This window comes from Orcinus orca, chromosome 11 (assembly GCF_937001465.1).
Source record: "Orcinus orca chromosome 11, mOrcOrc1.1, whole genome shotgun sequence".
Classification (NCBI taxonomy): domain Eukaryota; kingdom Metazoa; phylum Chordata; class Mammalia; order Artiodactyla; family Delphinidae; genus Orcinus; species Orcinus orca.
In genome coordinates this window covers 56,556,923-57,133,638 of record NC_064569.1, presented here as the reverse complement: position 1 = coordinate 57,133,638, position 576,716 = coordinate 56,556,923, and the positions used below count along the sequence as shown (strand labels likewise).

General features: G+C 39.2%; 3 protein-coding genes, 1 long non-coding RNA gene, 1 other non-coding gene and 1 pseudogene across 8 annotated transcripts; 4 read left to right on the top strand and 2 right to left on the bottom strand.

Annotated features, from left to right (window-relative positions):
* The first annotated feature begins 48,224 nt into the window (after positions 1–48,224).
* LOC125960561 (uncharacterized) lies at positions 48,225–79,674 on the top strand. 2 transcript variants are annotated; one of them, XR_007470360.1, is made up of 4 exons: positions 48,225–48,246; positions 52,419–52,503; positions 63,920–63,989; positions 79,533–79,674. It is a non-coding gene; the product is annotated as an uncharacterized LOC125960561 (long non-coding RNA). The 2 variants fall into 2 exon arrangements; XR_007470359.1 differs by lacking the exon at positions 63,920–63,989.
* On the bottom strand, positions 62,390–62,594 carry LOC117197510 (small nucleolar RNA SNORA73 family). The gene has a single exon (XR_004478160.1). It is a non-coding gene; the product is annotated as a small nucleolar RNA SNORA73 family (small nucleolar RNA).
* Positions 79,675–98,028: 18,354 nt separating the features above from the next.
* On the top strand, positions 98,029–372,469 carry PTPRR (protein tyrosine phosphatase receptor type R). Its single transcript, XM_004281891.3, has 17 exons — positions 98,029–98,220; positions 98,952–99,040; positions 113,924–113,990; positions 118,356–118,584; positions 139,541–139,839; positions 255,873–255,986; positions 258,974–259,129; positions 266,228–266,338; positions 276,804–277,066; positions 325,515–325,701; positions 328,500–328,584; positions 337,998–338,077; positions 338,505–338,642; positions 351,170–351,280; positions 352,601–352,758; positions 356,300–356,413; positions 371,267–372,469. The coding sequence occupies exons 4-17, from the start codon at positions 118,533–118,535 to the stop codon at positions 371,358–371,360; spliced, it is 1,962 nt and encodes a 653-aa protein (XP_004281939.1). The 5' UTR covers positions 98,029–98,220; positions 98,952–99,040; positions 113,924–113,990; positions 118,356–118,532; the 3' UTR covers positions 371,361–372,469.
* Positions 372,470–373,042: 573 nt separating this feature from the next.
* Positions 373,043–486,449, top strand: PTPRB (protein tyrosine phosphatase receptor type B). Of its 3 annotated transcripts, XM_004281887.4 has the most exons (34): positions 373,043–373,194; positions 374,461–374,856; positions 384,014–384,264; positions 400,587–400,860; positions 412,764–413,039; positions 413,946–414,203; positions 415,805–416,068; positions 418,168–418,437; positions 419,447–419,707; positions 428,133–428,399; positions 432,354–432,617; positions 436,625–436,888; positions 437,421–437,684; positions 438,479–438,742; positions 440,903–441,172; positions 444,993–445,256; positions 447,058–447,321; positions 448,065–448,346; positions 451,957–452,235; positions 452,751–452,900; positions 455,137–455,380; positions 461,866–461,972; positions 464,857–464,956; positions 465,796–465,879; positions 465,980–465,997; positions 466,120–466,201; positions 467,756–467,846; positions 468,594–468,670; positions 470,569–470,703; positions 471,993–472,115; positions 472,302–472,465; positions 474,003–474,138; positions 482,984–483,104; positions 485,032–486,449. In XM_004281887.4, exons 1-34 carry the CDS (start codon positions 373,140–373,142, stop codon positions 485,052–485,054), a joined length of 6,642 nt encoding a protein of 2,213 aa, XP_004281935.1. In that variant the 5' UTR covers positions 373,043–373,139; the 3' UTR covers positions 485,055–486,449. The 3 variants fall into 3 exon arrangements, with proteins under 3 accessions (XP_004281935.1, XP_033265427.1, XP_004281936.1); XM_033409536.2 differs by lacking the exon at positions 415,805–416,068; XM_004281888.4 differs by lacking the exons at positions 373,043–373,194; positions 374,461–374,856; positions 384,014–384,264 and adding an exon at positions 399,723–400,245.
* Positions 486,450–506,927: 20,478 nt separating this feature from the next.
* Positions 506,928–575,190, bottom strand: KCNMB4 (potassium calcium-activated channel subfamily M regulatory beta subunit 4). Its single transcript, XM_004281886.4, has 3 exons — positions 574,526–575,190; positions 547,196–547,323; positions 506,928–510,264 (listed from the first exon to the last, which is right to left on the bottom strand). Exons 1-3 carry the CDS (start codon positions 574,859–574,861, stop codon positions 510,096–510,098), a joined length of 633 nt encoding a protein of 210 aa, XP_004281934.1. The 5' UTR covers positions 574,862–575,190; the 3' UTR covers positions 506,928–510,095.
* Positions 563,949–564,814, top strand: LOC105748645 (hypoxanthine-guanine phosphoribosyltransferase-like; annotated as a pseudogene).
* Positions 575,191–576,716: the final 1,526 nt, after the last annotated feature.

Sequence of the window (576,716 nt, the reverse complement as noted above, 5' to 3'; positions counted from 1 at the left end):
GGCCAGTCTTTGTTCTAAGAAAGCTCCATGACTATGTGGGATGCTTTATGGCTTGTTTCACTCCGTTTGATGAATGGATAAAGTGCTTTGAGCAGGCAACCAGAGCAATAGCTGTAACAATGAGCCTGAGTAGATGAGAGGAATAATTTTAGTATCATGATTTTATATTGATGAATGTTTTCCCAGCCCTGACATAATGTAATAGATTATACAACCTCGGTGACTACTGATAAACTTTGTTTTTAATGTGACCAGACATTGAATTTAAAAATTCAGGTATAAGGAACAGGACCTGTAACCCAAGACATTTAAGCAAACTTAGAGGCATGTCCTAAGAACTTAAAGAACTCTCAAATTTGCAAAAAATACTAGATTATTTAATTTTTTGTATAATTCAATAAAGTATAACAAAACTATAATGTGACATCTTGAGAGCTTAATTAAACATTCCATTCTAAACTTCCGTATAATTTTTGGCCAAGAACCATTCACTTTTTTTTCATTACCATTACCAGCACTAGCAATTGGCTTTCTTTTCAGGACCATATTCCACCAAGAGACAAAACTTTATTACTTCTCAGGAAATGCTGAATAAACAATGATGAGTAAAACAGGAGAGGCAGATTTAAATGCTTGAAAAACACTGGCAGTTGACATAAATGAAAAAAAAAGAGAACCATTTAAAAAAATTCAGATGAATATTCTTTTACTTTAAGAAACATAATGAATCAAGTGTCATAATAAAAAGGCAACTTAACCTGGTTTCATCTGGGAATAATACAGAGTAAGGAGTGTGGCAAACTAAAGAGTACACATCCAGCTAGTTCTTGCCACATAGGAATTTTTTAAGAGAAGCTGTAAATATTTTCTTTTTTTAATTAAAAAGAATCTGACTTCTTTCAGTTTTTAAACTTTGGCTAGATTTTTAAGTGCCACGAAAACCAAACAAAATATGTCAGCAGGCTGATTAACCCCAGAGGCAGCCAGTTTGTGAATGCTTGAATACAGAATAATCCAGGCCCACTGAGATGTTACACTAGACAGTTTACTAGACCGGTGTTCTCCAAAGAGGGATATGGAAGGAGAAAGGGAAGGGGGAGGGGAGAGAGAGAGAGACACCAAGCTCCAAATGTTTTATTAATAAGGGTGAGCAGTCAAAGAAGTTGAGATGCTGGCTGTGCTGGACTCACCAGCTATAGCACACCAGCCTTACGACTCATGAGATTCACATTAATTTCTCAGCAAAATTAAAAAAAAAAACTACTATAAACCTTCGGGGTAGCTTAAGACCGCCTGAAACTGCATCTATAAAATGCCATGCATCTATTATATCTTAATTTTACTACCAATCAATTATCTTACAGAAATCTAGGACAGAATTGAAGGCTGTTTCTTACTTTAAGGATGAGGAGATTTAACTCATATCAGTGTCAAACTAGAACATTTCTTTGATGGAGCAATATCTGTTTTAATTTTTACATGAATTATTAGGATGATAGACTAGAGAACAAATGGATTGTTCTAGTGACCTTTGGAAATATGGAGAAAAACTCATGCACAATGTGTTTCCATGAGAGTAGTTTTCCTTATTAATTGCCTAGAGCCCTAAAGAATTATTTATCCAGGGCCTACTCTATCATGCCCTTACTTTATGGAGCTAAGGGGAGGCTCACAGAGAGCAGAACTGCCCTGTGGTTTTTCCATGTTTCATTCTGTTTTCTTTTCAGGGAAGGAGTAAATCTCACTGTGATCTCACTGATGAATAGGCAGTCTTCAGTCTGGTAGCATTAAACAAGCACCTGTTCATTCTGATGATTTTATGATGGCTTGTTTCATTTCAGTTTATTAATACATAAAAAAGTCTGAATAGTTAGAAGTCTTGAGCCCTTCCTATGTTACTGCTGCTACTAGATAGTTATATATATCATGTTGAATTTACATAAAAACACCAAAAGATTGATGTTACAATCTCCACTTTGTACTAGAGCAAAATAAGCCTCAGAGTGGAAAACTTCTGAAAGCCACGGAGCTAGTTAGTGGCTGAGCCATGATTTGAACCTGGGTTTTCCTGACACTGAAATCTGGGTTCTTTACATCATACAGCATTGTCTGTCAGTTTACTCAATGCTTCTGTTGATTCCAAGGTGCTTTTTCCCCCTCCATTTTAACTTCTCTGAAATAGAGATTCACTTTACAATTAATACAGGTCATAGTTAGCAGCATTTTTGTTCTTTCTTAGTGTCACATAAGATAAAAGTGTGTTTTACAATTAATGGAGTCTTTTACTTTATGAAGCATGGTAAGCATTCCAAGATCTGGCAGCTAGAAAATGATGGAACTATGATCTAAACTTGGAAACCTGGAGAAGGTCAAGGAACAAGATTAATAAAGAGAAGCCCTCTGGCTTCCCAATTTCCCTTTCTCTCTCCCTCCCTCCCTCCCTCTCTCTCTGCACCACCCTCTCTCCTTTTCTTTTACAAGAGAGCACCTTGTTTCTCTGGAATCTCGCTAGTCCAAACTGATGGTTGACCCTGGTTTCACGAAGCTATCAAAGCTCTCTGTCTTCACTGGGATCGTGGTCTGTAGACATTGGTGCCGTGCGGAGCAAAGGCTGAGGTGGCTTATTTAACAGGACAGGGTCTTCCCACCTGCTTTTCCCCTGATCTGCAATTCATGTATTATAGATTAGATACTACTTTCTGTTACTGTTCACTTGAGATTTTACTGTGTTTACAATTGGAAAAACTCACTTTGAGAGACAAGTGTCTCTATTCCCACTTTTCTTTCATCTAATGTTAAAGCTCTGGCTCCCTCTGGTCTAGATATATGAGCTCTTAGCTTATCTATAAAACAAAACCTAAAGAGTGAGTGTAAGGGAACTGGTTGTTCAACCCTTTGTACAGTCTCTGTTTGTAACACTTTATCTTCTAGAGTTATCAAAGGGATGTTTATCTATATCAATTGAGGTTACTTTAGCAAATATAATTTTTTTTTTTTCTTCGCAGTACACGGGCCTCTCACTGTTGTGGCCTCTCCCATTGCAGAGCACAGGCTCCGGACACGCAGGCTCAGCGGCCATGGCTCACGGGCCCAGCCGCTCCGCGGCATGTGGGATCTTCCCGGACCGGGGCACGAACCTGCGTCCCCTGCATCGGCAGGTGGACTCTCAACCACTGAGCCACCAGGGAAGCCCAGCAAATATAATTTTTAAATTGCTTTAAAAGTTCTGGTGACTCTCAGTTGCACAGAGAATGAAAATGCAACTGCTCAGGTGTTCACCTCAAATCACCCTTAATTTGACCTTTCCCTGCATGTCTGGCTTTATTCCACTGCACTGTACCCTCCATGCCATCTAAGTACACAGCCCTAATGCAGTCCCATCATTGTACTTCCTCTCCTTTCCTTTGAATCACACTTCACTGACCCATCTCTGTTTTCGCTCCAATCCGTGGTAAATGCTCTGTTTTTACTTTCTGTCAGTTGCTTGTGACCAGGAGGTAGATGGTCCTAGAAAGGAAAGGTAGAACATTCCTTTTCTAATTGCTCAAAGCATTTGATTGTCATGTGACTCTTTCCTTGGAAGATAGAGCAAACTGACTTGCAATCTAAGAAACTCTTTTCATTCTCATTATTTATGAATTTGTGATTCTCTGATTTTCAGCTCACTTATGCTTTTCTCAGCCATGACGGCCTCATTCTCAGGGGGCTTCAAGGATTCATGCCTTCTGCTCCTGCGTCCACACGTGCACCAGAATTTTGTACTCTCCACCGTAATGCTTACCCGGTAATTCTTCCCACCTCGTGACAATAGCATGTGCTTGTTAGAATTCTGAGTATTGGAATTTTAACTACGGTCTGCATCTCCTTAGCTTTCAAGCATCACACCTGCCAGGCCTTCATTTGAAGGCGTGAACATTTTTCCCGATAGCACGTGCACACGGAGTCAGATTTTGAACACATTTGCCAAGGCACCTTTTTTTTTCCTTTTTTTTTAACACACACGAAGGAATACACTCATATATTCCTCTCTGTGGGGAAAATGAGCACATTCATTCATAAAAAAGATATAGTAAATTATAAAATGAAGGGGTTTTTTGTCATTGTTGTTCTTCTCTTATCCTTTGGCAAAGAAAACAAACAAAAAGCTGAATGTCGAAAGTGATGATGTAGCCAAAACTTTAGTACTCCTTTGGGTAAGAATCTCTAGGGTTGTGGGCTAGAAGAGTATTGGTAGAATCTGGGTGTTGAGAAACTTTAAATGACCATCATGCTAAGAATTCACGTTATATACACGTACTAGGTTTTTCGTGGGGCTGATAATAGGGCATGAAATATGCTTCAAAATCCATTAAAATAATTGTTTGGAAAATCAACCTGCTGCTTCATCAGGTGTTTGGCTTTTGGGGGGAAATGTGCACCTTATAAAATGATGGAACTGTCCTTGCATTAAACATAAATGGAAAGGACCATGTTTTGAAAATCGTTTCTAAGGCACTGTATTAATTACCTATTGCTGTATAACAAATTATCTCAAAACTTAGTGACTAAAATCATAGTAAACATTATCTCACACAGTTTATGTAATTCAGAACTTTGGGAGCAGCTGAGCTGGGTGTTTCCGGCTCAGGGTGTCTCTTGATGCCACAGTCAGGATGTTGGCCAGGGTACGGTCATGTGAAGGTCTGACTGAGGCTGCAGGATCCATTTCCAGCGCGATCACATGGCTGGTGTATTGGTGCTGGCTGTTGGCAAGAGGTTTCTGGTCCTCACTATGTGGACCTTTCCCTAAGGCTGGCTGAGTGTCCTCAATATATGGCAACCGTCTTCCCCCAGAGATCACTGCAAATGATCCAGGAAGTCAAGATGGAAGCTGTAATGTCTTTTAGGACTTAGCCTTGAAAGTCACATACCATCATTTCCACAAAATCCTGTTTGTTGTTCAAGTGAGCTCTATTTATTATGAAGGGGACTGCATAAGGGCATCCATTGGGAGTCATCTTGAAAGCTGACTACCATAATTACTCATTAATTTATTAATACGTTGATCAAATTTCCCTGAGTGTCTATGGGGTAAAAGTGTCTGGGCTAGCTCTGGCAGTAGTTGCAAAAATTTTGTTTACTTATTTAACAAGTTTTTTGTTAGTACCTCCTATGTGCTGGGCATTCTTTTTTTTTTTTTTTTTTTTAACAGCTTTATTGGGGTATAATTGCTTTACAATGGTGTGTTAGTTTCTGCTTTATAACAAAGTGAATCAGTTATACATATACATATGTTCCCATATCTCTTCCCTCTTGCGTCTCCCTCCCTCCCACCCTCCTGGGCATTCTTTTATGCATTGAGTATTTTGCAAAGAGCAAAACAAATCAAGTTCTGCTCCCTTGTAGCTTATATTTTAGTTGGGGTGGAAAAGAACAGTGGATAAACAGATAAATGTGTAATGTGTCAGGTGATGATGAATCTATAGACAAAAAGCAGATTACGAGAGAGAGAGAAACTAATAGGAGGGTAGGTCCTATTTTATATGGGTGATCAAGGAAGGTTTCTGTGATAAGGTACCATTTGTGCAAGACCCTGCTAAAGTTGCCCCTACCTCCTAAGGCGGCCCAGGTGCTGGGGAGAGCAGAATGTTTGAGGCAGAGGAAACGTTCAGTGCAAATGTTGGTGGAAAGATGCATGGAAGAGCAAAACAGTCTACAAGAAGTTCTTTATAAAGGTCTCCTTAACTGTGTTAGGGCTACTAGTAGACTTTAAATCACCTTTGATTCTTTTCGGTTTTACTCCTTTTAATCTAAGTTCAGCACTTGAAGCCTATTTAAAGCGCAGAATTTCCTTACCATAAAACTCAAACCCAGTTTATAAATATTTTTTATTCCCCTGGTGTTGGCTTACGTGGCTCCTTAGACCAGTCTGCCCAGTGGCTGTTTCAAATCTCTCCATGGTCCTCGAGCTCCAGACTCCAACTGAACCAGGATTTTCCTCAGTAGCTTATCCCTTACTCTCCTTGAAGATCAAGGCCATCTATCAGACACTTTCTCTTTGCCTCAAAATGTGATGGAAACTTTAAGTTCCTTATTTTATGTCTTCAAATAGAGATCTGCCGTCCTTTCCAAATGTTACCCTTTCCACCCATGCTTTAGGTGTACCTTTTCACATGTGTTTGTGTGACTTTGGCCTTAAACCACTGTCTCTTACCTTTTTCTTCCAGTTTAATTTTCTTTCTCATTGCTCACTGCTCCTTTCCTTCTCTTGAAAACATTCTACTGTTTCTACTTTCCTTAACAAATAATTCTTCCTTCCCGCCTTGTTATCTTATGTCATAGTTTTTAGCGAGGCTAACAGAGTCACCTGAAGTATTTGGTAAAAATGCACGTTTCTTTCCCAGATCTGCATAATCAGATTTTTCTAGTGGGTGGGGACAGCAGAGTCTATTTGAAAAAAGTTCTGCATATCATTCTGATGAGCAGCTGTGTTGGGGAACTGCTGGTATATACTCTTTGATTTTTTTTTCTTATAGGATATTAATTCATTTTCTTACTGCATGCTAATTCTCAATTTCTTTCCTCCATCAAAACTCATTTCTCACAGCATTCCAGTGGTGTCTCAATATTCAAAGCCAATGACCTTTTCTCAGTCTGTGTCGTGTTTCTATTTAGTGCATCATTTGATCTTATTGACTGCCATCATCTTCTTGGAACTTCCTCATCTATCTCAAGTTCTGTAACACTGAAACCACAAGGTTAAGACATTAGAAAGATTTGACATAAGTTGTGATTACTATTACCATTTTATATCTATAAAACTCAGGGATGGAGAAAGTAAAAATAAATCATTGCCTGAACTAAAGGTAGATATTCTTGAATCCTGTTTTTCTAAATGTCCTCAAGAACATTTGGGACACTAATTATCTTCAATTTTATTTCATCATTCTTGAGTCTTATTGCTTTCTAGAATGCATCTGAAACTTAATATATGTATAGCTACAACCTTAGCACAATAACATTTCCTTTAACTTGTATATTAGGAGACTGTTCGGTCAAAGACCAGTGATACTTCCTTCTACATGGCAGATCCTAAGCTAATTAATTCTTTGAATGAGTCCATAAGTTTAGAACTCTAAGGCATAGTCATTAATTAGAAGGTTTTCTATTTGAAGACCTTTCACCTTCTACTTTCTATTCAAGATGATGTTTATTAATGTGGTAGAGATGCCTAGCTGTCTACCAAAAATACATGCTTCCCTTTCCATATGGTGGAGTTACCCCTGGGAAAGGGCTGCCCTGTCATTGACAGCATCTGCCAGCCTCCTCCCATCTCACCCCCTCCATATATCAAGGTGTGGCCTCATGACTAGTTCTCACCAATGAAGTGTGAGCAGAACTGATGGAGCATATGGGGTAGAGATTTTAGACAGCAGATGAGTTTTGAGTCTTGAAGAGATCTCAGAGACCCTTGGGAATGATGGATCCACAAGGTGGAAGGGAGTCTGCGTTCCTAAACATCGTCCACAAGCAGGAACATTCTCACTGTACTGGTACATGAGCAAGAAATACACTTTTGTTGTGTTAAGCCATTGAAACATAAATATTTGTTTATTTGAGCAATAAGCTGTCTTATTCGGTCATGACGAGTTATTGGCCTCATAATGAGTTATCGTTTCTCAGTCATTTGCTGGTGATTTTTTTTTCTCCAACGTTTCAAATTTCTGAACAGAACTAGTGATGCCCTCTCCCTACCACCACCTCCATGTAGGAGGTACAGACAAAAAGGAAAAAATGGTAAAATGGCAAGAGCCCAAGATCCATGGCCTATTCACCCAAATTGACCAGGGCTCCCCTGGCCAATTTCCCTAGTCCCTCTCTTTTCCTCCTTCTAAAGTCAAGTCATGTGATAGATTAAAATTGTCATTGACTGGGGCCAGCAAAGCACACAGGACTCTGGACTTGATTCAGTTCTGCCGTGAATTGTGCTGCGTGACCTTACGTAGGTTTTCTGACTACTCTGGGCCTCAGTTTCTATCATGTGAAGTGAGAAGGTTAGATTGATAATCTCCAAGTTCCCCTACAAATAATACTTTAAATAAAGTATGTGCAATGCTTTTAAAAGAAGACTAGATAATTATATTTTATTCCATTCTTTAAAAGTAACTCAGCGAACCCTTTTTTTTTTTAAGATTTTTGTGGCGTGGACCATGTTTAAAGTCTTTATTGAATTTGCCACACTTCTGTTTCACGTCTTGGTTTTCTGGCCACGAGGCATGCGGGATCCCAGCTTTCTTACCAGGGATTGAACCCACACACCCTGCCCTGGAAGGCTGAGTCTCAACCACTGGACCGCCAGGGAAGTCCCTGAGCTCACCCTTTCTAATAGCATATTTTAAGAAAGGCACTGCATTTTTCGCTGTGGGAGAAAATAATAAACATTACTTGGCTCTGGGAAAGTGTGTGTGAAAAATAGAAAACGTACACAATCGATACAAATAACTATAACTTCTCAGTTGGTTAATAAAAGGGGGGCAGAGTCCTGGGAAGAAGCATAGTTTACACCCTGAGACGTTGGGTTGATTCTGACCCAGATCTTGAAACACCTGAGTCAAGTGTTTACTTACTCCAAGTGGAGTGAAGGTGAAAGGGCTGGGCTGAGACAACCAGCTGTGGGGACATTACTTTCCTGGGAAAACGCTTAGAGTGTCTCTTAAGCCCAGGATCATCCATGGGCCTTAGATTTCTTGCAAAGTAGTTCAGATTTCAGATCATCTACAATTCTTGGAGAGGCCTAAAACCACACAGGCTTCTGTGAATTCTGTGGATCAAGCAAGAAGTGTGGCTTTATGCAGTGCCGCCATTCCCAACACTGCAGGGGAAGGTATGAATCAAGTACTATGATTTGGCTCCAGGTGGACCCAGTGTTGCCTTTAGGCCTAAGACCTAGGCAGAAGAGGCAAGAAGGACCCCTACCTTGAGCCTCCCCCCCTTTAGAGGCCCCCCTACATTAGAGGGTCCTGCACTGGTACTCCTCTGGCTATGTTCGTCCCCTTGAAGCAGTCAAGGGATGCCACGGACCTCAGAGTCCCCTGCCGTTCTTGCCTGCTCAGTCCTCCCAAAGATTGCCCACGCTGCCAGTGTGTGCCCCCCTCGGCTGAGATGTGGCCAAAGGGTGGCTGAGTTCGCACGTACCGGCTGGGGAGTCCACACACATGCAGGTGGGGCCCCTCACGGCGTTCGCGAAAGGTGGGATAAGTCACTGCAGGCTGGAGGTCAGGTTCTAGCGTGGAACTTTGAGGAGTCTGAGAAACCTAAATTCAAACTGAGCTTCCAGACCACTGTGAAGGTTTATATGTCCAGCTAGCAAAAATGAACATGTGTTACCTAATAGAGTGTTAGCTTAGTGTCTGTTAGGTATTTGACTTTTGATGTCTGGATCTCCGTTTGCACTGTTACTCCGGACTCCACGAATGCTAGGAGTGGGCCCGAGTGACCAGCGTTATGTGACTGCACAAGAGGAAGTTGGATGGTACATTTGCCCCAAAGCATTTACATTGATCTCTTCACCTGCACTAAGGCCCCTAAGTTTCCTTGGACAAACTCAGATCAACACAAGGTATGTGTGTATGACTCAATCACACAGATTTTACTGGGGTTTTTTTTTATGCTTCGTAGAGTCAAAGGCTTTGCTGATGGTGTTCAATAAATAACGGTTGTCAACAGGTGTGATAGTTGATGCCTGCAGAATCAGTTTCCTTGTGGTTATTTAGACAGATTGTCTCTCAAGATAGTAATTCTGTCTAGTGTCCCAGAGATTCGCTTGGCTGGGAGGTGTTCACATCCTAGTCTTAATCCTCAAATTCCTGCCCGTCAATTCAGTCTTACACTAGTCAGTTCTGGGGCAACTGTTCAAGCAAATACTACTGTGGGGATCCACTCAAGGGATTCTTTGTACATAGCTGTCTGAATGCCAAGGTAGGTGTTAATGGAAAGCGATCTGGATTATCTCATGAGTATAAACCTGTTACTGTAGTTTTCACAGAGTGTGGGTCTCTGGGGCAGGTGCTTTAGTTATAGCCTAGTTAAATATCGTTACCCTATAAATCAGTGCATACAATAGGTCTAAGTATATTAGTGACTTTTTGGGTGGGCTAAAACTGACTGGAGGTGGAGATCCAAAGGGGTGTGTTACTTTTCTCATTGACAGTAAATTCTAAGGTCTTTTTCTTTAAGTACAGGATTGAATGAATGAAAACAGTAGATGGTAGTCAATCCTTTGTGGCTCATCTAAGCAACTGAGCTTTCCCCAAAGCTCTAGAAAGGTGCTGATCTGTAAGGGTGGCAAACTCACCAGCCTATGATAGGGGCCACGCTTCAGGGATTTAAATTAATGCAAGAATATTTAAGCCCATATTTCACCTCTAGTCATTTATAGTCACTTAAAAAAAAAAAAAAGACTGCGTGGCAAACAATACTGGTTGGGCCTGTTTGTACCCTCTGACTTGGAGGTGACCTCCATGGTCTGATTTATGATTTCCAGCACACTGAGAAAGTTTCTTTTGCCTTAAATAGCTCCCTTATATGAATGGAACAGTGCTTGAAATTCCACTATTATAAAGGCATTCTTTCAGATTAACCAACCTCTCTCTTCATACACTTCAAAAAAAAATCAAAGCCTATGTCTTGATAGGTATTTATATCAATAACTGTTTCCTTCATGAGTGTTGCAGGGCCCTGATGTGAAAAGAGAGAGGGCACTATTGCAACAAAGAGGGGCAGAAGCAGATTGGGAAACAGAAATAACGTTCTGCTAAACGAAACTCCCAAATTTATTCAGCTGTGACCTAACAGGCCTTCTTTAAAAGAGTATCTTATTTCTTTCTCAAAAAAAAGTTGTGATTTAGGAGTAAGTATTCTTGTTGACCACACAAGGAAACAACCTAGGAGCAGTTAAGTGGCTTGTGAAAGATCATATAGTGATATGATGCATGTAGGACTCAAATCTAAATACGTTTGTCCTGAGTTTTATGCTCCTTCTACTACACCTTGTATTTCCTAAGCCATGCTGTCCAGGAGTAAATCTGTGATACTCCCTGCTGTGGATAATTATAGCTTCAATTAACCAGGCACCTTATATGTGTGATAAGCTCTCGGGAGCCAGATGGTCTGGGATTGTCTCCGTTCCAGCAATTACTGATTGTATAATGTTGGGCAAATTACTTACTCCCCTTGGATTGTATCTATAAATAGGAATAATAATCTTACCTACCTCATGGGTTTATTGTGAAGATGATTTGAGAAACTACATGTAAAGTGCTTAGAACAACTTAACTGCTCAATAATTCTTAGCTATTATCCTTATTACCTCATTAAATCCTGCCCAAAATGCTCTTAGGCACATATTATCCCTATTTATAGATAGGTAAACTGGACTCAGGAAAGCTAGGTGACTTTCCTAAGATCAAGATCAAACAAACTAGCAAGAAAGCTAGTTTATTTTATACCAAGTTTCATTCTACACTCTGCTGCAAAGTTGAGATGGTACTTGTACATCTGATAGAACAAATGTTTAATATCCAGGACTGGCCTGCATATGGTAGAGAGCTGAAATAAGACTCTATGTACTCGAAGTAATCTCAAGGTTTATTTATTTATTTATCAATTTATTTATTTATTATTGAGGTTACATTGGTTTATAACATCATATAAGTTTCATGTGCACAGCATTATAATTTGATGTCTGTCTATACTATGGCGTGCTTACCACAAAAAGTTTAGTTTCCATCCATCACTATACAGTATATACACTGTATACACTATACAGATTTCAAGGTTTTGAAAGCCACTGCCTGTCCAAAAGAGATTCTGTAAACAATGGTCATGGCTGTAAGTGTCCACGTTGGAAGTCTGTCTCCAAAAGATAGGAGAGCTTGGGACAAAGCCTGATGTAGAGCATTGACTGAGTGAAAGTACAGAAGGGGAACAGGTGGGTGAGGCTGGGCAGGCATTAGCATTATGAGATTGTTGGCCAAAGGAAGTGGGACTCAGGCAAGGGGATCACACTTCTCCTACTTTGTCTTAGGTTTGTCTTAGGTTCAGTGCTGAGTCAATGGGAACAACCCAGATTTGTAGCTGTAATGCAGTGAAGGAGGTTCCATTTTTCATATTCTAATTCCCATTTCCAGATGATGAAATGAAATTTAGAAAGATTAACAACACAAGGCTACAACTAGTAAAATTGCTGAGGCAGTGCTTGAACCTGGAGTCTTATGATGGCAAAGCCCTTGGCTCTTTTCATTACAGGGACTGCCTTTCAGAGGCCAGTTGCTAAGCACTGTGTACTGGGAATGGAGAGGAAGCAGAAATGTGGGGCTGGATATACACATATGTAGTGGATTTCACATCATTCCTTGACTTTGCTAGTTTATAAACCCATAGTGGAAGTGGCCTCTGTGATATCTCAGTATTAGCTTGCTTTGTGAGTAAATATTAAACCTCAAAACTATGCTTTCCTGGCAATCAGTTTATACTGATTTAATATAATGTTAAATTGCTCATAGAAGTTAAATATATCTCGGGAGCCCGAAATTTGATGAAAGTTTCCCAGGACTTTTTACTGCGTGTGCATAAAATTTTACAAGCACTGTAATTTGTGGCTTCTGACAAAGTCTCTGCAAAGGACAATGAATTAATTAGAGAATGAGCAGTCTATTGCTCACAATCCTTTGTAATGCCGTGTTGTCATCCTCAGGAACTGCAATCCCAGAAAAATCCGAAATTCAAGTGAGCCTAATACAAGCCGAAAATTCAGCTGTCAACCGCAGCACTAGTCGAAGCAAAGGCAAGTCCAGAGTGAGGAGGAAGAATTTTGGTCTGTATGGAAACAATCAGATTCCTTTCTTCCCTTGAGAGTGGATGCGTAATTAAAAATAGGACGTAATTACTGCCCTTCTGTATTTGAAAGAAAACTGAACGAGGAAAAGGCAGCTGGAAGAATTAAACCACAGGTGAAGGCAGCTTTGCAACTTGGGAGGTAACTGCCCCATCATTTATACTGCGTTATGAATTAGGTTCCAGACGAGGAGCATATTGGTGCACATAACGTGTAGCAGCTCATTTGTATCATAAGCAGCAGGAGGATATTTTAATCTTTCAGGTCGTCACCATGTTAGTGGAAGGCAAGGATGATTTTAGCAAAAACTTCAACTAAATTGTGAACCCCGGACTGAAATGACGCTTACTCATTAGCTGACCCTCCCCCAATGGAAAACAATTTTTATTTTAGCATATATGTATTTTTTAAAATAATTTACAGTATGCGTGCTTCCACAAAGGACTTGATACAACCTAATTCCACTCTAAAGAGAAAGCAAACTAGGATACAAGGCAAACTAAAGTATGGTGTGTGTGTGTGTGTGTGTGCGTGTGTGTGTGTGTGTGGACAAACTAATAAAACTTTCCAGAAGAATTCTAGATATTTTATATTTTTGGATGAAAGAATAAGAGGGCTAAACAACAATATGGAGGGATTTCCCTGGTGGTCCAGGGGTTAAGACTTCACGCTCTCACTGCAGGAGACACGGGTTCAATCCCTGGTTGGGGAACTAAGATCCCATATGCCACGGGTGTGGCCAAAAATTTTTTTTAAAAAAACCCAGCAATGTGAAAATATTCTCTGAATATAATTCTACAAAACCAATATTTTTTCCATCTGTAATAGTTCAGTAATCCAATCACTTTTTGCCCCTAGGAGGGCCTTTCAGGTTTTATTTGATGTTTTTAGTTCAGTTATGCTTTGTGACACTAACTGTTAGTGCGCACAAAAATTGAGTTTTTCTCCTTTCCCAACGCATTGCTGGGGTGCATTTCCCAGAGTTCCTATATCTAGATAGGTCTGGGTGACTAGTTTTTAACGACAGTAATGCTTGCCACCTCTTAGCGAAGGCAGTTAAGAGCAGGTGTGCCTTCTCTGAGCACTGTCTTCTTCCCCATCCACTAGCTGAACACTGAAGACAGTTGCTGGAGGCTTATCCAGCAGTGGTTGTGAAAATGGGGTCCCAGGAGCAGTAGCATGTATGCCACCTGGAAACTTGTTCAAAATGCAGATTCTTGGGACCCACCCAAGACCTACCAAGATCAGCAACTCTGGAGTTGGGGCCCAGCAATCTAGGTATTAACAAGCCCACTAGGTGATTCTGAATTTGAGAAACATCCTTCAGGACAATAGCAAGGCCAGAGGTTGGAAGAATCATAGGTCCCTGGATGACTGCACAAAACAGAGACTCCTCTCCTGTCCCCCTTCTCACTTCACTGGACTGAGACAAAAGACACATATCGTATTACATTAAGCCCCTGAGACCTTCAGGTTACTTTCTACAGCAGTTAGCCCATCTTGACTAATACTGCTTCCTATTCCTTTTTCTATTATTGCTCTTGAGGAATGCAACAACTTCCCACTTTTGTCCTGGCTACCACAAGTCCTGTAAGGAATGATGAAATAGAAATAAACCAACCAGCTGATAAACATTGTTTTCCCTCTGGTTATGCTATTTTCTCCCTCTTTGAATTTTCATGTACTGTTCCCTCTGCCTAGATTGTTACCTACTGCTCACCGAGCGAACTCCAACTCATCCTGCAAGCATCTCTGCATCTATAAAATCTTTTAGGAGCACTTTATAGAGCATGGGGACCACCTTTCTACATAATCTTACAGAATTTCTTGCCCTTCAAAGATCTGAGCTCCCTTAATATGAGAGAAGCCTTCTCAAACACCCAAAGTTTGGCATAAAATTACATAAGATGCTGTTTATATAGTTGACATTTTTGAATTTTAAATTTTATGCCACATTTTTCTCTTTTCTCTCTTTAGGGGAAATTCTTTTCTCCCACCCTAAATATGTACTTCTACTGAATATGTGACTTAGTTCTATCCAATCAGAGTCCTTCCCTGAAATTTTTCTAAGTGGGCTTATCGGAAAATTTTAAATTGTTCTCAACATTGTAAGATTGTGCGACCCTGGAGCTATCTGCTGCCACGTTGACTATCGTGGAAAAGTCTGTCTGTGAGAAAGAAAGAGGCAAACACTCAGAGATAACAGTGTCAGTTCTGACAATATCCTACCCCAGGGATCCAGTCATACCTGAAGTTGGATCCACATCTCTGTGGTTTGGATACTTAGGTAATAAATTGCATTCCTTTGCTTTAGATAGTTTGCATTTCTATCTCTGGCTTTCAAAAACTGCAAGCTGCGATGAATATGGAAATCATTTTGTTCATTCCTGAAAAAGAGATTGCGATAGGCTTTGGGCTGCCAGAGAGAACAGTGACCTAGAATAGTAGGATGAAGTGAAAAAAAAAAAAAGGGTATTTAAGCACAGCACTGAGAGATAATATAGAAAAATGTCAGATGAATGAAGAAAGTCATCCTGGTTAAGATAAAACAGTGCTTCTCAGATCTAATCCTTTATTTAATAGCTTCATGATTTTTGCCTTTTTGGTATACATCTGTTTAACTTTTTAAGCTTAAAAAAATGTAGTCTCGTTCTAAGCAATAATGGCAACATAATGATGCGTTGATTTGCTAGTTTTAAATACATGGCTATTTGAATTTTTTAAGCTCATTGTGACCTCCTAAAGTGATTGTTTTTGTTACAAATGGCATGAATGCCACACTGGGAAATGCTGAGATAGAGGATCCAGTCTGCTGCGGGCTGGAGGGGGAGGCATAGGGAGAATAGAGGAGGGAGAAGATCAGCCTCCTCCTCCCGTGTCTTGAATTTAGCCAGCTTAGGAGCAGCTTTGCTACCTTTGGTTGATAACCTGAGGGCTACAATGAATGCAGTAGACAGGAAAACCCCCATGATATATGCAGACAATATGGCTGCCTTATGGCCATATCTGTTGTTAAAACATTGAAAGACTTCTGTGCAAGCTGAAAAACAGCTATTGCTCTGAGCCCACACAGAGCTCCAACACCCTGGTTACCTTGGCCTCACCTCAGGACTGTCTGGATCACCCCATGATCCAGCAAGGAAAGGGGAAATGCCAGTACAGCAGGGAGCCTCTGGGACTTTGCACCTGCCTTATGGCTAGCTTCTATTCTAATTGGTCGGTGCCTTTGCCAGCTGTTGTGAAATAACATAAAACTCCTGGATATATTCCTTTATTACTGTATGGATCATGATAGGTTGTATTTATCGACTAACTTGTCTGTTCTTCTTCCCAGATTGTCCCTCGTCTAAAGATAAGAATTATATTTGTCATTTTATCCACTGTCTGATATGAATGGAGTCATCAAGTTGGAAAGAGGTGAGGAGTTGGCTGGGATCTAGAACTTACTTTCTGGCTGTTTAACCACGTATTAACTGTATTATAGGAAGACATTAATAGTTGGGTAGGAGGCAATCAAGTGCTGGATTCTGAAGTTAGTTTGCCTGAGTTCAAATTCTTGTTCTGTCCCTTACAAACGGAGTGCTCTTGGATAAGTTATGTCATCTCTTAGTTTCCTCATCTGATAAGTAGGAATAGTAACAGGACCTATCGCATGGTGATGATATGAGGATTATATGACAACACATAAAGCATTTAGACTGGTGCATACAGGCATACAGTAAGCATTCAATATGTAGTAGCTGTAATTATTATTGTTACTTTATGCAATGTGAGAACAACTGCAAATAAAAGTTACTCTATTACTCTAAAACAGTTTTAAATAAACAATTTTACTGTTTTTCCACATGTAAATAGGCCTTCCGCATAAAGACTTCTGTGGTCAGTTTTGGTTTGAAAATGCAGAATTAACCAAGATTAAATAAACTTTGCTGCTGGATACATCAATATGCTAATCTTTTCTATAAAACTCGAAGAGGGTTTTTTAAAAAAATCAGCTTGAAAAACCCTGATTTTTATCATCAAACTTTTTGTTTTTGTTTTTGAGAATACTTTTATGGAAATGCCACTCTAAGGATTTTGACCTCAATCTTTATGTAAAATACCTGGCCCTCTTGACTGGATCGTAAGGAACCGCAATGTGCTTTTTGAAAGAGGGCTGAGTGGCCTAGACACAAAATAGGCATGTGGCCTCCTTGGCCTTTTTTCCCTAAACTCACCTTATGCAGGTAAGATGACTTATCTTCTGGTGTGAGAAGAAGCAAGGAAACACCAGCCTTAGTTCAAGAATCCAAGTGAAAGGACCTTTCTCCCTTAAGCTTAGAGAGGCTCACCAAGGCCTTCTGCCTCGTGCTTTGTGACTCTACTCTGGTCCTGCTACTCCTTCCCAGGCCAAAGGTTTCCTCCTGCATTGAAGTCAGTCCCAGTCCCATTTTACCTATCAATGGGTTTTGGTTTCAATAGACATTTCAAAGGAAGATTCAGTTTAAAAACACAAAGACACAGGAAACGTGACCATCTTGGCTCATCTCACCAAAAGCATCACCTAACTAATCTAGGAAGTAATGATGTGCTTGACCTTGACCCAACTCATGAGTACCCCTGCTTATGTCTGGAGTCAGGAGGAGAGAGAAAGGCTCAAGTGTGCCCTGAAACCTAGAGCACAGTCTGGCACAGCTAAATGTCAGTATATGCTTGTTGAATTAATGCAAGGATTAAAAATGAATATTTAGGTATAATATAAGAGATAAGTGCCAGATTTTTAGTGGTGCTCATAATATTGCTGACATTCCATAAATTCTATCAATACTAAAATAATGAACTTAAATGTACTTAATCAAATCAAATAATTTTTTGCTTTAACTTATAGGGAATTTTAACAATTTTTTCTTCTCCCTTTCATTGCTCTTCAGCAGTTTCATATAAGGGTTTGGCATTCTCATTTCCTATGGGTGTCCTAATTTGGTAATGAGATTTAATTTTGTTGAGTTACTAGCATCATCTCTCTCCCTTAAGAAAATTCCTGTCCCCTTTCTCTCATTTGCTTATCCCTGAAGCTAATCTGATGATCATGTTGTCCTCTCATTCAGGGCCTGGGAATTGTGGATAATACCCGCAGTGATTCCTGAAGGCAGGGTACTCAAGTGTGCAGGACAAAGAGCATCTGTCTATTACATTCACATATGAATGAGTGGCAGCTTGGCCTATAAAGTGTTCCTGCAGAAACTCTTGTCAGGGCTGTGAAGTCATCACCCCATTATCTTGATTATCTTCTGGCATTGGGTGTTATCGTAAGAAGTCTGAAAATTTCCTGATTTTGGCTTCTTTTAATGCAATTTTATTTTTATACTTGGAAGTTTGGAAAATTCTTTCATTTTTATTGAAATTTAAAGATTTTACCAGATTTTGGTTACTTTACTGCTATTGATGTTGATTAGAAAATAGTAAGCCTTTTCAATATCCAATTTTAGTTTAGTTTTGCTTTTTTTTAATGCTGAAAATTTTTCTAATTTTAATTAGAAAATTTTCTAATTAATATCCTTAATTATTTGTCCTGATGGGTTGATTCTACATTCAGAAATACATGTTAATTTTTAGTTAGATTGCTGTTCTACTTTCCACATCTGTCATCTTCTCTTACATTATTGTTTGTCGTTATGTATCCCACATATGTTCCTAGAAACTATCTGTTGTTTCATGAATGTGATTCTCACAGGAAGGTCTATACTTTTTACTGCCACTGCTGTCAGCAGAATAGTTCTAGAATTCAATCTAGTCTGTCTTCGCCATTCTTCTTTTCATCTTGTTGATAATGGCTAATAGTCCTAACTCAAGCATTTCCTTTGAGACTTCTTCTGCACGTTTCTTTTTCTCTTGTCGTGGGGTATTTTCTTAGTGTGGTTGCGTTACTCATAATTTCCTGTATCCAGGATGCTGGACTTAGGCTGTGGTTCCAGGAGCAACATAGAAGTGGGTCAAGATTGCCCTGTGGGTGAAAGGTTGGGGAGAAAAAAATCTGAAAAGCAACATTGAGTGATGAAGCCAGGGTCAAGATCCAAGGAGAAAGTCCAAACAAGGCAGCAGTGTGAAGAAAGAGAGGCAAAGACTTGGTGTAAAACCCTGGGATGGAAAGCGAAGTAAGTGGCTTTGGATTGGAGGGATGAAGGTTGAGTCTTAAATCCCTAAGACTATAGGGAGCTAGTAAATGATGTACTGGGCAATTTAGACAGAAGGGGAAGTTGGGGCAGACAAAAAAAATCCTACCTAATACTTGTTGTGAAGCTCATGTTAGTGAGACGAGGATGGGGCCATATGGCTTCTGATAGAAATCCTTCTTGAGACAATATTTGTAGGTCAGTTTGGGGGCCAGTATTGCCTCAATTGATCACAAATAGGAATGTGCTCAATTCCATTTGCTTTGGCAATTGATGAGGTGGCTTCTCTCCTTTGGATGATTCTACAGGTATTTTAATGAAAAAAAGAGAAAGAGTTCTCAGGAGCTTTGATTCACTCAACTATTTTCTGTTAATTCCCAAATTTTATTTAAAGGCATATATCTTTTTTTTTTAACATCTTTATTGGAGTATAATTGCTTTACAATGGTGTGTTAGTTTCTGCTTTATAACAGAGTGAATCAGTTATAAATATACATATGTTCCCATATCTCTTCCCTCTTGCATCTCCCTCCCTCCCACCCTCCCTATCCCACCCCTCTAGGTGGTCACAAAGCACCGAGCCGATCTCCCTGTGCTATGCGGCTGCTTCCCACTAGCTATCTATTTTACGTTTCGTAGTGTATATATGTCCATGCCACTCTCTCACTTCGTCCCAGCTTACCCTTCCTCCTCCCCATATCCTCAAGTCCATTCTCTAGTAGGTCTGTGCCTTTATTCCCGTCTTACCCCTAGGTTCTTCATGACCTTTTTTCTTAGATTCCATATATATGTGTTAGCATACGGTATTTGTTTTTCTCTTTCTGACTTACTTCACTCTGTATGACAGACTCTAGGTCCATCCACCTCACTACAAATAACTTAATTTCGTTTCTTTTTATGGCCGAGTAATATTCCATTATATATATATGCCACATCTTCTTTATCCTTTCATCCGTTGATGGACACTTAGGTTGCTTCCATGTCCTGGCTATTGTAAATAGAGCTGCAATGAACATTTTGGTACATGACTCTTTGAATTATAAGGAGGCAAGAATATACAGTGGAGAAAAGACAGCCTCTTCAATAAGTGATGCTGGGAAAACTGGACAGGTACCTGTAAAAGTATGAGATTAGAATACTCCCTAACACCATACACAAAAATAAGCTCAAAATGGATTAAAGACCTAAATGTAAGGCCAGAAACTATCAAACTCTTAGAGGAAAACATAGGCAGAACACTCTATGACATAAATCACAGCAAGATCCTTTTTGACCCACTTCCTAGAGAAATGGAAATAAAAACAAAAATAAACAAATGGGACCTAATGAAACTTCAAAGCTTTTGCACAGCAAAGGAAACCATAAACAAGACCAAAAGACAACCCTCAGAATGGGAGAAAATATTTGCAAATGAATCAACTGATAAAGGATTAATCTCCAAAATTTACAAGCAGCTCATGCAGCTCAATAACAAAAAAACAAACAACCCAATCCAGAAATGGGCAGAAGACCTAAATAGACATTTCTCCAAAGAAGATATACAGATTGCCAACAAACACATGAAAGAATGCTCAATATCATTAATCATTAGAGAAATGCAAATCAAAACTACAATGAGATATCATCTCACACCAGTCAGAATGGCCATCATCAAAAAATCTAGAAACAGTAAATGCTGGAGAGGGTGTGGAGAAAAGGGAACACTCAAGCACTGCTGGTGGGAATGTAAATTGATACAGCCACTATGGAGAACAGTATGGAGGTTCCTTAAAAAACTACAAATAGGGCTTCCCTGGTGGCGCAGTGGTTGAGAGTCCTCCTACCGATGCAGGGGACACGGGTTCATGTCCCGGTCCGGGAAGATCCCACATGCCGTGGAGCGGCTGAGCCCGTGAGCCATGGCCGCTGAGCGTGCGCATCTGGAGCCTGTGCTCTGCAACAGGAGAGGCCACAGCAGTGAGAGGCCCGCGTACCGCAAAAAAAAAAAAACTACAAATAGAACTACCGTGCGACCCAGCAATCCCACTACTGGGCATATACCCTAAAGGCATATATCTTTGTAAGATACTGAAAAAACATGAATATAAAACGTAAGTCCCAATTGCTGTGTATAATATTCTGCAAACATACTTCCCCCACACCCACTTTCAGAAGAGACTAGAATTAATTTTAGACATCTAGCATTATGGAGGTAGACTGTTTGCATAAGATGGTGAACAGGAGTGTCAGTTGCCCAAGCTTAAGTGATATGGAAATGTGCCCAGAAGAAAGTAGAATGAAATTATTAGATCACTTTGGACTTTCCAAAGCCTTAATGTGATAATCTCTTTGAGAGATGACTGGAAAGTTTTGGTATTAAATTTCTAGCATTGGTGCCACTTAAATGAAGCATATCTTTTCAGAGAATTTTAGGAAAGCTAATGTGTCGGGGTAGAAGTGTTAAGAGTCAAGGAAACTTGCAACAGAATGTGCTTCACTGGGCTAAGATATTGCTGTCTAGCTTCGTCCTGGATCAGTGAAGACAACCTCTGAGACTTGTAGGAAACATAAACAGAACATTGAGCCACAGCACCTCTTGGACTTGAGAAATAAGCCTTCCAGCATCACTGCATATTTTTATTCCACAATGCCTGATTTAAATTCTACTTTACACTGAACTTTAAAGATACATGAACAGAGTGGATATGCAGCATGTGATGGGTAGCGACGGAATACACACAATTACAAGTACCAGGCCAATGGAGATCAGATTAGGACTTCTGTAGCTAGTATACATCACCTGGTCTTTCGAACCGTGGAGGAATGCTTCCTTCATTTCATTCATAAATGTTGACTTCAAAATTTGCTCTTGCTTAGGGACTGTTTTCCTTAGCACTTATTTATTGATCTATTCATCCACCCATCCATCCATCCAGTATCTTTTTTTTTTTTTTTCGTGGTACGCGGGCCTCTTACTGTTGTGGCCTCTCCCATTGTGGAGCAGAGGCTCCGGACGCGCAGGCTCAGCGGCCATGGCTCACGGGCCCAGCCGCTCCGCGGCATGTGGGATTTTCCCAGACCAGGGCACGAACTCGCGTCCCCTGCATCAGCAGGCGGACTCTCAACCACTGCACCACCAGGGAAGCCCCATCCAGTATCTTTTGAGTGCTTAGTATATGCCAGTCCTCAAGTGAGTGGCTGGTAGTACAGTGAAGAATAAGAATAAGACAGACTCTGTTTTTGATCCTGTCTTGTGAAATCTAGCTGCCTTTACCTCCCCAGACTCTCAGCCCCTCCTCAACTGAGGAATTTCACTGGATTCTGCCTGGGTTTTCCTTCCCTGCACTGTGGAATGGAAACTTTCCCAAGGTAGGCTAGGAAATCCTAGGGCTCACTTGTTTCCTTTCTCTTGGGATCACTGTCCGTTATTGCTGGATGTCCAGAATCCTAAAAACCATTGTGTCATATATTTTGTCCATTCTGTTTTGGTTGTTTTAGCCAGGAAGGTAAGTCCAAGGCCTGTTTCTTGATCTTGTGTGGAAGCAGATGTGTACTACTGAGTTCTGAGAGTTCTTTAAATACTCTGAACACAATTTTTTTTTTATGTCAAATATGTGATTTGCAAATATTATCGCCCAATCTATAGTTTGTCTTTTTTTTTAAACATCTTTATTGGAGTATAGTTGCTTTACAATGGTGTGTTAGTTTCTGCTTTAGAGCAAAGTAAATCAGCTATACATATACATATATCCCCATATCTCCTCCCTCTAGCGTCTCCCTCCCACCCTCCCTATCCCACCCCTCTAGGTGGTCACAAAGCACCAAGCTGATTTCCACGTGCTATGTGGCTGCTTCACACTAGCTATCTATTTTACATTTGATAGTGTATATATGTCCATGCCACTCTCTCACTTCGTCCCAGCTTACCCTTCCCCCTCCCCATGTCCTCAAGTCCATTCTCTATGTCTGTGTCTTTATTCCTGTCCTGCCCCTAGGTTCTTCAGAACCTTTTATTTTTAGATTCCATATATATGTGTTAGCATATGGTATTTATTTTTCTCTTTCTGACTTACTTCACTCTGTATGACAGACTCTAGGTCCATCCACCTCACTACAAATAACTCAATTTCATTTCTTTTTATGGCTGAGTAATATTCCATTGCATATATGTGCCACATCTTCTTTATCCATTCATCTGTCGATGGACACTTAGGTTGATTCCACGTCCTGGCTATTGTAAATAGAGCTACAATGAACAGTGTGGTACATGACTCTTTTTGAATTATGGTTTTCTCAGGGTATATGCTCAGTAGTGGGATTGCTGTGTCATATGGTAGTTCTATTTTTAGTTTTTTAAGGAATCTCCATACTGTTCTCCATAGTGACTGTATCAATTTACATTGCCACCAACAGTGCAAGAGGGTTCCCTTTTCTCCACACCCCCTCCAGCATTTATTGTTTGTAGATTTTTTGATGATGGCCATTCTGACTGGTGTGAGGTGATACCTCATTCTAGTTTTGATTTGCATTTCTCTAATGATGAATGATGTTAAATATCCTTTCATGTGTTTGCTGGCAATCTGTATATCTTCTTTGGAGAATTGTGTATTTAGGTCTTCTGCCCATTTTTGGATTGGGTTTTTTGATTTTCTGATATTGAGCTGCATGAGATGCTTGTATATTTTGGAGATTAATCCTTTGTCAGTTGCTTCATTAGCAAATATTTTCTCCCATTCTCAGGGTTGTCTTTTCATCTTGTTTATGGTTTCCTTTGCTGTGCAAAAGCTTTTAAGTTTCATTAGGTCCCATTTGTTTATTTTTGTTTTTATTTCCACTTCTTGAGGAGGTAGATCAAAAAGGATCTTGCTGTGATTTGTGTCATAGAGTATTCTGCCTATGTTTTCCTCTAAGAGTTTGATAGTTTCTGGCCTTACATTTAGGTCTTTAATCCATTTTGAGCTTATTTTTGTGCATGGTGTTAGGGAGTGTTCTAATTTCATTGTTTTACATGTAGCTGTCCAGTTTTCCCAGCACGACTTATTGAAGAGGCTGTCTTTTCTCCATTGTATATTCTTGCCTCCTTTATCAAAGATAAGGTGATCACGTGTGTGTGGGTTTATCTCTGGGCTTTCTGTCCTGGTCCATTGATCTATATTTCTGTTTTTGTGCCAGTACCATACTGTCTTGATTACTGTAGCTTTGTAATATAATCTGAAGTCCAGGAGCTTGATTCCTCCAGGTCAGTTTTTCTTTCTCAAGATTGCTTTGGCTATTTGGGGTCTTTTGTGTTTCCATACAAATTGTGAGATTTTTTGTTCTAGTTCTGTAAAAAATGCCATTGGTATTTTGATAGGGATTGCATTGAATCTGTAGATTGCTTTGGGTAGTATAGTCATTTTCCCAATGTTGATTCTTCCAATCCAAGAACATGGTAAATCTCTCCATCTGTTTATATCATCTTTAATTTCTTTCATCAGTGTCTTATATTTTTCTGCATACAGGTCTTTTGTCTCCTTAGGTAGGTTTATTCCTAGGTATTTTATTCTTTTTGTTGCAATGGTAAATGAGAGTGTTTCCTTAATTTCTCTTTCAGATTTTTCATCATTAGTGTATAGGAATGCAAGAGATTTCTGTGCATTACTTTTGTATCCTGCAACTTTACCAAATTTATTGATTAGCTCTAGTAGTTTTCTGGTGGCATCTTTAGGATTCTCTATGTATAGTATCATGTCATCTGCAAACAGTGACAGCTTTAGTTCTTCTTTTCCGATTTGGATTCCTTTTATTTCTTTTACTTCTCTGATTGCTATGGTTAAAACTTCCAAAACTATGTTGAATAATAATGGTGAGAGTGGACAACCTTGACTTCTTCCTGATCTTATAGGAAATGGTTTCAGTTTTTCACCATTGAGAACAATGTTGGCTGTGGGTTTGTCATATATTGCCTTTATTATGTTGAGGTAAGTTCCCTCTATGCCTACTTTCTGCAGGGTTTTTATCATAAATGGGTGTTGAATTTTGTTAAAAGCTTTCTCTTCATCTATTGAGATGATCATGTGGTTTTTCTCCTTCAATTTGTTAATATGGTTTATCACATTGATTGATTTGCGTATATTGAAGAATCCTTGCATTCCTGGAATAAACCCCACTTGATCATGGTGTATGATCCTTTTAATGTGCTGTTGGATTCTGTTTGCTAGTATTTTGTTGAGGATTTTTGCATCTATGTTCATCAGTGATATTGCCTGTAGTTTTCTTTCTTTGTGACATCTTTGTCTGATTTTGGTATCAGGGTGATGGTGGCCTCGTAGAATGAGTTTGGGAATGTTCCTCCCTCTGCTATATTTTGGAAGAGTTTGAGAAGGATAGGTGTTAGCTCTTCTCTAAATGTTTGATAGAATTCACCTGTGAAGCCATCTGGTTCTGGGCTTCTGTTTGTTGGAAGATTTTTAATCACAGTTTCAATTTCAGTGCTTGTGATTGGTCTGTTTATATTTTCTGTTTCTTCCTGGTTCAGTTTTGGAAGGTTGTGCTTTTCTAACAATTTTTCCATTTCTTCGTGGTTGCCCATTTTATTGGCAGATAGTTGCTTGCCGTAATCTCTCATGATCCTTTGTATTTCTGCAGTGTCAATTGTTACTTCTCCTTTTTCATTTCTAATTCTATTGATTTGAGTCTTGTCCCTTTTTTTCTCGAAGAGTCTGACTAATGGTTTATCAATTTTGTTTATCTTCTCAAAGAACCAGCTTTTAGTTGTGTTGATCTTTGCTATTGTTTCTTTCAGTTCTTTTTCATTTATTTCTGATCTGATCTTTATGATTTCTTTCCTTCTGCTAACTTTGTGCAGTTTTCTTTGTTCTTCTTTCTCTAATTGCTTTAGGTGTAAGGTTAGGTTGTTTATTTCAGATCTTTCTTGTTTCTTGAGGTAGGATTGTATTTCTATAAACTTCCCTCTTAGAACTGCTTTTGCTGCATCCCATAGGTTTTGGGTCATCGTGTTTTCATTGTCATTTCTTTCTAGGTATTTTTTGATTTCCTCTTTGATTTCTTCAGTGATCTCTTGGTTATTTGATAGTGTGTTGTTTAACCTCCATGTGTTTGTATTTTTTACAGATTTTTTTTCCTGTAATTGATATCTAGTCTCACAGCATTGTGGTTGGAAAAGATACTTGATAAGATTTCAATTTTCTTAAATTTACCAAGACTTGATTTGTGACCCAGGATGTGATCTATCCTGGAGAATGTTCCATGAGCACTTGAGAATAAAGTGTATTCTGTTGTTTTTGGATGGAATGTCCTATAAATATCAGTTAAGTCCATCTTGTGTTTTCTTATTTATTTATTTTCATTCTGGATCATCTGTCCATTGATGAAAGTGGGGTGTTAAAGTCCCGTACTATGATTGTGTTACTGTCGATTTCCCCTTTTATGGATGTTAGCATTTGCCTTATGTATTGAGGTGCTCCTATGTTGGGTGCATAAATATTTACAATTGTTCTATCTTCTTTTTGGATTCATCTCTTGATCATTATGTAGTGTCCTTCTTTGTCTCTTGTAACAGTCTTTATAAAGTCTATTTTGTCTGATATGAGAATTGCTACTCCAGCTGTCTTTTGATTTTCATTTGCATGGAAAATCTTTTTCCATCCCCTCACTTTCAGTTTGTATGTGTCCCTAGGTCTGAAGTGAGTCTCTTGTAGACAGCATATATACAGGTCTTGTTTTTGTATCCATTTCAGCCTGTCTGTCTTTTGGTGGGAGCATTTAATCCATTTACATTTAAGGTAATAATCAATATGTATGTTCCTATTCCCATTTTCATAATTGTTTTGGGTTTGTTATTGTTGGTCTTTTCCTTCTCTTGTGTTTCCTGCCTAGAGAAGTTCCTTTAGCATTTGTTGTAAATCTGGTTTGGTGGTGCTGAATTCTCTTGGCTTTTGCTTGTCTGTAAAGGTTTTAATTTCTCCGTCTAATCTGAATGAGATACTTGCTGGGTAGAGTAATCTAGGTCTTAGGTTTTTCCCTTTCATCACTTTAAATATGTCTTGCCACTCCCTTCTGGCTTGCAGAGTTTCTGCTGAAAGATCAGCTGTTAACCTTATAGGGATTCCCATGCATGTTAGTTGTCATTTTCCCCTTGCTGCTTTTAATATTTATTCTTTGTATTTAATTTTTGATAGCTTGATTGATATGTGTCTTGGCGTGTTTCTCCTTGGACTTATCCTGTATGGGACTATCTGCACTTCCTGGACTTGATTGACTCTTCCCTTTCCCATATTAGGGAAGTTTTCAACTATAATCTCTTCCAATATTTTCTGAGTCCCTTTCTCTTCTTCTTCTGTGATCCCTATAATTCCAATGTTGGTGCGTTTAATGTTGTCCCAGAGGTCTCTGAGACTGTCATTTCTTTTTCTTCTTTTTTCTTTATTCTGCTCTGCAGTAGTTATTTCCCCTATTTTATCTTCCAGGGCACTTTTCCATTCTTCTGCCTCAGTTATTCTGCTATTGATTCCTTCTAGAGAATTTTTAATTTCATTTATTGTGTTGTTCATCATTGTTTGTTTGCTCTTTAGTTCTTCTAGGTCCTTGTTAAATGTTTCTTGTATTTTCTCCATTCTATTTCCAAGATTTTGGATCACCCTTACCAGCATTACTCTGAATTCTTTTTCAGGTAGACTGTCTATTTCCTCTTCATTTTTTAGGTCTGTTGAGTTTTTGCCTTGCTCCTTCATCTGCTGTGTGTTTCTCTGTCTTCTCATTTTGCGTAACTTACTGTGTTTGGGTTCTCCTTCTCGCAGGCTGCAGGTTCGTAGTTCCTGTTGTTTTTGGTGTCTGCCCCCAGTGGCTAAGGTTGGTTCAGTGGGTTGTGTAGGCTTCCTGGTGGAGGGGACTGGTGCCTGTGTTCTGGTGGATGAGGCTGGATCTTGTCTTTCTGGTGGGCAGGACTGCTTCCAGTGGTGTGTTTTGAGGTGTCTGTGACCTTATGATTTTAGGCAGCCTCTCTGCTCATGGGTGGGGTTGTGTTCCTGTCTTGCTAGTTGTTTGGCATGGGGTGTCCAGCACTGTAACTTGCTGGTCATTGAGTGGAGCTGGGTCTTAGCATTGAGATGGAGATCTCTGGGAGAGCTCTCGCCGATTGATATTACATGGGGCCAGGAGGTCTCTGGTGGTCCAACGTGCTGAACTCGGCTCTCCCACCTCAGAGGCACAGCCGTGACACCCGGCAGAAGCACCAGGACCCTGTCAGCCACACGGCTGATCCTCCAGAGCGGGGTGGACTCAACTTATAGTTTGTCTTTTTATTCTTTTAATGGTGTCTTTTGCATAGAGGAAGGTTTTAATTTTGATGTTCAATTTGTTCTCACAGCCAAGAACTCTTTTCCTAAGCGTCCAGGTCACAAAAGTTTTCTCCTCCACCTTTTCTACTTTTTAAGCTATTGTTCCTTTCATTCTACTTCAGTCGTGTGCATGGGGAAAATGAATTTTTGTTGCTGCATTGTGCGATATCTATCTCAAACCATATATCTGTTTGAGACTATAGTCCTTGGGGATTTTGACACACCTGTAATTATTCTGTATCTCCACTGGATGTCAATACTGCTCAAGGAAAAGAAGTTCAGACAGCATATTGGGTGCACAAAAAGCAGTCTATGCTTTTAAGTGTTAGGTTGGAATTGTCAGAAAGGAGGCTAGAAGATGTGAAATACACAAAGAAGAATATCTCTCCTTCAGCCCTGTAATAAATGTCAGGCAGAGTGCTGGGATATAGTGCTGGAATTTGTAGCAGTGTTGAACTTCAAACTTGAAAGACTGAATTCTGTTTTCCACTCTGGCTCTTTGGTTGCTGACTCATGCAAAAATGAAACCACATTTTTGCTCGAATTATTTGGCTAATTCTTACAATGTATTTTATTGAACTAGAATTAGAGGTTCAATCTTTATTTCTTTTGTTCACTTCCCAAACATGTACAAATTTCAGCAGTGATAAGTTAGAAAGAAATGACTCTGGTAAGAAAATTACCTGGGCCACTTTGGTCTATATCCAAGGATACCACTAAGCTCAGGAATAAGAAACAGGACCCCAAGAGTCAAGTGACCTCTGATCATACTTCTGAGCAGGTTTTACTTCCAAGAAGGGCCCAGTTTGTTCAAGGACTGAAACAAGATAAGCAAAATTGGATGTATATTGCTTTCTCTCCTAATGATCTGCTACAAAATTGGGATATGAGGCTTAAAAGCTTTAAGAATTGAATTCTAGCTAGTTGTTTTTAGTTTCCTCATTCTGAAGTAGGGAACTATATATTCTATCATTATCATTTTTTATATAAAATCTTACCTGTCTATAAGATGACCAGTTTTGAAAATTACAAAGAATAGAACCTACAGTATTTTGACTGTATATCCTATAGGTGGGACACAAGGATACAGGACTGACCAGGTTCTTCAGCAAGGAATTATTTCAGTACATATTTTATGAAATATCTCAAGTGCATTATATGATTATATTTAACAAAGCTGTCAGTTGACAGAACATAAAAGTCATCATTGACAAGCATTGTGCTAGTATGACTAGCAATAATAAAAATATTGAATGAACAACGATATCTAAGCAGATGGAATTTTTGAGTAAACAATTTAAAAAATGTTCTAACATTTGGAAAAAGATAACTGATATACAGCTTGAGATGTGAGGATAATCTGATTTAAGCAGAACTATCTCTTAAAAGTAAGGTGCTGTTTTTTTTTGTTGTTGTTTTTTAAAATAAATTTATTTATTTTATTTATTTTTACTTTTGGCTGTGTTGGGTCTTTGTTGCTGTGCATGGGCTCTCTCTAGTTGCGGCAAGCAGGGGCTACTCTTCGTTGTGGTGCGCGGGCTCCTCATTGTGGTGGCTCCTCTTGTTGCGGAGCATGGGCTCTAGGCACACAGACTTCAATAGATGTGGCACGCTGGCTCAGTAGTCGTGGCTTGTGGGCTCTAGAGCGCAGGCTCAGTAGTTGTGGCGCACGGGCTTAGTTGCTCTATGGCATGTGGGATCTTCCCGGACCAGGGCTCGAACCTCTGTCCCCTGCATTGGCAGGTGGATTCTTAACCACTGCGCTACCAGGGAAGCCCAGTAAGGTGCTGTTTTAATAAATATTGTATATTCAGTCGTTGGTGATAGAGCAACACTAAGGTTTTTAGCTCTTTCTAGGGACTGTGAATTTTCAATTATGACATGTTTCCTGTGGGAGCTTAACTTCCCTATATAGTTAAATATCCAATGAACCTGTTATATGAATTGTAGTAAGTATGCTGACCAACAAATGTGTGCCCCTGACATCCCAGGAGTCTTCTATCCAGCTATATATGGTTGGTAGAGTTTAATTGTATTCAGTTTTAATATTTCATATGGTGACAAAATTCTGTCCTAGTATGCATCATTTTTGACCTATTTCTCTACAACGTAAAGCATGTCAGATTGTTATAATCTTATACATGCTTTGGCGACTGGCTTAAAGCTTTGCACTAATATTCATTCCCTGGGTCAATAGGATTCGTAAGAAATGTAAAAATTAGCAACACTTTTATTCATAGAATTTGCTCATATCAAATGGAAGGCCTAGATTGTCTGCTTGTAACTCATGGGTTAGATTTTCCTATAGGTTGCTGGCATAAGACACAGAAAATTATGAAGGTGTAAATCATACTCCAACATGGCTAAAAGCTTTGTTCCAACAAAGCTAAAAGCTTTGTTCCAGGTATTGGCACGAAACTAAAAATATTGGATTGATTTTCCGTAAGTTCAGAGCCATGGTTTTCACATCCTTACTTCAGTGCCAAATTATATCACTAGTGGTATTTTTTCTGTTTTGACATGATCTTGTGTTATTGTCCCTCTTTGAAATTTCCTATTCAAATTATTCTCTGGCTTGTGTTTATCAAACCAGAAGAATTCCGAATCTGGAAGACTGCTAAAAATCCTTTGGATGACCACTTTAATACTTAAAGGTAAAATACAGCCACTCTACAAAGATGGAATATGGGAAGCATTGCATTGGAATAAAAAAAAACATTAAAACAGTTTCTTAAATAGCAATCATTGGTTCCAATGTGTCAAATTAAATCTGTGCCTCATAAAATAGTAATTTTTCAAATTAATTAAACTAAGTTTTAACTTACGTGGCATAATAAATCTTTTGCTATATTTTTCATTTGTTTGGATAATCAGTAAATATTGGATTATTTGGATTAGCGCTTCGTTGTTTTATAAAATTTTTTCCTAGAGAGGAAATGAGTGGCAAGGAGAGAGCCTATCTCTCAATAAAAATAATTAAATGAATTTTTTAAATCCCAGATAATTCAAGAACAGACATTTTAGTATTACTTGCTGCTCAAGATAAATTTCACATAAACTCGATCAGCAGCGGTGTTTTCTTAGATAATTCAAAAATAAAAATTTAAAAATAGATCTTACCATCAAAATCCTTAGAGTAGAAGGTATAAAGCCAAGTATTTCCTTTTTTTTTCAATAGCATTTGTAAACTTGGAAGTCTAGAATTTAAGAATATGTGACTTTTGGCTCCAGAGAATCACTTAATAGAATAGCTGAGTCACTATTCCTAGTGTGTTCCTAGTTTCAGGTGGGCCCATAGTAGGTGTTCAGTAAATCAGTCATCTATGCTAGTTGAATGAATAAATTTGTGCCCTCAGTGCGTTAATGTGTAGTACAACCAGTGGTTTTCTCAGAGTGGCAGTGTGGTTTTGGAAGCAAAGCATGGAAATGGAGTAGCAATAAAAGCACCAGCGGTAGAATCTGTAGCATCTTTATCACCAAACTGGTAATTTATGTTGAAGGAAAGCATACAGGCCCACAATCTTTTATATCCATTTTCAAAACTCTAAAAGCTCAAAAAACTGAAGGCCTTTTCTGTAACTTATTTGAGGGTAAAACCAGACCTAACCTGACAGAGGCTATTTGGGTTGTTTATTTATCCCACTTAGTGTAAATATTCACGTATTTGGCTGCAAAAATACTGGTGCATTTGATTTCTCAGTCCCACTTCAGACCTTGGTGGGAGGTTATATAATATACACACTTTAGTACATTTCTGAAATACATACAATTCTGAATTCTAAAACATTTTGGCCCCAAGGTTTGGGAGAAGGGCTTGTGACCTTATATATAGTTTGTGAATAATTGGGATGCTTTCTGCATATTTTCCTGTTTGTCAATCATCCTCTCCTTTCTGATGCTCAGCTTGAAACAACTTCCTTGCACAGGAGCTTCTCTTCCAGAGGGTGAATGCTACCCGCTCTGTTCCTTGATTCATGACGCGAATTGCTGCTCCATCATCAGCCATCAACCCTCACCGTGACTTGGTGCTCTGGAGGTGGTGCTCTCTGTGCTTGGTTAACATGGGAAAGACCCAGTGCCACACATGGCCTAGAGGAGCGCTCAACGTGTGAGCTGGCTCGCTGTGACATGTCTGGGACCATCAGAGATGTCACATTGTGTGTATGATCACACATGCTGAGTGATCAGTATGTAGACTGTGCACAGTTTTCTCCCTGGTGTATAACAGAATAGAACCTATCGTTTGGGCTTTACTAGTTTCAAGCATTACCCATGTGGAGATCCAAGCTAGAAAATCCAGCTACTACATGTTTATCCTTGACCAAAGACTGATCCTCCTGTATCATTGGAGAAAGATTATCTGGATAAATTGAACTTTTCCATGAAAGCCAGGTCTGATATATCTACCCCATGCGGGACAACTGCCAAGCTAGAATGCCTTTACATCTGGCTTTAAGTAACTCATCTAAATTGGCCCAGATCGAGTCTTAATCAGGAGGGAGTAGGAGTAAAACTAAAATTAGCTAATTCAGTTCCTCATTAATAGTTCTGGCTACGGAATTTGCGGGGAGGATTAGGGGTATTTAATGCTCTAAATTTATCCATGTAATCACCCTGCCTAACCCTACTAGAATTGCATTGGGACTTGGCAACCCAGAGAACTAGTAGCCTGCTCTCATAACCCAGACATAGGAGGATGGGCGTTGGGTGGCTTGCACTTCCTGTTTCTCCTTGACCCTGGATTTTCCCTGGTGACATCTTTCTCCCTCCCTCTTGTATCCTTCCTCCTGACCCTCCTCCCATACCCCTGGCTGTGTCTTTCTCTCTGTAATCATCTTTTGCTCACTGTTACTCTCTTTCTGCCTGACTGTGTCTGTCAGCTCATCTGGTTGCTTTTTTTCCCCACACTGGGAAAGTATGAGAAAAGATGGGGAAGGAGAGAAGTGGGCATTTGCTATCCTCTATTGAGATTTAAAAATACTACCAAAATCATTTTTATACCACTTTTAGCCTTATAAAAATAAAGCCTCATGTAGTAGTCATGGCAATTCTTAAATTTCACTTTGAGAACCACTTAAACGAGAGATCATTTAGTTTAGATGGAAACTATAGGAAAGGAGAGCTAATCTGTAAACCATTTTGAATTCCTTGGGAGATTTCAGTTGAATTGAAGGGTGCTAATCCTTTGTTATAAAATGAACCTGCTTATCTGTTGACCCTGGAATACATTTTCCCAAATTACCCCGTGTAGAATTTATTTAGCTACCTTGTCAAGGAAGGATCTGAAAGTTTCATTTTAGAAGGGTGCCCATGGGAAATTTTCTCATCCAAATTCTTGTCTTGATATGCTGACTCATGTGACTATTTTACCTATTCAAAAAACAATTAGGGCTTCCCTGGTGGCGCAGTGGTTGAGAGTCTGCCTGCTGATGCAGGGGACGTGGGTTCGTGCCCCGGTCCAGGAGGATCCCACATGCTGCGGAGCGGCTGGGCCCGTGAGCCATGGCCGCTGAGCCTGCACGTCCAGAGCCTGTGCTCCACAACTGGAGAGGCCACAACAGTGAGAGGCCCGCGTACCGCAAAAAAACAAAACAAAACAAAACAAAAAAAACAATTAAACATATAAATAAAACTCCAGAGTCTATAGAAAGTGACTAAACACTTCTTTTCTAATGCTTCTGAATGCTGTGCTTGAAATTGTATTGTGAAATGTGTTAAGGAAATCTTTTTGCCTTTCTGAGCATATTGTCAGCAAGAAGCTAGAAGGTGAGTTTAAAAACAGTTGCTGGCAGGACAACTACAGGGGACTAGGCTTCGTAAGTGGCATCTCTAGGGGGAGGTAAATCCCAGCTTTTCACCTTGAAACAAGCACGAGTAATAAGAAGTGTGCTCTTTGGGAAGCGTTGAACCTTAATGTCCTGTGTTCTGGCTTAGGCTTTTTGTGGTGCCCTTCCCTGTCTTTCACCTGTGACCCGGGGGGTGCCCTACACTTCCTACCAAGGTTTTGATGTGCCTGATGGTTGCACTGACGCTAGAAGCAAGCATTACAAACACAAAAGCACACAAGTCCCATATTTTCCTCTAAGAGCTTTATAGTGTCTGGCCTTACATTTAGATCTTTAATCCATTTTGAGTTTATTTTTGTGCATGGTGTTAGGGAGTGTTCTAATTTCATTCTTTTACATGTAGCTGTCCAGTTTTCCCAGCAACACTTATTGAAGAGGCTGTCTTTTCTCCATTGTATATTCTTGCCTCCTTTGTCATAAATTAGGTGACCATATGTGCATGGGGTTATCTCTGGGCTTTCTATCCTGTTCCATTGATCTATATTTCTCTTTTTGTGCCAGTACCATACTGTCTTGATTACTGTAGCTTTGTAGTATAGTCTGAAGTCAGGGAACCTGATTCCTCCAGCTTTGTTTTTCTTTCTCAAGATTGCTTTGACTATTCAGGGTCTTTTGTGTTTCCATACAAATTGTAAAATTTTTTGTTCTAATTCTGTGAAAAATACCATTGGTATAGAAAGCATTAATAAAGCCTTGCAGGGAAGGCCATTGCCAATCTCTCCAGTCTTATCTCATAGCACTGCCCCTCCCAGTCTGGTCTCTGTCATTTCTCACAAGGAGCTAAATGCTTTTCTGGCTCAGAACTCTGCTGCTGGCTCTTTTCTCTACCGAGAAATAATGTCCCCTGGCTTAAATGTCACCTCCTTAGAAAGTTCTTCGTCGCCCAAAGTTCTCCACTTTAAACTCCATTTCTGTTTTGTTCTTCACCTTTATTGAATGTGCATTTATTTTTGTCTGTTTTCTGGATTTTTTTTTCCTGCCTCTTCCACTGGATTTCATGAAATCAGCATCTTGTTCTCTGCTGTACTCTCAACATCTAGCAGAGAGCTTGGTGTACACAGTGTCCCTCAATAAATATTTATGCTAAGAGTGAAGGAATCACAAGGCCCTATTCGACGAGTACAGGAAGCAGTTAATTTTGTTGAGATTAGAGGAAGGGTAAGGACAGTCATTGTATTAGTTTTCTAGGGCTGCCATAAAAAAAAAAAAAGTATCACGAACTGGATGGCTTAAAAGAATAGAAATTTGTTCTGTCACTGTTTTGGAGGTTGGAAGTCTGAAATCAAGGTGTCTGCTTTGTTCTTCCTTGGGAACTTAGAAGGAGACTCTGTCCCATGCCCCTCTCCTAGCTTCCGGCGGTTGCTGCTAGCTCTCGGTGCTCCTTGGTTTGTGGCAACGTAACTCCAGTTTGTGCCTGCATCGTCACATGGCATTCTCCCCGTGTGTCATGTCCAAATTTTCCTCTTCCTATAAGGCACCAGTCATTGCATCATGGTCCTCCCTAATCCAGTATGACCTTATTTTAACTTGATTAAGTCTGCAACGACTGTTTCTAAATAAGGTCATGTTCACAGGTACCAGAGAGTTAGGATTTGAACATATCTTTGGGGGCAACACAGTTCAACCCATGACAGCCATCTGTCTCTCAGAGAGTGTAACAGTAGAATGGGATCTTAAAACATGAATAAAAGTTGGAGTGGGGAGAGAGTCAGGCAGTTAGAAAAATAAGCAGGACAGTACATTTTGCATAAGAAAGACCTCAAAGTTGGGCAGTAGTCGGCTGCGGGCAGCCTTGAATTCCATATGAAAGAGCCTCCATATCCTGTTTTATCCTACTGTCCTAGTCTGTTTGGGCTGCCATAACAAAATACCGTGGATTCGGTGGTTTCAACAACAGAAATTGATTTACTCACAGTTCTGGAGACTGGAAATATAAGATCAAGGTGCCAGCAGGGTTGGTGTCTCTCTGTGTCCTCACACGGTGGAGAGGGAGAGAGGTTGCTAGTGCCTCTTCCTCTTCTTACAAGGGCACCAGCCCTATTGGACTAGGTCCCTCCCATTAGGACCTCATTTAATCTTTATCACCTCCTCACAGGCCCTGTCTCCAAATAGTCACATTGGGCGGTTATGGCTTCAACATATGAATTTAGGGTCGGGGGGAGGGCACAAACATTCATAACACTTACAGGCCAGGGGCCAACTAACTATTGCACATAGGACAGAGTTGAGACTGTGAAATGAAGCAAACCTGCCTCTCGGAGATTGTCAGTGTGCTGAGCCAACTGACCTTTGGGCAAGTGATATTCTAGACATTTCTTACTGTCTTAGATTGTCCAGTGGCATGGGGAGAGATGATCAGTTATATTCCTTCCTGTGCGTGAAGTCCATGAGCCCATGAACAAAACGTTTGGAGATCATATATATGCACACTTGTCTCATAGACTAGGGGAAAGATCTCTTAAGGAAGCTGGACTAGAGGAAGAGAGACCCTGAGGTCCTTGAGAGACAGTCACCACAAGGGAGAAAGTAAACACAACTCAGCCCTGGGAGGCATGTGACTTCTGCTGCCTCATGCTACTCCCCTCACACCTGGAGTTTCCCCATATTCTAGGACGGAGAGGCTGTGGTAAAAAGAATGAACTAGTCCTCTGGGGCTCAGCTGTTCTGCTGCGGGAAAGCCACTCTGAAAAAGCTAATCATGAAAAGTGGCAACCTTCCTACTGACAGGAAGAACCAGAGAAGGTTGTCAGCAGCCGGCACCGTTACCTGTGGGAAGAAGACTGACTGCAGTCAGGTGAACAGAAAGGTAGCAGCAGCAGCAGACACTGGAGCAGAACCTGGGGCTCTTGGAAGGGGCAGTGATTATACGTGAGACAGTCCCCATGCCCCATCCCCCAGAATTCTCAGAGGAAGTGACTCCCACGTGGGTTACAGGCAGCATCCTTAGGAATTCGGTGGAACATTCAGCGAGGGAGGTCCTGAGGACATACTGGACTCTATCTTAGAAAAGCAAGAGGGGATTCAAAACATGAAGATTTGGTGTATTGTGGTAAATGTGGTGTATTTTTACTACCCTAAAGTACCCTAATGTTCTGTGAAGAGGCAAAGTGTGAGGAAAAGATTTAGTGATGAAGTTCAAAATTCAAAGTTCAGTTAGCTAAATTTAGTTGTTTTCTCCCTTATAAAATGGGAGCTATCACAGTCGTATCATTATACATTCATCACTACTGGCCTCAACTGGGCCTTCAATATTCTCCAGCATCCTTGCTGACTTTCTCTGGTCAGTTTGCTCCCTCATTTCTCCACAATGACTGTTGCAGACCGTCTCTAATTTCCTCAAGCCCTTGAACACCTTTGCACTCTTTCCTTCTCAGTAGGTAACACTTCCTCATATATATGTTGCTAATCAAGGCCATTTTAGGGAACTCCTTCAAATTCCTGAGGTTGTATCTGCAAACCCAAGTGCCTCTGTACCCATCCTTTCTCCTCTCTTGTTACAGGTGTCAAAGAGAAATTGCACCAGACACTCATTAAAAACAGCAAGGAAGATTTTATACAAGACTCTTGCACTGTGGGGGAGAGATTGAACCCAATTCTGCTGAAACAAAAAATGGGAGAGTTTTTAAATGCTGGGGTGAACTAGTGGAAAAATACTGGAGGACATTAGGGAGAGGTTGGGCAATGCAGTTAGATCATCTGTGTTTGCTAATTGGCACTTATTGAAGTCAGGCACCTATCCTCCCACTGAGACTGGGAGATAACCACCCTATCCTTGTTGATGATTACATTTCAAGGGGATGGCTCCCAGGTCCTTGAGAAGGACATTCCTGGGTGGTAGAAAATTTACATCTCAAAGAGTCACAGAAAGGATTCATAATTGCGCTAAAGTAAATACTCTAAGAAAAGGGAGATCAGGAGCCTATAAGTAGGAAGAAAACTGTCTAAAGTTTGCTCAGGCTGAGGGGGACTTAATGGCTCTCTCAGTCACAGCGAAAGAATTCTCCCTTCTTAAGTGCCCTGACTCCCAGCTCCTTTTGCCTCCTTGAGTGGTGTCGATTCTTCGGTAAAATCTTTTCCTATCTCTCCACCTTCGATGTTATTCCGGATCCTTCCTGACAGTATTCAGACATTTTAAACACATCCAATAGCACCCACCTTAAACAAACCAAAACAAACAAACAAAAATCCCACAAACCTCCTCTCCACCTCCTCATCTCCCTCTGGTTGTGGCTCCATCTTTCTGCTACCATCATAGCCAGACTTTCAGATAGGTTGCTTGCACACACTTCCTCCACATTCTTACTGCTCTCCTCATTTTTCTCCCCTCTCTCTTTTTTTCCTTCTGTGAGACATATACATATAGACTCAGGAGAAAGGAAGAGGAAACTGCTCAGCTAGTTAAGGGCTGTGCCCCAAACTGGCCCAGCACTACTCCCACATATTCTGTTGATCAAAGCAGGGACAGGGCCCACCCAGGCTCAAGGGCGTGGAGAAATGGGGTCCACCCCTGGATGTGGGATCATTTAATTGTTGCATCCATCTTTGGAAAGTACTATTGCCATGTGTCTTATACTCATGAATTTTTAAATTTCTTTTTGTGGTTTGTAATTTTTTAATCATATGTTTGAGGCCATGGAGTTAGTTGCATGCACACTTAAAATTATTTTATCTCCCTGGTGAATTGTACCACTTACTATGATGAAGAGATCCTCTCTATCTTGTGATGCTTTTTACTTTTATCTTTTCCTTGATAAATAGCAACTTAAAAAAAATTTGCCTGGTACATTTCACTGTTCCTTTCTTTTGTTGTTCTGTGTTTTAGATGTTCTCTTTTTTCTGACAATCTTAACTATATCATTTAGTCAGTTGCACTGACTGTATGTCTAGTTTAATGATATATCTGGGTTTACATCTACTGTCTTATATATTCTGTTTGCTTATTTTTTCTAGGTTCTTTTCTCTCTCCGTGCTTGCCTTCTTTACAACTAATTTTTTTCTCATTACATTTCTCCCTCAATTAGTTCAGAAGCTGTATACTATTTCTATTACTTACTGATTACCTTTGAAACTAAACAAAACTAAAATCTAAATTTAATCAATAACTTTAACTTTCTCTGGGATAATAATAATTTTAAAAGGCTTTGAACAGTTTAACTTTATCCCCCTCACCCCACGTTCTTATATGTTACTGTTTTTGTGTAATTTAATTCTGGTGTTTAACCTTACAAGACAGTATTAGTGTTGTTTTAAACAGTTGATATTCATTTAGATTTACTCAAAAAATTATAATCTTATGTGCTTTTCATTCCTTCTTGCATCTCAAACTTTCTGTCTGGGGTCACTTTCTTCCTAAAATGCTTACTTTAGAATTTCCCTTAGTAAATGGCCTTAAAGTGGCACGCTGTCTCTCTTTGTTTGTGTAGAAGTACCTTAGTCTCTGAGTACAAAAGCACATTTTGGCAGTTGTGTTTTTTGAGTATATTGATGATATTATTACACAATTTTCTGGCTTTAATTACTGTTGTGGAAAATTTGGTTTCACTTCATGTCTGTCTTCTGAAGGTAATCCGGTGGCTTTTAGGATCCTCTGTATATCTTTAATATTCTAAATGTTAATTATTCCATTTCTAGATATAGATCATTAAAAATTTATTCTGCTTGAACTTCTTAAATCTGGGAACTATTACCTTTTGTTAGTTTTGGAAAATAATCAAGTATTATCTCTTCAAATACTGCATTTTTTTATTATCCCTCTACTCTCCTTCTAGAATTACTATTGTACGTATGTTAAACTTCTCAAATTTTTAATTTTTAACCTCTTTTTCATAATTTCTTTGCTTTTCTCTCTTGTATTCTGAACTTTGTTCCCGCTCACCAAATCTCTCTTCCCCTGGATCTGATCTACTGTTAATCCCTTCAATAATTTTAAAAAATTTATTTCAAGTATTATGTTTTCCATTCCTATAAATTCTTTTTTGTTTATTTCAGGTATAATACAAGGTCATATTATTTATTTTATCTGCCCCTTGAAACTACTTTTAGTACTGAGTTGTCCAATAAAAAAACATACAAAAACCTGAAGTCATAGTTTTACTTTAAAATTCTAGTTGCCCAAGGCCCTAGGGTAAAGCAAGTGCAATTCTTTCTGGAGGAATTTACCTTTATAGTAGGTTTCAAAGAATCCTTATAAATGATCTTCATAACCAAGTATATAAGGAAATTTTGCCTTTTCTGGGGAGGGCAGTGTATTTCCACACTGTCCCACGAATAACCGTTTTTTCCCTGCTGCTTCTCAGCCCCAAGGATTTTCCTTGCAGTCCCCTGGGAGTGGGGGATCAGTTGAGTTTGCTTCTGGTTTACCTTTAACTTGACAGTATAGTTTTGAGTCATAGTCTTATGGAGGAGAGAGATCATCAGTTCAATGGATACATTACAGTTCTTGCCCCATTTGACCAGTCATCACTTTTGATACCGTAAACTACTCCCTATGTCTTGAATCACTGACTTCCCTTGGCTTCCATAGTGTGTTATCTTCCGGTTCTTTAGTTTTTCAGTCCTACATGGGAACTAATCCTTCTGTCTTCATCTTTTAATGTTAGAATTTCTATGACTGTTATTGACCCTCTTCTCCTTTTGTGTTCATTTCCTAGGTAAATTAAGATGACTTTAAACACCATCTTGTTTCTAATGAAACCTAACGATCTATGTACAATGGAATTTTGTGTCTCTTCTGAGTTCCATTCCCATTTGACATCTCCACTTGAATATCTCAGTTTCCTGAAACTCAGTATGTCCTAAACTAAACACAGGTACTGATGTCTTTCCGTCCTCCAGCAGCCTCCAAACCTGATCCTTTTCTAGTCTTACTTATTTCAGTCATAAGACACCATAATTCAACCACTCACTCCAGAAATCTTCCTGCCTCTCTATCTTACATTTTAAGACATTTTCTCTCTTACTCACTAGGCTGCAATCACGCTTGTCTAAATTCTAAACTTCTTGGGAACTCTTACCCAAGTTCTTTCATCTGCCAGGACTAACTCCTACACCTGCTTCAAACCTCTGTTAAAATATCATCTCATCAAGTGAGTTTCCCCCAACCGCTTTTGCTGAGTTAGAGGAGGAGTCCTTTTTACGCAGTGTCCTCACATGCTATCCTTCTCCTTCATAGTACTTTTAACAACTATAATATAAATAATTATATTAAAAATAAGTTCTTCATTTGTTCAACATTTCCTATGTGTCTCCTCCACCATAAGCTCCTCGAGTGTGAGGTTTGCCTGCCTGGTGTACCACTGCATCACCAGAGGAGTGCTTGGCACACAGTGGGCATTCAGAATCATTTGTTGGATGAATACATGAATGGATTGTTAATGGCCCCATTTATTACTCAAACACTTGTAAAATGCTTTTGTGAATGCTTGGGAGTTCCCAAACCTACCCAAACTAAAGTATGCTATGAAATTTGTTTCACTTCCCTGAAAAATATTTTCAGATTTTTCAAATTTGGGCTCTATTCATGGAATTGTGGATTTCAATTTTATCTATCCTGTCAGTTGGGTGGAAAATAATGTTGAAAATTACCAGTGGGGAATTGTTGAAGGCTTTTGATCAAGGGAGTGGAGCATGGTCAGATATATGGTTCAGAAAAAGAACTTTAGGATCAGTGTGCAAATTGGATTGAATGGGGAAAGATCTAAGGCTAATGAAAAATTATGAGAGACAAGTAGAGGAGTAATAGTGAGGCATGGGAAATAGGAGATTTATTTGAGAGGCATTTTAGAGGTAGAATTTGTAGGGCTTGGCAATAGCATGGAGTGTGTGATAGAGAGGGAGAGATTCAGGATAGATGGGAGAATCTGATGAGATTTGGGATTAATCTTGTTTTTAATTCACCTGTATTGCTTGCGGTGTGGTTAATTAGGCATGCATGTTTATGCATATCAGAATTTCTCAATTTTCCATATTATAAAACTGATAGGGCCCTGATTTTCCTGACTCCTGTTTTTATTTCCTGACTCATTTTATCTATTATGAAAGTTTTTTTCCAAAACCCCAGCTGTGTGTCTCCTCCACCATAAATAAGCTCCTCGAGTGTGAGGTCTGCCTGCCTGGTGTACCACTGCATCACCAGAGGAGTGCTTGGCACACAGTGGGCATTCAGAATCATTTGTTGAATGAATACATGAATGGATTATTAACGACGCCATGTACCCTGGCTCCTTGGCTGGCTCCTGATACCCCAACTGAGAAGGCTCAGTAACCTCTCCTAGAAGGTTAGGTTCTGTCTCTCAACTGCCAGGCCCAGTTCAGAACCTACTGTGATTTGATTACCCCACGCCAAATTTTCTTTCAGAATTATTGCTGTATGGACCCCCACATTAATTAGTATTTCTTGGTCCTAGGATTTGCTTGTATTACCTCTGGCCTTGCTAAACCATTTGGATATTCAGTTATCTGACTGCTCTCATAAGAGCAAGCTTACTGCCAAGTTAATTTCCTCCAACATGCGTCCTGCCCATTCTCAGCTTTTTCTCAACTGGCCTTTGTTTCTGACATCTTGCTCTGTCTTTTCTCCCAAATGTTTGTTAGTGGTGGAATTTTCTAACTCAGGCAACTGGGTAAATGAAGAATCAGTTTAGACAACCAAACTCCCTCTCCCCTTTTCTCTATTGAGTTTGTTGCCTCAACATTTTTTTTTCAATGCTTTTGTATCATAATAAATATTTGTTCTTTCAAAAGCAATGTAATTTTTTCTAGCCTTCAAATTCATATTGTCTTATTGATATATAACAGCTTCCTCTAAATATGCAAAGCCTCCACTCAGTGTTTGGCTCTACAAGGTTCTCTACCTGATTGATCCTGATGGGCCAGTCATTGCAAAGCTGAACCTATTTAGCGTAGGGCTGCCATCTTCCCGCTGCCCCAGAGAGCATTTCTGTTCTTCAAGAACACAGTGTGTGTGTGTGGGGGGCATCATCTCCCTCCACACTGCTTATGATCAGCTCCCTTTATCCCTCACTGCGTGCTCAGGGTCTTTTCTGAATGTACTTTTGTTTCACAGTCTCATTTCAAAGCTTTAGAGAAGTAAGAATTTCTTCCATAGAAAGTTCATGGAACCTTCCATTAGAGTTTTGATTGGTGGTTCTCCCATGAGAGAGCCTAAAGATGATATGAAAAATTGTAATTTGTAAAATGATGACTTCACATACGAAAATATGTAAACATAGTTAACTTATTAGACTTCATCCAAATTGTTTTAGTTCGGGAAGTTTCATCAAAATGTATAGTTAATTTGTGCATATGTATAGATTATAGATTGTATCCTATAAACAGTTTAATGTGTACTTAATGTGGAACATGATTTTTATTTTAGCACATATATTAAACTATTTGAATATGAATTTTGTGTATTTATCTTAAGGTGTAGAAAGCAAAAGTCTATTTTGGAAGAATAAGATTCTGGAGGGGAGAAAAACAGTATTTTACAGAAAGATTGAATTACATGCCAAAAGTACTCAGAACAAATTCAGTTGTTTTAAATGTATCAAATATCAAAATGTAATTTTCAAATTTTAAAAAGTGCTATTAACATTAGCTTCTCAATTTTTTTGTAGCTTGTTAATATTAGTGACTAGTGCCAAGTGGCTCCTAAAACCAAGTTATTCTTTTCCATTTAAATTGTGTTTTCCAAAATCTGTAAGGTTATTCCACTCCAATATTCTTAGATATATTTATATATAAAGTCAACATCTTTGGATGAGATATTGAGTATCAGATTGACTGTAATATTTTGTTATAATCCATAGATATTTTACAGTATAAAATATTTAATTTACAGGTATGATTGGGAAAGATTCTTTAGATTTTTATCTTACAAAAATAATGGAAAATCATCATGTCAGTTGGATATCGTGACTGGATACTGCCTAACGTAAGTAGGCTTCTGATAAGTTGGCAATTTCCAAGATGGTTATTTCATGTTTTCTAGTCATAAAATATACTGGAGCCCGTTAAGACACTTGTACAGGGTTGTACAGGGGTTGCACACTGCTTGTACAGGGGTTGACAAGCAGTCTTCTCCTCTTAGACTCTGCTACATCCAGTTTTGTACTACCTGTCATTATTAGGTTTTAGAAGCTTAATCTGATGTATAGTCCTTGAGATATAAAAATAGTCTTTGTATTACGAAGTGATGTACCATAGAGTTCCTTTTAAATGGCAAGCTTTTTACACAGCTTTCCTCCAGCTGGGCCAGGACCTGGTCTGCCTTTGAGAGGACTATATTTGTGACTGCTCCTTTGTCATTCATCTCTCAGAGGCTATTGTCACAAATCAGAACAGAGAAGCCCCAGCCTTCCTCTGATGTTCCCTCCCTACACAACGAAGCTTTGTTCAAAGAACCAGGAGTCCTCATAGACTTTGTCTTTACACAGTAGGCTGGCCCACACAAGTCCCTAGAATTTGGAACTAAGATACTTCTGTCCTTATTCACAGAAAAAGTACTGGAACCTCAGTCCCTTGCCCAACTCCAAATCTAGGAGCTCCTTCAATCTTGAATCCAGTCATTGAATAAGTCCTCTGTATTCTACCTGTAAATCTCAGAATCCATCCACTTTTCTCCATGCCCACTACCACTATCCTAGCTCTGGTCACTATCATCTCTTGTCTGTATCACTGCCAAAGTTCCCTACTGTCACCTTGGCCTTCCGTCTCACCTCCCAGAAGTTGGCTGTCTATATTTCAGTGTTACTGAAATGCAAATACTTCAGATGCTTCCTTTTGTCACCAGGATAAAGTCCAAACTCAACATGGTATTTCTACCCCTCTCTACCGTCAGTTCTCACTTTCATGTTTCCGGATTCTTTGCTTCTCGTATTCTTTGTTGATCCTAAGCCTTTGCATATGCTGCCCTTGGCCTGGAACGATGCTCTCCTTCTGTTCTCCCTCTGCCTCTTCCATTGCCTTTTCCCCCTCCTCCCTGACAAACCATCTTGCCTGCCCAGTTGAACTCATCATTTAGATACAAACCTTGATGTTGTACACTCTGGAAATCTTCTCTGACTCCCCAGACTGAATTAGATAATGCCATGCTTGTGTGCTCCCATAAGACATAGTACTCTGTATGTAATGGCCTATTTATTTGTTACCTTTGCAACTAGACCACGAGTTCCTCGAGGACAAGCACCATGTATTGCTCAGTGCTGAGTCCTCAGCACCTGTGATGTTATGTGCCTGGATGAATATTACCTTGTGCCCACTTACCCCTTACTCCTGATTTCGTTCCTATATTTCATTGGCTTCTGGACATCTGGGCTTCTCTCCTGCATGCTATTTTGTGATTGCTGCCGTTGAATCTGACGTTCGGTTCAGCTTTTCTTCTTTTGATCTTGGCACTTGTTCTTTCTTGGATGTATTTTATACCAGCCCTTTGGACCTCTCTGTTTTAACTGCTTTGGAAAACGACCCTCACCGTGACATTGCCTGTCCAGCTGATGTCCCTTCTTACCCTGTGTCTGTATGAAAGGGCGGGGGAGAACGGGGGATAAGATATTTTGTTCCTAATGATTTGTTATTATAGTATCACTGTGCGAAGGTAAACAAATTTGACTTTCTTTTGGACAGCTAGAGAACTACTGTGGAGCCTTACCCTATGATCTGAATTCATCACAATGCGGTCACATTTTCCTTACTGATCAATTATGTGGTGCCTCTGCTAGAAGTCTTGAGCCTGTTCCTTTCAGTGCATTCACTGTGAGCATCATCTCTAACTAGCTGCTTTCTCTAAAACCTCAGCTATCCCTTTTCTTTATCTGAGACTGCTTTCAAGTCATAACAACAAGCAGGGAGGAATACCTTAATTACTGCTTTTTCAACAGCCTCTACTTTTCTCCCATTTCCAAGTTCTAACTCAAAGGATAGTGACAAAAATGTTCCCCCAAATCTTTTCCAAGCCTCCAAGATTTTCCTGCAAAGAAAAGAGAGTGACTAAATTATTCTCTCTTCGTTCTGTTTCCTCCTCTCCTCTGCTTTCTGATCTGTCAGGATGTTTTGCCCTCCTGAGGAATGACTTTGTTCATCTTTCCATATACCTGTTGTTCATTTGTATGTTTTCTTTGGAGAAATGTCTTTTCAGGCCCTTTGCCTAGTTCTTAATTGTTTTTTTTTGGTTTGTTTGTTTTTGCTATTGAGTTGAAGGAATTCCTTATATGTTTTGGATATAACCCCTTATCAGACACATGGTTTGTAATTATTTTCTCCCCTTTTATAGGCTGCCTTTTCATTCTGTTAATTGTTTTCTTTGGCTGTGCAGATACATTTCAATTTGATGTAGTCCCACTTATCTATTTTTTGCTTTTGTTATCTGTGCTTTTAGGGTCATATCCAGGAAATCATTGCAAAGTCTAATGTCATTATTCTTTCCCCCCTATGTTTTCTTCCAGGAGTTTTTGGTTTCAGATCTTACGTTTAAGTCTCTAATCAATGTTGAGTTGGTTTTTGTGAATCCTTAAAAAAATTAAAAATAGAAATAACATGTGATACAGCAATCCCACTTCTGAGTATTTATCCAAAATAATTGAAATTAGGTTCTTGAAGAAATACTTGTACTCTCATGTTTATTGCATCATTATTTACAGTAGCCAAGATGTGGAAACAACCTAAAAGCCCACTGATAGATGAATGGATAAAGAAAATATGGTATATACATACAATGAATATTATTCAGCCTTACAAAAGGAAATCTTTCCATATTCAACTTGAGAGCATTATGCTAATAAGTGAAATAAATCAGTCACAGAAGGGCAAATCCTGCCTGCTTCCACCTATATGAAGTATATAAAATAGTCAAAGAAACAGAGAGGAGAATGGTGTTTGCCAGGGTCTGGGAGAAGGAGGAAATGGGGAGTTGTTATTCAATGGGTATAAATTTTACTTGTGCAAGATGAATAAGTTCTAGAGATCAGCTGTGCAGCATTATACAGCATTGTACATCATTATTAACCAATAAAAATTGCCTAAGTGGGTAGATCTCATTTTAAGTGTTCTTAAATAATAGTAATAATAATGATAATGATAATAATAATAGTGACTTTGTTAACCACAATTTCGGTTTCTTTTTGAGTCAGGTGTGCCTAGCAATTTAAAGCATTTTATAAACTTCTACAGAGCCCTGCTTAAGGGACTTTGAGTCATTTTTCCCTTTGAAAATTAAATAGTTCAAATAGCAACTAATCTTGTAATAGTGTCACATTTGTACACCTCTCAGAGAGATCCCCAAACATTTTTTTTTAAATTTATGGGAAGTCCTTATTCATTTGTGACACAAATTGATGTTTTCCTGATGGTCAGGAACAGAGCATGGATTTTCATTTTTAAGTAACAAAGTATGAGTTCATGAGTGTCTGTCAGAGCCCTGTAGAAAAAAACTTTATAGATGACCCTCGAATGAAAATTATTTTAATTTTTAGAGAAAATGAAATAGGCTTATATAAGACTTTGTATCTGAGAATATCTAAGCAATACTGTGTGAATTGAGTCAGAGTAAACTCAGTTAAATTTCTCATAGCAGTAGGTCCACTGGTCTGCAGAGTAACAGTGGAAATGACTTTGCTTAACCAAAGCAGCACTGAACAATAGAAATAATGCAGTCTTCATATGCAATCTTAAAATTCTTAGTAGCCTTATTTAAAAAGTGAAAATAAACAAGAGAAATTAATTTTGATAATTTATTTAGCCGAATATATCCAAAATGTTATCATTTCAACATACAGTCAATTGCATATTATAAACGAGGGGCTTTTTTGGATACTAAGTCTTTGAAATTCTGTGTATATTTCATACTTATAACCCATTTCAATTCTGACCAGCCAATTTCATGTGGTCAGTACCACATTGGATAACAAAGATCTAGAGCCTGAAGAAAGTACCTGTCTTAGGTAATATCAGAGTGGCTGTAAGATGAAAACTGAGGATTAGATGCTCCCCAAATATGTCCCTCTTACCATGACACTCATAAAGTCTTCCCGACTTAGATGCCAGCTCTGGGAAGAATTAAGGTCAGTATCCTTAACGTGGATGAGACTGAGTTGCTTTCACTTCACAGAATGGGGGCCTAAAGTACAAATTAAGTTTAGCTATGAATGAATTAGAAATTTGTGTTTCTTGTACTCTCCAGTTTGTAGTCTGACTTCCCTATCTGTTATGCTTACCTCACAAAGTGGTTTAGATTATTAAATAGGAAAATTAAAAGAAAGAATGTGATACAGTGTCTGACCTGTTGAAGGAACACAATACCTTCCCCTTTCCTCAGTTACTTCAAGTCCAGAGAGGCCAAGGCCATAGGTTTTATCTCTTTTAGGATCAATAAACTTTTGAAGATGGATGTCTGAAGATTTCAGGATGTGGTCCCTGCAGTCATTAGGTAAGAAAGTATAAATGAATAAGTGCCACTTATTTTCACTAAAGGATGATAATTAAATTATATGACATTCTGATACTGTAATATCCGCATCGTCTATGAAGATCAGTGCTTGGAATTGGAAACATATGTATACTAAGAAGTGTGTTAAGTACAGGTATATACATTGGCCTATTCATTCATAAATAGACTAAACAAAGTGCTGAAAAAATTATATTTAGAGAAAAGTGTTTAAATTGTTTTAAAAGTGAGAAAAGCATCCTAACCACAGGAAGCATCCAGGATTATGGTTTTATTTTTTTACTGTTTTTTGAGACACATATTGATTTTGTCACTGTTGTTTAGATCCAGCTTGAATGGAATCCTGTCATTTTGTCAACAATGTTCAGGCCTAACCAGTAAGAAAACGACATTAGAGTCAGAGGCTAAAAAGAAAATCCATGTAGTTGATGTTAACCATACATGTAAGCAGCTGGATGGAAGAATACAGTTATCCACAATCATGGCAGAAACATACCAGGATGAAGATTTAGGAGAAAAGATTCAGATCCTTCTTTGTGTAGTATTGTATGGCAGTGAAATCTCAGTAAATATTGCCTAAAGACATTATAGTTAGGATATAGGTATAGCTATTATAACAAAGACCCAGAACACCAGTGGTATAAACAATATAAAATTTATTTCTCTCTCATGGAATGCTTTAAGAGCAAGCAGCCCAGAGCAGACATAATGGCTCCTTGGTATGGTCTGTATCCTTCTAGGTTATGGCCAGTGTGGCCCTTTGACCAGGTCAAGAATGGCCCAGCCCTTGGCCCTGTCTTTGAGAGTTCTGCACCCAAACTCAATAAAAATCATGGAGGAAGGACAGGATATCCACAGTAAAAATGCTCAGTCAAAGCAGGGAAGAATGGGAAACCCTAGAGCAGTCACTGGCTTTTAGCAATCATGAAATCTTGCTGAGGAGGACACTGCAGAACCTCCATGTCTGGCAGCTTGGTTAGTCCTTGGTTGGTTCATTTGGAAACCTCTTATTCTGCTCTCTGAGGAAATTCTTCCTCCTCTGTGCTCCCTGGATTTGCCCTCTGGGACACTCTTCCATGTCTGTGATCCTCCGTAGTAACTTTAGGTAAACAGGAGACCATATGTTGCTCTTGGGAAATATTCTCGGGGGTTGCTTTATAGGTTGAGCTATTTTCACATTATATGTATGGCTTCTTTAGCAATATATTTTCCTCAAAATCTTAGTAGGCTTATAGTCTGTTGGCTTCAGGCAGATTTCACAAACAAGTAGCCAAAGATATTCTCTAGTCAGACTTACATCTGAAGACCTTTTATTAACTGGACTTGTTCCTTTGCCCATTCTCCCCATGTTATTAATGCCTGCTTGAGGGTATCCAGAACAACAGGGTTAATTAGGAAGCCTCTAACATTAACAAGATCATTGCTTGTGAACTGGACTCACTGACCTATGGGGAGATGCCTGAGAGGACCTGGAGGCACAGTCTTAGGTCATGCTGAGACTTCATCTTTAGAACCACTTCTTAGCTCTGTTTCAGTTTTGGATGTAGAAGTAATGAACTTTTTCAGTGATCCACGTTTCTAAATTACTGGACTCTTTGTCCATTTAGATTGAAGTTTACATGCAGAGAAAAACCTCCTTAAATGTGTTCCGTTCAATCTACGCTCGCAAATGTTCTAGAAACGTTCTAGGTGTTTTTTCTAGGTCTTTCCTGAAAGTCTCAAAATGCAGCCAATATACACCAGCATTCTGAGTTTTTGCAACAAGTTCCTAGACTCGCAGGCCATGCTCGAATGTGTTCTGCTTTCCAAGGCATCGGAGGTAACAGTTTTCTTAAATGTATTCCCAAGAAATAGTAAGAGTCACCGATTTTCCAGCTTCTACTGTCTCTGTCCCATCTGCCCGCTGCCTACCTCTTAAGGTCAAGGTCCCATGTATTAGATTCTGTTGTGGCAACTCCAATTCTAGTATCAAATTCTAAATTAATTAGGCTATAGACACAGTTGCTATTACGGAATGCCAAAATAACAGTAGTTTAAACAAGATAAGCCTATTTCTGTCTTCCATGGTAGGCCAGATGAAAGCGGTCCAGAGCAGGGAAGGCAGCTTTGAGACAACTTCCACTTTGTGGTTGAAGATGACTTCTTGAGCGTTAGTCATCACACTTATGTGATAGCTGCTGCGAAGCAGGAACTAAGAGAGGGAAAGTACCTTCTTTCTCTTAAACACATGACTTGAGAGTTTTGTATCACTTATGCTCCTATTACATTAGCCAGAACTTAATCACATGACCACACCTCACTGTAAGGAAGGCTAGAAAATGAATGAGGTCTTTAACTGAGCAGCCATGATCCCAACTAAGAATGTTTGTACGACGTTGGCATCGCTGTTCATCTGCTTTACAGACATTGGGTGACTTTCACTTTATCACTCAATAACCGTTCTCTCCTTTCCCTTCTTAGAAGGAAATAACCAAGTATGAACTTAATTGGTGCTCATGGATTCCAAAGTGGCACAGCATTTTTGAAGAACTTCTATTTTGTTTGGCAAAGTAATTAACCTCCTGGAAAGATCAACATACATTTCTTGGTCTTGAAGGTTTTATAACATTTCCATAGACCACAAAACTAATAGGACATCTGTGAACAAGAGTGTTGGAAACTACAGAAACCAAAGGAGTGTCTCCCAAATAAGCATTTATTTTTTTAATCTTCCTTTCTAGACTTGCTTTCTAGAAACAGCCCTCTTCTTGTCTTTGCTTTCTACAATGGTCTTTCACTGAATCCACACAGATAAAAAGGACAGAGCATCTAAATCTAGATTCACATCTCCTTGACTGCAATGGTAATTTCCCCCTAGACCTAACAAGGGCAGACATTAGGTGTCCCAACTATTCTTTAGACTGTTTCAGATTTTTCACAGCATGGATTAAATGGTGGTGTTCAAACACTGGAGCTTATTAATTCCACTATGAATAAAACCAGACCTGACTTCTGATTCAATTTTAATACAAAGTATTGGAAAGTGTACAATCCTGGGGTCAGAGAGACTGTGGTTCAAACCGTGCTCTGGTATATATGTCTTAGTAAATCCCTTATATGTGGCGGAGCAGATGTCAGTTTTCTTAACTCTTCAAGTTTCATATTCATGATCTTAATTTTAACTATTAGTTCTCAATATATATCTCTAATTCTGTTCTTTTTCCTGAGCTTTTTTCCCCTGTATCTCTAATTGGACAGTTAGGGATAATAATTGAACTTACTAGGGCTGTAGATGGTTAAATGGGATGACATTAAAATTGCATAGGATGGTGCCTAACAGTCAAATCATAATTATTATTATTGTGGTCAAGAGGAATGAACAAATCAATAAATCTATCATCTGTAACACACTTCATAAGAAATGGTACAGCTGTGTGTGTGTGTGTGTGTGTGTGTGTGTGGTGTTAAAATAAAAATTGTTCAAATTAACAGAGGTACACCCGAACATTTTTCTTTAAAAAGGAGCTATGATTGAGAAATACTACTCTAACCTAGAATTTCCCCTTTCTCTTGCTCTAAACTTTGCAAATAATAGATAGATAGTTAATAAATGGTACTAACATAAGTTTACTAATATGAAAATTTTAAAATTAGTCTAAGACTCTCCACTATTAATATATTTATATATTAATACATTAATATTAATAACATTAATAGCCCTATGCCAGTCATCATTAAATGCATGTCATACATGATCTCACTTGAACTTCACAATTACAATTGATGGTATATCTCGTCTCTGTTTCACAGATAAATACTCTGGTGTTCAGAGCAGTTAGCTGACTTACACAGAAGTGTATGGCAAGGAACTGAGAGATGCAGGAGTAGAACTCAGGTCAGTTGTGTCTAAAGTCTCTTCCTGTCATCAAAACATTGTACAGAATTTTAAAATGTATATGTGAAAGTATCAGAATGGCTGCATTCTAGCAGTATGTACACTAATGACACAATCTTAGAACATTTTTCTCTAGACCAGCCTGAGAGCAGGTATTCATGGCCTTGCTCTCCTAGAAGAGCAGGCATGTAGAGATACCGAATTCACCTGCAGTGGGAAATGTCAGTTAGAACTGTCAAGTGTATCTTATGGACGCTTTTTGGCTTTGTGTTGTATTTTCAGCTTCATTTGGATCTAAGAGTGAGGGAACAAAAGAGGAAAAGGAGATTCAAAGAAAGAGTTCTGATACCCATCATTCTTTTAGTCCTAGTGCCAACCTTCAAAAAAAATGCTTTCCAGTTCATCTGTCTTTGACTAACATATGCAGAGATGTGATCAGTCATCAGAATGATCAAATGCACTGGAGAGAGCCTGTGAACAATAAAAAGGCAGCTGCAGTATCTTGGCAGACCGATGCCATCGTCAGTGGAATTTGCAGTTAACATTTTTAGCTGCAGTTGAGGAAGGCTACCATAACAATGGTATTAGACCCTTCGGTGGAAAACTTCTCATTAGAACATAATGGAACAGTTTAAAATATTCAGAAATGGTAGCCTGACTAGAGTCCCTGTTGTGGCAGTGCACTAGTTTTCTATAGCTGCATAACAAACTACCAGAAACTTAGCAGCCTAAAACAATACACATTTATTATCTCGGAACTTCTGTAGGTCAGACATCTGAGCACAGCATCACTGGGTTCTCTCCTCAGTGTCTCACAGGCTATAATGAAGGTGTTGCCCAGGGTTACAATCCCATCTGAGGCTTGGGTCCTCTTCCAAGCTCCTGCAACTTTTGGTAGAATTTAGTTCCTTGCCTTTGTAGGACTGAGGCCCTCAGCGTCTAGAGACCATTCATGTAAATGTCTTAAAAAAATGTAAACTATTACTTATAGGGACATAAAGCAGATCAATGATTACTGAGGGAAGGAGGCAGGGTAGAAAGAGGTGGATTACCAAGGGGCAAGAGATAATTTTGGAGATAATGAATTTTTCATAATCTTGACTGGAGATGGTTTCACAGGTATATACATATGTTAAAATTAGATGAATTTTATACTTTAAATATGTGCAGTTTATTGTACATCAGTTGTATCTCAATAGCTTTTAAAAACTGAATATAAGGAAAGAGTGACCAGTGTGCAAAATATACTGAAGTCTTCCTGTGATGAAGAACTAAGACGCCCTTAGCTTGTCACAGAGGAAACAGACATCATGAGACAGACCTTTGCCTGGCCAACTCGGCTAAGACTTAATTAGTCAGCATCTATTTATTGAGCACCTGCTACACACCATGCACTGTGTTAAGCACTTTGTATATATTATCTTACGAGATCGTCACAATAACTCTGCAATACAGTAACTTTGTGTGGCTTACTCCTTCCATAAAAATAAGTGCTTTGGGACACTCCACACAAAATCATTAACAACCTTTCATCTCAAATAGAGATCGGCAGTGTTCTGAGAGATGCACAGCAGGGGCCTCTGAGTTACAGAATACTGCAAATAAAAACTGGCTGGCTTGGTGATTTGAATTTTTCTTCACAGGCTATATCTAGGAGTTTTTCTGGTTCAAAAAGCACAAAATTTAGGAAAGAGAAAGGGATAAATGTCTCTGTACACTGATCTTTAAGTCCATGAACAGCAAAATCTCTAGCTAGTTGAAGGCATTTCATGAAATGTATAAAATTAGCCCAACATTGTATCACCACTGTTTATTCCAATGGACAGCAAGGTCAGTATTCTCCACAGGAAAGGGAACTGTCTTGAGATGGAGGTGTGGAAGAAGGTCGAGATCTGACATAATATTGACCCAGATCAGTGAATTCTTTACATGAGTAAATGAGATATTAGAATGGGGAACTACATTAGAATCAGAGCAGCCCTTTCAAAGCGCTCCTGTAATGTGAGAATGGGATGGTTGGGAGGAGACAGTAGTGTCACAGTTAGGTCCTAAACAGCCCTGGAAACTTGATGAAATAGAATCAGACTAGTGAGATGAGCCATGACTTTGAAAATCCTGGTTATGTAGCTATGGGCTGTGGGGCATTTCTGAGCGCTACGCTGGGGTTGCTCATTTCAGATCTACATGCAAATATATATAAAGTCACGTGGTTTATGGAATTTCTCTGATCGATTATGCAGACGAGCAGCAGACACGCAGTTGGGAAGGTTCGGGAAACTGGCCTGTTGATCATGCAGATAGTCTTATCCACCCGTGGAGTAGGCATCAATCACATGAGTGAGGATTTCCAGGGCTTTAAGAAGGCTGATTTTTTAAAAAGTTGGTTCATGCCTCAGATTCCATATTTATTAACTTCATTTTGAAGTTCTGATCACTATTAAAAGAAAATAATCTCTGAAAAGGTTAATAATTTTAGTAATTTTCATTATAATATTGATGTATTTAGATGCATAATTTATAATTTGTAATTTAATAATATAATGCTATTTAATTATAACTTCTTTGATTATAATTATAGTATATAATTTTATAATTATATAATTACAGTGTTTTGAGGATGATACATCAAAATCTAACATAAGGTGCGCACATTGCTTTTTGGTCTTCGTTTCCAATGAGGTCAAATACTTTTATGCAATAGGAGAGTTGTTAATATAGAAATATATGTGGTATTAGATTTTTTCACTGGGCTCTTAGGAATATATCTACTATAAGCGAAGAAGGGGCTTAGAAATAAAGCAGAGGAACTTTAACATTTTTCAACTGCTGTTTCATTAGGCAAAATCATGCTATCGCACATGACTTGAATCTAGAAAGTAGTCATTGGAATCGAATGCAAAACTATCACTGATGATAACATTGCTATAGCATCAGGATTGGAAAACAAGCAGCACCTTTTGGAGTGAATGGTGGAAATGTACCTTGCTGTAGGAGGCCCGTTTGTCTGCAGAGGCTTGGTCCAGTAATGCAGTTTGGGGCTCTGCAAGTATGTTACAAAACACTTGTAACACATTTGAACAGACTGAATCCCTCCCTCTTGACCTCTCCTGTTTCAGATTCCTTTATTTTCTGCAACAAAAATTTGCATCCAATCAACAAATAAAAAGTGAAAATATGAAAAGGTAAAGAATTAGCTTTCAAGTTGGGCACCAGTCCAGTTTTAAAAATTTAATGAAATTAAAATTAAGATAAAGTGACGTACCCAAAGAAGATTCTAATGGTTAAAACCTGGTTCGATGGAGCAAAATTTGTACTAGGAAAGCTTCTTTTCTTTGTCTCTTGCTTTTCTGAAAGTGAGTGGTCTTTTTGCCTGTGTGATACTGCTCATTCTAAACTTAGAAAACCTTGCAGGACTTCCCTGGCAGTGTTTTTACTGCCAGGGCCCCGGTTCAAGCCCTGGTCAGGAAACTAAGATCCTGCAAGCCGTGCAGTGCGGCCAAAAGAAAGAAAGAAGAAGAAAAGAAAACCTTGCTTAGAAAATCTTTTGCTTGGCTCTCCTCTCAGGATTTTATCGTTTTTACATATTTATGAACTTCTCCCAGAGCAGTAACAGTAAAAAATTGCCAGAAGGCCCTGTCCATACCCTGTGAGGTAATGATGTCAACCTGTACTGGACCAGGCAGTATACAGTCATCTCTTTGTCTTTGCATATCTTATTCTCTCTGCTTAGGGCACTCTCCTTTGTAAACCTGGACGTGGATTTGTTAGAAAAATATAAAGTAATGGACTCTTTTCTCCTAAATGCACATACACAGAATTTTGCATACCCTGCCTGGCTTAGACAGAGTCCCCTACAAAGTAATCCTTGCACTGCCAGACGCTGATGGTGTGCCCACATCTGTCACTGTATTTGGAATATTTGTTTATGTATTTGACCATCTCCAGGATGCTAAACTCCTAGAAGATGAGGTCTATCCCTTATCCAGGTTTTATCTCCTGGACGCTCAATATATATTTGTTGAATGAATAGATGCCTTGAGTTTCAGCTACTTGAGGCTCAATTTGTCACCAGTTATAGATATTTAAGGGCAAATTCAAAGACTGGACACAGGGGTTTCTCAACAAAGGTTGAGTGAATGCTGCAACATTTTAATGCCTGAATGTATGGTACTTTGTAATGGAAAAGATGTTTATCATGTATTAATTTTGTGAATAAGCCAAGCCCCACTCCCGCTCTCTCTTTCACACACACACACACACACACACACACACACACACACACACACACACACGTTCTAGTTAGAACTGGACAGTATAAGAAAGCTACTAAAATATCCAGTCGTTCATATATAACAAGACATTTGTATATATTTAATATGTTGATGCTCTGGGATTGTAAGGATCCTACCTAAGGATAAAGAAGTATCAATAATCCCACATTTCTCCATTCTGAAGAGAGTCATCAAGAAATTAAGCCAGATATTTCTAGGCTTGCTATGAGATTGTTAACTGGCCCTGCTACCTCCTAGATATCATGCCAGCACTGACGCCCACCTTAAGATGAAATAAGAGGAACAGACAGGGAAGAGAGAGGGTATACTAGTTTTCTATTACTGCATAACAATGGCTTAATGGCCACAAACTTAATGGCTTCAAACAACATGAATTTATTATGTAACAGTTTCCCTGGGTACAGGTTAGTTGAGTCCTCTGCTCAAAGTCTCATGAGATGAAAATCAAGGCATCAGCCAGACTGTGTCCTCATCTAGAGGTTCAACTAGGGAAAGGTTTGCTTTCAAGCTTCCTCAGAAGGTCCGCACAATTCATTTCTGTATGCTTGTAGGATTGAGGTCCCCACTGGCTTACCTGTTCTCATCCTAGAACTACTTTCAGCTTCTAAAGGCCATTCTCAGGCCCATACCATGTGGTCCCTGCCCTTGGCCCTCTCACACCTCCGATCTCTCTGCCTTCGGGGAGGGAAGGCCCAGTGTCTTTTAAGTGCTGATCTGATTAGATCAAGTCCACCCAGATACCTCTCTTTTGATGAACTTGAAGTCAACTCATTAATAACCCATTCAAGGAGTAATATCCCATCGTGTTCACAGGTTCTGCCCACTCAAGAGGAGAGCATTACACAAAACATGTACACAAGGGGTAAGAATATTGGGGGTGCCCTGATAATTCTGTCCACCACAAAGACATTATGGGAGGGGTTTATGGAGCTCTGTAAGTACAGTGAGAGGTGATCTAAGATGGGAGAGAAGAATCTTGTTTCTTACTGCAGTCCTACCCTGTTGGTGCTATTGGACCAGCACAGAGCACAGTAGGGGAGTTCCTGGTAGAATGTGAGGCACATTCCCTGAAGTTTGTGGTTATACATAAAAATTGTTCCTTTTTATGGCCAGTGTATTTTCTGAAAAGGAGAAGACTTGGCGGAATACTTGGCAGCAGGGAGGCGGTAACAGATGGTGATGTGGTGTGCCTTAGAAGAGGAGAGAGTCACCCATTCCAGTTCCCAAGACTCCCAGGGAGGAGGTCAGGAGATGCACCACTCTGCGGTGGAGGGTAGGGTTGGGGGACACTGGTACATGGACTAATTGAGAGAGACTAAAGGGAGACCAGGTGGCCCCTCTTTGAGGGCCCCAGGGGCTGAGGAAGCTGAGAGAAAGTTGAAATCTTTCCCAAGAGAGCCATGCACAGAATCTCTATGGAGACTGTTATATCAGCAGAGTAGAGATTCCAGACCTGAACCTGACTAAGACCTTGGTTGCCTCCCCACCACGAGCAGGTGACCAATTACTCCAGAAGATCTTTGCCTCTCCTGTTTCTCCTTTCGACCTCCCAAATCGGAGGAACTGATTGTTGAAATACAGAAGGGAAGGAGTAACCAGAATCAGACCATTCTTTCACCCCACTGCAGATCTTTCACCCACAAGCCTGGTCTACTGGGGAGAGGGAAGAGGAGTGGGTGGGAAGATTAGCAAATGTCATTTAAGCCCATATGAGACGAGAGGCTTAAACAGACCTGGACTTCTAGTGGAAGGTATGGCACATTTCCAAGATGTGTCCATAACGAGTAAGGAGCTGACACTAGACAGAGCATGACTGAAAAAAGTGACTAGAGAAAACTAAAAACATTTCATGTTATAAACCCATGTTGAGACTATTCAATAAAAATTATAAATATATTTAAAATTTCCCCCAAGCTTCCAAATTTTTTTTTTTTTTTTTTTTTTGGTGCGCGGGCCTCTCACTGTTGCGGCCTCTCCCGTTGCGGAGCACAGGCTCTGGACGCACAGGCTCAGCGGCCATGGCTCACGGGCCCAGCCACTCCGTGGCATGTGGGATATTCCCGGACCGGGGCACGAACCCATGTCCCCTGCATCAGCAGGCGGACTCTCAACCACTGCGCCACCAGAAAACCCCCTAAATTTTTTATGTTCAAAAAAGAATTTTTCCCCCCATGGCTCCCAATTTTCCAAGAAACAAATGATATCACTAAGTTACATAGAGGAGTGAATTAGATCCAGATACATTTCCCAAGAGCAAGTTTTGATATGGAAGGCTAGGATGAAATCAGTGCACAGCATATATTAGTGGGGTGGTGAAGAAAGGATGCCCCTAAAATTGCTAAGTAGGGAACTGGCCAAAAAGCATATCTGGATGGAAAAATGATACGTAGTTTGAAACATTGGCCTGTAATAGGCAGGACATTAAAATGAGGTCCTAATATTTGTTTCTGAATGCAGCTATTATTTCATGTATGCTTGGCATTTAAAAATAACGTGAAGATACATCTGAAAATACAAAAGTATTTCACAAGAACTCAAAGAAGCAAAGAAACCATGGAAACATAGCTGATTTTGAACATCCCCCTTTAAAATATGTTGACTCATTATAAGGTGAAAAAAGTAGTTCCTGTGATGCTCAGTCAGCTGAATATAATTGTGCTGAATGTAAATAGTTTCTATAAAACTTAATGACAAAAGATAAACCACTAGTTGTTATCCTTGCATTGCTAGTGGTACCCGTTCCATTTTGAATTCCCATGGTACATATAAAACAGTATGCATGAGTATGTGTGTGTGTGTTTATAAGTCATCACAGCATATTCATCATAGTATAAACCTTTAGAAAAATTTATCTTTAGGCAAGCAGTAGTAAGATCAATTTAGCTTCAGAAGAAAGCAATCTCTTCCAATTTAACAATAAGAAGTATTAAGTGTTATAGTAAATGTTGCATTCATATGTTGGAGAAAACCACATGTCCTAACAGAAGGAATAGTAAGCTACAAAGAACTAATTTAATTTTCCTGGTTCAGCACATGGATAGCCAGCACAACTAACAGACCATTTGAATGTTAGAATAACTTTTCAGACATAGCACCATTAAAATCCAATTTTGTTAAACTTCTTGGTTTTAAGACAATTTTATGTAAAATTTCAGTCTTTGACAATAAATATTTGAAATGATTACCTCAAATATAAGAACAGTTTTGGTAGGAAGTCCAGTGTGCTACGTATTTCACGTATGTGCAACAAAATATGAAGGCACGGATGGAAGATGAGTATAGTGGCTGGCAAGCCACTAGTGCATGGTGAGCCCTCGAACACTCCTTGGCCACACAATTGAGACTACATGGCATGCATTCCGCCTGATTTTAAATGTGATTAACAGTATTATAAGATTTATTCTCTTTCAAGTTCAGATGTACCTTTTTATAAAAGAGACATTGCTATCTTAGACTGTTGTGTAGGGTATGAATTTTTTTCTCTCTATTTTGGATAATTGAAAATTGTTAAAAGCGTATGCTATATATATATATGTGTATATATATATATATTTAAATGTACACACATACATAATACTTAAATGCTTGACTGTGCAAAGGATACTTTTGGATGGTAAGGAACTGGTATAAGTGGCTGCCTCTAGGATTAGAATAGTGTGGTCAGGGACAAGGGTGGGAGGGTGTCTAAGTTTGGTTTTCTTCCAAAGCAGAAGCTGAGTTAAGAACTCGGGTGCAGGTAATCCCTGAGAGGTGAGGGCAGGAAGCACAAGTATAGGAGTGGGGAAAGTGAGACCAGAAAAGTAGAAAATCCAAAGAGTATGATAATGAGCATATGACCACTTTGGACAAGCAGGGCTCAGTCCCACAGGGGACTCCTTCAGAAACAATGTGAAACACCCTTCAAAGTTTTCTCTCGGGAGGATCCACCCACCCTCACTCTTAACCTTCCCCCATGGTCAAGAGCACCCGAGGAGCATTTTCTCCACACTTGCTGGGCAGAGAAGAGAGACTCAGATGCTTGAGGTGGAAGCTGCTGTCATCTCGCCAGAGATTCTTCGGGGTGCTGGAAGGCTGGGGAGAAAGTATTTACGTTTCATCCAGTCCCCCTGGCTCTGAGTTCCTGCTTCCACTGTTTTGCACTGTGTTGCTCCCTGTTAGACCCTGCTTCCCATCCCTGTATTAAAAGTTCGGGATAACAGAGCCTGGAAAACCTTAAACAACTTAGAATTAATTACTAGCATCTCTGTTCTTAAAAGGCTCCTGGTAATCTCCCTTGCACCACTGCAGGGATTTTCTCACTGGACCCTCTTCCTTGTAGTTTCCCACCATGCAGTTCAGCCTTCTCTGCCTCTGCTCTAAAAGGCTTTCCTTTACCCACTCACTGTTTGCAGGATCATAAATTCCTAAACTTCTCGGGCAGAGCAGTTTGACTCTGCTTTGCTGCTTGCTTCCAAGTGTTTGCAAAGCTTCACCTTCTACACCCAAGATGAGTTACCATGTTATTTTCTTACCAAAGGCAGTTCCCTCCCTAAGAGTAACTTTACTTCACTCTTAAGATAACAATTAACTATTTTTTTACCCTACTATATACGTAAAGTTGGAGCACAATAAACCATCCTAACAGTACAGGGGTTTCTGATAGTATCATGTATTGTCTTGATTCAGTCTGGGTCCACTTCTTAGGTTCCCCGATTCACTCGTTTCTTCTTATATAGTCTTTGTTGGAATGTCCACCTCTTGCTTCAAAGTCCTGATCACTGATGTTTCTTAGGTTTTTTTTTTGTTTACCCCAGGAATCACTGTGTAATGCTCTGTGCTACCATATAACTGGTTGTTAACTCTTCTCATTTGTGAAGGATTAATGTTCTTATAGCAGGGAGAGAGTTTTCTGGATTGTAGTTAAAATGGAAAGCAGCTTCCCTCCCCCACTCAGCAATTTAATCTTCCTTCTCCCATTTGGGTCAGACTATGGCACTTGCTGGGTAATGCCATTCAAACCTCTCCAGGCCACAGTAGCTCTGAACATTACTGTTTAGTTATGCACGTTTGAATGGCGCCCGTTGATTTCCTTTTATAATTATCAGAGGATACAAGAGAGATTCTCAAATTGAGTTTGAAAAAGACTTGTATTTCAAGCTGCAAGTCTTCTACCCTGAGCTGAGCTGAGCTGAGCAGGTAGTTTTAGGAAAACTTTAGGGAAATAAATACATTATTTATTTGCTCTGGAGCTTTTAATGTTGACATTATCCCTCTTTTACCATGAGGGAGTTTGACTAATGGCTTAGCCATGGCTATAATAGCTAGAAATTAGAGGAGAAAAAAAAAGGAAAGCAAGATCCTCTCCAATCCCCACCTCCAACCCCAATCCCCAGGCCAAGATGCACTGTTTAACAATCATTCTTTTAGGAGGGAGATGAGTTCTGATGAAAATACGACTTCAAGCAAATGCTAAGCCCAGCTTTCCTTTTTTTTTTTTTTTCCTTTTTGCAAAACAAGGCAGGTAAGAGCTTTAATCCAGTAGTACACCCAAACTGATTAAAACAAGTTTTTCATTCAGTTCGGATCAACCTAGATTCAGATATGCTGCTCTAGAGAGCTGTTTCCTGCATGGTTTGTCGCCTCAGTCGTTGTCCACAGGACTCTGAGAAGCTGTAGGAATATGCAGGCGCAGACTCAAGGCCCGGCTTCATCTGCAACGTTGTGGAAAGGGGACTGTACATCATGGGGCAGAGCCCTATGCTCCCCTACGCCACCAGGACAGAGCCCGGGGAGAGTCACCTCCCGGGGTATCCACGTTGGTCCCAGCTTTCCTTCTTAATGATCTCATTCGTAATTGGTCACAATGATTTCCCAAAAGGTTCTTGCAAATTAACATTCAGTTTAAACAAGCAACTTCCAATAAGCCCTTGAGCCAGGTCATGAAGACACAGATTTATCTGCTGAGGATTTTTAGGTGCCTAGGCAGCTAGGTTTGTCCATCTTCAGGCATCTTCCAAACTACAATTCTATTACTCCTTCCCAGAGGTTTGGCATTCTGCAGACAGCCTGGGAGGTCTAGTTCTTGCTCTACCTCTGTCTCAATCCCCTCAGTTTCTCTCATGGCCAAATGCAAATAACACTGTCAAGCTGTCTATCATTGCAGTGACTCATAACTAGCAATTCTTATTTTAAAGCACTTTCCAGTTATTCAAATGATAGCTTATTTTAGAAAAGAAATAAGCTAGTATATGGAAAATACTGGACACAATGGTAAAATACATACCCTGCCACCTGCTTTGTTTAAAAATGTCTCAGATCAAGAAATGAGAAATTAAAGTAACTATATCTTTAGCCTAAACACACAAAAAGACCTGTCTACTTGTCTATTTATGTATTAGGAAGTAACTACCTTTTAATGTTTGGGGAAAAAATGCTTGCATTATATCACAGACATACATGCTCAGGGAACAAGGGGAAACTAGAACACAAGAAAAGCAAATCCTCTTCCTCTTTCCTCTTCCTTCCTCCCCTCCATGCCCATCCTGGATGCCTGGTGCAGCTGAAATGGGCTCAAGTAAAGAAGATGATGATGTCAATAATACTTTACATTCGCATAGCATCTTATGGCTTCCAAAATGCTTTCACCTAGATTGTTTCATTTAGAGAGAAGCATTGTACAGATGTTTTGTAGATTTGCAACCATTAAAATTGGTAATTCTGATTAAACTAGTCTAATATTTCAGGTTCTGTTTCACTCACTTATTTTATCCTGCCTTCTGGTTCACAAAGAGATTTTATTATGCTGATGTAAAGTGTCGGTCATTTTCCAATTACTAAAGCTCTTCCTTTTTTTTTTTTTTTTTTTGCGGTATGTGGGCCTCTCACTGCTGTGGCCTCTCCCGCCGCGGAGCACAGGCTCCAGACGCGCAGGCTCAGCGGCCATGGCTCACGGGCCCAGCTGCTCCGCGGCATGTGGGATCCTCCCAGACTGGGGCACGAACCCGTGTCCCCTGCATCGGCAGGCGGACTCTCAACCACTGTGCCACCAGGGAAGCCTTAAAGCTCTTACTTAAATGAAATCGTAAGAAAGTTTAGGTTGGAAAGAACTTTGGAGAAATTTTTATTCTAACCCTTTTATTTTGTAGATGAAACGCTGTGTTTCAGAGGACTTTGCGAATTGCCCAGGGCTTGGCTCCATTTTCTACTCTGAAATCTGTAAGGTTTGCTGATGTAAAGTGTAGGTTATTTATTTATATTTTAAAATCCTTTCTGTGTTTTAGAAAAGACTTTTCAGAAGGAAATTTATTTTATATTTAAAGTGAATGCTCCTTTTTTTTCTCTTGTCCAATATTACCAGATATCTTCTATTTTTTAATTAAATCAAAGGGATGTAGGTTCCTAATTAGATGTCGTTTTTCACTCTTTTCTCTATTTTTTATTATTTATTTTTGGCTGCGTCGGGTCTTAGTTACAGCATGTGGGATCTTCGTGGAGGCATGCGGAATTTTTCGTTGCAGTGCGCAGGCTCTTTGTTGCAGCGCGCTGCCTTCTCTCTAGTTGCGGCATGTGGGTTTCTTCCTCTTCTCTAGTTATGGCGCACAGGCTCCAGGGTGGGTGGGCTCTGTAGCTGTGGCGCGCAGGCTCTCTAGTTGAGGCACACGAGCTCATTAGTTGTGGCACGTGGGCTTAGTTGCCCCACGGCATGTGGGATCTTAGTTCCTTGACCAGAGATCGAACCCGCGTCCTCTGCATTGTAAGGTGGATTCTGTACCACTGGACCACCAGAGAAGTCCTCTCTTTTCTCTTTAGATCTTTATAAGAATCTTGTAAAAGAGGCAAGGCAGATATTGTTAACCCCATTTTAGAGTTAAGAAATCTGATACTCAGAGAAGACACATGAACTGTACAAAGTCACATAACTAGTTAGTGGAATTCATAATATTAGGAACCACCTTGTCTGATTTTTAGTCCAGTCTTTTTTTTTTTTTTTTTTTTTTTTACTGCATATCACTGTTGGCCTTAGAATGGTTGAGGATCATCAGATTTTCCTCAAGATAGATTTGTGCCTTTTTCCTAAATAGCTTGAAGAAAGGAAATGGTAATCAATATATGCCATTGAATTGGATACAAGTTGAAGTTTCTCATATGTGCATGTATTTATAAAAATGCCTGACTGTAACATTGTTTCTTTTTAATATTATTTTCTATTTCTAGCATTTCCAAAATTAGTTGGGTGAAATATTTTTATATGATGCAAATATACTAAATTTTAAATAGAAAAATTTCCATTTAAATTAGATACACAGTCAAAGGGTTGGAAAAGATCCTAACTGCAAAGTGGGTAACTGATGTTTATTGTGTGTTTATCATATGTCATAAATTACTTTTTCATTGTAAATGCCCACAAGAAACCTGAAAAGTCCCTAATATTATCCCCCTTTTTATAGATAAGGAAATTAAGGCTCAGAAAAATGGGTAACTTGCCCAGAACCACAGTTCTACATGATTCCAAAGTTTGTGTTTTTTCCTGCCATACTTCTCATCTTTCCCCAAAAGCACAAATGAACTACAAAATCTCAAAGCATGTAGATCACTAATCATTTCAGTCAATTCTGAGAAAAAAAATTACTTGCTTTTGACTGAACAGACCTGTAAAGATGTCTCTATGTACATTCCTAATCATCTATGCCAACAAAACAAAGTATTCTAGAATGCATGGCCAATATTACATAGTGGCCTCTCAGACTAATAGGATTAATCTGTCCCATTTTTAAAAATTGAGTCATAGAAAACATTCTTTCCCTAATGGATAATTTATCCTTATTAACTTATACTTATGAAATAATAATAATGTGTATTTTTATCATAATAGATGAACTAAATCAATTGTAATTGAGACTTGAAAAGATATCACAAACTGTTATTCATATATTTGGAGTTTTACCAACTCTGTTGGCTTTAACTTTTAAGATGTGCAGGTCAAAAAAGAAATTTTGTTTTAAATTTACTTTCACTTAAGTCATGAGGAGGCAGTGTACTGTTCTAAAAAGCATTGAATATTATTACAAATAGCAAAAGACCTAAATTCTTAGACACAATATATTTGTTATGAAATCTTGAAGTTTTTATTTATTGTGTCAAGTTTAATAATGTTATTGTCAGTATGTGCTTTTATAAAGACATGTATAATATGAATTCCTTTCATTTAAAACTGTTTATAAACATAAAAATGTAAAATATTGCATATATAAAGAAAAATACTTTTAAATGTATAGTATAATGAGTAATTATTAAGTGGACATTCATAGAATAATCAAACAAGTTGGGATATAAACACTAACAGCACCCCTGAGTCCCACCTCTATATATCCATTGCCCATTGTTTTGAGAATTTCTACTTTCATTTAACATTATATTGGCTAATTCCATCCCCATTATTGTGTGTTGCTCTAGTTTATTTTTTTGATTTATATTATTAATTTGATTGAAATTTTACCACAAGTTTATTTATCCATTCTACTGTTAATGGATATTTGTGTTTCCAGTTTGTTGCTGTTACCAGTCAATGCTGACATACATATTCTTGTGCCTATCTTCTGGGACATATATAATCATATTTCCTTAGGGTATATACCAGGATTAGAATTTCTGAGTTGTGAGGCATGTGTATGTTTAAATTTAATGGAAGATATTGCCAATATTTCAAAATATTTGCACCGATTTACACACTCACCTACAGTGAATAAATCCTGTTGTTCCGTATTTTTAAAAATACTTGGAATAGGGCTTCCCTGGTGACGCAGTGGTTAAGAGTCCGCCTGCCGACGCAGGGGACACGGGTTCGTGCCCTGGTCCGGGTAGATGCGGCGGAGCGGCTGGGCCCGTGAGCCATGGCCGCTGAGCCTGCGCGTCCGGAGCCTGTGCTCCGCAATGGGAGAGGCCACAACAGTGAGAGGCCCGCGTACCGCAAAAAAAAAAAAAAAAAAACTTGGTATATTCAGAGTTTTAAATTTTTTCCAGCATAGGGTATATGCACAGAAATTGGTATCTCATTTTAGTTTCAACTTAATGTTTTCTAGAAAGTTAAGGAGATTTAACATTCTATCATGTGTTTATTGGTCATATGGATTTTCTATTTTTTTCATGAGTGCTCACAATTTTTCTTCCTATTATCCTATTTAATTTTATTTTTCTTATTTGCAAAAGTTCTCTATTCAGATTTTAAGTCCTTTATCAGTTATATATATTGAAAATGTTATCTCCCATTCTGTAGCTTTTCTTTTCATTTTCTTTTTGATGTCTTTCAAATAAATGCAATTTTTTTGCACTTTTCCTTAAAATTAATTTTATTATTTCTTTTTAAAAAAATTTTTATTGGAGTATAGTTGATTTACAATGTTGTGTTAGTGTCTACTGTACAGCAAAGTGAATCTGTTATACATATACATATATCCACTCTTCGGTAGATTCTTCTCCCATATAGGCCATTATAGAGTACTGAGTAGAGTTCCCTGTGCTATACAATAGGTCCTTATTAGTTATCTATTTTATATATAGTAGTTTGTATATGTCATTCCCAATCTCAAGGACCCGGGGAATCTAGCCCAGAGAAAATAACAAAGGGAATTCTAAGACGGAGATCAGAAGAAAGCCCTAGGATGATGGTTGTGCAGAACACCTAGAGAGCAACAAAAGAAACAAGAAAAAGAGATTTACAGAGGAAACATTTCCCAAAAGATTGAAACTAGTACATTTCAAAGCAGTTAACATATCCAAGAAAAAAAACTAAGAAAGGAAACCAAGTAAGGACTTAATGTAGCTGAACTCTTTTGAGAGCAGCATAGCCTAAATATAAAAACTTGATAAGAACATTACAAACAACAAAATTATGAACAAATATTTCTCAGGAACATAAATGCACAAAAAATTCTAAAAAAAAATTGTAGCACAAAATCCTGTGAGAGATATATGTGTATATACATACACACACACACACACACACACATACAGTCACCTGATGATGACAAAAGTGGCATTGCACTGCAAAGGGAAAAAAAATACCTTTTCAAAAATAGTACTGAGTCAATTGGATTTACCTATGGGGGGAAAAGTTTCCTGATCTCTGTCTCACACTCATAACTGAATAGCTTACAAATTATATGGGAAAATATAAAGCTCACTCTTTTTTGCAGATTATGTAATTAGCTATGTTATAAAAAAATCCTTAGGAATCTAAAAAAGTAGCTGATGGAACTAATAAGGGAGGTCAGCAAGGTCACAGACACAAGTTTAATACATAAAAATTAAAAGCTCTACAGACTACAAAATTGATTTTTCTAAAATACCATTTACTATAGCAAAAAAAAAGAGAGAAGTAATTTGGGGAAAATTTAACCAAAAATGTGCAATGCTTGTACACTGAAAACTACAAAATATTGCTAAGAGAAACCGAACAACTAAACACATGGAGATACACAATATTCATGGATCAGAAGACTCAATATTGTTAGGATCTCAGTTCTCCCCTATATATTCAATATAGTCCCATAGAAAATCTCAGCAGGCTTGTCTGTCAAATTGAAAAGCTAACTCTAAAATGTATATGGGAATTCAAAGTACTTATAAGAGTGAAAAAAATCCAAAAGGTGAGCAAAATTGGAGGACTTATACCTGATATCGAGACTCACTTGGGTGATAGTTATCAGAATAGCATAGTATGGGCTTAAAGATAGGCATGTATCTCCATGGAACAGAAGAGAGTCTGGAAACAGACTCTAAAATATATGATCAGTTGATCTTCTACAAAGGTGCCTGCATTTAGTGTGGGCTGTGATAGTCTTTTAAAAATGAATCTTAATGAATCTCAACATAATTATGCTGTTGAAAGGAACCAGATGTATTAGACAACATACTGATTGATTTAATTTATACAAAATTCTAGAAAAGCAAAACTATAATGATGAAAAGTAGGCTGCTAGAGGCTGAGAGTAGTTTTACTGCAGAGAGGCACAAGAGAACTTTTCGGGGGTGATGGAAATGTTATATATATCTTGACTGTGATGGTTGTTAAAAGACTATATACATTTGTCAAAACACAGGTTTGTGCAGCTAAAATTGGTGAATTTTGATTTTATCTCAATAGAACAGATTAAAAATAGTTTTTAAAAACTGTGAAAAATGTTTCCTCTATGGAGATGGAAAATAACATAACTAAGCAACATATTGAGGCTACATAGGGAGTCGCTGGTAGAGTAGCACCAGAATTGGCAAGTTTCTGGATCTCCAACACAGTGCTATTTTCACTGTCTCCCATTTCTGTTAGTTGTTAAAGAAATGCTTGTTAACGTTAGTTTTGGTTATTCTAGATAAGCAATACACACATAAAATTAATTGGAGAATAAGATGATTCTGCACATTTGTTAATTATAGTTTACCAAGATGAAGACTATTATGTATTTTATTTTATTTTTTTAAATAAGTTTATTTATTTGTTTGTGTATTTTTGGCTGCATTGGGTCTTCGTTGCTGCGCGCAGGCTTTCTCTAGTTGTGGCGAGCAGGGGCTACTCTTTGTTGTGGTGCACAGGCTTCTCATTGTGGTGGCTTCTCGTTGCGGAGCATGGGCTCTAGGCACATGGGCTTCAGTAGTTGTGGCACGTGGGCTCAGTAGTTGTGGCTCGCGGGCTCTAGAGCACAGGCTCAGTAGTTGTGGTGCACGGGCTCAGTTGATCCGTGGCATGTGCGATCTTCCCGGACCAAGGATTGAACCTCTGTCCCCTGCGTTGGCAGGCGGATTCTTAACCACTGCGCCACCAGGGAAGCCCCTATTATGTATTTTAAATAGCCCACATACTATTTCATTGGTAACAGAAATGAGGAAATCATCTTTAGATTTCATACTGTGTTTGAATTCAGGCCAAAGGAAGAGGTGCCATTACATTAGTAATGGTACAATTACTGGGTCTCACAGTGTGGAGGCGAGTCTCAGTCTATGCTGAGTATCTATACAAATCCCATGGAACGATTTTTCGTGAGTCAACCTTTGTTGCAACACCTCAACCTGTTTTTCTTTTTTTCTAGAATTTATACTCATTGTCAGTAGCAGTTTATACTAAGGAGGGAGGGAGGGAGGGAGGGAGAAGGTAAGAAAACCTAAGATACCTAGCACTGAATCATCAAGACTTCAGGATGTCAGGAATCGTGTCTGTAGTTTGAATAAATTAGCACCTGATGACACTTTTACACATCTGGTAGTGCAGAATGTGCCGTAAATTTCCAGCCAGTCCTATGAATTGCGAGTCAAGTTTTCTTAAGTAAGCTTGTTATTGACAGAATACAATTATGTAAGTCAGTAACTTGCTTTTTTTTTTTGAAAAACAATGTAATCAGTTAGACATAACTTATTTTATTTTATTTTTAACGTCTTTATTGGAGTATAATTGCTTTACAATGTTGTGTTAGTTTCTGCTGAGTAACAAAGTGAATCAGCTATACGTATACATATATCCCGATACCCCCTCCCTCTTGCGTCTCCCTCCCACCTTCCCTATCCTACCCCTCTAGGTCGTTGCACCTGTGCTATGCAGCTGCTTCCCACTAGGTATCTGTTTTGCATTTGGTAGTGTATATATGTCCATGCCACTCTTTCACTTCGTCCCAGCTTACCCTTCCCCCTCCCGGTGTCCTCAAGTCCATTCTCTACGTCTGCGTCTTTATTCCTGTCCTGCCCCTAGGTTCTTCAGAACCTTTTTTTTTTTTTTTAGCTTCCATATATATGTGTTAGCATACGGTATTTGTTTTTCTCTTTCTGACTTACTTCACTCTGTATGACGACTCTAGGTCCATCCACCTCACTACAAATAACTCAATTTCGTTTCTTTTTATGGCTGAGTAATATTCCATTGTATATATGTGCCACATCTTCTTTATCCATTCATCTGTCGATGGACACTTAGGTTGCTTCCATGTCCTGGCTATTGTAAATAGAGCTGCAATGAACATTGTGGTACATGACTCTTTTTGAATTATGGTAACTTGCTCTTCTGTACCAGAAATAATATATTATTTGAACATGCAAGTTCATGCTTGAAACCAAGCGTTTTACTCAATTTTTAATTTCTTTTACACCTGCCCCAACTATATTCAAGATGTTGCCTTCCTATAGGCAGCAGGAAAATGAACAAAGCTTATTTGTGGGTCTCTGAGAGTGATCAAGCTATAGATAAATGCCAATATTAAAAACACTACAATTATAGTGGTACAAATAAAATACCATAAAGTCTATAGAAGATATTAATTCTTGCTGGGAGGATCAAGAAAGTTTTATTGGTGTTGACGAAATGTAAAATCCCCTGATTTTCTTTGTCTTGAATTTAAATTGTGCATACACTACCAAAGTCTCTTCCAGTTAGAAACCTTCCATTTCTTCTCTTGAAATAGATGATGAATGTTCAGCAGCTGTCTCAGTGCCTGACACAACATAAGTGCTTAAGAGATGTCTATCTCCTTTTCCCCAACCAATACACCCAAAGTTGCTTCTGGCTGTACTAGGGAGAGTTTCAGCCTACTGAAAACTTCCATGAAGGAATCAAAACTCATCTGTTCTTTTTTTTTTTTATTGAAGTATAGTTGATTTATAATGTGTTAGTTTCAGGTGTACAGCAGAGTAATTCAGTAAACATACATACATTCAGGTTCTTTTCCATTATAGGATTTTTTTAAATTATATTTTTATTTGCATCATCAGGAGAAAGATTCACTTGTGGTCCAAGTCAAACGTTCAGACTCATAATGGGCCAGAAAGATTTGATCCCAAGCACAAGTCCACAGAGGAGGGGACCAAAACAGACCAAGAAAAGACAACCACCCCATATACCATATAGAAAGATGAATGGACAGCTTCACACAGACATGGATGAAATGTTTGGACAGAGGCAAATTTCACACAGTCATTTGCATTTCTTTTTAAATACAGGTTTGTGGGGTGGTATTTTTTTTTCCATCTATTAAAAACAAGGCCCCAAAGTGCATGTATGAGGGGAAAAAGGCAGAAATTAAGCAATAAGGTAGTTTTCCCTGGAGGGCCATGAGGAAGAAAACAGGAAGCAATGTTGAGAGAATTCACTTTTCGCACCATTGGGCTTCTTGCATTTTATTATTGGTCCACTGTTATATTCACGTTCTAGCTTTGCTGCATCTTCTTTCCTGGGTTTAGATTGGTTAAAAAGCCTCTGTGAACTGTAAGAAGAGACCAGGGACTTGGCCCAGTGCTCAGGTTCTGTGCTTTTCTAGGGATGGATGGTTCTGGAAAGGATTAAGGACTCCAGCAGCCCCTGGGTCCCTCAGCACCAGTGTGACAGTCCCTCCTCTCTCTGGGGGTGTGTAAGAAAAGGTTCCCTATTTTTAGGAAGGGCTGAGCAGAGGGCTGGCAGCAAGATTCCAGTGGAATCCATTATATACTAGGTTATTACAGAGTATTGAGTAGAGTTTCCTGTGCTATACAGTAGGTCCTTGTTGATTATCTATTTTATATATAGTAGTGTGTATATGTTAATCCCAACCTCCTAATTTATCCCTCCCCTCTTCCCCCTTTGGTAACCATAAGTTTGTTTTCTATGTCTGTGAGTCTATTTCTGTTTTATAAATAAGTTCACTTGTATCATTTTTTTAGATTCCACATATAAGTGATAACATATGATATTTTTCTTTGCCTGTCTGGTTTACTTCACTTCATATGATAATCTCTGGGTCTATCCATGTTGCTGTAAATGGCATTATGTCATTCTTTCTTATGGATGAAAACTCATCTATTCTTGAAACCAATTTAATACTACTCTCCTTTACCTGGAATGTCCCTTCTTCTTCATGCCTTTTCCCCTCACTCTCCATCCATACATGTTATAGCAAGAATCCCCATCTTCCAGCTAGGAAATAACCAATATTTATTGAAAGCCTGTATGTACCAGGACCAATTATAAATGTTTTATGTCATCTTAGGATTTATTAAGTGTGATAAAATTAAATTCTCTCATACACACTCACACAAGAATGTGCTGTATTAGAGAGAGATAGCATGGCATAGATTAGAGGTCAAAAATTTAGACTGCCTGGAATCAGACTGCCTGATTTAAATCTTAGCTCTCATGCATACTATCTATGTGTCTGTGAGCAAGTTAACTTACTTTTTTGTGCCTCCGTTTTCTCATTTGTAAATGGACATGATAATAGCATTGTTGTGAACTGTGGCAAATTGTATTGGCTTGGCCAAAAAGTTCGTTTAGGTTTTTCTGTAAGATCTTATGGAAAAAAAAAACGAACGAAAATTTTGGCCAACCCAATATTTTTCCAAGATGGCTGGAATAATATCTCTCATCTCACCTGTTCTTATAGTGTGATTTTGCTACTTCCTCTTCAAGAGTTGGAATCTGTATCTCTTCCCCCTGACACTGGGAAGAACTCTGTGACTGACTCAACCAATAAAGTATGACAGAAATGAAGTTATGTGACTTTCAAGGCTGGGACATAAACAGCTATACAGCTTCTGTCTGGCTTTCTTTGGGCATGCTCACTCTTAGAACCCAGAAACCATGAGGAAGCCTAAACATTTAGGTGCTCCAGCAGACAGCCCTAGATGAGGTCTCAGCCAATAGCTACTGTAAGTGAGGAAGCCTTTGAGATGACTTTAGCCCAGGCATTTTCTGACTGCAAATGCATGAGAGATCCTGGGTAAGAACTACCAGCTGAGCCAAGTCACCCCCTCAGATCATGAGAGATAATAATAAAATGATTATTGTTGTAAGCCACTAAATTTGGGGGTGATTTATCATGAAGCAATAGATACTTGATACAGATCAGCTGGGGTTTTACCTGGAACTGCTAGATGTGGCCTCTTCATGTAACCTGGGCTTCCTTACAGCGTGGTAGCTGGATTTCAAGAGCACATATCCCAAGAATCTTGGAAGCTACATTGTGTCACTTCCACTGTAGTCATAGACCCACTCAGATTCACAGGAAGGGAACATAGATCCCACCTCTCAATGGGATGGATGTAAGTGTCACATTGTATGAAGGGGATGTGGAATGAGAAATCTTATTGTAGCCATCTTGAAAAGCACAATGTCTATATGGAACATACGTAAATTAATCTGGCATTTTTAGAATAATGCCTGGCACAGTTTTATGAATGGTATTTATTGTTATTATTGCTCCAAAAATACAGACTGGTAGTGTGAATGGAAAGCAATTTGAGTAGAGGTAAGTTAACCAGTGATTAAAATAAGAATATATATGAACTGTCCCAGACATCCCAGGATATAGTCTCTGTCCATATTTGGCCCTTTTCTGTCCTGGTCCCTTCCTCCTTCATAGGAGTAACATTGTTATGAAGTTCATGGGCGTATATCTAGAACTTTTTCTTGTATTTACATTTGTAAAATTACACAGTTTTGATTTTCATTGTATTTTTTCCAAAATATCATACTGTAATATAGTAATTTGCAATCTTCTTTTTTTGTTTATTTTGATCTTTTGTTCTCTTTGTTTACTTAAGCATGACTTAAGACATTTGTCATGCTACTATATAAAAATCTACTTTATTCCATAGTTCCCCTCTGCTTAGTAATGGCCATTCAACTTGTTTCCAATTTTTTGTTCTGTAAACAAAGCTAAGGTTTGCACATTTTCACTTTTAACAGAGCCTCCCAAGTTGTCCACCCAAATGGCTGTGCTGATTCACACTCCCATCTGCTCTGCAAAGAGCACATGTTGCCTTACACCCTTGTTGACAGTGGATATTATTAAAATTTTACATTTTGCCTCCCTGTGAGATCAAAAACTGATAAATCATTTTATTTTAATTTCTATTTTTCTGACTGTCAGGAAAACAACATATTTTCATGTTTATTGGTCAGTTAAGTTTCCTCTTGTTATCTGTTTATATCCCTTGCCCATTTTTCTGCTGGGTTGTTTGTCTCTAGCTTATTGATTTTGTTTTTTTTTTTTTTTTTGCGGTACACAGGCCTCTCACTGCTGTGGCCTCTCCTGTTGCGGAGCACAGGCTCCGGACGGGCAGGCTCAGCGGCCATGGCTCATGGGCCCAGCCGCTCCGCGTTATGTTTCCCGAACCGGGGCATGAACCCATGTCCCCTGCAACGGCAGGCGGAGTCTCAACCACTGCACCACCAGGGAAGCCCTTAGCTTATTGATTTTGAAGGGTATATACATATAAATTATGTAATACACTCACATTTTCCTGGGTATTAAGCGATTATCTGTTATACATATTGCAAATATGAGCTCCCAAGGTAATGATTACTCTTTCACTTTACTTTTAGTTTCGATTTAGACAAACTTGTCAATCTTTTCCTCTATGGCATTTGATTTTTGTGTTTTGCTAATTAAGGCCTTCTTTCCTCCCAGACCATAAACACTCCACCATATTCATTACTAATACTTAATATTTTCATTTAGGTTTCTAGATGAGCTGAAATTTATTTTATTTAATGATTTGAGATAAGACTCTACTCCTATACCTTTTCATTTACCCAAAACATTGAGTTCATTATCATTTCCCACTGGTTTGTAATGCTGGCCTTTATCATACATTAAATTACCACACGTACCTTAGTAAAATTCCGGATTTTCCGTATTTCCAGAATGAAAAGTTCAGAACTTCACTCTGGTATATATGATTAATCCATTTTGTGCTATATCATGCATGCTGCTTTGTCACTATTTTAATTTTAGCTCTATACTTTGTTCTGATATCTAGTTGAATGCATCACACAATTGCTTTCTTCCTTTTTAAGATTGTCCTGGTTATTCTTAAGCATTTGCTCCTCCATATGAATTTTAAAATCACTTTATCAAGTTGCAAGAAATTCTCACGAGGATTTTGGTTGCGATTTTATTTAACTTGTAGACCAATTTGGGTCATTAAAATATTTACAATATTGAGCATTCCTATCCATAAATACAGTTTACTTTCTACTTAAGTTTTTCTTTAGCTCCTTCAGTAACGTTTTATAGATTATCATAGCTTGTTGCACAATTTTTACTTATAATTCGATAAAGTTTTTATTGCTTTTTTAAAATGAAATCTAAAAATATCTAATCCTCGTGTGTGTTTGTGTGGGATGGAAAGCTACTAATTTTTCTTTGCTCATTTTCTATGTGGTTACCTTGCTGAACTCTAGTTCACAAAGTTCTAGGTAAATGACTTTGTTTCTTTTTAATCTATATATTTACAAACTTATTTTTATTCCAATTTATATAGAATTTATTTATTGCCTTGGTATTTCCACCTACAGAGGGTTGAATTGAGGTTTTATTTCTTTTTATTTATCTAAGTTTTCTGCAAAGAGATAGTTGTTCCTTTCATAGTCAGAGAAAAATCAATAAGCATTGTTTCTCAGGATTTGGAAAATGAATGTTCAAGAAGATCATTAAATATTTAACTTAAAATTTTAATTCACTGTCTTTTACTACTTTGTTGAAAAAAAGGGTTATGTTTTATTTCTTCTAGTAACTAATTCTTTTAGAAAAACATTAATCCTTAATATTTGTTCTAAGGATCTACTTAAATCTACTGTTTCATGTTCACCATATTTACTCTTGGCTTTTGAACAGAAAAATGGAGCTTGTAGCTGCATCTGGGTTCTGAAGATGGTCATAATACTTCTCCTTCCTGAGATTTAACTAGTCAAGCTAACTTTTCTCGAAACTTATCAGCAACACTGAAATGCATTATATTTACATGAAATTTGGTCTTATTTATTTGCCTTTGCATCACTCTACCTAATTGCTCCCTTGTGTGTTTCATGTCAACCATTAAGTTCAGTGATTTACTTTAGCAAATTGTTTATGGAGAGTTATCAATTTCTTTCCCCAAATTTCCACATTTACTCTGGTTTATTTTCTTGTCATCGTGCATGAGTGTGTGTGTGTGTGTCTGTCTGTATATGATATACATGAATGTATGTATACACATAGATTTAGCTCACACACACACATACATCACTCTATATCAGTACTTCTCAAATGGGCTTTCATGACTTCTCAGAGAACATCTGGAATCACTTTCCTATAACATTGTTTCCAAATATGCTGTGATGCATATTTTAAGAGGAGAGCCAATATTTCACTTCTAATTAAAAAGAATATTCTCAAAATATTACAATAATCCAATACTACCCTTGGATACTTCAGTAGGCGTAAGCAATTGCTGACAGTCCATGCTTCCTTCATTTCTGGTGATATGTTATTCTATAACATGAGGTCATTTGTTGTTTCTGTGAGAATGGTGTCCATGGATAAATTTTACTTGTACTGAGTATGTGTCTGTTGTATGATTTTTGGCATTGACAAGAGAAAAGGAAATAAAATGTGACTGGACAGTTGACCTGTCAGAATTCTCTGTCTTTCTGTTTTTGTGTCTTGCACATGTCGTTCTTAGTTTATAAATCCATGCAGTGGTGAGATATTTGCAGTACCTGAAGTGGTTAGATATACAAAGTCCAGTCCCAAGAGAATAATGATTTCCTACTGGTAATTATGACTGTGATTTTTGAGAGCTGCCTTCAGAGAGAACTGGTATTTTGGCTTACAGAGTTCAGGCTGGGCAAAATGACATTTCTCCAGATGTTACCCTTGAAAATCAAAATCTATGTGAAACCTCTCATAAAACAAACTGTTCAATAAATGTTAGTAGCAATTAAGAGCCATTGCAGTTTGTTTTCCCTGAATAACAGTTATTTAACTTCTATATATTTTCCAGTTAACCTTATTTCAAATATTTGAGATCATTTCAAATTACTTTCTATCATTTTATGTGTTATTTAGCTACTTTTATACCCCTAACGATCACCCCTGAGAGCACATTTCTATAGTGTGTCTTTAAAAAGGTTGACTCTCTAAAGTGGAAAAAAATTTTTTTAGTAAAAAGACCCCCCCAAACTTGAATTGGTTTCTATCTGTCTCATTCAGCATAGAGAAATTAATAAATTTTGCTCAGTGGAGTGTGCTGGATGTTGTGATTATCAATACAAACTATCAACCTGTGTTGTTCCAGGTTGAGTAGAAGATTGCAAGTACAGTTTCTGGCAAAGTTCGCGTGCTACTTTTACACACAGTATTGCAGGCATTGATTTTTATTCACATGACTAACACATAAATTAAGAAGTAAAATCAGGGCTTCCCTGGTGGCGCAGTGGTTGAGAATCTGCCTGCCAATGCAGGGGACACGGGTTTGAGCCCCAGTCCGGGAAGATCCCACATGCTGCGGAGCAACTAGGCCCGTGAGCCACAACTACTGAGCCTGCACGTCTGGAGCCCATGCTCCGCAACAAGAGAGGCCGCGATAGTGACAGGCCCGCGCACCGCGATGAAGAGTGGCCCCCGCTTGCCACAACTAGAGAAAGCCCTCGCACAGAAACGAAGACCCAACGCAGCAAAAATAAATAAATTAATTAATAAACTCCTACCCCCAACATCTAAAAAAAAAAAAAGAAGTAAAATCAATGTTCGTATGACGTCCTTTTCAAATAATGAAAGGGCAGTGACTTTTTCTGAAGTCCTCTAGTCTAGATTCAAATTGCCCATAATGTACACATAGACCCCTCCAATGGTGAACCACCCTTGGAACCTGTTGAGCTCCTAAAGGGCTAAAAGGGGCTTGAACAGAGGGGCAGCTTCTCCCCTTGAACTTTCCTCTAGTTTTCTCCTTTCTCTTTGTCCACATTCTTGTGTTCTGCAGTCTCTTCTAAAACTCTCTTCAGCATCTGTATTTTATTCCAGCTTGGTCCTGATGTACTGCTGGCCTGGCCAAGGAGAAGGGGCTGAAGTTAGGAAGTTGCTTCTGGCACCATGCCTGTTCCCAAAGTTGACCAAAATATGATGATAGTAGGATAAGATGTGAATTGTTACATGGTTCATATATGTGCCAGTTTTTTAAATATCATTCTGTTTTGTACTTTTTATTTTCTTCAAAGAAATCCTGCGTATTTCAAAATCAAGGATATTCTTCTATATTAAGGTTTATATTTGTCCCATTTAGATCATTAATCAAAGTGGAATTTTGTTTTGTCTACAGTACGAGGTAGGAATCCCACTACTTTATTCCCCCATATGGATAACCAGTTGCTCCAGTACCATATATTTATTGGTCATCTTTACTGATCTGCACCTCTGTCATATATCATGTCCATTTAGAAATAACAGACTCTGTTCTGTTATACTGGTTTATTTGTCTCTCTATGCTCTGTACTGCACTGCTTTAATTATTATAGCTTTGTAATTATTCTAAGTACCTGAAGAGTAAGTAGTCACATCTTCTTCTCTTTCAGTGTCATCTTAGGTATTATACATTGCTTTCATATAAATTTTAGGATCATATTATCACTTTTACCAAAGAGTATCTGATGAGATTTTGATTAAAATTGCATAAAACATCGATTTGGAAATAATGGAAATATTTATTTTATTTATTGAGTCTCCCAACCCATCAATGTGGGATATCTATCTATTTGTTTAGGCCTTTTTTAAAGTCTTTCAAAGTTTAAAAATTTTCTTCAGGAGATTTTGTGTATCTATATTAAATTTGTAGCTATTTTATGTTTTTGTGACTAAGTGATACATTTAAAAAATTTCAGTATCTAATTCTTCCATTGTTGCTGATATGTAGAAATACAATAATTTTCTGCATTTATTTTTCATTTCCCGAACTTGGTAACTATCCTATTAATTCTAATAATTTATTGTTTAGATTTTCTATCTACACAATCTTATTGAACGGTAGACACTGGTGCCCCTGCTCTTCGGGCTTTTGGACTTGGAGTAATTACACCACCAGTTTTGCTGGACCTCCAGCTTACAGATGGACGATTGTGGACTTCTCGGCCTCCATAGCCATGTGAGTTAAATTCTGTAGTAAATCTCCTCTTGTATATATCTCTGTATTTCTATCCAGTTGGTTCTGTTTCTCTGGAGGATCCTGACTAATACAGAAGCAGGCTCTTCCCCAGAGCCTCCAGATCAGAGTCCAGCCCAGCCCACATGTAGGTGACAGTCTTGGGAGATCCTGAGCAGAAAAACCATTTAAGCCTCCTCAGATTTCTGCCATACAGAACTATGAGATAATACATGGGTGCTGTTTTGAGCAGCTAAGTCTGTGGTAATTTGTTACACACCAATGGAAAACTAACACACTTACTTTTTTTTCCTGGTTTCTAATTAAATCACATCTTGGTTAGATGCTATGACCGTAATAAACTTTTTTGACATTTGTTAAGACATGTCTTATGGCCCAGTGTGCGGTCACCTTTTGTAAATGCACGGTGTGTTCTGGATGAAAATATGCATTCTGCCCATGTTGAATACTGTTAGACACACGCACATTTATTAGCTAAAACTTGTTATTTGTGTTGTTCCCATCTTCTCTTCTATATTTTTAAGGTTTGATTGTTTCTGCCTGCTTAATCTATCAACTTCTTAAAAATGTGCATTAAAACCTCCCATTATGCAAGATAACTGTAAAGACTAATGATTCACATATTGTGTAGCACATAGTAGGCATTTTACTAATTATTTTTATTGAGTATTTACACTTTCATACTATAAATAACAATGACAGTTTATGGTGCTTTATCATTCTATAACACATTTTTTATGTCCACTGACTATTTAATTTTTATCCAAACTTGTGAAGCAGATTTCTTTTTTTCACTTCCATTTTAAGAAACCAAAGTTCAGGCAGATTAATGACCTTCCCAAGGTCAAGCAGCTAGGAGGCAATAAGCCTGGTAATAACCGCAAATATTTTGATTCCATGTTCAAATTTCTTTTCATTAGACCAGACAAAATTTCTTTGAAATAAATAAATACTTATTATTATATTATTTTTGACCAAATACAGCTAATATTTAGAGTCTGCCACATATATAAATTGTACATCAAGGCAATGTTATAGGTGAAATATGATTCCTATCTAATAATTTGTTTGGTAAATAAGAAGATATTGCTTCTGATCACTATAAGTGCCAATGTAAAACATTATGGTTTATTCTTCAAAGTACAGTTTTATAATTACAACAGGATATGATTGATATACTCACCATTTTTCATGTGTATGTGTGTATATTCATCTTTGAATAACAAAGGAGTAAGATTTGTTCTTTCTACCCTAGCAATGTTTAAATTAATCTGGACCTAATTTGTTTGGATACCATATTTACCACCATCTTTACATTGGTTTCATTTGCATGATTTCTCAGTGACAGCTCAAAGCAAAAATGCTTTTCAGAAATTAATATGCACTTAAGTGGACTCAGAGCCTTTGTATTATATATTCTTAGATCTCCAGGAAAGTTGTTAATAGTGATCAAATGCCACATGAATGTTATTGAATGAATATGCCCATGTTAAGACTGTGACCAATTAAATACACTGAAATAGCAAACTGAAAGTATAAAATTGAGTCAATCAAAAGATTTGAGTTCACTCCCCACTTAATTGACTAGTTGTTGTGGTGTCACATAAACACAGTCTTAGTTTATTCCTTTTTGTTGATGGGGTTGACATGAGTAAAACTTAATTTAAAAACTTAAGAAAGACTAGAATTTTCTTTGACAGTTATTGGAAGTTTTTCAACTCCGCCTCTCTTTCTGAGCTGTTGCGTTAGTGACTGTGGTTTTGACTCACTGACAATTGGAAGAAACTTGAGAAGAAATTTTGCAGGCTGTCATTTCTTCTCCATTAGAGCTAATCTTCATTGGGCTGTTGGCAATATCATTTGGCTTAAGACTATGGTGAGGCTTAAAATGAGTATTATTTATTCCCAGACTAGCTAACACTATTGCTTTGATACAGTTGTTGGGGAAAATATGCAGGTTCTATTGGAGTTAGAGATGTACCTCTTGAACAAAAATGTTTGCTGATTTTTTTCAGTGATAAGAAACATGAAAAGCTTCATAGGGATTTGAATTTTAATCAAAGATTCTGATTCCAAAATTTTTGCTATTGTAAAAGACGGAATTTTTTTCCTGCCATTGAAAAATATATTTTCACATGTGCACTATAGCCTGCTTTATTGCTAAGAATCTTTCAAAGTTTGATCTTTAAAAACGTAGACCATAAATGCATCTCCCACACTGGCCCAAACAATGTCTTGGATGCAGTAGCTTTTCTTTCTTGACTGCAGAAATAAGTTATAAAGGGTGACGATTACTTAGCCATTGTTATCAGGAGGACCCAGGTAGACTGATGGGTTCTCGAGAACAATATCCTATGATAAGTTTCTGGAAGGAGCCTTTGTGGAACAGCACCTGGTTGATGAGTTCTTAGGAGGTTGACTGAATGCACCTTTAATCTTAGTGCTGAGCTGACCCAGCTCAGGCTGGGTCTTCTACTTAATACCAGTCCAACTCATGTAGTGTGACTGCTTCACAAATGCACAATGAAAAATAAAATGGTTTAATTATTTCTGAATTGATGGATCCTTTCAGTTTTGCATTAGCTCTAGACTTTTTACGCTGAAAGGGTTATGAAAATCTACTTTGCTCACGCAGTGTTGAAGAAACAGACAAGGAGGTTGTGACTTGCTGAAGGTCAAAACAACTAGAGGCAGAGCCAGGACTTAAATCCAAATCTGCACAGGCGCTCTTTTTTCCAGGCAAGAAAGCCAAGATCAAGTGTTTTTCATCATCAGAGTGTGAGGGAAAAAAGTAAGGTCTCTTTCCAAAATGAACCTTTTCTTTTCCTGACAGTGGTCTGAGATATCAGAAATAGAATATGTTTGATTATTGATCCTGAATTATCCATATGCATTTGTTTTAAAAATGGTAACCCTTGTTATTTTAGAGTGTGCACGCCTACATGGTCACACCACAATTCATTGAGAATTTAGGACAGACAGGGTATTTATTGGAAAGTCATCTTCTGCTCAGTTCTTAAATGAATCCATTTATCTGTAGCACTGAATTTCATATCTGTCCAAATCTTCTTTTTATATTAGCTATAACTAAAGCTGAATGAGATTTGAAAGCTTTAAAGTAATGTCAGCTAAACTGATAAGACTAATGGCTGACATAAGTAGCTGAATAGCATGGTTAAAGGGTCACAGTGTAAACCATACATACCAAATGCCCTGGCACCACTCTTCTGGAGTTGTCCAGATCCAAAGAAGGGACCTTTGAAAGGATATAGAACTGAAAAGAATGACCATGAGAGTGTTTATACAAAAATGAATTTTCACCTTCTACCCTAGGGAGCAGAAAGAGATGAACAAAGGTAGGTAACTTCAAGAAAAGAGTCAGGTATATGATTGGGGATCTGCATTTTGTGCTTTGATGGAGTTTGTGGGGTAGATGCCCAGGAGACCCTCCCTAGTAGAGGGGCTTGAGGGAGCTTTCATCACCCTGTTCAGGGAGGTTGCGCGAGCCTGTGTGAATCCCCATAGGCAATCCCAAGGCCATCATGGAGTTAGCTTCATTCCAAATGCAGTAAGAACAGCCAAAAGAAAACATTTGATACCAAAAACAGTTTTAAGAGAGGGGCTTGGGGGAAAAGATTGGAATAGGAGGAAGAAGGGGAGGAGAAGGAGGAGGGGAAGAGAGAGAGAGAGTAGAGAGAGAGAGAGAGAGAGAGATCAGTATCAATCTGTGGAATATGTCAGCCTCAAAAATTAAAGCCCTAAGCCACATGACCTTGATTCTTGAAACACTACCTGTGACCTCAGTTTGAAACTAGTTTATAAAAAAAAATAGAAGTAATGTGTTCTTTAAAAGAACATAGGGACACATAGTTAGGAAACTTCTCTCCGTCTAGGAGCTGGTTCGGTATTCCGGGCTACAAAGTTCTTGCATGAGAGTGTAATAATGTAACACCTTTATCCAAGCAAAGTCAGGAGCTATCAGCCAACCTCCCAGCTTTTTGATATTATGAAAAAGGTTAGAAGAAAGTTCTTTTTAAAAAACTGCTTCATTAAATTTGCTTAATTGTTCAGGCATGTAGTCAATAGCAAAGCAAGTAGAAAGAAGCAACCTTGTTTACAAGTGACCATTAGTTCTTCCTTGATTTAAAGAAATGAGGTTGAGTAACCAACTCCAGCTTGCCATGCAAAAGGCTACCATGTAACAGAAAACTGACTTGGCAAACTGAACAGGACAGTGTTCTGGGGTCAATCATTTTGTGGGTCAGTTAGCTTTGTTGTGCTCTAAATTCTAACCATTTCTCCCGTGTATACTGTTGCTTGGAAACAGAAAGTAGAATAATATGTAAGAAACCAAATCCATCCCTACTACTGGAAAAGCAAATAAATGCCCTCAAAATGTATATTGTACATTGGTTGATGGGTGGTGGCATTGTCTTCTTGGACAAAGATTAGCAAAAATAAAGTGACCCCTCATAAAGAAGCTCAGAAATTAAAATCAAAATGTATCTAGATCATTGTTTTCTTAAATAGAATATACATACTTACAACGTGTATCATAATTTGTGGAAGAACTCACAGGAAGATACATTAGATTCAGTTCAACACACTTTTTAATGTTGCCACAAAAGCAGCAGGAGACAATATTTATAGCTTCTTTACTGGTGGTGGACCTCATAAGTTGGCTTCAATCAAGCATCACCCCCACCCCTAAGTTTCTTATTTTAATTCTAAGCCTTCATAAATGCATACATGTACAGTTTTAACTTGGATTCAAAATAGGTTCTTGGATGAAAAATGTCATGCATTTTTTGTGTAGTTGTATAAGTAACATTTAGCTAAAGATAGAAGGTAAAACTTCTTTTAAGTGGAACAAACAGACATGCAGGTATAGTTTTACTTTTAGAGCTACAGTTAAATACCATATTTACTTCCCTAAGGGGTTACTAGCATATTGGGTTACCAATCTATAATGCATTTACCCCAAATGGTAAACGTGTATGTAACCTCTTAGGTCTGCGTTGACATATATATGACATTACAACACTTTGAAATGTTGTGATTGATCCCATTTAACTCAATGAGCCATGAGGAAGAGTCAATTTCAGAATGATTAATGAAGGGAAGGGTAAAAGTCAGGAAGCTCCAGAAAAAAGAGAAACTACTTGATCCTCCAGGGCAGCCATCTTCTCTGGTTCTCTTGTAAAATTGAGTAAAGTAGATCAAATCCCCTCAGCTTCCCAAGGTTCAGATCTAGTGAGTGGCATAGTATTATATCCAGTTGTGCACCCACATACATCTTTTAGGATTTCTGACTTAAGGTGACACAGATGTCTCAAGGAAGAGCTCAGACCTTTTTCAGGAAGCGGTGGAGAACACATTTCAAATTTGAAATACTAAGCCCTGAAATTTTTCAGATGAAATACTAAGCTCTGAAAATTTTCAAATGGATGTTGGCATAAGGTTTATAAAGGAGGGGAAGGCAGCCTTCAGTCTCAACAGAATGTACTGTTTGCAGGTCTATTGCTGAGCCGTTGATTGAATAACTGAATGTCAAATCAAATTTTGTTGCTATAACAACCAAACTAACTGGCCCATTAAGGGTTGATCCTGGTCAGTAATCCAATCTGTTGTCCAGAATATGACTGTTTTGAATGTCCCCAAACTAATTTCATCAGAAGACTATTGAATTGGTGCCGTCAGGTCTCAGAAGGTTGAGAAAGGACCTACTGAGGCCTTCGGTTTCTTTCCTGACTGTGGAATGACACAGAAACAAAACAATTTATATATTTGATTTCTACTTTTGTTCTCCAATTATGGCATTTGGCATTTGGGGGGCACTTTAAAAGAGGAATGAATATTTTGGGTTAAATTGAACACAAATAGAGAAAAGCCAACAGTAAAAGGACTTTATTGTCTCCAGTCACATTTCAAAAGGTTACATTTGTTTATAAATATCAGAGCTCTAAGAGGAAACATAAGAAAGTAAACATATAAATTAGAATGCTTCAACCTGCTAGTAATTAAAGAAATGAAAATTAAAATGATAATAGGGATCCTGTGAGCTTGGGCCAGAAGATGAAGCAGCTGTGGCAGCTGCCAGGAGATTGGCATTGTAAATGTGTAGAGTCATTTTGAAAAACAATCTGACAATAAATTTTAAGAACCAGAAAATATTTCCCTACCATTGAAAATTCTTATCCTAAGGCAACAGTTCACAAGAAGAAAAAGGTTATAGTTGTGAAAACGTGTGTGGCAGCCGGATTGGTTCATCCTTGTAAAAATGTGGGAGGACCTGAAATGTTACACTACAGAGGAATGAACAGATAAGATCACAGTTCTTGTTAGAATATTACTAAGCAGCCATGAAAAGTTTTAAGTATGGAGGCAATGGGGCAACGCGAAAAGCATTAAGTGAAAAAAAAGGAATACAAAGTCTCTATATTCGTCATGATTACAATATGTGGTATATGTTTCTATATGGACAAGAAGTGAAGTGAAACAGAAGAAAAAAAAATCAGTTGTCTTTGAGTGGAGAAAATTTGGAGTCATATAGATTGAGCCCTAAATGTATATATGAGCAAATGTATCTCTTCTGAAATCACTAGGTATATGGTATTATAATGAAGTGAAAACACTAAATGAACCAAAAATGTTATATTGTAAACTTTGGAGCATTTTGAATTTGAGACTTAGAGAACAGTGTGAAACATAAACCTAAAAATGTTCCTTATAGCTATGCTTTTGCTTTCAACCCCTTTTTTCTCCTTTTTTTTTAAATTACAAAAGCAACATAAGATACACAAAAAAGCCAAAAGAACAATCCATAATTCATCCCCACCCTGTCTCTCACTTTATTCCAACCCTCCTACCATGAATACTATTTAGTGACTTTATACAAAGTAGTCTGAATTTGTAAAGCCAACTTCTATTGTTAGACAGTTTCTTTCCTTTTTTCCATCATTTACTAGCAGCAAGTAGCCACTACCATTTATTGATTCATGCAAAGTGCCGGTTACTGTACTCTTAGTTGTTGGGCTAATATCAAGTAGCTGATGAGAGAGAGAGATATCTTAGTCCCACTTTTATAGAAATGAGAGAGCGGATGTCCAAAATTACCTGCTAGGAAGTGGTAGGGCTGGGAACCCAAAGCAGTTCTGACTGCAGAGTGCATGCTCTTCACCACTAGTGTCTGTTATAAGCAGTACCTCACTTATAGCAGGGCAGCCTTGGGAGCCAAGAAGGGGACCAAGCTTCAGCGCTCCTTCTCCCGTGGGACTTGCTTTGCAAATCCCTCTGTAGTGGCTGGGACCGGCCAAGCAGGCAGGGCCAGCAGGAGGATGTCCCGCCCCCCCACCCACCCACCCAGACCTGGTCCGCACGTGCCTCCGTCTCCTTGTTTCCTGCTTTGGCGCTGTCTCCCACTCTCAGCCATGTGCTCTCAGGTGTTCTAGTGCTCCTACTCACAACGTGAGGCTATCTCTTGATGGGCCTGTGCTTATAGCAGAGTCACTCCTGCTGGTCAGAGTGGTCTTTTTCCTTCACAGGATCGTGAGCGATTCCAACAATAACACTGGAATGTCCGCTCATGGTCCTCCTGAAAGCCACTCGGATCCTAAGATTTATTATTATTTTTACCATGGCTGAGGCAATCTTACCATGTTGTGTAAATTTTGAAGAATCCCATTATCATAGCATCTAAGATATGAAATGAATACTTATCAGAACCATAGCTGAGCTCCCCTCGGCATGTATTGGATTACCCTCCTTTTACATCCTAAGAGCCCCCTGGCGTGCTTTGACCCAGACTTCTCCAAAAGAGACCACTCCTTCCACTACCTTCACTCTCGGGGAAACCGCCAACTGCTTTCTTCTGTCTCCATCGGGCAGACCTGGGTTAGAATCCTAATTCTGTCCCATACCAGTCGTACCAGTCCTTTACCAACTCTTCATTTCCTTGTCCGTAAAATGAATACCTCGACATCTAATTCACAGAGTGTGTAAAAATTAATTGTTTAACCTACTGCCTGGCACACATAGGTCCTTGGACTGGTAGATAGCCATATAAGCTTTATTTTTACCATTCCACCTGAACAGAAGCTAGGATTCAGCCGTTCTCAATCCTGTCCTCTCTAAACCCTAGAATTCCTTCTTTATTCTCTACCCTACTCACCATGCACATTCCTAACCTTCACTTGCTGCCACCATCTGCTTTCCAGGTTTCCATTCCAATACTGCTAATTACAGTGTTATGTTGGCAGCTACTAACTCATGCTACATAATCTGTGCTCTCTGACCTCAGTCTGCTTGGTCCTCATTCCAAGTTTTATTTCTCTCCTGCTAGATTGAAATTGCCATAGTAACTTCCCCAAATCTACATTCTTTTAAAGAACCCAGTTGCACCTTCTTTACTCTCAACAGATTACCTGGCCTCCTGTTACGAAGAAGATCACCATTGTATAGCAAATGATGTGACAGCATAAATCAATACTGTAATAATCTCGCTAAAGCATCCCTGTTAGAACTATTATTTCTCTCCTGAAAATCATTCAGTGTCAGTTCTCACATACAAAGCAATATCATGATCATGATTTTGGTTTGATTTTATTTCCTTTTTCGGAACCCTACATTTCAACCAATCTGAACAGGAGCCCCAAATCCCTTTCTATTCCACCTTTGAACTTACATTATGACCATTTCTTTTTTTGTGGAATGTCATTCCTCTGCATTTTCTATGTATCAAAATTCTGCTCGTCCTTCAGCACTATAATTAAAGTTTCATATGCTCCATAAAAAACCTTCTGTGATTATTCCAGCTCACTTTCCTATTTTAAAACATATTGCTCTTTGTTCTACTTTTAGGGTGCATTCCACTTTTTATTATGTCATTTGTCTACGTTGCATCCCTCCTCTGAGAATATAAGCTTCTTAAGAAAATGAACCAGGAGTTACATATATTTATAAGTTCTTAGGAAGCCATGGTTGGAGTAGTTCACAGCCAATGCAGAGAGCAGGTTTAAAGGACCCCCTCTACTCTTTTCCTTCTCGCTGTCTTTGAAGTCTCTTTGAAGTGAAAGAAACCTCTACCCTGAGAAAAGCTCCTCAGGGAAACAGGTCAGATGAGGATCTTTGCTCCCGTAGGGATCTTTGAACTGAAGAGACAAAGCAGAGGGAAGAAGGTACATTTGAAATGTGGTCCAGAGGGCTTTGCTGTCTCCTATTGCTAAACAGTGTCAATGACCCTGTAATTTTCTCTGAGGCTGAGAAGTCACTTCAGTCCCAGCCTTCGGGTTTTACAGATAACTCTGCCAAGAAAAGCTGCTTCTGCCTGGAACTTGATTCATGGTGATCTCAGTTCGAGTGTCTTACAAACTGAGAAATGCAAAATCCTAGTCAATATGCTTCATGTCACGCCCTTTTCCTTAAAGAGCTTGGGTTAAGCACAGAAAGAATAGAGAGCCAGAAAGGAAGATAAAAAAAAGCACTGATTCAAAATGCGTGTGTGTGTGTGCATATATATCACCCTTAATACCAGCAGCACCATCAGAACAAGACTTTTTGTCCTTTATTATATCTCATCTTATGCATGGAGACTCTTTGGAACAAGCATAATCTTCCACTACAATGTTGAGCTAAGCCTTCCAATAAAAATAAAGCCTAAGTTCTTCAGCAAAATGCTGTACAATCTTGGATTTCTCATTGCGTGTTTCTTAGCTACAACATTAATCCCAAATAGTTTTTAGAATCTCCTCTCCATCAAAAATAGAGGAAGATCTGAATACATCTTTCTAAAGTATCCTATTTACAATCAGAAAGGTGCCTCTTTACTTCTCTTTCTATGAAACAGTGACATCTACTGCTCGGTGGGGCTAATCCTGGGGGATGTTCTAAGGCTAGAACCACCAGTGATTCAGCTCTTCCGCCTTTGGAGTCAGAGGCAGGACCACAGTCACTATCTCTTCCATTTCCCCGTCCTGCTGAGGGCCCTCCATAACACTCTAATGTTTGAACTTCTGCACAAATTGCATTCTCTTCTTTCTGGATTAATTTCTTCTATAACAATTCTATCAGAAAATCTTTGCTCATACCGAGCCCAAACTTGTTTCTTTTTAACATGTAACTTTCTCTTAGCCTTATCCTTGGAGTAGTGTTCAACAAGTAAAATTCCTTTTCCACATGACAGCCCTAAAGACAAAACGTTGTTATATCCCGTCAGTTTTCTTTTTCCACCTAAATAATGTCACTTCCTTTGGCCCTCCTGGATATTGTTTTAAGCCCCTCTCTACATCTTTCCTAGTCTCTACGTGTTCTTCTGTCGATTCACGTACATCAGAAAAATAAAAGTGTGAATGCCACCAAAGGTCTATCATTATATAAATGAGTGACTTTATCCTTAAATGGCAGTAATGGCCTAGTGGGTAAGCAAGTGGAATTTGAAGAGAGAAGACCTGGGTTCAATCCTGGCTCTCCCACATGAGCTATAGGTCTTATGCAAATTACCCAGCTGTTCCAAACCTTTATTTACTAGGCTGTAAAATGAACGTGACAATAATAGCCACCTAGTAGGTTTGCTCCAAGGCTTAAAATGAAATTCAGTGAGGCATTGTGTGAAGAGCACTTCGCACAGGTATTCTGAATACGCAATAAATGGAAGCCTTCTTGGTATTAACCAGCTGCTGCTAAACTATATAAACAAACATGAGAAAAGTTGAGGAGAAATGGGAAGTAAGAAGCAAAAGAGGAAATAGAAGAAATAAGGAATGCACAGCATGTTTTAAATTAACTACAAAATGTAAAGTTTCTTAAAGTCTGAGCCAATTTTATGCATATCCTATGTGCTGAGCTCATATCCAGTGTCTGGCATATAAAAGCAGATTAGTAAGTGTTTTCTGGATGAATGAACATATAGATCAAAATATACTATGCAGCAATGGAGAAAAACATCATAAAGTTAGTATTATAGCAACATTTCCTATATGAAACATGATACAATATAAAAAGCCCCAATATAGCAGATGTTGAGCCATGCCTAGGTTGCATGGTACATTTAGTAACCTGAAAGAAGCTATTCATTCAGCAATTTTTATTCATTTGGAAACAGTTGGATCCATATTGCATGCATACATCAAACTCTTTTCGACATAAACATCATCAACAAAAATTCATTTTAGTGACTACCTATGTTTAAGCGTAGGTGCTAAGAATACAAAGTATAAATTATCATTTCTTCCCTAGAGGCATTTACAGTATAGTTGAGAAAATAATTAAGTCACATAAAATGATCACTAAAAATACAAAGAATAAAAGAGTCATACAGCCAGTAGTAGCCAAATTATTCTAGCAGATGTCTCACATCATACCTCATAACCAATGGAGTCATTTTCCATTGCACATGAGTCAAGGCCACCAATTTTGGAGGTTTATTTTTCCCACTGTAAGTCAGGTAAAGTGCCTAAAGAAGGATAGGAAAACAGGGAAATCTGAAAGTATTTGAATGAACTTGGAGACAGTTCCTAATGCAGTTGCTAACTACATAGCACTCAGAGAATTAAAGTTCTTCAGTGGTCTCAAGGAAAGCAAGCTGGATTCCATGGTAAGCTGGTGTCCCAGATAAAGGAATTACACCTTCTTGTTTATGTTCTCAGTGTAACCTCTCTTTGTTTGGTCTCACCATTTGCCTGATGACGAGAGGAATAACTGTGCTGTCTGAATAACAGAATCATCATGAAAATTATACGAACTAATGCAATAGAAAGGCCTTTGAAAATCTTGCTCTGCAAATGCAGATTCAAAATGTACAAAGAATTCTTAAAATTCATTGATAAAAACACAAACGATCTGTTGGAGATGGCAGTATCATGCACTCAGTCTTTCTGCCCCCACTTGTCTGCACAAGGCTGGCCTTAGGGCCTGGAACACTTCCTTACCAAGAGTTAAAGTGCCCACACAGCCTGTACTGGGCTTATCACCTTGTGTGGAAATATACTTCCTTGTTTCTGGCTTAGTGACTACTCTTTGTCTTTGCTTAAACAGTGTGTGTCATATGGCACTTGGCCAACCCCACTGCTTTATCTGTTCTCCAAGCAAGAATGGATGGGGTTCCTTGCAGTGTAGCAAGAGTAGGGGAAAGACCTTCTGGCCATGGGGTACCAATACCCACTGCTGAAGCTGATCTAGCTCTGTCTCTTTTCTATCTAAGTAAAGTGTGGCTCCATCCAGTGCTTGACTGTGTTGTGTTTTCCTTGGTGACTCTGACACCAAGATGCAAAGGGCAGAATTGTTTGGACTTTTACTCCTGGTGATTGACATAGTGATGAACTTTACTCTTCTCCATGTATTATAGAAATAAGCTATCAATCCATGAAAATACATGGAGGAAACTTAAATGCATATTACTAAGTGAAAGAAGCCAATCTGGAAAAGCCATATGCTCTATGATTCCAACTATATGACATTCTGGAAAAGGCAAAACTATGGAGACAATAAAAAGATCCGTGGTTGCCAGGGGTTAGGGCAGAGGGAGGGATGAATAGGTGGAACACAGAGGGTATTTAGGACAGTGAAACTACTCTGTATGATACTATAATGGTGAATGCATGTCTTTATAAACCCATAAAATGTACAGCACCAAGAGTGAACCCTAATCTAAACTATGATTGTTAGGTGATAATGATATGTCAGTATAGGCCCATCAGTTGTGACAAATGTACTACTCTGGCAGGGGATGTTGATAATGGTGGGGAATCTACGAATGTATCAGGGCAGGGAGTGTATGGGAACTCTCTGTATCTGCCCCTCAATCTTGCTGTGAACTTAAAACTACTCTAATAAATAAAGTCTATTAAGAAAAGTCAATAACCTGGCCAACTTCCCTTTTCCCCCATCTGCTTTTTCAATATCTTCCACATGGTAAACTCTATACACACCAATCACACTTAAAACCATGGAATTAAAAAGTGTCTGTTACAGTTTATTTCCGTGTACCTTTGCTTAAAGGACAATTATTCAGATGGGGGTCAAAAAGTAAAGTGAAGTAGAGATTAACAGTCAAAACCTTAAAGGTTCCATTTAAATTAAATGATCTGGATAATTTATTGGGCAAATAAGTAGTAGCGCTGGAATTTTAGATGATAGATGTTGAATTTGAGGGTCCCACTTGCCTAGTTATAGCAACAATTAAACTTGTTTACCCTAAAAAATTGAGTTGCTAAGGTAAGCTGAACTTTGCATGACCATATGGGCATTAGTTGAAAGGATCTCATTACACACCTTGATCTATTTTGGTTAAGATAAACATGAACGTTTTTCATATTTGCTAAGATTCTTTAAATTCTTTGGGGAATTCCAAGTCATATAGTATTTAATATCAAGCATTGTTCAAAGTAAATGATCTAATGTCAAGAACACTTAGAAGGGCTTTCAGGTATACATTAGACTTGAGCAGTAAAACAAAAGTAATGTATTATCAAAAGAAGAGAAAAAATCATGAGAGTTTTGAAAGGGAGATTATGCAGAGCTTCTTCTAAGTTGGTCTTTGAAAAGGAACGTGTTGGTCTTCACTTTACAACAAAACTGCTAAGGGAGTGCTTGGGGAAAATTGAAAATACACATGTCAGCAATTCCAGATAACATGGTTTTGAAGGTTAACTATTGGCCAAGGAAGTAAAAACGGTGGATGAATGACAAGCTAAGTGAATGTCTAACAGTTGTTGATGCTTTAGAAGTCAAACAGAAACCAAAGGAAATGGAGAACATAGGTCCAAGAAAAGAATCAATGTGGCAAAATAGGAAATGTGTACTTTTGGAGCGACTGTCAAAAAAAAACCAAAACCACAAAACAAAACCCTGCTATACCTCTTTGAATAACATGGAAAAGAAGCAGTAAAGGCCAAAGGGTCTCTGTTATGTTCAGCTGTGTAACTTGTAAATAAGGAATCTTGATTTTACAGTTAATACTGTCCACATATAAAACACTTAATAATATTGACATTGCTGATCTATTGATGTATTTATAATGATTGGGTGTTAGAAATTGGTCACATCAAAGGTTCTTGAAGAAAAATGAAATAGGGCCTTTTTTCTTAAGGGAGAAAATAAATTTATAGATTTTTAATGTCTGGAGCCTCATGGGAAATAAGCAAGATGCATGTTTAAGGAATGTCAATTACAGACAATTACAAATGCCTTTCTTTTTAAAAAATGGTCTGTCATAAAATGGTGATATGAAACCTTTACTATTGATTATTGTATTCTACTGGAAATTTCTCAGGCTGTGGAATTAGGCAGCTAAGGTTCCTTGCTGCTCATTATTATGCATATTGTACAAGTAACTTAACCTCTGTGAACCTCAGTTTCCTCATCTGTGAAATGGGGATAATGAAAATATTTACTTTATAGTGTTCTGTCAGGGAATAACATCTGCAGAGTGCTTAGCTCATGTCTAGTTAGCATGAAACATTGGATGAAGACAAACTTAATAAAGAGTTTGGTGTTATAGTTTTAAATGTTGGCTTAAATATTGAAATGAGAAAATTCTAACATCAGTACATATCGGGAAAGTTTTGGAATCTGACCCAAGATTTTATGAAGAGATCTTTTACCCAATGGGAAGGTTAGATTCAACATACGATAGTGGAGGGCAGCTACTAGAACAAAGAAATCTATTTCATCATAACACTCCAATGAATTTAAATTCTTCAGTCAACTCATTGCAAATATGTTTATTTAATATATGCTCTAAATAATAGCAACTTATCAAGTTACTCAATGTCCTGACGAATAAGACTTTTGAAACATGAATACAGTCTCATAGGAGAATAAAACAGGTGCCTTAGAGAAAACATAAACTGTTCTTGCAAAGGATACCTTCCTGTTATATTTTACATGTTCTGTTATTAAAAGAAAGATGCTTAGTTTTTTCATCTAGAGCATTGCATAATGACAGGTGAGCATTTTTTTCTGTAATTATTCTGCTACGATATGAATAACCAACAGGCACAGAAATTAGTTTCACTGAAAGGGAAGGAATCCAAATTGTGAGAAGAATGGTACTATTGTTAATTTCCATTTTCTATTGAAAATAAGAACAAAAATTAAAACATCAAAAAAAATTGCCATTGTATCTTCTGCCGCAGAGAGAATTCTTTGAAAATTCTGTCTTTATAGCATTCATTCAACAGCATTGTCAGAGCTTTGCATAGTGAATTCTATGGAATACGAAAGCAAGGGAATGGCGATAACTTGCTGTCCCATAACTTAAGACTCCCACTGTTATCAGCTGCTGCTTCCTCCCCTTCTTACTGGCAGGAGAATATGTCTCAAGCAGTGGTCCCACCGAAGATCACAATCCCAATAATATTTAGCCCACACAACCCTATTTATTTGTGAGCTCTGAGGAATAAATACCCTATTGACCCCTCACCTCAGGGATCTTCTGCAAGAAAATCTAATGAAAAAAAGTATTGATTATTCTTTTAGTACTAAGCCAGTATCTCTGGTCATCTGTTTACAAAGAACATTGGCTAGTGGATTATGTCTTTTAGACAGTTTTTCTGAATGGCTTTGTGGTTCAACCTGGCCTCTTCTGGATTCAAATCAAAGAAAGTGTTAATTCACATTTCAGCGTATTAGAAAAATATAAGTGAAATAAAGATACAAAATGGTGTTGAAAATCACCTCCATTTTCCAGGTTTCTTTTCTTCATCTTGAAATAAAATCTCTACCCACCCAGGAGTAATATTTATCTGGACCAATATTGGAATATGTGCCAATCAATGTATGTCAGGTATTAGCCAAACTGATATGGAAATAAAGTGTGTGGATACACTTCAAATGTTCCTGAAAAAAGGACAAGTCTTTCAGAGAACCATACCGGCCAAGAGGGTAACTGGTTTCCCCAATATTTCTGTGAATCTCCCAAGGAAGCACCAGTATTAAAGTGACCTTCTGGGTTAATTGGATTTTATGTAAAAATTTGTTACTGAGCACACATGTCAAAAAGTACAAACTTCTCATTATAAAATAATAAGTCATGGGGATGTAATGTACAACATGGTGACAGTAGTTAATAATGCTCTATTGCATATTTGAAAGTTGCTAAGAGAATTAATCTTAAAAGTTCCCACCACAAGAAATAATTTTTGTAACTGTGTATAGAGACAATATTAAGGTGATATTTTGTGATATATACAAATATGGCATCATTACGTTGTACAATTGAAACTACTATAATGTTATATGTCAATATAAATGGTACTGAGTAAATAGTTTTAAAAAAAAAAGGAAGCGTTAACTCAGATTGCCATCTTGGTCAGTTTCACATTAGCTGGAAACAGACTTTGATTACTTTAGTGCTGATGGCATGTCTCATCTTAGGGCAATTTCATGCATTCAAAGCAAATTCTTAAATCTTTGCCATAAAAATATGAAGGATCAGGTATAAAACAATTTAGCTTCCCTTGAGATTCTAATGCTGGGATTAATCCATAATCAACCAGTCTTCAGAATTGGTCTGAAAAAGGTAAGATCCTTAGGGGTAGATAATTGTGTTAAGCTTCTAGGAATAGGAGATGGGGAAACCTTTGACCAAATGAACTCATCGGTCTTAAGAAATCTAGATTCAGAAACATGGAACAAATCAGGTACCTGGTATCCATCACTAAGTAAGGAGTTCTAGGATGAAGTCTAGTATAGACGATGCAGAGAATGGATATACATTAGTGAGCTTATTAATGAGTGAGATAGCAATCCTATGTGTGATACATAGGCAGACTACATACATGAAGACTGCATACATTCACTTATTCATTCATCCAACAAATATTCATTGACTTTGTATCAAATGCCTTGCTCTGTGCTGCAGTATGGAGATGCCAAGATATTCACCTTTGCACAATGCCTTTACTTAAAAACATGTAATTAAGGAAAATAAAGACTCTGATGTACCTGATTTTAGTGTATCATCAAGTACTGAAAAAAGAGTTGCACAAAAAGAACTTTGGAGTAAACCATTCTGTGGGTCTCCATTCATTAATAGCAAGGGATTGAGTCAGACAAGCTCTCTCTTTTCTTTCAGCTCTCAAAATTCCATGGTTTTGTTATACATCTACAAATAATCTGTAAAACTGAAAACCCATTTTAAATCATAAAAATTCTTTGTCATGATTTGTTAATGATAAAAAATCTTTTTTTTGCTGTTATGAAGATAGTGCTTTGTAAAGCATTCTTCAATATCTTGTTATACAGTCTGATGTTTTTCTTAACTTTAGTTTACTGTTTTGTATAAAACTGTTTATTTTAATTTTGATATAAGGCTGATGCTTGTATTATTATTGCTTTAAAAACGAATCTGTCCATTTAAAAATTGAAACTGAGGAATGTGTAGAAATCACTGATCTGCCACAATTTCGGTCGACCTTCCAGTGGGTGGGGTGGGACTCGCAGGGCGGGGAGGCTGCGTTGGAGGGCTCTTTCAGTTCAGTTCAGTTCAGAGAACATCTACTCTGGGCACTATAATGGGACTTGATGTACAGTGACAAACAGAATTATTTTGAAGGGGTAAGATACTCGTGTGGCTAGTAAATATCCTAAATGATTACCTGCCATTAGAGATTCTTGGCTCTAAGCTGAATCATTACATATAGGCACATATGTTAAGTAGACAAATGGTATAACACAATCACACACCCTATAGAGAGCCTACTGTGTGCCAAATAACTCGTCTACTGTGGATCGTCAGACCAACCTCTCATATAAGCAAACCGCCAAGAGTGCTGAAACATCCCATCGTGGGATTTTCAGCTTCCTCCAGAATTTATCCCAATTGATAACAATTGGCCCATTCTGTCCTCCTGCTCTTTGCACTCAGCTGTGTAGTTCTCAGATTCCCATTTGGCATTAGATCTTGGCTTCTCATGCTTGGCTCAAGATCCCCTGCTACTTTTAGACAAAAATTCCTGGCTCAAAATTTGCTGGTCATTTCCTCTCAAAGATGATTCTGGTATTTGCCCTTGTGGCCTAAGTATTGCAAGCCATGGATAAGAGACACTATTGACTTCTGCTGTTGTGCCAGAACACACAGAACCCTGGAGTCAGCCCTCCAGAAGAAGCTAGACTCCAGACATATTTGAATCACTTTTTTATATAAGGCTTCATGACTGGGGTCCCTGTTATCTTCCTACAGACATTCTCCTACTCAACACAGTATATTCTGCAATGAAACACTACTTGTTATCCTCCTAGTTACTTTGTCTACTCTTGTACTTCTGAGTCTCTGTGTACTGAAATGTCTTCTATCCTTTCTTGTCATTCTAGGCACTCCTTCATGTCTTTCAAGGCCAGCTCAAGTGTCTTCTCCTCTTGGAAGTATTCTGGCAACCCCACGCCAAGTGAGGTGATCCTCATCTGTGACCCTACATCAGTTAAGTCACTGTTCAGTGACTGTTTTACTTTCTCATCTGTTTTCCAAATATACTAAGAGATCTGTCATCCTAGGCAGCATCTTGTCTACCTCTGAATCCAGGATGAGGTAAGTGTGAATTGAGTATGTGAATGCATTCGTAACAATGGCTCCTCGACTACTAAATGTCACATTCTTGGAACTCTTCATGGGATAGTGTCAGGTTCAGAAATGTTTCATCTTTTCTGTTTATAATTAAGTCATATTCTCCTGCTACTACCTGCTTTTCTCAGGTTTTCATTAAGAATAAATATTGACTATTTGGATTTTTCCCTCGTGATGCTTGGGAATGTTTCTTTGTTATAAACACTTGTCATGGTGTTTGTCTCTTCTGGTGGGATACCAGCATTCATCCAGTCAGTGCATTTTTATGTGTGGGAACTATTTTACAAAGTACCCAAGCACTGTATCCTGATTGTTTAACTACCCATTATTATGACAATACCGTCTTTCTACCACCTCACTTCATCATGTCTTCCACTGGGGTCCTTCAAACTCAGCATAATTCTTCATTGCTGGAGATTTACAGCTTACTCCTGAAATTAGCCATCCTCATACCATAGCTTGGGGTTTCTCAAATTTGTTCAGGTGGCAGAACGCCTGGAAAAATGATGCATGCTGATGTAATGAACTCCCACTTAAAGGAGAAGCAATTTTAATTACGGAAAACATGGCTATATTCTATGTACATGAGATAAAAATCACAACACCGAATGCACATATCCTTGAACAAGAATGAGATTGGTGAAACAGACATAATTATCACAGTAATTTATTTCTTATTTCTTTCTTTGTTGTAGAAAAGGTTGAATAGAAATATTCTACATTTCAAAAAATTCTATGAAGACTCAATACTTACGGCAGGAGAGAATTTCTCCCTGGATAGAAGGTAGTTTGTATCTTTCAGAGTGTGTTAATTACTTTATATCTTGTGAAATGCTTTTTCAAACTGTGTTTCTATAGACATATATTTCTCCATTAAATTGAATAATAGAAATATTTTTCCTAATTTATAGGTAAATTTAATGAATATCATTTAGTCCATTTTGTGTTTTTCTCTCATGATTATTCTTCACTGTTTGATTCTTTCCATGGCGCCTGCTAGTAGATGAGAGAATGAATTTACAAGTAGTGAATGAGTGTTAATGCAATCTCCATAATGATAATAATAAAAATACCCACCCTAATCATCTGTTCTGTATGTACTAAGCACTATCTTAAGAGTTTTATTTATATACATTATATAATGTGGTTCTCCCACTAACACCAGAGGATTCTGTTTTCATTTTACAAACGAGGAAACTGAGGTTATAGAGAATAAATAACTTGTCCAATGCATCTTAAAGTTTCTGCTGCTTCTTCATCATTATCTTGCCCTGAATTTCAGATAATCTTGGGAATTATATTGAAATGAACAGAGAAGGATATTCTAACTGAATCTCTTTGTGATATTCATGTGATGGAAAAAATTATCTCAGAACTTTTAGGCTGTGTTTCATAAAGCTTATTTTATTTCTAGTTTTGATGGGGAGGGTGTCATTCTTCTCATTTTTGCAAGGTAGCAGGATATGAATTGAACTTGAATACTTTAAACAGTGGTCTGTTGCAACAAGGATTCTGTAGTATTAGCGAGGTTTTCTCAGTTAATTCTCATCTGACGTGCCCTCTCTCAAACTCTGTAGCCATCATTGGTGGTATGCTGACCTGAGTGGTTTTGTTCTATTATACAAAGCCTGAATAAAAAGCAGGTGCAGTCAGGAATATATAAATTGGAACCCAATTCATGGAATAATATATTTTTCCCTTTGAAAGAGGAATACAGTTCTCTGGATTTATAGTCACCAAGGAGCTTTTATTGACACGTGAAATTCTGAACATCGTTTAGATAAATCATTGAGCTTTGCCAGTCCCATCACACGATTTGTGATGCTTTCCAGTGCCTCAGGGTCCAGAAAGCAATGAATGGCTTGTGCTTATCAACACATGCCATTCTTCATCTATGACAGACACAGCATGGGAAATAGATTCCTGTTAATTTTTAATAAGATTCACAAATAACATCCCTTCGGGGCTCAGAAAAGACTATAGCTGTGCAGAGAGTTTACTCTAAGATACATTAAAAATCCACATCGAATATACATCAAGACACAGTATTAAGGTCTTCAAAGGTATAGTCAAAATAGCCGTCCACAAGAGCATCAGTTTGCCAAAAGTGTCTCAGGGAGGGTACGCCCATCACGTACAGCTCACCATCTGTGGCTTTCCATTAATGCTGAGCTGGCATCAACTCTTCGGTAAGTGAACCTCCACAGGCCTGCTCTGCTCTCCCAGCATGACTGGGAAGGTCACAGTGGTGAACAAATGCTTCTACCCCTTCTCCATTCTGTGATGCATTATGATTTAGCGCATCCTTAGTGCCTTAAAGACAGTCTCATCTTTAAAAAGCTATCTACTAGAAATAGGAACTGTGTGATGGCAAGGTATAACACGGAGGAGCATTGCTAAAATGCTTGCATTGAGGAACAGAGTAATACCTGCCCGACAGTGTTGGTTACTGTTAATCGTTCATGCCTTTGGATGTTGTCCAAGACTTGACACTCCTCTTACACTCATGCCAGGTAAAGTCTCCTTCATCATCTCTCTTCTCCTTAATATTGATGTTACTCGGACTTCATTGTGAAAACGCATTGCTTTTTTGTCTTCACATACTGCTCATCAGTTATCGGATTCAGTCTGATGTCTTTATCTTTTACCTGTATGCTTTTGCCTTCAGTTCTAGCCTCTACCCTGTGATTCAGTCATAGATATCTAAATATAGGCTGTACACCTGCACTGGACAGGACTCATTATCTCTGCTCTGTACTCTGATTCTCCTGGTGTGTGGTCCAGTCTTCTCCAGGAGCACAGAAGTCATTCTCGACTCATCTCTCTCCTACATATCCATCTTTCAATCCGTCACCAGGTCATGTCAATCATATCTTCAGAATGTTTCTAGAATGTACTCCCTTTCTGTTCCTCTTTATACCTACTTCTGCTAACCAAGTAGAGGCCCTCTCCATCTCTTCCTGTAAAATTTCAGTAGCATCCTGTTTTCTTTTACTCCAGTCTGCTCCAACTCCTTAATCAATCCCTCCCACAACCAAAGCGGTGTCCCTACAGTGGACACCTGAGCATATCACTCCAGGCCTCAAGACACTGAGAGGCTCTCCGTTGGCCATGGGAGGAAGTTTAAGTTCCTTAGAATGGCATATAAATCCTTTTATGTCTTGATCCAGTCGTCCTCTACATCTAATTCCCCCTCACTCTTAACTTCATATTTCATACTCTGATAAATATACATTATATTCCTTTAGCATTTTGTGCCTTCTTTCACTTTGATCCATTTAAGATGGACATCCATCTTTCTATTCTGGGCTAATGCTTACTCATCTTTCAAGGTGTTATTTTCTTCTGGGAGTCATACATTAACCCAAGGTTGGAATAAGTGCTCCCCTGTGCTCACAAAATATCCAATGTACATCCATATTTATTACTTATGACAGTATATTAAGTGTCAGTCTTACCCTAATATAAGCTCCTTAGGAGCTGCCTCCCTACTTTATTCTTTTACTCCATTCTTCTAGCCTAATGAGTAGCATAGTGCCTGACACATAGTAAGTGCTCAGTTAGTGTTTCTTGATGAGAACTGAGAGGGGTTTTGAACATCACTATGGACACGTGGATCATGGCTTAAATTTTGAGGCTCCTCGTAATTATACCTTATTATTCAATTTTAAAAGTGTTTAGTGAATTTATTTCTGATGCTTGCAGGGTAAGGATACAAGAGGAGGGTAAGGTATGGTTCTTAATCTGAAGGAATTTACTTGTGTAATCAGAGATGTAAGATATTTCCTAATCATTATTTAATTACATATATTGCATGTTTCATAAAGTACATGTGTATACTTTGTGAATTTGTATACATTAGTATCGCATATATGTATACATTCAGAATACAGTTATGATTAGCTATTGTATACCAGGCATTTCACAGCTAATAAGCCATGATCCTGACCATCAAGGAGTTTACAGTCTAGTTTGGGAATAAACCGAGGAGCGATCACAAATTTACAATGCAGTGTGATGGGAGCTTTATGTACGAGGCACTGTGCTGGGCACCAGGAACTTGCATAAGAGAGCACACCTGCCCTTGATTTGAGGAGCTCATACAAGAACTAGCACAACGGATGGTATATGCAGTTCAGGCCAAAAGAATCAGGGAAGGGAGGGATAAGTGTATGCTGAGAAGCAGGTAAAGATTTCATACAGGATGTGGAAACTGAGTTGGACATTCAGGGTTAGGTTAGGGCTTCCCTGGTGGCGCAGTGGTTGAGAGTCCGCCTGCCGATGCAGCGGACACGGGTTTGTGCCCCGGTCCGGGAAGATCCCACATGCCGCGGAGCTGCTGGGCCCGTGAGCCATGGCCACTGAGCCTGAGCGTCCGGAGCCTGTGCTCCGCAACGGGAGAGGCCACAACAGTGAGAGGCCCGCGTACCGCAAAAAAAAAAAAAAAAAAAAAAAGGTTAGGTTAAGTGGACTATGAATTGACTCATCAGACAATATTAATAACTGCTCAGAATAGATAGTATATAATTGTAATCAAATTGCAGTATATATTTTCCTTTCCTCTCTTTTATCTAGAAGAGGGAAAAACCCAAATTATTTCTTGTTATGCTCTGCCTATCGTATGGTTATTTCCTTTCACTCACAGTCAGGTTTCATAAATGAAATTTATCTATGAAAATCATGCATGATATTTACAGAGTAGTTGAAACAGTATTTAAAAGTTCATTATAGGGAAACACCGTGGCCTGTCTCTGGCAAATTTTATGCAGCAGTCTGTCTTATTTATGAGAGTTTCAGGAAGAGATTACCTTTATGATCCTTTGACAATAGCTCGGATAGGATGAGGAGAGAAAGAGAACACCCAACACATCAGAGATGGAACACCAGCACTTACTTGTATTTCTGCTTCTCGGTTAGATTTCTACTGGGTTGTGGTTTTCTAGAACTTGGTAAGATGTTGCACCAGCAAACCTCAAAGAATCATACGACATGAGTTCATCTTCCATCTGATCAGTGAAAATAGCATTTTAATCTCTATGAAACTAACAAAGCACTGAGGATTTCCAGTTTCAAGAAATTCAGAAATCGGTCCCAAAAGCATTGATCCAAATATCAAAATGCAAAGTGGTCCTTTTCCCCTTTTAGCAAGTTATTTAACCATACACTCAAGAGAAAACTTTCCTCAGAAACCTTCCTCAAGTCATGTGTAGTATAATGTGCAGCAAACGCCTACTTGTGAAGCATTCCCAAATGACCTGCAGATTACTGCAGTACACATGGCAGATCGCAGTGGCTCGCAACGGTCAGGTACATCAACCTTGAGAGCAACGCTAATGCTCCTTTTTTTTCTTCCAGTCTTATTGAAATATAATTGACCTACAGTCCTGTATAAGTTTAAGGGGTATAGTGTAATGATTTGACTTACATACGTCATGAAATGATGATCACAGTAAGTTTAGTGAACATCCAGTATATCATATGGATACAAAATTAAAGAACTAGAAAAAAATTTCCTTGTGCTGACAACTCTTAGGATTGACTCTCTTAACTTTCATGTATTAACACACAGCAGTACTAATCGTATTTATCACATTGTGCATCACGCCCTAGCACTTATTTATCTTATAACTGGAAGTTTGTACCTTTTCACTGCTTTCATCCAATTCCCCCTCCCCCCACACCGACCTCCCACCTCTGGTAACCACAAATCAGATCTCTTTTTCTGTGAGTTTGTTTGTTTTTGAAGTACAACTGAACTACAACGCTGTGTTAGTTCCTGTTACACAACATAGTATTTCAATATTTCAATACATTTCAAAGTGATCAACATGATACGTCTAGTTATAATCTGTCAACATATAAAGGTATTATATACTTACTGATTATAATCCCCACACTGTACATTTCATACCTGTGAGTCATTTATTTTGCAACTAGAAGTTTTTACTTTTTCATCTCCCTCCTCTCTTTCCTTTCTCCCCTTACTCCCTGCCCCTCTGATAAATACCTGTTTGTTTTCTGTATCTACGATTCTGTTTCTGTTTTGTTGTGTTTATTCATTTGTTTTGTTTTTAGATTCCACATATAAGTGAAATCAGACAGTATTTGATTTTCTCTGTCTGACTTATTTCACTTAGCACAACAGGTCCATCCATGTTGTATCACAGATGGCAAGATTTCCTTCTTTTTGTGGCTGAAGAGTATTCCACTGTGTATATATACACCACATCTTCTTTATCCATTCATCTGTTGATGGACACTTGGGTTGCTTCTGTAACTTGGCTATTGTGAATAATGCTGCAGTGAACATTGGGATGCATGTGTCTTTTTGAATTAGTGTTTTTCTTTTCTTTGGATAAATACCCAGGAATGGGATTGCTGGATAATATGGTAGTTCTATTTTTAATTTTTGAGGACTCTCCGTACTGTTCTCCATAGTGGCTGCACCAATTTACATTCCCACCAGCAGTGCAGGAGGGTTCTCTTTTCTCCTCACCCCCGCCAACACTTTTTATTTGTTGTCTTTTTGATAATAGCCATTCTGACAGATGTGAGGTGATATCTCATTGTGGTTTTGCTTTGCATTTCTCTGATGATTAATGATGTTGAACATCTTTTCATGTGCCTGTTGGCCATCTGTACGCCTTCTTTGGAAAAATGTCTGTTCAGGTCCTCTGTGCATTTTTAAATCCAATTGTTTGGTTTTTTTGATGTTGAGCTGTATGAATTCTTTGTATATTTTGGATATTAACCCCTTATTGGATATACTTTTGATGTAAGGGGATTATGCTACTTTGAAAAGTCCTTCTCTTCTGAGAACAGAGTGACATTCTGTTGATCCACATCTTCTTGCTTATTTGGTCTCCCAGTGACAAGAAACACACATATTTATAAAATAGCTGACTGAAGCCAATGGTGTGTTTGTGGTGATAGAACAGAGAGAAACAAATGGGCGAGCATAGGTATTGAGCGGAGGGCATCAGAGAATCATATCCTGATTCACCAAAACGGAGATCAGCATTTTGGCACATCTTATAGGCATGGAGTTTCACTCTGTCTTTTTTTTTTTTTAATAAAGCAGAAATGATAAAGTTATTGAGGAAATACAGTTTCGTGTTGACCTTCTCCATCCCCCAAATAAACATTCCCAGTTATTTGCTCTAGATTTTGAAAAGGTCTTTGGCCTCTTTTAGCCAAACAGACATAAACTATGATTGCAGTTATAACTAATTTTTAGAAGCCATTTCAGGCCTACTAAGTAAGCAGAAGGCACTGAGTAACTGAATTCACTTTTATATACCTGTTCAGTGTATTTAAAGAGCTCTTGAGGACAATACAAGACGAGAAACGTGTTCCTGATTCAGCTGCCTAATACTGAGTGAACAGTACCTGATTTCATGCCGGTACTTATGTAACAATGCCCTGCTGATAATATGAGCTAGTGGTAAACCATGGTAATCTCACCAAGCTGTACCGTATACATTGCACTTTTGTAAAGCAGCATTTGGATAGAGGAAAAGAAATACTCCCATTTTCTTGTGGTTATAGGGATTTTTGTTTCAGTAGAAGTTATAATCACTAACATCATCATCATTGTCTTTTCTACCAAGTTACAGTGCCTGTTATGGCAAGTATATATAATGCTTCTGCTTCAGAGTGTTCCGAAATGAAGAACAAAATAATAAAGAAGGCCAAGAAAGAGTTCTCATTCTGACAAAATGGTAGACTAAACTAACTTCTTCATAAGCCTTCTGTTAGAAAAGACCTGGAAGTGGTGAATAAATTGTGACAGTTAAATTTAAAGTAGAGCCAAATTCAAAGTAAAGAGAGAAGTATCCCCAAATGACAAAAATCAACAGGGAAGTGGAAGTCAGGGTACTAAGCACAACTTGGCATTGAGACAGAAGTTTAGAATGGCAGTGGATGTGGTGGCACAGAGGAGAGGGAAATTAGTTCTATCATGTTTTGCAATTGCGCTTTAATTCCCAATGCAGACAAATAATAAAACTTGAGTAAGACAGCGAGTTGAAAAGTGAGATACTTCTACATGTACGTGGAACCACTGAAGGACTGTCATAAGTACAAAGTGTAAAGATTCTGAGTTAACGCTTCTGGTTTGGTCTAGGTGCTACTGGACCAACGCTCTCGCAGATACTAACTATAAACAGTGAACAAAAGATGCAAAAAAGATGAACTTAGCAGCACAGAAAAGAAGATAAAACTCGGTATATTGTGGAGGAGAGGTGGCATTTTGAAGGGAATGGCAAAGAGTGAGTTACTTTTGTGGCATTTAGTAAAGAGGGCATCGTGAACTCCATTAAAAAGCTTGCAGTTCTTCTGGAACAAAGAACTAGTGAGTGGAGTTTGGGGCAACTTCTGCTACCTTAAAATCAAGAAAGAACCCCATTAAAGAGAGAACAAGAAAGAGGATGTTGGGCTTCACTGGTGGCGCAGTGGTTGAGAGTCCGCCTGCCGATGCAGGGGACACGGGTTCGTGCCCCGGTCCGGGAAGATCCCTCATGCCGCAGAGCGGCTGGGCCCGTGAGCCATGGCCGCTGAGCCTGCGCGTCCGGAGCCTTTGCTCCGCAACGGGAGAGGCCACAACAGTAAGAGGCCCGCGTACCACAAAAAAAAAAAAAAGAAAGAGGATGCCCTAATCATGTATATAAATTCTGCTTCCAAATCATGGATGGGTGAGAACAGATTCCTGCTAAAGAGAATGGACCTTTCTGATTCTATGTTCTGAACCTGCAAAAGGCCCATGCTTACCCTTGAGCTCCACGTGCACTGGACAGGCCCAAAACAACATAACAGAGGCTTTGAGCACTGAACTACAATTTAAACTACCACCCATCATAGACAATTCCTTGAGCAGTGAAAGCACTGGCCTTGACCCAAAGCAGCTTAGCAAAGACTTCACCTACTGAACTGATATCAGAAGCACTACAAGCCCAGAAGGCAAGGCAGAACTTACAGTCTTAACAGAACCTAACATTAACCTTACATTGTCCAGAGGATTCTAATAGGATCCCAAGGCTTAAGAGCATAGTATTCAAAATGTCCAGAATAAAATCTGAAATTACTTGATATGCCAGGAGCCAGAAAAATGTGACCACTTTTCAAGTGAAAAGTATAATCAATAGATCAAATCCCAGGATGACTCAGATATTGCAGTTACCAGTAGACGTCAGAGCAATAACTGTTTTCCAGGAGGTAAAGTTAAACACACTAGAAATGAATAAAAAGATAGACTTTTTCTGCCAAGAAACTATAAAGAAGAATCCAATGGAAATTTTAGAATTGAAAAACACAGTATTTGTAACAATTCACTGGATTGGCTTAATTGCAGATTTGAGATGACAAAAGAGTCAGTAAAATTGACAATAGAAATATAGGTATACAATAGCCCAGAGATGGAAACAACCTAAGTGTCCATCATCGGATGAATGGATAAAGAAGATGTGGCACATATATACAATGGAATATTACTCAGCCATAAAAAGAGACGAAATTGAGCTATTTGTAATGAGGTGGATAGACCTAGAGTCTGTCATACAGAGTGAAGTAAGTCAGAAAGAGAGAGACAAATACCGTATGCTAACACATATATATGGAATTTAAGAAAAAAAAAATGTCATGAAAAACCTAGGGGTGAAACAGGAATAAAGACACAGACTTACTAGAGAATGGACTTGAGGCTATGGGGAGGGGGAAGGGTAAACGGTGACAAAGCAATAAAGAGGCATGGACATGTATACACTACCAAACGTAAGGTAGATAGCTAGTGGGAAGCAGCCGCATAGCACAGGGAGATCAGCTCGGTGCTTTGTGACCGCCTGGAGGGGTGGGATAGGGAGGGTGGGAGGGAGGGTGACGCAAGCAGGAAGAGATATGGGAACATATGTATATATATATATAACTGATTCATTTTGTTGTGAAGCTGAAACTAACATACCATTGTAAAGCAATTATGCTCCAATAAAGATGTTTAAAAAAAAAAAAAAAAAAAAAAAGAAATATAGGTATAAAATCTAAAGACCTGAGAGAAAAAAATACGCGCAGAATCTCAGGGAAATGCGGGTCAGCATCAAAAGGACTGATATTCGTATCATTGGAGTCACAGAAGGAGAGGAAAAGGGTGCAGAAAATCTGTATTAAATAATGGCTAAAATTTTCCTAAATTTGTACAAAATTATAAATTTATAGATTCAAGAAGCTCACTACTTCCAAACATGATAAACTAAAACAAACAAACAAAAAAACCTTTGCCAAGACACATTACTGCTGAAATTCAAAAGCAAAGAAAAAAATCTTGAAAGCAGGAAAAAAAAACCCACGTTATGCAGAAGATTAAATGTGTGCAGTTTTTTTGTACACCAATTAAACATCAATAAAGCAGGATAAACAGTGTATATCTGGGTAAATATAAAGGACTATATTTTTTAAGATCTGCAAAACATGTATGACTGTTAAAAGCAAAAATTATCACATTTATGATGGGTTTCAATATATGTAAAAGTAATATATATGAGAATTACAAGGGCAGGTTCAAGAAACCTATATGGGTGTGTCTTCTACATTTTACTTGAAATAGCAGCAGAATAATAACTCTAAGTAGACTGTGAACAGGAGATATGTATGTTTTACTCCCCAGAGCAACCACTAAAGAAATGTTACGAAGAGTGTTAGCCAAAAGGCCAATAGATAAGCTTAAATGGAATACTAAAAGTAGTTCAATAATCCAAAAGAAGGAAGGAAAGGAGGCTCAGAGAAACGTAAAAAGGGGGGACAAACAAAAAATGAATAATAAAATGGCAGTGCTAATAGTCAAGAAAAGACAAATTTTTTAAATGAGATACCATTTCATATGTATTGATTTGGCAAAATAATTGGTAAGTATGATACTTATGTGTGGGTGAAGCTATAGCAAAATCGATACTTTTATACATTGCTAATGTGAATGCAGATTTTTTGAATGCAAATTTGTGAATGCAAATAAATTGCTACCAGCACTATATATAGAGTTCCTTAGTGCTTTGAAGGTAAAGATGGTGACCGCCTATGAGTGAGCAATTTAACTTTCATGTGTGTGCCTTAGATAAACTATGGTAAACATGCTTGGAAAACATGTGCAAAGATGTATTAAAAATTTTTTTAAACCCATCCTTTTTTTTTTTTTTTAAGGAACTTTTTTTGTTTTTTTTGGCTGAGCCTCGCAGCATGTGAGATCTTACTTCCCCAACCAGGGATCAACCCCTCGCCCCCTGCATTGGAAAGTCTTAACCACTGGACCACCATGGAAGTCCCCAAAAAACCGTTTTTAATAGAGGAAAATATGGGAAACAATTTAGCTTTATAGAATATAATACTAGTTAGTAAATTTTAAAATAAAACAACTACTGCATATTGTTTATGGATACTACAGTAAAGTTTAAAGGTATGATTAGGAACTACAAAATCATGAGAGTCATTACATTTGAGCAGGAAGGTAATAGGCATGAGAAAGTAGCTGTATTGTTAAGGTTTTAAAAAGAAACCAGAAGCAAGAATAATAATAATAATTTTTTTAAAGAAAGGAAATACACAATTACTTATAGCTCCTATTTATACAATTCAGTCCTTTTTACCCCATAGTATTTTTTGTGATGATAATTTCAGCATTAGTCGACTGAGTTATCCAGGGATAATGAAAAAAGGGAACAAATATTCCTATCCATCTCCTGCTTTTATTCATCATTCTTAGGATAGGCAGGAGTCTGATTGGAATGTACACATTTACGTTTTTCCTAATTGGCTAAGGGTTGAGGTATAACTCAAAATCCCTGGTGTCCTATTCCTGACACTTGGTTTGACACTTTAGAATTTCCTCTTTTAATGGGGCAATGGCTTCACCAGTACTAGAACTGCCATGGCTATGTTAGGAATATTAGAACATTCATTCCTGTACATGTTTCTAAATATTTTACAGGATAAGTGAGTATCATTTGAATGCCTTTTCTTGCTTTGTAAAGCAGCTCACATTAATTGAAGAAGAGCTCTAAAAACTAAGAAGTCAAAAATGGAATGCCATAGTGCAATGCTATGCAACAATTAAAAATAATGACATGGAAATGTGTTCCCACAATACTATTAGGTAAAGAAACAGTCTCCAAATCCATAGTATGATGTCATTGGTGTAAAAATTAAGTTAAAGTTAATAATAATTATAAATACATGCATGCACAGACCCATATTTCCCCAGGGTGGGAGTAGAAGGGAACTAGACGTACCAAAATGCTACCAGTGTTTATCACCAGTTAATGGAATTCATGGCCACACTTTTTTCTTTCTTTTTGTATTGTCTGTTGTTCAATGGATGTTTTTACTTTTGTAATTTAGAATGTTCAACTCAGACTGGAGACAATTAATTTAGATAAGGGTAAATTTCAGAAATATGGTGTCTGTTTTGCCCACTTCCTACAAATAGTGTGGTAAAGTTAGACTGCTATCTAATTATGTTTACAACTAATTCAAAAATAATTAAATTAATTTTATTTCCACATTTGTTACTGAATTTGGTTTTGACGGGAGTATACTTTTCAATCTTTGTGACTTTCACTTTTGGAACAGACCTAATATAAAATGTGATTTAGTTTAAGTTCTGCAGTCAAAATCTAGGCTAGATTACTTACTTTCTTTTCTAAAGCAGAGTATGTCTAAGACTAGAGGGTCCAGATGACTCCTTTTAAGAGGGATGATTTATATTTTTCTCCATTTGTATTAACAACAAAGTAGTATTTTGGTGGGCCCTTATTATATGGACTTGAATAAAAAAGACATTTTATTAAAATGTAAAATGAGGTTACTTTCTATTCTATCCCCAAATAACAAAAAATCAAAATTATTTTTTAAGTTACTCTAAGAAACAGGACATTTGTAAAATCTTTATTCTCCAGCATTTGGACAATACCTAACCCACGTATTTTGATGCCATTTACCAAGCAAGAAACTGAGAACACAAAAATGCTTGCTCGGGTATTTTTCTCATTCTTTTCCTGCTTAGATTTCTCGTCCATAATACGTTGGATCTACTCTTTTGTTGGTAATTTAGTATAAGGGCAGTTCACAAAGTTTTTCTCTAAGTCTCTTAGGGCGAATAAAATATCAACATATGCACCCACATTTCTAAATTAATAAGATGTTTATTTTATACTAAAAGCATGAAATAAAGAGTGGAATTCCATGTGATTGTGTCCATTGGGTAGTTGCAATCTCTGAATTTTTGTTATTTGCAAAGTTGTATTACTGTAATTTGGAATCAGTGGAACTAGAATTAATTTAAAAATTCTGGTGGAGAATTATTCATTTAGTCTAATTTGACATTTTTCCTACTGTATTTCTCTGGACATGCATAGTATATTTAAAGTCGTGCTGGAAATTTTTTCTGACACAGAGTGGTTTTCCAAGTTGGTTAAAATATCTATGGACTCATGAGAACCTTTAGCTGTTCCCTCCTCCTGGAAAGTTCTTTAACCAGGGATCTGTTTTGATAACTCTTTCAGCAACTTCAAGGCTCTGTTCTTTGCTTACCTTCTCCACATGGCTTATCTTAAAGATCCTATTTAATTCTGCAAATTCCTTATACTCACATTTTGTCCCCATCCTCACTCCCCTAATTTCCCTTACTTTGATCTATGTTTTCCTTTCCCCATAGCAGTTATCAACTTTCACTGTACTATATAATTTAGTTCTTTCTTATATTTACTGTTAAATGTGTAACGCTTCCTCCTAGAATGCAAGCATCGTGAGGGCAGGAGTCTTTGTCTTTTTTGTTTCAATAATACATCCCAAGAACTAAAAACACTTCCTGGATCATCACAGATACTCAGTATATGTTTTTTTTAAAATCATTTGAAGTCAAATGATGTATCAATGAAAAGTCAGCGGATTATTTCACTGTTTTTGGAATGTATGTGATGTAGCATATCCCACTATAACTTGACTTCAAATAATATTTTCTAGTATATTCACTGAACAGAGATACTGGTGTTGCTCCCGCACCCATGGATTCTGTTGAATAAGTCAAAATCATGGTCACAGACAGATGACTGCTTAGTTATTTGAGGATATTAGTGGTCATGTTACAGTCATTTTTAGTAAGGTTACATCTAACTCTCCCTACCATGTTGTGGAGGAGTAGGTCTTCCACAAAGGAATGTTTTAATCTAAAAATGTTTCTCAGCCCTGAAGCATAGACTGATAAATTATCCTCTTCTCTCCTGTGGACATACAGCTCCAAGAATGAGGGAAAGAAGGAACTACAAGACAGAGAGAACCGTGACTTTTAGTTTCTAAGAGTGAGCGGTCAGTGAGAGGCATGAAGGCCCATATTTGGGACATGTTCTTTCACATCATCTTATAGTTATGGGAGAAAATAATGTAACAGAAATGGAGTGGCATTAAATGATCTAATCAATCTATAGCTACATTCCCTGGATATTCTTAGTGTCTTGAGCTTTTGGTTGAATGAGCTGTTCCAAAACGGCCTCATTCAAGGAAATCCAAGAGAATGATCAAGCAATGTAGGAAATGTATCTGACTGGCCCTACATAGCTGGCCTAAGCCATAATTGAGGGCTCTCACATCTGTGTGCTGCTGAGGATGATGCATGGGGTAAGTGCATCCTGATTAGTCTCTTGGGATGGACAGAGAGCTAATGCAGGAGAGTCAGTGGTTTATAAATCTGTTACCGACATCTTGGCTGAATCTGACCTTTGCAGTGCCAGAGTAGGTGACAGTACAATACACTGATACCAAGGGCTAGCTCCCAGGAAAGTGTATGCTTCATTCTGAATAAAATTTTAATGATGAACCAATAGAAGAATCTATAGGTACTCATAGCCTTCCTATCTTTGATATTTTGTATTTTACTGGGACAGCATATTTCACATGTATATAGAAGAATATATACCTTATTTGGGGTACCTAATTTTTTTCTTAGAATACATATTGCTGTCTTTATGTATTTGTGTATGTGTGAGTGTATCAAACACTTTAAATAGATAAATCTTAGCAAAACTAGAGCTGTGTTAGGTTGTAAAATTTAATTGTCATTAACCATCTTGATTGAAGTCTGTTTCTTGAGTTGAAAACACTGCAGTTTCCACTTAAGTCTTGAAGTTAAGTCCTTCCATTAATCAGGGAGTCAGTACAACAGAGTTGTTAAAGCATAGTGCTAGAGTCACCAGTCCTGACTTCTGATCCCAGCTACACCACCTACTGGCTGGATGACCATGGGCAAATTACTGGCCTTATTGAGTTTCAGTTTCTTCCTCCATCACAAAAGGAGAGTAACACCTCCCAGAGCTCTTGCGAGAGTTTGGTGTGAAAATATATATTTTGTAAATTGTAATGCTTTTCTTCCTCATTCTTAGTGCGCTTTTTATTTCACCATTTTCTTCACTGTATGCTCATACAGAGGAGTAGATTGTTCTGCTTTTTTGTGGTTAGGAAAAATATCTTTAAAAATTAATGGTGAAGCCACTCATCTGAACATGTCTTCCCCCGTGAATTTCCAGTTCATTCCGTTTGATCCTGGGCCATTCTACTCTGAATACAGCTTCATTCACATCAATTCTTTAATTTGTAAAGATAAATTATTGCCCTTCTTTTTCCCTCTTATCTGTAGATATCTCTCAGGCAAAAGGAAAGGGACTTCGTGATTGATAAAGTGGCTCTGTGAAGCATGGTGCAGGGTAAGTACATTATGGATCTCAGTAACATGTTGGGCATTGTCACCTATTGCTCCTGTACACTTTGGTAAGTTCCTTGAAGTCATTTCACTGTCTCACGTCTCTTGCACCAGCTCACACCATCCCACAGCCTCTCTTCATGCAGAGCAGTTAGAACCTGCTCATCCAGCTGGGCTCGGCTCATTTACTGTTCTCCACTAACAGCTTCTTGCCTGCTACACATTCCCACCTCTGCTGCCAGCCTCCAAGAAGAGATAATCTCCTCTGGGAATTCCCCTGCGGTCCAATAGTTAAGACTCCGCACTTTCATTGCCGAGGGCACGGGTTTGATCCCTGGTCAGGGAACTAAGATCCCACAAGCTGTGCTGTGTGACAGCCAAAAAATAATAATAAAAATAAAGTCAAGCCATTAAAAAAAAAAGAGATAAACTCCTCTATCCTGCTCTCCATTACTTTAAGCATCCTTCTCATTAAGTTCTTCTAAGCGTGATTCTACCTGCTGTGTGTCTTTGTTCACTAGATGCTAGACCCCGGAGTCCACTGCCACAAGCAGTGCTTCACCTTTCTGGAGACCATCTCCTGTGGGTGTGTCTCACCAGACCTTTACTGCCAGGTCTAGGGTCAGTGTTCTGCTCTGGCCCTCATCTAATTCTAGTGAGCTGCCTACAACTGTCACTATTTATGTTTATTATATGTGCAGTAGTATATCACAGTGGTTTGGTATCAAATTATCTGATCGCGCATCCTAACTCTACCAATTTACCTTTTGGTTGATTACCTACTACTTGATTTGGGGCAAGTTACTCTCTGTACCTCAGTTGTCTCATCTCTAAAATGAGATGATGGTAATGCCTCCTTGTAGGGGTGTTATAAAGTTTAAATGGGACATCCATATGCTTAGAGCAGAGCCAGGAAGCACTAAACAGTGTTAGCTCTCATTATATTTAAATAATAATCATACTCAAATAATTTAAATAGGAAACTCTAACAGTCAATGGATCCAATTTCTTTAAAGTGTCCTGGGGAAAGATGGCCAATATGAATGGTTTTCATCCATTTATAGACTCATAGCAGTTATATTTGGTTTGAGGACAGGCTCTGAAAGGCTTCTTTCCTGTATAAATTCTTCCTGACTCTCACTTCATAAGAAACAGAGACTGTGCATTTTGGGGGGGGGAAAAAGTCCACATGACTAATTTTCTGTTTCTCTTTCAAAATGTAAATGATTTCCTTTAGGACACAGCTCTGTAGGCCAGTACCAATTTGCCATGGCTCTCTCATATTAATTTCCATGCTTCTTTACATTGGAACTTTTTAAAACCTTGGCTTGTTTGTTGGTTTGTTAACCAAGGTTCTTCTCTAAAACACCACATTGCCTTCACTAGTGTTAGATCACAGGTCAAGGGAAAGCAGCATCTATGGACTCACAGAGAATATGTCTCAAAGAAATAAGGGATTGACTTTTCACTAATGGGCTAATTCACTTACTGTCCATTGACTTCACATGTCATGGGATCAAATCTATTGAGGGTATATTAGGTCAACTCACCAAGGAATATGAATTTTTTTGCTCCTTTATCTTTTACAAGTAAATTAATAATTAATATCCAGTCACCAAAATTACATCTGGGGGTTATTTTTACCATGCTGAACTATTCTAGTAGTATATCTAGTCGAATTAGAAATTGGGAATTTTGCTGTGAAGGGGATTTTCATGCACAGTTTAATAATTCAGCTACCTGCACCCCTGGGCAAAATAAATAGCTGGCTGAATGCTTTTTGGCAAAGTCACAAAAAATTATATTATTTGAAACTTTAAATGTCCCCCCCTGAAATAAATGTTGGGATTATCTGTGGGAAAGCAAAGGGTTCTGGGCATTATAGCAGCATTTCTTCATTTTACCATATGTGCATTTTCTTCTTGGAGAGCTATGTAAGTGTGGTAAATTTTTTTTTTTTTTAGGGAGGAAGAAAATAAGAGAAGCACACCCACTGTAAGTGGACTACAGTTATTTCGCTTCAACTCTCAGCCCTGCCGCAATTCTAGTACCTGATGTTAGATGAGAAGGGCTACTCCTCTAATTTTTAAACACAGCTAAATATCTACTTAGTAAGAATTCCAAAGGGTCAGGATAATTGTCAAATTGAATTTTATCAGCTAATTGCTTTTGATTTATTCCTTTTTTTGAGCACCTGTTTTGTGTGAGGCACTACTGTTCTAGTCAGTTGGCATATATCAGAGAATAAAATTGTCAAAGATGGGCTTCCCTGGTGGCGCAGTGGTTGAGAGTCTGTCTGCCGATGCAGGGGACACGGGTTCGTGCCCCGGTCCGGGAAGATCCCACATGCCGCGGAGCGGCTGGGCCTGTGAGCCATGGCCGCTGAGCCTGCGCGTCCGGAGCCTGTGCTCTGCAACGGGAGAGGCCACAACAGTGAGAGGCCCACGTACCGCAAAAAAAAAAAAAATTGTCAAAGATATCTGCCATTGTAGAGGTTGGATTCCATTGTGGGAAGGGGGGTAAGGAAAGAGATAATAAATGATAGATGTAATAAGGAATTCTTTTGGTATGTTAGAAACTGATATATGCTGTGGGGAGAGGATACTGGGGAAAAGTGAATCTACAGTAGGGAAAGAGGTTACAGCTTAGCGAGGTTTTGGGCGAAACGGTAGTGCCACAGAAATGGTATGTGACACACCCATGTGGGGAAGTGGACGAGGTGGAGTAGTAAAGCTGCATTTATCTCTATTTTCAGCATAGAAGTCCTGTCAACGTATTAAAAATACCTTTCATTCTCCCCCTTCTCTCAACTATTTGAGTGTAATTCCTAGCCTTGCCTCTCAATGCTAGAGATAAAATAAATTATAAAGGAAATGATACTGCCTGGGCTCTGATCCTGTGACATCCTGTCTAATTTAAGCTCTTGTGGGTAGCATGTTTCCCATTAGTTGTCCCAATTCACAGAGGATGGAGGCAGAAAGCATTGAATGAGATATGCAGTTCAATTCAACAAGCACTTACTCCTACCTCTTATTTACCTAGAACCACTGTGTTCAATTTAAGTAATACAAAGATGCAGAAGTTCCTAGGGAGCCTTGGGCTGTGTTGTGAGGCAATGCTTAGCAAATGTTGTCTATACATTCAAGTGTGGAAGAGAAATATTGTAATCTGGAGTTAGCCCAGGGCCTTCTGGAAAAGTGAGATCAAGGTTAGACCTTTTTAAACTTGAATGTGGTACTGAAGCAAGTGGGAGCAACTGGGGAAGGGGCAATAGCATCCCATGAAGACACAGAGGCAGAAAAGAGTTGCTGGGATAGTTAATGGAGAAAGTCTGGCCAAGGGACTTCATGACTAGGAGTAATTAGCCACTGGAGTAACAGAAGCATCTCCACACTCCAATGTCACAGATGAGGGGGGAGGAACACCTGTATTAGCCTGTTGCAGACTCCCTAGAGACGCAGAGCTGCACGGCAGGAGACCAGTTACAGAGGTGATTCTATTATCTTTCCCCTTAGAAAGTAAAAATGGAGACTGAAGATAATTATCTCCAAAAAACAAAAAGGTGCCTTCTTCTCTTCAATTACATGGATATATCCCACTTCTGTCACTATGGTCATTGACTGTGAGCTTGAGAAAGTTTAAAAACAGGGACCGCGCTGGAGACAGGCGAAAGAGAAAAGGGACCGTGTTGGAAAGAAGGCACCCCCAGGATGCACGTTTACTGCTTACACCCAGCAGGCTGCCCCATGACCGCTCCCCCTGGCAATCCTGATTAGCGGAAGACACCTGTACTCTATTCCCATAGGCAGCCTGGAGAAGCTGGGCAATCTGCGGCCCAGGAAGCGTCAACTGCTAGCAATGAGCTCTGTCCACGTGAAAACCAAGATTTGGGGAAGGAGCAGGGTGGGTGTAGGGGTTGACACTTTCTTAGGCTCTCTCCTCTGGTTCCTCAGATGGGGCCTTCATCTAGTCCCACCCCCACGTTTTGGACAGATGCTGTACCCCTGACAACCGTCCCAAGATGCTTCTCCCCGGCCCGCCCGCGCCCCGCGGTGGAGCCTGCTCCCCTCGCAGCCGCAGCTAAGACCCGGAGAAATGGAATTTCACTTTGAAACTCCCGTGCGTGCGGCGCGAGGGCCAGCGCTGGGCATGCTCAGTAGCCGCGGCGCGGTGGAGCTGCTGCTCGCGCTGCGCTGGCCCCGGGCTCCAGGGCTGGCGCGGGAGTGCGCCCCGCCCCCCCCGCGCCTTCCCCTCCGCGCCTGCGGAGCTTCCAGAAGGCCGAGCAGTAGCGGCTCCCAGGGCGTCGGTCCCCGCCCTGCGCCGCCCAGCTTGCCGCCGCATCCTACTCCTCTTCCTCTCCTCTCTTAAGGAGGCGAAGCTGGTGCTTCCTTCTGTGGGCGCCACACACGGCTCTGCCAGCCCGAGCCGAGGACCTGCGAATGAATCCCGGAGACCAGAGGACCATCGGCGGGGGCTCTTTCCAATAACACTTTGCCTGAAGTGGCGGCGTGGCTGAGTTTCTCCTCCACCTCTCAATGCAAACAGTATGCGGAGGGCGGTTGGCTTCCCTGCGCTGTGCCTGCTTCTTCACGCTGCAGGTAAGGGGTTGCCGGGCATAGAGCCAGAGATGTGGATGCGCTGGGAGACTGCACATGCTTGAGGGCTGTAGGAAAAGCCTGCTTCGCGAAGAAAGCCTTAGGAAGGCAAAGCAGGACAGTGCTGACAGGAAAGCGGTGAGGGAGTCATGCACCTGTTGGAAGACTGCGGCCGAAAACTTAAAGCTAAAATCAGCTCTTGATTTTTCCTTACCTCGTATGAACATTTGCAGTACGAATAGAGGTTGGCTTGCTCCACCCCTCCTCTCCATGTAGACTCCCAGATTTTGTTTCTAGGCTCTGCACTTGACTGTCAGTTTTTCAGGAGGCAGACAAGACATCCCACTGAATGTAACCTTTTCTACTGCAGCGGCTACATCCGTAAGGTCTCTTGGTTTAGCGAGAGCTCACAGGGGTGCACTGGCTGTAACCTGATGGACCACATCTCCTCCGCAAAGATCGAAATACATGGTTCGCATTAATGATGCCGCTTCAGGCTCCTTTGGCCCCTGCTCTTGTCAGTCGAATTTTCTAAACCAATGAGAGGAACGAAAGATTTAAAATAAGACCCTCTCTTCTCTTTCAGCATCATGGTCAGATTGCGAGGGCACTAGACAGAAACCCAATCACAGTTTCAAAGCTGACAACCCCGGGGTCGGCACTGTCCCTGGGACAGATTTGATGAGGTCTAGCCAGGAGTGACAGTGAGACTAATTCCCAAATATAAACATATTTGATACCAGTATCAGGTTTTGTATGGAAGCAAACCTTAGGAAGTACCTGGGGAATTTTATATGCGATGTTGCTACAGACCCTGCTTTTTGGATACATGCAGCCTCTATGTAATGCAAGGACTTGCTGGACTGAATCCTTTATCATTTTTACACACACGTGAACCAAAATAGAATATGGCAGAGAGATTTTAGGAACCCTGCTGCGACAGCAGTTGTCCATGCAGTATCCCTGTAGCAATCAAGGACTAGGTATTTTCCTAGAGTTTGCCTGTTATCCAACCACAGAGGTTCATTCATTCTTTCAACCAACATTTATAGAGTATGTACTACATTCCAGGGGTAATGAATAAAAATAATGGTTGCAAAATTACAATTTTTGTATTATCTTTTAAAAAGAGTGTGGGTGAGTCCTTTTCTATGTGGGTGATAATGAGAGTGAAATATGGTACTTCCTTATTTCTAGCTAATACTATTTTAACATATTGTGAATCTCTTGAACAAGTAATGGTTAGGGACATTCTGGCTATAATTAAGTACCCATGTTAATTGTATAATTATGATGTTATATTGTGGAATTTTCAGGAGTTCTTTGACACTTTTTGAAAACTAAGAAATAGCTATGACTTGGTTATTAAATTATTTGCAAACAGTTATAGTGAATACTTTCGTTACCACATACAGTTCTTTAATGTTGAAATATAGGATGAAAATATACACATTGGGTTGAGGTTTATTTACGTTATTGTTTTATTGTAGCACTGATAGAAACATCTGTTACTGAAAAATCCTCAATTCCTATCAATTTAGCTGATTTAGCTGATCTATGAAAAATTTTAGTGTCGTTATTTTTAAAGCTAATATATAACATTTCTAAAGATAACATTTAATATATCTTGAGTAATTATAGCTTAAAAGCTATAAAAGCTATAGATAAACTTAAAACTAAGCAAGTGGAAAACATTTCTAAATTTATTGTAGATGAATATTTGGGATGAGGAAATAGAAGACTTTTGTTCATTAAAGGAGAAACCTAGGCATCTGTAGCCCTAGATTATACATGGAGTTCTGCCAAAAGGGTATATTACCAAAGACAAACCAGTCCAACTCTACTTTGACTTCTTAATTTGCAAAAAAAAAAAGACTATTTAATCAATTTGAATTTAATAAGGCAATGCATTGAAGACTATCGTCAGATTTCAATTGCAAGATGCTGTATAGAAATTAATTATATTCATATTTAATGTAGTGCTTTTGATAGGTGTTTTTTCACAGCAGATTGCAAGTTTAATATTGTGGTTGTCTTGCCAGTTTCATTTTGAATGCATTTTAATTTAAACAGCAATTTGTGGGTCACAAGCTGTCATCAGATTAAAATTCATCACAGTTATCTAAATAACATTGTTAGGACTTTTCATTAGAACTGAGACAAACCAGATTTCTTGATCTCAGCTCCTGTAGATTTGGGTAATAAGAAAATGAGTAAGTGGGAGGGCAAAGATCAAGAAGTCAGTGTTTGTCTCTACTTGTTGAATGTCTGATTTGGCTTCTCTTGCAGAAGGTTTTCCTCTCAGGAGAGAAGTGAGCTTTATAAAGAAGGGAAATGAATTCTATAGAGTCAGGCCTCTTTGGCTGAAAAGCTAATTGATCCATTTTGGTTATGTCCAGGGTACCAGCAACTACTTTATACTGGTGGAACTGATGACAGGTTACACCCCTTTTGGGATGGGAGAAATTGGCTGCCAGGATGTGAGTGCTCTTTGTAGCTATACTAGGAACTGTTGACTTCAATTGTCATTCTCCTAATGATAAGTAGCAAACTGTTTTCAGCTTGAGCGTCATCTCTAATTATTTGGTCATGATCTCCTGAGTCACTATGCAAAAAAAAAAAAAAAAAAAATTTTTTTTTAAATTCTGACCAACTCTGAGTTCTGATTGCCTTAACAGTGGAAAGTATTGTATCTGTTTGTAATGTCTGTGGGAACAAAAAGGGGAAGAGGGGGTACAATGCTGTGTAATTAACATCTCTGGGTAAGATAACCTTGACGAATTACTGAGCATGGAACTTGTTAGAGAACCTGGACTCAACTCTTATCTATGGCGGCTGATTTTCATAGATGTCTTTAACAAGAAAAGTGTTAATTATTGTCCATCTAACTGCTTAGTGTACAGGTGAGAAAACTATGATCCAGTAAATGATAGCTGGTAATTACTTTAAAGTGCCAATTAACAGTATAGCCAGGGTAAAAACCTATGTTTCCAGGCCTGTGATTGCACACTATATAAAATCCTACACTGTTTCTGACAATTGAGGCCACCATTGAGATAGTGGTGCCAGATTCTTTTTCACTAACTGTCCCCATTCTTTTTTTTTTTTTTAACATCTTTATTGGAGTATAATTGTTTTACAATGGTGTGTTAGTTTCTGCTTTATAACAAAGTGAATCAGTTATACATATACATATGTTCCCATATCTCTTCCCTCTTGCGTCTCCCTCCCTCCCACCCTCCCTATCCCACCCCTCTAGGTGGTCACAAAGCACCGAGCTAATCTCCCTGTGCTATGCGGCTGCTTCCCACTGGCTATCTATTTTATGTTTGGTAGTGTATATATGTCCATGCCACTCTCTCACTTTGTCCCAGCTTACCCTTCCCCCTCCCCGTATCCTCAAGTCCATTCTCTAGTAGGTCTGTGTCTTTATTCCTGTCTTACCCCTAGGTTCTTCATGACCTTTTTTTTTCTTAGATTCCATATATATGTGTTAGCATACAGTATTTGTTTTTCTCTTTCTGACTTACTTCACTCTGTATGACAGACTCTAGGTCTATCCACCTCACTACAAATAACTCAATTTCGTTTCTTTTTATGGCTGCATAATATTCCATTGTATATATGTGCCACATCTTCTTTATCCATTCATCTGTTGATGGACATTTAGGTTGCTTCCATGTCCTGGCTATTGTAAATAGAGCTGCAATGAACATTTTGGTACATGACACTTTTTGAATTATGGTTTTCTCAGGGTATATGCCCAGTAGTGGGATTGCTGAGGCATATGGTAGTTCTATTTTTAGTTTTTTAAGGAACCGCCATACTGTTTTCCATAGTGTCTGTATTAATTCACATTCCCACCAACAGTGCAAGAGTGTTCCCTTTTCTCCACACCCTCTCCAGCATTTATTGTTTCTAGATTTTTTGATGATGGCCATTCTGACCGGTGTGAGATGATATCTCATTGTAGTTTTGATTTGCATTTCTCTAATGATTAATGATGTTGAGCATTCTTTCATGTGTTTGTTGGCAATCTGTGTATCTTCTTTGGAGAAATGTCTATTTAGGTCTTCTGCCCATCCCATTCTTTACCTTTCTGTGAACCAACATAATGTATCAACTTCTGTTGAAAAGACCACTTCAGGAATATACAAGAAGGCAGCTGAAAGCTACCCAATAATATGGATGGCAAAAATATTATGTGGAAGAGCCATAGATAGCTTTTCTTCAGTGTTTCTTCTCTTTCTTTTCCCAAAGAACTATATTCTGTTTCAGGAGATGATATTTATTGGGTAGTATTGTAGTTGCAAAGGAGTGAGTGTCTTGAAAATTATCATGTGAAAGCTTTCTTTTTCCTATTGAATAGCTAATAAGACATAGAAGCTGGTGTCAATGGATTACTCTCTCGTCAGGCTCTGGAAAAGATTCTTTCAAATTTCTACATTGTTCTTACTATTGGCCTTTCTGGATGGCACAGAGACTACCTTCAGTATATCTTCTGAAGATGCCTTTTCATTCCCAGAGAAGTGCATAGTCAGTTTCTCTAGTCTTTAAGAGGGAAGAGTTCCTATGGGATCAAGAGGATCAGGGAAGTCATTTGCAGAAACATCACCCTCAAAAGAAAGGAAAATATGTTTTAAGATGTCTTTTCCTCAAAGAAGAGTCCCTTAGAACTCCCAAATTGGTTTTTCCTGTTCAAAATCACTCAACGAAGTCCTTACACTGGCCCAAGTTCTACTCTGTTCTATCCTCCCATTACCTCTCTGATATCTCTCACTGCTTTCCTCTTTTTTGTCTCTCTCCAGCTACAGTAGTCTCCTTCCTATTCCAAGAAGATGCCAGGCACTTGCCCACCTCCCAAAAAAGTTTTGTTTATTTCTTTCCCTGAACTACCCTTTCTCTGTATTTCCATGGCTTAATCCCTCAATTTTAGGTCTTTGCTCAAGGGTTACTTTCTCAGTGAAGCCCTCACTGGCTATCCTAATTAATATTTCATATCCCACCCCCCAAAAACCCTCTGATACCCCTTACCTGCTTTACTTTTTAAATTAATTTTATGAAGAATAGTCGATTTACAATGTTGTGTTAATTTCTGCTGTACAGCAAAGTGACTCAATTATGCATATATATTCTTTTTCATATTCTTTTCCATTCTGGTTTATTACAGGATATTGAATATAGTTCCCTGTGCTATACAGTAGGACCTAGTTGTTTATCCATTCTATATACAATAGTTTACATCTGCTCATCCCACACTCCCAGTCCTTCCCTCCCCCACCCCTCTCCCCCTTGGCAACCACCAGTCTGTTCTCTATGTCTGTGAATCTGTTTCTGTTTTGTAGATGTGTTCATTTGTGTCGTGTTTTAAGATTCCACATATAAGTGATATCATATGGTGTTTGTCTTTCTCTTTCTGACTTACTTCACTTAGTATGGTAATTTCTAGGTCCATCCATGTTGCTGCAAATGGCATTATATCATTCTTTTTCATGGCTGAGTGATATTCCATTGTATATGTATATATACCACATCTTCTTTATCTATTCATCTGTTGATGGGCATTTAGGTTGTTTCCATGTCTTGGCTGTTGTAAATAGTGTTGCTCCTGCTTTACTTTTTTTTACCAGAGGTCTTTCACCATCTATCATACCAAATATTTTACTTATTTATATTGTTAATATGGTTCCCCCTCTCCCCATTAAAATATAAGTAACTTGAAGGCAGAGGTCTGTTTTGTTTACTGCGTTTCTACTGCAGATTCTGCCCAGCCTAGCACTGGGGGTGGGGAGTAGTGCCTGGCATAAAACTCCTAAAGATTAAATAAATACATTGAATAAATAAAAACAACACAGTAATATTTCTGGTCTCCTCTTTTTGCATTTAGTTTCTTCTTGGCACTCATGCAAGTCACCTTGTCAGCTTAGCCACTTCCAGCATGAACTTCAGCAGAGCTCATTTATCCAAAACTCAAGTTGCTCCCCAGGAGTCTCACATGCCCAGGGGACATACCGTCTCAAACAGACTTTGCTACTTTGGGAATTGAAGGGCAACTGGGGGTGAGCTTGAACTACTTATAAACTCAGTGGCAAAGTCCTTCCAACTGATTGCCAGATGCTATACAGCCCAGTGCCTTGCTGGTTGGCTATATTTTTACTTCTTAGTAAAATGCTTTGTACATATGGGAATGGCTATAGTTATATGAAAGGATTCATACAGCTAATTTACAAGCAGGGTTTAAGGCACTAGGACAAACCTGTCTACTTCTTTTTTGGCATTTGAGGCATAGGTATATGTATACAGTAAGTCCCCTACATATGAACGAGTTCCATTCCGAGAGCATGTTGATAAGTCCAATTTGTTCGAAAGTTCCACAAAGTTAGCCTAGGTACCCAACTAACACAATCGGCTATATAGTACGGTACTGAAATAGGTTTATAGTACTGTCCTGTAATAAGTTTATAATACTTTTCACACAAATAATACATAAAAAACAAACACAAAAAATAAAGAAAACATTTAAAATTTTACAGTACAGTACCTTGAAAAGTACAGTAATACAATACAACAGCTGGCATACAGGGGCACGTTCATGTCTTTGAAAGTTCGCAATTTGTACCCTACCTTTGGTGTTTTCTTCCAAAAGGTCACCAAGTCTACTCACCAACTCTTCTCCACTTTCCGTGTCCACATCACTGCCTTGTGCTAGGTCCTTATTTCTCATATAGTATTTCACAATAACCTACCATCAAATCCATCCTTCATAATGATATCAGAGGTAAAACTTGAAAAAGCATACCCGATCACATTCTTTCTTTATAAGATTCTCTAATACAGCTATTTCCTTTTCTCTTAGAATAAACCTAAACTTATTAGCATGGGAAAATCTTTTACTAACTCCATCTTTATTTCCTGTCATCATGTTCTGCTTTGCACACTATTATCATACTAAGAGCAAATTTCTTTTGGTTTGCCATGCCGCTCATCCTTTTCACATACTGTTCTATTTATCTTAAATACCCAACTCTGCTTCTTTTTCTAGATAACTTTTTCTCCAACTTCAAATCTTGGTCATTGCCTACTTTGAGAACCCTTCCTGTGACGCCCCACCTCATTCAAGTAGCTTTCCTAGGTTTTCCTTTTAGGCCCTGTATATTTCTCTATTAATGCACCTAACCTGAATATTTAAACATTTTGAGGACAATAACAGAATTGTAGCTTTTATCTCTATGTACCAATAACATAGAACTGTGCTTGTTATCTAGTACACCATCAATAAATGTTGAATGAATGACTAAACATATTCAGGATGTATTAGACAAAATAAATTATGATTAATTTAGATTGACAGATTGTATCTCATTTTGATCATAAAGAGTAGAATTGACTTTACTACTGCTCTTTGAATCCAATTTACATTTATTGGTTACAAAGAAGTGGAAATGGGGCAGAAAAGCTTTCATTCAAACATAGTCTGTTTAAGGTAAGTTTGTGTTCTACAGGCATGATGCTTATTGTAGTGGAGTTGTTTGTTGAACTCCTCCTAGATAGACAGACATTCCTATATGATATTCTAGTACTACTTCAGGATGGGAGTGAGATGAATGTCTTTATTTTAAAGAGACCAGATAATTAGGTAAGGTACATAGCATGATAGTTTTGCACTAAGGAATGGACCCAGGACCCCTGACTCTGATTACTGATTGGTTATCAGCTACCTTGTAATAACAAACATGAACCACTTATACATTCAAAATCAGGTGGGAGTGTGAGGCAGTGGGTTCAATAAACGGAGACCAAAAATAATCCAACCCTCCCTTAATTCCCCCAAACAGAAACCAAACGATCAAAGAAAATTTCTGAGTATTTGGATGGTTTTATACATTTTTTCTGTCTCTTTATATACAGACAAAATCTTTATAAAACCGTAAACAATTTTTATGGGAGCCATGCTTATACCTGAAGAATGGAGACTGGTTTACGAATTAGAAAAAGTCACTCTTTATGAGACGATGGGATCACACATCAAAGGCTCATTTATTGCCATTAGTATTAATGATAACATGGATGTTATGTTTCATGGTAAGTTTATTGTTAAATCTCTTAAAAGCTGTCTGTAAAGTCTGATTCAAAAGGTAGAGAAAGCCATTTTTCCCTTTAAAAGACGATTTTGAAAGATCCCACTTGGCCATGAGTGCATTCTTCATCTTCAAAGTACTTAGACAAATGCTGACACACTTAGAGTAGCACTGATGTTTCCCAACAAAAGGGATTTTAATAGCCTGAAAAAATGTAATGGTAATACATTATTTTAAGATCAAATTTCCTAATGCTTATTGACCAAATAATATAACTGTGTCTATTATTGAGATGATACTTGCACAGAATGACAATTAGCAATTTATATTATGAATATGAGCACTTTCATTTAAATTTTTTATTCATAATGGCTATCTAGACTTTTCTCATAATCAAATCTCATTTGACTTCAATTTATTAAGATGTTGATATCCATTAAAATTGCAGCCACATGGACCAACAACAAAACAAAACTAATTGTTTACGTGAAGCAATACATCTAGATCAATATGTCTAATTGCACTGAAGTAGATGCCAAGTTCAGTGGGGATATGAATTATTTTTTATCTTAGTTCAGACCTGAAGCAATGTACATTTGCTGACTTAAATGTGCAGAATGGCTTAAGGCAGCCCTAAACTACTGATTCTTTGGAAAAGATCAATAAATGAGCACAGAGTAAGAGTGTCTCACAGTGATTTACTGGCCTGTACAGCAACATGTATAGAATAAGACTCTACAGCTATTTCACTGCAGTAATGAACCAGTTCCAGATGAAGACTAGAGGGGACATGAAGCAATGCCCATAACTGCACAGAGTCAGCTCCCATCACTAGGGTTACTTTCACTTACCTGGGAAAGATGCTGAATACAAAGTATGCCAAACATCATGATGAGTTAGTTTGAAAGGCCATCAATCCGTCAATATAACGATGTGGTTTTAAGTTAAAGTAGTTCACCTTCTTGGTCTTGTTGATTCAAGACAGTGTTTTTATTCTCCCTGGAAGAAAATGAAATGGCGTAAGCAGAGAAGTAAAAAGAAAATTGAAATAAAGGAGAAAATGCCATATTTTAAGATGACTTTTAGCAGAATAAGGTAGTAGTTAAGAGCATGTATATTGTGGTCCAGCTCAAATCCAGGCGTGATCACTTACTATCTCTGTAACTTAGGCCAACTTAATCTTTCCAAGTCTCAATTTCCTCTTTTTAAAATGGAGATCAGGTACTATACAACTGTAGGGTTGTTGTTGTGTGTTAAACAGGGTAATGTAATGTAAAATAAACTGTGCTGTCTTAGTAAGTGCCATGTAAGTGTTAGGTATTATTTGACTAGGGGTGGGAGAGGTCAGATGCTAAATGGTCAACTAGTATCTTGGAGCAATTTCTCATTCTTTTTGTGTTTGAGCCAATGCTGGAGAAGCATGCATGCCCGAGAGAGATTCTGAATTCAAATCATTTCTTCAATTTGATCTTATCTGCATAGTTTTCCTCTACCTTTGGCGTGAGCCTTACTAAGTGTGCAGGTTTGTGATGGACTGTGAAGTTCCAAAACATCCACGTATTGCTTTTGGCCACCGAGAGGCTGGAGAGAGCCTGGCCAAGCCTAAGACATCAGATCTCATTCTCCCAGCCCTTCCTCAATACCCCCCACCAAGCCCCTCAGTAAAATAGTTTGACATCCTCCCCCATCCCAGTTCACCTCCCCCACAAATCTCTCTGTAATTCCTAAATCTGAACATTAACTGAAGCTATGAAAATATAATAAAAGGGTCTCCTACCAAGATAAACATTATATTTTATAGGGAAGAAACAAATAGATTTCCTTATAAGCAAAGAAGGAAAATACAAAGGACTATTTCCTAAGTCCCTATGATGTGCTACACTCTATCCCAAGTGCCTTATATAAGATAATCATCTCACCCTTTAGGATGGAAAGTTTGTTTGAAATGACATGCTTGTACTACAGAAACAGCAAAAATACACTCTAACTCGTGTAGCATGGTAAAAATTTAAAAGTTCTAGAATCTGACTGCCTGGGCTTGAATCCCATCTCTGCTGTTTACTATTTAAATTCTCTGTGTGTCCCTTTTCTTATCAGAAAAAAAAAAGGCTAATAACATAGTAACTACCTCATAAGGTGGTTTAAGGATTTAAAGAGCTAACTCCTAAGGGCCCACAGCATGGGGGCTGGAACACTGAATACATTCAATGGCTAGTAGTTGTAAGAATTATCATATTAGCATGTGAAAACTTTCATTGGTCCTATATTTCAGGTTCCATACTTGAAAAGGAAAACATGTGCACATTGACTATCAGCCCACTAAAAAGAAAATCACCCTAAAGCCTTCTTTTGTGAAGAGTGCCTGCCATGAAAATCTGATTTTCATGCCTCCACTTAAAAAAAATCCTTGTAGAACCTTTGCCTTATAAATTAAAAAATGCTCATAATTAGCAAGTTTGTGTTGGAGGAAATAAATGCTGTTTTCCAAAGTGGAGAATCTAAGAGAAAAAAATCCTATAGCCCCCAGAGGCACTGCAATCATGGGCAACCGTCTTCCTGGTAAAGTATCTCTTAGTCTTAGGGTTTGGGTAGGATTTCTAGTATCATCCCTTCTGCTGTCTCACTCTACAAACTATCTGAACTCACAACATCCAACAGGAGTGCAAATATCCCACTTCTAATGCTGAACCCTCTCCATGTCCACGGACACCTTGAAAACCCTGTGCATTGTAGGGTTTGCATACTCCACTTTGAGAGCCCTGTCCACATACCTTTGGTGTGTGTGTGGCAGGGGAGGGTATAGGCTTCATGAAATCAGAGTTTCCACACGTGCATTCTGGGGATCAGGCATCCTGCCTTCCCTAGTGTTAAATTCTGCTGAGTCGACCATAAATTCTCAGCGGGTGCAGAGTCCACGCCTCCAGGCCAGTCCTGCCCCGTGCCTGAAGCAGAGGTGCCTCCGGTCTCCTATACTTCAGCCTAAAATCAGCCCTCACTGCTGGCAACCGCCCACCCCTACCCTTGATGTCTTGACATTCACCCTCCGGAGCCGTGTGCTCAGGCTGAACCTCAACCTCCTACTTTCTTCTTCCTCTCCACCCCGATTAAAGTCTGTAGTTCTTGCTTCCCATTGCAGGAGAGGTCTCTCCTAAACTAGCTGTATTTTAGAAGAGATGTGACACACTGATCTACTCCTGATAAAAATAGCTGTTAATTGGATGGTCTTTCCCTGGCCAATGTTCATTTTGTCCAAAGACCCATGAGAAAGCAGTACCTTAGACCAGTGGCATTAATTTCAAGTGATGGATGAAGGGACTAGGGCAGGATGGAGTAGAAGTGTTGACCTGAAGGGCCTACCAAGTGCCCCTCAAATCCCTAAATGCAGGCAAAGGATACTAGGTCAGGGATCTCTTCAAGTGGCCACTGTGGACCTCCTTCCTCACCCTCCTCTTGCCCTAATATTCGGGCCTTTATGTCTCTGTAGTATCATTGCTATGACAATATTGTAATTTTTTATATGTTCTAATATTCATTTTGCTATATTTTAATATAATTCCTAATCTACCACGAGAATTATTCTTAAAATAGATATTTCTTTTTCCTTGTCCTGCAGTGGAGTCAGGCTTTTAAGTCATCTGGAGAACTCTACTGTAAAAATGATGGTAATATTTTATAATTCCTGTAACTGTTTATAAATAGTAATATTTTAACTGTTTGCATAACAGTGAGGCATAAATATCAGATTTTACAAATGTACTTGGTGCTTCCTTGTTCAGTAAGTGCACTTGGAACGCGATTCCTATGATTTCTGCAAAGGCTCGTGTTTCTCAGCTTTATAACCCTATGATCGTTTTTCCCCACTTCTGCATTTCCCCAGAGGGCATATCTTGACAGAAGTCTTCTCTTAATGGCTGTGAAGTTTAAGAGATAGTAGCATTCACTCCTGTCAACCTCTCCTCCAGGCATCCTCCAACTCAGTTCTTCAGGAACTGGGGCGCTTCTGTCTGAGCCAACATAAGTCTCACTCAGCAGGGTCCGAGGCCAGTGGTCTTCACCCATTTCTCCTTTATGACTTATGTCTAGTCACGCTGCCCCAAAGAGTGCTGTCCTAAGTGTATTATGTTTCACTCTGTAATACATTTATCAGATGAAATATAATGCTATTAAAGCTGGGCAAAACCCAGGAAACATGAAACTCTTTACATTGTAATTTTGCCACCAGCGCATGGCAGACACACATTTTTCCATTCTGTGACTCCCAGATAGAGTTCTCTACTGTGCAGCTCAACTTTGATTGGAAGGAATAAATAGGAAGAATTGAGGGTCACCCACAGTAGTTACAGTGGGCTGTAAGTGGGCCTAGGAGTCACATTTTCTAATGGAATATTTGAGGAAATGTGAAGCAGTGTTTATATCAAAGAACATGCAGGAAGAGTTTACAAGATGCCTTAATTAAAATCATTCCTTATTCTTGTAGGATTCAGGGCCTTTCCTACTTGGAGAAGAATAGAGGCAGCTCTATAAAAATAAGACTAGTTACTTTGGTGTTCGTTTTTATTTTAGATATACTAGGTACATCACTGGCCAAACATGTGAAGCATTTAAGTAGTATCAGAAGAAGACGCAGAGCTTCATCACGGGATTATATTTTCACATCCTAGAGACCAGTGCATAGACTAGATTTTAGGAAAAACATTTCTGGAGGGAGGTGTTCTTTCAATAACAAGCTCTTTTTTGGAGGGCCCATGATTGTTTACAATTTTCATAAATATAATTATAATTCAATTAAAATTTGTATCTGTTATCTTTTAGAAACATATTTTATTTTATTTTACTTTTTATGACAGAATTACTGGTCTGAAGATGTACTTTTTTTTTTGTCAGATTGGTTGTTTGGTGTCAGGATATAAGACAAATGTGTACACATATAAATATATACATACATACATACATATAACGTATGTTGTAAGAACATAACTAAGACACACAAACTGAATTTTACAAAATTAGCTTTATATACAGACAGAGCCGTAGTGGAGTCTTTCAAAACACTGATATAATTTGCTATTAAGATTAGTAGGAGTGAGCACAAGTTATACCTGGGAGGTTATTCTAACAGACCTCAGTTGTCACATCTTGGGACGGCTATCGTGTTCACCAGGAAGATTCAGTGTTGGTACTGTGGGTGCTTCTAACTGGAGATTAGTGCCGTGGTGACCTCATGGGTTAGCATTACCAATAGAATTATAGAATAACTGGAAGAGTGGGGTTTTTGGTTTGTTTGTTTGTTTTTTGTGGTACGCGGGCCTCTCACTGCTTTCTGACGAGAAAACTGAGGTTGAGAACGGTTGAGGACACATGCTCAAGTTCACATAGATGAGAGGGGGTGGGTATTGAAGCAACAATCTAGGTCCCTTATCTCTTATTCCATTGCTTTATTTAAAAAAAATATGTTTCTTTCCTTTCTCAGTACTATTAATTGGCATTTTCTAAGTAAACTTCCACTGGTACTTGTGTATTTTTAACTTTGCCTGAGAGACATTTACAAATCAAATGAGAACCTTGTCATTTCTCATGTAGAAATTCCCAAGGGACTTCCATGATGTTATCCACTTATATCTCCTTTCTAGAGAAGAAAGTGCTGGCAATCCTTGAAAAACAATGATTGTCCTTTTACAAAATGATCAGAGAACAAAGTTGCCTTTGTTCAGAGAACATATAAAATTATATATAAATGTATTGTATATAATTATGTATATTACATATATAATTCTGCTTGAATTTTCATTGTAATTGGGGATAATTAACATCCTCATTATGTAGAGTCTTCCAATTCATGAACACAGTATGTGTGTCTATTTATTCAGGTCTTCTTGTTTTACTTTCTCAGCATTTTGTACTTTTCAGTATATATATCCTGTACATGTTTTGTTAGAATTATACCTAAATATTTTATTTTTTGCAACTGTTGTAGATTTATTTAAATTTCAGTTTTGAATTGTACATTGCTAGCTTAGAAAATGCCATTGATTTTCATAGGTTGACATTATATTCTATTAACTTGCTAAACTCTCCTGATCTACAAAAATTTTGATGAGTTCCTTAGGATTTTATACAGAGACAATCATGCTATCTGCAAACAGAACAATTTTGTTTCTGCTTCTCCAATGTGGATTCCTTTTACTTCTTTTCTTTGTTTTATGGCAGTAACTAGGACTTACATTCAGTACAGCATTGTATAGAAGTTTTAATATCATACTTGCCTTGTCCTCTATCTTAAGGGAAGGAAGCATTCAGTCTTTCACCATTAAACCTAATGTTAGCTGTGGGGTTTTGTGCAGGTGCCTTTTACAAGGTTGAAGAAGTTCCCTTCTATTTCTAGTTTGCTTAACTTTTTTACTATGCGTTGATGTGAATTTTGTCAAACGCTTTTTCTGCATCAATTGGTGTGATGTGGTTTTCCTTTGTTAGACTGTCAATATGATGGATTACATTGATTGGTTTTCAAATATTGAAGCAGCCTTACTTACATTCCTAGAATAAGCCCTACTTGGTTATGGTGTATTAGCCTTTATATTTCTGCATTCAGTTGCTAATACTTTCTTGAGGAGTTTTGCATCTGTATTCATGAGTGATATTGGTCTATAGTTTGTTTGTTTTTTTTAGTACTGACTTTTTCTTGTTTTGTTATCAGAGTAATTTTGGCCTCACAAATGATTTGGGGAGTGTGCCCTTCTCTTCTGTTTTCTGGGAGAGGTTGTTTGGAATTGAAGTTAATTTTTTCTTTAAATGTTTAAATTTACCAGTGAAACTATTTGATCCTGGAAATTTCTTTTTCAGAAAACAAATTTAAGTAGGAATTCAATTTCTTTTATAATTTTAGGACAATTCAGGTCAGGTATTTCATCTTGGGTGAGTTTCTTTAGTTTGTGGGTTTTGAGGAATTGGTCATTTCATCTAAATTGGTGAATGTATATGCAAAGGATTGTACATAGTATTCTCCTATTATCCTTTTCATGTCTACTGGCTATTTAGTGATTTTCTTTCATCTGATTTTGGTAATTTGTGTCTTCTGTATTTCTTTGTCAATCTTGCTAGAGTTTTATCAATTTATTGATGTTTTTCAAAGAATCAGCTTTTGTCTCATTGATTTTCTCTATTGTTTTCCTATTTTCAATGTAATTATTTCTGCTTTTAACTTTTTACTTTCTTTCCTCTGCATACTTTACATTTATTTTGCTCTTCTTTTTTCTCATTTCTTAAAGTGGAAGCTTAAATTCTAATATAAGCATTTATGCTATAAATTTTCCTCTAAGCACTGCTTCAACTGCATCCCACAAATTATGGTGTTGTATTTATTTTCTCCTGGAGATGTCTTTGTCTGCACTTTGGTGTCCACTATGGGTTGCCTAGAGGATACTGGGGGCAGGGGGAGATGGTAAACTTACTGCTGATGTTGTGGAATTTTGAATTCTGTTCTTCATCCCCAATCCCTCTGCTACTGTTTACTTTCCAGAGTTCTCAAATAGCTGTTTTATGCATTTTGTCCAGGTTTTATAGCTCTATTTAATGTAAGCAACAAGATGGAGTGTGTTTGCTCCATCTTACCCAGACTCAGAATCTTTCATACCCTTTTAAACCCTTTAAAATTATTTTACTTTTGTTCAGGGACTCAACAGGGAGGGTGTTTTGCTTTGTGCTTCTAGAATGCTGTCCCCAAACCTTTTCTGTGTTGAATCTGGTCCTCTGAATATCCAGGCTCAGCTGTCCACTGATGAATTTTAAATCAGTAAATCCTATGTAAGTGTTCAGGGTTGTCTTGTTTGAACTCTCAGACTGTCAGTGACACTGGACACTGACAATCACAGATCCTTGGTATACTCTTCCCATGGCTTCCATACTTCCACAATCTCTAATTTTTCTTCTTCATCCTCCAGCTGCTCCTTAAATGTGGTCTCCTCTGGGTCTTTGCTGCAGACTCATAATTCTTCTCATTCCACAAGGCAGTCTCATCACTCAGGCACTCAGTTTTCCATTACTATGCTTATGGTTTTTAAGTATTTATCTCTAGTCCAGAACTTTCTTCTGAGTTCCACATAAACATAATTGCTTTCTAGATGTTTCTGCTTCTTTATATTGTAGGCACCACAGAATCACATTTCTCTGTCTCAGTAAAGGGCACCTCCATACATTGGGTTGCTGACTAGAAATAGAATTATCCTTAAATATCTACTGGTGGTTCCTTCCTACAACATTAACTCAATAACTGAATTTATTCCCCTTTTTTTTGGTCAATTCCTATGTCTTAACACTTATGGAATTTGTCTTTGCTTTGTCCCTCTACTGCCACCTTGTCTGGGCTATTCTATCATCTAAAATATTTTACCTGGTACCTTTGCACTTAGTCTTGCTTCCTCCCAATCCATTTTCTTGTATAGCCAGAGTAATTTTTGAGAAATATAAATTTTATAATATCACTTCCCTCCTTAAATCTTGTAAAATGTTCAATTTTTCTAATGCTTCATGTCTTCAATGCTGTTAAAGGTATTTTACAACCTATCATGTTATCCTCAGTATCACTCAGTCTTTCTGCATTAGTGTCCTGTTGCTGCATGACAAATTGCCCTAAAATTTATCAGATTAAAACAATATATATTTATTATTTCTCAGTTTCTGTGAGTCAGATATCTGGCCGTGGCTTAACTGAGACTTCTGCTTCAAGGTGTCTCGTAAGACTTCAGTTAAGGTGTTGGCCTGCACTAGGCTCCTAGGAGAAGACTCAACTGAGGAAAGACTTGCTTCCAAGCTCATTTACATGATAGCTGGCAGGATTCAGTTCCTCAGTCATTGTTGCAACTGAGAGCCTCAGTTCTTCCCTGGATTTTGGCTAGAAGCCTCCTTCTTCACATGGACCTCTCCAACATGGCAACTTGCTTCATCAAAGTCAGCTGGAGTTTCCCAGCAACACAGAAGTCACATCTTTTTTAGCAGGAATGCTAAATGACATCCCATCACCTGTTGGTTAGAAGTAAGTCAAGAGCAAGATCTTGCTCACTGTCAATGGGCATGAATGCCAGTAGGTATGGGTCTTAGAGTCCCATCTGAAGAGTCCACTACAAACTCTTACCTTCTTTTTCTTATCTCCTCTCTTAATTTCTCTGTGCTGCTTTCTGAATTATTACCGAAACTTTTCCAACTTACCAATTCTCTATTCAGTGGTGTCTAGACTGCTGTCTAACCCATATATTGAATTTCATCAATTATGATATGTTTCATTTCTACGATTTCCACTTGGATTGAAACATGCCTGTTCTCTTTTCCTCAAATCCCTTATTCTTATTTTTCTCTTTTATCTCTTTGGATGTTTTAATTAACTTATTTTGAAGGCCCCTTTATTTTTCTCTTTTATTTATTCTTTCTTAGATAAGAATCTTCCTACTTCTCCATCTTCTGACCATCTCTCATGGCAATGGTCACCATGTGCCTTGTAATTTTTTAAGTCTATGCGTGTGTCTTCAGTGTGACTTAGCTTGCATGGAAACACGTGGAAATTCCATTTATATTCTAGTTTCTAGAGACATCACTATAAGATTGATTTTCAGTTGCTTCTGTCTAAGACCCTATAATGCATACAGGTTCTAAAACATTTTTTTTCTTAATCTTCTATGAACTACTCTTTCTTGGTTTTCCTCCTACTTTACTACCATTCCTTCTCATTTATCTTTGCTGGCTCCATTTCATTCAGCTCCTTGACACTAAATATTGTAATTCTACCAGGAGTTCTGTCCTATATACTCTTCTCAATCAATCTCCAGTCACTTGACTTTAAATTTTATCTGTATTGGATGACACAAATCTCTCTCTCTCTCCAACCATGAACTAAACATTTATTAAATTTCTAATTCAACATCTCCACTTTGATATTTAATAGACATCTCAATCTTAACATTTCTAAAATGTTTACTTGAGTATATTTATAATGTCAAAGTGAAGGAGGTGATGATAGAGGGGTAATGTTTGAAGACAGAAAAACTAAAACTTATTCCAGATACTAGCTTGGTGGTCCTCAACTTTAGGGTTGGAAAGTGAGAAAATTTCAATTAGAAATCCAGATTTGTAGGCTACATATCCAGAGATCTGCTATGGTAGTTCTAGGCTAAGATCTGGGAATCTGCATCTTAATATCCTAGGTAATTCTGATGTAGGGATCTAAGCACAACACTTTGGAAAACTTTTTCTTACCTAATGGCTATGGTGGGGTTCCTAATATTGTGCTGCCATCTTGGTTCTCATTACTCAAGGACAAAGCAGGACTAAGTCCTTTCACATATACGACTGGATAGGGCTGGGAAATGTTAGTTGTGTTTCAACTGCACTTAAAATTAGATTCTTTTACCTTTCCCTGTAGGCCAATTTTAGCACAAGAGACATCTGTTAGTTGGACTCACCTATTCTATTTACATAAGGTGGCTCTGAAAAGGTTTTCTGTGACTGAGATCATATAAAAAGAAAGATTGAAGATAACTGTGTAATTTTCTCAGTTCTTCATTCATTTTTCCCTTCCTTATAAATCTGCATTCTCTGATCTTCTGAGCCGCTTCTCTTTCTTAGTGAAATTCTTCGCCATCCCCCACCATGGGTTTTTTTTTGCTTCCTGAATCTTGCAAGCTTTTTTTGCATGTTAATTTTTATTAACATGACTATTTCGATAGCACTATCATGTTAGATACAGTTGCCATGCTACTGAATGTTATAGATTCCTCTTTTTGGTAGAAGAGCCAATCCTTCAGGTGAAAAACCCAAATTCATTCAAGTATGCAGTATGCCTTTCCTGAAACAAGAGACCATCTTTAAATGAGGAGTATTTAAAAAGTCAACTAGGATAAAAATAATACATGTGCTCTATTTCTTAACCCCAAGGTGACCATGTCATTGTTGCTCTTCACAATGTCAGACTCAGTCCTTTAATAGGGGAGGGAGGAAACTTCACCTGTAGTATAGAAATGCTGTAGGACACTACAGTATCATTTAGTGAATTACTTTTAGTAAAATACTAAACAAACATTTGTGGTCAGAAAGTTAATATACATCTAAAATATTTTAGCACTAGTCTCCATTAATAAAACTGCAGTAGGGCTTCCCTGGTGGCGCAGTGGTTGAGAGTCCACCTGCCGATGCAGGGGACACGGGTTCGTGCCCCGGTCTGGAAGGATCCCATGTGCTGCGGAGCGGCTGGGCCCGTGAGCCGTGGTGCTAAGCCTGCGCCTCTGGAGCCTGTGCTCCGCAACAGGAGAGGCCACAACAGTGAGAGGCCCGCGTACCGCAAAATAACAAACAAACAATAACCGCAAGAATATTAACAGTGAAGGACCATATTCATTTACATATGTTCCTAATGACAATGTCATTTCCAAATCTGAGGAACTCTCATTTCATTTAGAGAAACAAAGTTTACAGTCATTTCAAGGTAACACTGTCCAATCGTCATCTTTGGCAAATTATGGTAGCTTGATTTTTAAAAAAAAAAAATTACAGTCAATTCAGCGTGCTCAGGATTGAAGACATGAGGACTAGTTTCTCTTGGGTTGGCCAAAAATTTCGTTCGGGTTTTCTGTAACACCTTAAGGAAAAACCCGAACGAACTTTTTGGCCAACCCAATATGACTGTCTCAGAATTCACGTGAAATGTATTTGTGATTTGAATGCTGTAAAAGCCTAAAGTCCCTGGGACCCAATGATTCCCAAACTATTATATCATGATGAAAGCACTTGAGCTGACTGAAAAAATAACCTGTCTTCCTATCTCTAAGTGAAATTTGACAGCATACTGGTAAGACAGGATTGCTGAAGGTGCTAGAAATATATACTGGTCACAGAGGCTTGATGGATGGAAAAAGCTGTAAAAACTAGCAATTCCTCTACTATAAATATTCAGTGAGAATTCTAGGCACCCCAGAATTCTTATAAAAGGAGGGAAGTAATCTTCTAAGGACAGCACTTGTACAGCTGTTGTTGCCATAGGCATACCCAGGGGAAATCTGTGGTGCCTAGGGTCGCTAGGACAGTGTGGGTGGCATTACTATGTTGTGATCTGTTCAATCTGCTTATCATCTTATACAGAAGGTCTTAAATTTACTTTTCTAATTGGTGTTTGACCTAGTGATATTCTTTTGACTCACATGTGTATGTTATCTGTTTCCTCCTGTGGCCAATGACAAATAGGAAAAAGTTATTCAAGTCAGTGGATATTTACCTAACAGAAGAAATAAAGGAGCATGTACTACTTTATCTAGATGGCCATATTACTAAGTAAGAAGGAGAGATTGGATATCATTACACAACTGGAAGTTGCTACCACAATGCGTATACTCAGATTCCTGCCCTTAGTCAGCTTAAAGTAGTCTATAAGTATCTTAAAAATTGGACATAGTTGATTTTAAGTAGGATAAAAGAAGTATAAAATAAGAATTGTGTGAAATGCTATTGATTAAAGGGAAGAAAGCTTGAATATGATATAAATGGTTGTCATTTGAGGAACAGTTAGGACATCCAAGAAGAGATGCTCAATGGGGTATTACGATCATGAGCTTAGATAAAGGAGGAAATTCCTAACTAAAAGAGGCATTAGAATATCTTTTAAATAGAACTTTTTCGACTATACCCACTTCTGTCCACCCAGAGTCTCTGAGATGACTCCATACCACCAAGTGTGTTCTCATTGTCGGGGATAATGGAGCAGGGACAAAAATGGAGATGAACTGATCTAAATCCTTCACAAGCCTTAAAGCTTCCTAAGAACGGGTAATTCTCTTTATCAGATATTCTATTCAACTTACTGAATAAGGTCTTTGATTTTCGTTTCTGTTTCTTCCCCCTTTCAGGGTGCCTTTCAAGAAATAATGATCACTTTTTGGCAATTCATCAGAAGAAGAGTGGGAAGCCAGCTTTCATTTATCACCATTCACAAGACATTGAGAAGAGCCTGGATATAGCTCCACAAAACATACAGAAACATAGCTACCATTCCTCTTCTAAAGCTCAAATAAGCAAACGCCACCAAATTGTTAATTCAGCATTTCCTAGACCTGCATATGACCCATCTCTCAATCTACTGGCCATGGCTGGTCAAGACCTTGAAGTGGAAAACCTGCCAATCCCAGCAGCAAATGTGATTGTGGTGGTAAGTACTGCATTTAACTGATACTCATCTGATGGTTTCCTCTGTGGTTGATACTTTAAAACAAACAAACAAACAAAACCTAATGGTGAATAGTTATCATTGGATCTCAATGACTATTTACCATAGCACTTCTTATTCTCTGGTATTTCTTTTTTGTTACTTGATTATTATCTGTTGGCTTCCTCTTGAACGTAAGCCCATAAAATAAGAAACCTTGTCTGTATCTTCTCTACACAGCACAATGCAAGGTGCATAGTAGGTGTTTAATAATTTGAACAAAAAATTGCTTCAGGAAGTCCTTACAGTTATGTTGGATCATATCCTATGGAGCCTCCTGACTTCTGTGAGAATCTGTTCTAAGCAGATAGGCCTGAGTCTCAGTTTATGTAAATAAATAGTACTTATTAAAGATCTTCTGGTCACTTGACTCAAATTACAAGAAATGAAGAGACCCTGAAAGGGAGAGAGTGATGTACAGGGAGGAGAGTTTTCTATAACTGGAGTAGATAAGATGGTTTGGAAGTAATTGATGAATAATATTCCTAATATCACTGAACAAGCATCACCTTTTATTAATCAAGGTGATGTAATGGGTCCATTTTTATATTCTTAGGGTATGTAACCAGGCCAGAGGTTCCCAATTTGTGGACGTATCATAGTTTAAACACATGCTAAGGTTGACACACTGTTTGGACTATAGTCCCTCTCGAGTTTAAAATTACAATAGGAGGATCCACATTAAAACTACAAGTCAGTAGCTAAATGGTTGTTAATTGCATTTCTGCCCCCAACCATAACCAAATATGTTGACTTTTAAGGCAGGATGATTCAATGAAACCATGTTTGCATTTTGGCAACCTCTCTATAAACCTAATGTAATTAAAATTAATAAGCTTTTTCCCTTTTATTTTTTTAATCTACTACATATAGGACACTTAGTATTGAGAATCAAAGATCCATTCATTGATGTTTTCAACTAGCATCCATTCAATATTTATTATGATCTGCCCATCATTCGGGGTATCTAGAAATACCCATCATTTGGGGCATCCACAAGTGCAATGGAGTCTCTAGTTTTGCTTGGGAAATGTCTGGGGAGAAATGTTGGTAAGCCAATAAAAATCATAAATAGAGAACATAAGATGAGCTGTTGTTAAGAGAAAATATGTGGGTGATTTGGCCTCCTGAAATACTTGAACAAATTTTCTGCATTTACACGAGTAACAGATGTTCTGAAGGTGAAAGCCATGCACTGTGTCTATTGAGTGAAGACAAATGATGTTAATAATGTCGCTGTATCTGGATATGCCTGTGCTAATGCTCAGGCTCAGGAGAGATATTTCCTCTATTGACCATCATCCACCCATAGTCATCAACTCCTAAAGTCGCTGTGAATTACGGTTCAAGAGGTTTGTTCTATCTTATAATGTCATGTACTGTCTAGTTAATTTAATATTATGGAGAATAAAAGGCATCAGTGAGGAACTCTGGCAGGTCCTTTCACTTTTAGCTCATTTGTGGTTTGGAGATTCATGAAGAAGCTGTGCTTTTTCTTTTGGGTGAGGATGACATGAAGGCAATGGGCGATTTTGCGGCTTAGCCTTCCCTAACCTCTCTTGATCTAGTCTCTAACGGTGCCATGGCGCTGGTGGCTTGCAACAACCATTGCTAGTGCTAATGTTTCCTGTAATCCACTTACATTACTTATGCACATGGTGATTTAGTAGGAAAACCAGGGAAGTGGAGTTATTTTTAAATAAATCAATAATTTTCAGCTTACTCGAAAAAAGCAGAGGGTCAGCATTTAACCAAGTATCAGCGGGTTTGAAGGTTCATGCTTTACAGAAAAGAGATTTAGGAATAGAACGTACATGACGAAAGGGAGATATTTCAGCTGCTAAATGAATTTGGTTGAGTAATTGATATGTGTTTGCATACGTGTGTGTGTGTGTAATATATGGTACCAAAAGAATTCTTGTGGTACCAAAGAATTATTTTGTGGCTTCATTTATACCAAAATGAGCAGTATTAATGAGTATCCATTTCCTGAATTGGGGAAATTATTGTGATTTTCTTTTAGCCAGAGTAAAAAGCCACTCCCAACTTCCAAAATATACAAGTACATAACTTTTAAATCTTCCTAGCTCAGAGGAGAGATCAATTGTTTCTTTCTCTCTCACTTGTTTCTGACATCATCAAAACCATGAGTTTTAAAATTAAAAATTTAACAGGAACATGAAAGGTGCATGTATCCCTCCTCCTTTCCTGATTCCAAGTTTCTGGCACAAAGCATTTCATAAGAACATTTGTCCACAAATGAATTTTTTCCTTTATCTTCTTTCTTTTAGAGTCAGGAAAATATGCAGTTTATTTATTCCAAGGAGGACAGCACAATTAGAATGTTTATCCCAAAGCATTCTAATTATGTTCCAGAGGTTCAATTAAGAAGTTGTTATTAAGATTTTTGTACAAATGCAATATACAGAGAATATGAATGTCCTCAAGGTCAAGGCTGTGATAGGAGAAAAAAAAATGGCTTTAACCAAATGAGTGCTGAGAATTCCATCAATATACATCAGGCCACAAGGCTACCACTTTAGGAAGGAGGGAACCCCGAGGTGTGAGGGAAAATGGTAGAGTGGAAGCAGATGCAGGCTTTTCTAGTTCAGCAAGTTCATCATAGGTTGCTGGGTGAAGAACATTTTAGCTTGGGCAAAGTATGAGAGACCTGGGGAGGCGAAAATCTCCCAGAGATCTCCATCTCAATACCAGCACCCAGCTTCACTCAATGACCAGCAAGCTACAGTGCTGGACATCCTATGCCAAACAACTAGCGAGACAGGAACACAACCCCACCCATTAGCAGAGAGGCTGCCTAAAATCATAATAAGTCCACAGACACCCCAAAACACACCACCAAACGTGGACTTGCCCACCAGAAAGACAAGATCCAGCCTCATCCACCAGAACACAGGCACTAGTCCCCTCCACCAGGAAGCCTACACAACCCACTGAACTAACCTTAGCCACTGGGGACAGACACCAAAAACAGCGGGAACTACGAACCTGCAGTCTGCAAAAAGGAGACCCCAAACACAGTAAGATAAGCAAAATGAGAAGACAGAAAAACACACAGCAGATGAAAGAGCAAGATAAAAACCCACCAGACCTAACAAATGAAGAGGAAATAGGCAGTCTACCTGAAAAAGAATTCAGAATAATGATAGTAATGATGATCCAAAATCTTGGAAATAGAATAGACAAAATGCAAGAAACATTTAACAAGGACCTAGAAGAACTAAAGAGCAAACAAACAACGATGAACAACACAATAAATGAAATTAAAAATACTCTAGATGGGATCAATAGCAGAATAACTGAGGCAGAAGAACGGATAAGTGACCTGAAAGGTAAAATAGTGGAAATAACTACTGCAGAGCAGAATAAAGAAAAAAGAATGAAAAGAACTGAGGACAGTCTCAGAGACCTCTGGGACGACATTAAACACACCAACATTCTAATTATAGGGGTTCCAGAAGAAGAAGAGAAAAAGAAAGGGACTGAGAAAATATTTGAAGAGATTATAGTTGAAAACTTCCCTAATATGGGAAAGGAAATAGTTAATCAAGTCCAGGAAGCACAGAAAGTCCCACACAGGATAAATCCAAGGAGAAATACGCCAAGACACATATTAATCAAACTGTCAAAAATTAAATACAAAGAAAACATATTAAAAGCAGCAAGGGAAAAACAACAAATAACACACAAGGGAATCCCCATAAGGTTAACAGCTGATCTTTCAGCAGAAACTCTGCAAGCCAGAAGGGACTGGCAGGAGATATTTAAAGTGATGAAGGAGAAAAACCTGCAACCGAGAGAACTGGGGAATAGGTAGGCTTTGGAATATAAAGGATGGGGAGATTATGGATTACTCCTTTCCTTGAAGGAAGGAAAATAAAGGGAAGGAATAGGAGGAAAGGTGGAAGAAGAGGAGGAGGAGGAGAAAGGAAAGGGGAGGAGAAGGACGGGAGGGGAGGGGAGGGAAGGGAAGGGGGAAAGGGAAGGGAAGGGGAGGGAAGGGGACAGGAGAGGAAGGAATGGAGGGATGGAGGGAGGGAAGGAGGGAAGAGAGGGAGAAGGAGAAAGGAGGAGAAAAGAGAAGATAGAGTGGCAGTTTTGGGGGCAGTGGGAAGACTTCTGTGAGCACATGAGAAGATGATGGGGAGTCTCCAAGAGCCTGAGATGGTCGCTGTGAGATTCCTAGAATCCTGAAGCTTCTTGTCTTGCTCACCACTCACCCAGACCATCACCCAGACAGACATTCTCTTGTTTTTTGACACAAAACATTCTTTGCAAAGATTTTTATCAAGTGGTTGATTTCAAAGACCATTAAAGCCAAAAGCTCTGGATAACTCTGTGTTTCAGTTACATCCTGAGCTCTGGTTTATGCCTCTCCTCAACTTGGTTCTGCTGTTGACCAAGTTTTTGAGTTTCATCTTGCAGGTAAACAGATAATTCCTAGATGTGGTTTGAAGGGCTTTGAAAGTCTTGCCTTCTCGTTTCTTTGCTACAGTAAATAAATTTTGTAGCATTTAGTGTGTTATGTGATGTGCATAAATAATTGTTTTTTAATAGACAAATTAGTTTAATCACAATTTTGTATTAGTATAGTGAATGTCCCAAAAGGTGAGTTTAAGCTGTATAACTACCCCTGGAATTCTTCCATGTCAGGGAAGGCTTAATGGTTAAGAATATTTTGTAGCAAGTGACAAGAACCCAATCAAAACTAAAGAACATTTCATGGTTCAAATAACAGCACTTCTGTAGTATATCTAGCTTTAGGTGTAGTTTGATCAAGGGCTCAAATAATTGGCCAGGATCAATCTCCCATCTCTGCTTTCCATGGAGTGACTTTATTCTCAAACTGATTCTTTTTCATCTTACCATGGTTTCCTGAAACTCCTGGAGTTTTATCCTTGGAGGTTCATATTCAGTGGGAAAGAATGAGTCTTTCACAACTGTCAGTAATATCCTGAGCATCCCTATAGACCAATTTAAGTTAATTACTTACTTCATCCCTGAACAGTTTGTGGCCAGGTGGTAAAATAAGGCAAATTATCTCAAACCTAAACCATATGCCTTACCCCGAGAGCATCCCTAAAAACCCATAATCTGTTTATGAGAGGGGAGGTTACCTGAATAAAAATTGGGACACTATTAACAACCAAAGGCAGAATAGACACCAGATAGCAGCTAAATGTATGCTAAAGCAGAGATCTAGACTGTAGTTTTTACTAAGACATGATAGCCCCTTCAAGAAATCATGAGGATATGACAGCTTACAACTTGGCCTCAAGAATATGATTCTTGTACAAAAACAGGGTGACTAAAGTCATACTCTAAACTCTCTGACAGTGGCCCAAAAAGGCAGCAGATTCACTCTGACACCGGAGAAAATTAAGGTACCTGGGCTGTGTCCTAACACCCAGACTATTTGCCTATGAGGACTGTGATTTAGGGCAATCTGTTGGACCCAGGATATTTTATCCCAAGAATGTTTCAAATTTGTGAAAACCACTGTAACCTGTATACTTCTTGATAGTGACTGCTTATGTGGTGGGGACCAGAAAAGCTACATTAGTACATAGGCTAAGTGAGTTGCTTGTGGTGGGCAAACTCACAGAACATGGGAAGCAAATGCAGGCTTTGGGAAAATTATGAATTATTATGTGTCAAGGGTATTCGGGGCCATATAGTAAATACCAAGTCCAAAATACTACATGGATATAAGACACAAGTCTACTGCAGTGTAGGATGTGACTCTGATGCCTTCCAATGCTGTCCTGGGACACTAGACCCAAGTTCCTGGAAGGAATGAATATAAAAGCCTGAGAGAAAAATCTCTGCCATGTTTTTATATGGTAGTACTTTTATTAAAACAATCAAATATGTAGTTCTTTTCCTTGATTTTCAAATAAATGTAGTTATGTCTACCTTGAAAATGGCATTTTTTTCTGTAGACCCTACCACCTTATCATTTTGGATTTGGTCTGTGTATTTGTTGTCTATTGTTGCATAACATATTACCTCAACATCTAGCAGCTCTAAACAAGGACTATTTATTATTTCACATAGTTTCTGAAGGTCAGGAATCTGGGAGCAGATTAGTTGTGTAGTTCTGCCTCAGGGCTTACTGCAGTCAAGCTGTCAGGCAGGGCTAAGTCTTTGAAGACTTGACTAAGCTGAAGGATTCACTTCCAAGCTCGCTCACATGGCTATTGGCAGGAGGCTTCAGTTCCTCAACACGTGGACCTCTCCACAGGACTGCTCAGACATGGCTTCCCCCAGAATATGTGAGGAGAGAGAGACACCACAGTGCCATGTATGACCTCGTCTTCAAGTCACACACCATCATTTCCACTGTATTCTATTCATTAGAAATGAGTTGCTAGGTCTCGCCCACACTCATGGGGAGGGGACTGCAGAGGGCATGAATACCAGGAGGCAGGGACTATCTTGGAGTTTAGGTGTCACAGTCTTCAAAGCAAAATTGGAGAATCTTTGTATTATGCCATTGCTTGTTATGCACTTCTACCTATAAAGTTCAGGGAACATGAGGATTTAAGGACCTCGTGTAAACTTCAGGAGAGGTAGCTGTGTGCTGAAACCATATGGCTACTGAAATTGCGTCGTATATTGTAAAGGTGGAAGAAATTGTGTCAACAAAGAACCTTTGAGCATTAAAAAAAAAGCCCCTCATGATTAGATGACAATTTACAGACAAAAAAAATCAAGGCCCCAAATCAATAACTTTCTCCAGGTTAATCGCTTAATAAAAAGTGCTAGAGGCAGATCAGCTCTGTGCTTTGCGATGACATAGAGGGATGGGATAGGGAGGGTGGAAGGGAGATACAAGAGGGAGGGTGTATGGGGATATATGCCTACGTATAGCTGATTCACTTTGTTATACAGCAGCAACTAACACACCATAGTACAGCAATTATACTCCAATAAAGATGTTAAAAAATAAATTAGTAGAGTCGGGGATCCAAAAAAAAAAAGTGCTAGAGGCAGGATTCAGATTCAGATTTGTGTGACTTCAAAACTCAGACATGTTAATTTTTAATGTAATTTTTAATGTAAGTTAATTTTTGGTTTGTTTTGGGAAAGTATTGTAAATTTTCCCAACAGAAAATTTAACTTCATGAATTATATTCTATTTAAGCTAATGATAATGTAAATTCTCATGCTCTGAACATACAGTCATCGATAGCTAGGTGTTCATGTTGGAGCCAGAGGTTAAAATGTTAAAAGCCAGAGGTTAAATGTAAAATGGCCATCCTATAGATCATCATAAAAAATGAATTATAATGTCAAATTAGATTTCACTTTAAGAAAGTCTAGAAGAAGAAATTCTGTAATCTACTTCAGGTATCTGGTTAACTTTCTACTCTTTTCTTAACCTAAAGGCTTAATGTTAAACTATAAGAGCTTCTTACATAATCACCTTTCTTTTTAAGTCCCAAACGTTTGCATTTTGGAAAACTTTGTGCTTTGATTCTCCAGATATTATTGTACCCCTGCAAAATCATCTTGAAGTAGAAATTCCATTCTTGAGCTTGGCATCCTGACAGTCACAACTGTCACCATCTGTTGCTTTTCTACATTTCTAGCTACTAAAGCAGGAAGGAGGATGCTGGAACACATTCTGGAAAGCTAGAGGTCAAGCTTAGGCAATGTCTATGTGAAGTTTCAACACTGGACCACGTAGTACATCTGTTTGTTTTGCATAATGAGACTCAACATTAGGATGATTGATGTCTTAAGAGAACTGGTTTAATGATCATACTAATTGGACATTGGATATTTAGTAATGTTTTTATTTTAACTCCAAAAGGAATATATTTTCATAGAGTTTCAGAATATTTAGAAATATAGCAAAGGAAAAGGAGGAAGTAAAAATAATCCTTAACTGTTAGATAACAATGTCATCTTGATATATGTATCTATATGGTCTTTTATATATATGTGAATGTAGACCATTTTTTATAAAAATATGCAGTCTGCATGCATAAGGTTTTATAGTTTTTTTTACTTAGTTTATATTATGGACACTTCTCCATGTCATTATCGTTATATAGCATCACTTTTATGAGCTGCTAAAAATTCCATTGTGTAATAGATTTTACAGTTCTATGTATTGACATATTCCCAACACATTCAGTAAGTTAAGGCAACTAATTCTGAGAAGGAGAAATAAATGTTGAATATATCAAATAGAGTATTTTTTTTCATTGCAACTACCTACTTAATAATATTGAGAGAATTAGGGAGCTTATCTTAAGGGAAACTACTTTCTTTATGAACTCTCTATATAATTGTAATATGGTATCTATTTTTTTGCACTTGGCCAAATTATGCGTGTTCCATAGACCTTAAATCTCAAGCAAGGGAAATATTTAAAGCAGCCAAAGAAATTAGCAGGACAAAAAAAGGATGTTCTGTTAAGAGCATATTGTATTTCAGGACTTTTCATTGAAGAAGATGGAAAGTACTGTGTCTCATTACGTTAGACCTTAAAAACTCTTCTTTTAGTCCAAACTTTTCACAATAATGTGTAAACAAATGGAATCTGCAGATAAACAAAGAGGATATCTTTTCTTTGGAGCAAATATTTACTTGTCCAAAAATTACCTTTGGTTTGCTAGTTGTTAAGAACTGTTCTCTTGCACCCTCTGTGAATGACTTGGTACCTCTTTCTTTCTTTCCTTCTTTCTCGGTTCCTCTCTAATCATAAATACCTATAAATCCTTCTTAGTTTTTTTTTGTTTTTTTTTACTGTACAGTGCTATATTTAAAATCTAACTACCAATGGATAATTAAACTGGGCTTTCTGGGCATCTGGCCTTGCCGGTGCAGGATGGGATTGGCACCATTCAGCAAATGACTTCGTTTTCTCAAGATGATCCCTGTAACTCAGATGGTAGAAATAATTTGTTCCTTTCTCTTGTTTTAAGAAAACATAGGAGCTAAAAGTCTCTGGAAGGTTGTCTCCCTAAGCAAAGTTATGAAGCTTACTCATTGGTAACTTTTATCTTTAGTAAATGAGCACAGCACAGCTGCTGCTTCATACCATGGCTGACCACGTGGCCGCCCAGGAATCAAAGGTTCTTATCCCCTGCCCTTTCATCCTTTTTCTTCCCAAACCACATGTTTTCGTGAACCAGAACTGTTATAGCAAATTCCACTTCTAACACCAAAAAGCAAAGGAAGAATTCCTCCTGTGTTTCTCCTCTACTCTCTACATTACTCTCAATACTTCACTCATGACATTTCTGGCCACCAAATGTGAAGAGGGGGCGAATTGCCATACCAAGCAATTCTGCGACACCAGCTGGGTGTCCCACAATTTAATTCAGTTCTGACACTATCTACTTGGAGAGAGCATCAGATTCCACAGGTTAAGGGCTCAGTCCTATAAGACTGCCCCCCGCTTCCATTCAGGTGCCAATCACAAATCCAGGTTGTTACCTGTGTTTCTGATCAACTGGCTATAAACTGGAGTTCCCACGACCCCTTTATTGGGTTTAATTAATTTGCTGGAGTGGCTCACAGAACTCAGGATAGCAGTTTACTCACTAGATTACCAATTTATTATAAAAAATATAACTTGGGAAAAGGCAAACGGAAAGATGCAAAGGGCAAGTTATGTGAGACGGGACACAGCACTCCCCTGCCCTCTCTGGGTGAGCCACTCTCCAAGCACCTCCACCAACCTGGAATCTCTCCAAACCCTGTTCTTTTGGGTTTTTATAGAGGCTTCATTACATAGGCACGATTGATTAAATCATTGGTCATTGGTAATGGATTCAACCTCCAACCCTTCTCCCTTCCCTAGAGGCTGGGGGATTGGACTGAAAATTCTGTCCCTCTCATCATTAGGTTATTTCTCCTGGCAACGTGCCCTCATCTTTAGGGGGATGGGTGGTCCAAAAGTCACCTCATTAACATAAAGTCAGGTGTGGGTGAAAGGGCTTGTTATGAATAACAAAACATACCCCTTTCGCCTTCATGACTTGAGTTAGTTCAGGAACTGGGAACAAAACTAAATTAAGAAAGATGTTTCCATTGCTCTTATGTAGGAAACTATGAGGGTGCCAGGAACTGTGGATGAAGACCAAAATATTTTTTCTTATTATAAATCACAATATCACAGCACCTTAGCCATTTATCATTGTGTTTTCATAGAGGAGATGGGTCATTATCTTGTACTTCATACATTTTCCAAATTTTCTTTTTGAAGTATGAAAGTATAATCCAGCCATTATTCATAGCCCAAGTTGCTTCTTTCCTTACCTGTCTGCTACATTTGGACCACCTGAATCCAGAAAAATAAATCAAGAGGACATCATCAACTTTACATATCTTTCAATTTAGCCTACATTTTCGTATGATTTAGTCATTTAACTGAAACAGTAAGTTAGCAACAGAAAACTTCAAGAAACAGGAAGCAAAAAGACCTACTTTTGAGGGCTAGGCCAGATGTTCAGACAGTTCCTAAGATTGCAGGGAGCGATGTTTGTGAGATTTGTTTGCCCCCCTTTCTGGAAATGGCAGCCATGTGATACAGATTCCAAGAGAGCCGGAAGGACTTAGAGAACACTGAGCATACGACTTAAGACAATCAGGGCTAACAGTCTTAATCCCAGATTTCCTGGATTGCATTTATGAATGTCGTTCATTTATTCTGAATATCTTGGGGCTCTCTATGTGTTCGTGTGTCTGTAGTTCAAAAGCCTCCTAATTTTCTAATAATGGGAGCATTATTGACCTAGTGAAGCTGCACTGTTTAAGAATTTGACTACTTTTCCTGCCTGAAAACATGACAACTAGAATTAGGTATTAAACCAGAACAAGTTAACATGTGGTTCTTTGTGCTTTAAGCCATTAAGTTGCTTAGAACTGGTCTGGGTTTTCTGTTGTTTTGGTTTGGTTTTTTGCGGTACGCGGGCCTCTCACTGTTGTGGCCTCTCCCGTTGTGGAGCACAGGCTCCGGATGCGCAGGCTCAGCGGCCATGGCTCACGGGCCCAGCTGCTCCGCGGCATGTGCGATCTTTCCGGACCTGGAGCACGAACCCGTGTCCCCTGCATCGGCAGGCGGACTCTCAACCACTGCGCCACCAGGGAAGCCCCTGGTCCATTTTTTAAATAGGAATTATTGGGCAGCAAATAGCAAAATCTGTATGGAATAGGCCTCTATGCAAATTCTTTGAAAGTAGACTTTTAGAAATCAGCAATCATTTTTTTATGGGCAAATGAATGTCTTAAAATTTCTTCATGTATGACAAGTAATGGTATCATCTTTATTCTTAAACATAATTTTTAAAATTACAAGATCAACTGAATAAAATCAAATCTATGCCAAGCTGGATTATGAAAAATAGCCAAGTTATAGAAAACAATATATTTCTGGTGAGTAACTAGTATAGATAAATCATGGAGACTGGAGAAGGAACTGAGAATAAGTAGGGGCAACTGGATCCTCAGACATGCAAAAGGTTTGCTGAACACCTAAGACTTGCTCCTTGAAACATTCATTCATTCAGAAATATCATTGAGTACCTCCTATGTCTTAGGCAGTAAAGTAGGCTCTGGTGATACAAGAGTGGTAAGATAAACAAGATCATTGCAGCTGTGTAGTTCACGTTCTGATAGGAGAAAGACAGTAAAATAAGTCGAGCAGCTGAAGATATTTCAGATGGTGGTAAGTGCAATGAAGAAAACGAAATGAAATTATGTGGCAGAGAGGAAGTGGTGGGGACTCTATTAGATTGGATATTGAGGGGTTCTATTGTATATTCAGGGATACTTAGGGATTGGATCAAGGTATAGCTCCCAAATGGAAGCTGTGTGGTAGAAGCATAACTTTGGAGTCAGCGGAACTGTGTTGGAATCTCAAATGAGGTACTTATTAATTGTGTTTCCTTCAGGGACTTACTTAACATCTCTGTTTTTCATTTTCCTCATTTGTAAAAAAAAAAATGATACTAATAATACTATGATATTCATGTGGGAATTGAATGAGATAAAGCGTTCAAAGCACTTAGCATCATGCCTGACACATAATAAGATCCTTATAAAAACTGACTGCTATTATTAGCATTATATGAAACCATGGAAAATATAGCTTTCTAGTCTTAGTACCAAGAATACTTGTATTTCTCCTGAGCCACTGGCTTATAATTGTATCTTTTAAATGCTGTGAATCATGTTTCCCTCTTCCTCTTGACTGCTGAAAAGCTGAGAGCCAAATCTGTGGTCTACCTCTAGCAAATAGAGAGAACTTTATTGAGGGCCTTATTTATTTTGTGAACTAACCTCATTCTTGGCTGGTTGTTTTCTTTTCTTCACTCATTTTCCTTCTAATTCAATTTCTTCATTTCCTTACTTTTTATTCAGTTTTATTTTGTATTATATGTGTTTTTGTAAGCTGCCATAAATCCTTTGTGTAATATATTCTGTCTAAACAAATAGTCACTACAACAAAATAGAAATCAGTATGGACAAGTTGAGTCTGAATGCTACACAGCAGGAAATCCCCTTCCAAGGAGAATTTGTTTACCCCTTGGGTTTGAAAAAATAAGAAAATATAATTCATGATTCATCTGAATTGATGTATGATGATCTGTTTGGCTCACTGCTCAGCAGGCCCCAACCTCAACCCAGTCCCAATGTCATGGACCAATCTTCATTCCCGTCGTGAGCAGTTTAAGACAGTGGGAACAGAATGGTTTTAGAAGGAGATGTCTGGAGTTCACATGCCTGTTCTGCCACTGACTACCTTTGAGATCTTGGGCAAGTCAGTGAACATTTCTGAGTCTTTGTTCTTCCATTTTAATGACAATTGTAATATCTGACCTGGCTACCTTCTTTGGCTCTTTCTAGGACCAGTGAATGTGTTCTGTAAAGCATAGCACATGTCATAATGTCAGCCAGCACAGTCATGTTGTCATTGGTGGTGGTGATGATGGTGATGGTGATAATCAGCAGGTTGTCAGTTTTGTTGCTGATCTACTCTGATCTTGGGGTAAAATCCCAGGACTGTAATGGGCTTCTTGCCTTGCTATACATACCTAGGAGGTACCTCTCACACTGTAGCTTAAGCCAACAGCATCCCCTGAAGCTGTGCATCACACAGCCCACACAACCACACGTGGTGGCCCTGACTAAAACCCTCCTTAAGTTCCATTGCTAATTACCTGGGTTCTTGACATCACCTTCCTTTCTTGAGTGTCTGCTTTGTTCGGCCAACCGGCACTTCAGTTTCTCTGAGCCTGGAAACCTGCCTTATTACTAGTTCTGTCTTTCAACTCGGATGTCACAGCCAGCCCACACCTGTACCTCCTGGTAGCTTTTCATGTTGCCATTGGCCATGTCTTGTGAAACTCCCACCTGCTATTCTTATCTGCTGAAAGCCTAACCATCTCTTCTGTCAGCCAGAATGTCCTAACACCTGCTCCGCGTTCACCTCTTGTCACGCTCCCAGATGCAATGCCTTCTTTTTGCCTAGAATTTTCTGAAGTAAAATAATGTATTAATTGCCGTCAGGATCTTAACACTTGCTGTATTGTCAGTAGTTTCTGTTACAAAAAAAGACTTTTATTTTTTAAAGGTGTTATTAATCCAAATGCAGACTAACTTATTGATAACCTAATAATAACCTCATCATTTATTCCCAATTTATTAGGGAAGATCAGGTAATAAGGATTCCACACATATAAACACATACTCTAGGTAATTGAAGCTTACCTTTATAATTATGTAGGGATGTGAATCTTTTAAATTTATATTACACATTTCTTTATTTTAAATGCATATATAGTGTTTCCAATTGTTTTTTAAAAATTGGGTCAGACTCTACAGCTTGCTTTGCTTAATAATAACAGGTCATAGATATACCTTGAAGTCTTTTAGATATAAATTTGACTTATTTCTTCTAAACAGAAGACTAATTCTAAATAATTTAAAATTTTGAAGTTTTTATATACCACATTTTCTTAAACTATTCCTCAGATTCAGTGTACATTCGGTTGTTCTTTATGTGTTTTGTAATTGCCATGACAAAATTGCTGCAATAAATGTCTTTAATATACACCCTTAGAGAAAAAAGAACATATATATGTATGTGTGTATATAATATGTATGTACATATATTTACACACATATGTGCTTGTACATATAGTATGTACATAAGTATATATTGTTCATTTATGTATTTTTATATATATGAATAAGAGATTTTCAAAAGAGAGATTATTTATCCCAAGAGTATTTAATATATTACCAAATTATTATTTTCTGGACAGTTGTAGCAATTCGCCCTCTGACCAGTAATGTATAAAGACACCTGACTGATTCAAAATCTCTCCAGCAGCAGCTGATTGTTGATTCTTTTTCATTTTTGCTGATCTGGGGAGTGGGGGGAAGAACTGCACCTCGTTATTGCTTACATTTGCATTTCCGTGACCATGTAAAAGACTGAGCATCTCTCATGTGTGTTGACTATTTGGATTTCCTCTCATGCAATTGCTTATTTGTAACTTGTGTATCAGGTTAATTATCTTTCTTAACAATTTGTAGAATCTCTGTTTATTGAGATATAATCCCTTTGTCTGCCATATGGGTTGCATTGATTTATTTCGAGATTCTCATTTCTCTTTTTTTATGGTGTATTTTGCTATACAAAATTTTAATTGTTTTGTGTTCAAACGTTTATATTTGCCTCCTTTTAAAAATAACTTTTTTGTGGCTGTCTCTCTTTTTTCTACTTAACGATATATCATGGTCATTTTTACAAGGCACATTTAACTCTTTCATTTAGCTTTCCCTAGTTTCTTTATATGTGGATAAGCTTATGCATGCATAGTTCTACATAAGTGAGAAATCATTTTATTTTTATTGTAATCATTCTTGTTTAGTATGTTTTGTGTTTTCCTTCCCCTGTCCTCCTTCCCTTCATCCACTTTATCTTCTTCTGTTGAACGCCCATATTATCCTGGTTATTCATACTAAGAACCTAATATGTATCCTTTTATTTATTTTCTTCATGCTCATATAATCCACACATACATACATATCCATATATATGCATGATCACACACATATATGTACATGTATACATATACCTATATTGGAATTTTTGTCAATTTATGTTCCACAAAAATGGTATAATATTATAAATACTTCTTTGCTCTTTTTTCCTTTCTGTCCCACTGATACTCATGGAAAACTTTTCTAGTCAATGGTCATACTACTTCATGATGCAGTTATACCATAATTTATTCAACCCTTTCTCTATTCATAGTAACTCACATTGTTTCCACCCTTATTTTTGGCCCTATGAATAATGTTATAAAAACATCTTTGTACATATGCTGCTACATGCTAGTGCTTTTATTTCTACAGAATAGTTTCCCAAAAGTGATATTGCCAGACTGAAGTAGTATATAGCTGGATTTGTTTCTCAAAGACAGTAGTAATTTGCATTTCTACCAATAAGTACTAAGTAGCCACCCTTCATCTCTATCAGCAGCGATGTTATCAGTATTTTTGTGACTGATAGGTATAAATTTATATCTCATTATTACTTCTAGTTTCTTAAAGAAGCTACCAAGAATAACTTGCCCTTTCTGGATGACGGCAGATCAGTTGATTTCCTTTATTACATTGTGCAGTCTGTTAGTTTTGTGAGTTTCCTTACTTCTCTGAATGTCTCTGTCACTGGCTGTACCTGCTTCCACCCTACCTGTTTGGTTGTCTCTGATATGTTTGAAAAGTTTGGACTTTAAAACCAGAGGACAGCATTTGCCCTAAACATTTAAACATCAGCCAATAAACTCTCAGTGAAGACCCAAAGAGTACAGTTTATGAGTTTAGCTTGATACTTCAGTGATTATTCAGTTCTTAAGAAAAATTTGTTTTCAAAAAAGTTAGCTAATGAGCAGCAGTTAAAAGGCTGGGGTCTGTTATTTATAACCACTGAACACCATTTTCAGTGTGCTTGGGGTATTAATAGCCTCAGAACCCACTTATCACACAGCAAGAAAAATGTATAACCTCAAATCACCAGCTTAGAAAAGGGTGATCACCTCCATCATGACATACTGACAGATTCTTTAATGACAAGCTCTGTTTGTCACTCACTCTCCCTGCATCCTGCCACCATGTCACTGAAATTTACAGACTCTGGTCTTTATACTGTCCTGAGTGTTGGTGTCTGGGAACATTTATTTTCTTTCTTACCTCCCCCGACCATGTCCCTGGTGTAGTCTCAGGGTAAAGTTGTAGCCTAGACAAATGACCCCAGTAGAAGATAGCGAAGATGGCTCACAAAAGGAGAGAGAATACATGCCGAGTGTGGTCCTGTACACCCAGCACTCTCCCAGGGAATGGAGTCTTTGTCAAAGGATTCCATAGTTTCATGCATAGTCAGAAAATCCTTCGGCTATCTTAAAGACTTTTTTCGTTGATCATTTAAATTCCTTTTGCTTTTATTTTATTTTTATTTTTATTTTTTTTTAATTTTTTTAACATCTTTATTGGAGTGTAATTGCTTTACAATGGTGTGTTAGTTTCTGCTTTACAACAAAATGAATCAATTATATATATACATATGTTCCCATATCTCTTCCCTCTTGCGTCTCCCTCCCTCCCACCCTCCCTATCCCACCCCTCCAGGCGGTCACAAAGCACTGAGCTGATCTCCCTGTGCTATGCGGCTGCTTCCCACTAGCTATCTACCTTACGTTTGGTAGTGTATATATGTCCATGCCTCTCTCTCGCTTTGTCACAGCTTACCCTTCCCCCTCCCTATATCCTCAAGTCCATTCTCTAGTAGGTTTGTGTCTTTATTCCTGTCTTACCCGTAGGTTTGATTTTAGAATCAACAAAGGTGACTTCTGTTCAAGACTAGCTCTCCCATCCAGCTTAACTTCAAGATGAAAATACTCCAAAGAAAATGGGTTTTAAGAATTCCGGTTCCCAAGAAATTAAAAAAACAAATAACAAAAAAAAAAGAATTCTGGTTCCTGTGCAATCACTTCTCTTTGTAAATGAAATCACTAGACACCCAGCTCTCCCAGGCATCTTGATTGGCATGCGGTCTCTCAGGGTTCCATCACAATCTAGGCACTGGCAAGAGGAGTTAAGTCTCAAAGCTCAGCTCCACAAGTTGGCGGCCTGATCAATTTACCACACAGTTAAGTCTGGCCTGTTCCCACCACTTGATCTTTAAATTTGCACAAGTACTAGTAGAGGAAGTGGTCTTACACACCACCTACCTGTCTAACTCACTTATTTTTCAGATAGGACCTGAAATATGAGGTGGCTCACTTGAGACTGAAAGCTCGTCAGGGACTGAAGAATCTTGAACCAGATCACCTGAATCTCAATTTTTCTTATGAAAAATTAGGATATTAATGTCTGTTCCATTTCCCTCACAAGGATTTTGGTGAGGAACAAATGAATCAATGCATATGAAAACACTTTGAAATAATTGTTTTAGGCACCAATGTCAGGTATCATAAAATTGTTTTAAAGTTCAGTGTTGTATTTCTTGTAGTAGGAATCTCTGGATGGATTATAATTTATTATAATTTATTGAGATACTATCTATGAACAAGCCCTCTACCAAACTTATTACATTTAGAGATCTTTATTGTCACACCTCTACCCTTGCCCAAAAAGAATGGAAGAGTTGACTTGTTAGGCATCAGGATGTTTCTGCCATCTTTTTTTCAAAAGACATTTAAGATGGGAAATATGTCATGGAGAAAAGATTTGAACTCAGGAAGACCCTTTCCAGCGTCTGTGCACTGAACCCACCTGTCTTCGTGAAGCCTATTTTATGTGCCACTATATGACCTTCTATAGAAATAAGAGTAAATATTTTTACAAACATGAAATAAAAACTGTTTCTGAACATAAAGTTATATTTACGGGGCTTCTCTGGTGGCGCAGTCGTTAAGAATCCGCCTGCCAATGCAGAGGACATGGGTTCGAGCCCTGGTCCATGAAGATCCCACATGCCACGGAGCAATTAAGCCCGTGTGCCGCAACTACTAAAGCCCGCGCACCTAGAGCCCGAGCTCCGCAACAAGAGAAGCCACCACAATGAGAAGCCTGCATGCCTCAACGAAGAGTAGCCCCTCTCGCCGCAACCAGAGAAAGCCCGCGCACAGCAATGAAGACCCAACGCAGACAATAAAAAAAAAGTCTATTTACATCCACATTTTAAATGACCTTTAAAAACTAGAGTGAACTTAAAAAAAAATTACATATCACTTCAATTCTGTTCATGGTCTTTATGAAAAATCTATATGAGTTCAAAGTTAAAAATTCAGGTTATTCAATTTATTTCCATGGGCTTTTGTTCAGAAAGATGAAATCTATGTTTTCAAAAATAAGTTTAAAAGAGCCACTCTGAAAGCTCGTATTGTTACTTCTCTGAATTCTTTCAGGTTTCTCCACTGACCATTATCATTCTCTTTATGAAAATGAGGCCAAGGTGTGATATGAAGTGAAGAGAGATCCCTGCCCCCAAATATATACTCTGTCACAGTCTACATTTCCACCAGTAGAGGATAATTTAATAATGGCACTGAATTTCCAGGATATCTGGGGTGAATAAGTTCTTGATATCTAGCAATACTCAGGTACTGAGATATTCCCCATATAAATTTTCCAAATATTGCCACCAAATTGTTTACTTCTGTAGCATGCCTTATTGATCCTGGCATGATGATGTATATTGCTGTACATGAGGGGCTGTAGATCCCTAGCCTTGTCCTAAAGGAATAAATGAGTCTTCAAATAACATAATCTTGCCCACAAAGAGAGTGATCTAGGCCTGGAATATTCTTTAAGTTGGGCTAAATCAGGCCTGGGGTTAGTGGAGATCTGAAGACTCAGAGTGGGAAGTACAGGGTGTGGACACCTAAGAGGTGGCAGTGAGGGTGATTTGATGTAGGAATGGCTCTGAAGACAAACAGCTCCTACATCCTTCTTTTCCCTCAGGCTGAGTTTGGCACTGTTGACTGTTTTAGCAAAGTATCCATTAGTCAGAGGGGTCATATGCTCCAGGTCTGTGAACTGAAGTCAGCCCACAGATGAGCCTGTTGGCTCCGGGGATGTGATGGAAATCCCAGGGGAAGGCCTTCAAGCAGGGCCTACAACTCAGTCTGTACTAGCCCTGCAGATGGTACATCCTTCTTCCTTTACTCCTTGGGTTTCCTGCCTGGCTCCTGAAATCTTTTGAGCTTGTGACATTGTTTTTGGATTTCAAAATCCACCGAACCTCTATATTCCAAGTGTTGGCTGTATTTTTAATCCATTCCAAAATTTGTTCACGTCCTTTGCCTGTTTTTTTAGGATCAAATCTGTGAATTCACACCACTTTACATATCCTCTGATCAGTTAATGCAATAAACCTTGAAAACCTTGGTGCAAATGTCACTATGAATCTTTGCAAAGCCTAAAGGCTGCTGAATGCTATAAGCACGTAGTTGGAAGCTGCGATAATTAAGCTCTTCTTTAACAAGCTCTAGTAACACACTGTGTGTATTGTACATGATGGTCGTCAGGATGGCTTAAGCATGGTGGACTTTTCTAGAAGCCTCTCATTCTTCTGACATTCTAGTGACAGGAGGTTGTATTGTAAATGTACCATTTTCACAGTGTCAGAAGCATCTGTTCTCCCTCTGTGTTTGAGGGAATAGAGTACGAAGATCAGAATGAAAGATTTTTGTTGTTGTTTCCATTGAGCTGCCCATTTACTAAGGATATGTAGAAAACTCAACCTTGTGATAATGTTGAATCTAGAGAATATAGGGTAACAGTAAAGGAATTACCATGTATTGTGTTCCCACTGCACTATGGTAGAGGCTTTTCATCCCTCTAGTTCATAATTCTATGTCATATTATTATTCTCATTTTACAGATAATGACATCGAGGCTCACAGAGGTTGTCACCCAGAAAGTAGCTCGTTTGATTTTTAAAGATAGTGTTTTTTCCACCATATGGCTCTGCATCCCCTCTCATCTGTGGGCTTTGGGAAAGGTCTGGTCAGGACTGGAGATGATTGGTAGCTGTTCTCCTGGGGCTCTAGCAAGAGGAGAATTATCTGTGCAAGGAAAGTCAAGGGCCTTCTAATAGATAGTAGGTTCCCTTGGTGCCAGGAAGCTCTGGAATTCATGGCCTGAGTCTGTGATAAAGTTCCCTCTCTAACTCTCCCACAGCTTTCTCTCTGGACCGGAAGAGGATGCCCGACTCTTTGGGAAGTTCCGTGTTGCTGTATTAGTTTCCTATGGCTGCTGCAGCAAATCTCCATAAACATAATGGCTTAGAACAACACACTTGTATCATCATATAATTCTGGAGGTCAGAAGTCTAAAATAAGTCTCACTGGGCTAAAGTCAGGGAATCTACAGGGCTGGTTCCTTCCAGAGGGTCTAGGGGAGAAATGGTTCCTTGCCTTTTCCAGCTTCTAGAGGCCACCTGCATTCCTTGGCTAATGGCCTTCTTCTAGCAATGGCTTCCTTCTGACCCAGCCATCCATCATCATATTTCCTTCACTCTCTCTGACTCTGACCCTCCTGCCTTTATCTTATAAGAACTCTTGTGATGACACTGGGCCCACCTGGAAAACCCAGGATAATTTCCCATCTCAAGATACTGAACTTAATCACATCTGCAGAGACCCTCTTGCCCTGTAACGTCACATTCATAGGAGGAAGATGTTGACATCGTTGGGGGCCTATTATTCAGCATACCACAGTCGCTGATCCTGGTGATTTCTCCATTGGTAATGATAGCCCACTTCGGGCAGCTCAGGACTGCCCCAGCATCTCCTGAGACACCGCATTCAGAGTTTCCCTCACGTGTCCCTCCTCAAGGCAAGAGTGTGAGTGGCAATGCCGATTTGTGCTTCTCGCTGTCAAACAGGACTTTCAATTTGGTAGACCTCAATCTGGATGCAGCCCACAGATAAATTTTGAATACACTTCAGTGCATTTTTTCTTAAGTTGGGGGTTTTATACAAAAATTGGAATTTCAAGTATTTCTTTAAAAATTGGGATAACCCAGCAATCCCATTCCTGGGCATATATCTGGAGAAAACCATAATTCTAAAAGATACATGCACCCCAATGTTCATTGCAGCACTATTCACAATAGCCAGGACATGGAAGCAACCTACATGTCCATCAGCAGAGGACTGGATAAAGAAGATGTGGTACATATATACAATGGAATATTACTCAGCCATAAAAAAGATCAAAATAATGCCATTTGTAGCAACATGGATGGACCTAGAGATGCTCATACTGAGTGAAATAAGTCAGACAGAGAAAGACAAATATCATGATACCCCTTATATGTGGACTCTAAAAAAGGTTACAAATGAACTTACCTACAAAACTGAAATAGACTTGTAGATGTAGAAAATAAACTTATGGTTACTGGGGGGTAAGTCGGGGGGGAGGGATAAATTGGAAGATTGGGATTGACACATATACACTACTATATATAACATAGATAACTAATAAGGACCTACTGTATAGCACAGGGAACTAACTCTACTCAATACTCTGTAATGGCCTATATGGGAAAGCAATCTAAAAAAAGTGGATATAAGTATTTGTATAACAGATTCACTTTGCTGTACACCTGAAACTGACACAACATTGTAAATCAATTTTACTCCAATAAAAAATGTTTTTAAAAAGAACCAGAAAAAATAAAAATTAAAAAAAAATTTTTTTTTAATTGGGAGATCTGGCATCACAGTGCCGTGTTTTCAAATGGCTGCATTAACAGCTTCCACTTTTCCACTTTAGACAGAGTTTGTGCTTTCCCATTCATCGTAGTCCCTGGCACTGTCTGATGATGAATTACACTGGCCTGTTTCACTTATTTTAACTGTTTGGACCCTGTAGTTTAAGTATCGGAGTTTACAATCATGATTCTCAAACCACAGCATTAACATGCATATTAGAGAACATTTGTTCAGATAATTAAGGCAGGGACAGTAACTTTCTCTATATGTACTAGAAAACTTTCTGTTAGTCCCTGGGTATCCGGGCAAAGCAGAGAATGATCCTTGTCATCCAGCATCATCCTGACATTTGCAGATTGGTTGGATTTTCCCTTTGGCTATTTCTTTTTTCAGCCTGACTTGCAGCCTTTGATCCACCAACACCTGGGCCAAGCATTCCTAATGATCTGTTCAATATTTCCATTGCACTGGAGGCAAAATTTTCTACCTGTCATTGGGAAAGTGACCATCTTTTCCCTCTTCCTAAGACTGTCTCATAAGTATATCAGTTTCTTAAAATTTAGAATCTACTTTATTCCAGATAAAGACTTTCATCCTCTTTATGTCCACAGTCTCAGAGAGTGACTGGCATCTAGTGGATGACTTATGAATATATACTGAATGAACGAATAAATGATGGTAGTGACATATTCATAATAGTAGCTAACATTTATGAGAACTTACTTATAAATGAATGTTGCATCTTTAAATGAGTTAGCAATTGCAATCCTGATAGAGACAAGTTTGCTGTCAGGGCTTGCCCTCCCATAGGCCCTGGAAAAGCAACCCTATCGATCATGTGACCCTCTCTGTTCCTGGCCACAGCTGATGGGACCACAGAAAGACTTCTAAGCCAACACTCTATCCTTAACCTGACCAGGAGCCTACGACATGGCCTGTTGCAAAGAGCACTCCCAAGAAATGAACCTAGCCCTTGAGGGTTTTTTCATTTTGAGAACTCAAATCAAGAGAAATGGTCTGTCTAAAGTTGGCAGCAGATGCTTGAGCAAATGGGTCATGCTGTGGATTAGGGACCAACTCCCAGTCTGGCTACATGCAAAATGATTATGCAGAAATAACGCAGCAACTGAGGCATGGAGGAGAATCTCAGTTCCTGATTTTCCAGTGCACAGTTACGTTTTACATGAGACTTGGCTATTTTGGGATGCCTCTGAAATTATCTTTTGTATCCTTACAATTTTGCTTCATCTGCCTTTAATTCAGAGAGGCTATCTTTAAAACACTCGCGCAGAATGCTGCCTTAATCTGGGATCCTAGTATGACAGGAGAATTTAATGAAGGAGAGTTTGTCAAATAGCATTGTGGCCAAAGTGAAGATCAAAGGAAACCAAGAATTCTGACGGCTTCATACTCCCAGCAAGTCGTTCTGAACAGGGACTGAACCGTTTTAAGTGTTGAATGTTTTTCAACGAGTGGCCGTTCCTGAGTCATTCCATTCTGAATGGGAAAAAATAATAAAAGTACCTGGGAAATACTTCACCCTCTTATAAAGCAAAAGGAAATGATAACGACTGGTTCGTTAGAATCATTGGACTGAAAAGGATGTAAATTAAGCAAAAAGAAACTATTAATATTTAATTAGGCATTTGAAGAATCAGCTTGCTAAATTTGTAAAGATTGCATTCTTAGTTTTAGAATATGCTTCCTGGAATAACTACCTTCAAAGTGGGTATAATCTTTATAAAATAGCCTTGGCATTAATTTTTTACGAATTAAAAAGCATGCTAGGGGATTAAATCAGAATAATAGATGTCACATTACATAAAAGTAGGACACTCATAAATCATTTATGGTTTCCTTGCTCATCAGGACTTGGCTTTTTGAATCTTAATTGAAAACTGTCATGGCTGTATTGTTGAAAAAAAAGTAAACTGGTAATTCTGATAGCAGACAACTTTCATTAGGGAGTTAATTTTAGGAGGCTGAGAGCCTGGTATATTAAACATACTTATACAGTCATGTTGAGTCGTGGGACTTTATTTAATTACAGTCATCTTCTGGTCAGTGCACATTGTTTATCTTTTATTTTCATTCTGATCAATGCTAGTCAGATACAGCATAAGTTATTGTGAGCTATAATTGTATAGAAAAGCAAAAAATAGTGTTAGGCCCCAAGTAGGGATTAGGGCAATTTGTTGATAAGAAGACATATTCTACAGCAACCTTGACACTAGACCAATCCTCATGCCATCCTGTTTCCATCTTCCTTTTTTTGTTTTGTTTTGTTTGTTTTTTGGGGGTTTTTTTTTGCGGTACGCGGGCCTCTCACTGTTGTGGCCTCTCCGGTTGCGGAGCACAGGCTCCGGATGCGCAGGCTCAGCGGCCATGGCTCACGGGCCCAGCCGCTCTGCGGCATGTGGGATCTTCCTGGACCGGGGCACGAACCCGTGTCCCCTGCATCAGCAGGCGGACTCTCAACCACTGTGCCACCAGGGAAGCCCCCATCTTCCTTTTATGTATACTTACTCATCAACTGCTATGATAAACTTGAACATTTTTTTAGATCCCGAATGAGATGCTATTATTAATGATAAATTAATTGATCTTTTCTTTCTTTCTTTTTGATAAATTAAACAATAGATGGAATGGCTGGTATACTTTATTGTTCTGAAGTTATTTATATAATTTCGTTAGTTTTTACCCTTTGAATTCCCTAACCATCTTAGTTCCCTTCTTTAATACAAATAATTAGGTCTACTAGTTATGTACACTTAACAGCGCTAGTTATAATACCTATAAGTCTGTAAAAGAGGGATCATTATCTTCATTTTACAGATGAGGAAACTGAGGCTCATGTATGCCACCAACAGGTAACTTTTCCAAGGCTGCAAAGCTGAAGACATTTAAACTTGTGAAGACATTTCTTTTTAAGTAGGCCCTGGAGAATGTTCAAGCTCTTATAACCTTTTGCACACTCCTTCACTTTTTCCTGGGGACTGTGGGCACTCGCCCTACTTTCTCCACCACTAATCATAAACTTTGTCATACTGACTAGATTGGTGTGGGAAAGAAAGGTCTGATCATGAGCAATACTGATATATTTGCCTTGTGCCCTCACCCTCCGGCCAGATGTTATTCTGTTTAAAATTCTTCCTTAAAAGAGCATGACAGTCTGAGGATCATTCCATTCTGAATTTAAGTTTACAGCCTGGTTTTGAAATCCAAATTTTATTCCTCTAGAAGTAGATTTGGAAGGCAGTAGCCAATTAAAGCCACCTGCTTATGTGCACAGTGATGTGTTTGCACATACAATGAAAGAGATTGATGGTCCTTCAACAAGGTCATAACTCCTATAGGCAAAGGACCATAACTTGGGGTGGGGAGAATGGACACATCTGCTTACCCAAGCCCAGACTGAACAAAGGTCTCTGTGTGACCTGAGTGAGTTCAGTATAACCCAGAACACAGCCCAGACTGAGATCAATCCCAGTCATTCCACAAGGCCTTGGGAGATTTGCATGGATGCCATTGGAATTCAATCTCCACAAGGATATTTGGAACAGAACAGCCCAGTCTTATGGTTTTATAGATTTCACGATCTGACTGATGACCTCTATGAAAGCTTATCCTATTTTCCAGGCAGTTTCTCAAGCTCAAGTTTAAAGCCACCATATGAAAACGTTTCAAAATTAAATACTTATCAATTCTAGGAATGGGAAAGACGATATGTGAAATTAATTTTACAGAAACCCATGGCAAGGAAATGGTTTAACCATAATGTTAACAAATGCCCTTAGAGACTGTGCTGTGAGATCTCTTTTAATCTTCCTTCCTAGCTGGCATTTTCTCCCCATGTGGGTATCTCACCTTTCATTTCCTGCTAGGCCAAGAGGAGCTTCTTCTATGGAACTTTCTTATCACTGTTAGTTTGCTGTAGTCTTATCCTACTCTAAATCCTACTGCATAGGAGCCCTTCATTTACTCAGCAAATACTGGTTGAGCATTTTTACGTGCCAGGGTGAACACTCTGACCCTCCTCTTGTCCCCCTGAAAGCAGGAAATAAATCTCCCCTCTGAAAGGTACCCTTTCTCACCAGGAGGTAGAGAGACATCCTTATCACCAGAGATAGAGAATTCAGGGTCCAGATGCTGTGTAAACAAACTCTACTTAGATTCTTCACTAATCAGTACCCAAGCCTAAGTTTCTTTGTCTTGTCTGTTCTTCACAAACACATTGTTTCTTTACCTTAAAGGTATAAAGCTGCCTGCTTTGGCCATTTCTCTGAGTCTCATATTTCTACATATGAAATGAAAATGTGATTTCCCCTATCAATCTACCTTATGGCAATTTAATTACTAGACTAGCCAGAAGAACCTAGAAATGTAGAGGAAATTTTTTTTCCCCAACAATGTTCTAATACAGAATGGAAAGCAACCAAGAGAGAAGAAGAGATTAAGACTGAATTGAGAGAAAGGGGCTAGAGCAGCATTTCTTTTTTTTTTTTAATAAATTTATTTATTTATCCTTTTATTTTTGGCTGCATTGGGTCTTCACTGCTGTGCATGTGCACGGACTTTCTCTAGTTGCGGCAAGTGGGGGGCTACTCTTCATTATGATGGCTTCGCTTGTTTCAAAGCGCGGGCTCTAGGCATGTGGGCTTCAGAAGTTGTGGCACGCAGGCTCAGTAGTTGTGGCGCGCAGGCTCAGTAGTTGTGGCACATGGGCTTAGTTGCTTTGCAGCATGTGGGATCTTCCCAGACCAGGGCTCGAACCCGTGTTCCCTGCATTGGCAGGCGGATTCTTAACCACTGCACCACCAGGGAAGTCCCTAGAGCAGCATTTCTGAGAAGCCAGAGCTCTCAGGCAGAGGATTTGTTCCCACGTAGAAGAAAGGACATCATTTTGATTAGAACCACTGTAAAAGACCAAGAGCCTGAAATGGATGACAAGACACCAGTGTGTATGATAGTGGAATTCCAGGGGAGTTGTCTCTGATTTATTATCACTGATGGGAAGAGAGCTTTTGAGAACAATGAAGAAGGCTGGAAATAGTCACTGTGGAAAACTGGATTGAGAATTGACTAGGAAACTAGAGTAAAAGAACAGGGCAGTTTGTAGGACCATTCCTGTGAAATGAGAGGGAAATAAGGAAGGATTGGCTAAGAAGATCCTCAGACTGAAGCGCAGCTCTGAGAAAGGCTCAGCCAGCCTGATGGGGAACGAGTGCCCATAGGAAAGATTGCCTGTAAACAGAGTCGCACATTGGGCAGGAAGGGCCTGGCTTTTGTGCCCCTGCTGAGCTCAGTGGTTGACTGGAATGGTGAGGAGAGAGTATGACCTCAGCATGAAATTCTGGTGGAGACTGAAAGCACAGCAGCTGGAGACCATCAGCAACAGGTTTTCTCTTGAAGGGAGATCTGAGCAGCATACCCCATGGCTGCCACCAGCTAGGTAAATGCCACTAACCTCTGTGTCTTACTAGTTCCTCTTCTGTGCCCCCAGGCTGACTTTTATCTTGCAGTCTATTGTTGAGAAACAATATAATTGAGTTATGTTCTTGCTTTCCAGGTTTTGCATAGATTCTTTTCCCGTCTCCCTGAGTTAAATCTTGTCACATTAATTAGGCTTTTATGTGTTCCCAAATTCCTATCACACATTCATAGACAATTTCACAAGTGGCCAATCATATTCATTGTGTACAGATTTCAAAAGTTTAACCAAATTATTTTTATTCTCCCACCACTGCCAACATCCATCTCCCAAATATGTTAACAGTATATTTTATGCTTCCTGGCTTATTTCATGCAAGATAAAATAAGTACTAAATACTATATATTCTATTTTACAGTCTGAAAGTCAGTCATCTTGAAAGAGTCTACCTTCACTTTCTCAGTTTCCATTAATCCACGCAGTATGAATCCACATTCACTTCTCCAATGAAACAGTCTTATAAGAGTCTCAGTCACCTGACTGACCAAGCCAATAATTGTTCACTCCTGTGTAACTGGAGATTTTGATACTGTTGACTATTCCATTCTTCATGACACTCTATTCTGCTGATTTTTCCACTGCTTCTCTGTCTGCTCTTCCTCACCTCCCAGTCACCCTTTAAAGGCCATTGTTTCCCAGGGGTCTATCCCAGTCCTTTCTTTTACTCTATGTATCTCTCTAGTCAATATCATTCTCACTCAAGATATCAAATACCTAATTGCTAATGGCTCTCCAAATGTATGTCTCCACAATAGACTCTTCTCTTCAGCTCCAGAACCAACCACCATTTGTTAATACAATTATTTGATCATTCGAACTCTTCATCAATATCTCCCTTCAGACGTTACACATGTACCTCAAAGGTAATCATTCTAAAATCATATCCCACGTATTTCCCCCATCTTCCTGACTATTATTACGTTTTGGTAACAAATATCCACCCAGTTTCCCGAAACATAACTACAGAGTGACACTATATTCTCTCTCTCTCTCTCTCTCTCGTCCCCTCCAGCCACGTCTCACTTACTGTAGCAAATTGAACACCAACCCTAAATAATTCTAATCTATATACTCTCTGCCATCCCAACCGCAATGTTAATAATTAGGGACTTATAATTTCCTGCTCTTTTACAGCTGTAGCCTTCAAGCTAGCATTCCTGACTCCAGGTTTGATCTCTGTTATTGCTGAAGTGATTATTCTCACAGGCAAATCTGTTCATATGACTCAAAAGTCTTCAATAGTTCACCATCAAATACTGCTTACTCTACCACATGTAGCCCTTCACCATCTTGGCCCTGAAAACGTGTCCAATTCCACCCCCTCTAAGTCTCACTTACATTCCTGTGCTCTGCTTGAACAGAACTACTCACATGGGAGAATTCACCATGTTCATTCTTACCTGCGCTTGTGTCTATGAAGCTGCATCTGCTAACATGGAAAATGCCTATTCTCTTCTCACACCCCCGGTGTGAGATTTGGTGTCTTTCTTCTGTGCTCCTATTCTTTTTTTTTTTTTTTAACATCTTCATTGGAGTATAATTGCTTTACAATGGTGTGTTAGTTTCTGCTTTATAACAAAGTGAATCAGTTATACATATACATATGTTCCCATATCTCTTCCCTCTTGCGTCTCCCTCCCTCCCACCCTCCCTACCCCACCCCTCTAGGTGGTCACAAAGCACCGAGCTGATCTCCCTGTGCTATGTGGCTGCTTCCCACTAGCTATTTTACATTTGGTAGTGTATATATGTCCATGCCACTCTCTCACTTTCTTTCATGTGCCTTCACTGTAGCCATTACCATTGTCCTGTAGTTGTTGGCAAGTCTGTCTCCCCACCATAAATGACACTAATTAGATGCAGAGATTATATCTTTTAATCAATATATTCCCACAGCCTGGGCATTTAAGTGCCTCATGATATTTGTATATCAGTTAGCATATGAATGAATTGTCAAAGCTATATAAGTTCAAAGAATTGAACCTTGAAAATAAGTTTTTTAAAATATGCCGTCTCCTAAATTGTTTTAAAATACTTGCCTAAAGAGATAGAGGAGAAAAAATATTGGGGAGTAAAAAAGGCTGTGGATTGTGGATGAAAATTTTCCTCTGTTTACTGAAGTGTACAGATTTCATTCTATTACAAGCAACTTCAGAAGATTATCTCCAACTACCTGTGATAGCTTCAATTGTATCAAATATTCTCAGTGTAAGTAGGACATGGGGGGAGTCTTAAAACACGTTGTTAGATGAAGGTTTTCATATGCACTGCTTTGTTGTTGTTTAAATGGAATTTGGCCTGAAAGCCTTTAAAAGAAAAACTATATTCGTACAGTACTTAACAGTTGCCAAACCATTTTCACACCCCGAGTTTATGTGGTATTTAAAGTATCTCAGTGAGGTAGTCAGGTCAAAAGTGATCATCTTTTAATATATACAGCAGAAGCTCTGAGAGGCTAGGAGGCTTGCTCAAGGCTGACAGTTCCTGGAGCTGGAGCTGGAATGCATGACTTCTGGAGGCTAAACCCATATTCCTCCTCTCCAGCCTTGCTGCCTTCCTGGTGGTTTCTATCTGCAGGGCACAGAGCTGTGGGCTGTTAGTCACTCCCCAGCTCAGTTTGCATTCCTACATTGTTTCTCATGGCCCCAAGGTTACCGGTCACTGTCAAAACCGTGGATGTTATAGGAGTTCCCTCATTTCACAAGTGCTTTTCCTCAACAGCTTTCCCAGCTGCCCTAGTTGAGGCTGGAGCCGCCAGCTCTAGTTATTGACACCAACAAAACCCTTTACTGACCTTACATAATGATTATTGCTCTTGGGTTTGTGTCTAAACTGCAGTCCTGTGTTTGATGGTTTTATGGTTCCGTCTTCCTGGATGTAAAACAACCATCACAACAAATTTTTTTAAAAGGATAAACTGAAATTCTTTAATTCTGCAGAGGACTAGAATATTTATTGCATCCCTCAGGGAAGAATTTCTTAGCCCACATTTCTCTACACAAGGCTAAATTCAGCAACAGATATGTTTTGTTTGGATTTCACAGTGCTTTAAAAAGAAGTTAGAATTTGGAAGATTTTAAGCAGACTCTGTACCCTTCCCTAGGCCCCATCCTAAGTCACTTATTTTACATTTCTGGTCCCAGAAGAAGTCTGAGTTTGCATCCCCTGTCTGTATTAATATACCTCATTGGGTAAAAATAACAGCTAACATTTATCAAGTACCATCTATGTGCCAAGCACTGTTTTCAACATTTTACAAATATTAGCTCATTTAATTCTCACAACAAATTCTTAACAGGTAGATAACTCTTAGGAGTAGGTACTGCCTCATCATCCCCATTTTATAAAGGAGAGGATACAGGCACCAAGAGTTAAGTAACTTGCCCAGTCACATAGTCAATAAGTGGCAGAGCTGAAATTCAGACCAGGCACTCTGGATCCAGAGCCGAGCTCTACACTCAAGTACCCATATACAAGGTCAGATTTTGTCAGATTCATAAAAGGAAACAGAAAACAAATCATTGGTCAGTAGTCCTTCTCAAAGAAAAGTGAGCTAGAGAGCTTGAATAAATGAACTGAGAGGGCCGTGTCTGCATGTGCAACAATGAGCATGTGCCTCTGGGGGCCAATGAAGATGCACCTATTACTTCAGCCAAACGATGTAAAGGGCACATGGCATAGAGTGGACCCATCAAATCGAAAGGTAGTATGTGTCTTTGTGCTACTCTGATTTTGTATAAATGTAGATTACTAGATTATATTGGTAGGATCAGCCGGCTTTGCTCTGCATTTTCCTTCTTATCAATTCCACTCCTCTTTGCAAGCCCTAAATATCACTCAGTGTCACACAGAGGTTGAATGAGATTCCCAAGAAACCCTTGTCTGTCAAACTGGGAATTATACGTGATCATGGCAAGGAAGGGGAGGGTAAGTAATTCCTTCCCAATATACGGCTTCGAAATAATTATCATTTCTCACCTGTATGCAATTTTAGAATGGAAAATAAGAAAAACGATTCAGATGTTTCTAAGTGTTAAGATTTGATAGAAAAACTCTAACACCGATAATAATAATAATGACATTTTCACTACTGGAATTTCAGAGGTTTGTTGTTGATTCAGTCTGATAGAGATAGAGATGGAGATATAGAGGGAGAGAGAGTGCTATATCTCACTTTCTGATATACAAAGAGTGAAGGACAGAAGCATTCCTAAACTTGGAATTTTATGCTCCTTATCATTCCTACTTGTTGGTCTATAGTAAATTTTTTCATAAGCATATGTGATCAGTGTTTTCTATTTTTGGTTATGGCATTGCTGGCTGACTTGACTTGGGTCCTATAGCAAGCCTGAGACCCTAGAACTGTCATGCCAAGTTAGAAGCAGTGAAGCCAAAGATAGGATGTCCTGGGGTGAGCACAATAGGACCACAGAGCCCTGTACAAGAAGCAAAAACATAATTGGGGTTAGGGCAATGTCACAAGTCAGGTCAGAGATCAAAACTGAGTAAAGGTGGGTGGGAAGGCCAGAGACATGGACAAATCCAGGAGGGAGTTGGGGAGGGGAGGGGATGTGGCCTGGCAAGGAGACAAGGCAGTATTGCTTAATATAAGTTAAAAATCTGTGTTTTGGAGTCAAATCTGGATTCCCGCTTTTCTTATTATTAATTGTGTGCATATTTGTAAGCAGAATGTGCAGTGGCTAGGTATTGGATTCTGCAGTTGGATTGCTGAGGTTTGAATCCTGTTTCTCCACTATCAACCATGTGACGTTGTTACCGACCTGGGTTCTTGGACTCTTTAATCAATAGAAATTGATAAGAGGCCAGATGAGAAATTCAGGCAAGGCTTTACTGGGTCTCCTGCTACCACATGAGGGAGCAGGAACAAGTAACAGATGCCCTTGCTAGCTCCCTGATAGGGGGTGAGCAGGTCCCTTAAATGGAGTGAGGGTGGGGGCAGATCGATGGGCCCGGCAGGAGGGTTGTCTTAGGTGGTCTGCCCACCCCCTTGCTGATGCTGTGTGCAGGGATCATGCGTGGTACCCTGCTTTTGCTCCTGGCACCTGAGAAGTGGCAGTGGGATTTTGGCTTTTTTGTATCTTATTGTTCGTACTTTGCCCCAACTGCACGTGCATGCAGTTATTTTTAGTCCCTTGTAGTTTTTTTGTATTCTGTTGCTCCAGGAGATGTTTGTTCAGGTCCAAGCACTTCAGTAAAGGGTCCCAGGTCCCAGGTGCCAGCCTGTCTCAACATGAGTGGGTTATTTAATCATTGGATGTTTCAGCTGTGAGTCTGGGAATTACAGCAGACCCTTCTTCATAAGGTGGATGTGAGGATTGAGTGAGTTAATGTATGAAAAGCCCTTAGCACAGTACTTACAGACAGTAAGCACAAAAAATTGTTACTATCATTATTAATCATCTTTTTTGTGTTTCTGTTCTTCCTTTATAAAATGGAAGTCATAACACACACCCTAGAGGGCTGTAGTGAGGAATAAATGAGATCAGGCAGGGAGGCAGCGGCTCTGGAATAGTAGTCATAATTATTATCAGGTCCATAGAGGAGATGTTTGCTAAGGTAATATCCCATGAGGTCAGAACTTCTTTTAAGAGCCATAAGATCCTACCAATGAATCAGATAAAGCATAAAGCATATACTCCAAGCCCAGCATATGACAGCAGCCACTTTCCTGCCTTCTCATCATGTAAATCATAATATCAGAAAATTGAAGAGTATGAGATTGAAGGAAATCTAAAATCTTAAATTCAGTCTGTGCTTTGTACGAACAAGGGCACAGAAGCCCAGAAAAATAAGGTAATTTGCAGCGTCACACGGCTAGTTTGTTACAAGGCTGCTTCTTGAATTCAATTACTTGGACTCCTAGACTAATATCTATTCCACTACACCATGCTAATGCTGCCTCTTCTAAATTCTCACAGTCTATCCAGAGCCTCCTCTGGGGCTGACTTAAGTTCCATGAAGGGGCTTAGATTAACTTCAATACGGAATGAGCCTCTCCTGAGTAGTTCCCCAATTTCTGCTTGATGAGTGCTAAGTCCTTCTGATAGTAATCAGAGTACAAAAAGAAATAATACAGTATTAATCAGGAAAGCATTATGCTACAATGTGAAAACTATGTTATGGGCACAGTTACTTACACCATTTTTTTTTTCTTTGATACGCGGGCTTCTCACTGCTGTGGCCTCTCCCGTTGCGGAGCACAGGCTCCGGACGCCCAGGCTCAGCGGCCATGGCTCACGGGCCCAGCTGCTCCACGGCATGTGGGTTCTTCCCGGACCAGGGCACGAACCCGTGTCCCCCGCATCGGCAGGCGGACTCCCAACCACTGCACCACCAGAGAAGCCCTACTTATGCCATTTTTAAACACACTTTTAATTCCAGATTTCTCTTAGGTATTTTTTTCTTCCTGTAATTGATAATGTCTTCCATGTTTTTTATATCCTTCACAGAGCACATAGAGCATATTGAATTCACATTGGTTAACTTAATATATGTTGAATGAATAATTTGAATAATTGATTTGTCATAAGTCTGACAACTCATCTTGACCCTTGATTCAACTTTTCAGCCCTTTACATTTTTCTGATTCTCATATTTGCCAGGTAGTTTTGGATACTGATTTGAAAAGCTTTTAGAGTATCCACACATTCTTCAACTCTCTACCCCTTCACATTCACACACTCATACATTGTGTGCCTTCCTTCTTAGACCATTCTGCCCTTCTTCAGAGGACTTAGTACAGCAATTAACTTTTACATCTAAACGTAAGTAGTATTCCCACAAAAATGATACTAAAAGCTGATGATCAGGAACAAAATCTTTGAAAACATATGAAGAGAAAGTGAAAAATAGAATTAAAAAAAAGAAAATGTTAATGTACTCAAACAGTTAATTCTCCAAATGGCTTCTTTTTTCTTCTCTATTCTGCCTATAATAATAAAATGGTCTTTCATCAATTCCGAGACATACTTTTTTGTAACATTTCACCATCTCTAACATTAGGATGGATCTCCAAATTGATGGCATCTTGCATTTATAATAGGCACTTTTTCTATAGAGTAACACAAAAAAATAATAGGTCATTGTATAATGGAGGGTGTTTTCAATATGATGAACTACAACAATAGCAATATCAGTGGCTATTGTGGGCCGGTTGTCTTCTGAGTACTTGATACATACTAACTTCTTTAATCCTCACAAATACTTCCAGAGTGGGTTCTCTTATCCCTCCTCTTTTCAGATTAGTGGAACAAGGGCAGAGCGGCAGTTAAGTTCCACATCTAGTCAGTAAGAGAGCTGGCATATAAACCCAGACTCCTTCCCAAGGCTGCACTCTTGACCTCTACCTACTACATTTTTCTGGTTTTTCCACATAAGACTTTGGTTGTTCTTCTTGTTTCCATCTCCTGGTTTGTCTTTTGGAATACTTCCCCATTTTCCATAAAATCACTGTAATATCCATTTTCATTCTTACTGTAACTTGAAATTATTAATTAATTTGTGTTTGTCTGGGTATTTTTCCCAAGGGTCATTATTAGAGTCAGGATAAATGCAGTAGTTTAAAAAAGCATCTCTGGGACCAGAAACTACCTGAGTTCAAATACTGGCTTGCCCACTTACTGGCCCTCTTACCTTGGGCAAATTACCTAACCTCAGTTTCCTCATTTAAAAAAAGTAAGCATTTAATGTTCTTAGAAATTCTACTTTATAAAGTTATTTTGAGTATTAAATCAAATAACTTATGTATAAAGTATTTAGGACAGTGCCTGAACATAATGAATGCCCAACAAATGTTAACAGTTTTTTATGAAATTGCAGTATATGGGACTGAGGTAAGAGGGGAAGGAATAAGTAAAAAAAAATCTTAGGAAGAAACACTCAGAAAAGTTAGCAGTTTACTAACTTATTTGTATATTTGACAAAATACATATGAGGTTGTATTTTGTCCAAAGCAACATAGGGGCAGTATCTTCCTTCTTTTAACTAAAAGTCTATAGAAGGAAGATACCTTGCAAAATGCCTTTGTGTTCTGCACAGGGCCTGGCGCTGAAAGAGTGAATGAATGAATGAGTGAATGATAAGGAGAGGTATACCAATTCTTATCCCCCAAAAGAGTAGAGAGCCACTACTGGGCATATACCCAGAGAAAACTATAATTCAAAAAGATACATGCACCCCAATGTTCATTGCAGCACTATTTACTATAGCAGGACATGGAAGCAACCTAAATGTCCATCAACAGAGGAATGGATAAAGAAGATGTGGTACATATATACAATGGAATATTACTCAGCCATAAAAAGGAACAAAATTGTGTCATTTGCAGAGATGTGGGCAGACCTAGAGTCTGTCATACAGAGTGAAGTAAATCAGAAAGAGAAAAACAAATATCATATATTAACGCATATATGTGGAATCTAGAAAAATGGTAAAGATGACCTTATTTGCAAAGCAGAAATAGAGACACAGACATAGAGAACAAAAGTATGGATACCAAGGGGGAAAGGGGGGGGGTGGGATGAATTGGGAGATTGATTTTATATACACTACTATACATAAAATAGATAACTAATGAGAACCTACTGTATAGCACAGGGAACTCTACTTGGTGCTTTGTGGTGACCTAACTGGGAAGGAAATCCAAAACAGAGGGGATATATGTATATGTATGGCTGATTCACTTTGCTGTACAGCAGAAACTGACACAGCAGTGTAAAGCAACTATATCCAATAAAAATAAAATAAAATTAATAATAAAAATAAAAAATAAATTAAAAAAGAGTAGAGAAGTACAGAGCTCTGAGTGCTCAAAGAAGGGTGAAATCACTCCCAGCTAAGATGGATTTGAAGAGATTCACTCACTAAATATTTAAGTGCCGACAGTATACTCTCTTCCAGATACAGAGAATAGAATGTCCGCCCTGCTCTCAAGAGTGATTCTTCTAGCACTTATTTATTTATGTGTAGATATTAATGATGGAAAATATCACTAAGGAGTTAGGTAGTCAACAGAGTTGGATTCATCTTATTAATCTAGGCAAGCTGGCTCTAAACTGCTGCTGTATTGTTCTTTCTTGAATGGATACAAAAGTACCTTATTCCCATAGAGAAATGTATTACTCTACTTAAATATTTGAATTAATTTCAAATTTATGAGAGCAAAAAACTCAGATGAATATTTCGGCAAAGGCAAACAAAACAGTTGCATTTATAGTTTAGGCAATTGGGTATTTTATGTTTGTTTGTATGCCATTTCTTCTGCTACATGATTGAGCTTAAAAACAGATATTAATTTGTAGCCAAGAAAGTCACATGCTTATGTTTTACAAGGACAAGCAAATTCATCCTCAAAGAGCCTAGTTTGAATTGATGAAAGAAAAATGACTAAAGAGGCATCCCTTCAATAAATATTAAAGGACTAGATTAAACAATTATATTACCCAAATCACCTGATCATGAATAGTTATTGCTACTTGTCAACATATTTATATAGATAGATTTATAATTTTTTCCCATGGAAATGTCAAAAACACTTAAAATATGAATATGAAAGCAAAACCCCTATTCTTTTGCTTATTTCATCCACCAGATGTCCCTCTTCTCAAACATGGTGACGTGTTACTACACGAATAAGTGTCACACTATGTTAATGAAAGTAACTGGTAGCTGAGTTGAATAAAATCCACAGACAATCCCAAAGGCTTATTTTGGCAAACTGCAAAATGACAAAACCTTAGCAGCTAAGTCTAAACAATCTTTCCAGACTGGGTTTCCCTCTACACTATCATTGCTAAGAGGCTATCTGACCTTTTCTTAAGAATCTACTTCAGCGTGAAATCCAAATAGAAATCCCCAGCAGGACTTTTTGTGGAAATTGACAAACTGATTCTAAAATGTATATGGAAATGCAAAGGACCTAAAATAGCCAACATACCTTTGAAAAAAAGAACAACAACAGCAAAAAAGAATCTACTTCAGTGAGAGAGCTATTCCTATCCAAAGCAGCTGGTCTAACTCTGGTCGGCTCTGCCTATTGGGAAATTCTTTCTTTGATCAAAAATTTCCCTCTGGGCTTCCCTGGTGGCACAGTGGTTGAGAGTCCGCCTGCCGATGCAGGGGACACGGGTTCGTGTCCCGGTCCGGGAGGATCCCACATGCCGCGGAGTGGCTGGGCCCGTGAGCCATGGCCGCTGAGCCTGCGCGTCCGGAGCCACAACAGTGAGAGGCCCACGTACCGCAAAAAAAAAAATTTCCCTCTTATGCCTATCAGCTACTGTTGGAATTTCTACCTTTGGAAACTATATAAGTAATTACTAATATGTTTGTTCCAAGTAATAGTCATCTAAATAATTCAGTAGCTATTAAGTACCATCTGTGTATTCTTTTCTCCAGGCTAAATATGTTATATCCCCAAAATTCATTGATGAGTCAATTGTTTAGAATTAAGGGCATGTTTTCACGTAAACACAAAATTATAAATGGTGATTAGGGTTGTGGGCTAGATCACAAAATTTTATTTAACTTATACCAAGATGAAATAGTCACAAGTTACCTTTATTCAGTAAATATTTGTGAAATACCCAATTAAGAATTCCCACTAAGGGTTATTTAATTTGTTAATTGTATTTGGTTGAATGGAAACTACACAGAAATTTATTTGAGAGTTATTTTCCCAGATTCAAATCATAATTCTAAGCATCTGTCACATATTCTGCCCCAGTGTTTTGGTATAGCTGTAAATAATCTGAATTGTAAATGATTATTTTACATTATTCAAAATCTAAGAGTAACTAAATAGCATTCAAAGCACATTTCCATTCTTAAATTATCAGATAAGTCTCTAATCTGATCATTACAATTTAATATCCATTAATCTGCATGAACACAGATGAGCATATAAACATCCAGAGGGAATAGTACTGAGAAGGAAATTTGATCACAGAACCGGATAATTATTGCAAATGGAGATTACTGAGTGCAAGTACAGCTGTCTACACACTAATTCATTATATTTTATTTTTAAGAGATGTTTGATGGTTAGTTTAGGCCTATACTGAGTCAACATCTGAGCTCTGTTAATTTTAAAGGCATTTCTCCCATTATCTGTAATATGAGTAGGCATTTCTTATAACTCCTCGTAATGACCCCATATACATTTAGTTCTAGGTAGTAATAGGTTATGATCATGCCCACATGAAATAGTTTTCTCTTCAGAATCTCAGTGACAAGATGGAGTACTCCAAAATCAACTGACTGCAAATTATCTTCACTGAAAATCATTATGTTTATGCAAATCAAGTAACACAAATTACATGTTCCAACTATTTCTAAACTGGTCTTTACAAAAAATAGAACAAATACTTCTTCAAATGAAAATCCAGTCAAGTTGCCCAGTTCTGCTGAGTCTTTCTGGGATCTCTAGGTGTCCATCTGGTACTTAAAGCCACAGAGTTTGAAATTTAAAAATTCTCTGCTTCCAAGCATTAGGGTTGTGGGAGAATTAGACCTAAAGTCCATTATTGACAAATCCTATTAATTGGCATTTCCTCTTTTGGGGAGGCAGGAACAGGGAAGCAGGTGCATGAGCTTTTTCCAGAAAATCATCGAAAAGATAGATCACCAGACAGTTCTTCAGTGATAATGACTCCCCAGAGCAAGATGCCAGGATTAAGCGAATTGCTTTCTTTTCTTTCTAGACTTTCCAGTTTTCTCTTAGCTCCCTAGGCTCTATTCATGTGGCCATTTATAGAACTACTAGGCTCAAAGCACAGCCCTGGATTTCAAGCCTTTCTTGGGCATTTTAGTCAGTGAAGACCTAGGATTCATGGTGTGGTTCAGGTGGTTCTTAAAGGAAATAATCGACTTTTTAGGTTAATGAAAAAGTATATGCATTGTAGGTGTGTGGGTGGGCGTGGGTGTGATAGAGATGATTAATCCAGAAAGAACACAGAAGTCATCGTAAAGGAATATGGAAAAGCATGCTAAATGTCACTGCTCTAAGCCCATAGACAAATCCTTTCCAAATGTGTCCTGCCATGATTCTGACTTTTCAGTCTCCTCTCTTTGATGATGTAAACATATATTAAGATTCTGTCCAGTGCAATCCCTATGGCTCAGTATTGTTTCTTTCCTTTTTTTCCCCCTTTGATTTTTCTAATCAAGATAAGTACTTCCAATATTCTTGCTTGTTTTTATCGTGAGCTTTGTGTTTTGGGAGAAATTTCCTGTGCACACCTATAAGCTTCTTTCTCCCTCTACTTTTCTTTTTTTAATTTAATTTATTTTTTTGGCTGCATTGGGTCTTCGTTGCTGCACGCAGGCTTTCTCTAGTTGCGGCGAGCGGGGGCTACTCTTCCTTGCGGTGTGTGGGCTTCTTACTGCTGTGGCTTCTCTTGTTACAGAGGACGGGCTGTAGGCGCACAGGCTTCAATAGTTGTGGCACATGGGCTCAGTAGTTGTGGCGCATGGGCTTATTTGCTCCACAACATGTGGGATCTTCCCGGATCAGGGATCAAACCCGTGTCCCCCACACCGGCAGGCAGATTCTTAACCACTGAGCCACGAGGAGAGTCCCTCCCTCCACTTTTATATTCCTTCAACTCTCAGCTCCCACTGAAATCTTCCTAGAAGAAGGAAATGAGCACCTGGCACCCTCCATGATCTGCTTTCATGATTTTCAGAACTTTAATGAGAGCTTGAACCAACTGCATTCACATCAGCTGTCCCCTTATCGCTCCTTCATTCACTATCCTCACTTTTACCTCTTTGCCTTTGCTCATCCAATTTCCCTCCAGCTATCTTCCCTAACTTCCCCAGTCTTCTTTCTTCACTGTCCAATTCAGATCCAATCTCCCTTTCAAAACTTTGTCTGATTCCTGTAGCCCACAAAGTCTTCCCTTTTATGTTCTTTTTATTATACTTAAAAAATGTACGTCAGACTTTAGGCCTTTATGTATTGATTATTGATCTTTTTTATGTTATTGTTGTGGTCTTACCCTCAACCAATTTCTAATTCCCTAAGAGCATGCAACATGATTTATACTTCTCTGATATTTTCATACCATACCTAGTACAGTGCTAGGCATATATTGTACATATAAACTGTATTGATGCTTTATTTTCCATAAATATTTGTCTACTGGTTAGTCTTTCCACAGTATCCAAATGATTAATTTTAAAGTCAGCGAAAACTATCATATAATTCAAGTCCAAATCTGGTATGAACCTTCTTACGTAATGTAATCAAAACTGATAATTGGTTGACTAATTCAGTTAGAGTAGGGAATAATAAAAATGATATATCTTTTAGTCTTATTTTATTTTATTTAGCTTCAATTATATAACCTTAGACCACTCTTGATTATGAATGCACGGATTAGGTTACCATGTTACCTTTCTTATAAAAACCATGCTCAAATTTTATCATATCTAATTTCTACTTTTAGTGTCGTTAAAATGGAGTGGGAACCCCATATATAAAAGTAAACTCAAAATGGATTAAAGATCTAAATAGAAGACTGGATACTATAATAAAACTCCTAGAGGAAAACGTAGGCAGAATACTCTTTGACATAAATCACAACAATATTTTTTTGGATCAGTCTCCTTGAGTAACGGAAACAAAAGCAAAAATAAACAAATGGGACCAAATTAAACTTAAAAGCTTTTGCACAGCAAAGGAAACCAGAAACAAAACCAAAAGACAACTTACAGAATGGGAGAAAATATTTGCAAATTATGTGACCAATGGGAGCCTAATTTCCAAAATATACAAATAGCTTATACAGCTCAATATCAGAAAAACAAACAACCCAATCAAAAAAATGGGCAGAAGACCTAAATAGACATTTCTCCAAAGAAGACACACAGATGGCCAACAGGTACATGAAAAGATGCTCAACATCACTAATCATTAGAGAAATGCAAATCAAAACTACAATAAGGTACCACCTCACACCGGTCAGAATGGCCATCATCAAAAAGTCTACAAATAAACGCTGGAGAGGGTGTGGAGAAAAGGGAACTCTCCTACCTTTTCAATTTCCATTCCATTCCATTGGAATGTAAATGTAAATTGTAAATTTACAATGTAAATTGGCGCAGCCACTATGGAGAACAGTACGGACGTTCCTTAAATCTAAAAATAGAGTTACTGTATGAGCTAGCAATCCCACTCCTGGGCATATATCCAGAAAAGACTAAAACTCTAATTCAAAAAGATACATGCATCCCAGTGTTCACAGCAGCACTATTTACAGTAACGACATGGAAGCAACCTAAATATCCATCTACAGATGAATGGATAAAGAATATGTGGTACATATATACAGTAGAATATTACTCAGCCATCAAAAAGAATGAAATAATGCCACTTGCAGCAACATGGATGGACCTTGAGATTATCATACTAAGTGAAGTAAGCCAGACAGAGAAAGGTGAATAACATATGATATCACTTATATGTGGAAGCAAAAAAATGATACAAATAAACTTATTTATAAAACAGAAATAGCCTCACAGATACAGAAAACAAAGTGTGGTTACCAAAGGGGAAAAGTGGGGGAGGGATAAACTGGGAATTTGAGATTAACAGATACACATTACTATATATACTACTATATAGAAAAAAGATAAACAACAAGGACCTACTGTATAGCACAGGGAACAATATTCAGTATCCTGTAATAGCCTATAATGGAAAACAATCTGAAAAAGACTATATATGTGTGTGTGTGTATATATATATATATATATATATATACAACTGAATCACTGCTGTACACCTGAAACATTGTAAACCAACTATGCCTCAAATAAAAAAATAAACAGGGCTTCCCTGGTGGCACAGTGGTTGAGAGTCTGCCTGCCGATGCAGGGGACACGGGTTCGTGCCCCGGACCGGGAAGATCCCACATGCCGCGGAGCGGCTAGGCCCGTGAGCCATGGCCGCTGAGCCTGCGCGTCTGGAGCCTGTGCTCCGCAACGGGAAAGGCCATAACAGTGAGAGGCCTGCGTACCGCAAAAAAAAAAAAAAGGAGAACCTAAAAGATACAATATGAGTACAGAATCCTTCTAGAATTTTGTAATTTTTCCTAGTCTAGTACAGTTGTCTAATCTAAACCTAATTCATCAGGGATTCTTTTTAGCTACATATGTGTCTTAAATCTTTCAAAGTTTTCAACTTAGTTTTCACAGAAATAACAACAATCTGGGTGTACATGTCAACATGTACACACTGCTATTTTTAAAATAGATAACCAACAAGGACCTACTGTATAGCACAGGGAACTCTGCTCAATGTTCTGTAATAACCTAAATTTGAAAAGAATTTGAAAAAGAATTTGAAAAGAATTTGAAAAAGAATAGGTACATGTATATGTATAACTGAATCACTTTGCTGTACACCTGAAACTAACACAAAATGTAAATCAACTATACTCCAGTATAAAATAAAAATTAAAAAGAAAAACAAAAAACAATCTGGGTTTTGGTACTTATTTTAATCATCCTACATAAGAGTTCTTAAATTACAGCAATGACAATAATAAATGCAATTGGCATAAACAGATTTGGAAACACACCCGACTGACTTTTAGTGAACAGACAATGAGTTGGTGCAGAATCACACAGACCTACTAGAAGTGAATCCACTTATCACCAGCATTCAGCAGGCCTTGAGATTTGCTCCATATTTTACAGAGCAATTGGAGAGTTCATTGAAGAGCACTTAATTATGGAGATATCACTGAGAGCTTCTATGAGCATATAATATTCACATTGCCATTTTAGACATTCATGTCCTCCTACAGATAGTCCTAGCACACAAAAAATGCTCAATGAATATCAGCCATTCACAAGTTTCATGAGAAAGTTAAATATTTTTAAATGTTTTAAGTTCACAAAGACTTTCGTAGACTGTTTAGCTTGCAATCTACATTTCTGGGGTAAGAGAACCATAACTGAAGAGCATTAAAACTAACAGTTAGTAGTGAGACTGCAGAACAAGTAAAGGTCTAGTTCATTCCTTGTATGTCTTAATCCAACAATCAATGCATTTTTTTAATAACTACTTTTTGCCAGTCTCTGCTCTCAGTGTAACGAAGTCAATTATACAGACAATTGTCACATTTTAGTACAAGTATTTCTGTGTTTTTTTTTTTCATTTTATGGGTAATTTCTTTCAACTCCTGGAGTAAAATATGTTTTCCAAACTTAATGAGAACAAGTTTCTTAAAATATTTAAGTAGAGTATATATGCAAATTTTTTTCTAGGATTAGCTCTAGTTCTTCAAATAAACTGAGGAAACAATGGAATTATAAGGAAGAAAAACTAGAAGATTTCAAGCAAAATAGTTTTAAATATCATGCTGTCATAGGCTAAATAATGGCCCTCCAAAAAACCTCTACACCAAATCTCTGGAATCGGTAAATGTTACCTTATTTAGAAAAGTGGTCTTTTCAGATGTGATTAAGTTAAGGATCTTGACTTGAGATGCTCCTGGACTATTCTGATAGGCCCTAAATCCAATGACAAGTGTCCTCATAAGAGAAAGACAGGTAAATTTGAGACAGACAGAAGAGAAGACACAGAGAAGAAAAGAAGGCAATGTGACCACAGAGGCAAAGATTAGAGTGATCTGGCCACAAGTCAAGGAACGCATACAGCTGCCAGAAGCTGGAGGAGGGCAAAGAATAGATCCTTGCGTAGAGCTTTTGGAGGGGGGGCGGCCAGGCCAACACCTTGATTTCAGACTTCTGGCCTCCAAAACTGTGTAAGGATACATTTCTGTTGTTTTAAGCCACCGGGTTTGTGGTACCTTGTTACAACAGCCATAGGAAACTAATATGCCACAAGTAAAACCAGTAAGCATCTGTCAGCGAATCCCTATACTGGGAACAACCAAGAGTAAATAGATATTTAAGTTTTCATTAGACAAAGATTTCCAAAAGAACAGTATTTGAGCAATTCAATGATTTTATGGATCTGATTGTGTTCATTATAATCTGTTATGTTGCTTATAGAGAATTATGGGGGAAAAGGTAAAATATTGATATATTCATATGAAAAAGCAAAATTCACAAGTCTTATGTAAAAAGTGGTAGTAGTTGGTTACAAATACAGTATATTTTCATTTCCATAGGAATTGCTATATTGGGCTTTTAGAGAGGAAATTAGGTTCTGAGTTCCTTCAGGGAAAATAGTAACATTATATTTGGTTTTTGAAAACATGTAAAATTAAATTTGAAGATACGAGACCTGAGTGTTGATAAAGAAAATTGGCAATGCTAATACTAATAGAGCACCATGGGGATGTTAACAGAAAGGCTTATCCACAAAGTATTAGTAAATTGTTTCATAAGTACTGTGTGCCCACACATATACTCTCACTAATAGAATGTTGATTGGATTTTGAATTCATAGTGAAACTTAATGCCATGAGCAATTAAATGAATAAATAGTAATCTGATATCAGAAATCTCTATTAAATTGGGAGGAAAGTTGTCTTTGCTTTTATTCAGCTTAAGTGAAACATTTGGAATGTGTTGAATATTTTAAAATATTTTTGTAAATTATTTTGTAAAATATTTTTGTAAATATTATTGTAAATCAGGATTAATGTACACTTTCAATCCTTACATTATTTTCAATAGACTTTCAGTTCTATGGCAAAGGTTTTCTTACTTTACCCAACCTTAAGCATCATATTGTGCAATTATGTCCCAGTTTTCAGCTTTTCCTATGGACTCTGGTACTCAGAGTCAGGGAGTCAAGTTGTGAGACTTTTGTTCTACAGATGTTAATCGTTTTGGGGAGGTCACCCAAGTCGGGGTTGAGAGAATCAGCCAGGGAGTGAGGGATATCCAGTTTGTGATGCAAATGGAGATAAATAAGAAATGTAAAAAACTATGTGATACCTCTATAGGAAATTGAGTCACCCATATCATATTAATAAGTTTGAAATTAGATCTTCTTCTCATGTAGCATATTGGGGCACTGCATCTAAACTCTATTGCTGATTCACAGTAGTTCACAGTAGGTGGTTCAGGTGAAGGCTGGCCGCCGCTATTTATGCACTGTGGTATTATCTCGGTACACTGGAGTCTGAGTCCAATGGCAGTAGCGCTGGAATGGAATTTCCACTGAACAGCTCTTCTGGGACAGAGAAAAGTCTCAGTGCAGGAAGTTCTCTAAGACCAACTAAAGCAGGCTTAGTTACTGAGAGTACAAAAGAACTTCATTGCAAGGGTCTCTTATTTCTGAGGTAAAGCCAGTTAAAAAAAAAAAACAAAGCTGTAAAAACTCAAGATGGAGAGAAAGATAGTCTGACCACATTGATCATAGTATACTTGTATGCATGATGACTTCATGGTATCTCTGTTAAATCTAACCCCTGTCCTGATGATTTTGGTGGAGGAGAATATTCTGGAATTCCCTTAATCTCAATCTCATGCTAGGTAGTGAAGGATATTCAAATGGAGACACAAGGACAACTCCTGCCCCTCCCACAGCGCCCCAGCCATTCTGAAAGGGAGAAGAATTTGCATTGGGTGCTCCCCTTGGTTTTCAGGGATGATCCATGGTTAACTCTTACGTGTGCTTTCATCCTAATTGTTCAGAGTCACCTAAATCTCTATCCTGTGTTGGAAAGAGTCAAGTTGAAGAAGTAGTCCAGCTACAATCAGAGACTCAGAAATTAATCCATTTAATTCAGAAATGCTTATGGTAGGCAGAATAATGACCCAAAGATATCCACGTCCTAATTCCTGGAGCCTGTAAATGTGTTACTTTACATGGCAAAGGGGAAATAAAGTTGCAGATGGAATTGTTTGCTAATAAACTGACCCTGATATGAGGAGATTATCCAGGGCCCAATGTGATCACCAGGGTCCTTAAAAGTGGAAGAGAGAGGCAATGTGAGAGTGATAGAACATGAGAAGGACTCAGTGTGCCATTGCTGCCTTTGAAAATGGAAGGAGGGAGCCACAACACAAGGTACATGACATCCTCTAGAAACTGGAAAAGGCAAAAGAAATGGATTCTCCCTGGTCCTGGCACCTGCAGAAATGAATGTGGTCCGATAGACACTGATTTTAGTCAGTGAAACCCATGTCAGACTTCTTCTACAAAACTATAAGAAAGTTTGTATTATTTAAGGAAACAGATTTGAGGTAATTTTGTTTTGGCAACAATATTAAATTAGTATAGTGGCATTCAGGAACAAACACAAGATCAGAATCCAGTGACCATGGTTACTTAATTTATGTTGCAAAATCCAAAGACAGGATCACATTTATCGGACAGCATCAAGCCAAGAAGAGGGCATTAATATTGTAGCATGGCATAGGCACTTTGGTTTTGAAATAGCAGTGGTTTATATCTGCTTCTAGCACCAATAAGAGTACCAACCACTACTCTATACCTGGCTCACACGTGAGTGCAACCAGTCAGTCACCAAGAGGGTAAGCCCAGAACCATATCATAACCAGGTTCTTTGTCCCTGTCACAAGGTTGATAATCCAATAATCACTTCTTTTACTTGCTAACTGTTTATGGGTATTCTTATACCAGTAAAAGAAAGGGGTTTGCAGACCATGAAATGATTTCTCATGGAATGTTTTATCCTCCTCACTTGGATACCCCAAATCAATATTGATACAATTAAACTAGATTGTAATAATAGTTTTAAAATAACATGTATAGCTTCAGATGAAGCCTATTTTGCAGTTATATATTCCCAAGATTTTTTCCCCTTAATCTTTAGCGATTTAAGCCATCTGACTTGTGGTAGTCACGTTCAAACGATCAATGATGTATTGAATGTCTTTAAGACATATATGTCCACACATACAGAATAAGGAGGAATAAAAAAGATTGACTGAGTTAGGATATCAGTCCAGTGGCTTTACTTTCCTTTCCTACAAAAATCTGACCTGAGAGGCATATCAAGTGGGCAGAAAAGTTCTGATCTATAAGTTCATCGGAGACCCATGTTGTGTCTTTCTTGCCGCCCCACCCTACTTTAGGAGATAATTCTATCCACATTCACATCACAGTGTCACAACATTACTCAGCATCACAGTATACACATTCTGGTCCATAAGTAGGGAAAAGAAACAGAGGGCAAACAGCTCTGTTCAAAGGTATGCAGAAAGGTGCACACATTACCTCTGCTGACATTTCATTAGCCAGAGCTGAGTTACATAGCCAAGCTGCAAGAGAGGCTGGGACATGTAATCTGTAGATAGGTGGCCACATGTTCAGTTAAAATTTGGAGTTTTCTATTAGTTAAGAGAAGTGGAGAGTCTGGATATTGGGGGAGTAATTAGCAATCTTTGTGTAGAGAGCTAGAACAATCCCTACCAGTCAAACCAGATTTGTCCCAGACCTTTGTATGTGTATCCTCACCTTACTCCTGCTGTAATGTGCCTGGTTTTGATCCATTTCTGGCTGCCTGTTTGCTCCTTTGTATCCTGCTCTGAATCTCTGTTTGCCCATCGTGGCTTTACTTGCCTTTGCTACCAGTTTACAGTCTTTCTCCACTATGTTCCTGGGATATCATTTTCGGTTTATGGTTGTCTGTTACTCCTATAGTCTGTATTTAAATGGTCACCTTCCTAGTCAACCAAATAATCTGAGATCCCAAATAGCCCGGGTTCTTCTCTTCCACTCCCAGGTAATCTCAGCCGATGATGTGTGTGACACAAATCTTTATGCCGACAGTACCCAAGAGCTTTATCCTTTGCCAAAATGCATTAAGAAAGAATGACATCAGCAGGTTTTATGTTTTAGTGTTATTGACCTTTACTGTCGATAAAGCTTGTGCTATATAGCTAGTAACTCTACTTAAACAAGTTAGATTGCTTTGAGACCAAATCTATATTAGGTAGTCAATATGCAACCTCATTCCTGATGACACATGAGTCATAATGTAGGATTAGCAGCAGTCATGTGGATGAACCTTTGAGGATACCACCCTCAATTGGATTACTTATTCTTGGTATCTTGAAGATGCTTTGTTAGCATTTTGAAATGTTTGTTTGTTTGTTTTGGAAGGGAATGCTGAGAAATGAGGTCCAGACTTCCAGATCAAAGTAAAGAAGAGACATTTCTAGGTCAATAGCTTTCCCTGTAATAATCAGCAAAAGAAATATATAAATTGAACTTGTAATGGGGAAAATCATAATATTCCACCAAAGTGAGGGATATTTATTTTCTGTCAAAGTAACTTATCAGTGCTTGTGAAGGCAGCCAATGGCCTCAGCAATGTAAAATATAAGAAATAGAAGAACACTTAGAGATCATATGGCCCAGCATCCTTCATCTTACTGATTGAAAGCTACATACAAGAAAGTGGGGGAATTTTACTTGGGAAAACCAGAACTGGAACCAGGTATAGATGTTCAATGCAGAACACAGTATCTTGGATTTTTGACTGACCTACATTTATAGCTACATCTCCTTTTATCTCTTCTTACCCTTTTGTTTTTTGTTTACTAACAAGGTTACTTTAATTTTGAAAATGCTCAAGGAAATAAATGAATCATCTGGTAATGTGGCTAACCAGTTCTGCAAATTCCACATACCAGATGAGTTTATACTAAGTCAGAGGAAACAAAAACATATGCATATACATATACAAGAGTAGGAAGAGAATTTTAAAACTCTTTTAAGACTTTCAGAAGTTCACAGATTGAAAGCCCTTTAGTAGTACAAAACTCAATTGAACACCAAAATGTTTTTTGAAGGTCATGAAAAAATGAGTTCCAAGTCAATTCTATAAACCTGAAATAATATAGTATTGTTACTGAACCAAACTTGGGTCCACTTGCTGACATGCAGTAAGGGCAATCTACTGACACCGGGTTGTGGTGAAGGAAAGTGCAGCATTTATTACAGGGCGCCAAGCAAGGAATCCAGGTAACTAGTGTTTAAAAGGCCCAAACTCCTTGCCTTCGAGTTTGTCACCATAAATATGGAGCAAAAGCCTGCAGCCCTGTAAAACACTTTAAAAATTTTTTTAATAAAATTATTTTTTTTTAATTTAAAAGATCACATAAGATTAAGTGTAAATATATTTTCTTTAGAAATAAGTTTCAAAAATGGTTATAATATTCTAAAGGCCACCAAGGCACTGTGGAACTACCGGAGTCCCACAATAACCGCAAGGGTGCCTCTGGTGCCCCAGTGCCATGTGGTGCTTTGCAGTTAACGTTAGCCCAAGCCCCATGAGGCTGATATTTATGGCAAAAGGCAAGGTTTCTGTCCCCCACAATATGCCTGTGCAGGCCTAAAAGTCAATAGCTGCCTGAATCTCTAGAAAGCCTTCTGATGGAGTCAAGGCCAAAACTCATTGTACACCCTTTTCCAAGTGTGATAAAATGCATAGCTGCAGGGGCTATTTGAAGAAGAATTGCATGGGAGGGATCGAGCAGCCCCAGAAAAGCTTCTTCAGTGTAGTCAGTCTATACTGTTTGGGGCCTTTTCAGGGATCATTACAGATGTCACCCCTTCGTTCCATCAGGGGTCTTTCATTGGGCTGCCACATGCAACGTGAGCTTGCCACTTGTCAGCTTAGATATCCAAATCACTGCAACGTGTAGGGACAGGAAAACATTGCTTTCGCCTGCCCACCGAGGCTTTTTGTTTGTGGGATTCAGGTCTCCGAGGGCATACGTGATGGAAGTGAGAGTACTGTCTTCATTAACCCCTGAGTCATTATTCTCTGCTCCCCACCTTGAGGGCTGTTGTGCTTCAGCTCCAGTTCCCAACGCTGTTCATTATCTCACCATCCACTCCCAGGACTTCAGGCACTGTCTTTACACCGACGTCTCCCCAGAAATTATCTCCAAGCCCACCTGGATGTCTCATAGCACATGATACAAAACTTGTCAAAAACTGAACTCCTTACCTCCACTTTCCCCCCACCATGAATCCACCATGCCTACTCCTGCCCCTATCTTTCCAACCTCAGTGAATGACAGGAGTCACTCACTACTCACTTCCAGCCTAGAAACCTGAGTGGCAGCCTCTATACTTCCTTCCCCCTCACTGTCGCCACTTCCTGCTTCTTCTCTTCCTATGAGCTCTTTTTTTTTTTTAACACCTTTATTGGAGTATAATTGCTTTACAATGGTGTGTTAGTTTCTGCTTTATAACAAAGTGAATCAGCTATACATATACATATATCCCCATATCTCTTCCCTCTTGCGTCTCCCTCCCTCCCACCCTCCCTATCCCACCCTCAAATCCGTATGTCCTCTGCATCCCTGTCAATGTGAGGTCCTCAACATGTTCCCCAGAACTGTGGTGACATCCTCCTGACTCCTGTCCCGACACCAGTTTTCTCCTCCTTGACCCATCCTCTTAACCACTCAAATATAAATGTGAATCTAACAGTGCCATATAACCGCTAATCTCCTTCATTAGAATTTCATTGCCTACAGGATAAAATCCACGTGACTTTCCAGCCCCATTTCCTGCTATTGCCTTCTCTGCACTCCACCCTAGTACATGAAATTACTTGAGTTTCTCCAAATGTACCACATTCTCTCAAGTTCTCTCTGCCTGGAATGTCCTTTCTCCATAATATAGTTCAATTTGAGGTAACATTTAAAAATCAGAGGTTTTCACATTTTTAAAAATCTGAATTTTGAACTTCTCTTGAAGAATCAGCTCTGGCAGCATAGAGCCTGTTTTCCCACACAGCAACAATTGGCCAGAGCTCCGGACAGCTGGTCCTGTAGATAGAACCTCAACTCTATTTCACACCATTACTCTCAAGCCCTGCTGGCTTTACTCATTTACATTACTTGTCTTCTCACTGTTGGTATTTGAATTTGCAACCTCTGATCTACAGAAATGCAAAAGCTTATGAAATCATTTACCAATGAATCATAGAGCTTCCAGCATATGGGACAGTTGCATTGCCATGACTTAAATAAAGTGTTGCTGTAGTGAGCAAGAAATGCTGCTCTCTTATTCTATTCCAGGCATTGGGAATAACAAGCTTGGTAAGATAAGGTTATACTAGCATGCCTCGTTTTATTACACCCTGCTTGATTGTACTTCGCAGATACTGAGTTTTTTACAAATTCAAGCATTGAGCAAGTCTTTCAGCAAGTCTTTCAGCAAGTCTTTCACCCTGCATTGAGCAAGTCTTTCAGCACCAGTTTTCCAACCGTGTTTGCTCACTTCATGTCTCTATGTTCACATTTTGGTAATTCTCACAATATTTCAAACCCTCCACCAGCAAAAAGATTACGATTTGCTGAAGGTTCACATGATGGTTAGCATTTTTTAGCAATAAAGTATTTTTTTTAACTGAGGTATGTACATTTTTTTAAAAAAAACATAATGCTATTGCACACTTAATAGACTACAGTATAGCATAAACATAACTTTTATATGCACTGGGAAACCAAAAAATTCACGTGGCTCGCTGGACCGCAGTACTTATTTTATTGTGGTGGCCTCAGACCAAACCCGCGATATTTCCGAGGTCTGCCTGCATCTGATATTTAGGTCTTGAAGGAGACACTAAAGTTGGGCAAGAAAGATTTTGTTTCAGAATGTTAGCATTAAAACTAAGCATGTTGGTGAACCAGAACAGGCAGCATCAGATTTGAACGTAATTAGGGTGCTACTAGAAGAAACCTAGTTGGGTGTAAGTGGTAAGATCTATGTTGGAAGACTTCCTGACCATTAAGACTTTAAGAGATCTAGGAGGAGCGATGAGGTGTCAGGACTATAAATATGACCTGAGAAAGGAAATGCTTTCTTAGGAAATAGAAAGCGTCACGTGGCTACATGCAGGTGAGCCAAAAGGCAGGCCTGAAGTGACAGCTTGCCATCTGTTCTCCAAGAGCCAGCTCTGCAGGACACCAGCCAAAACGAAAATGGTAACACTTGTGTGGGCTGCTCTATTTTGTAGCAATTGTAACAACAGAACACTTCACCCAGAATGAAGCCAGAGCATTCCATAGCTGAGTGGAGGGCTGGGAAGCCCTAATTTCCTCTGATTCCATCTTCTCCGTGGGTGGGCTCAAAGAATCACCTTTCACTTTTCTCTGCAGCCTGGCTCCTTGTTACAGAGAATGCCAAAATAATATTTGAAAGAACGTAGCTGAGCCTTTACATAGACGATTGATTGATGATTATGACTATTAGCGCATTAAGACTGTTGGGTCCAAAATAGAGAGGTAGTGCCTTCTGGTGAATTGCCAACGAAATGCTTTTAAAATCTACCCCTATCCCCAAATTCACAAATAAAATGAAGAATTAATTACTATATTCAACATTAATCATTTTCAGCTTTGCATTGTGGGGTTAAAAGTGTGGACTCTCTTGATTCAAATCACTACTCATTAGCTAAGGGAACTTGATAAAGTTGTTTAACCTCTCTGTGCCACCTTTTTCTCATCTGTAAAGTGGGAATAATAACAGTACCTCTTCTTAGGGCTGTGAGGATTCAAAGAGCTGATACAGGCAGTCTTTAAAAAGTGGCTAGCACATGAGTTAGCTATTATCACCACTGTATATGTCAGACACTGTGCTAGGTACTGACTATCTATTGGTGAACAAAATAGAGAGGGTCTCTGGTTTCACAGAGCTTAAGACTAGTGGCTGGCTAGGTGTAAAATGTTTCATAGCTACTTTGATTCCTGTCACTCCAGACAGCTCATTTGGATATAAAAGAGACCTTAGAGCCCCTGATGGCAGCCTTTTTTCTCTGGCAAAGAGGTCATATCCCTGCACAAAGATATCCTCTGGCAGAAGCACGGAGTGTTGACAGCCTGCTCAGGTGAGAGATCAGTGATGTCTTTTAGATTCAGAGGTGCTGGTTTGTCAAAGCTGCTGTCCGTAGCTGTTAACAGCTTTAAAAGATAACAAAAGCTGCTCGAGCAACTGTGGTAGACTGCACCACTAGTGAGGATTCATTGCTCTTCCCTGGGAGAGTATTGATGGCAGACTTGGCCATGTGACTTGCTTTAGTCGATAAAATTGGAGTGGAGTGATATTTGTCACTTCTAGGCAGAAGCTTTAGAGCCATTGTACCATCAACCATACTCTTTTCCTTGCTTCTGAGATTATGGAAGCATGTCAAATGAAGGCTCCCTCAGCTTGGGTCTCTGAAATATTACAGTGAGCATCATTTGTACATGGGGTGCATCTTTTTTTTTATTTTATTTTTTTTTGCGGTACGCGGGCCTCTCACTGTTGTGGCCTCTCCCCTTGCGGAGCACAGGCTCCAGACGCGCAGGCTCAGCGGCCATGGCCCACGAGCCCAGCCGCTCCATGGCGTGTGGGATCCTCCCGGGCCGGGGCACGAACCCACGCCCCCTGCATCGGCAGGCGGACTCCCAACCACTGCGCCACCAGGGAAGCCCAGGGGTGCATCTTTTATATATGAAGTGCATGAGGGAGGATAATTCGTTATTGTTACAACTACTGCACATGTGGAGCCCTTTGTTACTGCAGCATCACCTATCCTGTTTAAACTAATACATCATCCTCAGGCACATAAGGTTGCTATGATGGCCAGAATACCCTACTGCATCGATCTTTCAACCTCAGGACCTCATGCTGCACTTTTTTGTTTGTTTTATGTCTTTGGTGGCTACACTGATGCTTCCAGTCTTGCTGTTCCCTTGGAGGGAATGCAGAGCAGGAGAATAAGCACTAGACCTGGAGCCAAATCCTGAGATCAAGGTCCAGCTCCTCCACTGTCTAACTTTGCGATCTTCAGCAAATCAATTAATCAATGTGAGCCTCAAGTTTATTTGCTAAAATAGGAGGAGTAATATAATATCTGCTCAGTGTACCCCAACTTTGTTCTTCAGAAGCACACTATAAAATTTTATGCTAATATAGAAAATAATTTTTAGTTCTTAAGAAGTCATGGGCAGGCCTGACCACCCTCAACCCATGAAACTCTCAGCCAACAACACCAATTGACTGACGAGCATGACCACAAAAGGCGAGACACCTCAGAAGGTTGGTTTATGAGTGGGAGGTCAAGGTCCTCATCTAATACGTCCTTACTCAAAAAACACTTCTCAGTCCAAAAGTGCCATTCAGAAAGAAGAGACTCGATGACAAGTTTTCTTGGTTTTTCAAGGGACCCATTTTCTTATGCCAAATAATATTACAATTGTCTTTGAAATGCTGTGTGTCAGGGAGAAAAGCTCAGACCCAACCATCAATGCACACAGAATTCTAATTTAAAGAGTACGTAAGTAAATGCATTCATACCCAAGTTGTTTTTAGAGATGCTTCATCATCACACACAGTGGTTTGTAATAGCCTGAGGGTTTCCCCCCCAGCCCTGGAAGACTCAGGGCAAAATAGGGGCAGGGGCAGTTAGAATGTTCTTTCCTATCATTCTTTCTCAAGAAGACTCCTTCTCAACCCTCCATCCAAGAAATCTTACTAGACAGCACAATCTGATTTAGATTCATTCATCTATTAATTCCTTTCTCAAGTTTTTATTGAGTGACTATAATGTGCCCATCCCTGTTCTAGGTGCTGAGATACAGAATAGACAAGTTCCTGCATGTGTGGGGCTTACATGTCCAAGGGCATCCAATGTTCTGTGTTTCCACAGCTCCCTCCACATTTCCATCAGTCTCCATGTGCAATAGTCATAGGTTTGGACTACATGATCCTTAAAGTTATGAAGGAAACATATCTCATTAGACTTTGTATCCTCTGTGCCTTGCCTGGCGCCTGAAATAAGGAAGGAATCCAATAAGTATTTCTTTCAAATGAGTAAATATCAGGAGTTAGAAGAGCTGACTTTCAAGTTCAATTCTCCCCCCAGAAACGTGAAAAATCAAGGATTTAATCACAGTGCGCTATCAACAGCTATTATTAACTGGTTCATTTCGTAACAAGTTTATAACAAGACTAATGTTGCTTTAGATGCTGCTGTGCATTTGTTGACAGACTTAGAGAGGAGATCAGAGTTTGAATAAATGCAGAAAACTAGCTACATTCTTCTAGCTTATAAAAATTGCTGTGAAGTACTTTGCAAACAGTAGGTGTCAGAAAGTACTACAGGCTAAGAAATAACCCTGACATGGTCAAGGCTGAGCATGGGAATGCGGCCATGTGAGCCATCTGTTTACCTTCGTACAGCCGGTGGTGTATGAGTGTTGTGCAGAGAGAAAAATGTGCAGAGAGAAAAAGGAAACCAAAGAGCATATTTGAAAGTATTTTCTTCTCCTTCTCATCCTGTTCCCGAGAGAGAGTCACTTAGAGGTAATCTTTGAATATTGCGGCAGTTTGTATAGCAAACTCTACACGGATTAAGAAATGTTTTCCAAAAAAGGCACTATTAGTTCAGAGGTTGAGGAACTATAAAGACAAGAGGAAGAAGGGGAGGAAAAAGGGCAAAGGATGTGGAGACAGGAATGGGCTTCTTAGTGATATTCACATGCTAGGCTACTGTTATGCCTCCTCGCTGGTTTTTAAGGCATGTTGTGTACCTTACCATGTGTTTAATTACCGAAGGAGAAGAGATACACCTTTATTTAGTCATTTAGCATGCACATATTTATTGGATATCGACTCTTTGTGTCTTTGTTTCTTAGGTACCTATTTTGTACCAGATACTATTGTAGGAGCTGGACAGACACGGACCCTGCCCTGCTGTAGCTTACATTCTGATGGGGAAAACAGATAATCAGCAACTAACTATATAAATAAGATGATTCTAGGCCATGATACATGCCACGAGGGTGATATTAGAGGGCCATACCCAAGAAGGTGTCTGGAGTGGGGCAGGTAGTGCTAGTTTAGGCAAGGCTATTGGGGAAGACATCCTGAAAAGCTGACGTTTGAGTCAAGGTCTGAACCATGAGGAGAAGCTCATCATGAGAAGCTTCAGATAGAAGAAAGAACATTCTAAGCAGGGGAAAGAGCAAGTGCAAAGGCCCTGAGGCAGGAATAAGCTTGGCATGTTCACAGAATAGAAAGCAGGCCAATATGACTGGAAGGTAGTGATTAAAGGGTAGAGAAGGTAGAGAGCAGATCCCATCGGGCCTCGAGAGGTGGCAAGGATTTTAAGATTTTCTTTTGGACCTAATGAGAGTCACTGGAGAGTTTTTGGCAGAGATTTGAACATGATCTAGAGCAAAGAGCTAATGAACTCAAAGTGTTTTTCAGGCACTCGTATCTCTGAGCGTTCATGTGATCCATTGATGTTGAGTGTATTCTTCCTCAAACCAAAAATCCCAGCATATGAATTGACAAGTTTAAGTGTGCTTATGGGGTCAATAAGATACAATATTTTAAATCAGAATTGTCTGGGGGAAAACTTAAGATAAATGATCACCCTGTCTCTAATTGTGCCTAGCTGTATGCATCTTGTCAGGGGGAATAAAAAGACTGGATTCTTAGCTCTATGTGATTTATAGAAGGTATTTCTCAAGTGTTTTTAAACAGACATTTCAAGGAGTTCCCAGGCAGGAGTCGGGGAGCAGATGACACAGCAGGGCCCACTAGCACAAGTTGTTCTCAATGTTAGCACCACCCCCATTGCTGGGTGTAAGGGGAGGGGTGTGAGTGCCTGACCCTTCCCACCCTCTTCTCACCTTGTCCACTATCACCGTTCCATTTGCACCTCACTCCTTCTCTTCCACACCCTATTAGCACTATTCCATTTCCAGATTAATTGGTAGAAAGGTGTTACCAAAATTTCAGCCTTTATCTTAGTAATAACCTAGGATTTTGATACCACTGACATTTATCTCTCCTGCCAATTCCTTCTCTCCTTCCTTTATTACCTCTTTCTTCCCCCTCTTCTTCCCTTTTCTCTCTCAACTCCTCCTTTTCTAGTAGAGGTTCACCCAGGACTTCAGAAAGTCCCAGACTGGGCTTCCCTGGTGGTGCAGTGGTTGAGAGTCCACCTGCCAATGCAGGGGACACGGGTTCGTGCTCTGGTCCGGGAAGATCCCACATGCCGCGGAGCGGCTGGGCCTGTGAGCCATGGCCGCTGAGCCTGCGCGTCCGGAACCTGTGCTCCACAACGGGAGAGGCCACACAGTGACAGGCCCGCATACTGCAAAAGAATAAAAAAGAAAGTCCCAGGCTAAAAATGTTTAAAATCCACTGTGGTAGAGAAACATCGTTTCTGAAAAAGAAGATTGATCATCAATATATTTAAATCAGGGGAGATATATATATATATATATATATATATATATATATATATATATATATATATAGTTGTAAAAGCTTGTTATTTAGTAAAAAGAGACTCGTGATATCTTTTCTAGATTGAAAAGAGCTGAGATTGCTAAAGTATCGAGTATAATGTTTATTTTATATCAATCGTCTCTTCCCCCATTTACTGAGGACCTTTTGTGTGCCAGGCACAGTGTGAGATGCTGAGGGAGATATAAGCAGGCAAAGACACACTCCCTGCCCTCCAACAGGGCAACACAGAACCCACAGGGGATCACAGGCAGAGAGGCTGTAACAAGGGCTATTACAGAGGCATGCATTTCCATGGTAGAACCGAGGATGAATGGGAGCTTTTTATTCCAACGGGGGCCTGATAGGGAAGGGATTTGAGAAGAGACCAGATAACACTACCTCTCACTGCTGCTTTAAGGCAGTCCCAGGCCTAGCACTAAACCAAGGCCTGCGCACCTACATTTTAGATGGCCGGTGGCTGATTCTGGCTCTGTAGAATTATGAGGCGTATATTTGGAATTGGGTGCAGTTTTGTTAGCAGCAAGATAATATGGTGATTTTAAGTGAGTGCTGTCAAACCAGGCTGTCTGGAGTGGAATCTTGCCTCCTTTGCTTACTGTCTAGGTGAACTTAGGCAAGTAACTTAACCTTTCTCTTCCATTTCCCTGACTGTAAAGTAGCGTAATAATACTGTTCATATAAACTCCTTATATACTTCATGAAAGGACTTATTACAATATTTGGTACATAATTAGCCCTTGATGGATCTGGTACATATGAGGAGTAAATGTATAAAAAGCACTTAGAATAGTTCAAGGAAACTTAATAAACACTGAATGATGCTAGTGAGTATTAATTCTAGTGGCCTACTGTCAAAGCTGGATGTGAGAGCCGTCTTTGTTTGGTCCCGATGGAATGGTGCTTTTTCATCTTTACTCGTACACAGATGCTCCCTCGTGGAGACAGAGACAAATATTTGCAACCATGTCCCTGCTTTCTAGTGCTAGGAGGACATGCAAACAGTAAGCCTCAGCAGCTGACCTCACCGGCCACACTGCCACCCTGTGGCTTCTCCCAGTGATCCACCTGGGAACCAAGCAGTGTGTGGAAACCAGGCTCAGTCATATATGGGAGAGTCCTTTCACCTGTGTGATAATGCTTTTTTTGAGGTAATCAAATACAATTTTACTTAATACCCTTCATAGTAGCTTTTAGCCATCAGTTTCCCAATGGAGATACTAACGTTTATGGCGTGATCATCCCTTACGTTTTTTAAACATTTAAGTTGCTCAAAAGTATGTATTCCTTCAACCTGAATAAATATTTGCTAAGTGGCTACTATATGCCAGGCACTGTGTGAGGCCTTGGGACACAAGAGTGAATAAAATACAGCCCCTGGCTCAAAAGGCTCTTCATCAGACAATACAACAGAGAATGTTGAGTGGTGAGTTAGGACTAAGCAAAGGATGCTATGAGGACACAGAGGAAGGACATCGAACAGAGGAGCAGCTTCCCAGACGGAGTTCTGTCCGAGGTGGGAAGCTGCATCGATGCTAAGGGCTCCGAGAATGCTTGGAGGGAGGAGACGTTTGCCCCTCGCAGGTAGAGGAGAGTTGCCCTCACTGCTGCGTTGTCTCCAGTGCTTGCCGCTCACAGAGCCCTGCCCCCCACTCCCATGGGCACCTAGCCAGTTGAACTGGGGCCCCAGGCTGAATACCACATCCAACTCCTGACAAGACAGCAGGGGCAGCCCCTTGCTTGTCCTGCCCTCGTTGGCCCTCTCTCAGCTGCTGCTGCCCTCTGAGACCTCTATATGGTCTCACATCCCCCGGGGAAAGGCCCTGGCCCTGGACAGGCAGCTGCCACGTCCCTTAGCTGGGGTCAGGTCTCGCCCTCTCCTGGAGATCCCAGCCTTCACCACTGCCACCACACCCTGTGGGAACCAGAGGGAGGGAGATGAAGCTTCAAGCTAAACAGAACTAGGAGGGAAGTGTGATAAGTGTAAGTTGTAAAAAAAAAAACTACTACTAACATAAAATAAATACAGAGCACTGTGGGAATACAGGGGGAGGAGCTGATCACTCTGTCACTGGGTCAGAACTAGGTCCAGGGCAGTTTTCTGGCTAATCACTGTCTGCTTTCTTTGAGCTGCTGTGGTCGGTGAAGCTGGATGCTTTAACTTGAGTGAGAGTTGACAACAGGGTCTAGGTTTCCAGATAGTTGTTTCCATCACTGATCTGCCCTGTCTGTGGGTCAGTTTTAGAATGTGCTTCAGTAGCTTACCATCCATTTCTTTCATTGTTATAACTGCATAGTGTTATATGCAAATTACAACAATACCTCTACTGTTCCATTGTCTTTCTAGCTTAAGGAAATGATAGTCTTAAATTCTGGGTAATCCTATAGTACCAGCCATGTTATTTCAAATAGAAGAACGCCAACTCTGTATGTGTGTGTGTGTGTGTGTGCGTGTGTGTGCACACGTGCACGTGTATACCCAAGCGCACACTTTGCATTGCCGGGGGAAAGGCAAAGGGAGGGAAAAAAGGAAGCCCAAAATGTTTTTACTTGATGTTTTTAAAAATTGGGCTATAGGGGAAAGGGATTAAACCCAAGGATAAAAAACACACGCACAAAATTGGTTTAAGAAGGATCCAAGCCCCATGACCTGCATTTTATGGGCATTATGCTCTAATCAACCAATGAGAGATGAGAGGACATTTCAATCAATTACCGTCACACGAAGACAGTGCCTTTTTCTGTAGTGGCAATTTTCTAAAGGCCAAAAGAGCATTTTAAAATGTTTTTTTTCAGAGACTGTTTATTGGCGATCCTGCCTTGGTACTGATGGAGGAAGTCATTTACTTTCCTTCCTCTGCATTCATTCAGATCAGCTCTGGAAGGAGGGAGGAGCTATTTATATAAATGTGAGCTGGGAGAAAAGAGGCACCACGCTTGCTGTCTAATTGCATGCAGAATCCTGGCACCTCTTGCTTTATCCTTGGCTGCTTCCCCACCATGTGTCTGATACCAGAGACATGAAATTATGAATTGGCTCAGCCTCTACAGTGCATGACACATGTTTTTCATGAGCATTAAAATTCATTTTTTTTTAATTGAGAGAAAATTAAACCTAGGTTCTGGCATTAATCTCCACTTGTCTTTCTCCTGGCAGCATGAATTGTTTATTTCTATGATGTAGCAAAGCATAACTCTCTTGTTTGTATGTTTTGCAAACTCCATCCATCTTCTAGGGAAACGTTTGCTGTCTTTACCCCTCACTTGTGTGGATACCAATTGGTAATTCAAGTCTGTTCAAGTTTTATGCCACTTTCTGGGTTCTCTGTTCTCCAAGTTGGGTTAAATTGTCACCTCGTCAAAAGCAGCCTTTCCTTTGTATTTCCTTCAATGCCCAGCACCATGCCTTGTATACAGTGATGCTCAATGAATGCTTATTAAATAAGTGAGAGCTTCCTGGAATGTTAAGATTGATTTTTCTATCAGTATTTGAAATTGTGTACATTAACCACAGAAATCAGATATGTCAACAAATATTTTACTCAATAAATATACAGATTTTCCCCTACTATTCTCCCCTCACCAAGTAAGCTCCAGCCTCTCTAGTCTTCCCAATGATTCGTAAGTATGCCAAACTTATTCTTGTGTCAGGATCAAGGCTGAAAGAAGTGATGATCTCTTTCAACATATTTTGCATTTATATGAGCAATGTTGACCAATATTGAAATATCTCTTGAAAGATGGACATCTCCTTCCTTGGGGGAAACAGTGTTATATGGATAATGCCTGGTATTTTCCTTAATCTTTTTGAACTGACATTTATTTTGGAGTGTTAAAGAAAAAACTTTTCTGACACTTGTTAAAGCAGTAAGGAAGACTTTATTTGGGACTACTGCAATAGGTGGCCAGACGATTGTATTGCAGCAGGGGAGGGAAACCAGGCTCAACTCCAAATACAATGAAGCCAACTGAGGATTTATGGCCATTGAGCACAAGGAGTGATCAGTGGATGGAAAGTTACTAAGAGGGAATTTAAGACGTAGGGGAATTCTTGCTAAACCTATTTAACAGGATTCTTGCTGAGGGCAATGTGGGGTTGAGAAAATTGATCAGATATTGAGGCAAGGGTCCAGCCTGCTGGACTCAGTAGGCTGAAGAAGGGCCCAAGGAGTGGGCCTAGTAGTGCAAAGAGCTCAGAAGAGCCTGCCTAAAGTTTAGGCAAGGAGAGAGCCTTTGTCAGGAGTCACTCTCAGTGTGTTCTTGCCCTCCTGAGTACCACTGTGCACCAAAACAATAGAACAGAGTGGTGTTTTATGGTTATTGTTGAGCAGGTCCTCCATCGTGTTTTAATTGCACACATCAACCATTGCTGCTGATACATACATAAACATACACTCCCTGAGTCTTAGATGCAGCCAGTTTGCTTCATTAGAAGTGGTTTTTTTATTTCTCTCATGTTATTTCAAGCTATTTCTAATATTCTTCACTCCACATATAAATATACCTTTTTTCATTCTTTTCTAACTTTTAGCTTACGTTTTTACAAAGTAGTTGCTCTTTGTTCACATTTCACAAAATTAGATTGTGGTAGTTGGAGAGCTTCTCTTCATAGGTGTAGTTTAGACTGAATACAGAGAATAGCTTTAAATAGTGCTATGATGTTGAGAGTGTACACATTTATATTATTGGACTATTTAACTCTAATGCCACTGTACAAACAAGTCTGACAGAAAGCAAAACATGAAGAGGCGGTGTGTACTCTCAGCATCCTTTCCTCTCCAAGTCTCTGTACTATGTTTACTCCAGGGCTCCACCCAATTATTCCACGCTATGCCCTTAACTGACCTGCACCTTCCCTTTCAAACTGCCTTTTCCTTAAGATTCTCTTCGACGGTCATAAAGAGGAAAAGACCTAAAGGTTCCTACCAGGGAATAATGACTTAAAGGTCTACATCTTACAAAACATTTACATTCTGTAGTAGGACTCTCAGGCAATGCAAAATAAATTGAAGTGAAATTTTTGAACAATTGAAGTTTTCCAGCAACCCCTCTTATCACAGCTCATTGGCACGTCTACTCGGATTGTGACTCTACTTGTGACCCTGACCATAAATACTTCACAAAAAGTATTGAAAATTCTTTTCAAAAACTATTGTCCAAAGCTCACTTCAGTTCAATTTCCTTCAGCTTGTCTAATCTGCACATACTTGCTGATACCTCTGACCTATGCTGGGTGCGAGGGACCCTGATATGAGTGAAACACAATCCTTGACCTCAAGGACTAAGCTGAGAGAAACCTAGAAATAGACAGTGACAACTTGATGATAAATGCTGCGAGAGAGAAGTTCAGGAGGAAAGGGGTGCACAGAGCATGGACTGACTAACTCAGCCTGCAGAGCCCTGGACGACTTCACAGAGAGAAAGGCACTTAGGTTAGGCTCTGAAGAAGAGTAAGAGCTTCCTTAGGCAGAGAGAGGATTCTGAAATCACATTGAGAGCAAAGACCATGAGGCTGGTGGTGATGGTATTGACAGAACAAGGTACTTCTCTCTGGGAAGCACCAGAGAGCATATGATGGCAGAAGATGTGGGAGAGAGGGTATGAGCTAGGCCAAGAAAGACAGGATAGGGTCAATCCAGCTTCATCCAGGAGCAGGCAGAAATGGCATTCCAGGTAAGGAAAACAGTACAGCGAAGGTGAGAGGAATCTGCAGCTTGGCTAGAGGAAGGATTCTTTTAGAAAGTCATAGGTTGAAAAGGATTGTTTCAGAAAGTCATGAATGCAGTTAGAAGGTAAGGACAGGAAAGAATGACCTTTAAATATCCGAGACATCATCTATCTTAGATAATCCTCTCTCCAGCACCCTTGCTGCCCCACCCAATTCCTCTGCCGAATAAATTACAGATCATAAATAAGACTGCCTGGTGTTGAATTACAACTCTACCATTTATCGGTTCTTTAAACTTGGATGATTTTCCAACTTTTCTTACCTCAGCTTCTGTGTCCCCCAATGGACATAATAGTAGTATTCATAAGACTGTTGTATGCATTAGTAATAAGAGCTAATTTCTATTGAGTATTTATTATGTATCAGGTCCAGTTCTAAGCATTTTTATATGTCAGCTCATTTATTCTCTAAACAACTATTACCTGTAGGTAGTATGTGTGTCCCTATTTTATAGATGAAGAAGGGAAAGCCCCAAAATGTTAAGGATTTGGTTTCAGGTCAAAGCTATAAGCTGAAGATTCAGGATTTGGATCCAGGCATTTTGACTGCAGAGCCTACACTGCTAACCACATCCAGTTTCACTTGCTCATAAGGTGCCATGTTCAGAGGCCTTGCACCTGGCCCTTGAGACCAGAGTTCCTGGTGCTAAACAGCTGTGCAGACACCTCAGCTCCATGGGCCTGCAGAAGCACTGCACACAACACTGTGATTCAAGGTGGCGCAGTGGGGCGGGCTGTGTGCAGAGACGCTGCCCTGGCTCCCAGATCTGGAGCATTATTGGCACAGCTGTGGCCAAACCCCTTCCCGCTGAAGAAAACCCTATAAAGCAGCCCAGCCCATGGCCTGTCCCCAAGCCTGTCTGGGAGAGCAGAGAGCCTGTGCTGTAGAGCTTAAGCTCACACCTCTCCATTCTTTGGTCAAAGAATGAAACTTTTCTTCTAAACAGAAAAGAAAGAAAGAAAGAGAGAGAGAGAAGGAAAGAAAGAGAAAGAAAGGGAGAGAGAGAGGGAAGAAGGAAGGAAGGAAGGAAGGAAGTGTTGGCCAGTGCCAAATTTTTCCTACTTACTCTTTATCCTGTTTCATTCTTCCTTTTCTGTGGAAGACTGTGATCTCCTTGAAGTCAGGGTTCATGCTTTTTCACTTGTGTATTCACTACATAAATGGGATCTTTCTCAATATATGTTTGTAGAGTTAAATCAAGTTACAAGCTTGGATAAAGCCCTATCATGTCTCACGTTCAAAAGTGGAAAATAGGCAACTAATCTAAAATTGGTCTTTGTTTTACAGATCAATGAGGTATTTTTTATTATTTTTATTGTTCTTATTATTTTTTTCTGAAGACATCTTCAATACAAATATTTTAAATTCATTTGATATCTGTTACTTTTGGGGTGATGATATAGATTCTTGGTAAAGTATTCCATAAGGTAAAATGAAACAGGCCTTCAGGTCAACATGAGAACTATGAAGCAGCTATAACTCCGATCACTATAAGATGTAAGTAGAGAAACTCCAAAATCTTAAACCATAGCAGCCCCATTATGTATCAGTCCCTTCTAGGTTATCAATTTCAATCTTCTAATGTAACTATTTATTTACAAATAATTTCAGATTTCCTGAAAAGTAGGAGAATAGTACTCTCATATACCTTTCACTTAGTTTCCCCTCTTGTTAACATTTTACATTGGCTTTATCATTCTCTCTCTCTCTTTCTCTGTCCCTCCTCCTTTTCTTTCCTCCCTCTCTCTCTCTCCCTTTCCCTCTCCTTTCTCTTTCTAGATAGATAGATAGATAGATCAAGATATGTGTGTGTATCAAATATATCCTTTGAATCTATCTCTTGACATATACCCATCTCCTTTCTTAGAGAATATGTATTGTATGAAAGGCCTGGCCTCCTTTAAGTCAATCTGGCATCTGAACTGACATTTCCTTTGGAGCCCCTCTCAGTCTTTTCTCAGCCTATTGAGCATCACTGTGTACCAAAATAATAGAAGAATGATGTCTGATGGTTATTTCTTGAGCAAGTAATTCATGATAGTTTAAGTTGTAGATATCAACTTAAAATATATTAAAATTTTTGGAACCATTTTAAAATATATTGCAAACATGTTGAGCTCTTTAACCCTAAGTAGTTCAGTATATGGTCTCTAGTAACAAAAATACTCTTTTTTAATCATAGAATAATTATTAAAAGCAGAAAAATAACATTGATACTATTACCTAATACACGCATCCTATTCATTGCCAAATAGCCCTGTAATGTTCTTTATAGCAAAGAAAGAAAGATGAAAGGAAGGGAGGAAGGGAGGTAAGGAGGACGGAAGGAAGGAAGGAAGGGAGGAAGGAAGGGAGGGAGGAAGGAAGGGGGAAGGAATCTTCAGACTAGTGATTTTTTTGTTGCTTTCCTTGGAAAACTAGGGCAGAAGGTCTACAAATCTTTCAGTTTTGCTTTTTTCATATACTTCAAGCTTCTAAAAGAAATTTTAAACTATTTTAAAAGACAAGTACATATGCTAAATTTTGACACATTGCAGCCCACAAACACATTAAAATGTGCTGCCTGCTGGACTCATTTTTATGTAGATGTTAAGGTTTCTCCTGCGATCTCTCTTGAACGGAAAGACATTCTGGCATTTATTCATTTGTTCATCCATCCACTTAGCAGTGCTAGTAGTATTGAGGATCTACTAAAGCCCTGTTCTGGATGAGATAAGCTGTTAAACTGTGATCATTCATAGCTGCTTATCTATGAGTTCTGCAAAATCCGTAGAAATAAATCCAGAAGCTGTGGCTGATAAAATGCTACAACTATCCATAATCCTTCATTTCAGATCAAATAACCTCATCGATTTCTTGATTGATTTTGTAAAAACCAAATGTTAGAACTTGTAAGTTGGAAAATAGTTTTTAATTTAATGTATTTTAAAATATGTATATTCTTACCTTTTTATTTTTGGGGTTTACATATGCATTTGTATGAAAAAGGGTGATGTTTCTAATAATATTTAAAAATAACTTGTATAGACCTGTGGTTTCCAAATATTTTTTGGAAACGTAAGTTTAAAATATTATCGTATTCCCTAATGTATGTACGCTGGTTTATTTATATAATAAGTATATACTGGTGTAGTAGTTTTTTATGTATATTATACAACTTACCCAAAAAAGAAAACTCTAAAAAACCAAGTAAAAATGAGTATAAAATTTCTAATAATCTCTTTCTTAACTCTATTGGATCATCTTGTTGATCCAATGGACTCCATTGGACCCCTTGTGAGTCCTTGTACCATACTTTTCAGTACTTCAAGGCCGAACTCTTTTCTGCTTTATTACCTATTCTTGGCTATCGTTTTATGGTGATGACTACTACTACAGTATATAAATTTGTTTAAAGGTCATTTTTCTTGAGGAATGCTTATTCATTTTCACATTTGTATATCATATAAAGGTCATTCTTCTTAGGGTGTGCTCATTCATTTTCTACTTGTTTGTAAATATTTGTGCTCTATGGCATGACTATTACATTTTTACTTGTCATAAAATTTTAGATAAGAAGCTTCAGAAAACATTTGTGCTAGAGATAAAGAATGAAAAATTAAAGAGGTGACTAAGCAGAAAACTATTTTTACCACAAGCAATACCACCCACGTCATGCACCTAGAGGATGATTTCACATGTTAAGAAGATATAGATAACTTGGGAAAAGAGCGTTTCTTCTAAATTAGCAATAATTTCATGTTCAGTGCAATGATAAGGAAATGAGGAAGAGACAGCTAAAATCTACTTGTGTGTCTGTCAAACAATTGTAAAATTGTTTCAGCCATAACACTTGGAAGGTAACTAGATTATTAGATCTCTAAGGTCAGGGCTAGTGTTCATTTTTTTGTGTCCTAATGTGCTTCTGCAAAAACAGGAGCTCAAGTGTTTGTTGAAAGAATGTTAGTGGATTAATGAATGATACCATTTTCCCAGCTTCAATACCAATAATTTTGGTCAGAATTAACAACCTGAACTGCTTAGCACATACAAATTGCCAGAAGTTCTATGTTCTCTTTGAAGTCTTAATTTTCATGATGCTAAATCTGCCCCCTCTATAGTTTAATATATTTGTATTTCCTTCAAATGCCTATGTTCATGGCAAACTCAGTTTTGACAATCTGGCTTCTGACATTTTTAAACCATTTTGTGAATGAGGTTCTATATTATAGTTTTGCTTACATTTCTTCTACATTAGTTTCATTGAACTTTTTGCATATGTGGTTATATGATTTTCATTAAATTTGGAAATTTTTCATCCATTGGTTCCTTGAATATTTTTCTGACTGCCCCCTCCCTTCAGGGACTCCAATAAATAAATATCAGACCACTTGAATTTGTCGCACAGCTAACTGAGGCTCTACTCATTTTTTTTCAGTCTTCACTCTGTGTGTTGCATTTTGTATAGTTTCTATTGCTATGGCCTTAAACCCACTAATCTATTCTTCTGCCTGGTCTAATCAGCTTTTAATCCCATCCTCTGTATATTTTATCCTAGACACTGTAATTTTTATCTCTAGAAGTGAGACTTGGGTCTTTTTTATATCTTCAGTATCTGTCCTTAGAATGTTCATGATTTCCTCTACCTTATTGGGCATATGGAGTATAGTTGTTATAACTTTCTTAATGCCCTGGTCTACTAGTTCTATCATCTGTGTCATCTGGGTCTCTTTCTATTTTTTAAATTTTCCTCTGCAATATGGGTTGTATTTTCCCACTTCTTTGCATACTTTGCAAATTTTCTATTGGAAAATTTTCTATTTTCTAACTTGTTGGGTGCTAGGTATTTTTTATTTCTTAAATATTTTGAGCTTTGTTAAGTTTCTTTGTTAAATTTCCAAGTAGTAAAGTTACTTACAAAAAGTTTGATTCAAGACTTGCTCTCAAATCTTCGTTGATTTTTTCAAGACTTATTGTTAGGTAGGACCAGATCAATGTTTAATCTAAGGCAAGAGTCATCAAGCTATAATCTTCAAGCCAAATCCAGCCCACTGTCTGATTTTGTATGTCTTGAGGGCACCACTCAAACACTGTGAACCACAAAGACAAAACTAGGACATCCCTCTTCACCCCCAAAGCCTGCCACCTTGCTGGTGGCTGTGCCTCACTGCTATTCAGACCTGGCACGAGACTCCACTTTTAAGTTGGAGGCCTCACTGTTGGCAACCTCAAAGCATCAAGTGGTAGACTCTCAGTCAGGGAATCAGCAATTTATCAAGGCCACTCCCCTCCAGCAAGCTGCCCATGTTAAGACAGCCTCATGGAGAACCAGGCACAACAGGATCTGGGTGTCACTGGACAGAGAGTGAAACTGACCAAGGTAGCTACCTGTCTTAGTTTGGACTGCTATAACAATATACCATAGACTGAGTAGTTTAAACAACAAACGTTTATTTCTTACAGTTCTGGAAGCTGGGAAGTCCAAGATCGAGGTGCCAGCCAATTCAGTTCCTGGTGCCTGCTGAGAATTCTTTTGAGAATGTCTGCCTTCATGCTGTATCATCACAAGAGAAAGAGAGCAAGTTCTCTGATCTCTTGTTATAAGGACACTAATTCCTTCACGGGGACTGCACCTTCATGACCATATCTAAACCTAATTACTTCCCAAAGGCTCCACTTCCTAAAATTATCACACTGGGGGCTAAGGTTTCAACATATGAATTTGAGGGGGGAGGGGCACAAATGTTCAGTCCATAACACTACACACTAGACTGACCTTTCTTCTCAGGCTAGTGCTTTCATCCTAAGAATGTCTCCAGCAGATGGCAATTAGATATAAAACATGCCTACTGCATGGGATGGCCCATCTCAGTCAAATGGGGGAGTGTGGTGAGGAGTTTTTTCTCTTGTTATGTAAATATTTACAAAATATATTTGATTTTTGCCTCTTGGTCTATAAAGTCTAAAATATTTACCATATGAATTTTCATAAGAAAAGTTTGTGCACACCCTCTCCAGCATTTATTGTTTGTAGATTTTTTGATGATGGCCATTCTGACTGGTGTGAGGTGATACCTCATTGTAGTTTTGATTTGCATTTCTCTAATGATTAGTGATGTTGAGCATCCTTTCATGTATTTGTTGGCAATCTGTTTATCTTCTTTGGAGAAATGTGTATTTAGGTCTTCTGCCCATTTTTGGATTGGGTTGTTTGTTTTTTTGTTATTGAGCTGCATGAGCTGCTTGTGTATTTTGGAGATTAATCCTTTGTCAGTTGCTTCATTTGCAAATATTTTCTCGCATTCTGAGGGTTGTCTTTTCGTCTTGTTTATGGTTTCCTTTGATGTGCAAAAGATTTTAAGTTTCATTAGGTCCCATTTGTTTATTTTTGTTTTTATTTCCATTTCTCTAGGAGGTGGGTCAAAAAGGATCTTGCTGTGATTTATGTCAAAGAGTGTTCTTCCTATGTTTTCCTCTAAGAGTTTTATAGTGTCTGGCCTTACATTTAGGTCTTTAATCCATTTTGAGTTTATTTTTGTGTATGGTGTTAGGAAGTGTTCTAATTTCATTCTTTTACATGTACCTGTCCAGTTTTCCCAGCACCACTTATTGAAGAGGCTGTCTTTTCTCCATTGTATATTCTTGCCTCCTTTATCAAAGATAAGTTGACCATATGTGAATGCATTTATCTCTGGGCTTTCTATCCTGTTCCATTGATGTATATTTCTTTTTTTGTGCCAGTACCATATTGTCTTGATTACTGTAGCTTTGTAGTATAGTCTGAAGTCTGGGAGCCTGATTCCTCCTGCTCCGTTTTTCTTTCTCAAGATTGCTTTGGCTATTCGGGGTCTTTTGTGTTTCCATACAAATTGTGAAATTTTTTGTTCCAGTTCTGTGAAAAATGCCATTGGTAGTTTGATAGGGATTGCATTGAATCTGTAGATTGCTCTGGGTAGTATAGTCATTTCCCCAATGTTGATCCTTCCAATCGAAGAACATGGTATATCTCTCCATCTGTTTGTATCATCTTTAATTTCTTTCATCAGTGTCTTACAGTTTTCTGCATACAGTTCTTTTGTCTCCTTAGGTAGGTTTATTCCTAGGTATTTTATTCTTTTTGTTGAAGTGGTAAACGGGAGTGTTTCCTTAATTTCTCTTTCAGAGTTTTCATCATTAGTGTATAGGAATGCAAGAGATTTCTGTGCATTACTTTTGTATCCTGCTACTTTACCAAATTCATTGATTAGCTCTAGTAGTTTTCTGGTAGCATCTTTAGGATTCTCTATGTGTAGTATCATGACATCTGCAAACAGTGACAGCTGGGAACCCTCTTGCACTGTTGGTGGGAATGTAAATTGTTACAGCCACTATGGAGAACAGTATGGAGGTTCCTTAAAAAACTAAAAATAGAGCTACCATATGACCCAGCAATCCCAGTACTGGGCATATACCCTGAGAAAACCATAATTCAAAAAGAGTCATGTACCACAATGTTCATTGCAGCTCTATTTACAATAGCCAGGACATGGAAGCAACCTAAGTGTCCATCGACAGATGAATGGATAAAGAAGATGTGGCACATATATACAATGGAATATTACTCAGCCATAAAAAGAAACAAAATTGAGTTATTTGTAACGATGGTGGACCTAGAGTCTGTCATACAGAGTGAAGTAAGTCAAAAAGAGAAAAATAAATACCATATGCTAACACATATATATGGAATCTAAAAAAAAACAAAATTGTTCTGAAGAACCTAGGGGCAGGACAGGAATAAAGACACAGATGTAGAGAATGGACTTGAGGACATGGAAAGGGGGAAGGGTAAGTTGGGATGAAGTGAGAGAGTGGCATGGACATACATACACTACCAAATGTAAAATAGATAGCTAGTGGGAAGCAGCCACATAGCACAGGGAGATCAGCTCTGTGCTTTGTGACAACCTAGAGGGGTGAAATAGGGAGGATGGGAGGGAGATGCAAGAGGGAGGAGATATGGGGATATATGTATATGTATAGCTGATTCACTTTATTATACAGCATAAACTAACACACCATTGTAAAGCAATTATACTCCAATAAAGATGTCAAAAAAAAAAAAAAGAAAAGTTTGTGGACCTTGACCTAGGACTAATTTTGCCCCACTACTGAGGCAACACCATTGTGAATACTCTATCCAGTACCCTGTGTATTTTAAGGTTTTGATGCTCTGGCTGGTGGAAACAGGAGCTATTCCCAGCCCTGTGTGAGCTCTGAGGACTATTTCTCCCATTCCTTTCTGGTGGTTTTTCCCTCTGCCTCAGGAAGCTTTGTCCCATCTGTGTGCTAATCAAGACTTAGCTGAAGATTCAAGGGGAACCCTGTACTGATCTCTGGAACAACCTCTCTAGGTAGCTATCTCCTTTCCCAGAAGCTTCTATTCCCTAGTACCCTACCCTGCAAAATCTAGCCTCCTTCCCCTTCCTGAATTCTGAACTCAGCGACAGCTCTGGGCTCCATTCAGGTTCTCGTCTTTACAGGCAGCAATCTGAGAACTGGTAAGACTCTCCCCATGTGGTTTCTTCTCTCAGGGATCACTGTCCTGTGCTACCTGTTGTTCAGTGTCTGAAAACCATTGTTCATATATTTGTCTGGTTCTGCATTTGTTTCAGGCAAGAGGGTAAATCAGTCCCTGTCACTTCATGATGCCTAAAAATGTAATTCCAGACTTCTTAAATTTGAAGAAACCAAATATCCGTGGGATTTAAAAATTTAATCAGTTAGGTTGAATGACACAGGAAATGGATTTTGATAGGGAAATGTCTAATAGGTTTAAATTCTGTTTTGGCAAGAAAGTAAAGTGTTTGCTTTGAGACAAGCAGAGTTTTCAGAAGGTTTCCCAAAGGACTTGTTGTAGGTCAGTGGTGAAATTATCCTTCATATTCTAGAAGACTTTGTCAAGAGGGTATAGTCTTCATTTAATTCTAAGATTTGTTTTATACTTTGAATGTCAACATTTTGAAAGGAAAATGACTCAGAGTTATGGTATATCATTAGCTAATGCCATAAACAGGATGATAAATTTTTGTGCTTGGGCAAAAAAAGATGAAAAGCTTAGTTCCGATGCATATTTTAAAATTTTAAAGCAGCACATATTATAGCAAAAGAGAGATTGGCAAAAGCAATGGTTCTCAACCCTGATTGGAAAACCATCCAAAATGATCATATACCATAATCAAGTGGGATTTATTCCAGGGTCGCAAGGATTGCTCAACATCTACAAATCAGTCAGTGTGATACACCACATTAAGAAAATGAAGGATAGAAATAATATTATCATCTTAATAGATGCAGAAAAACATTTGACAAAGTTCAACATCTATTTATGATAAAAACTCTCAACAAGGTAGGTATAGAGGGAACACACCTCAACATATCAAAAGTCATATATGATAAACCCACATATAACATCATACTCAATGGTAGAAAGCTGAAAGCTTTATCTCTAAGATCAGAAACAAGACAAGGAAGTCCACTCTCACCACTTTTATTCAACATGGTATTGGAAATCCTAGCATCTAAATTGGAAAGGAAGAAGTAAAACTGTCACTATTTGCAGATGACATGATATTATATATAGAAAACCCGAAAGACTCCATCAAAAAACTTAGAACTGGTAAACAAGTTCAGTAAATTTGCAGAATACAAAATCAGTACACAAAAATCTATTACATTTCTTTGCACTAGTAATGAACTATCAGTAAGAGAAATTAAGAAAACAGTCCCACTCACAATTGCATCAAAATGCATAAAATACCCATGAATAAAGTTCACCAAGGAGGTGCAAAATCTGTATATTGAAAACTATAAGACATTAGTGAAAGAAATTGAAGAAGGCAAAAATAAATGGAAATATACTCCATGCTCATGGATTGGAAAAATTAATATTGTTAAAATGTCCATACTACCCAAAGCAATATACAGATTCAGTGCAATCCCTATCGAAATTCCAATGATAGTTTTCACAGAAATAGAAGAAACAATCCTAAAATTTGTATGAAACCACAAAATACCCTGAATAGCCAAATAAATTTGAGAAAGAAGAACAAACTGGAGGCATCACAATCCCTGATTTCAAACTATATTACAAAACTATAGTTATTAAAACAGCATGGTCTTGGCATAAAAACAGACACAGTGGAATAGAATAGGGAGCCCAGAATTAAACCCATACATATATGACCGACTAATTTTACAACAAAGGAGCCAGTAATATACAATGGGGAAAGGATAGTCTCTTCAATAAATGGTGTTGGGAAAATTGGACAGCCACATGCCAAATAATGAAACTGGACCACTGTTACACCACACACAAAAATTAATTCCAAGTGGATTAAAGACTTGATTGTAAGACCTGACACCCTAAACTCATAGAAGAAAACATAGGCAGTAAGCTCCTTGACATAGGTCTTGGAGATGAGTTTTTTGAATCTGACACCAAAAGCAAAAGCAATAAAAGCAAAAATAAACAAGTAGGACTACATCAAATTTAAAAGCTTCTGCACAGCAAAGGAAACCATCAGCAAAACGAAGAGGCAGCCTAGTGAATGGGAAGAAATAACCACAAACCGTATATCTGACAAGGGCCTAACATCCAATATACAAAGAACTCATACAACTCAATAGCCAAAAAAAAAAAAAAAAATCCAGTTAAAAACTGTGCAGAAGATCTGAATAGACATGTTTCTAAAGAAGACATACAGATGCTCAACATCATTAATCATCAGGGAAATGCAAATCAAAACCACAATGAAATATTGGTTCAGTTTTTTCCATAAGATGGCTCTAGTAGCACTGAGTTGTCTTTAGCTTCATTCGAAACAATTTTGTTAGATTGTATGTGACAGCTGTCATATCAGCGTGCGTTTTAAAAAAGACATCAAAATTGGTGAATTTTTGTGTAGACATTTTAATATTGAAGATGGAAGAAAAAAAGCAATATATTTGGTATATTATGCTTTATTATTTCAAGAAAGGTAAAAACGCAACTGAAACGCACAAAAAGATTTGTGCAGTATATGGAGAAGGTGCTGTGACTGATCGAATGTGTCAAAAGTGATTTTTGAAGTTTTGTGCTGGAGATTTCTCACTGGACGATGCTCCACAGTTGGGTAGACGAGTTGAAGTTGATAGCGATCAAATCGAAACAATAATTGAGAACAATCAACGTTATACACGCAGGAGACAGCCGACATACTCAAAATATCTCAATCAAGCATTGAAAATCATTTGCACCAGCTTGGTTATGTGAATCGCTTTGATGTTTGGGTTCCACATAAGTTAAGCAAAAAAAACCTTCTTGACCATATTTTCTCACGCGATTCTCTATTGAAATGTAATGAAAACGTGCCATTTTTAAAACAAATTGTGATGGTAATGAAAAGTGGATACTGTACAACAGTGTGGAATGGAAGAGATCGTGGGGCAAGTGAAATGAACCACCACCAAGCACACTGAAGGCTGGTCTTCATCCAAAGAAGGTGATGTGTATATGGTGGGATTGGAAGGGAGTCCTCTATTATGAGCTCCTTCCAGAAAACTAAACGATTAATTCCAAGAAGTACTGCTCCCACTTAGAACAACTGAAAGAGGCACTTGACAGAAAGCGTCCAGAATTAGTCAACAGAAAACGGATAATCTTCTATCAGGATAACTCAAGACCGCATGTTTCTTTGATGACCAGGCAAAAACTGTTACAGCTTGGCTGGGAAGTTCTGATTCATCCTCCATATTCACCAGACATTGCACCTTCGGATTTCCATTTATTAAGGTCTTTACAAAATTCTCTTAATGGAAAATATTTCAGTTCCCTGGAAGACTGTTAAAGGCACCTGAAACAGTTGTTTGCTCAAAAAGGTAAAAAGTTTTGGGAAGGTGGAATTATGAAGTTGCCTGAAAAACGGCAGAAGGTAGTGGAACAAAAGGGTGAATACGTTGTTCAATAAAGTTCTTGGTGAAAATGAAGAATGTGTCTTTTATTTTTTACTTAAAAAACCGAAGGCACTTTTTGGCCCACCCAATGTTACTTCACACCTGTTAGAATGGCTGCTATCAAAAAGACAAGAAATAACAAGTGTTGCTGAGGATGTGAAGAAAAGGGAACCCTCATGCGAATTGGTGCTGCCACTATGAAATACGTATGGAGGTTCCACAAAAAAGTAAAAATAGAACTACCGTATGATCACTAATTCCACTTCTGAGTATTTATCCAAAGAAAACGAAAACGCTAATTTGAAAAGATATATGCACCCTATGTTTATTGCAGCATTATTTACAATAGCCAAGACATGAAAACGACCTATGTGAATATCAGTGGTTGCATGGGTAAAGAAATTGTGATAGACAAATATATTATTCAGCCATAAACAAGAATGAAATCTTGCCATTTGTAACAACATGGATGAAATTCAAGGGCATTATGCTAAGTGAAATAAGTCAGGCAAAGAATGACAAAATACTCTATAATCTCTCTTATATATGAAACCTAAAAAAAAAAAGAAGAAGAAAAGAAAAGAAACACTAAGCTTATAGATACAGAGAACAGACAGGTTGCCAGAGGCAGGAGGTGGGGTGGAAGAAATGGGTGAACTCTGTGTGTGTGTATCTGTGTGTGTGTGTGTGTGTGTGTGCGTGTGTTTTAGTTTAAATAAATGGAATAAGTTTTAAGTGCAGCATATTATGTCAAGAGTGTGCTGAAATTCTTTCTCCCAGATTCCAAAATTTAAAATTAATATGGTACTCAAATATTGATTTTCAGAAAGCATACCTAAATAATCAAGCAATTAAACTAGGAGTTGATTCATGTATGTATAGTTGAATCCCTTTGCTGTACAGCAGAAACTAACACAACATTGTAAGTCAACTATACTTCAATCAAATATTTTTTTAAAAAATTAAGTGTTGATTTTATAGATCCAGAAAGCAGGTGGTTCAACTTTCTCATTGCTGACTCTATTCAGTGAATTTTTTAATCTGTCCATCGTCTATGAAAATGGAAATGGATCTGCAGTAATAATGGGAAAACCATTTAGCTCTAGTTTTACCCATGAGAAGGGCACCTTCTGAAGAGTGTGCTTTTCTTACCCCTAAGATAATATCCTTTGGACAGATACACACACCAAACTGCTTCTCAAGCTACCCACTCAATGTGATAGACTGCCAAGAGAAAGAAAGCTGCTTTTCTTCTTGTCATTAATAGTTAATTGTTAGTGCAGTTTCTCAGATGGGAGATGTGGGTTAGGGAAATCACATCCATCCTTTTTAAAAGTGCTGCAATATTATTAGAGGTGATCAGGCAGCAGAAAATAAACCTATTCCTTGGAGGATTAAATGGAGTGGGCCTATGGATTTTTCTTTCTCCTCTCCTTTGAAGCACTTTAGAGAGTCACTCACTTTCACAAGTAGTCCACCTGGGATAGTATATCAATGTTAATGTTTCATGATAGATCTCGTGTTCTGGAATGATTTGCATTGGTGCATCTCTAGAGCTTGCCTTTTGCGGGGTAACATGGGTGCCCATGGTAATGCTTCATGCGTTACTCAAGTGTTTCTTTCACCCTCTCTACTGCCAGGGGCTCTTGTACAATTATATTGGCATTTGGAACAGCATTTCACAACACTGTGAGCTAACTCTTCTAATGTAACACCTTTGGGATTTTGTGGCTTCCCTAATTGGGGAAAAGAATAGAAGAAAAGGTGACAAAAAAGGTCAACTGGTGAAGAGTAAAAGCAGAATTTTAAACGATCCTTAAAACATAGCAGAAAGGTCACCTTGACGAGCCCTACCAACTGCACAACATGTCTTATAAGGGGATCCTGATTAAAATAAAGTGAGCTGAAAAGCTAAAATGAAGTAATGTCTAAAACAGGAAACTCTTGATGTAAATATTAGTCAATGCTAAATGAACCCATCAAAATTTTGCTATATTTGCTGCTTTGGAATCAGGCAAAGTCAGGTGAAAAATCAGGTAAAGTCTCTACAGGGCAACATAATGGATAATGCTGTAGAAGCAGAGCTGGGCCTTAATGTCCACTGCTTATAGCTGTTTGACCTTGGGCCAGTCATTGGCCTCTCTGCTCTTCCTCTGCAGTTTCCTCTTTGGCAGAGTGGACATAGTAATGAAACCTATTGAATAGGAGTGTTGGAAAAACCCAGTGAACTAGAGCATGCAAAGGTTCCATAAATGCTGGTGTTGTTATTAATAATCAGAAATATCCATCACAACCTACATTTGCTTCAGTTATCTGGAAATATACAATGAAAGTGGCCTGGAGACAGGATGGCCTGGGTTGAAAGGCCAAGATTTCTGCTGTGTTTTGCATGGAGGCCAACCTCTAACTAACAATGTTGTTCAATTGGGGGTACTTCTTTAACAGCCAAAACATTTGCTTTTGAGCATTTTGTAGGCAGATTTCCACCACCCCCCCCAAAAAAAAAACCCACAGAAGTATATTAGAGAATGCATACCTTAACTTATTCAGTCAGCCAGACTATATATATGTCCTTTCTGTTTTCATTTTTCCTTTAAAGCTGCTTGAAGAATTTCACATGTGGGGACATATTCACTGAACTTCTGACATAAAATCCAAACAAAATAAAAATGAGGATATCATATTTTGTAGGCACCTGTCAGTTCATAATAATGTCCCATGAAATTATTATTTCAGAGTAGAGCCTCTCCTTGTCAGTTTTGCATTGGTTCCGAAACTGTAGTTGTGTCCATCAAATGCAAATACCTAACATCTATACTGAAGACACCCTTTTCGTCTCATTTTTTATTGACGTGAGGTTTTATTACAGTGAATCTTCATGTCCCTGTCCTCACTGTCCCTGACAAATCACAATGATACTCAAGGGAACAATGACTTTTTGTAAGATGCTTCATTGCACGTTCACTAACATGCTTTACCCTTTAGGAGAATAATCCTAGTTAATGCTGACAGGATATGCAGTCATAGAATTTCTGGAGTGCATTTCAATTAGGTTTGATTTTCTTACCCACAAGTTCTTAAAGCTAATTGGCTCAGAGAGCTTTTGTCTTTCTGTGAAAGACAGACACACAATTATGCTATTTGTTAAGGGAAAAGAAACGTGCATGGCACTGAGATTTCCATTGTTATTTAAATGCTAGGTACTTTGTCTTCCCACAACATCCTCATTCTAGTTGAGAAACTACTTAAATCCCAAACACATTGATCAGAGAAATGTTTTCTCAGCAAGCATTTCCAGGCAGCATGAGTTTTTGGTATAGATTTCATATTTATTGTATATAAGAGCAGCATTGTTGCACTAAGTCAGTATTCAAGAAGATTATCCTTTAAAACTTATACTCAAATAATTGTTTAAAAGTTAGATGATTATTCTAAAAGACGTTTATGAATTTTACTACTAATTTTTGCACATACCTGGAAAATAAGGAAAAAGACCTCTATGGAAGTAATGGTAATTATATTATGTCTATATTCTTAATGACTAAATTTTTTTAGTATTATTACTCAAAGTTAGAAAATATACTGGGCAGTTCCACCCCTTAACATTTGATAACTGCTACAAAATAAATTCTAGGGACTGTATGTGCTTTAAATCCTCCCATTCAACCACAGCAATTGTTTATTAATTTTAGATGATGTTTTTATTGGGACAGGATCTGAAAATAACTTCAGAGCAGATTCTTAGGGTTTAATGAACGTAGCAGATGCTTACCTGGATGTATTTATAGGGGAACAGTGCACACAAGGAGCCATAAACAGTGAAAAGTGATGACATCACTGGGAAAGTCCAGCTGAATTTACATGACTGCTGCTAGTTGTTTATCTTTTCCTTGTGATATCTTACAACAACAAATTACTAATATGCCTTCCATTCCAAAGTTCATCTAAATAAGGTGGAAATTGGCTCACTAACATTCTAAGCTCCGCTTTGCCCAGATTACATAATATATTAATAAGGGACAATGTTAAAATCTAAAAAAGGGTTTCACAGTATCTTTAAAGAAAGTACAATATTAAGCAATGTTTATTTAGTTATTATGTTTAGTTTCTCCCTCTCACTGTTAGTTGAATTAATCACATTGATAGATGAAACCATATTCAATCAATTCAGCACTTATTGGGGGTCTGTACTAAAGGTTGGGACAGTATAAAGTAAATACAAAGATAAAGATATTTGAAACTTTCCATTGAGGAATTTAACATATATTGAACCCAAAATTTATAATCTAGTGGTAAAGATGGACAAGTAAACTGTATCAATTAGGAATGCCTTCAGCAGCAAAAAACAAAAAATTCGATTAACAGAGGTTCACGCAATAAATCATTTTAATTTCTCACATAGATAAGCAGTCTATAGATAAGCAGTCTTGATCAGATGCAGTAGTTCAACAATGTCCCATCCCTTCACTTTGCCTTCCATGGCGTGTGCTCAGGCCTTGTGCTTTCCACCTCATGATTACAAGATAGCTGCCCCATCTATGAGCATCATGTCAATGTTCAAAGCATGAGGAAGACACAGAGAACTCCCCTCTGGTGCCTGACTCTTTTATAAGGAAGCATAAGGTTCCTTGCTAAGCGTCCTGATTATATGTCAGAGCTGTGCCATTGGCCTCACTTAGCTGTAAGGAAGGCTCAGATATAAACGCTCAGTTTTACCAATCCCTCGGTGGGAAGTGGCAAGGGAGAAAGAAGGGACTTGAGAATTGCTGTCGGGTCAGTCTCCCAGTAATATCCCCACATGGACCAACTAAAGAAGGCAAAAAGAAATCAGCGGTAGGAGAAGAAAAGAACAATTTCTGATTTGGGGTAAGGATATCATGAAAAGAGCACTTAGACTGAGGCTTTTAGGATAAATAAAATTTGATAAAGGAGTTGCAGGCTACAAAACAATTCAGAACAGAATAAGGAAAGGAAAGGGAGGGGGTATAAAATGACATGACATGTCTGGGGATTGAGAAAAATGTGTGGATCTAAGGGAATGTATAAATGTGCTGGCGGGGAAGTAGTATGCTAAGAATTTACAAAGGGATTTTGAGATTCTCCTAGAGAGGACTTTTATTGCTGAGCCAAATAGTTTAACTTTCAGTGGTTTCCCAGAACCTACAAAATCAAACTGCATAGCCTGACAGTCAAGGCTCTTGATGATTTGGACCTAACCTGCTTTGCTAGTGCATTCTTTCCTACCACTATACCCTATGTATACGATGATATCTTTGGTCAAACTGGATTTCTTATCACCCCCCCACCCCGCCCCAAAACAACATTCTCTTTCTATAGCCATAGCCTCCTGCTGTGGATTCTACTGAAATGCTCTCCTCATCCCTTTCCAAACTGAAGTTCTGCCCATCAAGACCGTCCCATCAAGAGATGTAGTGGAATCATCTCTGATCACCTTAACTATATCTAGTCCCTCGTTTGAACTATTATAGTATTTTAACTGTTATCGTCCTGTATTGGGTGGGAGTGACCCAAACTCCTAGCCCAGATGCAAAGACTGGCAAGAATGATGACTTAGACTCAGTTCAAAGCTGCTTTCATTTCAGATGGCTCCCAAGCAGGCAGTCAAGCAGGGCCAAGGATAGACACAGGATTAGGAAGCAAATGAGTAGACGTAGCTCCCCAGTTTCTCCCTAAACCCTCATGATTCATGTGTATAATTGGTTGGTCAATCAAGCCTATGGGGGCAAGAAATCTACCAGATCTGAGGAGGGCAGAACTGCAGGTTCAATGTCTTTTATACACTTGGCTAGGGGAGGGACCTCATCAGCATCAGGGTCTATCTATTACCATGTAAGTTATTTTTTTGCTTCAGCCCAATTACATTCCCACATTCTGTTTCTGGCCAGAACTTACACACTATCTTACTACATATTTTTTCTAATATTAGAGTTATTTATGTATATCTATTACACGTTGTAACATTGTGGTTAAGAGCATAGGCTCTAGAGTCAAATTACCGGAACTGAAATCTCAACTCCACCACTTACAAGCTATGTGATCTTGAGCAGTGCACCTCAGTTTCCTCATCTATACAATGGGAACAATAATGGTATCTACCCCATTTAGTTGTTTTGAGGATTAAAGAGCCCATGACTCTTTAAACCAGTGCCTCAGATTAACTGATGTTGTTTGTCAAATGTAGATTTTTTTTTGAGGGAGAAGACTATCTCATTCATATTTTCCTCTATCATATTTAAAAATTGCCATGTGAACAATAAATATTTGAAAAATGAATGAATGACTGAATTAATCAATTTCAGTGTTTCATGGCTCTAGAAATAAGAACAACCAATGACACAGGGTGGCAGTAGAAATTTAAAATGAGTGGGCTTATCTCAAACACAGAAAAGCATTAGTACTGTGAAAAGGCAGCCAGCGCCACACTAGTAAACTACTGGTGGAAATGCACATTCTGTGCCTTCCCTGGAAGGCAATTTGGCAAAATTATCAGAAGTCCTACAAAAAAAATCATAGAGTTTGACCCAGTTACTTTAATTCAATCAATTCTAAGAAAGTAATTCAAGAAACACACAAAGAATGTTGCAGGATAAAATGGAAACAACATAAATGTCCATCGATAAGGATTAATTGAATACATTTTTAAAGTCTATATAATGATACAATAAACCCATATTTTGACTGAGAACATGACATATTAAGTGAAAACAAAAGGGTAACATAAGAGCTATAATTAAAAAGAATATAAAATAATAATAAAAAAAGAATATATCGTATCTTGTTTATGTGTGAGAAAATAAGCCTGTGAGAGAACTATAAAATATTAGTTGCTTTCTTTTAGAGAAACTATGAATGATCTTCATTTTTTTCTTTATACTAATTTTTAATTTTTTCACAATGACACACACAAAAAATAAAGCTTTCTTCTTGTGAAAGCAATCATCTTGAAACATCAGTTTTTACAAACACCAGTGCAATGGCCTGTGGTTCTCAGTGTGTTCACACATTCCTCAAGGCTGTCAACAGTCTGTCTTTGGATGTGAAGGTGGTGGGTGGTGTGGAAGCAAAGAACCAAGAAGCAGACTGAGTCTAATCCCATTTCTGTTTTTAACTTCCCATGTGGCCTCGGGTAAACTTTCTTCCATTGTAAAGAGACAGATAGTCATATAATATTGTTATTAAATGTAGGTAAATTTACTTGCTTTGTAAGTAGCTAGCATCAGGGATCTTCAAATGCTAAAACAAAATAGCCCTAACCCACCTAACTATAAAGAGCTTACCATGGATTAAAGGCCCAAATTTGGAGTTAGGACACATACACACACACGTACACACAGGGCCAGGACCAGGGTCAGGCAAGTGAGAAGTGAGGCACGGAAGGCACAAAATGTAAGGAGACACTCACTCTAAGGGTCATGAAGCAGACTTTCTGATTCTAGTCCCATTTCTAATCCCCAAAACGCCAAACGCTTGACATCAACTCAGCCCTGACAGTGAGAGCCTCCTTACATTTTGTACCATACGTGCCTCTTACCCTAGTCCCTGCCATGCATGTAAGTGTATACACACACACACCCGTTTTATCAGCAATCGGGAAGAGGGATGACAAATATTTCTCTAGAATGATTGTCAGTTCTATAATGTTTCCTTGTCAAATACATAGAAACGACCTAATTACACTTAGAAAGAATAAACTGTCTTCTGATAGATGATAGGGAGTGGTAGAAAAACCTCTCTTTACTCAGACACTATCCTGTCCTTTTTTTCCTTCCACATGATTCCCATTCTGTTTTTTTCATGGACATTATTGTCTTCTTGGCCTACCCCAGAATTCCCACGTTAGAGTCCCTAGGAATTGTATTAAAAGTCTCTATCTAGTCGTCCAGTGAATCTTCCATACATCTTCTCACTACGAGCTTCAAGCCTCACATGTTTGAAAAGTAGTGCCTGTTGGCCTCTATCTACTGTAATTCGTACACTCTTTTTCTTGGTGTTTCCATTTATATTTAGTATCCAATTCTGGACATTTGGACTTGCTATTGACCTGACAACTTCAAAATATGCTTCTTTTCGTTATTGCCTCACTATTCTTATATCTGTGATCTGAAGCTGCTCACCGCCTACGCCCAGAGTAGGTCCTTGAATTCCATTTGCCGGAAGGTGTTGAAGTGATAAAATTTTCAGGGTGCTGAGGAATTGTAGGGACAAGATAGCAAATTAACATGACCATTCTCTTTGGCATATAGTGCTTCAGTGACAAAACTTCAGCATGACCCCAAATCAAAAATTTACTTTTATAAGATATGATAGATAATTCGTTCTAAATTTTGCTTTTGGAGACAAAATTAACAGTTTAACCTTCTTACATTAGGCTTTTACTCTTTGTAGATATGTAATATAAACCAAATCTACATGATAATAATTTACCCAAATACTCATTCATTCACATGAGTTGAAGTAGGTAATTTTGACATATGTAGTTACATTTATGTTGCTATTTCAGGCCTAATTTTTTTTTGTAAACTAAGAAATTTCCGAGGCACTATATTGGCACAAACTTACTCATTAATGAAAGCAGTTACCTATTATGTTCTCACAGAATCATGCATTGAAAATGTATCTCAAAGTATAGACACTAATTGCAAATGTTGCAAGCAAAGAGAAAAGATTCCTGGCATGGAAATCTGAAAACCTGGGTAAGAGCTCCAGGTCTCCCAATAGCTGTGTGACCTCAGTTGGAAAACTAATACTTTCCTCTGAGTTTGGTAAAATGTATCTGTAAATTGAGAGAGATAAGACAACATAATCTCTAAGATCCCATTACTTAAACACACCTTGCTCCTTAACTATTATCTAACAGATATTTGCAAAACATGTAACAGTGCATGTGGAACTAATTACAAATTCACTGCCCAGTCATTGCCATTAGTATGCAAAGCCATTTAAGCGTTGGGTCGTAGACCTAATTCCTATAACTATACATCAATGAACATCTCATAAAATATGGCTTCTTCTACACAGCTCTCTTCAATATAATTTGCTCATCATTGCCTAATGGAGTACATGAAACAATATTTTATCAGTCATGAAGGGACATCTGTGAAAATATTACCCTTTATAAAATTGTATCAACTTAACAAATTATGTTTGCAAAGACAGCAGTTTTAAGTTGGTGCTGCTTGTATTTTGTGAGTAATTCAATAATTGTTTTACTATTATCATTCAGTTCATTTCAATGAGAATTCCACGTAACTGAATATTTTTTCTTTGCTGTCAGACGAGAGAGCTAAAGTAAAGGGTGACAGTTATTTCAGTTGTATGAGCATTCTGTTCAGCAAAGTGGGTTAAAAACAAACTGACTCTTACAGGTTTCTGATAAATCATCTCTCAATTTGGTAACCACAATCTACTCTGCTACACCCTTACACAATCTGTGTTTTACCCTCATGTCTATAGGATGAAAGACAAAACTTCCTACAAGTTCAAGGAGGATGTGGGAGAAAGGAGAGTTCAATCACAAGAAATCTGAAAAAACTGTTTTTCATCATAGAATGTCAGTATTATTAGATGGTGTATTAGTCTGGGTTCTCCAGAAAAGCAGAATCAATAGGAGGTGTGTGTGTGTGTGTGTGTGTGTGTAAAGATTTATTGTAAGGAATTATCTCACATGGTTATGAAGGCTAGGAAGTTCCAAGATCTGAAGTCAGCAAGCTGAGACCCAGAAGAGTTAGTGGTATAGTTCCAGAATGAGTTTGAGAACCAGGAAAGCCAATGGTATAAGTTCTAGTCGAAGTACAAGTCCTAAAGCAGGAGAGGACCAATGTCCCAGCTTGAAGGCAGATGAGCAGACAGAGCAAATTCTCTCTTACTCAGCCTTTCTGTTCTATTCAGGATTTCGGTGGATTGGATGAGGTCCATCCACGTGGGGGAGAGCAATCTGCTTTACCCAGTCTACTGATTCACATGTTAATCTCATCCAGAAACACCCTCACAGACACACCCAGGATAATAGTCAACCAAATATCTGGGTACCCTGTGACCCAATCAAATTGACACATAAAATTAACCATCACAATGGGCAATCTAAGACTGTAGAGTCAACTCTATCCATTTAAACCTCAGAAAGCTGAACTCCAGAGATGTAAAGTGACTACCCAACTCATACAATTAGTGAGAGATCCAGGATCTTAACCTAAATCTTTATATTTTATGATATATATTATATTATATATTCATTCATCTCTCATTATTGAGCATCTACGTACCAGGAAATATGATGGGCACTGGGGTGAACAAAGCAAATGTGGCTTACTCCTCAAATTGCTAACATTCAGACAGATATACAGAGTGAATACAAAATTGTGGTCATTAGAGATCAGAATAAGTCCTATGAAAGAAACACACGGGTTACTGAGATTGTGTTGCGGGTGGGAGTGGGCTTCTTTAGATAAGATGCTGAGAGCAGCCACCATGAGGATGGACACTTGAGCCAGACCTGAAGAAGGAGAGTAAAGCAGAATTTCAAGATCTGGCAGAACAACATTACGAGCAGAAGGAACAGCCAGTAAAAGCATTGGCAAAGCACAAAGGATGCCAATGTGGCAGGAGCATTGGAAAGAGAGGAAGATGAGGTTAGTGACGTGAGCTGGAGACATAGACATGTAGGGCTTTGTAGGCCAGGGTGAGAGATTAGGACTTTCTTCTAAAAGCAATGGGAAGGAAGCCTTAAAGAGTTTTTGCGTGGAATATATGTGATCTTATTTACAGTTTTTAAAGATCTCTCTGGATATTATGTGAAGAATGGATTGGAAAGGAGCAAGAATGGAAGCAGGGATGTTATATCATATCCCAAGATATAGATAATGGCAGTTTGAACTTGGTGCTGACAGTAGAGACAGACCAAAATGGGAAGATTTCTTCTGTATTTGGAGGCAGAACTGAGAGATCTTGAGGATAGAGTGGGTGTGGTGGAAAAGAAAGGATTCGTAGGTGCTTCAGGTTGTTATCTTGTGCAATTGGATGGTTAATAGTTCCATTTACTAAAATGGGAAAGTTTGAGGAATAACAGGTTTAAGAATAGTCATAATCTCAATTTCATGCATATTAGATTTCAGACTCCTTTTAGACACCCTGATGGAGATGTCAGGTAACCGTTAGATATCTGGGTCTACAGAACTCAGGGGAAAGATCTGGGCAGTAAATAGACATTTGGTAGACATCAGCATACAAGGAGTGTGCAAAGCCTGGGACAGGATAATATTTCCTAAAGGAAGAGTATAGACAGAAAATAGAAAGTGTCCAGGAAGGAACCGTAAGGTTCATCAGCATTTAGAAGTTGGGTGGAAGAAAAGTCACCAAAAGAAATGAGAAGGAAAACAACTGAAGTCGAAGAAAAGCTGGGAGGGTATGATGCCACAGAGGATAAGAGAAGAAAGTTTCGAAAGGAAAGAATAGTCAACTGTGCCAAATAGCTGCTGAGAATTAGATTAGGATATACAAATGTCTATTGGACCTGGCAACATGGAGGTCACGGGTGATCTTAACAAGATTGGTTTCTTTCTATTGTTGGGGTCGGTGTTAGATGAGAGTGTTTGAAGAATGAAACAGAGATAAGGATGAGGCAGAGACTACAGATGATTTCCTCGAAAGTATTTCATGTGATGCAGAACAAAGAAATGGGACAATCGGTAGAGAAAGATATGGACTCACATCTGGAAGACAAGATGTGAAGACTTGGGGCTCGGGGTGAGGACTTGCCAGCTGGGGCGGGAATGCCGTCGCTCCTCAGCATCTCTTTCCATTTCAGTGTGGTGATCTTTCCACGGGATCCCTCAAGCGTGGCGCTTCAGTTAGTTACACTCTGAAAAGCTCAGGGCTTGAAAGGGAGCCTGGCAGGAAAAACTGGCAGAATCTGCATGGCTTTTTCTTACCTCGTCTTGGAGGTCATGGAATGTCACTTCTGCTGTATTTCATTAGTTGTTGTAGTCACAAAGGTCCACCGACGTTCTAGGAGAGAAAAAGGAAGAAAAGTTTTCTCTCACTGGTAGGATCATTAAAATTTATGGACATGTATAAAACCACCATACTTTATAAGAAATAACCAAAGGTCAAGAGACTTTTTTTTTTTTTTCAGAAGGAAAGTTTGAAGTTTCATAATGGCTCGGATGATTCCAAAATTTAGGTTAAAAATAGAGAATTGTGGTCACACTGTCATATTGTAACTTTCTTTGGAATGGTACTGAAGAAAAAAGTGGCTCCTTACATAATTCAACTGTGATGGTGCTTAATTGCATTCAGACTGTCTGTTTTACTAAAAAGAGGAAACACGTTATTGACTTTATCTTTTGGGTGTGTAAATTTAACGTCAGTTGACATTTTGTGGTTTTGGTTTGTCCACTGAGCACGAAAATGGATATCTTACTCTTAGAAATATAAATAAGTCTATTTGGGCATCTGTGGTAGGCTGAATAATGGCCCCAAAGATATCTGCATCCTGGAACCTGTGAATGAGCCTTTATATGACCAAAGGAACTTTGCAGATGAGATTAAGGATCTTGAGATGGAGCAGTTATCCTGGATTATCCAGAGGGGCCTTAAGCATAATCATAAGTGTCCTTAAACAAGAGAGGCTGAGGGAGATTTGAGTAGAAGAGAAAGAGAGGTGATGAGGTGTTGTTTTAAGCCACGAAGTGGGTGGTAATGTGTTATAGCAGCCATAGGAAACTAATGAATCCTCTTATAAAAGTTCGTGGAATATTTGGTTGACACAGTTGTTTGCACATGACATAAACTGAGATGACTTAGGAGTTTTCTGTAATTCTGCGAGGGTTAAAATGAAACTGTAAGTGGAGTGCCTGTTCATGGTAGTTGCCCAATAGATATAAGTTAAATAAGATATATGTTAACTAAATGATTAGAAAGTAGAAGACAATAAAGGCATGGTGAAACCGGAAGGTGGAACTGGTAAAAGCCACATGAAGGAAAGGGTACAGTGAAGCAGGGTTGAAGTTGAAAGGCCCATGAGAGACTCAAGGGTGGATCTCGGGATCCACTAGAAGCAGGACTAAGCTGTCTTCCCCCAGTACTTGAATCAAGCCCCCCTTGTGGGATGGAAGGATAAGGTGTGGCGTTTATTCGTTCAGCCCTGAAGACCCATCATGTCCCAAGCATGTGCTCCTCCTGGAGACCCTTAGTGGGTAGCGGACTGTCTCCAGTCCCCAGTGCACAGACCAGGCAAGGTTGGTCCCAACAAGTGCACATGGAGGGCAGAGTCCTCCCGCATATCCTCACTAATTGAAAATTGTTTCAATTTCGTTTTAAATAGGAATATGTCAAATGCCAGACTTTAATGCTCTGAAGATATTTTTACATCTTAGCTAATAAAAAGCTAAAGATTCAGGGGGAAAACATTCAGGTTCATAATGCTTAGGCGCCTTACTGAATCTTTGTTTATATCATGTCTATTCCAACTGTCCCCTAGAAGCAGCAAAGCAGAAGGCTCACAAGCATGGATTCTGGAGCAGGAACCTGGGTTTGAATCCTAGATTTTTTACTAATTAGATTTGTGACTTTGGACAGAAATCACGTGCCCTCTGTTTGCCTCAACTCCCTCATCTGCCAAATAGGAAAAATAATAGTATCTACGTCACAGGTTCTCATAAGAACTGAAAGGGCTGATCATTGTAAAACACTAACAGTATCAGCCCACACTAAGGTCTACATGTTTGTTGAATAAAAGTATTAAAAACTTAAAAAAAAAAGATATGGACTCTATGAAGGCTTAACTTTCAAGATGGCTTGTACATATTTATATGTTTATAGGAATAATCCGGTACTGAGACAGGAACTGATAATGCAGAAGACAGAAGAGGAACAAAATTCTCAAGAATACGACAGGGGATGGGAGCATAAGTGGAGGGATTTGCCTTCGATCAGAGCAGGAAAGGACTGTGGGGGCAGAGATGGAGCCTTAATAACCATTGTATGTTCAATGTATCCAGTGCTTGGCATATATTAGAAGTTCAATAAATATTTATTGAGTGAATCAAGTAAACATCCACTCCAAGACAGGGGAACAAAACAAGCAGCAGACTCAGAGAAAAAATAAAGAGTAGGAAAGAGCAAAGAGAGGGACTTGACGTATTCATACTCCTTGATAAGTTATTGCTTATTTTTATATGTTCTTTATGATCTTGATTAGACAACTTAGTCAACATTTTTAAAAATCAAACTAGATTTTTAAAATGGGGAGACCCAGCCTATGTGGTGTTTAGCTAATTTAGTTTTTAGTTTACTTAATGCCTATTATGATCCCCTAGCAGTGTGAATCCTCAAATGGAAGAGATATGTTTTCTGCCTCAGTAATTCATTTCCAGATCCATGGCAAGAGTCTAATAAATTTATTGTTCTGCACGTAATTTTCCTTAGTTTTTATGATTATCTTCAGCACTGATAAAATTACTGATTATATTAAACCAAAACATTTATAAATCACATACCATTTTTACCTTAGTGATACAAATTGGCACTTGATAATATCTAATTCACAATCATAGAGTCAATGTTTTTTCACAAGGCTGAGAACACTGTCATGTAAAAAAATCTGTATACTCTGGTGAGGTTCAAATAAACTCACTTTTATTGTGCCTATGTCAGGATGTTCAAATGAACCAAAAGACAGATTATCTGTTATTAAAAATGTCCTGAACACATTTTGGATATACAGGACTCTATAAAATATTTTTGGAAATTTGTTATTTAGCAATCGCCTTCCTCAAAATACATGACAGCCAGCAGTACTCAAAAACTGAACACTGTAAAGAAAGTACGTCAAATAAAATACATTTAATAACCAGAAATACTTCAGATTTTTGTTTTCTTTTTATATCAAGAATGATTCTACTGATGTTAATAAATCATGAAACGTTGTCAATGCATTTGGAGTAAAGGAAATAATAAACTTTGAGGTTTTCATATAGTTCTCTAGTTTAATGTAATACAAATAAATGATATATACACTCTAATGAGGTGTATGGATAATAAATGATGCAGCTATATTTTTATCATATGGTAATACAAAATTGACAAATAATATACTCAGAAGAATTCTGATAAGTTAATCACAAACATGAATTTATTCTCACAATTCAGTGGATTTATTTTATGTTATTCTGGAATGAAATTTTCATTCATGGTTTGTTAGAAAATCATCGAAGATTTATCTCACCTCTTATTATGCTGTTGGAGGCTATTCCAACATCCTGATTATTTGCTTGAACTTTCTAGAGACTTTGAGTGGTACTTTATAATAGTTATCATATTTAGAAACAATTTCAGCTTGGGAAATAGGAAGTTTAATTTAAATTGGGGATTGTAACAAAAGAACCCCTAAGGAAGCATCATTTAAATTGAGATCCAAATGATGAAAAAGAGTGAGGCAGTTGAAAAGTGACAGAGAATAGAATGTTGGAGTATGTGGCAAACCAAAAAAAAGCCAAAAGAAACCCATATTTGCGGGGGGCAGGTAGGGGAGGGAAGGATTGGGAGTTTGGGATTAGCAGAGGCAAACTATTATATATAGGATGAATAAACAACAAGGTCATACTGTATAGCACAGGGAACTATATTCAATATTCTGTGACAAACCATAAGGGAAAACATATGAAATAGAATATATATATACACATATATATGTATATATGTATAACTGAGTCACTTTGCTGTACAGAAGAAATTAACACAGCATTTTAAATCAACTTTACTTCAATAAAAGTTAAAAAAAAAACAACCCATATTGCCCTAGTCTTACCAGCATGGTGATAAGACCTGCATTGTAATAGAAATTATTGGCATTCTCCCTGCTGCCCACCTCCTCATGCACATAAATACTGTTACCGCATCTCTATCTTCAATTCTCTTCTTCAACTTTCATATTTGCTGAGACTCCCTAGAAGATATTTACCTTTTTCTCTTAAGCACAGTTCTTCTAGTTTTGCATGACATACTCAGAACAGATGTCTCCTGCCCTTGCTCCCTGGGGCCACCTGCTCTGGGGTCTCCTGTGTCTCCAAGTAGCCATAGCTGTTGGCAGTGGTGATATCTGCCTGTGTCTGTATGGAAACTTCCACTACTGATGCTAATGCCATTGATAATGGTGCCAAGGACACTGTTGTCTGATTGCTGCTGATGCTCAAGGCCCCGAGTCTCCTGACTGAGGACCCATGTGACCTGACTACTGTATGGGCCCTCCGTGGGCTGAAGCTGTGTTCTGTGTAACACCAAAGGAAGGGGACTCCTCTACTGCCTTGCTTCCGCCATTCTTGTGTGTTCCTCGGTTATGTATGTGCCCAAAATGATGTTTTGTTATTTCGGGCTTAATTTCCCCAGGGTACTGGAACAAGTCTAAACCTAAATTCCTCTTTCCTCCTCTTCCATTTCACCCAAGTCCATTGTCCTTAAATCCCTCTCTTGAGACCCAACCCCCATTTCCCCTACTAGAGGTTTTGCCCCAAGAAGCTTTTTAGGCTCTCATGTAAATAGAAAAGACACAAGGTTATTTCTAGCTTATCCGTTTTCTAATTATGCCAGATTTTCCTGAATCCCCAGATGCACATATCATTATTTCAAGCCGTGGTCCCTCTCATATTAGTTCTATATTTTTGGCAACTAAGTTTCTCAACCAACATCTTCTACAAAGATTTTTCAATAATGTGATTACATGTGGATTTTTAAATTTCCATGTATGCTTCCAGAATCTTCTTTTGGTACCTATGAAGTGATCTAGAGACAACATAGCTCACTGAATTAGTCACCCTCTCCTCTCTCATCTCTTCATTGTTAAATAGTTCATTAGTAAGGAAATGTGATTATCCTGTGATATAGGAGTTAGTAGGTGTATAAAATCTAGGGTAAATTATAATCTTAATAAGAGATATAACAGGAAAGTTCACAAAGAGACAAAGCATCATTTTCCATACTAAGCAGAGTGGGTCTACATTTGCTTGCTTCCTGCAGAATAGACACATGACATAACAGAACAATTGAAGTTACAGTAGGAAGTCCTGGTTATGAGCTCTGGTTCTGCCACTTTTTGTTTGTCATTTAGGTTTTTTTAATTTTAGTTTCCTTGTCTGTGAAATAAAGGCAAAAATATCTGCCGAGCTTTAAAATAGCAAAACAAATAATGGTAATATTTAGTGAATGCTTACTAGGTTCCAGACAACATGATAAACATCTTAGAAGCTTTATCTCAATTAATCCCCTTAGCAGACCTCCAAGATATGTACAAAAAACTGACACAGAACACAAAAACCTGCATATGGATGTTTATAGCAACTTTATTCATAATTGCCAAAACTTGGAAGCAAACAAGATATCCTTCAGTAGGTGAATGGATAAATAAATGTGGGTATATCCAGACAATGGAGTGTCACTCAGTGCTAAAAAGAAAGGAGCCAGCAAGCCATGAAGAGACACGGAGGAAATTTAAATTCATATTATTAAGTGAAATAAGCCAATCTGAAAAGGCTACAGACTGTATGATTCCAACTATATGACATTCTGGAAAAGGCAAAACTATGGAGACAGTAAAAAGCTCATTGATTGCCAGGGGATAGGGATAAGGGAGGGATGAATAGATGAAGCACAGAGGATTTTTAGAGCAGTAAAAATATTCTGTGATACTGTAATGGTGTATATATGTCATTATTCATTTGTCAAAACCCATAGAATATACAACACCAAGAGTGAACCCTAATGTAAACTATAGACTTTAGATGATAATGATGTGTAATGTAGGTTCATCAGTTGTAACCAGTGTACCTTTCTGGGGTGGGCAGTTGGGGGGGTGTTGTTAATGGTGGAGGCTATGCATGTGGGGGGGTTTGTAGGAGATATATGGGAAATCTTTGTACCTTCCACTCAATTTTGCTACGAAACTAAAACTGCTCTAAAAAATCGTCTTACAAAATACTGACCTTGATAGTGGTTAAGAAAGTACAGCAAAGTCATCTAGTTATTAAGTGGAAGAGCTACGCTTCAGACCCAGACCCTCTGACTCTGAATTGCTGCACTTATCTTGTGTGCTATACTGAATAGGAGATAATGTTCAAATGTATATGAGTGGTATTAACTCTGAAATCACTGTGGTTATTTTCCTCTGAGATATGTGGCTGAAGCTAGTCATTTCTCAAAAAAAGCAACTGCATTCTCTGTAACCGTTGACTGATATCATTTCCCAGATATACATGGTGACTTTATATTTTAAAAATCTTGGAAATTAGCCCAACATTGTAAAATTTTATTCAAAAACCATTACTCAGAATTATTTTAATGTCTTTGTACCACTTTACAAATCTTAACATATTTATATAGTTATAAAGCATACCATACTTTGCATTATGCTTATTTTACCTAATCTTAAATTATGCATCTGCTTTATTCATTCATTCAAAAGATATTTATTGAGCTTCTGCCATAAGCTAGTCATTGTCTAGACTCTGAATCATCAGGAAGCAAAATAGCCAATATCCCTGCTATCTTGAGTAATACTTCCTAGTAGGGAGAGAGTATTATATATCAATGATGAAAAGTGCTGAGGGAAAAAAAGCAGGCAGGGTAAGGAGGCAGACAGTGACAGACAAGATGATATTTTAAAATTGTCTGATTATGGAAGGCATCTTTGAAAAGGTAGTATTTGAGTAGAGATCTGAGTAAAATGAGGGTGTGAGCCCCGCATATGGTTCCTAACAGTGAGATAGTAAATGCAAAGGCTGTGATGGGAGAGGGAGTTTGCTGTGTTTGAAGAGCAGCAAGAAGATCAGGATGTGAGGAGTGAAATAAGAGAAAGAGTAGTGGAAGATGGTGGCTGGGATGGGTCAGAAGGGGATGTGGGATGGGGAGGAGGGGTGCTGTTAGGGAGATCAAGCAGGAACTCTGGAGGGGTTTAATTTTTATTATTTTAAAGTTTTCCTTCCAGTTTTTTTGAGATATAATTGATATTCAGCACTGTATAAGTTTAAGGTGTGCTGTATGACTTTTTGACTCACATACATCATGAAATGATTACCACAAGTTTAGTGAACATCTATCATCTCCTATAGATACAAAATAAAAGATATGGAAAAAACTATGTTTTCCTTGTGATGAGAACTAAGATTTACTCTTAACAACTTTCTCATATAACATACAGCACAGTTAATTATATTTATCATGTTGTATATTACACCCCTAGTACTTATTTATAAGTACTAGGAAGTCTGCACCTACTTATAACTGGCTGCACCTTTTGATTACCTCCCCCAAGCCCCCACCTCTGATAACCAAAAACTTGATCCCTTTTTCCATGGGTTTGTTTGTTTGTTTTTGAAGTGTAATTGACCAACAACACTAGGGTAGCTCCTGGTACACAATATGGTGATTCAATATTTCTATACATTGCAAAATGATCTCCAGGATAAGACTAGTTACCATCTATCTCCAAACAAATATATTGTATAATTATTGACTACATTCCCCACACTGTACATTCCATACCTGAGACTCATCTTTTTGCAACTGGAAGTTTGTACCTCTTAATCTCCCTCAGCTATTTCTCTTATCCCCCCCACCATCCTCCCCTCTGGCAACCACCTGTTTGTTCTCTGTATACATGAGTCTCTTTCTGTTTTGTTGTGTTTGTTCATTGATTTTGTTTTTTAGATTCCACATATAAGTAAAACATACAGTATTTGTCTTTCTCTGTCTGACTTACTTCATTTAGAATAATACCCTCTATGTCCGTCCATGTTGTCACAAATGGCAAGATTTCATTCATTTTTATGGCTGAGTAATATTCTATCATACATATTATCATATATATTATTATTATTTCTTTTTCTTTTTCTTATCTGATTGCTGTGGCTAGGACTTCCAATACTATTATGTTGAATGAAAGTGGTGAGAGTGGACGTCATTGTCTAGTTCCAGATATTAGACGAAATAATTTCAGCTTTTCACCATTGAGTATGATGTTAGCTGTGGACTCGTCATATATGGCCTTTATTATGCTGAGGTATGTTCTCTCTATACCCATTTTGTTGAGAGTTTTTGTCATAAATGGATGTTGAATTTTGTCAAATGCTTTCTCTGCATCTATTGAGATGATCATATAACTTTTATTTTTCAGTTTGTTAATGTGGTGTATCACATTGCCATGTGAATATTGAACCCTCCTTGCATCTCTGGGATAAATTTCACTTGATCAAGGGAAATGTATTTCCATGAAAGTGTATTTTAATGTATTGTTGAATTTGGTTTGGTAATATTCATATTTTGTTGAGAATTTTGCATCTATGTTCATCAATGATATTGGCCTATAATTTACTTTTTTGTTGTCTGGTTTTGGTATCAGGGTGATCTGGCCTTGAAGAATGAATTTGGAAGCATTTCTTCTTCTGAATATTTTTTTTAATAGATCGAGAAGGGTAGGTGTTAACTCTTCTTTAAATGCTGGTAGAATTCACCAGTGATGCCATCTGGTCCTGGACTTTTGTTTGTTGGGAGTTTTTTTATTATTATTATTACTGATTCAGTTTCATTACTGGTAATTGGCCTGTTCATTATTTCTTCCTAGTTCAGTCGTGGGAGATTGTATATTTCTAGGATTTTGTCCATTTCTTCTAGGTTGTCAATTTTATTAGCATATAATTGTTCATAGTAATCTCTTATGATGCTTTGTGTTTCTGTGGTGTCACTTGTAACTTCTTTCTCATTTCTGATTTTATTGATTTGGGCCCTCTTTCTTTTTTTCTTGATGAGTCTGGCCAAAGGTTTATCAATTTTGTTTATCTTTTCAAAGAACTAGCTCTTAGTTTCATTGATCTTTTCTATTGACTTTTTAGTCTTTATTTCACTTATTTGAGACTTTTCTTGTTTCCAGAGGTAGGCTTGTGATCCATAGATTTTGGATCATTATGTTTTTGTTTTCATTAGTCCCCAGGTATTTTTTGATTTCTTCAGTGGTTTATTCATTGTTTAGTAGCATATTGTTTAGCCTCCACATTTTTGCACTTTTATTTTGCAATTGATTTCTGGTCTCATTGTATTGTGGTCAGAAAAGATGCTTGATATGATTTCAGTTTTCTTCAATTTACTGAGACTTTTTTTGTGGCCTAGCATGTGACCTATCCTGGAGAATGTTCCATATGTGCTTGAGAAGAATGTGTGTTCTGCTACTTTTTGGATGGAATGTTCTATATATGTCTAGTAAGTCAATCTGCTATAATGTGTCATTTAAGGACAGTATTTCCTTATTGATTTTCTGTCTAGATGATTTGTTCATTGATGTAAGTGGGGTGTTAAAGTCCCCTACTATTATTGTGTTACTGTCTCTTTATGTCTGTTAATGTTTAGTTTATGTATTTAGGTGCTCCTATGTTGGACACATATATATTTACAATTGTTGTGTCTTCTTGGATCAATCCCTTTATCATTATGTAATGTCCTTCTTTGTCTCTTGTTACAGTCTTTGTTTTAAAGTCTATTTTGTCTGTTGTAAATATTGCTACCCTGGCTTTATTTTCATTTCCATTTGCATGGAATAACTTTTTCTATCCCCTAACTTTTAGTCTGTATGTGTCTTTAGATCGAAGTGAGTCTCTTGTAGGCAGCATACAGATGGGTCTTGTTTTTGTATTCATTCATCAAATCTGTGTCTTTTGATTGGAGCCTTTAGTCCATTTACATTTACAGTAATTATTGATAGGTATATACATGTTGCCATTTTGTTCATTGTTTTTGGATTGTTTTTGTAGTTCTTTTTTGTTCTTTTCTTCTTCTTTTGCTCTATTCCCTTGTGATTGATTACAATCTTTAGCATTATGCTTGGATTCTTTGCTCTTTTTGGTGTGTCTATCATAAATTTTTGGTTTGTGGTTACCATGATGTTTATATGTAATTATATATTATATATAATTATATATAACATAATGATTATAATTATATATGATTATTTGTTGATGATCTCTTAAGTTTGAAGGCATTTTAACAACCTTGCATTTTTTACTCTCCCCCAACTTCACATTTAATGTTTTTGACATATTTTACATCTTTTTGTTTTGTGTACCTTTTAACTACTTATTTTACATATAGATGATTTACTACTTTTGTCTTTTAACCTTCCTACTAGCTTTATAAGTAGTTGTTCTAGTACATTTACTATATATTTGCCTTTTGCAATGAGAGTTGTCCCTTTATAAGTTTCATATTTCTACTTGTGGCCTTTTCTTTTCCTCTTAAAGAAGTCCCGTTTCTTATAAAGTTGGTTTCATGGTGCTAAACATTTTTAGCTTTTGCTTGTTGGTAAAACTCTTTATGTTTTCTTCAAATCTGAGTAATAGCCTTGCAGATACAGTATTCTTGGTTGTAAATGTTTTCCTTTCATCATTTTAAGTATATCATGCCACTCCCTTCTGGGCTGCAGAGTTTCTGCTGAAAAGTCAGCTGATAGCCTTATGGGAGTTCCCTTGTACATTACTAGTTGCTCTTCTCTTGCTGCTTTTAAGATTCTCTCTTTATCTTTCATTTTTGCCATGTTAATTACAATGTGTCTTGGTGTGGACCTCTTTGGGTTGATCTTGTTTTGAACTCTCAGTGCTTCTTGGGCCTGGATGTTGGTTTCCTTTACAAGGCAAGGGAAATTTTCAGCTACTGTCTTCAGATATGTTCTCTGCCCCTTTATCTCTCTCTTCTCCTTCTGGGACCCCTATAATGTGAATGTTAGTATACTTGATGTTGTCCCACAGATCTCTTAAACTCTTCGCATTTTTTTTTTACTTTTTTTCTTTTTTCTGTACAGCTTGAGTGATTTCATGTCCTGATCTGTACCTCTGTATCATCTAATCTACTGTTAATAAAAAAATAATTTTTTATTTCAGTTACTGTATTTTTCAGCTCTGTTTAGTTCTTCTTTATATTTTCTAAGTCTTTGTTAAAGTTCTCACTGCATTCATCCATTCTTCTCCTGAATTCATTGAACATCTTTTTGATCATTACCTTGAACTCTTTATCGGGTCGATTGCTTATCTCCACTTTACTTAGATTTCCTGTTGGGGTTTTATCTTGTTCCTTCGTTTGGAACATATTCCTCTATTGCCTCATTTTGCCTAATTCTCTGTGTTTATTTCTATATATTAGGTAAAGTAGTTATATTTCCTGATCTTGGATGAGTGGCTTTATGTAGGAGATGTCCTATGGGGTCCAGCAGTGGAATCCATTGTGGTCATCAGAACTATATGTTCTTGGGGTGCCCCCTCTGTTGGCTGCATGGGCCCTTCTGCTGTGGCAGGGCAACTACTGTGGGCACACTGGTAGTTGATGCTGGCTCCCAGCCTGATTGGTTGCCAGGCTCTGCCTTGTGCAGAGGCTGCTGGTCACTGGTGGGTGGTGTTGGTCACAGAGCAGCTGGCCATGGGCCTGGATCTTGAAGTTGGTATTGGCCTGCTGGTGGGCAGGGACAGGGCCTGGGGGAGGTACTGGGGCTGGTGTCAGCCAGCTGATGGGTGGGCTGGGTCCCAGTGTAGCTGGCTGCAGAGCTGTGGAGGTCTTGGAGCTGGTGTTGACCTGCTGGTGGTTGGAGCCAGTCCTGGGCCCTCTGGTGGACAAGGTGGGGTTCTGGGACAACTGGGGGGCTCAAAGGGACCCAAGGCAGCTGGCCTGGTGGTGGGTGTGGCTGTGTTCCTATGTGGCCAGCTCCTTGGCCTGGGGGCTGCCAGAATTGGTGCCAACCAGCTGGTGGGTGGGGCCAGACCCCCTCCCTATAATAAGCTATAGGGAGGATTCCAAAATGGTGCTTGCCAGCATGTGTCCTTGTGGTGGAATGAGCTCCCCAAAATGGCTTCTGCCAGCATCTATCCTGCAGGGTGAGTCCCTGTTGCTTCCCACCTCTCCAGGAGGCTCTCCAAGATCAGCAAGTAGGTCTGACCCAGGCTCCTTTCAAATTACTGCTTCTGTCCTGGGTCTCAGAGTGTGTGAGATTTTGTGTGTGCCCTGTAAGAATGGTGTCTCTGTTTCCTACAGCCCTCTAGCTGTCTTGAAAGCAAGCCCCATTGGTGTTCAAATCCAAGTATTTTGGGGTTTGTCTTCCCAGTGCAAGAACCCCAAGCTAGAGAGCCTGATGTGGGACTTGGACCCCTCGATCCTATAGGAGAGCCTCTGAAATTGTGATTTTTCTTCCTTTTGTGGGTCACTTCCCTGCGGGTATTGGTCCATATCGCATCTCTACCTTTCCTACCCATCTCATTGTGGTTCCTCTATATCTTTAGATGTAGAAGATCTTTTCTGCTGGAAAAGAGTCTTCAGTCTGGAGTGGTTTTAGGAAGGTCCTGACATGATCTAATTTATGGTTTAAAATTACTTTGGCTTTGCACAGAAAATCAACTCTAGAAGTCAGAGTGGAAACAAGGAGACTGGTTAGGAGGCTATTGCCATAGCCCTAGTGAGAGATGATAGGAGTTAGGGTGGTAATGGTGGAGGTGGTAAGAAGTGGTCTTCTGAATATTGTTCAATTGGAGTTACCAATTGTAGGGCATGAGAGAAAGAAAGGAGGCAAAAATAACACCTGTTTTTCTTAACAAGTAAGATTGAAGTTGTCAGTTGTGAAGAGGAAGAAAATTGAAGGAGGAACAGATTTGGGGTGGAGGTGGGTAGGGTAGGAATCAAGAGCTCAGTGTCGACAAGCTCAAGTTAACCATCTAAGTGGATATGTCAGGTATGCAACTGGGTGTACAAGACTTGAGTTCTGAGGGCGAGGTCCTGATTAATTTTAGACTGTGGTTTAGAAGAAAAAGAAGACATGAAGAATTAAGGACTGAGCCCTCCAGTATAGAGAGGTCAGGAAGATGAAGGTGTAGCATCCTGGAAGCTGGGTGAGGAAAGAACATCAGGGAAGAAGAACAAATTATCTGTGTTGAAGGCTGCTCATAGGTCAAGTAAGATGGAGATTGAGAATTGACCACTGGATTCAGCAATCCTGGTTTAATATAGCAGGAGCCAATATAGGGAGAAGGGAGGTGGAATAGAGGAACTGGAAGAAGTGAATACGGACAACTCTCTTTAGACCTTTGTTTGAAAGGAGAATAATGAAAAGCGGTGATAGCTGGACAAGGAGATCTTTCAGTTTGACTTTTGTTTTAATAAAAGAAGTATTGTAGCATATTTGAAAGCAGATTAGAAAGACATGATAGAGAGGGTGAGCTAATGATGCAGGAAAGAGAGAGAGAATTATACAATAATTACCTGCCCTTGATGTACCATAATATATTTATCCATTTGCACCAATGTTCCTTTAAGTTGCTTCTGATGTTTTACTATAATACTGCAAAGAAAATCTTTGTGCCTGTTTATTTTTTATTCATTGAAATCATTTCCTTAAGATAAATATTCAGGTGGGGAATTACTGGATCAAAGATCATGAACATTTTTAAGACTCTTGACAGTACCCTATTGCCTTAAAAAAAAATTTCCCATGCCTCCCATAATGTATAAATGATTAAGTTTTATTCCAACCTTGCTAATGTTATGCCACATATCTTGGTGGCCATAGTTTATGGAATCCCTATACTGTTTCAACTACGCTTTTTCTAACAGACTGATAGCTCCTTAAAGACGGAGATCATATCTTGAAATTATCTTCATTCTCTCCTATTTTTTAAACCAAATATTTCACTAATAATAATTACAATAATCATTTATCTGAAATCCCTCTGTGTTAAAGCATAATGGTGTGCATATGGTGTAATGTGGAAAAAATTATCAATTATGGAATCAGACCAACCTGTATTTGAACACCACATTCATTACTTGGGTTTTGCCTAAATCACTTTAATTTCCCTGTCAATTAATAGATTAATGATAATGCCTGCTATTTAAGTCCTGGTGAGGGTTGAAATGAGGTATCTGTAAAGTCCCTAGCACAGAGTAGGAAATTTTGGAGGAAATAGTGAAACTTTTAGAAGAACTTTATCATGAAAATATCTTGTGAACATATATTTTTTTAAAAGACAGAAAAAAAAACTCTTCAGCAACTCACCTTGTCTATAGCCCATAGAGTGCTCATATTATTGTTTTGCTAATGGCCATGGAAAAAAAATCATGCGTTTCAATTCTTATAAACTGTTGAAACAGCAAGCACCTGGGGTACCTCTTGGGACTGCACAGGCTGCTACAGTAGGCCTGGGATCAGCAATGTCTCTAGAAATAGTACCAGGCAGTTACCTCCAGGTGACTGAATGAGGCTTCATCTCAGCTCGTGAGCTTAGAAAGCTTTACGATTAGTCCAGCTTGCTAAGGTGAGGAAATAACAAAAGGAGAGCAAATGGAAGTCGAACTTACCACAACATTCTAGTCAATTTCCAAACAGGTAAGAGAATCTTTCATGACATTAACAGTGCTAGGTTAAGAGGGTGAATATTGCGATTTCTGTCTGTATCTGTTCCTGTGAGCGTGTAAGTCAGCAGAGAATCTTTGTGATATCCAGGGAAACAGCTTTAGCCTCAAAGTTTGAAATTAAAATTAAATGCTATGCAATTATTCAATATCTCTGAACAGTAAAGACCTTACCACCATCACAAGAAGTTTCTTATAAAAAATTTTGTATCCATCCTAAAGAGAATAGAATTACAAATACATTCACTTGGACAGAACTGAAAATTTTCATAAAAGGTATTGAGTGGAGCAGCTATTTCCTTGGCTTTGCTTGGTGTAGTCCCTACACTGACACTAGGGAAAAGATGACCCCTTGCATTTATGATAACTAGAAAAGGAAAGGGGAGCTAACAATGGGCTTAGTCACTAAATCCAGACTTTCTATCATACCGCATCTTGGGGACCCTGCCTTTGCACGTAGACTTCACTAAAAGACTAGTCAGTATCTTCCATTGTAATCGTATGTGGGGGACCAATGAATGTAAGTGCGGGACAGGAGACATCCCCCGTCTAATTCCCAACCGGGGACCTCAGCTTTGTTGTTTTCTACCGGTAAACCAAGACCCTTATTATGAAAGCTTGGCTGTCCTCATAAGAATTAGGGCTCTCATTAAAAATTATGTGTGAATTCATTAGTTAATCTCTACAGAAAGTGCTATCCTCAGATGAAAAGCCTCACAAAGTACTATTTAGTTCACTTAAGTTTGTTTCAAAAAATATGTATTGAGTTCCCACTGTGTTTTAGGCATTGTATGAAGTTCTGGGTGTACAAGCATTAAAAATAAGAATTTAGTTTGAGTGTTTAAAGATAATATAGTGGTTCTGGTGTTGGTACATAATTATGGATTATGGGCTTCCCTGGTGGCGCAGTGGTTGAGAGTCCGCCTGCCGATGCAGGGGACACGGGTTCATGCCCCGGTCCGGGAAGATCCCACATGCCGCGGAGCGGCTGGGCCCGTGAGCCTTGGCTGCTGAGCCTGCGCGTCTGGAGCCTGTGCTCCGCAATGGGAGAGGCCACAACAGTGAGAGGCCCGCGTACCAAAAAGAAAAAAAAAAAAAAAAAATTATGGCTTATTCTGATTTTATCTGTGGTCTGCGATGATGAATAACAATGTCAAAAAATAGTGCATCTGGTGTTTCCATCCATCTTAATCATAAAATTGGATTAACTTCCTGTCTGATTCAATGTTGCAGAAAACAATCATCAAGATGCCCCAAATATATCATTGGATTCAAGAAGTCAGTCTCTATTTGCCACAAAATATAGCGCTGTCAGGTTTTTGTTTTTTGTTTTTTTTGTATGTCTCTAGTGTGAAACATGAGGAGATAATAATGCCAAATAATGGCTTGGCAATAATTTCAAAGAGGGGTTTAAGGTTTAGCAGCAAGATTTTAGATTAAAGAGAAATAAAAGTTTTTAGTGATTTTCTTTTAATGTCTTTTTAATATGAAGAGGACTAACTTGTTTAAATCTGTCATTTAATAGAAATTAAAGCCTTAAAGAAGATGTGGCTTCTTAATTTTGTACACCAAAATATCTTTCCCTACAGCTTCCACAGTCTTAAATTTATTTTTTAAATTGCTGGTGTGAATTATTCAGTTGATAGTTGATGCTAGATTGTGTTATATGATATTAGCCATTTCTATATTTAGCTGTAACAAGGAGGAATAAGAGTCATATAGTCTCCTTTGTTTTTCTGATCCATCCATGTACTTCTGTTTAACAGTTTAATAATTAGCTCAGAGATATAGCAATCCTAATAAATACCATGACCCCAATTATGCTGAAAGGAAAAAAAAGAGTATTACTGGGAAGATCGAGAAGTAATAACAGGATGAAATTGGCACAGTCATGCTGTGCATTAAAGTTATGCTGCAGACAACCTCACTCAGAATCTTTATTTTCCAGAAATGAGATGGTTCTCGGAGTGCTAATCACAAAAATAACACATTGTGGAAAATTATACACTTATTATTTTGGCATCTCATTCTGCAGATGAAAAAAACCACAAGAACATTGACTAAAACTTATTCCACGTTCTCTCTATTCATTTTTAGTTATGCAGAAAATGGTTAATTCCCACCGTGACAGAAAAATCAAGATTACCGAGAATAAAAGTTGAAAGGACACTAAATCATAGAGTTTTTATTTGCATCCCCAAACACATGCCAATAAACCTCGTTTTATTTTACCATGTTTCTTGGGGAATTGGGTGGTTCACCAGCAGAGTGAAAAACAGAATCCTATTACAGTCATTGAAGTGAAACATAAACTACATCATGGAGGGAATGGAAATGAAAGTAAATTTATAACGTCCTTCCAGGGATGTTAGACTCCAAACCACCCTTTTGATCAGACTGATGTCTGAGAGCCTGTGTGGTCTCCCTGCCACCTCACAGTCCAAGATTTTGCATGTGAAAAAGTCAAAATTCCCAAAAGAATAAATTCCTGTTGATTGAATACAAGCCCATGAAAATAAAAGTGAGCCATCTCCCTACTTTACCCACATCTGGAATAAAGTACCCAGTAGCCTGTAACGATTGATAATTTCTTCATTTTTTTAAAGTAGTATTTATATACTTGGTGGCTTGGGACAGTATCACTTTTTGACTATGAAGCAAAGTGCTTGAAGGATTATTATTTTGCCTTTGGACATCTGTTTCCAGGCATCCCTAAATGCCACTTAGAAGTCAGTTTGGTCTCAATTCTTACTGGATACGATAGTCAAATGTCTCCTCCGCTTCAGAAAAGCTGCATGAATGGAACGGTCACAGCTGTGGTGATTAGAATTTCGTCATCCTGACAGGGCTGGTTGTAGAAACCTGAATTTGTCTAACCTCGTTTTTCAGGCAACATTTGCCTGAGCTTTGGGCTTTTGTCCAGAGAGTTTCTGCCTGGCCTCGATTCCAGCCATTTTCCACTCAAGCTTTTGGTTACTGTGTCTGCCCCAGCATGAGAGATGCTGAAGGAAGCGGAGAGTAACAATTTAGAGGAGACCAAAAGAGAACACAGGAATAAGAATAATGGAGAAGAAATAATATTCAGTACATAATCAGGGGAGATGAATGTGGAAATTTCTGTTGACTTGAACATATAATAATGAGACTTGAAAACTCTGTTAAAAGCCAGTAACTTGCTATTATATTTGTTTACTGTACTCAGGATAATATCTATTTGTGGATAAATCATGACTTTCTCCTGTCTCCAAAGAACTTTATATTAAACCTCTGTTTTCCTCTATTTCATCCATAGATATGTTTACTAAAATATTTATTTTATTAAATATTTTTAGTAAAATATTTTTATAAGGGTAAATGGACACAAAATCACAAAGTATGGGAATGATAGTATCATAAAAGTACATAAAGTGTTATTTTCTAATTTTTGGAAGCCTTATCTCCTCCATTGAATTTGTACTTGGAAAAGTCAAGACCTTAACCATTTCATGATTTTTTAAAATAGCTAATGATAAGGATGGGGGTTTACTCAAAATTATATAGAATTTAAAGTTTTCGGAACAATGTATAAAAGTTCTTAACTTAATTGCTAAAATATAGGAGTCTTTAAAGGCAAAAGAAAAGATTTTCTTACAAGAATGTTATTAGAGGATGTGAAAGGGAACACTAATTAAGAGGTACTATTAAAATAGAAAAGAGAGATTAATGAAATGAAGAAATAAATAGCTTATAAAAAGCTTTTCAGATGAGTAGGATAGGGCTTCTAATCTAAGTCACTAAATTTGACTGTTTCAATATTAATATTTAATTTGTTGTAGTAGAGAGAAAAAAAGAAAAGGATGATGAATATGAGTTTGATTCAGTAGCTATAAGGAGTCTTCTGTACAATTTGGGATCTGATCTGATGGCTCACACAGCCATGGTTAGAAAGGGTGGATGGAGTAGGGAGTAAATGGAAGTAGAGATTCTGGAATCAAAGAACCCTTCTTAAAATGTGCTATTTTAACCTTAAACCTCAGGTATATATTCTTCCAAAAATTATATCACTTTAGCAAAATCAAATTGTTTTGACCTTTGCTTTTTCCTCTGACCTAGATTTCCTAATTGACTTTTGGCTATAACTCCTTGATTGTTAAATCAGTAAATGTAAGCACTGGACGTCCAATCAGGCCACTTCTTTGTGTATTAATATTATTACTGTTCCAGGAAATAAGTATAAGACCTTCATTTAATCAACAAAGTTGCAACTCAATGTCCCCTTGTACTGCATATCCAAAGAAGCAGATCATTTAGTTGTTTTTAACATCAGTGAAGGATAAATCCATATCTTTAAGCAAAGTTTATGGAGCCCTTTTTATCTGTCAGTTTTAGCTGTTTTGTGTCTGATAACTTATGTGATCCTCAAAATCCCTGTGAAAGGGATGCAGTTATCATCTCCATTTGACAGACAAAGAAACTGAGGCCCAGGGAGAGTTAATAATTTGACCAAGGCCACTCAGCCCAGGATAAATCCAAGTCTGTCTTACTAACCCATGCTCTTAACTATTATAGTGTGTCAAAGTTTTCTTATTTGGTATTTGCTCACCTACCTGCAACTTCCAAACACACAATATTTAAAGTCATGTACATTCTCTCTAGCTATTAGAAAACAGAGTAGGCAAAAGCTTTTAAATGTGTGAGATCATAATTCAAGAACCTCCTGAATATCTCCCTTGTCCACTAAGTCTTTCCTTTCTAAATGAGAAATTTAGATACTTTTTCTCACTTACTACCAATATGATTTAACTCCTTCATAAATTGTTTTAACTGATAAGCTGATGGATTGCTTTAGCAGGCCATAACTACAACAGAGCCAAGGATGTGAGAAACTCATGAAGTTGGCATTGCAATTGTTTTCAAAACGTCTCAAAACATTACTCTGACCAAAACTAGCGTCGGCATATCATGTGTTAAAAGGGGTAGCTCATCACAGTGTAAGGATCTTAAAAAGAAAGATTAAGTCACCTGAAGTACTATTGCTATAGTATAAAGCTCAAAGTTCCTCCCACCTGAGGGAAAAAGATTTTTCTATCTATTTACCATCTTATCTTTCTCCTTTGTCCTCAGCAAAAATTGGTCGTGGTGTTCTGCCTGTTTTTTCAGTATACAATCACATCTTAACCCCCTCAAAGTCTCAATATACACTAATGACACACTAATTTTATTTTATGAGAATCAAATTGTACTAACCCTAAAAAACCCATTAAATGACCCTTTGGGACAAAAGAAAGTCTGTGGAAGTGTACCCTAGGCACCCGTATATCCACACAATGATCCCACACTTTCAGATAAGTTCCAGCAAAGACTCAATTGGCCTTCCAGTGGATTGTGGACCACATTTTGAGAATCACTACTTGAAGGCCACCAATTAGTCCTCATCAACAAATCCAAGAGGCTTTTCTTGGTCTGCATTTTTCTTAACCTTCAGCAGCATCTAGCAGTTGTTGACAAACTTCTTTTGCAAGCTCTGCTCCTGACTCCACGGCACCATACACCTGATTTTCCTCTAACCCTGCTGCCACTGTAAATATCCACGCTGAAATCAAGGTCAACTAACATGAAAAGATTTAGAGCCTTTTGCCTTTTAGGGGTCTGGGCAACAGAGTGCAATGTAACGTCTAACTTTGTGGTACCATGAGTTGGTGTTTGAGGGGCATAAGAAATAGCATCCCTCTTCTCCTGACTCAGAAAGACAGAGGAAGCAGACCTGGGGAGATAAGAAATATAACTTTATTGCTGATAGAGCTGCTGGAGATGTGACTTAGGAGCATGACAGTATACTTCTATGGCTGCCTCTCCTTCTTAGGCAAATTTACCCACCAGTCACAGGAGTACTGGCCAACCGTGGCCTCACCTAAAGGGAAAGAGCCTTTGCAACTTACTTTACTACTTGCAATAAGGATACTAGGTTTTGGGCTTCCCTGGTGGCGCAGTGGTTGAGAGTCTGCCTGCCGACGCAGGGGACACGGGTTCGTGCCCTGGTCCGGGAAGATCCCACATGCCGCAGAGCGGCTGGGCCCGTGAGCCGTGGCCGCTGAGCCTGCGCGTCTGGAGCCTGTGCTCTGCAACGGGAGAGGCCACAGCAGTGAGAGGCCTGCGTACCGCAAAAAAAAAAAAAAAAAAAGAATACTAGGTTTTAGTGTCTTTACAGGCAAGAAGACCCCAAAAGGAAAGCACAGAGCTACACATGCCCCAGTATCTCATTCCAAATGCACCAATTATACAAGTCACTTCCCTCCCCTGAGGAGACAGAGGAGGGAAGGCACCAGGACAATTACTGTATTTGAGCTGCCACCGCACAGAATAAAACATCAGCGTTGGGGAATAAGTGTTTCCTCCTAACATCATGGAAAGAGAAAAGCCATAAAAATGTGATAGTTATGGCATCCCATTAAAATGGATAAATATTTGTATGACTATATATTAGATATACATGGGTATATATATGCATTCTACATTATATTACCTACATATCAGAAAACAGCTAACACTAAAAGCACCACAAGCTTTATTTCAGGATGACGGAATAAACTATTATGCATAATATTTATTTCTTTTTCCTAATTCTTTGCAGTTTCTAAATCTTCTATCATGAGCATATTTAATTTTTATAATTAGAAAGATAAATTTTAAAACTCTCAAATTAGTCACAAGAAATAGACACACTGATTAAGTTTGAGTGCCATTGACAACCAATATAGCACACGACTCAGAAAACTTATATTGATTTTGCCTATTAGAAACAAGTTTCAAAGAATTGGTTAGATGAAATAAACTGTTTTTTCCCTCCTGAACTGTGTAGTCGTCAGAGTATCAGAGGCATATTAATAACAAGCCAAATACAAATTGTGTTAAATCTACTCATGTTTTTTGAGTGATTAGGCATTTCAAGTGAACTACTTAACCAAATATTAACCTCCTCAAGAGCTTATAACCCTGGTTTTGTAACCCTTTCTACCCCTATCATGGAACTCAGATTCTTCCAATTACAGTTTTTGACTCTCAGATAATGCGGGGCTTAGGTGAGCTGACCCCACGTGCAGTCATAAACCCGAGTATAACTTTACAGTCGGCCCTCCATATCCGAGGTTCTGCATCCTTGTATTCAACCAGTCCTTGCATTGGGTAGTGCTGTAGTACATATTTAGTGAAATAAATCTGTGTATACATAGACCCACGCCTTTCAAACACATGTCATTCACAGGTCAAATGTAGTAACTACACAACGTTGAGTATGATGATTTATGTATTCCTTCATTTCACAAAGATTTATTCAATACCTACCAAATGCCAGGCATTGTTCCAGGTCCTGGAGATATAACAGAGAACCAGAATGGCAAGTTGCCACACCAATGGAGCTCACATTTTAGTAAAGGGAGATATACAGTAAACAAAAAAATAAACAAGAAACTGTTAGATAGTGATAAATGATATGAGGAAAATAAAGCAGGGTGATGTGATAGGGAATGGCCAGGCTGGGAAGGCCTCTCTGAGGAGATGACATTTAAACTGAGAGCTGAACGATCAAAAGGACCCACCATACAGTGGTGTTGAACATCTCTCCAGCGGGCAGGCAGATGCCAAGGCCATGGGGTGGAAATAAGCACAGCTTGTCTGAGGAACTGGAAAAAGTGTGGAGTGGCTTGAGAGGGAGATATGAGATGAAATTCAGAAGGAACAGAAGCCAGATAAAGTAAGGCCCTGTAAGCCATATAATTGAATTTAACTCTAAATGTAATAGAAAGTTATTGGAGGATGTTAAAAGAGAAAGGGAGATGAACTCTTTGGGAAAAATAGATTTTAAAATGGATAGAGAAGATCATGAAACTATAAACGAAAGTCTTGTGTCACTTCCTGTCTGAAACAGTTAAAAGAGGGCATCACAAAGAGTACACTGGCACAACTCAGAAGATAAATGAAGATAATAATAAAACACACATTATAGAATCAAAATCACATTAGAAACAAAAGAATTAGATCAGAGTCTGCTGAAAACATACAAGGATATAGAGCAGACCTGAGAAAATTTCAGTTGAATAAAGATATACAAGTGGTAAGAGACAATAAGTACATAATGTGGCTAACGAGAAAGAATATAAAATTGCATAATGTGTCCTTAAAGATGAACCAAAACATATTTAGGAGAAAAATCATTCAAATATATAATAGGAGAAAATACTTCTGAAATAAGGAATCTGGTATATGTAGACTTCAAGAGCATACAATATTGCAGAAACTATCAAACCAAGGAAATATCCTGGTGAAATTTTTTAACTTTAAAGACTCTTGTGAGATTGCAGGCAGAAAAAGCAAGTTATCCAAAAGACAGGCTAGCCTCAGGCCAGGGTATTCTTTGTAGCAATTTTCAAAGCCAGGAGGCATTGGAATAATAGCAGCAGAGTTCAAAGGCAAAAAATAAAAATAAAGATTGAATCAAGAATTTAATATTCAGCCAAGTTGTCATTTATTGTCATTTATTGTTAAAGCCACCATAAATACATTCTCAAGTGCCTCTGGAAACATAGCACTCACGAACCCTGCTTGAAAGAAGCTTTTTTGATAACGACATCCAGCTAAATAAGGGATACATCAAAATAAAGAATTCAGGAATGGTACACCCTTCTAAAAAAGAGCTGATCGTGATCATGACTATTTGGATATGTAACTAATGCTATAGAACTTTAAAAATTATAATTACAGAATATATTCATCAGTGTAACTAATGCTAACCTGATCCTAATGTTTTAGTGACTTAATGCAGTAGAAGTTTATTTTTAACTCGTTACTGTTTAATGAGGAGCGTTTGGGTAGGGCCTCTGCTTCATGCAGTGATTCGGGTCCCAGGCATCTTCCTTTGTATGGGGCCACCATTTTATTACAGGCTTAGGGTCATCCTGGAACCATCCAGCTTGCAGACAGAGGGAAGAGAGGAGAGAGTGGAGAAGACTACCTCAGACTGAAAATATCACTTTACTTTCATTTACCCTAATTGGTGAGCACTATTACATGGCTCCACCAAGATATAAACGGGTTAAGGTTCCAGGAGGAGACAATCGGTTTGGTGAGTAGTCTCTGTTATAAAGAATATAATAATAAACACCATAAAATATAATAAGACAACAATAATAATATAATTATAAAAACTGGAAAGTGATCATGAGAATTGGTGGGAAGAGATGTACATTTTCTCACTTTTCATAGCAGCAGTTAATAAATACTTTCTGAAGTTTATATATCAAGAAATAAAGATTTAATATATATTATCATGCAATATTTAACATTATGATTATAGGCACAGGAAGAAAAAAAATATATAGAACAACCAAAAAAACACCAGACCACTTAGCAAAAGACAGAAAACTAAGGAGGTATAAAAACAAATTTTAAAAGATAGCATAACATAAAATAACAAAACACATTTAGATCTGTTAAAATAATAAAAGTCAATGGGATAAGCTAAACTATTAAAAGTAAGAAATTATTAGATGAGACTCAAAACATGATATTCAATAACAGTATATATTATGAATACAGAAATGCATCTCACATATATATTTCATATATTAAATATATTAATATATCTCACTTATATATTAAGTGAAAAAAGCAACTTATGGAACAACATGTGTAGTTTAATCCTATTTGTATTTAATAATAATAAACATGTATAATAAATACATATTATTTTACATTCTATATGCATCAAAAATATTTGGAAGAATACACAAGAAATAGTATTGTTTGTTGTTGTTTGTTGTTTCTGAGGATTAGAATAAAAGGTTAGGAGAAGACAAGCATGCTTTCATTTTTTTACTATGTATCTTTCTGTACTTTATATTTTTTGTAATAAATATGAATTTTTTATTATAAAAATTTAAACAGAGAATAAGTAAAGTCCAACATAGAACTGAAAGCTGCAAGCAAAGTAAGGGGAAGGAGAGGTCATGGAAATCTGACAGAATGGTGCTCGAGCTGAGTCTCCAAAGAGAAGGAAGAAGGCTTAGCCAGTGATCCACATACGCACTGACCCAATACAAAAAGACATGGCATGTTTAAGACACCTTAGGTACAGCTGGAGTATAATGTACATGGTGGATAGGTTTGGGAGGTAAGACTGGAAGGACAGGACAATGGCAGTGAACCAAGGAGTTAGGACCATTCATTAAAAAATGAGATTTCCTCAAAGTATTTTAAGCAGAATAGTGACTTAATTGAGCCAGAATGTTGCACAGGTCCATATGAGGAATGAATTAGAGACCATAGAAGATTGGCAACCCATGAAGATTCTATTCAAATAGTCCAGATAGCCATGATAGTGGCCTGAACGAAGATGGTGGAAATACAGATGAAGAGAAGATGGATTCAACATTCAAGAGATTTTTAGAGGGTAGAATAGACAGAACTTGATAATTAATCGGATGTTATGATGGTAGGGTGAAAGATAAGGTAAAAGAGTGAGTCAACATGATTTCAAAATATGGTACTTCATCACATTATATGAAATATAGAATTAGAAGTAAATTTGATTGTGGATGAGGAGAGGGGAAAAAGATAAGTTCAGTTTGGGTAATACCGAGTTTGAGGCATAAGTGGAACATTCAGGTGGAGGGAAACAGATGTAGGACTCTGAGAAAGGTGGGAACGTGAAATATGGAAATAAAAATCATTAGTATGTAAGTAATAGTAGAGGACAACACAGAGAGTTATAAGAAGGGATTGGGTGATGGTGTAAAATGCCTCCAATAGTTCAGGGCTTTCTTCTTTGTTCAGAGACAGAGAAATTTTTGCTTTTATTCCTGGGGATCACTTGACAATCCAACTGCTGGCCATAAAGAGGAGACTCCTTGCCAAAAATAAAGTTAGAGATCCCGAGTGGCAATGAGCACACGTTAAAGTTAGAAGGAGATGAGTGGATTCCTCCTGACTGGCTTGGTCCTGAAGGAAGCTGGGTTTGTTTGTTGCTGTGGGGAATCGAGACTGGACTTCTTTGAGGGGCTTTGAGGACATCTTTTTGGCCTTCCTCTCCCTAATGGGGCCACTGGGTGTGATCTTGACTCTTACTGGGGATGATCAGATGACAGACCAGGCTACCTTATAGCATCAAGAGGTAACTAACATTTGAAACCTGACCCCCTCGCCGGCAAAAATAATTCAACTGTCCTTTAAATATAAATAGCTAAAAGCCAATCACATACTTAAAGTTTAAACATAATGCTGGTGCCTAAATTCAAGTACTACATTTTAATCAGTTTCCTCAAGCTGATTATATCTAAGGCTCATAGGCTTCAGCTACTTTAGTGGACTGTCTGGTGACCAAAGAAAGAAAGTCATACTACACAGTGGTATTTCCTTCGTGGGAGGAAGCAGAAGTGGGTGAGGGGACATGGGCCCCAGATAAGAGGAACTGATTCAGGAATCTCTTTACAAGGCAGTGGTCCAATAAATTTAAATACAGATGGAGTCTGAAATCTTTGAATTTTCATTATGTTTATTTTTTCTGTGTGTTTATATATTTGTAATATCAATACAAATACTCATTTGTTTTTGGATAGTAACTCTATTTGCATTATTCATTACTGTGAAGTGGCTTAGTATTTACCTTTGGAAAGAGCATTATAATCCCTTTTAAAGTTAAAAATTTCAGTCATTTGTATGTTAAATAATAGAAATGACCAAATGGGTTTAGAATAAGACTAAAATATATCTTGTACTGTTATATGGTAACTTTGAAGTTGTCACACTGTCATTGCCATGGAAATTTATATTCTATCATAGTTGTTATGATCTCATCTAATAGGATGAGAAGAAGCTATGTATTTCTAGCATCTATCCAGGAGGAAGGTGATAACATATATCCTCTTATTATAGGAAGTCATATTTATTTTATTTTCTCTGAAATAAAATTCTCATTTTGTCTAGGATCCTTTCTTTTTCTCAAATTGTGATCATACCTAGTGTCTGTCATGTATTAGGCCCTCAAATACGTATTTTTTTGTTTGTACTGTATTTTAGCATCACTATTTTATGGTGAATAGTTAGAAATACATGTATGTGCTCTGGAATCAATCCAGCTTTTCACAGGCAAGCAGAGAACTGAGGCAAATTATTCAAATGTTTGATGCAATGAACCAGATGATTGCAGTTTTAATCTAATTATTTCAACTCACTTCTTCATTTTAGTCAGGGAGTCTAAATTTCTGTTTTAAATGCACTGTTCTACCTTCTTGGAAAGTTGCCATTTTGAGTGATTTTAAATCTTGAGTTCCCATTTCACTTCCATACACCATTTCGATCTAAGGAAGTTAGACTTTAATACTGTTTCCACAGTTACAAGCTTCGTTAATCATGGCCCTGGGAACTGAATTCTCAAGTGTGTGCACAACCCCCTTGACTCTCAGTTCCCAGCATAGACCATTGGCTCCAAATCCTGCCCGTGGGAATCAAGGGCTGTGCCTGCCTGCTCACCCTGCCTGACAAACACCGCTGGTGAGCCAGAAGTCAGTGGTTCCTCAGCAGTGTTTGCAGGAACCAAGGAACCCATCTCTGCAAAGAAACTCCAATCTCTTGGCAATTTCCACAGCCTTACAGAGCTGAAAGTAAGCTGCTGCATAAAAGGAAACCTCTGTTTCTCGGAGCCACCAGGTGGATTTAGTTTTTCTAATCTCTTGGATTTTCCATAAAGCATGTTTCCATAAATCATGCTTAAAAGTATAATGTTTTTCTCATTACTGCATTTCCATATCCTACTCATCCTTCAGGATTGAGCTCAAGTCTTACTTTCTGCATGAAAATGTGTTTTTATATATTGGAAACATTTTTAGACTAGAGAAAAGTACAGAGGATAATATAGCAAACAATTGTGAACCATTAGATGACTTTTAGTTAATAAAAAATTATTACGGATGGTGTTAATGTCACTTTTCTACCTACTCCCAGCGTAATTCTCCTTCTCCCCTCCCAGGAGCAAGTTGTACCTTATAGTTGGGGTGTTGGGTAGAATTCTCAATAGTTCTTCCCTTTTGTGGATCTCAATTTTTTGCCAGGAGTCCAGTTCCAGCTGCCTAACGTGACCAAGCTCTATGGCCCCTGCCCCTATGCAAGGATTAAAAGATCCTAATGTACAGCAGCAGTCTAGAGCTTTAGCTGGGTCTGCCATTTTGACTGGGAACCATTATATCTCTTTTGACCTCCTCAACTCCCTCTGATTCCTGTAGCAATAAGTATTTGGTCCAGTTTCCAATCACTTATTTTGTACCAACTTTATGTATAGAGGATTTATTATTTCTTAACAAAACTATAAATTATGGGAAGAGTATTATTCTTCTTCTACAGCAAACTGGAGAAGGTCCTCTGAGAGTTCTTACACTATAGTAGGTTACACTTGTAAGCCAATCTCTTTATCACAGAAGTGTGTACATAGAAGTGTGCCTCACTGTATAGAACAAATGATATTGCAGACATCCAACAGTTACTGATAACCTACTATGGTCAAGTTAGCAAATTAAGCATTATAAAATAAGAAATGCATATAAAGGTTTGGTTTCTCCACCTTGTAAAGTATCTGTTTCAAGTGATTATGGTGCATTTTTGGAAATACATAGTTAACCAGTTTATGTTGTAAATGTAATCATAGCACCCGTGGCTTAAATTAAGGATGTAGTGTTAATTGCATAACTTGATTTATATTTTAGGAATTTTAAAATATTTACTTGTCCTTTTCCAAAACAACCTGAAAATTAAGAGTGTTTGTCCAAGCAATGGAATAAGAATTGTTTACCTTAGATTTAATCATCACTTCCATTGACTTCTTTACCAGAGTTTGAAAATGCATTATTGCAGCTCATTCTTTTGCCTTGCACTGGCAGCAAATCACTATATAGAGAAACTGCCAAGTCTGGTGTTACGGAACTTACACAGCATCTTCCTCTCTGTGGCTGTGTGTGAACACAAATTAAAGATGTCCTCTGGCTTGGATTACTGAAATATACTTGGCTGCATATTACATTCTGTCATCTGGACTTAAAGCAAAATAAACCAACACACATTTCAGTGAAATTCTTTATGAATTGATCATTCATATGATTCTTGATTATAACTAGACAAATTGCATTATTATACAATATACCATCTTCTTAAGTAAGACCATTTAAAATTTCACATAAAATGTCCCTATAATTTTTTAATCTCCATTAAAAATGCAATAAAGCACGATGAGTGTGAATTTCTCAAAGTCACAGGAATTGTTGTGGTCAGTCATCCGTCAGGAACTGAATGTCCAAAATCAAAGATTTACTATAATTTGAATTTTTTATTTTCCAGACACTGCAAGTGGATGTAAATAGGCTGAACATAACCTTGCTTCGGATATTCCGCCAAGGAGTGGCCGCAGCTTTAGGACTCTTGCCCCAGCAAGTGCACATCAATCGCCTCATTGTAAGATGCCAACATTTCGCATTCCCAGATGACAAGCTTTGATCTTTATTGCAGGACTCAAGAATAATGAACAATAGTTAAGAACACCCATGCTATAGTTTTATGGTCCATGAGCCAAATCTGGCATGACACCTGTTTTTGTAAAGAAAGTTTTATTGTAACAGACCACACCTATCTGTTTACATATTGTCTAAGGCTTCTTTCACACTACAATGGCAGAGTTGAGTAGTTGCAACAGATTGTCTAAATTAAAAGCTAAAATATTTGCTGTCTGGCCCATTACAGAAAAAGTTTGTCAACCTTCTCGTAGTTCAAGACTAGCTATCCTGGTAGGTATGAATAGAAGGGCCCAAAATACTTGTCTCACCAACCGTATACTACTCCCAAAATATTCTCCCTAAGACGGAAACATTCTGTATCAGGTAAGGCACTGTCTCCAGACAGCATCTATTAAAATCCCTTCAAGTATATCAGGATGAGGGACTTCCCTGATGGCGCAGTGGTTAAGAATCTGCCTGCCAATGCAGGGGACACGGGCTCAATCCCTTGTCCAGGAAGATCCCCACATGCTGCGGAGCAAATAAGCCCGTGCGCCACAACTACTGAAGCCCGCGTGCCTAGAGCCCGTGCTCCGCAACAAGAGAAGCCACCGCAATGAGAAGCCCGCGCACCACAACGAAGAGTAGCCCCCGCTCGCCGCAACTAGAGAAAGCCCACGCAGCAACGAAGACCCTACGCAGCCAAAAATAAATAAATAAATAACTTTAAAAATATATATATATCAGGATGAAGGATAGTGAACACATAGGCAGAGGATTTTGAATAAAGAAGAACCATGCTTAAGGACAGCAGTCCAAGTACAATGCAAGAATAGCCTTGAAAAAGTCGAGAGAAAACTTGGATGGGTATCTGAGGTGGGGATGAAGGAAGCCCAAAGGACCTTTTGTATAAGGCTTACTTTAGACCGATCTATCACCCACATCCTTTCTTTCCCCCTTCTCCTCAGTATTTAGGGACCTTGATATCATTCAACTACATGTTCCCATCTGCACTTGAAGGTGGGTGTGAGCAAAGAAAAGCAAATTCAAATCTTAACGACTTTCTCTTTGTAAAAAGCTAATTATCCGAGGTTCCTGTGAAAAAGGACTTTAGAATCATTTTAACAGTTTTAAAATTGTTCTTAATTTCCCCTGCATTAGAAACTTAAGCAAGGACTTCTTGTTCTCCTTGCCTTAAATCCTTACGCTCCTGCTTGAGTTCAGTTTTATACTGCATCAACACCTGCATTTCCCACTATGGAGAAGAATTTGCTTTTATTTTGGTTTAGAATTTTTGTTTCTTTTCACTTTTTTTCTGTGTGGAGGGTGAATTGTTTTCGTCCCCATAACAACTTTTGTTCTGTGAGTCAACTATTTTCTGGGACTAAATAAGCTTTAAAAAAAAACAGTTTTTAACTCAATAGCATAGAAGAAATACAGCATTTCCCATTATCATGAAAGAGTGAAATAGGTTATTTATATCCACAGTGTACCTTGCTCAAGTGAGAAGTGAGGTATTATAGATGTCTTAGATCTAGATCTAGATTTTATATATATACTCAGATATCTTAGATATACTTTTACATATATAGATTTAAAGAGCATAATAGCTCTTTGAAAGGATAAAAGAGGGATTTGCCACACCCAGAGAGGGATATGCATATCCTCAGAGAATGTTAGTAGCATTTATGCATGTCTGTTTCTAAGAGTAGTTCTTATAATAGTTTAAGTTATGATGATACCTGAGGCAGCAGAGTACGGTGATTAAGAGCGTGTGCTTTGGAGACAGACACAGAATTCTACTCCATTTCCAACTTGGCCGTGTCCCAGCTCTATGACCTAAGGCAGGCTACTTAATGTTCCTTCATTTACAAAATGAAATAACTTAATACCTCTGTCCTGGAGATAACAGATTTAAGGCACATGGGAGCATGACAAGCCCAAAACAAGTGCTCTCTTCCTACTATTGTTGTTATTAGGTCATAAACTATTTAAATTATTATAAATATGTTTCACATCAGTATTATGCAATATTTAGTCATTGTCTGTTGTTCACTGCAAACACGGGAACATTTTTCCTGGATGACTAGTAGTACTCCATTTTATACGTGGCTGAACTTCTGATAAATTGCATTAAAAGAAAACTTTCTAAAAAAAAAATAAAAGAGAGAAAATTTTCTAGCAGGAGAGAACTCCATGTATCAAAAAGAAAAGACTAACAACAATTTTCTTTTATAAGTGCTTTGTATAAGTTGTCAAAGAGAATCTATCAAAGGCAGTGTCATTTTTGTGTAGTGTTTGTTTTTTATGGGTATGTGGCATATCAGCCATTTAAGGTAAGAAATCCTCTCTCTCTGTTTCAGGTAATGAGGTCATACTAATAGGAAAGTAACATGATATCATTGCATAACATTGTTTCTACCAAACAATAGATCTTAAAAGTGTGACTTATTTAAGGTGAAGAACAGGATCAGGGAAGCAACTTCAAAGACAGCATCACCTTCCTTAGTCCAGCCTTCACATTAATACAAGTTATAAAAAATATATATATGGGGTGGTGATGTCTAATAATTGTACTGTTACATCAGGTTTTACTTAATTCATTTAATTGATTTTAAAATGCTTCTTTAAACACAATTACTCAGGAACCATCTGAACAATATATCTCAAAAATTACAATACCGAATGGAAAATAAACCAGCATCGAATGAAATATAAAATTACAAAGCTAGAGGTGTCAACTAATTGAAAGAAGGCCATTTGAAGATTTCGGGCTTTGGGCTGCTAATATTAAGTGTACCAGGCATACCTAATAAAGGTGATCTCCAAGATGTCTTTTAGGATCCTAAAGCTCTGATTTTCTTTAATGTTTCTAGAAGGAAGTCAAAAATATTTCCCAAAGTTGTTTAAAATGTCTATTAACATATACAAATGATCTGCTTTTACTAGGGAAAGAAGAACAGTGTTGAACTATTTGTGTCTCCCATAAACGGGAAAGCAGGAATTTCTGATGCTCTGCCGTCTGAGGAAGTGCTGCGTTCACTTAATATCAATGTTTTGCATCAAAGTTTATCCCAGTTTGGAATTACAGAAGTCTCCCCTGAGGTAGGCTGTTTCATGGAATATTTCATTTAAAAATTTGCACGGTTAGCATGACATGACCCAATTCTAGGAGGCTTTGAGATGAAAGCTGTTTATCGTGTGTTATTTGATAATATAAAAATCTCCCTAAGGGTCAAAATTCTCTGATTTCACATTGCGTATGTTTCTTCCTTAAGGAAGTTCATTTTCATGTCAAAGTTCCCTTTTTGACACTTTCTTCTCCAATCTTTATGGCCTTATAATTTATTTTGACTTATCCAACAAATTGTCCAGAAGAAAAGCCACTTAGGTATATTTGTCAATTGATTACTTTTACTGAATTTTACTGAATTTTGGGTGTCCCCAAAAACACCCTCAAATCTTTCCTCCTCAACGGGTTTACTCCTCATTGCCTTCATTGTCAAAATGGTCCCTTTTTTCCACTACCTTGGGATTAATTTGAAATGTGATTTTTCTTTTGCTGAGGAACCCAGCAAATGAACTTGCTAGAATGAACATCATCCCAAACATATGTAATTAAATTCACAGAATCAAAGCATTAGACCTTGAGGGAACACATGCGAACATTTTAAAGATACAGAAAGTAAGGCCCGTAGAAATTAAGTGATTTCATCAAGGTGACAAAGCAAATGAGGTAGAAAGCAATATTTAAAATCTAGATACCTTATTCCTAGTCTATTTCCCTTTGCAGTAAAGCACACTGCCTCTCATTATAGCAAATGCCACAGGTATGGTATAAAAAGCTTTGGTACAAGATTGAGCTTGGATCCCAAAGCCAGCACTTAAAATGCGTGTGACCTTGGGTGATTTAATCTCTGTGAGATTAAGTCTGTCTTTACATAGTATCAACCTCTCTGAGCCTCAGTTTCTTCATATCCTAAATGAGTATAGAAAAAGAAAGGAAGGAAGGAAGGAAAAAAGTAAGGGAGGGATGGAGGGAGGGAGGAAGAAAGGAAGGAAGGAAGGAAAAAAAGAAGGAAGGGAGAAAGGAGAAGAAAAGGAAAGGAAAGGAAAAATAGGTAGAGTCCTTATCTTATAAACTTGAAATATGAATAAAATTTTTAAATTTAAAAAAAATACATGGAGGGCTTCCCTGGTGGCGCAGTGGTTGGGAGTCCGCCTGCCAATGCAGGGGACACGGGTTCGTGCCCCGGTCCGGGAAGATCCCACATGCCGCGGAGCGGCTGGGCCCGTGGGCCATGGCCGCTGAGCCTGCGCGTCCGGAGCCTGTGCTCTGCAACGGGAGAGGCCACAACAGCGAGAGGCCCGCGTACCGCAAAAAAAAAAAAAAAAAGAAAAAAAAACATGGAAATCTTCACAAAGAGTAGGCACTGAACAACTGTAATTTGACTGCAGAATGAAAATGTATTTCATCATTGAACCACGACTGTAATAACAACCTCCAACTGGTCTTCCTGCATTTAGTGTTGCTTCCCTCCTTGCTGTCTCTGCTGCCAACCCCAGCTCACACACGCACGTGCACATGCACACATCCACACATGCACACAGTGTTTTCTTTCTTGCCACCAGAGTAACTTTTCTAAAAGCAAATCTGGCCATGCCCTCCTAATGTCATGACTCTTCTTTGGCTTCCTAAATCCTGTAAAATCAAGTCTGGATTTCTTAATGTGGTATATGGTTCTTTGTGTGCTGAGTTTATCATTGTTGAACAACACTCTCTTAGTTTATGCTTCAGCCATTCCAAACTTAATAGGCACCAGGACACCCCACACCATTTCTTCCCTCCAAGCCTGTGTGTATGTTGGTCCATCTGTGCACCTTTCATGTTTCAAGATCAGTCTACTGTATAGTGAAGCCTTCCCTTGTACCTCCACAGATGTGGGCGCTGCCTTTGTGTTCTCATTGAGCTTAGTACAAAAACCCCATACCCCACGTTGGCCTTCATGTCCATCTCTGCACCGTCGTTCCTTGAGAGCATTTCATTTCATTTCATCTGTGTCTTCAGTGCCTTCATTCAGGGCCTGGCATACAGTAGGCGTACAAATAGCCAAGTGCTGGGTTAGGTGGTGTCCAAAGTCAGAAAAATAAATGAATAAGCAAACACACACACAAATAAAATAAGATTTTTGCTTTCAATGAGTTCTAATAAGGCAACAAGAGACAAGCAGATAAGGAAAATACAGGGCTATGATAACATAACCGCACTGTGCCATGGGAGTTTTGAGAAAGAGGAGGTCCCTTCATGCTTCAGAGAGACCAGGAGAAAGGTCAACATGAGCTTAAACACCCAGACCCCTCCCCAGCCCTCCCTGCATGTGACTCTGAAGGGGCTCCCTTTTGTACATCAAACCAAACTCCATGCCCACAGTTCAAGCCCCTCACAGACTGACTTCCACACATCTTGCTCTGGACAATTCTTCTTTAAAATTTTAAAAGACCATTAGATTAATTTATTCTGCTTCCCATAAGCTTTCAGTGAATAAAATAAGCATTTCGCCCTGTTGCTTTATTCTGAGTTTAAATGCCATTCTGAAGGCTTTAGGAGGATGGCAGCTTAGTGAGTCAGCCAGCTTTGCAGACCAAGAGAAGCTCACCATACCAAAAAATTAATTAAACTCAAGTATTTGGGGGTCCTCCAACACACCTCAGACTGGTGAAGGCAAGGAGCTTAGCCTGAATGCCTGTCACAGAACGATTAGCCCTCAATAGACCATAGGTCTGTATTGCGTTTGAATAATGAAAGTGTATTTGATGATCAAAATATGATATTTTCTTATAAAATTCTGGGAATCTAAAAATCTAGGAAATCTAGAATCTAGAAACTATTATATTACAGGAGACTGGGAAGCATTTTAATTGGATATAAGGAGCATTTCATCAGGGACTGGTGTATTGTTTGAGCGTTTTGTTCTGGCACTTGTAGAATGGGCCCAGCGGTACCCTCTGATCGGAAGCTCTAACTGCAGACAGGAGAGAGCCGTCTGCAGTGTGCACAGGCCCTCAGAGGGAGCTTCAGACACATACAGTCCAAGAGGTGCTGCAGAAGCATTTGTTGATAGTTGTTTAAGCTGATAGGTATTCTGTGAGTTTTCCCACTTCTTTATTCATCATTTGTGGTAAATGTGTAGTAACAGCTTATGCCTCAACCCATTCTTTCACATTTCTATCTCCAAATTATAGCCCTGTTATGGTAACATGTTTATTACCAGAACAAAAAAAGGAATATTGGTATTTTGGGTTTTCATCCTTTACATGGATTACAGAACAAGGTGAATGCTGTCTCAAAGCATCTCTTCCTACACTTTTATTAATTACTTTTAGGGAAGGGTGTGTTTTTTGTTGTTGCCATTTCTTTATTTGCTTGATTTTATTTAAATCAGAAACGACTCTTGGGAAACAAAGACAATTACCAAATAGAGATTTCCTTTCGCTTATTCATCTATTTTTATTTCAAATTTAAGTTTCTTGAGAGACAAAGACATTATTTCTTTTATATATTTATATATGGTACCTAGAACATTGGAGGACCTCAAATATTTTTTTATAATAAGATGCTCCTAAAAATTAAAAACCAGACTTCCTCTTGCTTAATAAGTTAAATCTCAGGGAAATAAAATTAAATGCATTGTTTTAGTTTCTATTTTTAGATGTTTTTACAAACTTAAATGTCTATTGAAGCAGTAATTTTGCAATGATAGTAAAAAAAATGATTTAGGATTTTGTTGTTGTTCAGTTGCACATTACCACAGTTTCACAGGTCTTATGTTTCAAAGGAGGAAGTTACCTTCTTTAAATAACAGGACAATATACTGACTGATACTTTCATGGCATGTTTACAAAGAGAAAAAAAATCATACCAAATAAATATAATCATAATCCACGAGTTTAGTGATTGTTCCTTTAAACATTAGCCAGCAGTCTAAAGAATTATATAGTCCTAGCCATACAGTGCCGAGGAGGAATGCAATCAATGTTAACATGGGTCAGATCTCTCAGACCGAATTGTTTACCTTGTGCATGATACAGTGGAAGTTTGGCATTTATCTAACAAAACCATATTGTTGTAGGATACAACTCACTTATCTGCCTTAATCAATTAATTAACCAGCTAATTTATAACATTTCCGCTTTATTCTTATTCTTTGTGCTCCATCTCTCTAAAGAGATGTAGCTCTGAAAGTCTCTGTATCATCTCTCCCAGCATTTGGGGTCAGAATTGGTTTTAATAAAAAGAAAAGAAAAGAAAACTCTAGTATATCAAATTATTAAACAGGATATAGAGAAGCCATTGCTATCGGTACCGGAAACTGCCCAAATTTTATTCAAACAAAACAAAACCCAGCAGCTTCTTTCACTGCCACAAAGCTAAAGGGAAAGTGATATTGTTGTGACATAAGACATTAAGATGATACAGCGCATTGGTTTGACCCAGCCATGGAGCCTCTGAATTATTGAACCTTCAGTCCCCTGTCAAAATGTAAAAGGAATGGGCTTCCTTGGTGGCGCAGTGGTTGAGAGTCCGCCTGCCGATGCAGGGCACACAGGTTCGTGCCCCGGTCCGGGAAGATCCCACATGCCACGGAGCGGTTGGGCCCGTGAGCCATGGCCTCTGAGCCTGTGCGTCCAGAGCCTGTGCCCCACAACGGGAAAGGCCACAACAGTGAGAGGCCCGCGTACCGCAAAAAAAAAAAAGAAAAAAAAATGTGAAAGGCATCACATTAACCTTATACAAAGGTTAGATTGGAGATTCTTGTGAATTACAATCTTATGACTTGTGGGATCTTAACCACAAACTTTTCCATTTATTACCCTGCCCTTATCAAGGCTTTTAGATCTCTGTACAAATATAGTAGTGCTCAGCAGGGCTAGCATGACTCAGAAGGAAATCTATTTACCAAGAAAGTGCAGTGGCTAAGTTCTAGGAGTTCAAAACATGTGTCTTTCTAAGTGCTGGCGGGGGATGGAGGGGTGGGAGGTTAATTCCTCCATCATTACTGCTTTGGTTAAAAGAGAAAACAAAATAGATTTGTCTTAAGCAGAAAGGAACCTGTTGGTATTCCAGGAGGTGTGGAACTATAGTAGGAAAAACAAGAAAGGAACCAAATCAGGTTAGGAACACAAAATCTCTTTCCACCCACCTAACCACTCCTTTTTTAATCCAAATTTTACATGAACTAAAGCTCAGATTCTCACACTTAAATTTGACAAGTTTATGCTACCTACTTGAAGGCTTAAGTGGCTTGCTTTTATAGCAAGCAATAGATGCTATTTATTTGCCTGCAAAAAAACTCATTTCCATATTTATACTTGATTTCTACAAGAGTTTTCTCTTAGTTTCCAGCTATGTGTACAGAGACATAGGAATAAAATATGATCTGGCTAAGGTCAATGAGTAAAAGACACGTTGTCACTTGACCCCAAGATTTCCTTTTCAGGACATATTGGTTTCTACTCATTTCATCAAGCAAGTATTTTCAGATTCTCCATCAACTTACCATTTATGTATTTTAAAAACATGCATAAATCATTTCTTGCATCTATAAATGTGTCTATGTCTTAAAGAAGGCAAGATATTACAGTGAGCATATCTATATTTTACAAGCAAAGGAAATGGAAACTCAACTACTTCAAGCAATAGAAGTCTTCCTCACATAGTTATTGTAACCACAGTTGAACTCAGAGATCCTTTCCATTCTGTTTTGTTCAACTCCCCACCAAGACTCGCTTGAGTTTCAGGATAAAAGTTTTCATAAAATATTTTTCAAGGCAAATATTTCTTTTTGTCTAGTTTACAAATGTGGAATGCATTTTATTGTTTTTAAGTCTTGAAAAATAATTAACAATGATTTCCACGTTCAGACACCTACAAGTACAGGTTTTGCTGAAGGCTTTTTTTTTTTTCTTTTTGAGACAACTACTATTTATTTCTCATGATTCTGTAAGTTGACTAGGATCAGCTGGGTGGTTCTTCTTTTCCACATAGTATAGGCTGAAGTCATCCCAGGGGTTACATTAAGCTGGGAATTCATCTGACGCTGGAATGCACAAGACGACCTCTCATTCTCCAGGGCCACTCTCCATGTGGCCTTTCATCATTCACTATCATGCTTCTCAAGGCTTTCTTAATCATAGAGACATCTCAACCAAAAGGGGAAAAAGCAGACTCCAACAAAATGTAATTTTAGATGAGTGGGAGCATTTGACTTGATTTAGCCTTTATATTTTTTTCCTAATTGTGGACCATTTGGTTTCAAGCTCAATTTTCTTTAACCATAAATCTATAAATTTCACTGAATTATTAAATTTCATTGCTTTATTATAAGATGTGATTTTAGTAGATGTGCTTTTTTAAAAAGAATGGGTAAAATAAAACTAAACCACTCATTGACATGTTATTCATGCTTTTTCTCTACCCTTCCACCCTTCAAATAGTAAGCTAAGTAAATAAACAAAGAGAGAAATAAATTAAAGTAAAACTATTTTCCCTTATAGTGCCAAATAATTCTGGACATTCTGGTGTTCCCTGTTGCTTTAAATAAAATATAAAACCCTAACAATTTATGTGGTTAAAGTGGTACATTAATCAGATTTTGACAAAATAGACTGCATTTTAAAAAAAAGATTTCATAGAAGAAAACAAAAAAAAGGCAATGATGCCGACATTGTTGCTCTGTTTATTGATGCATCATGAGATTTTGTTTGCACCTGTTTCACTTCTGTTTAAAAGCAGAGAGCAGTATTACAGCACGTAAAGCAGGGTGTTGATGTTATGGGAGGAGCCTGAAAGCAGAGTAAGGAGAGCTTCATAAACAATTTCCTCAGCACAGAAAAGAACAGAACTCTCTCACCTGTGAACCAGGTAGTTTCCAAGAGAGACCCTGAGGGACACTCACAAAGCCTAAGGCCCTATGTGCCATGTCGGGCATGCTTGCTCCTGTACAGGAGATAAAATAGCGTCTTAACGTATAAGAACGGCAATCCAATGTCTTAGATCAGATTGAGAAGCAGCTCTGGCAGCGGGGGATGTAGGTGTGTTCTACACTGAATGGAATCAAGCTAAAAATATGTTTAGTGTCTGATAAGAACGCCAGTCTCCTCAAGCTCTCATTTAACATCGGACTTTCTGTTTTGCTTTCAAAGAAAAATGTTTTACAAGGGCAGCATGAAGCGGACAAAATCTGGAGCAAAGAAGGATTTTATGCTGTTGTCATTTTTCTCAGCATATTTGTTATTATAGTAACGTGTTTGATGGTAAGTTTGCTTCTTTATATATTTTATCCTTTACTGAGCCCACTGCTTAATATTATTCGATATATTGCCATTCAAAAGAATGTTGAAAAGACTGAGAACAGAAGCAAGACTATGACCCTGATAGGTTGGGAATATCTCACATCTGACAGCAGAGTGATAGCTAAAGGAAAACCTACGGAATTATGGATTCTGACCTGCAGAATAAGGCTGTAATTGCACTGAGGCTTTTCGTAACTTGATCAACCCTGAGAACGAAGTTTTAGAAAGTGATTTACCGAGGTCAGTGGAATCCTCAAAGCCATTTAAGTCTCCTGGGTACACTTTGGACTTGCTTTATTTCTTCTTTTATATTATCTTTGTGCAACTTGGGGAAAATTTTATAAAGAAATATGTCTTGGGGCAAGCTTACTTCTTAATGAGTAAAAATAAGGTTTTCTTATTTTTAAAGGGCCTTGAAAGTAATATATGAAATTCCAGGCATGAAAAGGAGATGATTATAGGCTAAAGGGCTAAACAATCCATAATCAACTAATTTTTTAGGTGAATGAATAACGTAAAAGTATGAAAGAATACACTGCAAATAGCTCTGTAAATTACAAATTATAGATATGAAGACTTTAAAAGTGTATTTCATATTAAAAACATAGAACCCCAAATAAACCTAAACACACTAGACTAGGCAGTGCTCTTTGGTACTGAATGAGTTAACAGGTACCTTTCTAATAGAATGATAAGATTTTCCTATTCTTTTGAAAATTCTGTGATATAACTTAAAATATTTAAAGTTTGCAGATGGGTTTTAATATCTTTTCTTCCTGTGTGCTATGTTCTTTTTAATTTTGCACATTTTTAAAAACATTCCTTCCTTAGTTTTTAACAGCCCCCCCCAAAGACATCATGCTAATTATTCTTCCCACAAGCAACAGTGTTGCGAAGTGTCTTAATGGATTTTGTTTATTTCTGCTCCTCCTCCTGGAAGAGGTTTATGTTAGAAAGGTTAGGGCTCCGTTTGGAAAACAGAGGCTGAGTGGGTCTCAACTTGAAGGATATAAAACAATTAAGGCCTTGAATAGCGTGAAGATGGGCATATTTCCTAGAATCTAAAATACAGAAAGTAGCAAGCTCCCATGCACTCTGAAGTTTCTATTATCATGAATTTAGAGGCATCTCCTATGGGCCAGGCACTAAGAGAGAAGATTTCTAAAAATTGTGACAATATCAACAAAAGAATAATTTAAGATTTTTATATCTTAAATAGTGGAGATTAAGGGTAAAGAATTTTAATGAAAGTTGGAGGTTTTATGGAAATTTTGGCAGAGACCCCTGGGCATTTTTTAGGTAGAGAGGGTGTGGTTCCTTGTTATGGTTCCTTGTGTTTTAAAATATGTGTTCTTCTTTTTTAAATAAAGGAAACCTCAAGTGTTGTCCTCCCTCTCATAAGTCACAATTAGGGTATTTTTCTGCTTGGAACGTTGGAAGGAAGGGGAGGATAGAAAGGGATACAGAGTGATAAAAATAGAGATTATTCAGGGAGTAAATACTTACAATTCAGAAGAGCAAAGGCAAGGAGGAAAGTGGGAAAGCAGATTCCAGAGCAGCTGGTGAGTCCTAGAGGGCTGAGAGAGACAGAGCAGAGCAACCGTTCACTTGTTAGATATGGTCCAGATTCTGCATCTCCAGCTCAGGGAGCGCCCCTGTATCCACCATGACTGGATGAACTCCTGCCTGACATACTGATCGCAAGTAGTAACAGGACTTGTAGTAGCCACACCCTCAACTACCTGGGGCCAGGGAACAACTAACTCTTCCTTTCCCAGTGTCTGCAAAACATCCATGTAAAATTCAAAAATCTAAATAAGGCTACTCCAAAGTTCCTAGAACAAACTGAGAAAGGAATGTTTCAGAAGTGTGAAGGTGATTGCTCCCTACTGGGCTGGTAGGTAGATTCATCCATTCATTCAATCCAGGAATTCCTGCAGAGGGCTCTCTGTGAGCCTGTTGTTGGCCCTGTGGACAAAGGAAGGAACAAGACAGAGGAGGTCCCTGTGTTCATGAGTCCTATAGTCCAGAGGCGCACCCAGACAGTAATTACATGAACATTTAAAAAAATCAAGTAGTGACCGTATTCTGTGATTCCGAGTATATGACATTCTGCCAGAGGCAAAACTATAGAGACAGTAAAAAGATCAGTGGTTGCCAGAAGCTGTGGGATGAATAGTTGGACTTTTAGGGCAGTGAGACTATTCTGTATGATACTGTAATGGTGCGTGCATGACATTAGGGATTTGTCAAAACCCATAGAATGTACAACACTGAGAGTGAGCCCTAATCCACACTCTAGACTTCATTAATGACAGCATATCAGTGTAGGCTCAAGAGTAACAAGTACGCCATGCGAATGCAGGACGTTAATGACAGGGAACGTTGCTGAGGGAGCTATGGGAGAGGCGGTATATGAGAACTCTGTGCTCTCTGCTCAGTTTTTCTGTAAACCTAAAACTGCTTTTAAAAAATAAAGTTTATTAATTTTGTAGAAACTCAAAAGCCTTAAGGGCCATGAAGAGATGATAGTGAGCTGAAGCAATAGGTAGTGGAGCAATCGGAGACATCTGAGACATACGAACATGTAGGGAAGGGGCTCCCTGGCAGAGGATACGGCAGGTGGGGCAGCTGGGCCTCGCTGGTTTCCAGGAGAAGGCTGTAAGCTGAGTGTTTTAGGCAGAGCTTTGATGTGATCTGATTTGTATATTTTAAAAGATTGTGGTCTCTGTTGGTGGCAAGTGGTCGGGGACAGAGCTTGGGGTGAAGTGTGGGAGTAGGAGGACCCTTCTGGCAGCTGCTGTCTTAGGCTGATGAGAAATATGATGGCGGCCCAGAGTAGAGGGTGGTGGTGTAGATGGAGAGGGGTGAAGGATGGAGATTCATCTGCAGGTGGAACTGACAGGACTTGCTGTGTACTGATTCTCTGGGAGGAAGAAAGAGAAAAATGAAGGGTGACTCCTACATTATTTGACTGACTACCTGGATGGGTGGTGCTTCCATTTCCTGGGAGAGGAATGCATTGGAGATGGCGAGTAGTGAGAGAGAAGAAACACATTTTGATTTGTATTCCAACAGTTCTTGAATAAATAAAAGTAGTAGAATGATATATTTCAAACACTCTCTTACTTTTTAAAGTGAAAGAGTCATTTTAAAAAAAACAGGGGGGGCTTCCCTGGTGGCGCAGTGCTTGAGAGTCCGCCTGCCAATGCAGGAGACACAGGTTCGTGCCCCGGTCCGGGAAGATCCCACATGCCGCGGAGCGGCTGGGCCCGTGAGCCATGGCCGCTGGACCTGTGCATCTGGAGCCTGTGCTCCACAACGGGAGAGGCCACAACAGTGAAAGGCCCGCGTACTGCAAAAAAAATAAAATAAAATAACAGGGGAACCAGTAGTACAGAAAGGAATTAATATTGATGGAAAAATAAATACTACCTGATAGACAGGATTAAGATGAAGTTATATTTATCTGATACAGCTTAACCACTGACAAGTAAACAGTTCACATTTAAGGACTAGTCAAATGTGATTCTCTAAAATAAGCTTATCTTTGTACTTGTTCAAATGTTTTTGATACTGATCTTGATTTAAAGTAAGTTTTTCCTTGGATCTCTCAGTAATAGTTATACTATCACTTTTGTGATTTTCAAACAAGTATATTCTGGTTTCTGTTTCCCATAATTTTGTTGATTCCATGGCAAAGAAAAAGATATCACTCAGAAATTTCCCTCTGGCATTAACTATGTTTATGAAAGATCGAATGCCATTATTTGTGTCCAAGCCTTTCTCTTATCATAGAAATGAAAAGCATGTGGTTTTATTATGAAATTATATAGGTGAATTGCTGTCATGGAGGATTATGTGCTCTGTAACAATAACATAAGCCTTGGCAAATTTTTTGAAATGTGGCATATTATTTACTTTCCTTAAAATTTAAGAAAAAATGTGTGTTGCCAGGCATAAAATTAGACATGCATGACATTTTCAAATGTGTGACTTATTTAGCACCTCTCAAATGTGAATGTAGAGTGGGTGGTGCAACAAATAGACAAATACAATTTTCCAAGAAAAAATGTGTGGGCAACTTCCAATCCATTCAGTCTGCTTTAGGTGGAGGAATATATTACTAAGAAGAATTAGTCCCTAAGTTGGAAGAAATAATAGAAAGAACACCATTTATCAACTACATTAGATCTTCAGTGCACTTAGAGGTTTATTAACAAGTGAAAAGGTATTTATGGAATGTAGGTAGAGCTGTCTATAAACCAGATCGCTACTGAAAAGCAATTTTAGAAAACATAAAAAAGAGCTGTTTGGGTCAATAAAAGCTCTGGCTTGTTAGACCCATAGAAGAGCCATTCATGTGTCATCCAAAGAGTTTCTCTAGTCATGGTCTTGGTAGCTGAGGCAGGAAATTCTTTATCAGACTACCTACTACAGCCCAAGCATCACAAAGAAAATGCATGTCAAAGGTGGACATAAATAGCCATACTTTTCTAATATGTTATATATAATTCCTAGGGATTGAGAAAAATGGGACTAGATTCCTAGCTGAAACGCTTTGTCTACAGAACCATTTACCAAAGTAGGCATGTCTCAAACTAATTTTCAGTTTTTTTCTGGTTAATAAAAACCATTTAGCTCAAAATACAACCCTCTCGATAGTAAGAAAAATAATAATAACAATAATAACGATTATTTTCTTCCATTTACTGCCATTTACTGGTACTAAATTTACTGCCATTTACTGGTACTAAATTTACTGCCTGGTACTAAACAATGTATTTTTAAAACCACTTTATTGACGTACAAAAAGCTGTACATGTTTAATGTAAACAACTCGAGTTTGGAGATAAGCACACACCCATAAAACCATCACCACAATCTATGTCATGAACATATATATCACCTCCAAAAGTTTCCTCCTGCCCTCTTTATTTATTATTATTATTTTGTGTTGTGATAAGAGCACTTAACGTAAGATCTATCCTCTTAGCGAACTTTTAAGTATACAATACAGTATTATTAATTATAGGCCCTATGTATAAACACTTAATGTATTTTAGTTTCCTAATTTTACTGAAGAGGAAACCAAGAATCAGAGAAGATAAGTGACTTGACCAAGAACAAGCAGTGGGTGGGTATATGTGTGTGGGTGTCTGAGGGGAGGCATTGGCATTCGAACCCAAGTCTATCTGGATTAAAAGGCTGGGCTCTTTACCGCGATCTCATGTATAAAGGAGTCACACTGTTAGTTTCTTCCAGTCCTGTCACACTATCTTGTGAACATCTGTTTCTGGCCACAAAGGGGTCCAGGAATAAATGGGAATGCCTGTGTTAATCAGAGACATTCAACCCAGACAGAGGTGATAAATGTGTACCACACCATACCTGCTGTTGACACATCTCTGTTTTTGCACCTAGTATCTGGTACTGGACATCATTTTTACCCATCTTTCTCTTCTGGAGGCCAGTGAACTCCCAAAAGCAAGGATTGTGTGCTATCTTTGCATCCACAATGTTGTTTCTGGAACGTAGTAGCAATTGATTCACATTTAAACTAAAAGAAATGAAAGAATGAACTATTTCAGAACTAACTATAAACTACTGCAAAGGACAAACGCTATGACTGTTAGTTGGTGGCATCATTTTGAGATTTGAACATATTTTAATCCAAACAGATGTTTTGTGTGTTACCCACCTATGTGTTTTTTTATTGAAATATATTTGACATATAACACTGTGTAAATTTAAGGTGTACCACTTAATAAGATTTTTTAAATGAAAATTATAAGCTGCAAAATAACTTTATAGGATTTTTTTTTAGCTTCCTCTCATTACTGTGTTTCTCTGGTTCTCTTCTTCCTGTTATTATTTTTTTCTCCTGCTATAGTTTTGAGTTCTACAAATCCTTTCATTCAATATTCCATTCTCTTTCTTTTTTCAAATTACCAAGTGACTCTATTGCATCCCAAGATTGATACAACAAGCTCTTAAAGGGAAAGTCAAAAATATTGACTTGTGGGCTTCCCTGGTGGCACAGTGGTTGAGAGTCCGCCTGCCAATGCAGGGGACACGGGTTAGTGCCCCGACCCGGGAAGATCCCACATGCCGCGGAGCGGCTGGGCCCGTGGGCCATGGCCGCTGAGGCTGTGCATCCAGAGCCTGTGCTCCGCAGCGGGAGAGGCCACAACAGTGAGAGGCCCGCGTACGGCAAAAAAAAAAAAAAATATATATATATATATATATATATATAGACTTGCCATTCCTATGGCAGCTTTTAGGTTGAGTTTGGAAACAAAGTGCATTCATATAGAGAAACATGCATATGGTATATTCCAGATCTTTATCTGTGCAGAGAAAAATTTCTGACATCACTTTTCCAGAGGCTTTGGAAAAGAGGTTGGGAAGAAAGCTGTGGGGATTTAGAAGACACAGTAGAGTAGAATGGTTACAGGCATAAGTCAGGAAGCCCAGATCCTAGACTTCATTTCTAACCTACCATAAATTATTCAGCCGCTCTGGGTTTAAATGTGAAGTGAAGAGATTATACCAGATTATTTTTAAGGTCCCTTATGCCAGTTTCTCAACAGCAGCACTGCTGACACTTTGAACTGGCTGATTCTGTCGGGGGGAAAGGGGCTGTCCTGTGTATTGTAGGGTACTTAGCATTTTCTCCAGCCTCTGCCCGCTAGATGCCAGTAGCACCCTGCACACACCCCAGTACCACAACCAAAAAAGGTCTCCAGACGTTGCCAAATGTCCCCTGAAGGGCAAAATCCCTGCCGGTTGAGAAACACTCGGTTAGAGCTTAATTCCATGACAACTGCTCTATTGCCAAGTAGCAACCTCTCCAATTCTTTCCACATTTTGTGAGACAGCCCAAATCTCTCTGCTTAGAAACACTGTATATTCTCCAAGTTCTGCTTTTCCCTAATTAAAGATGTATAAATCAGTTTTTACACGTACTACCTAGATATAGATTTAAAAATTGACCTCTAGGGCTTCCCTGGTGGCGCAGTGGTTGAGAGTCCACCTGCCGATGCAGGGGACACGGGTTCGTTCCCCGGTCCGGGAAGATCCCACATGCCGCGGAGCGGCTGGGCCCATGAGCCATGGCCACTGAGCCTGCGCGTCTGGAGCCTGTGCTCCGCAACAGGAGAGGCCACAACAGTGAGAGGCCCGCGTAACGCAAAAAAAAAAAAAAAAAAAAAAATTGACCTCTAAACAGAGATAAAGTAAACAGATGACTGTAAAATATGTGGCAAAGGTTCTCCATCAAGAACATAAGCTCGCGAATGGTAAAGAAGGACTTTGGACTTGAACTAGTTTTACACTAACATCATCATAAAAGTCACCTGTCAGGAAACAGGGAGAAGGTCAACATTTTCTTGGCTTTCTCATTTCCATTTTTGAAATATGCTTCTCCAAAACCCAAATGTAAACAGGCAAGTGAGTGTTTTATTTACATATTATAGTTAGATGTGAAAAACTTAGAATATACAATATATGCATTATCTTCTATTAAATATATTTTTGTAAAGTTACAGATATGTCTGTTTTTCCCATTCAGGAAAATAACTTGCTTACAATTAAAAAAATAAAAAGCTGTCCCACCTTAAATTCTAATTACCTCATCTTTTTAGTAATTAGGTATTTAGCTTAACACAGATGTGTCATCTGATTGATATTGTTCTAGTGTGGTTTTTGTTTGTGCAGAATGGCGGCAAATTGCCTTTTGAGGGTTATAGAAACTGAAAAGAAGCAGTAAGTTGGAAAAAACCTCCCCATCCTTAGGCATTATGCACGGGGTAAGGGTATTCATCTTCATATTTTAATATGTATATCTAGTTACACCTTATATGTTCATAGAGTCCTTTTCCTTAAAGAGAGCTTTCAATGTACAAAAGATATACTCAGATTTGGTGCTGTTGAAACCCAGTGGTGAGAATCACATCGGCAGACGATGTGATTTCAGAGTCAATCTTTAAGAAGGATGGTGTGGCGAAGAGCATGTAAGGGGTGGGAAGTGCTCAGGCCTGTGAGGCAGAGCTGCCTTTGAGTTTGGCTCTGCCACGGCTAACTGCTGACTTTGGACCAGCAGCTAAACGTTATTTAGCTAGACTGCAATTTCTTTAATGTATAATTAGGTCAGAAGGACCTCTAGTGACCGCTCTAACTCCCATTCCCTCTGTATCCCTAACTAAAAAGTCACTTAACATACATTCACCCCTATTTTTTATTTCTCTACCTTCCTCAAACTTCTTTACTGTTCCACAACCTGAGATGTTGGAACTGAGACATAATTAAATTTCATTTTCATTCTGTGTTTAAATAATTCCAGAGCTCCCTTTCATATTACAATTTCTACGTCTTCATTTCTTTATTCTGAGTCATATTTCTCATGATTTTGAGTAAAATTTTTCAAGAAAAGTAGACAGGTAATATATTTTCTGAGATGCTGTGTATCTGAGAAATTCTTTCTGTTGGCTTTATTCACATGAACATCAATTTATCTAGGTACGGGGTTCATGCATCCTCAGTAATGTTCGTTTTTTCTCAAGTCACAAAAATTGCTCGATTTTCTTCTCACATTTACTCTTCTTTCAATTGACACACTTAAAAAAAAATAAAACTAAGAACTTTTTTCATTCCATATCCCTAAATTCCATAAGAACAGGGTACACTCTATTCTGTTCACAACGGAATACCCTGTACCTCACACAAGGCATAACGTAAGTGGGCACTGAAAAATAGTTTTGAATGACCTGCTTCCCTCTCATTTATTCTTGTTTATTATTTACCATGACTCTTCTCTGACATCCATATCCCATCTTTTCTCTTGTTTTCATCTTCATTTGTTTATCCTTTGCTATAAATTCCAGGCAGTCTCTCAACTTTGCCATATCCACCACTGACTGTATTTTCTGCATTGTCAGCTCTGTTCTTTATTGCTTAAAAGAAGATTTACACCCTGCTGCTGAGTTTTCAGTTCTTTGAATTCTTTTCTTCTTAATCTCAGTCTGATACCTTCTCATCTTAGATTGTTGTGTTTTTATTTCATCCTGATTCTTTTTTTTATAATCATATTTTGTCACATAGACTGTTCTTTACCAATATATTCTGAGAATACTGGACAAATATTTTCTAAAATTTTCCTGAAATAAATTCTCATCAGTGTTCATCCTTTAACAAGAAAAAATATATATTTCAATCTTATATATTTTCAATAGATTTCAAATATAGAGGTGACTAGAATTTAAAGGCAATTGGAAAGAAAAAATTAGCCTCAAGTCTAGTTAGAGTAAATGTGGTTGACAAGTGCCAGGACTGCCCTCTCCCCTAATATAAGTCATTCAGCTAATGGACTCCAGAAATTAAACAGGGGAGTTTGATTGGCCTAAGGTTTTTTACAATGCTGCTGTCATCAGTGCTGTAATTGCAGATTACAGGTTGAGTCACCACTTCATGTGAATAACTTATCAAATCACCTCCCTGAGAACAGACTTGAAGAAACACAAGGACATCTACTCTCTGTAGGAACTGGAGTAAAGGAGTTATTATCAAGAAAAGAGAAAAAATACGAAATCATTACACGGTACATCTTAAACGTGTACAATATTACATGTCAATTATATCTTAATAAAACTGAAAAAATAAAATATATTAAAAATATATAAAAATATAACAGTTAATAAGTATTTTTAAAAGAAAGGAGAGAAAGGTGTGTGGGGGTGAAGGCTGATAAAAAGGGAAGACTGAGGACAGGAAGGACAAACTTGGTCCACTGAAGTGTCCCAGCAAAGTCAGTCTAATTCTTTTAAAAGTTTAAAAGTTTTCTGGATTGAATTAGCCATTCCAGAAAGAGCTCTGAGAATGAAGGAACATGATACTTTTGCGGTTTTTCTACATGCATTAAAAATTTAAAGGAGCAAGGGGTAAGAAAGGAAATGCTGGTTGCCCAAATTATTCTTTGACACATATCCTAAATTTAATTTTTTTCAAGTATTTGTTGTACTGGATACAAATCTCTGTTTCTATACATGTCACAAACCCCCATTTCATGGCTATTCCTTCTATAAGTTTTCCATTTCAGTCACTTTGAGTAAGAGCTTACATGTGATCAAACTGACATCTGACACTTTTATAAAATTAGCCATATTTGCTTTTGAATTATATTTGAGGAGTAGATCATGTATGTATATATTTAATATGTTTGTCCTCCATAACTAGAAACAAATAGCATATCTTTTTGAGGAAAATCCTCAATACCATAAAACTGAGAAATCATCCCAGAAAGCTTTCCTTACTTGTATTATCATCAAACCTTATTTTGGTTTGTCTTCTAGGTTGGGATGGAGGAGATCATACTTTGTTGTTGAACATGAAAAAATGTGACAGGAGCCCTTTATATCTCCTTCTATAGATTCTTTACAGATTAAAAGAAAAATTTCAGCTTTCCCTGAGACAAGATAAAGAGAAAAATCAGGAGATCCACCTATCACCCATTGCATTACAGCCAGCACAGTCTGAGGCCAAGACAGCCAACAGTATGGTCCAACCTGAGCAGGTTCCAAAGGTACTGAATGTGGTCGTGGACCCTAAAGGCCAATACACTGCTGAGATCAAAGCCACCACCTCTGTCTGCCCTTCTCCTTTCAAAATGAAGCCCATAGGACTTCAGGAGAGGTAAGAGCTTTTACGGGATCCCCCTACATGTTGTTTTTTTTTTTTTTTTAACATCTTTATTGGAGTATAATTGCTTTATAATGGTGTGTTATTTTCTGCTGTATAACAAAGTGAATCAGCTATATGTATACATATATCCCCATATCTGCTCCCTCTTGCATCTCCCTCCCATCCTCCCTATCCCACCCCACTAGGTGGACACGAAGCACCAACCTGATCTCCCTGTGCCCTGCGGCTGCTTCCCACTAGCTATCTATTTTACATTTGGTAGTGTATATATGTCCATGCCACTCTCTCGCTTCGTCCCAGCTTACCTTTCCCCCTCCCGGTGTCCTCAAGGCCTTTCTCTACATCTGTGTCTTTATTCCTCTACCGCTCTTATGTTCTTCAGACCTTTTTTAGTTCCCGTTGTTTTTGGTGTCTGCTCTTAGTGGGTAAGGTTGGTTCAGTGGGTTGTGTAGGCTTCCTGGTGGAGGGGACTGGTGCCTGTGTTCTAGTGGATGAGGCTGGATCTTGTCTTTCTGGTGGGCAGGACTGCATCCGGTGGTGCGTTTTGGGGTGTCTGTGACCTTATTTTGATTTTAGGCATCCTCTCTGCTAATGGGTGGGGTTGTGTTTCTGTCTTGCTAGTTGTTTGGCACGGGTTGTCCAGCATTGGAGCTTGCTGGTTGTTCGGTGGAGCTGGGTCTTAGCGTTGAGACAGAGATATCTGGGAGAACTTTTGCTGTTTGATATTACGTGGGGCCGGGAGGTCTCTGGTGGACCAATGTCCTGAACTCGGCTCTCCCACCTCAGAGGCTCAGGCCTGACACCCGGCCAGAGAACCAAGACCCTGTCAGCCACTCAGCTCAGAAGAAAAGGGAGAGAGAGAAAGAAAGAAAGAGGGGAGGGAGGGAGGAAGGGAGGAAGGAAAGAAAGAAAAGAAAGTTATTAAAATCAAAAAAATTTTTTAATTGTTAAAAATAATAAAAAAAAGAGAAAGAAAGAAGAGAGCAACTAAACCAAAAAATAAATCCACCAATGATAACAAGTGCTAAAAGTTATACTAAAAAAACAACAACAAAACGGGCAGACACAACCCTAGGACAAAAGGTAAAAGCAAAGCTATACAGACAAAGTCACAAAGAAGCATAAACATACACACTCACAAAAAGAGAAAAAAGAAAAAATATATTTTGTTTTTAAAAAAAGGAAGAGAGCAACCAAATCAATAAACAAATCTACCAATGATAATAAGCTCTAAATACTAAACTAAAACAAACATAAAACCAGAAACAAATTAGATGCAGAAAACAAACCCCAAGTGTACAGTTGCTCCCAAAGTCCACTGCCTCCATTTTGGGATAATTCGTTGTCTATTCAGGTATTCCACAGATGCAGGGTACATCAAGTTTATTGTGGAGATTTAATCCACTGCTTCTGAGGCTGCTGGGAGAAATTTCCCTCTCTCGTCTTTGTTCGCACAGCTCCTGGGGTTCAGCTTTGGATTTGGCCCCACCTCTGTACGTGGGTTGCCTGAGGGCGTCTGTTCTTCGCCAAGACAGGACGGGGTTAAAGTATCAGCTGATTCAGGGACTCTGGCTCACTCAAGCTGGGGAGAAGGAGGTGTACGGAATGCAGAAAAAGCCTGTGGCAGCAGAGGCTGGCGTGATGTTGCAACAGCCTGAGGTGCACTGTGTGTTCTCCTGGGAAAGTTGTCCCTGGATCACGGGACCCTGGCAGTGGTGGGCTGCACAGGCTTCTGGGAGGGGAGGTGTGGACAGTGACCTGTGCTTGCACACAGGCTTCTTGGTGGCTGCAGCAGCAGCCTTAACTTCTCATGCTAGTCTCTGGTGTCCGCGCTGATAGCCACAGCTCATGTCCGTCTCTGGAGCTCGTTTAGGCAGTGCTCTGAATCCCCTCTCCTCACGCACCCAGAAACAATGGTCCCTTGCCTCTTAGGCAGTTCCAGACTTTTTCCTGGACTCCCTCCCAGCTAGCCATGGTGCACTAGCCCCCTTCAGGCTGTGTTCACACAGCCAACCCCAGGTCTCTCCCTGGGATCTGACCTCCAAAACCCGAGCCTCAGCTCCCAGTCCCAACTCCTCCCGGCGGGTGAGCAGACAAGCTTCTCAGTCTGGGGAGTGCTGGTCGGCACCGATCCTCTGTGCGGGAATCTCTCCTCTTTGCCCTCTGCACCCCTGTTGCTGCGCTCTCCTCCATGGCTCCAAAGCTTCCCCCCTGCCATCCCCCATCTCCACCAGTGAAGGGCCTTCCTAGTGTGTGGAAACCTTTCCTCCTTCACGGCTCCCTCCCACTGGTGCAGGCCCTGTCCCTATTCTTTTGTCTCTGTGTTTTCTTTTTTCTTTTGCCCTACCCAGGTATGTGGGGAGTTTCTTGCCTTTTGGGAAGTCTGAGGTCTTCTGCCAGCATTCAGTAGGTGTTCTGTAGGAGTTGTTCCACATGTAGATGTATTTTTGTTGTATTTGTAGGGAGGAAGGTGATCTCCGTGTCCTACTCCTCTGCCATCTTGAAGGTCCCTCCTCACTTTTTTTTTTTTTTTTGTAGAGTATTCACCAACTGAAAAAGATAGAACTAGAGATGATTGGCATATTGGGTAGAACCCTAACCTTAACCAAATAAACACCAGGAGGAAGTAGTCTTTCTTGTCCCCTAAAAGAGTCTTGCTCTGTTATCAATAATCTTTTAGTCACATCTGATTTTCATAAGCTGGTATAGACCCAAGCCGAGTCTTCATCAACTACAGGACAACTTCTATAACCATTTAATCTTGTTTAATCGTCATCAAACTCTGGTAGATAGAAAGACTGGAAATAAGCTTAGAGTCTTTCCCACCAAAGACCACATTCTTTGTAGTAAGGTAGAAGGAGTATATACCACAAATTAATTTTTATAAAGTTTTCCCTCTGCTTCCTTTGAGCAAAACAAACAGTAAATATCTCAAGCTTCATGACATTATCTTTGTTGCCTTACCTGCCTTTGTGATGTACTTACACTGATACATTCTCATTTAAAGCAAATTTAAATAGGAAAACTAGAATATGCAAAATGTTTAAATGAGGGGCTAATTCTTTGCTTCCCCAAAATATTAAGCAAAGCTTTCCCATGGCATGTCTTAAAATAAGAAGCTTCATGTTTATATTTAAAATATGATTGGTATTATATCCAACATTGCACATCAGGGTAGTGGGGAACTAAGAGCTTCTCAGGGTACTCTCCCAGGTTCATTCTCCACTTATTTTCCTGCATCTCCATTTTCTATCACTGTCCTTGTTGTTGCCTTAGGTTTTTAGATCATGTATACAAATTTTTATTATATTTTCCATCACATGCACGTACACACACAAACACGCACACCCCATATATCATTTCAGAAAATATAGTTTGGGGCTTTAAGAACTGCAAAAGACCAAGTGGGTAATTCAAATTTCTTTGAAAGTATTGTCAAAGAATAATGAATGAAGTGAAAAGAAAGGGATTTGTTGCAGTGATCTCCAAAGTTCTATAAAAGGAGAACACTTTGACTCCATAATGGAAGGGAAATGGAGAACAATCAAGTCATCCTTCCTACCTCCTTCCCCAAAAGACTTTTTGGTTTCCTTATGAATCCATGAGTCTACATGGACCATTCTCTTACTTGGATGCCACCAAATTGCTGTCTCAGCTGCAGTCTGGAAAGGTAGACAAGATGGACTTTCTCCCTAAGGCCAACTAGGAGTCAGGAGAACTGGACTCCAGACCCAGCTCTGCCAGTTTTGGTTTGAGTGGCTTCAGATGAATCACTCACCTATCTGGGCCTCGTTTTTCTTCTTCTGTAATATGAAGGGGTTAAACTTGACTTCTTCACTTCCTTCAGGCTCTTTTACTCTTGTTACCTAAATTAGTTTCATGTCTTTATGTTTGCTTCAAAGAGAAACCTTGAAGCAGGCATCTGAGTACTGGTGGTGTAGCAAGGGCAGGGTGGCAGAAAAGATCTGCTCAGATGAAAGTGATAAGAGGGTCACTTTCTACAGATGATTTAAAGATGATCATAAAACTGACTGAAAGTCAGACTAATTTTTATTATCATCATGCACCACCAATTCTGAGCAAAGTCAGTGGTTCAGTCCTTCGGGGAGTACCTATTCCCAGCATCCTGCCCTTCATAGGCTACTGCTGGGCATGTTTGAATTACAAGGAACATAAGGTTAAGTATCCATTAATTCATTTAAATGAAGTGAATGTTTGAGAAAGGAGAGCACAGGGATGGTGTCTTGCTCATCTTTTGGTCCACATGGGAGACTGTAGAGAGTAAGTGTGTGATCAGTGTTAAGTGGATTCCCTATGCCCTGGTCATCCCCACCCATCACCTCCCACTTCCTTCCTGCCTCAGAGCAGGAAAAAGCTCTTCTTTCCACAAGGGCTCCATGTCCTTTCCTCCCAACCCTGATGACTACTCCATCAAATTTCTTCCTCTATGTTCAACTGCAACCTTTTTGCTAATGCTATACCCTCAGCATGAAAATGGTTCTCTCTGGTATCAAAGAAACTCCCTTAATCCAATTCCTCCTATGGTCTTGTCTTCTCTTCCTTGTTCAGATGTGTCTTAAATGAGCAGAGTTTATTTGGTGCCTCATCGGTCTTCTTCAAGTCCTGCATCCACTGTTTCTCTCACATATGCTTGCCAAGTATATCAATGGTCTAACCACCAAAGTCAAAGCACACGTTTTGTTTCTTTTCACATCCAACCCTAATGCTTACTTCCTCTTTGAAACTCTCTTTCTTTGGCCTCCAAGACATTACTTTTCCGGTTCTTGGGTGGTTACCTTTAGGCACACACACACACACTCCTTTCTCCCCTTAACTTCAGAGTTTTAGCAAACAGGTAGATTGAGCTGGAGGTACTCCTTTAGGAATCAACCATGTAAAAGGTAGTAAGAGAAGAAGAGGCTGTGGTTGGATTACCCAGAAAGGAGAGAAGCGGTCCTGGGGTGAGCAGTAGAAGTGATCAATGGGCAAGGAATATGGAGAGGGTAATTCAAGCATCACTTTCTCTTGGAAGCCATTACCTCCTTCCCTTCTTCCTGTAGCCTACCTACCAACATGGATTCAGCTCTGTCTCCTCCATTCCTCTCTACCCGAGTCCCATAGCCTTGTGTGCATACAGTATTTATAAACTTCTTAGGTATAGGTAAAATTTTCATTTACTAATCTGTCTTACCCTGTAAACTCTAAGCTTCTTTAGGGCACATATATGATTGAATTGTCTCTTTGTCTCTTTCATGTAGAACATAATTGCTAAAAAGCAAGAGCTCCTGGAAATAAATGCTTAAATGAATGAATGAGTGTTATAGTGAATAATTCTCAGGTTAACGGCCAGTAGTTGTAGGGAAACACTTTGCTTATTCCACCATCCCTATTTTCACCCTGCTTTTCTACCATAATTCCCTTGCTAAGATGGCATAGTGATGAGTTTTAAGAGTGATAAAAGATGAGAGACATACAGTGTTCCATATAGTAAGAAAACTTTCCTGAGAGTTTTAAGCCTTAAAACTTAATTTATGTTTATATGTTCTAATGGCGCTTTGAAAATAGCCTTGTGTTTTACAGCCTTCCATCTCCTGATCCCGGAGTGAAATAATAATCCTCTGTTTATTGCATGAAAGTCTGGCTTCATTAAAATCACCATGAGACCATAAAGGCTGTATTATGAGTCATTTGTCCCCAAAAATCTTTTGGGTCATGCCATATAAATCTGTCATCCCTGATGGAGAGAATGTATTACTCTGACATAATTGATAATAAAACATAATTTTAAATTAAAATTAAATAAGAGAAAATATAGAGACTTATTGCATATGCTTAACTGAGTACAAAGGATATACCCTGAAAGTTCTGAAGATTAAAGAATTATAAGGTGAGGGACAGAGCAGTCCCCTCATTTCTCCCTATTGCCAACTAGTCACCAGGTCATACTGATTCTTGCTACTTGGATTTTCTCATTATCAATTCCTCTCTTTGTAACCATCACCCTGGACCCAGCTCTCATTAGCTTTATATTTGAATTATTATGTCTTATGATTATAAAAATGACATCAGGACTAATGGTGTTAGATATTTCACATGTATTACTTTATTTCATCTTTTCTGTCTGACCTAATTCTTTTCTCTCCCTCAATTCATACTATACACTCTTCAGATTTATCTCGCTATAGGAATACTTGCATTATGTTCTGTTGCTGTGTAAAGATCCTCAATAGCTCCCCTTTGCCTATAGGATAAGGCACAGAATACCTTGCTGAGCCTCAGAGGTCCTGTACCATCTGGCTCTGATCATTCTCTCCAAATCTGTTTGCCACTCTGCCCCCAAATAAACCCTCCGGTCTGTTCTCAGTGTGTCATGTCCCTGTCCACATGTACACCTTTGTTCACCTAGTTCCTCTTCAGCCTTCTTATATCTCTCTCTAGTCTCCAAATCCCAACACGAAACATACCTTCTACCTTTGTCCATGACACCTACCGAAGCCCATGGTGATTTTTAACACCTCTGAATTTTCACATGTACCACTCCTCTAGCAGTGATTTTAATTAAAGAATAATTTAGAAAGGGACTGAAACTGGTTTCTGATGGATTGTCCCATCCCTTCACCAGCCTGTGAGAATCTTAAGGACAGGTACAGGCGCAAGATATTCTTGTGTGTTCCATGGTTCCTGTAAGCCTGATACATTGTAAACACTTGAAAAATATTATGGAGTTAGTTAATTCATTAATGCTCCTTTACATCTGAGGATCTCATATATTTATTTTTTTTAATTCCATAAAAACAAATAGCCTAATGATAAACTACAGTGCTGAGTCTCTGTGCTAATCTTACTTGACATTTACTAAATAAGTGACTCAACAGGTTAATTAAGTCCTTTTGGTATAGGTTTCCTAATCTACAAAATAGGTATGATAATATCTGTTCCACCTTTTTTCAAAGGATACCATAGAATTAACAAGCATTATAAAATGGTATTGTGCCTCTGAGAAGGAAAAGGAATGTAAATCTAGTACTCTTTTCGTTTTTTATTCTCTGATTCCATTCCACAAGCCTATACTCGGTCGGTTATATTTTTGAACTCAGGAACAGGGAAACTTTTTTTAAACTGAATTGATACAGTTGAACCTGCCATTTGACATAATAAATATTTTTTAACTGTCAATTGACTTACAGGTTTTCTCATCCTGTTTATAAATTGGGCCATTTAATGTTATTTAATAACTATTAATACCAAATTAAATCTATTCTCATCTAACAGATGAAGTTATTTCCCATAGTGAGTCCATGAATTTGGGAAACACATTCAGATGACTGCTCCACACCTACTACATGTATAACTTGGAACTTGTTTGTTCATCTGTGATGAGAAGAATAGCACATGCCCTGCACAGTTCTTGTGACAGTTAAGCCACACAACAAATGTCACATGGCTGGCATAGCAGGAGGCCACAGTTAGCTCCTGTTCCTTGTTCTTTTGTCCCATTCCTGTCCTCCTCAAATTCCTCACTTGTCACTCTCAAGGGAACTGTACTTTTATAGCTGGCTTTTGCCAGCTTCCAAATGCCCAGTAAACAAGAGATCACATTCAGACCCTAGAACAACACATTTTCTTCCGTAGGAAGACAGAGAACTTGTACATATGAGTTTCTGCAGATTTCCCCTTTAGGCTACTGTATGACTAATAGCCAATTTTATGGAAAGGAAATCAACAGGTAGATTCACATTATTTCCTCCTTTTTCTCATCTGATTTTTTATTGGAGGTAAAAAGCAAGCAAAGACAATTAGAGAACCGTCCAGAAAGGAGGGGTGGCCTCATTATAACAAGGCAGTTTCACTCCTGACTTAAATTTGCCTCAGAAATCAGTGAGTGTGCCAGTAGGAATATGGCATAAATGGAGGTTTTCTTCCTATCATAACCAAGGCCTCCCCGGGCCCCCAAGGGTTGCTGATACCCAATGAGCAATCATTCTCTAACTTTTCTTTACACTGTACCATAACATGCTTTGTTTTGGTGTCCATAAATACTGTGCAAGTGATGATACAGCACCCAGGTATGTGAGTTGAAAGGTTTTCTTAGGGGTTTCAACCTGGCGGAGCCTGGGAGATTTCTGTCGCAGCCAGAAAGATGTCTGCAGTGGCGGAAGCAACCTAAGCTCAAAGCCTCTGTTTACTGTAATTTCCTCCAGGCAAGGGGCAATGTTCTGACCTCTGTCCCCTGCTCTCCCTAGCAGAAAAACATTTCAGTGCTCAAAAATTTTAACTTAGGCGATATATACTTAACTGTTCCTCAACTGATCTCCCTTTGGATATATCAGTACGGGAAAGAGTGTAGAATGCATACAACTGAATATGAGGGTACAAAGCATACAAAATACTCGGGAAATTAAAATCTGTATTCACGAAATGGACCCATTGGTGAAAAATGGATTCAACGCCCTCATTTTCTGTCATGTGAAACTGAGACCCAGAATCTCCTCTTTTAGGTGTTAGGTGAGGTTCCCCAAAAGTAGCCTGGGACGAGGATTCTTGTCCCAAGTGATTGGAGAGGAAGGTTCCAGGAGAAGCCTAAAGGAAAGTAAGGGAAGCAAAACAGAGGAGACGAAGCCAAGCAAAGAGGTGATTTCTACTGACGTCTGGCCTCAGGCTGATCACACAGGGAGAGATGAAGCATGAGTTGTTCCACCTTGTGGCCAGTGGGTGGGGCATCTGTACCCCATGTCAGTCAGCCATTGACGTCAGGCCACCTGGGGATGGTGGAGGCATAACTTCCCAGGCACCTCTGGACTAGGCCACTCTCATTGGCCAAGGGTGATTTCTCCAGAGAAGTGGCAGCTGTGTGCCATCCATGGCCAATACTCCCAGCCACAGTGGAGGGGAACCAGCCCGGTAAAGGTGATCTAGGTGGGACACCAACAGCTTTACTACACTTACCACAGGTTACGACACTAGTTATAACAGAGCTAAGTTTATATTCTAGGTTTCCTTGATCTTTCCAGGCTGTTATGCACATGCAACATAGCCTCCTTCAGACAAACACCTTTCGTTCTAGCGAAACCTATGACCCACACCATGCAACACAGTCTATCAACCACAGCTTGTTTTCTCAGCCTGACAGTATGGGGATCATAACGTAGCAAACAACCATTTAGAAGTCAATCCTACTGAACGCCAAGTAACATCACTAAAAGTAACAACTCAGTAAGATGTAGTGACCCTTTACGTGCCTTATCGCATTTAATCCTCACAAGGGACTTATTATCCCCTCCTTACAGTGAGGAAACTAATGCTCAGAGAGTTTACGTTATTGCTGAAATAACGGAATAGTAAATTACCGGGGGTGTGAGGCTGACAAATAGACTTTGAACCCAAGCAGTCTGGCTCCAGAGGCTGTACTCCTAACTAGCCCTATATTGTTGGGGGGCGGGAGCACATTCCCATCTTTTATGGAAAATAAGTGAAAAATACATTACAAATCAATATGTTTAGTAAGTAGGCACATTATGTTGTGTCATGCTGTTATTCCTCTCAGCAAATTCCACGTTTGGCTTTCAGAATGTTTTTCAGATTTTTTTTTTTAATTTTTAAATTTAATTTTATTTATTTTTTTATACAGCAGGTTCTTATTAGTTATCTATTTTGTACATATTAATGTATATATGTCAGTCACAATCTCCCAATTCATCCCACCACCACCACTCAGATTCTAAATCAAGTAGAATTCAGTTTTATTATTTATGTATATATATATGTATTGGCTGTGCTGTGCGTCTTGTGGGAGCTTAGTTCTCCGAACAGGGATTGAACCCGGGCCCTCGGCAGTGAAAGCATGGAGTCCTAACCACTGGACCACCAGGGAATTCCCCTAGAATTCAGTTTTATGAGGTAGTTTTAAAATACTCAAGGCAGTTAAACATTTCATGGCCAGTCTAGAAGTTCACTGTTGGTCTCAGTTTTTTCTTGCACTTGGTTGCTCCTGTTCTAGAGACCAGGTGCCACTCCAACACAAAGGACCAAGATGGCGGCAAACATGGATATAGTAAAGAAAGCGGAGAGAAAGACATGAGGCAATAACCCAGAAAACTCAAGTTGAAAACTGTTCTCAAGGATTGTGGCAGGGAGGTCTCTCTATTGTTCAAACAGCCCGGATAATAACTGAGCCCATGTCGCTGTGTGTGTGTAGTGGACAGGGGACGAGGGAGGGCACGTGTCCATGCTCCTCCAGCAAGCTGCTGCCCATGCGTGGGAAGAGAGAACGCATAATAAAAGCTAACGTATTGACTGCTCATCTACCACATGCCAACCACCAGGCTAACATATTATCTCATCCACTCTTCACAACACCCCTTGAGGCAGGTACTATTTTTATGTCCTTCTTGCAGGTGAGCTAACAGAGACCTAGAGAGATTGAATATCATGCACAGTGTCACAAAGAAATAAAGATGGAGTTGACGATTCAAATCTGGACAGCCTGGCTCCGAAATCTGCACATATCCACTCTGTCCTACCTCCTCCTAGATGATACAGATGATAACATTTTAAGCTTCTCTTATTTTATAATCATATCTTTATAAAATATTTTTATGGGGATGTCCAGATTTGGGGAGGCATTGGAAACATACTCCAGCCCTGCATTAATGGTGTACCTCAAGCTGTTTTCTTCTTTATGTGTAGGATAGACACAATTCCATTTTTATAAAGGTGGATTGGAGTTCTGAAGGGTTAGAAAAAAACTTTAAATGGTTCTTTTATTATTTAAAAAAAAACACTGGGATTGAAAAAATGGAGGCAAAACGTTTTAAATCTGCCTAAAAATTTATGGCAAATGAGACAAAAGGTAATAGTGGTAAATGAAAGAAATGACAGTGGATACAACCCAGGGAGAGTAGAGCAGAAATCAAGATGTATTTTTAAGGAGTTAAATGTAGCAAAGTTCTGCCTAAAAAGGTAAAAATTGGTCATTACTTATTGGCAAGCACAGACCTAGCTTCACTCCAAGCAGACTGAAATGTTTGAGCCTTTGTGAGTAAGCCCCAAGAGTGCGGACCTGGAAGCAGCTCTAATAGCAATCACTGTAATAGCTCCTTTCCTCTCTCCACCTTCCTTCATTTCTCACTCGTGGCCCCTGGCAGAGTAACAGAAGCCCCATTGGGTCCTCTTACTACTATATCTTCCACCAGACCACCCATCACACAGGCTGCCTTGTCCTGAGATTCAAGCAGAAAGGGCTTCTCAGCACACCATCGCCCCCCATCCTTCAACATCCATGAACTTGCAACCTGATCCTGACACTGGCTTCCAGCTTTCCTAGGTGGTCTCCATGTCCACTCACACTATGAGGGGCAAACTCCAGTTACCTTTTGGGAACTCTTAGAGCCATTCTGTAACGTATGACCTATTTTTAGAGAGAGTTATATGCTTCCCCTAGCTGCGTGATGGTAGCATTTCTACAGAGTTCTTGTCCTCACCCTAAAGAAGAGATTGTGCGGTATAATTGTTTGAGGTTCGTGTTCACCAATTCCTCTTCCCATGATCAAATTAGAGTTTCACTGTGGAGATTTCTAAATGCACTGCTTTTTTAAAAATTTTTATTTTATATTGGAGTATAGTTGATTAACACTGTTGTGTTAGGTGTATAGCAAAGTGATTCAGTTATACATATACATGTATCTATTCTTTTTCAAATTCTGTTCCCATTTAGGTTATTACAGAATATTGAGCAGGGTTCCCTGTGTTATCTATTTTATATATAGTAGTGTGTACATGTCAATCTCAAACTCCCAATCTCTCCCTCCCCACCATCCTTCCCCCACTGTAACCATAAGTTTTTTCTCTAAGTCTGTGAGTCTGTTTCTGTTCTGTAAATAAGTTCATTTGTATCATTTTGTTTTAGATGCCACATATAAGCGATATCATATGATATTTGTCTTTCTCTAAAGTCAGAATTCAAGTCTCTGCTAGGGGACCATGTTCCAGATCTTGATGTACAGGTTGACTGGATTAGGTAGAATAGCCGTTTCTGTAGAAGCATTTTAATCAGGACAGGCACAGACAATTCCCAGAGTATTGGCTTCCTATTTGGGGAAAGACCAGCTCTGAATCTCAGTTACTGTGTCAGAAGATTTTTACCTTGTAGGCAGAGACGTTCGATTTTGGAGTTATTTGAAACGTGTCATGAAGCTACAGCTCATGCATTTAATGAACTCTTTGCATTTAATGAACTGCTTTGCATTTGCTTTGCATTTAATGAACTGCTTGAACATTATTTTCTTATGAAATGATGCTCCACTCTGTTCTCATCAGATTTTCCCAGCTGTTGATACATGACTCTGTAGCAAAACACTGAAAAATCACAGATCACCCATGGCAGATGACTTTAGCAAAATTATTTTTCAACTGATGAGTTTGTTTGGTTTTCACCTGTAAGTGTATTACAAACATTAAAATGTCGTCTCCATTGAGCAATGCGTCATGATTATCTGGGTGTAATTTAAACATAGGTCAGGGCTCTGTTTTCATGTTCTGAAGCCGCTCCAGTTGAAGCCCATCTAATTGTAGTACTATGTGGAAATAGTGCCCTCTAGTGGAGAACCGCATGTTGACGCTGTTATTAGCTAGTCTCATACAGGGAAAAGGAAGCTGGCTCTAGTTTTTGTAAAAAATAAAAAACAATCCATAATGACTTTAATGTCCTCTCTGGCAGATGAAGCATGATCTCTTTTGGCATATACTAGAGGAAAAGGTCTCAGCGTAGTGATGAAAGAGCTGTAACTTGAGAAATAACAAATTGGTGTGAACGTTTTCAAATATGATGTGCTTTCTAAAATTGCTTAGCTTCCAATCACTTTCATGTCTCATTAAATCCACAAGTAATTTTAAGGACAGTGTGTCAAATGAAATTATTATTGCCTAGTATGTCTTATAATATATGAATCATTTTATTTAGGAGTCAATTTTTTTCCTAAGTCAGAGGTTTAAATACAAGCCTCAATAATTCTTCCCTTTCCCAAGCCTGCCTGCCTCACTTCTCATTTCCCACCTTTTCCCTCTTGAATCTGATTTCCCCACAAGGAGGTGTCTATAGCACAATGCCTGACACATAGTACATGTTCCATAGATATTTGTTAAGTCTCAATATGAAAAAAGGAACAAGTTCTTAAAATTAGGTTCATTTTATGGAAAGAAATGCTTTAAAAAAAAAAAGAAAAGAAAGAGCAGATGATCCCCATCATCACTCCACTGCCCTACAGAGAGAAGTCTCTGGTGCTGCCTGGCCTCACGAGCCACCACGAGGGTCCCTGAGCTGCTCCTGTTGCCTGTCGTCGATAGCACGCTGCACCACAGGCCACTAAGGGGAGCTTAAAAACCTTCGTTCTCCTGCTCTGAGTATGGTCTCCTGATTGATTAGTTTTACTCTTGTTATGTTTTATTTGCTGTTGAATTTTGGCTCCTTTAAAGTTGAGATAAACACTTTAAAGGCTGGTTTAAAAAGTAATTAATTTTAAGTTAGCATCTTTTTCCTAAATCTCTATCCAGGTGACTGTTCTTCTCCTGAGAGAATCCTTAGTCTATCTAAGGATTCTGAGAAACAAAGTGGAATTTTTAAACCCACCTTAAGCAATAATGTGAGTAGAAGTGATTGAGTGCTAAAGGATCTATGAGAGTGAATACGTTAGAAGCATAGCAAAGACCTGCTATATAGCCTGAAGGAATAGATCTCCAATGTGTATCCTTGGCCACATTAGTCTCTGATGGACACTCAACACTGCATCCTTTTTACAGTCTGTCTTTTTCCAATCAGCTCTCTTTCTCGTTGCTCAAAGCAGCTTTTCCAGATCTGTACTATTCTTAAATTCCCTTTCCTGACCCTACAAATACCTACACACACACACACACACACACACACACACACACACACACACACACACACACACACACGTTGAATCTCTTAAGAGCTCATTCATCTGTTTTCTGACTTCCTTGTTCCACACATATAGTTGGGGTTCTTTAAATATTGGTTAAATGATCCAACGTTAGCCTCAGTCATCTGTTTCAGCTCTGAAATGTCCATTTAGTTCTAGAAAGCCCCAGGGCAGGGGAAGCTGCTCACTTCCTGTTTCATTCCTGGGTGCTTACTTTCTCCAACCACTTAATGTGACCAATGAATTTTTAAGTTTTTTAGGCCTGTCTGCTCCTGGTTAATGAAGAGTCTTGTAAAATTAAAGAGGGTCTATCCTGAACCTGTTATTACAGCACAAATATGCATCAAGACACTTGAGCAAGAAGCATCATGCAGCTGAATGGTTCCACATTTGTAAAATAATGGTTTAGAAATCTAGACAGAGGTCTCAGATAACTAGATTTCAAGTTTCTCCAGGAGAGGCAAGATTTCTTCATCTTTGAACATTACGTAGAGCTTTGTATGGGTGACTCTCCTTATCCCTGCCTTTACTTTCCTATTAGGCATTTTAAAACGTCCACCTTCTTTTTTTAAAAAAAAACAATCATGAACATTTTGCAGAGGGAAGACTCTTCCAGCCACCTTCTTGTTCCAGATGATCCTTACAATCTTGACCTTGGTGATAAAGGCTTGATTTGCCATCATTGCTCTGTTTTATTTCACTTTTTAAACCAGCCTTTAAAGTGTATTATCTCAACTTTAAAAGTGTTCTATTGCCCACTCCGTCCTCATAATTCATGGAGTGTTAAATATATCGAAAAAAATCCTATTTTAGCCAAAATCTGTATAAGGGAAGGGCTTAGGTACTGGAGCAGTTCAGAGTAGAGTGAATTGCCTTCCAGTTGAATGGGTGAGAATCAAAGAATGTAAGGAATAAAGTATTATGCATATACTAGATGCTGGGGGAGAATTTATGTATTTTGTTTGGGCAGATTGAGTCCAAGAGCTTGGTTGGTAGATATTTTGGAAGCATGTGCACAGAGATATTATTAGAGCACTTGGTTCCTGCATTAAATGTTGAATCCTTGAGAGCCGTGATGGACATGCTCAGCAAATACTTTTTTAAGAAGTGGTGACCCAAAGATTTCTAATTTAAATATCCTTCCATATATGACCTGTAGGGGGAGCACGGAAACAACAATATACCCTGAAAGTGAAAATCTTCTCCTCTTGTGTGTGACAGAAATTCCCAAGCTCGGCTGTACATCCTCTGCAGTGATACCAGTGAAATCAAGGGTGGGGAGGGTGTCTCATGAAATCTTGAATATGGTGTCAGGAGTCTCGCTGAAATACGTTTGTTACGTGTCATCCAGCCCCAAGGTGGGAGGGTATGCACAAAATCAAACGGCATTAGATTGCCAAAAGCCTAAAAATATTAATAAGTAAAATAATTAAAACATGGCTTAAACATGATTATTTGACCCCAGACATTATTCTTCAAAATACTAAACTGTGTAATTCAGTAAATGAAACCGTAGGCTCCGTGGGATAAGGATAATGTCTTACATCATTTGTATTCATATTGTCTATCAAGGTGCCTGGGGCACATTAGACCTTAATAAACACTGAATCCCCTCCCTCATTCCCACTTGCTGTTGGTGGCAGTGGTCGTGGTGGGCATGGTGACAGTCTGGAAGTAGGTGGTGGTATAGTAGAACTCTAGGGGCTTCTTGAAAATTCGAAAATACAACATTTTAGAGTTGAGAAGAACCTTAGAGCAGGGGTTCCCAAACTTGATTTTATATCATACTCCCCTAGAGATATTTGTAAAATTTCTAAATATTCTAAATAGAAAAAAAAAATTTTTTTTCTATCTAGATAGAATTTCTAGATAGAAAATATTCTAGAGTCAAACTCAAATCTTTACCTCAATAGCTCTGGAGCAGAGTTGAGGAAACAGATATGGATATAGATATAGATCTATACATGATAGATATACATCAATATAAACACATAATATATATTTTAAAATATATACATTTAAATGCATATATTCAAATATGTGCACATTTACATACATGTATTTAAGTGCCTGTGTATACTCAAATATACTTAAATTACTCTATATTTACATATTTAAATCACTCACGTTTGAGAACCACGATCTTAGCAGTCCTGGTCCAAATCCCGGGGATGTTACTGTAATTATGCAGCTAGTGGCAGAGCTTCTGTCATGAAAAGGGTGGTCACACACCTTATTAGAAGCAGAGCTCTGAAGTTGAAATCTCATCAATTGCAAACCTGGAAACTTTCCCAATGATTGTCTAAACCCAAGTTCACTTTCGCCCCACACTCCCCCAATAGCTCTTACCTGCTCACTTAACACTGGGCTCCTGGAGCTGAATTTATTACTAAAATTATTCAGATCACAAGATGTGGGTGCCGGAAGATGCCCTCCTTAGTGTTTGACTAATGAAAGAACTGAGACAAGGTTAAATGACTTGTTCACAAAGAGCTGTAAATCCTATGGGAACCATCTGTCAGAATTGGGTTCTTCATTGAATCGTGGCTGGATTCGTGGCTAGCTATAGGTTATTCCACATTTTGACCTAAATCAGTGGTTTTCAACTATGTCCCATAGCACCTTAGTGGAGAGGTGGGCTGGAGGGGCCTGGGCCCTCCTCAGGCTCCCCAGTGAGCCCAGCTCTGCATACACTTGTTCTGCATATTGGCTTTGCAGGAAAGGTCTTCTTTCCTTTTTTAACCTAGAGCCCCAAGTTTTGAAAAGAGTTTGAAGACCACCAATATAATTGTTTCCTCAGATAGGGATAAACCTCTTCAGGTGGAGTCAGAGACCTGAGGGTGAACACAGGTCACGTTATGTTCTGGTACATGTGTCTTTCTCACACCTTGGCACTTTTGTGTTCATGCCAGTTGCTCTGTTTGGAAGAACTTTTCTATGACTCTTCGGGTCTGGTTCCTCTTCATTGGTGCAGTGAAGTAGCTAGACTATGTTCTACCCACCTATCATTCCCCTCAGTGTATCTGAGACATTTTTAGACTTTTCTAGGGCTGTTTACAATGAATATAAATCCAAAAATAATTCCTAGAAAAGCTGTTGCTTACTCTCAGATACATTTTTCATTGGCCACATGGAAACCTGATTGCAGTAAAAAAAGGTGTCTGATAATTTCTCTTAGAAGTTCTTGTATGAAGTTTTCTTTTATAATTCTTTACGGATTAACTTTAATATGTTATATATCATTTATGCTTAAAAGTTAATTATTCTGTTCTTTTATCCTTATAACCCGTTCTAAGGTTGGTATTTTACCTTATCATTATAATTAAAGTCTTCAATCACCTTTTCTCAAAAGTAATTCCGTTTTTTAATGTTCAGCAAAAATCTCTGTCCCGGAGGACTTTTGTATCAATAAGTGTCAGATGGCTTCCCTGGTGGCGCAGTGGTTGAGAGTCCACCTGCCGATGCATGGGACACGGGTTCGTGCCCCGTTCCGGAAAGATCCCACATGCCGCGGAGCGGCTGGGCCCGTGAGCCATGGCCGCTGAGCCTGCGCGTCCGGAGCCTGTGCTCCGCAACGGGAGAGGCCACAGCAGTGAGAGGCCTGCGTACTGCAAAAAACAAACAAACAAAAATGAGTGTCAGAGTGTTCTAATCTTTTGAGAGAGGAAAAATGAGGACTAGGACCCAGAACTCAGTCTCGTCCAGCAATGGGGCCCTTAAAAATTTGTGAGACAGTTTCAAGTTTCCTTCTTCCACTATATTGCAGTCAGAAGCCAGCCATGTATGATCAAATATACAGCAATAATATGTGACATCTTTAACACTAGTAGGAATTTTAACATATGTATTCTTTCTACCAAAAACTGATCCCACCCCACCCCCATCTCTTCCCCACCTTCTCCCCTATATATACCAAAATTTTGGAAAAAAAAAATAGAAAGGAGGAAATGGAAATAAATAGGAAGGAACCCTACTTTTTAAATGCAAGCTATCCCATGATGATAATAGTAATAACAGTTAACATTTTATCGAGCACTTCCTACATTCCAGCCACTGTTCCAAATGCTTTACATGTATAATTCAAATACAGAACAATCCTACTATTATTATCCCTGTTTCACAGCAGGAACCATGGCCCCAAAAGGTTTTGTCACTTGCTCAAAGCACCTAGCTGGTCATGAGAACCATGGGAAGAATACAGGTGGTCTGGCTCCAGACCCCAAGCTGTCAACTGTTGTACATACATTTCTAGGGCATTAAACTTCTACCCAAACTTGAAGCCTGATTTTTGCCTGAGAATGTCTTGCTTACAATAGGCACATGATAGATATTTGTCGCATTGAATTGGATTTTTGATGAAATATTCCTGAATTAAATTGACTAAAATATAAACAAAAAGATTAAGCAGTCTTAAAAAAAGGAGGAGGAGGATGGGGGGAGGGGAGGGGGAGAGGCATCATTCTTTACTGGGTTTCACCTTGGGTCCCCTGGACGATGTCTAAAAGTTATGTTGAAAACATCACCTGTCATAATGATCAATCTCTGATGTGAGTCTACATAAGAAGCAATACTATTTAACTACGATTTTCCTATTCAGGCTTAGGCCCGAGAAAGACCCTCCATTAGCAAAGAGAGACAAACTTACTGAGTTTGCCTTCAATCAGAGTTTTGCTAGAGTCCTGAAGTGTGAATCCATTCATCCTAGACCTTGACAAATAGTCAAGAAATAAAGTCATCGTTCGGCTCATCTGTCTCAGAGCCACATGTTTAACCCTTTGATGTTTAAAGTTTCGGGACAGTTGGTAAGGGAAATAGTAAATAGATTGTGTTCCTTTGTCATTATTCTAAACAAAAATCACCTTGTTCTGAATGCTTTTCCATTCTTTTCCTCCATTTTCTCCGTTCTACTAAAACTGTTCGTACTGTACGGCAAGGACAATTGTCAGTGTATACAAACTCACCCAAGTTGGCTATTGGTACATTTTTCCCCAGTATTCAGCTCCAAAATCAATACCTGGGGAATCTGAATTTTTTCCACTAAAGGTTTAGTGACAGAAGCATAAGAACGTAATTCATTGAAAAGAAAAGATTTAGATTTCCTGACTAAAGTATGGCTGCTTTTCCTAGATTTAGTGGATAATTTTACTCTATTGTGCTTTATTTATTCTTAGTAGAACTTGAGGGGATTGTTTTCTGGATAATGTCAGGTTAATTGTTCAGAACTGAGCTATGGGCCAACCCAAGGGCATTCTCCTGGGAACAGTTAGGCTAAAATATACAAAAGATCTCTTCTCTTATCAAAAATATCTCTTCTTAAACATAAAGATAAATGAGGAAAGGTTTGACATGAGATAAAAATAACAAAATAAGTCAGTGACTAAATGTCTTATGTGATCTTAGTGCGTAGTTAGATGGCAGATAAATCGTGTCTCCCAGCCCTGTCTCTTCATGCTGACATTATAATAGGAGGATATATAAGATGCCATCTGTGCACTGGGAAGAGTACCCTCGACACCCTTCCTTTCTCAGAAAGGTAGTATTGACCATAAGGCAGTATAAAATATTGGTAAATATGAGACCTCGGTGTATCTCTAGCCCTTATTAATTTTTTTTGATTTTTAATGAACTATACAAATAATATGTTCTTACCCTGCAGAAATGTTGAAAGCATATTTAGGCCAAAACAAAAACATAGAAATTACTTCACGGTCAGTCCCACCACCAGAGGTAACCACCATTAACATTTTGTGTATGTCCCTCTAGAATTACATAGACACACATACACATACACACACACACACACCACACCTCTCGTAATTGCTGATAACCATGACAGCAATGGTAGCATCAGGAGCAAGAAAAAGCAGCAACAATAGTTCTAACAGTAGCAGCAGCAGTGTTAGCTACCAAAGGTAAGCCAGCAATAGCAATAACAAGAGAGTCCATAGCCACAATCGCCATAACTGCAGAGAAAGCTGTGGTAATTGTAGCAGCTGTGTTGAAAAAAGTCTTGGCAACAGAAGCAACAGCAATAGAAGTGTAGTAGCAGTAATAATATTAAAAATGCCAGGTAAGAGTTACATAGCATTTATTATGTACCAAGTACTCTTCTAAGTGTTTCACGTATGTTATCTCAATTAATTTTCACAATAATCTAATGAAGTAAGTGTATTAGTTGTATCGTCGTTTTACAGATGAGAAAACTGATGTACATTCCAGTGAAGTAAACTGCCCAAGATCACACCGTCTTAAAGGGCAGAACCTGAAATTGAACCCCAGCTAGTCTGGTTCCATAATCCACTCTTAACCACAACCCTAGTAGTAATAGCAGAAGAAGCATGAATTCTAAAATACAGTATGAGGAGTATTTTATAATTTATATGTGTATATTTATATAATGAATGAATGAATTTTGAGAGTGATTCTGAAATTAGAAAAATAGAATAAGAAGATATGAACTAACTACCAAAAAACATCACTAAAATGGCCATTTCTTACAATTTTCAACTTAAACTGTCTTTCAAAGATAATATATTTTGCAAACATTTTTGCTCCCCTATTTCATTAGTCCTCAGCAATTTGCCCCTATCCCTTTGTATGCTTGTCTAACATTTTGGAGTCTCTGACTGCAGTTTCTTAAAAAATAAAAGGCAAATGAACCATGCTGCTTAATTTGTCATATCCTCAGCTTATAGATGTGCCTCCGTGTATTTAGGTATATGGAGTATTTGTGCTTAATAAGTATTTGTGAATGAATGAATAAAGAAATAAGAAATAAAATTTCAGAATCCACACTGATGGCAAATAAAACTGTGCTGGACCAAACACGTATGACTGTAATAAGAATGCTGTTTAATGCTGATGGCAACAGGAGCAAAGGGGATAAGAAAAAACCTAAAACGGTGAATGTTGTTGACGCTTTGGTTCTATTTTGGTTCTGTTTTGCCTTCCATAATTCCAGATTTTGAACGGTTAGATTACAAATAATACTCATAATATTTAATCTGCTTGTACACTTGGACTGTCCTTGTAGAAAAGATTTCCTCTGCCCCCTGAAAGCTATCATTCAAGATAGAGTAAAACCTGAAACAAAAATTCACTCCAGTGCACTAGTAAAATGTAATCTTTTGGATGATGGGAAATATTGAATCTTGGGCAAAATATATGACCCCTAACATAAGTTATAATTCTTGTGTCCTTTTTAATGATTTCAGACTGCCAGAAATGGCAAAACTAGAAGTCAATATACTTTAAATATAAAATAACTTAAAAGGAAAAAGTGCCCTTAAAAGTCATCTTAGGACTTTTCTGCTCAGTTTCAAGCTGAAGTTTTGGTGATATGACTTGATTTAATTTCCAAGTCTCTTATCTGTAGTTTATTCTTGTTACTGCAGTTGCTACTGGTTTTTAACTTGTACACAGGAAACCAGTGCCAATCAATTTTTTTCCCAAGGTGACAGGAAACCCTGGTTGGTCAGATGTTGATTGTGCTGGCTGTTCACGCTCCACCCATCATATTTTCTTCCCTTTTGGCTGACCTTAAGACAAATTAATCAGTGGTCAACATCTGGCAGACAGTTTTGGTGTCTTCTCAGTGATTTGTTGACCTGCACAGTTAAAAAGTAAAAATTCAGTGCAGAAAACTTGTATGCACTAAAAATAAATGCTGCCAAGGATCCCTTATAAGGGCTTGCGTGGAAAGCCCATCTTTTGGCTTTTTAATTGAAAATGTGAATTTTCTCAAGTAATGAAACATCTGTTGAATAAATATTTCACCTTTTTTATGATGGTCAGTGGCTTACCTCACCCTATTGTAAATTCCAGAGATGAAATGTGGAACAGGGACAAGGAAGGGCTCAGAGAATGGTAAGCTGTTTAACAGGTCTCTGCTGTTTGTGATTAACTTTAGCCACCTGCATATTTTCTCCATAGTAAGTCCTGTTCTGCATAAACATACCCCTTATCACTAAACACACTGAAAGCAAATGTTGGTACCCAGAACATGACAAGTAACAGAACTCAAAATTAAAAGCTAAGCATAAAATCAAGCCAGATGACCTTCCCATCCCTCGAAGCCAAGCTGCTATGCAGCCTCCTCTTTCAAACTCACGGTTTATGACTCTATGAAAGAAAAATTATCCACTGTCTACTTGCTTTGCAAAGTGTTTTTTAGAAATCATTAGTTTAAAGACAGTGATACTAAAATGGATGTCTGATGTTATCAGGTCTAATGATAGTAAAGATCATGAGAAATGGACAAGAAATGCTTTTTTTTTTCTGTGTAGGAAGATGAAGGAAGGTAACAATGCAGGAAGGTGAGATTAAGATAAACCTAAAAAGGGCAGGTATGTTGGACCGGATAGGCTTTTCCTGTTCCTAAAATGTCTTGTGTTCTTATACAGGAAAAGCATTCTTATCCACCCGAGGCGTTTGCAAGTCCTAGGCGCAAGACCTAAAAGTACCCTGGGTTGTGGTGGTAACGAAGCAGGAAAGAAGTGGGTGGGAGAGGAAGTGTCCGTGGTGGGTCCATAACCAGGGCAAGTTTCCCAAAGGGTAGAAATACATCCATGTCTCCTGTATTTTGAGAACAAACTCTGTTAGTTTGTTCTTTCCTAATATTTTCCACACCAAAAATTGGATACATTTAAAATTGAGGTTGACTCAGGCCACAGAGACACCACAGAATTGGTAAGCATGCTCGTTGAGAGTTCGCTGCCCTTGCTAACCCTGCAAATTCAATATCATCCAACTGCCCTCCCAAAGATTTCTTTCCTTGATGCACTAGTAGGGGCAATTTTGATCCACTTGTTGTACTTTTTCACTAAAATATCTTCCATAGAGAGGCTAGGGCTGTGAAATAAAGATGAAAGGCTAGCAGCATTTTGCAATGTTTTGAATCCTACCCATTTTGCAGAGCTATAATCCCGGTTTTACCAATAACCAAGTAGAAGGAGAACTCAAGACGTTAAGTAAGTATTTTTAAGCATTTGCCAAGGCCCTATAAGAAATCTGGTGGTGACCCCAAATAGAATCCTGTAGCAAACCTAAAATGCATTTGAAAAGCACTTACAATTCTCTCCTCTTGCGCTCATATCAGTTCCCTTTTGATATGCATGACAGTCTATTTGAACAGGAGCAATCTGCTGTGCACCTGCTCTTTTCTCCACCTGCATCCCCATCAGCAGTGGAAAGGAGTGTGCCCAAGGCAGGTGGCTGTCCACAGTAGTGGTGGGTACCCCTCATCAGACGTTAGGCCAGGATAGAGGAGTGTCTATACCTGGACAGCAGTGGACTGTCCAGGTATAGCAATATGTGCAATATACCCGTGTGCAATGTGGACTGACTTTGATCGTAATCAAAACTGTTCCTTTGGTTCTTTAGCATCATTTCTAACCTACTAAGCTGAGAGCTTTAGGACGTTTGGCAGTAGTGTGAATAAGTAAGCGCTTTTGTGGGGCATCCAAGCAATAGAGATAACAATATATAAATATCTGCAAACGCACTTCTTTCAGGAACTTATGGCAAGTGTATTTTTCTGGATGATCTTGTTTACATAAAACATGTGTTTTAAGTACCTAAACTTCTCTTGGCTTGCTTAGAATAGAAAGCATTACTGTTCTGGGGTGGCTTTCTGTATAGGCAAACCCTATACAGTGAAGAACCCAACCTGCACTTTAATCTGAACCCAGATAGAAAAAGTTGCTGGGGCAAAGATACGCGGGTGGGGGGCAGTAAGATCATTTGTTGGGCATATTTAAATATAGGATAAAATATTATGGTCTAGTGTCAACACCAATATGAAAAATGTCCCAGAAACGAGAAAAACCTGGATATGGCTCTGCCAATACCTAAGATTTGTTGAGCAGCTGCTATGTGTCAGGAACTGTACAAGATGCATTTCAACTATGTAGTATCATTTGCTCCTGATAACCATCGCAGAGAGGCAGATTTTGTAGTCTCAATTTTAAGTGAGACACAGACACAATAAACGTCATAGAGCCCACAAGCTGCAGAGATGGGATTGAGCCCATGTCTGTGTACCACCAAAGCTCACACTCTTCCCTGTTTCCTGCCTCTCCTGATGCCCAAGGCATCCTGTAATTCTTCTGTTTTTGCCTTTTCTGTATTCATGATTGGGCTGTGTTCAATTTTGTCAGTGGAGAAATAGAAACATTCTAAAACGAAATAATTTGTTCCTTCTAGCGGTCATAAACCCATCCCACTTGGAGAAGAACCGGTGGTGCCGCTTTCCACCCCTAGGTGGCACCTGTGTGCCACAAACAGAAGAAAATTCAGGGTCAATAGCAGGTTGAGCTCTTGCTTTTGTTCAAAGGACCTTTAAGCAGATCGTTTCTCTGTCCTCAAAAATCCTGCTTGAGGAATATGTTGCCTTTTTTCACATTTTTATTTTATTGAAGTATAGTTGATTTACAATATATGTTGCCATTTTAAGATTTAAAGCCAAATCAAATAAGGAGAGGAACATGTAACGATCCTAAAGCTCACAGGGAGTCTGAGAAGCCTTCCCTCCCAGGGGTACCTTATCACCCTTAGAAGGCAGTCCCTGTATTTGTTCAGACAGCAAACGTACTCAACAGGGTTACCCAGCTACGATGTCCATGGCCTTTAGAAGATTCTGGTTTGGTATTAATCAGAAGGGGTTTTATTTCTTCATTGTTAGCGATGATAAAGGTTTATGTTATATGGAAGCAATAGAATTTGGGTGTTTCTGCCTTTGCAGTTTTCAGTTTAAAAAAGAAAGGACGTGTTACCTTCTTTCCCCCCACCCACCTCCAACAAAACAATGATGCAGTTTAATCAGGGAGTCTTATAAGATTCATTAGGATTTGCATTTAAAGGGATTTCTGGGGCTTCCCTGGTGGCGCAGTGGTTGAGAGTCCGCCTGCCGATGCAGGGGACACGGGTTTGTGCCCCGGTCCCGGAAGATCCCACATGCCGCGGAGCGGCTGGGCCCGTGAGCCATGGCCGCTGAGCCTGCGAGTCCGGAGCCTGTGCTCCGCAGTGGGAGAGGCCACAACAGTGAGATGCCCGCGTACTGCAAAAAAAATAATAAATAAATAAATAAATAAAAGGGATTTCTGTGATAAAGCGCAATTTCACTGTAGAAATGATCTGCAGGAAAAGATGGGGGTGGGAGCCTTGAGAAGTTTGCATTCGTGAACCCTGGATTCCCGTAATGCTACAGGCCTTATCGAGGGCAGCCCAGGAGCAAATTGGCAGTACATTAGAAAGCATGATTATAAGAGGGAAAGCTGAAATGGCCCTCATGTCAGCTGTTTTCCTCCACAGGATACTGGGTGATTCCTGTCCTAACCAGATACTGATTACTTAAAGCTTGGCCCAAGAGTTCCTGTCACAAACGATTTCCGTAGTGTATTTTGACTTGCTGAGGTCTGAAGAACTTTTGGAATTTGTTAGGTGTGGACCCGAACTCCAGGAACAGATTGTCTTAAGTGTCTCATTTCTATATCACTTGCGGTTCTGACTGTCCTCATCTGACATGGAGAATTATTGGTGGAAAATGCATGCATTGATAATTCAGACAAATGAAGGTTTAAAAAAAAAATTCAAAGGACTTATCTTCAAATTGTTTCTATACAATATTTCAAACAAATGCAAACTGCTGTAAACTTTTAATCTACAAAATTATGTATTCTTCTATTCCCCATTATGATTGCATTTCTTATGTTTCATAAATATTTCACCTCATCTACGTATAATATTGAAATTCGAACTCAAAATATTTAGATTGTTGAAGACTGTTTTTAGAGTGAATAAATTTTCTTCACATGAAATACAAAGAATTAATGTAACATTCAGCTTTTCAAAATATTCTACCAGATAGTCAACCCAAAATGGTAAGGCACAAAAAGGGTGTATGTTTGTATATAAAGCAGTGGACCATGACATTTGTCTTTTTTTTTTTTTTAATAAATCTTTCTTAGAAATATAACTGCCAGTGTTAAGGCTTCTAGTACATTATAGTTCCAAATGTCCAGCAGTCAAGAAGCAGTTCCAAATACTATTGATACAAATAATATAATATTCAAATCAAAATAACAGATTTTCTAAAACTCGTTCTGAATCAGATCATTTGAGAGACCTTTCAAATACTGTCGCTGTGTGGGATTTTTTAAAAGAAGATTTTATTTTTCATTTCTTAGCATGGATCCCTATTCATACCAGAAATCAAGAAGCATTATTACAGGAATATAAAGTTTTATATTGTTAGGCTATAAGTTTTATGTTATTATTATCACATTTTATATTATAATTGGTGCACCAGTAAAAGCAAATACTACTTTTTTTCTTTGGAATCAATGAAAAACATCATGATAAATATAAGAACCAATTTATTTCTAGTCAGTCTTGAAGATCTCCTGGTACTTAATTCTTATTTCCTTTTCCATGTCTACAAATCTCTGACGCATGTAGAAGAGAAGCACAGATGCTAGGTCAATTATGTTCCACCCTGGTCGTGTTGGCAGGCGTTCTGTATATATATATATGTCCTGTATTTTAATGATTTCGTTCTGGCATCTTGTATTGACTTTGTCAGGACACCCTAAATGTCCTCTATTCGGCTTTCTTCATTAAATTACAGAAATTTGGCAGTTAGAGCTATTTTTCAAATCTAACTGGGCATCCTGTGTTTTGTTTTTTAAATATTCTCGAGGTTTTTATTTATTTATTAATTTATTTATTTTTGGCTGCGTTGGGTCTTCATTGCTGCACCCGGACTTTTCTCTGGTTGCAGCGAGCGGGGGCTACTCTTCGTTGCGGTGCACGGGCTTCTCATTGTGGTGGCTTCTCTTGTTGTAGAGCACGGGCTCTAGGTGTGCAGGCTTCAGTAGTTGTGGCACGTGGGCTTCAGTAGTTGTGGCTCACAGCCTCTAGAGCACAGTCTCAGTATTTGTGGTGCACGGGCTTAGTTGCTCCATGGCATGTGGGATCTTCCTGGACCAGGGCTCAAACCCATGTCCCCTGCATTGGCAGGTGGATTCTTAACCACTGCACCACGAGGGAAGTCCCCCTGTGTTTTTTTATTTGCTAAATCTGGTGACCCTACACCTTGTCATCCCTTGTTAAGAGTCTTTTAGTAAGTAGACTCATTTGTATATTTCTTAAGTCCACTCATCATCAGAAATGACCATTTTTAGAATGAAGTGTCACTGGTATAGCTGAGGACCATTTAGCATGCTCAGATGACAGAGTTAGTTGGTATTTAAAGTCATTCTAGTCTTATGTTCTCCCTTTTTCTGAAAGGTGATAAATATACATATTTTCTTTGTTCATTATCACATCATTCACAGAAACATGTCCTGGACATCTAATTAAAATGTCATTATTGAATATCTCAGAGGTTAAGAGTTGTCTAGATAAATATTAGGATTTCTATGTTGAGGTCTCTGTTGCAGAGAAATAATGAATTAACTTATAAAACAATATCTGGAGGAGAATAGTTTGTTAGAGAAACAAGGAATATTCTTGTAGCTGTGGTTTAAAAGCCTGTTTTTACATATTCTCCACTGCCATCTGCCTTGGAGAAGTGCTGCTGAAAATATTAAGTTTAGAACATCTTAATTTTTTCTTTACAGTTATAGACGTCATTTGGATGGCAAATTCTTATGGTGAAAACTTAGTGACTACCAGTTGCCTATCCAGAGGGCAGATTGAAGTGGCTTCCATGATAAACCAAAAAAAAAGTTATTTCATGAATAATGGCTGATATGGTAGATATTCTGTTGCAGCATCTCAAGTGCATACGCTCTTACATATCCAAAGCAGTTGGAAGAAGCCATCACACACATATGTAAGTCTAGATAATTGAGGCAGGGCCTCAGAGTGGGTATGTGCACCCCAGGGAATGTGCAGACTGGTCCTTGGGGTGTAAAAAAAGTATTAAAAAAAATTTGTTTTTATCTTGCCCTTTCCTATTTCAAACCTTGTAAATGTTTTATAATTTGCAGTACACACACATACATATAATTTACAAATAAATAAACTTCAGTGGATGTGCACCTACTTTTTTTCACTTACAAGGGTAAACAATAGAAAAAATTGAAACTTACTAATAATTCTACCTGAAAATGGGAGATAGAGTGCAGATATAGTGAAATCAATCCAAGTATTTTATAGTGTGTCCATAATCCCAATATTCTAATGACTCTATCCTGTTTTAAAGTCTTAGAAGCTGATGGAGGGGGAAATTAAAGTTGTAAAGAGGTTGCTTTTTGTAATTCTTAAGTAACAAAGATAATTTACTTTCATTGTACTTGATATATACCAGAAACTTATATTAATTATATCTCTCATAATTGTTCCTACAAATACATTTGCACAAATAACCAAAGATATAGTTCAAGAGTGTCCATTGTAACATTGTTTTTTTGTTTTTTGTTTTGCCTTTTTGGGTTTTTTTTAAACAATTCACTGGTTTGGGGGGTTTTTTAATTTACTTATTTTATTTATTTTTGGCTGCATTGGGTCTTTGCTGTTGCGCATGGGCTTTCTCTAGTTGTGGCGAGCAGGGGCTACTCTTCATTGCAGTGCGCAGGCTCTAGGCACACAGGCTTCAGTAGTTGTAGCACATGGGCTCAGTAGTTGTGGCTCGCAGGCTGTAGAGCGTTGGCTCAGTAGTTGTGGTGCATGGGCTTAGTTGCTCCGCGGCATGTGGGATCTTCCCGGACCAGGGCTTGAACCTGTGTCCCCTGCATTGGCAGGCAGATTCTTAACCACTGCACCACCAGGGAAGCCCTGTAACATTGTTTTTAATAGCAAAAAGAATTGGAGGTAAATAGCTATTATTAGATATTCATCAACACATATACATCATTATATATTTATTATTTATGAAATCTACATTGCTACTCTAATAAGATAAGCTTTCTAATATATAATGGAAAATGGAAAAATAGTTGCAAAACTGTATGGAATTTTATGATCCAATATATTTTAAAAAACATACACGTTTCTCTTTGTAAATGCACTGATAATTTCAGAAAGAGTGCATAAGAACCTGAACAGTGGTGAGCTCTGAAAAGTAGAACCAGAAAATCAGGAGATGGGAGGAACTAAGGGGGAAGGGACTTTTTTTTCCGTTTTTTTATTTGAAAACTTTACTGTAAGTACATATTAATTTTATAATTGTTAATGTTTTAAAAATTAAGTTATTGCTTTCTTTGAATTAATAGATATTTATAGCATAGGTATGTCTACTCAAGATAGAATGAAGTGGGAGTGGAACAGTAACCACATTATTTGAATGATAATGTAAGTAGACACAGTCTTTAAGGCCAGGAATGTAGCTTTGAGTGTCTATGTAAGAATAACCAAGCAGTGACAAAACTACACTTCAATCTATGCTACGCGGACATAGCTTTAATTAGCATCCCTCATGTGATTCTTGATATTACACTGGCTTCTTTTATTATGATATATTTCATTTACAAATATATACAGTATTACAATATGAAATCTAAGCTTCTACCATCAAGCTTAATTAATAAAACATTTTATTATAAATACAATAGGAACTCTGGTTGCTTTTAACTAATCTAATTCCCTTTCCTATCCCTCAAAGACAATCACTATTCTACATTTGGTGTTTAATCGTTCCCATAACTATTGTTACACTTTTACTTGATAAATATGTATCATATATATAGCATAATATGTAGTGTATATCATAAATAATATATAAAACATAAACAATATATAGTATAATTTTTCATAAACTCTATACAAATGATACCCCAAAGTATGTATCTTTCTGCCTTACTACATCTCAAATACCTAAATGTAAGAGATAAAACTGTAAAACTCCTAGAAAACATAGGCGTAAGTCTTCATTACCTTGGATTAGGCAATGATTTCTCAGTTATGACACCAAAAACACAACCACCAAAGAAAAAATAGGTAACTTGGACTTCATCAAAATAAAAATGTTTGTGCTTCAAAGGAGAGTATGTAAGTCAGGGTTCTCCAGAGAAACAACTGATAGGATGTATTTACACACACACACACACACACACACACACACACGTATGTAAAGAGATTCACGTGATTATGGAAGCTCGCAAGTCCCAAGATCTGTAGGGTGAGTGGGCAAGCTGGAGACCCAGAGAGCTGATGTAGTTCCAGTATGTGTAGGCTGGCAGATTTGCAACCCAGGAAGAGTCAGTGTTTCAGTTCAAGTCCAAAGGCAGGAACAAATTGATTTCCTAGTTCAAAGGCTGTCAGGCAGGAAGAATTCTCTATTAATTAGGAGAAGTCAGCCTTTTTGTTTTACTCAGGCCTTCAACTGGTTAGATGAGACCCACTTATATTATGGAGGGAAAGAAGGCAATCTGCTTTACTCAGTCAACTGATTTAAATGTTAGTCTCACCCCAGAACACCTAGAATGATGACTGACCAAATATCCGGGCATCCCCTGGCACATAAAATTAACCATCACAGATACTCTCAAGAAAATAAAAAGGCAATGCACAAAATTGGAGAAAATATTGGCAAATCTTATATCTGATAAGGGTCTAGCATCCAGAATGTATAAATAACTTTTCAACTCAAAAATAAAAAAAACAAATAACCCAGTTTTAAAATGGGCAAAGTGTTTGAATAGACATTTCTCCATAGAAGACACTGTATACAAGTCACCAGTAAGCACATAAGGAGATGCTCAACCTCATTAGTCATTAAGGAAATGCAATCAAAACCAAATAACAGACCACTTCACACCCACTAGGATAGCCTCAATCAAAACTATAGACAATAGCAAGCATTGGCAAGGATGTGGGGAAATTAGAGCCCTCATATATTGCTGGTGGAAATGTAAAATGGTCAGCCACTTTAGAAAAACATTTCGCAGTTTCTCATAAAGTTAAACCTAGAGTTACCATATGACCAAGCAATCCCACTCCAACATGTATACCCAGAAGAAATGAAAACATATGGCCACACACAAAAAAACTTGTACACAAATGTTCCTAGCAGCATTATTCATAACAGCCCAAAGTGGAAACTATCCAAATGTCCATCAACTGATAAATGAATAAATAAATGTGGTATAGCCATACAATAGAATATACTGTGCCATAAAAAGGAGTGAAGTACTGATAGCTACTACAACATGGATGAACCTTGAAAACATTAAACTAAGTAAAAGAAGTCAGATGCATAAGTCCATATGTTGTATGGTTCCATTTATATGAAATGTCCAAAATAGGCAAATTCATAGACACAGAAAGTAGATTAGTGGTTTCCAGGGACTGGGAAAAGGAGGAATGGGGAGTAGCCTCTAATGAGTAGGGAGTTCCTTTTGGGGTGAGGAAAATGTTATACAGTTGACTCTTGAACAACACAGATTTCAGCTGCACAGGTCCTCTTGTACATGGATTTTTTTTCAATAAATACATGGATTTTCCTATGTTGTTCAAGGGTCAACTTGTAAAATTGATTATTGTGTTGTTTACATGACATATAAACTCTACGAAAAACTATTGAATTGCACACTTTAAAAAAGAAAACTTTATGGTATGTAAATTACACCTCAATAACAAAGGGGGAAGTATATATAACTTTAATTTTATAGCAAAATGTTGGCTATTTCTAGAAAATTAGTTGGATGGTGCTTCTGACATTTTTTCCACTTTATTTGATTTGGTTGAAATGTGATAATTTAGAACATTTTTATTTATGGAAAAGGAAAGGGATGTATTTCCTACAACAAGTATAAAAGTATCCTTTACATGACAAATTTCAGTTCACTCTTAAAAATGTGTATGGCATTTTGCATTCCAGAAATATTTATTTTTTACCAGTCCATCTGCTCCTTGAACATAATATAGATAATAAAACACAGAATCCAAAGTAAGAATTCTTTACTTTGTCTGGTATGCATGATATCTCTCCTTGGGTGAATGGCTATTCTATTTTCAGAGTTATCTTGCACTTATTTCATCTGACAGTGGATAAGAGAAGACCCAGAAATAAAAATGAATTATTATGAATGGCATCAGATCAACAAATCCCAGTTACTTGAGGGGGGGAAGGCTTGTTTTAACTATTAGCAACTTTGTTCAATAATTTATATTTAAACATCTATCCTTGTAGTAGGCGTGACTGATAGCATGATTGTGTATTTACATTGGCAAGAATGAAATCCTCATGATCAAGTGTCACTCTCTTTGTTTATCACTAACACAACTCTTCCAGGTAATTGAGGCCTTCCTTCCACCTGAGAACTGATGGCACTTTAGATACAATCCATGGCCACAAAGTAACCCAGCAAAATCATTTACTCTTCACTGGCCAAGAGGAAGCAACTCCCTACTCCAAAATTCCAAGGTGAAAGGCCAATGACTTTAGCTGGCCACCATCATCCTGGTTTATTCCTAAAGCATTTGAACTGACCAAGGCCCGCGACGGCATTGCTGGGTGGTGCACTTTTAAATGAACACTGAACAAACACAGGAATATATATTTAAATAAATTACTGTTCTTGGATAAACATCTGGGGAAGCTCTGGAGGCAGTAGATTTTCATAATTTTGACTGAGTTCATTTTAGGTAAAGGGAGACCATGAGGGACTCCAGCTAAAGGCTTAAGACACCTGCTTCTCACATCAAATAACTGAGAAGGACTTCTAGAAGCTTTCAGATAGACATTAAATTGAATTACTTTTTCAAAATATCTAATTCTTTCCATTAAATGTGAAATTTTTCTTTGTGAAATTTTAATTTTATGAATGTTCTTCTCCAGTGATTAAAAGGAACTTCGAGGGTTTGGTATAAAGCAATGTGCTCTTAAAGATAAATAAATATTCTCTACCCCTATAACTTCCTAGTCATTATTCTATTCCGTAACAGGCAGCAAAATATTTGAATCTTCTATGTAGGTTTCTTTCCTGAGATGTACTATCAGCATTCACTCTAGCTGCAGCCAGAGGTGAAAATACTTACAGCTCTACTACATTTTTGCACTTAAATTCTCTTACATACAGACTTAGCAATATCAGTTATGTTGCTTTATAGCTATATTTCATGTTGTACCACTGAGGAATAAAACTATGCCTTCATTGCTAGTTAAAACTTAAAAAGTAGTCTTAAACTAAAAAGCAGCTAGATTTCTGTAAGAATTGCAGAGTTTGGTTTAAAAAACTTGGGCTGAACCACCAGATGTTGTTAAAAAAAACTGAAGCATCTGAGAAGTTGTATGTTTTTTGATGATTGGCATTTTAGCTGGGCTGTATGGGTCATTGTAATCGTGTGTGTCATTTCTGGTCTTGAAAGTAAGTGAATGTATTTAATTGAGTTGTAATGTTCAGTACTAAAAGGGTTCTTTGGTAATTGGTTACTTCAAGAGACAGGGAGTTATTAATTGTATTGTGTTACTTAGGAAACATCATTGTGTGAGTGTGTATGTATGTATGTTTGTATATAAATCAGCTAAAATTCAAAGGAAGATTTCTCATTTCAGAAAGAATGGTTTATTCATTGACACTTATTAATGTTTCCTCAGCATCATCTTTTTCTTAACATATGAACTTGGAAAAAGTAAACTTGGGAACTAAAATTAGAGCTACCATCATTTTGTTCTTTTGTTAAAAGGGAAACAGCCTCCTCACCATGAGTGACAGTCAAAACAATACCAAATGCCAAAAAAAGAGAAAAAATTAATCATACTTGGATACAAGACAAAGCACTACTTTTTTTTCTCTTTTTTACAAACGAAATCACCATAGCACTTTAGGATGTTAATGCTCAGACATCATTGATATTCATTAAGACTCAAACTAAATACCCGCTGTAACATTTACAGTACCTAGATAAGCTTGGCTCTCCATTTTAAATTTTCAAACTCCTGTCTAACATGATTTCCCATTTCCCCTGTTTTCAGAGGGTTGGAAAAGCCAGTGGAGCACAGTAATTACACATAGAATTACCGTAACCAATTCATTTGCAACTATTTATACATGCATATGACAAAAGTGTTGCTTTCCATGTGTTCAAGACTAGATACAGAGGGAAGACTAAAGTCAAAATCTTTGCCCTCAAGGAATTCACACTTTAAGATATATCATTTCTAGTGAATATGATATTACTAGAGACATTTTGGAAAAAAATTGTTAAGAGGATTCAGAGGGAAGAGACCATAGCATTTGGGCAAGTGCATTTCAGACATAGAAAGCAGAGTTGCAGGTTGATTGGCCTGCCTGGAGCACAGATCTAGATAAGGATGTGAGAGGAGATGAGGCTGGGGAAATATATAGGGAATAGATGAGAAAGCAATTCATGTCCAAGGGCAGCTATACAAGGGTTTTATTATCATTTTTTCAGTACTCAAACATCATTCTGGTGAAATCTGGAACAAAATGCATTGGACTAGGAGACTTTAGAGTTAGGAAAGTTTGCTAGGAAGCTACTGCAAAAGTCTGAACAAGAGATGAAGAGGGTCTAAGCTAATTCAATGTCAGTGAACCCCAAGAGTCAGTCTTCATGTTTCTTCCATTCTCCATGTATCCAGTGATTTATCCAAACTCAGAGATTTTGAGTTAGTTTTTAAAACTCCTTGACCTAAAAATAATCATGGAAATATACAAACATTAGATTCAAGGATATTCATTTGTAGTCTTGTCTATAATGGTGAAAAACTGAAAACAACTTAGTGTCCAAAAATAAGGTATTAGTTAAGTAAACTATGACACATCCATTGGAGGACAGAGTCAAGTTGACGAACTAGGAGGACATGGAATTCATGTCTCCACACAACTAGGGCACCTACCAGGCACTGGTGGGGGACCAAGGACACCTAAGGGGATGGGAGGAACCCCCAGAGACCACTTGCGGAATCTTGGTTCCTAGGCCAGAGGTTGGGCCTGAGCTCCTGAGGTGGCAGCTCTGAGTCCAAACTGCTGGACTAACAGAGAACCACAGACCCCAGAGAATATTAATTGGAGTGAGGCCTCTTGGAGGTCCTTATCTCAGCACCAAGACCCGGCTCTATCCAACTGCCTGCAAATTCCAGTGCTGGACATCTCAGGACAAACAACCAGTAAGACAGGAATACAGCCCCACCCATCAAAAAAAAAAAAAAGAAAGAAACGACAAGAAAATATGTTACAGACAAAGGAGCAAGGTAAAAACCTACAAGACCAATAAATGAAGACGAAATAAGCAACCTACCTGAAAAAGAACTCAGAGTAATAAAGTAAAGATAATCCAAAATCTCAGAAACAGAATGGAGAAAATACAAGAAACATTTAACAAGTATCTAGAATAACTAAAGACCAAACAAACAGTGATGAACACAATAACTGAAATTAAAAATACTCTAGAAGGAATCAATAGCAGAATTACTGAGGCAGAAGAATGGATAAGTGAGCTGGAAGATAAAACAGTGGAGATAACTGCCAGGGAGCAGAATAAAGAAAAAAGAATGAAAAGAATTGAGACCTCTGCCTCAGAGACCTCTAGGACAACATTAAATGCACCAACATTTGAATTATAGGGGTCCCAGAAGAAGAAGAGAAAAAGAAAGGGTCTGAGAAAATATTTGAAGAGATTATAGTCAAAAACTTCCCTAACATGGGAAAGGAAAGAGTCAATCAACTCCAGGAAGCACAGAGAGTCCCATACAGGATAAACCCAAAGAGAAACACACCGAGACACATATTAATCAAACTATCAAAAATTAAATACAAAGAAAAAATATTAAAAACAGCAAGGGAAAAGCAACAAATAACATACAAGGGAATCCCCATAAGGTTAACAGCTGATCTTTCAACAGAAACTCTGCAAGTGGAGGAGGAGCTTCAAGATGGCAGAAGAGTAAGACTCAGAGATCACCTTCCTCCCCACAAATACACCAGAAATACGTCTACATGTAGAACAACTCCTACTGAACACCTACTGAATGCTGGCAGAAGACCTCAGACCTCCCAAAAGGCAAGAAACCCCCCACGTACCTGGGTAGGGCAAAAGAAAAAAGAAAAAACAGAGACAAAAGAATAGGGACAGGACCTGCACCACTGGGAGAGAGCTGTGAAGGAGGAAAGGTTTCCACACACTAGGAAGCCCCTTCGTGGGCGGAGACTGCGGGTGGCGGAGGGGGGAAGCTTCGGAGCCACAGAGGAGAGCGCAGCAACAGAGGTGCAGAGGGCAAAGTGGAGAGATTCCCGCACAGACAATTGGTGCTGACCAGCACTCACCAGCCCGAGAAGCTTGTCTGCTCACCCGCCAGGATGGGTTGGGGCTGGGAGCTGAGGCTCGGGCTTTGGAGGTTGGATCCCAGAGAGAGGACTGGGGTTGGCTGCGTGAACACAGCCTGAAGGAGGCTAGTGCCCCACAGCTAGCCGGGAGGGAGTCCGGGAAAAAGTCTGGAACTGCCGAACAGGCTAGAGACTTTTTCTTGCCTCTTTGTTTCCTGGTGCGCGAGGAGAGGGAATTAACGGTGCCACTTAAAGGAGCTCCAGAGACGGGTGCAAGCTGTGGCTATCAGCGCAGACCCCAGAGACAGGCATGAGACCCTAAGGCTGCTGCTGCAGCCACCAAGAAGCCTGCGTGCGAGCACAGGTAACTATCCACACCTCCCCTTCCTGGAGCCTGTGCAGCCCACCACTGCCAGGGTCCCTTGATCCAGGGACAACTTCCCCAGGAGAACACATGGCCTGCCTCAGGCTGGTGCAGTGTCACACTGGCCTCTGCTGTACCCATCCCTCCCCATGGCCTGAGTGAGCCAGAGCCCCCTAATCAGCTGCTCCTTTAACCCTGTCCTGTCTGAGCGAAGACCAGATGCCCTCAGGCGACCTACATGCAGAGGCAGGGCCAAATCCAAAGCTGAATCCCAGCAGCTGTGCGAACAAAGAAGAGAAAGGGAAATCTCTCCCAGCAGCCTCAGAAGCAGCGGATTAAATCTCCACAATCAACTTGATGTACCCTGCATCTGTGGAATACCTGAAGAGACAACGAATCATCCCAAATTGAGGAGGTGGACTTTGGGAGCAAAGATATATATATTTTTTTCCCTTTTTCTCTTTTTGTGAGTGTGTATGCATATGCTTCTGTGTGTGATTTTGTCTGTATAGCTTTGCTTTTACCATTTGTCCTGGGGTTCTGTCTGTCCGGTTTTGTTTGTTTGTTTGTTTTAGTATAGTTTTCAGTGCTTGTTATCATTGGTGGATTTTTTTTTTTGGTTTGGTGGTTCTCTTCTTTCTTTCTTTTTAATTCAAAAAAATTTTTAATACTTATTTTTTGTTTTTTATGTTAATAACTTTTTCATTTTATTTTAATTTATCTTTTTCTTTTTTTCTTTCTTTTTTTCTCCCTTTTATTCTGAGTGGTGTGGATGACAGGCTCTCAGTGCTCCAGCCAGGTGTCAGGGCAGTGCCTCTGAGCGCGGACAGCCAAGTTCAGGACATTGGTCCACCAGAGACCTCCCAGCTCCACATAATATCAAATGGCAGAAATCTCCATCTCAACGACAAGACCCAGCTCCACTCAACAACCAGCAAGCTACAGTGCTGGACACCGTATGCCAAACAACAAGCAAGACAGCAACACAACCATACCCATTAGCAGAGAGGCTGCCTAAAATCATAATAAGGTCCCAGACACCCCAAAACACACTACCAGACATGGACCTGCCCACCAGAAAGACAAGATCCAGCCTCATCCACCAAATCACAGGCACTAGTTCCCTCCACCAGGAAGGCTACACAACCCACTGAACCAACCTTAGCCACTGAGGGCAGACACCAAAAACAATGGGAACCATGAATGTGCAGCCTGTGCAAAGGAGACACCAAACACAGTGGGTTAAGCAAAATGAGAAGACAGAGAAACACACAGCAGATGAAACAGCAAGGTAAAAGCCCACCACACGTAACAAATGAGGAGGAAATAAGCAGTCTACCTGAAAAAGAATTCAGAATAATGATAGTAAAGATGATCCAAAATCTTGGAAATAGAATGGAGAAAATACAAGAAACGTTTAAAAAGGACCTAGAAGAACTAAACAGCAAACAAACAATCATGAACAATACAATAAATGAAATTAAAAATTCTGTAGAAGGAATCAGTAGCAGAAAAACTGAGGCAGAAGAACAGATAAGTGACCTGGAAGACAAAATAATGGAAATAACTACAGCAGAGCCGAATAAAGAAAACAGAATAAAAAGAATTCAGGACAGTCTCAGAGACCTCTGGGACAACATTAAACACACCAAAATTCGAATTATAGGGGTCCCAGAAGAAGAAGAGAAAAAGAAAGGGTCTGAGAAAATATTTGAAGAGATTATAGTTGAAAACTTCCCTAATATGGGTAAGGAAATAGTTAATAAAGTCCAGGAAGCACAGAGAGTCCCATACAGGATAAATCCAAGGAGAAACACGCCAAGACACATATTAATCAAACTATCAGAAATAAAGTACAAGGAAAAAATATTAAAAGTAGCAAGGGAAAAGCAACAAATAACATACAAGGGAATCCCCATAAGGTTAACAGCTGATCTTTCAGCAGAAACTCTGCAAGCCAGAAGGGAGTGGCAGGATATATTTAAAGTGATGAAAGAGAAAAACCTACAACCAAGATTACTCTACCCAGCAAGGATCTCATTCAGATTCGATGGAGAAATTAAAACCTTTACAGACAAGCAAAAGTTAAGGAAATTCAGTACCACCAAACCAGCTTTACAGCAAATGCTAAAGGAACTTCTCTAGGCAGGAAATACAAGAGAAGGAAAAGACCTACAATAACAAACCCAAAACAAGTAAGAAAATGGTAATAGGAACATACATATCGATAATTACCTTAAATGTAAATGGATTAAATGCTCCAACCAAAAGACGTAGACTGGCTGAATGGATACAAAAAGAAGACCTGTATATATGCTGTCTAGAAGAAACCCACTTCAGACCTAGGGGTACATACAGACTGATACATCCGTCCAATGGAGTGCTATATAGTGTTGGCAATTCGTGTGTAAATAAATTTGAAGACACAAAGACACAAATAAATATATTTGTGATATATTTAGTTAAAAGCAAGCCATAAAAGAATATGTAGACTAAAAAATCTAGATTTTTGTCATGCATATATATACATGTTTAAAACTTGAAGGACAGACACTTAAAATGTTATTAGCAATTACTCTTCATGTTGGTATTATAGGATATTTTTCTTTCTTGTATCTATATTTTTAATTTTCATGGTGACTATGCATTATTTTTGAATTTGAAAAAAGTTATTAAGGTAAGAATTTTAAGGGCTTGAGGAATGAAAAATGGTCCCAACGTAGGTGACCACTGACTTTGCATATGTAACACTGCTACTGACTCTTCATCACTAACCAACTTTCCTAACCTTGCCTTCTTCAAATGTTTATCAGTGTATGCCATATAGCTGCCACACAGCCATGTGTGCATGGAGTGAAATAAGAATTATCACATGATCATTATTAATTACTATAATCATTCACATATTATGTTATATGCCAGTTATTAGGCTAGAAATGTGCATATATTTTTGCTTCTTTATCTTTTAAAATGTGAACAAATCCTGTGAGTTTTATTATTGTCCCCATTTGCAGATTAAGGAGTCTGAGACTGAAAGAGCTTAGTGAAGTGCAAAGCATTGATTTTTTTTTTTTTTTTTTTTTTTTTTTTTTTTTTGCGGTACACGGGCCTCTCGCTGTTGTGGCCTCTCCCGTTGCAGAGCACAGGCTCCGGAAGCACAGGCTCCGCGGCCATGGCTCACGGGCCCAGCCGCTCCACGGCATGTGGGATCTTCCCGGACCGGGGCACGAATCCATGTCCCCTGCATCGGCAGGTGGACTCTCAACCACTGCGCCACCAGGGAAGCCCCAGAGCATTGATTTAAACTCAGATTCCAAGGTCAATGCTCAAAGAACAATGTAACAAGTTCAATTTATTTTTTTAATGATTGTTTTGATTTTTATTTTTTAAAATAATGAAAGAAGGGTGTAGTAAATTTTACCTCATGCTGTACATATATAAAAGGTCAGATATCATTGTATGAATTAAAAAATATTTATTTAATCACTCAAAAGGGTCAGGAATGTTCTACCTAGTGAAACAGGTGCTTTCAAGTAAGGAAATCAATCATTTATCAAACCAAAAATTTTCTCTACATTGTAAGATTTTTCTTTTTACTTTAGAGTGAAATTTGTTTTTCATCTTCCTGGGCCTGGGCCTGGTATCTTTTATACTTAATACATGTCTTCCCTACAGGATTTCCTTTGGGAAATTTTATTATAGATGGTGACAATACATATTCATTTATTTCAGCTTCTAGAAATTAGTAATACTGCATTTATGTCACCATTTAACTTTCCAAGAGCTTTGAATTTGTCACAATTTAACTTAGCACTCCATATCCTCCTCTTTCTTTTTTTTTTCTCTTTTTTTTTTCTCTTTTTTTAATTTGCCCTCTCATCTGTCAAGAGATCCAGGATAGGGGTTAGCACTATACATAATTTATTTGAAGGTAAAGAGATGGAAGGAAACAGCAAACCATTCATTAATTCCATTACCCTTAGAACTTAAAAATCATAGAATCTGGAGTTTCAAAGAACTGTGGAGGGGCTTCCCTGGTGGCACAGTGGTTGAGAATCTGCCTGCTAATGCAGGGGACACGGGTTCAAGCCCTGGTCTGGGAAGATCCCACATGCCGCGGAGCAACTAGGCCCGTGAGCCACAACTACTGAGCCTGCGCGTCTGGAGCCTGTGCTCAGCAACAAGAGAGGCCGCGATAGTGAGAGGCCCGCGCACCACGATGAAGAGTGGCCCCCCCTTCCACAACTAGAGAAAGCCCTCACACAGAAACGAAGACCCAACACAGCCCTAAATAAATTAATTAATTAAGAAAAAAAATTCATAAAAAAAAAAAGAACTGTGGAGGCCAGTCAATCTATGCATAGTAAAGGAATTCCATCTCTGTATTTTGATGTTTTTCTTTTGTTATTCAAATGAGTTAGAGCTTCTTTTTCTTTTTCTTTTGTCTTTATTAGAAATCTCCTAGAAAACTTAATATGTGGACAAATTTAATGAGCAAAACGAATTCAGAAACATCAAGTAGGTGGGCAGGGGTCTTAAGCACACCGTTACAATCAAGCCAAGATGATCAGGTTCGTGATCATTATGATTTTAATGCACAGGGAGGAACTGTTGGCCTGAAGGTCTCAGACTCACAACATTTCAGATCTGGAGAGGACTTCAATATTAAACTTCTTTCTTCTCATCATGTAGGATTAGATGTGTATACTGATAGACAGCTCTGAACAAATTATGCATGTTTTTGACAGAACAAAAAAAATAAGACTGGAAAAGCTCTCAGAGAACTGTTCACCTTCATTCTGTACTAAATTATTCTTATAATTTTTAGATGCATCTTTTTCCATTCCCGTTTCAAGTACTTCGAGATAAGCAGCTACCACCATTTCCCACTGAAATGTAATTTCATAGCTCAGTAGTTTCAGAAGTACGTCTTTCTGGACTCCAGGCAAAAGGATCACTGTTTCATTTTGTTCTCTTGCTCCCATTTCCATTCTTTGTTGGGCACAAAATGAGGGGCCACACTTGAAGTCTCACTGTTCTTGGTGGCCAAGGTACCGCAAAAAGCAGCCATATCTGAGGATTAGAGCCATGGTCACAATGCTGGAAACTGTAGCCTTTCTGCCTAAATCCAGCTTCTGAACTGCAGCATATTGTCCCAACTACCAGGAAAAGAAATGCCTAGTTTCTGAGATATTCCAGCACTCAACTGTTCTTGTATTTTTAGCTTGTATTTTCTTTTCACCTCTTGGTCATTAGGAACAGCAAGGCAAAAACTGAACAATTTCAACAGATGTTTATATTCTCTTGCTGAAATGAATGTGTGGCCCTGGCCCATAATATTTATACATGTTTTCCTTTTTACTTAATTGTAATTAGCATGCTGTTTATTGCATTCCTTTTACCTTTCCTTAAGAATTTGCTTTTTCCTTCAATTGTTTGCATTGGTATCTTTTGAATTTCCTCCCTCTTATTTATTTTTTGGCATAAATAAAAATTGGTGCTACAGTGGGAGTGTGATAAAGCTTTTCATTATGTTCCCTTTTGTCCAACAGCAGTCATAAGGTATAAAAAAATTCTAAACAGTTTGCCAGAGTTACATAACAAAAAAAGAAGCAAAGTTTTTAATAAGACTTTGTGTTCTTAGTTTTCCGCATTCCGTTTTTATTAAAGGTCCAGATCTCCTTCTGTTATTTTTGTTGATTATTTTCTCTAAATCCTTTAGATTTTTTGTTCCCATCCCTTAGTTTAAATTTTCTCTTAATTTCTTACATCGGTTTTGTCTTCTTCTTGAGATGTCTTTCTGATTCTCACCTCACTTCTTACCATTTGGTTTATGGATACTGTGGAGAAGAAGTACGTTCTCTTAGTTCAGTAAAGTGGTATTTTTCTCCTCCAGATCATTAGTCAGGGATAGCTAGTTAAAAACCTAATATTCCCATATTTATAAAACACATCCCTTCTCTAGATTGTTTAGTAAATAGTGTTAGAAACATGGATAACCTATTTGGGGAAAAAAAAAAAAAAAACCTAGGTTATTCTTACCTTTACCATACCCCCAAATAAATTATAAATCGATTAAAAGATTAAGTTTTTAAAAAATATCTAAACTTCCAGGAGAAGAATTTCTATGGATTTTAAAGCAATGCAAGAAACCACAAAAGAAAAGATTGATACCTTTTCCTTTTTAGTTTAATATTTAATTTGTAGAATTTAATGTGTTTGACTAAATGTAAATATACTTTAAAAAAAATCCTTAGTATTTTAAAGTAACAATAAGATGTATATATGCAATAGGGTCTGAAAAATAGTATCTTACTTATCATAGCAATCAATAATAAGTACATTAATGCCACAATATAAACATTAAGAAAGAGGATGAACAGACAGTTCTCAAAGGTAATGACCAATAAATGAATAGTCATTTGAAAGTGTTTATCCTCATCTATAACCAAAGAAATAAAAATTAAAACAATAAATCATTCCCAGTACTGCCTATAAAATCGCAAATTTGAAACGTCAATTTAAATGTTAGTGATGTTTATGAGACTGAGTGGTTTTAATTTCTTTTTTGAAACTCCTAAGCTTTATTAATTAATTAATTTATTTACTTTTGGCTGCATTGGGTCTTCATTGTTGTGAGCAGGCTTTCTCTAGTTGCAGCAAGCAGAGGCTACTCTTCGTTGCTTTGCGCGGGCTTCTCATTGCGGTGGCTTCTCTTGTTGTGGAGCACGGGCTCTGGGCACGGGCTTCAGTAGTTGTGGGACGCAGGCTCAGTAGTTGTGGCTCGCAGGCTCTAGAGCACAGGCACAGTAGTTGTAGCGCACGGGCTTAGTTGGTCCATGGCATGTGGGATTGTCCCTGAGCAGGGCTCGAATCCATGTCCCCTGCATTGGCAGGCGGATTCTTAACCACTGCACCACCAGGGAAGTCCCTGAAACTCCTAAGTTTAAAATTTTCTACAATGAACATGTGTTACTTTTATAACAGAAAAATTAACACTTTAAAATATATGTGGGGCTTCCCTGGTGGCGCAGTGGTTGAGAGTCCGCCTGCCAATGCAGGGGACGCAGGTTCGTGCCCCGGTCCGGGAAGATCCCACATGCCGCAGAGCGGCTGGGCCCGTGAGCCATGGCTGCTGAGCCTGCGCGTCCGGAGCCTGTGCTCTGCAACAGGAGAGGCCACAACAGTGAGAGGCCCGCGTACCGCAAAAAAAAAAAAAAAAAAAAAATATATATATATATATATATACATATATATGTGGATGTGTATTTAATCTCTTCTCTCCAACCCAAGACATGACTAAGAAGTGTACACCTTTTTAAGTGGATTCTACTGATTCTGTTTCCTAATTCCACTATATTTCAGTTAACCTAAATATTGGTTGTTCCTTGAAAATAAGAATTAACAAAAGCAGAGATTTTTCCAAGCTAATGACATCATATGGTAATATTTCATGGCCAGGATAGAAGAGCCCTCATGATAAGGGCTGTTTTGTGGAAAGTGTTTTCTGTAAGGTCAACAGCCTGTACCAGTTCGACTCCATAATTAAACTTTAAGACATTGTCTGAGGCATTGAGGTGAAGTGTTCTGGAATTGTTTAGGGTTCAGGGAAGATGGCTTTGCCATAATAAAAAGAAATTTTAAGAGAAAGAGGTTATCAAGAAGGATGTGTTTTTCTTTAGTGACAAGCTATAGAATCTATCCATTGATTTCAAAACGTTAATCTCAGTGTAAAGAATTTTCGAGTTTTTGTGAAGATCTCTTAAAATGGGTCTCTTAGAGAAGTAGAAGGTGAGAGTTATATAGGACTTTATTCATTATGACCCAAATTTATTAGTAGCCAGGCATCTTATTTAAAAGCAGTTTACTTAAACTATCTGGTTAATCCTTGTAATAATCCTCTGAAGTAGGTACACTGAATTATTCATTTCACAAAAGAGGAGGAAGTTGAGATGTAACAAGGCTAAATAGCCAGACCAAAGGTCCACCACAATGACATGAGAGAGGCAGGGTTTGAGCCCAGACAAGTATGCCTGTAAAGATTGAATTTGTACCTTGAATACTGCACTGTCTCCACATTATAATTCAGTAATCCTAACTTTCCCCCCAACAACTGACCCCAACTCTACATAGGGCACTGCACAGTCTAACATAATCTGCCCACCTTACCCTTGCTTTTGGGTGGCAAAGCAGAAGGAGCTTGGGTTCTATGTTCTAACTTGGATTGAATCTTTATTCTGCTATCATGTTCCTATTAGTTATCTCTTCACCTGTGAAATGGGGGAAAATAATACCTCAGAGGGATGCTCTGAAGATTGAGATACCATATGTGGAAGTGCTTAGAACAGTGCTTGGCAAATAGTAGATGTTGAATAAATAATATTCGTTTCCTTCTTCCTTCCCTTGACAAACAAAAGTGGTTCTTCCTGACCAAGTCAGTTTGCATGAAAATGCTTCCAGGGCTCTCAGTTTATCACAGAATCCTTAGAAAATTTACTCATAAGATCAAAAAGACCTTAGACAGGGATCCCAGAGGCTTTTAATCCTCCAGGTTTTGGCAGAATATGCTGCGAGAAGCCAAAACAGAGGTTGATATAACTTGATGCTCTGAATTCTCTCTTTTCTGGATTCAGGAGGCTTTTTATACTCTTGTTTCTATGACTCTTGCTTCTCTTTCAACTCTCCTACATAACCCTTCCCCCTGGTTCCAAAATACATTTTACACAACTGAACTCTAGCTCAAACTGATGATACGAGATTTCTCAAAGATGCCTTATCATTTCCTGCTCCCACACTTTTTTTTTTTCCTGCCAGACTCTCTCTCTGAAATAACCATCTACTCAAAATTTATCTTTTATCTTCAAGACCCAACTCAATTCATCCTCATTCATACATCTGCTCCGACCACTCTGGACGGAAGAGACCTCACTTTCTACTAAACCATTGTAGCACTGAGTATCCCTCAGTTCACAGGTTTGTACATACTTTTGTATTTTAGGGCTGAAAAAGGACGGAATGGAATAGTGGTTTAAAATGGCATCTGATTAGCAGTCCCCTAAGCTGCTTCTCCCAGCTCCTTACTCAACTATCTAGGTAACCAGCAAAAGTCAAATTCTCACAAATACACTAAAATCTAAGACCAATAGGCAAACTATTATCAGAATTAGGAAGGAATTTCTGCAGTTTAAAGGCCAAAAGAACTGGATTGAGTAACTTTAAAAACCACTTTCCCATTAAAAATAGATTAAAGGGCTTCCCTGGTGGTGCAATGGTTGAGAGTCCGCCTGCCGATGCAGGGGACACGGGTTCGAGCCCTGGTCCGGGAAGATCCCACATGCCGCAGATCGGCTAGGCCCGTGAGCCATGGCCGCTGAGCCTGCACGTCCGGAGCCTGTGCTCCGCAACGAGAGAGGCCACAACAGTGAGAGGCCCGCGTAACGCAAAAAAAAAAAAAAAAAAAAAAGATTAAAATTCTTGGCCTGAAAGGAGAACCACCCTTTGCTCCTCCTTAGCTGTTTCCCCCCTACTCAGAAAGAAAGGAGCCCTGTCGGTCACCACCAGCAGCCACCAAAAAGAAAACATGGTGGGGGGCAACCGTCCCTCTTATCAGGTAGGTGATATTTTATGGGGTGTCTAAAATGCTATCCCCTAATCCCTAGTACAGTGATTCAAAAGAGTTAAAAATAATAATAGAAACTAGAAAAAGATTTTCAGGAACATGCCAAGAAAAAAAAAAGCAGGAATGTCAATATTAATTTTTTTTAAGTCAGATGTGAGGGGTGGAGGGAGGATGAATTGGATGAAAGTGGTCAAAATGTACAAACTTTCAGTTATAAGATAAATATGTACTACGGATGTAATGTACAACATGATGACTGTGGTTAACACTGCTATGTGGTATACAGTATTTGAAAGTGTTAAGAGAGTAGTTCCTAAGAGTTCTTATCACAGGAAAAAAGTTTGTTTTTGGTATCTATATGAGGTGATGAATGTTAACTGAACTTAGGGCATAATCATTTTATAATATATGTAAGTCAAACACCTTAAACTTAACACAATGCCGTACGTCAATTGGGTCTCAATAAAACTGGGAAGCAAAAGTCAAATGTGAGGCCAAACATAAAATTGAGAAAGTATTTGATATTGATAAAATTTACAGTGAAGATATAATTATGAATCTCATCAAATAACGTAATGGCTGAATATATAAAGTAAAAGCTGTTAGAAATATAAGGAAAAATAACAAAAACAGTTACTGTGGAAGAATCACATACATATCTCAGGCTATGAGAAATCCAGTAGGAAAAAAATAAATTGGAATAATATCTTTAATAATATATCATAATATAATATATAAGGTGCTATATATGTACATATGTGCTTATATATGATATATAGAGATATGTGTCAATAGATACATAGATAGATAAACAAAGCAGCTGCCAGCAAAAGTATGTATGAAATATTTAGAGAATTTTTTATAGTATTTGTCTCAAAGAAAGAATCAAGAAATTCCAGTAATTAGAAGTCCATTCACTGATTTCCATGTGCTCTTACTAGACATTAATAAGGGCAATAAATGGGCAAACACTTAGTTACCACTGAGTTAAAGCAAGAATTAAAACTACAATTACAAACCATTTAGAAATTAACAAAAATGACAACATTATATATCAAACTATAGAATGACACCAAAGCTACAACCAGAAGCAGATTCATAGGAGGAAAGAACTGATATGTTTTTGTTTACTGGGGGTTTTGTTGTATGTTCTAACAATTTTGCATTCCTTAAAATTAAGCTGTAGCCACTTCAGTATTTCCTGAGGTAGTGTTCCATACATGTAAAATACCATTCCAAGGAAATAATATGCTGGGCCTGGTATCTTCTTGTATTCTCTCTACTCACATTTGTTTTGACCTGTATTTGCCGGTTCTCCATTACCTTGGGACACCAACCAGTTGGCACCATATTTGATCGCCTGATGCTCACTTCAGGCCCCTTTAAATTAAACATTTCTTTAAGTACAATTTCTGACTTTGACCCTCAGCATATGCTATTTTATAGTTAATTCTTGGTTCCACACAGCCAATATTACTAGTAAGAGGCACTCACACCTTCTTTCAGGACACAAGGAGCCTTTATATGTTGGAAGAACACCACCTTGCCTCCCAACAAGAGGAGGGAAATCACAGAGGAAGAATCAATTGTAATTTAGTACGAGGGTCTGTGGTCTTTATGGTCCCTGGTAAGTTTATCACAGAATTAAATAAATACATATATGCATATGCAATTACACACATTGACCTACATATACATTACATACATACATAAATGGAGGATGAAAAACCTATCTTTTAGGGATAAATCAGAAGTTATAAAAATATATACATTTTAAACTTTTAAGTTCTATTTCAATGACAATCATTTGAACTAAAATAAAAAGATTATTTTCTCCTGTGAGCTTCCTGTGTTCAATAAAATCATGGGTATGGTATATGGATATCAGAAGAATTAGGGTGGATATAGAATTTATATACTGGACTCTCAGATATACAGATAAATAAGGTAGGTTTGCGTTACATCTCATTCCTCAATTCAAATGCTGTGTTTACTTTTCCTAAATTTTTCACTTAATTTATTAGCCATGTTATTATTTCTGTAGCAACTATACCCCTTAATAAACTATAGTGCATTTTCTCAATTCAGAGTTATTTCCAACAACAAAACTGTCCGTTTCTTAAGAAACTATGAGTAGTTGCTATAGTCAATTATGGTACCATTAAAGAAGATATTGGGTCCTTATTTCTGTAATAGTTCTCACTGAATTATATGTATGTACAGAAAGACAAACTGATCTGCTCACAATAATTCATGCAGTATTTAAACCTAATAACATTTTTCTCCAATGTAGACGAGGGTCCAACGTATCTCTTACCCTGGACATGAGTAGCTTGGGGAATGTTGAACCCTTTGTGGCCACACCAACCCCACGGGAGAAGGTAGCAATGGAGTATCTGCAGTCAGCCAGCCGTATTCTCACAAGGTCACAGCTCAGGGACGTCGTGGCAAGTTCACATTTACTCCAAAGTGAATTCATGGTGAGCCTGCTGTTTATGATTCACTCTTCAGTAGGTATCTTGATATACTAGGCACTAGAGGCACATTCTAAAATGACACTGTCTTCCACTCAGGCAGCTTACGGTAAAATGGTTACAGTTCAAAAGGTTAAGTGCAAGGATTTTAGATCCACTCTGCATCTCATCAACTATTGGTAAGTGTTCAAACTAGAATGTGAATTGCGGCAGAGTATTTAAGGGCTGGCCAGGCAAAGTGACAAGAAGGAGCTGAGCATTCCAGGATGAAGGAACAGCCTTGCTGTCACTGTTCAGGAAATTAAATTGTGCAGTTTGACAGGAGCATTGAAATTAAGGTGGGAAGTGACAGAAAATGAGTTTCAGATATAAAAGAAATCCAAGTCTTAATACATATTTAAGGGTTTGGACTTACCTTGTGTTTTAAAAAGATCACTATCTGCAGTAGAGTCAGCATTAGAAAGAGGTATTTTGGAGACTGTAGACATAATCCTGTGGAGCTGTGATGGTGGTCAAAACTAAAATAGTAGCAGTGAAAATTTGGGAGGGGGGCTTCACTGGTGGTGCAGTGGTTGAGAGTCCGCCTGCCGATGCAGGGGACACAGGTTCGTGCCCCGGTCTGGGAAGATCCCACATGCCACAGAGCGGCTGGGCCCGTGAGCCATGGGCGCTGAGCCTGCGCGTCCGGAACCTGTGCTCCGCAACGGGAGAGGCCACAACAGTGAGAGGCCCACATACTGGAAAAAAAAAAAAAAAATTTGGGAGGGTCTATAGGCACCTACAAGAAGTGGGCTTAATAGGCTAAGGCGGCCAAGGAAAAGTCAGGGATGACACCCCCATTTTTAGACCTGAGCAACAGCGTGCATGTATTGTCATTTAATGAAATAAGGAACACAAGAGGAAGACCCAATGTGAGCTAAAAATGATGGTGAGTTTCATTCAGCTAAAAATGATGCTGACCCATCAGTGTTGCTGGTGATAATGCATGAACACACATTTCAATCTAGAGAGCATGGAGACAGATTAGACCTTCTTAGGTCTCACTGTTGCCCAAGGGGAATATGCATTTTATAGAACCCCTTGCATCTTAAAGCAGTTGTACATTTAAGCCATAGCTGATGGGTATAATAAGTTGACGACTTCAGGGTCAGTTCAGGTGTTTGCAGCCACCCTAATGACGAGAGACAACAATAGGTTAGATCCATCAGCTGCATCAACTATTATTAAAATACAAGCATGTTGTTTTAAAAATTAGACTTCATAGCATATCATCTTTTATGTATGAAAAAAAGGAGAACTGGGAGGAATAAAAGAACCAGTCAGTGATCACAGAAGTGGCCAAAGGTACACCTCGTATTCTTTTCTACAACCACAGATAGCTCTTTGTTCTATGAGATAAGCCCTTAACACAGTCTACTTCCCTGAGAGATGAGGCCAGCAAGGAATGCCGAGGAGAGAGATAATGCTGGAAGATGACAAATTGTCAGTGTGTGTCAGAAAACAGGAAAGATCGGGGAGGAATAAAGATATTCACGGCTTTGCTAAAACAGACTAACTTGTTGGAAATTCCCAAGCATGAACATGTGGTTTCTACTGAACATTCAACAATTTTGCTTATTTTGGTAACTTGGAACTGAGAACTTACAACATTTAGTTGGAGCAGAGAGTAGGAATAAATATCGTAAATACCTAAAATAATGCAAGCTTAGGAAACAATATTTTAAAAGTAAGCTACTCCTCTCACTGGACCGAGTCTTAAATTCACAGTAGTCAGGCTTTTCTTGAATTTTCAGATTGACTGAAAACACGGACAATTTAAATAAATTTGTAGATAATTTCTTTCATTTCAATGAATATTAAGCTGTCAAGTTCTATTTTCTGTAGGAGAAAGTGTAGATAACAAAAATATTATTTTATGTGATCTAGGGACAAAAGGTATTTTAATGCACATTGACCTTATCTAAGCAATCCTTTGCAGAATTTTAAGTTAGAAAACATACTATTTTGTATAATCAACTCCTTAAATATTTGTTCAGACCCCTTTGAAAACGTTGGCTTTTTGTTTCCTTTGTCCCAGTCAGCATCAGACGCCCACCTTTTCTGTCTAACACACAGAGCAACTTCTGCTTTAATTGTTCCCTCCTCCATCATTTGACATATATTCTGACTTAATAAAAATATTTGTGTTCTTGTTAAGTGCGAGAGGACAGTGCCTAAATGCCCTTCACTACAAATGTTGCATTTACAACCACAAATGGAACAGTACAATTATAAACCATTTCTTCATCCAAAAAAATGCATCATATCATCGTCACTTAAATCAGCAAAAATGCCCTTTATATTTACCATTTGGGGAGGAAGATTTTCATAATCCTAAAAGAGTCACAATTATTGTTAAAAGAGAATCTATCATAATAAAATTTTTGGTACTGAATCTACACAAAGATAGGAAGAAATCTGAATACATTGTTTAAGAAAAAGCAGTTTTTCAGCTGCCTGTTTATATATTTCCAGCAATTATGTCAGAACAGGATTCTTAAAACCTAACCAAAGTTTTCTATGTCTCTTTAAGAACTACATATCAAATAATACTTTCTAACACACAAAGCCGTTTCTTGGAGTCAGCTTGTCAGGGTGCAGCTGATGTGTTTATGAAGGGAAGGGTGTTGGTCAACCAGAGGTGGTAGTCTGTTGTTTCATAAATGACTTTGAAGTCCAGTAGAGCTCTGGATCAGATGGCCCCCCGTGAAGATTTTCTTTGTGACAGCATTAAATACAGTATTTGATATCATTTATTTTTGCAGGAAATACCAATGAACTTTGTGGATCCCAAAGAAATTGACATTCCATGTCATGGAACTAAAAACCGCTATAAGACCATTTTGCCAAGTAAGTTTCTTCAATTAAATAGTTTGTGTTGTAAAGCGCAAGCCTTCCCCATCCACCCCTACCTCACCATTTCCCATCCTCACAACTTCCATATACACACCAAATTTGGAATTGCAAACACATCTCAAGACTAATAATCGTTAAAGTGGAATTCCCTGGCGGTCCAGTGGTTAGGACTCTGCGCTTTCACTGCCAGGGCCCGGGTTCAATCCCTGGTCAGAGAACTAAGATCCTGCAAGTGGTGCAGCCAAAAAAAAAAAAAAAAAGACTAATAATCATTAAAGTGGTCTAAGGTTAATAACTTTATCTTGTATTACTCTTAAAATAATGGTCTGCTCATAATTTCAGTAGACACATGGTTCTAAAACTTTACTGTGGCACACATTATGGTCAAGTGACTTTCACTAAGGGTGTCAAACAATTCAGTGGGGAAAGGCTAGTCTTTTCAGTAAGTAATGCTGAAGCAACTCGGTAGCCACATGCAAAAAAAACTGAAGTTGGACCCTGCCCCACACAGCATACTAAAACTAATTCAAAATGGATCGGAGGCCTAACTGTAAGAGCTAAAGCTATAAAACTTTTCACATAAAACAGATGTAAATCTCATGACCTTGAATTAGTCAATGATTTCTTAGATATGACACCAAAAGTATAAGCAACGAAAGAAAAAAATAGGTAAATTGAACTTGAACAAAATTTCAAAGTTTTGTGCTTCGAAGGACACCATCAAGAAACTAAAAAGATGATAATGACACAAAATGGGAGAAAATATTTATAAATTATACATCTAATAGAAGACTTGTATCTATAATATATAAAGAACACTTATAACGCAATTATAAAAAGACAAAGAGCCCAGTTTTAAAATGAGCAAGGGACTTGAATAGACATTTCTCCATAAAAGATATACAAATGGCCAATGAGCATATGAAAAGATACTCAACACAATTAGGCATCAGGGAAGTCAAAACCGAAGTGAGATAACACTTCATAACCACATGATTATAATTTAAAAGACAATAGAAAGTGTTGGCAAGGATGTAGAGAAATTGGAACCTTCATACTTTGATGGTAGGGATGTAATATGGTACAACTACTGAGGAAACAGTCTGGTAGTTCCTCAAAAGGTAAAACCTAGACTGACTATATGACTCAGACTTTCTACTCCTAGGTATATGCCCAAGAGAAATAAAAACATGTATCCACACAAGAGCTGTACACAAATATTTGTAACAGTATTATCTGTAATAGCCCAAAGAGTAGAAATAATGACAATATCCATCAACTGATGAATGGATAAATAAAATGTAGTATATTCACACAACATAATGTTATTCAGCAATAAAAAGTTATGAGGTACTGGACTTCCCTGGTGGCACAGTGGTTAAGAATCCACCTGCCACGGGAATAAAGACGCAGATGTAGAGAATGGACTTGAGGACACGGGGAGGGGGAAGGGTAAGCTGGGACGAAGTGAGAGAGTGGCATGGACATATATACACTACCAAATGTAAAATAGATAGCTAGCGGGAAGCAGCTGCATTGCACAGGGAGATCAGCTCGGTGCTTTGTGTCCACCTAAGAGGGGTAGGATAGGAGGGGTGGGAGGGAGACGCAAGAAGGAGGGGATATGGGGATATATGTATATGTATAGCTGATTCACTTTATTATACAGCAGAAACTAACGCACCATTGTAAAGCTATTATATTCCAATAAAGATGCTAAAAAAAAAAACAGAATCCTCCTGCCAATGCAGCGGGCACGGGTTAGAGCCCTGGTCCAGGGAAGATCCCACATACCGCGGAGCAACTAAGCCCGTGTGCCACAGCTACTGAGTTTGTGCTCTAGAGCCACAAATACTGAGCCCTCGTGCCACAACTACTGAAGCCCGAGTGCCTAGAGACCATGCCCCACAACAAGAGAAGCCACCGCAAAGAGAAGCCCGTGCACCACAACGAAGAGTAGACCCGGTTGCCATAACAAGAGAAAGCCGGCGTGCAGCAATGAAGACCCAATGCGGCCAAAAAAATAAATATAATTAATTAATTAATTTTTTTTAAAGTAATGAGGTATTTTTTTTTATGAGGTACCTCTTTTTTTAAAGAAGCCATCACAAATGAACTCATACTGCATAATGCCATTTATATGAAGTGTCCGGTTAGGCAAATCTGTAGACATAGAAACTACAGTTGTTGCCTAGTGGTGAGAGGCATGAGAAATGACTACTAAAGGGTATGAGTTTTTTTGGGAGATAATTAAAATGCCATCCCTGCTAGAAACATTCTATATACTATCTTGTACCCTTACAGAAGAGTCTAGTAGCTATAGGGCTGCCTCCAGAGCCAATCTGCTGGGGTTCATATCCAGCTGCACCACTTCCTGTATGGCCGTGGGTAAATGTCTTAACTTCATCTGTGAAATGGGAATAGTAGTAGCCACCTCACAGGGTTGTTGTAGAGCCCAGTGCTTTGCACCTGATAAAGTGCTCAATGTTAGCTATTCTCATCCTAACTCAGAAAGATATTATTGTTCCTTTCTTACAGAGGAGGAAAGTGAGGCTTATAGATAGTAAAGAAGCAACATTCAAATCCAAACACATCTGCCCCCATGCTTTCCACCACTGATAGTTGCACAACTCTGTGGATTAAACAAATAAAAATAAATTATGTGATGGCACATTTTAAACGAGTGAGTTGTATAGTATATGAATTATATCTCAAAAAAGCTGTTACCAAAAGACTTCATTGTGCATAACAATCACCTAGAGTCCTTGTTAAAAATCCAGTCCTGTGCCCCACCCTGGGGATTCTGTCTAAGTGGGTTCTGTTGGGCCCAGGAATCTGTACTTCTAGCAAACACCCAGCTGATTCTGATACAGGTGATAGCAGGACCAGACTTTGAGAAACACTTTTAGACTATGTTAAAACTAAATTTAACTCCATGAAATTTATCGATGTCAAGCAGTGAGCTAGATGCCCGGAACCAGTAAGGAATAAGGAGCAGCATATAAGATCAAGGAGGTCACAGACCAGAGGAGAGACATGTAAATAAGTAATTATGTTCAATGTAAGAGCCTGAATAGAGATCTTGCCTAACCGGTGTAGGAGGACTGAGTAATTCTGCCTAGAAAGGCAAAAATACTTTGGAGAAGAAGCAATATTGTCAATCACTAAACAAAGATATAGTTGGGATTTGGGCAAAAATCCATAAACATCTCAAGGCAATAGCTCTGGGAAGATGGAGCCACGAAGATTTAGAGTATTGACATTGAAATAGTAGAGTATTCATAATTCAGTTCATTAATTCACTCATAAAACACCAAATTCTTCATATTTATAGTAATAGAGCAAGAATTACTGTTAATAGTGTCCTTGGGCTTCCCCTTCTGTTGGAGTTGTTTCGGAAACACATTGTAACAGTTACTCCACTGTAACATATTTTTAATTGGTCTGTATAGTTAAACCTATTTACCTAAGATATAGTCACTGTTGAAAGATATTTTATAACTATAATTGGCTGAAGGGGATGAAAGTGCTGTGTGTTACAACTGGTCTCTCTCTCTCTCTCTCTCTCTCTCTCTCTCCCTCTCCCCCCCGCCCCCGCCCGCCACCCCCGACTCTCTCTCTCAGGACTTTTCATCTGAAATTTACCAACCATAAGTAATTAGGGCATATACATGTATTGCAAGTATTATACTTAACCACCTAATCTCAGAAGGATTTGGAAATTATTAGGACTATTTTAAAGTTCAGCCTTCTCTGTTTCCTGCCAGATGCTATCAGACAACTGCTTCACAGTCCTGTGTCAGCTTTTCCATTCCCAGAACTGGGTGGGTCGCTTGAACCAGGGCACCTGTGCTGACAACTGATGTTGCAAATAACAGATTTTCTGTTGAAAATGTCTATAGCCTGAATACCCCACCCACCCCCTGTTGCACAGAATATAATCTAGTAAATATAGCTTGGACAAGCCACATCACTGGCTGGAAAATCATCAGAAAAGACTGGAATGAATATGAAAAGCTGCTCTTTATGGTTTATTTTAGACTGTAATATGGCGTAAATTTGAAACATTACATAAAATAATAATCTTAAAATGATTAATATTTTAAATATTACAGTTGTTTTTATTGTTTTAGCCTACAATAAACTCTCAAGTTTAAAAGCTTCCAGCTTGTACATATTAGTGAGTTTGTATAATTTGGAGGATGTTTTGCAGCAGAAATACGGATGGCCAAGAACCAATTAAATTGTAGCTTTTTTTCTAAGGACAGTGTCAGCCTGGCTCAGAACATTCTTAAGTGGTAGATTAAAGTGCTTAGGTCAAGTTTATATCAAATTACTTTACAATATAAACAAATATTTGTGATAAAAATTTATCTATGTCCTAAACACAAGAGCAATGGGAAAAAACTGATCATATATCAATGTGAAATTATTTGTATAACAAAGAAGTATAACAAGAAATTTTATGTATATTTTTTTCCATGCAGCCAATTTATTTATACAACTATAAAACAATATAAATCAAAATTTAAAACCCTATTTACTCGGACCATCATTTTATATTTAAAAATTTAAAGTCTAGTAATGTTTCCTACTTACATTATGTTTTCCATTTCACTGTATAAAGTGCCTAGAACAGAGTAAATATGCAAATAAGTGAACCACTCATTAAAGCAACGAGTTGTGTGACTCAGCAAAATACTGGAGTTTAGACTTGATTTCCTATCCTGGCAAAAACATTTACAATTTATGGAAAGATACTTAATCTTTCTGTGCCATCCTTTCTTTGTCCCTAAAAATAGTAATAGTGATACTACCCTGTAAGGCTATTGAAAGAATCAAATAAATGTATGAAAAATGGCTAGGAAAGTTCCAACTAATAGTAAACCCTCAGCTAATGTTAGTTTCTCCTTTCCTTCTCTACCTAACTGAATCCATCATTAACCCCAGAAACAATTCCAGAAAATAAGAACACTAACCTTGGAGAGAAACGTTTACAGTTTCAAAAACAGTATTGAAGAGCCCTGTTTTCTCTTATAATGTTCACATGCATGTTAAAAAGTGAATTTCACATAATCTATCACTGCATTGCCAAATTCAGCACTGTCCACTAAAACTCTCTACAATGATGGAAATATTCTGTATCTCCAGTGTGATAGCCATTAACTGCATGTGGCAATGAGCACTTGAAGTATAGCTAGTGCACTCATGGAACTGACTTTTAAATTTTATTATATTTTAATTAACTTAAATTTACCTACATGTGGCTAGTGGCTACCATAATGGACAACACAGGCCTAGAGTCTTCTCTCTCTTCCAACAAATTTGAAGATGATTCCCAATCATCTTGAAGGTGTGGCCAGTCCCTGCTTTCCTTCCATTTCCCACTTATCTTAAATTCATCTCTGAAAACTATCCTATTCCTCTCATTCCTGCCTTTGCCCATCACTGGGAGTGATACACTTTTCCCTCATCTAATAGCTTCTTCTCTGACTTCAAACCTTAAACACATTTCCTCCTGGAGAGGAAATCTTCAACTCAGGATCCAGGTACCATTTTGTCTGTTAAAAAGAAGACTTAAGATTGCCAGAGGGTATTTTAAAGAGATCAAGGTGGGGAAATTTCATGTGTTCTATACACCAAAACTTTATGTGTTCAATAATTTGTTGAGAGGAAAAAAGAAACAAGAAGGAGGGAAGAAGGTAGAGGAGAGGAAGGGAAGGAAGGGAGGGAGGAAGGGAGGAAAGGGATCTAAGGAGGAAGGGAGGGGAAAAAGGAATGAAAGAGGAAGAAAGCAAAGGAAGGAAAGAAGGAAATACTGAATAAAAAGGGAAGAACAGAAGACAGGGAGGAAAAGTCATCAGTGCTCAATGTAATATTTGTAGTTATTATTGATACTGCCCAGATGAATCATAAACGGTATGCTAAGCATTTAACATATAATTCAGAAATACCAATTCTGAAAAAAATTATCATAGTGAATTTGACTAATATGTAGACTTAAAATGTATCACATGAATAAACTTATAACAATAAAGATGAAAATAATAACTGATGATGACAAAATTTTGTTTTTTTAATCCTTGACATTTTTATTAGACTAAAAACACTAAAAAGGCTTTGGTTGGAACCAAATTTATTTTCCCCTACTCCATCATATGTTGTATTCTTGTTTTTGTTTTTGTTTTTGTAATATTTGGAAATCTCTGAATACTTGGAAATACTATAAATTACCAATTTACAACATAAACTTAATTAAGCGTGACAGGACACCTGCTTCTAAGCAATTTTCGGGTTGAGTTCCCAGTAAATCATATATATCGTAGGCATTATAAAAACTGAAGGAAGTGGGCCTCTTTTCAAGTCTGAGTGGTTTAGGGCGTTTGTGGAAACTTTTAATAATCAGTGGATACTGAAAAGTAATGGAAGTTTTCCTGTCCCCTTTGCTATGAAAAGAAAAAAATTGAAAAAAAGCATTGTTTTAACTCTTCCTAATCGAAATTAATTCTAATGTTAAACACTCTCTCAGCCACATACCAAATAGAAATCACAAAGGATACAAACGTTAATTAAAGACAGCCCTTGCTCTCAAGGGGCTCATCACAAACCATTGAGGGCAAGCAAACATTTAAGCACTTAAAATACAAGATGTTAAATTCTAAAATAAAACTCAGGCAGCCTGAGCAAAGAAGGGAATGCCTAATTCCACCAGGAGGACAAGGGAGGGCTTCTGAAAGGAGGTATTGCTTGAACTGAGCTCTCTGAAAAATGAGGAAGACTTTACCATGCAGAGACGGCAGGGAAACAATACATGCAAAAACATAGACTCTGCAAGAACGTGGAGTATTTGAGAGATTTCCCTGGGCCCATATGACTAGAGCATGTACACGTAGAAAAGTGATTACTGATGAGGCTGTGGGAAAAGATAAAGACTTGTTGGACCCACTAAGGAGATTTCATCCCCTAGATCTGCACTGTCCAGTAGAGCAACCACCAGCCACATATGGCTAAGTAAATTTAAATGAATTAAAATTAAATAAAATGAAAACTTTAGTTCCTCAGTGTGTACTAGCCACATTTCAAGTACTCAATAGCCAACATGGCTAGTGGTCACAATTTTGGGCAACACAGATAAGGAACATTTCCATTATCACAGAAAGTTCTATTGGGCAATGCTGCTCTGGACTGTCGAATTGTCAATAAGTATTCATAATAAAATGAATGCAGTGGGCAAATAAGTTTATAAATAATACCTTCTTGGAAATTCACAGAGTATATTAGCATAATATAGACCCTGAGAAATTCTGCAGTGAAAAGATTGTTGTTCAAGTTTGTTGAATTCAGTGTTTTCCATATTTATTTGATTACTGAACCCCCTTTTTAAGGATGATCTAATTTACAAGTTATATGACCTAATTCTGTATGTTATAAAAGAAATGATTTACAGATAACAGTTTGGGAAATACTGCTGTGGACAATTAGGAACCATGGATGGCATGGGAATGATGTGATCAGATTTTATTTTACAAAGACTGCCTTGCCAGCTATGAGAAGGATGGATGGGTAAAGAACAAGATTGAAGGCAGTTAGACCAGATGGGATGCTCAGGTCCTAGCCTAAGAAGAAAGCCTTGGGAAGAGGGAGGCAAGATAAATCCTAGCGAGTTTCAGAAAACCAAATGGACAGAACATGAATATGGAGACTAGTCCAACTAGTTTTCAAACATGGACTCAGGAGCTGTGGTAGCACACGCAACATAGAATAACACAGGGCTATCAGGAGCACGTGATCATGTGAAGTTTCACAAAGCTGTAGTATATCCAGAAGGAAATGAAAAAATGTAAAATGTGGTCTATAAGTGAGGAGAGTAGTCTGGTGTAAGATATATATTTGGGAGTCTGCAGGATATGGGTACAAAATCATGGGGATGAATCAATCACCCAACAAGGCAGTGTCAAGTGAGCATAGAAGAGGGTCAAGTTGAATCCTAGAATCAGCAACATTAAAGGAGGCAGACGAGGGACTTCCCTGGCGGTCCAGTGGTTAGGACTCCACGCTTCCACTGTAGGGGGCACGGGTTCAATCCCTGGTTGGGGAACTAAGATCCCATACGCCGTGCAGCACAGCCAATAAATAAATAAATAAATAAATAAACTAAAGGAGGCAGAAGAAATAAGCAAAAGATTGAAAAAGGACCATTGAATAGGTAGCAGGAAACCCAGAATGCTGTGACGCAGCATCCAAGGGAAGAGAAAACTCCATAGAAAACTCCATAAAAAGATATATGATCTACAGTTTTTTAATTCTACACAGAGGACGTGAAAAAATAAATACCACCATTGGGTTTAGTAGCAAAAGTGTCACCAGCGGCAAGAGCAAGAGCCGTGTCTGCATAAGACTAGGGTTAGGATAGATTGGAGTGTACGCAAGAAGGATTGAAGTGTAGGTGAGGAGGTGGGCAAAATACACACTCAGACTTCACCTGTCGGGAGAAGAACAACAACAGAACAATTGCTAGAGAGGAATGCATAGAACTGACTTCTTAAAAAATGGAAGGAGCCATTTAAATCAATGCAATAGACATTTACTGAATGTCTATTACATATATAAGCACTGTGCTAGACACCAGGTCTTACACAGATCATGAAAAATCCCCATCCTGGCCTTCAAGAGGCTCAGAGTGTAACTGGGTTAAAGAAATCACAAAGGGATTATTTACGTAAATGTTGGTAAAAATCACCACCGTGGTTCACAAAGAGCCTTTCAACTCTTCTTGATGGAAAGTGATTTTAGAATTTAATACTGTAATAATCTAGCCGATATCAGATATTTGTGATGTCAGTGAACAAACACATGGTAAAGACAGCTTCTTCCAAGTAGTGAGAGGAGATTTGGACTGGACCAAGTGTTTGCTGTTGCGGAGGACAGAAGAGAGACTTGAGTAGGGAGATATGGTGCAAATTCCAAATGCAAAGAATAAGAAAAGGAGCGTAAATGAGAAATGGGGTCAAGAATCAGAAACCCACCAAAAATGGCGTAAAGTAGAAACTCATCATCTTGGGCTTATGGACGAGATCTGTGTCAGGACAAGGGGTAAAGATGGTCTCAAATGTCCCTCAATAAACACAGATCAAGAGACAGACACACATATTTTGGAGATTAATCCTTTGTCAGTTGCTTCATTTGCAAATATACAGCAGAAACTAACACACCACTGTAAAGCAATTATACTCCAATAAAGATGTTAAAAAAAAAAAAGAGAGACAGACACACAGCCACACCAACAAAAAACATTGACACATGCCAGATGGTCAGTATATAAGTGTGCTATGTACTGGTTATTGATGTTCTAAGAAACATAAAAGAGTAAATCTGGTTAACACAGTCTTTCTTGTTTTCTTCATTAGATCCCCTCAGCAGAGTATGTTTAAGACCAAAAAATGTAACTAATTCTTTGAGCACCTACATTAATGCTAATTATATTAGGGTAAGTAAATAAATTTCTTTCTGATGAGCATGTCAATTTACTATTTAGAATTGTTAGTTGTTTTTTTATTTTCCCTCAGAGTTGGTTACTAGCAAGTTTGTTGCTTTTTTTTGCTTGCTTGGTCATAATCAACCTTGGTAGTGGGTCATTTATAGTAAGTCTTCCTTTCCTGTGTGTCTGTGGCTATAGTGCTCCCTCTGAGGTGCTCTGGGGAGGACTGAGATTTAGAAACCTCAGTACCATATGCTGTGCCTGACTTGCTGGGAGAACAACCCCAAGAATTGTGGTGCTAGAATCAATAAAGCTGCAAAAGTCTGTGTTGCTTTTGGATTATCAGAGCTATTTTGTTTTGAAGATCTTTCACCTAAACTTTCAGTGCAAGGCATGAACTTCAAAGCCAACATTTCTGTCTCCTTTCTCACACTAGGGCTACAGTGGCAAAGAGAAAGCGTTCATCGCCACGCAGGGCCCCATGATCAACACCGTGAATGATTTCTGGCAGATGGTTTGGCAGGAAGACAGTCCTGTGATTGTTATGATCACAAAACTCAAGGAAAAAAATGAGGTATGACCTTTACCCAAGTACGGAACATTAAATTTTTTCTGTTGCTATAGAAGAGAGATTGTTTAAGGAAAATTGCCGTATACTTAATAACAGATTTAAGATGGAAACATTAAGACATTTAAAGGCTAGGCCACTTAATGCTTCCAAAAAACGGTAATTGGTGTTCTATGAATGACGACTTTCTTTCAGTTAAATCAATGTACTTGGCATACACGGATCACATTTGTACCCATGTATCTCTGTAAGGAAATGAGGGGCCATGAATTATCATTCTGATTTAGAGGCAGGGAAATAAAAAATTGTTCATTTACATCCCAAACAATTTTTGAGCACCTACTAACTGAGATACTATTTTAGTTGCTGGCAATATATTAGTAAACAAACACAAAGATTCCTGCCCTTGGTAGATTTTAACTTTCTAGTTGGGGAGATACAAACAAAAAACATAATTTCATAAAAATATAGCATATTAGGGCTTCCCTGGTGGCGCAGTGGTTGGGAGTCTGCCTGCCGATGCAGGGGACACGGGTTTGTGCCCTGGTCCGGGAAGATCCCACATGCCACGGAACGGCTGGGCCCATGAGCCATGGCCGCTGAGCCTGCGCGTCCGGAGCCTGTGCTCCGCAACGGGAGAGGTCACAACAGTGAGAGGCCCACGTACCACAAAAATAAAATAAAATAAAATAAAAATAAAGTTGTGTAATTCCTAAAGGGTGCTTTCCTAGGCACTGCTTACATTTCATGGCATCTTTTTTTTTTCCTTTAACATCTCATGGCATCTTATTGAGATAAGTTCCAGTCTGATTTTAGTCAGCATTTGTGATTATTTGCTTGTCAAAATTACTATACCAGGGCCTCACCAGGACAATCAGAATTTAAGAAAACTGAACTTTCCTTTATACTCCTTTGGTGAGTTATAACCTTTGATTATACTATAACTCTGCTGCTAATCAAGAAAATTCAGGCTCACAAACAGCAATTTAAAGTTTTTTAAAGTTTGTTGTTTTCTTCCATTTTTGCTGCAATAGATAAAGGATCTTTTTCTGAAATTTATCCTGGAAAAAAAGTACATTTTTTGGCCAGTAGATGAAGTTTTATACTACATTAACTATATGCTTACTAAATAAATGCATTTCTATGAATCTTATATGAAAGCCTGAGGTGGCATAATAAAAATAACCTAATATTCTCAGGTGTTTCACCCACTATCAATCTGTCAACATAATAAGCTACTGACAATTCCTGCACAGTTGTTTAATATCTGCGACAATTTACCTTCAAGGTAGGAAAATATTCTTCAAGTTTTAAAGGTGTACTGTCTGTGTATATACACCCATACATACATACATAGAACTTATGTAATATGGCAGACTAGATAATCTGAAAAACCAGTCATACTGGGTGAAATATGATACAGCATGCATAGCAGAGCTTGGGAGGAAAAAGGTAAATCAGTCAAAAACTGAATAAAAGGCATAAAACCAGAGAATTACAGGTTACTTGTGTTTTAATGACAATATAAGAACTGGAGACAAAGCCTTGGGCTTGTAGGAACCAGGACTTGGAACTGAGACCTTCCATGAAGTGAACACCTTCAAGGGCTAGGCCTTCAGTGAAAGGGTGAACCACAAAAATAAACCTACCTACCAAAATAGGATTATAAGAGGAAATGAATCCAGCGAAGTCTGGCCTTCTCGTGGGATCAATAAAGAGGTACTCTTGAGTATTCAGAATTCAAAACCCCGGAAACACCAAGTGTTAAATGATTAATATACATTAGTGATTCTTTTATTTATATAAATCATTTATAAACTAGTTTATATTCATTTAAGTAATAATATAAAAAGTAATACTGCATTGGTAATGCTCTTGTGGCACTTTACAAAAACAAAGGCAAAAACTTTCTGGATGCATGTACTCTAGGCATACACTACACAGAATTTCAAAAGAAAAAGCCCAGCCAAACATAAGCTCAGAAGTCAAAATTCTGAGACACACATGTAAATAAGCAACATAAGTAAAAAGCAGAAGAGGCCACAAATAGTGGAAATAGACCCACAAGAAATTGAAATAATAGAGGCTGTTTTATAATTAAGCACACAAAATATAAAATTTAAAAACTTGACAAAAGAACAAGTTACTATCAAAAAAGCCTAGGAAGGGCTTCCCTGGTGGTGCAGTGGTTGAGAGTCCGCCTGCCGATGCAGGGGACACGGGTTTGTGCCCTGGTCCGGGAAGATCCCACATGCCGCGAAGCAGCTGGGCCCATGGGCCATGGTCGCTGAGCCTGCGCATCCAGAGCCTATGCTCCGCAATGGGAGAGGCCACAGCAGTGAGAGGCCCGTGTACCGAGAAAAAAAAAAAAACAACAACAACAAAAGACTAGGAAGATTTAAAAACAAACCAAAGAGTCCTAGAAATAAATATTATACAGACATTAAAATGAAAAAAGAAACATCATGAGATAGTTTTATTAGCAAGCTGGACACAGCTGAATAAATAATTACTGGATTAAAAAATAGAACTAAGGAAATTACCTAGAAGATCAAAATGACCAAAAATATGAAAGAGAGTTTCAGACATATAGAGGACAGTATTTAGATGGCCAATATATGTCTAATGGATATTTTAGAAGATGAAAAAGGAGAATATTAAAAAAAGAAGTAATATTTGAGGAAATAATGGCTAAAGATTTTCCAAAACTGGTGAAAGACTTGAGCTCTCAGATTTGAAAAGCACAGTAAATTCTAGGCTGGATAAGTAAAAATAAATCCACAACTAGACACATCTGTGGAACTGAAAAACACTACAGAGACTATTTTAACAACCAGAGTGACTAACAATTGACTTCTCAATAGCCAAAAATCAGTAGAATAATACCCACAGAGGAACGAGAGAAAATCACAGACAACCCAGAACTCACACAGGATTTAGCAACATTTCCTAGATCTGAATAGACTGTACTACTCCTGCCCACTTTGGTTTGAATTACAATTTTCTGAATAGATTGTCACGATGTGTTTTCTCAAAGCACATTCATACCCTTATTAATTCTATTTCTTCTATTAAAAATAAAATCTTATAAAATCAACATAGAAAAAGCACTGTGATGTATGCAATTACATAAATATAAGTATGTAAATGTTTTGAAACAAGTTATATTTTCCACAGAAAACATTACTTTCTTTTTACATATTTATTAAGGATTAATATTTGGCAAAGCATATGTGAAACAATATCTAACAAGGATTAGCAAATAGGTTGTAGTAACTGTGTAAGATAAATTATAATTTTGGTGTCTTGAGCATTTCAATCCTCAAATTTTGTGATATATTTGTTTCCTTAGACAAAAAGTCAGAAATACACCAATAGTGCTTTAACTTGTTCTTGAATCAGGGTTTCATCAGGACAGAAGAAGCCAAGATTGATGGTTAGTGAGAAAGAATTCCCTAGAAGTTGAGTAGGATGTGACATATTTTAAAGAAGTCCAACAAAGATAGATTGAACACTTGGCAAATATGCCAAAGCCCCAACAGACAGTTATATTCTTCCCTTCTGTCCCCAAGACCAAAGTTGTGATTCTAAAAGAACTGCTGTATGAGATAAATATGTATTTCAAAGTGACACTGAGTTGATTTACTGATGATGCTCAGACATCTCCATTCTGAATGTGCGGAGGAATAGAGTCCATCTTGTTCTTTCTTTTTCAAGTGCATCATACTTGGAGTTAACCTGTTGGTACCATTCTCAGAATTCACGTTCTCCATAGGAGAGCCAAGTAGATCTTTTGAAAAGCCAGAATTTTTAAAAAATAATGGCCACATGCAGTGGTTGGGAGTCCGCCTGCCGATGTAGGGGACACGGGTTCGTGCCCCGGTCCGGGAAGATCCCACATGCCGGGGAGCGGCTGGGCCCATGAGCCATGGCCGCTGAGCCTGCGCGTCCGGAGCCTGTGCTCCGCAACGCGAGAGGCCACAACAGTGAGAGGCCCGCGTACCGCAAAAAGTAATAATAATAATAATGGCCACATAAAGGGTGATTGAGGTTTTTATTTTTCTCTTTGGCTGCATAATTCAGAAATTGAAGAGGTATTATTTTTTTCTTACCATTTTTAGCCTCTTGCCTTTTTAAATGTCTGGGATATATCTTCTGGAAATATCAAAGTAAATAGATTATGTTACATGTTTTCTATGTGTAATTTGCTACATGTACTTTCCCGTGGCCAGTCATAATTCCAAATATTGCAGTAAAGATTTTGACTTCTGTTATTGTTGATTACCCATTAAATTAAAATAAAAATTCCTTTCCGTCCAGATTCTCTAAAGATGTAAATACAATACTATGGAGGAAACTTTGATGTTTTACAGATCAAAATGATACTGAGAAGTCTGGCTCAAAAGAAATAGGCAGTAGACTTCACACTGCCAGGAAGATGCTGTTTACCAAAAATGTGCCAACTTTCAATTGTGTTAAGCGTCATTGTTTGGAACAGACAAAAATCATTTCCTCCAAAAATATGTGAAGGTGGAGTTATCTTTAGAAATTCCCAGGCTTTATATTTTCATGAACCTTTCTATTTTCTAATACATAAATAAAGGAATAAGTGAATAGTTGCCAGTTCTTATTCAATAATCCCAATATTCTCATAGTTACTTTATAAAATGAGAATAAAAAAGTTTTAAAATAGAGCTGAAGAATCAGTTATCTTCTATGGCAAGAAAGGAGAAGAGATTTTTATTGCTGGTAAATTTGATTTCTTCATTTAGATAAATCTCAAGAAGGGAATTCCTTTTGAAAGAAATAAAACATTGGAAACACAGTGTTCAAACTTTCAAGGTGAACTATTGCTTGACTAGAGAAGGCACAGTGGCCAAAATCTGCAAAGCTGGAGTTAGATCAATCTAAGCAGGACAGGAATCATTTGCATATTTCCAAAGTCCTCAGACTAGCTCAGACTTTCTCCTAGGAAAGAAGAGAAGCAGTATGAATGTTGGTCATAGTATACATACTGTGGAAGATATTTTCTACTGACTGCCATTTATTAAATATACGTAGTAAGCACAGTTAATTCTGTGCATTTTCACTCTAACTCTACAAAGCACGATCTACTATCCCTATATTATGGATGAGAAACTTGAGGCTCAGAGCTTAAACCATTTGCCTACAGCCTCAAAGTAAGTGAGTGATAGAGTCCAAATTTTAGTACAGGTTTATTTGATTCCAAAGCTCATGTACTTAATCACTGCCCCAACATAATAAACGGGCCAAATAAGGGTACAAGACATTAGAAGACAAGGGACCCACTGTTGGCTTCAGGGAGCAGTAAGACACTGAATTTATCTTCAGGAAGTGAGGGAATTACTTGGTCATTTGGCCTAACAAAATACTTCTCTCAAGTATTTAACACAGCCGTATTCTTTCTTAATATTTACATTTTTCATCTGGATTCAGCTATGTGACTTAAATACTTACAAACCCCATTTTGCCCATTGACCTATTCACACTTTGCAAGCAGTTTGACCTCAGAAAGTGAAATAAATAAATCGTGTTTTAAGTCTTCTCTGTTTTCATTCCCTTCCTTTCTCTCTCTGGTAAAATTATGGAAAGGATTTATTTTAATTACATTTCTTTGTCCATACAGCTCATATGGTGCCTTACAGTTTTTCAGTAGGGGCTGCAGAGTAAGTAAGTGCACCAGGGAACATAAACCAGGCAAAGCAACAGCACACAGAGGCAGACAAGACACCACATAGCATGCGTGAGTTGAGCCGTTTGATGTTGTCTGGGCATAGTAGAGAGTGAAGAGAGATAGGACGGGAATGTTAAATTTTGCTGACGAATATAGAGAATAAAAGAGGGTTCTGTATTCATTGTATATTCTGCTTTTAACATTATATTATGAGTGCTCTCCATGTCATTAGTAACTCATAAAAAACATGATTTTAAATGACTGCTAGAATTTCATTGTGTGCATGCTAAAACGTATGTAATCATTTCCTTATTAAGAGATATTTAAGTCATTTCCAATCTTTTTACCCACATCTTTGATTATTTAATTAATGTATATTTTTAGGTGTGAAATGACCTGGCTAAATGATGTGGACTTTTGAAAAAACGTATTCCCAACGACCTGGCTAAATGCTGTGGACTTTTGAAAAAACATGTTTTCCAGAAATATATCTAACTGTACCACATCTTTAGCATCTGGAATTCTCCAGCTAACCTTGAAGACATTCAGTACATTCCTCTTTATAAAACATCCAATGCTGTATTTGTGCACATTCATTCATTCATTTGACAGATATTTATCAACTGTCAACCGTCAAGCACCAGTGTAGGTGCTTGGATTATATCTTTATTGACAAAACAGACAAAGATCCCTCCTTTCATGGAGTTACAATCTAAAAGGGGAGACACAATACACAAGAAACAAAATTTTAAAATATTGTATACAGGTACAAAATGTTAGGTGCTATGGGGGGTGGAGAAAACAAACATATGGTAGAGTAAGAGAGATGGAAGACAGTTTGCAATGAGATAAGGAGGTCATTTTAAAATTTATAAATGGCAGCCTGTAAGAATTTTGTGAATACAAAAGAAGATAAGCAATGACTTCATTGAGTCAAGCCACAGCTACTCTAGATATCTTTACTTAATTAAATACATCCAGAAAAGGTAGGGGGTTTTTTTGCAATATAAGTATTAATTATATCCCATGTTGACCTTAAGTTTCATGATAAAATCTGATGGGTATTCAGTTGGGAATGACTGGCTATTAAATATATAAATAACTTATACTTAAAAATAAAGTAGACCTCATTAAGCTGTACATTTGAAGAGAAAATAAATTTTTCTGATAAAACACTCGTAATTAAATGTTAATTATTCTATGTTATATTCTAAATGAATGAAATGAAAATACATCTTCTCAGCTATTTAAAGTTAGCTAAAAAAATTAGAGTTTAAGTTAGATAATCTAGAAAGTTCACCAAATATACATAGAAAGTCTAGAAACTGGGCTGTTTGATCTTCCAAATAACTAATATTTATTGAGCACTAACAATGTGCTTAGAAAGCAATCTTTACAATAAACGTATCTGTAAATCCCACTAAAAGAGGACACGGAGACACAGGGAGGTTAAGCAACCTGCCCAAGGGCAAACGGCTAGCAACCTGACTCCCAACTCCTCACCACTGTATACACCCTCCTCAAATCTTCTCCCTACTTAGGGTGGGAAGGGAGAAAGTTCCAGTCCAAGCAGTGATTGTGGCCAGAGAAAAGTGTGCGGGATTGCTTACAGTCCAGATTAAAATCTCTAACCGTTCTCTCCAGGAAGGAAAGAGGAGATGAACAAGACATTTTGATTTGGTTTAAAGAAACAAAAAGTGTCAGATCTGCTCATTCAAAGTAGTGGACAAGGTGACCTCCCTGGTGGTCCGGGGTAAAGAATCCTCCTTACAATGCAAGGGACGTGGGTTCGATCCCTGGTCAGGGAACTAAGATCTCACGTGCCGCGGGGCAACTAAGCTCACGAGCCACAACTACTGAGCTTGCACGCCTCAACTAGAGTGAAGCCCGCGCACCCCAAGGCAGTGTCCGTGCGCTGCAGCGAAAGATCACGCGTACCTCAACGAAGATCCAGCATGCCGCAACTAAGACCCGACACGGCCAAAATAAAGCAAAACAAACAAACAAAAAAAACTAAGTAGTGGACAATTTGAAAGTGTGGATTGGAACTGTGATGGGGGAGTCATGCTGAAGTTAGAGGTCAGTCTTTGAAGTGTGGGGTGGACAAGAGGATTCACATTTTGTACCAAGAATGAAAATAAACGAGCAAAGTCCCATAATCAGAGTGTCTGTACAAACAAGGTCAGGGAGGGTAATTTGCAAGACAGTGGAGACCCACTGACTGGTATTCTGCTGTCCTGGAGGACCAGAATTAGATATTTGGTATCTAGAGAAGCACCCTGACCTAGCACTGCCCAGCAATGCCGAGCAGCCTAAGCTCATTTCCTGAAAGACCAGGGGCTTGACAGTTATGCTACCCAAGCAATTAAGAGTAGCCAGAAATTCAGAGGCTGACAGCCCCTAAGAAAAATTACTCACCTGTCCTTTCAAACATGCTTACATTCCAAATATAACTTGGCACCTTAATTTTTAATCTGCTAGGTTCTATTCAATTGCTGTAGCCTGCTTTACTTCTAACTATAGTTAGAAGCCTTCTTATTTGACACAGTTAATCCAAAAAAAAAAAAAAAATAAGAGTGGAGACTCAAACACACAAAAAAACTCTAATGTTTTACTTTGTCTTAAAACAGGTACATTTGTTCATATTCACATTTGTTCATTATTTTATTATGGGACTGTTTTTATTTTTAATATTGGCTCTCGGTCATATAGTTTGTGTAAATCATGCCCTTTATACGTCATTGAAATGTCCCATTTAAGTTTCTTTGAAACGTGAGAGAACATAGAAAAATTTGTAAAGCAATATGAATGCAGAATCCTGTCTATATTTCCAAACTTTGCCCTTTTATAATGGTCTCACCTGTACCTGATTTGACCACAGTTTTCTTTACTGATTTACTTTTTTTCCCCAGCGAAAACCTAATTAACTTATGCAATTATTTCATAGAACAATTCTTTTTTTCTTTCCACCCTCATGTTTCATTGATTTATGTAAAGTTTCATTAAATTACTGGGCTCTAATAACAAGTACAACTGTCATTAAGAGGTTCGGATATAAATACCACTTGTTGAACATACAGCTCAGCAGATAGTGACAGACTTGCTGGACTTAGTAAGAGAGCGGACAGAGAGCTTTCAGTGTTCCACGAGCATCAGCATATTTCATAGAGGGAAGGGAGGGCATTGGTTATTGCTGTAAAAAGAAGTGTCGGTTATTAGTGCAGAAATCAAAGACAGAAACTTGAATGTATAAAGTGATATTTGCTCAGAGGGTCCTAGCCCCAAGAAGATGGTCCCAGAAAACCTTATGAAAACACCTGAGCTTCAGTTTTCTCAGCTGTAAAATGATAAAAAAAAAAAATAATAACAACAATATCTACTCTCTGCTCTACCTAACGCAAATGATCGTGGAAGGGATTCAGTGATATAAGGTTGGTGAAGGTGCTTTTAATATTAAATTGCTGCACCTATGTTACTAATATTTAATTGGAACACTAAGAATTAGAGTAACCAAAACCATAATAATTTTAGACAATCTGACCCATTCTGTCTTATATGCAAATGTAACCCAAATGCAACTGAGTATCTTCTTTTTGTTTATTTAGAGCCACTTTCTATGTGATGATAGTCTTTAGCTCATAGAGCAAAATCTCTTTGATTTTAAGTGCATGGAATTTAAAAAGAAAGTAACTTAAAAATAGATTTTTTTTTTTCAGGCAACTAAAATACTAGCTAGACCTGTTCCTTCTTTATACACAAATAGTCCTAATGTGGGTGTGAGAGGGATGGTCAAAGAAAAAAGATTATAAAAATATCAGTTTGCTTTGCATTGCATTCTACTCTTGCTGTAAACCACTGATTATGAAACATTGGTTGATGTCCAGAATCCTTAGTTAGGGTTCACTAATTGCTTGTTTGCACAAGAGACACATGACCTTCTGGAAACCTCTTTGTCCTCCAAATTATGAATTCTTGGAATTAATAGATCATTTTACTGCAAGAGTCAGCCCATCTAGCAGAAGAATAGTGATGATTTGGGGTTGCATACTGCTAGATAGCGTGCTATTTCGAATTACCTACAATTATTATGGTTTCACTATATTATCTGTAAGAGAGCATTTTCCTTCCTTGCATTTTCCTTTTTTATATCATTGTTAGCACCACAATAAAGAAACCCTAAAAAGCTCTTCACAAAAATAATTTGAACATGAACTTGTGCTCTTGGAAACAACTACGTTTGCCACTCTCCCTCACTTCGTATTCAAAAGCACCCACACTTCTCTGGTCTCTTTTTCTGCGTTCTCCTAAAAGGGGGAAAAAATGTATTCGGTGTGTAGAAATAAGCTATTGTATCTCAGAAAGGAGATGGGATGCTAATTAAGGGTTGTTTGAATGAACAAGTCACATTGCATTGTCTACTGGGAGCCCGCTGCCAATTTCATTTTTGGTAAAGAGTCAAGAAAAACATTCAAGAGGGCCCCGGCAAGCTTGGGAGAGAAGCGAGCAGCGCTTCCATTTATCAAGTAGGTGCACAAGCCTGGACTGTATTGTTAAGAGTCAGGGTGCAGGCTGAGAGCTCCTGCCTCGCAGCTTTTCTTACCGGTTTCAAGAGCCACCTTCCCAAAGAGGGGCCTGCTCCTCAGACGTGATCTTGGACAATGGGGCCACGTATGCCAGACTGCTGGGCCACTGAATGCCACTTTCTTTGTTCAGTACCTTTTTCAAGATTCTTTGTCACTCTTCTTGGATTCATCCAGGAGGCATGGGTTTTAAGACACAAAATAGCTCGGGTCTTGCAGCGAAATAATTGATGCTCCATTGAAAGAAACCAGGCAAATTGGTTAGTATGATTACCTTTAACAAACTGGGGGAATTTGAGACATTTGGCAACTCGTAAATGAGGAGGGAAAGAAATTGCTGTATTTTTAAAAGATTGCTTTTTTAAAAAAATTATTAAAATATAGTTGATTTACAATGCTGTGTTAGTTTCAGGTGTACAGCAAAGTGATTCAGTTATACATATATATATACATATATATATATGTATAATTCTTTTTTAGAGTCTTTTCCGTTATAGGTTATTACAAGATTTTGAGTATAGTTCCCTGTGCTAAAGATTTCTTTTTTTAATGTTAATGTTATATTAGCCAGAGTAAGCCTTTAGCCTGATTGCTTGACAGTCTTGGGTGTGGGGTGGCGTGTAAATAGAGGTGAAAATGATTTACTTTGTTTGGAAAAGGACCAGAACGTAGAGGATGCAAATGTGTTTTTATTGTAGTGGATGAAAAACACTGATTCCACTAGGTGAAGTGACTTCCTTGTGGCTTTATCACATAGAGTACTTGGTACTTAGCATGATAGAGCCCCAGAGGTGTGTTTCTGATACTTTATGTGTCTTTTCCTTTAGTTCTGTAATTCTGTAATGTTTTTGCTGCTACTCTTTTAAATCTATAAGTACTTAATTTTTTTCAAGTTTGGTCACGTGCCTTTGACATAGATGTAAAGAAACAAGTGTCCTGAGGACCTCAAAGTCCCTGTTGAAGGCAAGAAGTGAAAGAATTTCTCTATAAATATGCATGTGTGTTTGAAAGAAAATCATGAATTCTATTTAAACAATATTTCTAAAATTAAATTGCTTCCCTGGGCACTGAAAATAAAATGTCAACTTTCACACTTTACATTCTTAGTCATTAAAATGCGTGGCAAGAAATTAATAGCTCTTTTGCAGTTGTTTAAAAGGCAAAATAATAAATAATATGAGCTTATATGTATGCTTGAGTCTCATTTTGTAGTTTTTTAAATAATGTAGATTGGATATCATAAAAATAATATAATATTTAATGCATGATCTAATGCATATTTAAGTAATAATCTAATCACTTTAGATCAAAAACCCATTCCATAACTGAGTAGTTGTAAAATAACAATAATAATAATAACATCATGTTTTTAATGCCCACTGTATGCCTGGCTTTGTCTTAAGTGCTTTCCATGTATTAAATCTTGAGGAAACTGAGTCCAGAGAGATTAAGTATCCTGTTTATGGATTCACAGATAAATGGTAGCACCAAAATTTGGCCCCAGGCTCTCTGACTCCAAAGCTTGCACCTTAACCACCACATTATATTTTCTTGCTCGCCATATAATTATTATTACTGCTATTAAACCCTTCAAAAAGGATCCATCATAAAGATTTTTTAAATAATTTTGCTATACATTTATTTCAATGGATCCCATAGGCGAAAGGGTCATTGGTCCCAGAAAATATAATACCTTAGGTGTATTAATGGTCATTACATCTGCTTTACATACAAGGGAAACTGGATCCTGTGGCACCTAACACATCACAGATACTCTAATTAGAGACTTTTTTTTGATGAAGCAGGAAATGTGACTTGCCTCAGTCACTGTGGGAAAACATTCGTTTTAATCCTAGTCATCACAGGATAAACTCTAATATTTGGATCTTAGTTTCCTAATTCTTAATTCAGTTCTTAATTAGTCCTTAATTTCTCTATGGGGATTTGGAAAATCTCACCTTAATTATTTTTTGGTGTGGGATTAATAGTGTTGGGCAGACATATGTAAAAATTGATATTTTATTTAAAAAGCATTGAGATATAATTTATACTACACTATACATACTATAAAGCTTACCCATTTAAAATGTATGGTTCAGTGGTTTTAGCTCATTTACAGAACTGTAAAAATTGATACTTGATTTTTTAGATTAACTAAATAGAAAATTTTCAGATGCTTGAATAAAAAATACTCCAAGGCCAATGAAAACCATTAATATTTGCTTCTTTAATATTTGTTCTTCTTTCCCCTCCTCCAGAAATGTGTGCTTTACTGGCCAGAAAAGAGAGGAATATATGGGAAAGTCGAGGTTCTGGTTATCAATGTAAATGAATGTGATAACTACACCGTTCGAAACCTTGTCTTAAAGGTAAAACTGTGGAGCTGTAGCTATCTACAAAGTAGACGATGTTGGAGGATTACATTTCTACTTTGAAATTATTTATCCTAATAAGTACTGCAGATTCAATTTAAATAAATTAAATAATGTCAAGATCAAGGAGAAATTATAATCACTCCCTTAAGGATTTCTTTGTTATCGGCTACTATTAGTATGTGGAATTATTAAATTAATATAAGCAGCAATTATAAGCAGCAATTAAGGAAATTCACTAAGTGGGAGGCTCAGGTCTTCTACTCTGCATAAATATGACACCTCTGATTTAACCTTTTGAATGCCTTTAACTAAAGGCTAGAGACTGTACCATGATTTCTTTTTTTAATGTCCCTTTGGTCTAAGCAGATTTAAATAAGGCCTGGAAACTGTGAAAGGGAAAATCTGCACTTGTGGGCGGCAAGAAAAGCCTGAAGTGTTGATGAGATCTCCCAAAACCTGGAGTCACAGTCATTTATGGGGACTTTCCCGGACCACATTATGTCATAGAAAAGTTATTTAAATTTGGGGCAGCAGATGCTGAGGAATGTTGCCATGGTATTGTTTTTACTTCTGGAGAGCAATCATCCCAAAGATTCCAGTTCTATCTAGAGCCTCATTACTGGGACAGAATCACCGCAGAGAGGAAGAGGGTAGATGCAGAGCCGCGAGGCACTTACTGAGACCTGTTCAACACGGTGTTCTCAAGTGCCTCGTCCACACCAGGCCCCCCACTGGGTTTTGATGTGATGTGCATGGACCCTCACTCAAAGCATTTCTAATCTAGTGACCCCCCTTGTCGCTCCTTTACTACAGGAATTCCTCACTGCTGTGAAAAACTGGAATTTGGGATGAGTGTAGAATTATTAGAGAGACTGACTATAAAATTAAGCGTTCTTATACTGGTCAATATGTTTATAATAACGTCTCAGGAATGTTCAAAGAGCAGGAAATGCACTATATCCTGATTCTTTCTTGGCTATATCTTCATCTAACAACCATTATGTTTATTATAACAAATTACAAACATATATTTAGCATATGTATGTTTTCTATATTAAATATATCTTAAACATATGTACTAAATACATATTTATCATTTAACAGAGTAAGACTGTCAAACTTTGGCATCAGCATAGTTACAGTAAAGTTTTCTCAGGGTGAAAGAGTATTCTTCAAAAATCTCCTAGATTTTTTTTCCGCCTAGAAATCAGTTGCCAGCAAGATGGGAGTGATAGAAGGCATTCAGTATTGTGGTTTGGGTGACTTTTAGTTCCACAGGACAATGAAGCATCTGGTGGCTGTTCCTATTTTCAGCAAGGAAGTCACACGCAACACGTGAAGCATTACTGGTACACCTCATGGCCCGATCACAAGACTCCAGCCAGTGCCCAGCCCCTTCTACAGCTCATGCTGGATGTGGAAGAAGACAGACTTGCCTCCGTGGGCCGAGGGCCTGTGATTGTCCACTGCAGGTAAGGGATGAGCTGTCCTTTCTGCCTAAGCAGCTGTCCTTTGTAAAGTCATAGAGCAGGTGGAAGTTGGGTTTTACTTCCTGGTTCTGATTTGGCTGATAAATTAAATATGTATTGAAAATGATTAACTTCCTCATACTTGTGGCTTGACCGAGATGATACTTAACAGAAATGAAGTGACATCATTAGCATATTTTCAGCGAACAGTCACACAGTGGAGAAAATATCACTTCTAATTAACAGCTCAGGGAACAGGAGAACTTATTCACTCAGTCCTCTACCTTGAAACGTAGATGGCTTCAATTAGTCTCATCAGTCTCACGTATGCTAGGAATGACATATGGTTTTTTTAATTATCAACAGCCTTTTGTTGTTTCAAGATGGCCCCTGGACTTTACTAGGATTGTATCTTGATAACATTTATTATTATGTCAAATTTGGTGAAAACCAGTCAACTATTCTAAAAGTTACCTCATGAAAAACAGATGGAAATAAATTTATGAAATGGGAAGTGGGCAAGTGGTAATTCGCCAAAAGGAGAACAAAGTGCTGTTACCAGAACATGCGGTACTGGAGGCTGGGCCGACACAGTGACAGATGTCCGCAGTGGTTCCCTTCCCTAACGTCTAGCTTAAAGGTCTTCTCCTTTAAATTATACCTCTTCCCCCTGTTTTCCCGTTAGCGTGCCCAAACTAAAGCATATATTTTAAGGTTATTTATATAACTGGCCATTTATTCTCCATACTTTCTCCAAATAATTGGTGTTACTTTATTGACCCTCCTAAGTCTTGTAAGATAGTTTTTGATATTGTTAAGAAATAAAATATGTTATTTTAGATTATAATTTTAGCCTTCTTTTGAACCTTTGTGGTTTAATTAAGGGTAAAATTGACTACATGTCTGTTTATCCAAAGTGTCATTATCTAGTTTCTAACATTAGGCCTCATCCTAAACTTAGCTTGGGGCTGAAGAAAAATACCTAACTGGCCATACTTTAGGGCTGGAAGTGTCCCCCACCCAAAATCATAAAACAGTCAGGATGTCTAAAATGAACTTACCATTTCCCCTGTGAAACCAGCTCCCCTTCTGATTGCTATTTCTAAGAATGAGACCATCTTTTTTCCAGGCACTCAACATCAAATGTTGACAGTTATCTTTGGCCCTTCTCTCAATTCCAGCCTCCATATCTAATCAGTCACCAGATTGGCTTTCCCTTCAAAGCTTCTCCCATAATCATCACTTCCTGCCCAACCACCCAAGTTCAGGCCCTTATGACCTCACCCATGTATTTTAGAAGAAGTCGGCTAATTGCACATACACACCCCACTTCCCCATGCTCCACCCCTACTACAGCCTATTCTGTGCACTCCTCTTGGATGAGGTGCCTAAAACCCTCTTTCATCACATGGAGTCTATGCTCAACACTTCTCAAAGGCTTCCCATTCCCTAGAGCAAAAGTTCTCAACCTCGGATCTGTGGATTAGCTATGAGGGCCAGTGAACTTGAAATGACTTGAACAGATTTGAATACATGAAGTTAGGTGAATTTCCTGGGAGTGAAAACTCATTGTTTTCAACAAATTCTAAAAAAAAAAAAAAAGGAAGAAAAAAGACTACCATTCTTTTACTGGATGATGTCCAAACCTTTTAGCTTTCCATTTAAGATCCTTATAGGCCCCACTGTACCTTCCCAGTCTTATTTCCCACTGTTCCTCTAATGTAACTTTCTCTTTAAGCCAAACTAGCCTACTCATTGTCACTCTATTCTGCAGCAGTTCTTTCCTTTTACCATTCTCATCCATGGAACATTCTCTCTCCTTCATGATAACCCAAATGCCTGCCATTCACAGGGTATAGTTCAAGTCCTGTCTCTTTACTGAGACAAAGTCTCCATAGACACTTCAACTAAAAGGGACTCATTCCTCATCTGAATTCCTCTGCACCCACATTCAACAGGAAGTAAATGCCATGTAGGAGAAATAGTGCTACATGAGTGCCAAGAGGGGAATTATTCATTCAAACCATGAGGATTGAAAAAGCCTCTAAAAGTTGGAATAAAGTTGAACAGGATCTTGAAAAGAGGTCCAATATTTGTGGTTTTAAAAGGTGGTAGGGAGGGCATTTCTGACTGGAGAAATATCCATTAACACAAAAAGAAAAATTAGAAAATAGGAGTTTTTTGCAATGATTCAAATGAAAACAATGACGCAAAGGGTACAAAGTTGACAGCAAAAAGCTTGAAAGTTCGTCACAGTCATATTATGTAAGGGCCTGAATACCATGGAAGGGTGCTTAGACATTGTGCTGTGACCACTAGGAGCCATCTACAGTTTTTGAGTAGCGCGTAATATGATCCGGTCCCTGTTTTAGAAAGATGAACCTAGCAGCTGTGTATATCATGAATTAGCCCAGGAAGAGTCTTGAGCCTTGGAAACCATAATGAGATCATTGCTAATCATAAAGTAAGATTTCAAAAACGTGAGCACAGTTTATAGAAAGGAAAGCATGGATCACAACAGCTCCGCAGAGGTGGAAAATATAAGAATTGGTAACAGATTGGATGTGGGAGTTGAGAGAGGGGGAGATGTTGAAAATAGCTCCAAGATTTCTAGGCTGGAAAACTTGTGGCTGCCTGGTAATGCCATTGAGGAAAAAGATAATTAATTCTGTTTTAGATACACTGAATTTAGATACATTGAAATGCAGCAAGTGTAAAAAAGCAACAGCAAGAGTGCCAGCTAGGAGGTGGAATGCCAATCTAGAGTTTAGGAGAAACTTGGGGAATTTAAGTGTAGATCTGAGAGAAATTTACATTTGTGGTTGAAATTGCTGAGAGAGAGAGAGAGAGAAAGCTTGTTTGTTAAGTTGATGACTTACCGTCATGAGTAAACCTTCCATGACAGGTAGTATGTCTGTTTAACTGTTACCTTGATTAAAAAAAAAAAAAAAAACTTGGAAATATGTGCTTCTAGCCACATCCTCTCTCCTTAACTGAATTGAATCTTCAGTTATTCACTAGCATCTTCCACATCAGTATATCCAAGACCAACGTCCCCACTCTCCCTCAAATCAGCCCTCATTCCAGAATTCCCCCTTCCTCTCGACAAACGCTGCCATTCTTCCAGTCCTCCAGGCGAGTCACCTTGGACTTCTTGCTTTTCTCACCGTTCAGCTCCACTCCTCCACACTCACATTTATGATGTGTATAAGTCTTTCCCCTCCTTGCTACTGCCCATACCTTACCTAATTTCAGGCCTTAATTCTTCTTTGTAGAACAACTAGTACCTTTTTCACTATTCTCTCCCCCCCTACTACCTCCCTCCACCCCATTCATCCTACTGCTTAGACCTAAAGGGAAGAATTGCCGTTAAAGCACTCAGCACAGGGCCGGGTTTGTACACTCAGTACATGAGAGCTGTTGCTGCTGTAATTACTATTATTAATCGCAATTGTTTCCAATTTTAAAAGTACCTTTTTAAAAGAATATATTTTACCTTCGCTATTTTTCCTGCACCTTTTAATGCGTTACCTTTTCTTCTCAGTGCAGGGATAGGCAGGACGGGGTGTTTTATTGCTACATCCATCGGCTGTCGACAGTTGAGAGAAGAAGGAGTTGTGGACGTGCTGAGCATCGTCTGCCAGCTGCGTGTGGACAGGTGAGTGTCAGGGGCAGAGGGTGAGAGACACTTCAGAGCAGCGTCATCGTCACAACCTAATCCGATCAGCCTGACTTTGTCAACACCACAGGCTCTGAAGTCCTAACTCTCTGTAGAGGTTTGTGTAAAATGCTTAGGAATGTACATTACATTAAAAAGCCATCGAAGAAACTGTTATTTGCAACACTCACCCTCAGGAGTCCAAAGCCAAGAGCTTATGCTTAACCCTTCCTTGTCTTTGCTGCAGGTTGTTTATGGTGGTAGCTGTTCCTTCTTAGTCTCACACCTCTGTTCCTCCATAGGGACTTTGCATTTTCATGGGACTTAAGTGAATCATTCACTTTAGGATCTTGATCCTTAAAAAGGAGGCATATGTCATAATACCAAGAATCGTCTTTTTTTTCACTGTTCCTTTTTTAACTGCACAAAATGCAGGTAACAAAATTTACCATCTTAACCACTTTTGAGAGTACAGTTCAGAGTGTTAAGTACATTCACATCGTCCTGCAACCTAATCCAGAACTCTTTTCATCTTGAAAAGCTCTGTACCCATTAAACAACAAGTACCCATTTCTTGTCAACCACTACTCACCTTCTCACTCTATGAGTCTGGCTACTCTAGGTGCCTCATGTAAGTGGAATCATGCAGTATTTGTCCTTGTGTTACTGGCTTCTTTCACTTAGCGTAATATCTTCAAGATTCATCCATGCTGTAGCACGTGTCAGAATTTCCTTCCTTTTTAAGGCTAAATAATATTCCATTGTACGTATATACCATATTTGGTTTATCCATTCATGTGTCAATGGACACTTGGGTTGCTGCCACCTTTTGGCTGCTGTGAATATTGCTGCTATGAACATGGATGTACAAATAGCTATTTGAGGTTCTTTGGAGTATATACCCAGAAATGAGATGGCTGCACCATATGGTAATATTTTAAACTTTTCAAGGAATACCATATTGGTTTCCACAGCAGCTGCACCATTTACAGTGCCACCAACAGTGTACAGGGGTTCCAACTTCTGTCTGTTTAGTGTTGTTTTTTGTAGTGGCCATCCTAATGGGTGTGAGTTGGAAGAGTCATGTTTATGTATAGATGGTTTGATCACCTTTGTGATGATGTCTGTTTATGCACTGAAAACAGAACAAACAAGTAATTTCTTTTCTTCCTTGCTCCCCAACTAAGGCTGGGGAAATGAACAGTTGAGTCAGTGACCGAGAACGTGCACAGGTGCTCATTGAGAGCAGGCACAGAGAGGAAGATGCTATATGGGCACATGAGCAGTGGACCTCCCTGCTCTGCAGTTTGCTGTGCTATCGTGGATGAAGAGTTGTTCTGAGAGCTGAGCTATGGTTTCTCTTCTTTCATTCGCACAGCGAATATTTATGAATCATCTCCTAAACGCAAGGCATTTTTCTGGATGCTGCACGTACTTAAAAGAGATGAGTGTGGCTCTGCTCTCCTAGAGTTTAGATGCTAACAGAGAGAAGAGAAGAGATAATAAACAGCACAGAAATAAACAGGACAATTTCAGACAGAGATAAATGCTCTGAGGTAATAAAACAAGAGTCACAGGATCTGAGCCTCCTGGAATTTAGCCCTGTGACCTAGAGTTTCCTAAAAGTAAAACTACAAAAGTCACATTTTTAAGTCATGCAATAAATATTTGTTGAGCCCCTACTAGGTACTAGGTCCTAGAATTTCAATAGAGACAAAAGAATTGTTCAGAAAATTCAACGAGAAAATATATACAAAGCACTCAGAACAGAGTCTGGCACCCGGGAAGCCTTTCAATAAATGTTCACTTCGTTACTATCATCTTCATTATTATTAAAATCATCAGTGAAGTTTCTCCAGTCTCTAAAAACTAAACATTCAAATCTCCTTTCCAGATGAGGTTTTCCCTCCCCATCACTATTGTTCTTTGTTTCCTTTTAAATAGTAATTTCTAAGTCTTTGTCAGTGTATCTTCCCTCTATTTTTCTCTTAACTTTGGCTTATTAGAAGCTGTTTACCTTGATGATTAAGATTATGGACTCTGGAAATCTATTACCTGGCTTTGCATCCTGACTCCCACCATTTCCTGGTTGTGTGGCCTTGGGCAAATTATAAGACTTCTCCATGCCTTGATTTTCTCATCTGGAAAATGGAAGTAATAATAGCATCTACTTCTTATGTTGTTATAAGGATTAAGAGATAATCTGTAAAGTGGCTGGCACTTAAGCATGCAACCAAGGTTAGCCACAGTTATTATCAATAAATATAGCAAGAACCTGAACATGTATCTATAAATTGGAACTAATAATATATACGCCACAGGGTTGCAGTAACATTAAGAGGAGATTATACCTGTGGAGTACTGAGTAGAACATTTAGTCTAGGTTTCTTACCCTCTCTCTACCCCCCTCCCCACTTCTGCCTTTCCATACCCCTCATGTAACTACTTCCAAAAATGTCTACTTTTTGTGCATAAGAAGATCAGCTTCAATTCTCTCTCCCCCTCCTCTTATAATTGCTGTCTTGGTTTCCTGAAACCCCCTTGCCTTCCATCCACTACTGCCCACCCCAACTGGAACAGGACCCATTTGCTTCACTTCAGACTCCACGACCTACCTTCACCAAGAAGAGGGGACCTATGTCAGACCTATGTCAGAGAGTGAGGGACAGTACCCAGTCAGTCTGCGGTGACCTTGATCTCTTCTGCTTTGTGCTTCTGTAAACAAGGCTCCTGCATGGGACCCACATATCCCCCAGGGACTCCAGTTCATGTCCGTGCACCCACTTTCCTATTAGCTAGAGCCAGAGTTCCATGAATGCCAAATACATAGATCTAAACGGACTCCAAGTTGATGTCCAACACCTGTTCTGACCCTATTTGGAACAACACCCTGAAAAAAGGGGGGGCTTCGTTTGCTCATTGTTTGGGCTCTTGTTACTCTTAGATCTTGTCGATTCGCCCTCCCATCTCCCTCCTCCCCCACTGGCTTCTATAGCCTGACCTCCACCTTGGTTTCCACTTCCCGGTCACATTACTCTGTCAAGTCTACCAAATTGTTCTCTAGCTTTGAAGAGAATCACAAATACGTTTGTTTTTTTTTTTACAAATACATTTTTAAAACCATATCACAATGCCTCCTCTATCGGCTCCTTCCTTCCTAAAGCAAATGGACAGAAATTTTTAGCCTTGGCCTTCCATCACCACCAAGGTCTCCCACAAGGCTTGTCTTTTTACTCCTGATAGGATTTTCAAAACATATTCAACTTCTCTGCTGATCTAAAGCCTATGGATTCCCTACCCCCTGGATCTGAATTACTGCCAATATGTGTCTTGATATCATTCTAACTGATTTATTCATCAAGATCCCTTCTACATAAATTCTGAGCCGCTGCTTCTGTTGTTTATGAAGCAGATCGTCTCCTTGAAACTTTCCTTGAAAAGTCTTTCCTTTGCCTTCCTTCCTTCACAGGATTAACAGATTTTCTTTTTCTTGTCTCTTCCTTCTGTTGTGCACTTCCTTAGTTATTATAAAAAGCAAAACAGAAAACTCCCTCCTTTCTTTGTCTCCATCCAACTTCTTTCCATCCTTCTTGCATCTTGCTTCATTTTTTCATTCTTTTCTTGTCATACTTCACTTTCAGAATTCCAGTTTGTAGGCGACTGCTGCTGTCGACCATGGATTTAACTCATATTGGTAAAGGGAAAAGTGGCCTCAGAAAATCCAAATGCCTGTCCTTCTGCTCTTGCAGCTTATTGTTATTCATCAGTTCTTCAAACCTTGCACCCAATCCTGGTCTCTGTGGCGGTCCTTGCCTTCAATTTTGTCTTCAGAACATTCCAAAATGCACTGTTGACAGCAGAGGTTTATTTAATGATGGTCACTGCACCATGGTCTTCAAAGCACATGCCTCATTTAACTCCCAAAATGAACCCAAGGGTCAGAAAAGAGATATTCCTTGGCCTCACTTTTTTAAAATAAGGAAACAAAGGATTCAAGATAGCAAGTAACTTGCCCAATGTCACCTAGCTAAGAAAACTGGTGAAATAGACCTCTTTGGCATCTGGGACTTCTGATTTCTAACTCAAAAGGTATGACTGTTTTTGATAAAAGTAAACAATCTTTTGGAATATGTTTATTGCAGAATTGCTAGACAAAAACTTAGCTCTTTGATCATTCTTTGCCAATAAAAAAATGCAATGACACTATAATTTTTAAAACAATGGTTAATATGAAGGAGAGCTGTTTCATGAATAGATAAAGTGATATTGTCAGCAGTTGCCTTAAAAATATAATTTGAGGAACATGGAGAATTTGCCTCATCCCAAAATATCTATCTATGGAGGGTGCCTAAAATATCTGTGTGTAGTGAATGTTTAAAAGACTACTATTAGAGAGCCAACCTTTGGTTTAAAGAGTCAGTCCTTTTTCAAGTTTCTTGAACTACAGTTGAGAGGTGAGAGTGATACCTTATGTCTTCCTGGCTATTAACACTTTAAACAGGGTGATCTATCCTTTTCCAGTTAGGGTATGTTAGCTAGAGGGTATGTTAGCTAGAGAGTGTGTAACTCCACACATCGGGAAGACGTTCAGAACTGAGGTCTTGATGAAGAGGAATTGAAGAGAGGGCTCCAGAAGAGGCCCTGCCATTGAGGAGACTGATAGACAGCTCTGGGCATTGGGGAGGTGAGGGCAGAAGAGCTGCAAAACCGCTACCTGATTTGCAGGGCCCAGTGCAAAATGAAAATGTGGAGCCCCATTTTAAAAAATGATTAACTCTTTCAAGGTGGCAACAGCAAAGCATGAAGCCAATACGGGGTCCTTCTCAGCACAGGGAGATGGGGCTGGTGTGACTGAGCATGTCGAGTCCATGCAGTCGACCCTGTCGGGGGATGTTTTAGGACGGATGTTTGTAGATGGGTGTGAATTCTGTGTCCTGTGGAACAGTCACCCACGCTCTCTGCTCAGAGCAGTCCTCCTGAATCATGCATACGGTCATTCATTCAACAAACATTTACTAAACATCTACTGCTGAACATGCATCAGGCACCTGGGTGGAGCAAGTTGGATTCCTTAACAGATTTTTCCAGACTGTGTTTCTCAGGGCACATTTTAACGATTAATTACACTATGAGAACCCGCTAAGTGTCAGACTCTCTTAGCCTGTACTCAGGCAAAAAAAAATAATAATAAAATAAAATTTAAAAGCTTCTCAATTCATTTTGAGAAAAAGCTATATGCTATATTTCTTAGAACCCCTCTCCACTTGGATATTCACAAAAAGTATTAAAGCATTAAAGGATCTGAAGTGTCCCCCAGCATGGAAATCTATTACACTTCCTTGAAGGACTCTTTCACATTTACTTGACCACACAAAACTTTCCTCAGACACTATCTAAAAGGGAGGGAAAGAAGTTGTAAAATAATAAATATAAGCTATCCTTTCAAGAAGTTTGGTGGCGAAGAGAAGACTAGAGATGGCATAGGAATTTGAGCCTGGGTGGAGACCATTAAAAAGGGGAAAGGAAAGGGTGGGACTAATTGGAAGCATCCAGCTGAGCATAATAAGGGCTACAAAAGACAGAGCCAATATATCAGAGGGCTAATATTTTGTACTCTGCAGGGTCCAGCTCCATAGAATTTTTCCTATCCTCCCATACCCTCCTTAGCAATGGCCTCTGCCCACCAGTGATCCAAGGCTGCACATTGCATCTTTTTTATAGTTTACCCCCCACCACTTTTATGTGCCTCCTCTGAGAAGTCCAGAGCCTGGCTCACAGCAAAGAAAAAGAAAGTGGTTTTGGTACTGGAAATGGCTTCCATGATTGATAAATTAACAGTTCGAGCATTGAGTAGGATCAAAGACCTTATCAAAAAAAAAAAAAGAGAGAGAGAGAGAAAGAAAGAAGGAAGAAAGAAAGAAAGAAAACATTACAATGCTCGATCATTGTTATTCAACATAACATAAACGGGCAATTTGTACTCAGATCACAAGTCTGCATTTTAGCAATAAATTCAGATGGTCTGGTTTAGAGATGAGTGTGTTATGCTGAATGGATGTTTCCAGTGTAACAACAATGACAGAACCATTTAGTGGATTCCTCACTCTCTGGCAAGACATTATTTTTATTGGCTTTCAGGCAACTTCTATTAATAGATACTACAGTTCTCACTGCAGATTCATGAGTCTGTGATTCTCCTATTAATAATACTTTTGAGCATATTTTGAACTAAAATGGGATTTATTTTTTCCAAATAGGAGTTCAGATTCAGTGCAGGGCACCCACAGGTGTTTTATTTAGCAGTGTGTTCATGGATCATTCCTTCATTGCCATGATATTCATTTTTAATTAAAAGACGAAGGTAGTAGCAGGCAATTGGGACAGAGCACTGGCTGGTGGGAGTGGGGAGCAGGCAGCCACTAGAGAAAGAGGTGCCAGAGATTCCTGGACCAGATGTCGAGGATGTTGGTGCTAATCCTGGCTCTGACCCTAATTTCCAGTGTGACCACTTGTCACTCTAAGCCTCTGTGTCTACATATGGAGAAAGAGAAGTGGTGCATATCAGAAGCCTCCAACCTCATCTGGTCTGAGGACCCCTTTTCAAGAGTGGAATATTTCGTGGACCCCAGCCTGATGGTTATACTTTGAATCCCATAATGCTTATAAATGAGTCCTGTTTTATTATTTAGCCCTTCCATGGCTTGCTTAAATCTTCTCATCTTAAATCTCACTAAATTATTGTGACGATACCACCTAATTAAGAATTCCAGTTGCTATTAAAGCTAAACCAACACTTTCATCATATTTAGAGCCTGCTACAAGAGATTCATTTAGGCTTGTGTATATTGTTTTCATGGTGTGAGATAGTGATGAAGGTCATTTACACATTGAGTCTGAGAGATGCACTTGTCCCTTTAAAAGTAATAATAATAATGCATAATAATAAAATGGCCCAGGATACTCAGAGACTGCCTCACATGCATATGGAGAATGACTAAGGAGCAAGGTGGGGACACCAGAAGACGTCTAGGCAGGGAGGCAAAGAATGTGTTCCATTGTAGGTTGACCTCAGGCAATCTTTTCCTCACTGTATTTCTTTTCATCCCACTCGACACCTCTGAACTCTGGAAGAACTTGAAAACAGAATTTGGGACGTGAAACACATAAAATAATTTGTGATCCCAAAGCCTTTTTTTTTCTCCTCTTTCCCTCTTTTTTTTCCTTCCCCAGAAACAGGAAACAATCTGTCTAATCCACCCTTTTGAGAGTCAGTAGTGAAATCTGCAGTTGTCTTTGTACATCCTTACCTTGGAGGCCTTAAATTGGAATGACATCCAAAGACCTTACTTGTGGCTTCCCAGACAGGATAGAAAAATGCTTCCAGTGTGCGTCATATCATTGTTTAAATGTTCTGATTAATCACTTTAGTTTGACGAGTTTTTTTAACTATAACAACCTAAGAAGAGGAATACATATACCCCCAGTTTCCTAGGCTAATATGTGTCCATATTAGCAAAACTAGGTTAAAATAATTCCAAAGCTAAAATTTTCACCTCTTGGTATAATTTTTACCAACCTTTGTCTTACATTTAGCCATATCCTTCTGCAATCCCAACTAATCCCAGAGATTCCCTTAATTAGTGAATTTCAACGATCTCATTTGAAGATCAGGGATTGAACATTTTGGTTTACTTATTTTCAGAACACTTGAAGGTAAAGCTTAGAAATTGGTTTGGATTTACTTGACATCACAGTTCTTGAGACCATAACAAGACGTCCTCTCGTAAAACAGATAATGCCAACCGAATCTTCCAAGTGGTTGTCAGGACGACCTTTTCCTTCTTCTCAGCTAGGAGTCAATTGAATGTTAACCTGGGTGTTCAGAAGAAGATTGGCTAGTTTTCAGGAAAAAAAAAAAAATGGAACTCAAGGTATGCTTAGTGCATTGAATTATCATTTGACTTGTGTTGGCTTTTATGCCCTACAAATACTTTGTAGAAAAAAGTATCTATATTCAAAACACCTGGTCAGAAACAATCAAAATGTTTAAGTTCTTCGTCCTTGAAATGACATGGTATATAGACACAGGGAAGATGTCTGTCTGAGACACCCCAAGTTCAGCCCCAGACGTTAGCCTTGTTTGACTCATGCCCAAGCTATCAGACCCATGAGGCACATTAACATCCACAACTTTTGTTCTAAATTTACTGTACCAAACTTTACCAAAAGAATTCCAGATTCAAAAATAATAAAAAGCCAAGGAGCGTAAGTTCCATTGTTAGCCCAGAAGTGAGTCACCGCTGCAGCATTTCTTCTGTCTACTGATTAGACCGGATACACTCTGGGCGGTGCAGCAGGAAAGGCTTGTTGCTCTTTGTACGTGTGAGTTAATAGTCACAAAAGGTCACAATTTTAACATGTTAAAAACCAAATCTCTCTCCTGGGCATCTGGAGGGGGTTTTTTCAACACACCCTCCCAGTAGCGAAGGTGAAAAAATATATAGTTTTTTCTCTTCTAACCTGAGTTTACCCTCAGCTGACAAAGCTATGTGCTTTTCTGCAGAGCGTCCGAGAAGACACTGATTTTTTTGTCCGACGGGGCTAAGGTGACATGTGCTATCTGGCATTTCTGGAAGGGCAGTATATCTGAATCCTCTCTGGCCTGGCCATACACACTGGTCATATTCTGTGGCCACAAAGAAATCAGAGCCTTGCACCCAACACCATTTCTGCAGTAAAAGAAGTGACTTTCTTCCAAAGCATGAAATGGGGCAGAATTAGGGTGAACAAATAATATGTCATCCAAACCCAGGCACTTCTGAGAGTGAAATGGGGCTTTATTAATAATTACACCATTGGGCTTCCCTGGTGGCGCAGTGGTTGAGAGTCCACCTGCCGATGCAGGGGACACGGGTTCGTGCCCTGGTCCGGGAAGATCCCACATGCTGCGGAGCGGCTGGGCCTGTGAGCCATGGCCACTGAGCCTGCGCGTCCGGAGCCTGTGCTCTGCAACAAGAGAGGCCACAACAGTGAGAGGCCCATGTACCGCAAAAAAAAAAAAAAAAAAAAAAAAATTACACCATTTACAGGAGTAAATTAGGACTGTCCCGAGTAAATTAGGACTGTCCAATCAAACCAGATGCATGATCACCCTAAGGGCTTATGTTAACTAAGCATTTACCAACAGAATAAGAAATAGAACACGTGGCATTTATTTAGTACTCTAAATGCCACTGTGCTAAGCATTTTATGGATTATCTCATTTAAACCTTGCAAAAAGTGAAACTTTATTAGGTAAACACCGTTTGCCAGGCCAGTGGTTTTTAAACTTTTTTTTAGTGAACAACAGGAAACAAAACATTGGGAAGACAAAATCTTCTACAAAACACCAATATGGAAAACCATTAACAATAATTAATAAAAGAAAGAAGGAAAGGAAGGAAGGAAGGAAGGAAGGAAAGAAAGAAAGAAAGAAAAGAAAAGAAGGAAGGAAGGAAGGAAGAAGGAAAGAAAGAGAGAAAGAAAAACTGTAAAAAGGAGAACTGCTGCCCTGGTCAAAACTGTGAATAGAAGCCAGTCCTAAAGGCTCACCCTCCTTCTCCACTAGAGGCACCACTGTAGAACCCTGGGCTCCTGGGAATTCTGTGAATAGCCTTTGGCTAGACATTGATAGGCTCTGACTCATTTAATCCTCACAATCTTGATGAGGTTTGTCACTGATGTCATTTTATAGGTCAGGAAAACCCAGCTGGGAGGAACAAATGATTTGTTCAAAATCCTATAGCTGATAGGTTCAAAAGCAAGGATTCAAACTTGACTCTGTCAGACTCCAAGTCCACTTCTTGCCACTAGGTCATCTACCTCCACTGTAGGTGGCTTCTAGGCTGGTTAATATTTAGAAACATATTGGGATCTTTCCATCTTGGCTTGCCCAACCTGAGCAATATGGCAGAGCTGTCCTCTGCCAGGTGTGCTCTTAGTTCTACAAGGTCCTCAGAGGACTCATCCCAGAGCCTTCCAACTAGTCCTGTTTGACCAGGTAGCACCAAAGAGTAATAGTAATAAAAACAGTTAGCACTATGGTACCTGCAAGTGCTTAGCTATGTGCTAATAAACAGTTTAAATGGACTGTCCCATTTATAGTTCACAACAGTGCTATGAGGCAGGTACTCTTTGAATACCTCATCATGTTGCAGATAAGAGAACAGCACTGCAAAGATTATGTAATAAAGGTAAAGCAGCTAGTAAGTGGTAGTGACAGGATTTGTCTTGACAACAGTGTATGGTGCCTTTTAACCTCTTAACACACTTTGGTCCCTACTGGTAATGAACGTGATGCTTTGGCATTCTAAGTGCCTTTTCAAACTCACAGTGACTCTCACAGCTAACTGGGTTGCCTGGCCCTGCTTTTATATGACCTCACCCTTTTTTGATAATCTGATTGCTGTTTGGCAGTAGATATTGTAGCTTAATGCATTATACCCCCTGGGAAAAGATTTGTGCCCAAAGAGGATTCTCCAATGAGAAGACAATGCTTTATTATAATGTACTAGGTAATGGTGGTGATGTCAGCGTGCTGCCCGACTGATGACAACTTTTCTCCACTGAAGCAGCATCTTGATCACCATGGAAATCTTTTAAAATCTTAACTTTGGTCAAGTTTAAACTGTGATCTGTTGGAGGTCAAAGATTATTTAGTGCCTGCTCTTTAAAAGGGAGTTGGATAATGCCTTTTAAAGTAATAAAAAGAGCATCCCTGCTTCTTACCTTCGAAGACCAGCTTGCTTAGGAACTTATAGATCCAGGCCTCAGCAAGTCCATGGAGCCCTGTCTGACCTGAAAGGTACCTGTAGTCCAAGTCAGAGCTCTCCTGGAGGCTGAATCAGTACAGGGCTCTCTTGAGGGTTCATGATTAATCTCACGTTGTTTATTTATTCCATAAATGTATTTTGTATATAGGCACTATATTAGCTTCTTGAGTATTTTTCACTATGGCCAGCCTAAAGAAGACTGTATTTGTCCCATAACAGAATAAAATCTGCAGGGTAATCCTAGAATGCAAGTTCTTACAAAGATCAACAGAGAATTCTACATACTAATATATTCAATTGGAAATTTAATATTTTAAAAGATGAGTGTAATGAGTTCCTGATTTTGAGTCAGCCTCCAGTTAATGCATTCTGGGATGTCCCTTGCCTTCTTTTAGTCTGGAGTTTATATGTTTTCGTATAACGTGAGACAGCATGGCCTGGGTAACTTACTTGACAGGTGTTTACTTAGGACTAGTAAGTGCTTTTCACTTTTGCAAATATGCAAAGACTATAACATCATGCCTGCTCTTAAAGGATCTAAAACCTAGTTAGACATAATTTTGGAATGGGATTAGACAGTATATCACACGATATCAAATTACTTATAATAAAGACCCTATCTTAGCCCTGTCTTTCTCTACTACCTTATAAATGACAGATAAAAAAGACATAAGGCATGCTTGTTAACTATCTGGGAGACACCAATCTGGGGGTGAGAAATAGAGGCTAATATACTGAATGATAGAAATAGTGATATCAGTAAATAAGAACTTTGTGCTGAAACCAACAAGTTGAAGTTAATAGGAATAAACAAAAAGTTCTGCATTTAGTTTGAAAAAACTCAGTAGCATAAGTACAGGATGGAAGAGAGCTGTAATTTTCACATTCAAAAAAATCCTGTGGACTTTTTCATTAACCCAAAGCTTCACTTACTATCCTAAAATGCTTGCAAAGCACCAGGCACTAGGTAGGCACTGTGGGATCTTTCCACCCAGTGCACCTGTAGATGCAAACTCATTGGTCTATAATGTGGAGTTCAAGGGGGAAAATATTCCCACTGACTGGATCTCATTGGGAGTAGACACAACACTCTAAGAAGGTCATATTTGATAAAAACAGCCTGTAGAAAGGGGAGACTAGATTGGTGAGTGACAGGGAAACCAGCCTGCATAGAAATATTGAGTGACCACAGGATGTTTAGTCTAGAGAAGAAAAGATTACGGGACTTTGATGGTTGTTTTCCAGCATTTAGAGACTATTGTGTGACTATAAGAGGAGCCTTAAGGTTTTTTGGGGTTATTTCAGTTGGACCAATGGGGCGGGTGAAAGTTAGAGAGGGGCAGATTCGTTCTGATGTCTTCAGAAGTTTCCCTGCCAACCTTGGCAAAGCCTGAGCACTCCAGCAGAAACTAGCTGACCATCTACCATGTAGACTGCTCCCTTTTGGAAAGACAACATTTTGTTGGCAGTTGGAATACATGATCTCAGAGTATCCCTCTGATGTCAATGCTCTCCCTTTTATTTTTCAAAACAAGTGGGAAGTAACCTAACTTTTCCTATACCTTCCTTAAGCCTTGAGACCCACAAGAATTTTGCTAGCCTACAACTAATGAGTTCATTTCCCCATCTTCTCCAACTTCGCTGGCAGAAACAACATTGACTTAGTTAACATAATGTCATAGTAAGTATCCTCCAAGCATTAAAATACACTGCTAACCTATCTGGGGTAAAATGGTAATTAAAACCTAGACTGTGCCTTCATTCATTCACCAGTTGGACATGTAAATACCAGTGTTCACCAGAACATACAATCAGGGGAAAATCTTGCCTCAGTGTGAAGTAAATGGTGGGAAGAAGTTCACAGACCAGAGTCCGTGAGATGGAGCACATATAAGGCTCCACATACCATCTGCAGCTCAAGGAGGGGGACTAATGAGCTGTGAGGATGCCAGAGGAAGGGAGGCACCTCTCAGCTCCCTGGAGCCGCCTCAATATTTACCGTGGCTGGATCTCCCAAGCTTCACAGTCAAAGCCAGCATATTCCGGACACCTGCTGTTTTTAGGTGTGCCCAGATGTCATCAGCTAAGAAGAGGAAAAGTCACCACATCCTCAGTTGGCCATTCCTGTTGTCAACTTAGGATCAAGGAACACTTTGGCCAGAAAGTTGCCTTTAGTACAACAAAATGTGCAGTTCTAGGGAAGAGGACCGATGAAATATTTCTGCCAGTAAGTTGCAGTCACCAAAAAACGTATATTTACCTTTTTATTTCTTACCAAATACATCATTTGGGCATTATGTCGACCAATTTAGTGTTGTCTTGAAGGGTGAAGTGTTACTAACTTAATATCACTGCTTAATTTAAAAGGGTGAAATCTTACTGCTTTAGTATCTTGTGAGCTTGTGTTTATAGAGGTGGGCAAGTAAACATAGGTACAAGCCCAGTTTTAGTTATTACCATTAACTAGAAATCACACTACATGAGGCAGTATATTTTGTTTTTTAAGTTGAAGAGCTCAAAGGCCTCAAAATAATTATTTTGAATGGTAACAACAGCCACTAGGAAGAACTAGCTAAAACATAAGTTTAAAATTGGTTGTAGCATTGGTTGTAGAGTTATGAAGATGATAAGACTTCAAATAGTTACTAATAGGGATGTAGTTATTCAGTGAGCAGAAAAAATATGTAACATTTACACAACTATCAGTAGCTTTGCCACGTAAAAGAACCGTTATCAAAAAAACAAAATGCCATATAGCTATTTTATGTATAAAAGTATAACGAGAAGCATCATTACTTCTCATGAAGTCAGATACCTTCTACTAAGCTGAAACATAAGGTATTGGGCTTCCCTGGTGGCGCAGTGGTTGAGAGTCCGCCTGCCGATGCAGGGGACACGGGTTCGTGCCCCGGTCCGGGAAGATCCCACGTGCCGCGGAGCGGCTGGGCCCGTGATCCCTGGCCGCTGAGCCTGCGCGTCTGGAGCCTGTGCCCTGCAACGGGAGAGGCCACAACAGTGAGAGACCCACGTACCGCAAAAAAAAAAAAAAAAAAAAAAAAAACCATCAGGTATCTAGGGATGATAATGAAAATGACAAAGGGAATAAAGCAAGAACCAATTCTCTTTCCAACTCATATAAGGACCCACCTGCTATTGTGGGTTTTTTCATTAATTTTTATTGGGATATAGTTGTTTTGCAATGTTGTGTTAGTTTCTACTGTACAGCAAAGTGAATCAGCTATACGTATACATACATCCCCTCGTTTTTGGATTTCCTTCCCAGTTAGGTCACCACAGTGCATTAAGTAGAGTTCCCCGTGCTATACAGTATGTTCTCATTGGTTGTCTATTTTATACATAGTATCTGCTATTGTGTTTAGATACTCGGCACACCACCCCCAAAGGTTGCTTCCACATAACATACTCAAATAAACCATTCCAAGGTAGTTTTTTTACTCCGTAGAAAGAGCAACATTTCACAGTTGAGTTGTGTTTAGTAAACCTACATCAATCAATTTTAATCCAAGTGCATAAATCTGTATAAAATGAATGATAAGGCACCCGAGAAGTAATACTAACACTCCAGATACATGAATTTATTTAACCCTCAAAACAATCCTATGAAATAGGTGCTGTTATTCTCCCACTTTAACAGAGGAGGAAACTGAGACACAAAGGGTTTTAAGGAACTTGGCCAAGATCACACAACGAAGATTTGGGATAGGAGGGATTTGAACTCAGTCTGGTTCCAAAGTCCAAGTACCTAACCATGAGGCTGTACTGCCTCTCCAGTGACAATATGTTGGTAAAATTAATCAAATGCCTACTGTGTACTAGGTACTGTGTTAATCTCTTTATATACATTAGCATATTAAATTCACCAGTTGGGTCATCTGGACGTAGGTAAGAGAGGTAACAAAAGAATCATCAGGCCAACTGTTCTGTGTGTCTTTAGGCTAACACTGCGTTTGGGTGTGGTCGCTGAGTTACTTGAGACTGTGGGACGTTAGCAATAAATTATTATATTATCTCTTCCTTGCAGGGGTGGAATGGTCCAAACCAGTGAGCAGTATGAATTTGTGCATCACGCTCTGTGCCTGTACGAGAGCAGACTTGCGGCAGAAACTGTCCAGTGATTCTCTGAAGACTTACCAGACCATCGCTCTCTAGAGGTGATTAGTCAATTACCCACTTGAGGCTTCTGGAAGGAGCTTCCTGCAGTGGAAGCAAAGAGAAGATGTGAAGCCAAGCTGGGGCATGGATTGTGGAAGATGGCAACATATTCAAGATTGCCAGCCTCTTGTGTATATGAATGCATTTGTAAGCATCCCCGAAATTATTTTGAAGGTCCTTTGCTGATGGAGGTATGATTGATTTCTCACACAGCTAAGGAGGATTTTGTTTTGTCTGTATTGACTATCTGCCACACAGAATATATGTATGAAATTTATGTCATCAGATGACGACTTGAAGAGCTGCTGAAGAAATTATTATTGTGTGTTTAGATGCTTTTATGTTTGCAAAAACTCTGTCTTGTGAATGGACTGTCAGCTGTTAAACTGTTCCTGTTTTAAGTGCTAATTCCTTTCTCAGTTACCAGAATCTTGCCGCTAAAGTTGTGATTGAAAATGGATTTTTAACAAATAAGTCCTTGTTTTTGAAAAAAAAAATCAGAAGCAGTAACTATTTTATATGGAAATGTGTCTTGAAAATATTATCTATTAAATGTGTATTTATCAGTACCTCGTACCAATCAATTACAGAGCACAATGATTGTCATTGGGTATATATGTATTTACTCTCTACTATTGGGCATAGAGGTGGTTTCTGCTCCAGAATTCTACCCACTGTATTTCTACATTGTGAGTCATTTTACTTTCAAAGGGAAAAACAAATTTGTAGCAACTATGATGTGTTAAGAATTTTAAATACTTGTCTCTCTTTTACTAAGAAAGAATTTTTGAATATGCTGTCTACCTGAAATCTCTCTCCCAGCAAAAGGCAGATGCCTTTGGGAATGATGTAACCTGTCTCATTTCCAGAGGTTCTTTAAAAGGATGCTGCCATGGATATCCTTAAATCTCTGAAAGGATTTAATCCTCAAGAGACAAATAAAGCTTAAAAAAAAAAAAACTACACTCAGCAAACACTAGATGTTCTGCTCAAATATGAATTTTTAATGCAGCTAATGCATTTAATGTTGACTTTGTTTCCTACTGCCAATAAACTACTCTTAATACTAAATGTTGAGTAAGGCATGGACTTCTTTTTTCCTATTTGAAGAGAGACCATTATCTTTTGGGGAAAGCCTGAAGTCGATAGTGGGATGGGTTTAATTTTAGTCTGCCTCTCCCCAGTGGAGATGGCTATGTCAAACTGTAGTATTGTCAACACTTGAGAGATAATGATCTAGAAGTGCTATCATTATGTGGTTTTCCTCGATAGGCTCCCAGCTATCACTATACAAACAGTACATGTTTATGTCTTTGTATCACTTGTCGCAGACTCTCATAAATTACACGATTTCTGTTTGTTCAGCAGAATCACATCACCTGAAGAGATGTAATGTAGGAACATTCAGTTACCTAAGATTACAATTCCTTTCTTCCTTCTTGAGCTTAAGTAGTCATGTGCCACAGGGATGGTAGAAGAAAACTTACAAGTTTTATTCTGCTCCTGAAGGCTGGAATATTTTCTACATAAAAAAAGAGAGGCGATCATAATCCCTTCTTTCTAAGGAAACAGAAAAGGACAACTGGTGTAAAACTTCCCCCAAACAATTCAATAGGAGGAAGTGCTCGTCACTGACTTTTCCCCCCACCATGAAGGCACATTTCCTTCCTAGTCTTTGCTTCTCTTATCTGGGAGATTTTTTTTTTCCTCCAAGCGAAGCATGAACAGTCGTTAAGTGGAAAATGGAGGCTGAATTTTACGTGGCGATTCTTACCTGCTTCATCTTCGGGAACTCAGGTGAGTGGGTCTGCCTCAGTTTCCTGAGGCATTTCTCCAACAGCCTGCAGTGGAGTCTCTGTCCTTTGAAAAGTGTCTGAAACAAGGCGGAAATGGAGCCGGGTCTCCATGGCAGTTTAGCCAAAGACAATGAGGAGGGGGAATAAAAAGAGCCTGCCATGCCCACACAGTTGAGATTTCTCTCCAAAAGAAAATAAATGGCCTTCTCTTGTGTCTTCCAAATGCCTCAGGCAGCTCCTGAAATGGCATCCTTACAGCAGAGAGTAAAGCAACCCTGAGGGGGGAAGAATGTATCATTATGTAACAGTCTGTGGCATCTCCATGCTTTTTCCCTGTCAGGCTCTAGTTTTGTTTCCTTTGTGTTAAAGAAAGAAAATATACGAAATATGATTTAAAAGGGGTTGGGGAACTGTGGTGTGTTTTATTTGGAAGTTGTTATTTGGAACGTCTGAATATTTTCATGGGCGAGCTGAGAAAATTAAGTAAAAGCACCTTGAAAATGGTTTTTGAGCCTGAATATCTCATTTTTTAATCCTGATGTTTAACAATTGGGTATTTAGTTTCCTTAGATGGAGAAGAGGTGATTTTTTTAATCTATTAGCATTTGAAGGAAGACTGTAGATACTGTCACAAAATAGAGAAATGCTTCTCCCTAGGATTATAAAAAAATTAGTTTGTGATAATTAATACTTTCATTTGGTTGCTATTAGCTAGGAGGGTGTGCTAAGAGGAATGAGAAATTTTATTTGTGGATAAATATATCCAATTTTTAAAAAATATGCTCAAACTAGTCCATTTGTATACTAACACTTATTGCAATAGTAATTTAAGGTTTGGAAAAAGGGTTGCTTTTTTAGAGTGGGGGATGGAGGTGAGGTGGAAGGAGTGAAATGGTTAAAACAGGAACTGGGTTTTTTATAACTTTAACATATTTAATTATTTGGGCTAAAATATCGCACCATACTCTTTGGATGGTTTTGTTTCTTTTCCAAGCTTCCTTTCATTATTTCAGTGGGGGTGTATTTTCTTCCCTAAGCCATGTGAAAGGAAAAGAAAGGGAGCTAAGTGTGACATTTTGACATTGTCTGCTTTGGGATTTTAAATCACACGTGTTGAATCTGGGAATAGTCACTTGAAATGATAGCAATTGCAAAAGATAAGTAAACCTCGTATTTTGACCTGGCTGATTTGCGGGTGGGTTGTTTTTGTTTCCTGGTGGGCCTTATGATTTGCTACGTAGTACTTGATGAGCTTCTCATCTTCCAGAGGGGTTTCAGATTGTCCATGTCCAGAAACAACAGTGCCTTTTCAAAAATGAGAGAGTGGTCATGGACTTGTGCAATGGGACCAGCCAGAACCAGCAGTGGATGTGGACTGAGGATGGAAAGCTCCTTCATGTTAAATCTGCTCTGTGCCTGGGCATCTCTGATTCTTCTGGTGGCCCTTCCCGATCCGCCATCTTTGCCCCCTGCTCCCGGGCACCTCGATGGACTTGCTATGAGACGGAAGGATTCCTTGAGGTGAAAAATGCCTCTCTCTTTCTCAAGAAACAAGGCTTCAGGGTAGTGGTCAAGAAGGGCAGGAAGTACCTCCACAGCTGGATGAAAATAGATGTCAACGAAGAGGGAAAACCAGTCAATGAAAGCCTCTGCTCTAAAAAAGGTGAGCTCTTCCTTTCAGAATCGATTCTGAAAGTTTTTCTGCTAAATGTCTTGTTTTCTCACATTCAAGGGAAGTCCACATGCCCCAACAAAATTCCTATGGAAGATTCATAAGCTAATGGAAATGGATCTCGTGGTACCCACTGACTTGGAAAACTTCATTATCTTCATTAAAATAAGCTCAGCTTTTTCTGTCTATCTCTCATTCTTCCTTCCTTTTTTTCTTGCTTCTTTTGTTAATTCAACAAATATTTCCCGAGCTTCTCTTTTGTTCCAGACATTAAGCACTTTGGTTAAGTACTACTAAATGTGGGTGTGTAGCTCTACGTACATATGTATATGCAATGACTAAAACCAATGATCAGGAAATTAATATTTTTGCTGATTTAAACACTTCTATTCTCTGATTATGAGGAACTATTACAACATCATAATGGTGCTTGCTAAGACTGGGAAGATAATAAATTATGCTTTTGACAATCTCTTGTACTAATGTTTAAGGGTAGATATTTTTTGGAGATAACATATTTTGAAATGGTAAGAACCAATGTGCAGCCACAGAGTTTTCTAATTTGTTGATCATTGATGGATATAACCTAGCTGATGGACACATATAAAAACTTGTATACACGTGCATACATTTTTGGTACAACATACAGTTCAGTCCTAGACTAGGAATTTTTATTTGTGGATACGGCTTAATTTTCTATTTTATTGAATCATCTTATTGCTTATTTACTCCTCTATTAGAGGTTTGCTTTAGGAAGTCATGAAGGATAAAAGAATTATTACGTATTAGGTATAAGTCACTGGAGGAATTCTGTAGAAATGAAGCCATTCATTAAGATTAAAATTTGTCAAGGTTAAGGGATTTGTCCCAGATAATTAAGTGGCAGAGGTATGATTAGAACCCAAGTTTCTTGAGTCTTCAACCAGTACATGTTCCATTTTATAGTACTTCCCAAATGCTTACACAGACTCTTGCCCAATTGGCTACATCCAGAATCATCTGGTGGGGAGATGGAGTAGAGGGAATCATTGCCATCATTTCTTCCTCTGTGATCATCTCCAAGATTTGATTCCAAGAAATCTATATTTGGGCATGATACTTGATATTTTTTTAAAAGTTCCCCAAATAATTTTGATTCACCTCATCTGGGGATCAACATCCACTGTACCTTTAAATCTTTTTATTAGGTGTTGATTTTTGAGGCTTATATGAGTTTTTTTCACCACACTGATCTTTGAACAGTTATCTGTCATTCATTCACTTCAAAAATTAGACAAACATCTAATTAGGTGCCAATTAAATGCATGGGCTCTTCTACAATACAAGAAGAGTCCCTGTTCTTATAAAATTTCTGATATGAGAGTAAGATAAAAAACATGTAAAAGTTAATTAGAAAATTCAACTTTATCAGAGAGTATACAGCATATAGCACCAGTTCACACAATTCCTTTCCTGTAGTTCATCTAACTAGGCCTGTCCTAAACAACACAGAAACATTGTAAATATTTCAGTTGTAAGGTGTATGGTTATACACAAGAAGTGAGATTCCTCCCCAAATCCTAATCAAACCTTATTTAGAAGAATATTCTTTCATTAGAACTTTTTAAAAGCACTTATGGATTCAGTAGATATGGGTTATTTAAGGTAGAAGATAATTCATGGAAAAAATATGAGTTATTTAAGATAGAAGATAATTCATGGAAAAACTATCTCCTTTGACCTTCATACAAAACATGCCCAGTGATGGACTTCACTTCAAAAGTAAAGTAGATACAATATATCAGTTACAGTTAACCACTGAACATTCCATATCCAAAAATGCCTGATAATGTGTGTTGGAAAAAAAATGGACTTCTAGAAAAAGCAGAGCTAAAATTTGCATGATTCTAGTTTAAAAAAATCTTATATTTGAATATGCATATGTACAATGTATACTTTTGCCTTAACATGGTTATAAGCTAACAGACACATTTTTCTTCTCAATCCACACAGAATATTGGTTGACCCATAGCATGAACACTCACTGATTTTCTAGAGAGTCCATTGTGAAAAATTAAATTGCATGCAGATGTTTGTGATGAATGATTCCAAATATCCTTTCTTAAAGAGTTGATAACTAAATACTATACTCTTAAGCAGTACAAATATGCATGTTGTTAATCCATAGGATGTGACTTTTTAAATTAGGTTCTTCAGTAAAAGCATACCTGTGAAGGTCAAAATCTGAACCATACATTTCATATTTGTTTCATAGAGGAAACATTCATGATGCCATTCAAGTACTAAGTAATATTTCTCTATTACCTACTAGGTGCCAGAGCTCATGCTAGTAACTGAAGTACTCTACACCAATGATTCTCAACCCAAGCTTCACATCAGAATCCCAATTGGAACTTTGAAATAGTATTAATATCCAGGCTTCATCCTCTAGGCCAACTAACTCAGGCATTATAATTTTTAAATGCTTCCAAGGTGATTCTAATGTGCAGCCAAAGTTGAGAATCACTAAATATGTCTTGCTTCTTAGGATAATGGGGAAGGCAAATAGGTAAATAATTAATTACAATAGAGTGTAAGTAGGAAAAAAAAAATACCCCTCCCTCCAATATATATTCTTGCCAGTGTGTCACATTAAGCAACTGTGGGGTTTTTTTTTTTTTTCATTTAAAAGATAATTCTTAAATTGGATATTTTTTAAACAATCCTTTGAGTGCCCACTGGATTTTGTCATAATTTAGCTATGCTTCATTCTCAATAAGACACCTTTTTTCTTCTTCTACCTCTCCTTTACTCGAGTCCCTCTATACAGGGAGGGTGAATTGAATAGGCTTCCAAAGTGGGTTAAAATTCAATTCAAAAGTTAAGGTGAAGGTTTTTGAGAGAAGGATCTATACTAGGTAGGGTCAGATTTCCTCAAATAATCAGCGCTACTGCAATGATTTTTTATTAGGAGAAGAATGTAAAATTGACCTGTATTTAAAATTTTTCATATAATTTATATTTCTTTAAAACCCCTTGGGACTTCCCTGGTGGTCCAGTAGTTGACACTTTGCCTTCCAATGCAGGGGGTGCAGGTTCGATCCCTGGTTGGGGAGCTAAGATCCCACATGCCTTGCAGCCAAAAAACCAAAACATAAAACAGAAGCAATATTGTAACAAATTCAATAAAGACTTAAAAAATAAATAAATAAAACCCCTTAAAACAAGCTTTTAATGGACAAATAGAATTTAATGGGACCTAATTAATGGGAATCTAATTAAAAAGAATATATAGATTGTGTAGAACCAGGATCACCAGTACATAGTAGAATACCAAATTAAAGAAAAGATGGATTGAGATTTTTGCCATTCCCTCTGAATTTCAAGTTTACCCTTAAAGAATATACTACACATCTTCATTCTGGACAAAAAAAAAAAAAAAAAAGTGTACCTGGTAGACAGACTCTTTTATAAAAAATCAAACTTTTAAGATCAATTTTTTAAAAATTAGAGGCTTATAGCTATTATTCTGAAGAGTAAGAGTAATAATAAAAAGCATTGCCTCCAAAATGCCAACACATCTGGCTAAAAATTAGAAAATTTCATTCTCCACATATATTCTTTTGTCAATCAGTTGCCAGATATCCAGTTACCTGGAAACCATCTTACCTTTAGCAAGGTGTCAATAAAACAAGTGATTGACAGATTCTAATTTTTCCTCCCTATATTTTGGTGTTATATTGTATAGCTACATCCTTAGAGTCACTGTATTAAGAGTATGACTTTTAGAAATATTTTGTGTATAATTTCTCAGTCTCTATAAATTCACACAAGGCAGTGGTCAATAATGCAATAAGGAAAAACCAAATTGTGTTTTGTTCAACAGTATAGCAATTTTAAATAATCACACATTTGACTTTTTTAAGGATTATTATTACTTTAGTAGTAAAAATGCATTCTGAGGCTCAAATCTCTAATTTACAAGCTCTTAAAACATAGCACTCCTAAGTAAAGGGCTTCCTGCATAGCAAAAACCTTATAAGCTAAAGCAAAAATTATATTGGTCTACAGTTTGGGGGGTCCTTGTACATTTCTAGGAAAGTTCACTAGAAATTCAATTGAAAAGATCATTTTTCCACGACCAAGTCTTTTGTATATACAGGAGATGCAAAAGGAAAAGAGTTAGAAAAACTAAATTACTGTGCTATAAACCTGTTAACAGGGATCATAACTTAGAAATCTTCATCTCCTTTAAAGATAATCTTCATTCCCTTGGTCAATAAATGCTGTCTAAATTAGTAAATGTTTCAATTTCTAAAAGGTGCTGAATATCAGAATTATTGGGAACAATAAAGGAAAGCTAAGGACTACTTTATGCCACTATTGAAGTCATGGCTGTTGCTTTTCTCTTCTTCCCAAGTTAAGAAGAATTTTTAAATCAAAAGTTACAGTTGCATCTATTCCAACCGGAAATAGTCTTGACACCACAAGCAGACAACAAAGGTTACAGTGGCCGAATCATTGAAGTTTTATGGACCTACATGATCTGGAAAATAACTCATTCATTGGCCCCCTCTTTTATATGGGTAACAGAGAAATCTACTCAAAGGATATTACTGATCTGCAAGCATATCTAAGCAAATAATCCTTAGGAGAGGGAAATAAAAGCATTCTAAACTTGAAAAGTTTCCACAGCACCAGCACAAATCTATTGGCAGGTAGACTATGCTCATGTAGTTCTAGGTCTTCTGGATGAAGAGTACAAAATTCCATCTAGCCTATGGATACCTATTCCAAGGAATGCCAAGTCTCCCTACAAGTATAAACACCTGGATGGTTGTCTAAAATTGTTACTTTCACTAAGATGTTTCATATTGTATGAAGAGAAACATTGTATATGTCAGCCAACCAGTCAACATTTATTCAGCATCTACTACAGATTCATTCATTCAGCTCTCATATTTATCTGAGGACAGGCAAATTTTTGCAGACATATTTTCAATATCCCTGATATAGCTGAGTTAGTAAAATCGTTAAAAGAGATTTCACTGCTGAAGTAAATCATACTGTTGGCTGGCTTGATACACCTGTTGGTTAAAGTAATTGTTTAATTGTATTCATACAGGTGAGGGAATAAGCATTGTAATAGGTAAACAATCATGTATGCTCTTGGGAGACAGGGTTTTAGTAACTTATTTCCTTTAGGGATTGTTGGAGTGCTTGTAAATGCAGAGAGCTTGATGGGAAATGAACAAAGCAAAACCGAAAGTGTCTTTTGTATATACAGATTCTACTTTGACCAAATTGGCTGTCACAGCCATTTTAGAGTTTTTCTCCTAGCATCAATAACAACATGGGTCTTGCAATTAACCATTTATTTACATGATCATTGAAAATCATCTGGTCATGATTATTAATACATGCTTTATACGATCATTAAAAAATATCTAACACAGTATCCAGAGTCCCCCAACGATTTTCAACCTGTGACACATCAATGAACTTATCAGGGCCCTGTAACCAGGGCCACAAATGACTTTCATATGTGCTCTTATATCTTTATGGGTCCCTTTCTCCACTGGGAAAAATAAAATAAGTTAATAGATTTTCATGTGTCCTAACATTCTCATTCTTTCATGATATGTGAAAAAAAATTTTAACATTTTCTTCGACCGTGAAAGTTCTTTATGAAAAATTATTTTCAAAGAAATTAAATCATTTCATGGGCCCTAAAATCATGGGCCCTAGGCAATGTTCCAATGTGCTTAATGGATAAGCCAGCCCTGGACACACCAAGTTATTCACCCACTTTCCATCTGCCCTTGCCCTGACCCTGTTTAAGTAGCCTCTGGCTCAGCATGTCTCTCCCACAGCCTGGTAGCCATGAACTTTTAAGCCATTCTTCCCCCTCCATCCTTCTACCCCACCATCTTATCCTTTTCCAATGTATGTGTTTGTGCCTTCCCAAAAGAAAACGGGGCATTAGGATAAACCAGGCACATCTTCATAAGGCAACCCATAGTACAGTAGTTGAGTAGTAATTGGCTTTTGAAAAGTATTTCTTTGATTGGCTAAGCTTTCATTTATTTTTTTTAACCTAATTTTTTTACTATGCTATGCTTTGATGTTTTACTATGCTATGTCCTGGTATCAATTTCCATTTATTAATTTTACTTTTTTCTAATCTTGCAACTTTTTTAAGGTCTGTAAAAAAAAAAATTTAACCTCTGATTATGTATGCCTTCTCATTTGTTGTGTCTCCCGTTGTTTGTAAATTCTCCATCTTTGGTACTCTTTTCAACAACTTTTCACTTCCTTACTCACCTTTTCAAATTTTAGGCATGTGTATTTTTTAATGTATCCTTTATTTCATTGGCTACATTTTCTGAAATGTTAATTATTCATTTTACCATTTCTAATAATTATTTAGACTATTATAATTCCCAGACCTTTCACTTTATCTTTATTCTATCCCAATCTTGTTTAAAATATTTTATATATTAAATGTAAATATTTATGTATAGATATATATACACAAATCATCATTTTTCTAAGGTATCTTCTGTTTCATTTGCTAACTCTTTTCCAGATTATTTTCCCACTTTTAAAGGGCACATTACATTTGGTGTCTTCCTACAGAATGGAAAGTATCAATATAGTTAAAATGTTCTATCTCCAAAATGAGCTTTATTCAAGTTATTTCTTTCAATATGCTCGAAAGTTTTTTGTATCATTTAAAAGAGGGAAACTAACAAATTGTGTTTTGTCTTTATTATCATCATATAAAAATTCCATTTCTATTATTGATTTTTTCTGAGGCAATCATAGATGAATTAATAAACTAAAATACATATTGCTTTTTTAAGAAATGTATTTGAAATATGGGCTTGATATGATGCAGTCATTGCAAATCATCTTATAGGTGAGCTATCAGTGCTAAACTTTATTTTTCACACATTAAGTGCTAAAACTTCTGAGATTGGACCCAGGATGGTCTGCCTTATTTTGAATTGTGTTTTAAGAGGAATTGTGTATAATGTGGAAACAATGTAGTGGCAATGGTACAATAAAGCTTTTTAAAAATAGCTTCAACATATTGTTCCATTGTGTAAGAACTTTTCCTTGCATTTGTCAAAATATATCTTGTTCTTTCATGAACTGTAAAATGTATATACCTTTTCAAAGAACATCAGAAGAATTATAGAACCCAAAACATCCAAAGATCTACTATTTTTAGTATAATTTCATAGCACCCATTTCAACAAAGAGTTCAGGCAATGGAAAGATGAACTTATTTTCATCACCTTATATATTTCTATGATGGATTTTCTTTCCTCTCATCTACTTTACAATCCTTCAATGTCCACATAAGAAATGATTAGAATTCAGCTTTGCCTCTTATTGTATATATGGATAAAATTATATACTTGGATGTATATTACACCTGAGAAACTTATTAGAAATGCAGGCGCTGGTTCCCACACCAGAACTACTAAATCACAATTTCGGGGGTGGAGGGTGGTAGGGCGGTTAGGCCTCAGTTGTCTAACAAGCCCCAAAGGTGATGTGATGCCTAGCAAAGTTTGCAGATCACTGCTTTGAAATTCATGAAATTTGGAAATCGAATGTTAAGACTAAAGTTTCCTTCCTGCTTCTTAAATAGCACAAGTTAAAAACATAGGCACAAAGTGAAGGGGTACCGGACCTGAATATTCTGTAGGTCCTTTCTTTGGAAAAAAAGTGGTGGCCTAAAATGGAAAATGGACTTGTTTGGTTTGGAGGGTTTTAAAAATACATTTAGAAGGTTAATTAAAGACAATTACAGAAGAGTAAAAATTTTTCCACAAGATATTCCAAAGCTACACGCAATGGCGATAAGCTATGTTATTTGCAGAAGAAATTTCAAGAGTGTTTTAATCATTTACCGAATTTGGGGGAAGTCTTGTTTCATCCATTGAATTAATTCTGTAAGCTGACTAAAAAAAAAATAGTTCTGAGGATGAGAACTTACCAACTGCTCCTTAGTGAAGAAGAGTAATCATAGGTTGACATGCTAAGACATATAATTACATGCTAGGTATTTGGAAGCTTGTCTCTGTCCTCACCTCATCATTAAATCTTTTTTTTTTTTTTTGAGGGTCTGAGAGCTAAAATTGTCACAGCTAAAATTGAAATCCCCTGTCAACTCAGGGGATTGGCATTGGCCAAAGCTCAAAATGACCAAAATACTAATCTCCACATACAGAAATGTTTACATCCCAACAATAGATCAATATCTATGTAAAAGGACATTCTAACACCTAACCCAATTAAGACTGCAGAATTAAGACTTCTTCTTGGAATTTGTTGTAAAGGCATATTGCTAATAGTACAGTTGGGTTTGTCCTGTAGAAGACACCCCAGGGATAAATGAATCTGGTCTGCCAGGCACAATGGAAGTGATATTGGCACAGGATTCAAGAAGATAAAAACAAACAGAAGCTAGGGAGAATGTCTAAACATTTATCAAAGCCTCGATCTGGTAGATGTGCAGGTAGGGCTGCCAGATAAAATATACAACATTCAGTTACATTTGAATTTCAGATAAATGACAATTTTTTTGCATAAGCATATTCCTAATATACAATATAATATAATGTAATGTTGTATATTGGGGAGGTTATTAAATATACTGAATTATTGGTTATTCATGTGAAATTCTAATTTAACTGGGCATCACATATTTTTATTTGCTAAAATTTGGCAACACTGTATACAGGGTACTCTGCACAACCCTCCACATCTCAAGGAAAAGATGCTTAATGGTAATGATTATTTTATTTACATTTAAGAGAACAGCTGATATTTACATCTTGCTAAATGTTAAAAAATACCGTTTCCATTTTGAGCCTCTTTGTATGCTTATAGCACAGTTATAGCCCTGATAGCACAGTTTCCACAACTCTCCCTGCACCCTGTAAAATTGATAGATGGATAAAATTGATAGATGGGTGAAATGGACAGGGCAAATGAGTATGGTCATACTCAAAGTATCTTCTATTTTTCGTATAACTGAAGCCTATCTACATGCCCATTGTTAAAGCGGTCTTTTTCTAAGTAAAGTTGCTTTTATGTGAAGAATCCCTAAAACATGAGGGTAATTTTAGCAACTGTCCTTTCTTTACCTCAGCTGGCCTGGGAGCAGAAGTCTCAGTAAGGAGTACTAGAAACACAACTCCTCCCCAAATCCCCACTACTTTTAATGCACTTCCATATAGCCCGGGACACCTTATTAGTAATACCACAGAGACCTTCACCAGAAGTACTACAGAAAACTACAGCCAAAACAGCAGCCAGAGGCAACACCCCAATCTGCAGATGGCTGGAACTACATCTTGGGCTCCCTGGACTACTCAACCCTTCTCCAGCACCACTGAAGAGGTAAGGGGAGAGGGGAGGGGATGGAGTGTGGTTTGGTAAGGTCTCAGAAAGCCCATTGGTTGAAAAGTTTTGCTTTGCTGGAAATACTGCTACTCAAGCGGGAGATCAGGCACTCTGTGTCCTGGGTGCTAATTGTACATGAATGCATTCTGTGTAATGAGAAAATCTTTGGGATAGAATTAAAATTGCTACACCTTTATAAGCTGAAGAGAATTATAACTGCACTCCTGTAGGTTGGCCACATTTCTGAACCGACGTCAGGGTTCATAGGCTTACGATAACCTAAAACCAGGAAATAGAATTTGAAATCAGTCCCTTGCAGGTCCCCCTGGATATATTTCACAATCGTTTATGCTTATAAGGGAGGGGAGAGAGTCACAAAGCAATGGAAGATTCAGCAATCACTATAATGGATTTGTGAACATGGAGGAGGATAAGCTGAGTCTCATAGCAATTTCACATCAGCATCCGCAAGAGGACAGATAAATGGCTGAGAAGCAGCAATGACACAGCCATAGAGTCTGTTCACATAGTGTTTCCATTTCAGATGTTCATCTCTTCAGTTTTGCTTTCCACTCAGGGTTTTAGGCTATCATTTTAGACAGTAACAGTGTAATTAAAACAAATTTTAAAAGCTAAGGTTTCATTTGGCAATATTTAGCTGTTTCCTAATAAGCAATCCAAATAATTTAGAGAGTAAAAGCCCAACACTATGCATATGACATGCATTTTAGTGCTCTGGTTTCTTTTGCATTGTGCAGAAATGAATATTGCACATGACTCCCGACTAGTGAACACATACCTCATTATTGATCACAAAACAAATAGAGTCAGGGCTTCCCTGGTGGCGCAGTGGTTGAGAGTCCGCCTGCCGAAGCAGGGGACACGGTTCGTGCCCCGGTCCGGGAAGATCCCACGTGCCGCGGAGCTGCTGGGCCCCGTGAGCCATGGCCGCTGAGCCTGCGCGTCCGGAGCCTGTGCTCCGCGGCAGGAGAGGCCACAACAGTGAGAGGCCCGCGTACCGCCAAAAAAAAAAAAAAATTTATATCTATTTTTTCTGTACTGATGTGTGTGTGTGTATATATATATATATGTACTGATACATACCAGTATACATGTAGTGATATCAGTATATATGTACTAATTTTTATCAGTATACCTACAGATATACACATAGAGACAGATACTAGTACAAAAAAAAACTGTGTCAAATAAGAAACATGCTGAATAAAAACTACAATAGAAACATATCTGCCTGAACACTAAAGCATTGTCTTTTAGCAAAAAGAATATTTCCCCATCTTTGCCCAAGTCGGACCATTGTGAAACAAAGACACAGAAAGCTCCCAGACATGGCCAGGCTCACTGCAATGAGTCAAGGACAGCCAGCCCTAGAGCTCTGTTGCCGGCATACCAGTCCCGGGGGCCGACCCAGCACCGTGTTACAGAGTCCACGTGGTCCAGCCCTAGAGCTGGGTTTGCAGCCTTGGGCTGTGGCAACTACTCTGTAGGGTTTTTTGGGTTTTGATTTTTAGTATTTTTCTAAAGTGAAGTTCACTCTAAAGTTTACATGAGCTCCCAGATGGAGCACCAGAATGACTGCAGCCAAAGATCTCATGTTCCATTTTTTTCTTGAAGCTCAGGCAAAACCTTAACTATGTCCTCGGAAGCTGAATGTATAAAAGCTATGCTCTTTCTAAAGGCAGTTTCTAAAACCGCAGTCTTCCATGACTCTCATGCCTTAGGTGAGGCAACCCTGCTAGATCATCATTTGATTTAGTGCGAGCATTTACTTTATAACAGTCTGTTATAAACAGCTGTAGTTAAATACTTTGAAAAGTAAAAATGGGTCACTTGGGAGGTAAAATCCCTGTCCTTTAAAAGTAATTTTGCAAGGTACTCTGCCTCAACACCTAGAAGAGTATTAGAGAGGAATAAAATTGTTCAACTTAATCGCTTGGATTTGTGTAAAGAAAATCTTTGTGTGTCAGTTATTTTCTTTATCAGCTAGCTCCTGGTTTGGGAGGATTTTGGATTGACTTACTGTAGTTGGGCCATGAGTTGGAGTGGTCTGTTATCGGTGATGATAGGAAAAATCTGAATGTGAGCTTTTGGAGGGTAGGGACTGTAATTATTCAACTTTGTAGCTCCAGCACCTGAACATAATGCTTAATGCTTACTAAAGGTGTGTAGAAAGGAAAGGGAAAGAAAGGTGTAGAGTGGAATGGAGCAAAATGGAGTGGAACTGGAGAGTGAAATGGAATGGAATGGAGTGGAGTGAAATTAAGCAGAGGGGAGTGAAATGGAATGGGGAGAATGGGATGGAGTGCTAGGGTATTGAGTTGATTGAAGTGATATAGAAGTGGGTGGAATTGTTGAATACTTGGGTAACAAATGACACATCTACTGCAAATGTCCATCTACTGCCAAGGTGTGATGGTCATGCTGAGTAACCATGTTTTTTTATATTGCCTAAGTATTCGAAGTTTGTGTGTATCTAGTATTTAATATGTTTCTATTATCTAATACTGTGTGTGTGTATATATATATATATATATATATATATATAGTTTCATTCAGGGGCTAATTATTCAGTTCCTTTTTCTCCTTTCTAGTTTCCCCCATTTCATCTCTTAATCACCCTTCAACTGCCCCCCACCACCAAAAAGGAAAAAAAAAGTGTAAAAGAAAAAGGAGAAGGAAGCAATGATGACTGTCTAGTGACTTTGGAAAATGTTCATGCATCCAACAAATATTTCCTGACAACTTAACTAGTGTCAGAACAGAGTGGTTAAGAACTCGGGCTTTGAGGTCAAAGGTCTGACTGCCTCTTACTAGCTGGTGACCGAGTCTCAGTTTCCTCATCTATAAAATGAACCTCCAGCTCTTAGGGCTGTAGTGAGGGCCAGGAGAGACAATGCCTGTAAAACGCTTACCGCAGTACCTGATCCTTAGTAAGCACTTAAGAAGGAATAGCTGTTATTGCTATTTTTTACTGGGACACAAAGATGAATGACAAGTTGTTGCCCTGAAGGAACTCACCATCTGCTGAGGTGTTGAGGGAGATGGAGATTACACGGGCTTGTGTGGAATGCAAAAGAGAGGTTTCTGACTAGTGTGGAGGTTTTAGTAGGTGTGCAGTAGGTTAATGTCTTCTGGAGGAGGGAATATCTGAACTGAGCTTCACGGAGTATAGGAGTTAAACCAATGAGAGGTGGGGGAGTGGGGAGGGAGGGATGTGTAAGAGCTGAGATGGGACAGGATGGAAAGTTAGAAGTGATTTAAACTTTCACCTAAAATTAGTATTTTTTAAGAAATTTGGGAATTTTATCACTTCAATCCAATCACACATTCCATACTTGTTTTTTGAGCACCTGCTATCTGCCAGACATTGTGGGGGATGTGAAAAATAAATAATAAAGATGGCGTTACAGAAGCACATAGAATCATTGAGTATAGGATCAGCAATCTGTTAAGACTGAATAAAAGACTTAGTATAAGAGCTCTGTAATAATTCTCACACATACAGATACTGAACATATATCGATGAACATTTCCAACACATGTTTTGAAATGCAGTCTTCATCCAGAAACAGACACTAGTTCCTACTTGTTATTTTAATCACTGACACTATTAGATTATCTGTCATTCCTTTTGTCCCCATACATATGCAGCCACTACGTAGAATTTAGCACACCTGACCTGAAAGAGAAATCGAGAGAAGAAAGAAAAAGAACTGAAATACTAAGACCTTTTACTTGGAAAGGCAATGTCATTACTACTAACTCACATTTATGAAGTGAGCAGTGTTCTCGATCCGCAAGCAAAGGATGAGTTAGGATTGGAACATAGGATTGGGAATGGAGGGTGGGATATCACAATACGCTTTCAATGAGAAAGTGGAATGTATTTGTGTTTTCCCTTCCATCAAGAGTTCTTTTGAGTTATGAGGAAGGAAACATGAAGAGATGCTATACACCATTTGCAAAGAAGAGAATCTAGGGGATAAAAATAATAGCTAAAATTTGTGTGCCAGCAACTATGCTAAGCACCTTCATATACTCTGGGAGATGGGTACTTGTATGCATTTTCCATCACTGTGTAACAAACTACCCCAAAACTTAGTAGTTTAAAACAATGACAGCTTATTTTTCTCACGGTTTTGTTGGCTGGGGCAGGGAGCGAGGGCATTCCTCCGCTGGTTTCACCTGGGCTCACCCTTGCGGTTGCATTCAGCGTCGAGCTAGAAGTTTCACAATAGCCTCTCTTGCATGGCTAGCAGTTGATGGTGGCTGCAGGCTTGGTTCTCCACCTGGCCTCTCATCCTCCACTCGACTCTACCAGCTTCTTTACGTGATGGTTTCAGAAAGCTTTGCAAGAGAGGAAACATGGAAGCTACAAGCCTGTTGAGACCTAGGCTCTGTAACCACACATTACTTCTGCCACATTCTACCAGTCAACGGAATCACGAACCAGGCCAGATTCATAAGGTGGAGAAACAGACCCCGCTTCTTGATGGGAGAGCTGCAAAGTCACATTGAAAAGGGGCATACATATTGGGTGGGAGGAATCTGTGGTCATTAAACAATCTACCATAGTATTTATTAATTGATTATTATTTTGTAGATGCCTAGTTTAAACTTAAAGAGGCAAGGACTCACCCAAGGTCAAATGATTAAAGAATAGCAGAGCAAGGAGGAGAGTACACATACACACACACACACACACACACACCCTGCACATCTAGTCACCTTATTCTCTTGCACAGAGCTCTTATTAATGAAGGTAAATGCCAAAAGGACATGATTTGGAATCCAGCATCACTCGTTAATGCTACTGCAAAGTTGTCCTAAGTTGACTCTCTTTGGAGCAGCATTTTCCCTACCTTTTTCCTTTTCCTTCTCTTTCGTCACATTGTCTTATGCCAGTTTGGAAGGTTGTGAACCTGACCCAGTACATGGCTTCAAAACTCTCCTTCTCTCAACCTGGACATGAATTAAATGAATCAACATGTATCATGTGCCTACAGTACTGCCTGGAAAAATAGTGTTTAATTAACATTAGCTACTACTGTTATTATTGTTACCATCACAGTATTATGTGGCAGTGTGTGTCTTTACAAGGACAAAGTTGGTAGAACAAGAAGCTTGTCTACAGTATGAGTCAGGAAATATCTAGCTCAGTGGTTCTCAAAGTATGGACCGAGATTCAGAAATTGTTAGAAATGCAACCACTTGGACCCTACCCTAGACCAACTGAATCAGAAACTCTGGCTGTAAGGCCCAGCAATCAGTGTTTTAACAAGCCCTCTAAGTCACACAGAGGTGTACTTTTAAATTCCAGAACCACTGATCGAGATAAATCTTGTCCTTCACCCACAATATCTGTCCCATGGACTTCTAAACGCCTTAGTTTCCCACCACTGACGGCACTTTTGTGCATGTGTCATGAGGGGGTGAGAGGGGGTGGTGACATAAAAGCTAAATAATCAAGTAGCAGAAATTAATGTATCTAATTCCAGCCTCCTGCTGTGACTTTGCAGAGTGTACAACATTGAAGGAATGGGGCCCAGGGTGGGTGAGTGGAGCCTGGGGAGATAGAGAACTGCTGCTAGACTCTAGGCTTTTTGTGTTCTAGAAAAAGGGGGTTCCAGGCACATGGTTCCACCGGGAATGCACGAGACTCTGTATTGGAGCATCAGCTGGATTTCAGCACCCGTGCACGCCCTCAGCCAGGCTTCCCTGCGTACTACATCCACAGAGATATCCTGCGTGCTTGTGCACAAGCCCAGTTGTAGATCAGGCCAGAGGCAGGTGTGAGAAGTGTACCCTGCATGTATTAGCCATTCCCTATGGGCAAGGAGAGACAGTCAGGGCTGGAGGCAGCAGGAAGTCAATCTTTTGGGGACCTGAGCATGAGATACAAGGGGAAGAGTTAAATGTGCAGAAGTGTCCTCCAAAGGCAGGGAAGCCAGGCCTTGGAATTTTGTTTAGCATCAAAATCTGAGCAGCCTCCACTTATCATTTGAGCAGTGGACTCTCAAGAGAGGTCCAGTCTGGATCCCCTCTCAGCCATGTGACCTCGGGGGAGGCGGTTTGATAAAGCGGTAAAGAGCTAGGGCTCTCGCGTCAGAGAAAGCTGGTGTAAATGCAAGTGGTGTCACCTACTAGTTACTCGTCATACTTGTTTCCTCTCTAAAATCAGGATAATTAAGGTACTCTATCTGCCTCATAAAACAGTTGTGAGGATTAAAATCTGATTAAGAAAAGTGCTTAGTGCCTTGGCTATACACGATAAGTACTCAATAATGTTCGCAAGCAATACTAACTTCCTGTTGTTGTTTCATCACCCCTACTCTGCCTGCATCACAGGGTTGTTCTAAGAACCAGATGGACCAGCGTTATTATGTGAAACTGCTTTCAAAGGAATCAAGCCTTGAACATGCATTAAAAATGTTACTGGCTGGTTCTGATTCTACTCAACATCCCTCAATCTGGTTTGAAGGCACACCCCCTTCTTCCCTTCCCCACCCTGCCCTGGCCTGGGCCCGGGAGACGGACCACATTTCCTCAGTTCATGAATAGCCATTGTGCTGCTGGTCTGAGTTTAACGGCTCTGTGCTTCCTTCCAGTTGGCCCTCAGAGACATCACAAACCAACGTGAGTCTCCAAATAAGTGCGGTGGCAAATGCAAAACACCTCCACCTCCTCCCACCCCAGAGCCCTTTATCGTGCTACTTAAACACAGGGGAGTCTCTCCACTGCCACCACCGCTCTGTGGCCAGAACTAAAGATGGGACAATATTCCCCTTCACTGAGACAAACACCTAGAAGGAGAAGTACAAAGATGTAGCAAAACAAAGCACCCCACACCATCTCCTAATGATTCCTCAGGACCAAGGGTAGTTCTTAGATTGTCCAGAGTGAATGGGATAAAAGACAAACAGACTTTTCTGAGACTGCCCCTAGTACAGGAAGTCCATTCTAGCAGGTACGATATTGCGGGAGGGATGTGTTCCTGAAGACCCTAATTTATAATTAGCATCATTCAAGTCTAATTCTGACAAAGGGCTGCAGTTCTCTCAGATGGCCCACTAATATGGATTACTAGGTGCCAACAGCATAATATGGTTTACAATTCGCTCGACCCTCTCTGGCTTTAAAATCTCAAGGATTTTTCTTTTCTTTCATTTTCTTTTAGTTATAGGGGATTTGCCTGACGCTCCATTTTGTGCACCAAAAGACTGGGTTCATATTTTGTCACAATATAAATCATATGCCCATAAAATGCAACCATCAAACAGAATATGTGCATTGAAATGGGCTCTTTAACCTGCCAGTATTTCTCTGACACATGGGTTTCTCTCAGCAGATGAGGTCAAGCCCAGATGAGGGTTGATGCAGAGAGGAGAGAACATAGCAAAGGAGGGGAAATGAGATTGAAGGAGAAACCAGGATGTACAAATTGAGATAGGAAGTCTGTGGCTCTCAGCCCTGGTCTTACGTACATCAGAATCACCTGGGAAGCTTTTTGAAGATGCAGGTTCCAAAATTCTCCCTCAGACCTACTGAATCAGAATTTACTGACACAGGACATCAGCACCAGAGTGTAAAAATCTCCCCATTGATTCTAATGTGCAATTATGTTTATGATCCATTGGAGAATAATTGAATAGTCAACCTGTTAGAAAAAACCATTGAACACAAGAGAAGAGGAACAGTTCTGCTGGAGATGTATCTATAACTTGAATCTAATTATCAGGAAACATCAGACAAATGCAAATGGAGGAAAACACGTACCATAGAAATAACTAACCTGTATCATTCAAAAAAGTCAGTGTCATAAAAATCATTTTTAAAGGCTGATGAATTGTTCCAGATTATGGAAGATTAAGAGACTTGACAACTAAATATAACACAGGATCCTGGGTGGGCTCCTTAACAGACAAAAAACAACAACAACAAAAAATGCTAAAGGGACATGCTTGAGTCAACTGGCGAAGTTGAAATACGGATTGTGGATTAAAGCATTGTATCAATTTTGCATTTCTTAAATTTGATATCTTTACTGAGATTACAAACTTAATTCAGAAGATATGCAGCCCACTCTGAAATGGTTTAGGTAAAAGTATCATATAGAGAGAGAAAGAGATGATAATAAAGCAAATGTGGGGGAATGCTCAAAGAAAAAAGATGAGTGGGTCTTGGTAAGGATATGTCGTAGCACTCCATATAATTTTCACCACTTATCTGTAAGTTTGAAATTATTTCCAAACAAAAAAGTTTAAAAAATAAAAAGAGTATTTTGCTTAAGGGCTTTTATAGGGTAGAATCCAAGGGATGCTCCTGAGTTAGGGGTAGACCAGTGGCTCAGACTTACAAAGACCTGTCCATCTTCTTCAAGGACCAGGAGGAGAGAGGGGGTGGATGGGGGGAGAGGAGAGCAAACACCGTGAGAAATGATGATGAATTTGCAAGAAAGAGCAGTAAATCCAAGGGTCAGAACTGGTGGATGAGCTGGATGATAAGTATGAAGATAAGATAAATAAACTCTGGAAAAGATTGCTAAGTACTTTAAATCCCTGTAATTTACCCCAGTTACATATTGGTTGTGCCCACGTATTCATTCCACTCACAGAATAACAGCTTTGAAAACCAGTTATGAAATACAGTGAAAAGTCACTGAAAGGGGAAATGCTATGAATTCCAGGGGCTGTCTTTGAAGGGAAGATCCTTTTCATCCTTCCCACCCTCTGGGGGAGCTGGCAACAGAATCCTACCATTGCTAAATCCAGATGAGATCACCACTAGGGTGATTTTTATTTGGAAAGTACACAGGAGGTACCTGTTTTTTCATCAAAGCTCTTCTGATCTGGATCTCTAATAGATCTGGGCCAATGAACACACACTACCAGTGTAGCTTTACCAGGTGCTTGCCCTTCATCTGTGTGTCTGTGAACATTTGTTGTTTGCTCCTCTTTGTGCAAGGCTGTACTTCCAGCCCAGGACAGCAAAGCTGTGGAGAGGATACCGCAGTAGATGCTTTGCTAAGAGTTTTGACCTTGGTGGCCTGAATCCAATGACCTCTGGATTATTCTAGAAGGATTTGGTCTTCCATGGAGTCAGAGGCTGCTTGGGCACTAGCCTATCCTAAGGCTTAGGTGCTAGGTATTATTGGATTCTGTGATGCTAAGGGTTACAGGTCTGCATTGGAGCAACTGAAGAATACAATTGCTTTTAAGATTCCCCAGTACTTAGCCATGTCCTTGTTTAGTGGTGAGCTGTGAATATTTACTGTCAATAGATGAACAGACATTGAGGCTCCACAACCTGGACATGTGGGAGAGATAACGAAGAGCCATGACTCCTTCCATCAAGAGGTTTCTAATCTAGCTGATGGTTTTATCATTATATTTTTGAAAAACATGGTAAGATCCTTTGATCTTCCACTTTGATCACTCTCAGCTTCAACAGTCAGGGGAGTCTGAGATGCGCTGTGTGGACAAGGTGAGCAGAATGCTGGCCCAGCATGCCTCCACCTTTTAATTTTTTTAATGAAAAGTGAAAAATCCAGATATTTTTCCCCTTTAAAATCTCCTGTTTTTCTCAACATTACCTGCTTATTCCATTTTTTAAAAACTATATTAAGATCTCACTATAAAAGCCAGAAAAGGCGCATGTGCTGGTCAAATAGGGAGCCCTCTGTTTGCGAGCTCCAGTGAATTCATGGGAAATGATGTTCTAACGACATGATACACAGAAAAAAGGAAGACAGAATCTTTTCCCTCCAATCATCACTGTCTAAGGGAGATGAGATGTGTGATCATTTCTTTTGTTTTTATTCTCCTTTCCCTTAAAGCCAATGTTAGCCATGTTTTGTTTATTTACTGTCCTAGGGCTTGGATAGTCACGAGAATCATGACCTTGCTCCTGAAACCAGAATGTATAGCAGTCACGCCCATACAGGCAGCCCCACTGGCCGCATTAACGCCTTGATTCCGTTCGTGTGTGGGCGACTCATTTCCGAGGGTGGGGTAGTAGCACCGGAAAAGTGGGAATGAAGATGCAGCAGAAGTGCTTGAGGTTGAAAAAGTGATTCGTTTACAGTCACATCTGGTTTTAAGTCATTCGTCTGTGTACAGTTACAAAGCTCTGACAAGAGCTATGCAAAGTTCATTTCCTCCAGATTTAAAAAAAAAAAAAAAGTGGGGGAAGGGAAGAGGGTAAAAAATTGATGTAGAAAGAGAATACCAAGAAACCTTAGAGATGTGTCTGGGAGAGATGGTGGAGCTGCTGTTAGAGACACATCCAGCACTCCCACCCCTCCCTTCCAGGATTTAAAAAAATCTTGGCACTGCCGACAGTCAGAGCAGCCGGTAAATGTCTTCTGTGCTGATCTCTTGAGGAATTTCTCTTGAGTATGGGATTGACAGCAATGGTAATTTATGATTATTTGGATGTTCTCAGAAAGACATTCTTGTCCGTGGACTTTGTCATTCTCTCTAGCATTGCTGGGTGCTCAGAATCCATGATTTATTGTTATTCATCTACTATTATTAGTACTAATAATCATACTATCTAACATACTATCATCCTTTAGCCAGGGAGGTGCTATAAATATAACATGCACCTTCTCATTTTATCCGCCCCCTCATTAAACCACCCCCAAATGCCTGTATGATTTCCATTTTCCAGGAGAGCTATGACCTAGGAAGGTTACAACCTAGGAAGCTAGAAAGATTCCTTGAAATATAAATATCCCAAAACAGTATCTCTAAACACAAAAGTCACAGTCCTTTTTTAAAAATTGCTTATCAAAATTATCTTACCTTAAATTTTAATAAATCTCTTTTTAAATGCATGACACCGGCTGCAGGTTAAAAATCGTATTCACTTTTGCTGTAATGTACTATTGAAACAGTTTCAGGTTGAAACAGAGAAAAGGATTTTGCCATCTTGTAATTGTTTTTAACTGACACATTCCCTAATTGCTAGGCTTTCTTCTTTTTAAAAATATCTGGGGGTTGGGCTTCCCTGGTGGCACAGTGGTTGAGAGTCCACCTGCCGATGCAGGGGACACGGGTTCGTGCCCCGGTCCGGGAAGATCCCACATGCCGTGGAGCGGCTGGGCCCGTGAGCCATGGCCGCTGAGCCTGCGCGTCCGGAGCCTGTGCTCCGCAACGGGAGAGGCCACAACAGTGAGAGGCCTGCATACCGCAAAAAAAAGAAGAAAAAAAATGACAACTGGATCAGAGTTTAGAGTAGGGGATTGACAATCTAAGGCTTTTGTTTGGAATTTGGATAGCTCTTTTTCACCAACTAGAGCAGGAAGGCTTGTTAAATACACACACACACACACACACACACACACACACATACACAGGCACACACGCACACACACACACATACAAACACAGGCACACACAGAGATTATTTGGCTCCAACAGAACATTTCAAATTCCTCAGGTTGTAGTACGACCCTTAGATTTTATGTTTCTAGCAAGTTCTCAGATGATGCTGATACTAGCTTTTGAGAACCACTGTCCTAAAGGTTACTACCTCCTTCCCCTTTCTCCTTTTCCTCCCTTCATCTTCCCTCCCATTCATCTTTTCCCACCTCTTCCTCTTCAAAATCAATCTTCTCTTCTTCCTCTCTTTTATTCCTTTGCCCTTCCCTCTTTTATTCCTCTGCTCCATCCCTCCCTCCCTTTCAAGATGATATTTGAGGCATCCAGCAGGAACATGTCTAGAAGGACTTGTTTACAGTGTTTATTCAGATAATAATATTTATTGAGCAGCTACAAAGATTCACTCATTCAATCATTCATTCATTCATCTACTCACTCAACAAATATTTGTTGAAACTCCACTGTATGCCAAACTCTGTGCAAGAAGAGCAAGACAGACAAAGACTCTGCCCTAAAGGAATTCTCCATATGGCTAGGGAAGGCAGACTGTATACAAACATATAAATAACTGGATTATTACCAAGTGTCACTAATGTTCAGAATTAAATAAATGGGTTGCTGAGATGAAGATTGATAACAGCACACTTTTCCCCTATGAGGTCAGAAAGGGCCTGGCCCCATGGGGATGTGTTTAAGCTGAGACCTAAAGATTGGGAGAAAGACAGATAAGCAGACCTCCTGGGCAGGAGTGGTCCAAGAAAAGGAAATGGCAGGCACAAAGGCCCTGGGGCAGGAAAGAGTCAGCTTCTTGGGGGTGTCTCCAAAACCTAAACCAGGGCCTGGCACACGGTAGGTGCTCAGTCAATATTTGCTGAATGAATGAGTAAATGAATTATTAGACCCAGGCCACTGGAGCATAGGAGGCAAGCAGGAGAGAGGCATGGAGTAAGCAGGGGCCAGGTCATGAAAGGCCTTTTAGGTCATGAGTGAGGATTTTGAATTAACCAATCAACTTTACCAATCCACTCTCCCTTCAGCCCCCAACCTTCTCTGCACCGAGCTCAAACCCTGATGTAAAGTAACAGCTCTCAAAGTGTGACCCTGGAACCCCTGATGATCGGTTGTATCATTCAACATGTATGTTCATGACATGATAAGAGCCATGCTTTCATCCATGAAATCATAATTAATGAATATATAAATTAGAACAATTATTCATTAATTGTTATGACTATTTGTTAAAAAGGCAGCTGTTTAACCAACGGTTTAACATTAGGCACTCATGTCTAACCAAAAGCAGTCCCACCCTTCCCCTGCAGTCTGGGAAAGGTTTCCTAGTGGCAAAGAGAAGAGGTTGTCCCCTGAAAAGTTACAGAGAGGCTGATTCCAAATTCCTGGAATGCAGTAACTTCTAAAGCAAATGTAGTGTCATTACACAGGATAAATAGGTTCAAAAGAAGTTGAGGAATTCCAAACAAAGATGAGAACAAAGAATAAAATGAATCATCTTATTTGTACTTTGTACAGTAGTTTCAAATAAACTCCTCTAGGAAGAGATGTTATCTGGCAGCTTTTCCCAGTCTCTTGCTGCCTTGAATCTATTACACATCTCTCTAATTTTTCATATTAATATGTGTTTTTAAAAGGTAAATCAGCTTTTAAAATGTAATCAGTAAAAACCTGAGTTTAAACTTTCTCTCCTTGTTTCATAGTATGTTCATTCCTATAGGTTATTTAGGACCCACTAATTAATTGGGAGCTTTGCTGTGAGCCTTAAGATTCTCCAAAAAAAGAACAGCAGTTATATACCTTTGGGAAAGAAATATCTCTGACTCCCAGTCCTTTCCTTCACAGATTGCTATAATTCTTCATATACATTGGTATCAAAATAGATAAAAAGCACAAGACCCTAAATGTATATGTCTCTCTGATAGATCAAAAATTAAATAATTGTATTTGAAGAAATTGCTCCTTCTTTTTCTAATTCCTATTCCCAGGGTTATTATTAGCAGGTCACTGTTAATAACAGAATTTGGAAGCATCTGAAGAGTGTTATGAGGATATTTTGTTATTGCCTTGTTTGATTAGTCCTCTTCACATTTTGCCTTTTTGTTGCAGTTGCCTCTACTATAAGGCAGTATACTGCATTATAGTCAGACAGTGTACTGGATATCAAATACTATTTTAAAATTAACTGTCAAGGTATAGTAGGTTGGTAACATGTAGTTTAAAAAAAATATGTGAGAAACCTTGGAGAACTTGAAAAAGACAGGATTTATAGAAGATTTCTGCAAAGGACAGAGGGATATTTAGTGAATTTGGGAAGGAATGTTTCAAATCTGAGGGGCAATCTATGAGAAAAATGTAAAAACCTCTTTGGTTTTTGACAAAGAGAAGGATGGGCAGCAGAAGTTAGGTAAGTGGGACCTATGTGATGGATGAATTTGAAAGAGAGCAAACTGTGTGATTTGGATGCAACCTATCACTAGGCAAACTGACAATTGGACAGCACATTAAAGTTTGCAAAGGTGCTTTAACATATGTGATCTTATTCTTCATAACAGCTCTGGGAAGTATTTAGAGTAGATATTATTCCAGTTTTACAGACGAGGAAATCACATTGTCTTCTGCATATAGCCAGAAAAGAAAACGGTAATGTGAAAAAGGAATAAAGCTGAAAAAGACCCCTGTAAAGGCTGGAGGCAGCCTGTAGGATTGCAGTCTCTAAGGGGGAGAGAAGAGGAGTATCTCTGATGATGCCGGAAGGAATGCCAGGCTGTGAAAAGTCATTGAACTTGGGGGCAAAATATGGAGGGCAAAAGTTCTTTGGTAAGACAAGTGACCTGGGCAGAGAAATAAGAAAGATTCCATTTTCCCAGAAATATACACGTGTTTTAGGTTTGAACTTCTTTGAGTGTCTGCTAACTTGAAAGAGAAATTTAAGATCTCTAGTCTGGCTGCAGATTAAAAGCCCATAGAATTTTCGAAGGAGCAGAAACTTCATCTTTTCATTAAAAAAATTTTTTAAAAACACAAGTTTTCTAAAAGAATTGAAATAATTTTCACTTTTTCGATTTTTTCTGCTTTTCCTCCACGTAGGTACCTTTGATATAGCAGTCAATAATATAGCTTTATGTATAATCTATTTGAAAAAGAAAAGAATATACCATCCTTCCCATTGATGTAGCTCAAATATTGTTTTGAAAAATCTCCTCTCTTCCGGCAGTTGTCAGGGATGACACCCAAAGAAAAGCAGTCAAACATTATTAAGGTTGTTGCAATATTTTCCTACTATCACCTATGACCAATTAAATATTTTTGTTCTTCGGTTATCAGGAACTCTTTTAAAATCCATTTTCAGATACATGATCACTCAGGTACTGAGGCAGTTGCTAAAAGTTAGCATAAAGTTAGTGCTAAAAACTAAGTGAATTTCACTTTCTTGTAATATGTGGGAAGCTGAGCCGTCAAGCATATTTTCCACAAACGAGAGCTCGTATTGCTTTCTTATATTGCTTGGACAATTATGGATGAAATGACTTTAACTACTGGATGGTCAGTGATGAAACTGCTTTGCTTGTGGGCTGGACGATTGGTGGTGATTATACTTGTTCTTGGTTAGCACCATGTGCGTAAGATTTAGGGAGGGCACAGACCTCTACACAAGAGAAAGGGGAAAGTGAATGGCAGGAAAAAATGAAGGTCAAGTTGACAATGGACACCATCCTTTCGGGGTCTTTCTCTCTTGATGGTGTCAGGGGGATACACGTTGGGACAAATGAATGCTTTGAGGTGAGAAGGGCAAAAGCACTCTAAAAAAGGCTTCAGGAAAGAGTGAGGCGACCTAGAGAAATCTGCTGTGGTCAAGTTTAATCCTGGGAAAAGAGGCCTGGAGAAAGCAGATGAGGAAGATAGGGAGCGGCAGGCGCAGGGTGTGGAGGGAGGGAGGGGGCGGGGTGCGGAGATGGAAAGTGAGAGGGCGCAAGTCTTATTGCGGCTGAGACGGTGGTGTTGAGGACCACGGACTGGGAAAAAGTGAAAGTCGGGCGGGGAGGCGGAGAAGGAGGCAGAGCTCCGCAGACCCGGCCGGGACCCCCGGCGGGAGAGGCGGGGGCATCTTGGCCCGCCTCGGGCCCCCTTGGCAGCCTCAGGCGTTGGCTCCTCGGGGCTCCCTCCCTCGCCGGCGCATTGTTCCTTTGCCGGGAGACGAGGAAATTGCCTTTTGATTGCGGAAGTCCGCGGCCGGGGCTCGGGGCGAGGCAGCGCGGGTCAGAATGGCAGCGTGGGAAGGGCGGCGCGCTGCCGGCCCCCGCCGCCTCTCGCGTCCGCAGCCGGCCCGGGGCGGCAGCAACATCAGCGGCGGCGGCGGCGGCCCCCGCGCGTCGTCAGCCCGGAGGCCAGCGCTCTGCGCCCGCGGGGCGCGCTGAGCGCGCGCAACAAGTGGTCCCCGCTCCGCAGGCCGTCGGGGCCGCCCCGCGTCCCAGCCCAGCGGTCGAGTCAGGGGGAACCGCTGAGCGCCATGCGGAGCCATGGAGCCGGGCTGGCCCTGTGGACCGCGCTGAGCCTGCTGCAGGTGAGGGGCCCGAGAAGAGGTCCCCGCGGGCGGAATTTCTTCCTCTCCCTGGGGAAGAATGAGCCATCCTCTTCTGAGCCCCCAGCCAGACTGACAGCTCGTGCCACTGTCAAAGGCAACAAGCCACCTTCTCTTTCCAGCTGCTCCGGACAAAAAGCAGCTAGGGAGAAAGTGGCCACCCTCCTGGGCTGCGGGCCTCTTCTCTGGCTGGGGGGCCAAAGGATGGATGGGCTCAGGCTGGGGGCCAGGGGTGAGTGGAGCAGTTTGGGCAGCTTGCTACGGACTCGTCTCTGGGCAGGTCTAGACAGCGGGCTTCAGCTGTTGTTCTGCTTCCTTTTCAGACTGGACTGGGGGAGCCAGTGAGATGCAACTTCACCCTGACAGAGTCCAGGGTCTCCAGCCGGTCCGTGTCTCTCCAGTGGAGAACTTTGGCGTCACCCTGTAACTTTAGCCTCATCTGCAGCAGTGACACGTCGGGGGTCGCGTGCTGCCACCCCGTTAGGATAGACAACACCACCTATGGATGTAACCCCAAGGATTTACAAGCGGGAACCATCTATAATTTCAGTATTATGTCTCTGGATGGAGAAGAGAAAACTGTGGTCTTGCAAACAGGTAAAAAGTGACAGGTGCGGTTGGACGGCCAGGCCACTTCCGGCTGAGCCCTGCCTTTTCAAGCTGATGTTTCACTTGAGTTCCAGGCATACAAAATAATAATAATAATAAAGGTAAAAACACCTGTGAAGATAACTATTGACAAAGATTTCTAGTCTCCTCAGATCTGGCCAGAAGCAGCTTGGTTGACTTTCAGAGACTTCCTTAGTGCTGAAAACAGCGGACTAGCCACTTAAACGGGGAGAGCAGCAAAGAGAAACTGTGGGCTGTGGAGGGAATTTGTTAAAGAGATGTGGTTTGAGCTTCCATCGCATTAAATTGTCAAGCCTTGGAATAATTTTAAGTAAATGTTTTTAGAATAAATAATGGAAGTGCAATGATTAGGGATATGACTTTCCTCAACTTAGTTTTATTTTTGGAACCAGGACATAAAATCATCAGGAATAGAGTCACTCTTAGGGGGAAATTAGAAAAGTCCCTTGAGATGAGGGTATGAAAGTTATTTTTTATCACTTGTGTAACTAAAACCACGCCAATATCACAGATCATCTTTTGGTTACTCTGCACCTTAAGTCAATCATTTTCTGTTCACTTTTGGTAAACCCTTCCATGCGTATGTGGTAAGAGTTTGTCTTTCCTGCCTCAGTTTTCTTATCTGTAAAATGAGAGTGTTAGACTTGGTCATTCAGGTCCAGGTTCCAACCAAGTGCCTACTTAGGTAGGGGCTGCAATGCATGTTACCTCATTAATCCCCAGAGCCACCCTCAGATGTGCTCGGAATTCTCTAATGACTTCGATGTTTTATGACTTCATTAGTCTTCCTTTTAACGTATTTGTTGCAATAGAGAAGCCTTACTTTCATGGAGAAAGTCAAATTTAACTGAAAAATTCCAGAAGTTAAATTTAGAAATGTGTCGTCCTTGCTATTCTTTCACATTCAACCTGAACAAAGATCACTTCTTTAGCTATAGTTCTTTGAAGAGGTGAGAGAACAGTCCGTTATCAGGGCAGTTACAGTAAGGTCAGGAAATGTGACTAGGTCCTGGTAATAAGTCAATGAATTGTTCTCTTACTAATTAAGAATGCCCAATTACATCACTTGACTTACTTCAGAGGAATGTTAGATAATTTCTGAGATTTGCAGGAACTTGAATTGAAAAGAGACACCACTTGTTAAGAATGTGGTTATGTTTTTACAGGGAATCAAAGAGAGACCGAAATCAACCACGTAATTAGAACATTTTTCAGGAGTTTAAGTGGCTGGGTTTTTAGTTATAAAGTTCTTGGTTTCTTGGTATGTGAAGATGTGAACACTCAGATTGCTAATAATGTGAAATTTATGACATAGAGCTTCCAGATGTGTTCTTTACATTTGATAAGGTGTCTGTATTGAATGGGGCAGAATGATGTTTAAAAACAGGTGAGCCATCAGAAGCTTCTGGGAGAAAAGATGAAGACATTAAGCCAGAATACACTGATTTAGCCCAGAGGTTTTACTTTTTTGGAAAAAACATTGATGAAAAAGGACTCACTGTGGGTGTTACTAGTTAGAATATGTTTTGAGTTTAATTATGCATGTAGGTGTTTCAAGTCCAGAGACATTTGTGAAATGTAAGAAATGTTTGCATTTTATTGACTATGTTTAATTTAAAAAAGACTTAGTCAGCATGCCCAATTGTTAGTGTTCAGTGTCTTATCATTTTTCTTAAGGAGTTACTTTTTACAGTACCACAAATATACTTTTCACCACAAATTTTATGAGCTCCATGCCAAATGTGAAGAATGAAATTTGAGCAAAAGTGATGTTTGTATAATAATAATTTTTTCATACTTATTTGTGTGATGGTATAACCCTACTTGAGTTTCTCTCTCTCTCTCTCTCTCTCTCTCTCTCTCTCTATATATATATATATATATATATATATTTATTTATTTATTTATTTTTTTTTTTTTTTTGGCGGTACGCGGGCCTCTCACTGTTGCGGCCTCTCCCGTTGCGGAGCACAGGCTCCGGACGCGCAGGCTCAGCGGCCATGGCTTACGGGCCTAGCCACTCCGCGGCATGTGGGATCTTCCCGGACCAGGGCACGAACCCGTGTCCCCTGCATCGGCAGGCGGACTCTCAACCACTGCGCCACCAGGGAAGCCCTCTCTATATTTTTTAAATAATTTTATTTAAATAAACTTTTTTAAGTTAAGATTTTTTTTTTAATGTTTCAGGGAGAATATTTTTGGTTGGTATTTATTTTTTGTCAGCACTTTTTTTTTTTTTTGCTTTCTATATTTTAAGGACATATCTGAGTTTTCTTTTAAGTTAAGAGAAAGTACTAGTATTCGTCTATATTAACTGCTAAGCTACAAAGATGAGTGTCACAAATCATATTTTACTGTTATTAAAGCAGGATCAACTAGTAGCATAATATTAAGTCTGAGATATAACTTCAAACCAAAGTCATTCAAATGTGTTGTGCTTTTCTTATTCCATTATGCCTATCTTATCAGTATAGAGTAAAATAGAGTGAGAGCAAGGCATGATTTGGCTGGAGATACAACAGTTGCTTAGATTATCTCTGTAATCATTCTGTATCGTTCCAAGTGTGATTTGTCTGGTTGTTTACCCTGGTAAATTATCTAAAATAACATAATATAGACATGACCTTAAAGATCAAAAATTTCAACTAAATCAGAACTATTTCAGCACCAATCAGTTTTCACTCCAGATTTAAAATCAGAATTGAAAAACCTATGTGGATTCAAGTTCAGTCCAGCAAACATTTATCAGGCATGGGTACTGCAGGGAGTTACACCAGGCAGTGATTGGTGAGCTTATAAAGATGACAAACAAAGCATGGTCTCTGCCCTTGTAGTCTTGTACAGAGGTGACAGAAGGTCAGGATGAAAGTGGTGACAGCTTTACCACTTCTTTCTTGGGTGAAGACCTTGCCCTGCCTCTCTCAGGTGTGTTCGGTCATAAATGGTCAATGCAACAACTGTAATAAATTGAAAGCCAAATTATTTAGTTGTGAATTCATCAGCAATAGATTATGAAGGTAACAGATATTGAAGACCTCAACACTTTTGTTAACACTGTGTCCTCAGAGTCTAGAGCAGAGGCTGCAAAGTGGCCCCTGGGGGTGTCTGGGTGTCTAAATAATAGACGTGCTTTGTTTGGCTCACATAATGTTTGTGAAAAATTCAGATTATTTCACCAGCATTGAGCAGAAAATTCACATAAATACCAGATGTATGGATTCTCTTAAAATACTGGAAGATCTGGCAAAACTCGGCCAGGCTGCCTAGAACTCTCTAGAGCTGAGTTGCGGTTTCTCTCTTTTCAGATACAAATTCACTGGAATCCCCCTGGACCACTTCATTTATTTCCTTACCTGAATGTATCCTAAGGACATTTGAGTTTGTTTAAATGAAACTGTAGAGTTTTCATTTAGAAATTTGGGGGGATTTTTATCTTCCCACCAATAAGAAGTAGTTTTTCAGTACCTAAAATGGCATCTAACCCATGGTAGGTGTTCAATAAATATTAACTGGATGGGTAGATGGATGAATGAATGGGGAGATGAATGGGTGGGTCTATGGATGAATAGGTAGATGATAACAGACAAATATTAGTAAATAAAATGAATATTTTAGTGGGAGAATGTATTTAAAAATATGATCTATTCTCCTTGGGTTATGGGTAAGTTGTGGAGCCCAGGGAAGAAGTCTAGTCATAGAGAACTTTACCTACAGGAAGAATACCTTAGTGGCATATGACTTCTTAGTCAGTTTCAGGTACTTATTAATCAGCCTAGAGCAAAAGGCAAAAAAAAAAAAATTTAGCTCTTTATACATGGCTCCTTCCTCTGTCTTTAATTTAAAAAAATTTTAAGAGCTTTAATTACCAAATCACCATATCAGCTATTATTTCCACCTCAAAATGTTGCTTCTTGTATTGGTTTACCAGGGCTTCTGTAACAGAACACCACAGATAGGGTGGCTTAAACAGCAAATTTATTTTCTCACAGTTCTGGAGGCTAGAAGTCCCAGCTCAAGTTGTCAGCATGTTTCTTCTGAGGCTTCTCTGATTGGCTTGCAGATGACCACCTCACTATGTCCCCACATGGTCGTCCATCTGTGTTGTCTGTGTCTAATCTTCTCAGGACACCAGTCATATTGGATTGGGGCCCACCCTAAAGATCCCATTTTAACTCAGTTACCTCTTTAGAGGTCTTATCTCCAAATACAGTCACAGTTTGAAGTATTGGTGGTTAAGGCTTCAACATATGAACTTTAGAGGGATGCAATTCAGTCCATAGCACTTACATGGCTTTAAACACAGGCCATTATTTCTCAATAATGTCTGTAAGCTACTGGCATTAAACTCTCTTGCAGAATTTGTTATAAAAGCATGTTCTTGGCTTCTACCTCATATATAATGAATTTAGAAAGAGTGGAGCCTAGGGTATCTGATTTTAAACAAATATCAAAGTCAATCAATGCACACTGAAGTTTAAGAGCTGTTGACATCGTTTTTCTATTATTCATTGGCATTAAGATTTTGGTACCATTCCTTTTTATGCCTGGTTAAATCTGTAATGCCTAGGAATATTTGTTGTCTTTCCCAGGAAGAAAATAATATTTTCTAATATTTGTCTTGTGCTTTTATAGTATGTAAAATACTTTCACCTACCTTGTTTAGTAGGTAAGAGTATAAAATATATATTATACTGACCATATATTGTTTAATTATAGCCACATGGCAATCCTGTGGAGGGAGTATCGTGAAGGCACAGGTGGTTAAGAGTTGAGTTCTGAAAGCAGCGGCCTCCATCACTTACCAACAAAGTTGCCTTGAACAAGTTCCTCACCTCTTTTAATCTATAAAATAGGGACAATAATAAAGACAATGCTCACTTCCTAGGGTCGTTTTGAGGTTTTAATTGATTCATACATAAATTCTAGAACACTTTTTGTCACATACTAAGTGTGTAGTAAGTTTCCTATTATTACTTTCAGATTGGAGATGAGATTGACATTCCTAAGAATTAACTAATCACAAATCCATAGAGCTAATAATATATGGTAGACCTAGACCTTGAACCCAGATTTACTGGCCCCAACTCCAATTCTTTCCACTACTCTGTAGAACGGACATAATTTTTAAGTTGGTTTTTGTTCTTTCAGATTACATATGATAGTTTGTTGTTACTTTTCAATTCAACTTTTAAAAAGAAAAAAATATATTATGAAATACTTTAAATCTATAGTTACTTAGCCTACACAACAGTAGAATAATGATTAAATGTGTGTTAGTGTACTGAAATAATATTGATTTTGATTGTGTTGAACTTCTGGTGATGGACTTCAGTATTTAGGAATCAGCCATTTGCAGTATAGTTATTTCAGGAATTCTAAGATCAAGCTGAGCTCTGTATAGGGAATCAACCAACCTAGTTCTCTGCACTTGACTTTTTGTGTGTTTGGAAGCTTCTTCCATTTGTCTGACTTCTGTAGGTGGGCCTGGCATTCTACAGATTAGCGAGAAATAAAATCTAATTTGTCCAGACAGAATGGAAGAAAATTTGTTGCACCTTCCATTCCTGGACACCAATTCCCTGGAATCCCCCTGGGGGATAAAGGATAATACTGACCACTTTCTGACCTTGTAGGAGAGGTCAAACCCATTCTAAATGTATGAATGTGTATAAACAAAGATGAATCTATGCAACTAAAATTAACATGGTAGGTATACATACAGATTTCCAGGGATTTGGGGTTTTGATTTTGTTTTTCTTCCTCTAGATGGAAAAGTTCAAATACATAAAAAGTAAACAGAATAGTATAAGGAACGAGCATGTACTCATCACCTACCTTCAACAGTTACCAACTGACAGACAATCATGTTTCATCTATATCCTCACCCACTCCCCCACCGCATATCATTTTGACACAGTCCAAGTCATCATTTAATTTCATTTATAAATATTTCAGTATGCATTTCTGAATGATAAGCATTATTTTTAACATAACGACAATGTCAGTATCGTACCTAACATTGACAGTAATTCCTTAGTATCTAGATGTCCAGGTTCGGCAGCACACATCAAGCGACAGCTCATGAATTTCTACATGAGAGCAGCTTCTAGGCAACAGTCTGGAAGAGGAGGCCAAAGGATTTCCCTTTGTACTGCATTTATGTAGCATTTAAATAATATTGAGAAAACCTCAAGTGGTTCTTGTTTGTTTGTTTGTTTGGCTGCGCTACGTGACTTGCAGGATCTTAGTTCCTGGACCAGGGATCGAACCCGGGGCCCCATAAGTGAGAACTCCAAGTCCTAACTACTGGACCACCAGGGAATTCCCAAGAAAACCGCCATTGTTAATATCAAAGAGAGGAGGAGTAGGGCTGCTGAAGGATGACGGCATGAGGGTGTTAAAGTCTCTGTCAGCTGTCATTGTCCCCTCCATGCTGACGTGGTTCTCTAATACTCGACAGAAGTGAGCTTTTCAGTGCTTTTGCTTAAACTGCTCTCTCATTCTGCAATGGCCTCTCTTCTCTCTGATTTCTGCGTCCTACTTGACCTTCCAACTTGCTCAAGTTCATTTCAAGCCCACCTCTGAGACCTTCCCCTTGGTATCATTCTCCTTTTGCATATTCAGCATTGGTGCTGACCTGTGTTACCCTTAACAGCAAGAACAGCTGCAATACTCACACCAACTGCCATTTACTGAGGCCCCACCATGCCGGGGCTGCACTTAACACTTTGGCTCCATTACCTCTTAACACTTACAACTCTGTAAAGTAAGTATTGTTAGTCCCATTTTACAGATGAGGAAACTTAGCCTCGGGGAGGTTAAGCAATTTGCCTAAAGTCACTGTTTGAAGTGTTAGTGTTGAGATTTGAACCAGGTTTAGTCTGACGTCAAAGTCAGCCTCCCTGATAAGTTACCTTTGTGTTTACCTTTTTCACATATGTCTTAAATGCCTGAGTAAACTGTAGATTCTCAGAAGCCAAGTATGATGACCCATAAAATACCATGGCATTCCTCACTCGTGTTAATCATGATGCAAATGATTGTCAAAGCTGCTTTAATTGCAATGCTGTTAAAACTTTGAAAGTTCCTCGCTACCTGAACTTTATATTTAGTGTATAAAGTTGATAAATGAAATGCATGTTAATCTGATATATTAGCATAATATAGTATATCATCTTATAAGTCAGAAAGCTGACTATAGTCAAACAGCAACAATTACAAAAATAAAAGAAAATTACATCTCTATAAATCTATTTAATTAACTACAGATTGTGGGCAATTGCTTTCTTGTTTTCTCCTTCTGCCCATTTTAAAAAACCTGCACCAAGGAATGGTTTGTGGCTTTTCCCCCACCCTTACCCTGGTTTCCATGAGAAAATAAGCAATTAGTTTATAGGAATAGTTGATGTTCACTCCATTTTATAGAGAGTGCTACATAAATGCAGCTTCCAGTCTCCTAGCCACCCTGCTTTTAACTAGAATTGTATCCTAATTCCTGTAAAGGTACAGAAATTGAATCTGTAATCCATAAAAAATTGATCTCTTGTCCTGGAGTTAGTGCTGAAAGATAAGGTGTGTTTTGGAGAGGTGGGTGGAGGATAATATCCTGGTTGAGGAGACCTTGAGTTCCTATGGAGAAACTTAGACTTTATCTCATGAAAAGTTCTTGGTGCTCCCTAGGGGATGAGGATGGCAGATGGGAGAGATACAAAGCGGTTATTCGGCAAGAGTGGAAAAAAGACAGAAAATAAGGCAGACACCCAGAAAACTCAGAGTAATCCAGACACAAGGTGATGGAACACCAGGCTAAGGCAGTAAGATTAGGGGGAAAAAAGAAACGGAGAAGAAAAACATTCGTTTTAAAAAATCAATGGAACTTTCCTGGCGGCAGGATTAGATTTAGCTATTATTAGTGTTGTTATTCATTTACCTATGCTACACTATCCAAACTATCAAATGAAAGTCCTGTAAATTTGTCTGTTATTTTTCATAGAGATCTGGTTTGGTTTTTTTGTTGTTATACTGACTGTGCGACTCATGACATCATTTTCCACCCTGGGACAACTAAGGTGTGATAGAAAAGATCTCACGACTTGGAGTCAAGTGTTAGAAGCTCAGCTGAATTACTTGTTACCTATGTGATGTAAATGAGTCACTTAATGCCTCTGACCCTTATTACAACTAAGAAAACACATTGTAAACGATCAGATCCTACACAGATATGTTGTGCGCTATTATGACTTCAAAAAAAGTTTTTGGCACTAACTTATGGATTCCCTACTCTCTTGTTGTAAGGCTAAGTTTATTTCCAAAATAAATACTATCATTTTGAATTCTAAACACTCTGCAAATTCCTATAGCAGTAGATAATAATGTTTTAATGACCATACAAAAGAATTTTTAAAGCAAATATCACTTCCATTTTATACATATGGGTGTCTCCCTCTTCTTAAGTCAGATTTTTTTAAAAGGGAAAAAAGGAAGAATCCATTTTGGTTCAGGAATTTAGCTAAACTTTATCAGAAAAAGTGGGTTGACAGCAAACCTACTTATGAAATTCTGGGGCTTCCTGATACTGGTAGATTCATTGAAATACAGCAGCTGAATGCTATGGAATTTTGCATTTGGCATTCAATATTCCAGATCCTTCTGGAAATAAATACAAACAAAGATGTCTTAAATTGATGGCTAATGATCAATTTTGATATATTGATTGAGATTAAATTATTGATTTATGGTTTTCAACAGTTCTCAAAGCTTATAATACTTCACTGGTTACTGTATGTATGAGAGCAGTGGGTGGGAAAACCAGAAAGGCTATAAATGCACACGTGTGCATTGATATCTCCAGCCATCAGCATAAATTATGTAAGTCAAGTAGGGTTTTCCAATTACATATGACCTGTCACACGATCAGAAGATTACAGACCTACAACTAAATTTTCAAATAGCATTAAAACTCTCTCTTTCATATATCTATCTAGATATCTAGATAGGTAGATGATAGATAGGTAGGTAGGTAGATAAATAGATAGATAGATAGATGCTAGATGAAAATAGCACCCTGATGGAAGTATCTAATTTATTTCTAATAAAATATTGAAAACTTTTTTTTAATACAGCAGAGTTTTCCTTGGGCTTAGTTAGATTGAAACAAAGTCTGAAAACTACTGAACTCCTGCCGCATGCATAGCAATAGTGGACCACTGCCAGCAAAGGGCTTTATCACAGCATAAATGGGGTTTTAAGTGTTTGTTTCCAGTGCAGGTTCTTGCAGCCCAGGCACTTCCCAATCTCATTGTTCCTTTGTTCTAGCGGATGTACAAAGGATTGACTGTTTTGTTTTCTGGCTCAGAGAGATTAGATAAAGTCTGCATTTCTGAACTTCACCCTCTAGGCACGCAACCTTAAAATTCATTTTCTATAGATCATATTTTGCAGATTATATATGTTTAGATTATACCGATCATGAGATCATTTTCTTTAACCTTTATCTGGCTGGGTTGTGCATGTAAGTGATAGTATTGATCCCTTTTGAACAATCACTGGAAAGCAGCTGTCCCTCTCATCCTTGTCCTTAAAATGCCTCTTCCGCAAAAATGTGTCACCTCAGTTGGCTATGACAAGGTTGCTCTTGAGTTTCTCTGGCTATTAGAATCTCATGGTAACAAGAAAACTTGCTGTGAGGGGAAATTATGTCCTTTCCTTTTATGATGACGTCCTTAATTATAGAGTGTTATGTAGGATAGAAAATTTAAATAATATTGCCGCACACACACACACACACACACAAACACACACACAAAAAAACCCGTACTGTTTTTCCTCAAGAACCCATAAATGAAAATCATCTTGGGAATTTTTTTTTTATTTTATCTTAAGGGTTAGAATGTTAGTTCATGGGAATAAACTGATAAGATTTTTCCAAGTGTTTTTTTGAAGAAGAAGAAGAAGGCAATTAAAGCTATTATCAGTTTAGTTTCCCAAAAAATGGTATTCCATTTTTGCCTCCATTTTGTCAGTGATTCAGAGGAAGTTTCTTTTTATGATCATGTAGACAGAATAAGTTTATATGACGGAGTGCCCACTGTGTACCATGTAAAGTCTCCTCTCTATCTTGTTACTCCTCCAAACATCCAAGAATATAAGTACTATTATTACACTCCCCAGACAGAGGGGGAAATGGAGGCTTAGAAGGTTAAGTAACTTCCCCAAGTTACTGATACATGAGGGAGCTGCAATTTGAATTGAGTTCTGACTCCAAAGCCCATGCTCTCTGCCACTTCACCTCCCTGCCTCTATGACAAGATCATCCCAATTATAGGCAGAATACTAATACTAATACTAGCTAACATTGAACACTCACTATGTGCCAGATGCTGTTCTGAGTGCTCTAGATAAAATACTCAACTTAATCTCCATAACAATTCGACTGAAAAGATAGCGTTGTTATCAGCATTGCACAGAGGAGACTGCTGAGGCACGAGGAGGTTAAGGAATTGCTACCCAGCTACAAAGTGGGAGACCCAGATTCAAGCCCAGGCCACCAGACTCTAGAGCCTACACTCTTCAGGTGAACCTGTGCTCTAGGATATAAACCACACAACCTGATCCTCTAAGCTCACCTGTGCTTTGGGCTCTCAAAGTTTCTGTCTTGGCTTGGCCTTATCTAGCCTACGTATGGAGTCTATAGGTGACCCGTAGTCTACTGAGCTGTCTGGCTATAAATGCCTTCTGAATATAGAATAAGATTACCTTGTTCCTATTTGTACTAATGTTAGTCACAAGTGAAGACTTTCTTAAAACATATACTGTTCTAAGTAGATGCTAGAGTTCCTCAATTTCTTTCATGAGTAAGATATAATTTTCCAGGAGGTAAAGAACTGAGATCTCTATAGCCATGTCACTGAAACATCTAACCTGACTCTTGAAATTTAGTCTCCATTATCTTGATCTCACTTTCTAGACCAAGAACCACATAGGACTTCTGAAAATTACTCATGTGTAAATGTCAACGTTTCTACTCCCAACATTCAGGGTAGGGAGAGCCTTATTTCTTGGATGGTCCCACTGCATCATCTGCTCACTAAATGTTATAGATTTAGCTCCTAACCTAGAGACGTGCTATTCATCCTATTTCAAGCTCTACAGTGAAGATTCAATACATGGGAAACAGGACTTCTCAAATTGACCCATGGCTTTGAGAATTGAAACTAAGTAAACAGCCAGGTACAGGACTAACCCACCTGCTCTGGGAGCTCTGGCAGCTCCAAAATGTCCCAGAACTCAAGTTTAGAAAATCTAGGGACATAGGGAATCCCAGTTGTTGGGAGAATTCATTTTGGTGAGCACACCTCGCCTAGGCTCATAATCAGGTCTGTATCTTTCGTGGTTTTCTGATATCTAAAAACAGCCCAAAGTTTTGTATACATAACCCCCCCAAACCCCACAACCTAAAAAGGGGAAAGTTTAGTACAAATACACATTTTAAAATTATTTCTTAATATCTGTATTTTCTGTTGAGATTTTCAGTATTTATCCAGGCAGAGCCTGGATGTTTGTCAATGTTTGAAAAGTGCAAAACTTGCAAGCCAAAGAAAATATAACCTTGCTTGGATTTCCAAGCTCAGAGGTGTCGTAACAAAAAAAAGTTTTATTAGAAAAAAAAGGAGCTTATATGACTAGTAGCCAAGGTGGATTTCTTTTTTAAGTAAAATAGTAAGTTTAGGAGTGGCATAAAATGCCCATTTGTATCATGAGCTGCAGATTCTTAAAGTTTTGAAGGAAAATGCATCTGGATTACAACAAGGTAAGCGTGTATCTGCAAAATTCTTCAAGCCACCTTCTCTTTTTTGTTTTTTGCTCTGCAGATCCTTTACCTCCTGCTAGGTTGGAAGTCAATAAAGAGAAAAGTACTTCCACCAGTTTGCATGTCTGGTGGGCTCCTTCTTCCGGGAAAGTCACCTGGTATGAGGTGCAGTTACTTGATGATAACCAAAAGACACAGGGGGCCCAAATTCAAGAAAGAACTTCACAGAATGAATATACATTTTTTAACCTCACTGCTGGTAGTAAATACAAAATTGCCATCACAGCTGTTTCTGGGGATAAACGTTCCTCTACAATTTATGCCAATGGATCAACAGGTAAGACCTGTTTACGGATAGTTGCGTATTTAATAGTCTATGATTCTTTTGAAATTATATTACATTCAGGAAATGGGAGTAAGAATGCCCCAAGATCAACAATAAATAGATAGGTGGATAGATAGGTGGGTAGGTAGGTAGATAGCTAGATAGACAGAGAGACAAATAAATACTGTTTGATACAGAGGAAAGACTGGACTGGAAACAAGGAGGTGGGGTTGTGCTGCTAGCTTGCTGGGTGATTTTGAACAAGTCATGGAACTTCTCTGGGACTGGAACTTTCTCCAAAATGAAGAAGATGTTTCCTAATGGCCCTTCTAACTCAAATGTTAGGCAACAGGATTTTCTGCCTCATTTTCTGAGTTTGTGCAAAATGAAAATTATTTTTTAAATGTTTTCCCTCCCCTGTATATTCTTCTCTTAACATCAAGTCATGTTGTTTCCTGAATATTCCTATGTTTGGAACCAGTCTTTTCTTGCACCCATACATCCCGATATCAATGACACATTACCATTTCCTTCCATAACTTACTTTCTTATCATTCACTCTCCCCTCATTTTCTCTCCTGCTCTGTTGCTCTCTTTCCATTTTTCAACGTCTACAGTTCTTTCCTTTCTCTTTTCCCTTTACCGCTATGCCACATCATACTTCATTGACAAAATCTACCTTGATACCTGTTAAGTGGGGGAGACAGATAAACTATGATGTAGCTTTAGGCCGTGGACTTTGAAAAGAGCATTAATCCAGGTTTCAATAAAATTTCAAGAGTGCTATTTTCATTAGTTATTATACAAGTTAGATGTACAGAGAAGCATAAATGGATGTGTGGTTTCAAATGAAATGTGTCTATACCTTCTATAAGGAAATTATGAATGACAGTTTGGAAATGCATTGTATCCCACTAGTGCCATCGCCAGTGGAAGATATTGGTATTTCAGCGAAAACGAATTCTCTCCTGATTTCCTGGTCACGTGGCTCTGGGAACGTGGAAAGATACCAGCTGATACTAATGGATAAAGGAATTCTAGTTCATAGTTTTGCCGTGGACAAAGCTAGTACTTCCTATGTTTTTCATGGACTGATACCTGGTCACCTCTATAATGTCACCATTGTTACCGAGGCTGCAGGGCTGCAAAACTACAGATGGAAACCAGCCAGGACAAGTAAGTTTCCCTAGCTATTCTGAACAAGAATAAAACTCAAATCAAGGAAATGTTTAATAAACAAGGTTTATTAAATTATTTGGATAATGGTAGTATAGGACAAATTGAAATGCATATGTTGTAGAAGACCTTAATATGTATCCACTTTTCTACTTAGAGAAAGAGAGATTCCCTTTCATTCTAAAGTTTAGGCTCGTCCTTGACAACCTTGTGAAATAGCAGAGTTAATCACTGATATAATCTTAGCTTCTCTTTTTAGTTAAGGATTCCTACTTCCTTCGCTTAAACAGGCATCATCCCCTGCCTTTGTGACATCACTCACAATGAACCAGGATTACTCTTCTCAGTGCTATACAAAGACCTACTCTTAGGTCTTTGTATAAAGAAACAGCCACTGCCCAAACCCTCTATCCAACAAAACATCTCCTGAGACCCAATTCTATAGAACCTGTTCTCATAGCCTAACATAGCCAGAAAACTAATCTGTGCTAAGTTTTAATGAATCATTTATATACATATTATTCATTCATTAGTTCATTAAATCAATATTTATTAGGTGTAAACTGTATACCAGACATTGTGGATATAACAATGTCCAAGAGAGACAAAGTCTTTCCCCTCATGGAGCTTACATTCAAGTGCATTCTAATGCTTCTGGTGGGTCTAATGTGTTAATAAATCCCCTCCTTTGAGAAGCTATGTAATTTTCTAAAATATGTAGTGCCTTAGACATTACTCTAGGGAGGAGAGTTCCTGAAATAATAGGTTGGTGGGAAAGATATTTGGGGACACCTATATATTTACATACCTTTCGTATCACACCTCAAAGATATATATATATATTCCCAACAAAAATGTACCATATATTTTAAGAATTATTTATGTATATCAAGAGCAAATTGCACTTCTAACTGGCATATGCAAAAGCAATGTGCCACGCCCATTATTTTAATGAAACATTGTGAATTTATATTATGCCATTAGTGAGGCCCAAAATTATAGCATAAGCAAAAGGTAGAAAATATATTCACCAAAGTGTCTCTCCTTTGTAATCATTTTCCTCTGATGAAATAATGACACAACTCCTAAGCTTTAACTTTATCATGATTCAATATGAAAAAGAAACTATTTTCAGCACAAAAAAATTTATGATGGCCAATCAGTCAACCAATCTATTTATTATGTACTTGCTATTATTAAATACATAAAGACAGGAAGAAATTAAGCAAATGACATTCTTTGAGGATTCCACTTAAAGATTTTCAGAACTGGAAAAGGCCATTTTAAGTTTTTTTTGATCAAGCCATCATGAGGCAGTAAGGACCCCTAGGCTTAGTAAGATAGACAGAGCTGCCCAGGGTTGCCCAGCCAACCAATGGCCAAGTCTGAGGCAGAATCTAGGCTCCTGACTGCCATGTTTGTCCTCTGTCCACTAGCCAGACACCCTTTCTTTGGTTTTGCAGTATTATTTTTACCTTGTGAAGTTGTTTTCTTCAGAGCAGGGAGTGTGGCTTGTAGAGATTAAGACACAGGGCGAAATTTGGCCATAAGAGTGGTATGATATCCTGAGTTAAAGTCTCTTTCCCTTTCTTCCTAATTAGCCCCCATGGAAGTCTCAAATCTGAAGGTGACAAATGATGGCACTTTGACCTCTTTAAAAGTCAAGTGGCAAAGACCTTCTGGAAATGTGGATTTCTATAACATTACACTGTCTCACCAAGGGACCATCAAAGTATCCAGAATATTAGCACCCCAGATTACTGAAACTCAATTTAAAGACTTAGCCCCTGGACGACTTTATCAAGTCACCATCAGCTGTGTCTCTGGTGAATTGTCTGCTCATAAGATGGCAGTGGGCAGAACAGGTGAGTCTAAGGCTCCAGAAATTCCTTAGTTGGCTCAAATCACTCTCTGATCCACCTTAGAACAGGATAAGTTAGAAGGAAAATCCCTTTCCCAACCTGGGAAGTATGGTCTACATGACTCGGGGTGTCTATGGGCCAGGCCCCGCTATACAGAGTCAAGCGAGGGTTAATTGCATTTGTCTGATTATTTAAGCAAATGTATTTGGATTGATGCCCTGTGCTATTTCATGTCACACCACTTAAGTAGCATAAATGAATTAGCATTGATACTAATGAATAAAACATTTCTGATCAACTCTTATAATGAAGGCCAGTTAGCACTTACCCATGTTTCCCATAAATTATTTTATTTATGTCACCAAACATTTATCCAGTGCCTTCTTCCTGTAAATTACCATATTATGAGCTTTGAGAGTTATTAAGACGGCAGAGTTCAGCACACTACACCCTTCAGCCAAATATAGCCTGTGACCTGTTTTTGTATAGCCCCAAACTAAGGGTGGTTTTTACATTTTTAAAGAGTTTTTTAAAAAAGAAAGAAAACGAAAGAAAAATATGACGCAGAGACCATATGTGGCCGAAGAAGCCTGAAATATTTACTTTGCTGACCCTCGATTTTAAGGAAGTTACATTTTAATCACACAAATGTAGAATACACACACACACACACACACACACACACACACACAAAATAAAAATATTATATTTTAATAATGATATTGATATTTCCATGGATCAGGCACTGACTAAACAGTTTACACCATTATTTCATTCAGTTCTCACCAAAACCACAAGAGAGGTCCTGATATTATCACCAGTTTATAGATAATTCGAAGAGGTCAAATAACATGTCCATAGTCATCCAGCCAATAAGTGGTGGGGTTTAAACCAGGCTGTCCTATTCCAGAGTCCATTGTCTGTGCTATTGGAGATCCCAAGTAAGAGCCATATATATGGTCAGAAAGAAAAGAGAAACAAACTCTCTTCCAGAAGATCAGTAAAGACTTCTGGGAGGAAATGGCCTTTAACTTGTACTTTAAAAATATGAAGCTCTTGGCAAGTTGAGAGGGAAAAGAGGGAAGGGCATTTGAGGTGGAAGGAATAACACAAGCAAAGGCACCGAGGCGGAAGAGACCAGGAGACTTACAGGTCTACAGAACGTGAAACTGGAGGCCAGCATTCAAGAGTGGGGAACCAGGGAGGGGGGCTGCAGGGAGTAGTCAGAATGAAGACTGGCAGGATATGGGGTCTGATTTGGGAGGGCTACAAACACCACACCAAGGACTTGATGTTTTATTCTGTAGTTAATGGAGAAACCTTAAATGTTTTTGAGCAAAGAATAATAAGATTAGAGTTGTATTGCAAGGAGATTAATCTTTTCCATTGGAAGAGAGGCATGTTTTGTGACCACAACATCCAGGGTCTCTTCCAAAAGATGCCACATCCATCACTGTCACCATCATTATAAGCAACATCAGTATTGTCTCTAGGGCTGGTATGCAATCAGAAAAACACAGCGTTTGTATCACTAGGTTATTAGCACTGTTACAGAAGATCACATTACTGATATATTACTAAAATGATTTTAACATGCATTTCTCGAGTGTCCAATGGCTCCAGGATGCTCATTTGCAATTCACAAACATCAGGAGGGGATAGAAATGGGGGTTTTGTTTTGTTTTTCAATATCTTTATTGGGGTATAATTGCTTTACAATGGTGTGTTAGTTTCTGCTGTATAACAAAGTGAATCAGCTATACATATACATATATACCCGTATCTCCTCCCTCTTGAGTCTCCCTCCCACCCTCCCTATCCCACCCCTCTAGGTGGACACAAAGCAGAGCTGATCTCCCTGTGCTATGTGGCTGCTTCCCACTAGCTATCTAGTTTACATTTGGTAGTGTATATATGTCCATGCCACTCGCTCACTTCGTCCCAGCTTACCCTTCCCCCTTCCTGCGTCCTCAAGGCCATTCGATAGAAATGTTTTGAATTGCAGCTATTAGGTCTCTTATCTACTGTTGCCCATGAAAAGTGAATGAGCATCCTTACTTTTGGATTTTAGTATCTCCTTTTGACATCATTTCACTGTTTAGTTCCAGAGGAAGTTGGAGACCTGGAGGCAAACAGCAATGGTTCTACAAGGTCCCTGGTGGTGAGCTGGTCGCCCCCTGCTGGAGACTGGGAGCAGTACCGTATCCTGCTCTTGAATGATTCTTCGGTGCTGCTCAACACCACCGTGGGAAAGGAGGAAACACACTACGTCATACGTGATGTGGGGCTCATACCGGGAAGACAGTATGAGGTCGAAGTCACTGTTGAGAGCGGAAATCTGAAGAATTCTAAGCGTTGCCATGGCAGGACAGGTAAGCAAATATCAAGGTGTTAATGACTGATGGAACCTTAATTCGGTCCTTCTTCCAAGTAACCCAGGTAACCGTCAATGTCATACCCCAGGGTTCCCTGTATTTGAGACATTATAGACTGACAAACTGAAATAGGTTGGTAATGTTTAATTTTGTCAAACTAGAGTATTAGAAATCACTTCCACTAGTAGGTTCATTGTTTTTTAAAAGAAAGACCTTTCTAACACCAAAAGAACAGGAAGGAAACAATCTGAGAGAATCCTCCCCACAAAGTAGATAGTTGATAACATTTTGCTGGTGATCAGTGTTAGAGAACCACTGCCGTGACCCACTGTTGACTAATGGGGGATTTTCAGGTACCAAGGAAGAGTTGTTAAAGTGGAGAGGAATATATTCAGATTCTAGGGCAGAGGAGAGGGAGGCTACTGAGACATGGGTTTTGGTATTCTTGCTGTCACCATTATACTGTAATTCCTTGGGCAAGTCACAACCTCTCTGAGTCCATTTCCTCAACTTTCAAATAAGAGAGTTGACCTACTAAACTCAACATTTCTATGAAAATCCCTGTGACATGGAATGCTGCATACTTGGAGTGAAATTCAAATATGTTCTCTTTTAGTCTTGCCTGATAATAAGGAAATAACTACACTGACGCAATGTTCTTAGAAGAACGTCAAAGAAATGGACCAAGAAACGTCTTTAGCTTGCCCTCTGTGTCTTCCAGTTATCTCTTCATTTTCCAGATATTAATATCTGCTGGACGATGATCAAAAATAAATGACCCAGTAAAGTATTTTCCAAGAGTATTCTTTTGAGTCCTTATTTCTGGTTATGTTACACGAACAAAGTTTTTTTGTGATTAGCTTTTTTTTCCTAAATGCTCAGAAGCATTCAGAAGAGAAATGCTCAACTAGAACACTCCTGTGGATGGAAGAGAAAAGATCTCTAAGGAACACTGGAGTGTATCCAAGTTGATCAATGACCTGAATGTCCATTGCTTTTTCCCCAGTCCCCCTGGCCGTCCTTCAGCTTCGTGTCAAACACGCCAATGAAACCTCACTGGGTGTCATGTGGCAGACCCCTGCAGCAGAATGGGAGAAATACATCATTTCACTAATCGACAGAGACCTTTTACTCATCCACAAGTTGCTCCCCAAAGATGCCAAAGAATTCACTTTTACTGACCTGGTGCCTGGACGAAAATACATAGCTACAGTAAGCAGTATTAGTGGAGACCTAAAAAATTCATCTTCAACCAAAGGAAGAACAGGTAACATTTTTTATACATTTTAGGCTTTAAAAGTATCCTGTCTGCTGAATTGTCTAACATTCAACTTATAAATGTTCATTAAAGGGCTGTTCTGTACTGGGCATTGTATACATTTTTTTTTTCATGTTTTCCATGTATTTGATCTCTGGGCTATAGTCTGGATAATTTCCTCAGCTCTTAGTTTTAGTTCATTAGGTCTATCTAATCTATCTTTCTTTAATTCTATCTAATCTATTTTAAAATCCACCCACTGAGTTTTAAAATTTAATTGTTATGTTCTTCACTGTTAAACATATTCTTTGGTTCTCTTCCAAATATGTTTAGTATTCTGTTGCTCTTTCCATTCTCCTCCTTTATTGCTATAAGCAAATTAATGATTTTTATTTTCATTCTGTCTGATCAGTATAATATCTGAAATATTCAGGAGTTCAGTGCTGTTGTTTACTGAGTTCTCTGCCTTTTGCTCATGGTGCTTACTGCCTTAAATGTTTGTGATGTTTTATTCTAAACTCATATACCTTGGGATTTTATTCTGTGGGAATTCTTTGGGGTCTTTCTTGAAGGTGGGTTTCAGAAAGAATTTTCTTTTCACTTGATTCTTTCAGGTGCACAGGATTTCTATCAACCCAGACCTATTTCAATCTAAATTGTCAGCTTGAGGTTTTTTGATCACCCAGGGTTTTATGAATTTGGGTTGCAAACTCACTGAAGCTGTCCTGACATTATGAATTCTCAGTGGAAATGTTTTCTTCTCCACCTAGTATTAAGGAGGCTGCAGTATATGGGGAATAGAGAGGAAATATTTATTTCACTTACGCTTAGAATATAAAGTTTCAGGATCCAATATTTTGCAGAGTCACCTATGAGGTTCCTCACCCTGGCAAAGTCCTATTCATAGCTCTTGCAAAGTTATAAAATCAAAGCTTAAATTTATGTTTGAAAGATGCCCTCATGGTGACAGTCTGCTTCAGTGATCCAGTTACCTCTCTGTCACTTTCTTACAGGTCTCTGAGAATTCCTTACATTCTTGACAACTCATTCATGCATTTACATTTTTATGTTTTATCCAACATATGCAGTTGTGTGTATTGGGGGGATTTTCATGGTTTGTGCCAGCAATGAAAGTCCAGGGCATTGTTTTAGACTTAAGATCATTTTCATTATTCCCACCTCTCATATTGCTGTGTCATATGGTAAGTGAACGTTTAACTTTGTAAGAAGCTACCAAGCTGCTTTCCAAAGTGGTTGTAAAATTTTACATTCCCACCAGCAATGTATGATATTTCCAGTTCCTCCGTATTCTCAGCAACACTTGGTATTTTCAGTTTGTTTGGTTTTTAAAATTTGAGCCATTCTAATAAATGTGTAGAGGTATCTCATGTGATTTTAATTTGCCTTTTCTTAATGACTAATGGTTTCAAGCATTTTTTTCATATGCTTATTTACCATCCACTTATCTTTTTGTGGAAGAAGATATTTTCAAATGTTTTGCCCATTTTTTAATAGGGTTCTTTGTTTCTTATCATTGAGTTTTGAGAATTCTTTATTCCAGAATAAGTCCTTTGTCAAAAATGTGTGTTGAAACGTTTTCTCTCAGTCTATGACTTGTCTTTTTATTTTATTTAAGTATAGTTGATTTACAGTATTATATTAGTTTCAGGTGTACAGCATTGTGATTCAGCATTTCTATGGAATATAATCCATTAAAAGTTATTATAAGATAATGGCTATAATTCCCTATGTTATACAATATATCCTTGTTGCTTACCTATTTTATATGTAGTAGTTTGTATCTCTTAATCCCATACCCCTAATTTACCTCTCTACCCTTTCCTCATCCCTTTGGTAACCACTAGTTTGTCCTCTATATCTGTGAGTCTGTTTCTGTTTTGCACACACACTCATTTGTATTATTTTTTAGATTCCACATGTAAGTGGTATCATACAGTATTTGTCTTTCTCCGTCTGACTTATTTCACTAAGCATAATATTCTCTAGGTCCATCCACATTGCTGCAAATGGCAGAATTTCATTCTTTTACATGGCTGAGTAATATTGCATTGTGTATATATACCACATTTTCTTTTTTTTGTTGTTTTTTAACAATGGCATGGACTTGGACTGCATTCATTAACAGTATTTTCAAAGGTAAATTGTCTTTTATTTTTTAAATAAATTTATTTATTTTACTTATTTATTTTTGGCTGCTTTGGGCCTTCATTGCTGCACCTGGGCTTTCTGTAGTTGCAGTGAGTGGAGGCTACTCTTCATTGCACTGCATGTGCTTCTCATTGTGGTGGCTTCTCTTGTTGTGGAGCACGGCTCTACGCGTGCGAGCTTCAGTAGTTGTAGCACACGGGCTCAGTAGTTGTGGCTCGTGGGCTCTAGAGTGCAGGCTCAGTAGTTGTGGTGCACGGGCTTAGTTGCTCTGTGGCATACGGGATCTTCCCCGACCAGGGATCGAACCTGTGTCCCCTGCACTGGCAGGTGGATTCTTAACCACTGCACCACCAGGGAAGTCCTTATACCACATTTTCTTTATCCATTCGTCTGTTGATGGGCACTTGGGCTGCTTCCATATCTTGGCTATTGTAAATAGTGCTGCTATGAATATTGGGGTGCATGTATGTTTTCAAATTAGTGTTTTCATTTTTTCCAGATATATACCCAGGAGTGGAATTACTGGGAGTAATGGAATTACTGGGAGTAATATGGGAGTTCTATTTTTAGTTTTTTTTGTTTTTTTTTTGTGCGGTATGCAGGCCTCTCACCGTTGTGGCCTCTCCCGTTGCGGAGCACAGGCTCCGGATGCGCAGACTCAGCGGCCATGGCCCACGGGCCCAGCCGCTCCGCGGCATGTGGGATCTTCCCAGACCGGGGCATGAACCCGTGTCCCCTGCATCGGCAGGCAGACTCTCAACCACTGCGCCACCAGGGAAGCCCTATTTTTAGTTTTTTAAGGAACCTCCATACTGTTTTCCATAGTGGCTGCACCAATTCACATTCCCACCAACAGTGCATGAGGGTTCACTTTTCTTCCCATCCTCCCGATATTTGTTATCTGTAGACTTTTTGATGATAGCCATTCTGACAGCTGTGAGGTGGTAGCTCATTGTGGTTTTGATTTGCATTTCTCTAATAACTAACAATGTTGAGAATCTTTTCATGTGCCTGTTAGCCCCCTGTATGTCTTCTTTGGAAAAAATTCAGGTATTCTGCCCATTTTTTGATTGGGTTGTTTGGTTTTTTATACTGAGTTATACGAGCTGTTTATATATTTTGGATATTAACCCCTTGTCAGTCATATCGTTTGTAAATATCTTTTCCCATTCTATAGGTTTGGCTTTTTGTCAGTGATTTCCCTCGCTGTGCAAAAGCTTTTACGTTTAATTAGGTCTCATTTGTTTATTTTTGCTTTTATTTCTTTTGCATTAGGAGACAAATCCAAAAACAATATTGCTACGATTTATGTCAAAGAGTGTTCTGCCTATGTTCTGTTCTAGGAGCTTTATGATTTCCAGTCTTACATTTGGGTCTTTAATCAATTTTGAGTTCATTTTTGTATATGGTGTGAGGAAATGTTCTAATCTCATTGTTGTACATGTAGCTGTCCAGTTTTCCCGCACCACTTGCTGAAAAGACTGTCTTTTCTCCAATGCGTATTCTTGCCTCCTTTGCCATAGATTAAATAACCATAGGTGTGTGGGTTTATTTCCAGGCTCTCTATCCTGTTCCGTTGATCTATGTGTCTGTTTTTGTGTCAGTATCATACTGTTTTGATTACTGTAGCTTTGTAGTATAATCTGAAGTCTGGGCATATGATAGTTCCAGCTTTGTTCTTTTTTCTCAAGATTGCTTTGACAATTCACAGTCTTTTGTGATTCCTTGTGAATTTTAAGATTATTTGTTCTAGTTCTGTGAAAAATGACATGGGTATTTTGATAAGGATTAAATCTATAGATTACTTTGGGTAGTATGACCATTTTAACAATATTAATTCTTCCAATCCAAGAGCATGGAATGTCTTTCCATTTCTTTGTATCGTCTTCAGTTTATTTCATCAATGTTTTTATAGTTTTCAGAGTTTATACGTCACCTCCTTGGTTAAGTTTATTCCTAGATATTTTATCCTTTTTGATTTGTGGTTATCATGGGATTCACATATGCTGACCTACAATTATATCTACTTGTTTTAAACTGGTAGTCATTTAAGTTCAAACACATTCTAAAAGACCTACATTTTTTACTCTCCTCCCCCACATTTTGTGGTTTTGATGCCATATTTTACATCTTCTGCTTATCCCTTAACTGTATAGTGTTATTATAGTTGTTTTTACAATTTTTTGTCTTTTAACATATGTACTGTCTTATTTAAGTAGTTGATCCTCCATCATTATTATATATTTGCCTTTCCTAGTGAGATTTTTCCCTTTCATTTAGATTCTTACTTCTTTTCTATTTAGAGAAGACCCTTCAACATTTCTTTTAGGGTAGATTTAGTATTGATGAACTCTTAGTTTTTACTTGTCTGAGAAGTTCTTTATCTCTACTTCTATTCTAAATGATAATCTTGCTGGGTGGAGTATCCTAGGTTGCAGGTTTTTCCCTTTCAGCACTTGAATATATCATGCCACTCCCTTCTGGCCTGGAATATTTCTGCAGAGAAATCAGCTGATAGCCTTATGGGGATTCCCCTGTATATGACTCTTTGTTTTTCTCTTGTTGCCTTTAGAATTCTCTCTTTAGCTTTTGCCACTTTAATTATGATATGTGGTGTGGCTCTACTTGGGTTTGTCTTGTTTGGGACCCCCTGCACTTCCTGAACCTGGATATCTGTTTCCTCCTTCAAGTTTGGGAAGTTTTCAGCCATAATTTCATCAAATACATTTTCAGTCCTCTTCTCTCTCTCTTCTCTGGGATCCCTATAATGCAAATGTTGGTACACTTAATGTTATCCCAGAGATCGCTTAAATTGCTTTCATTTTTAAAATTTGTTTTTCTTTCTGCTATTCTGATTGGGTGATTTACATTATTCTATCTTCCAGATCACTTATGTACCACTTAGTCTGCTCTTCATTCCTTCTAGTACGTTTATTTTAGTTCAGCTATTGAGTTATTCATTTCTGATTGGATCTTTTTTATATCTTCTGGTTCCTTGTTAAAATGTTCACTGTTTAGATAAATTCTTTTCCCTAATGCAGTTAACATTTTTATTACCAATGTTTTTAATCCTTTACCTGGTAAATTGTTTATTTCTGTTTCATTATTTATATTTTTAGGGGATTTTGTTTGCTCTCTCAATTAAGAGTAGTTCCTCTGCTTTTTCATTTTGCTTATCTCTGCCTCTATGAATTTAGGTGAAACAGTTACCTATTGTGGTCTTAAAGGGGTGTTCTTATGCGGGAGCCTCCCTATACGGGCTGTGTTCGCCCAGTGTCTTTGGTGAGAGAGCTGGATTTGACATGAATGCAAGTTACATCTTTCTTCAGGGTGTTGTTTTAGGGTGATAGCTGGCAGCTGTCACCTTGGTAGAGGTTGGGCTGGAGGTGGAGGGGCTAGAGCTGGTGCCAGGTGTGAGGTGGGACTTCCTCTCTGTTCAGTGGCCATCATTGCCCTGTCAGGGGTGGGGTCTGATCCCAAGTTGCTGGGCAGAAACCCTGAGGATCAGGCTCGAGCTGACTTTGTTCACTTTAAGTGTGTGTTTTTCCCTCTCCCAGCACTGGGACCTTTACCCCAGAGGAGGGGAGTGCTGAAGCAAGTGGGGCCTGTGTGCAGACAGAGTTCCAATGCGCTGCCCATGTAGGTGTCTATGGCTCCACTCAGATGCAGCCTCTGGTGCAGGTCCCCTTTGTCTCTCCCAGCTGATCACTACTGCCTGCATCCGCTGCCCCCACCCTGTCGCGGAAATGCTCCACAGGGCAGGTGGGACCCATGTGAGCTCTACGTGTATCCGGAGGTTAGCTGTGGTGGAGTGGCCACCCCGTCAGAGATCTGGGTAGTCTGAGGCACTGCTTGAGTAAGCACCAAGTATAGACGTGCTGCCCCACCCAGCCTCCACCCCCGGGTGGAGCTGCTCCCTGTCACCTCTGGGTCCCACAGTCAAGTTCCTTCCCCAGCCATGGCTGCCCCAGATCCAGTGCCACATTGTGGCATGAAGTGAGTGGGGTCGGAATGTTCGCTTGGCTTGCGCTGGTACATGTGCCAGGTGGTCATGGGAAACTCGGCAGCCACTAGAGCAGACCTTTCTCTGCTCTGCCTTGGGGGTTAGCCAGCATGTGTGTGCCCCTCATGAGTGGAGTCCAGACTTCCTCAGCTCTTCTCTTTGTCCCAGCAGTTCTCCAACCAGCTGAGGGGGCTTGTCTCCTCATGTAGGACACCAGGACTGAGATGCCCAAAGTTGGTTTAACCTGCTCACTCCCCAGGTTGAGTGTCCACCAGTGTATCTCCCTTGTCCTCTGAGTCCCCTCTGAGGGGCACAGGTCCTGACCCAATCACTTCTGTTCCCTTCCTACCCTATTACGTGTGTATCTTTCTTACAGTCTTGGTTGTACAGGAGTATTTTTGCCAGTTTCCAATTAGTTTTCAGTGATAATTACTCCACATGTAGATATATTTTTGGTGACAGGGAGGTGAGCTCCCTGTCCTCTTACTCCACCATCTTGATCTCCTCCCCTGGCTTGTCTTTTCATTAATTTATTAGTATATCTTGCAGAATATAAGTTTTTAATTTTGATGTCAATTTACCAGTTTTTTCTTTCATGAATCATGCTTTTGGTGTCATACCTAAGAAACCTTTGTCTAACACAAGGTCACCAAAATTTTCTCCTAGAAGTTTCATAGTTTTAGGTTGTAAATTTAGGTGTATAATCAATTCTGAGTTAATTTTTGTATATGTGTGAGATATGGGGGGAAGTTTATTTCTTTGCTTATGCATATCTAATAATTCCAGTCCTATTTATTGAAAAGACTCTCCTTTCTCCACTGAATTGCCCTTGCATCTCTATTAAAAAAAAATCAATCGATTATATATATGTTTGGTCTATTTCTGGACCTTCAAGTCTGTTCCATCAGTCTATGTGTCTACTTTTTTGCCAGTATCACACTGTCTTCATTATTGTAGCTTTCTAGAAGTTTTGAAATCAGATGATGTTAGTCCTCCAACTTTATTCTTCTTTCTCAAAACTGTTTTGGCATATTAATTCCTTTGCTTTCCATATGAAATTTAGAATTGGAATTGAATCTTTTGATCCATGTACAGTAATGTATTTTAATAAGTATGTTTGTACCTAAATCCACAAGTCAGTGATTTCTGAGAAGGGTTGTGCAAGGTTCCACTCCCTTTGATTACCATAATTCTGGGAAGAGGCACAAAAGAGATGTATGTTGATCAAGTGCCAACTTCAAGATCTCTGTAAAAGATTTGTCAATGGACAGGTTAAAAATCACAGTAGTTGTTAATTAGGTAAAGGGCACAGGCTCACAGGTGAGACAAATCAGGCTTTGGATGCCAGAATGACAATTTGTTCGCACTGTTGTATAGGCTAAGTTACCTACATTATGATCCTTGGTTTCCTCCTCTGTAAAGGGAATTTAAAAAATCAACTCTATAGAGTTTTGAATGAGTAACCAATAATATAACATCTATAAAGCATAGGGTCCATAACTGGCACATAACAGGCAATCAGTTGTTATCACTTTCATTATCATTATTATTATTATATAACACTATAACATATAGCATTGTAGCATTTTCATGTATAAGAATAGTCCTCTTGAGAATGTGCCAATAAAGAATTACCAGTCTCCTAGACTACAATCTAATCATCAGGTTAGAGGGATTTCCCAATACCACCCCATAACAACCATTAGCTCCAGTAGATCATGTGGCTTTGAGTTCTCACGGGGTAGGGACAGATAAAATAACATTAAGTAAGCAGTCTTCAAAAATAGCAGCGTTTTATGTATCTGCCAATCCCACACTCCTAATTTATCCCTCCCTCTCCTTCCCCTTTGGTAACCATAAGTTTGCTTTCTATGTCTGTGAGTCTGTGTCTGTTGGTAAATAAGTTCATTTGTATTATTTTTTAGAATTCACATATAAGCAATATCATATAATAAAAAAAATAGCAGCCTTTTATTATTTAAAATTTAAAAATCAAGACTACGTAATAGGCTTGCATCATCTTATCCTTGGATCTGAAATAATTTTGATTTCCCATATAAGCAGCTTTTTCAGAATGGTAGAGTCTCTGTAGGGGAATAGTTCTCCATATTTCACAGGAAATAAAGCTGAGTGTCTATATCAAAAAATATATTTTTTTTTTAGCATTTTCAAGACTGTCTCCATTTTTTACTCATTTTTGTTACACTTCCTTAGGGTGACGAAGTATCATCTGTTTTTTCTTCCCTGTCTACTCTGTTTTAGTGCCTGCCCAAGTGACCGGTTTGCATGTGGCCAACCAAGGGACAACAAGCAGTCTCTTCACTAACTGGACCCAAGCATTGGGAGACATAGACTTCTACCAAGTCTTACTGATCCATGAAAACGTGGTCATCAAAAATGAAAGTGTCTCCAGTGAGACCAGCAGATACAGCTTCCACTCCCTCAAATCGGGCAGCCTCTACTCCATGGTGGTAACCACAGTAAGCGGAGGAATCTCTTCCCGACAAGTGGTGGTGGAGGGAAGGACAGGTAAGAAGAGTGTGACCTACGGCGATCTGAGCACGTGGAACCTTCAGGGTATATCCTAGGTGTTTTAAAACATCCTAAAGACAGACCCAACTCTGATCTTCCTAAAAGCCAAGTTTCAGTGCTATCCAGACAGTACATGTTGATCTCCCAGGAATGGAAATTGGATGATGGGTGAGAGTAGGAGAGAATGAATTCTAAATTTTCTAAAATCTCCAATACATGTGTCAGAACTCCTAGAAAACCCTTTGCGATGACATGATAGTCATCTGCTACCTAAGCTTATTCCTTCATCTAGCTGATTTTCTTTGAAATATTTATGTCCGATTAAGGTAAACAAGTCATGAACTTTTTAAAAAAAGTATCTTCCATTCTCTTTCATATTCTTGGTTTCAAGACAGAAAAAAAAATGATCTCCAACTTCCATGGTCAAAAGTTAAGCTAATAGGGCTTCCCTGGTGGCACAGTGGTTGAGAGTCTGCCTGCCGATGCAGGGGACACGGGTTCGTGCCCCGGTCCGGGAAGATCCCACATGCCGCGGAGCGGCTGGGCCCGTGAGCCATGGCCACTGAGCCTGCGCGTCCGGAGCCTGTGCTCCGCAACGGGAGAGGCCACAACAGTGAGAGGCCCGCGTACCACAAAACAAAAAAAAAACAAAAACAAACAAACAAAAAAAGTTAAGCTAATAAAATTACCCAATCCCATATATTTTCACAAGCAACATTAAACAGTGCTTAATACTGTACGCCACCTAAACAATGTTCCTTGACCTTAAAGAGCTCATAGTCAAATAGGGCAGAGAGCTAAGTAATCAAATAAATGTCATGTGGTCATATGTGTCAGGCAGAGGTGCAGCACCAGAGAAGGGAATACAATTTTCTACACAACACAAAGAAAGAACATAAACAAACAATATAAAATGTATGTTCCAGTTTCTTAGAAAGATATACAATTAAATAAATCCAATAGAAGCTTTAATAATTATTAGTGAATTCAGGTCAGTGACTTTGCCCGTTTAATTTCATATGATTATGTTAAGTTGGATGTCAGTCTCCTCCCTCTATATTTCCAATGCTCAGATTCTGAGTATCAGCGTCAGGTATCCATAGATATATCCTTTTGAAAATCATGAATCTCACCTGCTTAATGAACCCAAGGACCATTAACTTCATTAATTCTCCCAAAAGAGCAACTAAGTCATTGAAAAGATATTTTATAGTCTAGGTAGAAATTCACTGATGTCTGCCCATTTCTGTCATTCTGTGGCAACTGATACTGTTGCCTGTGTTCTTCCTGATACCTTCCTTCTTCTCTTTTAATGGTTCTTGGCACCATCCATCAATGTAGCATAATTGGGGGTGAGGGACTGAAAAGCTTAGTTGGGGAATCAAGAGGCCTAGATTCTGGTCCTAGCTCTGCCATTCACTTATCTATCTAAGCCTTCATTTTCTCTTCCATCCCCAGTAAGTCACCCCAACACCGGGTATCAGAGTGGGGAAGGAGAAATAACAAGTTGAGGAGAGGAGTTGAAAAGGATCTTGCATCCATCTCCCAGTGACTTGCAGTTGTATTAGTCAGATTAGGCTGACTTATTTCCTGCTTATACAACTGTACAATGTGGGTGTTCCTGACGGGACAACTCTATTGGTTGGTTCTTCTCTAAGCAGTAATTAAGGGACCCAGGCTCCTACCATCTGTGGTTCTTCCTTCCTCTAGGTTCTCAGAGGTCTCTCCATTTCTTCAGAGAATGGAGGTTATGGGGAGGCGGAAGACTACTGAAGCTGGAAGTAAACACATCACTTCCACCCACATTCCATTAACGGGAACACAGTTGTATGACTACAGCTAACTGCAGGGGCGGCTGGGAAATACAGTCTAGCTGTGTGTCCAAGAGGAAAAGGAAATGGTTTTGTGAGCAAGTAGTCAGATGCCGCCACACAGGTTAATTCCCAACTTAAAATACCACAAGGGCTCTCCAGCGTATGGTGCTATACTAAAATAGTTTGATATCTGAGATCACTTGATAAGTGGGACTTGTAATTATTTTTATACCTATATTTTAATGACAACAGAGGTATCAATATTTGACCATTATATAACAGAAGTATGCAAAAATGAGACAAGAAATTCTTTGAAGAATGATAATAAAGTCTTAAGGAGAGGACAAGATATGAATAAATATAAACATCAGTTATTTTATTCAAACACATTGAGTGCAGACATTATCATGAGAAAAGAGAAAAATGGGATATTACTATAGAAGCACAATAACTAGAGATTTTGAAAGGTGCCTCAATTAGTAAATTCTGTACCTGGTAGATTGTAAAAAAATTCAATGGCTAAAACCTAGATAATCATTACCATCTAGTCAAATTACTGAAGTATTAGTCAAGGTTGAAATAATTCACTTATATTTCCACAGAGTTGAAACATATATATAAACCCTCCCAGCTTAGATAAGGTGGCAAAATATCTAAAATTGAAGATATCAGATGTGCTTAACAAATCTAATTCTAACCTGAGAAAATGCTCATTCTAAAGAAAAAAAATAAACATATCTTTTTTTTAAACATGAATTTATATTTTGGGTGAAACTTTTAATAATTATATCTTTTCTAATAAAATGTTAATAGTTGCAAATATTCCCAGCAGTTTTGAAAAACAAGCATAGTTATTCTGAGAACAACCAAGGGATATACAGATGGTTAGATGGACGAAAGAAGGACAGGGGAAAAAAAAGGACGGAAGGCATCAATACATAAATAGAATGGCTAAAAGTTCAATGTTATATCTGGGAAATATCCATATGCGTGGAACAGCATTAGCAGAATTATTTAGTAGAGTGCTGTTTATAATTTTGGTGATGGATACGTGCTTGTAAATGCACAGAAGACTTTCGGGATTAAACCGCAAAGTCAGAGCATATTAGATGAGAAGGATTCTCAGAGGTCATCTAGCCAAATCCCGTCCGTTATATGTGATGTAGGGATATTGACAATTATATGAAAATATATAGCTGAAGTCAGTCAACCAATGATGAAAACAGTAGCGCAGTTCATATATACTATATATTTTATTCTTGTATTCACTACTGACAGTACTATTTGTCATGCATTTATTTCTAATACATGGAAGAACTATTATTCAATACCATGATTCTTAATTTGCAGACTGTACTTCTAGGCAGGGAACTCTTTACAGTCATCCACATCTTTTCCATTTTTGTATACTTGGAAAATAGTTGGTTCTTAGTAAATGCTTGTGACGCTAAAACCCCAACTGAGAGAAGCACATAATTATGGTGGACATTAGAAAGGCCATTATTGCCACAGCATGTCTTTCTGCCCTCAAGTCCGGTCTCCAGACTTATTGCTTCCAGGATAGGCGTTTAGGTTTATTTCTCACCACTAGAGGGCAGGAAATGCTTTGCGAAGGGAAATACAACCCCTTCACCTGTGTAAATGATTAGACTCCCCAGGAATAAATAAATTAATCACAAGAAGGTCGAAGCTATCCCAATGTCTAAGACTTTTAGAAAAGCTATTGCACTCTTCACCTTTCCCCTCAAAAACCTTTCTTTATTGATGGGTTTGGTTCAAGCTCTTTCATTTAGATAGTTAATGTCTGTTCCCTTTCCTACATGGGGGACTTCCTGACACGTTCACATAAAAAAACCTCCACTTAAAATACTTTACAAACAACCACACCATAAAAATGCAGTAGCAGCATCCTTGTATTTAAGAGGCATCCAAAAGACTTCCTTGGATTTTTATCTTGGTTAATCTTATGATGTAAGAATTCTCAGCTTCCAGAAGCTACAGTGAAATCGTCACCCTTCCTTGACCTCATAGGTAATCAGATCTCCTGAGTCCACACTGTTTTTGCCCACCGCAATAGATGACTCAGACGTTTGACTGTGCCTTTCTTTTTAAATTTTCTCCCCCTGTTAAATCCCAGTCCCTTCCAGTGTGAGTGGAGTAAGGGTGAACAACTCTGGTCGCAATGACTACCTCAGTATATCCTGGCTGCCTGCTCCTGGAGACGTGGATAACTACGTGGTGACACTCTCCCACGATGGCAGGGTGGTTCAGTCCCTCGTGATTGCCAAGTCTGTCAGCGAATGTTCCTTCAGCTCCCTCACCCCGGGTCGCCTCTACAACGTGACCATAACGACGAGGAGTGGCAAGTATGAAAATCACTCCTTCGGCCAAGAGCGGACAGGTGAGGATCTCAGGAGGTTCAGGCTCTATGAGAGCCAGCCGGCTATGTGGTTCAGGGCATCACAGATCTGCAGCAATTCTGTAATGAGGGGATTAAAGACCGTTGAGATCACATTATTTTGGCGTCTTCATATTTTCACCCAAGAAGTTCCTTATGTGAGCAGATGTTACCTTTAAAGTAAGATGAACACCATTTTCGTGGCTAGAATTCATAGTATATTCAAATATAGTAACAGGTATTTCTGTTTAGGGTTGCTAGACCCTGGCTCTATGGATGTTCACTAATTTAATCCTTATAAAGTCCTTATTGAGGTAGTTGTGGTTTTTATTCCCATTTTACAGATTCTGATAAGAATCTGATAAAAGCCGTTCACTCTCTTTCCAAAGAAATGCACATACCTGCCCTATCCCCAACAAGTTCACGGACAATTCGGGGGTTACGACTTTCCTAAGGTCTACCCACGAAGCACTGGGTGAAAACCAAGGTTCAGGGTAACTTGTCCAACTGTTTAACTTGTTAAACAGCCGGTGCACTTCAGATCCTGGATTTGAACCCAGTTCTGAATGACTCCAGAGCCTACAAAGCTCTCTGTCCTGAAATCCTTCCTGAAATGTCTGTTGGTCAAGACCACTGTTCATCCTTTTTCACACAAGGTGAAGATGTGAACCTTTATAATTCTGGGACTAAGAGCAAACTCTTAGCAAAGGCTTTGAAGGCCTGGTTGGTCTTCGATGTGCTGGAAAGAGCTAAGTTTAGACAACTACCGTTTTCCCTATATACTTGTGCTTCCTGGGGTTTACATCTGAGATTTCTGCTTATGGTGAGGTTAATATTTTATCAAATCTTTCCTGCTGATCTATGGTTTGATAGTTGCATTTTAAAATCAGTTTTTCCATGAGAATCTGGGACAACTGACACCATCCAATGCCCCAGCACAGGGTCTGGAACCTAGTAGGCTCCAGAGTCATTCATTGAGTAATGAATGTTTGGTAAATGAATAATCAGAAATCACCTAGATCAGGGGTTTTCACCCAGTGCTTCGTGGGTAGACCTTAGGAAAGTCGTAACCCCCAAATTGTCCGTGAACTTGTTGGGGATAGGGCAGGTATGTGCATTTTTTGGAAAGAGAGTGAATGGCTTTTATCAGATTCTCATAGTTTCTGTGACCTCAGAAAGTTAAGAACCACTGATTTACATTGTTACAGCATGCTAGCATTGAAAGTGTCCTTAGAATGATCTAATCCCGGGCTTCTCTGGTGGCGCAGTGGTTGGGAGTCCGCCTGCCGATGCAGGGAACATGGGTTCGTGCCCCGGTCCGGGAGGATCCCACGTGCCGCGGAGCGGCTGGGCCCGTGAGCCATGGCCGCTGAGCCTGCGCGTCCGGAGCCTGTGCTCCGCAACGGGAGAGGCCACAACAGTGAGAGGCCCGCATACTGCAAAAAAAAAAAAAAGAATGATCTAATCCCATCTCATTTGAGTTAAAGTCCCAGAGAGAAACCGTGGCTTCTCCAAGGTCACACGGTTGAGCAGTAGCCAAACCCTACCGCACTCCAGGGCTGTTTCCACTACGTCATGCTCTCCCTGAAAGCACTAGTCAGGGATATAAAGAGATAGTCCCTACCCTCAAATTGTTACGTATTGTGCTGATAAGCACGATACTGACTGAGATCTGATTTTTATTTACAAAGCAGCCTTATGTCAGTGTCTTCTGTTGATTAATTTGGAGCCTAAAAATTGCCAGCAATTAAAGGATATGTCATCCAACCACTAGCCCCTTGCTGCCCCTTGGTGTCAATTCATGAGTGTTTCCTATTCACATGACCTTCATATTGCAAGGCCTTGTGCTAGGATTGATTTTAAATGCAAGAAAAGTGATCCTTTATTCAAAGCACCCTTTTGATGCTTTACCAACATGAACTTGGATTTGTCACGTGACTAATCAAGGCAAACCACTGCCCCTGACAAGTCAGTTTAACTGGAGAGTCGTGTCTGAGTTGTTGCCTTGTTGATTTTGGCTGATTGTCTCAATGCCTTCTACATTTCGGGTGAAAGTGTCAATATTTCTAATTCCGTATCACATCATCTCACCATACAGCAAGGCAAGTCCCACAAATTACCCGCAGTTCCACCTGGAGAGCCCCTTACTGACTTAGCATGGTATTCAGTCTGGTTTTTCTTCCTGCTTTGCCTTCAGTAAATTGCCTGGATCGTTGACCTTTCTTAGCCCATACTTACAGTGTCACTTCAGAATTTCTTCTGTACAAGTCTGTGATGACTAAATTCTAGCAACACTCTGATTGGTTCCAGATAAATATCTTGAAAAAAAGCACACCTGCCCTTGCTCCATATCTGTGGTGAGATATATTCCAGTACAAAAACCAGCACACATAAGCCAACAAAGGATAGTAATGCAACTTGTAGGTGTTAAGAAGCTTCATGAAAAATGTAGCTTAGATACCAAAATATTGAAATTTCTGGGTCATTTCATGCTTTGGAAGAAAGTGGAAGAGAAAACTTGGACATAGGCTTGGCATGTAGTCAGAGCAGAAATCCCTTAACAAAACCAGACACAGACAGAGGCTACCCAATCCAGAGAACATGCTAGTATTAAGATAGAAATTTAGGACCCTGGATCTGATTGAGTTCATACTTCTTTTCAATGCTCCTTCTCATTAATATTTATAAAATCCAGTTATAGTCAAATAGTAATGAATCTAGGGCCTACTTTTGAATTAAAATACAGCCCCAAATGAAAAAATAGAATATGCTTAATATCATGCTCAAAATACAGAGTTGCCTTATTTTACAGTGTTCCTGTTAACAAGCACTGATTGATTGATTGATCGATTGAGAAAAAACCCATGGGTACACAGATTTGTTTGTTCGTTTGTTTGTATATTTATGGGGAATGTCAGGTGCACAAAGTTGGATTAATCATAATTCTTGGTTCAGGATCCTGTGCGTCAGTTGCCACTGCTATTTGTTTTTATGGTATTTAATTAAATTTAGACATTTAGTTAATAATTTTTAGTAATTTAATATGTACTTGAGAAACCACTACCCAAAATAAAAGCTAGGGACTTGTTAATAATCTATATCAGATCATGTATTTCACACCTCACTGGTCCATCCCAAAGTAACCATCATCTTCACTCTTATTTTTCTCTCTTGCCTTCCATCCTGCAGTTTTATTATTTATGTAATCCTAAAATTATATTTTTTAAATTTTAGTTGTTTTAATATAAAAAAAGGTATTTTTTATGCAGTATGTAATCTTTGGGGACTAAGATTTTTCACTTAGTATTATCTTGATAAGATTCATCCATATTTTGTGTTTTGATATTAAGGTCAAAATCCATATTTTTGTGTTTTGAGTTAAGAAAAATTGTGACTGCTGTATAGTATTTCACTGTGTTCATATACCATTTAATTCATCCAATCTCCTGTAGATGGGCATCCTCTCTCACACTTGGTTTTATCAAGTTTTTAAATTTTGCCAACCAAATGGATGTAAAATGGTATTGCGCCACGGCCCTGACTTGCATTTCCCTTGATCACCAACAACGTTGAACATCTTTTCATGTATTAGTTACCATATGTGTTTCCTCATCTTCCATTTTTCTTTTGGATTGTTTATACTCTTCTTGGTAACTTAGTGTCATATCTTGAGTCACCAAGGTATGCTGGAATTGTTAATATCATTGCCATCATTCATATTAATCATCAGTTATTATGTTTAATGCTCCGTTTTGTACATGACACTTTGTGTAGGCTAAGAACAGGATTAGAATTAATTCATCAGGTCTGTAAAAAGATCCATTTAATCAGTTAAACTGATAACAATCTTTCCCCTCCAGAAATTTGTGATCTGAAGGTCTAAGATTTTTCTTTTAAATGCACACAGTAAAAATCTACTCACTTTCCTTTATCGTCCCGTATTGTCATCTGTGATCAATTGCTCCCTCAGAACCATTAAATCCCTAGCTGTTTTCTGTTCTCTTTTGCAGTGCCTGACAAGGTCCAGGGAGTCAGTATCAGCAACTCAGCCAGGAGCGACTATTTAAAGGTATCCTGGGTACATGCCACTGGAGACTTTGATCACTATGAAGTCACCATTAAAAACAAAAACAACTTCATTCAGACGAAAAGCATTCCCAAGTCTGAAAACGAGTGTATATTTGTTAAGCTAGTCCCTGGACGGTTGTACAGTGTCACTGTTACTACAAAAAGTGGACAATATGAAGCCAGTGAACAAGGGAATGGAAGAACAAGTAAGTGGAAAGATTGCAAAATTTGGTAGTTGGTTGGGACTTGAAGGTCATCGAGTAAATAATTTATCTGAACCTTGAATTTTCTCTGCTTACTGATCAGTAAATTACATTCCCAGTTAGTCTCAGTTGGAGCCAACATCGTTCAGCCAAGCCATGGCCTGTAATTACAGAATATTTATTGGCAGATGAAAGCAAGCATAGTGGGGTAGCAGGAACACCAAGTTTCTCATTTTTCTTCCCTGTCCTCCTGCATTGTGGCATTTAAAGTTCTAGATGTCTTGTTTTATCCTAGGATTGAGATCAAAACTCATTTTACAATTATATTCTACCAATACTTAGCATATAAGATTTATGCCAGAAAAAAAATTACAATTGTAATAGTTGCTTCCAATTTTTCTTGTTTAATTATGCATGAAGTAGCTGAAGTGGTTTATTCGGGAAAGGGAGATGTTTGCCAGTTCTGTGAATGTGATTCATAAATTATTGTGTAGTAAACTCTGATCAGTCACTTCCCTGAAATGTCTTCTCATAGTCCCGGAGGCTGTTAAGGATCTCACATTGCACAACAGGAGCACTGAGGACCTTCAGGTGACATGGACACGAGCTGATGGGGACGTCGACCAGTATGAGATCCAACTGCTCTTCAATGATATGAAAGTATTTCCTCCTTTTCACCTTGTCAATACCGCAACTGAGTATCGATTCACCTCCCTCACACCAGGGCGCCAGTATAAAATTCTTGTCTTGACGATCAGTGGAGATGTACAGCAGTCAGCCTTCATTGAGGGCTTCACAGGTAATTGGAAATCTGGCTCTAGAACCTGACTAGATACTGTGGTGTATTTAGCATGTTGGGTAGCCAGGCGTTTTGGTTGAGGATTTAAAGGGCTAAGGGGTTGGGGGGGTGGCAAGAAGGGAGAAGGTTATCTTGATAGTGACAATAATGTTGTCCGAGCTGGTTTAGCAAAACTAAAGTATGATGTAGGGGGAGAAAAAAAAGCTTTCTGAAAAGTAACATTGAATTGATATAAATAGCTGTTGCCTGTGAGGCTTACAGATTAAATATAAATAACCTGATTGGTTGGTTGGATATTCCTTCTTTGGAACTCTATTAGGAGTGTTGCTATAATAGTTAACATTTATTAAGAGTTTACTGTGAACTAGACACACAGCCAAGTACTTTATATGTACATTTTGTTCAGTCCTAACAATTTCGTGGGCTGGTCGCTATTATTATCATTGCTGTTTTTCGGATAAGGAAACTGAAACTTACAAGGGTTAAGCAGTTTGCCTATAGTCCCACAACTAGTAGATAAGAAAACCAAGATTTGGACCAAGTCAATCTAGTTAGCGCCCACTATATAACTGGCATTCTTCATTTCCACTCACTGGCCTTGATGTCCCTCTAAACTTCCCCCATCAACTTCAGCTCAAGCAGAAAAGTCAGAGAAAAATGGTAGATTGATACCAATATTTTTCATATGTATTTTTTCAGTAGATGCCAAAAGGTAGGAAGCACGAAACTTTTAGTTGAAAATTTCCACAGTTCATCCTCTAAGTGATGGTTTTTAAATTTATTCTCTTTTTTAGTTCCTAGTGTTGTCAAAAATATTCACGTTTCTCCCAACGGGGCGACAGATAGCCTGACGGTGAACTGGACTCCAGGTGGGGGGGACGTGGATTCCTACACGGTGTCAGCGTTCAGGCAGAATCAAAAGGTTGAGTCTCAGACCGTCCCCAAGCTTGTCTCTGAGCACACGTTCCACAGGCTGGAGGCTGGGGAGCAGTACCGGATCGTGATCGCCTCTGTCAGCGGGTCCCAGAAGAACCAGGTAGATGCGCTTGGGCGTACAGGTAAGCGTCCCCCTGGAGAAGGGCCAAATAGTTCTCCATAATGGGACGATGGATGGGCTTGGCCACTCACAAATGGAAAATACCCAAATTCAAAACCACTAAGTTCGTACAATTCAATGTGGTTTCAAGAGCCTTTCTCATATTTTTTTCTTTGCATTTTTGTTTCTGAATAGAGTGATTCAAAAACAAATGAAAGGTAATTAGAAACGAAATCATGTGAATAGATTTTTATACTTGCTAAGGGATATAATAGTTGATTCTCTAACTCTGCGTGTTTCACAATTTTACCCCTTTCTCAAAATTCTTTAAAGAAAAACACGCCTATGCCATCTACTTCATTTGTGATGAATTAATAATGTGTCTGTTTATTTATATTAATATCACTATTCACATAGTACTTTCAAAACAAAAATAAGCTATCAGCACCACTATAAATGCCAGGCATTTAAAATGATCTTTAACCATACTACAAGGTAGAGATCATTATCTTCAATTTATAGATGAGGAAAGTAAGGCTTAGAAAGTTTATAAAACATTATCAAGGATACATGTAATAAGACCTAGAGCTATAATTCAAATCTAGGTCTGTCTGGCTCCAAGCGTCATGCTCTCTCTACTGTGATACAATATGTACTAGATGTCTTCCGTTCTCATGACCACTTATTTAGTTGTGGGGCATGGGCCTCTGTACTGTGCCCTTCTCTGTGTCTGTTTCATATACGTATATCTCCAACTATATGTCAAGCACTATGTTAGAAAATGGGAATTCAGCAGCAAGATAGAGCCCCTGACCAAAGAAGCTTACGATATAGTGGAGTCAGGTAAAAGGCAACTAAAGTATAGCATGATAAGTGCTAAAATAAAAGTAATGTCAGGATACTATAGGAGCAAACAAAAAGAGTCAGGGAAGGCTTCCAGGAGGAGGTAACATTTAAAAAGATGCTAAGAAATTATCCTGGTGAAGTATGTGTTGATCTGGTTCCAGCAGAAAAGCAAAGGCCTGGACGGAAGAGAAAGCATGGCACATTTGCGGAGCTATACACTACTTATGCTAGAATAACGATGTGAGCCATGTGGCCAAGTAGGTAGATGGACCTAATTTCGAAGGGCCTTGTATGCCTTGTTAAAAGGGTTTAGAATTGTGGATAGCGATTAAAGGGCCATCAGCATGGCATGCTATGAGAATCTGCCAGACACTGTGTACAGTTAGAAACAGTGGGAAGTGAGGAAACAAGAGACTTGCAGTACTGTGGGTGAGAGATGATAGTGTCCTAGGCTAGTGAGGAAGAGAAGGAGAGAAGTGGAAAGACCCAAGAGATGTAAGATTTAGGAGACAGGAATGACAAGACTCGTGTTTGATTCTGTAGAAAGGTGAGTGTGACAAGTTTCTGGCTTGGATCAAGAGTTGGACCAAGACTTGGACCAACAAAGGGCAATGAGGAGGTGGTGGGAGGGAGATGAGCAGTTCAGTCTGGGCATCTTGAGGGTTGGGGGGGCGGTGTCTGTGGAACATCCAGAGAGGGATGTCATTTGCAAAAATAGATGAGAGATCTGAACTGAGAGTTTAAATTTGGGAGTCAGCACCACATGGCTAACAATTCAAACCATGGGAGTGGATGAGATCTCTTAAGGATATTATGTAGAATGAGAAAAAATATAAGCTTAGGACATAAAATATTATTAACAAATAATACTATCTGGCCTTTCACATCAGGAGCTGTAGTACAAACACTGTTATATGCTACTGCTTAGGTCAAGGCTTAAAGCTTTGACCTGAGTTAATCTTGGGAATGAAAGTCTAAACAAGCAACACCATTCAGTCATCCAAACTGTATTCATTGAATGTAAATTTGTTCAGCATTCTTCCACTTTCTAGATACATCGATATGCATCACTCTGCATATTTATCAGTGTCACTTCCACTAGTTTTTCTACTTGTTTGACTTCAAGATCCGTCTAAATCAGAGAGAAAAAAAAAAGAGAATCTAAGCAGTTATACAGATAATTCAGGCCAAGAAATACTTTCTCCTAAGGGCACATGGAAAGTGTCGATGATGCAACCATGAGGCATCATCTTCCATCTGCAGTTGATTTAGGGAAGTTTTTCTCAATTGGTTACTTAACCCTAAGTGATGGAACTGGCCTCTCTTTTCTTTGCAGTCCCAGCGTCCGTCCAGGGAATAACTGCAGACAATGCATACAGCAGTCACTCCTTAATAGTAAGTTGGCAGAAAGCTGTTGGCGTGGCAGAAAGATATGATATCCTGCTTCTAAGTGAAAATGGGATCCTCCTAAGTAACACATCAGAGGCAGCCACGACTAAGCAGCACAAATTTGAAGACCTAACACCAGGAAAGAAATACAAGATACAGATCCTAACCGTCAGTGGAGGCCTCTTTAGCAAGGAAGCCCAGACTGAAGGCCGGACAGGTAATTCGCACAGCTTGTTGTTTCGTACAACACCTCCCTGTCTTGCTATTCCTTAAGAACTGTAGGGCCAAAGGGATGAAGCAACACTGGGAGATGATATATATTTCTTGACACAGCAGGGACATTCACCGTGATTTGCCACTTCCGCCAGTCGGCCTATTCACACAGCTTTCAGCCCACCACACTCCAATCCAGATTTTGCATCAAAACTGGCTCTATTCATTTCTTATTTCTGCTGTAATAAATTGCCACAAACTTTGCAGCTTCAAACAACACGGATTTATTATCTTATAGTTCTGGAGATCAGAATCTGAAAATAGGTTTTATGGGGCTAAAATCAAGGCGTCAGGTCACAAAAGGACTGTGTTTCTTCTAGAGACCTCGTGGGGAGAAGCCATTCCTCACCCTTTTCAGCTTCTAGAGGCCACTCACATTCCTTCCAGCAGTGGCCTCACTCCAACCGCTGTGTCTGTCACCATATCGCCTTCTCTGCTCTCTTGCCTCCCTCTTCCATCTTTTAAGGACTCTTGTGATCACACTGGTCACCATTCAGACAATCCAGGATAATCTCAAGATCCTGAACTTAACCACATCTGCAAAGTCCCTTTTGTCACATAAGGTAACATATTCACAGGTTCCGGGGATTAGGACATGGGCATCTTTGGGGGCCATTATTCAGACAGCACCACTGGTCTAACTGATTATTTATTTATTAAGCACCCAGGTCTGAAAGGGGTTTGATGTCGATAGGGACATAAAGCTAAGTTAGGCATGCTTCTCGCCCTGGAAGAAGTGACTGACAATTGGGGGAGACAGACACATGGACAAATAATGTCAACACATTGTGATAAGGGTTGTTTGTGAGAGAGGAATGTCCAGCATCAAGGGGAGCATGGAGTCAGGTGTAATTTCACTTCTTGAAAGTGACCTTTCAGTACTGTCATGAAGGATGAAGCAATTCTCCACGTGGAGAAAAGCTAGAAGGACACCCAGTGCAGACAGACGACCACGTGCCAAGACAGGGAGGTGTGAGAAGGAGCAGGGAGATTTTGCGGTGGCCGAAGTGTGTGTTACATGGTGGAGACGTGAGGCTGGAAAGGCAGGTTCGGGCCAGATTAGATAGTGCCTGGCGTGCCTTCCTCAGGAATTTATTTTTCATCTTATAAAATAAATAAAAGGAGACAATAAAAATTTTTCAGCCAGAGAGTGAACGTTCTGTAATAAAAATTTGTACTTTTAAAAAAAAAGGTAGGGGCTTCCCTGGTGGCGCAGTGGTTGAGAATCTGCCTGCTAATGCAGGGGACACGGGTTCAAGCCCTGGTCTGGGAGGATCCCACATGCCGCGGAGCAACTAAGCCCGTGAGCCACAACTACTGAGCCTGTGCATCTGGAGCCTGTGCTCCGCAACAAGAGAGGCCACGATAGTGAGAGGCCCGTGCACTGCGATGAAGAGTGGCCCCCGCTTGCCACAACTAGAGAAAGCCCTCGCACAGAAACGAAGACCCAACACAGCAAAAATAAATAAATTAATTAATAAACTCCTATTCCCAACATTTTCTTAAAAAAAAAATGGCCCACAACTTCAGAATTATTCTAAATAAACTAGTCTAAGCACGTAAATAATAATTGTTGTTGCTAATAAATAAAATGGATGCTTCTAAAAAAATAAATAAATATTAAAAAAAAAAGGTAAATCAGATGGCGATGGGGGATAGATTGAATGGAGAAGAGACCAAAGGTGGGGAGACAGTCTCATAAATGAACTTGTTATTGATCACCTGCTGTGTGCCAGGCACTGTCCTAAATCCTGGATACACAGAAATGAATAAAACAGCCTCATAGTCATGAAGCCTATATTCTAGTAGGGGAGAAAGGCAATGAAGAAAATAAAGAAGTAAAAAATGTAGTACGTTAAATGGTAATAAATACTGAGGAGAAAATTAAAGCAGGAAGTGGGTTAGCAAGTGCTAGACGCTAACAATTTTAGATAGTACAGTCCTGAAAGGTTTTGTTGAGAAGGTGACATTTGAGTAAAGGTCTGAAAGAAGTGAGAAAGAGGACCGTGTAGATATTTGGGGAAGAGCATCCCTAAGCAGAGCAAACAGCAAGGCGAAGAACCTGAGGTGGGGGCGTTAGAGAAGCAGCAATGAGGCCACTGTTGGTAGAGCACAGTGAGTGACGGCAAAGTGAGGGGAGGTGGTCAGAGAGGTAACTGGGGTCCTAAGGTGATGGCAGTCATAGAAACGATAAGGGTCCAAAGCAGAACTAATGCAGGGGCCCTGATGAAGAATAGTAGATATAGTCAAGAAATAGTCCTGCATTAGGTAAGATGGCATTTGGAGGTTGAGTAGAGTATAAAAGGAGGAACAGAAGAAGATTCTACAGTTTCTACCTGGCAGAAGATGATTCTATTAACTGAGATAAGAGAAGCAGGAGGAGAGAGTGTCAAGGAAAAAGATACAGGGCTCAGTTCTGAACTGAGTTTGTGATGTCTGAATGTCTTGCAGAGAGAGGTGATCAATAGGTTATTGATAATAGGGGTCCTGAGCTCAGAAAAGTGAGCTGGAGATAAAGATTTGGACAAAAATTCTAGTTAAATCCATGTTTTAGTCTGTTCAGGATGCTATAACGAGAATACCGTAAACTGGGTGGCTTAAACAACAGACATGATTTCTGGAGGCTGGAAGTTCTGGAGGCTGGAAGTTCAAGGTCAAGGCTCCAGCAGATTTGGTGTCTGGTGAGGGCCCATTTTCTGGATCACAGCGAGCATCTTCTCACCGTGTCCTCACATGGTGGGAAGGATGAGAGAGCCCTCTGGGGTCTCTTTTATAAGGCACTGATCCCACTCATGAGGTCTCCACCCTCATGGCCTAATCATCTTCCATTCGCTACCCCCTGAAACCATCATTTTGGCCTTTAGGCTTCAACATGAATTTCCGGGAGGGTCGGGGTGGAGACACAAACATGCAGGCCATAGCGAGCCATAAAGTGAATGAGACTGACTGTTTCACTAATGTTATAGAATATGAAGGAGACAAAGGCTGAAACCATGGGAAATACCAACTTTTAAGGATCTGGCATAAGGAGAGGGGAAAAGCAAAAGAGCCTGAGAAAGTGTTTGGAGAAGAGAACCCAGGAGAGAGGAGACAGATGTCCTGTTCTATTTCCACTGGCATCTTAAGACTTCCATGGTATCAGACAGCATCTGTGCCAACAGTTTGGAAGCAGGTCATTTCACCTTGCCAGCAGGTAGCACGGAAGGCCAAAAAGGTTCCAAAATCCTAATGTAAACCTTTTTTTAAAAAATGGTTTTGGCTTTTCCTCTTCCTTCTCTTTCCCATGTCTCTGAATCTAGTTCTCTCTTTCTGCCTGATTTTCCCTTTCTTTCATACCTAGTCTCTCCTTCCCACTGCCCTTCCCTCCAATGGTCATTTCTTAGCTCTCAGAGGGCACTCAGAGATAGATTGCTGGTCTCTGATCTAGTTCCTAGTACTGGAAAAACACTTAGTCACACAGGTCAGACTAACATTTCTTTTACATGCAAAAAATGTCTTTAAAGATAGTTTTCCATTAGTGGGGGTTTTTTGTTGTTGTTCTCTTGTGGTTTTGCTTTTTAACATTAACGGCTTCAGCCTCGCTAATTCACATTATTCGGATTTCTTTGCTCTGGGGTCTCCATGTAGTCAATATTCTTAAAGGCAGGGATGGTGTGTTTTGAGCTGCTTGATGGAGTGTGGCCATCTAGGCACCAGCCCCGGGCTGGGTCAGGGTTGGCTGTACCAAAACTCAGTCTCATTCTCTTTCTCCTCAACCTTTCTAGTCCCAGCAGCTGTCACCAACCTGAGGATCACAGAGAACGCCACCAGACACCTGTCCTTCAGCTGGACCCCCTCAGAGGGGGAGCTCAAATGGTACAACATCTTTCTGTACAACCCAGATCGAACTCTTCAGGAGCGAGCTCAAGTTGGCCCGCAAGTCCAGAGCTTCTCTTTCCAGAACTTGCTACAAGGTCGAATGTACAAAATGGTGATTGTAACTCACAGTGGGGAGCTGTCTAATGAGTCTTCCATATTCGGTAGAACAGGTAAGACCTGAACCCAAGCTGTAATGAATAGCAGGGAAATTGTCACAGTACTCACTGGCTTTTCCTTGATTTGTCCTTAGTTTCCTGTTCTACCCAGGGTGTAGCTTTATATGAAATGTGTGACCTTTATATGAAATTTGTGACCCTAAATCAGACCTTTGATTATATATCAGAATAGTTTTTGCACTGGTTTTTGCTTTGTTTCCTACACGTGCTTACCTCATAGAGTTTAGTGAAAAAAATGAATCTGGCTCCTCTACTTGCCAGCAAACTGCTACGCGAGGGTTATAACCCATCAGGGCTCAATTCAAGCTGTGCCTTTCAGCTTTCTACAGGAAATAGATGGAGTGGAGAGCAGGTCCAAAGAAGGGCAGCTACAAATGGGGCCAACAAGCAAAGACTGCTGTGAATCAGAAACACAGCACTAGATGAAGTGAACACAAGAGTTCCAGGAAAATGAGAGAGAGAAACATCTCTGGGTTTTGCAAATAAGAAACTGAATCTACTCTTTCTCCATAATTTGAGTCCATTATCTCATTTTTTCTATTCAATTTTTATTCTTTTTGAAAATATTTATTTATTTATTTGACTGCGCCGGGTCTTAGTTGCGGCATGTGAACTCTTGAGTTGAAGCATGCATGTGGGATCTAGTCCCCTGAGCAGGGATGGAACCCCGGCCCCCTGCATTGGGAGCGCTGAGCCTTAGCCACTGGACCACCAGCGAAGTCCCCAATTTTTATTCTTAATTGACAGTTGTTTTTGAGTGCTCCTGTGTGCCAGGCACTGGGCTCACTGTTGCACTAGGAGAGTAAACAAGACTCACAGGGCCCTACCCTAGCAGAGAGGAGGAGGGGACGGGACGGCAGATTTTAAAGGGTGATGATTTTGGAACCCCTTAAATCCTCTGAAGGAAATAAACATTATGTTACGACACAGCGTGACTCAGCAGGACAAGACTTAGAGACCCCTTTAGACAGAGAAGTCTTTTCAGCTGAGACCCGAAGGTGAGAGGAGCCATGGGAAGAGCTCATTTTAGTCACTCAGCAGGAGTTCTCAGCTTGTCTTCTGAGGGAATGAAAAAGAGCAGTGGATAAGCCATGAGTGGAATTTCCTAGATGTTACCATCTTCAGGACCATCTGCCCTAGGCACGTCTTCCCTTATCTGCTCATTAATGGTTAAAATTCCTCCAACAAGGGACAACAGTCTTCACTCTCCAAAGAATCATGAAGCTTACATACCCACGGGACAGGTGCCAGCCTGACTAATTTATACTATGGTAGAAATGACTGTTAACACTTCACTTCCCAAGTGAGGTTCCATCAGTATAGATTTTGGGGGAAGAAAGGGCTGAGAGAGAGAACTGAGAACCTAAGAGAGGATGGAGAGGAAGTAAAGAGGCCCAGAGAGGGATGTTATGGGATGGTGGCCCAAGTGAGATGGGCCAGACTGGAAGGGGCAGGAACATTTTATGAACAACTTTCAGGGCTTTTTATATCCTAAGTTATGAACTATTTGACCAGTCTTAGTCATTTCTGAAGATTTCACTTTATATGTTTATCAGAAGACATGTAGCAAGCATACAGAAGTCACCACCTCTTGTGCTTTGTTTTATTTTAATATGTGCCAGGTCTCTAGACCACATGCCCCTAAACTCAAGTGACCTGAAGTAGAAGCAAGATCTGACTCTACAATAAGCACTACTCACCTGTACACCCAACACAGCTCATGTTTTCACCTGTGGGCCAAAATGCCTTTGTTTCTATCTGTCTTGTTTTTAGTAAAGGTTGTCCTTCTCTTAAGTCCCAGCCTCTGTGAGTAACCTCAAGGGATCCAATCGAAACATGACAGACAGTCTCTGGTTCAGCTGGAGTCCAGCCTCTGGGGACTTCGACTTTTATGAGCTGATTCTCTATAACCCCAATGGCACAAAGAAGGAAAACTGGAAAGACAAGGACCTGACGGAGTGGCGTTTCCATGGCCTCGTTCCCGGAAGGAAATACACGCTGTGTGTGATAACTCATAGTGGAGATCTCAGCAACAAGGTCACGGGGGAGAGCAGAACAGGTAAGAAGCCCAGTTGCCAATGGCCAAGTGTTGGTGGGAAGTAGCTTCCGCAGGCCTGTTTTAATTATGGTTTTATTAATAAGAAATAAAATCGGTAATGATGTACCATGTGCTAGCCCCTGAACTTGGGAAGGCTCTGTGATAGAATGGGTGAAGGAGACAGACTTTGGGTGAAAAGATCTAGGTCCTTGGCTTAGCTCTACCACTTACCTATGTGAAGCTGGGCAAGTCACCGAGCATCTCTAAGCCTCAGCTTTCTTATCTGTAAAATGGGGATAGTCATATACATCATCATTGTGTTACTATGATCAGTGCTTTCTAAATTTTCTTATTTCTTGGGCACACACAGATAACATTGATATCTGTGTGCCACCGTGGGGTCAATGAACAAGGCTCTCTGCAATTGGATGTAACTGTCTGTGGACTCTAGCCTTCACATCCCCAAATCTGATGGAATAAATATCTTCTCATACTTGTAATCCATTCAGGGCACACTCATGCTCCATAGCACCCTGGTAAAAACTCTCTGGTTATAAAAATTAAAGAAAATGTACATAAAACACTTGAGGACAGTGTCTCACACGTAGTAAACACTGTCAATGGAAGCTCTTATTATTATGTTATCATATTACCTCTTCCTATGAAGTACGTTAAACGTATGTCTGATGTCGCTCAGCTATCTTATTTATATATGTTATGGCATAGAAGTGATTACATGATTTTTTACTTGCTCATACACACAGCCCCAAGTCCTCCCAGTCTTATGTCATTTGCTGATGTTGCAAACACATCGTTGGCCATCACCTGGAAAGGGCCACCAGACTGGACAGACTATGATGACTTTGAGCTGCAGTGGTTCCCCAGAGATGCCGTCACAGTCTTCAACCCCTACAGCAACAGAAAATCAGAAGGACGCATCGTGTATGGCCTTCGTCCAGGGAGATCTTATCAATTCAGTGTCAAGACTGTCAGTGGTGATTCCTGGAAAACCTACAGCAAACCAATTTTTGGATCTGTGAGGACAAGTATGACATGTCTTGATTCTCAGATGAAGTGGGGAGGAAGTATGTGTTGCAACACAATGGGGCTTGGTTTAAATCCACATTTTTACCTGAAATAGGTTAGATTTGAATTCAGACAGAAGTTCTATATAGATTTGTTCATTTATTCAACTTTAACAACAAGAAATAATCTCTGCCCTCATGGAGCTTACAGTTGAGTGGGAGGTACTATCATTAACAAGACATTTTGGGTGTGATGAAGGAAGTATTTGGCATTAGAGAAACACAGGGTAAAGGCATCTGACCCAATAAAAGGGAGCTTCCTAGAAGAAGAAACATCCAAATCAAAACCCAAGGAAAGGGCTTCCCTGGTGGCACAGTGGTTGAGAGTCCGCCTGCCGATGCAGGGGAAACGGGTTCGTGCCCCGGTCCGGGAAGATCCCACATGCCGCGGAGTGGCTGGGCCCGTGAGCCATGGCCACTGGGCCTGTGCGTCCGGAGCCTGTGCTCCGCAACGGGAGAGGCCACGACAGTGAGAGGCCCACGTACCGCAAAAAAAAAAAAAAAAAAAAAAAAAAAAACCCAAGGAAAGAGTAAGACTCACTGGGTGGAGATGAAGAAAGAAGTAAAGAATGTTCCAGGTAGAGAGAATAAAAATTCCAAAACCAGGCAGGAGGCAGGAATAGAAAGGAGTTTAGTTGGCCAGAGGATAATAGGTAAGGATTAGGAGAATCAGGTCATAAAATGTCTTGTGAGCCATGGTGATGATTTTGAACCTCAGTCCACTGGAGCCACTGAAGGATTTTCAGCCGAGATATAATTAAATTTGCATTTTAGAAAGTCACTATGGGGGTGGAACAGAGAACAGATCGAAAGGGGCAAACTAGAAACAGAGGGACTGGTTAGGACATACTGCTGTAAATTCTAAAGATGAAAATACTTCAACAATAAAGTACATATCAGTTTCTTCCCCAAGGGTTTTTTTTTTTTTTTTTTTTGCGGTACGCGGGCCTCTCACTGTTGTGGCCTCTCCCGTTGCGGAGCACAGGCTCCGGACGCACAAGCTCAGTGGCCATGGCTCACGGGCCCAGCCGCTCCACTGCATGTGGGACCTTCCCCGGGGCACGAACCCGCGTCCCCCGCATCGGCTGGTGGACTCTCAACCACTGCGCCACCAGGGAAGCCCCCACACAAGGCATTTTGAGATAAATACCACAGACCTCAAAGAAACAGAAGTTTTTGGTATAGGAACCTCAATCCAAATATTTATTTTTCAATAATATCCAGTAAATGTAGTTTCTGAGATCAGATCAAATAGTTATTGGTTATTGATAAAATACGAAGTTGAAAATTAGAAATTTAAGCCAGTAGCTGTTTTGTTAATTCAACAAACATTCATGCTACAAAAATTATAACTCTTTGGATATTGTATCCAAAGAGCAGTTTGGGATCAGATAGGTGTGTGTCAAGAGAAATATGTGAAAAAGAACGAGGAGTTTTAGTTTATAGCCAGATCAAGAGGGGGTTGCAGTGGCATATTGTGGGCTGTGTGATTGAATCACAGGTGTTAGAATCTGAGAGCTCAGTTGAGGTTGGGCTGGTCAGATTGCATCTGGAATGTTGTATTCAGTCCTGGATGCTAGAATTTAAGAGAAGCATTTACCAAATGGGGCGTGCCCAAGAGGAGAGCAGCCGGCGCCAAGAGGGGCTCGACGCTGAGTTTTACGGGGAATGGCGGAATGAACTTTGAGGGTTGCATTAGTTCGGGTTGGGTTTGGCTGTGGGTAACAGAAGACCAGAGGATTAAACAAAACAGAAGTTGAGAATTCTCATGTAAAATCATTCCAGTGCCCCATTTCTCACAAACACACTCCAGCCATGCTGAACAGCTTGCACTGCTCCACCAGCCACCTTCCCACTCCTCCCAGCACCACCCTTCGTGCCCAGGTTCGAGGTTTCCTCTGCCTAAAATGCCCCTCTCCCAATATCTAGGCGAGGTGTCATCTCTGCCAGAAAGGCTTTGCTAACTCCTGCCCACCGCTAACGCCGGAAGCAGAAAGTTGTCTGTCACTTCACACAGCATCCTCTTCCCCATTTCTTCTGGTACATTCTCTTTTCTACCTTGTATTATGACTGGTTTGGACTCATCTCCCTTCCTAGAGGTTACAGCTAATATCTTATTCACTTCTGTACTGTTCACAGTCTCTAGAAGGGCACATCGCACACAGTAGGTACTTGTTTCTTAGTGAATGGAGATGTAACCTGAGTCTTGGAAAACAGGCAGGATTTAGAGGTGAAAAGGAGGAGAGAGAAGGAACTGAGGGAAGAGATCAAAGCAAATTTCCATATTATACTTTGTGTAAATTATCAGAATTATGGATTCGGCAGGATGTTTTCAAAGAATTTCTCCAAAGCTGAAAGAGGAGGTGTCTTTGGGTCTCAGCTATGACTTGGTTTGAAGGGAGCTCAAAAGATTAACACACAATTAATATTTGAAAAGACACAATTATTGTCTGCCTCAAAGGCCAATTCTTCCTCTATCCTGAAAAATCCTCGGCTTGATTTTTTTTCCTAAATCATCCTCATCTAACCTGCTGTGACTTAGCTTACATTTATAGACCTTGATATGAGACAGGAATTCGCTCAGTAGCACGCAGATGCCGAGTGTTTGGTGAAGACAGTGACTCCTGTAACAAAGCATGTGTCAGGGGAAGGGGGGTCGTGCTCCAAACCAGAGCAACAGGTGCTGCCGCTGGGAGGGCCAAGTAGGTCTACACATAGTTCCCAGAAGAGCATATATAACGGGGTAACCTACACGGTTTGGTTGTTAACTTGCACGGTCACGTGACTGCTTTTCTTTCAGACTCATGGTTGTGTCACTCACAGGAACAAATCAGCTGCCATTCAAGTCCCTACTGAGTCAGGCACTCTGTCAGGCAGAGGAAAGTGAACGACCATAAGCACAAGGGGATGAAACAGGGGGATGGAAGAGTCTGGCATATGTGGGGAATCACAGCAGTTCAGTCCCTGGAGCATGGCGTGTGCGCAGGGAGGGGCAGGCAAAAAATGGAAGACAGGGACAGAAGCCAGATGCAGAAGGTAAAAACGTCAGCAATGCCATTTCTTTCCTCATTTTAAGAACTAACATTTATTGAGCAGTCAGCGCGCCAGCCACTGTGCTGGGTGGCTGTGCATGTTTCAGCTCATCGAGTCGTTACAGTAACCATAGGAAGTAGGTATTCTTAATTTCCCCACTTTACAGATAGGGCACAGATATGTTAAATCACCTGCCCACGAGTGGTCGCTGGCAAATAGAATTTGAATTCAGGCAGATCAAGCTGCACCTCTCGGCTACTCTGCCCCACCTTCTATCTGACTTCTGCCACTTGATTTCAGTGCCCACGTGTTTCCAGTCACAATGGTACCCGGTGATTTTTCTAAAGGGACAGAATTTTAATGTTTAGTGTTTCTCAAAGTGGAGTCTCCTAGGCAGAAATCCCCTTGGACATCTATGAAAGACAATTCACATGAAGATTGAGAATTATTTGTTTAGGTCTCTGAGCTACTTGGAGCCAAAGGAGCTAAAAGGATGTCTCACAGAGTTGTGAAAAGTGTCTCTTCCTGTCTCCTTTAGAGCCAGACAAGATACAGAATCTGCATTGCCGTCCTCAGAACTCCACGGCCATTGCCTGTTCTTGGATCCCTCCTGATTCTGACTTTGATGGGTACAGCATTGAGTGCCGGAAAATGGACACTCAAGAAGTTGAGTTCTCCAGAAAGTTGGAGAAAGAAAAATCTCTGCTTAACATCATGATGCTAGTGCCCCATAAGAGATACCTGGTGTCCATCAAGGTGCAGTCAGCCGGCATGAGCAGTGAGGTGGTCGAAGACAGCACCATCACCATGATAGACCGTAAGTGTCCCTGGAGGCGCGCACAGGGCGTGTGCCTTTCTCCGTGGTATCCACCACCCCTGTTCACGTGCATATGGCTCACCCACATTAGTGTGTCTTGTTGTCACTTGAAGAGGATCTGAAAGGCTCTGGGAAGTAGAAACATCTCTCCGTGTAACGCATCCTGGCAGCAAACAAGTTAAATGATCTTAAAGAACCTGAATGAGTTAGTATTTAAATACATCTCTTTGCCTGACACAGTTAGAGCCATAATGGAGCTTTTAAGCAGTTTGATGCTACAACTCCAGGAAATCCTGCTGAGGAGCTGCCTCTTTCATTATGTTTAATGTGCTACTGGCAAATCACTTCCTCTGCCTGCTTCCCTTCAGGAGAGGAGGAGGTTTTCTTGATTCCAAGCATTACACACACACTCACACAGTCTGATGTAGGTGAGTAGAGATCTTCATTTCACTGATAGTTTATACGTAAAAGCATAGTTGTGACCCTTCTTGGTTCCCTCCCCACCCTTCTTCCAGGCCCTCCTCCTCCACCTCCACATATTCGGGTGAATAAAAAGGATGTGCTAATTAGCAAATCTTCCATCAACTTTACTTTCAACTGCAGCTGGTTCAGCGACACCAATGGAGCTGTGAAATACTTCACAGTGGTGGTGAGAGAGGCTGACGGTAAGTGATCACGAATTAACTCTGCTGTAAGACACAGGATTACTTTCCCAAAAGTCACTGTGGGAGCTCCTTTTGTGACAAGTTTTTAAAAGAAGAAAACTGAATTTTTATGTCATTTCACTTTCTCTCTGCTGGATGCAGGGAGACGTAACAGAAAACTGCTCAAAGGTTCTTTCCGCAATAAAGCCTATTATCTGCTGGGTTTAATTATTAAATGGGTGAGTAATATTAATAGCAACTACATCAGTAATAACAGTAACCATCATTTCTTGAGCCTGTACTATGTGCCAGGCACTGTTGGAAGTGCATGGCATGTATTGACTCATTCAGTCTTCTTTGCTACTTATTCAGTCCCGTTCAGCTCCCTTGTTCTGCCATTAAGCAGCTATATGCTTCATCTGCCTTCTCCGTTTCCTGGCTCAATACCTGCACCAATTGTACACTCCCAAACCACCCACCAATTCACAAAAATATTCAAAAGCTTAAAAGAGGGGAAAAAATGATCATGAAGAGCATTCCTCCTTTCTCTACTGAATTTTCAATAATATGTTTCATTATCTAGTCCACTAAATTATTCAATGTTACCCAATTCTTATGGATCAGGCAAATACTAGGTAATTCTTATAAAAACATTCCATACAACCACCCGGTATGATCTTTAGAGCTTCTTACATCAGCATTTATCAAATCATCTGCAGGAGTGCTGTATCTGGGGACACACATGTCCATATGTGTATTTGCCACTGAGGTCTTGTGTGTTATTTCTCCAAAACAGATGTCTGTGTCTGGAATGACATTAATATATTCTACATGTCTTATATTTTTCAAAATTGTTTAAGGTGCTGCACTGGAGTTTCTTAAGCATCCCAGACTATTTTGACTATTTTAACCCATTTGTGGGCAGTGGGAAGCTTTAAACCTGCCATGACAAATGTTGGAGCTAAACAGTATTTCGTTCTCACTGTGTATTTTTACATTTTATTTAATTGTACTAGAGCTGGTTATGCATAATTAATTCAATAATTTCAAGGGTCAGTGCTGCATTCCAAGTTTCCTCACACATCCTAATTGGAGATAAATAGGTGAACTGTAGAGAGACTTTAAATTTAAGTAGGCTGCCCTGACGACAGTGTTTTCCTACCTGAATATAAGGCAGTAGCTGAAAAAAAGTAATACCCCAGAATTCAGCCTCGTGTGCTCCAGCCAGGTGGGTTTCAATTACTGATGTCCATGGAGATGGGCTGTGCTCCCCCTGGTGGTCTAAGATAACAAGCCCTCTCACATAAGTGTCATTTCGAGCATATTTACTCTTCCTAAAGGCAACCTTCCTTTTAATTACTGCCAACAGGATAATGTTTCTAAGATCCATTCATTTTTGAGCAAATTTTATTAAACAATAAAAGTTTAATAAATTGAGGTTGAGTCCAGGACACAAAGAAGCCCCACAGTACCACTCCTTAAAGTTCACTGTAAATGGTATCCAATCTCTATAATATTTTCCTTCCTAATTATGCTTTCCTCCAGCCAACATCAAAACGAGTTTGCAGTGCCAAAACACACAGCAGGCTGGGTGGACAGGGGAAGAGTTCTGGGAAGTGTTCTGCATGAGGGACCAAATTCAAGCCAGGATTAAGCTGTACTCAAGATAACAGAGCAGGACACGGAGCAATTATCAGACTGGGCATGGCACGGGGAGCGTGCCTATGAGGCGACTGCTCTGGCCTCAGACCTGATTGCTCTTATCTCTTCCCCATTTCCCAGGTCATAGGGCTCTCCTTATTCGCTCAGCTACAATGGTTATTGGCAAGGTAGAGACCTTTTCGAGTGGCTTGACTCTCACAGTGGGGAGTGTCCAACTTTCTGGAGTTACGGACACATTATCATTTGATACATGAGCCACCCTCTCGTTCACACGTATTTTCTTTCCTAGAAAAATGATAGTGTATGTGTGTGTGTGTATGTGTGTGTGTGTGTGTGTGTGTGTGTGTCGGTGTAGATGAATATGCATATATAAAATTTTGTGTATGCACTATTTATTTTTAATTTTTGCTTATCTTAGAAAAAGTGAATTAAATTAATTTCATTGAGAGAATTTCATAGCATCCTTTGAGATGACAGATTCTGCACTCCAGGGATGACTAGAGATAGTGGGTGAGGAGGTAACCTCAGAAACCTGGTTAGAAATGACTGAAGTCACAAGGAAGTCAGTGCTTCACTGTGGGTTTTCTCCCTCCAGGCAGTGATGAGCTGAAGCCAGAACAGCAGCACCCTCTGCCCTCCTACCTGGAATACAGGCACAATGCCTCCATTCGGGTGTACCAGACTGACTATTTTGCCAGCAAATGTGCGGAAAGTCCTGACAGCAACTCTAAGAGTTTTAACATTAAGCTTGGTGCAGAGATGGAGAGCCTGGGTGGAAAATGTGATCCCAATCAGCAAAAATTTTGTGACGGACCGCTGAAGCCACGCACGGCCTACAGGTTAGATGTGTTACCGTCATTTTGCTAGAAGGGACGTGCTCCATCACTGGGCGCTCAGCTATCTGGGCCTCTGATGCACACGAGCTCCTGTAGATTAATAACCTGCATTACAAGAGTGCTCTACATTTTACTAGGTAATTTATAAAAGTTGTGTTCCTGCCTGCATTCACAGGTAATGTGTAAAGAAGGCTTTCGCATGGTGCAAAAGCTCCCATTCGTTATGTGAAGAATTGAAGGTTCTTAATAGATTGTCCTTTCTCCTAAAACTTCTCTAGTATGAATCAGACAATTTACTTACCATGTTAACAATTGTGAAAATGTCCAAATAGAAAGATTGAGTTCAGGGAGACTCAAGACATATGAGGTTTTATCTTCCACTTTTAGTGAGGACTGGAATTTACCTTCTAAGGCATAAAAGACGAAAGTGCTCTTTGGTCCAGATAGAACCCTTGAAGGGAAAGGCCCCTGAATGAGTGGAAGCACCCTCTCCTCCCAGTAAGATGGCAGATGAAAAGGAGCAGCTCTTTGGTTTGGCCCCAGGGAGCACTACTATAGCCAACAGGCCCTTCCATCTGTAGGAATTGTCTGTGCCCTTCATCTACACTATGCTCCCCGAAAGCAGGTATAAGCATACACAGCCCCCCAAACCAGGATCCCCAAGAGATAGAGAACCTAGGCTTCCATCTTGGATATAAGGCCACAGGCATCCAAGATTAATACTTCTGCAGAGGATGTGCCTTCTCTGTTGGGTGTTGGCAGAGCTGATATCCAGCCAGTATGGCAGTCAGTCAGGTTCTCTATGGGCCAGTGTCCATTCTGGTTGGCAGTGTCCAGGTCTTATTAACACTTGCATATTTTGAGTATCACCCCTGAATTTCAGCAGAAACTTTTCTGCCAGCTCCAAAAGGAGACAGTGACACGGCATCATGTCATTCTTAGCCCTTCCCTTGCATCAACAAAGGCAGGCCAACAGTTGCCCTAAAACAGAGGACTCACTTTGAGCAGGAACTCTGTATAGCTACCTCTGCCCAGGACTCACCACAAAAGTGCTACTGCCACACAGCCAAGATTGGCACCTCCAAAGTAAACACACACAAACTTATTAGTGATATTTGCTTGAGGACAAGGCCATAGGAGCCTACCTGAAGGAGATGAGATCTCAGACAGAGCAAAGGAGAAATATAAAAGAGATCAGAACGCCGGGATCCTTTAGTTCCTATTAGAATCAAGAGTTGCCTCAGCTCCTTGGTCACTTGGGCTCCAGGAAATTTCAGGAAAAGTCTCCTAAGGGCTATTTTCTCTTTGTGGGTTGGAAAGTTGAGGCTGTTTTTGTTTGTTTTCTGGTTTGCTTTTTGAAAGAGAAGGAGAGAAGATGACTCATTACTATGTTTAAGAAAGAGAACAAGGGGCTTCCCTGGTGGCGCAGTGGTTGAGAGTCCGCCTGCCGATGCAGGGGACATGGGTTCGTGCCCCGGTCCGGGAAGATCCCACATGCCGCGGAGCGGCTAGGCCCGTGAGCCATGGCCGCTGAGCCTGCGCGTCCAGAGCCTGTGCTCCACAACGGGAGAGGCCACAACAGTGAGAGGCCCGCATACTGCAAAAAAAAAAAAAAAAGAAAGAAAGAGAACAAGAAGCTAGAGAGAGTTCACGTGTGGACCAGGCCCCCAGTCTCCCAGCACACTCCTTCCTGTCCATAACGGCAGCCAAGGTCCTAGGAAGAGGCCCTGCAATTGGAGTTCCAGCACTGCCACTTTTCAGCTGTGTAACCTTGTAAATGGCATTTCAGTTCTCTAATTCTCCCTTTCCTCATCTGCAAAACATCACAGGACTGTCCTGAGGAGTCATGTAGATGACAGATCAAACCTAGCCATGTCCCTTCTAGATTAAGGTCTTTCAGTGTTTCCCATTCATTTCCAGGAGCAAGTGAAGATTCCAGAGCAGGGCACACAAAGCCCCCGCCTCCTCCCTCCTGCCTGCCCCGCCAGCTTTGTCTCCCACCATTTGCCCCAAGTACACTCTGCCCTTTTGCCTTGCCCTGTTCCTCTGAGTTCCCTTAAATCTGGCTCTCTTAGCCCCCTGAGCCTTTGCACATCCTTTTCACTCTATTTGGGATGCCCTCCACTCTCCCGTCTGACTGGTGAATTGCTTCATACACTTTAAAGGCCAGCTCAATCTGCAACTAGCCCGCGCCACCCCTGTTAACCCACAGCTGGGCAGTAGGGCCCTCAGCTACATTTCCACAGCACCCAGTCTCTACACCCCTCTAATCCTCCAGTTAGCAGTGGTTTTTAGCCCTTTGTTTAATAGCCTACCCTCTTCACTAGGCTTCAAGAGCTCACACTCCAATAGGGGAGACAGACGTGACATCGGTCACAAAACAATATGGCAAGTACCGGGCACAAAAGAGACGCCATTAAGTGTTATGAACAAACAAGGAAATGAGCCAAGATGCTCTACGAAGGGTTACACATTCTTATTATAGCTTAATCACCTCCTGCCGCACTAATTTGTTTTCTAGGACACAGCTTCCTCTATTTCTCCACATTTCGTTCACTCCTGTGAACAGCATGCCAGGCAGATGATGCTTGATACGAGCACAGAGAACCGCACGCTGAGTGACCCCCGTGTGGTAGCTGCTGAACCCAGGCTCTGTGCAGGCAGAATTCTGCCTGTCTCGTGACGATAATCACCATGGTGACCCTCAATGCTCTCAGGCATCTTTTTCTTCAGAGAGAATAGGTAGACAGGAAGGAACATAGAAAAAGAAAAATTAGGATTGAAAAGAAATGAGAAATGCTAGGTTTAGCTGATATGCAAGTTTATTATGTCAACGAATGTATAATGTGTTTCCGTTCATTGTTGGGTTCCTACTATCCGGGTATATAATTAGCGTTGTTTCATATGGGAAGAGAATGGGCGGATCATGATGGGTGAGAAGCAGTTTGGTGGTTGGGGAAGTGCTGATCTGTTTTTGTTTCTATTCTAAATAGAATAGCAATGTGACCACGATCAGGTTTCGGCTTCTCTTGACCTCATTCTCCTCAAATGAAGGAAGTTGAACCACATGATCTGTAACTTTGTGCTATAGAATTCTGATTTTGGACACATTTAAAGTTGAAAAACTTACTATCAGATATCAGTTCATTAAAATAATCTTATATACATAAACAGAAGACATGTCTGTAAAATATGGGCAGAAATGTTGAAGGACATAAGAGGGGTATAGGTAAATAAATGCTATGAAGTTTCAAAAGGCTTCTTGAAGGAGGTATCATTTTGGCTGGGCGCTGAAAAGTAGGGAAGAATTTGAAACTATGGAGATAGAGGCAAGAGGAGATTCACAGTGCAGAGGCAGAAATACACAGATTGTTTAGAGAAGAGCAAATACTCCCATTTGAAAGTGGGGGTCATGTACAGGGGTAGTGGGGAAGACAAAAGCAGGAAGATAGGATGGGACAGGATTCTGAATAGGTGCTAATTGCTGGGCTAGGAGATGTGGTTGTGGTGTCCATTACTGGAAGGGTTTAAGGGCAGAGTTCCTGTGGACCTGCTAGTTTTAAGCCAAGCCTACAGTAAGTCATTATCTCCTTCCAGGGTTCCTAAAGGCCCTTATTCATCTGCATCCATTTTGTACTTTGCGTTTGCACCTATGAATCCCAGAATTCCAGAGCAGGACCTGTCAAGGTTGTTATACCCAATGCTTTTATTTTCACAGCTGAGAAAACTGAGGCATAAAGAACTTTGGGAACCATTCACCTAATCAGTGACCGTGAGAGCTAGACCTCAAACCCTATGCTTCCTAGCCCAGGCCCTTTTTGCCACCCCTCCAACAGAAGTCACTGCTGTTAAACCAAAACTAAGCCAAGAGGAAATAAGAGAGAGAGATTTGGACTACGAGTCAGAAAGTACTGAGTTTGGTTCTCTTTTACCAGCTTTCCCTATGATCTTGAGTGAGAAATGGAATCTCCCCAAGCTTCAGGTTCCAAATCTCTGAAATAATATCATAACCTTCTTATATTGGAGAGGTTGGAGATGGTCAAATAGAATCATATTTATAAAAGTCCTTCACACTTACAAATCACTATACAAATAAAAGAAACTTTTTTTAACATCTTTATTGGAGTATAATTGCTTTACAATGGTGTGTTAGATTCTGCTGCATAACAAAGTGAATCAGCTATACATATACATACATCCCCATATCTCCTCCCTCTTGCATCTCCCTCCCACCCTCCCTATCCCACCCCTCTAGGTGGACACAAAGCACCAAGCTGATCTCCCTGTGCTATGCGGCTGCTTCCCACTAGCTATTTTACATTTGGTAGTGTATACATGTCCATGCCACTCTCTCACTTCGTCCCAGCTTACCCTTCCCTCTCCCTGTGTTCTCAAGTCCATTCTCTATGTCTGCATCTTTATTCCTGTCCTGCCCCTAGGTTCTTCAGAACCTTTTTTTTCTTTTTTAAGTTCCATATATATGTGTTAGCATACAGTATTTCTTTTTCTCTTTCTGACTTACTTCACTCTGTAGGACAGTCTCTAGGTCCATCCACCTCACTACAAATAACTCAATTTCGTTTCTTTTTATGGCTGAGTAATATTCCATTGTATATATGTGCCACATCTTCTTTATCCATTCATCTGTTCATGGACACTTAGGTTGCTTCCATGTCCTGGCTATTGTAAATAGTGCTGCAATGAACGTTGTGGTACATGACTCTTTTTGAATTATGGTTTTCTCAGGGTATATGCCCAGTAGTGAATTGCTGCGTCGTATGGTAGTTCTATTCTTAGTTTTTTAAGGAACCTCCATACTGTTCTCCATAGTGGCTGTATCAATCTACATTCCCACCAACAGTGCAAAAGGGTTCCCTTTTCTCCACACCCTCTCCAGCATTTACTGTTTGTAGGTTTTTTGTGTTTTTTTTAAATAAATTTTTATTTATTTATTTATTTATTTTTGGCTATGTTGGGTCTTCGTTTCTATGCGAGGGCTTTCTCTAGTTGCGGTGAGCAGGGCCCATTCTTCATCGCGGTGCGCGGGCCTCTCACCGTCGCGGCCTCTCGTTGCGGAGCGCAGGCTCCAGACGCACAGGCTCAGCAGTTGTGGCTCATGGGCCCAGTTGCCCCGCGGCATGTGGGATCTTCCCGGACCAGGGCTTGAACCCGTGTCCCCTGCATTGGCAGGCGGATTCTTAACCACTGCACCACCAGGGAAGCCCTGTTTGTAGGTTTTTTTATGATGGGCATTCAGACTGGTGTGAGGTGATACCTCACTGAAGTTTTGATTTGCATTTCTCTAATGATTAGAGATGTCGAGCATCCTTTCATGTGTTTGTTGGCAATCTGTATATCTTCTCTGGAGAAGTGTCTATTTAGGTCTTCTGCCCATTTTTGGATGGGGTTGTTTGTTTTTTTGATATTGAGCTGCATGAGCTGCTTGTACATTTTGGAGATTAATCCTTTGACAGTTCCTTCGTTTGCAAATATTTTCTCCCATTCTGAGGGTTGTAAAAGAAACTCTTTTCATGGGAGAGACTCCTTTCAATGTCCAAAGGTATAATACATTAGCAACACATACCAACTCCTCCCCTCCCACTTAATGTGTGTTGACTGCTTGTTACCCTTTGGGGACATTGCACAATACCTCCATCAACAGCCTGTTATTCCTGGAAGTACAACTTTTGACTTGGAAGGTTTCTTTTAGAGATGGAAATTGATCAGTATTAGCTTGAAGATGATGCCTGGACCTGGGCATGAGTGAGAAGGAGAGGGCAAAAGGTCAGAACAATTTGTCCTGGCTGGTACTAATGTTGGTACTACTTCAGCATTATTACAGGATGTGCCCAGATACTTTTGGGTTGAGCAAATCTAGATTTTTTTTTAAGGAAAAAAGAATCGTCCATTACTTTTCCTACGATTTAAATTAACCCTAGAAAAAGTTTTCCCATATAAACTGATCCTCATACTCTCAGTAAACCTATAGTCTAGGAAACTTCAGGATAGAACAGACTGAAGAGGTCACCCAAGCCAATCTATAACTTAGTGCAGGGCTGCTGTCCTACAGATTCCCTGAGAGCTGGTTCTCCAGTCTCTGCTTACACACCCTCAATGACTGGAAGCTCACTACCTGTGAGGTAGCTCATACTCTAGATGTTAGAAAGTGATTTTTTGTTCCCATATCGCCCTGTGACTTCAGCCTACTAAGCTTAGTTTTACATTCAAGAATGTAAACCTCGAGGTGATAGGGACTTATTCTTTGCAGTATATCCAGCTCCTGGACAGGTACTGGCACACAGTAGGGGCTCAATAAATATTTGATGAATAAATGAATGAATGCATGAATGCACGAACCCAGGGCTATCTGATTTCATAATTCATACCCTACCCTACATACATATTGACCAGGTGACCACCCTGTTTCTCCTTGACCCTACTGTGGTGAGTCACTAATTTGTACTTAAATAAATTGATTTTCTTTTCAGAATCAGCATTCGGGCTTTTACCCAGCTATTTGATGAGGACCTGAAGGAATTCACAAAGCCACTCTATTCAGACACATTTTTCTCTTTGCCCATCACCACTGAGTCAGGTAAGGCTAACCTTTCCATCGACTTTACATAGTCTGCCAAACACCATGTCACCCACAAGAGCCTCTAGTGGGGAGATCTGGGGACTTGGCTGATGGTGGTAAGGGGAACATTTATTTTTGCTTGGATTTTAATCTTTATATGATCATGGATTGATGTGGATTAGAGGAATTTCACAACTTCTGTAGCAGAATGGACTGAAAGGGGATTAATCGTGTAAAGAAGGTAGAAAGAAATACCAGATTTTTTTCCTATTAAACATGAATTTTTTAAAAAAACATTCAAATCAAGAGCTTGCACAGGCCAAAACAGAAGTAGGTACAAAAGGCTTTCAAGTCGTTAGTGGGAATGTGTATATGAAATATATACACAGAAATGCATAAGAAAAAAAGACTAGAAGGAAAAAACACCAAAGTATTAATGATGAATATCTCAGAGTAGTGGGATTACAGGTGACTTTTTTCCTTTTGTCTATTATACGTTGCTTTTACATGATACAAAATGTTAACTTGGCTTTACGTAAATTTATGTTAGAGGGAAAGCCTGAGTAATAATAGTAGCTAATTTTACTTTTCATCCTGTGGAGCAGCAGTTTTAAGCATTGTGCTTAGAATATACCTGATCCTCACTACCACCTTTTGAGGTAGATCCTATTATCATCCCCATTTTAAAGGTGAGGATTTGAGATACCAAGAGTTTATGTGACTCGCCCAAGATAGCAGAGCTGCAATTCTGGCCCTTTCTGCCTGACCTCTTAACCTCTGCACTGCTCGGATTCAGAATATTTCCAACATGCTGAGACTGGCTTTATTTTTTAGCACATTGTTCTTTGATACCATTATCTGCCCAGCCTTTCCCTGTACCCAGCCTTCCACCATGCTTGGTCTCAGGAAGTTCTTCTTTATAGCTAAAACAGTCTCTCATGCTGTAGGACAAAAGATGACTCAGCCTCACAAACACTCCCATCTATTAATGCCAAATATAGGGATCATCTCCCACTTTTCAAACCAAAAAGGGATCAGAACACAGGAGGATTTAGATGTGTTTGCTTATAATTTAATGTTAAGTAAGGGATTTGTAAACACAATTCTTCCCTATTTAAATTATTGTTATACAACAAAAATTGTATGTAGTCCAATAAAGGAAGGTAGTAAACATATATCCGAAAAAGAATATTAACCACAGTAAAAGACACATGACTGTGTTGATTTGGTAAGTCTTGAAAAGCACATTGAATAAACAAATCCAAGGGCTTAAAATGCAACTTCAGAAATGGACTACTCCACGGACCTAAATGTAAGAGCTAAAATGATCAAACTTTTAAAAGAAAACAGGAGTAAATCTTTGTGACCTCGACTTAGGAAATGGTTTCTTAGCTATGATACCAAAAGCACAAGCAACAACAACAACAAACTAGGTAAATGGGACTTAATTAAAATTCAAAACTCTTGTGCTTCAAAGGACACCATAAAGAAAGTGAAAAGACAACCCACAGAATGGGAGAAACTATTTGCAAATCATATATCTGATAAAGGTCAAGTATCCAGAACATACAGAACACTTACAACTCAATAATAAAAAGACAAATAACACAGTTTAAAAATGGGTAAAGGATGTGAATAGACATTTCGCCAAAGACAATACATAAATGTCCGATAAGCACATGGAAAGATGCTCAACATCATTAGACATTAGGGAAATGCAAATCATAACCACAATAAAATACTCCTTCACACCCACTAGAATGGCTATCATCAAAAAGACAATAACAAGTGTTAGTAAGGCTATGGAGAAATCTGAACCCTTATACATTGCTTGTAGAATGTATCAACAAAATGGTGTAACTTCTTTGGAAAACAGTTTTGCAATTTCTCAAAATATTAAACCTAGAGTTACCCTGTGACCCAGCAATTCCACTCCTAAGTGTATACCCAAGAGAAATTAAAATAAAAACTCGTATATGGAGATTCATAGCAGCTTTATTCATAATAACCAAAAAAATAGAAAGAACCCAAATGTCCATCAATGGCTGAATGGATAAACAAAATGTGATATATCCACACAGTAGAATATTATTCAGCATAAAAAGGAATGAAATACTGATACATGCCACAACATGGATGAACCTTGAAAACATGCTAAGTGAAAGAAGCCAATCACAAACAAAGCACATATTTATTACTCAATTTATTGTCCAGAATAGGCAAATCTATGAAGACAAAGTAGATCAGTGGTTGCCAGGGTCTAGGGAGAGGGAATGAAGAATGACTGCTAAGGGGCATTGGGGATTCTTTTAGGGGGGTGATGAAAATGTTATAAAATTGAATGTAAAATAATTGATTGAATCGCACAGTTTAAATTGGTGAATAGTATGGCATATGCATTATACTTCAATAGACTGTTTTTAAAATGGGCTACCTGTTCATAAACTCCCAGTGGCAGTATCGAACCAGATAATAAAAATGGCATTTCATTAAAATAATTCTGAGCCATTCACTGGATTTGCCAATGTCCCAGATGCTGTAAAACACGTTTCATACAAGTGAAATAGCATCTTTACCTTGGTGGCAAACTGCTGGCCTTTATCTCAAGTGCCCCAAAGCTTTACATACAAGCATAGATGAAGTCCCAAATTCCTTTATAAGCTGAACACCATTGACTCCAAAAGTATAATGACCAACCTGCTGTCACTTGGTAGTAGCCAATGTCTCATCTGTTCAGCTGCGTACCGCTTAGCCTTTCGATAGTAAATGCGTTAGTGTGGCCATCGTTTGAATCCTTCTGTAATAACGTTCCTAGGGAGATAGGGTTCCAATAGCTATCTTACTGGTTCTTTAACACTAATTTTCCCACCTGGGTTTGTTGTTGCCCTCTGGATTATTGTAGAGCCTTTGTTTGGAGTTATTGAAGGTGTGAGTGCTGGTCTGTTCTTAATTGGCATGCTGGTAGCTGTTGTTGCCTTATTAATCTGCAGACAGAAAGCCAGGTGAGTACAAAGATCCCTTTGGCAATTGGGTCCACAATTTTAAAGATGCAACTGAAAATGCTCTTTAGCCTGAAAAGTAAGGAGGGAAAAATCATTTAATTTCTCCAGGTTAAATCACCTTTGTTTGTTCAGAAAAACAAGAATCAAACCCTAAAACCATGACTCACTTTTTTCAGCCTCTCTACATAACCACTGCTGAGTCTTGCCCTCACCAAATGACTGAGGGGCCATCTGTAGCCTCATTTGGATGTGAAATAGCTCCCTTGGCACAGGAAAAAAAAATCGTGTGTGTGGTTCAGTTACCTCCCGAAGACAGAGATGTCTGCAAATTGTGTGCCCGAATACTTTTCTGAAATATGCTGAAAAGTATGGTTGACATCTCCATTTTGTGGCTCATATCTGCCATGCTAACTTAAGAAGGGACGAAAAAGAACTAAACAGCATGTGACCCCAGTGCCATGCCCTCTTCTCGTAGGGAATTTCTTTTCTTTGGCACGTCCTCTCTCTTCCAGTCGTGTCTTGCCTCTAAGGTTTACTCTGTGTGTGTGTGTGTTTATAGAAAGCTTTACTGAGAGTGTGGGAAGTGATTATGACCTGTAGCCAAAAACCAGAAGACAAATCTCCAGCTATTGCAGGATGGTTTCCGAGTGGGAAAAATCTATTTCTTCTTTATGTTCTCCCTCACTTTTCCCTCCCTCAAAGGGATGTTGGCTGAGTGCAAAATATACACGTACTGAAAAATCCATATTTGCACAAACATGCACAGCCTTACCATACATGGAGACATTTGTTTAAATTATTTCACAATCAGAATATAAGTCCTCTCCCTTGGGTTTCAGCCATGGTCGAGAAAGGCCCTCTGCCCGCCTGAGTATTCGTCGGGATCGACCACTGTCTGTCCACTTGAACCTGGGCCAAAAAGGGTGAGCACGTTTTCCTTCACTTCATTTATTGAAGGATGAGTTGACTGTATTACATGACATTTGCTAATGAGATCTTTCTCCTTTTGGCTTTTCTTCACAGTAACCGGAAGACTTCTTGGTAAGAGAGAGAACTCATTAGTTACTGTATTATCTGCTTTTGAAATGTAACTGGGGCTGGGTATGGCATTTTCCCTGTTCTTCAGTAATTTTCTTTTCCTTCTATTATGTTTTTAACTATAGCCCCATAAAAGTAAATCAGTTTGAAGGACACTTCATGAAGCTGCAGGCCGACTCCAACTACCTTCTATCCAAGGAATACGAGGTACAGCTCAGAGGCAGTGATGCTTTGGCACCCCTGGTCCTTAGCAGAATTTCCCTCCAAGCCTTCACTGTGGAATCGCAGGCTGATTGGGCTCAGGAGTTAGGTTGGCACTTAAGGTCTCAGCTGAGCATTCTTTTGTGCCTGAATCCATTCCCTGCACAATATACCACCTAGTCTCAGAGGCCATTTTGACCTCTGGAATAGTACAGCAGACAAAGCACTACCCAGACCAGATGGTAAGAAAGAATTGACAAACTTCAAATGCAAACCAATGCTGTCAGTTGTTTTTTTTTTTTAACATCTTTATTGGAGTATAATTGCTTTACAATGTTGTGTTAGTTTCGGCTGTATAACCAAGTGAATCAGCTATATGTATACATATATCCCCATATCCCCTCCCTCTTGTGCCTCCCTCCCACCCTCCCTATCCCACCCCTCTAGGTGGGCACAAAGCACCGAGCTGATCTCCCTGTGCTATGCGGCTGCTTCCCACTAGCTATCTATTTTACATTTGGTAGTGTATATGTGTCCATGCCACTCTCCCACTTCGTCCCAGCTTACCTTTCCCCCTCCCCGTTTCCTCACGTCCATTCTGTACATCTGTGTCTTTATTCCTGTCCTGCCCCTAGGTTCATCAGAACCATTTTTTTTTTTAGATTCCATATATATGTGTTAGCGTAGGTATTTGTTTTTCTCTTTCTGACTTACTTCACTCTGTTTGACAGACTCTAGGTCCATCCACCTCACTACAAATAACTCAATTTCGTTTCTTTTTATGGCTGAGTAATATTCCATTGTATATATGAACCACTTCTTCTTTATCCATTCATCTGTTGATGGGCATTTAGGTTGCTTCCATGTCTGGCTATTGTAAATAGAGCTGCAATGAACATTGTGGTACATGACTCTTTTTGAATTATGGTTTTCTCAGGGTATATGCCCAGTAGTGGGATTGCTGGATCATATGGTAGTTCTATTTTTAGTTTTTTAAGGAACCTCCATACTGTTCTCCATAGTGGCTGTATCAATTTACATTCCCACCAACAGTGCAGGAGGTTCCCTTTTCTCCACACCCTCTCCAGCATTTATCGTTTGTAGATTTTTTGATGCTGGCCATTCTGACTGCTGTGAGGTGATACCTCTTTGTGGTTTTCATTTGCATTTCTCTAATGATTAGTGATGCTGAGCATCTTTCATGCGTTTGTTTTATACAGATTGCTGTCAGTTATTTAAGCTGGCCTTTTGCTTGCCTGGGAGACAATGTGGTTTGGTGAAAAGTGCCCAGGCTTTGGATTCAGTTCCCAGCTTTGCCACCTGTGTGACCTGGGGCAAGTGAATTATCCTGTCTGAGCCTCATCTGTAAAATGGAGATGAGACTACCTCCTGTGGGGCTCTCGTGGGGATCAGAGCTGATGCACAGAGGTTGGATAGGAGACATTCCACAAATGCAGCTAGTGTAACATATGGTTATAGTATGATGTATCTCAGGGACTGTCTGATTTGCCCTTTTCTATCTCACATTCTTCACCTGCAAACTTATTTTTGACCTAACAGGACCTAAAAGACGTGGGTCGAAACCAATCATGTGACATTGCACTCTTGCCAGAGAATAGAGGGAAAAATCGATACAACAATATATTGCCCTGTAAGTTTTGTGTTGAAATTTGTAATACTGTCTTCCTCTAGCCATTTTTTCTCTTTTCCACGAGTAAAATGGGGCAAAGCAATATGGTATAGCTGGATATGGGAGATCAGAGGCTCTGAAAAGTCTTTAAAAAGAAATGACCTGTATGTTATTGCACTTCCCTCCAGGGAGATAACAACCAGCTGAGATTCTGGCTCTGAGAGGCCTCTTATGCTGTTGACATTTCACCATGTGGTCCTAATGCTTCTCCTTATAGAGGCCTAAGAGCAGTAACAGGGTTAACAATAAGGGCCAAGCTGGGTTTACTTAAAGTCTGTAGTTAGCAATTTTATATATATTTTTGTTTGTTTGTTTGTTTATTTATATATGTACGTATATTTATATGTTATCCTTACCCAATTAGGTGAAGCAATAGAAGGTAGTTTTTCTGGATTGTATTCATTCTAGCAGTGAAAGGGAGCTGGCCACTCCGTCGGGCAAATGATATGGTATTACAAAGGAAAGCACAGAGGGGGCTTCAGAGAGCATTTGGCTCGTCTGCTTGTGTGTTTCTGGGCCACCTGTGCCACCAGAGGCAAGTTAGTGATCCTGTCTAAGCCTCATCTGCAAAATGGAGATGAGAATACCTCCCCTGTGGGGCTGTCAGGGGGGTCAGAGCTCACGCACATCAAATACCAAGCATTCTGTAAACAGTAGGAGAATCACCATGACTCGCTGACAAATCTCTGTCAATAAATTTCCTTGCAGATGATGCCTCTCGAGTGAAGCTGTCCCATGTGGATGATGACCCGTGCTCTGACTATATTAATGCCAGCTACATCCCTGTAAGTGAACCAACCACGGGGCCATAGTAACTGGGATGAAGCTTTGACGGGTGGCTATGCTGGAGACAACCCTCCTCCAACACGCTCCCACCGTTCTTAGTTCTGGAAACATGTCAGTTTTAGAGAAAAAAAGAAAAAAAGATATGTCTGATTGCCGTAAAACACAGGCTGTCCTATTCAATCACTGCTAAGGCCCAGTTTTCAAAATGGCTATAGTCACATATGATTATAATGAGCCCAGGAGGCATTTTCAAAGGTCATTTTCGCTCTGCAGCCCTTAGTCAAGATTAGAGCTCCCTGAGGAAGCTAGACCTCCACGGCTAAGGCTGCCTAGCTAGGGAAGCTGATTCAAAGTTATGTGGATTTTTGAAAACCACAGACACAACTCAAAGGTTGTGTCAAACCTTTGGGCTCAGATTCTGGCTAGCATTTCGCCAGCTTCCTACAGCACCTACGGTGGAAAAAGCTTTAAGGTCAGACAGACCCTGTTTGAATCCCATCTCTGCCCCTTGCTGACTCTAGGACCTCGGGCAAGTTATGTCAATTCTTTGGGCCTCCATTTCCTTTTCCAAAAAAAGTGAGGATAATATTTACCTCAAATAATCCTCCATTCACTCCATAAACACTATATAGTAAAGTGCTAACTGTAAGTCAGACTCTGAGCTGTGTACAAGGAGAGGGTCAGATGGAATCCTAACCCTCAGGGAACTCTCAGCAGAGTTGTGGCATCAGGAAATGACAAGGTGGGCGATGCCCTTGACCGGCTAGAATGGTGCTTCTCCGACATTAACATATATCCACATGATCTGCGGGTCTTGTTAAAATGAAGCTTCTGACGGGACTTCCCTGGCGGTCCAGTGGTTAAGACTCTGTGCTTCCACTGCAGGGGGCACGGGTTTGATCCCTGGTTGGGGAACTAAGATCCCACATACTGCACGTCTCGGCCAAAAAAAATGCAGCTTCTGATTCAGCAGGACTGGAGTGGGACCTGGGATTCTGTATTTCTAACAGGTTCCCAGATGATCCCTGTGCCACTGGTCTGAGGACCACTCTCTGAGTAGCGAGAGGCTATAGGTTGCTGCAGGAGCTTCTGGGAGAACATCCTCCAACAGAAAGAAAGATAAAGGAAGGCTCAGCAGAGCAGGCACCATGCTGAGACTTGGAGGATAAATAAGGATTCACCAGACGAGAGGCAGTGGGTAGAGCGGGGATGGGGGCGGCAGAGGTGACACAGTGTAGAGGCCCTGAGGAGAGGCAAAGAGAGAAAGAGCTTTTACTGGGATCTGCAAGTAATTCCGCGCTGCTGGAGTGCAGGATGTGTGGGTGAAAATATCCTAGCTCATAGAGTTGTGGTTACAATTAAATAAGATCTGTGAAAATCCTGACCCACAACATGTTATAGGGTGGATGCTCAATAAACAGTGGGTTCTCTTCCCTTAAGTTTCCCTTGCATGGTATCTCTTACCAACAACCCAAAGTCAAGTACCTGAAATGACTAAAACTCTTCTATGTTAAATAGGGAAAGAGCCTGATCAATGTTAGTTCCTCAGACAGTCCATACACACACACACACATGCGTGCGCGCGCACGTACGCACAAGTATATATATTTACACTCATAATTGAGGGTGAAGTGTTATCTAAATTATTGCCTGAGTCCTCCACTGCCTTTAAGAATAAACACAACCTAATAAAAAACAACTTGGCTCTTAACAGTAGTTCAGTGTTCCGGCCTTTGTCCTTCCTGCTTCCAAGCCTTGACGCGTGTTAGTATCTTTTTTCTCAAGTCAGGGCCCTGGCAAAGACTTACATCTCACCTAATCTACAGAGCTAACCCTTTGTTTAGAGTTGTGAAGAGACCCATTGTTTCTGACTCTCCACATTGTAAATTCATTGCAGGGCAACAACTTCAGGAGAGAATACATCGCTACTCAGGGACCTCTTCCCGGCACCAAGGATGACTTCTGGAAAATGGCGTGGGAACAGAATGTTCACAACATCGTCATGGTGACCCAGTGTGTGGAGAAGGGCCGAGTGAGTAAACGGTCTTCCTGACATACCAACCTCGCTTTCCTCCACCTGGTGTAATTCTACTCCCCATCTCCATCAGAAGTTAAAGACCAGGGCTTCCCTGGTGGTGCAGTGGTTGAGAGTCCGCCTGCCGATGCAGGGGACGCGGGTTCGTGTTCCGGTCCGGGAAGATCCCACATGCCACGGAGCGGCTGGGCCCGTGAGCCATGGCCGCTGAGCCTGCGCGTCCGGAGCCTGTGCTCCGCAACGGGAGAGGCCGCAACAGTGAGAGGCCTGCGTACAGCAAAAAAAAAAAAAAGAATAAAAAGAAGTTAAAGACCGTAAAAGCCAAGTAGGGGTCATGTAAGAACACTGTTAGTGAATTAAAACCACTTGGTTATAAAAGGCTCTATCGTAAACCCAGGTGATGCCCAATTCTGATTCTGGGTCTGAAGTTTCAGTCAAAGATGTTTGCATTTGACAACTGGGATTATCAGAAGCGCCCATGACACAGAAGGATTACCTGGCCTCTCGTCTGCTTCATTCTCCGCTGTATGGAGAGAAGAGATAAACTGGCCGAGTCACTGGCGCTGTGCCTACTTTTAGGAAAGAAGGGGAAGTGACTTTTAGGCTGTGTCTGCAGAAACAAAGTAAGGTAGTTATCTGGGCAAACTAAGCAAACCTCTTGTACTGGCATTTATAATGCTCTACTTTGTATGGTTACTTTGAGGATTAGAAAGAGAGATTACATGAAGTGCCCAGTAACTGCGCAGTAATTATATGTCCACAGTCTTCTTTCGCCTGTCTCCACCTGTGAATGTGAGCTTGGCTAAATGTGCTGACTTTTCAAAGATCACATGGCACTGGACCCAGGTTGGGACAACGATATCAAAATATAAACAGAAAAGGGCCAGGGAGACAATGCCTTCCTCTTCGCAACTGGATCTTTCTTCAGAAAAACAAACAAAACCGAGAAATTGTAAGACATGGCTTATGTGCTAGTGGAATTGAAATGCTGAGGAAATCAATAAAAACTCAACAAAAGCCATAGAACACTGAACCTGAAAGGAAAATGAATCCGAAGGTTGGGGGGGGGGTGGTTTGCTCCTTGAACGGTGTCTCTCCTTCACTTGGAGCAGCAGCCCAGCTTCAGCCCTGGCCATGAGCAGGTTAATGCGAAAAAGATGGTCAGACTGCCTCAGCAGCTCACCCTGGATTCCAACTCAGGAAGACATTTCGAGGAAGGAAAGTACAGATTCATGGAGGAGGCGCGTTTCCGGACTCACTTTTTTTTTCTGCCCGCCTTCCTCTAGGTAAAGTGTGACCATTACTGGCCAGCGGACCAGGATTCCCTCTACTACGGGGACCTCATCCTGCAGATGCTCTCGGAGTCCGTGCTGCCCGAGTGGACCATCCGGGAGTTTCGGATATGCAGCGTATGTTGGTTTGTTTGACTTCGTTTAATAACGCAGCTTGGGCAGATGAAGAACACCCATCAGTCCTATTTTCTGCTGGTTTCTCCTCCTGTAGTTTCACTCATAGGAATCCCTGCATGGGCACGGTTGTCAAATTTGAAGGTTTGCCTCGGGCCGTTCCTCTTATTAGTCTCTCTGCTCTTACAGGAGGAACAGCTGGACGCGCACAGACTCATCCGCCACTTTCACTATACGGTGTGGCCAGACCACGGAGTCCCGGAGACCACCCAGTCCCTGATCCAGTTTGTGAGAACTGTCAGGGACTACATCAACAGGACCCCGGGGGCCGGGCCCACCGCGGTGCACTGCAGGTACTCCGCCCCCCGGAGCCAACAAAGTGGCAGCCGGGAGTAGAAATAAGGGTGTAAGCCTGAAGAATCTAGTGGCTGGAGGATTTGTCTACCCAACTAGTCTACAGAGGCCCAGGGGATGTTCTTCCACCCTCTTCCACCCACTCCTCTCCAGCCTCATTCCTTTGCACTGTCTCTCACCCTCACTCTCCATCTTTCTCTCCCTCTTGCTCTTTTTCCTACTATAGCAAATGCAAAGTTCTTCTGTGACTGCCAGGTCCCCCATAATTAGGCCCCATCTCACCCCCCTATCCAAATGCCCAGAGACTCCCCTCCCACTGTAGCCGGGGAGGAGACAGCTCACATTCATCCTTGCCTGTTACCATTCTTACTCCTGGAATGGCCTTCTCTCTCTCCTCCACCTGTGTAAAACCTAACCAGCCTTCAGGATCCCTGCTCTAGACTCCCTGCCAAGTCAAGTGGTACTTGCCATATGTGGCAACCCAATTTTGCTCTTAAATTTCTGTTCTCTCTTGACTTGTCTTTGCTTCAGTCTGTACGTCCATAAAATCAAGCTAACAAGCAGTCTGTCACTGTCTTTCTCCCTGGGGAGCCTGGTGTTTAGCTAATTAATGTTTGCAGAAACACTCCGATACCCCTAACTGAATGGCACTAATAAATAAAGAGCAGGGAACTGCTACAGTAAGAGAAATGTCAAATGTACTCATTTTCTCCTAATCTGCCCAGCACCCTAGGAGCCCAGCTTTTATATGTCATTGGAACCCTGATGCTTTTAATAGGAACGTGAGGCTCTCAAGAGCTTCCTGCTTTCTGAAGAATGGTGGGCATTTTCACCCAATACCACTGAAAAACTGTTCTTTATCTTAAAATATGTGCATCAAAAATCCCCAGGTTGCGCCATCACTTTAGGGAGCAATTTGACAATCCCTGGTAAAGCTGAAGGTGTTCATATTGCTATGATCCAGCAGTTCTGCTTCTACATATCAACCCTTGAGAAATCCCCACACATGTGCACAATGGTGTTCACTGCAACACAGTTTGTAATAGAGAAAAACTAAAAATGATCTCACTGTCTATCAGTAGGGAATGGATTAGTGGTGGTTTATGAACTCTACAAAAGAAATTAGATCTACATGTAACAATGTAGACAAATTTCAAAAAAATATTCAATAGAAATGTTGGCAAAAGAATACATAAAACATGTTACCATTTTAGTAAATTTTGGAAACACACTGAAAGAATATATTGTGTGTGGATTTACATGAATATAGGAAGAGTATGAAAGCATGCATGGAAATGGTACACAGCAAGTCCTTACCTCTGGCAGGGTGGGAAGATGGAGGAAGGAAGGAGGAAAGATGGAAGGCCAGAGCCTTGGGTTGTATTTCTTTGAGAGAGCACATTGAGAGAAAGAAGTATTCCTATAGTCTCCTCTAACTTGGAAGGGAAAGGAAAGATTGTGCTAGAGTCTCTGGATGCAGTCCAGAAAGGCCAGTTTAATTAAAAAGGCTCAGTCTTTCTTTACGCTCTCTTCTAGTGCCGGTGTGGGTAGGACTGGAACCTTTATCGCATTGGACCGAATCCTCCAGCAATTAGATTCCAAAGATTCTGTGGACATTTATGGAGCAGTGCATGACCTAAGACTTCACAGGGTTCACATGGTCCAGACTGAGGTAAGAGTTCGGCTGAAGGACACAGACCAGCCTGTCTGTCTCCCTCCTCTAAAATGTCCAGGGTTTTAATCTGATAAGGGGAAAGAACTATGACTCTTTAGGAGAAGAAAGAGAATTGAATATTGATGTTTTCTGGGACTTTTTATTTTGAAACAAATTTCAGTGACCTTGAGGATGATGTATATTCTTATCTTTACTGAACTGGTTGCCCATATTCTTTAGGTGGGTAGGAAGAAAAATGTATTTTTTTTTTTAATCAATGCATTAACATGGGGAAAGGTCAGCTAGTTCATCATGAAGGTCATTTTAAGATAGGCTGGTGATTGAGCGCAAGAACTTCAGTTAGTAAAGAGAAAACAGATTCTAATCTCTTCTCTCCTTCAGCCCACCCCAGCTGCAACCCCACACCAAGGAGTGTACATTAATTGTGAAGGATAAATGCTTCCATTTATACAGTCCTTTGACATTTGCAGGGCATTTCTGAACATGTTATCTCATTAAGTTTTCACCAAAAAAAAAAAAAAAAAAAAACCAGATGAGAGAAGTATTATTTTCCATTTCCAGGTTAGAAAACTGAAGTTGAGAGGCTAAAGGGCTTTGCACAAGTTATGAAGTGGCTGAGCTGGGACTTGAACCCTGTTCTAGAGAATCACAAGCCCTAAGCCCCACGTGCCCTGCCCCACAGCCTCAGAGTCAAATCTGTGTCCCCAGAGAGACCAAGCCTGTCATTCCTCTGTATCATTGCCTTACCAGGCCCAAGTTCTCTTGCCCTTGTGTTTCCCAAGTAGCTCTGCAAAGTCCTCTATTAAAAAAAAAAAAAATTGCCTATGGTCAAAAAGGTGAAAAGTTCTACATGCTACCATGTCCCCTGTTAGAGTCACAGGATACATGAAAGCTGTGCAGGTGGCCATGCTCCACAAAACAGAGATGTCCTGCAGCAAAGGCTCCCCTCGAGCTTGGTTGAGCCCACTATTGCTGAAACTGCTTTGACACACTTTGAGGGGTGTTCTTTTTTTTTTTAAATAAATTCATTTATTTATTTATTTATATTTGTTTTGGGCTGCGTTGGGTCTTTGTTGCTGCGCGCAGGCTTTCTCTAGTTGCGGCGAGCAGGGGCTACTCTTCGTTGCGTTGCACGGGCTTCTCATGGCGGTGGCTTCTCTCTTGTTGCGGAGCATGGGGTCTAGGCACGCGGGCTTCAGTAGTTGTGGCTCTCGGGCTCTAGAACGCAGGCTCAGTAGTTGTGGTGCATGGGCTTAGTTGCTCTGTGGCATGTGGGATCTTCCCGGACCAGGGCTCGAACCCGTGTCCCCTGCATTGGCAGGCAGATTCCCAACCACTGTGCCACCAGGGAAGCCCCTGGATCCCCTTGTTGTATAGCACATATTAATATCCTGCAGATCCTCATATTCTGTTACACGTTTGGGAAAACACTGTCGTCATTGCCTCATACAGGCAGGGCCCACACCCAGGACCCTCTATCCCCAGTTCCATAATAGAATTTTAAATATTTTATTATGAAATTTTTAAAAAATACATGAAACTAGGGAAAATAGTATAATGAATGTCCATACCCCAACCTCAGTCTCTACAGTTATCAGTATTCTGTGTTGTTTTTGCATTTATAGCCCACATACACTGTTCCCCCAGCCCATGACCTCACTGGAATATTTTAAAGCAAATCCTACTAATACTGCGTATTTAAAAACATATATATTTAATATAATATATTTTTATATTTTATATATTTATATATTATGCATTGTTAATAATATTATATCTTTTACTACATATATATTTTTACAGTTATATATATATTTTTTTACAGTTAAGGACTCTTTAAAAATCATGACCACAATACCATTATCACACCTAACAATTTTAATCATAATCCCTTAATATCATCTAATATCTAGTCAGTGTTAAAATATCCCTAATTATCTCAAAAATTGCTTCTTACACTTAGTTTGCGTTAGAATCCAAAGTCCATACATTGCGTTTGGTTGAAGTCTCTTTTAAATTTCTTTTCATCTATAACAGTCCTCCGTCTGATTTGTTTTCTGTGCCATTTATTTGTTAAAGAAATCAGTTCATTTTCCATAGATTTTCCCACGTTCTGAATGTGGCTGACTGCTTTCTCATAATGTATTCCATTTTTCATAACGTAAGGTAATGTATTCCTCTATTTCCCATAATTTTTGTCAGTGGGTCATTAGATCTAGAGGCTTCATGAACTCTGGGTTCCTTTCTACCACCCCATGCTTCGTGGGTCGTGCTGAGTACTTCCTGTTGCATCATATCAGGAGGCACTTCCTGTCTGTGTCTCTTCTCCATGCTGATGAAATGACAATGGTCATCCACTGTAACATTTCCCATCAGCCTTTCGCTTAACGGTTTTGGCAGCCACTGATGACCACTGTCTGGCTCTGTTCTTTAATTAAGGGTTGTAGAATTATATCACACTATATCATAATTGTTTTCCTTCAGCTTTTTCCACAAGACTACAAGTTCCTAGAGGGTAGGAACTTGTTTTCCTTTGCTCTAACCTCAATATTTTTTTAATCTATTAAATGAATGAACAAATATCCTACAATTATGCTGCTAAAAAGTCAGCATCAATGTTCCATTACTAATTCGTTTTCATTTTCACAAACTCAAACCATACTTAATTTGTAATTTGGAGAAGAGGAGATTATCACATTATAAATAATCGCAAGGGGTGTGTGCGTGGCGGGGGGTGGGGTTCAGGCTCCCTGGTTATTGTCAGAGCTTCTTGGGCCATGTATCACTTCTGTACACCTGCTCAGAACTCTGGAGACGCATTTTGGCAAAGAGCAGGCGCCCCCTACTGTAAATATCACTGGCTAACTTCCAGGGCAGGGGCAACACGATATGCCAAAGCTCTCCCTCCTCCTTGGACATAACTCCTCTTTCCCCTGTTCTCTTCCCCTTCTCCTCCTAACCTCTGTGGAGTCTATGGTTCTTGTTCTTCAGCCTGCCTTTTCAGTGTTCGAGTTCCCGAGGGTCTGTCCTCAAGGCACAGCTCTTCTTTCTCTCCATCTTCATTCTTTGTGATGTCCTCCACTCCTGTGGCTTTGGGAACCACGTAGGTGCTCACATCTCCCAAATCTCATTCTCCTTCCCCAGCATTCACCTGAGTACCTGCCTCCTGGGCAGTTCCACCAGGAAGCTTTACAGTCATCTCATCTCCAACTCAAAACCCTCAAAACCGAACTCATTATCTTTCTTTAAAAACGTAAACAACAGGGACTTCCCTGGCGGTCCAGTGGTTAGGACTCCATGCTTCCATTGCAGGGGGCCCAGGTTTGATCCCTGGTTGGGGATCTGACTTCTGTTCCCGCAGTTCCCATAGTTACATCCGAGCAGTGACTAAGCCCTGTACATTCTACCAAGCATCTTTCTCCTTGTTCTAGTCTCTCACCCCTGCCTTTGCCCAGCTCTTCACTAACTCCCAGCGGGCCTTCGCAGTAGCCTCCTTGTGGCTCTCCTGCCTCTAGCTTCTGCCCTAACAGCTCCATCACCACTGCCACCACCAAAGTGCTCTCTCGCTGTGTCAACTCCCTGCATAAAAATCGTGGAAAGCTCTTCATTGCTTTAAAATGAAGCTCAAGCTCTTCGTAGCCTGGTTCCAACTTATTTCCCCAGTTTCATGTCATAACGCCACCCATCCCCACTGTTTTAGGGTCTGTCAAAATTAAGGAAGGCTTCCCTCTCTGGGCCAGAATCAACAATTCTTTTGATCATGCTGAATAAAGATTGCAATAAGATAGAAATTTTCTCTTTCCTTTTTCTTTATCAAACAAAATCCCAAACAATATCCAGATATTATCTGTCTTGCTTGAAGGCTCTGCTGAAGGTGGGCTCCTTCTACAGTCTTAGATGCTCAGAACCGGCACCGCTCACTTGGTTCTGAGAGTGCAAAGGGGTGCGATCCACAGCTGAGCCCTTGTGGGTGATGGTTCCAGCAAAGGAAAAAGGACATTCTGACATCCCCTGTATTACTTTTCTGGGTCCACAGAGAGAATCAACCTCAACTTTATTCTACCTTATTTGAGAGACAAAGGGGTGCAGGGCTTCACAAGTTTTGATAAATATATTAAAGAGCAAAGGTTTCTAAACAAGGAGGCATTAGACAGGGAGTTTGCGAGTGTGTCCCTCCTTCTTTTAGCTGCTGAGTGTGTCCCTCCTTCTTTTAGCCTGGCTTGGGGCATGTTTGCAGCCTGACTCTGAGAGAGACACTCAGACGGAGCAATAACTTGTTAAAGAACAATAGGTGATAGTAACTGTCCATCAATCTCATCTGCTCCCCACGAGGAGGAAACAGTGGGATGTTATGGGACTCAGTGCTCATTTGGGGGATTGTCCTGGGAGTTTGCCATGACCTATGCACCCTACATTTTAACTACACTAGACTCCTCACAGCTTTCAGAATATATTTGCACTTTTGTGTTATTTACATCATTTGGAATATCCTATTTCTTTGCTCAAATTCTTAACAAGTGTCGCCTTTTCTCTCTAGCTCCATATTTTCCTCCCTCCAAAGTGAACCTGATGGCTTCTTCTCATGTATGAAGCTTTATAAACAGTTCTGTCTTACGTTTATCACTTTATAGTTATTTGTCCACATACCTGCCCCTCTGCTAAACTGTGTATTCAGAGACCATGAAAGGCTATAAGTGCAATCCTATAAATATTATCTCGTACTACAGCTATTGGTGAAGTTGAATGGAACTAAGGCTTCACCAGCTGGCTGGACATAGGAAAAATGATCTTTTATGATGTGAAGTTCATACATTAGACTTTATCTACTTTTCATTAAGAATAAAGTGGGACAATGAGGTATCACCTCACACCAGTCAGTATGGCCATTATCAAAAAGTCTACAAACAATAAATGCCGGAGAGGGTGTGGAGAAAAGGGAACCCTCTTGCACTGTTGGTGGGAATGTAAATTGATACAGCCACTATGGAGAACAGTATGGAGGTTCCTTAAAAAACTAAAAATAGAACTACCATATGACCCAGCAATCCTACTACTGGGCATATACCCTGAGAAAACCATAATTCAAAAAGAGACATGTACCACAATGTTCATTGCAGCACTATTTACAGTAGCCAGGACATGGAAGCAACCTAAGTGCCCATCGACAGATGAATGGATAAAGAAGATGTGGCACATATATACAATGGAATATTACTCAGCCATAAAAAGAAACGAAATTGAGTTATTTGTAGTGAGGTGGATGGACCTAGAGTCTGTCATACAGAGTGAAGTAAGTCAGAAAGAGAAAAACAAATACTATATGCTAACACATATATATGGAATCTAAAAAAAAAATGGTTCTGATGGACCTAGGGACAGGACAGGAATAAAGACACACAGACGTACAGAATGGACTTGAGGACACGGGGAGGGGGAAAGGTAAGCTGGGACGAAGTGGGAGAGTGGCATGGACATATACACACTACCAAATGTAAAATAGATAGCTAGTGGGAAGCAGCCGCATAGCACAGGGAGATCAGCTCGGTGCTTTGTGACCACCTAGAGGGATGGGATAGGGAGGGTGGGAGGGAGGCACAAGAGGGAAGGGATATGGGGATATAGGTATACATATAGCTGATTCACTTTGTTGTACAGCAGAAACTAACACACCATTGTAAAGCAATTATACTCCAATAAAGATGTTTAAAAGAGAGAGAGAGAGAGAGAAGCACAACAAAAAAATAATAATAATAAAGGAAAGTTTTAATAAAGCACAAGCTAGGGAGAAATTCAGGGTAGATTTTGATTCTAAAGTTTAATGCTTTCTTGTACTCCGATTTGACTGTATGTTTTCCAAAAGAAACCATCAATGTATTGCCCTTACCAGTAGGATAGACCCAGTATTTGACTGAAGAACATGAACTACCATTATTACTAGGTCAAGTATTGTAACTGCCTTTAAGATTTAAAGATCCAAGAACAAAGAAGAGAGATGAAATGTGAATAAAGAATAAAGGAATTCACAAGAAAAAAAGAAAGTGGGAAGCACATTAACAATCTGAAGGTTTTAGTAGTAATCATTTTCAAAGGGGTATTCTGTAGGGAAAAGAAGAATTTATATTTAAGACAAGGCAAATTAATGAATTTTAACTGGTTTCAAAGCCCAGGGTGGATCACTGTTGAAGAATTTATTAATAAGACGTAGCATAGAGGTACGAGAGCTCATTCACAGCCAAACTCTAGGTTCTCAAACTCATTTAGTATCCCAGTAGAATTGAAAATATGAATTATACTGTGGATGGGAGAAAACAGGGAAGTGTCAGTCTATAATTTGGTAGATTGTTTTCAAGATGCCTATACTAAAAACCATTTTCAGGAGAGTACTCTTCTTGAATTTTCAAGATCAAGGTGTCATAAAACACTCATAACAAGTGAGCGCGGTTTGTGAGCAGAAATGCAGAGAATAGTTATTAATATTAACACAGGCCTCACTTATGATTGATTGACTTCTTTGAAATATCCTAATCTAATGATTATACCAGACCTATATGATGAGGTCCAATGAGTAGATGACCATGCAGCCAGGGGCAATGCCTAGTGTCAACCCATAAAAATAAATACTTGTCCACTTTTAAAGATCATTGACGAGGTAAGATTTTATAGTCTCCCTTTGTGTCTCAAACCTTGATAATACTCCAAAGCTGACCACATGGATCACCTTAAACATAGGGTCTAGTAATGTTTTTCAATATCCATCTAATTGACAGCAATACAAAGTCTAATACAAACCATTAATAGTCAAAAGATGTTAGCTGTAGAAGAGACCTTGCTCTCCTTGTTTTATAGATGGGGAAACTGAGATCCCCATCTAGGCCAGCTGGTGGCAGACTGCGAGCCCAGGGTCCCTCATCTGACACAGACCCAGAGAGGCACAGAAACTCACTCATTCATTCCCTTATTAGACAGCTCGGTTGGTAGTAAGGAAGGGGGCCCAATGCACAAGTTTGGCCGCCTATGGCTAGCTTCTGTTGTCAGTGGAGGTCTTTGTGGTGTCCTTTTGGTCACCAAAACACTGACTCTTCTATACTTGTTTCTATTTCAAAGTAGTTAGTTTCTAAACCACAGACAAGACGCACGATGCTTCTGCACCCAAGTGGTGACTTAGGTCAGCAACGACCAGACCCATATCACTATGCCCTGGTAAATGGGCCATACAGACATTCAGAGGAGACAGAAATTGCTTTTCCAATCTAGGAGAGTCTGATAAGGCTTCAAAGCAACACAAAATTTGTCACTTTCTCACACAAACACATAATTATATTTAGATTCTGCTTACAATACTTGCTTCAAAAATTCAGGATAGACTTGTTTTCATACAGGTCGAAATGAAAGTGTGCTGAATTAGTGTCCATGACTCTTTTTATGAAAATAACTCTGATCTGTGACCAGATTTCATAGCTTAAAATTTGGCTGAAATTTAGTTTTGTCTTGTTCTTTATAACTCATTTTAAACATTACATCTGGTTAACTCTTCCCTCAAATTCTGACCCAAGGAGAGGTGTCGAAGCAGCTTAGAAATTTGAACTAAAAGAATTCTCATCTCTTGAAGCAGAGCCATCATCGGCAGACCATGCATAAAAATATCATTCTATTTGTAAAGAATTTAAGCATTTCCCAAAATAAAGAAAAGCTGCACAAAGGAGAGCACAACCTTCTCCAAAGGGACAGCAAAAAAAAAATAAAAGTAGCTTCCAGATAGCTGACAGGTGGGTCTGTCCTCACTGTGTAAGCCTCTGTGGTTTTTCTGCAGTCAGCCAACATATTTGAGATTCTTCCATGAGTCAGACTCAGATGCTGAGAGAACCAAGATGTACACACCTATTGTATACACCTCCTTTTTCTCACCATACTCCCCCTCAAAAGGGAATGAAATAGCACAGTATGCAGTGAAATGATTTTCTCATTCAACAATGCAATGACATTAGGTTTCATCTAAGAAAACTGGTGTAGTGAAAAAGACATGAAGTTTGGGCTCACACACCCAGGATTAAATCCTAGGGTCCCATTTCTCAGCTCTGTGACCTTGAAGCAGTTACTTAACTTCTCTGAGTCTCCACTCACATGGATGATTATATCTGCTATATGAGGCTGTCAAAATAATCAAAGGAGATAATTTATGTAAAATGCATTGCACAGTTTTTGGCATTCATTTGTATATTTAATAACTATTTGTGGAGGACCTACTATGGCCAGACATAGTTGTAGGCCCTCACAGAACATACTCTAAATACGCACGTACAGAAAAAAAGATGAATAAACACCACCTCTCTGCCCATTATCATTATTCTATCCTCTGTGGTAATAGAAAGCAGTCACTCTTCTACATACTAGAGACCATTAGTGAAGGGATGATCAAGAAATTTGCTAACCATATAGAATCCCATTACTGTTGAGGTTTGGTGAGACTCCCTTGTCTTACTTTTTTTTTTTTAATTTATTGTATTTTATTTATTTTTGGTTACATTGGGTCTTCGTTGCTGCACACGGGCTTTCTCTAGTTGTGGTGAGCGGGGGCTATTCTTCGTTGCGGTGCGCGGGCTTCCCATTGCGGTGGCTTCTCTTGTTGCAGAGCACGGGCTCTAGGCACGCAGGCTCAGTAGTTGTGGCGCACGGGCTTAGTTGCTCTGTGGCATGTGGGATTTTTCCCGGACCAGGGCTCGAACCCATGTACCCTGCATTGGCAAGCGGATTCTTAACCACTGTGCCACCAGGGAAGCCCCCCCTTGTCTTTCTTATGCTTGAAAATTTGCCTTCCTCTGACATATCTTCTGCTTTTTCATAGTGTCAGTATGTATACCTACATCAGTGTGTAAGAGATGTTCTCAGAGCAAGGAAGCTACGGAGTGAACAAGAAAACCCCTTGTTTCCAATCTACGAAAATGTGAATCCAGAGTATCACAGAGGTAGGAGCTTACTTCACTAATTTATAAGTTTATTTATCAAAATACAGTGGATCTGGAAACCATTAAAAACCTCAAGCTTTTCCAACGTGCACCGCGCATCTCTTCTTCTACCCAAAGGCTTGAGGGAAATGCCCTCACAAAGTGGCAACAGGGAAGAGAGGCAGAGCGGGGAGGAGAGCCCCCATAGTGGAGCACAGATTTCACGTGGTATCTCTTCCTAGGCCTGGGGTGCCCTCTACTCAGGACTCGGCTTAACATTTCTAAGGGATAAGGCTCAGTGCTAAGGAGGATGCTTTGAAATAGCAACTGGGAGTTCAAATTGTACAATCCCTTTGGAGAAGAACTTGGCCACGTGTATCAAGGTCCTTAATAGGTTCTTTGCACCCAGTATTTCTACTGCCACCCTAAGTACTGCAAAAGCTTTATGCATGAAGCTTTTCATAGTTAAAGGTCTGAGTGAAAAAATCTAAATGTTTAACAGTGGGGGACTAAGTACACCACAGTGCGCCCACCGGGTAGAACACGATGCAGTCAATAAGAAGGATATTTTTAAAGATATTACAATAGTGTAGATATTCTCATAAATAAGTAAGAAACGAAGAACGTAAAACAAACAAAAATAACACATAAGGGGAAAAGAAAAGACTGGAAAGAAATATACCACAATACTAAATAAATTTCTCCGAGCAGTAAAATAATATATGATTTTTCTTCCATTTTATGTTTTTTCTAAATTTCCTAGAACAAACGTGTTACATTTTTTAAATGACAAATTCAGTAAAAAATGTGTATAAACTTCGTAAGGCACTGCTTTGATCAGACAATAGTTAATTGACACATGAAGGGTCTGCCTTTTCCTACTCAGGACCATCATTAAGATCTAATTTAGCACATTGGCTAATTGCAAATTTGAAGTTACATTGTATTATTTATTACCAGCTAACAAATTACACCAAAACTTAGCAGCTTACCTCTATGTTTATTATCTCATAGTTTCTGTAGATCAGGAATTTGGGAGGGGCTTAGCTGAGTGGATCTGGCCCGGGGTCTCTCATGAGGTTACAGTCAAGACATTGGCCAGGGCTACAGTCATCTGAAGGCTTGACTGGGGCTGGAGTGCTCACTTCAAGATGTTCACTCATGTAGGTGTTGTCGTAAGTTTCAGTTTCTTGCCACACGGACCAATATCCACCTATAGATTTATTTTTTTGTGGAGGGGAGACAAACATTATTTTAGAGCTCTTATATCACCATTTCTAAATGCTCTTCAGTTTTATTTAGTTCTCTGCACCCTCTATACCCACCCATCTAGCCAGTATGTAAAATAGTTAATAACCTGTAAAGCACCCATACATAAGAGGGCTGCTACTTTAAGGGAGTTCTTTGTAAATCAGATAATCCTTTTGTTTTGTAAATAATTACCCCCTAATTTATCTGTATAGTAAACTGAGGTTTTTGCATGGCAGATTCTTTAAGAAGCTCCAGGATGGAGGGGGCTCTGGAGGATCTTGGAGGTTCCTTTGTATTGTTTTGACTTGTTTAAGAGTCTTTTTTTAGTGTGATCTTGGGTGCTCCTGAAAGAAGCTAACTATGGTATGGTTAGCTTCAGGCATCTGAAAATTAGGATTCAGGAACAGCTCTGGAACTAACTAACGTTCACAAGCCGTGTAACCCTGAGTGAGTTTCTGTGCCTCTCTGGGCCTGTGGGCTCACCTGTAAAACCAGAGGGGATAGACTGGAATCAGTAGTCTTTTCTAATTCTAGTAATCTATGGTTCTGAATGCAATGACCTGGGATGGTCTCATCCTAAACCATATTGAGTTTCCGTCGTTTCTGTGAGTCTTTGCCATTTGTCATTTTCATACACAGAAGAAACAACTGTGACACACCCTGCTGCAGCCTCTAATTCTGGTGTCCTTCCTTTCAGATGCGGGTTATTCAAGGCATTGAGAACGCACCCGGAGATCTCCTGGATCAAAACTATTCACTGTGTGATTTCTTTTTAAAAACTTGCTTCATGCCCTACAGAGGTGCCAGCTATTTCTGTTGATACTATGTATAATTTATTAATCTGGAGAATTTTAAAGAATTTATGTAATTTAAAGGTAACAGATATTATTGTACATAGTTGTATTTTGTAGTTTCTTCTGTAAATATGTATTTTTTCATAATGTTTAATATTAAGCTTTATATAATACTATTTTTCCACACTAAAGTGTTCATGGCTTGTTCTACATAAACTAATTCAACCTGTATCACAGGATGACTGGTAAAAAGTGTGCGCAGGTGCTTGCTGTGGTGGGGCCGTGGTTTTTACCCGTTTTAATCCTTACTGGGCAGGATAAAGGGCAGGGCTGGACAGAGCAGGGAGTACAGCGGGCTTGGCTGCACTGCCGTCCCATGAATCTTAGGATCCAAAGATGATCCAAATGCGATTTGGACAAATATCACAATCAAAAGAAAGGACCGGGGAGACGCGATTAAGCAGCACCAAAGGTTACATCGGCGGTTGTGCCTCAGGTGGTTAGGCTCTCCCCTTTCTCCTGCCTGAGGTTCAAGCCAACGTGGTCAGCTCAGGGGCCACGTAACTTGCTGAGCAAGTCCAGGCTGCAGGGCTGAGGGTTCTGAGAGAGAACGACCCAAACAGAAGTGATGAATTCCCCCTATGAAGCAGCATGCCATCTGCCCTCCTGACTGGAAACCTAGTCACCATGCAGAGTGCCATCCATAGTGATGGGAAACTGTTTCACTGCATCCACAGTGTGCTGTGCGAACCCGCATCCCACACTGGGATGTGTGTGTTGCCCAAGGGACACGTGCTCGTCTTTGTCTCATTTCTTGGGGGCTGCATTCCTGGAAAAGTCAAAATTGCACCCGTCATACTTGGTTTTCCCATTAAAAGAATATTGCGGTGGCATATTATACTCCTGATCAAAGGGGCTAACATCAATATCTATAGAAATGTCCTCAAACATCATATATCGTTAATTTAAAAAACACAAAAATTCAGTGGTGCTTAGTATAAAATTTTCCAAAAGCCTTTTTCAGTAAATCATTGAGGTCAAAATATAGGGTAGACACCTTCAGTTGCATTTAATATAAAAAGCACTACATACTCTACCAAGTTGATCTTCAGTGTGTGTGCCTATTTTGACTATAACAAATTTCAGTGAGTCAGAAAGTGGGCCTTGCCCTCCCCAAGGTCCAGTTCCGAGGGCCTTCCTGGAGGAAATTTGACAGGCATCTGCACGGTTATCCTCATGGCTACCTGAGAGATGAGTCAGGAATATTTGCCTTTTTCTCACTACAAATTTCTCTGAAATAAACTTAAGAATTAGAAATCAAGGTTGTTGATCTCACAGCTTCATTTGCAGAAAGAGTCCATTTCTTTTCAAAATGTATATTTTTGCTATATACTATAGAGTCCCATAAGTAATATAGTGGGTGTCATTGGCATAGTAATGGAAAATCATTAAATATTCCTAAAAGAGTTATTTATAGTTAAGTAAAGCTCCACCCAAACTGGAAAAATTTCCAGGGCTCTTTGAAGTTTATGGAAACAGGAAAAAACTTGATAAGAATGAATGCGAAGAGGATTCCAAGTTTTCACAGTATCATTGTGCTCAATGCCCTTGTGAAATGACAGTGTTAGTCTCTGACCCTGTTTCGGGAAACCAGGTGGCTCTTCTAGAAATGAAAAGGAACAACATACATGTGAGTGTGGCAGCGGTACCACCAGGGAGAAAATAAAGGTCGGAGATTTATGAGATGTGGTGTCTATTAGGAATAACTTTCCCTGTATTAATAAGAAAAAGCAAGAAATTTAGAAAAACGGAATTTTAAGCTAACGTCGCTGGGCACAAAGCACATTCAAACATGGAAAGCAATTCATTTTTGGCTTTTCATTTATTCAGAAAAGTTTTAGTGCCTGCAACTTGCTAGGCACTGTCCTAGAAACTACACATTTCTACTTAATACAGAGAAAGCATCACAGTAATAATGCTGGGGTTATTGTTACTATTTTCAGTTAAGCCTGAAAGAAGGCCTCAGTGAGGCAGTGAAGTTACCGAGCACCAGGGCAGCGGCAGCCTTCCGCGGACCACACACTGGCAAGAGCTGATGCTGCTTCTCTAGCAAATCGCTGGACCAAAAAGAGAAAGCAATTAATTGAACAAATCAAGAATTCAAACCATAAAAAACATACACGTCTGTAAAAGTAAATACCCTGGCATATCTGGGGTGGAATCGGAGTCATAAAAATGGACGTGACAAGGGAAAACTGTATGTTCTTCTAGTCTAATGCAGGACATATTTATTCCTACCCTCCACCTGTCTAATTTTAAATCTCCTTAGCAACAAATATTTCACTATCTTCCCTTCCACCACCACCAAAGACTAAATACATAATCTAGTTGATCTATTTATTAAATTTAGGAGGAGGAAAAAAAGGTTTCCTTGACATTCAGCTCAATTGGATGTATTTTAATTTAATCCCATGATGTGTTATGTCTTGGTAAACACTCCGTTTCCTGTCGCGGTGGGCATCCTGGCAGTGCACCTTTGCGGTACACTTTAATCATCAAGCCTTCAAAGTGTTATTGAGCTATCAAATCTCAGAAGGGTCCCGTCTTGCATCTTAATAATTATTTATCCAAGTTCTTTATAATTAACTCCTTTAATCTCTACTCATTAAATCAATTTCGTATTATTCTGTTTTCTCTGGATAGCAGCCAGTTTTTCAGCTCTTGAATCAGATTTTTCTAAGGCTCATCTTCCTGTCTGGCTCTGCACATACTTGTCCTAAATAATTCACCAGCCCTTAACACTTCTGAGTCCCTCTTTTTCACTACTCTTCCCCTTCTCCCTTTTGAATGTGTTTGCTTTCCTAGTAGAAGGTGATTTTATTTTCTGTTCATCTTATCTCCTCATACCCTTTGGTATTTCATAGTCTTTTCAGGCTCCACATTATAGAAGAGATGATGATGATTTCACTTTTAAACACTAAAATGGCCACAGCACACAGCATATTGGGGACAGTTTTATTTGGGAGGGTCTTTAATTAATTTTATTACATCTTGGAAGAAAGCCCAACATGACATGTGAAAATAATATGAAACCACTAAGCAGATGTCCAGCAATACAAAATTAGACTTCACATGTTGTACTTCACACTCTGATTCTCTTAGTGTCTCAGGATCTAGGTTCTTGTATTTAAACACTCTCCTTACTTCTTGCAAGAAAGCTATCAGCCGTGTATATACTAAATTCTCATTCACTTAGCTTTCTGCGTCTCTAAGGTTGGAATCCTGGAATCATAAACCTGCCAGATCTGGATGACAGTGAGTGATAGAATCTGAGCCCCAACTCTGGGGTGCTCTAGAGTTTTAGTTCACACATGTGAGCCAGACCAAACCTGCCCTGGTGGGAAAAAGAAATAGGTAATAAGCTGCTTGTTTGAGGTAGCAGTTCAAGGACTTTCCAGGTTCCATTTCACTGAAGAAATGAAAGTAATTGATCATCAAGACACAGTGGCAAGCAGGAATGGCTGATCCTCCCCAAAGTGGCTGTGAGCAAGGATTCAATAGTACCTCATTTCTGAAGAGACAGAGTGGAAAAGGCTGTTATCAGCCCAAATGCGCTGTTAAGGTTCTGAGTATTTTTAACCTGAGATTTCAAATCATATCAAGTATTCAAAGATTGTTTCACATCAAGGGGAAAAAAATCTATAAACCGTGACTGCAGAAAATGAGTGAAATGTTGTAAAGAAGGAAAAATATTTGAAAAGGGGGCTCTAAGCAGACACCATCAGGAGGAGGAAATGCCATCCCTTCTGTATGTCCAGACTGTTCTTTGGAGATGTCATATGCTTCTGTTAGGGCGTATTATCCTTTGGGGGGGGGGGTGGTTCACTTTGACTATGCTGGCCAGATGATTTAGCTGATTAAGCAATTGAATTGATTCATTTAGTTTTGTGAATTGACCAGGTGTTTGATGAAACTGAGTTTGGAATTCTGAACACACTACCTTAGATTCTTGTAGTGGATGATGCCTTTGAAAATGTTTGGCCATTTTAGTTAAAAATGCAGGGTAACATTTAATGCAGCCATGATAATAGCAAAAATCTGTTCTGTTCTAAAAATGTTTCTAGCAATGGAAATATTTCTGACTAAAAGAATACTCTTCTTATAGGGAGGCTCCCTAGGAATAAATGTATGCAACAAAAATGAGGCATTTTATTTTTTTAAAGGTTGTCTATATAGTTGCATTCATGAAATAAGAAAATTGTTGGTGAATGCTCTTAAAATAAAGGTTTATGTAATAGAAATAAAAAGATCTATTAACAGAGTTACCAAAGATTATTTTTATAACCTATATGCCACTGTACATGATCTTATGTAAGATACCAAAATAAGTTGTTGAAAATGGTGAATAATATCAGACAAATGTGACATGTTCCTTCTAGAATATTCACAAGAGAGTTTAGTTATGGCTGCTTTCTGCCTTAAGTAATTGCTTTTAAGAAAAACTATCTTCATCCTAAGAGCAAGCTTTTTGTTATGTTTGAGATGTTGTGTTTTCATAGCTGAGTGAGCAGGTAAGCATCCTAACAAGAAAGGAGCAGATGCAACTGTGGCTTTAGGAGTATGCCCTAGAGTTGGGTGGTGTTCCCCTGTGAGCTACTGGGAGAGTCTACAGTGGCCTTCGTGAAATCTCCTAATCTCAGCCACACTAACAACCAGGTACACCAATATTCTTACCTGAAGAGTGCTTAATCTCTGGTTTCCCAGGTGGGATCCATCAGGCTTATAAACTCTGCGATGACAAGAACCAAGTCTTTAAACTCATTTCTACTCCTGCCTTATAGAAATTAGTGCACAGCTCATAGACATTCAACATACACTTCTTTTGAGGGGAAATTGCTCCTGACCCAATACTTTGTTTTTTTTATTTTGTTTTGTTTTAACATCTTTATTGGAGTATAATTGCTTTACAATGGTGTGTTAGTTTCTGCTTTATAACAAAGTGAATCAGCTATACATATACATATATCCCCATATCTCCTCCCTCTTGCGTCTCCCTCCCACCCTCCCTATCCCACCCCTCCAGATGGTCAAAGCACCGAGCTGATCTCCCTGTGCTATGCGGCTGCTTCCCACTAGCCATCCGTTTTACATTTGGTAGTGTATATATGTCCACCTGGCCCAATACTTCGGATGTTAGGTAGTCAATATCTAATAACGTTAGTGTCCATGGAGGCTCTTCTGGCTGTTCCTTGATTTGTGTGAAGCTTAAATAAATAATGTAAATACATCTAGCAACTGAGCTTATTATGTTTTATAATAGAGCACTTTTATATTTTTGATACCATGTATTCTTTCTCTGCAAATCTGGTTATTTAAAATGGCAGTAGATGATTCTATGCTTTTCTTATGGTAGTACCTCCCCACAATATCGTGTCTCTAACCAACTCTATTTGAAGAAAGCACTTCCTTCGTCTTTCTATTTAAGTTATGTATTTGCTTAATATATTTTCATATTTGTAACTATGGTCAAAAAAATCTATATAGTGTCTTACACACCTTCTCACTAGTACAGGAATAAAACTGTTTGTTGAAGGAAAGTGTTCTGTCTTCTATTTGCCTGTTTCTCATTTATCAATTTCTATCATCTGTCTGCTCAGGAAAAAGGTCAGAAGTGACTGCTTCTAAATGAGAAAAATCTTCTGGGACATCATCATGAAGAACATGGTTGTCTTAACCTTTGTTCCTGTGAGTGCTGAGTTGGTTCTCTCTCTCCAACTAAATTCTTGGTTTCAGTTCTTTAGTTCATTAGTAACCAAAATGTCATCTATCACCAACAGTGCTGGTGTATTTGCAGAGGCACTGCCACAGCTGGATCCCCTGAGCCCTTCAGAGGCACTTCACATATAAGCGGGTGGTATGACGTTTAGTTAAGAGCTGCTGTGTCTATTTCCAGAATTATTATTTTGTCTTTTTCATATTTAAGTTGAAAAATTAGTGTCCTTCACAACTCCAGTATTTCATTTTTCTACAACTTACAGAAATCTTTATTTTTTAAAAATGTGCAATAGATTTACATGTAAAACCATTAAATCAAAGCCATCCTTTTTTTTTGAAAAACAGTTTCTGGATTCAGATTAAGTTAGCAAAACAATTTGCCCTATGAGGCTTGACCCTTTTTTTTTTCCCAAAGTAGCTGTTTGTTTGATGGAATTTCCTCTTAAAGAAAAAGAGAATCTTATGATATGAACAAATCACTTAGTAACTCTGCTGATAACATCCTCCACGATCATAAAATGTTAGAGCTGGAAGGGCCACCTTAGGGATGGACAACAGTGGAAACCAAGACCTAAGTTTAAAATGACACAGCAAAATAGGATAGTGCTAGAATTGAAACTTGTTTTCCTATTACTTGTGAGGGAAGACCTGTCTACACGTAAATATAGACAAAGAAGAAAGCTTCTCAGACCCAGTGGATGCAGAAGCCATCTCCAACACTGAGACAGAACCTTCAGTGGAACTTGAAACATTGTGTGTGATTATTCCTTTCATTTTTTGCATCTCATATGTCTGGAGACATCCATTTGCTAAACAAGTTTCAGACTGTTAATTTAGAGCCATACTTTAGCAAAAGTCGTCACAATCTTAAAGCTGAAATAGTATAGAACAGAAAAGGAGAAAACATGATTTTTTAAACGTAATACTATTATAAAACATTTTTATTAAGGCTAATTAAATCAAAACACCTAAAACCCAGAAGAGGTTCTGCCACTAGATTTTGAAAGAATTGGCAAGGCTTTTAATGTTGCCAATAAAAGGAGCATTCATAATAGACGTGTACAAAATTAACTGGTAAAATTCAAGCTTGAGTAACATAGAAAAACCGTGCAGGGATGGTTCTGTGTAGGCGTTAACATTCACCAAAGGCCATGCTCACTAAAATATCTCCCTAACCCAGTATCTCCCACGGAAAATTGTACTATTATTTTAAAGAATTGTTGATCTAAGTAAAGCTTGCCTTTTTTTCTGGGGTTTATTGTAATGATGCAAGAACCTTTGTGTAAAGTGTCTTAATATTAAATTGCTTTTCTCTTTGCTTTTGGAGCTCTTGATCCCAGGAAGAAACTTGGCATCTATTTCAGTCTTTAAGAAAGAACCAGCAATGAAATATGTTTCCTGTCTCTGCTACCCTGCTGCAAGCTGTTGGTGGCTAAGAAGTTTCTGTGTCTTACGGCTTGCAGAGGAGATAAGGTAAAAAACAAGAACAAAAATCAGAACCAAAAAGCTGACAATACAACTATAGAAACAAAGGGCATGAAAAGTGGAAAAGTTCAGAAGTCTGGGAACATTCCTAAATCTAACCTCAATCAGAAAATGCCATTTGTGGGCTTTCCTGGTGGCGCAGTGGTTGAGAGTCCGCCTGCCGATGCAGGGGACACGGGTTCTTGCCCCGGTCTGGGAAGATCCCACGTGCCATGGAGCGGCTAGGCCCGTGAGCCATGGACGCTGAGCCTGCGTGACCAGAGCCTGTGCTCCGCAACGGGAGAGGCCACAACAGTGAGAGGCCCGCGTACCGCAAAAAATATAAATAAATAAAAGGAAAGAAAAGAAAATACCATTTGTAAGAGATATAAATTAAATGTTCAAGCCATATTTCACTCCTAAAGAACTTTCCAGTGAACCCTGACCCAGTCTTCACTCAGGTAGATGTTCCTTCCCGACTCATGACAGATGGCTGGGGAAGGAAACAACTGTCTACCTGCAAAGGATAACACATCAGCAATAAATAAAGGCAAACCAGGACCAAGAGAAATAAAATGAATGATCCCGCTTTGGTGGAAAAATATGAGGAAGAAGGCAAAGAGGGAGTAAAATTAAAGGTGAGAGCTAGAATCTGAAGGCTCTATTGGGAGTCTTAGACCCCTTGCAGTAGCAGAGGATTTTCTCATTTAGGAGGAAGACACTCCGGACTTCCCTGGTGGCACAGTGGTTAAGAATCTGCCTGCCAATGCAGGGGACATGGGTTCGATCCCTGGGCTGGGAAGGTCCCACATGCCATGGAGCAACTAAGCTCATGCGCCACAACTACTGAGCCTGCGCTCTAGAGCCCGCGAGCCACAACTACTGAAGCCGGTGTGCCTAGAGCCCGTGTTCTGCAACAAAAGAAGCCACCGCAATGAGAAGCCCGCACACCACAAGGAAGAGTAACCCCAGCTTGTCACAACTAGAGAAAGCCCACACGCAAAAACAAAGACCCAACACAGCAAAAAATAAGTAAACAAATAAATATTAAGAGAAAAAAGAGGAAGACATTCCAAGTCCTGTTTAAAGTGCTACAGAAGGGGACTGCATGTTTAATCTCTAGAATGGTCACTAATAGTTTGACTCAAGGCTATTATCTTATTGAGTGCCTTCATCTGCCATATACTACTGATTAGTGAATGTTTCTACTTTATAGATAATAAAGTAGAGGCACAGAGAAGACCAGGATAGTGCCCAAAATTTAGCAGAAGAATAGGAATAATAGTTAATGCATGTTATGCGCTAACTATAGTATCATCTAATTTAACTCTTCACACAGCCTAGTTCTTAGACTTATATTGGAGACACGGAAACTGAAGTCTAAAGAGACAAAGTAATTTGCCCAAGGCCATACAATGCCAGAGCTCAGTTTCCAATCTGAATCCTTCTGACTTCAAAATGCGGCCTCTTAACCTCTACGCCAGTGTATCCCAAAGTTTGGTCCCCAAATGGGACCTGGTTAGAAATGCAAATTCTCAGACTGACACCCTCACAATCCTGTTGAATCTGAAACTGTGGGGATGAAGCCCAGGAATGTGTTTTTAACAAGCCCCCAATGTGATCAGATGCATGCTTTTCTGCGTGGAGCCTCTCTGCTTTGCAGTTTCTTGTCAGCCAAATCTAATTCTTTGAGAAGAAACTCTGTCGAACCCCGTATGACAAAGAGGAAGAGTAGTGTGTAATATTTTTGACCCCTAGTGCATAATAAGCACTTAATAAACGTTAGCAACTATTACTATTATGTTCCAGGTAGGACTCTGTACAGCCTTACCCGTGTTATATCATTTAATTCTTGCAAAACTAAATAAGGCAGGGCCTATAATTATTTCCATTCTACAGATGAAGAAACTGAGGCACAGAGAGTGAGTATCTGGCCATAGGTCACAGAGCTGGCAAATGTCATAGAGCTGGCAAATGTCATAGTCTTACTTTGAACATGGACAGAGTAATTCTGAAGCCTGTGTTCTTAACCACTTCCTCCCATCCCACAGGTTGGAGAAAAGGTTGATTAATCTCCATAGCTTGAATTAAATTCAACTTTGAGCTTTCAGTTCAGCTTTGCAGACTCATTTATGTGCTGCAAATCACTTCCCTCCAGCCTGACCCTGTTCACTTTTGCTAAAAGGTCCATGAATCCATTAGCCTTGATGTTTATGTCCCCCCCAGCATTGTGGACTGAACATGATAGCAGAGTCATCTACTCTAAACGTAATCCCATCTGTTCCCTCTGGGGCCCAGAAACATGCTGGTAAACAATTCTCAGGATGACAGTCAATTCTTAGGGGAAAGGGACAGTGGTTGTCCCGAGCAGAAGTGGCATGTCAACACAGGATGGGAGACATAAAGAAAGGGAAGTCACCACAGAGAGGAATCCCCAAATAAGGTGGAAGAAATGGGCCCTAAAAGGCAGCTTCCAACTCTCAGAGATTCTAACAACTAGAGGCTATGAAGGTCAGGCCCAGATGACTGCTGAACCGGCGGGGAAAGGAGAGGAACAGGGACGGGCCTCAGCAACACTGTTTAGAACAAGCAAGACAAAGAAAGCAAGCATGACTTAGGCTGTGAAGAGTGAGACGGAATGAAGGACAGGGAGGTCAGGACCTCAAAGGTACCACTGCCACTGTGTCCCCTAAGCCCTAGCCATGAACAAGGAATTTGGGATAGAACGCTCACTCATCACTTCCACTTGGGTAAAGAGAGCACCAATCCACCAGACAGAGGTCCAGCAGGAAACGGATGGCATGCTCAAAAGGGTATGAGCAGAGCTCAGCAAAGGGACGAATGACCAAGAAGTGGGCGGTCTTCCTGGCTCCACTGGGGTTTCCCTGGACCCACCACCTCTGAGCAGCTTCCCAGGGCCTCAGCACTCAAGGCTGTGCACACACTTGGCTGGACAGCTTGCCACAGGATTGGGGGTAGAGCAGTATATTTAGGCCCGCTTAAAAGCTGTGTGACTTTATTAAGTTTCAAGGACGAGCTGTCTTTTCCATCCATATCTCCAAACAGGAAGTCATCAGCAGTTTCTGTAGGTGTTGCTGTTTCTATTAACCTTCTAGATAGCCGGCCCTTCTCTAGATCACCGTCTGCCTGGGTTCACATCTCATCATCTCAGCAAAGGCAGAGGTCCTCTGTATGGTCCCTGTGCCTCTGTCTGGCACTCCAGTCCCCCCCACCTCCACACTGCCACCCAAGTGATTGATCTAAAATACAAAACTGACCATGGTGCTCCTGAAATTGACGAGTGCCTCCCAATTATACACAAGATGCAGTCCAGGCTCCTTGGTGGCCATAGAAAGCCTTTGATGACTTGGCCTGTGCCTTCCTCCCCAGCTGTAGCTGTAGCCACTCCTCTCCCTGCAATGTATGCTTCACTGTCTCAAACGCTTGTGGTTTCTAGGGTATATGCTGCTGTTCTGTACATTTTTGCTTTGGTATATTCCTTTTTCTCCCCCCTGAAATAGTTCTCACCTCTTCTCTGACACCCAGGACCCAGCACAGGGGGCAGGAAGGTCATTAGCCCAGGCTTCACCCTCACAAAGGGTCACAAACATAGCCCTTTGATTTATATACAAGTAAAGTTAAATGTAGAGTCACAGAGATGCAGACAGGAATGAGAAACGAAGACAAGCTTCATATAACTTTCAACTCGGGCTCATTATCAGATCAATTTGCCTATAATGTTGTATAAAGAAATATTTTTAAAGAAATCCTTTCATTATTTTGTGAATTAAGCAATTTTTATAACCCTCTTCAGACATTTTTTAAATTTTTTTCCTTTTCTTTTTTTTTTCCTATACCCGGAAGTCTCAAAAATGGCAGTGACCCTCCATTGACCCTTTATTTTTTAATTTATTTTTTTTACAGTAGGTCCTTGTTGGTTATCTGACTGCTCACCAGTTCGCTAACTTGTCTCCCCAAACTCTGCTTCACCCCAGCATTACTTCTGTACCCACAGAGACATTTGTCATTTGTCATGCATAATGTCATATTATGTTGGAATAATTTGTTCTGTGTTCTCTATGAGACTTCATAGTTTCTAGAACAGGTTCTCCAAGGCAACAAGTGAACAAATTTGAGATTGATTCCAGATATTATGATGATAATAATAATAATGGAGTAATTATATAATTGAAATAGACACATTTCAACAAAGTGCCGGGAATCATTCATTTCGTTCTCACACACTTAAAATTAACTCAGTCCTCTCCAAAACCCTGTGAGATGAGAAAATGAACCCTAATAACACAGCCAATAAACAGCAGAGTCAGGATTCAAACCCTGGCAATCTGGCTTCAGAGAGGGTGTCAAGCAACCTACCAGCGGTTCTCAAACTTTGGTGTGTATCAGAATTACCTGGAGAACTTATTAATAAAACACAGATTGCTGGGTCCCCTTCACAAAGTTTCTAAATCAGAGCAGTTACACTATGCTCTGGTGTTATAAAAAATAATGAAGCAAAAATTTGAAAGCTATTTCATTAAATTCTTTGAGGATGATTTCATGTCATTAAATAGATAATCATATTTCAGAAAATAAATCTGCAGCTTTTTAAAAGGATTCAACTTTAAAGCGGACTTTGTAAAGACTGAGTTTGCATTTGTAATCATTGGTCTTTTCTCTGGAAGAGCACAGAATTTTGAGACCATCTGGGTTCACAGAAGCCTGCTGACAAGCTCTGTATTTGCACAATTTTACAATGAGGAAATGGGTTCAGAGAAATCAGTAATCTACTCATAGCTGAGCCAGCAAACAACCCCTCCAGAACGGCTGTCCTGAGAACAGGTTGAGCTCAGGGCACAACATTCCCTGATCAACTATCTAGTCACATCATCACCAGCTCAGCCCACTTCCCCACACACAGTTCTTTCTAACCTTGTTTATTCCTCTGTAAAAGAAAAGCCTTTTGCTGCCTGACAGTGGAGATGCTTGCAAATCTGATGGATGGAACTTCTCCTCTTGCAACGGTCTGCTTCTCCCATTACAACCATCCCTCTCCACTCTGCCCACCATTTGCAGTAGTTTTTTCAAATAAAGTCTCTCCTTACCTAAACCTGGATTTATTTTGAACTTGATACTAGTTTGGGTTTGCCTCAAAATGCATATGATCTCTCACCTGCATGGAATCTTAGATACACACTCATGATATTTTTATCCTCATACGGTAGAAAGAATAATGGACCTGGAAAGATATGAATATGAATATGTTAGGCTACATGGCAAAGGGGAATCAAAGTTGCCGATGGAATGAAGCTGCTACTCAGCTGACTCTGGGATGGAGAGATTATCCTGGATTATTTGGGTGGACACAGCGTAACCACAAGAGTTCTTATAAATGGAAGTGGGAAGCAGGAGAAACAGAACCAGAGAGATGATAGCAGTGTGAGAAGAACTCGGCGCAACATTTCTGATTTTGAAGATGGAAGAAAAGGGCCACAAGCCAAGGAATGCGGATGGCCTCCAGAAGCTGGATAAAGAAAAAACATGGATTCTTTCCTAGAGTTTCCAGAAGGGATGCAGCCCAGCTGACATTTTGATTTTAGCCCAGTGAGACCCACTTCGGAGTCTGACCTCCAGAACTGTAAGATAGTAAATTTAGGTTGTTTTAAGCCACTAAATTCATGAAAATTTGTTACGATAGCAATGGGAAACTAATATACCCCATTTTACAGACAACAGATCTGAGGTTTAGAGTTTGTATAGTTTGTCCAAGGTCATGTAAGTAGTAAGTGATGAAGCCAAAACTGAAGCTGGAGTCTCTATAATACAAAGCCCCTATTTCTCCTACCATGATAAGTTGTAAAACAAGTTCTAATCTCTTCTTCTACATGATGGCTTTTCAAATATTTGTAAGTAGATACCATGTCTTCCTTTAGTCTTCTCTAGGAAAACCCAAAATTTCTTTAACAATCCTCAGATGACAGTTTAAGGTCCCCTAACCATCCTGGAAAATATGGCGGCCAAGCTGAACACGGTGCCAGGGAGGCTCCAATACCACCTTTGTGTGTTTCAATTTGTCTTTTGCCGAAATGGAATTTATAACTCATAAAATTTAAACACTACTTTTTGAGTTTAAAAAAAAATGAGGTGGTAGTTTTCTTATATTGACAAATTGGCTGTGAACTTAATGTTCCTACAAAATGAGTCATTTGCATTGGAACATTAATTTATTTGAGCAGCCGGGTCCACATCACTCTGAGAAAAGGGCCATTGCTCTGTCCCTACATAGATCATCCCATAATAGTCCCAACACCTGACAGTAGCTGTAATGGTTCAGGCTTCCTTCTTGCCTTCCCGTGCCAACTCTCAGATTCTGGAGGTAATAATGCCCCTTTGGAAGAGTGTGCATTTGAAAGTCCACCTGGCCACTTTTGCCCCACCCAGAGAGATCAGCTGTTGCCTGCAACTGAGATTCAATGGGACCACATGTTTTTATTAGAGACAAAGTCTCTCCTATGAGAAAAAGTGGGTGGAACACGGAGCCTTCGGCTTTGAAATAGCCCTCATGGCCAATAAGGACTGCAAATACACCACAACTGGGAAAGCAGAGATAGAGGGACACACTCAGCTCCCACAGTGGTGCTTTGGTGTGGTGCACAACAGCCAAATGTTACAATTTCTGAACCAGCTGTTAAACACAGCCAGTACTAAAAATTAAATTATATAAACTTGCAACTTCATAAATCATATTAAAAACAAAGGCAATAAATACTCAAAACTCATCACTTCCTAATTCTTTTACCACCTTTTACTATTATCTCTGCTCTTGAGGTTATTTTTGTCTACTAGATTTGTATGGGTGAAAAACTATAATGGTGTGCCACTGCACAGCTACGCCAAATTCCGAGTTCAGTGGTGTGACACCGATGGCTTTGCAATCAGCCACAGTGGGTGGATTTACACCACAGATATCTGTAACGGCTATGAATGGGGGTATCTCTCTCAGCCATGGCTGAGTGTCAAACATTTACCAGCATGCCACTTGCCATCAGTAAACCTTTCCACGCTACAGCCCAACCACACAAACATTGCAACCCATTCACCCCGCGAAGGAGGGAAGTTGTCAGCCTCATCATTTCATCCAATAATTATAAAGGGCGAAGTAAGCCTCTCGGTAGGACTTTTTTTCTTTTAAACATTTTTTTGGGGGGGGCTTGGAAGTTTTATTCACACATTTATATCTCATCTGTTACCTCTTTAAATTTCAGAGTAGATTTGAATTTCATAATAACATAGAGTTGGCATTTAGGGGTATGCTGTCTCAGAAAGGAGAAATATAAGAACTAATGAGGGGCTTCCCTGGTGGTGCAGTGGTTGAGAGTCCACCTGCCGATGCAGGGGACACGGGTTCGTGCCCCGGTCCGGGAGGATCCCACATGCTGCGGAGCAGCTAGGCCCGTGAGCCATGGCCGCTGAGCCTGTGCGTCCGGAGCCTGTGCTTCGGAACGGGAGAGGCCACAACAGTGAGAGGCCCGCGTACCGCAAAAAAAAAAAAAAAAGAGCTAATGAGGATACTGCAGTGCTTTTGGTGTCTCTTGGTCTCTGATATATGGGACAGTATGGAAACCTCCGCGGGTATCCTCCTTCCTATATCACCTTTTATGTCCATGGTACTGTAGCTCTTTAATTAAAAATAAGTTCTGAGGTTTCCTCTAGAATTCCAATTTCATTAACTTTGTAGCTTAATCAAGATTTCCTTGTTTAGACACAACCTCATCCAAAATGCTTTAGAGAAGTTGTTAGATTTGTTCATTTATTTGGGAAAAGTGGCAGAAAAGGAAATCTGTCCAAATATCAAGGGTAAAGTATTTTTCACTTTTCATTGTTAAAATCAAATGTCACTGCACGGAGGACCTCCACTCAGGCAGTGCCCCCCAAGAAAAAGTCACCTTGAGGGGGCCTAAGGAGTGCAAATATAAAGAACTGAATTCCTCCCTCAGCTCACTGGTGGGTCAGAAAGGGAACAGAGTCAAAACACCAGGAGGGAGGGAGGGGGAACAGATGATCCCTGCCAATCAAGAGAAAGCAGTGATGACCTATAATCGGAACTCTATAATCAGAGACAATTAACCTGGAGGCTTAATTTTGCAGGCTGCTCGGAGATCCAGGTAAGGAAGGACTGGGGAGTTAGGAGATTATAATTAGCTAACATTCACCGAACACCTGAACATATTGGGCCAGGAACTCTATTAAGCATGAAGCATTTTGCATATGTTATCTTCCACACATGATCTCACCAATTACCTTAACTAAATGGCTCAGAAGAGTAAATACGCTGCTTTATTTTTTTTTTTTTTGCGGTACGTGGGCCTCTCACTGTTGTGGCCTCTCCCATTGTGGAGCACAGGCTCCGGAAGCGCAGGCTCAGCGGCCATGGCTCATGGGCCTAGCTGCTCCGCAGCATGTGGGATCCTCCCGAACCGGGGCACGAACCCGTGTCCCCTGCATCGGCAGGTGGACGCTCAACCACTGCGCCACCAGGGAAGCCCTAAATACGCTTCTTAAAATGTCTTTACACACTTCCAAGAAAGAGATTTAGACAATATGGTTAATAATAGTAAATAAGCTTTAAAGAAACCAAATAATGCTTCATGACTCCAACAAAATGAATTTTGTTGGAGATCCCAGAAAAAGCTGTTGAGCAAACAGAGGTGAGTTTATGAAATTTACAGCAGCAACGGAGACCACCTTGACAGTCTTGGTAGTCACACAAAAAGAGAAAGTAAGGAAAGAGTATTTGTAGGATTGGGGAATCTGCATTCAAGTGGTTTAAGGTAGCTCTTTTAAGGTGCAGAATTTATTGGGACTGAACCAAATTCGTAAGATAATGAATCAATAAGATGAAGGTCATGAGAAAAATCTTGATTATTGTCCTTAATAAGTAAGCTTTTTTTCCGATTTTGGAGCCAATCCCTGGTATTTTGTAACAGATTCTTTGAACTTCTCCAAAGGTTTGGCCCTCCAGGGCATTATGGAAACAGGATCCTTAGAAGGAGTTGCCTGTCTCACATAATAACCTGGTAGGGCATTTCTTTCAACCTTCCTGTTATCCCTTTTTATATGGCATTCCACCTCCTTAAGAAACATTAGAACACTTTAGAGTTTCTTAGTCTTTTGACCATTTTTGTTTGTTTTTTCCTGTATAGATCAAGATCCTTTGTTATTTCCAAAACATTCTCCACCTCCCACCATTGCTATTAACTGTCTTTATGTCTACTCAGTTGACAAGTCCTGGTGAGTACAATGAGTTCTGCCTTCTGGGTGACTTTGGCTCCAGTAAAGGATCATTATTTTAGGAGTAAGTTGAGACCTGTTTTGACATATCCAGCCTAATAATTTAATTAAAAAAACTTTTTTTATTGGGGTATAGTTGTTTTACAATGTTGTTAGTTTCTACTGTACAGGGAAGTACAGTTCCTTGTGCTATACAGCAGGTTCTTATTAGTTCTCTGTTTTATACATATTAGTGTATATATATGTCAATCCCAATCTCCCAGTTCATCCCATCTCCCTTAATGTTTTCATCTTAAGGTATGACCTGTGAACAAACAAGGTTAACTCTGAGTTTTCTAGATGAGTTTCTAATATATTTGTTCAGGGCATGGACTGTTCTTGGACAGAGGTTAGATAGTCATGAGTTACTCCTTCCGGTAAAAGAAGGAAAGTAGCAGGATTTAAAGTATTACTACCAGGGAAGGAAATGGGTGAGGGAGAAAATAATAGAATTTCATGTGAGGTAAGCCTACCTGCTAAGAAATAGAGTGTCTTTTCAGTAGGCAACAAAGACTGTATATCATGAGGGTGCAAGTCTGAAGGAGTTACTAGTTAGCAATAGCCTCCACTAATTTAGCTTTAGTGACTATTAACCTGCAACCAGGAAGTGGAACTTTTAACATAGGGTCAAGAAAAAAGCCATAGCAAACTTTTCTCTGATACATAACATGAAGCTGGGTCAAAACATTGAGGGTTCGTCCAGATTGTTTATGCATGAATCGGTAGAAAGGCTTAAGATACTTAAGTTGACCCAGAGTAGAAAGATGTTAAAGAGCTCATTTTATTTTATTTTTTTAAATTTATTTTATTGAAGTATAGTTGATTTACAATGTTGTGTTAATTTCTGCTGTACAGCAAAGTGATTCAGTTATACATATATATATATTCTTTTTCATATTCTTTTCCATTATGGTTTATCACAGGATATTGAATATAGTCCCCTGTGCTATACAGTGAGACCTTGTTTATCCAATCTATATATAATAGTTTGCATCTGAAAAGCTAATTTTAAATCACAAAATGGCAGCTCCTGTTTACATTCCCAAGGAAGGATTTTGATTACTGATAACTTGATTAAATCACCAAGAGACCTAGTGATTTTAGAACAGTTGGAAACTGCCTACACTAGCTATCAAACCCAGGAAATCCTCTTAATTTACTCTGAATTAAGTCTGAATAACTGACCTGGAAAATTTTTGAATGGCTTTTAGTCTGTCCAAAGTGATGGACTGGCCTCCTTGGGATAAATCTTGTCTTGATACATTTTATTTTGACAAAATTATAACATTCCTTCTAACTTAAAGTCCTTTCTGAGTTAAAACTGTTGAGAAGATTAATGAAATTAATTGAGAGAGCTCAACTCGTCTTCAGAATCTAATAAAAGGTCAAGAGGTCATCCATATATTGGGTAAGAACAGAATTGCAAGGAAAGTTAAGGTCTATAAGGTCTTAGTCAGGGTCTTATGAAAAAAAGGCAGGAGGGCACCTCATTAAATAAATCACTGAGGCATAACTGTCAAGGCACACTGCTCAGCTTTCCAGGAAAGGGTGAGCAGGATTAACCATTTCAATCTAAACTAAGGAACTACTAAAGAAAGCATAGCACAGATTTATGAGTCTAGAATATGTAACCCCATGATAAAATAGCATTTGGGTTTAGTACCACAGGGAAGTAAAGAATGGCTATTTTATTTATGATCCTGAGGTCCTAAACAAGTCTATACCCTCACCCACTGAGTTTCAGGTTGGTACTGTAGCATGCTGATGGGGTTCAGAACATGCTATCCCCCAGAATGGCACCTTGGCATATTAAGTATCTTAAGCTGAAGGAGTTTGAGAAAACAGCAGAAGCAAGAAGGTCACTATGACCTCCCCCCTCACTTGCCCTTCTCCCCTAAAAGCAGGAGATAAATTTCCCTTGTAAAAGGTACCCTCCCTGTACCAGGAAGAAGGAAGACATTTGGGGCTGAGAAATCTGAACCAACCAGCCTTGTTAAACTAACCCTTATCTTCCTAGTTATTCTTTACCATTTACTACCCCTAGCCCAAATCCCCTTATCTTGTCAATTCTTCACAAATTTATTGTTTCTTTGTCTAAAAGGTATAAAAGCTTCCTGCTCTGGTCACTTCTTCAGGTCTTCATTCTCCTGTGAAGGCTCCCAGGTACATGTAAAAATTTGTATGCATTTCTCCTGTTAATCTGTCTTGTCAGTTTAATGTTTAGACCTAGCCAGGGACCCTAATAGTGTTGAGGAAAACTTTTTTCTCTCCTGCAGTCCATTATCAAAAAAACATTTGCATAACTGCCATTTAATATTTAAAGAAATTTCAACCTGTGAAATTTAAGAGTAAAGGGCTAAGGGGGTACTTGGTTCCCCCCTCTCAGAGGACCTTCATTATTCACTCACTTTATTTTTCCTTTCTTCAGCTTGTTAACTATCACAGTTGCTTTTCCAGTATCTTTTCTGTTTACAACATCTACAGACATCTTTGTTTCCCTCCCTTGAAGCATATAGTAGTTTTATATGTAAGAATACTAGTTTATTCTAAGTCTTAGGTCTCCGGGGCTCTTTGAAAATTTTCCCTGAGGAGGTGTTAAGAGCTGGCAATGGGGCTATTTCCAATTTCAGTCTTTGTTTACATGTGAAATCCCCTTTTTCTGGCTTAAGATTATTCACAAAAAGTGAGGAAAGGGCAAGGGTTACATATGCTTCAGTATCTACTCTTGAAAGCTATCTACGCTATTGAAAAATCTGTTCCTGAAGTCTCCAATAGCTTCTTTGGAAGCTTCTTCACATTGATCAAAAAATGCAGACAACTGAACTTTGCTCACTTTTTGTTCTAAGGTGCCTGGCTAATGGACAATTGTGTCTTATCAAAAGTTCCCCACTATCATTCTGCTGAACCCCTGCTTCTTACATTTATTCCACTATAACCCTAACCCATGCACTTATCTTTCTAAGTGGCAAAATTTCACCAAGAATAATTTAGAATTACAGTTAAGCTACTTCCTGATTCCTAACTTTCAGAAACGATATGAGAAAATAAGTGTTTGTTGTATTAAGCTGCTTAACTTTTAGAATAATTTGATAACAGTCGAATGATTATTCTACAGTTCACTTGTTTAAAGGATAGCATATGATATTTAAATACAAAAACATAAGCTTATCTGTTTTATAACTTTTTCATTTTAAGGCTACAGTTGCAATATATATTTGTTTATTCATTAATTTTAATTTTTTCCAGGGTTAATTATGCCCTGGGTACTACGCTAAGTGTCTTACTCTGCCCAGCTTTGGTGAAGAACTTAGAAAGCGGTTTCACAAGGCATTTAGATGCACGTGGAAACCACTTAATAAGAGTTAATTGGGGGTTATTATTATTGTGGACATTATGGATAAAAAGATCAATTAGTTTCTTGTTGGAAAGGACGTGGAAACAGTATGTACAAAGGACATAATGCATCTGGGGAGAATTTATCCATTTATTTAGCACCTTAATGTGTCAGGCACTATGCCAGTTGTGGGGAAAAAATTCCATCAACATTGTTCTTACGGATCTTATCATCTAATGAGAGAGATAAATAATAGACAAGTAAACAAGTAAGTATAAGCAGCAGTAGGTACTACAAAGGAAGAAAGAAAGAAGGATGAAGAGGAAGAGGATGACAGGAGAAATCTACTTGTATAGGATTTAGTGAAGGCTTCTAGGAAAAGTCAATATTTAAGCTCAGACCTGATGAATAAGAACCAGATTTACAAATATGGTGAAAGGAGAGGCCCAAGCCATGGGACAGGACCATGGAGAGTACAGTGCCTCTGAACTGCACAGCAGGTATCAGGAATGTTGAGATATTAGGAAAGTGTTGTTATAATGGATTGATATATTTCAGTAATTTTTCAAAAGGACAAATTATCTGAGCCAGGTAAACGGTTCCTTATCCATGTTGTTTGGTAATATTTTGTCCCATTACTTATCGTCATTGCATTGTCTGCCCATTACTACACTTGAGAAAGAGACCTAAAAATGCATCAGACGGGAGTGAAGACACAGACCTGCTAGAGCATGGACTTGGGGATGTGGAGAGGGGAAACAGTGAGCTGTGACGGAGTGGGAGGGTGGCATGGACTGTATACACTACCAAAGGTAAAATGGATGGCTGATGGAAAGTAGCCGCATAGCACAGGGAGATCAGCTAGGTGGTTTGTGACCACCTGGAGGGGTGGGATAGGGACGGTGGGAGGGAGGGAGATGCAAGAGGGAAGAGATGTGGGGGCATGTGTATATGTATAACTGATTCACTTTGTTGTAGAGCAGAAACTAGCACACCATTGTGAGGCAATTATGCTCCAATAAAGATGTTAAAAAAAAAAAAAAGAATGCATCAGAGCTATTGCAAATACATTCAGAGCTCAAAACAGGTAAGGGCAGGAGATAATAGATCTGGGAATCACCAGCTGAGATCATCAGATGAGACCATTCAGAAAAAGGCAACGTAAATTATATCCCCATCATAACAAAAGTCTAAAATATGTGGCTTTGCATTGTTGCCAGGCAGCAAGGAAATAGATACTGCAAGATGGAAAACTAGAGACCCTTGTTATGCTTTGACTAACCATTAGGTAAAACTGGCACTAGCAACTTGAAAGGCAGACATGTAGCTATGGGGAAAGTAGTTAGAGAAAAGCAGAGCTATGATGTTTTTTATCGTGAAGAACCGTGAAAAATAGTGAAAAGAAAAACTAGTTACAACTAGGTAACTCAGCTTTGTTACAAGAGCTGGGCCTATATCCTGTAGCCCTGCGGCTTCTATACTCCAAACAGCAGATTATTATGCAGTTTTTCTCAAAAGTCTCCATTAAGTACTACTGGCTGGACAATGGAAGTCAGTTGAGCAGAAAAGACCAGCTAAAGGGCACTGCATTCTTACTTAAACCCACTTTTCTAGAAGGCTTCAAAGCGGCTGCCACTCGATTAAGGGCTGGAGATACGGGCCAAGCACAGACACAGTAAATAAGATGCTGCTACCTTAAGAACTCCAGATATAATGAGAGTAGCCCTTTGGCTGCGAATACTTTCATCTGAACTAACAAAACTGAAAGCAAAAAGACCAAAAACAATGTTTTGATGAAATTTTATCACCAATGTTGTAAGCACCCCTCAGAGGCCAGATGGACCCCGTTACCCAAAATTTGGTTTGGGTGTTGAGACTAATAACCACACACACATCAAGAGGGTATGAAAAGGTTTATTATTCACATAATGAATGACACTTTCTGGGAGAGTGGGGCAGTTCCCGAGTAGATCCAAAAATGACTTGACTCGCTTGGCTTTTATTCTTCTTAGGGTGTGGGGCAGGGAGAGGTTTCCTGCGAGCAGGCCAGGGCTTGTGTGGATTGAACTTCCCAGCCAGTCCAAAGCAGGGGGTACCCAGGCTCTCTAATCAGCTTGCCCAGATGTGGAACAGAAGGGGAAAGGGAATGGGGAGCAGAAAGGGAAAGCTGTTATCAGTCAAACATCGAAAATGGAGTCAGACTCCGTACAACAGTCAATTAAACAACAATCCTATAAACTATAAAAATCTACATTTGTTCAGTCTCTAAAGAAATCTAGGTCTACAAATCTCCACCAGCAGGCAGGGGCCTGCAAAAGCTGTGACGCCTCCCAAAAGTTGCGTACGTGGCTACGTGATCTGAAGAGCAAGAATTTCCTGGAAGTCAATTAGAGGCCACAGAAGGCAGTGGTCAAGGGAGTTCCTCCCAGAGAGCAAAGTCTTACCAAGGACTGTATATCCTGCCAGGGCAAGAGATCTTTGTCATCCCTGCTCAGATGTTCATCATGGCACCGGCCATGGACAGCTGCCCATCATTCCTGTCTTTTACTGTAGTATTCACTCTCTCCTTTTTTTTTTTTCCCCCAGAGTTTTAGTAGGACATATGTCCATCTAGCTGGAGATAACATGTTCCAGCAGTCCTTGAAGCCAGGTATAGTTATGTAGTCAGTATTCACGAATGGACTCTGAGTACAGTGATGGGTGGAGCTTCCTTAAAAGGAAACAGCTAGCTCCCAAACTCCTCTCTTTTCACAGGCTACAAACTGGCTGTGCTTCTTTGAGCCAGCTTTGACTATGGGGAGAATAACACATTTGGTAATGAGAGGACAACAAGGTAGACAGATTCTGGATCCCTTGATTACCTTATGAAACAGAGGCTATCCTCCCTGTCCTGGACTTCTCAACTACCTCCGGATTGCTCTATGAGAAAGAAATCAACTCCTATCTTACATGAGTCATCATATTTTGGGGTTTCTGTTCTAGCAGCTTATACCATTTCCTTGCTTATATAAAAAAGAAAATTAAAATATTAAGAAGTTAAACTTCTTTACCATCTATGATCTTAAAAATGTCTTCTTGTTCCTTCAAATTCTATCTTTTATGATAAGTATAATAAAGAACCTCAAATTTAACTGGCTACAAGCAAGGAAGACCTTAAAACTATATGTGACCTCAGTCATTCAGCATGCTTCTCCTTTTTTCCAAAAAATCAGCCTACAGAATATAATCAGGTATACTCTTTGAGCCTAAATGGAAGCATTTAGTTAATATAAATGGATAAGTAAAAAACTGGTAAATAAAAACTCATCAATATATATCACCTTCCCTTTTTACCAACACAAACGTTGATGCACTATTTTTATCTACTCCCTGTAATCACTTCATCACAGATTATTGGGTTAAGATAAAAATGGATAAAGTAGACTTTATCTCTCACATTGTGATGCAAAGGTGACTTTCTCTGATTCCCAGTTTCGTGTTACTCTGTGCTTCAGAATGGTTCACTGTGTTGCTAAGACAACAGGGATGCTGCAACAGAAAACTGGGATTGAAGTCAAGGCACTGTAGCTGCCTCAAAGGATGTCATAAATAGTGTGTTCAAGGCCTTTTTCACAGTGAAATCTGTAACACTTGAATTGGAATAAAAATATCACCCAACACCCTAGTCTTCCACAGAAGACAATGGCTCACTCAATTACTTGCGTTCTAGAATTAAGAAAACACTGGTATGTGGATTAAAATCAGGAAATCATCATTCCACTAATACGTATCTTTCTTGGAATGCTGCACAAATAACTGAGGGAAGCTTGCCCTTAAATTCCAGTTTGCCTTTATTCTAATAGAAGCATGTCTGAAGGATATTAGAAGAAAGCAAAAAAGAGATTATGTTGTCAGTTTTTCCTTGACCAAAAATGTACATCTCATCTAAACAAAGGTTTGATTCCACATGGTAAATAAATAGGGTAGGTTTGATATTCACTGAGACCTGTGATTGATATTTGCAATCTGAGTTTATGAACAGATGCAAAGAAGTATGGTCTCCTCAGTGAATTTTTGATAAAGGCACAGAGAGCTCATCAGCAGAGTGATGTGAGCTGGCTTGCATCTCCAGGTGTGTCCAAGCAAATGAAACAACTGCAGCAATATTTTCGTTTTAATACTGAAAACATCCAAGGAAGGACAAAGAAAATATAATAAAATGTTTAACTGATTTTGACTATTTTTTTTTCTGACCTAAAAGAAAAAAGAAATGAAAATAGCATTTAACTAAGCTGAAAAGTGTCCTTCACATCGTGTACATTCTACTGCACAGAGATAAAATCCATCAAAAATAACCTGAACAGATGAACAAAGAGGCACAGTCCTCTTAGAGCTAGGACAGGCCTTGTTCAGAATCATCTCCCTCTCTTAAGAAATAATCTGGTGAAAAACAAAGGCGAGTGGGGAGAATGTTTTCCCAATCTTTGAGGGTTCCTTGCTGAAGAGTCACAGGAGTGACTGGAGTCTGAGTTAACAGTGCAGTTTTCCTTTTTCAAGCAGGAGTCAAAAGGTACTCTTTAATAGTGGAAACTGGGGATTACATTGTGAGGTCAAGACTTGTGCAGGAATTCCTGTCTCCAAGTAAAAGTTTAATCTAGCAAAATCAAATGAAACCCGTAAGACCCTTTTTTAAAACCCTGGTGTTCTAAGCATAAAAAAAGAAAATAGAAAAGAACACAGACAACTCTCTTTTAATATTTTTAAGTAGCATAAATCATAATGGTTTGTATTCTACACTGTACAATTATATACTGTTACTTCCCGAAGAAAATTAACTTCTATTGGATTTTCTGAAACAGATACTCCTTACAGCTTGACCCTTTAGCCATCGCTACAACACATGGAAAACAATCTATGAGGTTCCAAGCCTTCCGGTTGTGCCTGTTTCTGCTATCATTGAGGGGGAGCCTCTCAGAGACCTCTCACAGCCCCTTCCATCTCCTGCGCCAGGAAGCAGGCTCTGCAGGTAGATGTGTGCAGATGAGTGCAGCTTCTGTGCTTTGCTTCCTATAAGCCGACTCCCCTTTAAGAGAACTTGCGCTTCTTCATGGCTTCTGCCTTGACTGCCAGGCTCTTGGCACAGATGGTCAGGACCACAATGAGAACGCCCACCACAAATGTCACCAGGGGCCAGAGGAAGCAATGCAGGAGGACAATCTCATCATGCGTGCGATGCAGGAGCACATCATCTGGTCTGCAAGACAGCGGAGAATAGGAAAGAAAGAGTGGTCAACTGCCTTGGCATGACATAACTCTTCACAGCGCGGAGCTCAACTTGCTTTCTGGCCCAAAGGTCATAACCATCATTGAAAGCAAAGACTTCACGCTGACTATAAATACTGTACTTTGTGCTTCAAATCCATTATGAAAAGTTCTGAGGTCTTGAATCAAGTAATTGATGCATATTATTTATAATGTGAATTACATGTAAAATGTCAAAAGTATGGCAATCTCTTACACTATTATTTTCCTCCATTCTAAGTTGCTTAACATATTCCACTTTCTCACGCATCTTTTAATGTCTGCTGAATCAGTCTGAAAATTGCTTTCGGGTTGGCACTGTCAAATAAATCCAAACCCAAATGATGTTTTGTTTTGTTTTTTACCCCTTTCACCCATTCTGCCCACTTCTCCAACCCTCCACTTCTGGCAACCACCAATCCAATCTCTGTATCTATAAGCCCAGTTGTTTGTTGTTGTTTAAATGTATTTATATATTTATATGTGATTCCACATGTAAGTAAAATCATATGACACATCTAAGTGAAATCATAGGACATTTGTCTTTCTCTATCTGACTTATTTCACTTAGCATAATACCCTCAAGGTCCATCCATGTTGTCCCAAATGGCAAGATTTTGTTCTTTTTTTATGGTTGAATAATATTCCATTATATATATAATATATAATTTATATGTAAAATCACATTTTCTTTAGCCATTCATCCATTGTTGGACACAGGTTGTTGTCATGTCTTGGCTATTGTAAGTAATGCTGCAATAAACATGTGGGTACATATATCTTTTCAAATTAGTGTCTTCATTTTCTTCAGATAAATACCCAGAAGTGAAATTGTTGGATCATATGGTAGTTCTAATTTTAATTTTTTGAGGAAGCTTCATACTGTTTCCATAGTGGCTGCACCAATTTACATTCCCCGCAACAGTGCACAGAGGTTCCCTTTTCTCCACATCTTCACCAACACTATTTTTGTCTTTTTGATAATAGCCATTCTGACAGGCATGAGGTTATATCTCATTGCGGTTTTGATTTGCATTTCCCTGATGATTAGTGACGTTGAGCATTTTTTCATGTACCTGCCAAATGATCTTAATTTACAAAAATAGTCAGTTAAAGTCACTATTTGAATTTAGGCAGAAAGACCTATGGTGTAGTCTTCAGGTCGACTCAGCTTCACTCTGTGAAGGTTTTTAATAATGAACAGACTAGTGAATGGTTGGATTTAATGCATTCTTCCATGCTTCTGGGTAGGGTTAGCCATCATTTTAAACCACTGACCACTTTCTTGATATATTTTGCAAAGTCTTAGCAATATATCTCAATCTTATCAATGTGGGGCTTCTATTTGCAATTCCAACATTGGTCTCATTCATTCACGGGAAGTGAAGATGAGATACATTCCACAAGCCATGATCTGTCATCTTTGGCCACTAGAGAGAGATCCTGGGAATTTAGCTTTCATACAAGAGGTTTACATTTTGCAAGATATTTCCATTTCAGCCACAGGAAAGTCTGTTCCATTATGCTAGAGTAGCAATGCTTCCACCAGAAAATAAAATAATGCGGAATAGTCAGTCCAATTGCCCTCAAGAACATCAGAGGCTTTAGAGTACAAGAGCAGGGCATTTAACAGCGGAATGCATTCCTGAGGCGCTCTCACTAACCACAGCTCTCATAATTCAAGACCTATTTTCCCAGGAGACTGACAAAGAATGTTGGATATGTCTCTTCTACCTGTAATGCAGCCATCATGTAGCATTAATAAAAACGGTTTTGCAGACTGGCTTTGAAATTATGTAATCCTTGCCCTTTTTTGTGCATAATATCATTTCAAATCCTGCACATAAAGTGAGATTTTTATTGACATTTGATTTCAGTTAAAATTTGAACTAAGTGAATGCAGAGTCACTGTAACAATTAAGCAAAAATCATCCTAGCTTGCAGAAGTTACTCCTTTTTATGAATTCCTACAGCAACACATTGTCTTCAAAACTTGTGCTACCATTCATTTGTGATATATATTAATGTGCGTATCCTTTGCTTCTGTAAGACCCTTGACTTTGTCATTGCCTGTTTATTCTGCACATAGATGGTGCTAAGTAACGGCTTGCTACTAGCGAAGGGGAAACCATCCCAATTGCAGCCTTGTTAGCCATGCAAAATTTCAACAGACTTCAAGCCTTGAATGTGAAAAAGCAGAGGCCTGGGTCCAAAAATAGTCAGGGCACAATACAGTTCTAGTCATATTTTCCAGTCTTTGAAATCCCACCTGCAGCACTGCCATGGTTCTTTTTCCAGCTACGAGAGCTCACTGCTGTCAGACCCTCTACCTACATGTGCAAGGGAAGGTGAAAGCTTCTCGGCGTGACTTTCCTCCCTCCCTTCCTTCTTACCTTTATTCCTACCTACCTTCCTTCTTACTTTTCTTTCCCCTCTCCTCCCTCCCCTTCTTTCTTGGATTGTTCTACTCCTGCAGAATTGATTTGTACAAAGATGAACTAGATTCTTCATCAAAGGGTGAGAGTGTACAATAATGTGAATGTACTTAATACCACAGACTATATACTTATATGCGGTTAAAATGGTTTAAAAAAAGGGGGGGGGTTGGCAGAGGGGACCTTGAATTTTTAACACTATTTTAATGAATTTGCATGTGATTTCTACACTAACGTGTTTTACAGCTAATTTTCTAGTAAAATGCTTCAGTGAGCATCTTCTTCTACCTTTCTTCTCCAGTCACTATTATTGAAGCTGAATCCTTTACCACAATACAGTAGTCCCTCCCCTTATCTGTGGTTTTGCTTTCCGTGGTTTCAGTTACCTCGAGTCAACTGAGGTCTGAAAATATTAAACGGAAAATTCCAGAAGTAAACAATTCATCAGTTTTAAATTGTGTGCCATTTTGAGCATCATGATGGAATCTGTTGTCGTCTGCTCCGTCCTACCCAGGATGTGAATCATCCCTTTGTCCAGCGTATCCTGTCCGTTAGTCACGTAGTAGCTGTCATGGTTATCAGATCCACCGTCATGATATTGCAGTGCTTGTGTTCAAGTCACCCTTATTTTACTTAATATTGACCCCAAAGCACAAGAGTAGTGATCCTGGCAATTCACATATCCTCTTACTGTGCCTAATTTATAAATTAAAGTTTGTCACAGGTATGTATGTATAGGAAAAATCATAGTATATATAGGGTTCGGTACTATTCATGGTTTGAAGCATCCATCCACTGGGGGTCTTGGAACATATCCCCCATCTGCAGAGAAGGGGGCACTACCGTATTGTACAACTGAGCCAGGAAAATAGCCACAGATGAGGGTGGTTGGAACCATTATACATATTTTCTGAAACACAGTTCGAAGAACATTTACTAAAAAAGAATATGAGTGAAAGGAGGAGAGAAAATAATAACTGGAAAATGGGGGACCCAGATATTTGTTTTATTTAGAAACTGCTTAGCATTCCACACTCAAAAAAGCCCTTGGGGCAAAATTCGATTTTAATGTTTCAAATGACAAAACAACATCATTCACTTGAGTTAGCCATGTTGAATTTGTAATCGCTTCAAAAGCCTTCTTTGAGGTAAAAATATTATATAAAAGTGTACATGGTGTCTTTAAAAATAACTAGTGTCTGTTTCCATTTCATACGGTTCTAAGATGCCCCACAGTCTCCTTCGATGGGAATGAAGGGTACAGAATATGCCACTTTGGCATAGGGATTATTTTGAACTGAAGGCAACTGAGAAGAAGCAGCTTCAAAGAGAGCTCTTCACACTTTCCCTATTTGCCTAAAAGCAGGACATTAATTTGTAAAGATAGTTCTCCTCCTTTCTCTTCCTGGAAGGACAGAAGTTAATCACTGGAGACAACTCTATACCCTAATAGCCCAGAGATGGCACCAGAGGAAAAACAAACTTTATTAACTCAGCACTTACCTTCCATTAGTTCCGCATATATTTACCTTCCTACAATATGCTGCCCTAGAAACTCAAGGTCCTTTTCCTTCATCTTGTCACTTCTCTAACAATCTATTGCTTTTTTTAAAAAAAAAAGATGGCCTAAGCCCAAGTTCTAACCACCTCTTTGAGTTGCTCATCACTGAGCGCTCTCATGTGTATGTACAGTGCACATGTTAATAAACTGCTCTGTTTTTCTCTTGTTAATCAGTCTTTTGTCAATCTAATTTACAGGGCCCAGTGCAATGAACCTAAGAGGGGTAGAAGGAAAAACAGTTTTTCCTCCCCTATAGGAAAAACTTATTTCTCTGCAGAGTAATGCTTAAGTCCATCATTCAGTCATAGGATTTACTGAGATAATCTCTAAATTGTCCTTGTGATATAATTAAAATCTGGCTCTTTCAAACTGGGACTTTAGTGCCATAATTGAACGGAACACCCCACCTCCGCCTCAGCTTCCTGCAATTTTACCAGACAGATTTCACATGCGTTAGCAAAAATTATTTCCAAAGGGGTTTAGACTTAGAATGCAGTTTTCCGTAATTCCATAATGGTGGGACTAAAGAGAAACTTTTACAAAAAGAATCACTGTTTTCAGCATTTGGCAAACTAAGATAAATGGCCTGATGAGATCTGAATAGTATGTATTAAAATCAGGATGGTGATGAGGATGTAGGCAATAAGCAACAAACAAACAAACAAAAAAGGATGATTACTTTGTATCTGAGGACTTCAAAGAAGTAAGCAAGAGATTTGCTTGGGGTTGTGTAGAAAGACTTTTAAGCCCTGAGGAGGGATGCGTACAAATATCATAAAACAAGAGTAAGCGCTGTCTGTGGGTTCCCTTAAAAATACTTTCCTAAGGGTTGGACTTACCCTGAGTTGAGCTTTGAAAGTATATTGTGGACTTCCCTGGTGGCGCAGTGGTTAAGAATCTGCCTGCCAATGCTGGGGACACGGGTTCAAGCCCTGGTCCGGGAAGATCCCACATGCCGCAGAGCAACTAAGCCCACGCACCACAACTACTGAGCCTGCACTCTAGAGCCTGCGAGCCACAACTACTGAGCCCGCGTGCCACAACTACTGAAGCCCACGCACCTAGAGCCCCTGGTCCACAACAAGAGAAGCCACTGCAATGAGAAGCCTGTGCACTGCAACGAAGAGTAGCCCATGCTTGCTGCAACTAGAGAAACCCTGCACACAGCAACGAAGACCCAACGTAGCCAAAAATAAATAAATAAAATAAATAAATTTATTTTAAAAAAAGAAAGTATACCGTGATAACAGTAGCCAGCGTTTTTAAGTGCTTACTACCCTCCAGGTACTCTGGTAGGACATTTAATCTCTCTTGATCCTTAAAATAACCCTGTGCTGGAAGAATGTTTGTCATTTTATAATCAAAGGAACTGAGGCAAAGAGAGATTAGTTTTCCCAAGATTACACAACTTAAAATAATGATCTGAAATCCTATGAGTATGATTTTTAAACCTGTACTATTTACTCCTCAGCCAGCTTTTCTCAAATTTGAATCACCTCTGCTGTTTGCTGTAATGCAACCTCCTGGGTTTCAACCCCTAGTTCACTATATCAGAATTGGAGCTTGTGGTATTCAGAAATCTGCATTTTTGAGAAGCTCTTGGGTGACTCTAAAACATAATAAAGTTTAGTAAGCACTGTGAAAAATTCAAATAGTTAAAAAAAATGTGCACTGCATGAAAGTGCCCTGGGATAAGACAGGAGGGCAGCAGGGGGGCTGGTAATGGGAACAGGGATAGTGGGTGGAAATACAGACCTCAATGCTAGATTTGCCCGGCGGGGGGGGGGGGGGGGGGCTTTGTCCTAATTGGTAAAAAGGCACCCCATAGGCTAGCAGCAGACCTAGCTATACCAGACAAGAAGACAAAGATTTGGTGTGTATCATCCTCAATATAAAAAATAGATTCCCTTTGATTTTGTCTCACCAAAGGAGATTTCTTCTACCTCACAATGCTTGTTCTGATGGCTAACAGGGAGAGGAAATGGCGACCTATTTTTTTAATGGACTGGAAAATTTCTTAAACTCATCTTAACCAGTTCATGTAAAAATCTGAATTGCATTATAATTTACCAGTATCGCATGATGGTAATTGTACCCATCAAAAGACAAGATGATCTCCTTCAAAGATCCTACAGGAAACAGAAATCTTTCTAGATTTATTATCACAGGTACTTCTTATCTGAGCAGAGAAATTTCCTTTTCATGCTAGAAAGTTAAAATTTTGGCCCATCTCTAGCAAGACTATAATGACTTTTTTGGGCCAACCAGACCCCTCATGCTTTGTCTTATTTTCTTCACACATTTCTAATTTATTTCATCTTGCAAAATTCTGTCCATCTTTAGAGCACTCATTAAACACTTTTAGAACAGACGTGTGTCAATTATGTACATTTACACATCAGGTATACAATAAACACTGGGAAGTTTTTTAATTGTCAAGCTTTACCCATATTTCTATGAGAAAGAATATGCTGTATCATCACCAGAAATTGCACTTATGTGTTTTGATGAAATCTCATTTTAAAGTCTATAAATGCCTCGTCATTATCACAATCATAAAATAATTCTGTAGGCATAATATCAGTCCAATATGCCAGGCCTCTGGTATAGCAGTAGAGCCAAATGACATAAAAAAGGTAATGATTTCATCCTCTGAACCTTCTGAATAGGTGCTATCTAGTCCTGCTCTAAATCTTGTTTATTATTTGTAACATGACCTACTTTTAAAAAGAATCTGAAATAGATAAAAATAAAAACAGAAAACTTAAGTACAATAAAATCCTTAAACTGACGGTAAAGAATAAGTACAATGTAATTAGGATGGGGATAATATAGAACTCCCAGGCTAAGAAAAGCTCCTACCTTAAGCATAAGTGTAACTTACCTCTGAGCATCCCAGTGCCCAAGGAAAAAAAGAACAGAGATGAGTTACACAGCTGCCATATTAAAAACAGGACGCATGCCAATTCACCAGATCGAACTTTTTGCTAGGGCTAAACTCCATAAATTAGGTTGTATGTGTTTTTACATAAAGCAATCTGTATAACACATTTAAAGGCCCTTAATAGCAGTTTTACAAAGCTGGTTAATGAAACCATGTGAGGGGTTTTCAAATACCGATTCCAAGGTCTCAATTCTACTGAGGTTTTAAATAAGTTTTCAGGCAAGGCTGACAATTACTCACATCTGGGAATACCTGACCTAAACAATGCTTTTTATTTTTTTCCCAGCTTTACTGAGCTACAATTGATATACAACAAACTGCATGCACTTAAAGTATACAATTTCATGAGTTTGACACATGTATACACTTGTGAAACCATCATCATAATGAAGACGGTAAACATGTCCATCACCGCAAAAGTTTCTTTGTACTCCCTTGTAATCCCTCTCTGTCACTCATGCCCGCAACCCTACCAACAATGCTTTTTAAATATCAAATGTATCAGCCCAGTTTTTCACAATAACTGAAGAGCAAATGGTTCAAGACTGAAATCACTGAGGAGCAGTCTCTGTTATTTGTTGAAAGGAGAGTCTTCTGTCAGGTTAGATTCTGATGTGGAAGTGACAAAATGATACCTCACGCAGATAATTTTGTCTGCCTGGAGTCGGGCTTCAGACAGCTCTTGAAAGTTTTCAGCAAGACTCTATGCTACGCACTTTCTAGAAGGAGACTGAATTAAAATGCACCCCATGAAGAAACTGATTGGATCTACTGTCACGGTTTTTAAAAGATTTTTCTTCTACCGACAGATGCTGAAGATTAGCTGATAAAAACACTGAATTTGGTTTTGGCATAATTGCGCTGTCCTTACTGAGAGTAATTAACTAATGTGTTTGTTTAGTTGCTGTTTGAAGCAATCATAAGAACTTGCCATGAGAGGAGAAAAGAATGTTTACCTTCTTATAGGATCACAGGAAGGCACCTAACAGCTAATCTAGTTATCAAGTTATTTCTATAAATTACAGTAGGAACCAGGGACCAGAACACAGAGACCCTTTGCAGTATTCTTTATGGTGATTTGCTCTATGGTGAGCCCATTTCTGTCCACGTGACTCCAACAATGATATTGTGATAAGGGCTTTTAAAAGCTTGGGAGGTACTCTATCAACACCATGGCTTTGCTCCATAGATGGCCCATATCTGTGGATGAAAGGCTGATTATCGGTCTATAAATGTTATAAACATCCTTACATTTTCTTAACTATTTTCTCCAATTAGGTGAACTCAGAGTAGTAATGTTTAATTGTATAAGAGTTGTTCCTCAAGTTTGCCTGTTCTTCGTGGAGGAAATTAAATCGAGCCCCAAACTTGCAGTTTGCAGAAAGAGAAATTTGCATTGAGCAAAACAAGCAGGTATGATATTTGGAGCAATAAAGGGTTAAATTAATTATAAATAGGAAAGATTATACTTTAAGTTCACCCTGATGGAAAGTTCTAAGTCTTGGAAGTGTAGGACAGTATTTCAGAACATGAACTTGAGTTAGATGAACCTGGGTTTAAATATGGGCTTTACAATTTGCTAACTACATGATCTAAAGAAAAGTATTTAATCCCTGAGTCCTAATCTTTCATCTGTAAAATGGGGATAATAATACCTACGTTATAGGGTTCTCCTGAGGAGTAAATGAGATAATGCATGCAAGGTGTGTAGGCAGATGGCTGCCTAATAGTGAGTATTCAATATTCCATAAGGAGTGGTAATGTTGATGACTGTCATTACAAATTTGGGGCTCACAACTCAGAAAATGATTTTAAAATGTTGGCAGTAACATATCTCCTACAAATGTCTTCTTCAGTCTAAGACTGCCAGGCTGAAGTGATAGGAAATTCTTTTGATCAAATTAAAGTTCCTTTTGGTATAGATATCCTCATTCCCCTCAGCCTCCTTTGCCCCTTGTAGCCATAACAGTGGCTAACAGTGTAACAGTGTTAAGAAAGAGAATAGGTTTAACAAGCTAACGATTACAGTTGCCCCCGAACAAGCTGGGGGTTAGGGGGACCGGACCGATCTCCACACAGTCAAAAATCTGCATATAACTTTACAGTTAGCCATTCGTATCCCAAGTTCTGCAACCATGGATTCAACCAACCTCAATACTATGGTACCATCGTATTTAACGAAGAAAAGCCCATGTATAAGTGGACCTGTGCAGTTCAAACATGTGTTGTTTAAGGGTCAACTGTACTTTCAATTCTAACACATGCACCTCGGATAGAGACAAGCAAGGGAAAAAAATCAATAACACTAGTCCCTTGGCTAGGAACACAAATATCCCCTAAATTTATCCCAAGCCATCATTTAACAACATTAAATTATTATAGTGGTTGGGCTTATTTAGCAAACATTTTCCTACTGATTAGGATGGTTGTCTCTACAGATGCAGCCCAGACAAGCAGCTGTCTCAACCCAGCTCTTCTAAAGCAGAGGCCTGGGAAAACCATGGCAGCTTTGTGCTCCCAGAGTAAAAAACTTCTTTTAAGTTCTTATCCACACTGTGTAGTAATTATTTTCTATACATCTGTCTGCTTCCCCAGCCTGAGTCTAAGAACGCTGAGGTAATGGGCCCATTACGGATAATCCCTGCCCGAGAAAATCTCTCCTGAGTTTTCAGGAAAAAAAGAGGGATTATTGCCAAGACCTGAACACCAGGAGTATGCTTATGACTTTTTGTCTTTAAAAAAGGCAAATCAACGAATCAATTTTATCCTAGATTCGGCTTGGCATAATTATAAATCCTGTTTTTGTTCCATTAAAAAAAATGGAAAACAATTTTAAACTATCTAGATAGTCTCTAAGGCAGACCTAAGACTGCATTAAATTTGCATGAAATCCTTTCCTCTTCCACCCACCTCTGTGAGCTGCTCAGGAAGAGTCACCTGTATCCGTGACTGTGACTGCTGGAGAGCATGACTTTCAGCTCCCTGGCGGCATCAAAGAAGAGGAGGATTTTGTAAAGTGGATGACTGTTTTGACCCAGCAATTCCTCTGAGCTTTTCTTAAGAAAAGCTGTTCTTCGGGGTAATTTGGTTTGTGGGTCTCTGAGTTACCAGGTAAGTTACTTATTTCACATAGGGTTGTAAGTGTTTTCTGGGCAAAATGCTTAAATTTAAGGTTTAAACAGAAATAAACTAGAGAAAAGAAGACATCTACATTCTATTTGAGACAGATTATTCCATAATAGTTCTCACCTTGTGTACCCTACTTAGTTTTTAAACTGAAAATCTAATACCATTTTAAATCAGTGGGAAAGATGGGTTGTTCAATAAATTGTGCTGGGACAATACTGATCATTTGGGGAAAAAGCATTCATTCCCCATCTTATTCTTTCCACCAAAGAAAAAAAAGGAAAAAATCCAGATGGATCAGAAACTTAATTGTAAAAAACAAACTGTGAATGTTCTAGAAGAACAACTGAATGTTTAAAAATAACCTTGGGGGTCTTCCCTGGTGGCGCAGTGGTTGAGAGTCCGCCTGCTGATGCAGGCGACACGGGTTCTTGCCCCGGTCCGGGAAGATCCCACATGCCGCGGAGCGGCTGGGCCCGTGAGCCATGGCCGCTGAGCCTGCGCGTCCGGAGCCTGTGCTCCACAACGGAAGAGGCCACAACAGTGAGAGGCCTGCGTACCGCAAAAAAAAAAAAAAAAAACAAAACCTTGGAATGAGAAAAAAAAAGGTCTTTGTAATGGGGTTTTTTGATATAAGTATGTCCCAAATATTATACTGGACTTACTTATACTAAGAAATTATTCATTGTTTATCAGAAATTAAAGTTTAACTGGGTTTCTTGTATTTTAGTTTGCTAAATTTAGCAACCCTAATTTCTAAGACATGAAATGTAGAAACTATTAAGAAAATATGGATGATCCAATTATAGAAATGTATACATTTTTGTATAGCCAAAAAAACTCCACAAAGACCCATAGGCAAAAATAAAAACAAATAGCTAATATTCATACAAAAAGATACTCAATTCTTTTCTTTAATAAAAGAAGAGCAAGGTAGTGTCAGTAGTCAAGATGGTGGAGTAGGAAGAACCTGAACTCACCTCCTCCCAAAAGAACACCAAAATTACAACTATTTACAGAGCAACAATCTATGAGAACAACTTAAAGACTAGCATAAAAGTTTTTCCATAACTAAAGATATAAAGAAGGAACCATGGGACTTCCCTGGTGGCACAGTGGTTAAGAATTCGCCTGCCAATGCAAGAGACACGGGTTCAATTCCTAGTCCGGGAAGACCCCACATGCCACAGAGCAACTAAGCCCATGGGTCACAACTACTGAGCTTGTGCTCTAGAGCCCGCGAGCCACAACTTACTGAGCCCGTGTGCCACAACTGCTGAAGCCCGCATGCCTAGAGCCTGTGCTCCACAACAAAAGAAGCCACCGCAATGAGAAGCCCGCTCACTGCAACGAAGAGTAGCTCATGCTCGCTGCAACTAGAGAAAGCCCACGTGCAGCAACGAAGACCCAAAGCAGCCAATAAATAAATAAAATTAAAAAGAAAAAAAAGAAGGAACCACAAGATGGGTAGGAGGGATGGAGATGATGGATAGTCAAAATCCTTACCCTCAGGTAGATGACCCACAAACAGGAGGATACTCACAGTTGCAGAGGTTCTTCCCAAAGAGTGAGAGGTCTGAGCACCACACTGAGCTCCCCAGCTTGGGGGTCCTGTACTGAGAAGACAAGCCTCCAGAATGTCTGGCATTGAAGACCAGCGGGACTTGAGTACAGGAGAGTTGGTGCAACACAGGAAACATAGACTCTGTGCTTAAAGGGTGCACATGAAATATCATTTGCTCTGAGTGCCAGCAAAGATGCAGTAATTTGAATGCAGCCTGGGAAAACCCATTTGTTGGTCATGGAGAGCCTCCTGGAGAGGAAGAAGGTAACTGGGACTCCCCCTGGGGACACAGACACTGGCAGGAGCCATTTTGGGGGGTTTGTTCTACCATGAGGACATTGGTGCTGGCAAGTGCCATTCTGGAGTCTTCTCTCTAGCCTATTAGTGCTAGGGGAGTATGTGCCCACCAGCAGGCCAGCACAAGCCCTGGGTCCTCCTGGGCAGGCTAACAGCCATCTTACAAAGGCAGGGTCTGGAAGCCAATTGTGCTGGGGCTAGGCCCACCTACCAGTACATCCACAGTAGTTGGCCTGTCACAACAGAAGGGTGCATGCAGCCCACGTAGAGGGCACCCATAGAGTAAATAGCTCCAGTGACAAGAGGGGAGTGTGCTATTGGACCTCATAGGATGTCTCTTACATAATACCATTTTTCCAAGATCAGGAAACAACTAACCTACCTAATGCATAGACATAAACACAGAGAATTAGGTAAAATGAGGCAACAGAGGAATATGTTCCAAATGCAGGAACAAGACATAACCTCAGAAAAAAAAAAAAACTTTAAAAAGGGGCAAAAGCAAGCTACCAAATAAAGAGTTAAAGGTAATGATCATGAGATCAATAAACTCAAGAGAAGAATGGATGAACACAGAGAGAATTTTAACAAAGGGTTAGAAAACATAAAGAACCAAACAAAGCTGAAGAATACAATAGCTGAAAGAAAAAATACACTAGAAGGAATCAGCAGTAGATGATGCAGAGGAACAGATCAGTGACCTGGAAGACAGAGTAGTAAAGATCACCCAAGCTGAACAGAAAAAAGAAAAAAGGATTTTAAAAAATGAGGCTAGTTTAAGGGACTTCTGAGACAACATCAAGCATACTAACATTTGCATTATAGGGGTCCCAGAAGGAGAAGAGAGAGAGAAAGGGGCAGAGCACTTATTTGAAGAAATAATAGCTGAAAACATCCTTAACCTATCAAAGGAAACAGATATCCAAGTCCAGGAAGCACAGAGAGTCCTGAACAAGATGAATCCAAAGAAGTCCACACTGAGAGACACTGTAATTAAAATGGCAAAAAGGCAACTTTCCCACACCATATACAAAAATGAACTTAAAATGTATGAAAGACTTAAATGTAAGGCCCGAAACCTTAAAACTCCTAGAAGAAAACATAGGCAGTACGCTCTTTGACATCGACCTTAGCAGTACTTTGTTTGGATACGGCTCCTCAGGCAAGGGAAACAAAAGCAAAACTAAACAAGTGGGACTACGTCAAACTAAAAACAAAACAAAACAAAAGACAGCCTACTGAATGGGAGAAGATATTTGTTAATAGTACATCTGACAAGGGGTTAATATCCAAAATATACAAAGAACTCATATAACTCAACATCAAAAGAACAAACAGCCTGATTTAAAAATGGGCAGAGGACCTGAATAGACATTTTTCCAAAGATGACACACAGATGGCCAACAGGCACATGAAAAGATGCTCAATATCACTAATCATCAGGGAAATGCAAACCAAAACCACAACGAGATACGGCCTGGTAAACCCAAGTAAGTATTTCCCTGAGTTCTGTGAGCCACTCCAGCAAATCAAACCTGAGGAGGGGGTCATGAGAACCTCCCATCTATAGCCAAGTCAGACAGAAATTGTGGGTAACCTGGGGACCTACTGCTTGTAGTTGGGATCTGAAGTGGGGTGGGAGCAATCTTATGAGACAAAACCCTTAACCTGTGGGCTTGAGCCCTATCTCCAGGTATATAGTGTCAGAATTGAGTTAAATTGTAGGACACCTAGATGGTATCGTGGAGAACTGCTTGGTGTGGGGAAAAACCCACACACACTTGGTTACCAGAAGTGAAGTGTTTTGTTTGAGGAATAAAGGAGACACACAAGAAGGAGACTGAACTGAGATTTTCCATTAAAGCCTCAAACCAAGTACATATTCACGTTTCCAAACTTGGAGAATTGAATTTGTCAATCCATACGTAACAACACAGAACTGAAATCTTTAGAAATTTGTGGCAATTTTAAAGCTTAGAATTGAAGAAAGGCTCATAGACATTCATTGTAAAAGATAATTACACTTAATACTATCTACAAATTACTACCAGTATGTTTCCTATTGCTGCTCTAACAAACTTAACAGCTTAAAACAATGCAAATTTATTCTCTTGTTGTTGTGCAGGTTAGAAGTCTGAACTCTGATACATTGTGCTAAAATGAAGGTGTTAGCAGGGTTGTTCCTTATTAGAGGCTGTAGGGGAGAATCTGTTTCCTTGCCTTTTCCAGCTTCTAGAGGCTCTCTGCATTCCTTGGTTCCTGGCCCCTTCTCTGAATCATTCCAATCTCTTGCTTCCATTGTCATATCTTATGCTACTCCTCAGATCTACTATCTCCCTCTTTAGACCCATACATTGAGGGCCTACCCAGATAATCCAGGATAAGCCTTTCATCTCAAGATCCTTAAACACATCTGCAAAGTCCCTTTTGCCATACAAGGTAACATAAGGTAACAAGGTAAGGTACTAAAAATACATGGGGATTAGAATGTGGACATCTTTGGGAACCATTATTTAGACAACCACACTGCCACGTGCCGCTATCCTATAATCAGTTCCTTACTAACGCAAGTTTTCTATCCCTTTCCCCAGTCAGTCATTCAGAATTAAATCATCAACAAAAGCAACTAAAAAAACCCCCAAAAAACTAGAAAATAAACTCTTTTCTAATGTCCTAACTTGAGTTATAAAAAATATTTACTTTTTCATTCTTTTTTCAATTTTTGCTCTTTTATGACAAAGGCATTTACATACAAACACACCTGCCTGAAGGTAATACAAAACAGTTCTCTTCCCTTCATCCACACCACTTTCCTACATTGTGCTTTCTCCTACTTAGAGTTCCACCACATCCCCCAATACCCACTGCTCCTAACCACATCATTAACAGAACTCCGAAAATTTTAAAACAATCCTCCATTCTAATCCTCCCTAAGGAACTGTCTCCTTATTTTCTATAAAATTTCTTTTGTCTTCGTAATACATCTTTGCTATTTCCTTTTCAACTTTACTCCTTATCAAATGTGTCCAAAGATTCTTGATTGTTCTTTACTCCATCTTTCACGAAACGATATGGCACTAGTAATTCTCCATATTAATTTTAACCACAAGCTTACACCACATCATGAATTTGACCTTCCTGAACTGTTTTCCCCTTTATCTTTCCTTCAAAAATCTTTTTAAAACTCTGAATTTAAAAACTGAGGTAGAATTTCTACACAGGGAAATTCAGAGGTAGTAAGTGTATAGTTTGATAGTGTCATTTTAATACTGTTGATTTCTGATCCTTTTACCTCTAGTTTATAAAAAAAATAAGTTTTATAATTTCTATCCAACCCCTTCTACTATTCACAAATGTGCATGCTTCCATACCATTCTTTCTCTCATATTTAATGATTTAATCTCATATTAAATCAGATCTTAACCAGAAATGTGGACATTTAAGGGTGGGCCATTATGTTCCCAAAGGAAGTCTCTCAGAGCCCGTCTTCCACCTCAGCAATGCTAACTCCTGGAGAAACAGCCTCAGAAATTAGAAATGTTGGTTTATGATGCTAATGCTCAAAATGCCCTTTGGCTTTTCAGTTCCTTAGAGGAACTAATTCTTAAACATCAAAAGATGCTTGCTGTGATCTAGCATGTCTGAGAATTCAGTGATGCAAACGGAACTTCCTAACAAGCCAGGGGCTGGGAGGGACGGAAAACAACAGTACTGATTAACCAGGACATCCCAATATTCCCCTTGCTGATTAAGATAAGATAATGGGGTCCCTGAGTCACTTTGTGAAGTCAATACCAAAGCAGAAGGAGAAGCTCTCTTTACAGAAAAGGCTGCAAACCCTGAAAAAAATAATCACTGAGAGAAGTTATTAAGTGCCTTTTTCTCAAAATTTCCACAAACAGGGTAGAGGTTCCCCTTTGAAATTAAATAAGATGGTAGCCACAGGCTTACAGTTGAGCTGGTGTCTTCCAAGTTGTCTAATATCGTGATTCTGAGATCCCATGATTCAAACCTACTCCATTGTTTCAGGTGAAGGAAGACCTGGGATGCACCCAGCATAGTAACTGCACACATAGAAAAGGACTCTTTTGAAAGATCACTTTAATAGCCACATTTTGTATCATTTCCCTAAGCTGAATCATGTTCTCATCCCTCCCTCCAGGCAAAGAGGACATGGAAAAGTAGCAGGAGATATAATCACAGATCACACACTTGCAACGTGGGTGTGAGAAACCGTTTCCAGGGAGAAGATGACAAACATACTGATGCACCCGAAATATGCATATGAGCAGGGATTCCATTGGGCATTTGTAAGGCTGGCAAGAGCTTCAGAATTTGGTTCTCAAGGAAATGAGGCGGGTAAGGAATCCCCCCAAATGTCAATGTATCTTCTTACCATCCGAACAATGCTAGGCATATTGTATACGGTTGGAATGTGGCATTTAAAGGGAAGTGAAGAAACATTTCCCCCATGATTTTTTATATAAAATCAAGATGACAGGAGTTCCTTAACTAGCAAAATTGAAGGAGGGGCAGAGCAATGAGGGCTTACCCACCCACCCATGGTTCGAATGCAAATGCCCCCCCACAAAGAACAGTGATCTCAGTGGGTCTGCCCAACTCAACAAAGCCTGGAATTGTTGAGCATGACACTGTGCTAAGCTCGAAATGAGAGCTCAGTAAATGTCAGTGGAATAAGAAAGGAATGAAAATCCAGCAAACACAGAGTTTCAGTTAAGCAGATCTGGGGGGGCAGGGGAGGTGGGAGTGGGGGCAGGATCCTAGACTTCATGGGCGTTCTTTGAAGGGCCACATGTATTTGTTTGGGATCGTAAATACCATAGATGCAGTTGCATAAACAGTCATGTGTATTTGCTTGTGTTTTCACCGACTGTGCCAACTATTTTCAGATAATTTCCAAGAGAAAGCGATCGTGTTTACTATGCTTTTTGTCATTACAACATTTCTTTTCTTCCCTTCCTGCTTGGTTATTTAAAAATCGATCTCTAGCCTGTCCAACCAACCCATGTGCGTGTAACTACTGCCACTGATGGTTCCTGTTCCTTCGACTCACCTGCCCCAGCCCTGCTTGGGTGCTTTACCTCCCCGAGAAGCCTTCCAACACTGCTGTTCCTATCCATGGCACTGTTTCGGACCTGGCATGCTAGGAAATGCTGCCAGCACCTGGTAAAGCCAATACCAAAGTGCCCAAGCAGGTGAGAGACATTCTAGTCTTTCCAGACCTCTGAAAAAGATCCTTAGCTCGTTCCACAACTTAATCTCAGGAAATCACTATTAATGTCTGATTAGGTGAAGTTCAATTCCCTGTGATTAGATCCTCAATGAAGAAAAATCAGCCAGTCACCACAATTTCTTCTCCTATCTATACCTCTCCCATCAGCATGGCTCCATTATTTTGGCAGCTCTGAAGAGAGGATCTGAAAATGTATCCTGGGTGGGGAAAAAGTGAATTGCATAGCTTTTTGATTATTATGAAAGCTCGAAGGAAACAGGGCTACTTCTAACATAATTTTGTCATTCTAGACATTTCCCAATTGTTAAAAATGCATCTCATTAAAATGTATTACTCACCAAGCAGTTATTTTTTTTAATTAAATAATTAGCAGAGTATACATATTTTGCTGCTGCATGTAGGAAGATAGAAACAGGTTAGCATTTCTATCAAGGCTAGCAATGAACCCTTCAACCTAACCCCTAAATTATACAGTGAAGAGTACATGAATAATAGCTTTACGTTCTGTTTTGTTATAGTCTGTAATGTAGTTATTTCTCTTGGTAAAAGTACACTGAGCGAATATTGAAGTACTTCAGTCCGGTAAGATTAGCTAAATTAATTGTCAAGCTCTTTTCCTAACTGATAAATTGCTTATATGTATATGTTTGGAGAACAAAAGTTTTATAGAGAAATGTGCATAACAATGAAAGTGATGACTTATGGTACAATAATAGAATTTTTTAAACTTGAGTAATTAAAAAGACCCCATCAGTCAATCATAAAGCTTCTCTTGGCTGTGCCAGTAACTTAACTTTACCCTGGTAGCATGTGATATTCAAAATTCAAGAAAATACACATACATAGCCATCAGACTGTTGGACTAAACATGATGAAGAGTTTGAAAATCACTAAAAAAATTTTGGCACAAGTATTCCTAGGGAAATCTGTTTTCCTCTGATGCGAGACTAATATTGATGTCCCAGAGAGGGGCCACTCCTTTAACCAGAGTCCCACAGTGATAAAGCACAGGGCAAAGCTGCACATGACCCAAGACAGACAGGTACGGTAAGCAGGAAATAAACTCTCATTGTTATGAGCTACTGAGATTTTCAGGTTGTTATCCCAGCACAATGTGGCCGAAGCTGACTGAATCACACAGATATAGGGTGGGGAATCCTACAGTTTCACCAAGTGAAATGGTCACAACCAGTCCTCTCTTAATCTAAAGCACAAAAACAGTTTGCAGGTGCACATCTGAGTATTTTAAAAGACTTTCTTGGTACTCAGTTCCCTTCCATTCAGCCATTCAACAACACTTGCAGCACCTACAGTGTGGCAGGCACCAGGGCGGTGCTGGTGTGTTGGTTCTCACGAGCCAGCTTGGTAAGCTTGCAGGCAGAACACTGTCTGCTCCTATCTGTATTCCCATCACCCGGCACAATGCCAGGCACTTGCCCCAGGTGCTCTGTAAATGTTTGTTGTTTGTTTACTGTTGAGATACATTTCAAAATGCATTTGTACAAATGAAGAGGCAATACAAGAGAAGTACTTCTGTGTGCCTGGGGAAATAAAAAGGAAATATCTTTTGAGCAAACATGAAAGAAGAGGATTATAGAGTCCAAGTTTCTTGGGAGAAGACATAGCACATACAAATGCACAAGTCCCTTCATCTGTCATTTCAGATTATTTTGCCACCAATGGTACAATTACAGAATGTTATAGCTGCAATCTCATTGATCAGATTTCATAGAGTCCCTGATGTTATCCGATCCCAGTACGGCCTGGAATCCTGGCTGATGTCAGCAGCAGTACAAGCAGAGTGCTTGAGAGCCTGGGCTATGGAGGCAGAATGCACAGGTTTGAATCCTGCTTATGCTACTTGTCAGCTGTGTGATCTGTGCAACTTGTTTAACCTCTCTGTGCTTCATTCCCTTATGTATAAAATGAGAATTATGACAATAATGCCTTGCAAGGATATTGTGCAGATTTAATGAGATTCAATGTATAAAGCACTGTTTCTGGAACAGAGTAAGCATGGTATGAAGGCATTGGCTATTATTGGATAAGGCCAGAGGAAGATTACCAGGGAAGTAGTCAAGTCTCTGCCTATGAATCAGTCCTTTCCAGAATTTTTATCAATAATTTAGATAAGGAGATTAAAGTCATTTTGACTTGCAATTAGGATAACATTTGACAATGGAAAAAATAACAAATATGATGCGTGCCAGAATCAAGATTCAAAGTAATCATGAGAATGGAACAGTCATTAAAAAAGTAACAGTATGTATTTATATAGGGATACATTTTAAATTCTTTCATTTAAATCCAGAACATCATTCTCACAGTGAAATGTTAGAAATGGGGAGAGGGGCAGACTTTAAGAGTACCATGTATAGGGACTTCCCTGGTGGTCCAGTGGCTAAGACTCCACGCTCCTAATGCAGGGGGCCCGGGTTCGACCCTCGATCTCAGAACTAGATCCCACATGCACGCTGCAACGAGGAGTTCACATGCCAGAACTAAGAGTCCATGTGCCGCAACTAAGAAGTCCACATGCTGTAACGAAGATCCCACGTGCTGCAACTAAGACCTGGTGCAGCCAAAATAAGTAAGTAAATTTAAAAAGAAGAAGAAGAAGAAGAAGAGCATCACAAGCAGTGAGAACAAGTCTATTCCCAACTGCAATGGCAGCAGTGGACTGGAGGACACCTTTGGTTTGAGGGTCAAGGACTTGGGTTCAGATACTTACTCTGCTCCTCCCTGGTCATGTGACCTTAAAGGCTGTTTGTTCTTCTGTAAAATTCAGATAATATGGTCTACCTTCCTATAGGGCTAACCAAGATGAAGTTTTTCTATTTTTATTGTGGTTAAAAATATATATATATATATGTACACACACACACACACACACAATAAAATTTGCCATTTTAAGTATACAATTTAGTGGCGTTAATTAAATTGACAATGTTGTGCAACCAGCACCATTATGTTTCCAAAACTTTTCCATCACCCCAAATGGAAGCTATGTAACCATTAAGCAATGACTCCCCTTTCCCTCTTCCCCCAGTCCCTGATAACCTCTAATCTACCTCCATCTCTATGAATGTGCCTATTCTAGGTATTTCCTCAGATGAATTACTGACAACCAAAAATGTTTGGAAATGGAGTAGGATGCTTCAGGAGAAATGACATCCATTGTCACCAAAGTTGTTAAAGTAGAGGATGGAAGATACTTTCAAAAAACGTGGCAGGAGGGCTTCCCTGGTGGCACAGTGGTTGAGAGTCCGCCTGCCGATGCAGGAGACACGGGTTCGTGCCCCGGTCTGGGAAGATCCTGCATGCCGCGGAGCGCCTGGGCCTGTGAGCCATGGCCGCTGTGCCTGCGCGTCCGGAGCCTGTGCCCCGCAACGGGAGAGGCCACAACAGTGAGAGGCCCGCGTACCGCAAAAAAAAAAAAAAAAAAAAAGTGGCAGGGGATTTCCCTGGTGGTGCAGTGGTTAAGAATCCGCCTGCCAATGCAGGGGACACGGGTTCGAGCCCTGCTGGGAAGATCTCACATGCCGCGGAGCAACTAAGCCCGTGCACCACAACTACTGAGGCTGCGCTCTAGAGCCCACAAGCCACAACTACTGAGCCCACGTGCCTAGAGACCGTGCTCCACAACAAGAGAAGCCACCGCAATGAGAAGCCCGCGCACTGCAATGAAGAGTAGCCCCCGCTCGCCGCAACTAGAGAAAGCCCACGAGCAGCAACGAAGACCCAACGCAGCCAAAAATAAATAAATAAAATAAATAAATTTATTTAAAAAAAAAAAGTGGCAGGGATTCACTTCAGGTTGGAATAAATGACTAGAAGATGTCTCCCAGATTTGATACCCTCTACATGTGTTAGAGGCTAATTCTGGCCCCATTTTATCCAAGATGAAACTGAGGCAAGAGCTCTTCAGTAAGTAGACCAAGGTCATACACCAAGTCAGGAAGAGAGCTATGGATAGAACTCAAGTCTCCTGACGCACAGCCCTGTCCTGCATTCCACCATCTGACGGTGCTGCACTCTGTGACCTACTTGTCCTACAGCTCCTGTAGCTTTCCTCCCAAATACCCTCACAGCTTTGTTTAATAGCTACATAAACTATCCTAAGTGAAAAGTGATTTAATAACATCAAATTCTTAACTTTACTGCCACAATGATGAAAGCTGTTAGAAGGTGAATTTGCAAGCATAAAAACACTTTGAATAACCATCAGAAAACAGACTCTCAAATTTACATCCTAAGTAATGTACAGCCATTTTGGTGTCAGACTTTGAAAGAACACTGAAGTGAATTCCACACATATTCTATAGCATACTGGAGAGGGCACAGCCATCGCTGCTTTCTTTTTTTTTTTTTTTTAAAGTACAGGTTTTGAGACCAGCGAGAGCTTTCAACTCTGATGTAATCTCTCTTAATATGGAACCAGACACAAATGTATACAGAAAAGACTCAATTTTGGTAAGATTCCAGATTCACTGTTTTCTTTTTTAAGACTCAAGATATATCATTGGACTTAATGCCTAAAAAGAAAACCAATATATTCCTTTAAAAATCAACTATAGAACCAGTCTCTTATTTAATGAAAGATTATAAGAAATATTTTTCAGAGTAAACAGAAAACAAAAGTAAAAAGCTCTATTAAAAATTAAATTTTTATCAAATAACAAGTCTAGTATTTACTAATTCATTCAAAGGTCAATAAAATTTCCCTATGGAATTTATTCAAAGTATCACTTCCCATATTTATATGCACATTTTCCCCCATTTGTATCCTAAGAGGTCTGCAAGTAAAGATGAGGTTTTTTTCTTTAGTAATTTGTCTTATAAAAAAATAAAAGGAAAGCTTAGGGCTTCCCTGGTGGCGCAGTGGTTGAGAGTCCGCCTGCCGATGCAGGGGACACGGGTTCGTGCCCCGGTCCGGGAAGGTCCCACATGCCGCGGAGCGGCTGGGCCCGTGAGCCATGGCCACTGAGCCTGCGCGTCCGGAGCCTGTGCTCCGCAACGGGAGAGGCCACAACAGTGAGAGGCCCGCGTACCGCCAAAAAGAAAAAAAAAAAAAAAGGAAAGCTTAGAAGCCAATGGAACAATTAAATTCAACCTGTAAGTATATTAAAAGAAATCTGGTTTTAGCTTCATAAGTCGAAAACAAATGCAAAGACATAGCCAAAATCAATTACAACTGACCAATCATTTTTCACTGTATTGGTTACAAATGTATTCAGAGACATGTATATAAACATGTAAGTACAATCTCACTTACATGCTTAATCTCACTTCTGTACAATCTCATGTCCATTTCCTCCTTCCCTTCTCCACTAATTCTGGCTTTGCCCAAGCTCTTTTCATCCCTTGTTTAGACTGATGTGATACTTTTCAATTTGTTTAAGCTTCCTCAATTTTTGGCTTATATCCAGTCTGTCTTCCATGCAGCCTCAAGACTGGTCTCCCTCAAGTACAAATGTGACTTGCTACTCCAGTGCACACTGAATAAAGTCTAAAACCTTAGCATGCCATAAGAGCACAGTATTATCTCATTCAACCTCTGCCGGTTCATCTATCACTTTTCCCCTAAATGCACTCTCCAAGAATACGTAGCTCCTTACATTTCTTTCAGTTGCCTATAACATTCCAAATATTAATGCCTTATTTTCCCTGAAATCCCTTCCCTAGCCTTCATTTATCTGGGAAATTCCTACTCATTTAAAAAAAAACAAAACAAAACAACAACAACAGCTCAAACTTTTCTCTATCAAGGCTTTTCTCTCTCCACTCTTTATCTCCATTCAAGTAGGTCCAGGCACTATACTCTGTGTGTGTGTGTGTGTGTGTGTGTGTGTGTGTAATTATGGCACTTACTAAGTTACATTCCAATTGTTTATTTACATGTTGGTCTTTCATAGTAGTCAGTGAGTTCCTCGAAGACAGAAACCAAGTCTTATTATCTTTGATCTTTGATCACTGTTGTTTGGTATAAGACAGGTGATTAATAAATGCTTGTTGAATAAATGAAAGAGTAAATGACTGAAATGGTGGTAATTTTATGGATGAAATCTAGGACACTGAAAAGGATAACACATGACAGAAGACTGATAATATATTTGTGGTAGGAAGCTTCTGCAGCCCCTAAAACAGTATTATTTATTTCAAGGAGAGGAGCTAGGTATTCACATAAGTGAATTTTCCAAATAACTGAAGTTTAACCTTTCAAGTTGAATAAAAACTAATACAAATATTAAAATATAATTGGTAACATCTTTCTAAAAATGCATTACACATTTCCTTGCCTTTTAAGGAGAGTACATTGAACCAAATTTAACTTTTTTGATGACTCAGTGTCATCATTATGAAACTCAGTTACTGTTGAGGTAGGAGGACTGTCTGCTCCTCCACTAAATGGCTCCAGACTGTTAACCATCTAATCTTCTTTCTCTCTCAACATTAGGATTTGATCTAGTGTCTTAAGCTGTTGTAATTGTACAAGCCTTCAGAATCAGGGAATCACAAAATCGTAAAACTTGAGAACTTAGAGGACTCTTAGAGATCATTTAATCTATCAATCTATCAAATTTTGTAGATATGAAAACTAAGCCCTAAGTAAGTGAGAGTTCCTTTTCTGATTGATTGCTTTTAACCTTCTATTTTAATGGCTTTCAAACTGTGTTCTAAAGAGCATTCTACTCAACTTTAGCTGGGGCCATTATGTTCATCTTTCTCTAAAATGCTAAGGGCAAATTTAAGTTGAAAATATATACTATAGGACCCACATACTCTGAAGGAACTTAAAAATTAGGATATAACTGTTCAGTGTCAGAAGTACAATGTATTTATTTTATTTCACAATAGAATCTATTCTTTTTTGTTATTTTTGTGTGTTCCACTGCTTTACTCATCAATCAAATCTCCAATCAGTGAATAACAGGGCTATTCATTGATTAGTTTTTCTACCCCAGTTGTTAGAAATTTACAGAGCAAGGAAAGAAAAGCACATACATTTACTAAGTACTCATTCTTATGCAGATATGATCTTTTCCAAAACAAAACAAACAAACAAACAAAACCCTTAAGACAGATAACACTATCCTCATTGTATAGATGAGGAAACCAAGAGCAAGAAGTTCCACAATTTCCCCTAGGTCACATAGTCAGTAAGTGGTAGATGTAAACACAGATGCCTACTGCCACATAGTTGCTGCTTTAAGGAATTCATAATCTATAAAAGGAGAAAGATACATATTCAACCAACTCTATAACAGTGTGAAAAAAGCAACCCTAGCCCTGTAGGAGCTCAGAAGAGGAAGTGACTGATTATACCTGAAAAGGTGAGAGGTTACACAGTGGCCTTTGAGGCAAATCTTATTAACAGTAATAAAAATAGGCAGACGTCTGAGTGGAGGAGGTGCTGCTGTCGCCCCCGTCCTCGCCTCCACCCCGGAGCCCGGAGCCCAGAGCCCACCACTCTGCGTGGAGCCCACCCGTGTCTCTGGTGCGCGTCCCTGTCCCTCCCTCCTCAGCCACCAGGGACGCGGCGGGTTGAGCGAGACACTCTGTTGGCATCAGGCAAGCAGGATCACAACAACTCATTTTTTCCAGTGAAATAATCCATTCATCAAGGGGAAATTGAATCGGAAGACATCTTGCCAGCTATGTGGTTTGGAATAGATTAAGGGAGACATGGAAGGGATCTCCATTGACATCAGAAGCTGTGATATCAGGACCTCTTGCTCATCTTCAGGTAAGAGTTCAACCTACAGATGCTTTACAAGTCTTACTATTAAAATTACTCCTAGACAGACCTTCAAGATGACAGAGGAGTAATATGTGGAGATCACCTTCCTCCCCACAAATACATCAGAAATACATCTACATGTGCAACAACTCCTACAGAACACCTACTGAATGCTGGCAGAAGACCTCAGACTTCCCAAAAGGCAAGAAATTCCCCACGTACCTGGCTGTGTGGCTGACAGGGTCTTGCTGCTCTGGCCTGATGTCAGGCATGAGTCTCCGAGGTGGGAGAGCCGAGTTCAGGACACTGGTCCACCAGAGACCTCCCGGCCCCACGTAATATCAATCAGTAAGAGCTCTCCCAGAGATCTCCATCTCAACGCTAAGACCCAGATCCACTCAACAACCAGCAAGCACCAGTGCTGGACACCCAGTGCCAAAAAACTAGCAAGACAGAAACACAACCCCACCCATTAGCAGAGAGGCTGCCAAAAATCATAATAAGTTCACAAACACCCCAAAACACACCACCAGACATGGTCCTGCCCAACAGAAAGACAAGAGCCAGCCTCATCCACCAGAACACAGTCCCCTCCACCACGAAGCCTACACAACCCACTGAACCAACCATACCCACTGAGGGCAGACACCAAAGACAACGGGAACTACGAACGTGCAGCCTGAGAAAAGGAGACCCCAAACACAGTAAGTTAAGCAAAATGAAAAGACAGAAAAACACATAGCAGATGAAGGAGCAAGGTAAAAACTCACCAGGCCAAACAAATGAAGAGGAAATAGGCAGTCTACCTGAAAAAGAATTCAGAGTAATGATAGTAAAGATGATCCAAAATCTTGGAAATAGAATGGAGAAAATACAAGAAATGTTTAACAAGGACCTAGAAGAACTAAAGAGCAAACATACAATGATGAACAACACAACAGATGAAATTAAAAATTCTCTAGAAGGAATCAATAGCAGAATAACTGAGGCAGAAGAACGGATAAGTGACCTGGAAGATAAAACTGTGGAAATAACTACCACAGAGCAGAATAAAGAAAAAAGAATGAAAGGAATTGAGGACAGTCACAGAGGCCTCTGGGACAACATTAAATGCACCAACATTCGAATTATAGGGGTCCCAGAAGAAGAAGAGAAAAAGAAAGGGACTGAGAAAATATCTGAAGAGATTATAGTGGAAAACTTCCCTAACATGGGAAAGTCCAGGAAGCACAGACAGTCCCATACAGGATAAATCCAAGGAGAAACGCATCAAGACACATATTACTCAAACTATCAAAAATTAAATACAAAGAAAAAATATTGAAAGCAGCAAGGGAAAAGCAACAAATAACATACAAGGTAATCCCCATAAGGTTAACAGCTGATCTTTCAGCAGAAACTCTGCAAGCCACAAGGGAGTGGCAGGACATATTTAAAGTGATGAAAGGGAAAAACCTACAACCAAGATTACTCTACCCAGCAAGGATCTCATTCAGATCTGACGGAGAAATTAAAACCTTTACAGACAAGCAAAAGCTAAGAGAATTCAGCACAAGCAAACCAGCATTACAACAAATGCTAAAGGAACTTCTCTAGGCAGGAAACACAACAGAAGGAAAAGACCTACAATAACAAACCCAAAACAATTAAGAAAATGGTAATAGGAACATACAAATCGATAATTACCTTAAATGTAAATGGATTAAATGCTCCAACCAAAAGACATAGACTGGCTGAATGGACACAAAAACAAGACCCTTATATATGCTGTCTACAAGAGACCCACTTCAGACCTAGGGACACATACAGACTGAAAGTGAGGAGATGGAAAAGATATTCCATGCAAATGGAAATCAAAAGAAAGCTGGAGTAGCAATTCTCATATCAGACAAAATAGACTTTAAAATAAAGACTATTACAAGAAACAAAGAAGGACACTACATTATGATCAAGGGATCAATCCAAGAAGAAGATACAACAATTGTAAATACTTATGCACCCAACATACGAGCACCTCAATACATAAGGCAAATGCTAACAGCCATAAAAGGGGAAATCGACAGTAACACAATCATAGTAGGGGACTTTAACACCCCACTTTCATCAATGGATAGATCAACAAAAATGAAAGTAAATAAGGAAACACAAGCTTTAAATGACACATTAAACAAGATGGATTTAATTGATATTTATAGGACATTCCATCCAAAAACAACAGAATACCCTTTCTTCTCAAGTGCTCATGAAACATTCTCCAGGATAGATCATATCTTGGGTCACAAATCAAGCCTTGGTAAATTTAAGAAAATTGAAATCATATCAAGTATCTTTTCCGACCACAACACTATGAGACTAGATATCAATTACAGGAAAAAAAAAACTGTAAAAAATACAAATACATGTAGGCTAAACAATATGCTACTAAATAACCAAGAGGTCAGTGAAGAAATCAAAGAGGAAATCAAAAAATACCTGGAAACAAATGACAATGAAAACGCGACGACCCAAAACCTATGGGATGCAGCAAAAGCAGTTCTAAGAGGGAAGTTTATAGCAATACAATCCTACCTCAAGAAACAAGAAACATCTCAAATAAACAACCTAACCTTACACCTAAAGCAATTGGAGAAAGAAGAACAAAAAAACCTGAAAGTTAGCAGAAGGAAAGAAATCATAAAGATCAGAAATAAATGAAAAAGAAACAACAGCAAACATCAATAAACTAAAATAAATAAAATAAATAAATAAACATCAATAAAACTAAAAGCTGGTTCTTTGAGAAGATAAACAAAATTGATAAACCATTAGCCAGACTCATCAAGAAAAAAAGGGAGAAGACTCAAATCAATAGAACTAGAAATGAAAAAGGAGAAGTAACAACTGACACACCAGAAATACAAAGGGTCATGAGCGATTACTACTAGCAACTATATGCCAATAAAATGGACAACCTGGAAGAAATGGACAAATTCTTAGAAATACACAACCTTCTGAGACTGAACCAGGAAGAAATAGAAAATATAAACAGATCAATCACAAGCACTGAAATTTAAACTGTGATTAAAAATCTTCCAACAAACAAAAGCCCAGGGCCAGATGGCTTCACAGGAGAATTCTATCAAACAGTTAGAGAGGAGCTAACACCTATCCTTCTCAAACTCTTCCAAAATATAGCAGAGGGAGGAACACTCCCAAACTCATTCTATGAGGCTACCATCGCCCTGATACCAAAACCAGAAAAGATGTCACAAAGAAAGAAAACTATAGGCCAATATCACTGATGAACATAGATGCAAAAATCCTAAACAAAATAGTAGCAAACAGAATCCAACAGCACATTAAAAGGATCATACACCATGATCAAGTGGGGTTTATCCCAGGAATGCAAGGAGTTTTCAATATACGCAAATCAATCAATGTGAAACACCATATTAACAAACTGAAGGAGAAAAACCATATGATCATCTCAATAGATGCAGAAAAAGCTTTTGACAAAATTCAACACCCATTTATGATAAAAACTCTCCAGAAAGTAGGCATAGAGGGAATTTACCTCAACATAATAAAGGCCATATATGACAAACCCACAGCCAACATCGTTCTCAATGGTGAAAAACTGAAACCATTTCCACTAAGATCAGGAACAAGACAAAGTTCACCACATTCACCCCTATTATTCAACATAGGTTTGGAAGTTTTAGCCACAGCAATTAGAGAAGAAAAAGAAATACAAATTGGAAAAGAAGAAGTAAAACTGTCACTGTTTGCAGATGACATGATACTATACATAGAGAATCCTAAAGATGCTACCAGAAAACTACTAGAGCTAATCAATGAATTTGGTAAAGTAGCAGGATACAAAATTAATGCACAGAAATCGTCCATATACACTAATGATGAAAAATCTGAAAGAGAAATTAAGGAAACACTCCCATTTACCACTGAAACAAAAAGAATAAAATACCTAGGAATAAACCTACCTAAGGAGACAAAAGACCTGCATGCAGAAAACTATAAGACACTGATGAAAGAAATTAAAGATGATACAAACAGATGGAGAGATATACCATGTTCTTGGAATGGAATAATAAACATTGTGAAAATGACTCTACTACCCAAAGCAATCTACAGATTCAGTGCAATCCCTATCAAACTACCAATGGCATTTTTCACAGAACTAGAACAAAAAATTTCACAATTTGTATGGAAACACAAAAGATCCCGAATAGCCAAAGCAATCTTGAGAAAGAAAAACAGAGCTGGAGGAATCAGGGTCCCTGACTTCAGACTATACTACAAAGCTACAGGATCCAGACAGTATGGTACTGGCAGAAAAACAGAAATACAGATTAATGGAACAGGATAGAAAGCCCAGAGATAAACCCATGCACATATGGTCACCCTATCTTTGATAAAGGAGGCAAGAATATACAATGGAGAAAAGACAGCCTCTTCTATAAGTGGTGCTGGGAAAACGGGACAGCTAGGTGGAAAAGAATGAAATTAGAACACTCCCTAACACCATACACAAAAATAAACTCATAATGGATTAAAGTCCTAAATGTAAGGCCAGACACTATAACACTCTTAGAGGAAAACATAGGCAGAACACTCTATGACATAAATCACAGCAAGATCCTTTTTGGCCCATCTCCTAGAGAAATGGAAATAAAAATAAACAAATGGGACCCAATGAAACTTAAAAGCTTTTGCACAGCAAAGGAAAACATAAGGCGAAAAGACAACCCTCAGAATGGGAGGAAATATTTGCAAATGAAGCAACTGACAAAGGATTAAACTCCAAAATATACAAGCAGCTCATGCAGCTCAATATCAAAAAAACAAGCAACCCAATTGAAAAATAGGCAGAAGACCTAAAGAGACATTTCTCCACAGAAGATATACAGATCGCTAACAAACACATGAAAGGATGCTCAGCATCACTAATCTTTAGAGAATTGCAAATCAAAACTACAATGAGGTATCACCTCACACCGGTCAGAATGGCCATCATCAAAAAATCTACAAACAGGGCTTCCCTGGTGGCGCAGTGGCTGAGAGTCCGCCTGCCAAAGCAGGCGACACGGGTTCGTGCCCCAGTCTGGGAAGATCCCACGTGCTGCAGAGCGGCTGGGCCCATGAGCCATGGCTGCTGAGCCTGTGTGTCCAGAGCCTGTGCTCTGCAATGGGAGAGGCCACAACAGTGAGAGGCCCGCGTACCGCAAAAAAAAAAAAAAAAAAAAAAATCTACAAACAATAAATGCTGTAGAGGATGTGGAGAAAAGGGAACCCTCCTACACTGTTGGTGGGAATGTAAATTGATACAGCCACTATGGAGAACAGTATGGAGGTTCCTTAAAAAACTAAAAACAGAACTACCATATGACCCAGCAATCCCACTACTGAGCATATACCCTGAGAAAACCATAACTCAAAAAGAGTCATGTACCACAATGTTCATTGCAGCACTATTTACAATAGCCAGGACATGGAAGCAACCTAAGTGTCCATTGACAGATGAATGGATAAAGAAGATGTGGCACATATATACAATGGAATATTACTCGGCCATAAAAAGAAACGAAACTGAGTTATTTGTAGTGAGGTGGATGGACCTAGAGTCTGTCATACAGAGTGAAGTAAGTCAGAAAGAGAAAAACAAATACCGTATGCTAACACATATATATGGAATTAAGGGAAAAAAAGAAAATATGGTTTGATGAACCTAGGGGTAGGACAGAAATAACGATGCAGACATTGAGAATGGACTTGAGGATGGGGGAGGGGGAAGGGTAAGCTGGGACGAAGTGAGAGAGTGGCATGGACATATATATACTACCAAATGTAAAATAGATAGCTAGTGGGAAGCAGCTGCATTGCACAGGGAGATCAGATTGGTGCTTTGTGACCACCTAGACGGGTGGGATAGGGAGGGTGGGAGGGAGATGCAAGAGGGAGGGGTATGGGGATATATGTGTAGCTGATTCACTTTGTTATACAGCAGAAACTAACACAACAATGTACAGCAATTATACTCCAATAAAGATGTTTAAAAAAAAGAGTAATAAAAATAATAATAGCAAAAACTTTTACAGGAATTAGTACAGGTAGGCACATGTCATCTCATTGATAACCTCACAATAACCTTATTATTTCTCCCTCTACAAAGGGAATGGAGGCATAGGTAGGTCAGAGTAACATACCCAAGGAATGAGTAACCATTTTCCAGGGATACACCCTCTTCAAGGGGAAGCTGGTGAAGGCAAAGATGAGGGAGGAGAATTGTATGGACAGACTGAGACTACAGAGACACTTTCTAGCAATGGAATGGGGCTTTCAAAACAAACTTGGTAAGGGGGCATCACACAGGATTTGCTGAGAAAGGATAAGCCAAGAAAAGGCTAAGAAGAGAAAAGAATGGTATAGGGAGGGTAAGTGTGACCTTACCTAAAGTGTGACCTTAGCAAAAAGTGTAAAATAAAAATCTATACTTTGTATGGAGATTGTGAGCCTCGAGGTTGAAGGAGAGGAGCCCAAAGGTTGTAGAGGAAGATCATGAACGGAGGCAGCCCGGGACAGCTTCCACTGAGCCCTGGACGTGACGTCACGCCAGCAGCACCTCCTTGGTGCTCCTTGGTGCAGAAGGAGGGAGCGACTGCATGGGGACTGTCCTGCCATGGCAGGCATGGCTGCTGGTGGCTGCTCTGGCCACTGCAGATTCTAGTCCTGAGTATACCTCACCTAAATAAGGCTTCAACAATGGAAAGCTAAGACTTCCATCGTCTTTGTCTTCGATTTTTAAAATAACACCCTTTTCTTGAAAATGGAAACTTCTTGGTACCTCTTCTCCCTAATTTCCCGAATTTGAGTGAAATCTAAAGGTTACTTTAAATATAACGTCCATCTGATCAAGAGCATCTGGGAGTCTCTACAGTAAGTCTATTTTTGTTTCATATTTAGCAGTAGTAAAAAGTGTACTAAGAGTAGATGGCACCAAGGAGCTGCCATTTTTCACACCTACAACCAGCATGCTTGTTTCCTCTTGCAAATGTCACAGTGAAAGAGCCAAAACTCCAAAGTTCTGTTTTCCCGAAGTCACTTAAAAATTATGTCTTGAGTGCTTCTGAGTTGTGACAGACCACCCCCACTTCTATCTACACCCCGACAGTCTGAAAACGGGACTGATGGATAAGGAATGATGGATAGATGATGGATAAGGAATGGCTATCCGTTCTCAACGAGGAATGGGGGGCTTAAATGTACTGCTACTAAAGTTAATACAATTGATACATCATGCAGGGTGAGCTCTTTTCAGAGAGTTCTCACTATTCCAGGGAATGGTCCTGCTTGGTTGGGCTCTGAAGGTAGTCAGAGCTCACGCCCTAACAGGAGGCCACATGGGGTTGCCAGCCTTTAGAGAACTCGGTGCCTGAGTGGGGAGTGAGGGGAAGTTAAGAAATGACCAGCAGCTGGGCAGGGCAGGACAGCCCATGGGAGGGGGCACCTGTCTGCTTCCACCTGCAAGCTAAGGTCACGGATGCTCGGAAACCAGCTTCTGGTCCAGCGCTTGGAAGCTTAAAGGCTCACCTGGTTCAGACGGTGATGGGTTCAGTATCAAACTGTCTTGACTGCTGGTGCCTATTTCCTGTTGCTGTGCTCCCACCTCACAGAAAAACATATCCCCGCTTAACCTTTTTATTTCATCTTATCTTGTTTTCTTCAGGGCTCCCTTTTTGCCTTATTTACTATCTGTGGTCAATGTTTCCTTCTTCCTCAGCAGTTTTAGTCCATACCTGGCTCATTTCTCTGTATCCATTCCTGTTTCCCTCTCAGTTACTCATCTCCTCCCCCAAATTCTTTTTCCAGTCATGGCAAACTTCTTGAAAAAGGAGTCTGCACTTTGTAAAGCCTTCACAGTCTCACCTCAGGCTAATACAAAATGATTTCAAACCCTGTGCTTTAAGACAGTACCTAAACCGTGTTCACAAAGATCACTCACACGCTCCTAATTGCCACAGCTGATGACTTCCCAGTAGTCTGTCTTGATTACCCCTTTCCCCTTAAAACACTCCCCCTTCCAAGTCTTTTCACTTTCCTCTCCACATCTGGCCACTCTTTCTCCATCTCTTCCCCTCATACCGTCAACACAGAGGATCCCACGATTCTGTCAGCATTTCTCTCCTCACTCCAGTATGCGTTCTTTCTCCTTGCTTCCGCTACAGCTTGTGTGCCAGTGATTCCCGGACTCGTATATCACTGACCCTGACCTCTTGCTTCTGAACTAAAAGAGGTACTTCTACCTCTTTCTTTTGGATATCTTACAAGAGGCCCAAATTGAACCGTCAGAGCTAGACTCTCCTCACGCTCAGTCAAATGTGGTACCTCCCTTTTCCCCATCACGTGGTCATCAAGTTCTGGTGATTGTAATTCCAAATGTCTTTCTGATGTACCCCTCCGTGAGCTACTTCCATTACCTCTACTCTCGCCTAGGCCCTCAAACTGCTTTAACGGGACAAGAAGATGGTTAATAGAAGGAGCTTTGGGAATCAGACTAGCTGGATTCTGGGTTTTTTTCACTTAAAGACTTCAGATGGAGTCTTTAAGACTCAGTTTTCTCACTTGTCAAGTGGGGCCAGAATTTAGAACTATTATAAGAAATTTGGTGATCTAACCAAAATGTTATTCACAATGGTTGGCCCACGGTAGCCACTCAAAAATGTTATGTTTTGCACTCAGTACGCTCCTTATTTCCTCCCATCTCTGAGCTGGAGCTCCTGCCTTTAGCCCATCTCTCCTCTCCAGTACACATTCAACTCTCACACCAATTACTTTCTAAATCAGAGATCTATTCATGTCAGTCTTTGGTTCAAAAAAAAAAAAAAAACTTTTCACAAATTTTCATTGCCCATATGACAAAGACCATCTCCTTAGTTTGGCATTTTTGACCCTTTAGAAATCTAACCCAAGCTACCTTTCCAGCTTACAGATTCACCACTCCTTATTATATAACCTATTACCTAATGTACCTTACATCATCAAGCTTGGTTTCTTTATCGCAGCCACCCCATCTTCAAGGTCTTCCTCCCTTTCATTTCTAGCTGACGAAGTCATACTTATATTTGCATAAGCATCTGTTTCCCCCAATAAAGTCTAATTCCTTGGAAGCAAAGAACCTGCCTTATTATTCTGACACATTGCATTCATTGATACATTCATTCACCAAACATTTTTAAACTGAGAACCAGGCACTGTGTGAAGTGCTAGGGATTCAAAGCCAAAGAAGATATAGCCCACACCATTAACCAGTAGACAGTCTGGTTGGGAAGATGGGCATACAAAAAATTCCAGGAGAGGGTGACAGGTGAGAGGATAGAGCAGTGGCTCTCGATCCTGGTCGTATGTTAGAATCCCTGGAATCAATTTTTTAATCAATTTAAAAGAATGCTAATGCCTAGGTTCAACCACCAAGAATTCTAATTTATTTGGTCTGCAATGCGTTTTTTTAAAAGCTCTTCTGGTATAGTTACGATAGTGAGGGTTGCAAACCTCTGAGAAAGAGCTCTATACACAACATGGGAGGTACACCTTATAGCTGGCACTTTTGGTCGTTCCACAAATTCTGCCCCCTTCTGTACAACCTTCCTCCACATGATTTAGGAGACACTGCCTTATCCCCATCTCAGAGGTAGATTCTAATTGCTCTTTCTTGTGATTGGTTTAGGTGTAGGCAAGGACACCTGAGGGGAGGCTGGTTGTGGGAAGTTGGGAAAAGGTTTCCTAATCTTAAGAAAAATATACCAGGAGAGATAGGTTTCTTTCTGCCTTTGGACACTGCTGTGCCTGGCTGTGACATCTGGAACCACAGCAACCACACTGTATCCATGAGGGGAGCCACCGGGAGGTAAAACAGAGATCTAGAAAGGAGCGGCATTCTTGATGACACTGTCAAGTCATTGTATCAAACTACCCTACTATTGGTCCACCTGTGCATTTTTGGATGTGTGAAATAATAAATTTCCTAACTGTTTATGCTATTTTGAGTCAGTTTTCTGTTGACCTGAAGCAGATGGTATCCTAACTGATATACAAATAAACCAAACTTGAAGATCAAGGAAAGCAGTCCAGAGAAGGTGATAATCAGAGGAGAGTCTTCAGCAAGGCAGTCAAGAAGCAGGAGAGACAAATAAATAGGCATGGATATAAAAGCATAAGATATTCATGGAACTTCCTATAGTTCAGAATGGCTACTGCAAATAATACGAGTATGGAGATGAAGCTGGAGAGGAGGGAGTCTGGGGCAAGAACTTGAGGAGGCCTGTATGCTGTGAACTAGATTAAATATGGCCACAAAACCGTTGCCACTTCTTCTATCAAGAAGCAGAATCTGGGCTTCCCAGGTGGCACAGTGGTTGAGAGTCCGCCTGCCGATGCAGGGGACACGGGTTCGTGCCCCCGTCTGGGAAGATCCCACGTGCCGCGGAGCGCCTGGGCCCGTGAGCCATGGCCGCTGAGCCTGCGCGTCCGGAGTCTGTGCTCCACAACGGGAGAGGTTGCAGCAGTGAGAGGCCCGCGTACCGCAAAAAAAAAAAAAAAAAAAGAATCAGAGTCTATTTCAATACCCCATGAATCTGGCTGGCTTCATGACTTGCCTCGACCAATAGAACATGTCAAAAGGGATGTGACGTGAGTTCCGGAGCCAAGGCCTGGCTCTCTTTAAACGCTGTCCTGAGGCTGCCATATTGGAAGGAAGGCAATCTAGCCTGCTGGCAGATGAGAGGCCAGGTGGAGAACGGAGGTGCCTCAGCTGAGCCAGCACCAAGTGCTGGGCATGTGAGGGAGGGTCCATGCCCTCGTGGACCACGCAGCTAGTCCAGCCATCATGTGAAGAACCAGCAGATGAACTTCCCAGCCAACCCACAGGATCTAAGAAATAATAAATCACCGTCGCAGTAGGCCACTAGATTTGGGGTGGCTTGTTACACAACAACAGATACATACATAGGCCATGCCAAGATGTTTGGACTTTACTCTGAAAACTATGAGGAGTAACCTGATCAGACTCATGTTTTAGAAAGATCACCTTGGCAGCAACGTGGAGAATGTCTTGGAGGGGGGTGCAGGGCAGAGGTAGAAGGACTGGTTAGAAGACTATTGTGTTAATAGGGCTGAGAAATAATATGAATCTGAACTAAAACAGTGGCAGAGGGAAGGCAGAGAAGAGTTAATATAAGGGGTAAAATCAACAGGATGGTGAATACAGGTTATAGAGTGTAAAGGAGAAAATGAGTTAAGAATTACTCAAAGCTTCTGGACTCTGCAAACGAGGGGACGATAGCGCCATTCGCTAAGAGAGGGAACTATGGGAGGAAGAGAAAGTCTGACCTAACTTTGGAACTCCCAAGTGGAGATGTACAGCAAGGAGTTGAGAATACTCAATACGCAATAAATGTTTGATGAACAAATTACTATGGTTAATCTGGTTGGGAACTGAAGTATTCATTGCTATACGGCATAACTTGAGTTCTCTCTAAGACAAGTAAAGTTATAATGGTGTGAACTCATTTTATGGATACTTGGTCAGAACAGAAAGGAAAAAGAAAGATAAGATTTGATGTAGCCCAAAATGCTGATACATCTGCACACTGTTCAGTTTGTGTGCATTAATCTATAATTCTCAGGGAACATTCCTAGTATACAACGTTCTTACCTAAAGGCACTTTCTTAGTGTATGCAGAGGGTAAACTCTATGATACAGGTTCTCTCTTTTTCTTGGCTGGCAGATTCTTTACATGCCACCCAACCTGTAGAATAAGAAGGGGCTTCCCTAGCTACATGCTAGAAAGAGTTGAGACTATCTCCACGTTGTATATTTTGCCAAATGAGCCCACTCTATGATTTACTAATATAATAAACTACAGAGGCTACAAACAACTTTAATATGCACATGTAAATATTGGCTTACCTTTGAAATTGATTAAAATAGCAAGTAAATGGCTGGGAACCAATCTCATCTTTCCAGTACTGTTGCCAATTCATGACACTTTCCAAGTTCTTCTGATTTTCTCTCTTACAGGGAGGGATATAGGAGCACTAACAAAACAGAACACAGAAAGTAAACCTATTATTCTATAGAATATTGAAATATAGTCCTTTTTAATAGACAGATGGCATTATGCTGATGGTAAATCTAATTCTGACCTATTTAATTGTTAATTTAACCAAACTGAAATTCCGAAACTATATTTCAAGTTTTGAATTTGGTGCAATTACAGAAAGTATTCCGATAACAAAAGTACAGCCAAAAATAACTTTCAGTCATTACAGTATAAAGATACTTTATAAACAATTAGTTACAATTTATTAGTGAATTTAAAGCGTAATATACTCTGTCTTTGCGGGCCTGCCAATCAACAAAGGGGGGGAAGACAAAACTTAATTTTTATCCCCAATCTCTAATAGACCTTGATATTTTCTTCTTCCACTTTTAACTAACAAATCAAGCACATAGCTCTCCACAGATACTGCTCTCAACTGCTGAAACTCCAGTTTTCTTTTCTTACATTTTCTTGGACAACAAAATCAACAGAAAATTTCCTCTCAAGTATAGGATCAATGCATTTTGCTAACTGATGTCCTTTTCTAGCCATGCCTCTGACAAAGTAGTTCTCTCAGAAGGGACTTTATTACTCTAAGCAATATAGACTCAGCAGAATTAGAAAACTGCTCTTAACCTTAGATGTTAAAATTAACCCTTAGCATTCTAATCCATTTTCTCCATTTCAGTTTTTCATCATGATGATGATCAAGATGAAGATGATGTCAGTTTACAGTTGTTGAGTGTTTACTATGCAAGACACTGTAATAAGTGCTTAAGAGGCCTGACTTCCTGTACTTCATACAGCAATCCTCTACTGATGCCCAACCTACAGATGAGGAAACTGAGATTTCTGTTAGCTCTACAGCTAGAACTAGAGTCTGGTGATTCATCACATTTTACTCTCAGATGTTTTTACAAAGGTGTTCATTATTAAGAAGCAGGAAAAAATCCATTAGCTCTAGAGTATAATTTGAGTTGCATTATTTTAGAGCATATAATTTGTCAATGCCTTATCACTATTTTCTAGTAAAATACAAACTTTTTAGTACGATGTATAAAGCTCTCCATGAGGTCCCTGCCCTGTCCTCGTCCTCACTTGAGCCTGGGATGCAGACGTACAGAAGCACTTGCTCCCAAATCTGCCACATGGAATCACACAGTATCATACTTGTCTGTTTTATGTCAGCCTCTCCAATTTGTTGGCAAGTTGGGACAAGGGCTATTTTTTTCTCTTCTGTCTTTAAACTTAGGACTATACCTGATTACAGTGAAATTTCAAAAATGTTGGTAAAATTAATTAATAATAACACACTTAGGGGTTTCCCTGGTGGCACAGTGGTTGAGAGTCCGATGCAGCGGACACGTGCTCGTGCCCCGGTCGGGGAAGATTCCACATGCCGCAGAGAAGCTAGGCCCGTGAGCCATGGCCTCTGAGCCTGCGCGTCCGGAGCCTGTGCTCCGCAACGGGAGAGGCCACAACAGTGAGAGGCCCGCGTACCGCAAAAAATAAATAAATAAATAAAAATAATAACACACTTAGATACATCTTATTCAAGACGGTGAAACTATTTTCACAGTGGTTAAACATTTTAAAAATATATATGAACATTTTAAATTTTAGTAAATTTGTTTATTTTTGTTATATGTAACGAACTCACAACATGTTATGCAAATATCGTCTCAATGCTTGAATCACTGCACATTTATCTTCTGCACATATAGTTTCACTTCTACTAATAACAACAGTATAAAGCTAAAAAGTTCTGTGAAATTATGAATTCTGAGTTCTTCAAAGCAATAGTTAGGCTTAGAAGCAATGGAGACCATTAGATAGGGCTCCAGTCCTATTATTTGTTACATGTTTAGACTTGAGTAAATCACTTTCTTTTTCTGGATTTCATTTTTTCTAATCTGTTAAATCTCCAAAATAATTTCGATCTCTACATCTCTATGATTCTCTTCTTGGAGATACAAGCAAGAAAGGACCCAGAAGAAGGCAGGACTACAAACACCGTTGCAGTGTTTTTCCCGAAAGAGATCCTGCCCACTGGAGAGATGGCTGGGAAGATTGATGAAGCCACCATTCCAGCCAGCAAGAAGGACAAGTGTAGCAGGTCTTTACTTGGGGACCTGTATTTTGCATTAGGAAAATGTTCAAAAGGGGCCTCTGATTTTCCTATTGTTTATTTCCTATAATGTGCTGGACATTTCCTTTCCTTCTGTTAAAAATTCTTTTTCTATATCATGGTCAACTAGTTTGTAAAGTGAGAGTAGGCACCAAATCACTGTGCTCTTTGTAGAAAGGAGAAATTTCTAGATTTGGAGGCAGAAGCCGTGAGGTAGGAAACCCAAAAATTCATCAGAGCTCTTTTTGCAATGGGCATACTCAACACAAGAGGTATACTAGACATTTTAGGGAATAACAACGAATAACCAAATGTAATTAAAGCAGATTTTACAATTTTGCAAGTTAACTCAGCCTGAATTCTTTACTATTCAGTTTTGGTGGGGGTGGAAGGAAGAAATGGATTTAAAAGAAACATCTCTACTGAATGACACTCTATGATCTGACCAGGAGAATCACACTTACATGTTTCTGAAAAAGTCAAACAAAAACTTTCACTGAGTGTGTAAAGTTTTGTATTAGTGATTTGTATGTTGTGATTTTATGTGGGATAAAAGAAATGTTTCCTGCCTTTAGGAAACTTTGAGCTGGTATGGATGGATTTTTGGAAACAAAGTACTCTTTCACGTTGGGGAAAATAACCTGTGATCAAAATTGAAGTATTTTTTCCATGGACTGCATTCTTTCCAAAGAGTATCATAGATTAAATGAGCTTACAATACTCCAGCAACTTCTAAAGCTCACATCGTTTTGAAAGGAAACTTGTTAAAAGGCTAAACTTTAGGCTCTTAAAAATCATTACTGTTTATTTTGTTATACCATGATTGGCCGTTTAGTCGGTCTTTAAAATTTCTGTGAAGCCTAACTCAGATTCTCCCTAGATTCCTTCTCAATTTTACTTAGTGGATCAGTGTAGATTGTTAGAATTTTAAAATAAGCTATAAATGAAAATTCAAAGCAGTGTTCTAGAAAAAAGAATTCGAAAATCAGTCATAGAAACCTTCCTTTCTAGGTTGTTCAAGTCTGATGGTTTTCCATGCACCAAAATGCTCCCTCATGAATCTCTCTCCTTTGGAGGAGGGGCACAAATAACAATGTATGTCATATCATCATCATCATCATTACTATCATCATGTGGTTAACATTTATTCACTATATGTCAAGCATCTCATTAATCCAAATCTCATTTAATTCAAATGAGCAAATATTATAATCACCCCCTTTTTACAGATGGGGAAACTGAGGGACAGAGGGGTTTAAGAAACTTTCCTTAGGTTACAATGGCAAATGGAATAGCTGGGATTCCAACTGCAGAGGATTCTTAACCACTGCACCACACTACCTCCCTTTAGGGCGTCCCAGTTTTCTCTCTTTGGAGCCCCCTGGTTTGGAGGTAAGGGAGGTGTCCCGACTTCTGCACCCTTCTCTTGGAGAAATAGTATAACGTTTCTTTGGGAATGGAATTGGTGTCGTTTTCCTGAGGACTGGTGGGCTGAGGCCGTCTGTTGCAGCCCTTTGTTTTTCCAATATACTCCCAGAGAAATGCATTGTTAAGTCCTTGCTTGTTCCCTTCTGTCTCAATTTGGCTTCAGGGCTGGTTTTTGGTGCCACAGATGTAATTTCACTTAGGTGAATTTATAGACACAATGTGTTTGGTCATGGAGGACAATGGGCATTCCCTTGGAGAAACTTTTTCATACAGTTCTGACCTTTCTTTTTTTTCACTTGCAAAGGCAGCATTTCCCAACTTCTAATATCATCATCGCCCAAATAACCTTCACTAGACGCTGTGTCATTTGCGGCCTAAACTTGCATGAAATCACTTTCTTTAAAAAGTCAGGAGAAAAAGAAGCATGTGAAAAAATATATTTGTTTAGTGCCTACCTTTTAGAAAGAAAATTTGACTTTTGCATTCATGAAGGAAGTTGAGGGGATCCAGTGGGCTATTCTGAGTATATTAACATAAAGACTTCCAGTGAGTTTATTAAGGGAAAAACTATCATCACTTGATGTGGAATATTTGACTGCGTATGTATTATCACTTATTTTCCATTATCTCATTTTAGGGTTTATCAAGATTTGTAACAGTATTCTTTTTCAGCCTACCACGATGAATTTACATTTTAATAGAACACTTCTTGAGTGGGTTCTTTGTGATGTGTCTTGAGGATTGCGTTTCAATCATGTGGGCAGAGTAGGCAAAATTCACTTTCTTCCTTTACTGAGTCATTTAAAAAAAACCATTGCACAAGACACGTGGTCCATTTAAACACTGGGGGCCGGATTCTATGATAGGCATTACCTAAGAAAGGGAACTGAAGAAACTTTTTGATTCCAGTTTCTTTCTTGACTTGACTTGGTTAGGGAGAATAGTATTGAAAGATATAATACTGGAATGGGTTTAGTGGATTCGATACTTTCCAAAGTAAATTATTGGTTAGAAAATGAATTCTTAAAACATTATCTACTGGAACACAGGTTTGATTACATTTTATACTATAATCCTCCATTTTCTGAAATCCTGTAAGACATCTCTGTGTCAGCTATGATTTATAATATTAATGACATTTCTGACAATATACACATACAATCAGAAAAGCACTAAAAGAAGAAAAAGAAAAAAGGGGAGTTCCCTGGGGGTCTAGTGGTTAGGATTTGGCACTTTCACTGCCGGGGCCCGGATTTAATCCCTGGTGGGGAACTAAGATCCTGCAAGCCGCACGGCCAAAAAGAAAGAAAAAGAAAAAAAAGAAAAGCACTGTGGAATCAAAAGTATAACTGAATCATTTATAAACCACACACTATTTCACATGCCTCATGACTTCATTAATTGTGTGCAAACATGCATGCACACACACACACACACACACACACACATTCCTTATGAATGTAGGTTAATTGAACAAACATGAAATTATATGTCGGCTAAAAAGTTCTAGGGCAGGTGGTTCCAGAATGTACACCCATATCTGAAAGCTAAATGGAAACACTCTTATGGAAGAATTTGAAGGTCAAATACATGGCTTAGAAAATGTGAAAAGTAAGGCTAACTAAGAATAGTTAGGGGCTTCCCTGGTGGCGCAGTGGTTGAGAGTCCGCCTGCCGATTCAGGGGACACGGGTTCGTGCCCCGGTCCGGGAGGGTCCCGCATGCCGCGGAGCGGCTGGGCCCGTGAGCCGTGGCCGCTGGGCCTGTGTGTCCAGAGCCTGTGCTCCGCAACGGGAGAAGCCACAGCAGTGAGAGGCCCACGTACAGCAAAAAAAAAAAAAAGAATAGTTAGGAGATGCTAAATTAATAACTAAGGAGATGCTAAATTAGCTCTTCAGAGAGAGCAGGCTGGGCAGGTACAGAGAGGTGCCCAGCCTAAAACAGTGTTCATCAAAGTATGGTCCACAGACTACTGACTGTGTCAAAAAGACCCACCCTCCTGAGACTGATTCAGTAGGACTAGGAACCTGCATTTAGTTATTTATTTTATTTGTGGCTGTGTGTTGGCTCTCCGTTGCTGTGCACGGGCTTTCTCTAGTTGCGGCAAGCAGGGGCTACTCTTTGTTGCGGTTCGCGGGCTCCTCATTGCGGTGTCTTCTCTTGTTGCAGAGCACGGGCTCTAGGCACACAGGCTCAGTAGTTGTGGCTCGTGGGCTCTAGCACGCAGGCTCAGTAGTTGTGGCTCACGGGCTTAGCTGCTCCGTGGCATGTGGGATCTTCCCGGACCAGGGCTCAAACCCATGTCCTCTGCATTGGCAGGTGAATTCTTAACCACTGTGCCACCAGGGAAGCCCCAATAAAGCATTCTCGATTGCTGAGTATAGGATACAAAGATTAGATGTTACTCCCGACCCCTCTTCTTCCTTCCCTCCCAGGAGCATGTAGTGCAGTAATAGGAGCATATGCACAAAGTGCTTTGTGATTGCAAAAGAGGAAGCGAACATTTTGGCTTCAGGAGGGTAGGGGTGGAATAAGAGAAGGCTTCACAAAAGAGGTGACATGATTGTGTCTTTACGGCTGAACAGGAGTTTGCTTCTCAGAGAATGGGTTGGGAAGGTGACAGTCCAAGAAGATGAAATGGAATGTGATGGATGTTCCAGAAAGACTGAATCATCTAATGTGCTTGACGGAGAGGGGCATGGGAGATGGCATTGGAAAATGCCCAAATTATCTGAACTACTACTCATGAAGAATTGTTCCTCTGTCCTTGCATGCCCCTGTGAAAAGCTGCTCAATACCTCCAGCAGAGTATTCCCACCCACCCCCAACACTCCTTTAGTTAGAATGTATTACTATGTGTTGGTATTACATCTGCACTTTCGTAATGTAACATTATTCATTTAACTTCTGGATTCAAGTAGACTGCTAAAGTTGGTGATATTATTAAAACTGAGAAAAGTTTGCAACAACATTCCACTTTCAAGAGAAAATAGTTCATTCAGCTCTAGAGTTGGAAAATAAAAATACGGTGTCTTTGCCAAAAATAGAGGTCGAATCTAAACAGAAGTCAGACCAAAACTAGAAGTTTTAATCTGGAAGAAGCTCAATAGTTATTAAGCATGGCAGTACATGTAAAAATTTGTTCAATGGCTTATGATGATAATTTAAAATCCTTGAGGAGATGGTCAATCCTCTTACAACCACACAGAACACAGAAATGAAACAAAACATCTTAAATGCTCATGCATGCCTTCAGATAGGCTCATAATGTGTATGTATGTGTGTATATATACATGTATATATATTTAATGAAATATTACAACATCATTTCTGCATGAATGAAACCAACAAGCCCTGTCCATAAGTCCCTAAAACCAGGATTGATAGATGGGGGTGATGAAAAATTGATGCTTCCTATTTGTGACAGAATGTATTTTCCAAAGATGGCTGCACCAATATCCATCCTATTTCACATGCTCTTACAATGTGACATTGACACTCCTCTATTCAGAGGTGTGGGTTTCCCTTCCCTAGAACATGGATGAGACTGTGATTACAGAGTATGTGATGCTATGTGACTTCTAAGGCTGAATCAGAAAAGAGGACATAGCTTCTGCTTGAATCTCTCTCTTGGGAATGTGTGCCTTTGGAATTCTGACACTATGCTGTAAGGAAGCCCAAAGTAGCCCATGCAGAGAGATCACATGGAAAGGCCTGTGTGGAGAGGAACCAAGGCCCCCCAGTCAACAGCCAACATCAACTCTCTGATATGAGAGTAAATGAGCCTTCAGATGATTCTAGCCTCCAGCCTCCGAGAATTCTACAACAACCTCAGACATCATAGGGCAGAGATAAACTGTCCCCATAGTGCCCTGTCTGTATTTATGACCCACAGAATTTGTGAGCATAATAAAAATGATTTCATCCATCAATGGTAACTTTTGACAGTGACTAAGAGATCATAGGACCCCTAGGACTAAAAATGTGGAAAACCTTTAAGGTTCAACTTGATCTACATACCAGAAAAAACCTGAGGTTTGATGAAGTGGAGTCCAATGAGTCATCATGATGTAAGACAAGACTCCTTACCCACTCCCCAGACCTAAAGCTCCTTGAATGAAGGCAAGGCTACTTATTCTTGAAAAAGACCTGTGGCAGCACCTCAAGTAATGCCTACTAAAAATCTTCTCCTACCCTTTCCCAAGAGAACATGCAAACATTTACAAGAGCAGCTGTGCAGTGGGGAAAGGGCAGCCATTTACAGTATTATTGGACACTGGCTCTGTGCTAATCCTAATCCCTGGGGACACTAAGTATGACTGTGCTCGGAATGCGAGCTCATGGGGTCAGGGGAAAACGGAGTTTTGACCTAAGTTGATGTCACAATGGGTCCAGTGGGGCTTCCCCGGTGTCGCAGTGGTTAAGAATCCGCCTGCCAATGCAGGGGACACGGATTCAAGCCCTGGTCCAGGAAGATCTCACATGCCGTGGAGTAACTAAGCCCGTGAGCCACAACTACTGAGCCTGCGCTCCAGAGCCACGAGCCACAACTACTGAGCCTGTGTGCCACAACTACTGAAGCCCGCGCCTCTAGAGCCCATGCTCTGCAACAAGAGAAGCCACTGCAGTGAGAAGCCTGCGCACCGCAACGAAGAGTAGCCCCCGCTTGCTGCAACTAGTAAAAGCCCACACGCAGCAATAAAGTCCCAACGCAGCCAAAAATAAATAAATTAAATAAATAAATTAAAAAAAAAAAAAGGGTCCAGTGAGTCCATGAACTCTCCTGTGGTTGATATTCTAAATCTACAGATGCAATATACATGCTTGGTCTGGTTGTACACTGGTTGTAATTTCTACCCTGACTTCCTTTACCCATGGAGATAGGCTATTATGGTGGATGACTGAAACTACCTCCTTCCTCCCCAAATAGTAAACCACTACTGCATCCCTAGGGAAGTCACAGAGATTACAGGAGTGGGGATTCCTACCACATTAATGTTTAACTTGCCTATTTGGCTCTTGAAGAAGACACACAAGTCTTGGAGAATGACTGTATTGTTAAATGAATCGGTGGTAACTACCTTCAGTTGCTGTTTCAGATACAGTCTCTTTATTGGAGCAATTAAACTTACCTCCAGAGCCTATTCTATGGTGACTGATCTGACAAATGCTATCTTCTCCATCCTTGACAGAGAGCACCAGAGAGAGTTTGCTTTTCTCTGGCAGCGACGGTGTAGACTACTGTCTTACCCAGGTCTACCTCAACTCTCTCTGGACGTCATGCTCTAGTGTGCAGGGACCTTGACCCGTCGCCCTCCCACAGAACATCATACTGTCTGTACATTGAGGAGATCATGCTGATCAGAAATCAGGGAGTACAAACTGCCCTAGATTCCTTGGTAAAGTACAGGTGTGCCAGAGGGTGGGAGTGGCACAGGGGATTTCTGGATATCCCCTTCAAAGTGAAAGACAGATTGCTGTACCTTTCATTCCTTACAACTAAAAAAGAGGCACAATGCTTGATGGATCCTTTATACTTTGGAGGAAACATTTCCCCACATTTGGGATTGCTCCTCTGACCCCTTACTGAGTAACCCATTTACCTGCCAGCTTTCAGTGGCAGGCAGAGCAGGAGAACCCGCTCCAGGCACTCCAGGCTACAGAAAGCTCTCTTGATTGACTTCCGTGGCCCAGGGCCTCCAATGGTATCCAAGGTGACTGTGCCAGATTGGAGGGATAGATGGAGCCTGTAGAGAGCTCTGATAGCATAAATCAAACTCATGCTTCCTTTGACAAATCACTATCCTCCTTTTGAGAAACCCTTGGTTTGTTACCGAATGCCTGAACATGCGACACCCAGTCACCATGTTATCCATTGTATACTGGGCTATTTGACCCACTGAGACATATAGGTGGGGTTTTCAGGGCTAAAGCAGGTCCTGCCGGCAAATAAGATTCACAAGAAAATGGCTCGCATTCCCAACGCACCTTCTCTTTTGTACTGCGGCTTTCCCCAACTTGTCTTAATGTGCAGTTGTTAATGTGGGCTTGTTTTTCTCATACCAAGACATACATACCTCCAGGAGTACTCTGCAGTGTGCTAGGGAGTACCTGAAGCCTATGACCAGTTTTGATGGATGAAAAAATTTGAGCTCAGTTTGAGCATATCTTTGAGCAGAACTCCTGATTGTTTGTTTCTCTTGAAAGGCACGACGTTGGAGGTATAGACCTACACTGATTTATGGGCACTAGATAACAAATAATAAATTGCACTTTGAGTAAACAGATTAGAGTATGTTAAAGCCTCAGAAACAGAACTCTGAACAATACATAAGATCCAAAAGGTATACTTCCCATGCACCCTTTCTTAGGAAGCTACCTGAGGATGCACTCCACCAAAGCAAAGGTATAAAGCAGAAGGCATGGGGTCAAGGAAACAGAGTACCTAACAGAGGAGAGACACAGCAGGCCTAAGGTGCAACCAGTTCGGTTTGCGGCAGTAGGCTAAAGGAGTTCAGAAAAGTTATGCCAGGTAAGTTTTTTTAAAAGAGAAAAAAGTAGAATGAAACAGTTATGTATAATGAATAAGTATATGAAAAACAGTGTGCAAAGGAGTTTTACAATTCTGTGGGAGAATTTTGTTAAAGTAAGAGAAAGGTATACAAGGAAGTAAGAAAATATTATAAGAGGATGATTATCAGCTCAAAGAACATAAAAAGTTGCAATAAAAACGAACAATACGGGCTTCCGTGGTGGCGCAGTGGTTGAGAGTCCGCCTGCCGATCCAGGGGACACGGGTTCGTGCCCCGGTCCAGGAAGATCCCACATACCGCGGAGCGGCTGGGCCCGTGAGCGATGGCCGTTGAGCCTGCACATCCGGAGCCTGTGCTCCGCAACAGGAGAGGCCACAACAGTGAGAGGCCGCGTACCGCAAAAAAACAAACAAAAAAACCCCGAACAATACATAGTAAAAATAAGTTAAGCACTCAATGCTAATTTAGCCAAAAATTATGATATTTAAAGGATGAAGGGGGGAAAATGAGATGGAATGGGATGGTGTAAGAAAGCTAAATCCTCAGATTCAATCATAGGCAGGCAATTGTGTCTAAAATATATATATCAAACTGATACAGCAGTGTAACGCAACTATACTCCAATAAAAACAAACAAAACTCAAAAAAGTAAAATATATACATCACAGAGCTTACTGTTTAGAAACATGGTGGTAAATACTAGGAAAAACAGAAAACAAAAATAGTTAAATACAGTTGTTTCTGGATGCCAAAAGGGATTGGGACAGAGGAGTCCCAATAGTAGTTCTATTGAGAACTTTCTCCATTTCCTCTATGGTAATTCGTCTATTTTTTTTTTTTAAATCACTATTAGATTGTTTTAGTTTAGAAGTTTGTATTATCCTAGAGAATTACCATATCATCCTATGGTTTCAAATTTACTGGCATTGTATTTTGATCAAAGTATTCACTTGAAATTATTTTAACTTTTCCTATATTTACAGTTATTCCCTCATTCTTGTTTCTAATTTTGTGTTTTTGGAGAGCATTTCTTTGGTAACTAAACTTGTTGAGTATTCATATCTGAACTTATCTTTCTGAAAAAATGTTCTGCATTCCCTGAACATGCTCAATAAATCTCCAGTGGGAATTTATTTTTTAAATTTTTTGCCATGCTGCTTGCCTTGTGGGATCTCAATCTCAGCTCCCTGACCAGGGATTGAACCGGGGCCATGGCAGCGAAAGTCCAGAATCCTAACCACTAGGCAACCAGGGAACTTCCTCCAATGGAAATTTTGAAGCTCTGCAAAATTTTAATGCCATAAATTTGTGTTGTTAGTTTTCCACCTAGCAGCTCTGCAAAATCAAATAAGTATCTGTTGAAAAACACTGAAGGGCAAGGTGCTTGACATCAACCAGAAGAAAACAGACATTCAGTACTTCACATGGGCATGGGAGAAAGAAAGCCCCATGGATGGAGGAGGTGGATGTTACCTCAGAACTAAGCAGTAAATGTATGCACATGCTCACACACACACACACACACACACACACCCAGTATTGTGTAAAGCCCTCCGACAACTACACAGAAAGTAAGCTCCAATCCAGCAGGGATTTCTTTTACCACTGCATCCCCAGAACCTAGAATAGTGTGCCTGCCACATGCAGGTCCTCCATAAACATCTCTTGAATTAATGATTCTACAGATATTTTAAAATAATGCAACCTGCAGAAGATTTGTACAAGTAGATATTTTCCTACCAGCTATGAAGATTAAGGAATGGAGAGTTGGAAATATTGAGATACCAGAAACTAAGCTGTTGTCTCGATATTACAAAGTTTGTGACAAAGTCCCTAAACTCTTTCCTTGCCCGTGAAATTTTCCCTACTTGATGCCTCAGTAATTATGTAAAAATGCAAATGCCAAGGTTTATTTATTCCACAAGTATTAATCAATTATACCTTCTTGGATCATATTTATCCATATATTATCTATAACCTGTATTATCAATAATCCTCAGTCTGTGAAGAAACTGAGGATCAAGAGGTTGAGTGATTGGGGGCTTACCTGGTGGCGCAGTGGTTGGGAATCTGCCTGCCAATGCAGGGGACACGGGTTCGAGCCCTGGTCCAGGAAGATCCCACATGCCGCAGAGCAACTAAGCCCGTGAGCCACAACTACTGAGCCCACGTGCCACAACTACTGAAGCCCGTGAGCCTAGAGCCCGTGCTCCATAACAAGAGAAGCCACCGCGATGAGAAGCCCGCGCACCACAAAGAAGAGTAGCCCCTGCTCGGCGCAACTAGAGAAAGCCCGCTTGCAGCAACGAAGACCCAACACAGCCAAAAATAAAATAAATAAATTTTTTTAAAAAAGAAAAAGAAAATTGAAGGATTGTTTAAGAAAAAATGTTGAGTGACCAGCCCAGAGGTGCACACCTAGATTCAGGTGTAGGTACCTCGATTTCAACACTGCAGCCTTTCCCACTCTACCAGGCAGCTTCTAAAGGTCTGCTATGAGTGCACCTCTGCCATGAACACAATTAGTGAAACCTAAGGTGGTGCCTGGAACACGAACCATAGAAGAGGCTTTCCATTCCTTCAGTACTGTGGCAACGTAAACTGGTATGGGTGAGGCAGGTATACAAGTACAACACACTGTGGTTTTCTCAAGTCGGTACCTTCATCTCCAACACACTGATCCTCTCAGCTGTATTCTCTAGTCGTGCCCTGTGTGCTCCACAGAGCATTTATTTTAAAGTAACATTTCTGGGATTTCTCTCATTACAGAAATAATGTTTTGCCAGCTATCTGGGCATCCCTTAGCTCCAGCCAAATTGACACAGAAAATTAACCATCACACCTAGTCTTATACAGAAGAGATGATCATTTATTGCTAAGACAGCTTCACATAATGAGTTTTGAATTATTGCTCTACCATGGTGCAAATATTCTCCCAAATTTGTCATTTTTCTTTCAATTTTAATGTTTTTTAAAAAATATAAGTTTTTTCTTACTATGTCATTAAATAAATGAGTGTATTCTTGTATGATTTTTGCTCTTGTTAGCCTTAGAAAGGCTTTGCCCACTGACCAAATTATGTAAATATTCATCTATATTTTTAGTACTTTCATAGTTTATTTTTGTACATTCAAAATGTGTTCCATCAAAATTATAATTTTATTTTAACTAAAAATTTTCTAAATAATTTTTGAGTATTTTGCAAATAAATTTTATTTGGAAAATTAATATTTTAAAGTACATATTTTTCCAAATAGTAGGGAAGTTTTAACCTCTTTACAAGTTATTTGAAATGCCAAATTTGCAAAGTAAATCTCCCATCAACATTATTTTTTGGTAAGAGCTTTACTGAAATATAACTGACATGCCATTCAATTCACCCCTTTAAAGTGTATAATTCAATGTTTTTAAGTGGATTCACAGAGGTGTACCACCGCCACAATCAATTTTAGAATGTTTTTATCACCCCAAGAAAACACCATATACGTACCCTTTAGCTATCATTCCCAATCATCCTATAGATTTCCCTACTCTAGACATTTCATGTAAATGGAATTGTATAATATGTGATCTTCTGTGGCTGACTTCTCACACTTGGCACGTTTTCAATCATGTTGTAGCATGTATCAACACTTCATTCCTTCTTATAGCCAAATAAAATTCCTTGCATGGATATAGCACATTTTGTTTGTCCATTTGTCAGTTGATGAACGTTTGATTTATTTCCACATTTTGGCTGTTATAAATAATGCTACTACAAATAGTCATGTACAAGTTTTTGTGTGGACATGTGTTTTCATTTCTTTTGGGTATATACCTAGGAATGGAGTTGCTGGGTCATATGTAATTCTGTTTAACTTTTTGAGGAACAGTCAACTGTTTTCCAAAGCAGCTGCAAATCTTTTACATTCTTACCAATAATGTATGAGGATTCTAATTTCTCCACACCCTCACCAAAACTTGTTATTGTCTTTTATTTTTTAATAGTCTTCTAGTGGATTGAAAGTGATATCTTATTGTGGTTTGTTTTTTTGTGTGTGTGGTACGCGGGCCTCTCACTGTTGTGGCCTCTCCCGTTACGGAGCACAGGCTCCGGCAGCATGTGGGATCTTCCCGGACCGGGGCACGAACCCGTGTCCCCTGCATCGGCAGGCAGACTCTCAACCACTGTGCCACCAGGGAAGCCCTTTTATTGTGGTTTTGACTTGCATTTCCCTAATGACTAATGATGTTGAACAAATTTTCATGTGCTTGTTGGCCATTTGTATACCTTCTTTGGAAAAATATCTGTTCCCAACTTTTGCCTATTTATAAATTGGGTTATTTGTCTTTTTGTTATTATTGTTATTGAGTTGTAAAGGTTCTTTATATATCCTGGATATTCAACCCTTATCAGATGTGCAAAAATTTCCTCTCATTCTGTGTTTGTCTTTTCACTTTCTTGATGGTATTGTTCAAAGCACAAACATTTTAAAATTTTGATTATGTCCAATTACCTATTTTTCCTTTGATTACTTACGCTTTTTGTGTCATGTTAAGAAACTGTGCCTAATTCAAAGGTATGAAGATGTACACCTATGCTCTCTTCTAAGAGCTTTATAGTTTTAGCTCTTATATTTAGGTCTCTCATCAATTTGAATTAATTTTTGTATATGGTGTGAAGTAGAAGTCCAACTTCACTCCTTTGCATGTGTATAAACAGTTGTTCCAGCACCACTGGTTAAAATAACTTTTTTTTTCTGTTGAATGCTCTTGACACCCTTGTCAAAATCAATTACTTATAAATGTATACATTTATTTCTGGACTCTCAACTCTATTCCATAGATTTGGAATCTATTCCTTATGCCAGTACCACACAGTCCTGGTTACTACAGTTTTCTAGTAAGTTTTAAAATTGGAAAGTGTGAGTCTTCCAATTTTGTTCTCCTTTTTCAAGATTGTTTTGGTTATCCTGGGTCCCTTGTACTTTCATCTGAATTTCAGGATTAGCTGGTCAACTTCTGACAAAGAAAATCCAGCTGAGTTTTTGATAGGAATTGTAATGAATCTATAGATCAATTTGGGGAGTGTGGCCATCATATTACAATATTCAGTCTTCCAATCTATGAACAAAGGTTATCTTTAATTAGTTTTTCTTTAATTTCTTTCAATAGTGTTTTGTAGTTTTCAGGGTACAAGTCTTACATTCTTTTGTTAAATTTGTCAAATGTATTCCTAAGTATTTGATTATTTTGATGCTACTGTAAATAGAATTGTGTTCTTAATTTTACTTTTGGATTGTTCATTGCTAGTGTACAAAAATATAATTGATTTTTGTATATTGACTTTGTATCCTGCAATCTTGCTGAATTTACTAGGTCCAATAGCTTTTTTTTTTTTTTTTAGGGGATTCTCCAGGAGTTTCTATATACAAGATCATGTGATTTGTGAATAGAGATACTTTTATTTCTTCCTTTCCAATCTGGCTGTCTTTTGTTTCTTTTTCTTGCCTAATTGTCCTGACTAAAACCTACAGTACAATATCGAACGTGAGTGGCAGGAGTGGACATCCTTGTCTTGTTCCTGATCTTAGGGGAAAACTTTCAGTCTCATCATTAAGTATGATATTGGTTGTGGGTTTTTCATAGTTTCCCTTTATCAGGTTGACAAAGTTCCCTTCTATCCCTAGTTTGTTGATTTTTTAAGTCAAGGAAGGATTTTGTCAAACGTTTTTCCTGCATATACATGCATGTGATTTTTGTCATTTATTCTATTAATATGTTGTATTACATTGATTTTATTATGTTTAACCAACCTTGCATTCCTAAAATAAATCCCACTTGACCACAGTGCAAAATCATAAACTCTTCTGCCAAAAAAAGAAGAAGAGGTAATACATCCCAGCTCATTCTGTTATTATGATACCAAAAGCAGACAAAGATATCACAAGAAAACTACACAACAATATACCTTATGAATATAGATGCAAAAATCTTCAACAAAATGCTGTTAAACTAAATCTTGGAACATATAAAAAGGATTATATACCATGACCAAGCTGGAGGAATTGGGAGTGCATAGTAATGTGCATGAGATTTCTTTTGGGAGGAATGGAAATATTCTGGAATTAGCAATGATGGTTGCACAACTCTGTGAATATACCAAAAACCTGTACACGTTAAAAGGGCAAATATTACGATATTTGAAATATATATATATTTTTTAAAGGAAGCTGCCTGCCTTTTATTTTTCTCTTTCACTCTTCTCACTGCCTAAAAGGCAGAAGTGATGAAGTTAGGAAAACCATGTTAAGGGACAGTTAGAGCAACAAGACAGTAAGAAACTGGGTGTTTGAATGACCTTCCAGATCAGAATGGCACAGCCCCACAGACTGCTTACAAGCTCATACATTTACAAAAGAAAAAAACCTAGTAGTTCCTTTGTTTAGGTTACTGTTATGAGGTTCCTATTAAAGTAGCCCACACTTTGCTGTACAGCAGAAACTAACACAACATTGTAAATCAACTATACTCCAATAAAAATTAATTTAAAAAAATAGCAGATTGCCATCAGCCCGCGCAGCCAGCTCCGTTATGGTGACTCGCAGCCCCAGCGCTGTGATTAGTGATGATGCACCAGGTTATGACCTAGATTTATGTTGTAGACCTAATCATTATGCTGAGGATTTGGAAAAGGTGTTTATTCCTCATGGACTAATTATGGACTGGACCGAATGGCTGGCTCAAGATGTGATGAAGGAGATGGAAGGCTCTCACATCGTGGCCCTCTGTGTGCTCAAGGGGGGGGCTATAAATTCCTTGCTGATCTGCTGGATTACATCAAAGCACTGAAACAGAAATAGTGATAGATCTATACCTATGACTGTAGATTTTATCTTTATGTAGATAAAGATTTATGTAGATAAAATTTATGTAGATAAAATGTAGATTTTATCTTTATGTCACCTGTCAACAGGTGACATAAAAGTAATTGGTGGAGATGATCTCTCAACCTTAACTGGAAAAAATGTCTTGATTGTTGAAGATATAATTGACACTAAACAATGCAAACCTTGCTTTCCTTGGTCGAGCAGCATAATACAAAGATGGTCAAGGTTGCAAGCTTGCTGGTGAAAAGGATCCCTCGAAGTGTTGGATATAGACCAGACTTTGTTAGACTTGAAATTCCAGACAAGTTTGTTGTAGGATATGCCCTTGACTATAATGAATACTTCAGGGATTTGAATCATGTTTGTGTCATTAGCAAAACTGGAAAAGCAAAATACAAAGCTGAAGATGAGAGTTCAAGTTGAGTTTGGAAACATCTGGAATCCCATTGAATTCACCAGGAAAATTATCAAATGTTCTAGTTCTGTGGCCAGCTGCTTAGTAGAGCTTATTGAATGTATCTTCTAAGAATTTTATCTGTTTTGTACTTTAGAAAAGTCAGTTGCTTCATTCCGAAACTCTTTATTTGCACTATGAACCTACAGACTATCAGTTCCCTTTGGGTGGATTGTTTGACTTGTGAATGAAAAATCTCTTAAACCACACCACTACTGAATGAAAATATTGAAACTGTATCTGCAAGAAACATTTAAAGAGAAGAATAGTTTTTTGTTTTTTTTTTTGCGGTACGCGGGCCTCTCACCGCTGCGGCCTCTCCCGTTGCGGAGCACAGGCTCCGGACTCGCAGGCTCAGCGGCCATGGCCCACGGGCCCAGCCGCTCCGCGGCACGCGGGACCCTCCCGGACCGGGGCACGAATCCGCATCCCCTGCATCGGCAGGCGGACTCTCAACCACTGTGCCACCAGGGAAGTCCAAGAAGAATAGTTTTTTAATTGGTATTTTAATGTTTATATATTCAGGAAAGAACAGAAGTGATTGAATATTGTTAATTATACCACTGTGTGTTTAGAAAAGTAAGAAGCAGTCAGTTTCATATCAGTGGCAGTATTTAGAGGTATCGTTATGTCAGATAAACCATATGTCCTGGAATTATTTTAGTAGGTTTCAGTAGTATTAACTGTATTTTCCCACTTGTTCAGATTATTTCTGGTAAAACTCTGTCAACAGTTCCTTTTAAATACAGGTCAATAAGTTCTAAAAACCTACCACTTTTTGAAGTCTTCAATGTAAAAATCCTTAAAATAAAGGCTGTCTCTTTAAAAGAAAAATAAATAAAGTACCCAATATCCGAATAAATTCAATTAGATTGTTTCTACTTTTTCACTACTACAAACAGTTCTGCAATGAAAATCCTCATATATACTTCCTTGAATACATGTTATAGTTTTATTAGGGTAAACTCCTTGAAGTGAAATTGTTGTCACTTCACTTGATTGTCACAGTGATTGTCAGGTATGCACAACTTCAGTTACACATACTATTGATATGTTTGATTATTTTTCTGAGTGGTTGAACCAATTTTCCAGCAATCAGTAGGATTTAACATTTTCTCAAAACCTCACCAACACCTGGTCTTATGAAACATTAAGCTTTGCGAATCTGATGGGTGTGAAATGGTATTCCATTATTGTTGTCATTTGAATTTCCCTGAGATTATTGGAATACAGCATCGTCTCACATTTATTGACCATTTGAGTTTTTTCATGAATTGACTGTACATAACCTTCACTGATTTTCCCATTATGTCATATGTCATTTTCTTAATGATTTGTAGACATTTTCATAAATGCTGGATAGTCCTTTGCTGATTACTTGTTTTACCATTATCTTCTACTAGTCTGTGGTTTACATTTTTACTTTGTTTACAATAATTTTAGTCATATGGAAATTATCGTTTTAACATGTTCAAATGTATCAATCTTTTCCTTTTATGATTTGTTCTTTAAGCCTTATCTGAGAAAATATTTCTTAGGCCTATGTCATAAAGATATTTTCCTATTCCAACTGCTGGAAGTTTTATAGTTTTCTTTTCACATTTAGGTTTTATTCCATTTGGAATTTGTTGTTATGGGTGTGAAGTATGTATCACATTTTTTTCTTGCAGTACATGGGCCTCTCACTGTTGTGGCCTCTCCTGTTGCGGAGCACAGGCTCCGGACGCACAGGCTCAGCAGCCATGGCTCACGGGCCCAGCCGCTCCGCGGCATGTGGGATCCTCCCGGACCGGGGCACGAACTCATGTCCCCTGCATCGGCAGGCAGACTCTAAACCACTGCGCCACCAGGGAAGCCCCATGTATCACATTTTATTTCTTTTTTACGTAGAGCTAATTGCTCAAGCACCATTTATTCATAAGGTCACTCTTTCCCTAATGAATTTCCCACATCTTCTATGTCTCTCAGTAAAATTTAATCATTTCTAGCTTAATTTCACTGAGGATATAATCTTTATTATTTCACTGCTATGAAATTTGTGAAGGCTTTCTTTATGGCCCAGAATGTGATCAGTTTGGGGAAATGTTATACGGGCACTTGAAACGATGTGCATTCTGCTGCTACTGGATATACTACTTTATATATGTCAGTTGGGTCAGTTGTTAAACATGTTATTCAAATCTGCTGGATGTGCATTGATATTGCTTTTGTCTGATTGTTTATCAGTTACAAACAGAGGTGTGTTAAAAATCTCTCATCATGATAGACTTGTATATTTCTCCCTTGAGATATTTCTACATATTTCTGCTTTAATTTTTTTGTTTTTATGTATTTCAAGGTTATATTTTTAGGTACCTCCCAATATACAATTGTTATATTTTGTTGAATTAACTTTTATAATTATGAAATGTCCCTTTTTATCTCTAGTAACATTTTTTTGCTTCAAAGTCTACTGTATTTCATATAATACAAGTACTCCAGCTTTTCTTTCTTCATTTTTTTGGGGGGTTGATGTTTGTATGTTTTCCAGTCTATGATCTCTACCTTTTAATTGGAAGAATTAGTCCATTTATATTTAATATAATTATAAATTTGGGTTTAAATCTACTATCTTTTTTTTTTTAATTTATTCTACCTGTCTACATTCTTTTTACTTTCTTTTACTGCATTTTTTTAAAATGGCTTGCTTTATATTATTTCATTTTCCCCACTTATTAGCTTGGTAGTTATATACTTTTTTACTGTATAAATTCTTGAATTCAACACAGAACCACTAAATCAGAAATTAGGGTGAAATTTCTGATTCAATGGGTCTAGGATGGGACTTGAGAATGTGCATTTCTAACAAGTTCACAGATGATGCTGATGCTTCTCATCCACGGCTCACACTTTGAGAACCATTGGTTTGGAGGAAGAAATTGACTAGATATAAGGAAATTAGTAAAGAGATACTATAATAATCAAAGCAAATGATAATATCTTTGACCAGGATAGTGGCAGTGAAAATTGATAATGTATTAATACCAGAGAATAATGATACTATTGATAGAAACAAAAGATTCCAGAATAGAAGCTGGTGTTAGAGAGATAAAGATGATTTTCTTTTGCCATTTTTCTCCTTGTAACAGAGGAAACAGAGGTAATTATAATCAGAATAGATCTTACTCTCACTAAGCAGTATTACTGTCTGGTTTTCCATTCTTAAGAACTATCTTAAAATAAAGTTGTGTCGATAAAGACAATTGTATAAATATATTTATTACACAGGAAAAACTGGATTAAACTCCTAGGATTTAGAATGTAATTTTCTAGGATTTAATTTCTGCTAATGAGATACAACATCAATATATGCTGCTGCAATATTGTTAGATTACAACCAGTAAATTGGACATTGGATAAGGTTTCAAAGTCCATTTGGTCTACTGCATCAGTTAGATGAATGGCACAGAAGAATTTAGATGAATGGATATTTCTTCACATGTGCTTTGGTATACAGAGAACTTCTAGTGACCCAATCTGCTGGACTCTGCTACTCAACCAAGCAAATACATGAAACAAGTTTGTCTGATTAGTTTATTTACAAAAATGATCATAAATTTAAATAATTTAATAAGCACATAGTTCCCTCCACCTTTTCTTTTGGCCATGCCACATGGCTTGTGGGATCTTAGTTCCCCGACCAGGGACTGAACCTGTGCCTCCTGCAGTGGAAGCACCGAGTCCTAACCACTGGACCACCAGGGAATTCCAGTTTTCAATTTTATAAGTGTTTATTTTAAAAGAAAAGAGGGTATTACTAAAACTCAAAAGTACAAATTTTTACACATTGATTTATGTGACCTAGAGAATACCAAAGGCACAGCATGAGGAATAGTAAGAAACATATGTAATATTAAAAACCATTCTGGGGGCTTCCCTGGTGGCGCAGTGGTTGAGAGTCCGCCTGCCGATGCAGGGGACACGGGTTCGTGCCCCGGTCCGGGAAGATCCCACATACCGCGGAGCGGCTGGGCCTGTGAGCCATGGCCGCTGGGCCTGTGCATCCGGAGCCTGTGCTCCGCGACGGGAGAGGCCACAGCAGTGAGAGGCCCGCGTACCGCAAAAAAAAAAAAAAAAAAAAAAAAAAAAAACCATTCTGTTCAGTATTTTACTGCGAATATTTATGATAATTGTAATATAAATGTACTGTTTATCTAGGAACTCAATATGAAATTCTGCTAAAGACGGGAAAAAAAATTTTAAACCCAAGATAAATAAAACTTGACATCTTCATTCATAAATGAGTAGCAAAAACATTTCAGATAAACAAAATTGACAACTTGTAAAAATCTTTATAATTCTGAGGCAAGTGTGTGATAAAATATATGCATTTTTCCTCCAAACTTTGACTGAAATATATTGTAACATCACAAATCTCTCTTATAAAAGTAAAAAGTTTCTGATTAGAGTTTGAGAGACATAATTTTGGGAGTTCTTACAAATAATTGGGAACTTCATAAAAGCATCCACAAATGGATGTCAGGGAAGGATTATGATAAGTAATCTCAGACAGGAAAATCCTAGCAGCCTGCAGATTAGATTGTTTCTAAAGAGCCATAATATAAGTGGATATTATCTGACCAAGTTTTCGAATATCTTATCATATTAGTCACCTACTCAAAAGCCTTCCTTGACTTCTGTATTAGTTTCCTATTGCTGTTAGAGCATAAATGTAGTGGCTCAAAACAACACAAATGTATTATCGTACAATTCTGAAGGTCAGAATTCCAAAATGGGTCTCACTGAACTAATATCAGGACACCAGCTGGGCTATATTCCTTTCTGAAGGCTCTAAGAAAGAATCCATTTTCTTGCCTTTTCTCACTCCCTTGGAAAAGGGGACTGCCTGCATTCTTTGGCTTGTGTCCTCCTTCTGTATTCAAAGCTGGCAACAGTCAGTTGAGTCTTCTTCAAATTGCATCCCTCTGACCTCCTCCTCCACATTTAAGGACCCTTGTGATTATACTTGGCCCACCAGGATATCTCCCTATCTTAAGGTCAGCTGATTAGCAAACTTCACTCATCTGCAAACTTAATTCCCCTCTGCTGTGTAACATAAGATATTCACAGGTTCTGGGGGTTAGGGTGTGGACATCCTTGGTAGGGGGCATTACTCTTCCTACCATGGCTTCCCAGTGTCCACCAAACCCATCCTATCTGTCAAGGACCTTTGCATTACTGGCCCCAACTTACTCTCCTGTCTTACCCCCAGGGCTCTGATCTTTGTGCCCTGGGTTCCAGCCTGATCTCTATTCCAGTCCTAGAACCTGGAAACACACACACACAGCACAAAGTGGCACTTAATAAATATTTGTTAAATGAATGAACTCATCTTTGTATGTCCTCCTGTTTTTTGCCCAGTTCTCTGATCATAATAGATGCTGAAGAAGTATTTGTGGAATTAAATTTTATATACATCCCCAGTATTACTTCATATCATCACCAGAGGAAAAACAACCATAGTAAGCCACTTTCTCATGGAGAAATAAAGACTATAGACAAGCTGTCACAATTCAGATAAGCCTTTTATTACTTAGTTTTGATGTGATGGACCTCCCTAGAGCACAAAGTATTGCACATTTAATTCAAGGATGGAGTTCATAAATGAACCCCAGCGGACCACACCATCTACACAGGAAGTGTGTGTGTGCTGGGGGGAGAGGCACTCTAGTATGGATGTGTAGGATACCAAGAAGGTAACTAAGCCACAATTCCCTGTAGTTCATTACATCCAATTTCAGGGTATATACTTAAAGCCTGAAGCTCTTCTAGTTCTTGCCTAAGTTTTTATTCTCTTGAATGCGTTTCTCTTACTTTTACAGTAGTACTGGTTTCTTAGAAATAGACGTTTGTCCTCTCTTTCTAGGTTTTTCATATCAGAGAAAGAAAAAAACTCAAAAATAAAACATATTGCCTCTAATCACCTGCTCTCTCTTGTTCCATATACAAGAGGCTGGTTTTAAAAATTCATCTTTTCTTTGCAATCCAATGTAATCAACGAGGCAAAAGCAAATGTTTGGAACTGCACAAGCTCATTTCATTTACATTAAACCAATTTTAAATGTTTGGAACTGCGTAAGTTCGTTTCATTTACATTAAACTAATTTTAAATGATTCTCTTCTTTTCCTTCAGAATTTGAGTCCCCCTTTTCACACCAACTCCCTATATTCAGTAGCATCAGTAACATCTTTTAACCCAAACACACAAATATTAATCACAATGAACCCTTTCAGTTCTTATTTTACTTTTCTTGCACAACAGATGAGGACATTTTCTAAGCCAGTGTTTATTTTTACTCTGTCTACAGACTAGAATTACTTGTAGAACTTTTTAAAAAACATCAATGCCCAGGACCCACCCAAGACCAAGTCTGAATCTGTGAAGGCTGGACCCAGGCATCAGAATTTCTTTTTATCTTTTTTTTGTTTTTTTGGCCGTGCCACGCAGCTTGCGGAATCTTAGTTCCCTGACCAGGGATTGAACCGGGCCCTCGGCAGTGAAAGCATGGAGTCCTAACCACTGGATTGCCAGGGAACTCCCCAGAATTTATTTATTTATTTTTTATTTATTTATTTATTTTTGCGGTACGCGGGCCTCTCACTGTTGTGGCCTCTCCTGTTGCGGAGCACAGGCTCCGGACGCACAGGCTCAGTGGCCATGGCTCACAGGCCTAGCCGCTCTGCGGCATGTGGGATCTTCCCGGACCTGGGCACGAACCCATGTCCCCTGCATCGGCAGGCGGACTCTCAACTACTGCGCCACCAGGGATCCCCCCTCAGAATTTCTTTTTAAAGTTCTCCCAGTGATTCTAATGTATGGCCATGGATGAGAACCAAACCTCTTAGCACACACACCTGCTAGTCACAAAGAGATAAGGCAGTGATGAGAACAGTAGCCAGAGGAAGCTGACCCCAAATTTAGATTTTGCTACGGTCAATTCAAAGAGCAGATCCTTGCCCTGTGGATAATTAGGGCTTGACTGGATAATTAGGATAACTGACTTGAGTACTATATTACATGGCTGAATACAGTGATTGCTTTAGAAACAAGGATATGACTCAAAACGTAAGTTGAATAGGACTTAAAGATATTTTAAAGAAATAATTAGTCAAAGGTCAAATTTATTCACACTGTCTTCTTTAGTAGTCTACGGCTTAAGATGTTAGATATGTGCAATATTCTTTCCCCTTCCCTGCTTTTTACTGTATCTAATGCAGCAAACTCAAGGGAGGGGAGAAAGTCCTTGTTCTCTTTTTCTAAAAAGAGATTTCCCAAATGGCTTCTTGTGGTAGTGGGCCATGAAGAAGAGAAAGTTGAAGGTGATTAGGATCCATGACACTGTAGGGAATCTAGACATTCTACAAAGAGAATGGGTGGGGCACCCAGGCCTTCAATAAAAAGGTAAGTTCTGGGTAGCCGAGATGCAACAGCAACGGGCCGTGGGTATTGCCTAATTGCAAAGGCACTGTGGAAACATTCTGCTTACATACTGGACTCTGGCACAATATTTTGGTTGAGTTGAATTTTTCCATCACTAATTGCTTACAAGAATTTCCAAATTGAGCACTTCATTGCTCAAAAGTCAAAAAGTGACTGCAAAAGAACATGCTTATGTTCTATAAATGGTACGATGCAATCATAATTTGGATAAAGAGACATATACTGCTTTGGCCGAGGAAACCTTGACTAAATTGAATGGGATGTTGTTCATCATTTTCTGTAACATTAACATATCTTTCTGCAGTTCTGTCATTTCTTGTATACTTTACTTTATAAAATCTTATTTTGTTCAGATACTTCTTCAAAACGATTGTTGCCAGGATCCAAACTGGCACTGGAAGAAAACTGATTATTTGCAACAAAAAGAGAGAAATATCAAATCCTAGGATTACATATAAAGCATTACCACTCCTTCCAAGTGATTTAAAAATCTATGTCCTAAATCCCAATTTATTTTTTTTGTCAGATCCTTCAAAATACCTGGAAATTGTGAAACAGCCTTTATGTAGTAAATTCTACCTTCTCAATGTCTTGATTAGATATTAGCCACTGACTGAAAAACATGTATGTAATTTATTAGTGCCTGAACCACAATCTTAAACTAATTAGCAATGTTTCACCAATTATAACAACACCTTTTAAATGATGAACTACCATATAATTTCTAAATCACTATTTCTTTTTGACACCTTTCTTTTATATTAATGATTTAATCCTGAAAAAAGTGATGTTTCTAAAACCCTGCAATTTGTTTTGAAATTCCTGAGCGTTGAGCAGATTAATTTACAACATTTGTCTTTGAAACATTATTGCTTCTTCAAGACTTTGAACATTATACTCTATCTAAATTCTGTACTTCTATATTTACTGCTTATATATTATCTTCATTTTTAAGGTCCTCTTCCTTTGTCAGCAAGAGCATCTTTTTTAAGAGAAGCCATATATTTTTCTTTAAAGGAATTCCCTTTTTAAAATTTCCCCAATTCAAGATTTTACTGTTTAGGAGACAAGAACAAGAGGTTTACTGTAGAGAAATGATAAGCTTATTTTAAATACTTGTAAACTATTGAGGTAGAATTCTTTTTTTGGATTGATATAATTATATCCTGTCACACTTAAAGTTGTTCCTGTGTACACAAGACTCATTCCCTTATGGACAGCTTTCTTGCTTGATCTTCAAGCACTGCTCTCACAAAGAGGGAAAATGCCGGTAACTTTAAAGAAGATACACATCTTTACTTTGATAGTTAAGCAACAAGAAGAGCAAAAAAGGCCAAGAAAGAAAAAACGAAAGAAAAGCCTTCTTGCAAAATCAGGTGCACTACAAAGCTCAATTAGTTCACAGACTGAGGACACTGCTTTTTATAAGTTTTTTTCTCCACTGGGAACAGTTTTCTGAGCGTCCCTCTCTCTGCTCTCCGTCCCTCGAGTCTTAACCAGGTTTTTTCGTTTTTGCTTGTGAGAACTAATAAAGTTGCAAAGGAAGGAATATTCGGTACATTTCATGGACGGTTTTCTATTTTCAGAAAGTTTTACCGTTTCCCAGGTGGCTCCCAATTGTTTCTAGGCACACAGAGCCTAGGAGTCACTAGGCTGCCTCTAGACCCTTCTGACAATCTATTTCATGAAAACTAGGAGTCCGCCGTACCCGCCCAAAATGGATCTACGCAGAATCTCGCGTTTGATTCCACGTCGTTTGTCGACCCACGAAAGTTCATCTTTGGACAAGTTAAAAACGTCTGTCAAGAGTTAAAAGGCAAGGAAACCTCTAACACCTTTCAAGGGGCTAAAAGACTCCCTGCACCCCCCAAGACGAGTTCTGGACGCGGCCAGTGGGAGCTCGGACCTTGACCATGCGCCGGAGTAGGTGTATCCCCGCGACGCACTGGCTTTAACCGGAGGAAAAGTTAACTTTCGGCTCCTTGCATTTCTCCAAAGTCAACCCTCTAGGGCCCTAACCTAAGCTGGGCCAAGGCCTCAAAATCTGGGACCAGGCAAGACAGGTGTGTAAAGAAAGCCTCCGGGCACCACGCACGGGTCGCCGTGCACAAACCCGCCTGAGGGACCGGAGGGCCCGGGGCTCCCCGATGTATTTACTCCTGGTTTGAGTATAGCCTGCGAAGCCTCGTCGCCTCCTGGTAATGCGAGCATACTCCGAGCCACCCCGCGAAGGGTCTAACACTGATGCTCCCCCCAAACCTCAAGATCTCCGCAGGAGCGAGGCATCCCTCACGGGGCGTCCTTACCTTGGGGTTGGTCAGGAGCTGGTGCTCGTCGCTGTGCAGTAGCGCCCTGGAGTTGGACTCGGAGTTGTTCACGTAGACCTGGACGCAGGGGTACTGCGAGGTGCCCCTGCAATCGGCGCCACAGGTGAAGGTGCACTCGAACACCTCGCCGATCTGCTGCACCGACAGCACCGTGCAGTTGGCCGCCGTGGCTTGCAGATCCTGCAGCGCGGGACTGAGCCAGCAGAAACCGAAGATAAAGAGCGACACGACGCCGGAGATGATGAGAAACAAGCCGAGCCGGATGCTCTTGTCCTCGGCTTCCGTGTACTCGTAAGCCACCCGGAGCTTCGCCATCGCCCCCCACTCCCGGCGGCAGGCACGCTCCCCCCGCCCCCTCCCGCCCCCGGCGCAGAGCCCGACTGCCTCGGGCGGGAGGAGCAGCCGCCGTGCGACAGCAGGGGAGTGGGCGGCCAGGGGGAGCGCGCGAGAACAAAGGGGCTGAGGCCGGCGACGCCCCCGGCGGCGGCAGCGCCCCCCCAACCTCCCCGCCCAGCCGCCGCCCGGGCCCCGGAGGCTTGCGGCGCTGCCGCGGTTTCAGAGCCTCCTGCACCCTCGGGCGCTCGGAGCGCTCGGGCGGCTCCTGCCTCCAGCGCCCCCTGCCAGCCTCCGCCCCCGCGCTTTCCCCGCCTCCCCCACCCCGCCTCCTCTCGCCCAGTGTCTCCCAGTCTCCATCGCCCGCCTGCCGCTGCTCCACGGACTCGCCGGGCAGCTGCCCCGAGGGCAGGAGCCGCAGGGCTGAGGCGAGCCCGGGGGCTCCCCCGCGAGGGAGGCAGCTCCGCCCGGCCCCACCCGCCGCCGACTTGAGTCCTCCCGCCCCGCCCCGGGGCGTTTCCCGTGGGCGAGGGGCGGGCGAGCCCCGGGGATAGCGGCGGCTGGCGCTCGGGATTCTCGTTAAATCCCTTTGGAGGGACATCCGAGATAAAGCTTAGGGTCAATATAATTTAACCGGAGTGAAAGTTTAAAACACAAAACAAAAAAACAAACGAGGGAGAGGGTGTAGCGCAAGTGAAGCGGCGGGAATTTTGAACTCCAAACGGGGATTGGTCAGCCAGCGGGGAGAGTGAGCTAGCGGCCAGGCGGCGGGCGCTCCCGGGGAAACGGGCCGCCGGGACCAGCAAGACTCGGTTGGAAACCCCCGGGCGAGCGGCGTGCGCTGGGGGGCGCCCCCGGGGAAACCCTGGCGCCAGTTCCCACGCTTGGGGCGGGAGCGCACGCGGCGGGGCGGGAGGCGTGACCCGCTACCGCCCCCTCCCCGCCAGCGAGCGCTGTAACGGTCGGGCCTCAGGGTCCCGGCGCTGCCCACTGCCCCGGCGCAGCCGGCGCTCCCCCGGTCCCAGCCCGGCCTGGAGGGCAAAAGGAGAGGAGTCAAACAGGCTGAGTCAGACGGAGTTTGCAGTGGAGGCAACGCACGTGGGGGCAGGAACCTGCGACGGGCAAGACCCGGGAAAGTCGCTTCCTGGGTCCTGGGTGGACCTCGCGGCAACTTAGGTCTCCGGCTGCCGGGTCGACCCCAACTCAATTTGCCCTACGGCTGGGGCTGACTGAGTAGGGACCCGAGGAAACAGGTGCAGAGGCTTGCAGCCCTGGAAGGAGACACCACTTTCCCCATCAGGACCGTCCCCTCGCTCCCGGCCTCCCGAGAACAGGATCTTCTCTGTTCTGTCTCCCTCCTTAGGAGTCTTGCCACCCTTGGCCCATCCCGGAATTTGTAGATGAGCTTTCCAGGAGCGCTGTGCAAGGCGATAGCGGCGTTCAGACTCACTTTGGGACAGGTACCGTTCCTAGAGCTGCGTCCTGCTCTCTTAATTCTTCCCTCCACACCCACCTCCCCACCTCGCCCGCGCATACCTTCAGCCTCTATACTTTTCGTGACCTTTAAAAAAAAAGTTAAGATGATCTTTCTCCAAACCACACTTCTATCAAAATATCAAACTTGGAGAACTATTTCGACCTACATTTTGAAGTCAGAATGTTCACTTTGCAAAATATATAAAGATATATTTTTCTTGACTTGCAAGTCCCAAATGAATATACTCTTAATTAAATTCAGTTATGTTTCTGATGAATATGGAAACACCAAGTCATGGAATTCTTGACTTCTCTTTCTTGGATTTCAAATGTTACTTTACTGGTGTAGTACTTTTCTGCT

Excerpts from the sequence above, each read along its gene's own strand:
- PTPRR (XM_004281891.3), top strand. The coding sequence starts at position 118,533 with ATGCGGAGGGCGGTTGGCTTCCCTGCGCTGTGCCTGCTTCTTCACGCT. Across the intron at positions 255,987-258,973 it reads TGCACATCAATCGCCTCATT|GGAAAGAAGAACAGTGTTGA; the intron begins GTAAGATGCCAA and ends TGCTTTTACTAG. Across the intron at positions 351,281-352,600 it reads TTCGAAACCTTGTCTTAAAG|CAAGGAAGTCACACGCAACA; the intron begins GTAAAACTGTGG and ends TCCTATTTTCAG.
- PTPRB (XM_004281887.4), top strand. The coding sequence starts at position 373,140 with ATGGAGGCTGAATTTTACGTGGCGATTCTTACCTGCTTCATCTTCGGG. Across the intron at positions 432,618-436,624 it reads CTTCGGCCAAGAGCGGACAG|TGCCTGACAAGGTCCAGGGA; the intron begins GTGAGGATCTCA and ends TCTCTTTTGCAG. Across the intron at positions 467,847-468,593 it reads ATACAACAATATATTGCCCT|ATGATGCCTCTCGAGTGAAG; the intron begins GTAAGTTTTGTG and ends ATTTCCTTGCAG.
- KCNMB4 (XM_004281886.4), bottom strand. The coding sequence starts at position 574,861 with ATGGCGAAGCTCCGGGTGGCTTACGAGTACACGGAAGCCGAGGACAAG. Across the intron at positions 547,324-574,525 it reads AGCTCCTGACCAACCCCAAG|TGCTCCTATATCCCTCCCTG; the intron begins GTAAGGACGCCC and ends CTGTTTTGTTAG. Across the intron at positions 510,265-547,195 it reads TATTTTAATCAATTTCAAAG|ACCAGATGATGTGCTCCTGC; the intron begins GTAAGCCAATAT and ends GCTGTCTTGCAG.